The sequence below is a fragment of the Mobula hypostoma genome, chromosome 27 (assembly GCF_963921235.1).
Source record: "Mobula hypostoma chromosome 27, sMobHyp1.1, whole genome shotgun sequence".
Lineage (NCBI taxonomy): Eukaryota > Metazoa > Chordata > Chondrichthyes > Myliobatiformes > Myliobatidae > Mobula > Mobula hypostoma.
In genome coordinates, this window is record NC_086123.1 from 20,981,892 (window position 1) to 21,558,607 (window position 576,716).

Here is a 576,716-nt window from a genome sequence, read left to right on the forward strand (position 1 = left end):
GCGGGACTGCTCCTTAAATTCACGACGAGTCAACCCGAGCCCCCGATGAGACTGCGAGGGGTCGGGTCGGGTGGGGGGCAGCGGTGATGCCTGGGTGGTCCGTGATATAACACCGACTGACTGATCGATGTCGGTGGCGCTGCCCGGAGGCAATTTGCAGCCTTTCATGTCGCCGCCTCAGAAACTAAAGTGGCCCCCAAGAAATTGCACACATCAGTAATCAGCGGGAGCAGGCTGCCTCTTTATCGCCTACAGTGTTTCACTGCGTCGTCCCTCTAAAATGTATTAAAAGTAAAAAAAAACTTAAGGGATTTGCCGAGGACTCTCTACTCTTTCCCGGAGAGTTGACGATTACCAAAGCCAGAAGTTAGTCACTCGGCATCCCAGGGGAGTAACTGTCTCAACCCCTTTGTGGGAAGATTAGACATTGTGATAAAGTTATCCCTTCCCAATAAAAAATTCTCTGCCGCTCCACTCGAGTAAATGATCACTGGTCCCTTTAAAGCACTCTCATTTAAATCTAATCGATTATTTATTATTATTCTATAACAATAATTCTTTGCAAATTGCAATAGGGGAAACTCCTACCGAAAGTTGTATCATTGCTATCGCAAGCGGGACTCTGCAGTCGGAACGTATTTTGTACACAGCGACTCGGATTGATAAGTTAAACATCAAAACATTGCATATGTCAATGGGATTTAAAAAAAACCCCATATGTAGTCTCCCTCCTCCCGTGTGTAATATTGGAGAAAGTGCTGTAATTTGCTCAGATTTTTTTACATGGCCCGCCCACTGATAATTGTTCACTTTGCTGGATAATAATCTGATCAAAATCAAGTGCATTCTCTGCGAGAAAATTAAAGTGAAGTTCAACAAAGATAAAAGCCAGGAAGAGTTTCCTTTAAACAGATGGCCCGGGAGCTGGGCGCCCTAGCCCCTGTGCCGGTCACTGTGTAGTTTCCTTGCATTTCTATCAAGTGGCCAGTTGAAGCGGGAATCCAGCCCGGATATTTAGTAGAGCCGAAGGAAAATAAAGAGAAAATATCGCTTCAATATCCCCCAAGATGGCCGCCAATGTGGGATCGATGTTTCAATATTGGAAGAAATTGGATCTGCGGCGGCTGCAGGTTAGTGAGGGGAGAGCCGGCTTACCGCGGGCGGAGAACGGGACAAGTGCCCGCTGTACCGACCGCGGCCTGAAGCTTTCGCGCGGCACTTTTGCGGGCAGAAACTCACGGCTTCCGATTGATACGTATTAGAAATTGATCTCTGCCTTTGTTCAGTTCAATCATCGATCAGCGGCGCCGCTAACATGGTGCTGGCTGTCGGGCTGCGCGCCGCTCCTGCCGGCCACTGAGCGAGGAGCTTCCCCCCTCCGTCCCCCCGACACACACACATCGCGAGTGGTCCGTGCAGTGTGCGCGGGGTCTTCGTCTTATTATGTTTAGGGAAATAGCTTTTTAAATAAATAGGGCAGGCGGATCATTCAATGGCTCTCCATTGGATTGTAGAAATTAGCCTTGCTACCGTCTGGTTTGCTCGGTACAGTCGCGGTGTACTGACTACCAGCGCTGGCTTGGTTTATTTCAACAGAGATCAGGAAAATTAATCGCTTGGGCTATATTTCCTAAATGTTGTTAACTTTTTCTCCCCCCGCCGCTTCTATTTACAATTTAACCACGTTAGCGACATATGCCGGAATGCACTTTCATTTGTAGTTCATCTGCAGTATCGCAGTGGCCGTTCGCTTGTATGGAACTTCTGCGGCGGATTAATTAGATAACTTTTGTCTCTAGTAAACGGTTATTTTTCTCTTCTCCCCCCTCCCCCTCCGAATGGACCGCAGTTGCCACGAGAGACGAGGAAATCGACGAAACTGCGATTTGAGCTCTTATTTAAAGAGCAGTTAGGGACCTTTTTTTTAATGTCGCAGCCACTTGTGTTTTTGTAATCTTTGCCGAAGACACGGTCTTCGGGCTAATTTTAGATTTCAAGTGTTCCGCTTCCAGTCAACGCAACTTAGGCAGCAGACAATTGTCTCTATCGCTTCTGGTATTGCCATGTAACTATCTGCGGGATTGGGTAGTTCATCTTGGCTGTGTAATTTTATTCGGTTCCTAATGTTTTGTAAATCAAAGACCCCGGCACTCCGAGATACCAACACTCAGTATGATTGATGTCTTGCAGCATAGGAAATGACAAGTCCATTTCAAACGAAAGGGAAAAGGCTCGGAGTGGGGGTGATGGAGAAGAGTTTACAAGGAGGGAATAAAATATTGCCTTGGGTTTACCTGAAGTTCCTACCGTGGGGCCAGGGTGTGGCGGGGAGTTTATTTTAATTTGGGCTGGAGTTGCCGGCTGCAGATTGGTGGTCTTTTTTTTAAATCTGCCCCCCACCCTAGCTGTTTGCTGCTGTCTTGTTTCACTGGGATGTTGTGAATGTGTTGGGAGCTGGGAAGTGAGCAGCCGTGTCGCCCTGGTCAGGCCGGATCTGTTGGCGCCGCCCCTAGACTGGGGAGATGGAAGGTGACCTTGCTAGCCTGCTGCCCTCCCTGAAAGCGAGCCTGTGAGCCTCCAAATTCTTCTGTTTGTTTGAGAATCACATGCCTGCCGAGTTGAAGAGATTGTTTATCCAGACAGCAGGTGAACTGAGCACGACTCATGCGACCGTCATCAATTCGGAGTGTAGGTTTGAATCTGTTTATAGTTGCTGTCGAGCCGGTGGGTTTCTCCCTGCACCCCCACTCTCCCGATTTTCCAAATTTGGGTGAGTCACGTCAGTAAGTGAAAACTGAGGACATTTGAGAAGTGAGAATCGCAGAATTTAATGTCTTTTTCACAGATTAATTAATAATTTGCAAGTTAACTATTTTTGATTCCTACCCCCTTCCCTGAAAGGTATTTTAAGATAATTTTTTTCCTCACCAACGGTTAGATCACATTAAAATAACGTCAGTAAGTTCAAGTTTCAGAAGTTTCCAATCACTTTCTTTTGAAAATAATTTTTTTTGGAGGGAATTATTTCTCAGCAGGGAATTGAAGATTCCCAAAACCAAACACCAAAATACTTCAGAAGTGGAATGCACAATTCTGCAGCTTCATAACTTTAAAATCACTGATCACATTTTATCTTTTTAACGTCAGATTAGACTCTTTTAATTTGCCACCTTTCCTTACTTCCCCTCCCTCCCCCCTTTAAAGAACCGATCTTTATTGGGGTGTGATTCTGTGGAGTGTTAAAAGCGGGCATTTTTGATGGGGGGGGTATCACGGTTAGGGTGGTGATGTCCAGTTGTCCTTTCCAGCAGTAGCTCCTGGATGATGATGGTCATTGAGTGGGGGAATGCTGGCCGTCATTTTGTGTGTGTGTGTGTGTGTGTGTGTGTGTTTTGTAAACCTTAATCGGAGACAATACACCAGTTGCAATGAACCTATTCTTGTGTGAACTAGACTGGAATATTGCTGCTTGGATCAGGAATGAATGAGCCTCATTTATCCAACGTTGTACTGGAGGAGCTCCAGGGGTGTTTGTGAAACTGAACACATTAACTAAGATGCATAGACTAATGGTTTTGGGATTATTTTGTCTCATCAACTTAAACATGAAGGGCAACATTGTGTAAGTTGTCTGTGGGCTTCCATTCGAACTGTTATATTTTCTAACTGCACTGTGGTGGTTTATTATAAGATGAAATAAGACAACAGTAGTTGCTGTCTTTATCCCATGTACAAACATTAACATCTGGTGATCACATTGAATGGCGCTGGTTCCTTTTGCATTTCAGTACTTCACTTGTCAGTCTTTAAAGCTGCTGATGTTGACTCTGTGTTGAATGTAACCTTCTTTGCAGGTTTTTTTTGCTAAGTTCCTCTGGTGAGTAGGGAGTCCATTTCTAGAGTAGCAATACATTGCCAGGTAGTGTTGGGAGACTCCTTCAGGGAGATGTTTGCAGTGAGGTTGATGGAACAGTTATCTGTGACCAGGATGAGACGTCTTTCGTTTCAGGTGATCAGCCAGGCAGCCTTGTCCTGGGCTCCCCTTTCACTGTGTAATGTCAATCTAAATCTTTTTTTTTTGGTTTAAAAATGGTACCTTCAAGTTTTTGTTGAGCTTCACCATTTGCTGAGTTGGGCATCCAGCATTTGCTTTGTTAGATCTGCATCAGATCTACTCCACAGTTGATAGTAAGGAATGCTGAGGGGCTGGCGGAATAGCTGATCTGTTGCAGGACAAGTGATAGATTTTTTTTCAGTTTGTTACTTACTAGAATTGAAGATGTTTTGGGTAACTTTTAATGAGTAGTAAAATATTTGACTAAATTTGCAAGTGTTAATTAAATGTCAGATTTTTTTCATTAAAAAAATGAATGGGTGATGTGCAAGACAAAGGCAAATGGCAAGTTTCTTTTAATCTAATTTCTCCATTTGCCTTTACTAATAAATTGGATTGTCACAGAAATGTTGACAGTGTCAGAGCATGGATTTGGGAAAAGGGAATGATGGGGTGGGTTAATCTGATCAGAAGTTGTGACTTTTTTTAAAAAGAGGGGGCAGTTCTCTGAAGAAAATATTACTTGCCCAAAATTTACTGATTTGTGGAAGTGAGATGCATCAAATTTAAAATCACTGTTTTTAATGACTGAGCATGTAATCCAATTCTAGACTGAATGTACCCATTTTGATTTTTGAATATTCATTGAGAGGAGTTGGAATGGTTAAGTTTGGTGTCACCGGGAATTGGTGTTGATTTGTGATCTGGTCCAGATGGATACCTTGGCACATCTATAAAACTTTGTGTGATGAACTACAACTAATATTGTGGCATGAGACCAGCAACCTGAGTTTGCACAAGTGAAGAAATTAAACATGCTATAATTGTTTTGGAGCAGTGCTGCTTTTAAAAAGGTAATGTCTAACTGGTACAAAGCATTTCACATGAAGGTTGGCTTTAAAAATGTACTGACTGTTAAATTGTAACTGGACTGATAGTCAGGATGGAATTGAGTTGTTTTGCATCACAAATCTGACCTGATAGATTCTCTCCAATGCCTAAACAAATCGTGATAAACCTTGCTCAGAAAGAGGTTTTGTTATTTTGACATCCTTATTTTTGTATTTATCTGTTAACTCAATGAGACCTTTGGTTAGTTTAAATGATATTAATGTTCAGTGGCAATGACGATTAATAATGGTGTCTATTAAATAATTAATAAGGACATAGTATATATTTTTTGATTCTATGTCATTGTACAATATGCCATTCCGTATATGCCATTACAGACTGTGTTCGACATGTAACAGGAAATTTTGAAATGTATGTGTGAGTTTCTATTTTGCTGAATGTTAAGTACTTTTGGGAAAAGTTATTTTGGACTTTGATATGCAAGCGATGTGGTTTCCACAAATAATAGTTTTTAAGGTTGAGACGAGAAAGGACAAATTTGTATTTCCAAAGCACATTTTGTGAGTGGCCCATTCTTAGTATCGAGCTGGACTAGCAGTGCAGGAAATGTGGGTCCCCATGCGGTTGTGAAGTGAGTAACTAGATCATCTTTTGGATGCCAGAGAGAGAGAGAGATCTGAGATATAACATATTTTATACCTGCCCTGGAGAGATGAATGTGCTTTGTTCAAATGTCTCATTGGGAAAACAGCCTTTCAAAGTCTTCAGTATTTCACAAGATCTAGCTAATACTTGTTCGACAGCTTTGAGTTGGGCGAATTTGCTTTCAGTGGGCAATGGCTGATGCTAGGAAGGGTGTGTGTGTGTGTGTGTGTGTTCCACATTTTTACTCAGTTATTTTTTTTCCCATCTCCACCTCTGCAGGTGTTGCTGCTTTGGGGAGCAGCTTTGTTGGAGTATGTAAGTAGCTGGTTTCACTGAAAGGTTATTTGTTATCAAAGTATTTATCCAAGTACAACTGGGATTCTTCTTCTCCAGACAGCCACGAAACAAAGAAAGAACATGAAAGTCGTTTAGAGGGAAACATCAAACCCAGCCCCCCCCACCCCCCAAACAGCATCCCGATCATCAACTCTCAAACCCCTCCTTCTGCAAAAAATGGAACAGAAACATCGATCCCTACCCCCCCCCGGCACAAAGCAGAAGAACTTCGACTCCCAATCCCCTCATCACCCCACACAAAAAAATTAACAGAATGCCATAGGAACATCAACCCTCAAACTCTTCCCTTTGCACAACAAAACGGAAAGAAGTGGGCGCAAAGCACAGAATATAAAAACTATTAAGAAAATCCACAGTCCATAAACACAATAGTCCAATCCATAATGCAGAACCACGTAACATCCTCCATCATCGAAGAGTGAGAGTTGCCGCACGAGTGCTGAGAGGCCTACCTCCCTACCACAGCGACCTCATGTCTTTTGGGAGGTGTGTGTGTGTTAGTATTAAGTGGGCTTGAGGTGGGGAATGTAGAAGACAGAGGCAGCAAATCATGGTTCAAGGCACACAGCACGTATGTAGTGTCTATTCCAGCAGGATCCTTCAGTTAAGGTCAACCAACACCCAACCTGGGATCAAATTCGATGCTTTTCCTCCCAGTGTCACAAGAGAGTGTGTACTTTGGTACTTTGTGACTCTCTTTAGCCCATGGAATCTGTACCAACTTATCAATCTGCGTGTCTTTGGGACTTGGAAGGAAACGGGAGAACTCATGAAAACCCCACACAGCTGCACAGAATATTCAAACACCTAGGCCTGAAACCTGAGCTGTGAATTCCACGTGCTGACATCAATAGATGTAAATTAGTACATTAAACACCAATGTGTTGTATTCTAATAGATGGCTGGACTGAGGTGACCGCAACAAATATTATTCACATGTTGTCTGGGGTGCTGATTTTTTTCATACCAACCAATTCTACAGAAGGTAGCATTGCGCTGTTTTCATCATGTGACCTTTGACATCAACCTGGAATGTGAAGGTAACCTTAAGACTTGGGGAAGGAAGCCAGTGGTTTGGAATTTCTTCCAGGAATTACTACAGTATCATATTTGCCTTGTAGCACAGGCCAGGTTGAGAATTAGTTGCATGCTTAATTTGAAATATCATGCACTCAAATTGAATGTCTCATGTACAGTGCTACCAGAAAGTGTCATTTTCAGCTGACAAGGGAGGGGTGCTGAATAATGTGCTATTAGGTTTAAAACAAAATAGCTTTTCAGTCATTTAAAGTAAATTTGCATTTTCATGTGTTGGTATTGTCACATGTACTGAGATGCAGTGAAAAGCTTGTCTTGCATACTGTTCATACAGATCAAATCGTTCCACAGTGCTTTGAGGTAGAATAAGGTAAAACAATAACAACGTAGAATAAAGTGGAAAAGTGACCGAAAAATGCAGTACAGGTAAACAATAAGCTTTAAGATCATAGCGAGCTAGGTTTTGAGGCTGAGAGTCCATCTTATTGTACAAGACGTCCATTCTGTCTGTTAACAATGGGATAGAAGCTGTCCTTGAGCCTGGTGGTATGTGCTTTCAGGCTCTTGTATCTTCTGCCCGATGGGGCAGAGGAAAAGAGAGAATGTCTGGGATAGGATGGGTGGGCTTTTTTGATTATGTTGGCTCTTTCACTGAGGCAGTGAGAATTATCGACAGGAGTCCATAGGGGGAGGCTGATTCCTGTGATGTGCTCAACTTTCTTGAGGACCCCTGCAAACCTGTTGCCATATCAAACTGTTATCGTCCAGTCAGAATCCGTTCTGTGACTTATCTATTTATTTTTTGTTTGTAAGGGTCGGCAGGGATGCGTCAGATTTCTTTTACCTGTTGAGGAGGTAGAAGTGCTGTTGGTCTGTCTTGTCCATGATATCATTGTGGTTAGACCAGGACAGACTATTGGTGATGCTTGCACCTAGTAACTTGAAGCTCTCAACCCTCCCAACCTTAGCCATTGATATATACGGGAACATGTGCACCATCTCCATTCTTGAAGCCGTGTTTTGTTGATGTTGAGGGAAAGGCTGTTGTCATGTTGCGAAGTTACCAATCTCTTTCTCTACTCCGCCTCATTATCTGAAATGCGGCCTATTATGGTGGTATCATCTGCAAGCTTGTAGATCAAGGGTTTTCAACCTTTTTCTTGATTTGTGCAGCAGAGGCATTGATAGGTGAACCATATCCTAGAATCCACAAGTTGGTGTTGCTGCACTGTTGTTCCAGTGTCTCCCTGCTGGAGTGTAGGTGTGGACTAGATTAGCTACACGAATAGAGGCTTTCCGTGACCAGATTTACTGTCATTGTTCATGGATCAGCGGTGACTTGCTGAGGCTTTGGGCAATTGTGAATGTCACGGCAATGTGTAGGGGCAGGTGGGCACGTGCATTTGTTTTAGAACATGGAGCATCACAGCACAATACAGGCTCTTCGACCCACAATGTTGTGCTAACATCTTAACCTACTCTAAGATCAATTTAAACATTCCCTCCTACACAGACCTCCATTTTCCTATCATCCATGTCCCTAATGTGTCTGCCTCTACCACCGGTCCTGGCAGCACATTCCATGTGCTCACCACTCTCTTTCTCCAGAGAAAGCAGGATCTCCCAGTGGCCACACATTTTAATTCCACATCCCATTCCCATTCTGACATGTCTATCCACGGCCTCCTCTACTGTAAAGATGAAGCCACACTCAGGTTGGAGGAACAACACCTTATATTCCGTCTGGGTAGCCTCCAACCTGATGGCATGAACATTGACTTCTCTAACTTCCGCTAATGCCCCAGCTCCCCCTCATACCCCATCTGTTATTTATTTTTATACACACATTCTTTTTCTCACTCTCCTTTTTCTCCCTCTGTCCCTCTGAATATACCCCTTGCCCATCCTCTGGGTCTCCCCCCCCCCCCGTCTTTCTTCCCGGACCTCCTGTCCCATGATCCTCTCGTATCCCTTTTGCCTATCACCTGTCCAGCTCTCGGCTCCATCCCTCCCCCTCCTGTCTTCTCCTATCATTTCGGATCTCCCCCTCCCCCTCCCACTTTCAAATCTCTTACTAGCTCTTCTTTCAGTTAGTCCTGACGAAGGGTCTCGGCCTTAAACGTTGACTGTACCTCTTCCTAGAGATGCTGCCTGGCCTACTGCGTTCACCAGCAACTTTGATGTGTGTTGCTCACCACTCTGTTCATTTTTAAAAAAAAAAGTTGCCTCTGACATCTCCCTTATATTTTTCTCCAATCACCTTAAAATTACACCCCCCCCCCCTCTTATGAGCCACACAGCTGGATTTTGTGTTTGGAGATGCGCTTGAAGTGTGTGTGTGTGTGTGTGTGTGTGTGTGTGTGTGAGATTTGCAGCAGGGGCTGTGACATATTTGATTCTGGTTGGAGGGAATCCACTTTAATGTTAGCATATCCTCCTTGCATTTGAAATAGAAGTGGTGAGATAGTGTTTATGGGTTCTGTGTCCATTCAGAAATCGGCTGACAGGGGAAGAAGCTGTTCTTGAATCATTGAGTGTGTGCCTTTGGGCTTCTGTGCCTCCTCCCTGAAGGTAGCAACAAGAACAAGGCATGACCTGGGTGATTGGGAGTGGCGGGGGGGGGGTGGTTCAAGATATCCTAGATAATACGGAGGCTAGTGCTTTTGATGGAGCTGACTAATTTCACAAAACTCTACAGCTTACTTTGATCCTGTGCGGTAGCCCCCCCCCCCCACCACCCATACTAGTCAGCTCTCCACAGTACATCTGTAGAAATTTGCAAATGTTTTAGGTGACTTACCAAATCTCTTCAAACTCCTAATGAAATATAGTCCAATGTCATTGCTATTTGCACACCATCTAGTAGTTTCCTAAGCATCATCTTTACTCATTTCTTTGCATACTGAATTAAATCATTGTCAGGTATGTTGCATTTCCTCTCTCGTACTTGCGATGTCTTAATGTCTGCACGCTGTTCCCATCGGCTTTTCCAATTTCAAGAGTTTTTCTATATTGAATGCCACTTGTAAGTCTGTCAAGGTTACGACTGTACTGTCTTGGCAGCGGGAGCACCCAGAAGGTTGACAATTTTACATGAGCGTGTGCAATTATGAATGTGAAGAATTTGCAATGTTAAATGTTTGTAGACATTACATTTTTAATACATTCTAGATAAGAACTAACACCAAGATCATCAGATAGAGATTAAATCGTGCCTGCTTATTCTACTCAATTATTCTCTGCTGTCAAGTTCTGCTTCACTTGAAGACATGTCACTCTAGGTCTGATTTCCCTGTTTCATGTTACAGTGGGAGAATTCCTGGTTGGTTTGTTCTAGTTACTGACTTCTTGGTCGTTTGCATAAAATATTCTTATTGTCAATTGCCTGTTGAAAATTAAGTTTAATTTGGTATCCAGGTCATTAATGAACAATTAAATGAGAAGCTGAGTCAGCAATAAAGGTCTGTTCCCCTGCCCTCCATAATCCAGTGTTATGCTTCAGTTTATTTTTGCTTGTTTATAACAGTACTTGGCCCTCTCTGCTCAAAGCAGACTTCTCAAACATGGAAACATTAAGCAGTGTGGAATTGTTAAAACCGAAGCCAACTGTCAAATTGAATTACCAGATGGACTTTTTATTAGAAACTTCTTTAAGGCTGAAAGGAGGAAGTAAAAGGAAAGAGCATAATGTGAATAAACTGGTGGTATAAAGCAAATCACGTAGCAAGTTTAGGTATAAAGTGCAAGAACTAATGTCCCAAGGCAGTCCTGGTATGGGAGGCAGAGACATCAGCAGGATGGGTACTTTGATTGCAGGAGGTGGACAGAAACACTGGAAGTTTGTCTAGATCAAAAACAGTACTGATTTAAGAGACTTAAAACTTTAAACAAAAATTTATTTAGCGATACAGCACAGATTAGGCTCTTTTGGCCCTTCAAGCCATGTCCCCCCAGCAACCCCTCCCTCCCCCGACAAACTCAATTAATCCTAACCTAATCGTGGGACAATTTACAATCACCGATTGACCTGGGAGGAAACCGGAAAACCCACAATTCCATGGGGAGGATGTGCAGAGGCTCCTTACAGAGTGGCGCCGGAATTGAACTCTGATCTCTGGGACGTCCCAAGCTGTCCTAGCTTCCGGCTAGCTGCTACGCTACCATGGCACCCTTTTGACAAAAGTGCGAAAGTTAATTGGTTACTGGTAATTGTCCAGTGATTAGGCTAGGATTAAATGGGGGGGGGGGAGTTGTTGGGCGGTATGTCGCGAAGGGCCTATTCCACCCTATATCTCAATAATAAAAATTAAAAATAAAAGAAAACCTGAAGAATTTCATCATCTGTTTTTTTCCCCCTGTGGTGGAAAGCTGATTAAGTATACCACCTCTCATCTAAAGATCCATTAGTTGATTATTCCATAAAGATAATTCTTCCATCTGTCAATATTAAACTTTCCACTGTTATTTTTCAGATATTCAATTTGGTTTAATTTGCCTACGGTTGTGTTGGAATGCCTTCATTTAAACATTTGGGCAGTAGGTTTTCCTTTAATCCTTTGGTAACTTGCCAATACATAGCAACTTGTTAGTAATGTCCTGTGCATCCCTAATTTTGACCATGAAGGAATTAAAAATCCTGCAAAACAGCTAATTGTGCAAATACGTCGACGATTCAGTCAATTAGATCTCTTCCCTAGCTGTCTTCCATACACATCAGCCTATGACAGCAAGCTCAAGGAAGCTTGTTGTCAGCCTTCCAAAGGGTGTCCAGTGTCACTTGTATGAGAAATATCTGTTGGTAACACTTTTGCCTCCTGAATTGGAAGGTTGTGACCTCCGTTGCAGTCCAGAAGCTTAGACACATAAATAAAATCTGTCTGTGTAGTACGGAGGAGTGTCATATGACAGTTCAAAGTAACTTTACTATCGGAGTACATATGCCATTGTATACCACCCTGAGATTCATTTCCTTGCAGGCATTCACTGAAAGTAGTAAGTACCAATAGAATCAATGAAAAACAGCACACAAGACAGACAACCAATGTGCAAAAGACAGCCAACTGTGCAAGTACAAAGAGGAAAAGGAACAAACATAATAAATTTCGATAACATGGCATGAAGAGTCCTTGAAAGTGAGTGTAGAGATGAGTTGTTAAATTGAGGTTCTGGATTTTGTAGGCACAAACTATTCTCCCCCATTTTCTTGATGAAGGGTCTCGGCCCGCAATGTTGGCTGTTTACTCTTTTCCATAGATGCTGCCTGGCCTGTTGAGTTCCTCCAGCATTTTGTGTGTGTGCTAGTTACTTGGATTTCCAGCATCTGCATATTTTCTTGTCTCTACACTGTCCTGGCCAGTATTTACACCCAATCGTAAATGAACCAGATGATCTTGATCATTCATCAAATTGTTGTGTGAAAAAGTACTGCCATGTTTCCAACAGCTGTCAATACGTTGGTGAGGCTGCTCTTGAAGTATTGTGTGCCGTTGTGGGTGGAAAGAGCGCAGAAAAATTCGCAAGGATTTTTACTGGATCTGGAGGGTCTGAGTTAAAGGAGTGGCTAGATAGGCTGGGGTTTCTTTTCCCTGGAGTGTAGGAGATGACCTTAGAAGTGTACAAAATCATTAGTGGTGTAGATGAGGGTGAATGGCTGTGGCCTGTCTTTTTCCTCCCCAGGAGAGGGGAGTCCATATTTAGAGGGTGTAGGTTTAGAGTGACTGGATTGAAAGAGAACCTGAGAGGCAAGTTCTTCCAGAGGCTAGTAGGTATTTGGAGCAAGCTGGTAGAGGGGACACAATTGCAGCAAATAAGAGACATTTAGTCAGGTGAATGGTTCGGAAGGTTAATGAGGGATGGGGGCCAAATGCTCAGCTATGTAACTTGGCCAGCGGTGGATGATTTGGGTTGAAGACCCTGTTTCTGTGCTTTATAACTCTCACTTTGATATTTTTAATCCTTCGGTTAAATTTGAAGAAACTTGGAAACCTTTTATGCAACATTTTCATATGATGTAATTTGACCTTTCCGAATCTTCTTTATTAACTTAAAATATACGAATAGAGGGGCGGAGTTGACGACATTACTGAACGTGTCTGATTCAAGATATTGGTCTAGCCCTGTTTTGTTCTGTTTGGGTTTTTTTGGGTTTAGTATTCAGTTTTTTCTTTTTGGGGGTTTTTCTTTGTTTATATATTTTTTCTTTTTATTCCTTTTTTCTCTTTATGGCTAATTTCATTATGAGTTTGGAAGTCTATTATACCTATGTTACTTAAAATCTTTTTTGTATATGTTTGTTAAGATTATTCCAATCTCTTTGTATCAGCATTGTTACTGTGTTTATAATTTTGAAAATTAATAAAAAGATTTAAAAAGAAAGAACTCTCACTCTACGCGATTTCAGTGACTACATTTTCACTCAAGGAGTGTGGATTTTGACAGATGAATGCATGGCTAAGGAACTAGTGTGGGGGCAGGGCTTCAGATTTCTGGATCATTGGGATCTCTTCTGGGGAAGGTGCGACCTGTATGAAAGGTATGGGTTACACCTGAACCTGAGGGGGATCAATATCCTTGCAGGCAGGTGTGCGTGAGCTGTTTGGGAGGAGCTAAATGAAACTAATTTGGCAGGAGGATGGAAACTGGATTGATAGTGCTGAGGATGGGGTAGCTAGTTTATAAACCGAGGAAGTGAGACTCCTAGCAAGGAGAGGGTGATGACGGAGCAAAATTGCAGTCTGTGGGATGAGTTGAAGTGTAACATGGTGGGCCAATCGAAAAGGGTGATGAATACAGGACTGAAGCCGTTTATATTTAAATGCACACGGTATGCAGAATGAGGTAGACAAACCTGTAGCAGAGTTACAGATTGGCATGTATGATGTTGTGGGCATTACTAAATCATGGCTGAAAGATGAACTTAACGTCCAAGGATGCACGTTGTTTCGAAAGGGCAGGTAGATAGGCAGAAGGAGTGGCGTGGCTTGGTCGGTTTACAAAAATATGAAATCAAGGTGATAGAAAGAGGTGAGATAGGATTGGAAGGCGTAGAATCATTGTGGGTAGAGCTGAGAAACTGCAAGGATAAAAAGACCCTGATAGGTATTAGATACAGACCTCTGAACAGTAATATAGATGTGGTTTACAAATTGCAACAAGAGGTTGAAAATGCATGTCAAAAAGGGCAATATTATGAACGCCATGGGGGATTTCAATATTGAGGTAGATGGGGAAAATCGGGTTGGTGCTGGATCCAAAGAGGGGGAATTTGTAGAATACCTATGAGATGGCTTTTTAGAGCAGCTTGTGGTTATGCCCACTAAGGGACCAGCTATTCTGGATTGGATGTTGTGTAAGGAACAGAAATTGATTAGAGAGTTTAAGGTAAAGGAAACCTTAGGAGAAATTTAACATAATCTGATAGAATTCACTCTGTGGAGTAAAGGCAATTACAGAGGTCTGAGAGAGGAGCTGGCCAAAATTGATTGGAAGGGAACACTAACAGGGTTGATGGCAGAGCAGCAGTGGTTGGAGTTTCTGGGAGCAATTTGGAAGGCACGGGATAGATACAGCTCAAAGATGAAGTAGTATTCTAAAGGCAAGATGACACAACTGAAGTCAAAGCCAACATTTAAAAAAAAAACAAAGGGCATATAATGGAGCCAAAAAATAGTGGGAAGTTAGAGGATTGGGAAGCTTTTAAAAGCCAACAGAAAGTGACTATAAAAGTCATAAAGAAGGAAAGGATTGAATATGAAGGCAAGTTCAGCAATAATATTAAAGATGATACTAAAAGTTTCTTCAGATACATAAAGTGTAAAAGAGGGGTGAGAATGGATGTTGAACTGCTGAAAAATGATGCTGGAGAGGTAGTAATGGGGGACAAAGAAATAGTGGACGAACAGAATAGGTAATTTGTATCAGTCTTCACTATGGAAGACAGTAGCAGTATGCCAGACGTTTGAGTGTGTCAGGAGGCAGAAGTGAGTGAGGCTGTACCTCTTCCTAGAGATGCTGCCTGGCCTGCTGCGCTCACCAGCAACTTTGATGTGTGTTGCTTGAATTTCCAGCATCTGCAGAATTCCTCGTGTTGCCGTTGCTGATAGGTCTGAAGGTAGATAAGTCAGCAGACCAGATGGTCTGCACCCCAGGGTTCTGAAAGAGGTGTCTGAAGAGATTGTGGAGGCATTAGTAATGATCTTTCAAGAATCAGTTGATTCTGGCATGGTTCCGGATGAATGGAAAATTGCAAATATCACTATATTCAAGAAGGGAGAGAGAGAAAGGAGAAGAAATTATAGGCCAGTTAGTCCGACCTCAGTGGTTGAGAAGATGTTGGAGTCGATGTTAAGGATGTGTCTTCAGGGTACTTGGAGGCGCATGATAAATTAGACTGAAGTTGGCATAGCTTATTTAAGGGAAAATTTTGCCTGAAATCTGTTGGAATTCTTCGAAGAAATAATAAGCAGGATTGACAAGGAGAATTGGTGTATGTTGTGGTACTTGGATTTTCAGAAGGTCATTGAAAAGGTGCGACATGTGAGGCTGCCTAACAACTTAAGAGCTCATGGTATTACAGCAAAGATACTAGCATGGATAGAACATTGGCTGGTTGGCAGAAGGCAGAATGGGAACAAAGGGAACCTTTCCTGGTTGGCTGCTGGTAACTAGTGGTGTTTGTTAGGGGTTGGTGTTGGGACTGCTTTTTACATTATATGTCACTGACAGAATTGATGCCTTTGTGGCCAAGTTTGTGGGTGATATGAAGATGGGTGGCGGGACAGGTAGTATTGAGGAAGCAGAGATGCCCCACAGAAGGGCTTAAGACACATTAAGCGACTGGGCGAACAAGTGGTAGATGGAATGCAGTATTGGGAAGTCATGCACTTTGGTAGAAGAAATAAAAGCGTAAACTATTTTCTAAATGGAGCAAAAGTTTAAAAAATCTGAGGTGCAAAGGGATTTGAGTCCTTGTGGAGGATTCCATAAAGGCAGGGGAGTCTAAGACCAGAAGACAGGATATCAGAATAGAGAGACCTCCATTTTGAATGGAGATGAGGAATTTCTTTAGCTAGAGGGTGGTGAATCTGTGGAATTCATTGCCGTAGTTGGCTGTGGAGACTGTCATTACGTATATTTAGATTATTGATTGGTCAGGGCATGAAGGGATATGAGGAAAAGGCAGGAGATTTGGGACAGAGAAATGGACCAGTCGATGAAATGGTAGAGCAGAGTTGATGGGCCAAATGGCCTAATAACAGCTCCTATATCTATGGTCTTTTTTTGTTCTACTGTGAATGCCTGAAAGAGAATGTATCTCAGGGTGGTATATGGTAACGTACACATTGCCTGTTATGCTGCTGGCCTTTAGGGTTCTCCATCGCTGGCGATGGTCAGGGCTTCCTTCATGGTGTTAGTCACTTCCTCTTGGGTTTTCATTACTGTCAGCCATGCAAGTCCTGTGTGGAGAGTCAGGAATACTGCTGCACTCAGATGTAGAAGAACTCTTCGTTTCTGTTCCCATAACAATTTTGTTTTACCAGTCAGGGTTGTTAGCCTGGAGGACTGGTGGACCATTCTTAGTCTGGCCTCTACCCTTTAACCTGTTCGGCATGGGTGACCCCACCAAGAGCCAAAATGCGAAGCCTTGACTCCAGCCAACATAGCTCTCCTGGTCATTGAGGTGTGAAAGCCTCCAAACCCAAAGACAAAGTTGAGGTTTTTGAAGGAACATACACATAATTTGTTACTAAATTTACTTTGAATTCTGAAATTTAGTCTTTTTTAACTTTAAAAAGTTAAAGCTTGCCACAATTTATACCTCTGATTTTCTATTTGCCTATTCTGTCGTACTGCAAGATGATTTTCTGAAAATACGTTTCATTTGTGCTGGCAACTATTAGTGTTGGTGCTTTATGGCTCCAGCAACTTGCGTTCAGTCCTGACCTTGTGTGTTGTCTGTTTGGAATTTGCACATTACTCTGCGACTGTGTTGGTTTCCTTTGGGTGATTTTGTTTCCTCCCTCAACCCAGAGATGTTCCTTTATCCTCTAGAGTGGATGAGTGGCAAAAGGATTAGGAAGGGAATGATGTAAGAGAATATCTTGGTGGACCACAGTGAAATCGGGTAATGGGATTGTCCAGCAAGGAGCAAGTGGGCAGAACATCATCCTTGATCTGGCATCCTAGTTAAGAAGTTGGATATCGTTAGCAAGAAATCCTCGGCTTTGTGTGTTTCAGCGGCCGAGGAGAGGTCGATGGCGCTCGGGAGGCTGTGTCAGAGAGGCTGGTCGGAAGCTCGAAGTTTTTCGGACGGATGGACTCAGTGTCAGCTGTGTTCGGCTGCCTCCAAGGTATCGGAAAGTTGATGGTGCCTGGAGGTTTATGGCAGGGAGTTTCTCCCTTTTGCGTCCTGCTATTGGGGACTCTGGAGTCGATCGACTTGGGACTTTGAGACTTTTTTTTACTGTGCCCATGGTCTGTTCTTCATCAAATTATGGTATTGTTTTGCACTGCTGTAACTATATGTTATAATTATGTGGTTCTGTCAGTGTTAGTCTTTGGTTTGTCCTGTTTTCTGTGATATCACTCTGGAAAAACATTGTATCATTTCTTAATGCATGTATGCATTTCTAAATGACAATAAAAGAGGACTGAGTGTTCTCGTAATCTAATCTAAAGTTCAGTTACTGAAGTTGCCCTTGAGGAAATGGTGAATCATCTGCTTGAGGGCTCAGTGCTGGGAAGAGTGAGCAGCTTCAAGTTCCTGGGGGCCAGCATCTCAGAGGATTTCTCTGGGGCCCAACACATTGATGCAGCCACGAAGAAGGCATACTAGAGGCTGTACTTCATTAGGAGTTTGAGGAGGATTGGTACATCACCAAAGACTCTTGTAGATTCTAGTGAATGTTCGGTGGGGAGCACTGACTGCCTTTGCATCACCGCCTTGTATGGCAGCTCCAACGTGCAGGATTACAAGAGGCTCCAAGGGGGTTGTAGACTCGGCCAGCTCAGACTCGGGCACAAGCCTCCCCACCATTGAGGGCATCTTCATGAAGCAGTGCCTTAAAGGTGATATCCATCATTAAGAACCCATCAGCAGCCATGACATTTCGCCATCAGGGAGGAGGAGGCACAGGAGCCTGAAGACCAACACTCAACATTTTTGGGAGCAAGAGAAAATCTGCAGATGCTGCAAATCAAAGTAATACACACCAAGTGCTGGAGAAGCTTGGCCTGCTGAGTTTTGTGTCTTTTCCTCAACATTTTAGAAACCGCTTCTTCCTTCTGCCATCAGATGGTCCAGGAGCACTACCTTGCTATTCCTCTTTTACACTTTGTTTCTAATTTACAGTAATTGTGTCCTACTGCCGCAAAACAACAAATTTCATGAGGTACAGTATGTCAGTGATAATAAATCCAATTCAACAATTGTATTTTTTTTTGGAGGGACATGCTGTGGGCAGAGTATTTGAAGATTTAGACTCGCATTATGGCAGAGCTGTGATTGTTTTCAAGCCAAGATGGTGGGTGACTTGGGTAGTTGAGGGGTGGCTTGCTGTATTGACCATTCCAGTTTTTAATGTCTCCTGTTCTAGAAAGTTCTTTGGAGGTGCCTGCAGTGCATTATTGTGTTTTTTTTAATGTTCCTAGCCGCAACTTGCACTTTGGATTTGTCTTAATTTTTTTTTTGTTTGCACACTACTTTCAAAGGTTTTCAGCTTTTTAAGGATGCTGCTTTTTGCAACTCATCAGAATCAGGTTCACTATCACCGGCATGCATTATGAAATTTGTTAACTTAGCAGCAGCAGTTCACCAACCTAGTTTCATTTCATTATCTGGTTTATATATCTATTTGTAATTTTCTTTCCACCCCACCCCCCAATACATTTTGAATGTGGAAGGAATTGCAGGCCATCATTATTGTTAGATCTCTGTTTATTTTCTGATCCTTGGGGTTCTTCCAGGAGTCAAAAAAAAACTGGCGAGCAATTTTACTTCCAAGATTTCAGAGTACAAACAAACATACAAATAATAGGCAAACTAAATAAAGAGCTGAAAAATAATGACGAGGCGAATTAATGCTGAAGGATGTAAGGCAAAGGGGGAAAAGATGGCGCTTCTGAAAAATCTATTACTTTTTTAGATAAGATTTAAAAAAAAATTCCTTGGATAGGAATGAATTAATTGGCTAAATGATTAATACAGGCAAAGGGCAGCACAGTAGTGTAGCGGTTAACACAGTACAGGCAAGCTGGGTTCAATTCTCACTGCTACCCGTAAGGAGTTGGTGCCTTCTACCCGTGACCGCGTGCCAGGGTTTCCTCCGGGTGCTCTGGTTTCCTCCCACAGTCAAAAGACGTACCGGTTTAATTGGTCATTGTAAATTGTTCTGTGATCAGGCTCGGGTTAAATCGGGGTTTGCTGTGCAGTGTGGCTCAAAGGCTCCACACTGTATCTCTTTTAATTAATTAAAACAATTGCGTCACGTGGGCAGTGTGCTAGTACTGGGCCAATGAATACTGAGAACGGTGATGAGCTGTTAGTTTATCTGCTATACTGCTTTCTGCCAGAGAGTGAAAAATACATGAGTTTGTTTTAAAAAGTACATATCTTATAAAAAGCATTATTAAAAAAGACAGTGGTTTCCAACACTCCTGATTGTCTGTGGTAATATTCTCACCTACTGGTCACATAAATTGTACTTGAAGATGTTCAAAGCACTTTTTATTCATTTGCTGCATTTATGTCTCTCTCATTAATACTTCTGTGCATCTGGAGCCTGACAAGTGATGTGCCATGGGATTGTTTTGCATGAAAATTGGTGTTTTATGATTGAAGAAGTGAAAGAGGATACATAATTATCTTTAATATTACCTAAATTATTATATTGATAAACAGTCTGCTGCTTTCATGAATATTTTTCATAAGATGGGTGGATTACACAAGTCTAATTTTTCTGACATAAATTTGCAACGTCACGTCCCAATTCTGGGAGGAGGAGATTATGTCAGAGGACCCGCCCCCTCCCCCAGCAGCGTTGTCATTGTGATGGCCTTCAAGAAGATAGCCACATTTGACTGGGATAACTACAAGATGTTTTCCCGGTTCTCTGGCACAGGCAAACTCATCCTAAGGGTCTTGCTCAAATATCACCTCCCAGAAATGGTAGAATAACTCGCTAATTGCAAAATTGATTCCGTCCATCAACAAGCTTAAGAGTGTGATCATCCACATGTAGCAGCTCCATAGGAAAATACAGAGAGCTGCACCAATCACTGTAGGTGGCCTGCCACCATCTTGCAAAAGTTAAGTGAGAAACACAGAGAAGCCTCAAGTTCATTCTGCCCAGTCATCTGCCCGTCTGTAGCAAGCTTGCACCCCATGAAGGACTTCTTAAGTAAGGCACCTTATTCCACAGAACTGGAATGGAAGCAAGTTGGGGCAGTGGACTTGCTCTCTTCACAAATGATATTTAAATGGATTTTAAGTTTGCCATAGTTGTTGTGGATCTTTTTACTCCAGAGCCTCTGATCAGAATACCAAGCAATTTTACGTTCAAATTGAAGATTAGATTAGATTATGAGGACATGCAATCCTCTTTTATTGTCATTTAGTAATGCATGCATTAAGAAATGATACAATATTCCTCCGGTGTGATATCACAGAAACACAGGACAGACCAAGACTGAAAAACTAACAAAAACCACATAATTATAGTATATAGTTACAACAGTGCAACAATACCATAACTTGATGAAGAACAGTCCATGGCACAGTAAAGAAGTTCAAAGTCTCTCGAAAGTCCCACATCTCACGCAGACGGGAGAAGGAAGAAAACTCTCCCTGCCATGCCCGACGACAGTCCGACTCTGAGTCGTCTGAAAACTTCAAGCTCTGATCAGCCCTCCGACACTGAGTACTGAGCACCATCTCCGCCAAACGCATCGATCCCAGCCTCAATCACCAGCAGCAGACAAAGCCGGGGATTTTGGGGCCTTCCCTCCAGAGGTTCTCGATCGCACAGTAACAGCGGCAGCGAACCGGGCATTTCAGAAATTTCTCCAGATGTTCCTCTGCTTCTCACGTCTGTCTTCATCAAATCAGAATTGTGCACGACATCCTACTTACAAATACGATATCATTTCACCAGAGAGGCTACGCACGCTGTGTCGCGCCACCATCTTCTCCGGGTCCTATATGCAACCAAGAATATAAGGAAAGGTCATTCAGCTAATCGAATCAGTGCATCAATGCATAATATGCTACAATTTACCTGAATCTGTGGGCTGTGACTTTTTTTAGCCTATCCAAAGATCTGTTCTTTGAACAAATTTAATGTACTTCTCAATATTTGACTTAATTTCATGACTGGAGCCTGACACGGTCGTTCTGTTCAGAAACTTTGAAGCAGGTGATCCTGGTAGAACTGACAGTTTCTTGGGAAGACCAGATTGAGGAGGCATTTAAATGTAAGAAAGCCAAATACCGGGAGCTGGTTGAGTGGTGCCAGAGGTGGGGTGGAGGGTATGATGTGAACCTATCGAGGTGGGGCGTAGAAGTTTTGCTGGCTGCTCTCCTTGGCATTACGAAGGATGCAAAGGTGAGAGTCATCGAGATAGTCACAGAGGCTGCTGAGTGGCTTCCAGGTGGCTATGGATCGAGAGGTGTGACCCATTGACCACTGCTGTGAGGACAGAAGACAGGGCCTGATCAACCCTGGCTGGGTCACCTGGGTGAGGGTGTCTGATGTTGGATGACCCCAGGTTACTTCACTGATGATGTGTCCCAATGCATCCTAAGATGTATCTCAGCTTCGTTCATTCCAAAAGTAACTTCTGATTGTATAGTGCCTTTTTAGCTGTAATGTTTGTAAGGTGTTTTTGAAGTAGCATTGGCTTAAAGAATGGATGCGGCACTAAAGGGGGAGATCGGAGAAGGCTTTATTTACTCCATTTAGCTTAATCTGCACCACCTTCTATCAGAGGAGACCCCTGAACAAATTTGTTTTTAAAATCTAAACCTGACATTTCGTGTGTTTTTCTTAAAGACTTTTGGGATCCATCTTGTTGTCCTAATTTGAATCCTTTAATGATTGGGTTGTGGTGTTATCTTTTCAAAAGGTCAATATGGACAGAGAAATGTATACAATATGCATCCTGAAATTCTTTCTTCAGCTCAATACTTCATAACTACTGATCAATTTTTTGTTTGATACGTCACATCATTGCACTAGTGGAATGAGCACTGCGAGCTTGATTGAAGCAGTTTTGGAAGTTCATTGGGCAGATTTCAAGTTGTCCTCCGGGGTGGTTGCTTTTTGGAATTCGGGTTCTACGTTTTGGGCTAAACATTGTGATCATTTGAATGAGAGAACTACAGGAAATTTAACCACATTTTCTTCGCCTTTGGAGATTGAAGGAAGCTAAGAACTCCAATTACTATCCCATCACTGTGGTTCGATTCCTGCTGCTGTCTGTAAAGAGTTTATACATTCTCCGCATGGCCACTATTTGGGTTCCTCCCATGCTCCAGAGATGTACGCTTGGGGTTAGTGAGTTGTGGGCACGTTGGCACTGGAAATGTGGTGACACTTGCACAATCCTTACTGATCTGATTTGATGCAAACAATGCATTTCACTGAATGTTTCGAAATACACGCGGCAATTAAAGTTAATCTTCATTAAAACATGAATGGTAGCAACCAACCAAATATTAATTGATTTCGAGCTCACTAGCCCGACTTTTGCAATTAGCATTGACTTGTCAGTATTTGCCACTGACCTCAAATTGGCTTGGGGAGATCCAGCCACCTCTGTGTGAATTTTCTGTCTCTCGGTACTGATTGTTGTTGGACTTCTGGTATGTGTTCTTTAAGCAAACTCAGCGAGCAGCAGAGAAATCCTCCAAAGAATGTAAAAAGTGCGCATTTTACCAGAGGAGAACCTGGAAGAGGGTGCGGTGTTAAAGTGTGGACAATTTAAATGCTGGCACAGATGGACTAGAATCCAGAGTGTCAGGTACTGAACGAGCATCAAGCTGATTTCACTCCCTCTCCTGGCACCGAGGCTATGAACTGATTCGGCTGCTGTGCATTTCTGCCCCGCTGGTGTAATAACTGGGGACCAAGGCTTGGCTTGGGCCTACTCCGGTTGCTATGGGTGCGGATCTGGGACTCAGTCTGGTTTGGGATGCTGTTGGCTTACACTTATTTTTCTCCTCCGTACAGTGGTTTTTGGTCTTTTTAAAAATTGGGTTATTCGAGTTTCTTGCTTTGTGGCTACCTATAAGCAGACAAATTTCAAGGAGTATAATTTATACCTTTAATAATGCACTTTGAATCTTTGAATTTTTAAATGATTCGGATTGATTAGCAATCCACATACTCTTTATTTTGGGGCTAGAGAGGTGGTAGTACAGGTCTAAAATGTAGGCTGCATCTCATGGGACAAAGTCAGATGTTGTTAAAAACAGATGTTGTAAAGTTCCCCAAAGTTCTTATTTTGGGGAACTTCACAATAATAGTAAGTGTGTAAAATTCCTGTCTGATCTAGATTGATTGATTGATTTATTTACTGAGGTCTTGGTAGAGATTTGCAAAGTAGTGCTCCCAGAGGAATTAATTTGTTATCGGAAGCACATCAAGAAATTGACCGAGACACAACACAGGCATTTCTGCCAAATATTACACATCAAGTGGCAAGAGAGGGTACCAGATGTAGAGGTGCTCAAACGTGCTGGGACAGTCAGTGTAGAATCGCTCATTACAGCTTCTCAGCTGTGTTGGACTGGTCATGCCACAAGAATGAGCGATGATCATTTACCCAAAGCTGTTTTCTCTGGCGAGCTACACGAAGGAAAGAGGAAGCATGGTGATCAGAAGCTGCCCTACAAAGATGTGCACAAGCACCAGATGAAGAACACCAACATGAATGTCAACACCTGGGAGAAAGATGCTTTGGACAGAAGAAGTTGGCACTGCAATGTCAAGAAGTCAATCCCAGCTATCGAGGAGAAAAGGCAGAAGAAATATGAAGCAGGTCATGAACGCAGACATTCGGTGCTAGACCAGTCAAATCACAAATGCAACTGATGTGGGAGACAATGCCGATCCAATGCAGGTCTTGTGGCCCATAAACATGCCTGCAGAGACTAAACTCTCAGCACAGTCAACATCGAAATCGATGGACAACCGAAGAAGAGGAATTTGTTCCAAAAAATGCAGTTGGTACATTACATTCTTGGCTCTATCAATTGAATACATTTTCTTACAAATGAGTCAGTGACACTTGTTTGGTCCTTGAACAATGCAATTGAGAAGTGTTGCACAGGACCCAGCCTCTCAATGTTAATATAATCTCCACATTTTAATCCTCCTGGTGTCTAAAGTAGGTCTCTTGAACCAGTTTGTTTTTAAGATTGTAAACATGACTTTTTTCAGCTTGTCTTGTGCTCTTGGATCCATCTTGTCTTAAAGTGAATCCTTCAATCTTTAGATTGTGTTGTTGGTAGTGGCAGGATCCTAGGCAGAGGTTTTCCAAAAATGCACCAAGTTTTGGAGCGTCCCTACACGTTGAAATGTGCCAGTCGGTATTCACCTGCGGACACCGCTTCACACAGGAAGACAGAATAAGCTTTAGACAGATAGAAATGCATCTTTTGCCATTCTGCTCATCATTCAGTAAGGTTTGTCTCAGTTAGGAACATCAATCAGATCAGAGCCGTCTGCTAGGCAGCTGATTTGAGGCAAGCCTGGATAATGACTATCGCATCCCTTTCCGGAATTTTGCTTTCACAAGTGCACGGTCCCTGAGGTGGTGGATTATCTTCTCGTCTTTGGGCCAACATGTGGCGGGATTGAGGCCCCAACTCTGACAGGGAGGGGCACCTTTCATTGCTTGCCAAGCGAAGACCCGCTGGCTGTTTTTTGTGTTCTTCTGGCAATGGTGTCCGATGGCTTTTGAGTCTGGTTGGGGAACCATTCCACCATCTCCACTGTTCCCTTCTCCCACGAGGCTTGAAGGATATTCTACACCAACTGCTGCCTGATGTCTTCCTGCAGAAGCCTTCCTGTGAAGGATGGATAAGCAGCAAGGTCTGACTGAACGGAATATTGTACGGCAAGGAGGTCAGAGTTCACGCTTTGCAGTAGATAGGACCTCAGTGTGGTGCTGTACTCTGACTCGGTGCACAGCTTTACAGAGTTACATACAAACCTGGCCATCAGCATGTGGATTATGTTGGGCAGTGATTTATTTGTGTATTTTTTTTAAAAAAAATCTTGTGTGATAAATATATACACAAGCAGAAACAGTGCAAAACTTTTAGGTTCATGTCCTGATGAAGGGTCTCGGCCTGAAATGTCGACTGTTTCGTTTCCGTAGATGCTGCCTGACCTGCTGAGTTCCTCCAGTATTTTGTATGTCAAAGTCAAAGCAAATTTTGTCAAAATACATATATATCAGCATATACAGTGCTGAGACACATTTTCTTGTGGGCATTCTCAATAAATCTATAGAATAATAACCAGAATGGAATCAAACTTTAGATTCCTGGTCATTACATTAATTAGTATTTATGTACTTCTTTTAAAACCATAAAGCGCCATTGGTACTTGCCCCCAGGGGTGAAAACACCATTTCATGATGTTGGGTAGTGATTTTTATTTCGGAAGTATTTTTTCATTATGAATAAAGTTTTTACTTAGAAAAGAAAAACAGTGCAAAAATGCTTTTTACATTCATGGTTGTTGCATTCAGGAGTAGACATTTTATAAAAAGTTGAACGCGAAGCGGTGCGGGTGGGTGTGTTGCACCTGGCAGTGACAGGCTATTTTGTTTGTGGGGGCTGCCCCACTCTGCCCCTTCATGTGGGGGTAGTAAAAGGACCTTTAGATGTGGTCCTTCCCACGCAGAGACCGTGCCATTCTCATACTGCAAGAGTTCCCAACATGGGGTCCACGGACCCCTCGGTTAATGGCAAGGCTCCATGGCATAAAAGAAGGTTGGGAACCCCTGCTTCACAGGGGTGGAAAAACTAAGTTTGGGGCAGACCAGAAGGCATCATCTCAGCACGTCATGATGTTACTGAGCCACCCTCTACCTTCCTTAAGGCTGTGGGTCACAGAACAAGTAACTATGGAAATAAAAAGGGGCTGTGTCATTTAAGAACCCCCCCCCAAAATTGCCCAGGACATGCCCTCTTCTTATTGTTGCCATCAGGGAGGAGGTATAGGAGCCTGAGGACACAATGATTCAGGAACAGCTTCTTCCCCCCTGCCTTCAGATTTCCGAATGGGCATTGAACCCATGAACACTATAAGACCATAAGATATAGGAGCGGAAGTAGGCCATTTGGCCCATTGAGTCTGCTCTGCCATTCCATCACGGGCTGATCCAATTCTTCCAGTCATCCCCACTCCCCTGCCTTCTCCCCATACCCTTTGATGCCCTGGCTAATCAAGAGCCTATCTATCTCTGCCTTAAATACGCCCAGTGACTTGGCCTCCACAGCCGCTCATGGCAACAGACTCCACAGATTTACTACCCTCTGACTAAAGTAATTTCTCTGCATCTCAGTTCGAAATGGACGTCCTCCAATCCTGAAGTCAGACCCTCTTGTCCTAGACTCCCCTACCATGGGAAATAACTTTCTCATATCTAATCTATTCAGGCCTTTTAACATTCGGAATGTTTCTTTGAGATTCCTCCCCCACCCCACCCAACTGTCCTGAACTCCAGGGAATACAGCCCAAGAGCTGCATTACTTATTTAATTTATCTTTTTAAAATCTTTGAAATATATTTACTCCCATTTACAGTTTTTATTATTATGTATTGCTGCTCCATAACAACAAATTTCATGATGCATGCCAGTGCTACTAAACGTTGTTCTGATTCTGACATCCTGAGCTGGTTGGTTACAATAGGATTGGTTTTCCATTCAGCATTGTGAGCTGTCCCTACACCAGCCGGTTAAGTCTCATCATGTAGCCACTTAATCACAAACGAGTACCGTCATTTTCCTTGGCAGTTTGTCCACCCACGACACTGCTTCATGGATCAGCCTTGATGATCACCGTCCTGGGATACCAGCCCTGATGATCACTGAATGATTCTGCCATGCAAGACGCTACACTTGATCTTAGCCAAAATGTTGCAGATTCTCTACATCTCTAGAAGTTGAAATCAGCCTTGCTGTGTAACAAGAAGTGCGAATAGCCTTGCCGTTATTTTTCTGGCATTTTTTTTTAATGGTTGATCGAGAAGAAAGATCAAATGTCTTATTTTAGGATGAAATTAATTTGAGTGGGTTTCCCAGTCTTGTGGTACTTAAATATTTAATTTTGAAGTGGGAGTGGAAGAGGAGAAAGATAATTTCTTCGTGTTTTTCTTGCCTTAGTCTGCAAGAGAGCGGTCATGGAACGAGTGAGTTCATTTGCCCTTGAACAAGCCTAAACCTGATCAGCAGTTTGGAACAAAGCTCTGAGCCCTTGTGTTAGTCATGGTGAACGTTTGAACTTTTAGGGAGGGACTTCTGCTAAAATTTGTACTTGACTGGAATCACAGCAGCGCATTCAAGTTAATTATGTCTCCTTCACTGAAGGTATCAAACAACCCATGTATTCTTTCTCAGAAGGCTCCTGTTAAGTCTAAAAGAAAATCCTTGTAATTGCTGCATACGGTATAATTGGAAATGTAGTCTCATCAACTTTAAACAAGTTGCATTACGTTTCTGAAAATCTTTGTTAGAGCATTATAACCTCATTATAATTTCTATGCTTTCATCCCTGCAATCAATTACTGCTGTTGTGTGTTTACCATTTTTGATCTCCAAGTTTCTGTATAATGTTGTTTGCCATTTTGGTGTAGTGTCTCCTTACCCAGCAGTGTGACATAGCGATACAGTGCAGAACATTTCCTTCTGGTCCAACAAATTGTGCCACCCAGCAAGCCAACTATTGTAACACTGGCCTAATCACAGAACAATTTACAAACATTTGTACAATGAGCAATTAACTTGCTAACCGGTGTGACTTTGGAATGTGGGAGGAAACCTTAGCACCCAGAGGAAACCAGGCGGTCATGGGGAGAACATTGAAACTCCGTCATTTCAAGCTGTAATAGTATTGTGCTATAACCGCTATGGCTCTGCTTCAATTCACTGAGTTCTCATCTCTGAGCTACACTGAGCAATACCATTAAAAATATTAATTATTTGTCAGGAGCAGTCTGGTTTTTTGAGGATGGAGTAATTGAGGGGAGACAGTAAATGCAGAAGTTGTTTTAAATTAGAATCGGAACATACCAGGACTCATTACTAGAATTTGGAGGCTCTGCATTAGTTCTGGGGTTGCAAGTAGTCAGCACTATATAGGTAGCTAAGGGAGGTTCTTCTATGGATCAGGGAAAACTGGTTAATAGAATGGAACAAAGGTTTACTGCTTCGATTGCAAAAGTAATTAGTTGGTCCCAGTCTAATGTGAGATGTTACAGGTCAGTGGGAACCAGATGAATATCTGGGAATTTCCACGCTTCCATCTCCAATGCTGGGCCTAATAGGACTATAGTTTATGGATTGGACTGTAGTTCATATTGGCCTCTTTTTCAGTACTGTTTTTCATGTTCTCACACATTCTTTCTTGTTGCCGACTCACGGGCTGGGGGGGTCTGGTGTTTGATGTTCTTGTTTTTCCATATGGGTGATCTGTTAGTTGTGTGAGGGAGGGGTTGTGGGTTTGCAAGTTTTTATTTTTTCTTTTCGGGCCAGGGATTGATGTCTTTGCTTCAACTACTTATATGGTTTTTCTATATTTTATGGCTATCGGGAGAAGACAAATCTCAGAGTTGTATTCTGCATACATACTTTGATAATAAAATGAACCTCTTGAACTAGAAGCACTTTACTGTAACACTGGTTCTTTGAAATGGTGCTTTCTTCAAGGATGTTTCCCATGAGGGTAGGGCATTTTCATTAAAGCTTTAAAATAAGAACTTTTGAAAAGAACTTGGGTGTAGTGATTCAGTGGTTATTTCTGATGGCTGTAAACACGCTGAACGTTTTTTGGACGTGTTGGGGTTGCATTTCTAAAGCACCGTTGTGCAAGCCTGTATTTGTCAAACCCAAATATTCCTCGGCATCATCTCCAGTTGACTGCAGAGTTTCCTGCTCATTCTCGATTACAACGATAGCAGCAAGAGGTCTAACTGGGGCACCAGCCTTCTGTCACCGGTATGACTGGAGGAAGGTTCTGTCAAAACACACCAGTTTACTATTAGCTACACTGCTGGATAGCTCTATGATTTACTGACCCACAGGCGAGCAAAGTGCACTGAACTGCCCCTTAAGCCAAGTCAGGGCAATTATAAAACTAGTCATTCAATAAAGGGAATCACTCAGTCATCTTGTGAATATTGGCTAGCAATCTTGTTTGAGAACTGCCCATTATTTGTGGCAGAATGCACTGGATTTGAGCACTTTCAGCGTATCAAATCTCTGGTACTTGTCTCTCCAAGCAACCATGACTTTGTCCCCTTGTTTGAATTAACTAACTCATTTTATGAAATAACTTTATTTTAACTTTGTGGCGGTGATATCAGTGTTCGGTCTTGTGTAAAGATGCTTTTACGAGCTTTGAATTTTTGTGACCATCTCAAGTTTGCATTTTTTTTCTTCAGTCGGCAAAATTGCTTTTGTGAACCACCAGACCTTCTTGAGTCTATTTCTCATTCGGTCCAGTGAAAAGTGTTCTTAAATTTTTCAAGAATGTTGTTCTAAATCTGAAAGCTGTGATGCAGTGTCATTTATGCACCATTTATGGCAAATCTTGAAAAACTGGATTGGAAGTTAATATTGAAAGATACCACTAAGAATAGATGAAAGCATTAAAATGTGAGGCATGTATCTTTGTGCATACCTCTATTCTTGCTGCTCATTGTGTGAAGTATTTTATTTTTAATTTTCTAATAAAATTTAAATATGACAGCACACAAAATGCTGGAGGAACTCGGCAAGTCAGTGTGTTAAATACATCAAGCTATGTAACATATGGCACAAGTTTTGAACCAGGTGCAAGAAAATTGGACTGTGGCTGCCAAAAAAAACTGCTGAACCTGCCCTCTTTTGTAGTAATTATGTCTCTTTAATTATCTGAAATATCGCTTCCATAATAATATAACCGCTTCACACTTTACAGTTTATCATTGGAATCTTAACTCCGAGCAGTTCTCCACAATTTTAACTTATTTATTCAGCGCAAAGTTGTCATGGCAAAATGGTAATGAGAAAGGGTAACACACATCAAAGTTGCTGGTGAACGCAGCAGGCCAGGCAGCATCTCTAGGAAGAGGTACAGTCGATGTTTCAGGCCGAGATCCTTCGTCAGGACTAACTGAAGGAAGAGTGAGTAAGGGATTTGAAAGGGGAGGGGGAGATCCAAAATGATAGGAGAAGACAGGAGGGGGAGGGATGGAGCCAAGAGCTGGACAGGTGATAGGCAAAAGGGATATGAGAGGATCATGGGACAGGAGGCCCAGGGAGAAAGACGAGGAGCGGGGGAACCCAGAGGATGGGCAAGGGGTATATTCAGAGGGACAGAGGGAGAAAAAGGAGAGTGAGAGAAAGAATGTGTGTATAAAAATAAGTAACAGATGGGGAACGAGGGGGAGGTGGGGCATTAGTGGAAGTTAGAGAAGTCGATGTTCATGCCATCAGGTCGGAGAAAGGGTAGAGCTTTAAAGGGGGGATAAGTTAACTTCTGGTAACTGTGATGCAAACAGAAATTTTTACTGGCCTCTTCTGGGAGCCACGCAATGTTTCTCCGAGCAGATTCATTCTCTGCCTCTTTCTCCCCCCCCCACCCCCAAGTCACTTCTTCCACAATATTTAAGGAATTTGTATTTCTGCCCTCAGTCAGTTTCACATTAATACAAACTTATTTAATAGTTTTCAACTATGTTCTTTGCTGCATTTCCTTTCGGCTTTGCCACAAAGCCCCAGATCTCGAAATGATAGGGCTGCTGATGCTGCAAAAGAGCTGAACGGAGCAGGGATCAAATGTCGCTCGCCGCAGTTCACCGAGTGCCAAGACTGGAACACCCTGCTTCTCCCCCACCTCCTTGGTCGATACACAGCCAGACGAAGGTGTCAGTGGAATAGTGAACTCTGATTTCAGATTTGTTTATCACACGTACATGGAAACGTACAGAGATGTATGGTGTTTGTGTTTAACACCCAAGGACGTGCTGGGGGCGGCCTGCAGGTATCGCCGCATATTCCGACACCTACGTAGCATGCCCACAGCGTTCAGCAGAACAACGCAAGCACCAACAACAGGATCAGAATCGGCTTTAATATTGCTGGCATATGTTGTGAAATTTATTAAGTTGGCAATACATGATAAATACAGAAAAAATAATCAATTGCAGTAAGTATTAAATGGTTAAATTAAAAATAGTGCAAAAACAGACAAAAAGGTGTGGTAGTGTTCACGGGTTCAATGTCCACTTAGGAATCAGATGGCAGAGGGGAAGAAGCTGTTCCTGAGTCACTGAGTGTGTGCCTTCAGGTTTCTGTACCTCGTTCCCGATGGTAACAGTGAGAAGAGGGCATGTCCTGGGTGATGGGGGTCCTTATTAATGGACAGTGCCTTTCTGAGGCACCGCTCCTTGAAGATGTCTTGGGTACTACGGAGGTCAGTACTCGTGATGGCACGGACTAATTTTTCAGCATTCTATAACTTTTGATTCTGTAGAACAACAATAAAACAGCAACACACATAAAAATTGCTGGTGAACGCAGCAGGCCAGGCAGCATCTCTAGGAAGAGGTACAGTCGACATTTCGGGCTGAGACCCTTCGTCAGGACTAACTGAAACAACAAAACAGGCCCCTTTTCTCACCAGGCTCTTGCTTGGATATCTGCTTTCGTTTCTGAATGGATGTGTTCTTAATTTGGTGTTATTGTGAAGAGCTTTTGGATGATGTACGTGGCCCATGTGTCGTGCCTGGCTTGAAAGGCCATAGAGGGATTAAGGGGCTGAATCTATATACCTTTATAAATCAGGTAAGCCTCTAAACATTAGTTCTTTACATTCCAGCTGCTATTTTTAATAAAGCAAAATGAGAAGTGTATCAAAATTGTTTAATGTAAAGGACGATAAGGGGCATTGGCTTGGCCAGGCCATGTTTATCCCAGAGACAAAATAATTATTATATTTACACACAGTCTTATTTCGAGGTACCTTCCACCAGTTCTGTGTATCTAAGTTTAACCTCCATGCATGTTTATTTAATAATGTTTTTGGTCCTGTGTATTGTGGTTTTGGTAATCCCTGTTAAAAGGCTACCATTGCTCAAACATTGACCTAAAATCTCCAGGTGAGACTGAGACACTGGGGTTTATTACACAATATAATAAATTACAGTGTCTTATTTCCAGCCTGAAACCTGCCCCTGTCTCAAGTGTGTCACTTGAAACCAGCATGCACAGTTGGTGGCTAATTCTAGGAAATGCTGGGTTCATTCCGATGGCAGCTAACGGTGTAAGTATGGTGGTAACTGTGCACTGGCCTGGTTTATTCTGGACTGAGATATTTCATGAGTAGCACTTCATGTGGGAAAATAGCAACTGAGGCAAATGTGTAAAAAAAAAACCTGATGTGAAACTCAGATGACCTGTGCTTCAAATTTGCCCATTTCCCATCCCCTTCTACCGTTTTCAAAACTTTTTCTTCTTTTTGAATAATCATACCTGCAGGGTGCTTGTTTTACTGGAGGAAAATATGAGAGGCAGTTAGAAAGTTTATTTGTTTTACAGGTTCAGTGAGTGCTCTGTGTATACTCAGCATGCTGGTTCACAACACATTTTCATTTCTTGATGTACCAGAATGAGCTGTTCTAAATGATCCTGGTTTTCATTTTAACTAATCTCTCTTGTATGACATAACACATCATGCTGAAGACACTGATTACTGAATTGTCTGTCGCTCTTTGTTTATCTTCTCGCTTAGATCTTTTTGTGTCTCTTGCTCTTCGTTTTCCTGTTGGGTTAGAGGTGGTGGGAAAAAACAAGAAGCCACAATGTTGCAGGCTGCGTTTGCAATAAAGATGACATGTTTTTCACCTTCCCACTACATTTTCCCCTTGACTCTTTCTTGGCCCCATCTCAGAGGCACTGCAGATGCTGGAAATCTGAACAGCACACGCGCACAAAATGCTGGAGGAACTCAGCAGGCCAGGCAGCATCTAGGAAAAGAGTAAACAGTCAACGTTTCAGGCCGAAACCCTTTGGCAGAACTCTTTTCCCATAGATGCTGCCTGGCCTGCTGAGTTCCTCTAGCATTTTGTGTGTGTGTGTGTGTGTGTTGCTTTAGATTTCCAGCATCTGCAGATTTTCTCTTCAATATGCTGGAGGAACTCAGCGAGCCAGGGCAGCATCGATGGATGGGAATAAACGGGTTTTGGGCCGAGACCCTTCAACAGGACTGGAAAGGAAGGGGGAAGAGGTCAGAGTAAGAAGGTTCGGGGGGGGCGGGGAGTAGTACAAGGTGGTAGTTGATAGGTGAAACCGGGAGAGGGGGAGGGGATGAAGTAAAGAGCTGGGACGTTGATTGGAAGACAAAGGGCTGGAGAAGGTGGAATCTGATAGAGGACAGAAGACCATGGAAGAAAGGGAAGGGGAGGAGCACCAGTGATAGGCCAGTAAGAAGAGAATGTGCGAGAGGGAAACAAGAATGGGGAAAAGAGGAGGGGGGGGGTGCAATTACTGGAAGTGCAAGAAATTGACGTTCATGCTGTCAAGTTGGCGGCTACCCAGACGGAATATGAGGTGTTACTCCAACCTGAGTGTGGCCCTCATCATGACAGTAGGGGAGGCCATTTCTTTTCCACTTTGAACCAGCCCTATGTCCTTGCCGCTGTGCTGTCTTTTTCATGCACTCAAACTGCCTTCTGCATGGTCCCTTCAAGAAAGGTCTTTGGTGTCCAGGAATCACCATTCATTGGATTTGAGCAGAGAACCTCCATTTTATGTCCGGGTGTTGTGCATGCTGAACAGAAAGTGCTTGAAGGTTTTAAAAGTAATTATCTTTCTTAAAATAATTTGGCACTGAATAATCTCATCATATTGGACAAGCTGCATACGCTTAATTCAATCCAAATTCAGTTTGAGGTTGCATCTCCAAACTAGGTTATCATGTCATTCCCAGGCCCAAACCTAAATTTAATCTGCTTCAGAAAAGCAGGAAAAGGTGGCATTCGGAGGACACAGCGCACTGCTGATGTCTCCTCGTACGGTGACGAAACATTTGCCATGATCAGAGAACAACTCAATCCAACCTTCCTGAAATCTCCCCCCCCCCCACAGGTGTTGTGGCAGGATTCGTACTTGGAGGTGGACCGAAGCTCTGGTTGTAACAGCAACAACCTGGCTGCTATTCTGCTACCTGCACAGCGCAGCTGATTTACCCACTTAGCCGAAACTCCAGGTGAAGTGGGAATAGAAGATTGCAGATGTGAGAGATCTGGAGATCTACGGTGCTGTCGATGTTGCACAAATGCAGTAGGGCAGGTCCCAATATTCCCTGGCCCTCCTGGAATAATTACTCCATGGAGTCATTGTCAGTTTAATGGAGATGTTATACAAAGCAAGCAAAAGCAACAAGTCTTACTGTTTAAAAACAGACCGTTGCCTGTTAGGAAATTTTAAATTACCACCATGAGTTTCCCTGGTGATCTTTAATTTCCAAAAATGTTATGTTTTGAGAAGTATTTATATTGGCAGATTGTAGAAGGAAGAGGAGTTTTGGGTGACGGTAGAAGGTTTCATGTATAGCAGCGACTTCAAATAAAAGAAGCTGAGTTAGTTTGGAGGGTAGAAACATTGGTTTTTAAAGTTGCTAAGCAATGCAGCTGATGTGAAGGTAGTTCATGTCCCCCTATAGTGACTGATACATTGCCATCCAGGAAACGAGCAGATCACACGTAGATGTTTTTGAAGGAGTTTTCTTCAAAATCTTCATATTACCATCGCTTGTGTGAAATTCTGGTTCATGCCATCCTCCCGGCGGAAGCTTTGCACAACGTCTTGCAGAGACACTCCGGACAGAGTCTGCGATGGAATGTGTTTATAAATGTTATCTCTAATATCCAAGTATCTCACTAATAATACTCTCACTAAAACAAGTTAGTTGGGTTATTACCCATGCAAGGTGACTGGCTAGGTCCGCAGTCGATATGATCTCTTCCACCCAGACACAGGCTTCCTCTTAACAATTAGTCTCTTGTTCTACGATGTAATGGACCCTTACTTCATGGCCGGTTTGCCTCCATGTAGAGATCGTGCCAGTGTGAACTTTATGTTTTTAAAAAAAAGAGACAAAATCTGCAGATGCTGGAAATCCAGAGACACGGAGACAGACACACCCCTCGGCCTGAAACATCGATTGTGCTCTTTTCCAGCAATGCTGCCTGGCCTGCTGAGTTCCTGCAGCATTGTTGTAAGTGAGGAAACAGATTCGATAGGTCTGAAAAGCGAGGACTCTGGACACAGTCTTAGTAGTAAAGGATTTTATTTACAGAAGGCATACATGGGAAAATGGCGACAGAAGCAACACACACGCACACAATTCACAGTAGTTGGATCAGCAATAAAACACGCGGATGATTAATAAAATCGCATGGGAACAAGTGTGTGTGCGCGTGCGCACCCCCCCCCCCAGGAAAAGTGAATATGATACCTGACACCCCCTCAACTCTGTGTGGGCATGGCTCTTATGACATTAGGGACGATACCCACACCCCTAACCCTATTCAATGCAGAACTCGCCAGCGGCAGGGTGATCCCTCGGAGGTAGCAAAAAAGAGAAAGGGTCAAGCACACGTGGCTTCCTTTATAGTGAGCAGGGCTGATGAGTCCAGCCCAGGTGGTTCACAGGGAAGCCAATGGCTAGGCACCAGCAGGGTTAAGCTGATTACAAAGGCCAATTGCCCAAAGTCAAGTCCAAGGCTAATTAAAGGGGCCAATGGTTAGCTGTGCATTGATGGGCGAGGAGGGGTCAAACCTTAATTGGCAGGTGGTGTGTCTTTCGACTAGGTAAATGGGCAGTGCTGTCACATGACAGTCACAACCCCTCCAATGCAAGCATTTTGTGTGTGTGTTGCTTGGACTTTCTGTACCTCCTCTTTGCCCTCCTTAATGTGCGATTTATCCTTTTGTGTGATCAGTTTCAATCTGAAGATCATTAATTTAGTTCAGTTCAGAACAAGCTTGATTATGTTTGTAACTCATTGGCACCAAGTGCCTTCCTCGGTCTTTCTACTGATCGTAGATATTTCTTTTCAGCTATCTTGTCAGTCCAAATTAGAAATTATTTTATAAAGATGGCGCCAGCAAACAATGTTACCATGGGCAACATCCTCCAGACTGCCTCCTTCACTACTTTTTCTTTCAAACGTGGTTCTGGTGCTGTTGGAGACTATGATCTACAGGTTGATGGTTTGTTTTCGGGCCGATTGAACGATCTAGTGCTTTGCTGTCTCTGGGAAGGTTCTGGGAGGCGAGTGGCCTCGAGGACAAGAGGCTTTAGAGTCTGGGTGCAAGCCCGTGGTTGACTCCCATTTCTTGCTGATAGTGCCGATTGAAGTGTCAGGGAAGATTGAAAACTTAGCCGGGCGAGTGTCCAACGCCGTCTATCGGCCTCTTGCTCGCTGCTGCAGGAGAAAGGTGTTGGCATGAAATGGTTCCACTCACCCCCCCCCCCCCGCTTCGGATTTCGGAGTTCGATTCCGACATCGTCTGCAATACGTGGGTTTTCTCTGGGTATCGGTATCAGGTTTAACATCACTGTCGTGTGTGTGAAATCTGTTGACTTAGCAGCAGCAGAACAATGCAATACGTGATGGAAAACAATCTCTGAATTACAGTAAGTGTATATATTAAGTAATTAAGCAAGTAGTGCAAAAATAGAAATTTAAAAAAGTAGTGAGGTGGTGTTTATAGGTTCAATGCCTATTCAGAAATCTGATGGCAGAGGGGAAGAAGCTGTTCCTGAATCGTGTGTACGTGTGTGTTCAGGCTTCTGTACCTCCTTCCTGATGGTAGTGATGAGAATAAGGCATCCCACATTCTAAAGATGTACCTGCAAATTCATGGAAAATTGTCCTGCGATTTGGTTGCTGGGCAGTGCTGATCGTTGTGCCAGACGGCCCTGACCTGTACTGTTATCTATAAATAAAATAAATAAAAGTAAACAGGGGTAATAAACAAAAGATTCTGAAAATATAGGATCTTGGCATCTCAGGTAGTATCTGTAGAAGGGAGCAAAGAGTTGATGTTTTGGGCCGAGACCCTTCATCAGGACACAGTCGTCCATGTTGTACCCTCACCCCAGTGACAGACTGTTTTAGTCAGCTTTTCTTTTTTGCAATATGGCGCACCTCTTCTCTGCCTTTTGACCAACAGGATCACATGTCCACACCCACATACTCTTGGCACCAAACATCAGTGAAGGTGTGAATCTAAAATTACTGCAGCAAAGAGTCAAATTGATGGAATGAGGAAAGTGAAAATGCATTTGTAATGGGCTCCATTCACTTGTAAAGAGTGAAGACTGATACAAATAGTCTCCAGTCAATTGAAGGATGTCACTTGTTTTGCAGCATCTGCACGCCTGCATGAACGTTCCCAGCTTATTTCTTAATTTTTTTTGGAATAATTTCTCCAATTAACCTATTTTTGTTTTTTTACTGCCAGGGTTCCCAGCCTTTTTTTTAAAATATATATTCCATGGACCCCTACCATCGGTCAAGGGTTCCGTAGACCCCAGGTTGGAAACCCCTGGTTTACTGTCTTGTTGCACAGCAAAACACTTGAAGATTCACAGAGCTGCTTATGGTAACCTTTCACTAAAGCCTGTGATTGCTGTTTTTAGAGTTGCACTTTCAACTACACAAGCCCATATTGTAGTGCATTAACTATACATGACTCGGGGAGATGGTGGTCAATTCACACGTGAAATACTGACACTGTATGTATGTTTTTATTTTTTTTAAAATTTTATTAATTTAGAGGCCCTTCCAGGCCTAACAAGCCTCATTGCCTAGCAACCCACCTTTTTAACAGTAGCCTAAACTCAAGGACAATTTACAAAGATTTTTCCCTCAATTTGCCCATAAGCAGGAATTTTGCTTCCTACTACGTAAAGCAAATTAAACCAATATAGGATGAAATCTGCATTTTTTAAAAAAAAAGATATTTCATCCAAACTATCCAACAACTGGACCAACCTTTTCTTTACAGTCTAGCTTTACGACAGTGTGCAAAATGCTTAATATTTTCATGTCAACTCAGCTCAGGAATAGGCCTTTTGGCCCATCATGTCTGTGCTGACCATGAGCAAGTTTATTACTGACACGTGTCATGAAATTTGTTTTGAGGCTGCAGGACAGTGCAAGACACAAAAATTGCTGTAAGTTGCAATTAAAAAAAAAAGTACAAGAGATGGTGATCATGGACTATTCAGATGGCAATCTAGTTAATCCCATCTCCTTGTACATGGTCTCAATATCCTCTATTCATGTGCCTGTCTAAATACATCTTGAACATCGCTATTGTGTCATACACAGTGCTGGGGGAATTAGGCAGGTCAAGCAGCATCCATGGAAATGAATAAACAGTCGACGTTTCGGGCTGGGACGCTTCTTCAGGGCAGGAAGGCGGGGGTGGGGAAGAAGCCAGAATAAAAAGGTAGTGGGGGGAGGGGAAGGAATGCGGATTGGCTGGAAGGTGATAGGTGAAGCCAGGTGGTTGGGAAAGGTAAAGGGCTGGAGAGGAAGGAATCTGATAGGAGAGGAGAGTGGACCATGGGAGAAAGGGAAGGAGGAGGGACACCAATGGCAGGTGAGGAAAAGAGGTAAGTGGCCAGAGTTGAGAATAGAAGAAGAGGGAAGGATGCAGGGGTAAATAGTGGGAGGAGTAATTGATATTCATGCCATCAGGTTGGAGGCTATCCAGGTGGAATATGAGGTATTTCTCCTCCGCCCTGAGAGTTCATCGGGGCTAAAGGGAGGGTATGGACAGACATTTCGGAGCAGGAGTGAGGGTGGAAGTTAAAATGGTTGGCCATCAGAAGTTCCACTTCTGACGGATGGAATGGGTGGTGGTGGTGGTGGGGGGGGGAGATAATTGATGAAGTGGACCCCGATTTATGACGGGTCTCACGAATGTGGAGGAGGCTGCACCGGGAGCTCCGGGTGCAATGGACCACCCCAGCAGCTTCGCGGGAAGGACTGCCTGCGGCCCTGAGAGGAGGGAGTAGATGTAGCACTGCAATATTACTATTGTTAATCGCCTTCCACCATCTCCCCAGGTAGCACGTTCCAGGGACACAGTCCTCTGTGAATAAAGAGCATTATTTGCCTTGCACATCTTTTTAAACTTCCCTCCGCTCTTCAGCAGTTGACATTTCCATCCTAGGAAAAGAACTTGTGTTGTTGTGGTCCTCATTAATTTTATATACTCAGCGTGTGCCCCTTGGTCTCTGCTCCATGGAAGGCGATCTAAAGTCGTCCAGTGCAGACACCGTCCGGCTGAACCCCTTCTGTACCCTTTCCAAAGCCTCAGCATTGTTGTATTGTGAGTGACCTTTACAAACGTGACCATGTTTTGTCTTTCTGCTGATCCGATGAAGAGATTTGGAAGAACGAGTATTTCTAGCGTGCCAGTTGGCTGGCTATTTGTGCATGACTGATCCAGCACTCAAAGTAGCTAATTATAGATGAGGATCTTTATGATTTCCTAAGATCTGCTGAAGAGTTATGTTGGTACAAATTTTGTTAATTCAGTTTGTGATCTGTCTAAGAATTTGCACTCCAGATTAGCGTTCCTGTTGTGTGTGTGCATAGACCGTGAAATTTAGTAGGTGACGTTAAAGTGTGAGCTTTTTATTGAGCAAATTGCTATAGAGAGGACAATAATTTTGCTATTTTAGGATTCTTATAAATGTTGTTTTTATATTGTCTCAACCGAGCGTATGTGTGTGAGGCAACAAATAAAAACAGAATGACAGGCTTCCTGACTCGAGCATTTGTCTTTCACAAGGTGCATCTTTAACAAGTTTGTCCAAGGTTGTGGTCGGATGAGTGTTACAAAAAAAACAGGTGAAATGTATGGTGCAAATGAGTTCAAAGTCTGATGCCTCATTGTAGGATTGTCATCATTCTTCTGATGTCTTCGTCTGTCTGTCCCAGTTGGGTGTTACTGGGGAGGCATCAGTCCCTTTATGTGTTGGCTCCTAATGACAGAGCACTGTAAATCCTTGCAGTTCATTTGTTGGTGTGATTTTTCTTCCTCCTCTCCCTCCCCTATTGACTTTGCAATAAGGAGGATTTGTGTCCCATTTATAACATGGTAACAGCCAATGATATCTTTTAGACGGATCCTGGGATTTACTGTCGTTTTTTTTCGCGCCTTGTCCCGTTTCCCTAACACTTGACTTATTTTTTTTACGAGGCTGAGATGCTAGCTTGATGCTCAGCCCAGCACCCAGCACGGATGGAAAACCTGCAAGGAGCCGGCCGGATTCGAACTCTGGACCATTTGCCTCAAAGTCCAGTGCTGATGCCACTACACCACTGGCCGGCGGATCCCTGGGATGGATCGTGGCCAACGCACTCTACCAACTGCACTTGCCCTCCGAGCTTTTCTCGTGATCCTGATTGTCGATTTGAGGCCTGGTTTCCACAGCTGTCCGGTGAAATGGGTTTTGGATGTTCAATCCTGACAGTCTGCCCCTGGAGGGTCTAACTCCTTGACAGTTTGGTGTTGTAGGTTATATTGGTGATATCTTTTTCAAGAAAATCTCTTGGGGGTGGGGGGGAATCCCATCTATTGCAGTATTTTAATAGACTAAGCTACAAGACAGCAAATGCATGCGGGCAGAGAATTCTAGAGCTTCGCTACATTCCTTGGACATGGGTAAATGGGTTTAACCTGCTAAGTTTTGCTGATTATTTCAGTGCAGTAGGGCTTGGATTGCATTTGAATTTGTCAAAGATCAAATTGCAAAACGAAACATTTTAAAACATCTGATTTGAACAAGTTTACCACAGACACCAATTCTTCAACCTGCGCTGAAAGCAGGGGGTCTCTATTCAGAGCTGAATTTGATTGCTTTATTTAATAGTGTGAATCTACTTGAAGCCTGGATTTGTAAGTGGAATGTACAAAATTGAATATATTTTTGTTCATGGTATAGACCAAATATTCTATTGTTAACACAAATCTCCTTAAATACAAAGTTTACACTGGGGAAAACAAGTTTGCACCCTTTCTTTGCTTCCAAATATGTTGTTTAATTTGTTTTTTCAATACAAAAGCAGACTTGTATCAATAGTGAAGTGAATTTTGTAACCATTTTTCCCTGGATAACTGAAGTAATTATTAAGTGGGAAGCTGGTTTCACCACATCCTTCGGTGCGAATTTTAACACTGATTCGTGGACTCGTTTTGAATAGGAAAGCACTATTTGGAGGGCCGTGAGGAGAGAACTGTTATATTTTTGCCTTTTGGGGAAATGCTGATGGTGTGGCATATTAAATATTTTGAACATTATAATTTTAAGGGCTGTAAGGAAATTGATACGACACTTGATACTTTAAAAATTCCAGTGTTTGCAGGGAGTTTTATACTTACCATAAATATTTGGAATATCTTGGATTTACAATGAATTGTTTGTACAGAGCTATATTCTAGTGTGTCTCGAGGACAAGATGATTATGGAGAATTAATTTAATGGTGAACAATGCTTTATCTAACCAGCTCATTCGACGATCAGCAGCTAATTAGCATTCTTCATTAATTATCCCTCTTGCCATTTGGCAGAAGGGTGGGGTGGATTGAAGGCTGGAAAAAGTGTAGGAACAGGCTTTTTCCACTACTTATTCTGGTAATGAGTGGCAACTGATGTCATCAGCCCACCGTGGCCTGTTGGGATTTTTTTTTTCTGAGCTCGAAACTTGCAGCGGTGTCTGAAATGTGGTGTAGTGTGCATGTCACGGTCTCTCGAGCACTCCTGCATCTGCAATTTTTGGGTGACTGAACTCTGTAATCTTTAATTAAATTCATACAATTTTCATGGAAAGCAGCTGATTGCTTGATTATATCACCTCTTGCCATTAGGAAACTTCATTGTCCTTTTGTGAGTGGCTCTAATATTTAAATAGTGTGCAATGCGTTGTGCAAAGGCGATATTGTTGCCCATTCATTTCCCATTTTAATCTTTTTGTGAGGTGAACACTCTCTATCCTTCTCCACATCTCAACCTCTATTGCTGAATGTTTTATGAATGGAACGTTGTGCATTTATTTGCTCTTCGGGGGTTTGGTTAGCTACTGGAGTTAGTTTTGATTAAGAGAAGTCTGCTGGGATATTTTTGTTGTTGTTTGATCCTTCTGAGGTGGGCAGTTGGTATTACTTGGGATTGGGGCTTTCTGAGGTGGACTACAGATGGAAATGAAATTGCGAGGCAAGTATTTTTTTTCTAGAGAGAGGCTGAGCAATTCTGGTCAAGATTAATCTCAGATGCTGAATTGTTTGACTCTAAATCATTGAATTAAGTGGAAATGGAAGATTAACTCTCTGATTCAGAAACCACAAGCTACTCGGTATGACTCAGAACCTGAACATGGAAAAGAAAACAGTGGCTTTTGGTTATATTCATCAAATTCAACAAATGTTTGCCATCTTACAGCAATAAAAAAAATTGCTTGTGTATTTGGTCCTCTTTATTGGATTGTACCGAGCACCAAGAAAACCATTGCCTGTAAGCATCGGTCCTAATTTGACCAAGCTGGAGTTTATGCTGTGCCCTCCAGTCCATTTTCTTTTAGCCCTTTTCAAACTATCCTTGTGTTTTGTTTCACTTGGATAAACATCCTTCCCCTGAGTTGGATCTGCCCCATGTTTGCCCCTGGTTTCTGCATTTTATCCACCCTAGATAAAGCCAAATCCCCAAACACACTGTTGGCAGTCTTAGTAGCGATCTTGTGTTCCTAAGTTTTGATCCCCACCCTCTGTGCCTGGATACCAACCTCACACCTACCTCCTTGAGCTCTTTTGTAATTCTGAGGACTTCCAACAGGCCTCTCATCAGTTTAGTAGAGGACCCAAGCTCCGCTCTGTTTGCTTCTCCCTTGTATCCCTCAGCCCAAGGATCTCTCTGAGTCCTCCAGTTATTTTGCCTTAATCTTGCTTGATTTCTGTCACTCCATCATTGGCCACCACTTGCATGGGCCCTGGGCTTTCAAATTCTGTTGCTGGATCTTGGTGCCACTCATCTGTCTTTTAAGAGGGTCCTTGAAATCCTTGGTTCCTTCCCACATTCCCCAGACTTGCAGGTTAGGGTTAGTACGTTGTGGACATGCTAAGTTGACATTGGTGACTCTTGCCGGCTGCCTCCAGCACAAACCTCACCGATTTGAGGGAAGCAACGCGTTTCCCTCTGTTTTGATGTGACCCTATCTGTTTGTGTGGCCACTTTCACTAGCAATGAACTTGGAACCCAAGATCTCTCTGTATGTCAATGCCTTGGAGGCCAAGTCGTTGGGTTGATTTAAAGCAGAGATTTAAAGTTCTTGATTAGTAAGGGAGTCAAAGATTAAGGTGAATGGGGTTGAGAGGGCAAATAAATCAACCGTGATCAATCGAGACCAGACTCGATGGGCCAAATGGCCAAATTCTGCTCCTATGTCTTATGGTCTTATAATTTTCATATCGTCTTCAAATTTCATTGTGAATTCTTAAAATGCAGGGATCAGACTACACAGTGGCCATTTTATTAGGTACACCTGTTGTATACCTGTATACATTTATTAGATATACCTGTATTTGCACTGTTAATGCAAGTATCTAATCATGTGGCAGCAACTAAAAATATGCAGACATGGTCAGGAGGTTGAGTTATTGTTCAGACCAAACACCAGAATGGGGAAGAAATGTGATCTAAATGACTTTGATCATGGAATGATTGTCGGTGCCAGATGGGGTGGTTTGAGTATCTCAGAAACTGCTGATCTCCTGGGATTTTCATGCACAACAGTCTCTCGAGTTTACAGACAATGATGCAAAAAGAGAAAAAACCCAAAAAGCATTCAGTGAGCGGCAGTTCTGTGAGCGAAACACCTTATTAATGGAAGAGATCAAAGGAGAATGGTCAGGCTGGTTCAAGCTGACTGGAAAGTGACAGTAACTCAAATAACCATACGCTACATCAGTGGTGTGCAGAAGATCATCTCTGAGCGCACAACACATCGAACCTTGAAGAGTATGGGGTACAGCAGCAGAAGAGCAAACTGGATTCCACTCCTGTATCTGATAGTGACCACTGAGTGTGTATCAAATATGGAAATGGTGGATTACATAAGATTTAGTGTCAGTCCTGTCACTTACGGAACCTAAAATTTTTTTTTGAGGTTTATAATACATATGCATTTGTAATAGTACCTCAGTGGCATCAAATTACAGGCTCATTTATTTACCTTCAACAAAAACTGATTTCCTGAAGTGTTTTAAAGCCTGGCATGACTAAAGCAAACGCCTGTTGCAAGATGTGCCAGGCTAAGTCCTCTTGAATTGAATTGACTTTATTACTTACATCCTTCACATACATGAGGAGTACAAATCTTTACATTACGTCTCAATCTAAATGTACAATTTATAGTAAATAGTATGTACAACAGGATAGTCAATATAACATAGAAATACAGTTGTGTCAGCATGAGTTAAGCAGTCTGATTGTCTGGTGGAAGAAGCTGTCCCGGAGCCTGTTGGTCCTGGCTTTTATGCTGTGGTACCGTTTCCCGGATGGCCGCAGCTGGAACAGTTTGTGGTTGGGGTGACTCGGGTCCCCAATGATCCTTCGAGCCTGTTTTACACACCTGTCTTTGTAAATGTCCTGAATAGTAGGAAAAGTTCACATCTACAGATGCGCTGGGCTGTCCACACCACTCTATGCAGAGTCCTGTGATTGAGGGAAGTACAGTTCCCATACCAGGCAATGATGCAGGCAGTCAGGATGCTCTCAATTGTGCCACTATAGAAAGTTCTTGGGATCTGGGTCCCATACCAAACTTCCTCAACTGTCTGAGGTGAAAGAGGCGCTTTTGTGCCTTTTTCACCACACTGCCAGTATGTACAAACCACGTGAGATCCTTGGTGATGTGTATGCCGAGGAACTTAAAGCTGTTCACCCTCTCAATCCCAGATCCATTGATGTCAATAGGGGTGAGCCTGTCTCCATTCCTCCTGTAGTCCACAACCAGCTCCTTTGTTTTTGCGACAATGAGGGAGAGGTTGTTTTCTTGACACCACCGCGTCAGGGTTTTGACTTCTCTGTAGACTGCCTCATTATTATTTGAGATTAGGCCAATCAGTGTAGTGTCGTCAGCAAATTTAATTAGCAGATTGGAGCTCTTACACCATGCTTGTGAACTTTGCCTGATTTGGTGTATGTTGATGCTACGATCCTTTGGATTTCCCTGCACAGACAGTTACAGTCTCACAACATGTGTTATAAAATCTCAAAGTTTCTCTCTGCTCTGCATCATCTTCCACAACTTAAAATGTTCTTGCTTTCCAGAACTTCTTGAATATTTTTTCTCTTTTGTGTATTCTGCAGTGCCTTGAGTTTCACTAGGGTTTAAGAATGTCATTGTGTTTGGAAACGGACCATTTACTGTCTTTACCAGTAGGAGGAAGAGGAGGAATTTCACCAACTGTCCCATTGTCATCTGGAAAGTATTGCTCCTTGGCGTACTGTTCAGTTGCACATTGCCTTGAGCAATCAGGTGTCCGCGAGCATTCTCCCAAGATTCAACTTGCTCCGAATAGATTAAGGCAGTACTATGACAGTGTGCACTTTGAGAACGTTGCGCAGAGAATTGCAAGCTCGGTCAGCTCCATCATGGACACTAGCCTCCATAGTATCTGGGACATCTTCAAGAAGCTCAAAAAGGCGGTGTCCATCACTGAGGGCTCCCATCACTGAGGATGTGCTGTTCTCTTGTTACCATCAGGAAGGAGGTACAGAAGCTTGAAAGCACACACTCAACATTTCTCACCCTGTCTCTTGCAATCTGGACTATTCCTCTCCTCACCCTGTCTCTTGCAAAAACGCCATCCCCTTCTCACAATTCCTCCGTCTCCGCCGCATCTGCTCTCAGGATGAGGCTTTTCATTCTAGGACGAGGGAGATGTCTTCCTTTTTTAAAGAAAAGGGCTTCCCTTCCTCCACTATCAACTCTGCTCTGAAACGCATCTCCCCCATTTCACGTACATCTGCTCTCACTCCATCCTCCCGCCACCCCACTAGGAATAGGGTTCCCCTGGTCCTCACCTACCACCCCACCAGCCTCCGGGTCCGACATATTATTCTCCGTAACCTCCACCACCTCCAACGGGATCCCACCACTAAGCACATCTTTCCCTCCCCCCCCTCTGCATTCCGCGGGGATCGCTCCCTACGCGACTCCCTTGTCCATTCGTCCCCCCCATCCTTCCCCACTGATCTCTCTCCTGGCACTTATCCGTGTAAGCGGAACAAGTGCTACACATGCCCTTATACTTCCTCCCTTACCACCATTCAGGGCCCCAAACAGTCCTTCCAGGTGAGGCAACACTTCACCTGTGAGTCGACTGGGGTGATATACTGCGTCCGGTGCTCCCGATGTGGCCTTTTATATATTGGCGAGACCCGACGCAGACTGGGAGACCGCTTTGCTGAACATCTACGCTCTGTCCGCCAGAGAAAGCAGGATCTCCCAGTGGCCACACATTTTAATTCCACATCCCATTCCCATTCTGACATGTCTATCCACGGCCTCCTCTACTGTAAAGCTGAAGCCACCCTCAGGTTGGAGGAACAACACCTTATATTCCGTCTGGGTAGTCTCCAACCTGATGGCATGAACATCGACTTCTCTAACTTCCGCTAAGGCCCCACCTCCCCCTCGTACCCCATCTGTTACTTATTCTTATGCACACATTCTTTCTCTCACTCTCCTTTTTCTCCCTCTGTCCCTCTGAATATACCTCTTGCCCATCCTCTGGGTCCCCCCCCCCCTTGTCTTTCTTCCTGGACCTCCTGTCCCGTGATCCTCTCGTATCCCCTTTTGCCAATCACCTGTCCAGCTCTTGGCTCTATCCCTCCCCCTCCTGTTTTCTCCTATCATTTTGTATCTCCCCCTCCCCCTCCAACTTTCAAATCCCTTACTCACTTTTCCTTCAGTTAGTCCTGACAAAGGGTCTCGGCCTGAAACGTCGACTGCACTTCTTCCTACAGATGCTGCTTGGCCTGCTGTGTTCACCAGCAACTTTGATGTGTGTTGCCAACATTTCAGGAACAGCTTCTGCCCCTCTGCCATCCAATTTCTGAATGGACATTGAACCCATGAAGGCTACCTCACTACTTTATTTCTATTTTTTGCATTGCTTATTTAATTTAATATGTGTGTCTGTAATTCAGTTTTTTTTTGTTATTATGTATCACATTGTACTGCTACCACAAAGACAGGTTTCATGACGTATGCTGGCAATATTAAACCTGATTCTGATTAATCCTTGCAAGTCCTGTAAACTTGTTTACTCCGGAGATTTAAAAAAAACTGCGGATGCTGGAAATCTACAACAGAAGCTGAAAATGCTTGAAACCTCAACAGGTTGACAATGTCTGCGGGACGAGAAACGATTAATGTTTCTGGTTTACTAGGTGTTTCTATCACATTTGCTGAGATGCTGTGTACAAATAAGCGAGGTGTCAAGTTTGCACCTGCAATCTCGGCCAGACTTCCTCAAAAAGTATCAAATAATTTGAGAAAGCAAAATCTGGTTGGAGGCAGAATTGCTCTTGGCTGTATTCCTGAATGTTGTTCGTAGTAGATTTGTTCCCCTCATTTGGTAGTGAATGGGGCTAAATGAGAAGAATCACACTGAGCTACACCGTGTTATTTAGGGTCTAACTCGGTGAGTAGTTTTGCTGCCTGTATGTCCAAAGGTTGCTGCTAAGCATCAGAATAAACCAAAGGAACTTTATTTTTGTGGGTGCCTGTGGTTATGTGACTAAAACCAGCTTCCTCTCCCAGTGACAAAATTGTAGACCCATGCTTTAGTATGATTACCTAGTGGGGTGGGGGGGGCGGCAGGGTGGGAAGCATTTGTCAGGAAGACCCAGATGTCAATTGTCAGCAATACTACAATACTTCAGAAGATAGAAACTCTTTCAGTGCCCATGATGAATATGAGAACTCTTAAATGTGAAAGAGGTTTTAAATTCTGTTGGATGGCAGAATATCTTAATGTGACATTAACTATTGCGTCTTATTTACTTTGTATTTTGTGTCGTTTTCATTGACTGATGGTAACTGCCTGTAAACTTTACACAGGTCAAAAGCAAGGGGTCAAGCAAACCCACTTACTGGGTGTGAATGCTACTGATGTTGATGCTGGAATGGTTTTGGGAAAAGTAAAAACAAATTTTGGGCGATTTTTTTTTTCCCCCCCCCCGCCCTTGCTCTGAATTAAATTCTTGTTAGGTGAAGTAGAATACGTGTGCCTGTAGCTTAATGAGAGCAGAGGCTTATGTATGCAGCATTGTAGTGCAGACTGTCGGGATGTCGTGAACCCCTTGTTCTCTGGAGACCTGTAGGATTGTGATATTGGTGGTAACTTGCTCTGCCCTGGGTTCAACATAAATCCATCAGGCTGGCAATATTGTGCTTGGGCTATTGAATAATTTACAGTTCCTGGTCTTCCTGGCGGGGTTCAGGGGTTAATAACAGGTTTGGTTTTCAGTGTCAGGTGCTGACTTGATAACATATGAATGAATCCTATTCTGTTGATTAGAATTTGAGGAGGATCAATTTTTAATCAGTGGAACATCTTACTCATCAATATGTGAGAACTGCAGAGCCAAGCTGGGCACTTATCTGTACAAGTTTTTCTGTGTTGGGAAATCATAAGCACAAGTCCTGATTCAGTATCAGCATTGGGTACATGGTGGATGAGAATTGATTTGCCTTGAATTTTTTTTTCTCTCCAGTACACTCCTCGATTAGTTAATTAATTCAATGATCAAAGAAAGACTTGTTTTTGGGTGGCGCCTGTAACATAGAATAGTACAGCACAGTACAGGCCCTTCGGCCCACAATGTTGTGCCGACCCTCAAACCCTGCCTCCCATATAACCCCCCACCTTAAATTCCTCCATATGCCTGTCTAGTAGTCTCTTAAGCTTCACTAGTGTATCTGCCTCCACCACTGACTCAGGCAGTGCATTCCACGCACCAACCACTCTCTGAGTAAAAAACCTTCCTCTAATATCCCCCTTGAACTTCCCACCCCTTACCTTAAAACCATGTCCCCTTGTATTGAGCAGTGATGCCCTGGGGAAGAGGCGCTGGCTATCCACTCTATCTATTCCTCTTATTATCTTGTACACCTCTGTCATGTCTCCTCTCATCCTCCTTCTCTCCAAAGAGTAAAGCCCTAGCTCCCTTAATCTCTGATCATAATGCATACTTTCTAAACCAGGCAGCATCCTGGTAAATCTTCTCTGTACCCTTTCCAATGCTTCCACATCCTTCCTATAGTGAGGTGATCAGAACTGGACCCAGTATTCCAAGTGTGGCCTAACCAGAGTTTTATAGAGCTGCATCATTACATCGCGACTCTTAAACTCTATCCCTCGACTTATGAAAACTACTACCCTATCCAACTGTGAGGCAACTTTCAGGGATCTGTGGACATGTATCCCGAGATCCCTCTGCTCCTCCACACTACCAAGTATCCTGCCATTTACTTTGTACTCTGCCTTGGAGTTTGTCCTTCCAAAGTATACCACCTCACACTTCTTCGGGTTGAACTCCATCTGCCATTTCTCAGCCCACTCCTGCATCCTATCAATGTCTCTCTGCAATCTTTGACAATCCTGTACACTATGTACAACACCACCAACTTTTGTGTCGTCTGCAAACTTGCCAACCCACCCTTCTACCCTGTTAATAAAAATGACGAAAAGTAGAGGTCCCAGAACAGATCCTTGTGGGACACCACTAGTCACAATCCTCCAATCTGAATGTACTCCCTCCACCACCACCCTCTGCCTTCTGCAGGCCAACCAACTCTGAATCCACCCGGCCAAATTTCCCTGGACCCCATGCGTTCTAACTTTCTGAAGAAGCCTACCGTGTGGAACCTTGTCAAGTGCCTTACTAAAATCTATATAGATCACATCCACTGCACTACCCTTATCTATATGCCTGGTCACCTCCTCAAAGAACTCTATCAGGCTTGTTAGACATGATCTGCCCTTCACAAAGCCATGCTGACTGTCCCTGATCAAACCATGATTCTCTAAATGCCTGTTGATCCTATCTCTAAGAATCTTTTCCAACAGCTTTCCCACCACAGACGTAAGGCTCACTGGTCTATAATTACCCAGACTATCCCTACTACCAGTGAAGTGCTTTTGAGGTGTAGTCACGATGGCAGATTTGGGAATATGACAGACATTTGGTGCACACCAAGTGCCCTTGCCCAGTGTCGAGGTAAAGACCAGGACATCTCTTGATGTTTGTTGAAGACTAAAGATGGGCCACAGTATAACATAATGATATCACTGCACCAGTGACCTGGTTTCAACTCCGCTGCTCTCTATGAGGACTTTGTACATGATCGTGTGAGTTCTCTGGTTTCCTTTCACGCTCCAAAGGTGTAAAGGTTATTAATTTAATTGGTCAGATAGGTGTAACTGAGCAGTGTGGGCTTGTTAGGCCACACGGTGCTGTATTTCTAAAATATAAATACGCATTACACAAAATGGTGGAGGAGCTCAACGGTTCATTTATTACCAACGAATGCACCCATATACAACTCTGAGATTTGTCTTTTCCAGATAGTCACGAAGCAAAGAAAGAACATGTTCGGAGAGAAACATCAAACCCACTCCCCCACCCCGGCACAGAAAAGAACGGCATCCCGATCATCATTCCCCCAAACCCCCCTCTCCCCCAACAAAAAGCAACAAGGACATCAACCCCCAAATCCCCCCCCCCCACACACAGCAAAACGGATAGGAACTCAGCAGGTCGGACAGTTTCTTCCCCCAAGTCATCAGACTCCTCAATACCCAGAGCCTGGACTGACACCAACCTACTGCCCTCTACTGTGCCTATTGACTTGTTTATTATTTATTGTAATGCCTGGACTGTTTTTTTTGCACTTTATGCAGTCCTGGGTAGATCTGTAGTCTAGTGTAGTTTTGTGTTTTTTACGTAGTTCAGTGTAGTTTTTTGTATTGTTCATGTAGCATCATGGTCCTGAAAAAAGTTTTTACTGTGTAGTGTACCAGCAGTTATGGTTGAAATGAGAATAAAAAGTGACTTGACTTGGTCCATGGAAAAGAATTAACAGTCGATACTTCGGGCTGAGACCCTTCATCAGGATTAACTCTACCCTCCTTTTGAAATGTGGAACCTTGCGCTCAGCTAAAGCAGATTGGGCTCCATCTCCGAAACCAGCAACTTCAGTGCCACAGCAGTCAGTCAGTTTTGTTTTGATGTTTGCTTGGATATGTTTTAAGTGAGTATTACATGTGAAATTTCTGCCAGATGGAAACTGTTTGCAGCAGCTTCATTTTCACTAGCAGCTTACTTTCAGTACACAAATAGTTTGCACCCCCTAAATTTAATTTGAGGTTTGTCATCCAGTTTTGCCTTTGTCAAATTAGTTTATTGTTTAGTGTTCACAGGAGTTTAAAATTGGCTCCATATTGGGATGTGCACATATTGGTAGGCTGCAGATTTGGGAGTTGTGGGCCTAGAAACCTGGGCTTTTGGTTACTGTTGCTGCAGAGTTTTAAGCTAAGAGATTCTTTCATTATGTGCTGTGTTGTATGACGTGAGCGATCATGTTCCAGTGACCTTGATTGTTCTTGGCAAACTTTTCAGTGGTTTGCCATTGCCTTCTTCTGGGCAGTGTCTTTACAAGACGGGTGACCCCAGCCATTATCAATACTCTTCAGAGATTGTCTGCCTGGCGTCAGTGGTCGCATAACCAGGACTTGTGATCTGCACCAGCTGCTCATACGACCATCCACCACCTGCTCCCATGGCTTCATGTCACCCTGATTTGGTGGGGGGGGGGGTGCGGCTAAGCAGGTGCTACACCTTGCCTAAGGGTGACCTGCAGGCTAGCGGAGGGAAGGAACATCTTGCACCTCCTTTGGTAGAAACGTATCTCCACCCTGCCACTCTAAGCTGAGGGATAAGAGGGTCAGAAGGGGACTGATGAGAGATTATATCACGCAATGGCTGGTTGTGGTGTGGAACAACAGCTTGGGAAGGCGGTGGAGGCAACAAGTGGCTATGGCAGAGTATGGACCAAGTGGTGGTAGAGGAGATTGGTGTAGATGCATATTTGATGGCCCGTGAGCCCCGTTTCTGTGCTGTATGACTCTGACTCCGTGCTGCACTGTGACGATGGAGCTGTGGTCATACTTGGGAGTGGAGATCCTAGTCATTACCATTTTGATCCTTTCCCATTTCTCTTCACGGAGTGCTGCTCTGCCCTACCCACTCTGCTCCCACACACCCGCCTGCATTGGCGGGCCCCTTCGTGAATTGGTTGACTGCTTCATTGATCACTTCTGCTCCATCTCCCAAAAGCAGAACTTCCCGGTGGCCAAACATCTTAATTCTGACACGCCAGTCCCTAGCCTCAACTTGGCACAAAAGGAGGGCAACTTCAGCACGTAGGAGCAACACCTTAATTTCTGTCTGGGTAGCCTCCAATCTGGTGGTACGAATATATTTCACCTTCTGGACAAAAAAAAAGTTCCTCTCCCCTCCTTCTATTCCCTCCTCTGGCCTATTACCTCTTCTCACCTGCCTAACTCCTCCCCCTGGGTCCACTCCTTCCCTTTCTCCTACGGACCACTCTCCTCTCCTATCAGATTCCTTCCTCTCCAGCCCTTTACCTTTCCCGCCCACCTGGTTTCACCTATCACCTTCTCACTATCCTCCTTCCCCTTCCTCCCCTACGTCTTTATTCTGGCATTTTTCCCTCTTCCAGTCCTGAAGAAGGGCCTCGGCTTGAAACGATGACTGTTTATTCCTTTACGTAGATGCTGCCTGACCCGCTGAGTTCCTCCAGCGTTTTGTGTACATTGCTTTGGATTTCCCAGCATCGGCCGTGTTTCTGACTTGCTGCTCTTCTGTTTGAGTGCTGGAGCCCTCAGTCAATGCAGCTGTGGCCTCTGCTTCTCCCATGCTGGACAATAAATCAGTCAGGAATTGTGGTTCATTGCATTAGAGTCCTAGTGGGAGGAAGATTAGTGCAAGTTCCACCTGTCACATATAATTGCTTTTATATTAGTATGCATCAGTCTAACTTCAGATTTAACACTTCAAAGCTTCATGAATATTAAAGAAAGTGAGAGCTTTCCTGCTGATTTTATAACCTGGCCCCTCTAAGGTCAGGGTTCGCCTGCGGTAACCTTCCCGAGCATCGGCTTTTGATTGAGCCCACATCTCTATTTAGAGCTCTCTGTTTTTTTTCCTCCCCCAGCGGTTGCTCAACCGGTGGCTGAGAGGAACCGTCCTGGTAAATCATTTCCCAGTTTCTCAATAATCACTTTCAGTAGTAGAGCCAGGCAGACTGTGTGTACTGTGCATTGGCTAGTTTGTATCTGAGACGAAAGTTAATGATATTGGGCGAATGCCCAGGAAGCCAACTGTGTGTGAGATGTCTGAGGTTTCTTTTCCAACATGCTTTGCGGAGGAAGTTTCCAAGTGGGTACTGATCCAGAGTAGGTGAGACAGTGACCAAAAACCTGGCCAAGGCAGTTGCCCTTAAGATGCAGGAAATGGAAGGGTTGAGAGGGCACTCTAGCCAGCGGCTTGATTATGTTACCCAAGGTACTTGAAGCCGTGGGCTCAGAGAGACTGGCCAAGTGGGTGGTTCTTCAAAATTCAAAGTAAATTTATTATCAAAGTGCATTTAGGTCACCATATACCGCTCTTGAGATTCGTTTTCTTGCAATTCACAGTAAATGCAAAGAAACACAATGGAATTAATGATAAACCACACGCAAGAAAGACGGACAAAAAATGTGCAAAATACAAAAAGAGAGGAAAAACAAAATAATAGTAAATAAATAAGCAATAAATATCAAGAACATGAAATGAAGAGTTCCTAAAATTGAGTCAGTAGGTTGTGGGAACAGTTCAGTGATGGGGCAGGTGAAGTTGAGTGAAATTATTCCCTCTGGTTCAGGAGCCTGATGGTTGAGGGGAATAACGTTCCTGAACCTGGTGGTGTGGGTACTGCGTCTCCTGTAACTCCCTGATGCCAGCAGCGAGGAAAGGGCATTACCTGGATGGCAGGGGTAGACGTGCTCAGTGGTTGGGAGAGCTTTTTCTGTAATGGACTATGCTGTAGCCACTACTTTTTGTTGGCATTTCTGTTCGAGAGCATCGGTGTTTCCATACCAGGCTGTGAGGTAGCCAGTCAATATACTCTCTGCCACACATCTATTGAAGTTTTTAGAAGTCATGCTGAATCTTCACAGACCTTTTTGTAATGTTACTTACGTGCTGGACCCAGGATAGATCGTGTGCCATGATAAAGCCGAGGAATTGAATGTTGCTGACCCTCTCTGGTCTCCTGATGAGGACTGGCTCATGGACTTCTGGTTTCCTCCTCCTGTAGAGCTGATTATTGACTATCTTTGAAGACTGACAGTCAGAGGATGTGAGGGGCAAGACCATGAAGGCATTTTAAGCCCAAGTTGTAAAGTTTTTCAAAAAGAAATTGTGCAGTGTGGATGAGGAGCCAGAGTGGAGGTAGGGGTGTGATGGAAGTGAGAGGACTGGAGTTTTGGATGCGCTACTGCCTGGATGGTGTGAAACTTTGGGGATTAGATGAGAGAAGCTGCCAGGGTTACAATTGTGGATGGCCAGAGGTGGGGGTGGGATGTTTGACTGTCATTTACCTTGTCATTATAAAGGTTGTGATGGTTGAAATTGGAATGGTTACTCTTTTGGAGAGGAAGAGTGGGTAGAATGATTGGGGTTTGTAATAGAAATGAAGATATAGCCTTGATCTTATCCTACATTGGCAAGAAATTTGAAGTTCATTAAAGGCTGTAATTTAGCCAGGAAATGATAACTGAAGACAGTGAATTGGATGATCCATCTGTGCTTGTCCCTGTGGTCTCCCATATTTACAGAAACTAGTCTTCAGCCTCATGATGTGAAGAGACAGTTGAGGCACTAGATACCTCAAATGTTGTTGAACTAGTTAATTGCCCAGCTGTGCCTGTGAAGAATGAGCCACACTTCTAGTGGAGCTACTCTGATCATAAAATTCGGGAAGGGGAGGGGGAATTGGAGAAAGACAAGGTGGTTTCCAAGGATATATAAAAAAAATTATTCTAAATGCGCTACTTGAACCAGTGAGCGAAGAATCAAAAATCCTGCTGTGATAAACCAGACGACAATATGGCCCCTCTGTTGGAATCTCTTAATGCTGCACGCAAGCTGGAAATGGGAAGGAGAATGCTGGCACAGAAATATGGCACAAATTCCGTATTTTCTGGCCAAAAGTAGGCCTTTCAATTGCGGGGCAAATCAAAGAAACATAGATTTCAGGTAAATGCTCTGAATTTCCTTCTCGAACCTAGTACGCATTTGGAACCAATTGTTTGATTTCCTTTCTGCTGCCTGTTTATCTGCTCCAGTACTTTGATGCCGAGGAATGTTAACCAATAGAATTAGGCAAATTCTGACTAAACGATTAGTACCACTTTCCCTGAAACTGCTAATGATGGAACCCTGTGATTTCTAAAGAATTGATCAATACTTTTTCCTCTGTCTCTGACGAGCTGTGTCTGGGACTTGCATACACTTTAATAACCTGTAGAGCGTCTGCTTCCGTTGAAGTGAAGAACTGAGGACTCCCCTTGTTACTGACCCTCCTCCCCTCTCTCCACCAATCAGTGAAACAGCAATTCATTTAAGATTTCAAATTTCTGTTTAGTTGAATTCAGTTTTTAAGTAAATTAGTTAATGCTCTAAAAAAACTATAATGAGGAGGATTGCCTCTCTCGGGGCCCTCTCAAACATCCTCAAGTTCCTGAAGACATCCTCCTGTTGTTTCAGTCGAGGTGTGGGGCTAGGGAAGGAGAGAGGGGATTTGATTTCTCGGGGCACCACTTGGCTGAAGTTTATTCAGGGAAACTGTCAGGAGTACAACATCCCAATAAAGATTGTAGGAACTTGCTGAAACAGCTTTGAAGTTGTGCCATCTCTGTTTTACAACAATATCTACACTTAGTGTTTGGTTGTGATGGTTGTCCATCTTGTCTGATAATGACAGGAGACCTGTGCAGGAGAGCTTTTAAAAGTGGGAAAAGCTGTTGCACTGGGGCAGTTCCACCCTCTGTACCTGAGAAGCCCAGGTCAAGTGGAACAAACAAGCATCACAAACTGGGGCCTTGGTTGCAGTGGATGACCATGACATCTTCTATACACGAGGAATTTTGCAGATGCTGGAAATTCAAGCAACACACATCAAAGTTGCTGGTGAACGCAGCAGGCCAGACAGCATCTCTAGGAGGCAGTACAGTCGACGTTTCAGGCCGAGACCCTTCGTCAGGACTAACCTGACTAAGGGTCTCGGCCTGAAACGTCGACTGTACTGCCTCCTAGAGATGCTGCCTGACCTGCTGCGTTCACCAGCAACTTTGATGACATCTTCCATGCCCTGTCATGCCCTCCACTCTCCATGGAGTGTTGCAGTGCCACCTTCCTGGCTGTTGGATCCCATCCGCCCAGTCCGCTGGAGCTGACTTCGCAAGCTAGGACAGGCGTGTCCCTGTCTCACCGGGGTATGAGGCCACCAGCTACTTTCACCTGGTTTAGCCCACCTGTGGAAGCGGTGTACTGTGACGTGTCTGTTGTCACGTGCAAACAGCTACTTGGAGCCGCAGGTAAGAGCTGAGTGTCTGGTGGGAAGCAAAGGTGAGTGAGTTGCCCTGGAATGGACACGACAAGCCCCTTCACCAGCTACCCTCCCTAGCCATCCCATACACCCCATTTTTTTTTAAAAGGGAGGGGAGGGGGAGGGAACGTTGACTCAGACCATGAGAGTCCTGTGTCGGGCATTTTCATGCCTTAAAAGGCGCAGATTTTTTTTAAGAATGTATTTAATTTTCTATAAGGTATCTTGAGGTAGCAATAGATGCTATACAGCTGAAAGTTCCTCTATGTTTTTGAATAGTAACGCTACAGTTCAATTATTAGATTGTCTTTAAGAAATTCTTTTTGCTTTCATTTTGGTTTGGTGTTGAAGCTTCATTTTTGTAGGGAATTAATTTTCCTGTTCCAGCTGAGAGCTCTTTGTATGTTGAATGCAAATTGAAGGACTAAAGGTTTGGTTCTTTGGTGCCATTTTAATTTATAGAGGAGTTTGAATTGTGTTTCAACTTCAGATTATAGCCTATAATTTATAATTATCAATGTTTAAGGGAAAAATAATTACATGTACTTTTTTCCTGAAGCTTTAATTTACGTTAAGGAAAGGCATTAATCTGTACAAAGACTAGAAGTTAGATTTTGTTTTACACTGGAGAGTTTTATTTGGGCATCTTTCTTTTGAAGTGGAGATGAAAATGATCTTGTATCAGCAGCAATCATTTTTTCACTTGAACCATTTTAATATCATTGTGTAAGTCATGGCTAGGTTGATGGAGTCCTTGCCTCTTGAGCCAGAGATTTGTAGGTTCAAGCTCTGCTCCTAACTAGGCCTTGACACTTCCAGCGCTTTTCCGCGGCATTGTCATTTAAATGGGATGTTGCTTTTGTGACTTTCTGTCAGAGAGGGAGAGGAGAGAGATCAGATAGTCCTTGCATTATTTGGCCTCATGTTTATTGTGATATTCCTGATGGTTTGCTGGAATAGTTGATCAGCTATGGGTGGTAAAAGCTGTCATTCCTTGAAACATGAATATATTTAAAAGCAGCCCTCTCTTCATCTGTTTGTGGTGGCATGGTAGTGTAATGCTTTACAGTGCCAGCGATCTGGGTTCAATTCCCACCACTGTTAGTATATTCTCCATGTGACTATAAAAGTTTCCTTCAGGTGTTCTGGTATCTGCCCACACTCCAAAGACGTATGGGTAAGGACTGGTAAGTCGTGGGCATGTTATGTTGGCCCTGGAAGTGTGGTGAAGCTTGCCTGCTTGCCCCAGCACGTCCTCAGACTGTGGTCGTTGACGAAGGTGTTGCATTTCACTGTATGTTTTAGGATCGGAATCAGGTTTAGTAATTTGTTGTCTTTGCGGCAGCAGTAGATAATAGAGAAAAAATATGAATTACAGTAAGTACAGTATATATTAAACAAGTAGTTCAAAAATAGAAATTTTAAAAAAGTGAGGGAGCGTTTGTGGGTTCAATGCCCATTTAGAAATCGGACGGCAGAGGGGAGGGAGCTGTCCCTGAATCATTGAGTGTACGCCTTCATACTTCTGTACCTCCTTCCTGATGTTAGCAATGAGAACAAGGCATGACCAGGGTCCTTAACAATGGATGCTGCCTTTTCGAGGCACCACTCTTTGAAGATGCCTTGGACACTGCTCAATACAAGAGGACGTGGCTTTAAGGTAAGGGGTGGGAAGTTCAAGGAGGATATTAGAGGAAGGTTTTTTTACTCAGAGTGGTTGGTGTGTGGAATGCACTGCCTGAGTCCGTGATGGAGGCAGATACACTAGTGAAGTTTAAGAGACTACTAGACAGGTATATGGAGGAATTTAAGGTGGAGGGTTATATGGGAGACAGGGTTTAAGGGTCGGCACAACATTGTGGGCCAAAGGGCCTGTACTGTGCTGTACTATTCTATGTTCTATGCTATGGAGGCTAGTGCCCATGATGGAGCTGACTAATTTTACAACTCTCTGCATCTTATTTTGATCCTGTGCAGTAGCCCCCTCCGTGCCAGTTGGAGATGTACATATGACCAAAAAAAAGCTAATCCTTAATTAAAGATCTTTAATCTTTAATTCCCCACTGATGCTTTGTTCCACATGAGCCACCTCCTGTTCTACCTCGCCCAGCGCTTTTTCCTCTCCTCTTCCGTTGCATTTTTTGCCAACCAGCTTTCCTTTACTTTCCCTCATGATTCCTTGGTCCTCCCACGCTTGAGGGCAAGTCTCACTGCACCTTGCCCTGTAAGTGTAGATGTTTATTTTGTTGGGTGCTAATGTCAGCTGGAATGGAAGCATACCGGCTGGGATCTGATCGGTGAAGTGTAGAGTTTCTCTGGAGACTGGAAATGCATTTAACGAGTCTCCAGGCTCCCCGTGCTGATATTTATAGTGAAGAATATTAACTAAGCCAAGCAGTTTTTTTTAGATATGTAATGAAATTAGACCAGAAGTAATGTTAATTGATGTTCTTTGACAAAGCCTTTTTGAAGTTTGCTTTGTGTTTACTGTAAGTGGAATAGAAAGAAGGATTAGATGGATAATACAGGACTCTGAGTTATTGTCATAAGAATAGAATTAGTGATTTGTTAATTGCAAACTACATCCATCTGCTGAACATGATCTGATAAAGTTGTCCGTGTTATTCCAGTTTCTTGGCTACCTTTTACATTTTATGAAAGGGGGGGCTTGACATGGAGGATTTCACAATGCCAGCTGCTTGGGTCGGTGTGATGTGCTGGAGCCACTGCAAACCTCCATCTTAAATCCAGGTGCCAGGCTCAGGCCTGTGATTCTGTGGCGCATTCCAGATCTAATCGTCGGAGGATCAGAGGTGGAGAAGGTCAGTAACTTTTAAATTGCTGGGTGTCACTATCTCAGAGGACAAGTCCTGGACTGATCACGTAATTGTGAAGGCAGCACGACAGTTCCTCTACTTCCTCAGGAGTCTCTGGAGATTCGGCTTGACATCAAAAACCCTGGCAAACTTCTATAGGGGTGTGTGTGGTGGAAAGTGTGCTGACTGGCTACATTACGGCTTCAATGCCTTTGAACGGAAAATCCTACAAACAGTAGTGGATTTGGCCTAGTACATTACAGGTAAAACCCTCCCAACATCTGCATGAAACATTGCCATAGAAAAGCATCATCAAGGATCCTTCCCACCCAGGCCACGAACTTTTCTCGCTGCTTTTATCATGTAGAAGATACAGGTGCCTCGGGACTCGCATCACCAGGTTCAAGAACAGTTACTACCCCTCAACCATCAGGCTCTTGAACAATAGGGGATAACTACACTCATTTAAAGGACTCTTTTATCTTGTTACTTCATGTAAGTTATTTATTGCTGTTTTTTTTTATTTGCACTGTTGGTGTTTTGCATGTTCATTGCTTTTGTCAGTACGTGTAATTCTTTTCACTGATTCTATTGTACTTCTCTGTTCTACTGTGAATGCTTGTAAGAAAATGAATCTCAGGGTAGTTAGCACAACACTTTCCAGTGCAGGTGACCAGGGGTTCAATTGCCACCGTGACCTGTAACGAGTTTGTATGTTCTCCCCGTGACCATGTGGGTTTCCTCCAGGTGCTCTGGTGTCTTCCCACAGTCCAATGATGTACTGGTTGATAGGTTAATTGGTCATTACGTGATTACGCTAGGATTAAATCGGATTGCTGGTTAGCGTGGTTCAAAGGGCAGTAAAGGCTTATTCCACGCTGTATCTCAATAAATATGATGACATATATGTACTTTGGTAATAAATTTTATTTGAACTCTCAATTCATTCTCCATTGTTGGGACTTCTGGATGAAGTTCTTTCAATTCTCCGTAATCCCTGATAACCATTATTATGGTTTTTGCTTGGCCATGAAATCTTACAGGATTTTGTTACCCTGAATGGTCCCTTTTGCCAACTAGTCATTTTAACTTGCAGGGTTTCCAGTGAAGAATAAAATAGAAGGTTCTGGAAATGCCTGGCAAGCTGGGCAGCATCTGTGGAGAGAGAAACTGAATGAATGATCCAGGTTGATGGCCTTTCGTCAGAACAGAGATGTGTGACGTGGCCAGCGAAAGTGGGAAGCAGAGAAGAGAATGAGAGGGGTCTGTGATCGTGTGGAAGGTGGAAATCTGAAATGATAAGAGACGACGGGACTGTATTGATATTGGGATCAAATAGAGATTAAAAGTCTAAAAGAAACACAATCTTGCTCCAACTGTCAAACTCTGTTAGAATTCTGCCATGTACCCAGATGAAAGATAATAAACCGTTCTTCAAGCATCATTGGAACAGCGTAGGCAGCCAAGGACAGAGGTCAGAGTGAGGGTGCAAGGCTACAGTAAAGCTTTTGTGTAGTTTCTAAGTTGGATGAGCTGAAAGAAAAGGCACATTGAATTTTATTCATGATGTAATGCTGAGATGAAAACATTCGCGAGAACAGAAAGATATTTAACAAGGGGGGAGCCTTATTTTTTGGGTGTCCAGCCGATTGCAGGCTCCAAATTTGGACATAGATTCTGCTTTTGTATTCATTTTGAACAATTTTAGTTCTAATCAGGACAGTTGCACTGTTTGCCACTTTCCCCATTTGCTGATTTTTAATGTCGCCGCACTACAAACCTTAGTCTCTCTGAGGCCCTCCGTTGGTCGAGGTCAAGGTCGACCATGGATATTGTGCTCTAGCTCTCTAAGTGATATGAAAGCCAGAGCAGAACCATATGGAGAGCAAGCTGTTGCCCGTGCAGCAGGCTTTCCCCATCCACACAGCTGCTGAATCCAAAGGAACTGCTGAGACCGATACAGTTTGGCACCAGCGGTGTCACAAGAGTTGCCAGTCAGCATTGAACTCAGCTTAGGGGCTCCAGGCCTGTAGTTTTCCAGAAGCCTTCCCCGTGAGAGAGTATAGCCACAGTGGAGGTTTGAGATCGGAGCTTTCCTTCTACGAGATGAGCTGCCGATCGCAGCTGATGAGCCCTATCTGCCTGAAGTGCTGGCTTTAAGGCATCAGCAGCCCGCCTTTGCCTCTTCACCTGTCGGGTGAAAAAAGGTCTGCCGGACTTAGTTGCTAAGTCACATGAGAAGGCCAGGAGTTGGACTAGGTTGTCAGAGGCTATTTGGGGGCATTTAATAGATAGAGGGAGCTAAAACCTCCTACCTCCCCTGGTTATGGTAACCTTAAGGAACCATAAGGTATAAACCTTAGCGTTTATGCATATATTACATATCGTACTTTACAGCTTTGTACATAACCCCTTGGCTGTCTGATCTACCTGGAGCCTTCTGTAATTTGAATAGAATCACCTGTCCAGAAACAGTTCATCAGAAGGCAACATGAACCCTGGTGAAGAGTTTTGGTGGCTTCTGTATGTAGATGGGCACTGCAGTTGAATGCCATCCTGCCCACATGTTCTAGCCGGGCACAGTCAATCATTGGCATTGTTGTCTTGGCAGGGCAAATTCTGTTTTGTGGTTTGGCTACTCCGATATTAATTCAAAATCGGGTTTAATATCACCGGCAGGTGTCATGAATTTGTTGTTTTGCGACAGCAGTACATTGTAATACATAAAATATGAATTACAGTAAGAAATGTATTCTGGTCACTTGGGCTATCACTTAATCAGAGGAGCCGCTTATTTGGGACAACTCTTAAAGAACAAAAACAAATTGAGAAAATAGCCAGAATTCCGTTAGTTTATTTGGGACATTATGCCCCTTAATTGGGACAGGAGACTGTTGCCAATGAGTTACTGAACTAACATCAGTCAAGTGCCCTTGTGTGGGTCATTAGAGCTACGCCATGCTAAGAGAGAACAATTTTTAAGTAGCATCAGTTGTGTGTGCTTGTGTTCAAATAAGCAGTGATTTTTGTCACTGATAGTTGGTGAAAAATAAGCAACAAGACAATTCCGAATTCTTTTGCTCAGTGTGGTTTCAAATTTTCAAGTCTTGGAGATGCCAAAAACGGCCAGGAGTGAAAATGAAATGATTTCACTGTTTCAACAAGTTAGGAACTATAAAGTATTTGAAAGTGTCGACAATCATTTTGAACATTATCTTTGATCCCCACTGGACACTTGGCTCTCACCTGTGGCTCCAAGCACGCAACAAGCAGCCACACCCCGGTACACCACTTCCACAGGTGGACTAACCAGGTGAGTGTGGCCGGTGGCTCTCGTACCCCAGTGAGATAGGGACGTGCCTGTCCTGGCATGCGCAAACATCTCGGGTGGACTGGGTGGGTGAGATCAACAGTGAGACCCAAGAGCCAGGAAGACTCTGTGGAGAGTGAAGGACGCGGTGAGGCACAGAAGTCGTCATGGTCACCCACTGCAACCAAGGAAGACCCCATTTGTGACGACTGCTCATACCACTGGACCCATCCTTCCGAAGTCGAGAGAGTGGAACTGCCTTAACTTCTCCACTTTAAAACTTTCCCAATAGTTTTCCTGTCATCATCGGATACGATGGACAGTAATATTGTTATAATTCTAATTTGCTCTTTATCATTTAATACATAATTTGTTACTCAGTTAAGTGATAGTTTGTCTTTTTTTTAATACCATTTCAACTATTTTCATGAAACTTCGGCTGATTGGGGCAGCTGCTTAATTGGGCCAAAATATATTGGTCATAATGTGTCCCAATTACCTGGAACCCGCTGTAGATAATCAAATAAAAGTTAAATAGTGCAAAAAAAAATCAAGAAAGGAATGAGGTGTGAATATGGGTTCATTGTCCATTCAGATTGTTGTGTCCTTGTTTTCCCTGTGAGTTCTGAAGTACCAGCCTGACCCTGGATTCATGTTCCTTCCATCATTTTTCAATTTCATGACAGGTGATATAAAACCTGATTCTGATTTTAGAGTTAAAGCCCTGGAACTCCCAACCTAAAGCACTTTGGAAGCACCATAATCACACAGATTTCAGTGATTCAAGATTTTGCCCGTCAGCACTTTATCAAGCAGCCTGGGAAGGATGGTCAGGTATCCAGCCTAATGGAATGAAATGCAAAGCCCCCCTATCCATTGAGAGCAACAGTTAGAGTCTGCGGACATCTTGAAATGGAGTGGGAATGAAATTTTGCTTCTCCCCACCCCACCCCAAGACCTCAATGTCGGCAGATCGGCGATAAGAGTTGGACTAATCCTTAGGCGAGCCTGTTCAACTTTAAAGATGTAGCCATCATTAATATCCATCAGTGCAAATGTGGTTTTTGTGCCACACTCGCCTGCGTACACATTGGGAGTTTCCATCTCACAAAAGTACAGTTCAGTGTTCCTTGAACAACTTTGTGTCCTGACTGTGTTGGGGTGTATCCTGGCACTGGGCATGTCGAAAGTATTAACTTCACCAGCAAGCAATTTAAAATGTAGCCATGAACAGTAGTTTTCATGGAACGGTAGAATGGAGCCGATTGCAAAGCAGAAGATGCTAATTAGCATTCACTTTGGGTGTCTGGAGTGTGGGTGCGAAGAAGGAAGTGTGGAAAAACTAAATGTAAATCAAAGGAAGCATTGTTGATACATTGTAACTGGAGAATTGTCCTGCTGCTATCTTTGGCATATAAAAATGTCATGTAATATTGGGCCAGGAGGTCTCACTATGATGCCTGCTGCTCACTTTTGTTGAATAAAACACTTCAATATTCACTAGCTTCAGTGTCTGTCCAGTGACTTTGTTCACGTTAAAACAGACGGCTCTCTCAAAAACAACTAGAGGTGCTCAGTGTGCAACAACTGATGCTCTGTGGAGCACTACAGCAGCCAGTTCGCGCCCATGAATATCCAGAGTTGGTAACGAGATCTGCAACCAGTTTGTCTGTTTCTTGGAAATGCTGGTTGACAGAGAAACTCTGCTCTTTGCATTGTGTCATTCAGTTTTCCTGATTTGACTAAGCCAGCGATATAGACAAAATCTGTTGCTTACTTGAAGAACCAAACCTCAAATAATTCCGTTCTTTCTCAGCACTGCTGAAATGCCAACCCTAGATTATGCACTTCAATATTACCAGCGTAAGTTGTGAAATTTGTTAACTTTGCAGCAGCAGTACAGTGCAATACATAATGGGGGGGGGGGGGAAATTGAATTACAGTAAGTATATATGTGTAATGTATAGAGATATTTATAGATGTATATCAATCTCTATCTACATATCAATATATATTCATATTGATATTAAATAAGTAGTGCAATTTAAAAAAAAAAGTAGTGAGGTAGTGTTCATGTGTTCAATGTCAATTCAGAAATCGGATGGCAAAGGGGAAGAAGCTGTTCCTGAATCACTGAGTGTGTGCCTTCAGGCTCCTGTACCTCCTCCCGGACGGTAGCAATGAGAACAAGGCATGACTTGGGTGATGGGGGTCCTTAATGATGGACGCTGCCTTTTTGACAGGTGGCTCCTTGTTCTGGATACCAGAGAGGCGAGTGTCCATGGTGAAGCTGGGTGAGCTTAACAACTCTTTGCAGCTTGCTTCAATCCTGTGCGATATCTCCCCCACCACACACCCCATACCAGAAGGTGACATGGCCAGTTAGAATGCTCTCCATGATCCACTGGTAGAAATTTGCAAGGTTTTTAGAGGGACATAACAAATCTCCCTCCAGCTCTGAATGAAATCTTGCCTCCTTTGTAGCTGCACCGAAGTGCTGCGTCCAGGATAGATCCTCTGAGGTATTGACACTGAAGTTGAACTGCTCAATTCAACTTGACAGTTTGGGAGTGCTGCCAGCTGAGGTGAGCCAAGGAGGAAAAGTCCAGGGGAAATTTCAGATCCTCTCCGATATAAGGATTCAATGCCAGAGCAGAGCATTCCTGCATTATGTCCGGAGGTTGCTTTTGGAATTGAGCACTTGGTATACTAATTAACAAAACAGAATATTTTGCTTGCAAAAAGATCTTTGCCAAATCATAGTTTATACTGAAGTCCTGACTTCAACTTGTTGTAGTCCCACCATGGGATTTTGTCCTGCAATCTGTTTTGTGTTTCTGTTTAGTCTGACTAATATATGATGCATATTATAGAAATGTATGCCAGGAAAAATTAAAGAAACACTGGTTTGTTCAGTATTCTATGCTCATGGTAATTTCTCCCCTCCCCCTTCTATCCTTTTCCATTCCCCATTCTGACTCCCATCTTAACCCCCTTCCTTTTTCTTCACTAATCTTTTACCTCCCTCTGGTCCCTTCCTACTTCGCTTTCTCCCACTCTCCTCTCCTATCTTTTTCCTCCTCCTTCAGCCCTTTGCCCTTTTCCATCCATCATCCCCCAACTTCTCACTTCATCTCCTGTCCTCCACCCACCTGCCTTCCCCTTCACCCCGTCTCGCCTGTCACCTGCCTGCATGCACTTGTTCCCCTCCTCCAACCTTCATATTCTCGCTTCTTCTTCTTTCCAGTTCTGACGAGCGGTCTTAGCCGGAAGCATCGGCTGTTCCGCTCCAGCATTTTGTGTGTGCATTGCTCTGGATTTCCAGCATCTGCAGTATCTCTTGTGTTTAACGTTGCCACTGAATTACTAGTCCCAGTCCATCACTACGAATTTGCCCAAATAACTTGACTGCTTACTAATTGCCTGTTCTTGTGATGGAGAGGTTACAGGTGACCTTGCATTTTAAAACATTTCGGGGAGGAGCTGTTCACATTTTCTCTATTTCAGTCCATGTGTGTGAGAGGCCCTTCCAACCTTTGAAGCCACGCCAGTTAGTTGTAACGTCTTTCCGACATTAGCCATACCCGCTCACTCTAGCGAGAGTCACTGGACGCTGATTAGGAATGGGAGGCCCAGCTGATCTTTGCGCATCCAGGTACAGGTTACAAATCACATGACTTTAGGAAATCAGGCTCCGTATACTCTTCCATAAATATCATCAAGATGGCAATAATAAAATATTTTGTGGTGTTCGTTATTGACTTGATACCGTATATACTTCATTAGCTTCAATATTGGCCATGGTAGGGCTCCCCAGCGTATAGGACGTCTTCAAAAGGCAGTGGACCAATACCATTAAGCAAGGGGTCTATGGACCTCGGGTTGGGAATACCTAATCTAGGAGATGCTCTCTTCTTACCACTGTTATCAGAGAGGAGGTACAGGAGCCTGAAGAGACAGCTTCTCCTCCACCATCAGATTTCTGAATGAACAATGAGCTATCCCATGAGCACTACCTCTCTATTGTCCCTCTCTTTTTGCACTACTTAATTTAAATTGTTAACATACGTTTCTTATTGTGGATTGTATTTTTAATGGCACTGTATTGCCAATGAATAGGATGCAGAATTATGAGGAGTATAGGTGGGGTAAATGCAAGCAGGCCTCTTCCACTGAGGTTGGGTAGGAATGCATCCAGAGGTCATGGGCTCAGGGTGAAAGGTGAAAAGGTTAAAGGGAAACTGAGGGGAAACTTCTTCACTCTGGTGGGTGGTGAGAGTGTGGAACAAGCTGCCAGTGCAAGTGGGGCATGTGAGCTCAATGTCAACATTTAAGAGAAGTTTGGATAGGTACATTGATGGGAGGGTTATGGTCTGGAACTAGGCAGTTCAAATCGTTTGGCATGGCCTAGATGGAGCAAAGGGCCTGTTTCTGTGCTGTACTTTTCTACGGTTCTATGACCTCATCCTGGTTTAAATGGTTAGCTTTCTACTAACTGCAGTGTGTCGTGGGGAGAGAAATAAATTGAGGATTTAAAAAAAATCGTACTGCCTTAATGTAAGAAAAATAGCTGCTGTTCGTGGATTAATATTCAGTTTACATCAGGCTTGCATTAAATTTTGAGGATTTGACAGTGGTGAAATTGGCAAATACAATAATGACCCATTGTAAACTGTTGGAACATCCTTCCAGAGAGCTAATCAGAACAGACTTGGCCCTGTCAGATTTTGTTAACCTCTGGTGAAAACAGTGATGTGTTCAACAAATCTGTTGATTGTCAAGCTTTGAGCAAACTGCATCAAACATAACTGATTTGTCGGTGGCCAGTAAAAAGCCTGGCTCTGAAATGATGACAGCACCGTAAGAGCCCGGACTCTATTAAAACCCGCCAACGAGCAGGTCACATAACAAAGCAAAAGTTGCCAAATGCAGAGTCTCCAGAGCTGATGGAGATGGGTAAAGTTCATCAAGGTTTTCTGTACGTAGCAGAAGTTAGTATTTTTACTTTTTAAAAAAAGATATATAGATTTGTCTAGTGACACTTTGCAGCCATTACATTGTGGAATGAATTTGATGCGTGTACAGGAAATGCCCCTGATACAGAACTGTTACGTCTAACGGCACAAACTACCCTTGTTATCTCTCTGCCGTGAACTTGCTGACTGCATTTCCTTCAGCCCTGCCTCTTGAAAGGTCTCTTTTTCTCTGATGCTTTTGCCTCTGGTGTGGTGATTCCTTACTAGTGTTTTCACTGTCTTCCTTTTCTTTTTGCTGTTAGTTCTCAACCCTTCCTTGAGATCTGGAAAGTTCCTCTCGCCTTCCACCCCCACCAGTCTCCAAGCTATGAAATTGATCTCTGCTATTTTTCTCCTTCTGATGTTAATACATTCAGCCCGAGTCCCCACACAATTTGTGGCGTCTTTGCGTGCACCAGCAAGTGAATCAAGTCCGGCTGTTTTAACTCTCCTTTCTCTTGTCCTTGGCCTTGTCCCAGACTCTCCTCCTACATGATAGGGTCTTTTAAGAGACTCCTGGATAGGTACATGGAGTTGAGGAAAAATAGAGGACTGTGAGTAACCTTGGGTAATCTTTAAGTAAGTACATATTCGGCACAGCATTGTGGGCCGAAGGGCCTGTATTGTGCTGTAGGTTTTCTACAAACCTGAACTGCTCTTTACATTACTGATGTGGTCTTCACATTGTGGGAACCAATGCAGATTGGTAAACATTTGCAAGTGTGACCCTGAGTTTCCAGTCCTCTCATCGCCTGCACCCTTCGAACTCTGACCTTCTCTCCCCCCTCAGGCCCAAGGAATGATGTTCCATTGTTGTTTTTTTAAAGTGCCACTTTAAATTGCCTGGCCTCGTTTTAAGTTTATCAACTTCAGATCATAAATATTAGCTCAACATCTCCCCTCCCCACACCCCCAAGACATCAGTGACTATCCCCAGTACATGTAAAGGCTTCTTGTCTCATTATTGTTACCTATAGGATTTTGAACCTCTCCATCTTCCCTCCACATGCCCCACCCACCCCCACGCAAGTGCATTTGCTGGCAATACAACACCAGATGTCACCCCAAGCGGTCACTTGGGATTGAGCATGACATCTTTGCGCTCTAGTTTTGCGGGTTCCGAGGTGGCTTGTGAAACCTGTGTGGGGTCTGCCGATGGGATGGTTGGGCAGAAAGTTTAAGGTGGGGCAGTCCTCCTCCTCCTCCTCCTGCTGATTGCCTTGGGGACTTTGTCCCGTTGGTGGCCTGGTGGTTCTCCATGCCATCCCGAATGCTTTATCGCTGCTGAGTGGCTGTGAGCTGGAGATTCCCAGGGGATGGAGATGTTGAATTTCTTCAAAGGCTTTGAGCATATTCATAAAGTCAGAGCTACAGCTGGGGAAAACCCTTTGGCCCATTGAATCCATGCTGACCGTCAACCACCAATTCCATTTTATCCTTCCCAAATTCCCAACGACTCCCCCAGATTTCACCCTGACCCTCACCCATGTGGTGAGGAGTTTCACTTAAGCCTGCAGTGGATTAAGGAAACATCTCACCACGGGACCTCAAAGGGGTGGGCAACGGTCACACATACAGATACATTAATTAGAAAATGTTCAGGCTGCAGGCCAGAGTCACAATCATCTAACGTTCCTGCCCACAACCCCACTCCTTTCCCAGTAATCAGGCTGTGGGTTTCTAGGAGGATTCCCGGGAGGTTTGGCCCTGCCTCAGTGCCCATGGATGTGATGGGACAGTAGTCCCCACCACAGCAGAGGAGCAAGTGGGGGGCGGGGGTGATAGTGTTCTGAAATCTCTTGCTCTGCCTGGCTGGTAATGTTCCATGTGAGAACTCTGAGTAAAGTACCTATTTCACGAGTTCAGTGGGTATCCCGGTGACGTGGACCGGGCAGTGTGGTCAGCTGAGTATGACTTTGATAAGCGGTAGGTGGCCTGAGAGAGGACAACTGGTGTTATCTTGTGTGTCCTCCCGGTGATATTTTTTTAAAAAAGAACTTCCAGGTCTTGGAAGCATTGAGGAGGGCAATGGTCTGAGGTTTTAGTCTTCAGTATAGTTTCCCTTAATCTGTCAAAAACTTGAGTGTGTTGAACATGATGGTGAATTTCATCATCCAACTCTGGATTTAACTGAAAGGTGGCTTTTGAGAAAGGGGAAGTGGTCCCCAATTTCTAGCCTTGCCTGACCCATTTGTGAGAAGATAGTGCGGGGGCAGTTGGATAAAGGTCTTCTCTCTTTTGTGTATCAAATGTAAGGCCCTTTGTCTCATAGAATTTATAGTGACATGGAGCTTTTCCTTGAATCCAGAAGCATACAGCCACTCAACCCCTAGGGTTTTGGGTAATCTTGATTCTGGAGTACAGCCACGCACCGTAGGCTGGCTAGATTCCCACTTGTTCTGGAGATTAGCCTGCTCCCACAGGGTGTTTGTGTGGGTGAGACATAATATTGCAGGGAGGATGATTGAGGACTGTTGCTGGGGTGATGCAGAGTTGTTTCACCCCAGTTTCACCAAGATCACAGTTGGGTCACAGTTTTCATGTCACTACAGTGTAACTAGAATGGAGACAAGTTTCTATGGGCTGTTGAACTTGAGAAGTTCTGTTTCAAAATCCCTCTGATTTACTGGAGTCAAAGACTTAAAAAGGGTTAAATATAGTGCTTTGTACTGCTCCCTGCACTTGAAACTCATCAAAAAGCTCAAAATAAAATTATCAAAGTAAAATTATCAAAGTACGGTTATTATTAAAGTATGTGTATGTTGATGAAGTGCTTTGAGAGGTTGTACCTGCCTAAGCAAGGACCCGGACCCATTGCAAATGGTCTGTTACCATGATAGGTCTGCAGCAGATGCGAACTTATTGGCTCTTCAAGTGGCTTTGGCTCACGTGGACAATACAAAATGTCGGGCTGCAGTTCGTTGTTTTACAGTTCATTGTTTCACACAATCATTCCTGCAGTTCTGATCAAAAAGCTCCAGAAACCTGGGCCTCTGTGCCTCCCTCTGCAACTGGGTCTTTGACTTCCTCACGAGAAGACCGCGGTCTGTGTGGCTCGGAAGTAACATCTCCACCTTGCTGTTGATCAGCACTGGTCCACTTCAAGGGTGTGTGCTTAGCCCACTGCTCTACTCTCTCTACACCCATGACTGTGTGGCTAGGCACAACTCAAATGCCATCTTTAAATTTGCTGACGACACGACTATTGTTGGCAGAATTTCAGGTGGCGATGAGAAGGTGTATGGGAGTGAGATCAATCAGCTGGATGAGTGGTGTTGCTGCAATAATCTTGCACTCAACATCATTAAGACCAAAGAGTTGATTGTGGACATCAGGAAGGTTAAGACGAGGGCACACACATCAGTCCTGCTCGAGGGATCAGTAGTGGAAAGATTTCCAGTTCCTGGGTGTCAACATCTCTTGAGGATCTAACCTGGGCCCAGCATATCGATACAAAGAAGGCACGGCAGTGGCTATATTTCATTACGAGCTTGTAGAAATTTGCTGTGTCACCAAAGACGCTCGCAAATTTCTACAGGGTTACTGCAGAGAGCATGTCAACTGGCTGCGACACTGACTGGTATGGGCGGGAGGGGGACACTGCACAGGATCAAAATCAGCTGCAGAAAGTGGGGGTCTTTAATGATGGATTGTAATGGTTGATGTGCTCATGGCAGGAGTGTACATAGGACGCTGAGGAGTGCCACCCATGGACAGAACCCTCAGCCCAGAGTGTCTGAGTCTCCTCTGCCTGTCTAGTCCCTGCATATTCCTGTGCCTAACATGTCCTAAATGCCTCAGTTGTACCTGCAAGATGATTACTTGTTGTCGGGCAACAAACGAGAGTCTGTTGAAAGAGCAGAATCAAATCTATAACAACTTTTATTGAAGGCAGGGGGTCTGGGGGGGGGGGCGGGGTGAAAAATGCACCAGGTAGGGACAGATCCAGCCACCTCTCTGCCTGGCTCTGTTATCAGTATATCTGGTCATTTTTTTCTGTCCACCTTTGTCAGTACTTCTGAAAACTTGTTGCCTGTCATGTTTTTGCAATTTATTTCAGTTGAAACATTAATTCTCCCTTCTTCTCTCCGTTGCTGCTGCCTGGAATGCAGTGCACATTTAGATTTCCAGCATCAGTATTTTTGTTTTGACTTTTTGAGGCAATGTTTTTCTGTATAAAACTATATAATTTTGAAAGCGTGCACTGCAGTCCTTTCGGAACGCTTCGTAAGAAGCTGCTGATAGCAAAGGCATTAAGAAGAAATGTCTGCGTTGTAGTGGAGTCTGGCTTGATGGATATATTTTCCGATGCAAGAAAAAATTAGCGAATGCGGCCCAATGTTATAGTTTCCATTTAGAATTCTGCTCCCCCCTCCCGCCCCCCCCACCCCAAGCTTGTTCTTCAATTTGGCATTTCTTTTTTTAAAAGTGCAAGATTTAAAAATGAAAAACATTGAAGGAAGAGCCGTATATTTTTGGTAATACAATTTTTTTTTGTGATGTAAATTGCAGCAGTCACAAAGATTATTATGGGAGTTTCAACTGGCGCCTAGCCTTGTTGATTGAATTAGGCTAAGCCAGACATTAATTAGAGAGCTCCAGAGACTGGAGAACACTCTGCTTTCTAAATGGTGGGAGTGAAAACTGTACCATTGTAGTTGGCTAATGAACTGTGCTCTCAGACAATGGTAAATATATTTTATTGGCCTATTTAAATTTACTGGCCTATTCTAAGTTAATGTAAAAAAAAGCAGTAATTTTTTTCTCTTGATTTCTATTGTTGTGAAGAACTGACAAGTTACAAGCATTGGCACAGTGTTTAAATAACCTTTTTTAACTTTTGAAGGGTCAGATTTTAAGATCTTTATTTTTTTAAAAGGCCTGGGATACCCAGATTTTGAGTTTACTCACAGGGCATCAGAGACCTGGAGATGCCAGGCATCAGTCCTGGCTCCCACTGAGGTAGATGCTCACAGCCAGGGAGCAGTACATGACTACAGTTAATCTCAGTTCTGATGGGTTATATGTAGGCAGGCAAAAGTCGGCAGATGTTCATGCTGCTAAATCAATGATCTTCTTGCAAAGTTGATGCTGGACAAAGGTCGGAAACATCGACTGTTCATTTCCCTAGATGCTGCCTGACCTGCTGAGTTCCTCCGGCATTTTGTGTGTGTGTGTGTGTGTGTGTGTGTGTGTGTGTGTGTGTGTGGCAAAGGGTAGGTGATAATCTTAGGGCGATGTTACACTGCACCCACCTTATAGAAATGGCCATTCTGCTGATGGTTTTTAGCAAAGTGGTCTGTCTCTCAAATGCTCGTAGGAGATTCAAAGCACTGAGTATGTTGTGCTTCCCGAGTTTCAGAAGATGTTTTACAGCTTGTTATGAGTGTTGATCTTTCCTTCTGGTGAATAAAATTTCCCTCTTCTTTCCTCTATTCCCGACTGATTTTTCACTTCTTCTCACCAGCCTATCACTTCCCCTTGGGACCATTCCCCTTCCCTTTCTCCTATTGGCCACTCCCCTCTCCAATCAGAGGTCCTTGACCTTTCCCACCCACCTGGCTTCACCTATCACCTTCCAGCTAGCCTCTTTCACCTCCCCCCCCCCACCCACCTTTCAATTCAGGCGCCATTGTTCCCTCTAAAGTGTGCACGTGCACACACCTTTTGCCACTAACGTACAAAGGAATTTAAACTGTGCATAAAAGGTTGTCACCCTCCACCTCAATAGCATGTTAAGTATATTTCACGATCGTACACAATCACATTTCCTTTTCCGTTTTCTGATGTGGACGGTGTTGACAAGGTGGAGTCTACAGATTTTAGAATTTGTTTTTATTGAAGAAATTATTGACTCATTATGTCGGATTCCAAAGAAGCAAAGAGTTTGAAGCATGAAAGAACTGCTGGTTCATTTAAAGCAGAATGGCCTAAAGAAAGAATAGAAACTGCTACACTGCCATATAGTACATGAGAAATAAGATTCATTGAAGTGTATAACTTATTTCTTTTAAACAATGAACAACACGCTGGGTAGTTTACTATCCTTGGAATAGCTTCAGGTTTACTTCCACTTAAAAAAAAATCCAGTGCACACATGTCACTGGGCCAAAAATTGCACAGCACAAGATTTTTGTGCATACAAATTAGAGGGAACATCATCAGTCATCGTCTCCCCTCCCTCTCAGTCCTGATTAAGGGCCTTGGCCCAAAACGTTAGCTATTTACCTTGTCCCATGGATGCTGCCTGACCCTTTGAGTTCCTCCAGCATTTTGTGTGTGTGCTGCCTTAACAGCCTCCAGCATTTTACAAAACCCAGTTGTATTTTGTGCATAAAGGATTTGGGAAAATTTTATGTTGCTAATTAGAATACAGTGATTTCAAACTTCCTACTTTTGGTTGAGCAACTACAAGATGATCATGGTGTACTGATGCAGATTACATGAGTGACTGGCTTTTCTTTTCAAAATTAATCCAGGGCATTAACCAAGTTTTCTTTTGTTGGCATTTTAGTGTTTTATTTTAAGCCCGCTACTCCTCCTACAGCAGAAGTATTTTTTGCTCTCATTCAGTTCACACATGCGCTGCCCTGTCCTCTGTCTCAGAATGAGAATCAGGTTTAATATCACCGGCATATGTAGTGGAATTTGTTAACTTTCCAGCAGCAGTACAATGCAGTACATAACAATATAGGATACAAAAACTGTGAATCAAAAACTGTATTCATTAACATATTCACATATATATTCATTAACATCACACATATTCATTAACATCACATATATATTCATTAACGTTCACATACATTCATTAACATTCACATATATATATATATATATTCATTAACATATTCATATATTCAAATTAAATTAAGTAATGCAAAATAATTTTAAAAAAACATAGTGAGGTAGTGTTCATGGTTTCAATGTCCATTCAGATATCAGATGGCCACGCAAAAAAGCTGTTCGTCCCTGGGTCGCTGTGTGTGAGAGTCCCTGACAATTGCCTAGTGAACATTCTAATGTGCTCTTGCAACTTGCCTGTGAAGCTCCAAAAGGATCTTAAAAGCAGTGTGGGTCGATAATTAGTAAAGCAGCTGGAATGGATGTGAGTGGAGGGAATGGTGATTATCCATTTGCACAAAGAACACAATGCTGGAATGTGCTTTTTGTTAATCGCTGCATTTTAGAGCAGCAAGCTCTCTTACCATTGACAACTAGATTAAATAATGCTAAATTGAAGAGAGTTTTATTGAATGAGTTCACTTATGTCCTAATTTTCTCTTCCGCTTGGCACAAGTGTGCACAGTTGAGTGGAGGCCTAAGGCTGCTGCCCTTCATTGGGATGGGACATAGCAGCACAACCCTTGTATTCAGAGGTGCTGAAACAGGGCCACGAACAGCAGCGCTACTCCTGGCAAAAGCTTGCATAGTACAAATCGGGCGAAGCATTCCAATCAGGGCATGCCAAGTCTGTGTGGCAAAACAAGTTGGTGGAGCATAACAGCTGCTTCTGGTGGGACTCTGCAACTATTTATAGGATTTCGATTCCTCTATCCTTCTCCAGGGTAAATTTGGGCTCTGAGGAAGTGTGTGTGTGTGTGTTTGTGTTTGTTTTCAGAGCCTGGTCTCCCACAGCAGAAAACTGAAGGTCTTACCAGGGCCTGTCCTTGGTAAAAGAGATGCATCAAACTGCAGTGACGATAGGCGGGTTTCCCCTGATTGCTGTTACTGGAAAGGCATCACCAGCCTCATCTCAGTGGCAAAGAGCTGTGCCCTGAATCACATCCTGTGATGACCTGGAACTCCCTCTCCTGAAGCGTGCACGTCTTGTCTGTGTACTGCTGCTTGGGAAGGGAAGTCAGAGTCGCCTTGCTTCATCAGTAGAGGTGGAGGTTAAACAGTTTACCCATTTGTTCTGCAACCTGGTCCCACCGCAGCAGAAAGCTAATTGAGGAGAGGTGCAACATGATGATGAAGGAAAGTTCTGGGGTTTGATCCTAGTCCACACTGGGATTTGGTCTATTGGGTAGAATCATGAAGGTCAACAGGAGCTGTGGTCTTCACTACATAATGCCTCCAGGGAAATGCAGCGACAACCACTACAACACACACAAAATGCTGGAGGAACTTGACAGGTCGGGTAGCATCTACGCAGAGCTCAAAATTCAAGCTCAAAAGTAGGCAGCATCTATGGAGAGCAAATTCAAGGTCAGGCAGCTCAATGGAGAGGAATAAAAAGTTGATGTTTCAGGCTGAGACCCTATATCGGTTCTGGAGAGGAAGTGGGAAGAAGCCAGAAACAGAAACATGACCTTCAATAGTCTTTGATTCAGTTGCTTCTGGGGTCTCCATGTTATCCTTTTCAACTTTTATTCTTAGATATTCATTGCATATAAAATTTCTAAGTGTCCGCAGGGAATTCATGATTCTAACCAATGTTCAGTTTGCTCTTTTGCTTGAATAGGCGGGCAACAAAAATGGTTTTACCAATCAGAAATATCTTTGGAAGTTGCTTAACATAGAATCGCCAACCCTCCACCAACTTTGCTCGCCCGCTGTCGTCAGGGTCTCATTTCAATCAGTGGCTCTGCGGTTCTTAGAAATGGCATCAGTATAAAATGGGGATTTAAGATGGTGGGCACTGTAATATGTGGGACTACATCAAAACAGTTATGTCTTGTTTTTACTTTGTAGTCCCAGCCTTCTGAGAGTTTATTTGTTGGCCTTTTTTTTTCCCATGTCTGCACATAATTGCTATATTTTGTTGTTTTGAGCCAAGTGTTTTGGCAGTCTTTTTTTGGAACATGCCTAAGATTATTTGAAGAGGTTGCCCTGTGGGAGACCTGCTTTACTTATGCTTTTTTAATGTAGCGCTGGCTGTCAGCTGTACAGCCCGCTGTAGGGCTGGCCAGAGCCCCAGTCCTTCATGCTACTGTTGAGTGGATTTGCTGTTTTCCATTGACAGTTAAGGGATGTCTGAGGGAAGCTGGGCTGAGGAGATGCACTCAATCTTAACTGGTTTGGAGTGTTCCCGTTTAACTGGGGGGGGGGAGGGAGAGGTGTGAGCAAGGACAAAAACACAATTCAGCAGATGCAAAAGTGTCATGAAGAAAACTTTTTAAATACAGTCTGTAGTTATAATTTAAAATGATGGTACTGACTGAAGATGTACTTGATGCAGATTTAGTTGTTGCTCTCCGATGAGGATTGACTGATTTGTTTATTGAGATACAGTGCAGAATAGGCCCTTCCAGCCCTTCGAGCCACACTGCCCAGCAACCCCCGATTTAATCCTATCCTAATCACGGGATAATTTACAACGACCAATTAACCTACTGATACGAACTGTCTTTGGAGTGCAGGGAGAACTCGGGGGAAACCCATGCGGTCACGGGGAGAACGTACAAACCCCTTTCAGGCGGTGGTGGGAATTGAACCCGGATCGCCTAAAATGTAAAGCGTTGTGCTAACCACTGCACTACCATGCAGCCCCAATGGCGTTACTGTGGATAAATGAAATCCTTTTTAAATGGCAGGACCATGCGCAAAGAGAACGCAAATGACTCTGATTGGATTGCTCTGTAAAGAGCTGGCGTGGAGTCAGTGGGATGGAAGGCCTCCTCCAGTGCTATAGGAATTCCTTAGTTCTTCCTTGAAGTCACCTGTCTTCTCACAACTTCATCCCTAGCACAAAGACCAGGTATCTAATCTCCACATTTCTTCACTCTATCCCAGGGTGTTTTTTTCACATTCCCCAGAGAGTATTTGCAAAGATCTCGAGATACACAAAATGCTTCAGAATCCTTATTAAATGTAGCTATTTAAATTTTTAATTGGGCTTTTCCTTTTAGGTTTTTACCTGGTCCTTTTTATTGGGGGCCTCTTTGGGGGCCTGTTGCAAACTGCTCCACTTAATCCAAATAAAGTCAATTCTACAAAATTGGCTGATGCCAGTGCACGAGCCGGTGAGCCAGTTCATGTCCGATCCCACAGAGCTCTCATCACACACCCCGATGTTAATGTGGGTTTACTTGGTCTGCATCCTTTTCGTATTTATTAAAAAGAACTGTTACTCCAGCAGGTTAAGAATGCACTTCTAAAAATCGTGCTGTTTTTCCAATACATGTCAGTCAAAGATACAAACTTATTAGGAAGAGACCCAGTCCAATCAATATGCAATCTGGTTAAAAGCACATTTGTGATCTATTGAAAATTATTCTTGAAATCCCAATATATTCTTTGCATGAGAGGTAGTTGGAAGCCGAGACTTTTATTGCAGTCTGGAGCTAAGCAGCTGTTTCATTTTTGTTTGCCACCAGTCTCCTGTTACACATTGAGGTTCCAGTGTATTTTAAATCAGGCCACTTTTAACATTCCATTTCTTTGCTTCTTTTCCCCCCCAGAAAGCTTATTCTTCCCATTAATCCTCAGTGTTTTCCTTTAGTTGCTGTTCAAGGTGGAAATGCATGTGTGTAAAAAAAAAATGAACTGGTTGGGCACATGCAACTTATCATGATAATCTGTCTTTCCATCTTGGATCGTTCAGTGCTGACAGGCAGTGGGGCCAGGAAGTTTGTTGTTGTAGGTTACAGATAATTAACATGGTTGAAAGAAGCTTGCTTTGCTGGCGTCTTTATGGCTGGCCCCTGTCTGACATCTTCAGTCAAGTGTCTCAAATCCAGCAAAAGTTATCAGCAGACTATCTTCCTCGGGATTGAAAGGCTGTCATAGAGCCCAATTTATTATTCAGTACAACTAATCACTGCTGGTTAATAATCATTTCTATAACTTCTAAATTCTTATTCTGAAAAAGTATCTGTCTGCTATTCCAAAACTCTCTATTTGTGATGACATTTATTCTTCCTTTTCATCTTTTGAGAAGCATTTCGGCAAATTAATCCAACGGTGGAAATGAATGCCCTTTTTTTTTATATAAATGAGGAAATGAATGCTACCTGACCTGTTGCATTCCCCCAGCATTTAGAATGCTTTAATCTGGATTTTCAGCATCTGCAGAATCCCTTGTGTTAATATTTTCTCTTTCTCAATCCCCAAAGCTGTGACTAAATTTATTCAAAGTTCAAAAGTTCAAAGTAAATTTTATTATCTAAGTACATGCAAGAGAAGTCAAAGCCAACATCAAAGCCAAAGAGAGGGCATATAATAGAGCTAAAATTAGTGGGAAGTTAGAGGATTGGGAAGCTTTTAAAAACCAACAGAAGGCAACTAAAAAAAGTCATTAAGATGGAACATGAAAGCAAGCTAGCTAATAATATTAAAGAGGATACCAAAAGTTTCTTAAGATACATAAAGTGTAGGAGAGACCAGAGTGGATATTGGACCACTGGAAAACGATGTTGGAGAGGTAGTAATGGGGGACAATCAAATAGCAGACAAATTGAGTAAGTATTTTACATCAGTCTTCACTGTGGAAGACACTAGTAGTATGGTGGAAGTTCCAGGTGTCGGAGGTCATGAAGTGTGTGAAGTTACCGTAACTAGAGAGAAGGTTCTTGGGAAACTGAAGGGTCTGAAGGTGGATAAGTGACCTGGACCAGATGGTGTACACCCCAGGGTTCTGAAAGAGGTGGCTGAAGAGATTGTGGAGTCATTAGTAATGATCTTTCAAGAATCACTAGATTCTGGAATGGTTTCAGAAGACTGGAAAAAAGCAAATGTCACTCCACTCTTTTTAAGAAGGGAGAGAGGTAGAAGAAAGGAAACTATAAGCCAGTTAGTCTGACCTCAGTGGATGGGAAGATGTTGGAATAAATTAATAAGGATGAGGTCTCAGGGTACTTGGAGGCACACGAAAAAATAGGCCGTAGTTAGCATGGTTTCCTCGAGGGAAAATCTGTCAGACAAAACAGTTGGAATTCTTTGAAGAAATAACAAGCAGGATAGACAAAGGAAAATTGGATGTGCACTTGGATTTTCAGAAGGCCTTTGACAAGGTGCCACATATAAGGCTGCTTAACAAGCTACAAGCCCGTGGCATTACAGGAAAGATTCTAGCATGGCAAAAGCAGTGGCTGATTGGCAGGAGGCAAAGAGTGGGAATAAAGCACTGGTGAGGTCTCACTTGGAGTATTATGAGCAGATTTGGGCCTCTTATCTTAGAAACACTGCTGAAACTGGAGAAGGTTCAAAGGGGATTCATGAAGATGATTCCAGGATTGAACAACTTGTCGTATGAAGCGTGTTTGATGACTCTGGCCCTGTATTCTCTAGAATTTGAAAAGGGGGTGACCTAATTGAAAACTATCGAATGGTGAAGGGCCTTGATAGAGTGGATGTGATGTTACCTATGGTGGGAGAGTCTAAGACCAGAGGACACAGTCTCCGACGAGAGGGGAATCTTTTAAAACGGAGGTGAGGAGGAATTTCTTTAGCCAGAGAGTGATGAATCTGTGGAATTCATTGCTACAGGCAGCTGTAGAGAACAAGTTTATGTATATTTAAGGCAGAGGTTGATAGATTCTTGATTGGTCAGGGCATGAAGGTTTATGGGGAGAAGGCAGAAGATTGGAGCAGAGAGGGAAATTAGATTGGCGATAATGAAATGGCAGAGCAGACTCAATTTGCCAAATGGCCTACTTCTGCTCCTATATCTTATGGTCTTGTATATGTCACCTGATAGAACCTTGAGATTCATTTTCTTGTGGGTATACTCAACAAATCTATAGAATAGTAACTATAACAGGATCAATGAAAAATCAACCAGAGTGCAGAAGGTAACAAATGGTACAAATATAAATAAATAGCAATAAATCACAAGAACATGAGATAGAGTTCCTTGAAAATGAGACCATTGGTTGTGGCAACATTTCAATAATGGGGCAAGGGAAGTTAAGTGTAGTTATTCCCTTCTGTTTGAGAACCTGATGGTTGAGGGGTAGTAACTCTTATTGAACCTGGTGATGCGATTCCTGAGGCTCTTGTACCTTCTACCTGATAGCAGCGGCGATAAAAGAGGACGACCCAGGTAGTAGGGATCTCTGATAATGGATGCTGCTTTCCTTCAACGGTGTTTCATGTAGATGTGGTCAATGGTGGGGAAGGTTTTACCCCTGGTGCTCAGCTGAAGCCACTTCTTTTTGGAAGATTTTCTGTTCAAAGCCATTGGTGCTTCCTTACCAGGCTGTGATGCAAGCAGCCAATATACTCTCCACTGCACATCTGTAGGAGTTTGTCAGGGTTTTAGATATCATGCTGATCTGCAGACTCCTAAGGAAGTAAGGCGCTGTTGTGCTTTCTTCTTCGCAATTGGGCCTACGTGCTGGGCCCAGGACAGGTCCTCTGAAATGGTAACAGCTATGAGTTGAAAGTTGCTAATCCTTTCTACCTCTGATTCTCTGATGAGGACTGGCTGACCGATCTCTGGTTTCCCTCTCCTGAAGTCTACAAATCAGCTCCTTGGTCGAGCTGACAGTGAGTGAGAGGTTGTTGTTATGCCACCGCTCAGCCGTTTCGTACATGATATTCTTTGCATCCTCCTCAAAAACCACATCTCTGCTGCTACAATTTGTTTCCTCATGTTACTAGATATTGTCCAACATTCTGAGCCATATAACATAACTTGATAAACGTAACATTTCAGAACTCTGAGGCAGGTTGTCATGCCTAGTTTAGTATTGGTCAGTACTCTTCATTCTCGTTAAGGTGTCTTTTGCCATCCCTATTCTTCTTTTACCAGTACCATCTTCCCCACAAAAGTAATTAATAAGCTCCAAGACCTTGGCCTCAACACCTCCACGTGCAGTTGGATATTCAATTTCCTCACTTGCAGACCACATTTGGTTCGGATCGGCTGTAACATCTCTTCCACAATCTCCATCAGCACAGGTGCACAACAGGTCTGCGTGCTTAGCCCCCTGCTCTACGTGCTTTACACTTACGACTGTGTGGCTAAGCACAGCTCTAGTACCATATTCAGGTTTGCTGATGACACCACTACCGTAGGCTGAACCAAAGGTGGTGATCAATCAGCATACGGGAGGGAGACAGATCAAACACAAAAAGAGAAATAATGTATGAGATCATGAAAAGGCAACGTAACTTCATTGGACATGTGATTAGGAAAGAGGAGTTAGAATGCATGGTAATTATGGGAGAGATTGAAGGGAAAAAAGCAAGAGGAAGACAAAGACAAATGATGATGGAGCCAGCAGCCAGAGAACTGGAAATGAATACCAATGAATTGATCCACTTGACCCGAAACAGGAGTGTGTGGGCCATGGCAGTCAAAGCTCAAACTGGGCACGGCACCTGATGATGATGGTACTGAAAGCTGAGCTGCAGTTGATAATGAGAATCCAGATGTATGCATCATTGTTGTCCAAATGTTCCAGGATTGAGTGAAGAGCCAATGAGGTGGCATCTGCCATGGATCTGTTGCTCCGGTAGGTAAATTGGAGTGGATCATAGTCGTCTCTCAGGCAGGAGCTGATTTGTTTCAACAGCAGCCTCTCAAAGCACTTCATCACAGTGGGTGTCAGTGCTACTACATGATGATTATTGAGGCAGGTCACCATCCTCTTGTTGGGCACCGGTACAACTGAAGCCTGCTTCAAGCAGGAGGGTACCACACACTGCCGAAGTGAGAGGTTAAAGACCTCAGTGAACACACCAGCCGGTTGATCAGCACAGGTCCTTAGTATGTGGCCAGGTACCCCATTCTGGTCTGGATTCACCTTCCTCTTTGATCATCTGATGCATCTAAAGTCACGGATTTATATATTCTTGACAAGCAATTGGTAATGCTTCCAATGTTCCTTCATGGAGAGCTATCACTGGGAGGTGATGATTTAGGATTTTTTGTGTCGCAGGTGAACACAGGTCTTGGGGCCTTCAGAATGCTTCATCAGGAGCTGTCATTCATTCTGTCCAAGGGGGCTTCAGCTCCTGTGCTCAGCTTCAATTCATTCTAAGTTCTATGCAAGTTTATTACCAAAACGCATGTATGCTCTCCTGAGATTCATTTTCTTACGGGCATTTTCAGTAGAACAAAGAAACACAGCAGATTCAATGAAAAGTTATGATCAATGTGCAAATACAGAAATAAAAATAAATAATAAATAAATAATACTGAGAACATGAGTTAGAGGGTCCTTGCAAGTGGGTCCATGGGCTGTGGAATTAGTTCAGTGTTAAGTGAAGTTAACCAAGCTGGTTCGGGAGCCCGATGGTTGAAGGTTAATAACTGTTCCTGAACCTGGTGGCATGGGACATTAGGCTCCTGCAGCTCCTTCCTGATGCCAGCTGTGAGAAGAGAACACGGCCTGGATGGTGGGGGTCTGTGATGGATGCTGCCTTCCAGTGACAATGTTCCTTGTTGATGTGCTGAATTGTGGACATTAAGAATTTCATTCCTCAGCTTTTTTTCTAAATTGGATCCCACGGTTTTGAGGCACAAGATACTTGATTAAGCGCCACCAGCAAGCATTTAGACTAGTATGTGTTCACGTCAGTATGCTATTATGAACCAATTACTATGCAACCAAATTTAATACTTCATTGTACTTACAGAGCAACATAATATAATTGATTTGGAGCTTGAAATATCAGAGTCGCTGCATGTTGGCCTACAATAAGACATTGTTGTAATATTTCATTTGTGAGGAGAGACTGGATAGCTGGGTTTATCTTCCTTTGTGTAGGAAAGCTGAGGTTACAACATTATGTGCGAGAGAGAGAGAGAGAGAAAGATAAAACTTTTTCCCATGATAGTGATGTCTAAGACAATGAAGGCATAGCTTTTGATGCGAGAAATAAGAGATTTAGAGGGGATTTTCCTCTTCTGAGTAAACGAAGTTCATTCAGAAGGTGGAAATGTGAACAGACCGCTTGGGAAGGTGGACAGGGCAGACACGTTCACATTTAAGAAGCATCTGGATGATCAGTTGAGTTGCCAAGGCAAAAGTGGCGTACAGGCCCGGGGGCTTTGTGGTTGTCATGGAGACTTTGGGCTGAAGGGCCTGCTTTTGTGCTGTATGGATCCTTAATTTGTCTTCTGCCCTTGCTCCATAGCCCTGTAGCTCATCAAATCCTAATTGTGACAATGGTCTCTGCTCCTACCAACTTCATCAGGTGCTGAGATCTGGGTCACTATGGTAATCAGAATTTTCCTCTTATCTTCCCTGTAATCCAGGGGTTCCCAGCCTGGGGTCCATGGACTCCCTAATGGCATTGGTCTATGGCATTAAAAAAATGTTGGGACTCCTTGCTCTCATCTTTCTTTAAATCTCTCTCTTTTTGCCCCCCCCCACCAGCCTTTGCTAAGGAAAGTGGACTCTCCCTGTTCATTCTGTGCATGCCCCCATATAGTCAAAGTTGGGTCCCAACGCACTTTCTCTTGGGAATGTAGTCGTGAAGTCCTGCCTCGAGCCGTGGCAGTCCTTCTGGTAAAGGTACACCTGCCGTACTTCCGCAGAGGGCGTTGCAGAGCCTGGGCCCAGTGACCGACGAGAGTTGGCGTGTGTTCCAAGTGAGCGTGGTGTGCGGCTTGGAGGGAAGACTGCAGATGGTGCTCCAGCGCCCCTGCTCTTTCTGCTTCTTAGTGGGTTGAGGTCCCAGGCAGGGAGATGATGCATGTACTCGCAGATTGTATGAGCAGCAGGCAGCGTACGCAGGTGATGGAGGGGGGACAGATCTTTAGGTTGTTCTTGAGGTGCCCATTTTGCTCTGGACGATGATCAGCTTCCTGAGAGCATTTGGAGCTGCCCTGATTCTGGCAAGGGGAGAATACCCCATCACACTCCTGACTGGTGCCTTGTAGATGGCGAACAAGAGAAAACCTGCAGATGCTGGAAATCCGAGCAAGACTCACAAAACGCTGGAGGAACTCAGCAGGCCAGGCAGCATCTGTAGGGAAAACAGTACAGTTGAAGTTTCGGGCTGAAACCCTTCTTCAGGACTGGAGGAAAACAAAGTTGAGTAAATTTGAAAGGATGGCGGGATGGTGGAGTGGAGAGAGAGAACCAGGTGATACATGAAAACCTACAGGGGGAGGGTTGAATTAAAGAGCTAGGAAGGTTGATTGGTGAAAGAGACAGAAGGCCATGGAAGGAAAAGGGCAAGGAGCCCAGAGGGAGGTGATGGGCAGGCAAGGAGATGAGGTGAGAGAGGGAAAAGGGGATGTGAAATGGAGGAGGGGGGTGGGGGGCATTACCAGAAGTTTGAGAAATTGGTGTTCATGCCATCAGGTTGGAGTATACCCAAACAATATAAGGTATCGTTCCTCCAACCTAAGTGTGGCCTCATCATGACAGATGGTAGACAGCTTTGTGGTGTTTTTGTCCTTTCTGTGTAGCCTGGGTATTTGTTTTGTGGTTGTTGGTTCAGTTGTGGGCAGCTTCACTTGTTGACGAGTTGTAAATGGAATTGAACATTGTGCAATAAATGTTTTAAAAGTTGGCATGGCCTTGACAGGCCAAAGAACGTATTTCTATGCTGAAGGATTCAATTTCTGTGAAAACCCACATTGGGCATCAGTGAATAGTTATTAATGAGTCACTATTGCTGACAACAGTGACTCACGTGGCTGAGGGTAGATTAATTTGGACAGTAATACACCAGCCTGGAGTTGTTCTGCTTTGTGTACAGAACATACCTGGGCAATGATCCATATTGCAGTGGAGCTGCCAATCTGCTATCTTTATCGGATAGGCTGGCTAAAGGCCTCCTGGAGCTCATTTCTTCAGTTGTACAGCTAGGATGTTATCTGCTTCCGTAGCCTTTTTTTTTGTATCTGGTGCTCTCAGATGCTCCTTAACATGGAGAGCGAACAGAAATTGGAATTGGCTGCAGAATGGCTGCACTGATGGTGGGGATCTGGGGAAGGTGCTGGAAAGGATTTCTGCCTCACCGTGGTCGTGAATACCTCAGTCATTGACGTGCTGGGCCCTGCCATCATTGAGGATGGAGGCTCCTTGGGCTGCCTCTTCCCATTAATAGTCTACCATCATTCATGAATAGGTATGATAGGAGTAAAGTTGTACATTTTAAGAACTGATACGCCATATGTTCCCCTCTTATTTTTTTTCTTTACAGCTGCGTAGACTAACCACTGCTCTGAGCAGGAAATTTTCTACGTGGCCTGAAAACTGCCCGGCACTTTATACTAACATTATATTAAAATTCCAGTTGTGCAATGTAATGGGCTGGGTTGATCAGACCCAAAAGACCCAAACTAATTCGAGTGTCCAGAAGATGTGCTAATAAGGTACGAGCACAACAAGGTAGCTTATTCTCATAAAACAGAAAGCACAAATAAACCACACCAAATACTACGTAGTAAGTTACAAATCTTCCAACAAATATTTTGCGCTCACTATTCTCAGGCACCCCTTGATTGTCACCATTGTTGGGGGGTGGGGGGGTACTCCAAACTTGTGAATCACCCTGGGTCTATCCAAGGCACCGATTGCAATCCCTTGGTCTAGTGAAAGTCCCAAGTGAAAGGTGCCTCAGTAAATAGGGGTTCAATCCACCAGCATTGAGAGACGCGCAGAGACAGATAAACTCTATGGTCTTTTGTTCTCATGTCACTAATGCCTGAGGCTAAGAATGAATCCAAAGGCTATTAGCAAACACTTAACAAACCTACAGTGTGAGAATACAACCGCTGTTAACAAACATTTAACAAACCTACAGCATTTAACTTGTACAGGCACCTTGTATGCTGCGAGCTCACAAAAGAGCTAAAGTGTCGCTTGGAGTTGTTCAGACTTTTATCTAATATTTTTACAAAATTTAATACACACGTGGCAACAAAGGCTATGTGTGTGGGAGCATTTTAGCTACTGTGCAGTTATGCACCCGCGCAGCTTAGGTCAGCAGCTCATTACATGTTGCTTGCCTTGATGAATTTTTTTCAATTTATTAATTTATGGGACGTGGCCGTCATCAGCTAAACCAGCATTTATTGCCCGTCCCTATTTTTAAGAGTCAACCACATTGCTGTGGGTCTGGAGTCACGTATAGGTCAGAGAAAGTAAGGACGACACGATTCCTGCCCCAAAGGATATTAGTGAACAAGATGGGCTTTTATGACAGTCGACATGGTTTCATGATTTTTTTCTAAAAATTGAATTTAAATTCATCGTCTGCCATGGTGGTATTGTGTGCAGTTTTGGTCCCCTAATCTGAAGAAAGACATTCTTGCTATAGAGGGGGTACAAAGAAGGGTCACCAGATTGATTCCTGGGATGGCAGGACTTTCATATGATGAAAGACTGGATCGACTAGGCTTATACTCGTTGGAATTTAGAAGATTGAGAGGGGATCTTATTGAAACGTATAAAATCCTAAAGGGATTGGACAGGCTAGATGCAGCAAGGTTGTTCCCGATGTTGAGGAAGTCCAGAATGAGGGGTCACAGTTTGAGGATAAAGGAGAAGCCTTTTAGGACTGAGATGAGGAAAAACTTCTTCACACAGAGAGTGGTGAACCTGTGGAATTCTCTGCCACAGGAAACAGTTGAGGCCAGTTCATTGGCTATATTTAAGAGGGAGTCAGATATGGCCCTTGTGGCTAAAGGGATCAGGGGGTATGGAGAGAAGGCAGGTACAGGGTTCTGAGTTGGATGATCAGCCATGATCATACTGAATGGCGGTGCAGGCTCAAAGGGCCAAATGGCCTACTCCTGCACCTATTTTCTATGTTTCGGTGACCCCTGTTTCCATCCAGGGGGTCAGTGTGGACATGGTGGAGGATTACAAATACCTGGGGATATGAATTGACAATAAACTGGACTGGTCAAAGAATACTGAGGCTGTCTACAAGAAGGGTCAGAGCCATCTCTATTTCCTGAGGAGACTGAGGTCCTTTAACATCTGCCGGACGATGCTGAGGATGTTCTACGAGTCTGTGGTGGCCAGTGCGATCATGTTTGCTGTTGTGTGCTAGGGCAGCAGGCTGAGGGTAGCAGACACCAACAAAATCGACAAACTCATTCGTAAGGCCAGTGATGTTGTGGGGATGGAACTGGACTCTCTGACGGTGGTGTCGGAAAAGAGGATGCTGTCCAAGTTGCATGCCATCTTGGACAATGTCTCCCATCCACTACATAATGTACTGGCTGGGCACAGGAATACATTCAGCCAGAGACTCATTCCACCGAGATGCAGCACAGAGCGTCATAGGAAGTCATTCCTGCCTGTGGCCATCAAACTTTACAACTCCTCCCTTGGAGGGTTAGACACCCTGAGCCAATAGGCTGATCCTGGACTTATTTCCTGGCATAATTTACATATTACTATTTAATTATTTATGGTTTTATTACTATTATTTATGGTGCAACTGTAACAAAAGCCATTTTTCCCCGGGATCAATAAAGTATGACTATGAACTCGTGTCCCCAATGTATAACTGGGTCTCTAGATTACTGATCCAATGGTGATTACCACTACACCAAATCTCCCAAAATGACAGCCAAACAGTTTATACGACATGATAAATACCATTGTCATACTCCCATGCTCAAGTCCAGAGAGTCATTGTTGACCCAAAATACTGGAGCACCTCAGGTGTAACTTCTGCATTACATGGTACTCCAAAACCCTTTCGAGAACAGTGGATGAGAGACCAGCAGCGACCACACTAAAGAATCTCAAGGCCCACATGAGTGGCATCCTAGCCTCCACCTTAATGCTCCCTGTCTCTACATTCAGTGAGTCTGTCTGCAGAATGAACAATCTACAAATTGTTTGACCGCAACTTGACAAATCATCTTCAACAGCAGCTCGTAGACCTGGCGATGGTTGTGTGGGAATGTCACCACCTTTGGAGCTTACCTCGGTTTCGGGTCACCTTTCGTCACTGAGTTAGAATCTTGGATCTCTAACAACAGCGTGGGAGGATTTTTACTGCAAGAACTGAGGTGCTTTAGAAGGCAGCTTGCCATTATTCTCTTGAATAGAGTTGAGGAGCTTTGAAAAGCAGGGTCGACGAGTGTGAAGCAATAGAATATGTAGTTTTGAACACATAGATTCAGTAAGTATTTAAAAGATGCAGCATTAAAGATTTATGACAGACTAATGTTTCTGGTGTCATGGATTTGCTTGTAGGATTGATGGCTACAAGACAGTTTTTTTTTGGCCTTCTCTCCTCACCTCTAGCCCTTTCACCAATCTACTTCCCAGGTTATTTACTTCATCCCTCCCTCTCCCAGTTTCACCTATTGCCTTGTGTTTCTCTCTCCTCTTCCCCCACCTTTAAAATCTATTCCTCTTCTTTTTCTCCAGTCCTGCTGAAGGGTCTCGGCGCAAAACGTTGACTGTACTTTTTCCCCCAGAGATGCTGCCTGGCCTGCTGAATTCCTCCAGCATTTTGTGTGTGTGTGTTGCTTGCATTTCTAGCATCTGCAGATTCTCTCTTGTTAGTGACAAAAATGTGAGGGAACTTTCAAGGATCAGTTGTAAGATTTCTGCTTCTGTGGTGATGTGCTAGTATTTGGGATCAAGGGTCAGCAGGCTGGTTTCAAAGTCTTCAGTTGATGCCAAGTTGTTGACTCCCAATTAAATGGACTGAATTGAAATATGAAGGCACAGGAATGCTAATTGAACTCTTGAGGTGTTAATTTTGGTGTCAAAAAAGGACATTAAATCAACCTGGAAATGCAGATCAATAACGTCAAATTCCAAAATATTGTTTAAAATGATTTCCACTGTATGGTGTGCTAGGGTTCACCCTTAATGCAACTGAAGGACAGGAAACCAGCTGTTAAAACATTTGAGTTCCATTAGGAGGATTTTGTTTTCTTTTCTATGGAAAGGATATTGGAGTGGATAAGAGAGGTCAGTGAATGTACATGTGGATTTAAATGGGTAAATCAGCAAGTTGCTGTGTAAAGTTGTCCTGCTCCTCCCAGACATTGCCTCATGCTGGTATATCGCTGTGGGACTTGGGTATTGAAGTACATGTGATGGCATGAACTGCATGATATACACAGAAAGTATTAAAAATAGTTAGGCTTGTCCATTGCAATGTAAGAACATTTTTAACAGTTATTAACTTTAATTACTGCCTAACAACCTTACTTGCGCTGAGAATAACCTTTGCAAGTGTGGGAACACATTTGTCTTTTATTTTTGTATTTGCACTCTTATCCCATTGTAAAACACTTTGAACTGCGTTATATGAAAAGTGCTCTATAAATAAGTTATTATTTTTTTGGAGATTTGAAATCTATTTATTTTAAATTTGGACTTTTGTCTTTGTTTGCCTTTTTAATTCTGCCTGATGTACTGAGTTCCTCCATTTTGCGTGTGGTTGTCCACTTTTTATTGATGTTTGTCTGGCCCCCACCACCTCTTCTTTACTGCGGATGCCCAATTGTTATAAACCTCCCATTTTCCACCATCAAGAAGGTATTAAAGGTGCTTATCCTGAGCAACTTTTGATCCCTTTCAGTTACTAGGAACCAAATGGGTAGCCTTGGGTTCCCGCAAGGGTCTCAGCTACGCCTGTCTTCTAGTTGGTTCTGTCGAACAGTCCTTGATCCAAACCTTCTCCAGTACCCACTCCCTAACCCTTTGCATTACATGAGTGCTGCTTTGAGTCAAATCAGAACTGGGTTTAATATCAGTGATGTGTCATGAAATATATTGCTTTGCAGCAGCAGTGCATTGCAATACCTAATACGAATTATATGTCACAATAATTAGTATAGAGTACTGTGCAAAAGTCTCAGGTACAGATGTACAGTGAGGGTGTCCAAGACTTTTTTGCACAGTACTGTATTTGTCAACGTGGAGCGGAGAGCGAGTTTATAAAATCTGTCAGGAGCAAAGGATGTTGGAAATGCTGAGGGAGCACAGCGGGAGGGGTGTGGGACAGGTGGCAGAGAAGGAGTGCCAGGCGGGGTCTGACATGGGTGCAGACACGCCAAACCCTGAGACACTAGGCAAAGTCATTTGATTCCAAACAATTGGCTAATTGATCATCACAGAATGTCTCTCTGATGCTTCCTGCTCCCTCCCCTCTCCCTGACCCCTCCCCATTCTCAGTCCACAATAGAGACCCATATCAGAACCAGGTTTATCGTCACTCACATATGTCATGAAATTTGTTTTTGTGGCAGCAGTACAGTGCAATACATAAAATTACTGTGCACAGGTCTTGGGAACTACATAGTATAGTTGTCCAGAGGGTTTTTGTGGCAAGATAGGGAAGTAGAATGCCAGGCCTTTCTTCCGCACAGATACTACTGCTGCTGCTCACCTTGTCACCTGGCCAGATTCGAACCCAGGACCACCTGGCTCAAAGCCAAGCACTGATGCCACTACACCGCAGATGTACTGAGGAACTGTTCGTAGGCTCCATCCATCAGAAATCTGATGGGGGAGGGGAAAGAGCTGTTCCTGAAACTTGAATGTGGGTCTTCCATTTTTAATCACCTTTGCTGCTTCCTTCCACTCCACTTTCAAATTCACCACTGCCTCCACCTCAGGAGGGAATTTGTCCCTATAAACCCATAGCTGGGCTACACCTCTTCCCACCCTGTCTCTTTTGTAAGGACACCATTCCTTTCCTGCAGTTTCTCCATCCTTGTTGCAAGATGTGGATTTCCATTCCAGGACATCTGAAATGTCCTCCTTTTTCAGTAAGTGTGGCTTCCCTTTGATTGTGGTTCATCAATGCCTCTCTCACATTTTTTTTTCCTGGATTTGTGCTCTCAAACCTCTTGCCTCCAGACAGGACAGAGATAGAAGATTTGCATTTATTTATCCCACGAGTATTTGCATTAACAGCCGGTATACCCGACCTTCTGGCTGGAGCATAGCACATCCACAGTGCTCGGCAGAGCAACACAGAACGCAACAAGCCAACCAACTTAACAACAGCAAGACAAAGCCCCATTCCTCACTCCCACTCACACAAGCAGTCTTCTAACCCCCAATACGGCCCAATCGTCTTTGACTCCGACTCCTAGTCCTGCTCTTTTCACCTGACCTCGCCTCCATGTCCTCCGTCATCACTTCCATCTGCAGTGGGATCCCACGTCTTTCCTTACCCACCCCAGCCCCTCCCAGGTCCACTCCTCTCTCCTCTACACCTGACACTTTCTCCTGCAACCATAGGAAGTGCACCGTTTGTTTCTACACTTCCTCTGATGCTGCCATGATTGGGAAGTTACACTGAAAAGGAAAATGAGTAGGCTAGAGATCTTTTAAAAGAGATAAGTAGTAGGCTGTGACACTATGTAAACTATTATGAAAGACTTTGATAGGGTGGAGGTGGGAAATCTACCTTCTCTTTTTCTGTTCTCGAAGGCATTAATATAGTTAAGTTCAAGGGGAACATATGGGGAAACTTCACACAGAGGGTGGTGAGAATGTGGAGCGGGCTGCCAGTACAAGTGGTGCATGCAAGCTCGATTTTGATGCTCAAGAGAAGTTTAGATAGTTACATGGATGGTAGGGGTATAGTACTGGTGCAGATCAATGGGAGTAGGCAGTTTAAATGGCCCGGCACGTAACAGATGGGGTGAAGGGCCTGTTTCTGTGCTGTACTTTTCTGTAGCTCTGTTGAAACCCTGTGTTTCATCCCAAAATGTCAACAATTCCTTTCTTCCCACAGATGCTTTCTGACCTACTGAGTTCCTCCAGCAGATTGTTTGTTAATCCAGATTCCAACATCTAAATTCTCTTTAAGGCATTAACGTTAAGACAGCCACAATCAATCCAAATTGACAATTATGTGACTACCTTCACTCCACGCGGCAGAAAGCTACACACACTTGCCACACTGTGTGTTGAGGTTGGCAACACTCGAAGTTTTACTGTACATGGAGTAGATCAAGAAGATTAAGGAAAAGTGTTGGAATGTATTCTGGAGTTATTAGTTTCAACAGCAACCAGTCCCCAGACCTGAATGTGAATTGTAGATTGAGATTAAAATGCAGCTCTGAACAATGGTATTCTTGGAGCCGCAGGCTGGGGTTGATTGCAAATTAAAAAACATGCCATTGACCTGAGATATCTGCATGTGCATGAATGCAACCCAGAGTCATTGGGGATTAACATTCATTTTGGGTGTCTGGAGCTTTGGTGTTGAGGAGGTGTTTGAAAATTGTATGTAATTCAAAGGAAGCATTCTAGATACATTGTAAATATAGAATTGTCCTGCTGTTAGCTTTGATCTTTAGCATTTAAAAATATCATGTAATATTGGGGCAGGAGGACTCTTCTTCCAAGAGTGTCTTGAATATGGTGCCTGCTGCTTGTGTTGCTGAATTAAGGACCTCTATATCCACCAGCTCTGGTGTCTCTTCAGTAACTCCGTTCACAGACACAACAAGAGGACACTGATTTTCACAACCAATATTCACAGAAATCTGACTTGTATCTAATGTACCTTTCAAACTAGATTGCTAAGGGAAATTTTCCATTTAAAATCTGGACTGCGGAGTTTGCCCTGATTCATAAAATGTGGTCAAGAAATGAAAGGGTAGCTGCTGTGTGCTGCATTCCCGCAGGAGTTGAGACTGTTTTGGTGAAATTATCAAGCATATTGACGGCTGCTAAGGAGAATCACAGAAATTTCTGACGTTGAGCTAATAAGCAGTTGGAGCTCCCGATCTGTCAGACCAAGTCTGTGGGATTGAGTCAAATTGATTTGTCAGTCACAAGTGTAGAAGGCTGCCAAGCAGCTACATTGCTGCACAGTGTTGGCTTAATCGATAAACCTACTATCATAGTAGTGTTTGTTCAGTGTAGTGAGGTTAGCCAGTACAGTGTTTTCAGGGGCTTTTTTGGACAGATTTATGGAAGATCTCTTTAAGAAGTATATCGGATTATTAATAAGTTGCTGAAACTAATGAATAGCTGGTTTGGCATACAACCTAGAAGTCTGAACTAGGCAGTGTGGCACAGAGGGCCTGATATTTTGACATAAAAGCCCAATAACATCATAATTGGAAATGTCAGTATGTTTTATTGACTGCAAAAAGTTCAAACCGAAGCTCCAAAAGAGACCAGATCTAGGATTTCTCATAATCGCTGAATTGGTGTTTGTCTTAACACTTGCAGTGAGGCCCCACTGTAAATTTCAAGCACTTGGTGGCTGTGTGATCTTAAATATTACAGTGCAACTTTATTAAGAGGAAATAAAAAGTGCAAAGCACTTGCCCTCCTCTCTGGTTTACTGTATTTTGTTGTGTGGCACTAAGAAGGACAGGTTCCTGTACTGAGTGTCATGCAGGAAGGTACAGCCCTGCAAGTGAGAATTGGGTTTCCCATTCCCCAGTGCCACCTTGAACAGACCAAAGAGCTGATTGCGTGGGCTTCAGAAAGGGGTAAGATGAGGGAACACACACCAGTCCTTGCAGACTCGAGATACTCTGCAGATGCTGGGGTCAAAGCAGCACTCCCAACAGGCTGAAGGAACTCAGCAGGTCGGGCAGCATCCGTGGAAACGATCAGTCAACGTTTCGGGCCGGAACCCTTCGTCAGGACTGAAGAGGGAAGGGGCAGAGGCCCTATAAAGAAGGTGGGGGGAGGGTGGGAAGGAGAAGGCTGGTAGGTGCCAGTAAGGTGGAAGATCGAGGGGAAGCAGGGAGGGGATAGGCAGGAAAGGTGAAGAAGGACTAGGGGAAAGCACAATGGGTAATAGAAGGAGGTGGAACCATGAGGGAGGTGATAGGCAGCTGGGGGAGGGGGCAGAGAGAAACTGGGATGGGGGAAGGGAGGGGGAGGGAATTACCGGAAGTTGGAGAATTCAATGTTCAATGACCTCGCAGAGGGATCAGAGTGAAAAGAGTGAGCAATTTCAGGTTCCTGGGTGTCGATATCTCTGGTGATCTATACTGGACCCAACATATCAATGCAGCTACAAAGAAGGCATGGCGGAAGCTATATTTCATTAGGAGTTCAAGAAGATTTGGTAGGTCACCAAAAACACTTGAAAATTACTGCAGATGAACCATGGAGAGAATTCTGACTGGCTGCATCACAGTCTGGTCTGGGGTTGGGGGGGGGGGTGATTGAAATAAGCTGCAAAGAGTTTGAAACTTGGTTCTATCATGGGCAATATCCTCTGTAGTATCCAGGATATCTTCAAGCGTTTATGCCTCAAAATGGCGGCGTCCATTGTCAAGGACCCTCGTCACCAAGGTCATGACCTCTGCTCATAGTTACCATCAGGAAGGAGGTACAGGAGTCTGAAGGCCCACACTCAGTGATTCAGGAACAGCTTCTTCCTCTCTGCCGTTTTAGTTCTGAATGGACATTGAACCCATGAACACTACTACCTCACTACTTTTTTCTATTTATATTTTTGCACTAATTTAATTTAACTATTTAATTTTATATATACACACTTACTGTAATTCAGGTTTTTTCTTGATTTATGTATTGCATTTTATTGCTGCTGCGAAGTTAACAAATTTCGTGACATATGCCGGTGATATTAATTAAACCTGATTCTGAACGTTTGGCGGTTGGTTCGCTTTCAGGTCTCTTTGAGAATCTGTTCTCCTCATTTGTCAGAGAAGTAAAGTCATTGAACGCAGCCCAACCTGACATCTCACTAACATGTCGGCACCATCTTGGGTGGACTTGAGCACTGTGGTGGTAAAGCTGCTGACTGTAACGTTTGAAATAAAAAAAACAGCGGATGCTGGAAACACTTGGGCCAGGAAGCCTCTTTGGGGAGAGGAGCAGCTAATATTGCCATCAGATCTGGAAAGATGAGAAAATGGGTCAGCTTTCAGGTGCTGAAAAGCAGCTTACCTCATCCATTTCCTGTACCTCCCCACCCTATTTTTAGATTACCTTCACATGTACATTGAAATATGAAAATACCCAGTAAAATGCATTGTTTGCATCAGCAAGCAACACTGTCTGAAGATGTGTCGGGTACAGCCCACGGGTGACTTCGTCTTTCTGCCGCTGACATAGCATTACCCATAACTTCCTGCTCTAACCCTTTGGAATGTGGTAGGGAACCAGAGCGCCTGGAGATCGTACAAGCCCCTGGCAGTCAGTGCTGGGAATTGAGCCGAGATCGCTGATGCTGTAGAGCATTAGGCCAGCTGAAACCGGACAGAGCAAGATTTAGAGGCTCCCTTGGTCCTCTCTTTCTGCCTGCATTCTGAAAGGACAGTTTTGTTCATGGCTTCCTCACCTGCTCCCTCTCTCGGCAATTTCCCATGCAGTTGCGGGAGATGTTACATCGCCATCTCTAACTTTCCCATCATTCAGTTGCTCAAGGTGCCCTTCCAGAATCACTAGCACTTCGGTCAGTCTTTGTAGACAATCTAATGATCATCATTGTCTACAAGGTGGATTCCTCAGTGTTGGAGAATCCCAATGCAGATTGTGTTGGGGGGGAATTGCTTTTGGAATCCTGGAACTCCAGCAATAGTGGTGACTCAGTATTGCCAGCAGTCAGTTCTCCATCTCATTTCCAATCTGCCTTCTCTTCCCACACGACCTGATGTCAGCTTGAGGGAAGACTCCTCATCTTTTTGGGATACCTTCCCTCAAACGGACATTGTTGAATTTGATATTGAAGAATTATCCCATATTGATATTACGTGTCCCAAAGGCTGCACTACATTGTAGCTGTCTGGACGTGATATGAAATTCAACAATATGTGATAACCTTCCCTCTGTCAGGGTTGTCACTTTTGCTGCAAGGCCATCCATCTGAATCATAAACTTAGCGCTTCCCCTCCTTTCAGATACTGCATGCCTTCAGCATCCCCACTTTGGGTCTTGGGTCTCGGGTCTCAGCACCAGTCTTGCAGTTCATATCCTTACCACATCTCCCTTTTGATCTTGCTTTCTCCTGCTGCCCTCATTAACCTATCTTGTGGCTCTGAAAACATGGAGATGACCATGGCAACCTGGCCTTGCCCTGTCACAGCTATCTCCATCCCTCCACCCTCTCTGCATCATAAAACTAATTGTTTTTACTTTCCTTGTTCTCTCAAATGGTCCTACCCTTAAACTGTTAACTCTATTTCTTTTATCGCACATACTGTCAGACCTGCGGAGTATTTCCTGCATTTCTGGTTTCATTTCAAATTTCCAGCATCAGCAGTTCTTTGATTTAAAAAAAAATTTTGCTATAATATTTGATTGTGAGAATTATGAATTTAATAAACTTCAGGACTGATATACAGCATGGAACAGGCTCTTCTGGCCTAGTGAGCCATGGTGCCTAGCAACCCACCTAACCCTCACCTAATCAGGGAACAATTTACAATGACCAATTAACCTACTAACCGGTACGTCTTTGGACTGTGGGAGGACACCGGAGCACCTGGAGGAAATCCACGGGGTCACGGGGAGAACGTACAAACTCCTTACAGGTCGTGATGGAATTGAACTTTGAACTCTGAACTCCAAAGTCCCAAGCTGTATGAGAGTCACACTAACCCAAGAAGCACCCCCACTTGGGTGCCCCTGAAACCCAGGGAAGAAACAACATCAGAGATCCTGACTAGTGCAAGCATTCACATTTTTTTTAGATGGAACACAAAAAGACTGTGGTGCTGAGATTTCCATGTCCTTCTGCTCTTTGACCTTCTGCAAATCACTAGGTCTGGTTCTCATGGGATCACTAATCTGAGCCAGACCTTCAATATCTTGAATTGCCCAGTGATTGGCTGTGTGGTGTGCTCACACACTGAGCCATTGCATACCCCTTTTTTTTTTAAGGATGCATTTCAATTCGGGTGCTCTGGTGAAGCTCTTGCAGTGAATGATCCCAGGCCAGTGTGCTGAGGAGGTGATGTGTGAGCTCTGATCAAAATTCACTTGAACAAGATAGGCAAGCCTTGGTTTGCAGTATCATCGAAAACACACCACTTCAACAATGCAGCTGACCCTCTGCGTTGTCAACTGAAATTAGAGGGTTCAGTTTTCTTAATTAGAGGGTAGTCTGGGCTTGAGAGTGGGGGAATTGCTAAGTAAATTATGGCATCAATGTAAAATGTTTTTAAAGCAAAATTGGGAACCTTGCACTTAAAATCAGGACTAAAGTATGCAACACACACAAAAAATGCTGGTGAATGCAGCAGGTCAGCCAGCATCTCTAGGAAGAGGTACAGTCGACGTTTTGGGCCGGGACCCTTCGTCAGGACTAACTGAAAGAAGAGATAGTAAGAGATTTGAGAGGGAGAGGGGGAGATCCCAAATGGTAGGAGAAGACAGGAGGGGAAGGATTGATCTAAGAGCTGGAGAAGGGAGCGGATCATGGGACGGGAAGACTGGGGAGAAAGAGAAGGGGAGAGGGGAGCCCGGAGGGTGGAATATATAAAGTATGCTGTGAATCGGTGATACACCTTTGGTGACATCATAAAGGCGTCTGTCAAATTGTTCTGCTCAGTTAAGGTTTCTGGGGGCAAAGTTTGAGGAGACATTTTGTGTATTTGTATCCAGTACTTGTGCGTTCCACCATGCCACACAGGTCAAAGGGTAGAGGCCAGACTAGGAGTGGTCCACCCGTCCTCCAGGTTCAGGGGTTCAGCTCAGGGCTAACAACCCAGACTGGTCAAACAAAATTAAGGAAACAGCAATGAAGAATTCTTTAACATCTGAGTGCGACGGTATTCCCAAGTCTCCACCCAGGACTTGCATGACTGATAGTAGTGAAAACCAGAGGAAGCTACTGATATGATGTAGGAAGCCTGGAACATAGTCATAGCCATAGTCATAGTCATACTTTATTGATCCCGAGGGAAACTGGTTTTCGTTACAATTGCACCATAAATAATTAAATAGTAATAAAGCCATAAATAATTAAGTAGTAATATGTAAATTATGCCAGGAAATAAGTCCAGGACCAGCCTATTGGCTCAGGGTGTCTGACCCTCCAAGGGAGGAGTTGTAAAGTTTGATGGCCACAGGCAAGAATGACTTCCTGTGATGCTCAGTGGTGCATCTCGGTGGAATGAGTCTCTGGCTGAATGTACTCCTGTGCCCAACCAGTCCATTATGTAGTGGATGGGAGACATTGTCCAAGATGGCATGCAACTTAGACAGCATCCTCTTATCAGACACCACCATCAGAGAGTCCAGTTCCATCCCCACAACATCACTGGCCTTACGAATGAGTTTGTTGATTCTGTTGGTGCCTTCTACTCTCAGCCTCACCGTCAGAGATGGAGGAGATTTGTTGCTCTAAATGCCAGTATCTTAGCAGGCAGTACATAAGTACCTGAAGACATGGAGTGATCCAGTAAGAACAGCGTCTGGTTTCATAGCAAGAACGAACCTAATTACAGGCAGTCGGGAGGTTGGGGTCTATCCACGGTGTCTTCATTGGAACATGAACAATCCATTGAATGGTCAACATCCGAAGGACTATTCCTCTGGGCCAGCAGCCTACAGCTTGCTATTGTGACTGGGCATTGGAACCCAGCGTGATCTCTATGACCTGCAGGCATAACAATAGTTTCATTCAAAGGTGCTTAACTTGGAAGTGAGCAGTGGATTTTTTTTCTCTCTGGGAATGCCTGTATAACATTGTACAGTGCTTATGTAAGCACTGACTGGGGGCGTGTAAGGCTTTATACACACTAAGCTAAGGTGCAAGTTACCAAAGCCAATTAAACAGGTTTGCCAATTTTATTTAATAATAAACTGAAAATATAATGAAATTTAACAACCTTTAAAATGGACTCACTTCTCCAGAATGCAGGCAAATATGGAAGTAAATATAACCTTCAAATAACCTCTCCCTTCAGGTTCCAAGTTACCCAATAGCCTCCCTCTGTGTTTATGGTGGAAATATAGCTGGCAGTGTGTGCATTAATATAGTGAGGTGGCAGGTTTATGTGACCTTGGTTAATGTGCAGAATATATGACGGTCAGGGTGAGTTGTAGGAGACTTTCCACGGTCCCATGTGAATGCAACAAACGTGAGGAGGCTGAAAGCCTATTGGAGCCTCTCGACTCAAACAGCCACCAGCCCTCTGGCTGTCATTTGCATCTCTATAAAATGCTCAAGTATCTTTCCAGCTCAATTTTCCATAAATTTACGAAAGTTGGCGTGTGTTGTCAGAGGGCTACATTACAACAGGTGAACAATATTTCAGATTTAAAGTCGCAGGAGAAAATTAAAAGTTTGGCTGTTCTCCAGATTAAATTTCGAAGAAATAGTCATGCATGTTTTTCTGTCTTCATATCCTAAAGTAGGTGGGTTGAAAATTTATTTCCTGCTTTTGATTATTTCTGACTGTAGCTTTTCAAACTGAACAATATTAATTTCAAAGTTCAAAGTATGTTTATTATTAAAGTGTGTATACTTTTACAGACTTGTGACTCGTCTCCTTACAGGCAGCCGCAAAACAAAGAATGCACAGAAAAGACCGTCAAGACACTGTGTGTGTGTGTGTGTGTGGAGTAGAGAGGGGGGGGGGAAATCATGCAAACAATAACAATATTGGCATTCAGAACAAAAGGGAGTCCTTAGGCATGAAGCCTGGAGCAGTCCTCAGTTCAGCACAGAGCCATGTTAACATCATGGACTCCTCAGGCACATAGTCCGGAGTAGGCCGCAGCCTCAGGCTCAGTTCGGCGCAGAGCTGAGTAGATGCCGCGACGCAGCGAGCAGAACTGCCCGACTCTTACTTCTTGTCCTGACGCCCTGCCTTTTCAGTCTATCTGGCCAGGTGTCTAACTTGTCCAATGTTCCAAACGTCGGGTTGTTCTTCGCACTGGGACCCGGGTCCTGTCACATTGATGCGCTCTGGGCCTGGACCCCACCGCCAAGTTCCGGGCCGTACCCGACCTTCCCAAATTGGCCTGTTGCTTAGATCGATCAGACCTTGCTTTCGGTTTAGGTGGACGGGCATCGAATCTACCTCTGCTCTGCTTTGCTCGAGCATGCCTCGCACTTGCATGCTCCGACCCTCGGCTCAGCCTCGCCCTCATTTGTGGCAACCGTTTGCCACAAGTTTTACAAGAGGAAGTGTTATCAGTCCAGTACTCAGTTGTATTCTTCCTTTTGTCAGTCGCGCCATCGTAAATTGTTGCTCTTCCTTGAAGCACCAGTCTGACCTTCACATAGTACAGGAGAAAGGTAAATGTTCATTTTGAGGATGGCAGCTTTTAAAGTCCTTCAGTAAATTCCACCTTAACGAGGCATTTCTCGGGGTAATACTAAACAGTCGAATTAACGCATCCATTCATTCTTTCCTGTTGTAAAATGCTGGAGAAAACCTTCTCTGAAAGGGTAATACCGTAGGAGGAAAATGCGCAATTTAAACAATTTTTATTGAAGTTTGAGGGTATTTTTCTCTTTTCTGAACTGGAAAACTGGGTCCATCTTTCAGGGCAGCTGCCTTTAGAGCACCTGGACCTCGTTCAGTGGGTAACTGCTTAAATCAACATTACGTGATGAGCTAAGATCCAATGGTAATTGCATGCATTCAATTTTCTTGGGTCTGGTCTTGATTAGTCTTCAAGCTCCCCCCCTCCCCGTGACACCAAGTTGCAGATTGTAAAAGATGCTGAGTGGAGAGTGGGCGAGACGCGGGCAGGGGTTTTTTCACTTTTAATTCAATGTGGGTATGGGCTTTGAGGAGTGTGTTGCTAGTATGGTTCTTTGTTGCTTTTCAAAAAAAAAATGGTTGTAAAAGGTAATAGAAGTACAAATTCCTATTAACAGGAATGATCCTCAAAATTGTGGAATTGTCAGTGTGAGCTAGTAATAAACCATACGAGCCCAATACGGCACTACTGTTGTTTTATAGTGCAGATTTTAAGTACACAGACTCCATTATCTGCTCACTGTACAATGGCTAATGTATTTCATTGTACAGTTTAGAGCCTGATGTTTCAGTATTCTAAAGTCTTAGCGTTTCTTTGATAGCTTAACACTTTTGCCAGATTCTATCCATGTAATTCTCAATCAACCAGATGTACGTATTTGCTTGTGAGTTATCCGACCAGCTTCGCTTGTGAAGATAATTTATTACACCTCAGTGCTGGCCCTGACACGTCCTCTAGTTATGCTGCTGGCTGATTTATTTTATTCGCGTTTTGGACGATAGGTGCTTTTAACAAGAATTTGATTCAGTCGGTGAAGCTGTCTATCGCCATCATTGAACAACATCTTCCTCAGCGGTGCTTTAATGAGTCAGCCTGGTTCTGCTGTTCTGGGCCCACCTGTAGTAAACCCCTGGAGTAATTGCTGCCATCAAAAGTCACTAGATGCTGTGTCTTGGGGGGGGGGGGGAATTTTTGACACAACTGCAAAGACTAACTATTGCTGCAGTTCTTGCAAAGCACCCTTAGAAATATGCTGTTTCAAGTGAAGTGGCAGGTAATTCCGTGGCTGGTGTGGTTTGGTCTGCAGATGTGGTAAAATTGGTGCATTTGTGGATTTTTTTTTAAAAGAACTTGCATTATTGCAAATAAAAGTTGTTTTCTGTTGTGGCTTTTTATTTTCTCCTGAACTGCTAAGACGAAAACAATTTTAAAATAAGCACAGGGCGTCAAATTTGCTTGGGGACCAATGAGGAACTTAGGTCATCCCACACAGTGACTGCTTCCACCCTGAGACAACCCCCCCCCCCCCCGCCGCCCTGTTCGAGCTTCGCAGCCTTGCCTGATGCAAAGTGTTGATAAACCTCCAGAGTGCCCTTACCAACCTGCGTGAGTGGTCCAAAAACAACAACATATTTATCCAGCAGTTTGGTTAAAAAGTCGCAAGGCAATTCGTAGGCCTGCTCTCAAAAGAGAAATTGACACTAAGCCCCATGAGGTAATGGAAGAGCAGGTTCTGATAGGCTTGGCAAAGTGGTAGGTGTTCAATAGCATCTGAAAGGAGGAACGAGACACTGAGAGGATTCCACAGCTTAAAACCTTAAGTTGTAGAAATCACTGGTGAAGTAATTAAATTTGAAGACAATGGAAATATTAGGAACATTTTAAGAAACTCTTAGGTATGTGAATGGAGGGAAAATGGAAGGTATGTTGGGGGGAAAGGGTTAGATTGATTTTAGTATGTTAAAAGGTCAGCACAGTATTTTGGGCAGAAGGGCCTTATGGTGCTGTACAGTGTTCTGATAATTAGAATGGAATGTTTTTTTCTGTAGATGTTGCTGGAACAGGTTTACAAAGATGAAAAAAGCTGAGGTCAAGAAGAGACTTCAAAAACACAAAAATTGGCTTAGTTAGGGAAATGAGGACAGGCCAGATAGCGGTTGTGACATGACATTGGCCATGGTCTGTGGAATGTATGGAAATTGGCAGAGGGTGGATCAAGTGGGGCTGGTCGGAAGTCCACTGGACCGGTCAAATCGGCCGTAATGCTGGAATGAGTGAGCCAAGCAGGGCAGGGTTTGGCGATGCTGTTGAGATGGAATTACAATGTACTTTGACTACTATAGAGAGGTGTGGTCAGCTCTGTTAAAGGCTCAGGACAGGGAGGTCAGCTGAATGGTAATAGTGAACACCTAGAAGCAAGAAGGATGTGTAAGGGTGAGATCAGTGCCAGAAGGAAGCGAAAGAATATTGCAGTGGTTTACTTGTCATTTGCAATAACTAACATAATCTAATATCCTGAGTCCTTCATAGGAGATTATCACCATGAGAGAGTCTGGCATTAAGATGGAAATTACCATCTCAGTCAAATGAGTGTTTTTTTGTTTTGATTAATTTGATATTGTAATGATAAGTTTTTTTATGATATGAATTGTATTGACAATACTTTATAAAATTATTTCCAGGAGATTTATTTCAAAACATAATTTCAATATGTTTAATATTGGCAAGTTAGCTAACTGGCATCTCAATAGTATGCCACACTTCAAAATATAATTTATTGAATTTGAAGGACAGGATAGGCACTAAATTTGCCGTTGTTATTTAGAGGTCACAGCTGTGCTGGTGTCGGAAATTAGTTTTTACTCCAGTGTAGTGTGTGGGGAATTTTCAGTGTTGGAGGTTAAGGTAGGGATCACAAGCCTTTTTGGATTTAAATTTCAAATCAGTCTGGCCTTCAATCACCCACGGAGAAATAAAAGTCCCTATTTTTAAGAAAAAGCTGAAGGTACCTGATGTATGTTTCATTTATTACTTTCCCCCCACGATCTTCAGCGTCTGGTACCCATCCTCTATCCTTTGTTTTCCCTTCCTAGGCAGCAAACACTCTCAATTACAGAGAGCCCTGGGCGCTTAATCCTTGTATAATCAAGTTCAGAAGGTTTTGTGGAATTTGGCTGTCAGTTGAGGCAATCAAAATCCTCTCTCTTGATTGGATGAGAGCTTGTTTGTGGGAGTGAGTTTCATGTGTTTGCGCCTAGCCGTTGTTTATACTGAACACGCCGATGTCGGCTATCAGCCTGAAGCCTTCCCAATCCTAAGTAGTGAAACCCGATGGGGTGGTAAGGTAATGCTGGAAATGCCGGGGAAGGTTAGAAATCGGTGCTCTACAACTGGACTCTATCAGAAACCCAACTCTGGACCACGGCGAAACATGGCCGACAAGATCAGGTCTTTGGCTCTCGCATAGAAATCCGGAGCTTGAAGGCACAGATTAAGGAATGCTGGCAGTTCGGTGTGTAACAACACTGAAATTGAATTTACGGGGAGATGACAGAGCTTAGTTCAGCTAGCTCCAGTGAGCCCTTGGTTGTTAGAAACTTGGTGACCTCCACCCAGGAAAAAAATCTGTAGCCCTATGAATGTGCATTCATGCCTGTTAAGGAATTCTTGGATTTTTTTGACCCGGAAGTGATACGCTTTCACATTTGGAGACTTGCTCTTAAGCCAGTCAGGTGACACAATGTAGGATTTGTGGCAAAGTCAGTTCACAGAATATATTGTCTCCATACAGAGCAAAAGTACTGCAACTGCTCTCAGTAAGTTAATTTCCCCTGGAAAAATGCACTGTGAAGGAATAGTTGTGTGTAAATTGTCTACATAAGCTCAAATTGTCCTTTGCAGTGTGGTACAAAGATGCTTAATCAATAGAAGACTGAGCTGGGTTGTGGGGGTGATGTTGCCATGACATATTGTCTTCAATGTGGAAATTGGAAGGCAGCTTTGCAGTTGATGTTATTTTCATCTGCCTGCTCTCCTTTCCCTTTTTAGATGGCAGAGGTCTGGGAGACGGTTTTGTAGAAAGGCTGCAGCTGTGCATTTTTCAGACTGAGTGTTGTATGGATGTTTCCCGTGGTGGAGGAGTCTAGGTCCAGACGGTGCAGTCTCAGAATAGAAGGGCACCCCTTTAGAATGGAGATGAGGAGGAATTTCTTTAGCCAGAGGGTGGTGCGTCTGTGAAATTCATTGCCACAGGTGGCTGTGGAGGCCAAGGCTGTGGGTATATTTAAAGTGGAGGTTGACAGGTCCTTGATTTGTAAGGGGAGAAGGCAGGATTAAGAGGGCTAACAAATCAGCCATGATGGAATGGTGGAGCAGATTCAATGAGCCGAATGGCCTAATTCTGCTCCTGTGCCTTATAGTCTCGTGCATGCATGGTCTCCCAGTGTAGGGGAGAAGAAATCTTCATCGTGGAGCCTCGGGTGGTCTTGTCTTGGAGCTGAAATCGGAGTGCATTCATCGTGCTTCTGACTCGCAAATGGTGGAAATGCTCTCAGGTGCTGGGAGGGACGACACCTTTCAGCGCTTGCCTCCCCTTCGCCTGCGCTCAGGGCCGCATCGTTAGTGTCGCTGGTCCAGTTGGCTTTGGTCAGAAGGGAAACGAGACTGCTGATGGAGCCACATGCGAGATTCTGGAGAGACTCGGAGGGTCAGGTAGCACCTGTAGAGGAAAATGGACAGTCAGTGTTCTGGGTTTGGGACCATTCACCGAGACATTAAATGATGGAGCCAGCGAATGCCAGGGAGAGGTGATCCGACATTTTCTTACTCAAGGTCATTGATCAGTTAAAATATGAAAGCCAAATACAAGCTTGGAGAATTCAGTTGTCACGAATACTCGACTGTGAAGTACCACCAGTGTTGATCCCTAATGAGATAAAAAGCCATTTCTTGATTGACTAGGTGGAACAAAATTAAAAACATGAGCATTTATAATATTTGATACACCTAGTCGTCACTCAGTCCTCCCCCTGCGCGAGGAAAGAATGGAACATCTGTACTCTGAATCTAACTGCGCTGCACCTGCTGAGGGAGTGTCTGTTGCTGGCCCTCATTGCCAGAAATTGGAAAGTTGTCAATTTTCTTGCAGGTAAACGTCCTACCTGGCTGTCTGCAGAACTCGGGTTATTTTTGGAAGGTTCCTGACTTCGGAAATGAGGCAAAATGGGAGCAAATGAATTCTTAAGCTGTGGAATGGAATTCGGGCATTGTTATTGCCGGCGCTGAGGCAGACGTGCTATTTTAATAATCTCTCTTGTGTACAATACACAAACGTTTACAAATGCTACTATAGTCCATGAGGGATTATCATAAAGCGTTACTTCAGGAGCTTGCTGTTTGTTTTGATTGTCTTTGTCCTCCTCCCTTTGTGCGAGGATTGGATCACTCGCGACTGTAACTCTGAGTAAGAGTAAGTAAAGGCCCAAGTGTCAGGGGTTAAATTCCAATGCGGCAATAATGTGCCCATCCTTCACACAGAGGTGGCATCCTCACCAGGCGGCTTACTTGTTGTCATGGTTACTAACACATGGTACCCCTGAGAATCCAGACAGGAATTAATGGCAGTCCTGTGTATAGGTTTCCTGTCAAGGGCTAAGAGATGGATTACATTGATGTGCCATTTGTCATACTGTAATTGTTCTGGCAAATGGAATACCCACTAGTATAAACGTTCAAGCTTCACTAATAGAAGTGAAAATAGGAAGAGAAAGGAGTAATACTGTATTACCTTCAACAAACCACAACTTGGCTGATGACATTTGGTAAAAAGAATAGCCATTTATAAGCAATACTGAATAAAAATTTAACACATGTTCTAGCTCTGGAGAAAAAAAATATAGCAGCTGTGTAAACATGGAAGAGGATGGAATTTCTAAGATAGTAATTTGGATAAATAGATTTACAGAAGAAAAAGTTTCATCTGGAAAATTTGGAGAATGCCTTGTATCAAATCGCAAGTGTTTTCAAGCAATAATACAGTATTGAAGACTGACAGAACATCGGGGCAGATTGCTGACCATTATAACTGCTTAATAAAATATAAACTGAAGCCACAAATAGATGACCTCTCACTTGTACTTAAATTTTATTTTAAATCTTTGATCCCACCTGTGTTTACATTTTATATTGGTCTCTTTTGTTATTTTATTTCAAGAGCCACAATACTCTTGGGAGGATTCTTAATGTCAGTGGGTACATTGAAAAACTAGCTGAGCTATCTTCATTTGATTTGTGTGTGTGTGTGTGTGTGTGTGTGTGTGTGTATTTGTGTATATATATATGTGTGTGTGTGTGTGCATGTATATGTACATATGTGTGTGTGTGTGATATATATGTTATATAACATATATTTTAGTAAATTGTTTCTATCCATTAAAAAATAGAGTTTTTTTTTAAAGAAACATTTGGTTTCATGATTAATTAATAAAAGCAGGTCCCAAAACAATAGAATAGTGTAAATAAATGCTGATTTGTAACAGATTATTTGATTAATGAAGTCGGGTGCAAATATTATGATTTATTCGGTGGCCCGTTTCATTTAAAAATAAGGTTCACATGCTCCTGTGATGAAGAAATAGTTATTTGTCCCGAAGGGGGAAAGTTTACATATTTTCAGCATAAAAGCAATGTGCTGCTTTTTCATACAGTGATGATGTTGCTTGTTAAACTTCTTTTGTGCAAAAGCACATCTCTCAATTTAGCACTTTTTCCAATTGGGGTATTAATACCAAAATGTAGACTGTAAGGCAATTGATATTGTTTAACATGCACTTCATATAAACACCTTCAATTCAGCAGTGACATCTCATCCATAACTGTGTAGTTAATCTTATGGATATTAATAAGTCTCGAGGGATTTATCTAACGCTATTAATCTGTTTTCACCGCATGGTGTAATGGCACCTGAACTATATAACACACATTCTTCACCTATTACATCACTGCTTCAATAAATATCTTGCTCTTATTAATGCTACATGAACCTCTTTCTTTTTAATAAATCAATAAGGCTGAACAAAATGAATAATCTTTGGAAATACTACAGTCTCTGATCTATTTATTTTTTGAGATTTTAAGATGGATGAATTTGCTTTCGTATTTTATTTGCAGCTGGCATTCCAGCCTGTCGGTCTGACAATATACAGAGCTCTTAGAAAAACCGAGACTAGATTGTATTTCTTTAATACTATTATGTGCTTTTTCGTGCACTGAACACTTGGAATGGGAGACATTTTGTTCTGGATCATCATCTCAATTCCTTCTTTTCTAGAATGTTCCCTGAGCCAGATAATCGTATTGATTTATTTCGCTAGCAACACTTTTTTTGTATGTGAAACCTTTTCCGAATCGCCATTTAATTGGGCACAAATGCTCATAGTCCTTGTCAAACAATTATCAATAATATTGGAGTGAATAGCCATCAGACCTGGTGCAGTGGTAGTATGAATTCAGGGAGAAACGTTGGCCATTGAAATAAATTTTCCTTTGATCAGTGCCAAGAGGTTTCAAGATTTAAGTTTAATTATCAGGTGTACATCGAAACATGCAGGGAAATGCACCATCTGCATTAACAACCAGCACACGTGAGGATGTGCTGGGGGCAGCCCGCAAGTGCCGTCACACATTCCACTGTCAACGTAGTGTGCCCACAGTGCTCGGCAGAACCCAAGGAAGCAGAATGCAATCAGCAACAAAACCAGCCCCTTTACTCCTTCCCACTCACACACGTACACAGTCCTGTAACCTCAGGACAGGCTGTCTTTCTCGGCCTCCAGCCTTCAGTAAACTCTGTCTTTGGTTTACAAGCGTTGGGCTTCGACTTCCTCAGCGGACTCACAGAGATTCGCAGACTCGGGGCTCCAGCCAAAGGGCCTTGACTCCTGAACTTCCGATTTGACCATCGGGCCTCAATCCTCTGCATTGACCCAAGGACCCACCAATCACAGAACACTAGGCCGCGACTCTGGGCTCGCCGATGTTGGGATCCCAAACACTAGGCCTTGAGCTTCGTCCCATCGAATCGTGAACCCAGGGAGGGGGTCATCGGACTCATTCCTCCTGCCCACATGGAACTCTGCCTCTAGAACCCGCTGACACCTCGTTGACCTTGGGTTGGTGGGGTTCACCAGCCCTAATCCACGCTGGTGAGCTGACCTGTCATCTGTCTGGACTTCCCGGCCCGGTTCATGGTTGTCGCACATCTGTGTCCTGGCCTTCTATCTTTTTACTTTCTTGTAAAGAAACATTGACTTTTGTTTTATTCTTCTTCCGAATTGTGCAGGACTGTACTAGAATGCTGGTTTAGATCAAGGCAGCTCAAATTATAGCCTAATATATATCTAAATCACTAAGGTGAATAGGGTTGGATGAGGAGTTAAGTTGGTTAAAAAGGGAGGATTCAATCATTTTTGTATTTTTTGTGCTATTGTTTTTGAAGAGCATCCACTTTATATGAAATTAGCATATTAATTTTATTTTTATTTAGAGTTATAGCACGAATAGGCCTTCCAGCCCTTCAAGCCATGCCACCAGCAGCCCACAGATTTAACTCTAACCTAATCATGGGATAATTTACAGTGACCAATTAACCTACTAACGGCTATGTCTTTGGAATGTGTGAGGAAACTGTATCACCCGAAGGAAACCCATGCAGCCACGGGAAGACGTGCAAACTCCTTACAGATGAAGTCGGAATTGAACTCTGAACTCTGACGCCCCAATCTGTGTAGCGTTGCGCTTACTGCCACACCGCGAAGCCACCGTGGCGTCCATTAGATAAACTATTCAAGACTCTTAATCATGAGGCATGGAAGCTTTGGCCCTTCGGCCCTACTGGTCAATGCTTATCCATCCAAGCTTGTCCCACGTACCCATCCTGTTTAAGCATTGTTAATAAATCTACCTCAGCTATTTTCTCAGGCCACTCGTTCGATATACGTACCACTCTTTGCATTTTTTTTAAACAAATGTAAGTTGGCATTTGGACTCCTAATAAATATTTCTCCTCTCATTTTAAGCCGATACCCTCCTAGTTCTAGATTTCCCAACCTAGGAAAAAGACTGAGTGCATTCAATTTATTTCTACCCCTCCATGATTTAGGAAAGGTTTGCCTCTTCCCCTAAACCTACTTTCTTTGCTTTAGATTTCAGTATTCCTGTGAATAAAGCCTAGAATCCAATTTTTTGCATGTATTGCTCTTTCTGGCTGCCCATCTATCTAAAAAATCAATTTATCTTCAGTCTGAATTATGTAATTTGTTTCTCTAAACTAGGGGTCCCCAATTTTTTTTTAATGCCATGGACCAATACCATTAAGCCAAGGGTCTTTAGGCCCCAGATTGGGAACCCCTACTCCAATATATTAGCAGTCTGATCATTATGCTGTCTATTTTTCCCCAGTGTTCGTTCGTTCTTTAATGCATTGCTTCATGATTCTCTGTATTGAACGGGAGCTGCCATCTGACTGCCCAGTCTGCTAATGCTCCCCTGAGCCTTCCTACATTTTCACAAGTTTGATAATAGTTGACAAGCTTTGAAGTAATCCATCCTGTACCACCTTTGTGTCATTTAAATAAACGGAGAACAAAAAGTTCAATAAGATAGCAGAGGGACATCATCTTGCTGCCATCATCCATAGTGTGCCAACATGAAAAACTTCGAAGTCTTTGCTTCCTTCGATATGGCCACTTTTCTCAATCCTTAGTACTATTCAATTTCCATGACCTCTGAGATTGTTCATATAAAATCTCTAATGCATTCTTTAAAAGCTCATTAAGGTGTCTTTTCATTTTTATGTTTATTCATCCCATTGAATGAATTTTCCTTTTCCACGTGGGTGTCATTCGGTAAATCTGGGGTGGGGCACACCACCTTGCAAATTTGCAAAATGGCATGAGAAACATGAAATCAGAAACCTGCATCGTGGAAGTTTATGGTTGTTGCATTTTCCCCCCAGGCTTTTCCCCTGCTTTCTGAATATTTTCCACAATACTAGTCCTTCCAAGAGACATGTCTTTTGGAAAATGTATACCAGTGTATTATCTCCTTATGCTACAGCAAGCTTCAGTATTCTATAATGCACATCATCTGGCTCTGAAGACTTTTAGAACCTGATAGCCACAATAACTTGATGTTCTTTTGAAGATTTATCTTGAGCAACAGCACACACCCACACTCCTCTGATATATCTATTTACCTTCTCCCCCCCACCTCCTCATTTTCACCCTTTTGCATAACTTAACAAACTTCTTCAAATGCATATCAAATATTACCTCCAGGTCAAGTTTAAGATTTGACTTAGGTTTCCATGCCTCGTTCGGCTGCCCTTTTTATCATATATGTTTTAAAAGTAACCTTTGATATCCCCTTTTGTCTGACCAATTTTCTTTCTTGTTCTTTTTCAATTTTCCAATTTTTTTTTGATTGCTGTAAGACTTCTCCTGTATTGTATCTTTCAATGTTTGCAACATGCTACTTTTTACATTTTTCTTCTCTTGCTATCTTGCTGCATCTTTGGAAACACCTGGTTTAAATAAATCACCTACACTCCTAATTTTCCATCTCGTATTCAAATATCTCCCCCTACTGGGTACTGTTTGATTTGCCCTTATTCCAACAGGTGTATTTGAGCTCGGTTCCAATTCCTTCCACTAATTTCTAGTCCAACAGCACCATATTTCTGGTTAACTAAGTTGTTTTTTTGAAAATTAATCTGCATTACCCCTCCAGGATCAAAGGGGGTAACTTTACGCAGCTGCACTTGCCCCGTATTGAAATGTTCCCACAATCTACGGTCTCATGTTCAAGGACTCTTCATCTCATTCTCTCAAAATTTATTGCTTATTTATGTGTTTTTTTTCCTTTTGTGTTTGCACAGTCTGTTGGCTTTTGCACACTGCTTGTCCACCCTGTTGGGTGTGGTCTTTCATTGATTCTATTATGATTGTTGGATTTATTGAGCGTGCAAGAGCACGGTAGCATAGTGGTTAACACAACACCTTGCAGTAGTGATGACTTGGGTTCAATTCCCGGCACCGCCTGTAAGGAATTTGTACGTTCTGCCCGTGACTGCATGGGTTTCCTCCAGATGCTTTGGTTTCCTCTTGCAGTCCAAAGACGTACCAGCTGATAGGTCATTGTAACTTATCCCATGATTAGGCTAAGGTTAAACCAGGGATTGCTAGGTGGCACGGTCTCGAAGGGCCAAAGAGCCTACTCCATGCTGCGTCTCACTAAATCAGTAATCTCAGGTTTGTATATGGTGACATGGATGTACTTGGGTTATAAATTTGTTTTAAACTTTGATTTTAAAACACATCGTACTAAAAGAGGGAGATCAAAGAAGCTCATATATTCTGAAGAACTTCAGATGTGCACAGTTCAGAAGTTTTCTGCTGGAGCATGGATCTTGGCTATGAAGGGACCACAGAGACTAACCTGAAAGAGATGTTCTGTGTCCTCAGTAGCTTTATTCTAGGCCATTGTTTGGCTTCGAGCAATCTCATTAAAGTAGCTCTTGATTACTTTTATATGGCTTTTAATTTGCCTTGTGTGTATACTTATGCAGGAGAACGGTAGTCAAATGTTTTGGATTGTATAATAGAGATGTACTTTGATTTCCAGGGGAAATGAGGGCCAGTGGAGCTGTTCTCTGAAAACCAGTAGTTGTTATATTCTGTGTTGGGTTAAGTTATGACAGATGAATGTGTGATGTCTTGGGAGAACATCTAAATGGTTTGGGGTGCTCTTTCTTGCAAAGCTTTTGGTATTTTTAATCTCACAAAGATATCTCAACTGCTCGCGCCGTAATGGAATGCAGAAATGCTGTTCAGTCAGTATGATGGATTGTTGTCCCAAGACTGTTCTATTTTTTTTCATGGCCTACAGGAAATTCAGTTTTTCAAATTGGAGGTTGCAGGGAGAGCTGCCCAGTTCTCGATTTGTATCAGTGCCTGGGGAGGATGGTGGATTAGAACTGCAAAGATTTTCACGTGTCTGTTCTCTTCTTTTTTGGACTCCAAGTTCCAGGGCGCTTGATGGGTTGATTTGACTGACCTGTAGGATTAAATGGGCAGATGTGAAGTTGCCTACTTGGAGAGTGGGCTCTGAATTAATACCAGACATGCCGAGGGGAAGCCAACCCCCCTGGCCTGCTGAGTTCCTCCAGCATTTTGTGTGTCTCCATCCACCCCCATCCCCCCCCCCCCCGCCAGCTGGGCCTTTACCAAAGCCGCTCACTTGACCCGGATTGACTGTCATGATGAAGTCCCTCATTAGGGGAAGTCTGGAGCTTTCAGGTAGGCACCTCTGCTCCACTACTGCGCTGCAGATGGGCACCTGTCCCAAAGCTGATGCCGAATGCTGGGATATGAAGGCCAGCTGCCTAACATGTCAACTTGTGACTGGCTTGCACATCTAACCGTGGACGCATACCATAGTTTGAATTGCAGAGAGCCACCCAGCTGTCATTGAAGAGCTCGCTTCTGACTAGTGGAATGCACATATGTTGCGTCCCCATGTTGGCAACTCCCTGGAATGAGTTGTACTTCATTAATATTGAGCCCTGTTGCCTATGTAGTTTGGTACTAGCTCTCCTTCCAAAGCAGACTTGTAATCTAGTCTCCAAATCAGGCGGTTCTATAGTAGACTAGGCAGCTGATGGTATTAAACTAATAAATCTGTCTCATTAATGGGCTTTGAAGGACATATCCATTACTTGCAACTATGGTTCTTTAACACTAGGGTCCTGGAAACCACATTCTTAATGGATACTGTAGCATCAGCCAGATGTGCTCTGAGAGTTGCAACTGGCTTTGTTCTTTTTCTCATAGAAGATAGAAGCCTACAGCTGATTACAGGCCCTTCGGCCCACAATGTTGTGCCAACCATGTAACCTACTCTAGAAAGTGCCTAGCATTTCCCTAGCGCATTGCCCTCTATTTTTCTAAGCTCCATGTACCTAAGAAGCTCTTAAAAGACCCTACTGTATCTGCTTTCACCACCACCACTGGCAGTGCATTCCAGGCACCCACCTCTCTCTGTGTGGGAAAACTTACCCTTGACATCCCCTCGGTACTTATTTCAAAGCACCTTGAAACTACGCCCTCTCGTGTTAGCCATTTCAGCCTTGGGAAGAAGCCTCTGACTATCCACACGATCAATGCTCCTCATCATCTTACACACCTCTATCGGGTCACCTCTCATCCTCCGTCGCTCCAAGGAGAAAAAGCCAAGTTCATTCAACCTATTCTCATGGTAGATGCACCCTCCAAAATGGAGGCATGGATGTATCCCTGTCCGTACTCGGAATGGGTGAAACATGAGCCTCAGTTTTGCTAAATGTCACCCAGAACACTGCAGACTTGACTGATTTTTCAGTAGCTTGGGTGAATGACTAACAGATAAATGATACAGGTTGAGTAGCCCTAATCCGAAATGCTTTGGGCCAAAGGATTTCGGATTTTGGAATCTATAATGAGATGGCTTGAGATCACCATCATTTTTGACTTTGAATTTATGTTGTATCGATAGGAAGTCTTTGTCTTACACTTGTTCATCAAACATATGAACTTAGCAGTAAAAATTATTGCATTCTGTTAATTTAATGAAAATATCATGTCTGCAGGGTAGCAATCAGCATTGTAGATTTATTCTGGTGTTAGATTTTCATCAGCGACAATCTTGGCAAACTCATCAATGAATTTCTCTGCTCCTTCTTGATCAGCAGACACTTTCTCTTCAAAATTTTTTAACTCTTTAAAAATTTAGTGCCGTGCCTTTTCTTAATTTCTGCAACCAGCCTGCTGAATATTCACAGTTACTTTCAATTTTCAGTTTGTTGTGATAGATCTTTGCTTGTTTCATGATCAGCATACCGTTTAGCGGCATATGTTCACTCCGACGTTGATGAATTCACTCTTTCAATACACGATCGAGATCTTCATTTTTCACTTTATGCAGTGTTTTCCTGTTTTTTGTTAACTTCTGTTCATTACATATGTGGGGTCAATTCTCAGAGAACTGCCTGTGGTGCTCAGAGATCTGTGCATCGCCTAGGGACCTTCCCAATGCCTTGTGGTGGTTTCCATTTGCGACATCGTGTCAGCGCTCAAAAAAGATTTTGGATTTCTGAGGTTTTCAGATTTTGGAATTTTTGAATAATGGGTACTCAGCCTGTCGTGGTTTCTTCATGAAAAAGACACTCTCCAGCAAAAATGATCAGGACACTGTTTCCAACTTTGGCAACCCAGAATCTGTACTACCATGACATCCATCATCCTTTCTTGTTCAGGAATGAAACAATGGACAAAACACTCTTCCATGCTATTAGCATCTGTTTGGACTTTTCCTGGTCTACCTTTTGGAATTTTTAGATGCCCCAGACCCTTTTTACAAGTTATACAATCACAGTTTTCAAAATTAAGTACAAATCCAATCTCTGATTTTCTTTTTGTGCCTGCCCTTTGACAGTCTTCTATGTTAAGGACATACAGTAGCATGCAAAAGGCTTGGGTACGTATATATCGCTAGGGTGCCTCAGACTTTCGCACAGTACTGTATTTGTCAACGTGGAGCCGAGAGTGAGTTTGTTAATCTGGCGGGAGCAAAGGATGTTGGGGATGGCTGGTGTGGAGCATCATGGGAGGGGTGTGGGACGGATGGCTGAGAAAGAGTGCCAGTGCCAGGGATGGTGGGTGCAGAGGTGCAGACACACCCACTCCTGGGACCTCAGGCATGGTCATTTGATTCAAAACAATATTGATCATTACAGAATGTCTCTCTGGTACTTCCTTCTTCTTCCCTTCGCCCTCCCACTTTTCCCAATCATAGTTCTCCTTTCCCTGCTCCCTTTCCACTCTCAGCTCACAATGGAGACCCATATTAGAATCAGGTTTATCATCACTCACATATGTCATGAAATTTGTTTTTTTTTGCAGTAGTACAGTGCAATACATAAAATACTACAGCACTGAGCAAAAGTGTTAGGCACCCTAGCTATGAATACATTTGTAAGAAAACATTTGTAAACACTTTACGATGACCTGGTTTTCTGCATTAATTACTCATAAAATGTGGTCTGATCTTCATCCAAGTCACAATAATAGACAAACACAATCTGTGTAAACTAATAGCACACAAACAATTGTACTACTTCTTGTCAATACCGAGTACACCATTTAAATAATCACAGTCCAGGTTCAAAAAAGTATGTGAACCTCTGGGGTAATGTCTTCTACAAAAGCTATTTGGAGTCAGGTGTTCCATTCAATGAGATGAGATTGGAGGTGTGGGATGTAGAGGTGCCCTAACCTAGGAAAAAGACACACAACCTGGCCTTCTCAAGAAAGATCTGTTTGTGTGCACCATGCCTTAATCAAAACAACTTTCAGAGGACCTTAGAAGAAGAATTGTAGAGATGCGTGAAGCTGGAAAAGGCTACATAAGCACTTCTAAAGGCCTGAGTGTTTATCATTCCACAGTGAGAGAAATTGTCTACAAATGGGGGAAATTTCGTACTTTTGCTACTCTCCCTAGGAGTGGGCGTCCTGCAAAGATCACGCCAAGAGCACAACGTGCAGTGCTGAAAGAGGTGAAAAAGAACCCAAGGGTAACAGCAAAAGACCTGCGGAAACCTCAAGAACTTGCTAAGGTCTCTGTTAACGTGTCCACTGTAGAAAAAACACTGCTCATGCAAGGACATCATGGAGACAACTACTGCTCTCCAAAAAAAACACTGCTACATGTCTCAAAAGACCACCTGGATGTTCCAGAACACTTCTGGGACAATGTTCTGTGGACAGATGAGACAAAAATTGAACTTCTTGGCAGAAATGCACACTGCTATGTTTGGAGGGAAAAGGGCATTGCACACCAACATCAAAACCTCATCCCAACTGTGAAGCATGGCGGAAGGAGCATCATGGTTTGGGGCTGCTTTGTTGCCTCAGGGCCTGGACAGCTTGCAATCGTTGAGGGAATAATTAATTCAAAACTGTATCAAGACATTTTACAGGAGAATGTCAGGGCAGCAGTCCGTCACCGGAAGCTTAGTAGAAGTTGGATGATCAATAAGACCGTGATCTAAAGCACAAGAGTAAATTGACAATAATGGCTTAAAAAGAAGAAAATTTGTGCTTTGAAATGGCTAATCCAGACCTTAACCCAATGGAGATGCTGTGGCATGACCTGAAGAACGCTGTACCGTCAAGGTATCCCAAAAATATTAATGAACTGAAGCAGTTTGGTATGGAGGAATAGTTTAAAATTTTTCTTTAGTGTTGTGCAAGTCTGATCAGCAGCTACAGGAAATGTTTGGTGGAGGTTATTGCTGCTAAAGGAGGTTCTACCAGTTACTAACTAGAAGGGTTCACATACTTGTTCCCACCTGGACTATGAATGATTAAACAAGGTGTTCAATAAACATGGAAAGTACAATTATTTGTGTGTTATTAGTTTAGACAGATTGTGTTTGTCTATTATTGTGACTTAGGTGAAGATCAGACTGCATTTTATGAGTAATTAATGCAGAAAGCCAGGTCATTGCAAAAGGTTCACAAACTTTTTGTTGCCACTGAATGTGCCAAAGGCTTTTGCACAGTACTGTGGGTTGAGTAGTGCAGTCAGTAAAAGCAAGTTTTTACATCTTATAATATTGCTAATTATTTATTATTGCCACATGTACGAAGGCACTGTGAAAAGTTGCTCTTGCATACTGTTTACGCAGATCAAAACATTACACAGTGCATTGACCTAGAGTAAGGTAGTACAGTATAAAAGCTACTGAAAAAGTGCAGTGTAGGTAGGTGATATAGTGCACCATCATGTTGAGGTAGTTTGTGAGGCCAAGAGTCCGTCTTGTAAAATAAGAGGTCCATTCATGCGTCTGATAACAGTAGGATAGAGGCAGTCCTTGATCCTGATGGAATGTGATTTCTGGATTTTGTATCTTCCTGATGGGAGAGGGGAGCAGAGAGAATGTCTGGGGTCTCTGATTATGCTAGTTTCTTCACTGAGGCAGTGAGAAGTAGAGATAGATCTCATGGAGGAGGGGCTGGCTTCCTATGATGTGTTGAGTTGTGTCCACAACTCCCTGCAGTTTCTGGAGGTCACATGCAGATCCATACTGGTGATGTTCGCACCAAGGAACTTGAAGCTCTCAACCCTTTCAATTTCAACACTGTTGGTGTGGACAGCAACATGCAAACTGCCCTTACTGAAGTAAATGACCAGCTCTTGTTTTGTTGACGTTAGGCGGGGAGGGGGAAAGGATGTTGTTACAACACCATGTCACTAAGCTTCAACTCATCACTGTGGTCCACTACGGTGGTTTCAACTGCAAACCTATAGATTAGGGGTTCCCAACTGTTTTTATGCCATGGACCACTACCATTAAGCAAGTGTCTGCGCACTCTAGGTTGGGAACCCCTGCTATAGATTAACCTGGAGCAGGATTTGGCTATGTAGTTATGAAAGTATGAGAGCACAAGAAAGTCTGCAGATGCTGGAAATCCAAAGCAACACTCTCAAAATGCTGGAGGAACTCAGCCGGTCAGGCAGCATTGAAGGAAAGAATATACAGTCGATGTTTCAGACAGAGTCCCTTCTTCAGGAGTGAGAAAGAAGGGGGAAGATGCCAGAATAAAAAGGTGGACAAGGAGGCTAGCTAGAAGGTGATAGGTGAAGCCAGGTGGGTGGGAAAGGTCAAGGGCTGGAAGAAGAAGGCATCTGATAGGGAAGGAGAGTAGACCATAGGAGAAAGGGAAGGAGGAGGGGACCATGGGGGAAGTGATAGGCAGGTGTGAAGAAGTAAAAGGTCGGAGTGGGAGGGGGTGAGAAGGAGAAAGCAATATTCATGCGAGAAGGGTGGAGGGTACTGGCAATCCGCCCCTTATCTCTTGCTTTGTACATTTCGCATGGGTGCTGCAGGCTTTCTGTCGCTCCGTGTCATTTTCCTTCCTATTGTTCCCTCTGCAGACCTGGTAAGGGTTTGGGGAGGAGAGAATGCTCTTAGCTACCTTGACTTGTGTGAAGTTGATTGACTGTACTTGCATTAATAGAGCACCTTATCACATCAATGTTCCAAAGTGCTTCGCACCAGGAATTACTTGTTGAAGAAAATTGACTATTATGTTGTTGAACACCCTTGTCTTCCTCATTCATATCAGTAATTAAACAATCAATCCAGATTTTTTTTAAATACACCTCATACATCAAGATAACCTTGCAAGATGCTCTCTGTTCTCTTAAAATGTTGACAAGCCGCGGTGATGCGGACAAAGGAATAGAGGGTATTTTAAAGGATGAAAGCATGTAATCGATTATAGAGTTGTTCCCTTTGGCCAACTGCTCAACAAGATTTACATGGCTAAATACTTATCCTTGCCTGCTAAAATTAATTATGAATGAACAGCAATGGACATTTAAATATTCTTAGTAAGAAATCTTGAGATTATGCACAATATCCGCCTGCACGATCATTTATGGTCTATTGTGGTGAGCCTTAGGCAGCATAATAATGGGAGGTAATTTTTTAACCCAGTAATTGTCTGTTATTTTTGCGATTAATTGATGCGGTGCTGACTGACTATTTTTCTGCTTGTCCTTCCCAAATCCGCAGAGTCCCACTGCTTCTTTTGCCTCTATTTATACCCCTGTGCTGTTTGCTTCTGCCCACCTGACCCTTCAGTCCTGGTCTAATGCAAATCCCTGGGTTTCATGAAGGCTCTGTTGGTGGCTGTGCCTTGGTTGGACCTACAAGCCAGAGGCTTGAACCAATTATCCAGAGATGCAAGCTCATCTCCCATCGTGGCAGAGGTTGCCCACATCCTGGCTAGATTTAAAAAAAATCTTTGACCTACCCTCAACTTAGGAGTATCAGTATCAAATTTCAATTAGTATCTCTCCTATGGGGGCTGGCTTACTTAATACTGCCCTTTATGCCGCTGGCGTTTAGGGCAGCAATGAAGATCTTCCATCTCTGGCAGTGTTCAGGGCTTCCTTCATCATGTCAGTAGCTCGGTTTTCACTACTGTCAGTCATGCAAGTCCCGGGTGGAGACTCAGGAATACCGTTGCACTCGGATGTAGAAGGATTCTCCTTTGCTGTTTCCATAGCAAGTTTGTTTGACCAGTCAGGGTTTTTGGCCCTGAGCTGAACCCCTGGACCCAGAGGACCGGTGGACCACTCATAGTTTGGCCTCTACTCTTTGGCCTCTTAGACATGAGTGGCCCTACCAAGAACCAAGAACCAAGAACCAAGCACCAAGCCATGACTCCAGCCAACTTAGCTCTCCGGGTCATTGAGGTATGCAAGTCTTCAAACCCTACGACAAGGTTGTGGCCCTCTTGGAGGTCATATGGGGGCACCTTGGGATAATTCATTACATTAAAGACGTTATATGGACCCGGACAAGTGAGCTTGGAAAATCAGAGTCGAGACTGAGGGCTAAAGTTGTTGCAGGCAGTTCCTTGAGCTAATACTCAGCTTACAGAGGGCCTTGATTGCTCTCTTTATTTGTCACTTCTAAAATCCTACCGTGCATACAAGGACCAATAGATCAGAATCAAGTTAATTATCGCTGACATATGTTGTGGAATTTGTTGTGGCAGCAGTACATAAAAAAAGCTTTGCAGCAAGAACTATATTTTAAAAATTAAGTTAAATGATTAGTGCAACAAGAACAAAAGTAGCAAGGTTGTGTTCGTGGGTCGGTCCATTGTCTGTTCAGAAATCTGACTGTGGAGGGGAAGAAGCTGTCCCTGAGATGTTGAGTATGTGTCTTCTGGCTTCTGTACATCCTCCCTGATGGTAGCAATGGGAAGGGGGCATGTCTGGGGTGGTAGGGATCCTTAATAATGGGTGCTGCCTTTTTGAGGCATTGTCAATTGAAGGTGACTTCGATGGTGAGGAGGATCTCTGCTCATGATGGAGCTGGTTATGTTTACAAACCTCTGGAATTTGGATTATGGAAGAGACTATTATTTGGAAGGCTGAGGCTGATTCCACCTTCATCTTAAGAGCCTGACTTTACCTTGGCCTCCGTGTTTGAGATGTCCATCTTCCCCCAGGTAAGGTTCCACTGAAAACCAGCCCCTCATCCTTGCTGTTAGTACCTCATCTTCTCACTTGAGCTATTCCGTTCTCTTTCTCTGCAACCTACATCCTTTTATAATAACAGGAGCTCTTGGGCCTTGAGTGTGATGTGAAATGTGAATCTTTCTACCAAGGGTTTTCTTTAATAGAACAAGCCAAGGCTTGCTGTAGGCCAAACTTAGCTCAGACCAATGTGGGCAATCTTGATCAATCCATATTACAGTTTATCCATATTACACTACCCTTTTGAGCAGTGGATTGCCTATTGTGTAATAAAATTGACCGATCCATTTGCTTATTCAGTGACCGTGCGTGGTCCATTGTCTACTGTGTTGCTCAGAAAGGAACCTTCTGCAGTTTGCAGGCAGCATGATCATTTATGTTGTGTATTCGACTTTTTTCAAACCACTTCGGAATAGAATCAGGTTTGATATCACTGGCATATGTCCTGAAATTTATTGGTCTTTCCGGCAGCAGGACAATGCATACATAATACAGGTGTCCCCGGCTTTTTGAATGTTCGCTTTACGACACCTCGCTGTTACCGGAGACCTACATTAGTTACCTGTTTTCACTGTTAGGAAAAAAGGCAGCGCATGAAGAAGTCAGCGCATGCCCCGAGCAGCCAAATTCTTCCCCCGGAACTGCATTCTAGCCAGCATTGCTTAAACACATGCCTATGAGCATCTGTGCTTTATGTCGATTTATTTTGAGCATCCGTTAGCAAGATGAGTTCTAAGGTATCGGAAAAGCCTAAAAGAGCTCGTAAGGGTGTTACACTTAGCGTAAAACCAGACATAATTAAGCATTTCGATCATGGTGAATGAAGTAAGGACAAAGTGAGTTTAGCTTGTGGAAGTTGATGAAGATGATGTTGAAGAGGTTTTGGCATCCCATAACCGAGAACGGATAGATGAAGAGCTGATGCAATTGGAAGAGGAAAGGATAACAATCGAAACCGAATGCAGTAGCAAACGGACCGAAAGTGAAGTTGTCCAGGAACTGAACGTGAAGCAACTGCGTGAGATTTTCGCTGCAATTGACAACGATGATTGCAGAAAAGTACAACTTTAATTTTGAAAGGGTACATAGGTTTAGGGCATATTTGCAGGATGGTTTGAGTGCTTACAAAGAACTATATGGTAGAAAAATGCGCGAGGCTCAGCAGTCAAGCATACTGTCGTTTTTCAAGCCTTCCACATCAGCCACAGCAGACGACGAACCTCGACCTTCGACATCGAGGCAGGCAGACATAGCAGAAGATGACCTGCCTGCCCTGATGGAAACAGACGACGATGAGATGACACCCCAGTGTCCCATCACCCCAACCTCCGACGACTCAGCCTGATACACCATCATCGTGTGCTCGCTGTCTTTCCAATTCCGGTAAGTGATACTACACTGTACGTACATTATTTCTACCTTATATAGGCTGTGTATTTTTATGTGTTATTTGGTATGATTTGGCAGCTTCATAGCTTGAAGGTTACTGGAGAAAGTGTTTCTGCCGAGAGCACTTGCGTGAGATTTTCACTACGGTGGATAGTGCAATGATTTCAGAAAAGAATTTCTACTTTATATAGGCTGTGTATTTATCATATCATTCCTGCTTTTACTATATGTTACTGTTATTTTAGGTTTTATGTGTTATTTGGCATGATTTGGTAGGTTATTTTTTGGGTCTGTGAACACTCACAGATTTTTCCCATATAAGTAAATGGTAATTGCTTCTTCACTTTACAACATGCCGGCTTACGAACAGTTTCATAGGAACGCTCTACCTTCGGATTGGGGGGAAACCTGTAATAGAAAAACACAAGTACAGAAATTCTTTACTATGTATAATATATTTTATACATAATATAATATGCATATAATAGATTTATATATTAATAAATAGTGCAAAAATAAAAATGTAGTGAGGTAGTGTTCATGGGTTCAATATCCATTCAGGAATCAGACAGTAGAGGGGAAGGAGCTGTTCCTGAATCATTGTGTATGTTCCTTTGGGCTCCTGCACCTCCTCCCTGTAATCTGTCAAGGTAATCTGTCTGATATCTGTAATCTGTCAAGTAGGGTGCCGTGCACAATTCTGATTTTATGGAGACAGACGTGAGAGAATGGAGGAACATCTGGTGAAACTTCTGAAATACCTTTTTCGCTGCTGCTGTTATGTGTGATCCAGAATCTCCGAAGGGGAAGGCCCCGAGTCCTCAGCTTTGCCTGTTGCTTGGCGGCCGGGACGGAGTCGAAGCGCTTGGCAGAGATGGTGCTCGGTGCTCGGTGTCAAAGGGCTGGTCGGAGGCTCGAAGTTTTCGGACTCAGAGTCGGCTGTGGTCAGGTGCTTCTAATGCATCGACAGTTGTCGGTGCCTGGAGGTTTATGGCAGAGAGAGTTTCTCCCTTCTGCTGCCTGCTATAGGGGACTATTGGGAGCCGATCGGAACTTTGAGACTTTTTTTTTACTGTTCCCATGGTCTGTTCTTTGTCAAATTATGGTATTGCTTTGCACTGCTGTAACTATATGTTATAATTATGTGGTTTTGTCAGTGTTAGTCTTTGGTTTGTCCTGTTTTTTTTGTGATATCACTCTGGAGGAACATTGTATCATTTCTTAATGTATGCATTTCTAAGTGACAATAAATGAGGACTGAGAGTCCTCATAATCTAATCTAATCTAATCTAATCTAATCCTCTGTTCAGTCAAGGTGGTGTACAGAGGGTGGGAAACATTGTTCAGAATTGCCCAGATTTTCTGGAGGGTTCTTTGTTCTACCACAGCCTCCAGTGTGTCTCCTATAACAGAGCCAACCTTTCAAATCAGTTTATTGAATCTGATGGCATCAGCCGTGTTGCTGCCACTGCCCCAGCACACCGCCGCACCACCGCATAGAAGGTTGTACTGGGGAGAAGAGATGGGTAGAACATGTGAAGGAGAGGCCTACATACTCCAAAGGACCTCAATCTCCTCAGGAAGTAGAGGCGACTCTGGCCCTTCTTGTACAAGGCCTCTGTGTTGGTGCTCCACTCAAGTCTGTCATCCAGGTGTGCCCCCAGGTACTTGTAAGTCCTTACCATCAGTAGTAGCAGGGATCAGTGCAGGCTTAGCCTTTCCAAAGTCCATCACCATCTCCTTTATCTTACTGATGTTGAGCTGCAGATGAGTCAGCTTGCACCATTTGACAAAGTTCTCCACCAAGGCCCTGTATTCATTCTCCTGTCCTCCCTTTATGCACCCAACTTTGCTGAGTCATCAAAGAATTTCTACAAATGACTTGACTTGGTGTTGCATCTAAAGTCCGAGGTATACAGGGTAAACAGGAAGGGAGCCAATACAGTCCCCTGTAGGACCCCAGTGTTGCTTGTAGCCACCTTTGACACACAGCTCTGAAGCTGCACCAGCTGTGGTCTGTCAGTCAGGTAGTCCATTATCCAGGATACAATGGAAGTGCCAACCTGCATTGAATGGAGCTTTTCCCCTGGCAATGAGGGCTGTGTGGTATTGAAGGCACTTGAGAAATAATTTAAAAAAAAAATATCTTCACAGTGCTGCCCTGTTTATCCATATGGGAATCAGCTCTGTTCAGCAGGTAGATGACAGCATTATCAACTCCAATGTGCTCTTGGTTGGCAATCTGCGGGGGATGGAGGGCTGGTTTGACCAGGGGTCAGAGGTGAGCCAGGTCAAGCCTCCGTAGGGTCTTCATGATGTGTGAAGTCAGGGCCACAGGACAGTAGTCGTTCAAAACTTTTGGCTGGCCCTCCTTGGGTACTGGAGCCATGCATGATGAGGCTTAGATTGAAAATGCACTGGAAAACTCCGCACTGCTGCTCAGCACACTCTTTCAGGACCTTGGGGTTCACACCATCCAGTCCCAATGCTTTGCTGAGCTTGAGTTTCCCCAGGGCCCTTCTCACCTGCTCAGTAGTGAAGCTGAGTCCATGATGACTGGGGAGTTGGTGGAAAGTGGGGCTGGGAGAGGTGAAGGTCGGGACGATAGCAGTTGGTATGTGAAGGCATGGATGGTAGGTGCAGGGGAAGGAGGGGGGTGAAGTCAATGGTAGACTGTGTTGTTTATCCATGTGTTGAATTGGAGGAAGGAGGGGAAGGAGGCCCTGGGTCTGAGGGACCATTGGGTACCTCGGCACCTGGGTTGATGTTCTGGGGTGGGGTGTGAACAGGAGGGAAATTGTCAAACCTATTGAAGAATTGGTTTAACTCATTATCCCATTCACGGCTGCATTCTAAGGCTCTACGGCTAGGCTGATTGAAGCCAGTAATGCTCTTCATGTCTCTCCACACCTCCTGTATGCTAGTCCACCCAAGCTTGTGCTCCACCTCTCTCCTGTATTCCTCTTTAGCCACTTTAATCTTCTCCTTTAGCTCCCTCTGCATGTTTCAAGCCCTCCCTGTCTCCTGATCTAAAGACTCTCTTTCTGTGGTTGAGAAGAGCCTTCAGGTCACTGGTGACCCATGGTTTGCTGTTAGGGAAGCAGTGAATAGCCCTTGATGGCATTACAGTGTCCACACAGAGGTTGATGTAGCCAGTAATGCGATCAGTAAGTCCGTTAATGTCTTCCTCATATGGTTCACAAAGCACATTCCAGTCAGTAACCTCAAAGCAGCCCTTCAAAGCCTCAATGGAATCTGCAGACCATTTCCTTACTGTGTTGTTCGTAGCTAGCTGATGCTGAACTTTGGGCGTGTACAAGGACATGAGGTGAACCAGATTGTGACCTGATCTTCCACGTGGGGGCGGGGGGGGGGGAGAAGAGAGCCATGGAGCTGTCTGCATCTTTAACAATTGCATACAAGAGATCCAGTGTTTTATTTTCTCTTGCATGACACTTGACAAACTGAACGAAGGTGGGTAGGGTTGTGAAGAGAGAAACATGGCTGAAATCTTCCGATACTGCAATGAACACATTGGGGTGTTGAGTCTGGAGTCTCGCGGTGGTAGTGGTAATGATGTCACACGCAGCATCAGGACTGCGTTGGAAAGGCGGAATGTAGACAGCAAACAATATGGCGCAGCTGAACTTGCGCAGTAGATTATACAGGTGCAAACCCACAGCAAGCAGTTCGATGTCCAGACTGCAGGTTCATTCTTTCACAGAAGTGTGACCGGGATTACACAATCTGTTGTTCACAAACACAGCAAGCCCACCTCCCTTCTTCTTACTGCACTGTAGATTAACTCTGTCTGCTCGTAGCGTTGAAAACCCATTCACAGTGGTGTTGGAATCCGAGGTTTGCTCGTGCAGCCACGTCTCAGTGAAACACATAACGCTGCATTCCCAGTATTCATTCTGTGCTGATTGTGCTGTGTAGATTGAGAAGGCGTGCTGTTGTAGATGGTTACGGTTTGAATAAGTTGGTTTGACTGAATGATGAAACCAAGTTGGAAAATTGAGTGCTCATTTGGAAAATTTGAAAGATGTTTTTCAAAAGAAGTGTAGATTTTGGACTTTTTAAATGTTCAGAACCCTTCATTTAAAAGTATATATGAAACTAGGGATGCTATAAAGAGATGAACTGGTTTTGTTATTTAATCTATATTGGGATTTTATCTCTGTTCTGGTGAAGGAGGTTGGGACCAGTGCGTTGTGACTGTGATCAAAGTCACGAGAGACACTGAACCTGTTGATACAGAAGTCATTACTCATCATAACAAGCAGGCATCCTTCTGGACAACCTCTCATTAGAGTCCCACAAACCCAAAGTACATTTTGATACCCTTAATACTTCAATTTGGGTTGACATTGCTTAATGTGAATTGCATATCTACAGTGGGAGGTATCTCTGAAAATTGAAATACCTTGGCCTCCCTGAACTTAGTTACAAGGATGCAAGTTCCTTAAACCTGTAGCTGATGCAGGGCAATTAACACAGCCCCATTTGTCTTAGATTTGACTGATCTCTTAAGGCTGATTTATACTTCTGCGTTAACTCGACGCCGTAACCTATGCAAGTGCCCTACGCGCGTTGTGAGCATTTATACTTGTACGTTGGTGTGCCTGCGTTGCTCTGCAATTCGGGCACGTCACACATGCGCATACACCTGCCCGTGCAAGGCTTCATGGTCATGGTAGTCTTTCTCGGGGTAAACAAGCTTAAAGCGAGCGTCTTTTTTCGTAAAAGCGAAATGTGTCCTCCATAATTTTGGAGGTCTGTAAAGCTTTATGGAAAGCATTGAAGCCAGAGTTCCTTCCCTGCCCTTCAGTCGCCCAATGGGAAACTATTGCAGCGTAGGATGAAATGCAATGCTACCAAGTGGACCAATCACAGTTGTTGCGGTCTGCATTGCCGCGACGCGTAGTTACATTTTAGGAGAGGTGCGCGTCAGGCTACAGCGTAGGGATCCGCGTAGGCACTGCGTAGGGTTTGTGGCGATGCCGTACCTATGGCTTTGATTTGATGCACAAGTATAAATCAGCCTTAAGTCTGTAGGCCAGTTTAACTTCAATTTGCTGCTTGCAATTTCCAATAAGAACTGAAGACTGGATCTTGTTAGAGTTGATGTTTGCTTTCATCACATAACTCCAGAGTACTCCCTAACACAACAGAAGAGGTTTAGGATTTTGAAAGATACGCTCTTATTGCATTTAGTGAGCTGACTAGTCTGAGCCGTCAACATAAAGCAGGCAGGTGCCCAGCCTAGGCTGTTCTGGCATACTTGTCTGGCTGCTGGTGGTGGTGGGGATGGAAGGTTTTATCCCCGGAGACACCCTTGCACTTCACAGAAGAATTTTGAAAGATCCCAAATACTGCTCGACTCCTGCGTGTAGAATTGGCCCAGCACTGTCTAGAGGAGAAGCTGAGTTTCAGCTGATCCAGGAGCTTTTTACAGCAATGAATCTTCCCTGATCAAAGTCTGCTGATTACCCTGATGAGTAGAGAGAGTCCTGGGATGTATTGAATAGACAGTCAAAGGAAGGGGTGTCCAGCGTTCTGTGGATCTAGAAGAAGAGCTGAAGGGATAAAGAAAGTTGTGAGGAAAGTACCAAGTAAACAAAGGTTAAAAGAATGTTTTAAATAGTTGGAGGAGCGGTAACGTACTGTTGGATATGGTGATATTGATCCAGAAGTTCTTAGGAAGTCAAGATGGAGGAAGTGATCCCCTAACCAAATTAAATTAAAATAAAAAAGCTGAATTGGTGGAAATCTTTCTAGGAAGCACACTGCCCTGTTTTAGAAACGTATCATTACTTAATCCAAATCGTGGACCTTTCAGTAACTGTATACTGGGAGTACCTTTAGCAGAAGCACTTTTTAAAAGCACTTTAAGAAGGCAACTTGTCACCACCACCTCAAAGGCATTTAGGGATGGGTAATAAATACTGAGCTTCTTTACGATGTTCACACCCCAGTAAAATCTGGTTCATTGCACAACACCCAACCCAGAATTCCATTTCCTCTAGTTGCCTCCAGCACAAGTTGCTCTAAAAAATTATTTTATAGGCATTCTCCAAATTCCCTCTCGAGGGATCCTGCACCAAGCTGTCTTTCCCAATCTACCTGTATATTGAAATCCCCATGATTATTGTAACATTGCCCTTATTACACGCCTTTTCTATTTCCTGTTGAAATTTGTATCCCACATCCTGCCTACTGTTTGGAGACATGTATACAGTGGCATGCAAAAGTTGGGCACCGCTTGTCAAAATTTCTGTTATTGTGAATGGCTAAGTGAGTAAAAGATGAACTGATTTCCAAAAGGCATAAAGTTAAAGGTGACACATTTCTTTAATATTTTAAGCAAGATTACTTTTTTATTTCCATCTTTTACAGTTTCAAAATAACAAAAACGGAAAAGGGCCTGAAGCAAAAGTTTGGGCACCCTGCATGGCAGTACTTAGTAACACCCCCTTTGGCAAGTATCACAGTTTGTAAACGCCTTTTGTAGCCAGCTAAGGGTCTTTCACTTCTTGTTTGGGGGATTTTCGCCCATTCTTCCTTGCAAAAGGCTTCTAGTTCTGTGAGAGTCTTAGGCCGTCTTGCGTGCACTGCTCTTTTGAGGTCTATCCACAGATTCTCGATGATGTTTAGGTCAGGGGACTGTGAGGGCCATGGCAAAACCTTCAGCTTGCGCCTCTTGAGGTAGTCCATTGAGGACTTTGGGGTGTGTTTAGGATCATTATCCTGTTGTAGAAGCCATCCTCTTTTCATCTTCGGCATTTTTACAGACGGTGTGATGTTTGGTTCCAGAATTTGCTGGTATTTAATTGAATTCATTCTTCCCTCTACTAGTAAGTGTTCCCCGTGCCATTGGTTGCAACACAAGCACAAATAATGATCGATCCACCCCTGTGCTTAACAGTTGGAGAGGGGTTCTTTTCATGGAATTCTGCACCTTTTTTTTCCAAACATACCTTTGCTCATTGCGCCCAAAAAGTTCTATTCAAAAGGTTCAAAGGAACATATAAACAAGCCTGATGCATTTTGGAAACAAGTCCTGTGGACTGATGAAGTTTGTGTTGCAGCCAGTGGCACGGGGAACATTTACTGGTAGAGAGAAGAATGAACTCAATTAAATACCAGCAAATTCTGGAAGCAAACATCACACCGTCTGTAAAAAAGCCAAAGATGAAAAGCGGATGGCTTCTACAACAGGATAATGAACCTAAACACACCTCAAAATCCACAGTGGACTACCTCAAGAGGTGCAAGCTGAAGGTTTTGCCATGGCCCTCACAGTCCCCTGACCTAAACATCATCGAGAATCTGTGGATAGACCTCAAAAGAGCAGTGCATGCGAGACAGGCCAAGAATCTCACAGAACTGGAAGCCTTTTGCAAAGAAGAATGGGCAAAAATTCCTCAAACAAGATTTGAAAAACTCTTAGCTGGCTACAAAAAGCGTTTACAAGCTGTGATACTTGCCAAAGGGGGTGTTACTAAGTACTGACCATGCAGGGTGCCCAAACTTTTGCTTCGGGCCCTTTTCCGTTTTTGTTATTTTGAAACTGTAAAAGATGGAAATAAAAAAATTTTCTTGCTTAAAATATTAAAGAAATGTGTCATCTTTAACTTTATGCCTTTTGAAAATCAGTTAATCTTTTCCACAGCTATTCACAGTAACAGAAATTTTGACCGGGGTGCCCAAACTTTTGCATGCCACTGTATAACTCCCATCAGGGCCTTCTTACCCTTGCGATTTCTTAACTCTATCCACAAGGATTCTACATCTTCCAATCCTCTGACACCTGTTTCTAAGGATTTGATTTAATTTTTTTTACCAACAGAGCCACCCCACCCCCTCAGCCTACCTGCCTGTCCTTTCGATGCAATGTCTATCTTTGGATGTTAAGCTCCCAACTATGATATTCTTTCAGTCATGACTCAGTGGTACCCACAACATCACACCTACCAATCTCTAACTGCGCTACAAAATCATCGACCTTATTCTGTATACTATGTGCACTCAAATATACAGTAACACCATCCATCCTGTATTCATCACCCTTTTCAATTTCTGCCCCTGTGTTACACCTAACTCATTCCACTGACTGCAATTTTGCCCTATCATCAGCCTGTCCTGCATCTACTTGTATACCAACTGCCCTATCCTCTGCCCTATCATTCTGGTTCCTATTCCTCTACCAAATTAGTTTAAACCCTCTCCAACAGCTTTCGCAAACCTGTCCGTAAGGATATTGGTTGCCCTTGGGTCCGTGTTTAACCCGCCCTTTATGCACAGGTCATACCTTCACTAGAAGAGATTCCAATGATCCAGAAATCTGAAACACTGTCCCCTGCAGCAGTCCTTGGAGGTCCTGTTTGTTAGCCTCCTCCATAACTTGCTATACTCACAGTGCAGGACCTGTTCTCCCTTTCTACTTAATGGCATTGATGCCAATGTGCACCACGACCCCTGGTTGATCAATCTCCTCCTTGAGAATATTCTGCAGCTGCTCTTGAGATATCCTTGACCCTAGCACTTGAGAAGGAACGTACTATCCAGGTGTCTCTTTCTTGGCCACAGAATCGCCTGTCCCACCCCCTAACAATTGAGTCTCCTATCACTATCGCTCTACCTAACTTTACCCTTCCCAGTTGAACCTCGAAGCCAGCCACAGTGCCACTGGCCTGGCTTCTGCTGCCCTGCCCTGATAGTTCATCCCTCCCCCAACGGTACCCAAAGTGGCATACTTGTTGCTGAGGGGAATGGCCATGGGAGCCCTGCACTGACTGTCTACTCCCCTTAATTCTCTGGTGGTCACCCATCTGCTAAGTGAAACCTGCATTCTGGGTGTGACCACCAAGTAAAGTCTCATCCATGAGGTTTTCAGCCTTCCGGATGGTCCTAAGTACCTCCAGCTCTATGAGCTGAAATTGGGTGCACTTCTTGCAAATACAGTCATCAGGAAGACCATTAGGTACCCTGCAATCCCATATCTTAGAGGAGCACCATTCCACTGCCTACATTACTATCCTGTCTATACTTGTTATACCTTTGGCTCTAACTTCTTATGCTCTACAATCAACTAAACGATTTCAAATGACTCGGCACCCCTAACCTCTGCCTCTTCTTGCCAGAGGCTGACTGCTCTAACACTCCCATGGTGGCCACTCCACTTGCAAATTGCTTCTTTTTATTGGCCCTTGCTAATTCACTAATAACCCAAATGATCTCCCACTTGGCAGACAAATCTTGGTCAATTTTTAAACCTGGCACCTGAAGTCCACGTACCACTCTGAGGTGCATTTTCTTGCAGGCATTCACAGTAGAACAAAGAAATACAATAGATGACAAAAACTACACACAAAGACCATGTGCAAAAGAAAAGCAGTGCAAAAAGAAAAAAAAACTAATAATAATCATAAATAATACTGAAAAGCTGAGTTGAAATAAATAGTCTTTTAAGAAAGAAAACTAACTGCAATGAAAGTTAATGTTAAAGTTAATTTGGGAGACTGAGGAACTTATCAAAGAAATGATGCAAGATTAGAAAACTATACTCATCAAGGATGTGTTGTCACTAATGAGCCTTCAAAAGACTATCCTCTGTTGGTTTTGTGGCCAAAATGGTTCATTTTGGATTAGCACCAATGGGTGATAAGCTCCATGAAGCCATCCTCATGACCTGGACAACATATGAGCAGTCCTTTGTGTGGAGATGGTAAGAGTGGTGAAAAATGTGCAGGTCCCAGGTCTAAGTAAACTAGTGCACTAGGAAGAAGTCAAATCGACACAACAACCTTATTTTAACTAGTAAAGGTTATGCCAAAATTGTTGAATGCACTTGGCGGTTAGGCCGGTAATTACATTAGACCTCAGAGTGGAAAGGGTCAGTTGGTCTAGCACTGGGAGGAATATTGGGTGTATTTTGTATTTTTTATTTTAAAGTGCTGAATGTGAATCTTGAAGTATGGAGGAAATCCGTTAGCACTTTCATTGCTGTGACTGATATCCAGAAGGCTTCTATTCTTGTCCTACTCCTGGTTTTCATGGAATCTGGGAATCCATCATTTGGAATTTGTCCAGGAATTGTATTCCAGGCAGATGAGGCATTTCTCTCAGAGAAGAGAACTGAGAGAAAGTTATCTGACATTCATCTTGTTTGCGGTGTGTGGATCAGCAGTAGATAGAATAATCCTGCAGCACCTGTTTCAAACAACTCTGAATAATTGCAGCAAGTTTCAAGGTTGTTTTGCTTTAACTTGTAGGCTTCTCTGGAGACCTGAGAGGAAAATTTTGTTTTCAGATTAGTTGGTAGAAAGTCGCTGTCCATGAGGTGTTCGTTAACTCTGTCTTTTCCTCAATACTTTGGCCTTTCAGCAGCAGTTTAGTGGTGGGTGCTCCCAAGCTTCCTCCAGGAGGACTACCACCTTGTCGTAGGGTTCGGAGGTTGGTGTGCCTCAATGACCCAGAGAGCTATGCTGGCTGGAGTCAGGGCTTTTATGCTTTGGCTCTTGGGAGGATCACCCATGCCCAAGTAGGTCAAAGGGTAGAGGCCAGACTAAGAGTGGTCCATCGGTCCTCCGGGTTCGGGGGTTCAGCTCAGGGCCAACAACCCTGAACGGGTAAATCAAAACTGTTACGAAAACAGCAATGAAGAGTCCCTTTTCATCTGAGTGCAATTTTATTCCCGAGTCTCCACTAGGGACTTGAATGACTGACATTAGTGAAAGCTGAGAGGAAGCTACTGACATGATGAAGGAAGCTCTGAACCCTGCCAGAAATGGAGGACCTTCATTGCTGTCCTAAACACCAGCGATGTAACAGGCAGTAAGGAAGAAAGTAAACTCCCAAGTGTGGTATTCTGTCTACTTTGGTGGAGTGGTGATATTGAAGATATGTGAGATCACATCCTCAAGTTACGGGTTATAGTGACAGCTGAATGGTCTGCTAGTTTCCAAGATAAATATGCTGTCTTATAGCAGATAGGAGAACTTATGGAAACATAGAATCATAGAAATACATAAAATTATGAAAGGCATAGATTAGAGGCCTGTGAATTCTGTGGAATTCTCTGCCCAATGAAGCAGTGGAGGTTACCTCAGTAAATGCATTTAAGACAGGATTGGATAGATTTTTGCATAGTTGGGGAATTAAGGGTTATGGGGAAAAGGCAGGTAGGTGGAGATGAGTCGACAGCCAGATCAGCCATGGCGATCAGCCATCAGATATTGCATGGCGGAGTGGGCTCGATGGGCCAGATGGCCGACTCCTGCTCCTGTTTCTTATGTTCTTATCTTCTTATGTAACTTGGATCCATTATAAAGATAATAAATGTATGCACTTAAGTATTCCTTTGAAACCATGTGTCAATGCAGTTGTGAACACACTATGTCAAATGGTTGTCCTCTTGTGGTTGGGAAGTCTAATTATGCCAGTGAAGCTTCTTTTGACCTGTCTGAAGTCCAGAACTAAGATGCAAGTTGGATCGTATGCAGATTGGCTGTGCTTTGTTGGAATGATTGTATTGGGACCTCCTCTGACCTGAGGGTTTTCCACCTTGTGGTAGACACATGCTGTGGTGAGCCACTTTCGTGAACGGTCGACCTATAAGCCTCATTATAGGTTGTCTTCTGTATCTATACCAATGTTGTGTCAGTGCAGTATAAATGTTTTCATCTGTCTGAAGGTTTTTTTGCAATGGGGAGGCTTGGAAAGATGGCCTGCAAAGCAGACTCTTTCCTTCACAGAATTTCGGCATCATTGACAAAGCCGGAGTTGACTGTCCTTAAACTGAGTGGGTTTCAGAGAGGAAGCAAGTCTAAACCATATTGGTGGGTTTTGAGTCAAGTCCAAACCAAAGTTCAAAGTAAATTTATTATCAAAGTACATATATTTCACTATGTACAACTCTGAGATTCATTTTCTTAATGCGTGTATTCAATGAATTCATAATAGAATAATAAATATATCAAATTTCCTTCCTTGGAGTACATTAATGAGATGATCTGATCAGGAATTGATTGCAAATATAATTTGTGTTCTCTTGCCACAGCGATGGTCATTTAGGCCATTGAGTCTGTGTGAACCTTTCCGCCCCATTCTCCCAGGATTTTCCCTACGACCAATATTCCATATGCCTGTCAACTCCGTCCTGATTCTCCTATCAGCCACCTACCAACCAGCAGATCACTGGTAAATGGCAGGGAACCTATGCGGTCACAAACTCTTCACAGACAGTGATAGACATCAGGAACTGAATCCAGTTCGCTAGACTCTTGGGTCTGTGTGCTGCCTTCTTTTGCTGTTTCAGTCTTCAGTAATGCCCAATGCCACGGTGGGATTTAAACCAGCATTTCTATCTCATTAACGTCCAGATGCTGATCTAGTAATCTGACCGCTGTGGAATCCTCCCATGGTTCTTACTGGTAGTCAGGCTTTGTTCTCAGTCGTGACTTACTTTCAAGAGGAGAACTCATTGATGAAGCTTCTGATAGTCAACTGATCGAAGCACCATTCGACATGTAGTCACCATCAGCTTGGCTCAGTAAAATCTGCTCTGTTTCTCCTGTGAGTGGAGCACTAAATCTTGCCTGCCTCTCCATTGTGGTGCTGGGGAAGTGCATTTTGTCAGATGGCAATTTTTAAGATGGGTTGTTTAAACAGAGACATTTTCTATTTCCGCAGCAAAATTCTAAAAGTTCCCAGAGCACTCTATTCTGCTGAAGAACAGGGCAATTATTCACAGAATCCAGCCAAATGTTTATCTCTCAAATAACATCATTAAAATAGATTCAACACACACAAAATGCTGGAGGGGCTCAGCAGGCCGGGCAGCATCTATGGAAAAGAGTGCAGTCGACACGTTAGGCCGAAACCCTTCAGCAGTACCGGAGGGGAAAAAAAAGCTGAGGAGTAGATTTAAAAGTTTGGGGGGAGGGGAGAGAGAAACACAAGGTGATGGGTGAAACCTGGAGGGGGAGGAATGAAATAAAGAGCCGGGAAGTTGTTAGGTGAAAGAGACAGGAGGCAGAAGAAAGAAAAGCGGGAGGAGCACCAGAAGGAGGCGATGGACGGGCAAGGAGATAAGGTGAGAGAAGGAAAAGGGGCTGAGAAATAGTGAAGGAGAAGGGGTGGGAGGCAGTACAGGAAATTCAAGAAATCAATGTACATGGCATCAGGTTGGAGACTGCCCAAACGGAATATAAGGTGTTGTTCCTCCAACCTAAGTGTGGCCTCATCACAACAGTGATGGAAACCATGGATAGACGTATCGGAATGGGAAATGGAATTAAAGTGGGTGACCACTGGGAGATCCTGCTTTTTCTGGCAGACAGAGCATAGATGCTCGGTGAAGCAGTCTCCCAATCCATGTCAGGTCCCACCAATATACAGGAGGCCACACCAGGAGCACTGGACACAGTATATGACCCCAACAGACTCACAGGTGAAGTGTCGCCTCACCTGGAAGGACTGTTTGGGGCCCTGAATGGTAGTGAGGGAGGAGGTGTAGGGACAGGTGTGGCACTTGTTCTGCTGGCAAGGATAAGTGCCAGGAGGGAATCTATTAAAAAAAAAGTTTGCTGATTACCACCTTGCTTTATCAGAGGTGCCAATCAACAATATTGCTTCCATGTCATGAGTACTTTGGCTTTAAAACACACCTAAGGCTCTGCAAAGACCTTTATCAAAATGTGAAGAGTTAAAGACCAAGCAAGGTACTATAATTATGTTCTGACTGTAATAATGAGAATAAAGGGCGTCCAGTTCACTTCCCTATTTCTGGGAATAATAAAAGATTTGGTTCCTCATCTGGTTCCTAGATCATGTTGGAATGCTGTGTGGTTCTTGTGAAAACTCTTCCAAGTTGGTGTATTCCCGCCCCCCCCCCGCCCGGACTTCCTGTTCTGTTGTGAGTGTTTTCCATATCCAGCATGTTTTCTTCCTCACGTCATCTCTGGTCTCTTGTCTCGAGCAGTATTTACCTTGCCTTGCTCTTCCAGCCCATCTTGCACTCTGACCTCCAACTCTGAGCTGATTTCCCAACCTATGGACTCACTTTCAAGGACTCTACAGCTCAAGTTCTTGGTATTATTTAGTTACTTATTTATTATTTTTTTTGTATTTGCAGTTTGTCATTTTCACAGTGGTTGTTTGTCAGTCATCGCGTGTAGCTGCTATTTATTTAATTAATTTATTGAGATACAGAGCCAAAAAGGCAAGTTGTCATTGGGGACGAGAGCTGATTTTGCTTTTTCTCCGCGATGGTCATCTGAGGCTATGAAGACTGCCCTAGCGGCTGCGCTCAGTGCCAGTAATATGATGAACTGATAAGCAAGGCTTTGGGCCTACTCTAGACTGCTCCGGGGTTCCGATCTAAGGACTCAATTTTGGTTCAGAATGCTGTTCCCCCCAATTGTTTGCACAATCTGTATTTTTTTTCTTTCTCTTGAGCATAGAGTGTTGGTCTTTTATTTCCATCCTTTTTTTAAAAAATTGTGCTCTTTCAGGCTACTTGCTGTGTGGCTACCCGTGAGCAAGCAAATCTCAAGGCTATATAACTTGTACCTGCTCTGGTAATAAAAGAATCTTGAATTTTGAATAAACCCTCTGTCCCTTTGAGCTTTACTGCCCAGCAACCCCCAATTTAACTTTGGCCAAATTATGATACAATTTACAATGACCAATTAACCTACCAACCAGTACCTTTTTGGACTGTGGAAAGAAAACCATGCGGCCACGGGGAGAACATGAAAACTCCTCACAGGCAGCGAAGGGAATTCTATTTTATTTCTTTGTTCTGTCAATACATGCAAGGAAGTGATTCTCAGTGTGGTGTATGGTGATATACGCTGTAGGTACTTTTATGATAAATTTACTTTGAACTTTATATTCTTTCTTGAGTATCTCAGAGAGAAGGCAAAGTCTATTGTGTGCTCCACTTTTGACCAAGTTTTGGCTTCATTACATCTTTAATTGTTGCTTCTACTTTAAAAAAACACACGAACAGGTTGTAGTTTTTAACAATCAATTGTTTAACCAATATTGGACATTTCTGTCCTTTTGAAAAATGGATGCTGGTCAGGATCCTCACTTGCATATTATTAAATTTGTATTGTTCATTGGGATCTGCTGGTTACTCTGGCAATGTGTGTGTGTGGAGATGAAATGGGCTGATCTGCAGTGATAATCTGAGGTGGGACTCGAACCCAGTGTCTGCCTCAGAAGTGATGGAGAGTCGGTCTGTCACTTTGATCCTGACAATAAAAGGTTTGAAAGTGTTTATGTAGATTGACTATATTTATATGATGGTGTTTTTGTTACGAGTCATTTTGTCGCTGAGAAGCGCTTTAATATTTGTTGTAAGCTGCGATCCTTGGAGGAAAATGGAGCTCTGTAGTTTGAACAAATTATTCGGCTGATTCTACACTAATATTCTGTTATTATGGACAATTTAGTAGTTGACTAATTTTTTTAAATGTTCGTTTTTTTTATCATGTTGCATGAATCTGCTGAAGGGTTACCATTAGGAGCAGTAGCTGTAAGTAGATTTAAATTGCTACTGAAAAGGATTCCAGTGAAGGCAATATGTTATAATGTTCTAAACCATATGCACCATTTTCAGGGCTCATCAGTTTTACATTGATTTCCAGTGAAGTGTTTAATTGCATCATGAACGGGATATAATTCAAGCCTTTCACCAAAATGTATATTACAAAGTGATGTGCAATTCTGACAGCTTAAATTCAGAATTATTCAAGCATCATAAATTGAGACTAATTTTTAAATTTATATGTAGATGGCCCACCAGAATCCCAACGAGAGTGATCCCAAATTACCAACAAACAAAATACCAATTGCAGAAATATGTACAATAACAAAACCAGGCTCATTTCCCCCTTCTGTTCTCAGTTGTTTGATGACAGTGTCCCTGAGAAAACAACTAAAACTAGATAAAGGAAGACACTGTTTTCATCTGGTGATGGCCTTCAGTCCCTGAGCATTTTAATGAAGTTTCCTGGACTGATGTTATCTGGTAGAAGATTCAATGGGTGAAGGAGAAATTGTCATTGGATAAGACTAATTCGGTGCAAAGTGACACAGCCTGCAAATAATAGTCCTTGTTTGATGGCCGTTAACTCATTGCTGTCACTTTATAGGGACTGATATGGCTTGAATTTCCATGACTGATATGGATGTCATGTGGGCCTGCACACTTCCCGGGAATTCATGTCCCTCACGCTTGATGATGCCTCGGTGAGCTGCTGGCCATCTTGTTCATTATGAAAGGGTGAATTTCAGTCCGCTTACCTCGGGATCAGATACTGTGGCCTGCAGGACACTCACGCCAAGGAATATTTTTAACTTCCTAGTTTTGGTTTAAAGGAAGTTTATCATCAAAGTAATTTATGTCATCATGCCCTACCTAGAGATTCAGTATCTTGCAGGCATTCACAGTAGAACAGAGAAATACAATAGAGTGCATGAAAAACTACACACAAAGACAGACAACAACCAATGTTCAAAGAAGACAAACTGTGCAAAGATGCAAAAATAATTTTATAAATAAATAAATAATGCGGAGAACATGAGTTGTGGAGTCCTTGAAAGTGAGTCCATCGGTTGTGGAATCAGTTCAGAGTTGAGGTGAGTAATATTAACCATGCTGGTTCAGGAGCCTGATGGTTGAAGCGTAATAGCTATTCCTTGAAGTTGTTAGGTACCTCTGTATCTCCTTTCTGAAGCTTCACAGGAGATTGTGTATTTAATATTTCAGTAATATTGTAAATATATTGTTTGAAGCATTCTTTGTTTACATAGTTCATATGGGTTTTATGTAAAAGCACATGAATGGCATGCATTATTACACCACTACGTCATAAGTACACCTCGCTAAAAGTAAAAATGAAGTTTACACACATCTCTCAGGTTTCCTTGTTTTTCTTTCAATTAGTTTCATGTTTTGGAGTTATAAGACATTGGTGGTGACAAGGGAGTTTTAAACTAATCTGAGATGACTAACTACCTGTTGAAGCGCAGCGAGTTGTTTGAGTTCTTTAAAAAGTGCAGCGAGACAATCAAGTTCTTAAAAAGCGCAATGAGACATTCAGGTTTTTAAAAAAGCACAGCATGTTTGTTTCTTCGCAAGGGGAAGAGAAAGGTGATTGAGTTTAAAGAAAAGGCAGAAAATGGACAAATTTATGGGTTCAAATACAGTGAGTACCGTGTGATAATTATAAATGAAAAGAAGAACAGAAATGGCTGGCTACATTGGAAAGACAGATGTGTTCGAGTACACAAAAGGTAACTGGATATTGCATACTGAGTGAATTGATCACTATTATGAAGCAAATGAAACAGTAAATGAAAAGCAAGTGCCAGTTTTACCGAGTGCATTAGGTGGAAAAACATACAGTTTGCTTAGAAGTTTAACTGCTCCATCCAAACCAGCTGAAATAGTGAAAGGAATGCGGGAACACTTAGAAATGAAAGCCTTGTTGATTTGCTGAACACTTTACGTGTCATAGGTGGAATCAAAAGGAAGGGGAATCCATTTCAGCATACGTAGCTGAATTGAAAAGATTGTATGAGCATTGTCATTTCAATAATGGCATGATGATATACCCATAGATCATTTAGATTGTGGAATCTTACAAAAATGACCCTAAGCAATTCACATTTAAAAGAGCAGTTGAAACCAGTATCAATGGAAACAGCACTCAGAGATACAATTGAGTTGCAGTCAGGAATGAAAGTGAACGTGAGCAATCATTTCAAGTGTTATGAGCGATGGAAGTAAAAGCTCCATAGCCTTTGTATCACGTTCGTTTATTGCTGCGGAGAAGAAATACCCAGTGATTGACAAAGACCTTGCGTTTGGTGTAAAATGTTTCAAGCAGTACTTGTATGGGAGAGAATTTACCCTCATAACTGATCATCAAGGCCCTGGCACTGGTAAGGTACTGGTGAGGCCTCACTTGGAGTAATGTGAGCAGTTTTGGGGCCCATTATCTAAGAAAGGATGTGCTCGCGTTTGAGAGGTTTCAAAGGAGGTTGACGAGAATGATTCTGGGAAAGAAAAGGTTATCATATGAGGAGCAGTTCATGGCTCTGGGCCTGTCCTTGCTGGAATTTAGAAGAATGAAGGGGGATATCATTGAAACCTGTCCAGATGTTGAAAGGCCTAGATAGTGTCTGTGGAGAAGATGTTTCCTGTAGTGGGTGAGTCTAGGATCAAAGGGCACTGCCTCAGAATAGGGGGATGTCTATTTAGAACAGAGATGTGGAGGGAATTCTTCAGCCAGAGGGTGGTGAATCTGTGGAATTTGTTGCCACAGGTGGCTGTGGAGGCCAGGTCATTGGGGAGTATTTAAGGTGGAGTTTGAGAGGTTCTTGATTACTCAGGGTGAGAACGGTTATGGGGAGAAAGCCGGAGAATGCGGTTGAGAGGGAAAATTGATCAGCCATGGTGTAATGGTGGAGCAGACTCAATGGAACAAAGGGCCTTATTCTGCTCCTATCAAGTGTCATCTAACAGTCGACCGCTAGTGTCCATTTTCAATCCACAGAATAGCAGCAGCACGAATGCAGAGATGGGCGCTGTTTCTTGGGAGGACACAGCTAGAAGATTGAATTCCAGAGGACGACTAATCATGATGGATTGCCCTGTTTACCCTTGAAAAAGGAAATGGCTGAACATTTTACAAAAGAAGACACTCCTTTTGACATATTCTTCCTAACACAAATGGAAAGTCTCCCTATTTCGGCAGAGATGATCCAAAGAGAAGCGAGACTAGACCCTGCACTGTCTCAGTCTGAATGGCCACCCAAAATGGTTGGAATGTGCAGCAGAAATCCCAGTTCCCACACTTTTACCAGCGCCGGGATGAACTTGCCTTTGCCGAAGGTTGCCTGACATGGGGATTGAGTGTAGTTGTACCATCCAAGCTGAGATCTAAAGTGCTGGAGAAGCTGCATGCTGGTCATCTAGGTGTGGTCAAAATGGGACCGTTGGCTCGCTGCTTTTGTCATGTGGCCTAGGAGAGATCAGCAGATCAAGCAGTTTGCCATGCACTGTGTGGATGCCAACAAGTCCAGAAGAAAGGCATTCAGAACTACTTCCTACAGTCCCAGAGTCAACCCCTACAACCAGGACAGAGGCGGCCCCTGAACCTGAGATAGTTTTTACAGCCACCTGCTAAACAGAGTGACCCCTCAGTCAGGAGAGGCACCATGCCACAAGAATAAGAAATCCTCCATAGTGGATTTAGGCCTGAATGGGACAATTTAAAATTTACTATGCTATGGCTGCCTATGTGGTGGGAGAGTCTAGGACAGGAGGGCACAGCCTCAGGGTAGAAGGGCACCCTTTCAAAACGGAGATGCGGAGAAATTTCTTTAGCCAAAGGGTGGTGGATTTGTGGAATTTGTTGCCACGTGCAGCTGTGGAGGCCAGGTCGATGGGTGTAGTTAAGGCAGAGATTGATAGGTTCTTGATTGGACATGGCATCAAAGGTTACGGGGAGAAGGCCGGGAGCTGGGGTTGAGGAGGAGAGAAAAAAAGGATCAGCCATGATTGAATGGCGGAGCAGACTCGATGGGCCAGATGGCCTAATTCTGCTCCCATGTCTTATGGTCTTATGATCTTGTATAGTAGTTGTATTGCAGTATGTAGTATACTGTATGTTTGTTTGTGTGTATATATATATATATATATATACACACACACACACACACACACATACATATATGTGTATATATACACACACACACACACACATATGTATATATATACACACACACACATATTTATATGTACATATATGTGTATATATATATATGTATATACATGTGTGTGTATGTATATATACGTGTGTGTGTGTATATGTATATATGTGTATATGTATGTGAGAGAGATGCATTCTATATTGGAGTTTATAGCTAATCATGGAGGAGTGTTTAGTATTTAATATTTAAGTAATATTTGAGATTATATTGTCTGATGAAACATTCTTTGTTTACATATATGTAAAAGTGCGCGAATGGCATATGACATTACACCACTCCATCATAACTGCGCGTTGCTAAAAGTAAAAATGAAGTTTACACACATCTCTCGGGCTTATTTGTTTTTCTTTCAAATAGTTTTATATTTTAGAGTTACGAGGCATAACAGAGCTGAACGACATGAATAAATCATATGCATTTTTCCTTGGTGATACTCAACTAGAAGAGCATTAGTTTATGTATGGCACATTTCTAAAAGTGATTTGGGAGCCTGTGTTCCAACAAGAGTGCATTTGAGAGCATAGCTACCATAGTCCATAATTTAGTGAAGGAAATGGCTTCATCCATTCTCTGGTTTAATAGTGAATAGCATTATTTATTCTTATGAAATTTGGAATCCAGCTTCTTTCTGAAGAATAACTCCTTAATTAGTGTACCAAAATTGGACTCTGGTCACGAGCCTGCTCACTCATGTGTGTGTGTATATATATATATATGAAGCGGAACGTGTAAGTGGGCATTTGCATTCAACCAATGCTAATATGAGGTCAAAGGTCAGAATTGAGATTTAAAGAATGAGTGATTTGTTTTGGTGTGGAGTTGCCTATATCACTGGTGTAGCTGAAGTTGTCTATGGCAGTAAGTTTCTTGGACAACATCTAATATTTGGTTTGTAATACATGGCTGCTCATCTCGCCTAAGGCCAGACATTTGAGTGCCATGGAGGGTGCCCCTGTTAGGCCCGTATTCTTTCACCTTCATCAGCGTTTTATATGTACTTTGTGCCTTCTGAAGTACAAAAATTACTGGTGCTTCACAGATGGCTTGCCAAAATTACACAACAAACCACATGAGCCGTGAGGGCAGATAGCAACTTTAATCAGAGACATATTCGAAGAGAGACTTTGAAGTTCGAAAGAGACAGTTACATTTGGCGTGAGAATTCTGGAGCTTTTATTCGAGGCATGGCCGTTGGTGGCAGAGTGAGGAAAATCCCTCCCACTCCAGTTAGGATAACTAGTTAGCAATTACGAAAGAGCAGAATGGCATTTCCATCGTGTGATATTTGCGTTGCACTTTATTTGTATCCTTTGATTAGGGGGACATTGGGCTTTGAATTTGGTGGTAATGGGACTAATGAATTATTCCTAAATCTGCTAAATTTTCCAAATCCATCCTTGTTGAATTTTAAAATCATTACTTGAGAAATCTTCCATTAATAAAATTGGGAACATATGTAAACTGAGGATCAACTTTACTTTTTAGGAATATTGATTTTTTTTTGAAGAGGATCCGAACACTATGAGCATCACAAGCTAAATATATAAACCTGGAGTGCTTTGTAGAATGAATTTGAATGTCATTGAAAAATTAAAGAACTGTTTTCATCGTAATCAACCCACACAATACTTAGTAGCCAAATTTCTAGTGCTGACTTCCTAGTACCTTAAACTGTAGATAATGGATCACTCCAAGCTCCAAGGATGTCCATTTTATCTCCAACGCATTTTTAATTTGCTAATTTGTGTGACCTAGAACCTGTCCTTTGGAGCAGAGAAAAGAGGTGAAGTGTGGTATTGATTCGATCACTAGTGTCTCTTTTGCAAGAGAATTAAAGGCAAGTTATTATTTCCTGCTGATGCATAACTCCATGTTTAATATTGTAATAACTGAAATGTCATTCCACTTAGCAGTATGACATGCTGAAGAATGGGTATTTTTTTCCTTTTCCTTTTTTTTGATTTTTTTGCCAGCTCATGGGTTGAGGGCTATGGACAGCAAAGCCAGCTTTCATTGTCCATTGCAACTGACTGGGAACTCTGTGGCTTGTGGGGTTATTTTCGAGGACAATTAGTTGACTTCCTTTTTGTGTCTAGAGCTGCCTGCAGACCAGAGAGCATAATCATGTATAGCAAAATGGCAGTTCCATGATCACCATTCATGGTAACAGGGTTTCAAATCCAGGATTGTTTAGCTGAATTAAAAGTTCCCGGATGTCAAACTTGTATCTGTGGATCATTAATTTGTACCTTTCTGAAGTCCACTTCATCTGAGACTGCATGAACGTTTAAAAAATTTTGATCTTCCCTTGGACTGATAGTGCTGGGAGAAGAGATGGTAGAAGCAAATTTGATAGCATTGTTTAAGAGACACTTACAGAGCACGTGGACATATAGAGGATGGAGAGTTATGGACCAGCGCAGGCTGGTGAGGTTAGCTGAGATTGCCATCACTGTCAGTGCATGCAGGCAGTGGGTCAGAGGTCTTGCCTCATGCCGTATGGTCCTGTGTCCTACTTGCCCTGAAAGGTTGTGTCTCCACCTCCATGGGGAAGGCCATCAGCTGGTCTCTATATGTACTGCCTGCAGAACTAGAAACAGGATGATGGTGTTAGCAAGATGATTGGGTGGCTTGACTGAGATTTATTTTATTATTCTCCCCCCCCCCCCCATTGAATCTTATCATTAGCAAGATTTTTCTGATCAGAATGACTTGGTTATTCTCAAACACCCCTCCCCACCACCACCAAACCTCCTACTGCAAAATATAGTTGATTCTTCAGTAGTTCAGTAGTCGCTTTGAGTTGCTAACTCTTTTGTTGCTTTATCTGGAAGTCTTTCTAGATGTTAGTCAGAATCAGGTTTAATATCATCAGCATATGTCGTGAAATTTGTTGTCCTTGCGGCAGCAGTACAATACAATACATGATGCATTTAGAAAAAACATGAACTACAGTGAATATGCAATAGCTACATTAAATAAGTAGTGCAAAAACAGAAATAAAAAGTAGTGAGGTAGTGTTCGTGGGTTCAATGTCCATTCAGAAATTGGATGGCAGAGGGGAAGAAGCTGTTCCTGAGTTGTTGAGTGTGTGTCAAGAAATCAACAACTTCTTGACAACTGCCGCAATATTTTCTTTTGCCAGTTTGGGTCTGTGGTCTTAACCTTCCGGTGTAACCATAATAAAAGTATCCAGGGTTGCCAGGGAGTCCATTTATCTGCTCTTTCTCGTCAACTCGGACCTTGCATTTTGCACTCAATGACTGTGCCTTGTAGCCGGAATGGAGCAGAGTTCTTGATGTGATTGGTACAATTTGATCAGAGTTTTCCTTTGACTTCTGCTCTGCTGCTTTGGCTGTACCTCTGTCCCGCTAACTTTCTTGGTTCTTTTGAACATGCTCCGTTTCACAGGGATCTCTGTGCCTTTAACTTCTTGACTGAGGAGGGGGAACAAAACCATTTTCATTTGGAATTCAGATGCAGGTGAGGTTGCTAAGCCTGGTGACAAATGAAATGGAAATTCACAATGCATGACGTGAACTCATGAAATAATTTTACTCTGAACTCCTGACCGGAATTTTCTGTATATACCTTATTTTTTTCTTGTCCAATCTAAATGCGGTTGTTTGAGCATATTGGAACCCATTAAAGCAGAGCCAAACAAATGCAGACTATGATTAAGTTTCACAAAAGGTGCTTTTTAGCTGTGAATTTTACAGTTGGTGTAAGCACTTTGCCACCATTAAACGATGACTATTTTATAGCCTGTAATGAGTAAAAACCTTGAAGGACTGGAAATATTTAGCTAGTGATTCATTGAAATATCGTAATGTTTTGAGCAGGAAGGGAAAAAAGCTCATTGGTCTCCCTATCCTGTCTTTGTAATCCATCAGTTTTATTACCATGGTCTTACAATTTAAAATGCTGAATCCTAATTGCTAAGATGGCTTCACCTACTCCTTGGAGCAATTGTTTATCAGCTGGGCTGGTAGGTATAATTGCCAATTGTACCTACCTTTTTAGCCTCCTACTGACGAGTTGTGGCCAAGTGTCTGACTTTGATTGCGAACTGTCATCAAGTTCGATGAATCCACCAAAATGAAAGGACGGGCTTTGTTCAAACACTTGAGATTTGGTTTAGATGCATGGAGGATAGTTACTTCAGAGGATTCAAAATAGTTTCTTGTCACTCTTCAGTACCCAAATGTAAAGGAGAACAAAATTATTGTTACTCTGGATCCAATGCAGCAAAAAGCACCCAATAAGCATAAAGAATACAAATCTAAAAACACCAAATATAGGTACTAAATATAAACATAAACTGTATGTACATAAAGTGATTCTAGGTACAGGAGTATCTGACAGGAAATGACCAAGTAATGCTGGTGGGTGGAGGTGTTGATCAGCCTCACGGCTTGGGGGAAATAACTCTTTTTAGGTCTGTTGGTCCTGGTGTGGATGCTGCATGGCCTCCTCCTTGATGGGAGTGGGACAAACAGGGAGGGTGGGGTTCCATGTAATACTGCTGGCATTGCTGTTTATTGATTGAATATTGCCCTTCAAGACGTGACACTCAGCAACCCCCGATTTAACGCTGGCCTAATCACAGGACAATTGACAATGACCAATTAACCTTCCATCCGGTACGCCTTTGAACAGTGGGAGGTAACCAGAGCACCCGGAGGAAACTCAGGCAGTCAGGGGGAGACCGTACAAACTCCTTACGGACAGCGGCGGGAATTGAACCCGGGTCACCCGTACTGTAAAGCGTTGTGCTAGCCACTATGCTTCCCTGCCTCCCCATTATACACAAACTGTATTCACATCTCTTACTAGCTGTTCTTTCAGTTAGTCCTGACGAAGGGTCTCAGCCCGAAACGTCGACTGGTGCTCTTCCTAGAGATGCTGCCTGGCCTGCTGCGTTCACCAGCAACTTTTATGTGTGTTGCTTGTACATGAGGTGACTCTGAAAGGAGATGATAAAGTAGTGGGGGGGGGAGGCTGGTGTGTGGTGGGTTGGAGGGTTAATGGGTGGAGGTATTGATCAACCTCACCCCTTGGGGAAAGTAACTGTTTTTGAGTCTGGTGTAGATTCTACATAGCCTCCTCCCTAATGGGAGTGGGACAAACAGTCCATGAGCAGGGTGGGTGTGATCCTTCATGAAGTCACTGGCATTGCCATATAGGTCATGTACTCTAGTGTGTTAATCTCTCCTCTTACCAAAATCCCCTTCGCAAGTTTCTTATATTGCCATTTCCTTTGGGTTTAAAAGGGGATGAACTGATGACAGATTTCTTCATAGCTTTGATCCCTTAGCCTGTGTTTTCATATCGGACAGGAGGTATACTCACTACAGAGGAAAATTGTCCTACTTTGCCATTTCCTTTCAGCAGCTCAGGCATTTATCAGAAGATAGCGTCCCACCCTGTAACTTAGTGAATCCAGAACAGGAAAAGCCTTGGCTTGATTGTGTGAGGGTCAGGGGACTTTAATCCGGTGAGGAGAAAATTTGCGTTAGTTAATACCATGCCATTTCATGTGAATGTTACTGTTAAAAGCTTTTCCTAAATAATTAGAGGTCTTTTATGAACAAGATTGTATCTTTTTAATCTTAGGGTTTTTTTTCCCTTTGTGCCTGCTTTAAGCGGAATGACGCCTGTTGTTTCTTATCTACTTGTACCTGAATAATTATAAGTTTTTATTTCTGGGGATTTTTTTTCTCTTGCTTATCAAGCGGAGCGACTTTGTTTTGAGAACTGAACCAGAATCAGGTTTATTATCCCCGACGTATGTGGTGACGTTTGTTTTGCTTCGTTAGTACAGATCCATACTTTCAATAAAGTTACGAGAAGTTGCAGTAAGAATATAGAACAAGTAAACAGTGAAGAGAGGAAGGTTAGTGACGCAGTGTTCATGGACCTTTCAGAAATCTGATAGCAGAGGGAAGAAGCTGCTCCTAAAACTTTGAGTATCTGCAGGTTCCTCGTGGTGGTGTTGAGAAGATACCATATCCTGGATGGTGAAACTATAATGTTTCTGTATTTTTTTCCCACTTTGCCCACAGTAAGCACATCATCTCTCCTTCCGTTTTAATAATGTGCCAATCCCAACCAAGTAGTACAGTTTTGTCTTCTGAGGGGCAGGTTTGGGTTCGATGCCATTGTCTTCTCCAGCCAACCTCATCATCCTTCAGAAAAAGAAGATGCTAGTTATTTTCATTCATGGAGGTATGATTGTTATTGTGTATTCATACATAATTGGAATTGGATTGAATTACCAAAGGTAATTTTGTAGAGCCATTTACAGCACTGAGGCAGGACAAAGAAAGACTGTTGCTATGGCAGTAGACCATCCTTGTGTTTGTGAATTGTATTCTATTCCTTACTGTACACAGACCAGCAAAATGACAACGTATCAACCTGGCTGTTAGGACAAGTGCAGTCTTTTTTCTTCTATCCCCACCACCGGGCCAGACTGAAGGGGTCAGGGTGTTGGGACTGGAGACAAGGCACGTGTCAGTTCCGCCTGGCCCCCTGTGGCCTGCTCCAGCTGTAGCGATGAGTGGCTTCGTGTCTGTGGTCCCGCAACGTTTACTCCGCTCTGTGATGAACTGAGGCTGGCTATGACCTACACAAGCGAGAGAAAACTTGCAGATGCTGGAAATCCGAGCAACACACACAAAATGCTGGAGGAACTCAGCAGGCCAGGCAGCATCTGTGGAAGAGAGTACAATCAATGTACATTGACTGTACTCTCTACGTGCTGCTCGGCCTGCTGAGTTCCTGCAACATTGTGTGTGTGTTGAGGCTGTGACCTACTTTGATTGTAGTGATGCCTGGGCTTGTGTCTTTCATAAAACTTGCAGTTCTGAATGTTATTTGCTTACAGTTATTGTCTGCAAAATTTCTTTCTTTCTGCACATTCATTGGATGTTTGTTTTTTTTTAATGGGTTCTTTTGGGATTTCTTTGTTATGTGACTGTCTGGAAGGAGACAAATCTCAAGATTGTATAATGTATACATACTTTGATAATGTACTTTGAACCATGAAAGCCCAATATTCCATGACGATAATGGAGAAAGGAAGGGGCCCGGGCTGAAGACTTTTGGCCACAAAGAGATGCATATGGAAGAAGAGATAACAGGAAAAACTCAACATCATGGGATATGGATGGTGTTGTGACTGTACAAAGTCACTGGAGAGACACTGAAGCTGGTGGATAGAGAAGTCTTTATTCAACATAACAAGCAGGCATCATACTGGAGACACATTTGGAAGAGGCTTGGCCTGCCCAATATTACATGACATGTTTATGTGCTCACAATCAAAGGTTATGGCAGGGCACTTCTATCGTTGTAATTTGTCCACAATGATTCCTTTGAATTGCATATAAATTTCGAACACCTAGATCTTCCCACCAACACTCCAGACACCAGAAGTGAATGTTAATTACTGTTGTCTCTAAGCTGCATTCATGCAGATGCAGACATCTCAGGTCAATGGTGTTGCAGTCAACCACAGTATGTAACTCCAAGAACGCCATAGTTCTGAGCTGCATTATGAACTCTACAATCTGCATTCAGATCTGAAGACTGATTACTGTTGAAATTAGTGTTTGCTATATTGCAAAACTCCAGAATGCACCCTCACAGATGGGAGCTTTGGAAATTTTTGCTCTCTGAGAGGGAGGGTGGGAGGGGGTAGTTTTTGTTGAAACACTGACAATGGTGAATGATGGAGTGGAACTGCAGACCAGGGTAGCTGTGAGATTGTGAACTGATGCCATTGCAGAGAGCAGTTGAGCGTGCGTTTACTGACACAAGGTGTGAAGCAAGGAACCCAGGATACAGAGATCCTGGAAGCACACAGCACAGGTCCACCCCACATTTCAAACTCTCTACTTAGGGACACCTGTGACTGGGAGGCCACTGGGATGGGTGGGGGTGGATTTGCCAACTGCTGTGGGACTGCCTGGTGGAACTGGACATCTCCACATGCCTTTACTTCCCCAGGAAGGGCAGCCAGCTTTCCCATCACTGCTGCTTCTGTGGTCCTCTCCCACATGTGTTTTCCTCACTTCCAGCTGAACAGATGGTTTGGACTGCGAACCGTTCTCGGGTAACCCAGGAACTGCCTTGTGACTGCGAGAAGGATTGGACCTGAAGACTTGAGTTCTGATGGGTGGTATTTATGAGGGGTGATTGATAAGTTCGGGCCTAAGGTAGAAGGAGTCAATTTTAGAAAACCTAGCACATTTATTTTTCAACATAGTCCCCTCCTACATTTACACACTTAGTCCAGCGGTCGTGGAGCCTACGGATCTTGGACCTCCAGAAAGTGTCCACAGCAGGGGCGATTGATAAGTTTGTGGCCTAAGGTAGAAGGAGATGAGTTATACAGCTGTTGTTACATGCACATGCAGGTCAACTCTGAGTGATTATGCAGAAAGTTTGAAGTTAATAACTTATCAGTGGTGATTGATAAGTTCGTGGCCTAAGGTAGAAGGGGATGAGTTATTAACTTCAAACTTCCTGCATAATCACTCAGAGTTGAACTGCATATGCATGTAACGAGAGCTGTATAACTCATCTCCTTCTACCTTAGACCACAAACTTATCAATCACCCCACATAAGTTGGATCCAGAGGCATTTGTTAGGAAGTGATGCCATTGTAGAAGTGAGTTTTGGTCAGCAACTTTATCCAAAATTACTAGGGACGATTAAGGTGAAGGAAATGGATCCCAAAGAACATAGGAGAATGAAGGGAGCTTTGATAGATCTGTACAAAATTATGAGGAGTGCACTGTAGATCAGCGTCCCCAACCACTGGGCCGCGGACCAGTACCGGGCCGCAAAGCATGTGCTACCGGGCCGCGAGGAAATGATATGATTTGGCGATATGAGTCAGCTGCACCTTTCCTCGTTCCCTGTCACGCCCACTGTTGAACCATTACGCACGTGAGGTCATTACCCACGCGTCATCCACGTCAGCGCGGGAAGGAGATCAACTCCTCGAGCTTGCAAATGACGGCTGGCTGAAAAGTATGTTTGATATAACATCTCTGCCGGCATTCCAGATCAAAGTCAAGGCTAAATATCCTGAGATAGCCACGAAAGCACTGAAAATGTTGCTTCCATTTCCAACATTTTTCTGTGAAGCGGAGTTTTCTACAATGAATGCAACAAAAACTAAATTGCAGAATAGACTGGACATAAGGAACCCCCTTCGAGTATCACCGTCTCCCATCACCCCTCGGTGGGACCGTCTTGTTGCAGGGAAACAAGCCCAGGGCTGCCACTGATTCAGCGATATTGGTGTGTTGCAATGATTTTATATGTTCACACAGGGAAAATATGTGCTGTGTGTTTAATATCCAAACGTTACTTAAAATGTTATGATGCTATTGACTTACTTATATAACCATATAAAAATTACAGCACGGAAACAGGCCATATCGGCCCTTCTAGTCCGTGCCGAACGCTTACTCTCACCTTGTCCCACCGACCTGCACTTAGCCCATAACCCTCCATTCCTTTCCTGTCCATATACCTATCCAGTTTTTCTTTAAATGATAATATCAAACCTGCTTCTGCCACTCTACTGGAAGTTCGTTCAACACTTATTTCAAGCTCCCCTGTCCTCCCCTGATAATTGACTTACCACTATATTCATGCGAGGAAAATATGCGCTGTGCTTAATATTAAATTCGTTAGATAAACCCTTTTAGTAACGAAATTGAGTGTATTAGCCACTTACCACCTATATTCCAGTCGTGATTAACAACCCCCCCCCCCCGAGCAGAATCACTAAAAATGATTTGCAGGGAAAAACATCGGCAGGTACACGCATGGGCAGGTCACGCATGCGCACTGGTGCCCGCGCAAGGCTTCATGGTCATTGTAGTCTTTCTCTGGGTAAACACAATGTATTTGACTGCTATTCTTGTCCATTGGCAACCCTACCACCCCCCCCCCAAGGTCAGCCAGTCCGCAAGAATATTGTCGATATTAAACCAGTCCGCAGTGCAAAAAAGGTTGGGGACCCCTGCTGTAGATAGACTAATTGCAAGCAGGCTTTTTCCTCTGAGGTTGGTTGAGATTAGAGCTAGAGGCCATAGGTTAAGGGTGAAAGGTGAAATATTTGGGACGGCATGGTAGCATAGTGGTTAGCACAATCCTTTACAGTGCAGGCAACCCAGGTTCAGTTCCTACGGCGACCTGTAAGGAGTTTGCACAATCTCTCCGTGACCGCATGGGTTTCCTCCAGGTGATACAGTTTCTTCCCACAGTCCAAAGGCGTACTGGTTGGTAGATTAATTGTAAATTGTCCTGTTTTAAGGCTAAGATTAAATCGGGGGACTGCTGGGCAGCCTGGCCTGAAGAGCCAGAAAGGCTTACTCCATGCAGTATGCCAATAAATAAATAAGTTTAACCTGGACTAGATGGGCCAAAGGGTTTGTTTTGGTGTAGTAGTGCTCTGTCTCTATGACTCTAAATCACACAGCTTCTTCACAATGGACGTTCCGGATAGACGGATGCAGTGAATAGAACCATAATCAAAACAGAGGTCTGCAGGTGCCAGAAATTTGAAATAAAAATAGAAAAGGGGAAACCTCAACAGGTCCAGCAGCACATGTAGAAGTGTTCATTGCCTTTATTCAAAAAAAGTTATAAAAGCAATTATCAGATTGAAACAAGATCAAGAGTATTTGTGAAGAATTATTGCAGGATAATTGCTTTGCTAAAGTGCTTTCAGTTCTAATCGTTTGTTGAATCTGGAATGAAATTCTCGCTGCATTGATATAGAGAAAGAGGTTTTTCTGTTTCTCTCTGGGTTTTTTTTGTTTGCAAAGTGCACTGATGAAGGGGAATAAGAGTGGAAGTGTGGGCTCTGGTTCATGGATTCATTAATGATAATCTCAAGTTACCAGAAAGCACAGAGGATTTGTGCTTTTCTTTTTATTTGGTTAGTGGGAGTAGTAAAACAAGATTAACTAGCAGCTGGCTGGCTGGTTCATGAGCATGGGAAAACATTAGTACTTGGAGTTTGCAATGTTCAAAGTACGTTTATTATCGAAGTATGTATACTATATACAACCTTGAGATTCATCTGCCTACAGGCAGCCACAAAGCAAAGAAACCCATTAAAGAATGAAGACAGTCGTGCAGATTTAAAAAAAACATGCAAACAATAAAAGTCAGCAAATAACGTTCAGAACTGCAGCAGTGATCTCTGATCTGGTCTGACATTTACGTGCCGGGCAGCACCTAATTAATTAGCTTGTTTAGTTCGGCTTTTTTCTTAAAGATGCTTTCCGGCCACCGCTGTACCGCTGCATTCTTCGCAGCCCGGAGGTTGGGGACCACTGAATTATAAGTCACTTATAAGTCAATAGAATCATAAAATTTTTAGTAATGTTTGGATATTAAACACACAGTGCATATTTTCCCCGTATGAACATATAAAATCATTGCAACACACCAATATCGCTGAATCAGTGGGAGCCCTGGGCTTGTTTCCCTGTGACAAGACAGTCCTATCGAGGGGTGATGGGAGACAGCGATACTCAAAGGGGGTTCCTTATGTCCAGTCTATTCTGCAATTTAGTTTTCGTTGCATTCATTGCAGAAAACTCCGCTTCGCAGCGATATGATGTTGGAAATGGAAGCAACGTTTTCAGTGCTTTTGTGGCTATCTCAGGATATTCAGCCTTGACTTTGATCCGGAATGCCAGCAGAGATATTATGTCAAACATACTTTTCAGCCCACCGTCATTTGCAAGCTCAAGGAGTTGATCTTCTTCCCGCGCTGACATGGATGATTCACCGGGGACATTCACAAATGGGTCATGGACCCATTCCTTTGCACGTCTTGGGTCACTGATGACCTCGCTTGCGTTAAAATTTAACAGTGCGTGACAGGGAATGAGGAAAGGTGCAGCTGACTCATATCGTGTCATATTGTCAAATCATATTGTTTCCTCATGGCCCGGTGGTTGGGGACCACTCTTAACAAGAAGAGAGACCAATCAGGATGCTCGCTCTCCCTCTCAAAAAAATCTATTTCCGGGATATTGTATGTAATTTCCGGGCGTCAGGGAGCCACTATCGATATGCAGGAGACTCCCGGAACTTCCAGGAGAGGTGTGATGTCTACCATTACCTGTAGGCCACAGTGTCAGTGTAGCGCAGGGACGAGTAGGCCTCACGGAACAGTGAGCTGGACGCTGGCCCACCCCTCCCCTCCAACCCTGACACCCTGACCTATTCAATCTGGCCCGGCGCTTAACTCGTCCAAACCTCGGGCAGTTCCTCAGTCTCGGACCTGGGCCCTGCCGCTTCAACTCGGCCCGTACCTGGCCCTTCCAGTTCGGCCTGGCGAACTGCTTCAAAAGCAAAAGCTTGTTTTTCTTCAAAATTTTTCTGGAGTTGCTACATTAGTCTGCATTGTCTACTGGAAACTTGGGAAAAGAGTTTTTGATGTCGTACCTTCTAAGAGGCTGCTGCTGCCCAAGACAGACTCCTGCAGAAATGGTGGAAATCCTCCACTGTGAATTGATTGTGAGTTCGACTGCCTCAGGCAAAAATTTGTCAATGGATTTTGATGTGCTTAGAGCCTAGTTACTGATGCTGTGTGGGAATTGGTGATGTGATCTGTCTTCCCAAGTAGTGGGACATCAACATATACATTTGGATCTATCCATGCTGCGGCAAACTGAAATGGGTTTACGTTGCTAAGCACTGTTTGCCTTTAATATTAGAACAGCCCAAGTGCACAATGCTGTTCTTTTGGGTATCAAACTGAACTCAGTAATTGAAGGGAAAGATTAGTTCTTAAAAATTCATGAACCATGGCACGAAGAGTTTTCAAATACCAAGGATTTACCAGTTGCATCGGAAACACAATTCAAAACAAAACAAATAATTTTGTTGTTCGCAAGACCATAATAAAGACATTAAGGATTTTGCAAAATGCAAGTTCTCCCATGTGGTAGGAGATCTTGGCCTCTATCTTACATTTGGTAGTGTAGCAATGGCACTCCCTGACCTTGAAGAAAGCTGCAGGTTAGTGTCAAGCAATCTCTGGGGTGTGGATTGCCCCTTTTCCGATGCTTGTTTGCTTTCTGACCAAATTGAGTTGGCTCTTTCTTGGGTACTAGCCTACAAAGTACCCAGGACATCTTCAACAAGCAGTGTCTCAGAAAGGCAGTGTTCATTATTAAGGACCCCCAGCACCCAGGGCATGCCCTTTTCTCACTGTTACCCATCAGGAAGGAGGTACAGGAGCCTGAAGGCACACACTCAGCGATTCAGGAACAGCTTCTTCCCGTCTGCCGTCAGATTTCTGAATGGACATTGAATCCATGAACACTACCCCACCTTTTTAATATACATCATTTCTGTTTTTGCGCAATTTTAAATCTATTTAACATGTGTATACTGTAATTGATTTACTTATTTAGATTAGATTATGAGGACACTCAGTCCTCGTTTATTGTCATTTAGTAATGCATGCATTAAGAAATGATACAATGATACAATCATTTATTATTATTATAATTTTTCCTCTTTTATATTATGTATTGCATTGAACTGCAGCTGCTGAGTTAACAAATTTCACAATATATGCTGGTGATAATAAACCTGATTCTGAATATTTCCAGTAACTCCTGTTTTTTCCCCAGCTTCAGTGGTTGAGAAGCATCACGGTGTACAAAACGATAAGAGGCATAGATTGAGTGAATAGCCGGAAACTTTTTCCCAGAGTGGAAGTATCTAATTCGAGGGAGCATATTTTAAGGTGATTGATGCCCCTCTCCCATGCTTTCCTCCGGAGACAGGCTTTGTTTTTAGGCAGAGTGGTGGGTGCTTGGAACTCCTTGCCAGGATGGTGGTGGAGTCAGATACATTTAGGAGACTCTAAATCGGGGTTCGAAGCACGTGGTCCACGGACCCCTTCCTTAATGGCATTGGTCCGTGACATAAAAATGGTTGGGAACCCCTACTGTAGATAGTAGAAAAATGGAGAGCCGTGTGGGGGGTTCAAAGGCTCGTTTTATTGTCACAAGTATGCAATTACAATACAACTCTGATACTTGCCTTCTACAGATAGCCATTTAAACACAGGAAGACCATGGGTGTCGATGAAAGAAAAGGTATCAACTCTTAGGAGGGTTAGATTGATGTTAAGAGCAGGTTAAAAGGTTGGCACAACATTGTGGGCCGAAGGGCTTGTGCTGTAATGTTCTGTGTTCACCAAGGATATTGTCAAGTTCAAGTGCAGTTAGAGTGAATGGCAACAGTTTCCCCATCGTTAGTACTGAGCAAACTGCTGTTGAATGTTTGGAAAAGTTATGGGTGGGGGTTGGCACTAGGTTAGTCTTTGTTTACAGATATGTTGGTTGGAAGAAATATTTGATAGAAGTTTGAAAATTTGAAGGTTGGGGAGAGTGGTGGATATTTATGTGGTAGGATATTTAAGATAGATAGAATAAAGAAGGGCAGAGTTTGCAAGTTAGGGAGTGTCAGAACTAGTTTGATTATAGGAGAATATTGGCCTTGCTGTGCAGTATAAGTAACAGCATTAACTTGCAAAGAGAGATTAATAGATAAATAACACACAAAATGCTGGAGGAACTCAGCAGGTCAGGCAGCATCTACGAAGGGGAAGAAAGCTGTCGATATTTCGGCCTGAAACGTCGACTGTTTATCCATTTCCATGGATGCTGCCTGATCTGCCGAGCTCCTCCAGCATTTTGTGTGGATCACGCTCGATTTTCCAGCATCTGCAGAATCTTTAGTGTTTACTAATAAGATCAAGTGACTGGTTGCAACCTTGCTGGATGGGTTTCATTGTTGGAAAAGTCAAATCACTTTGAATTGTGGAGAGTATTGAATTGTCCTTCACAATGCAAGTTGGAAGCAATGAAACCCCCTGAAAAAAAATACGTGTGAGACCGCATATAAAGGCTGAAAATCATCTGTGATTTATACCTTGAACAGGTGTTCTCAACCTGGGGTGCATGGACCCCTCAGTTAATGGTAAGGGTCCATGGCTTAAAAAGGTTGGGAACTCCTGCTCTAGAGGATGGGAGTAACACACACATAATGCTGGAGGAACTCAGCAGGCCAGGCAGCATCTATGGAGAAAGAGTACAGTCGACATTTCTGGCTGAGACTCTTCAGCAGAACTCAGCCCGAAACATCGACTGTACCCTTTTTCCATGGATGCTGCCTGGCCTGCTGAGTTCCTCCAGCATTTTGTGTGCATTACTTGGATTTCCAGCATCTGCAGATTTTCTCTTGTCTGTTGTTCGAGGAGGGGAGTGTATGTGGCCGTGCACAGCTCAGCGTAGATAGAGCCTTGTTCTGAGACCAGATCCTTAGGTCCTCATAAGTATAAAATGGAGGCTGAAATATATCACGATATTCAATATTTGACCAAAAGTAGCACGGTAACTCTTTCAAACTTGTTTTTTATTCTGTTTGAGGATAAAAGACTAAAGATTGGTCAAGAACACCATGCGGTAGTACTAAGCAGTCACTGTGACATATTGAAATGTGTCATTGCATAAGCAGCTGCAGTGTATTACCAGAATGTATTTCTCTAGTCAGAGTCAAAGCCAGCCTGTAGCTGGGTCCTGCTGACCTCTGATCAGGTAGCTAGGCTCTTATGCCAGGACTTACCCAATTCAACCCAAGTTAAACAGAATGGCACTTGGGTTGAATTGGTACAGGGTTGTAATGTTGTCCTGTGTGGGATTTTGAAAGCCGAGGGGTTGTCTGAGTAACACTCTCAAAATATTAACAAGAACTTTTTTTTAACGAGAATTTTTTTTCCTTAGAAAAATAGAAGGCTGTGTGCTAGGGAAATTCCAAGCAGTTTCTGGAGTAGGTTACATGGTCGGCACAACATTGTGGGCCGAAGGGCCTGTAATGTGCTGTAGGTTTCTATGTTCTATGTAACTGATTGGTAAGGTGCAGAAACTATATCTCTGCTGGCTGGCAAGTCTCGGGAATAGAGTTTGGCCATGATTCCTCTTTCGTGCGCTGAGAAGAGTTTTGAACTTCATACACAAACAGCAATTCATACTAGCGTAAATAATTTTAAATCTGAAATGCCAGAGTTATTAAGAAATGTCTATAAAGCACAGATGTATGGAATTGGATCACAAATTAGTCATGATCTTATAACGGCAAAGGCATAGGGATGTAGCAACCTCAAGTGGATAAGTGGCTTCTCCCTGGTCGTACATTCCCATGGGAATGCAACACTGGCTTGCCTGTTGAGTACACTGATTCTCTTTAAGCTAAAACATTTCTTCATGAAGCAGATGTCATGTTGTCCAGCAGATAGGTTTCTTGTAAACATTGCCATCTCATGGACCACTTGAATCTTAAAGGAGCGGAGTATAACAGAATTTATTGGAAGGAGCATGCAGTAAGCTTGCAAGTTAACATGTTAAATCACAGTGCTGCTTCCTACTTGGTGGGGCTTGAGTTGTGACTTCAATCAGCTGGGATTCACCACACTAACTGATGCTCACAGTTTGCATCCTGCTCTCACTACTGCCCGTTACGCCATGGATGTTTAGGGCAGCAATGAAGGTCCTCCATCACTGGCAGTGTTCAGGGCTTCCTTCATCATGTCAGTAGCTTTGGTTTTCACTCATGTCAGTCATGCAAGTCCCAGGTGGAGACTCAGGAATACCGTTGCACTCGGATGTAGAAGGATTCTTCATTGCCATTTCTCTGACAGTTCTATTTTACCAGTCGGGGTTGTTAGCCCTGAGCTGAACCCCCGAACCTGGAGGACCGGTGGACCACTCTTGATCTGGCCTCCACCCTTTGACCTGTTTGGCACGGGTGACCCTACCAAGAGCCAAAGCACAAAATCCCGACACCAGCCAGCATAGCTCTCCAGATCATTGAGACAAGCTTGTGGTCCTCTTGGAGGATTATGTAAATGCTATGCCCTGTAATGACTAACCAGCTCTGTAGCTAAAGGGAATTTATTTTGTCTGCAAGGGTGACTACATAATAAAATTCTGTTTCTGCTTTGGGGTGATTTCATTATTCCTAACGTGGTAGAATTTAGTGGGCTTTTTTCAAGTTTAATATGTACCAGGAATGGAGGTTGAACAGAATGTCATCAGCTGTACGTAATTTGGGACATCCTGAAAACTCCCTCATGGAAGCTGTGATTCTGAAGCATTTGGTTTCCTAATACAATTGCCTTGTAGCTTAGATTTTTGTTCATAAAGCTTGCCAAAAAGATATAGATAAATAATATTTAAAATCTGGTTGACAAAGTACAATATAAGCCAGTTAAGTAAACAGAAATCAATGGGGTGACTTTGAACTGCTTTACTCAAGATGCTGACAGACAAGAGAATTGTGAGGTGCATTGTGACAATGATCTGTTAGGTGTATTGAAATCAGCTCAAATTTTGTTGTAGTAAAATTGAGATGAGTATCGCCTTTATTGTTTGAAAATAATACACGCTGGTTATACTGAAAAATACTTTGCTTTTTGGTGGTTTGAGCATTATTAACTGGTCTTGCCACCTTTTTGTAGTTGGTAGATTTTTGGAGGTTATGTGTGTGTGTGTAGTTTGTTCTAACCTTTGATTGAAAGGTGTTGTGTTTTTTTTTAAACTTAGTGAAAGGCTGTAATAAAAAAAAACCTGGCATTTTGGGTTGTGTACGCAGCCAGAAGATTGAGTGACCTCGAGCTGAAGCTGACACTTGTGGTCTCAGTTCACTTCCTTGACGCCAAAAGAAAGGGCCAGAACCAAAAGAAAGATTAACTACTGGAAATAAAGCAGTGGCTGTCTGACCTTGTACATGGCATGATGCTTAACAGTTATGGATTCGGTGACAAGGAGCTATGAAAACAAGAAAGGGCCATATGATTCTCTGCCAAGATGAGTCTTAATGATGCACGTTTGTAGTCGATGAGCTTTAAGCTGTAATCTAACACCAACATCTTCTGTGGGGACCCAGTTCATGTTTGGTTAACGTGTTAAATCACAGTGCTCTATCCTACATTGTGGGGCCTGAGCTGTGACTTCAATCAGCTGAGATTCACTACATTGGTTCTGACAGCGCACGTTAATATTCTGTCAGCAAGAATTTGACGATGTCACTATTTTGGAGGTAGCTGCCATTCACAAAAGCAGCAAAGAAGCAAATGACTGCCAGAGGTTCAAAGGTTTAATGCTTGCTGGTCAAAGCGCCAAATCCAATAAAGCACAGAATTTAAGCCCCACTCAAATACTAATGGAAATCAGCCAGCACACAGTTAAGAAAAAAAAGAGTAGATAACTTAATTAAGGTAGCTGTACAGAGTTTGTCATTCATTCATCCTATTTTTTTACAATTTGGAAGTAGACCATTTGGTCCATCAAATCTATACCGGCCGAGAGTGATTTCATCAGTCCCACTTCCTCACCATTTCCCTCGAACTATTCTGAGACGCATTCCCATTTTCAATCCATCCTGCCCTTCGAGTATCCACTTACACCTGGGGCAATTCAAAAATAGCCAAGGTGCTTAACAGCCAGCAGGTCTTTGCGAAACTGGAGCACGCTGGGCAAACTCCATGGACTCATCACTGGAGGTTGGCATTAAAGCCGAGTCACTGGAGCTGCCAGTCTTGTGAGACACTTTTCATTATGTCCCTTCCTTTATTTCCCATCTTTTCTTGGGTTTCTAGACCCACTCTTTGCCACACGTCTGGAGAACAGAATACGTTTTTAAGATCCAGTTATTTCCAAGTGATTGAGGAAGCACCTTTGGGCTGATTTTGTGAGGCACCTGGGAAGGAGGCTCAGTGAATAGTAATTTGGATCATGTTATAATTCCTGTTGATAAGCAGAAGACCCAGGAGGGAGAGGCGAGATAAAGCTGCTTCATGCAGAGTGTTGATGTCAAGGTCCTCCTGCTTCCTCGTGTGGTGGAGATGGAGTCATTTATGGCCTTTGATAAGCCAGTTGAGAGAAAGTAACATGTGGGATTGCCAGGGGAATGGGAATGAAAAGGTGGCTCCACAAGCAGCTGGCATACATCTGATGATGTGAATGGACTCTGTGCCATAATCATTCTATGATACACTTTATTTATAAGGCTGATCAGGAATTTGGAAGACACTGGTAGGCAGAAACTCCCAGGGAAATTAATTTCCACTACGCTTTCTGTAGCACCAGTTTGTTTTGGCATGAATTTTCAGAATCAAGATCAGGTTTAATATCACTGTCACGTGTCATGAAATTTGGTGTCTTTGCAGCAGAAATACCATGCAATACATAATAAAAGGGGGGAAACTATTACAGTAAATATATTTACTGCAATTCATGTTTTCTCCATTCTATATCTATTTCCTTCTAGTTTTTATTTTTGCACTAATTTAACTATTTTAAACATCTATATAGATGTACACATAACATAATGTGTGGGGAGGGGAGACTTGCAGCTTGGGCAACTGCCAGTCTTCCATGCGACCTTGCCCAGGCCTCAGTCAACATTGAAATCGATGGACAGCCAAAGAAGAAGTGTGTGTATATATATTCAACTATATAAATTTTTAAAAAGTAGTGAGGTAGTGTTCATCGGTTCAATGTCCATTTGGAAATCGGATGGCGGGGGAAGAGGCTGTTCCTGAATCATTGAGTGTGTGCTTTTAGGCTCCTGTACCTCCTCCCTGATGGTAGCAATGAGAAGAAGGCATGTCCTGGGTGATGGGGGCCCTTAATGATGGACGCTGCCTTTTTGAGGGATTGCTCCTTGAAGATGTCCTGGATACTACAGAGGCTAGTGCCCATGATGGAGCTGACTAAGTTTATTAAGTCACTTTTGTTTCAGTAGGCAACACAATTCAGCTATATGAAGGTGTCTATAGTTCTTGGTGAACATTACTTATTGCCTTAAACTCTAGCTTGATCGCAATTATAATGTCTGTATTAGTCTGTTGCTTTGGAATAAGGTGTAAGTATAGAAAAATTACTAATTTTTTCAAGAGTGTTACACATTAACTAAAATAAAACTAAATATCACCTTCAATGAACATGGAATTTTATATAAAAAGGACCTTGTTGTCAAGGATACCCTTTAAGTAACTTATTGTCTGATGACATGGTAAATGACCCCTGACCCAGTCTGCCTGCCCTATTGTGAACTCCCAGAAGCATTTATTTAAATCTTGTATTAATTATATACTTTTAAGCACAAATGTGACAAACTTTTTTTGGGAGCCAGCTAAAATAACAGGCTGAGCTACGTGAATAATTGCATAGTTACCTCGAATTTGAAAGCGTATGGAAAAGGATAACAGAATCTTTAGTTTTTGAATGAAATCCCTCAATCATATCCTACTTTAGACAACTGTGCATGCGGAAAGGATCTTAGCAATGTTGGCCTGGGGGAAGGATGCTATTGCCTTTATCGATAAGAGAGTGCTTAATACCTTAGTGTATTTGGCATCCTCAGTCTCCTTGTTGCTGTCTTTTCAGTATTAATATTATCTCTGGATTTCTATCATTGTTCACATTCAAACCAGTAAACCCTACAAAGAGATTTGCATTTATGTGAGGCTTCATGCTGTTAGGAAATCCAGATTCAAAGTAAATTTATTATCAAAACTCACTCTTGTCACCACATGCACCCCTGAGATTCGTTTTCTGCGGGTATACTCAGACAATCCAAGAAAGACAATAGGATCCATGAAAGGCCACGCCTAACAGGACAGACAACTCATATGCAAAAGACAACAAGCTGTGCAAATGGAAATATAAATAAATATTGAGAACATGAGATGAAGAGTCCTTGAAAGTGAGTTTGTAGGTTGTGGGAACAGTTCAGTGATGGGGCGAGTGAAGTTATCCCCTCTGGTTCAAGGGCCTGATGGTTGTGGGGTAGTAACTGTTCCTGAACCTGGTGGTGCGGGTCCTAAGGCTCCTGTACCTCTTTCCTGATGGCGGCAGCAGCAAGAAGAGAGCATGGCTTGGGTGGTAGGAGTCCCTGATGATGTTGATGGGTTGCATCACGGCCTGGAACAGAAACACCAATGCACTTGAACAGAAGATCCTACAAAAAGTAATGGATATGACCCAAGTAAAGCCACCACCCCCCACCACCACCGAGCAGATCTACACGGAATGATACAACCTGTCAATGTACTCCCCATCACACACATATAGAAGTTAGTCAAAGTTTTAGATGTCATGCTGAATCTTCACAGTGTAAGAATTGGCTTCTTTGCATGGGACCAGTACATTTTGGCCCAATTAGCTGAAGTTTCATGGAAATAGTTAAGATATACTACTACTACTACTACTCAGGCCTAGGGGGCCGGCGTCAGGCACGATGACGGACTCTCCACTTCTCCCTCTCCCTCATCAGTGTGTTCAGCTCATCTACATTAGCCGTACCGCTGTCTTCTAGAAGCGTGTTGACCATAGTCTTGGGAGGGCACCCAGGGTTCATCCTCCCGTGCTTGGGCTCCCAAATGATGACTAGGCTGGCAGGTAGCTCAGGTTGGCGTAGACAGTGCCCCGCTAGTTGCAGTCTTATTGCCTCGATTTTAGTGGTCAGCATCGGTAGGTCGTCATAGAACTCGATGTTCGTCATGTGCTGTTGCCAACTCATGTCAAGAGCCATCCGGAGCATTCGTGTATAACAACCATCAGAGACTTTCGCATAGTCTTGGTGAGTGTCCACGTCTCGCATCCGTACGTGAGAATGGACTCTATGACTGCTATGAAGTTAAGATATAAAAATGACAAACTACCGTAACTGAGTAGCAAATTGTTTTTTGAAATGAAATGCAGAACAAATTAGAATACTATCAATACTATTACAGTAACATAAAACTATATGTTAGTTTTGAGTAGTTATTGATGGAGGAATTTATCCAGTGAATGCTGCTATGTTCTTTTGATTGACTGTAAATGAACAAAATCACTGCAGACACTTGGGGTAATTATTTCGCCGAGTGTCAAATTGTTTTGAAGCATCTTGGCAAGGGTCTGCAATTTAATCAAAAACCAAAATCAAAAATCACTACTTTTTAAATCACTGTTCATTGGCCAAAATAAATAACATAACACAAGCATACATGACTGTTACTTTTTTTTTAAAAAACTGTTCACTCGAAGCATGATATAGTGTCCAATATCCACACAGGTACATGCGACTGACACTGGTTAAAAACTGTTTGGCAACAGTCTCCTGTCCCAATTAAGCGGCATAGTGTCCCAAATAAATGATGGGAATCTCAGCTATTGTCTCGATTAGTTTTTGTTCTTCAACAGTTGTCCCAAATAAGCGACTGTTCCAATGAACTGATGCCCCAATTATCTGGAATCCACTGTATTTTTGATAATGACCATGTTTCTTTAATAAAATAATGATGCAAGTTGCTGGAAGTATTTGCAAGATCAGCAGGACCTGCTGTGAAGATTTTGAAAACTAATTTAGCTGCTGGTGTTCCACAAGGGTCTGTGTTGGGGCCACTTCTCTTCACGTTATATGTCCATGATTTGGATGAAGGAATTGATGGTTTTGTGGCCAAGTTTGTGGACAATACAAAAATGGTTGGAGGGGCAGGTGATGTTGATGAAGCGGGGAGTCTTATCGAAGGTCTGTACTAGTAACAGACTGAGGGTAGTGTAAGGATGTATATGGTCATGCACTTTGGCAGAAGGAATAAAAGACCATTTTCAAAAAGGTTTGAAAATTCAGAAATTAGGGCCCCCGTGCAGGATTCCTTAAAAGTTAACTTGCGGGTTGCTTCGTTTCGTGGCTGCCTGCGGGAAGATGGATCTCAGGGTTTGTATACTGCACACAACCTTGATAATAAATGCACTTTGACTTGGAGTTCATTGCCATGGACGGCTGTGGAGGCCAATTTATTGGGGATATTTAAAGCAGAGGTTGATGCGTCCTTGTTTAATGAAGACTGAGGGAGGCAGCTGGAGCATCTGGAGAAAGTGGAGGTTGATAGGTTCTTAGCGAGTAAAGGAGTCAGAGGTTACAGGGAGAAGGCAGGAGAATGGGGTTGAGAGAATAGTAAATTAGCCACGGTGGCATGGCAGAGCAGACACAATGAGCCAAATGGCCTAACTCTGCTCCTATGTCTTATGATCTTATACCATCAATCCTCATATTCTTTGTTACTTTACTCTATTCTTGTTTTCCAAATGTCTATGTGTTATAAAGGCCGATCAGCCCATCATCTATGCCAACAATCAGGGATTATCCAATTATTATTATTATTACTTTATTGTCACTAAACTATTGATATTAGCGAGTACAATCATCACAGCGATATTTGATTCTGCGCTTCGCCCTCCCTGGAGTACAAATCGGTAGTAAATATAATAAACAATTAAATTATAAATCATAAATAGAAAATGGGAATTAATCCTATTCCCTACTAATTTCCCTGAATCCTATTCTCCCTGCCTTCCTTCATCCGAATTCTCCGACCAGCCATCCACCTTGGGGGTAATCTAGTGTAAACCAATAACCAACTGACCAGCAAGACTTTGTGATGTCAGAGGAAAGCAAATTACCCTGGTGACACCACACGTGGTCAGAGGAAGAGGCGTGCAATCCCCAGATACGCAGCACCAGAGGTCAGAATAGAACCCAGGTTTTGGGAGCCGAGAGACAACGGTATTACCGACCTTAACGCTGCTGGCAGTTTGATTTTACAGTTTGATTACGCGCGAAATTGTAGAAAATGTCCTTCCTGTGCCCATTCTCAATCAAGACATCAATGCGCTATCTGTATTAACCAAAAGGACCCTCTTGTGTAATTCAGGGAAGTACCCAGTGGTTACAAGAAGTCTTGATTGTAAAGAGGAAATTGTCAACAGTACAATTAATCACATATTGTACAGTTTTGCAACAAAGCTATCAAGTTTTGAAAGCATAAAACCTGTTTTTGGTTAATGTGGTTTTCGGTTGGTGTAAGAACGCTTAATTTGGAACTGCTTCTGTAGGGTCCTAGAAATGGGATATGGTAGGTTGTCGGCTGTAGTACAGGGTCCCCAACTTTTTTTGCGCTGCGGACCAGTCTAATATTGACAATATTCTTGTGGACTGGCTGATGGGGTGGGGGGTGGTGTTCACATTCAACAGTGCGTGACCAGGAATGAGGAAAGGTGCAGCTGACTCATATCGTTTTATATCGCCAAATCATATCGTTTCCTTGCGGCCTGGTAGCACAGGCTTTGCGGCCCGGTGGTTGGGGACCACTGCTGTAGTGCATAATTAACAGCTAGAAAGGAAATGTTATTTATTTAAATTCTACTGATTAATATTTAGATTTAGTTCTTTTGAATTGTAGTTGATGTATTTGAGGTACCTTGATTTGACAGAGAAAAAGATTTCGCCTATGCTCGCTCTTACTTAAGCCGACCTCACGTACTGGGGCATAGGCCGCAGGCCAGAATCCTCTGTCGTGGGCTGGTCTTTCAAGTTGTCCCCAGGTATAGCCCATCTCCTGTCTGTATCCTTCCTCTCCCAGGGATGTTTGGAGTTTCTCGTGGTGTATCTGTAGCTTTTAAGTTTTACAGGGTGGGGTTACTAGCTCCATACCCAACCCCCCTCCCCCTTTTCACAACCGGCTTGTACAAGGGGGAGTTTTTCTCTGCTCGGTACAACAAAATCCAAGTGGCCCACTGGACTGGAAAGAATTCATGGTTGAATTCATCTATTCCAGTTGTGGCAAGTTGATAGAAAGCAGACCTGGACATTTCCCGTACCTGAGACACAGTTGGGCCCTGTCACTTTACAGAAGGAGCACAAAAAGCAACATCTACTAAATTTAGTTGATCTCAGTCCACAGAAGGCTCCTTTCAAATGATTGAATTGAGGCATTGCTGTTAACATTTTTAATAAGATCCAAGGACTGGCTGTTATGGTGGATCAAACCCAATTACAATTTAGATAATGATCACATTTGGTTCCTTCTGTTCTTGATGTCATTTTGTGTGTATTAAATTCTTTACAAGGTGGATCTAAACCATTGTTGTGGAATATTTCAAGGATTATAGAATCCCGTTTAAAATCACAGCAAGGAACACCTCACGCATGTTAAATATGTTCTGGTCTCTTGTGAGACTTCTCATATAAATTAAATGAGTTGAGCATTAGCAAGACTGGGAAGAGAAGTTCCTATTTGTGCCAGGTGATTTCAGAACATAATATATTCGCCTCATAATCGTAGAAGTAGTCAATTATATTTCTTTTTAACCCTTGTCTAGAATAGAGAACAAGGATTGTGGGGAAGTTCTGTGGCCTGAGCTGTTGTTACAATTTGTCAGTAAGCCCCTCTGAGGCCAGATTGAAGCTTTAAGCGCTTTGAGTTGGGATATCAGAGCAGATATTGGTATTTGCTTAATGCTGTATTTATTTCAGTTGTAACTAACAATTTGTGTTTTAATAGTATCCACATAGAGAATGGCCAGTCATATTTTAAATGAAATTTTGCCCAAGAAATGTTTGAAGGAAAAAAGAGGTTGGTTGAAGTCATAACTGCAAGCTTGTTAAATTTGGATTGAAGGGGAGTTTTAAAGGATTGAGATGAGGAGGTGGAAAGGCCAAAGGGAATCTCTGTAACACACATAAAAGTTGCTGTTGAATGCAGCGGGCCAGGCAGCATCTCTTGGAAGAGGTACAGGGGAATCTCTGTGGTCTATCTACCAGAAGACATAACCACAAATGGGAGTGAAAGGGGTAAGATTCAGGGTGAAGAAGTTCAGTGATGGGAAAGGATAAAATGGTCTGGGAAGTAAAAGAAGTTTTTGTGGATGGGATAGTTGACTGAAGGGTATTAGGGGTAGGGAGCTGTGACACCATCAAGTGATTTAAACTGAATTCAGTCCAGGATAGATTTAGGAAATTAAGTTGCCTTCAAAGTACATTTATTAACTAAGTATATATACTGTATACAACCTTGAGATTCATCTCCTTACAGGCAGCCACAAAACAAAGAAACCCCAGTAGAACCCATTGGGTCAAACACTCAATGTGCAGTTTTAAAAAAAATCAAATTGTGCAAGTCACATTCCGAACTGAAGTTCATGAGAGTGATTCCACAGGCACGAAGCCAATCGTAACTGCAGCCCATTCAGGAGCCCCTTAGTTGCAGGCCATAGCCTCAGTTCATCACAGAGATGAGTAAGCCTCTGGCCACAACACCCTGACGTTTTCAATCTGGCCCAGCACTTAGCTCAGCCATACCTTGGCTCTTTCCTGGGTCTTGGTCCCCACTGCCTCAACTCTGCCTTGCCTTGGTTCTGCTGCATTGAATTGCCTCTAAGTCTGCTCCAGCCATAGCCAAACATTACAACAAAATGTAACCTGATGAGGGATAATCAGTTTAATTGGATGAAGTTATTTCTTAAATTGGATCAGTGTTGCTTCAATAATAAGTGAGTTAATATGTCTGGTGACAAATTAGTGAAACTGGTATGTCCTGTGCTAATTCTTATCAGGCCTTTATGCATGGGACTGTTAGGGCGTATTCTGGAATTAGGTTATGTACCAAGTATTAATTTCAACATCAACCAGTCTTCGGATCTGAATATGGACTGCAGATTGAATTTAAGATGCAGTTCTGAACAATGGTCTTCCTCAAACTGGAGTTGATTGCAAACCTGGAAACACCCATTCTTTTGAAGACCCTGACCTGGAGTTACACGCAGACTTCGGTTCTTTACGGGAAAGGAACCCATTCTCGGGGGTTTCAGGACTGGCCGTTACCCGACATGCCAGGGGTTTGGCCTGAGAGTCTCACTCGTCTTTGGAAGCCCAAGATCTCGGGGCTCTGGAGACGGGCGGATCGAGGGTTGGTGTCATGGCAGGAGACTCGCTTGTCGTCAGGGAGGCCAGAAGATCTTCTGCTGTGGGCCCGAAGACCCGAGATCTTTGCAATCTTCAGACATAGAGCTTGTAAGAAACAACGAAATGGACTTTTAACATCGTAAACCACTGGGTTGTTGTTATGTCTCCTGCTCACTTTGAAAATGGGGGACACCTCCCTCTCCCTTATTAGGGCGAGAGAGAACCTGAGGTCTGTCGGATGCCGGATGAAATGTGAAGTCTTTGCTATTGCCTTGCTGGTGCCTGTGCTCGGTGGTGGGGCAGGGGCTTTCTCTTTTTTGCTGGTGGGGTGGGGAAGGGGGATTGTTGCTCGCTGCCATTTACGTGTGGGAGGGGGAGCTGGGGGGGTGACTTTGGGGTTCTCACGTTTAGCTGTCGTTCATTCCTTGGGGCACTTCTCTGTTTCTGTGGACGTTTGTGAAGAAAAAGCATTTTGGGATGTTTATGGTGCACATTTCTCTGATGTCTCTGCTTCTCTGCTTTCCTCCCACATTCCACAATGTGCAGGTTTGTAGTGTAATTGGCCACAAATTTAAATTGTTCCAATTATGTAGATGAAAGGTGGAATTTGGAGAAAATAAAAGGGTAGAATTTAAGTAAATAAAATGGTTGATGGTCGGCACAGATACAGTGGCCTGTTTATATGCTGTCTGTCTCTGCCTCTTGTGCTACATACAGATATGAGAAATGATTTTGTCTCAATTATAACATGCACTGTGGATGCAGAAATTGATCATTATTGTCAACGGTACCATTTTAATTTCACAGGTACCCGATTATATTGATGAGCTGAACATGTAAACCTGGAGGAAATTTGGGATTTTAAAAATATACTTTTTGCAAGGAAAACCCTCTAGCCCAGGGGCTGGCAATCTTTTTTCTACCATGGAGCAAATACCATGAAGCAAGGGGTTCGAGGACCCCAGGGTGGGAACCCCTGCTCTAGCCTCAGTGATTATGACACAAAGGATTCAACTTGACCTGACAAATCAGTGCCATTAACTCCAGGATGCATGCAGGCAGGTGAGGTTGATTTGAGAGTCTCCTTGGAGATTCTTGATTAGTCAGGGCATGAAGGGATTCGGGGAGAAGGCAGGAGATTGGGGCTGAGAGGGAAAATGGATCAGCCGTGATGAACCTTGCCTATTGGCCTAATTCTGCTCCTGTGTTCTACAAGTCTGTGGTGGCCAGTGCGATCATGTTTGCTGTTGTGTGCTGGGGCAGCAGGCTGAGGGTAGCAGACACCAACAGAATCAACAAACTCATTCATAAGGCCAGTGATGTTGTGGGGATGGAACTGGACTCTCTGACGGTGATGTCTGAAAAGAGGATGCTGTCCAAGTTGCATGCCATCTTGGGCAATGTCTCCCATCCACTACATAATGTACTGGTTGGGCACAGGAGTACATTCAGCCAGAGACTCATTCCACCGAGATGCAACACAGAGCGTCATCATAGGAAGTCATTCCTGCCTGTGGCCATCAAACTTTACAACTCCTCCCTTGGAGGGTCAGACACCCTGAGCCAATAGGCTGGTCCTGGACTTATTTCCTGGCATAATTTACATATTACTATTTAATTATTTAAGGTGCAACTGTAACGAAAACCAATTTCCCCCGGGATCAATAAAGTATGACTATGACTGTGACTATGACTATAGCTTATGGTCTTGTAATGCATCAAAAAGAAAAAAGGACTATGCTCAGTAAAGGTGAAAAGGGCACATGGTTATTGAAAACAATAATGACTATCTGGTCAGATAATACTCTGGGTGTCACTTCATTTTGAGGAGCACATTCAACCTCCTAGGTAGTTTGTCAAGACTTTGTAAATCTGAATTTGCTTTACGTCTCTTCAAAAAGAAGTTTGATAATTTTTTTTCTTAGTGAGGAACATCTTCGAAGTAGATGGGTTAACAAAGATATCAAAGAGATACTGCATTGGGCTCGTTATCTTAGAAAAGGAATGTGGCAAATGCTATCCTGAGACTGAGCTGAGGAGACTTGCATATGATATTTTGATCCCCTTTCCCCAGGAAGTGACCAGGCTTTCGATGTCAATTGCTGAGGGGAAAAGAGAGAGGATATTGATGGTGTGTAGTGTATATCATGCTCGTGACAGCTGGCTGGGCGTTTCCTGTCCAGTTTCAAAGTTGAGAGTAAAAGAAGTGACATGAGGAATGAAGAAACGATTTATCTTTGAGTCATGATATCTATGAAAGCTATCTTTTGTATGTATTTATATTTATTATGTTTATCTTACTGTTAAATTTGCTGAATTGGAACTGGAGTAATTATTTTGTTCTTATGTGTGTGTGTCTATGCATGTATTTATATATATGTGTGTGTGTACTGGAAATGACATTAAACAATCTTGAATCTCAAAACTCTCCTACTGAAGTAGTTTTACAGGGTGGCCAGTATTGTAACGAAGAGCAATATAATGACCAGTTTGTGTGCGCGATTGTTCTGTAAACAACCATAAGACAATGAGAAAACAAGCTGCTCGAGTGATCCTTCCCAAAGCGATGAAACTGTTGGCCGAAAGGATATCATTGCTGAGTTCAAGTCGAGGTCAGCTAATACACTGGGGGAACTGTCCTTCCCTCAGATTCATCGCAAAGGGTCCTGGGTGAGCAGCGAGGCACCGACAAGAGCCTGGATTGTGTTGAAAATTAATCTGAACGTCGCATATGACTACATATATGAACTTTGATAATTTCACTTTGATCTTTTGTTCTGGAGGAGGCAACTTTTGGCTGAGGGGTGAGATTTCTACCTGGCAAAATAATACTATGATATCCCCTCTGATGCAAGCATGATTGTTATCTGATCGTAAACATGTGTCAGTTCAGACTTTGGATATTTTTAACTACCTTGAATTTCGATGCTCCAAAGGGAAAAATAATTTCTTACGAACAAACGGTGTTTCAGATGCTGGTGTAGTGGCAAAACCACACCAAAACTATTGCTGCTGCTGGCAATCCTACAGGTGTTACATTTGCATGACGTGCCCCCAACTCCAAGTGTCAAATCCTTTATCAAAATCAGAATCAGGTTTATTATCACCAGCATGTGAGGTGAAATTTGTTAACTGAGCAGCAGCAGTTCAATGTAATACATAATCTAGCAGAGAAAAGAAAATAAATAAAATAAGGAATAAACAAGTAAATCAATTACAGTATACGTATACTGAATAGATTTTTAAAAATGTGCAAAAACAGAAATACTCTATTTTTTTTAAGTGAGGTAGTGTCCAAAGATTCAACATCCATTTAGGAATTGGATGGCAAAGGGGAAGAAGCTGTTCCTGAATTGCTGGGTGTGTGCCTTCAGACTTCTGTACCTCCTTCCTGATGGTAACAGTGAGAAAAGAGCATGCCCTGGGTGTTGGAGGTCCTTAATAATGGACACTGCCTTTCTGAGACACCGCTCCTTGAAGATGTCCTGGGTACTTTGTAGGCTAGTACCCAAGATGGAGCTGACTAGATTTACAACCTTCTGCAGCTCCATTTGGTCCTGTGCAGTAGCCCCCACCCCCTTACCAGACAGTGATGCAGCCTGTCAGAATGTTCTCCACCTTATAACTACAGAAGTTCTTGAGTGTATTTGTTGACATGCCAAATCTCTTCAAACTCCTTATGAAATATAGCCGCTGTCTTGCCTTCTTTATATCTACATCGATTAGAGATCTTGACACCCAGGAACTTGAAACTGCTCTCTCTCTCCACTTCTGATCCCCCTATGAGGATTGGTATGTTGTCCTTCGTCTTACCCTTCCTGAAGTCCACAATCAGCTTTCTCGTGGAGTGCCAGGTTGTTGCTGCGGCACTTGTTAGCAATTAGCAAATATACAACAATAAAACTTAAGCATACCCAAGTGTAAGTGAGGCGTTGTTGTGCGTTCTGCAAAAGTTATGACATCCGCCGGTCCCAAGGTACAAACTGCAATGACAACATAACTTATTCCCTTTGCTTTTACCACGCCTCCCCCGCTCATGTGACTAGTTACCGTAGTAAATGCTCAGCACAGAATACAAAGCAGATAGAGAACAGATGCATGGATCCAACAGCCAATATGAATCCTATTGATTATTTTTCCCATATATGTTTAATAGTTGACAATTTTTCAAATTTAAAGCATTACGTGAAGCTGTCTTTTAATTTATATTCTCTGATAGAATCCAGATAGAATTGAATCTTCCCTGTCTTATTTGTACACTTCACTTTCAATGAGGATAACTTGCTGTCTGATTTGTATTCTCAAATCTCTCTCCGTGTGTTTCTGGAGAAAATGATTTACATGTGTTTGCTATCATTTGTACCTGCTCTTTTTTTTAACGGGAGTAGAATATTTTTACAGTCCTTGTCTCAAAGCTTAGCCTTAATATGTTTTAATTTGTTGTTACGTGATGAGGTACTTGCAACTTAAGGAGTGAAAATTGGAAGGGTATAGATGCAGATAAATATTTCACTTAACAGTCCCCAGAATTTCTTTGGGAGAAGTATGACCTTATTAAATATTCACAGGGCAATCTTTATTACATTATAGCTACATAAAGTGGGGCAATTAAGAACTTTGAAAATTAAAATTACTGACGAGGACAATTTAGCTTCTTGGCATTTATAGCTAACTTATCCCAGATATTTAGCTGTTCTTTGTTTAGCGAAGGGCATGGTAAGGTTGTAATTACTCAAACTAACAAGGTGAAAACATTCAGTTCTCAACGAGAAAAGTAAAAAGCCTGGAGAGCTGATTCTGCTCGAGATCTTTCAGAAGTCACTGGAGTTAAACAGACATCCCACCCTGCAAAAACTCATTTCAGGGAGGTAGCACCATCAATTTCCAGGAGACTCCCGGAACTTCTGGGAGAGGTGGGATGTCTGCCATAGAGTAGCTCCTGAGCAGCTGGCCAGCTAGTTTAAATAACGTTAGCTATGCTAATGAACGAATCATACCTGTTAAACTCACCTCAACACGTCTTTTACAGTCTTAACCCACCATGGGCAACAGAAAAGTCACTGTTGCAAACAGTGCAGCGAGCAACACTGTCATTATTTTTGACCCCTATTAGGCAGGGGTGCACTTTAGAGTAGTCTGGGGTGATGTATTTTTATATTTTCTTTTTTTGGAACTCTCTCTCTCTCTGTCCTCTCTCTCTGTCCTCTCTCTCTCCTCTCTCTCTCTCTCTCTCCTCTCTCTCTCTCTCTCTCTCTCCCTCGCTCTCTCTCTCTCTCTCTCTCTCTCTCTCTCTCTCTCTCACACGCTTTCTTGCTCTCTCTCGCTCGCGCTCTCTCTCTCTCAAAAAAATCGATTTCCGGGATATTGCATATAATTTGCGGGCATCAGGGAGCCACTATCAGTATGCGGGAGACTCCCGAAACTTCCAGGAGAGGTGGGATACCTGGTTACAAATCAGTAAACCTTGGAATTGAGCTCCCAAATGTTGGAGAATCAAAGAAGCAGGAGGAGGTCATGTGGCTGGATCTTTCCATTCCCTTACTTGTTAGGCAAGCACTTTCCTGCCCAAATCCCTGCATCCACCCCATTTCTCTCAACTCCTGATTCTCTTAGTGGATGGAAAGTATGTTTTAACAGTAAATGTCTGAAGATCCATGGCCTCTGAGATGAAGAATTCCAACGGTTTATAATCCTCTATGTAAGGAAATTTCCCAGCTCAGTTCTAAATCACTGCGTTATCCTGAGACTTAAGTAAAAGGAACTGGAGTTGATTTCCAGAATATATCAGTCTTCTCAAACCTAAGCCCTTGATGAACCATGGGATTTGAAGTCTGCTGGGGGTCATAGTGGTCGAGGATCCCATAAGAAGTCCGGGTATGCCCAATGGAGGGCCATCATGAGTGTGACAGAAACAACTCCAAGTAAAGCTAGAGAGACAATCGGATGAACAACAGCTGTGATAGGGTCTCCAAGCCATGCTTCCTATAAGACGAAACCCAACAGTATATGTGGCTGTGATGCCTCACTCCCCGACAAACTTAACATTACAAGTCCCACAGCATCCAGCGACCCGGTGATCTCTGTCTCAGAGGCTGGTGTCAGAACATCCTCAAAAAGGAGCGAATCCTCGCAAAGTGTCAGTCCCTGTAGTGTGCCTGGTTGGGGACCGAAAATCTGTGTTGACCAGTTGGCCAGAGCATGCAATGGCATCCTCTGTCTCTCACTGCCGCATTCAGAGGGTCACAACTGCTCCAAAAGGGGCAGAAATCATTCCGGTGTCCAGGGAGAGCAGAGCGAGCTGCTTCAGCAATGGCCACCCGGTCGCGCTCACTGGTAGCGCCTGGTTCTGGCTGGAATTAACTCCTGCCTCAGCGAGGACCTGGACCCACTGCAATTTGCCTACCACTGCAACGGATCTACAGCAGACACAATCTCACTGGCTCTCCACTTGGCTTTGGAGCATCTGGACAACAACGAGACGTACCTCAGGCTGCTGTTTATTGATTACAGCCCGGCGTTCAACACGATCATTCCCTCGATACAAATAACACACATCAAAGTTGCTGGTGAACGCAGCAGGCCAGGCAGCATCTATAGGAAGAGGCGCAGTCGACGTTTCAGGCCGAGACCCTTCGTCAGGTTAGTCCTGACGAAGGGTCTCGGCCTGAAACGTCGACTGCGCCTCTTCCTATAGATGCTGCCTGGCCTGCTGCATTCACCAGCAACTTTGATGTGTGTTGCTTGAATTTCCAGCATCTGCAGAATTCCTGTTGTTTTTGTCCTCGATACAAATGATTAGTTTGCAGTGGACGTAAAGATTAGGGGCGTTATTGGGTAGGGTAGTCTTTGATTACAGAACAATATTAATAAATTGGTTAAGTTTGACTGGGTGATGGTAAATGATACACAAAATGTGATACATTTTTTTTGAAGTACTAATGAATCTAGGATGAACTACCTGGAATGGTGGTAGAGGCAAATACATTAGGGACGTTTGGATAAGCACATGGATGTAAGGAAGATGGAGGGGAGTCCTGTCCTGTCCTTTACAGAGAAAGGCTGAACAAGTTGGGTCTTTATTCTTTGGCGCATAGAAGGCTGAGGGGGGACTTGATAGAGGTATTTAAAATTATGAGGGGGATAGACAGAGTTGACATGGTTAGACTTTTTCCATTGAGAGTGGGGAAGATTCAAACAAGAGGGCATGGGTTGTGAGTTAAAGGGCAAAAGTTTAGGGGGTAACACGAGGGGGAGCTTCTTTACTCAGAGAGTGGTAGCTGCGTGGAACGAGCTTCCAGTGGAAGTGGTAGAGGCAGGTTCGATATTGTCATTTAAAGAAAAATTGGATAGGTATATGGACAGGAAAGGAATGGAGGGTTATGGTCTGAGTGCAGTTCAGTGGGACTTGGTGAGAGTAAGCGTTCGGCACGGACTAGAAAGGCCGAGATGGCCTGTTTCCGTGCTGTAATTGTTATATGGTTATATGGAGGGATAGAGGCATGGTGTAGGTAGGAGGGATTAGAATTTGGGTGTTCTTTATTTGCTTTTTAGTGGGTTTGCACAACATTGCCAGCTGAATGACCTGTTCATGTGCTGTACTGTTCTATTGAATGTTGGTACTTGAGGGACAGAATAACCTTGATGCATGTGTCTAAGAATCACTGAGAGCCATATGTGCCAAGGAGGTTCTGTAAAATATTCGGATATTGGAGCTTGGTTATTGCATACTTGTGTTCTGCACATTGTTTGGAAGACACGAATTACCAAGGAGACTCCCCTTGATATTTCCTGGTGTGGTGTAGACGCCTTTGATGCAACTGTGGCAAAATTTGCCCGAGCCAAGCGTCGACCACAAGCTTTCCTTGTCCTTGGGTCGCAATGTTGGCAGCACTAATCAATGGACAACTTCCACATCCCTGGTGAGCTTTACATTGGCTCAAAGACAATTAGTAAATACAGAAGTCCAAGGCTGCACTTGCTCTTGCAGATGTGGCCTCATCTGCGCCGTGTGCGGCCGCGCCAAGGTTTCTTGAATTGAATACGGTTTTGGAAAACGGTCTTCCCTTACCTCTGCACTTCTTGTCTTAGTGATCTACGTTCCAGGTGGACGCAGGATTTTTGGAAGTGGACAAAATGGATGTTGTGGAAAGCATGATCTCAGCACTGAGGTTATTAAAAGCCCTTTGTCAATGAAACAACTACCAGTGGTTTAGGATTTCTTGTTACCATTGCAAACTGAAAATGTTGAAAGCTTACAAAGAGTTAACAGCTTAACTTGCAATAATAAAGTTAATATAATTAAGCCAATATTATTAGACCGTGTTGAAGCGTTCCTCCGGTATGTTCCACGCTGAAAATGATCGTCCATGGACTTGGGAATAGTGCCGCTTAATCCAAACTGAGGTGAAGCATAAACTCTGTGTCACACTCTCGTAGTGGGGAAATCCCTGGGTAGATTATTTAGGAGGCGGCTTTTAACCTCTTTAACCTGATGTCTACGATGCTGAATGGAGTTAGAATGGAATAAGACTAGTTCTAAATCAGTGACTGGCGAGTGGGCACTGGCAACGCCAGACCGGCTCTACAAGCTTTCCTTTGTCTGGCTTAACACAGCAGTTCCTGTTTTCCAGTTTAATACGTCTATCTCCCAAGCCTTGCAAAGTCCTTTCAACTGATTATTACAGTGTAAAGTAAGAAGACTGTGGAACATATTGTGTATATGGTGGGTGGGGGGGGGAGGTGGAGGGAGCTGGGAGGGGTGGTGTTAGAGGATTTTAAGGACTTGCTTCCTTTTGCAATTACCTTCTCTCAGTCTTACCACTAATGGTAATAAATCAAATACAGAAGGTTCACCGGTTACCTATTTACTTCAAAATGCACGTTGTTTTCAACAGACGTTGTTGCTTCTGGAGGGAAGGAACAAGCGCAGTGCAAGCTTTAGAAGTTGCATTTCCCCACCCCCCCAGTACCTTTTCTAACAGTTTGGCTTAATAAATGGAATTCAGTTTAAGTTTGCAGTCAGCAGCCTGAAGTGTAGTGTGTTTACTGTGACTTAGTGTGCACTTGTCTTCTTGAGCAGATGCTGGGGAAGAAAGGTGACATGCTTTCTCTCTGATTGGTAGTTTGGTAGGTTCAAAGGTCAAAGTATTATCAAACTATGTCTACATTATACAACCTTGAGATTGGTCTTCTTACAGGCAGCCACAAAACAAAGAAACCCAAAAGGACCTATTTTTGAAAAAAAAAGACTGTTAAACGCCCAATGCGCAGAGGGGAAAAAATTGTGCAAACAGTAAAAGTAAGCAAATAGCATTCAGAACTGAAGTTTTATGAAAGACACGAAGCCAGGCCTCACTGCTGCTGTAGCAGGCCACAGCCTTATAAAACTTTGTTTCAGATGGATGATTTGGGTGTCTCAGCCCAAATTGTTAACTGTTTATTCTCCTCTGTAGACGCTGTGCAAGTTCCTCCAGCATTTTGTGTGTGAGCTCTTGATCTTCAAATATCTCGTTGCTCAGTCAACCAAACATGAAAGAACAGTGAACTAGGTGTTAAGATGTTTATTGAGGTTCTGTTCTTTTGCTGAATTTTTAAAGGTGGCATGTTCCGGTTCAAAAGCTTTGTTAAAAAAAAACTTAATTGGTAATCTACACTGTTGAGGAAGGCAGACTTCCAACATAATTTCAAACTGAGGAAATAATTGTCTCAATTCTCGATTGGGATGTTTGCTCTTTAGCCACTAAATCCAATCCTTTCCCTAGTAACACTCTCAAGCAGGTGGTTGCCACTTTGGTATCATAGCAACCCAAGACACACTGTGCTACATATATCACTGCTATCCTCCAGATCACCTTTTACCAACTGTGAAGTTGTTCAGCTTTTCCTTTGCCTCTGCTCATCCGAGAGGCCTCTGTCGGTCAGCCTTGACCATGAATGTTGCATCCTAGCCTGGGCAGTACAAACTGTTGCCTGTGTAGCAAGCCCCCCCCCCACCCTCACCCCCACCCTCACCCCCACCTCTCCATACATCTAATGAACCTCCCCCACCTCTCCACACATCTAATGAACCTCCCCCACCTCTCTACACATCTAATGAACCTCCCCCACCTCTCCACACATCTAATGAACCCAAAGGAACGGCAGGGACTGATACAGTTTGGAACCGGTGGCAGCTCAGGAGTTGCCAGTCAGCATTTGAACTCAACATAGGACTGCCTGAGAGACCCCAGCTCCGGACTTTTCCCCTGGGGTTTACTTCCGAAGCCTTCCCCTTGAGTGGGTGTAGCTCAAGGCAGTGGAGCTTTGAGATTAGAGCTTTCCTTGTAGATAACCATGGCTGACGAGCCCCATCTGCCCAAGTGACTGGTTTTAAGGTGCCAGTAACCCACCTTTGCCCCTTCTCCTGTCAGTAGAAACTGTTCTGCTGGGCTTAGTAGCTAAGCCACACGTGAAGTCCGGGAGCTGGACTTGGTTGTCAGAGGCTATCTGAGGTGTGCACCATTGGGAGCATTTAATGAGTACTGGGAGCTTGTCCCCATTACCACCTCCGGCTATAACAACCTCAAGGAACCTCTGCTCATCTACTGCTGAATTTTACACCTGGGTGCTAAGGGATATTGATGAATGGAGGAACTCTGGGGTTTAAGTCTATTGTTCCTTGAAAGTTACCTCGCAGGTACATGGGGCAGGTATAGAAGGCAAATAGCATGGTTGCCTTCATGGGTCATAGAATATACAAGTTAGAATGTGACGTTACAACTTTGCAAAACGCTGGTTAGATGACATTTGCAGCATAGTGTGCAGTTTGCTGCAGAGAATATAGAGGATATTTACCAGGATGCTACCTGGCTTGGTAGACTTCAGTAGTGGGCAGAGGTTGATTTCCTTGAAGTCGAGGCATCTGAGGTGTGACTTGATAGGTGTACAAAATCATAGGGGGCACTGTTGGGAGTAGACAGAATAATTTCCCCAAGAAACAAGAGGGCATAAGTTTTAAGGTGAGAGGAAGGAGATTTCGAGTGGTTTTGAGAGGCGAGTTTTTTTTTGTGCAAAGACTGGTTGATATCAGAAACTGAGGCAGTGGGATCAGGTGCAATCACTGTGTTTAAATGGAAACGCTTAAACAAGTATTTGGAAGGAAATGGACTAATTGCAGACAAATTGGGTGAATGTAGATGGTCAAAAAGATCATTGTGGGTATGGTCAGCTGAAGATCCTGTTTCTATGCTGTCCAACTCAGTAACTCCTCACCTGTGCCTTTTTGTTGCCTTGTGTCCATCCAAAAGCTCCACTGCTTGACCTCTCTTCTGCTCTCAATAAACCTGAGGTAATCCACAAGTTTACTGCTGTGTCCTAACCTGCACAATGTCCTTCTCACTCTAGTGCTTGGTGACCTTCTGCAGCTCAAGTAAATAAATTCCTCGATTTAACTGTCGTCATTTTCAAATCCCTTTGTGGCTTCACTTCTGCCTCACTTCATTGTCAGATTTTATTTGGTGTTTCAATGCCTTGAGACGTGTTGCTGCATTTAGTCTCGATCTAAATGCAGTTTGTTGTAGAAGTCATCAGGGTGTGGATGTTCTTCCATTCTTCACTGGAAGCTCGTGATTCTTCTTCCAGTAACTCTGACCTCCAAAGCCATCTGTCCCTGGGACTTTCTGGACAATTCTGGGATGACAAACCCAGTTTGGCCCTAATCTAATCAGGGACAATTTACAGTGACTAATTAACCTACCCGATATGTGTTTGGGCAGTGAGGGGAAACTGGGGGACCCAGAGAAAGCTGTTCTGTTTCTAGCATTTTCTGCTTTGTATGTGCAGTTCTTTTATTTTCAAGAATTAAGTGTTGTCCTAGTTATCAGTTATCTGGGACTTTCAGTTCTGTAATAATGATCAAGTCCCTGTGACCATGTAGGTTTCCACTGGGGGCTCTGGTTTCCTCCACGTTCCTAAGACGTACGGATTAGTAAGTTGTGGGCATGCCTTGCTGGCGACACTTGCAGGCAGCCCCCAGCGCATGTTTGGACTGCATTGGTCGTTGACTCAAGTGGCGCATTTCACCATGTGCTTCGACGTGCGTGTGACAAATGAAACGGTTTTCTCTATTGCGGGGGCGCTAGCCTCCGTAGTATCCAGGACGTCTTCAAGGGGCGCTGCCTCATAAAGGCGGCGTCCGTCATTCAGGGCCCCCATCATCCAGGACATGCCCTCTTCTCATCACTACCATGAGGAAGGACGTACAGGAGCCTGAAGGCACACACTCAGTGATTCAGGAACAACTTCTTCCCCTCTGCCATCAGATTTCTGAATGGACATTGAACCCACGAACACTACCTCACTACTTTGTTTAATTTTTATTTCTGCACTGCTTATTTAATTGAACTAGATATATTTATTGTAATTCACGTTTTTCTCTATTACTGTGTATTGCATTGTACTGCTGCCACTGAGACAAATTTTACAACATACACCAGTGATATTGAACATGATTCTGATTTTGATGGATAGTGAGGTGAAAGTCTTCTGGTGATTGGAAGTAAAACTTGTGAAAGTTCTCACTCTCCTCTGTGCTAAAGCTCGCTAAAATCTGCTTCTGGATCAGTGCATCAGTGCTATTTGCATAAACATGTTCACAGTTGCTCATCGTCCTACCGTACTCTGGCATATTGTGACATCGTCAGATTTATGGCTTCTCCGCTCAGCAAGCAACCCATCAAATCGCGCAGTTAAAATGACCAGAGTTTCTCTTGGCTTTGTGCAAGTTCCTAATGTGTAGGTGAGTGTTTACGAAGTCACCGTGTCCAAGTAAGTTTCTAGTTGAATTATATCTATGAACACTTTCACTTTTGGAGGTTTTTTTTCCCTCACATTTTCTTATGTGAAAGAACATTGCGATTATTGGCACCTAGACTCCGGGAATTGAAAACATTATTTAACCCTCGGTAAGCACGAGGGAGAGAACTTTGAACTGAAATCACATAATTGCATAGTGAGTTGTAGCATTGTTTTATGTGCTTATTGTTCATTTAATGCTGAATGTAAGCTGTTTGCTCCCATGTATGACGGAAATTAAAGGTCCCATCTTAACTAGAAAAATCTCCTGGGGGAAAATTAGTGGTAATGAATGCAGATTGACTTAAATTTTAGAGAGTCCAGCATTTTCAAAACAAAGTGTAGTAGCCCTTTTAAGTCATAACTTGGCTCAAACGCACCACTAACCAATCACCAGCACTGTTTATTCTATGGTGGTACACAACTCTAGGCTATCTTATCAGTCCTTTTGCCATTGCATCATTTCGCTATCCCATTGACTGCCTTAACTAGCCTTCCATTACCCTCCATGTTATTTGAATTTTATTTTGTCACACTGCACTGTTTGGTCGTTCCAGCTTGTATTCGCTCGATAGAGTAGATGTGGAGAGGGTGTTTCCTACCGTGGGGGACGGGGAGGACACAGTCTCGGAATAGAGGGGCCTCCTTATAGAACGGAGGTGAGGAGGAATTTCTTTAGCCGGGGGTGGAATTCATTGCCACAGGCAGCTGTGGAGGCCAGGTCATTGGTAATATTTTAGGCAGAGGTCGATAGATTCTTGATTGGTCAGGGCACGAAGGGGAGGAGAGAAGGCTGAAGATTGGGGTTGAGGGGAAAATGGATCAACCATGATGAAATGCTGGACTTGATGGACCGAGTGGCCTAATTCTGCTCCTGTATCTTACGGTCTGGCTCTCCAATACCTCGAGTGTAAAATCTGCACCTGTGTCTTCCTGTTCCTTTACCACGTCACCTTACCCTATCTGCTAGCCACTTACATTGATCCAGAGTTCTTTTTTTGTACCGTATGTTCATAACTCCTGTTGGTTTTCCTTCGTGAGCAATAAAACTTTCAGCACCCAGGGCCCATCTTTCAGCCAGATGCTTGCCAATTGTTCTCAAAGCCCAGCTTTTCATCATCACATTTACCAGAACCAGAATCAGGTTTAATATCACTGGCGTATGTCATGAAATTTGTTGATATGTGGCAGCATTACAATGCAATACATGATAAAACTGTAAATAATGGGAAGAAGTGTATATATATTCTTTTTAAGAAGTTAAATAAGTAGTGCAACAAGAGGGGAAAATTAGCGTTCATGGGTTCAATGTCCAGTCAAAAGTCTGATGCTTGTCTCCTCTCCAGTTCTAGTTGTCGGGGTGCCTTTCAGTGTTTCTGATTTTTTAAAAATATAAACTGCTATTATTGGTTTTGGACTTTTAACTTTGCTCCTTTAATACTTGAAGCATTGGGTGATTTTGATTTAGTACTTTTGTCAGCAGAACTCCAAACTGTGCACCCTAACGGAAAGCTTACCTCAGAGTGTGCCTCTCGTGGCTCGGGATTCCAACCACATCCCGGAGAGCAGTGTGGGTGCTGTGGCACCTGCGATGTCGGTTCCTCATGAAACGTCACCTTCCAAAAGACCCTGTTGTTTCAGAGCAAGCTACAGAAGCTCTGTGCCCCTTACCGACACTTAACCGCCGGCCAGCACTGCCAGGGCATTTCGACTCTTTCTAAATTGCTGTTTATAGGACCTTGTGGCGCACAGGTTTGCTGCCACTTTTGTCCAAACCTGAAAATATTTTTACCTGCGAAATGTATTTGGATGCTCTGCGCTTCAGATGAGTATGATATAACCACTACCTAATAATCTGGATTAGATTTTGACAGGATCCAAATCAGAATCAGGTTTATTATCGCCGGCAAATGTTGTGAAATTTCTTGATTTGAGGCAGCAGTACAATGCAATACATAATAATAGAGGGAAAAAACTGTGAATTAGAGTATGAATATATAAAATAGTTAAAATATGCAGTGCAAAAAAAGAATTTGTGAGGTAGTGTTCATGGGTTCAATGTCCATTCAGAAATCGAATGGCAGAAGGGAAGAAGCTGTTCCTGAATCACTGAGTGTGTGTCTTCAGGCTTCTGTACCTCCTACCTGATGGTAGCGGTGAGAAGAGGGTATGACACACAAAATGCTGGAGGTAGCAATGAGCAGAGGCACATCCTGGGTGATGAGGGGTCCTTAATGACGGACACTGCCTTTTTAAGGCACCGCTCTTTGCAGATGTCCTGGATACTTCGTAGGCTGGTGCCCATGATGGAGCTGACTAATTGTACAATGCTCTGCAGCTTACTTTGATCCTGTGCAGTGGCTCCCCCCATATCAGACAGTGACGTAGCCAGTCAGAATGCTCTCCATGCTCTGCAGAAACTTGCAAGTGCTTTTAGTGAAATATCAAAGTCTCCTCAAACCAAATCTAGATCCAGCAAACAACAGGAATTCTGCAGATGCTGGAAATTCAAGCAACATACATCAAAGTTGCTGGTGAACGCAGCAGGCCAAGCAGCATCTATAGGAAGAGGCGCAGTCGACGTTTCAGGCCGAGACCCTTCATCAGGACGGCGAGATCCAGCAGTTGCTTTCTCTACACCAGGGGGTTCCCATCCTGGGGGCAGGGTTCTATGGCTTAAAAATGCTTGGGAACCCCTGCTCTACACTGTCTTTAGAAATTAGCAAGGCACGCAACTTGAGCTTGGCTCGCATCATATCCACACCAACACTCTTCATTTGTAGAGTTGAGCAGCTGTAGTGTGAAATGCAGCCGCTACACGAAGTTGGGCCTCCAGACATCAGAGAAGTAGGACTCAAGGGTTAGACTTCAGATGGATGATTGATTTCTCCCCTGCCCTCCCCCCCCCCTCGCTTTTTCCCATGCTGGTGTGAATGCGTGTGATGGCACAGCTGAACCTGTAGTGGATTTAGTGCAGAACAACTTTTGAGTACAACAGGGCTTTTAATCAATCAGGTCCTTTCCTAGTGGGAAGCAATTTGTTCAAAGTCTTTTCTAGTGCAGTTGGGTCTTATTGGTAAGCACATTACGGCATTTGTTTTTTTTTAAGGTCATCACTGCTTGATGAGAACTACAAAAAGGTCTGTGTCCCATTTCCTGACTAGTGCCAGTCCCTAGATGGAACGTTTATTGACTGCCTGGATCCAGCAACTGTTCGAATTTGATTCCACTTTGGAAGGAAGAGAATTTCAGTCAGTTTAAATGAACCAATTGGAGTAACGGAGGGATTGTTCCTGTTTGCTGCTGTGGACCGGGATAAGGTTGCCTTTTGGGGTGGTCTGTCAGGCACAGCCTGCAGATACTATTTATTTCAGTTTGAGCACAAAGGCTTTGTCGGAGCAGAGCAGATGTTCATCTCATGTCTGTATCTGCTATTTGATGAGAAATTTATTGCTGTTCTGCTGGGTTTGTGTTCGTCTACTGCCGAGTCTATTAGACGGACGAGTGGTTGGCAGCGCGCCAGGAAATGCAGTTTAGATGGAATTCGTGCTCTGGCTGCCGCCTCTGGGAAACAGCAATAATGGATTTGCTAGGCTTGTCTGATTGGCTGATTGATTTTGTGTGATTTGATTTATTGATCAATACTCTTAAATTTGACATCGCAGCAGGTAAACTAATCTTTGTGTGTTCAAGCCATCTTTGCATTGCAGAAAGCAGAGAGCTGATAAAGGGTGCCTGATTGGGATCTGAGCTTATCTTCATCATCCAGTGCCTTGCACGGCCTTGGCAGTGTGCGCGGAACACAATCGCGAGGCAGAATAGTAGAGATCTATAAATTGATGGAATCTAAAGCCCCCAGCATCGATTACCATTATAACAAACAGCAGTGCGCAGAATGTCTGATTATTTTTAGACAAAGATTCTGTGCTCTCAGCAACAATTTTGCTGATGCTGTCGCTGTGTCAGATATCTGCTGTTGATTGCAATTAGTCGCTGCGTGGAACGGAGGGAAACGTGGCTGTGAATGGGTTACCATTTGTTTTTTGGTGGGGATAAATGGCATTATTTAGATTCTTGCTGCTCCCTTGTGAGTCAAGGAACTTGTCAGAGGAGAGAGACCATTGTCCTTCATTAGAAGAGCTCTCGTTCTGCCCCCTCCCCCTTTTCCAAAGACATCTTGGAGTTGTAATTTATGGGAGCGCATTACCCCTCTGCTTCACCCATTCCACCATTTTGAGAAGTGTGAGCCTTCCTTGTACTTGTTGGTGGATTGTTCCTTGATAGGGACGAGGAAGCCTGGCCTACTCTTGGCTTTGCTTGACATTCATGTTCGCTCATTGGCCATTTTATTAGGTACATCTGTATACCTGCTCATTAATGCAAATCTCTAATCAGCCAATCATGTGGCAGCACTCAATGCATAAAAGCATGCAGAGATGGTTAAGAGGTTCCACTGTTGTTCAGACCAAACATCGGAATGAGGAAGAAATGTGATCTGAGTGACTTTGACCGTGGAATGATTGTTGGTGCCAGATGGGGTGATCTGAGTATCTCAGAAGCTGCTGATCTCCTGGGATTCTGACGAGTTCTCAGTCTCTAGAGTTTACAGAGAATGGTGTGAAGAGCAGACAACATCCAGTGAATGCTAGTTCTACGGGTGAAAATGCCTTGTTAATGAGAGGAGAATAGCCAGACTGGATCAGGCTGACAGGAAGGCAGTAGTAACTCAGATAACTACAAGGCACAACAGTGGTGTGCAGAAGAGCATCTCTGAATGCACAACATGTTGAACCTTGAAGTAGATGGGTTACAGCAGCAGACCGCACCAGATTCGGCTCCACTTCCTAATAAAATGGCCCCTGAGTGTCTTCCCAGCAGGCTTTGGCTGCATAATGAATATCTTCTTTGGTGATTTCCATGCCTAGGAAGCCAGGATTGGTTGAAGGATTTGTGTTATCCTTCGCCGTCAATGTGCGGCAATTAGAAACTGAGCTTCCCAGCCAGCCTTGCACTGGTTAAACCCATCGAGGCATTGGCCAGGTCCCTGAAGGATCTCCTTTTGATGGAGCTCACTTCTAATGCTGATTTTAATTTTTAATCTTCCAAGCTTACATCTTTATACAGTTTACTCATTAATTCTTTAAAGTCATCTTATTTCCTGCCAGTAATTATCTATAGCTGAATTCATTTCACACCTTGTAACTTCATACATAGCTTAATAGATGCATGGTGTGCAATGTTGCCATGGCATATAATGAACAGGCTTAAACTTTCCTGTCAAGCTGTGTTTCTGGAGTATTGATGTTTGCAGGAAAAGGCTTCAAAAGTAGCAGCAATCTAAATGTTGCCTTTTTATGAAATTCTCCCACCCAACATTTTGTTTATGAAGGTTGAACTAATATTTCTGTAAAGATTCTTACTGCCTGTTCAACTGAATAATACTGATTATAGAAAACTAATCTCTGTCTGAGTTGTTTAATGCAAACACTCCTGATTGGTAACTGGGAGAATAATTTCACAGACCTGCTATTTTGATCAGTTATATTGACTATTTGCATATTTCTTGGAACATTTCCGATTGGAATTAGCAGAAACTGTGGAGCATTGCCTACATACGAGTGTGATTATCTGTGTGGGCAGCACAGTAGTGTAGTGGTTAGCACAATGCTTTACAGTGCCAGTGACCCTGGTTCAATTCCCACCACTGACAGTAAGTAGTTTGTATTTTCTCTCATGACTGCGTAGGTTTCCTCTCGCAGTCCAAAAACTTACTGGATTGTAGCTTAATAGGTCTTTATAAGTTGTCCTGTGGTTGCCCTAGGGTTAAATTGGGGGTCACTAGGTGATGTGGCTCGAAGGCCCAGAAGGGCCTATTCCACACTGTATCTCAATAAATAAATAAAAATGAAATAAAAATAACACCATAGTAAGACTATTAGATCACTTGCTAAATAAAGTATGGAAAGGATGCTTAATCATGTAGAAAGCCATTTGACAATTGAGACATCAAACAAAATTAGCTCCATTGGGATAAGGTGATTCAAGAATGATATTATAATGTTCCAAAAGCCATAGAGAAACAATATTTTATATTCACATTTTAAAAGTAATTTGCAGATAGAACAACTTTTTCATGCATCCGTTAAATTTCTCAGTGGCAAAATGCTATTTCTTGTGATTGATTCGTTTAAGTTTGAAATTCACTTTGTTTCTGTGGTTTGAACTATATAATCTGTCATAATTCCTGATCCTGCTGTGTTTAGCAGTTGATGCAAATGATAGCTGAACACTTTCATTTGTTTTATGAATATTTTATAATGGCTGTATACTTCACAATGTGGTATAGACAAAGAAACACCACATCAAGTTGAATGACATTTTTTCAAATTGTGTGAAGTTGGAATTCATGAATTTTCTGATGAATATAAATTCTTTATTTATGTTCCTGAATACTTTATTTCACTTCATTCTCTCCCCTTGTGTGTGCTCACCCTCCACCTAAACATGTTCTTCCATCTTCACCCTCCATTATTGATTCCTTGCTGAGGGATGGACAGTATTTATGTCAGGACACCCAAGTGGCCAAAGCCCACACCTGAAGTATTAATGACAATTATGAGACTGAACCAAACCTTGTCCTTCCAACTGAGGGTTCAGAATTTCGTTCTGGAGCAGATGCCCTGAAATGTTATTCTCCTTCCCCAGAATACTTGCTGCCATCTTTTACACAGCCCAGCCGAGATTCGATGACCTTGCACCAGAGTCAATGATTGGAATTTTTCTGTTGGTCATAGCGTCTAATCACTTTGACCAACTAAGCAGGCAGCAAAACTGGTGGTTGCTTCTCAACTGTGATGCTTTTTAAAAAAAAATCTACTAATTTATACTGAGTTAGTGCAGCTCACTGGTGTAGTTTTCAACTAAATTCAGTCCCTGAAGCATCTTAGCGATTGGTTAGTGATAAAGCTCTGCAGGTGAAGACTGATTTATCTTGAACATCTGATTATCTAAAATATCTGATCATCTAAAAGACTTCCATTGATTCTTACTCCTCATCCTTTCTGGCAGCTCAGCATCAGTACTAGTTGGGGCCTGCCTTGTGTTAAACTTTTTAAGCAGACTTTTAACCTCCCCAGTAATAACTTGCCATGTCTCTTATCTCATTTACAGAAGGAGCTGAACGCAGTTGCCTCAGAACTAGCAGCTCGACAGGAAGAGAGCGAACAATCTCACAAGCGTCTAATAGAACTGAGCCGAGAATTCAAAAGAAATGTGCCAGAGGTACATCACTCTAATGCAAATAGCTAACCAATCCTTAACGTTTCAGTAAGTCGCAGAAAAATGGAGTGTTAATTGTAAATTAATGGTTTGAAACGTGCCTAAGTTAGCCAGAATATGTATCTGTTCAGTTAGGCTTGGTTTTCCAAAAAGGAGAATATTTTCCACTGGTTTAAATTTTTATTCAATGAGACCTGAGCCTAGCAGGAAGGAATATCGTTTGAACACCAAATTAGTGTTCATCTTCTTGGTATGATACCTGTCTGTGGGTTACTGAAGGAAAGGTTACCAAGAGATCCTTTTCTAGTTAGTGCTCTGTCGCCTCACTACCACTCTCCCTCCTCCTGCCCCTCATTCTGCAGAAGTGCCATCCTCTACCCTCTCCACAACATGGACCAATAGCTGTAAGGTACAAGGCTTCCTTATTAATGACTGCTTTGGTGTAGTGCCAAAATGGTGTACCCCTAGGGAAGATGAGATGCTGCTTGGCCTGCTGCGTTCACCAGCAACTTTGATGTATATTGTGCTTGTCTTGTGTTTGGCTGAGGAGCCAATGGCAATTGTACTTTTCTATAGTTTTGTCAAATTGGGGTCTAGCACTTGGTGGTTTAAATGAATGATGATGTTCAGACCTGGAATTGTAGAGTAGAAGTGTCGAGATTTCCATTCTGTGTCACTTGATTCAGATTTGTTACATTAGTGACCCTGATCTCATCAATCCTCACGATCACTGATTTTTTTTTCCCCCCCAGCACAAATGATGATCATTAGTTCAAAGCTTCACTTCTGGAGCTAGCTAATCTGTCTTTAAATTGCTGGTTTCTTCTGCAAATTTTTCCTTCTCCGCCTCTCCTCTTTCTGGGTCTGACTTTCACCAGGTTACAGTCCCAAGGTAGAAGAATGTTTATTGATTTTAATTTTTATTTAGAGACACAACTCAGAACAGACCCTTCCAGCCCAGTGAGCCACACCATCCTCTTTAACCCCAGCCTAGTCACAGGACAATTTACAATGACTGATCAGCCCACTAATAGTGGACGGTGGGAGGAAATCAGATCATACGAAGGATTGTCCTGTCAAAGTTGAATGTCCTGTCTAACTGATGGCACATCACACTAGACTTAGACACTTTCTAGCAAGATTCAGTCCAGGCCAGTGAGGCCCTCTGAACTTCCACATCATCCGGGTAACTATAAAACCAATTCCTGTGCTCACTGTCAACGTTTTAGAACAGCTTCTTCCCGTGCTGTCAGATTTCTGAACTATGAATAGTGCCTCACTATTCCGCTTAAACAGCCACAGAACAACAAACCTCAGGGCATACAGTACTGTTGAAAATTTTCAGGCACATGTATATAACTAGGGTGCCTAAGGCTTTTGCACAGCACCGTATTCATCAACGTGGAGTGGAGAGTAAGTTTGTGAATCTAGCAGGAGCAAAGAATGTTGAGAATGGTGCGGGTGGGGCATCGTGGGAGGGATGTTGGGAATCCATGGTGGGGCATCGTGGGCGGGTGGGGCAGCATGGCAGAGATGTTGGGAATGGTGCAGGTGGGGCGTCATGGGAGGGATGTTGGGAATCCATGGTGGGGCATTGTGGGCGGGTGGGGTAGCATGGGAGAGATGTTGGGAATGGTGCGGGTGGGGCATCGTGGGAGGGATGTTGGGAATCCATGGTGGGGCAGCATGGGAGAGATGTTGGGAATGGTGCGGGTGGGGCATCGTGGGAGGAATGTTGGGAATCCATGGTGGGGCATCGTGGGCAGGTGGGGCAGCATGGGAGAGATGTTGGGAATGGTGCAGGTGGGGTGTCATGGGAGGGATGTTGGGAATCCATGGTGGGGCAGCATGGGAGAGATGTTGGGAATGGTGCAGGTGGGGCATCATGGGAAGGATGTTGGGAATCCATGGTGGGGCAGCATGGGAGAGATGTTGGGAATGGTGCGGGTGGGGCATCGTGGGAGGGATGTTGGGAATCCATGGTGGGGCAGCATGGGAGAGATGTTGGGAATGGTGCGGGTGGGGCATCGTGGGAGGAATGTTGGGAATCCATGGTGGGGCATCGTGGGAGAGATGTTGGGAATGGTGCAGGTGGGGTGTCATGGGAGGGATGTTGGGAATCCATGGTGGGGCAGCATGGGAGAGATGTTGGGAATGGTACAGGTGGGGTGTCATGGGAAGGATGTTGGGAATCCATGGTGGGGCAGCATGGGAGAGATGTTGGGAATGGTGCGGGTGGGGCGTCGTGGGAAGGATGTTGGGAATCCACGGTGGGGCACCATGGGAGGGATGTTGGGAATGGTGCGGGTAGGGTGCTGTGGGCTAGATGTAGGACGGATGGCAGGGAACGAGTGCCAGAGATGGTGCAGGAGCAGACTCACCCAGCCCTGAGACACCAGACAAGGTCATTTGATTCCAAACAATTGGTTTATTGATTATAAAACAGAATGACTCACTGGTGCTTCCAGAGGGGAAGCACCTCCGGTGAAGGGGCTTGTCGTGTCCATTCTGGGGCAGCTCACTCACTTTTGGTCCCCACCAGGCACTCACCACTCACCTGTGGCTCCAAGCATGCGACAGCAAACGCACCCCGTACACCACTTCGACAGGTGGGCTAAAGCAGGTGAGGGTAGCCAGAGAGCCTAATACCCTGGTGAGATAGGGGCATGCCTGCCCTAGCGTATGAAGTTAGCTCTGGTAGACTGGGCGGATGAAATCAACATTGAGATCTAATGGCCAAGAAGACAGTTCTGCAACTCTTCATGGGGAGCAAAGGGCATGATAAAGCACAGAAGTAGTCCTGGCTATCCGCTGCAACCAAGGAAGGCCTCAGTTTGTGACGACTACTCATACCACTAGGCCCGGACTTCTGAGATCGAGGAAGTGGAACCTTCCCAGTGCAATGGCTTTTCCACTTTAAAACCTCTCCTGTACAGGTTTTACTGCCATTGTCAGATACGACAACCAACACACTGTCCTGTTCTCTTGATTGACTATAAATGAACAAAATTAGCGCAGACACCTAGCGCAGATAATAAACTATCCTGATGCAATGCTTTCGAAGATTTCATCCTCCAAATCTTCCTTTTCATTGGACCATTCAAAATGATTGTTGATGCCTTCAAACTCTTCATAGGTCCTAACTCGTTGAAGTAGTGAAATCATTTCATTTTCACTCCCAGCTGTTTCTGGCATCTCTGACACTGAATGCTTGAAACCATAGTGAGCAAAACAGTTCTAAGTTGTCTTGCTGCTTATTTCTCGCCAACTATCAGTGACAGACATCATTGCTTTTTGAACACAAACACACAAAACTGTCACTATTTAAAAGCTGTTCGCTCTAAGCATGGTTTAGTATCTAATGGCCACACAAGAGCGCACCAGTGACACTAGTATATGATATGTATATGTATGCTCTCGTCAGCCACTTTGCGTTCAGACACTCCTGTGCCTAGTGTCACTTTATGAACGTACAATCAATCCATGTATATAAGCTTCCTTATGTATTTATATTGTGATTTTTAAAAATAATTATTGTGTTTGTGTTTTTTGGTGTTCCAGAGTAACAATTATTTTGTTCTCCTCTCCACGTGTACTGGAAATGAATTAAACAATCTTGAAATTGAGGAGTAGAATTTGGCCATTCAGCCCATCAAGTCTGTTCTGCTATTCCATCATGGCTCCAGTCCCTTGCCTTCTTCCCTTATCCCTTCATGCCCTGACTAATCAAGAATCTATCACCCTCTGTCTTAAATATACATAAAGACTTGGCCTCCACAGCTGCCTGTAGCAATAAATTCCACAGATTCACCACTCTCTGGCTGAAGAAATTCCTCCTAATCTCCATTCTAAAAGGATGCCCCTCTATATATTTTACACACATGCATATATGTGTTTTTTTTAAGTGTGTGCACCACACATATACAAACCAGAATTTGACTTCTAACTCTGGAGATGCTTTGAAGCACTGTTATTTAATAAATGGTGTTAATGCAAGCTCAGTGTGGGTGTGGAAAGTTAGAAGTGTGAATTTACATCATTTGATCTGGCTCTGCAGTTCGTAAAGGGTTCAAAGGCAAAGTCACTAGTGGCCATGTGGAAGCTTGTAGCCATTTGATGGTGCTTTGCTTGAACGTTGTTGAGCAAAGCAGTGTTAAGGGTATAAACCAGCCCTAACTTTAGTTTGTATTGCTGATCAAAATATAGTGCCCCCATGATCTCAAGGTCGTTGTGACCTGCTGACGTTTGCACAGAATTTTTATGAGATTGTTTATTGCATTGCCAGGAGGTTGTTGCTTTAAGCTGTGTCACACATTGTTTGGTGGTAATGGAAGCCTCAGTGTGAAGGGGGAAAGCTGGAACTGAGACGTAAACATCATATGACCCAGCCAACTGCCACTTAAGACTGCTTGGATCAGTTCTTGAAAACTATTTTGCAATGACACCAATTGAATTTGGAGGCTTGTTTAACTTGGTCTCTGCCTGAAAGACATACTTTGTGGAAATGAATGTTGTACATGCGCCAGTTATTTTCGTGAAGAGCTTGGGTTATTTTTCACAATGACATGAAAGCGTGAAGAACTGAGTTGTTCAAAACAGCTGTCTGTCTTTGCAGCTTTTCACACTTGGCTTTATTGACGTATCTTTACTCAGTTTCTCGATGTACGTAGAGATTCTCATTGGGGCTTCTCCAGAACAAGCTGCCAGTGGAGGCAGTGTAGGCACGTACATCTGCAATATTGAAAAGGCCTGTGGACAAGGGAAGACGTGGAGATATATGGGCCTAATACAAGCAAATGGGATTAGCATAGATGTGCATTGCAGTCAGCACAGATTAAGTGGGCTGATCCTCTGTTGTATCTTTCTCTGATTTCTTTTTGACCTTGCTTTTCCAACCAGCCATTTCACTCTATGTCCACTCAAAATAGCCTTCCAAATTCACACCCCTCGAACGCTGGTCTCTGTCTCTTTACCTCCTACGACTCTTGAAGAACATTTCTTAACTAAGCTATACTAAGCTCTACTTCAGTGTTTAAATTATCCTCGAGCATTTGTGAGAAGTTTAGATTTTTTTTGTGTGTGTGTTAAATGAGGCTATGCAATTGTGTTGACTGCATGTTGTGCCAGCATTGACTTGTGCAACTAACTTGAGAGCTGTGTTCTTTTACTTCTGATTGGCATATTTACTTGTGCCATCTTTTTATTTTACCCTGAAGCACCTTGCTGAAATTGGGTATTATTCACATGATCCATATTTCCCTTTCTTGGGTGCTGAGCAGTAATATTTGTCCTTTGCCATTGTGATGCAGTTTAACAGGAGAGATAATGTTTGCTCTACTGCTGGTATACGTGCAAAGTTAGCAAAGAAGTAACTTTCTCACTTCTTTTATACAGTACTGTACTGTGGAGGAAAATGTCTTGGGTACATGTTTAAAAAAACTGTAAAGCGATGATTTCAAAACTAATGAAATTAAGAAGTTCAAAAAAAATCATATATTTACTATAAAGAGCAGTACACAGGAAAAAAAAACACTCAATCAAATCAATATTTGGCATGACCACCTTTGACCGTTCCAACTGCATCAATTCACTTAAGGTACACTATAGTTTAACTTTATAAAAAAAATTCAGTTGGTAGAACTTGCCACAGTTCTTCCACAGACTTTGGATATCTCGCTTGTTTCTGGCTCTCCAGGTAATCCCAGACAGCCTCACTGAAGTCGAGATCAGGGCTCTGTGAATGTCATACCAACTGAAACCATATAAAAATCTAGGGTGTGCAAGACTTTTACACAGTACTGCATCTTAGGGTTGTCCATGTCTGTTAACCTGTTAGAGGAATACTGCTAGCCTTCCACCTTTTTTAAAAGGAATGAAACCAGTTGAAACCTCTCCTATTTTGATTTCATAGCACTTTTCCCCTTGTGCAACAGAAGAAATAAATTCACCAAATTGATTGTCTTTCCTTGGCTAACTCAAGGAACAATAGATTTGCAATGCTATTATTTGCACAACCTTGGGATTTGAGCCTAAGCAAGCATTTTCATTGTTGACTTATGCTTCACGAACTCTGATGCAAAGGCGGAACATTGGGTCAAATGTCTAATTAGCACGGGTGCATTTGTGTTGGAGGACATTGTTACAAGTTTATCTTTAAACTTTGTATTTCAGGAGATTAGAGAAATGGTCGCACCTCTCTTAAAGACCTTCCAGGCCGAGGTAAGATTTCCAAGTTAATAGTCTGACAAAATAATGTCAAAAGTGTGCTGTTGACTGAATATATAGTCCATAATGTAGAAGTTCTTTCTCCATCTCACCATTGAGCCAGATTTCTTATTTTGCTCAATTTCTATTGGGTCATCACTTTATTCCCAAGAGGTATGGCTTCCATTATCTGTTGAAAATACTTGTTGTTTTAATTCAAGTGATCCTTGGGGCACTTAAGATCACTTCTGAGATTCCTCGTAAATCTCACAATTTCTTCTCTTGCAAAGATGAGAAATTCTGCAGATGCTGGATATCCAAAGCAATACACACAAAATGCTGGAGGAACTCAGCAGGCCAGGTAGCATCTATGGAGAAGAAAAAACAGTCGACGTTTTGGGCCAAGACCCTTCTTCTGCTGAAGTCAGGTCCTAATGAAGGGTCTGGGCCTGAAACATTATCTGTTTATTTTGCTGTTATCCATAGATGCTGCCTGGACTGCTGAGTTCCTCTAGCATTTTGAAATTGTTCTTTTGACTCATTTTCATTCATTTTCCTTTTTGCATTTTATTGCTGTTGATTAATGTCACGTGAGTGAGACAATATCACAACGTTGCAGTGTTACTGATCCACTAGTGTTAACTCATTGTTTGCTTATTCTAAATTGTATGTTTTTACCCCTTGCATCTATTCAAAAATATTGAATTCTGTCTTTTGTTAAAGACAAAGAGCTTCCAAATCAATTTCTTTCAACATCTCTCCTGGATTTCTACAACAATGTGCTTAATTGTTCACAATTTATGCTGTGAAAATCTCATCACTTGTACATGACGATGCTGATGAGAAGCTGTATCAAATCAAATAAAATTATTGTATGCTTTGTTAAAAACCAGCAATTTATCTGTAACATGAGGACAGCGTGTTGTAACTCTGTTTTGATTTTGCCTTATCAGGTCAAACTACCTGGGTCGTGAAAAATCTATTAGTGACATTTTTTTTCAGGAATAAATTGAAGGGATTAACATTCGGTCCGTATTATTGCTGTCCCACAAAAACATGTTTTTATTTCAGTGGGTCTTGTCTTGGCTCCCTCCACCCACTTCACTACTTCTTTTAAGATGGAAAGTGAAGTTATTCGATCCCAGCCGAGGGTCTGGTCTTTAAACAAAAGAAGCTACAGAGATCTGAAGAACAAGTTGATAAATTAGTGGCCTTCACCAAAAGGCACGACAGTGGATTAGCAAATGGCTAACTTTTAAGCAATGAAGGTAGCATCTACAACATCCATATGTGGGTTCGGAGTTTGGGATTTTTATATTCTGATCTGTTAGCTTTAGTGCGAGGAAGAGGATGAGGAGGTTGATGTCTTTCTTTCTACTACAATGGCTCTCTGTATTTTATGGCTATCTGGAAAAGATAAATGTCTGAGTTGTATTCTGCATACGTACTTTGATAACACAATGAACCATTGAACATTTTGACCTTTGTTCTGGAGCAAAAACACAGAGAAAATGGAACATAACAATAGTTGACAAAAAAAGTTTTAAAAAGTATTCGGTTCGAAGTTCAAAGTAAATTTATTATCACAGTACATAAATGCATTATATATAATCCTGAGATTTGTTTTCTGTTGGACATATCAATAAGTCCATAATAGAATCAATGAATGACCCCACCAACTGTCCATTCAACCAGTACGCAAAAGACAACAAACTATAAATACAAAAAGAAAATAATAGTAATAAATAAATAAGCAATAAATATTAATAATATTAGATGAAGAGTCCTTGAAAGTGTGTCCATAGATTGTGAGAACATTTCAGTGATGGAGCAAGTGAAATTGAGTGAAGTTATCCCCTTTGGTTCAAGAACCTGATGGTTGAGGGGTAATATCTGTTCCTGAACCTGGTGGTGTGAGTCCTGAGGCTCTTTTACCACCTTCCTGATGACAGCAGCAAGAAGAGAGCATGACCTGGGTGGCGGGGGTCCCTGATGATGGACGCTGCGTTCCTGTGACAGTGTTTCATTCAGTTGTGCTTAATGGTGGCAGTTTTGCCCATGATGGACTGGGCTGTATGCACTTTGCTTTTTGTAGGATTTTCCATTCAAGGGCATTAATGTTTCCATACCAGGCTGTGATGCAACCAGTCAGCATACTCTCCAACACGCATCGATAGAAGTTTGTCATGTTAGATGTCACACCAAATCTTAAAGCACTATTGTTCTTTTTCTTGTAATTGCACTTGTGTGCTGGGCCCAGGACAGGTCCTCCGAAATGATAACACTGGGAAATTTATAGTTGCTGACTCCACCTCTGATGAGGACTGGCTCATAGACCTCTGGTTTCTGACTCCTGAGGTCAATAATCAGCTTCTTGATCTTACTGACATTGAGTAAGAGGTTCCTGTTATGAAACCACTCAGCCTGATTTTCAATCTCTCTCCTACGTACTGATTTGTCACCACCTTTGATTTGGCCTACGACGGTGGTGTCGTCACAAACACGAATATGGCATTGGAGCTGTGCTTAGCCACACAGTCGTAAGCGTAAACAGAGTAGAACGGAAGGCTAAGCACACAGCCTTGTGGTGCTCCTGTGCTGATGGAGATTGTCGAGATGTTGTTGCCAATCTGAATTGACTGGGGTCTCAAGTGAGGAAATCGAGGATCCAGTTGCACAAGGAGGTATTGAGGCCAAGGTCTTGAAGCTTGTTGATTAGTTTTAAGGGGATGGTAGTATTGAATGTTGAGCTGTAGTTGATAATGACCATCCTGGTCTATGCATCTTTACTGATCCAGATGTCCCAGGGTTGAGTGGAGAGCCAGTGAGATGGCATCTGCTGTGGACCTGTTGCAGAGAGAAGGTTCAAAGAGAAAATGTATAAAGTTTAAAATTAAGTAATAAAGCTGAGGATTGGAAATAATTTGGAATTTGACAGAAGAGGACGAAGAATTAGATTGAGAGGAAAGACATGAGGGTAAACTAGCAAGGAACATGAGTGGACTATAAAAGCCTCTGTAAGTGTGTGAGAATTAAATTATTCCTGAGCCAGAAAGTAGGTGCCTTACATCAAATGTACTAAGAGTAACAAAGGAATTACAGAGCAGTTAAGTAAGTTGTTTGGTTCTGTTTTCATCAAAGAGAATACATATAACTTCCCACTTACTGAAAAGGAGAAATTAGAGGAAACTAGAATTGAGGAAACTTTTTTTCTTTTTTTTTGTAATTTATTTTTATTGAAGTTCATCATCAAACAAAACTTTCCATAAGATGTATTTCAGATACTATACATGTATATCATATGATCATATTTGTCACAAATCTCCACATAATATTTATCTGATGTATACACTTATAGAAAGGAGAGGAAAGAAAGAACAATCAAAAGAAGAAAACTATGTACAAAGTAGGGAGTGATCTTTTTTTTTACAACATATTCATTGACTAAAATCAGGCCTATGAGGTGTTATGTAGTTAAACCATTTTTCCCAGTATGAATCAAATTGTTCCAACTTATGATTAACTGATGTTGTTATCTTCTCCATTTTGTAAATGTCCATTGTAATTTCCATCCATACATTTAAAGTTGGGCTCTCCTGTGATAACCATTTCCTGGTAAGGGTCTTTTTACCAGCCACCAGCAGTATATTCATTAAATATTTATCTCCTTTTCAACCATTCTTGAGGTACATACCCAAAATATATGGTCTTACTTTCTAAGGTTATTTCACATTTAAAGATGTCTTGTAGGGCATTGTGTATCCCACTCCAATAGTCTTTGATAACGAGGCATTCCCAGAAAAGATGATGATGGTTTGCATTCTGCAGCAAGCAGGGAGGTTACTATCATAATGGGATTTCTGAGAGGGCGTAATAAAATATCAAGTTTTTCCACCCAAACTCCCTCCATTTCTGTGAACTGGTACACTTCCATTGATACCTCCATATTATTGTCCATTCTTCCTCATATTATTATCCCTCCTTCCTTCTCCCATTTTGTTTTAATGTATGAAGTCGAATGTGTTTTAAGATTTGACAAGCCCTTATACACGCTTGAAATTATTCTACTACCGTTGTCTGAATTATATGCTTTTCTAACTAGCTCTATCAAACATGTACTTGCCTTGGTTACATTTTTAACCGTCTTATTAACATACTGTTGCATCTGTAAATATCGATAAAAGTCTTGTTTTTCTAATAAGTGTTTCTCTTTGAGCATTTCAAAACTGAACAGTGTTCCTTCTAGGAAACTTTTTTTCTAAACACAAAGTTTTGTTGAAATTACTAGCAATGAGCCCCCTGGCCAAGATTAAATGCATCCTAGATTTCTCAAAGGTGAAGCCATCGAACTAGTTTGGTATCATTTTCTAGAAGTCCAAAGATCAGGTGTTCTCAATCTTCTTTATGCCATGGACTCCCTACCATTAACTGAGGAGTCCGTGGATCTCATTTTGGGAACTTCTGCTGTAGATTATGGAACAATTTCTAAAAAATGCATGTGGTAAATTCCACCCATCCGCCCAGCATCCTCTTTGACTTTCTACCATCAGGCAGGAGACTCCGATGCATAAAGACAAGAACGGTTAAGGTGGGAAACAGTTTCTTCCCTCAGGTCAGTAGGCTACTGAACTCCCTGCCACACTGCCTTCAGTGTGTCACCAGATAATTTGTACTGTACCCTACAATACTTAATTTATGCACTTCACTTTGTGTATTTCTGCATAATTCACTTGTGGATTTTATTCTAGTCATAGTCATAGCCATAGTCATACTTTAATGATCCCGGGGAAGATTGGTTTTCGTTACAGTTGCACCATAAGTAATTAAATAGTAATAAAACCATAAATAGTTAAATAGTAATATGTAAATTATGCCAGGAAATAAGTCCAGGACCAGCCTATTGGCTCGGGGTGTCTGACCCTCCAAGGGAGGAGTTGTAAAGTTTGATGGCCGCAGGCAGGAATGACTTCCTATGACGCTCTGTGTTGCATCTCGGTGGAATGAGTCTCTGGCTGAATGTACTCCTGTGCCCAACCAGTGCGTTATGTAGTGGATGGGAGACATTGTCCAAGATGGCATACAACTTGGACAGCATCCTCTTTTCCGACACCACCGTCAGAGAGTCCAGTTCCATCCCCACAACATCACTGGCCTTACGATTGAGTTTGTTGATTCTGTTGGTGTCTGCTACCCTCAGCCTGCTGCCCCAGCACACAATTTTCCTGTTATTGTGTGTTATATGTGTGCTACTGTGTTTTACACCCCCTGGTCTGGAGAAAGGTTGTCTCATTTGAATGTAGGGCAGTGGTCCTCATTGTCAGGGGTTTGAAATGCAGGAGCACGGATGTGTTGCCAAAGTCCCCGTCTAGACTGTTGTATGGGAGCAGATACATTTGCGCAAAATGCTGAAAAGGTTTGCAACACTGCATTCTGGGATTGGGAGATTCCTGTCATAGGAGTAGAAATTGGGTTGACTGAGCCTGTTTTCCCTCGAATTTAGAAGAATGAAAGGAGATCTGGTTAAGATTTACAAAGTTCATAAACGGCACAGTAGCATAGTAGTTAGGGTAACGCTACTCCAGGGCCAGCGACCCAGGTTCAATTCCAAGGCCATCTGTAAGGAGTTTGTACATTTTAGTCTTTCCTCTGGCTTCCTCCCACGTTCCAAAGTCGTACGGGTTAGTAGGTAACTGAGGGGCGTGGGCTTGTTGGGTTAAAAGGGCCTGCTAACGGACTGTATCTCAAAATTTTTTAAGTAATTATAAATTCTGACCCAGCCACACTGACTGTGAGAATACGGTTTAGCACAAGAGATCACAGTAGTAGGATATGGGATAAGACATTAGCCTGTAGGTAAAGAGATACTTCTTCGCTAAGAGCCTGGTGAACCTGTGGGATTGTTGATAGTTGAAGGCGGTGCAAGCCAAATAGCTGAATGTATTTGAGGTAGGTAGGCATCAAGGAGTGTTAGGCTCGTGTTGGAGCATGTTACTAAGAGAGTACAAGTCAAGGTCTAGTCCTTCTGCCTTCTATGTTTCTGCAGAAAAAGCTGGGTAAGACCGGGGCTGCTTCCTTCTACTGTGGTGCAGCTGCTGGAACCTGTTGCTGAGTGACTTTGGTTCTTGCGTCAGATCGTAAAAGTGCTGCACAGAGAGAAACAATAAAAAATCATTGTGGCTCTCCCAAGTTTTTCAGTGGTCAGTTATTCCCAAAGCTGCCTTTCCTTGTTTTATTTTTAGATTTTTCCCTTTCAATTTGTTTAATCAACCCCCTTGGAAAGATGGTTTCAGTCCCTAACAGCTATCGGTTGATATCTAAATTTTGATTATTTTCTATTCTTATGTCCCTCATAGGTGACTTTCAAAGCTTCTAACTCCTTCCTTCTGCTCTAGTTAATACAAACTGATGAAAATTTGCTGCTGTTCCTTTGGCTTCAGCTTTTTGTTAATGGCTATTCAGAAGTGAATAGTGTGGCTCAGCCAGTGCAATGTATAATTTAAATAACATCTTCCCAATTTATCTTCTCTGCTTTTAACATGCATTAAAAGAAAATAGAATCCCATTTGCCTTATTTCTGGTGCTTGGGCATGTGGCCAAGTGGTTAAGGCATTCGACTAGCGATCTGAAGGTCGTGAGTTCGAGCCCCAGCCGAAGCAACGTGTTGTGTCTTTGAGCAAGGCACTTAATCACACAGTGCTCTGCGATGACACTGGTACCAGGCTGTATGGGTCCTAATGCCCTTCCCTTGGACAACATCGGTGTTGTGGAGAGGGGAGACTTGCAGCATGGGCTGCCTGCCTTCCATACAACCTTGCCCAGGCCTGCGCCCTGGAGTGTGAAGACTTTCCAGGCACAGATCCATGGTCTCGCAAGACTAACGGATGGTGCTTGTAATACCTACATTCTTATTTCAAAAATCTGTCCTATTCCGCCCAGTTAAGAGTTTTACCTTGAGGGCAAATGAATTTTCATGCTCTACATTGACAGGTCTCAGTACTGAACTGTATCTGCCATCTATCTGCCCACTCCTATAGTACTGTTGACCTTCTGAATTTTCACACAGGTTTTCTGCATCCTTAAATTTGTTCATGAAACAGCTTTAAACTTTATTCTTAGATGTGGTCATTCCGAAAGTTATAGTAAATTTATTATAAAAGTACTTGTATGTCACCAGGTACTCTCTTCTGCCCGTTATGCTGCCGGCGTTTAGGGCAGCGATGAAGGTCCCCCATTTCTGACGGTGTTCAGGGCTTCCTCCATCGTATCAGTAGCTTGCTTTTCACCACTGTCAGTCATGCAGGTCCCGGGTAGAGACTCAGGACTACATCGCACTCAGATGTAGAAAGATTCTTCATTGCTGTTTCTATAACTATTTTGCTTGACCAGTCAGGGTTCTTAGCCCTGAGCTGAACCCCCCAAACCTGAAAGACCGGTGGACCACTCTTAGTCTGGCCTGTCTACCCTTTGACCCGTTTGGCATGGGTAGCCCTGCCAAGAGCCAAAGCACAAAGGCCTGGCTTCAGCCAGCATAGCTCTCTCTGTCATTGAGGCACACAGGCCTCCAAACCCCACAACAAGGTTGTGGCCCTCTTGGAGCGTCACCTTATACTAGTTTGAGATTAATTTTCTTGCAGGCGTTTATAGGGACGTAAAGAAATATAATAGAATTTATGAAAATAAGCCAAGAATGTCAAACAACCAATGGACAAAAGAATACAAATCGTGCACATAATTTTAAAAAGTGACTAATATTGAGAATTTGAGTTGTAGAGTCCTTGAAAGTGAGCCTAATGAGTTGAAGTCGAGAAATCTTTTCTCTTTTGCTCCTGGCCGTTTCCAGCCTCTCCAAGCCTTGAATGCTTGAAAGTGCACTGAGGCAGAACGATTCTGAATTGTCTTTACTACGTATTTCCAGCCAATCGGTGCTTTTTGAATACAAACGCACGTAATTGACACTACTTAAAAGCTGTTCGCTCTAAGCATGGTGTTGTGTCTAGAGGCTATGTGGCGTGCATGGAGCTAACGCTAGTTAGGAAAAAAAAAACAAACAGTCTCCTGTCCCAATTAAACTGCCGAGTGTCCCAAGTAAATAAAAGGGAATCCCAGCTATTTTCTCGATTAGTTTTTGTTCTTTAAAAGTTGTCCCAAATAGGCATCATCTGCCCCGATTAACCGATGGCCCAGTTAACTGGGATCCACTGTGCTGGGCAGAGCCCATAATCCCTCCAGTTTCTTCTGTTTGCTGCACATTTGAATTGACGTTCATGTCAGCAAAGTTGACAGGAGGAAAAAATGTTTACACATCAGTTAATATCTTGAAGGCACAGCTGGGGGGATAGCAGTGGATGCAGGGTAAACCACAGCATTCAAAAGGGAGCTGAAGAGGTATCTGAAAGGAAAGAATTGGCAGGAATTTAATGTGTGGGGGGGGGCGCGGGGTGGGGAGGAGGGAGTGCTTTCACACTGCTGGTTGGGACAAACGCACGCTTGTAAGCATTCTGTGAATCTTATGTTGCCTTTGTTTAATTTATGAAAATAAAGAGAAAGCAAAAGTAATCCCGGCTAATACTCTTTGTGTATATCACAAGTCATGAGCCAGCCATCCCAAATATATCCACTCATTCGTGCTCCCTCCCTGTGTCTCTTTCCAAGTTACTTTGTTTCAGTGCTTTTAATGCAATTTCACCCCCTGCCCCATTTTGAAATAATTTTGCTTTGTGGCACTTAGTCAGATGCCTCATGTAAACCCTTTTACAAAGACCATTCCCTGATCTTGCCTTCTTTTTACATTAATCTCTCAAATTTAAATAAATCAAATGCCTCGTGCCATCGGACGAATCCCTGATTGGTCCGTACTTTTTTTTAGAAACTGTCCACTATTCAGCAGTTTGCAACCCAGTTTGTTCACCACCAAGGTCAGCATGGGGTGACTTGGCAGCATAGTGGTTAGCACAACGGTTTGCAGTACAGGTGACTTGGGTTCAATTCCCACCGCGGCCTGTTGGTAGGTTAACTGGTCATGGCAAATTGTCCCGTGATCAGGCTGGGATTAAATTGTGGGATTGCTGGATGGCGTGGCTCGGAGGACCAGAAGAGCCTTTTCCACGCTGTAACTCAATAGATAAAGCAATAAAAAAATTAACTGTTGCTTTCTGCATTATCCCTTCTTCCGTTTTTGGCAGAGATGTATTAAGTGTGGCACTTCATACTTATTCTGGGACAATGCCAGTTAGTGCTGTTGACTGATTTCCAGTAATACATGGAATACTGCATTTGTCTAAAAAAAATCAGCTCTAGGATTTTGCATCGTCCTCCTACTACTGTGCGGCAAAATGCTGTGCCATTTAGTAAAACCGTTAGTACTCTGTGCATAATCTTCTTTCCATTGTACGCTGAAAGGAGTAACTACTACTTTTAGGTTGACTGGTAAATGCCATCCAGTAGCAGGGAGACCTGGGGTTTGATGGAACATGTAACATACAGCTGATAGTTATTATAGCCATGCATCATTAACCCCAGAGCAACAAAATAAAAAAAAATGTAATATTAATAGAAAAAGGTAAAATGAAATTGCACGGACTTCAAAAGGAAAAAACTACAATCAATTATTGTAATTTATAGTAGTCATTAATTTCAAACTTGCTTTGCACCGTAATGCTGTTTAAAAAGGAAAGTGAAGTTGATTACATTAATTTGTCCGGATCTCATGAGGGTTTTAACTCTGACAAGTAGAAATCTGAAGTAGACTACTGTTCAATTTCAGGTGAAGGTTTTATTTTATAGAAGTTTACCGTTAACCTAATGGAAAAAGGAAATTGATACCAATGCAATAAATTTTGCTTACAGTAATTTCCAACCTAATAATTCAAAACATGAAAATTAAAAACGTAATTGTGGTTAGAATTTTAGCACCACTCTGTTCTGATGTTTATCTTTTGAAATGTGTATTGATTGGAACAATCAGCTGACATTCAAAGTGATATTATGTTTATTGAAGGGTTTTGTCTAAATGTCAATTCGCATTTTCCATTTTCAAAAGTTTAATAATAGAGCTTTTGAGGTCTGCTTTTTCTCTCTTCCCCTAAAGACTAAAGTTAAACATATGATTCTTCTGATGTCTACTGTGGTTAATAACACAAACTTATTGACTTGCTTCCCTTGCAAGAAAGACCAGCCTGTGTGTGTGTTTGCTGGGAGGCACTGTAGGACTTGAGGTGTGCTTCTGTCCAACGGCTGTTGGAGAATATCGCAGGATGAAAACTCAGAATCAGATTTAATGTCACTGCCGTAATGTCGTAAAAGTTGATTTGCAGCAGCAGTGCATTGCAATACATAATGAAAGCTGAATTAGAGTAAGAAGTGTGTGTATAAGTAAAAGTTAAAAAGTAGTGAGGTACTGTTCATGGGTTCAATGTCTGTTCAGAGGAGGAGAAGCTGTTCCTGAATCACTGAGTGTGTGCCTTCAGGCTCCTGTACCTCCTCCCTGATGGTAGCAATGGGAAGAGGGAATGACGCACAAAATGCTGGGGAAACTCAGCAGGCCAGGCAGCATCTGTGGAAAAGAAAAAAAAAGTCAATGTTTCAGGCTGAGACCCTTCATCAGGATCAGATTTCTAAATGAACATTAAACCCAAGAACACTATTTCACTAGTATTTGTACTAGTTATTTAATTTTACCTTTGCAGCTTCTCAAAGTTCATAAGTACATTTATTATCAAAGTATGTATATTAACATTATCATCAAAAGTTGTATACATTATACAATCTTGTAAATCAATGTGCAGAGGGCGAAAAAAAAACAAATTGTGCAAACAGTAAAAGCAAGCAAATAGCATTCAAAGTGAAGTCCGTGGAAGAGAGTCCAACCACGGACACGAAGCCTCGGCCTGAGTTCAGTGCAAAGCCGAGAAAATGTTGCAGAGCAGCGAGCTGAACTGGCCCCCCCTCCCCTCCAGCTTCTCGTGAAGTCTTCGTAATTTACTGCCTGCCTTTACATCATCAGCAAATTTAGCAACTTTTCCTTCAGTTCCCGCATCTAAACCATACATATCAGTTGTAAAATGTTGAAGTCCCAGGACTGATTCTTGTGACATGCTCCTCATTGCATCTTGCTTCCCAGTAAAAGGCCCATTTATGCATATTCTGCCTTTCCTGTTAGTCAGCCAATCCTCTATGACCCCTGAGCCATGAGCTTTTATTTTTCTGCTGTAAACTTAAAAAAGATTCTTTCTGCAAATTTAAGTGCATTTCTCCCCACCCCACTAACTTTTATCCATTAGAGCAGGGCTTCCCCCAACCTTTTTGATGCCATGGACCCCAACCGTTAACCAAAGTGTCCATGGACCCCAAGGCTGGGAAACCCTGCACTAGAGGGATTACGTTTTACTGTTTAAAGGAGCTTTAATATATTAGTCAAGCAAACTTCCCTTTTACAAAGCACGTTGATTTTGCCTGATTATCTTGAATTTTTCTAAGATTCCTGCCATAATGTCTTTAACGCCAGCTTCACATCTGTCATGGCAGCATGTTAGGAGCTAAATGAGCCGCATTTTCCTGCGTTTTGTCTCACTCCCAACTGTTCCGCTTGGCATAGAAACACAATCTATATGGATCTTTTTTTGTTTTGAGTTGTTTTTCTTGATCTTCCACCCTTTTCTCCCCCCCCCAAAAAGCCTCTACCACAAATTCTGTCCCTTCGCATCAGTTCCAAGCCCCCCTCAGCCGTCCAACCAGTGCAGTGGTGCTACAAGTATTGCAGGAGTCAGTCATCTGCACGTGATTCTGACTTTGGGCGCTCTCTGGTTGAAGTTTGCACCTAACGCTTGTCACTGTGCGCTTCTACCCTGGGCACACTGGTCTTCTCCCATATCCCAAGGTGTGCAAGTTATTAAATTGCAGGTTGCTTGTTAAAAATGGCTGGTTGGAGAATGGAGGGTCTTAATGCGAGAGAATAGAACTGAGGCTGGTGGGATTTGTCTGAACCACAGGGTAGATTTGATAAACTGAATAGCCTTTTCCTAAGTGTGGCCAAGTGGTTAGGGCGTTGGACTAGCGATCTGAAGGTCGTGGGTTCGAGCCTTGGCCGAGGCAGCGTGTGTCCTTGAGCGAGGCACTTAACCACACAATGCTCCATTCTACCCAGCTGAGAATGGTTACCAGCAAAAATGCTGGGGGTTAACCTCGCGATAGACTGGCGTCCAATCTGGGGGGGGGGAGTCTCGTACTCTCAGTCGCTTCACGCCACAGAAACTGGCTTAAGCACCGGCCTGATGGGTGTGTCACAAGGCTCGTGACAGAGTTTAATCTTAAAAATGTGGAAAGGACTTGCAATGCCACCCATATCTTTGCCTCAAGAAGGTGGCATCCATCAATAGGGACACTTACCACCGGACACGCTGTCTCTTTTCATTAGTACCACCAGGGAGGAGATACAGGAGCCTGAAGAGAGCACTCAATGTTTCAGGAACAGCTTTTTCCTCTCCACCATTTCTAACCGGTCCATGAACCCAGGGGCAGTCTGTTGCTATTCCACTTTCAAATCAAATCAGGTTTAGTTATCATTCCACCATGCATGGATACAGCTGGATGAAACGGGGCCAAGGTGCAAAACATGCACAGCACATGACATAGTCACGCAAAAAAAAATACATATATAGACCATGTCAGCACGTCCCACAAATTGATGGTGCAGTCTCCCAGCAGTATACAGATGCATGCAATCCAGCCTGTCTTTCTGCATGTTCCAGATTGAACATGGGAGGGCAGCACTGACAGGAGAGGCCTGTGCCCAGTTGAGCACAGATGCCGTGCTGCACTGTCTCCGGCGTCTCCTCTCCTGGACTGCAGCAGCAGGCAAGCCTGCAGCTTGAGGCCTAGTCCTCCCTGCAACCGATGCTACGCAGCTCCCGCGCCGCCTGCCTCACCACCTAATAAGGGAAACAGGCTTGCGGCATCTTACTGGGTCTTGCGATCGCACGGGTAACATTCAAGACAATCACCCATGGCTACTCCGCACACCACCTTTGCCACCAACTCCGATGCTTCTGAGTATCAGGCAGCTCCACCGATATGCTGGCCGGCTCCTCCATCGACCTGCCGGCCGGCTACTCCCAATCAACAAGCAGCTTACTAATGTAATAGACCGACTGTACCTGAAGTTAAAAACGTAGAACATAGTACAGCACAGTACAGGCCCTTCGGCCCACAATGTTGTGCCGACCCTTAAACCCTGCCTCCCATATAAACCCCCACCTTAAATTCCTCCATATACCTGTCCAGTAGTCTCTTAAACTTCACTAGTGTATCTGCCTCCACCACTGACTCAGGCAGTGCATTCCACGCACCAACCACTCTCTGAGTAAAAAACCTTCCTCTGGTATCCCCCTTGAACTTCCCACCCCTTACCTTAAAGCCATGTCCTCTTGTATTGAGCAGTGGTGCCCTGGGGAAGAGGTGCTGGCTATCCACTCTATCTATTCCTCTTATTATCTTGTACACCTCTGTCATGTCTCCTCTCATCCTCCTTCTCTCCAAAGAGTAAAGCCCTAGCTCCCTTAATCTCTGATCATAATGCATACTCTCTAAACCAGGCAGCATTCTGGTAAATCTCCTCTGTACCCTTTCCAATGCTTCCACATCCTTCCTATAGTGAGGCGACCAGAACTGGACACAGTATTCCAAGTGTGGCCTAACCAGAGTTTTATAGAGCTGCATCATTACATCACGACTCTTAAACTCTATCCCTCGACTTGTGAAAGCTAACACCCCATAAACTTTCTTAACTACCCTATCCACCTGTGAGGCAACTTTCAAGGATCTGTGGAGTCTAGTGTAAAAACCGCATTTAACAAAGAAAAAAAACCTTTGGTTGGCCCCTGGGAGGCTACTGCGTCCGAACACACCACCATCTTACTGGAAGATTTTCACACTATGTATTTCCAGTTATTTTATTGTAACATGTAATAACTTCTTAATGTCTTACTGTGGGCCTTTGAAAGATTATTACACAATCTTTTGTGTGTGTGTGTGTGTGTGTGTCTCGGTATCTTGGGGCCAGGAATTTGCACTCTCTGCAGGTGAAGCTGAACTTGAATGCTGATCTGGAGCTCCTTGGCTCTACACTCCAGTCAGGCACTGTGTAACGTGGGAGGGCCCTGCTTCTGGTAGGCATTAGGCATTGGAGATGTGCTGGGTTGCAGCTTCCGCTAACAGCTACTAAAATATTCTAGAGATTTTTTTTGTACATTTTGATGTCAGCAGACGACCTAAATGATAATCAAATTCATATTATTAATATGTTCTATCCTTTACACCTGGATCAAGGGTGGCAGGTTGGGTTAAGGCACGTCTCTACTAAAGGAGGTGTAAGGTTCTCCTTCCCACTGCTAGCCTGCAGGTCACCCTTGGGCAAGGTGTAGCACCTGCTTAGCACCCCCCCACCCCCCCGTTCGGGGCCACGTGAAGCCGTGGGAGCAGGTGGTGGATGGTTGTATGAGCAGTTGGTGCAGATCACAAATCTTGGTTATGTGACCACTGACGCCAGGCAGACAATCTCTGAAGAGTAGTGATAATGGCTGGGGTCACCCGGCTTGTACGGACACTGCCCGGAAGAAAACAATGGCAAACCTCTGCAGAAAACTTTGCCAAGAACAATCATGGTCATGGAAAGACCATGATCGCCTACGTCATACAAAACAGCACATAACGAACGAATGATACCTGTATCATCATTTTGGAAGATGCGAAGTTTCGAATAGAGTCAGCGATGTGTGTGTGTGTGTGTACACATCTACGTGTTCTTTTGTGTTTTTGGCCATCAAGTGAATTTTATTATCACACCCCAACATGCCACATTCCTAAACCCTGAAATCTGTAATGTCATTAACCAGTCCCACTTGCCGTTGAAGTGATGATTTGTTCATTCAGTCATTCCTGTTGTAATTCTGGCCCCTCCTGGGGGGTGGGGGGTGGGGGAGGAGAGAGACTGATGTTCACAAAAGGTGCACGTGCCATGCCTTGTGCCAGGGCAGCGATTGTAATGTTGAGCTATCATCAGAGGCAGCTGGAGTCACGGTACTTTTAGATAAGCAGGATGTCATAAGACATAGAAGCAGAATGCTGATGTTTTTTTAATCCCTCTCAACTCCATTCTTCCTTCCTTCTCTCCATAACCTTTGACACCCTGACTAATCAAGAACCTATAAACCTCCGCTTTAAATATACCCACTGACTTGAGTCCCCACAGTTGTCTGTGGCAATGAATTCTATTGATTCATTACCCTCTGGCTAAAGAAATTCTTCCTTGTCTCTGTTCTAAAGGGACATCCTTGCAATCTGAGGCTGTGCCCTCTGGTCCTAAGCTCTCACGCTGTACTACACATCTTCTGCAAGTCCACTCTATCTAGGCCTTTCAATATTCGGTAGGTTTTAATGAGATCCTTCCCCAGCATTCTTCTAACTTCCAGTGAGTACAGGCCCAGAGCCATCAAATGCTACTCATATGTTAACCCTTTCATTCTCATGAACTACCTCTGGACCCTCTCCAATGCTAGCACCTCCTTTCTTAGATAAGGAACCTGAAACTGCTGACAATACTCCAAATGCGGTTTGACCATTGCCTTAGCAAGCCTCAGCATTGCACCCTTGTGTTTATTAAGCAGACTTGTGATATCATGCCCTGTTGATAGCAAGTTGGGGATACTCATTCCACTCCCCCCCGCAAGTGTCTGGATGGACAGTACCAACAAGGTGATCACTCTCTCTACCATTTGAATTTGGCCTTCAGTGACCAAGAGCTTAAGGCAGTTTTCAACCATACCAATGTGTGCATTGAAGTTAAAATTGCCGCAATATGGGTCATTTCAGCAGTTAAACTCAAGTCCAGTGTGTTCTTTACTCTAATTTAACTGCCTGATTGCAGTTACGTAGCTGCTCTACGTGATTTTTTTTTGCTGTGTGCGAGTCTGTGCACGTGCATTGTGTGTGAGAGTGTCTGCGTGTGTGTGTGCGTGCGTCCGTAATGGTGTCTTTTTCATGGATTTTACAAGGCGCGGAGCGAGAGAGAGAGACTGTGTGACCACCCCTCACACAGACATTTTCGCACTATTTTCCCTTTATTTTACGAGGTCGTGTTGCGATCTCGACACTCAACCCGGCGCGGATGGAAAGCGTGCTCGGGAGCGGACCCGACTGGTTTCGAACCGGGGAACCTCCGCTCCTGGGTCCGGCGCCGATGTCGTTGCGCCACCAGCCGGCCCTCTACATGATTTCTTGATGATCATACAATGACCGTGCAAAGTCTCCAACTCGACCATCAACTCATCTGGTGTCGTATATTGGACTTTTAAAGGAAATAATAGGTGTTATTTATAGCACTGGTGTCACCAAATGTTGCTTGTCAGAAACTTTACCTTTGAAGTTTAAGATGTGTTCTGGGGCCAACTGTTCAATATTCAGATTTTAAGTATTTGGAAAGAACTGAATCTGTGAACCACATTTAATATCATTTGAAATGGCACGGTATCACAGTGGTGAGCACAATGCTTTACAGTACCGGTGACCCGGGTTCAATTCCCGCCGCTGCTTGTAAGGAGTTTGTACGTATTTCCATTTCCGTGTGTGGGTTTCCACGGGGTGCTCTGGTTTCCTCCCACGGTCTGAAGACCTGCCAGCTGGTAGGTTAATTGGTCATTGTAAATTGTCCCGTGACTGGGCTAATTAAATAGGAGGATTGCTGGGCAGCGTGGCTCAAAGGTCTGAAGGGACCTATTCCACACTGTATCTCAGTAAATAAATAATAAGTGCTGGAAACCAAGTTTCTCGTACATTCACATACTCTGCACACAGGGCCAGTGCCGCCGCCTTGGTCCGGAATGAGGGGCTTCCATTGGATCACCATGTAAGAGCCCCTCGTTCACTCTCCACCCAGAAACTTCCAACGCACCTCTTTGTCTCGCTCTCATTTCCTTCTGCCTTTTGATTTCTGTTTAAATTCTTCCAACTTTGTCTTTTCCTCCCAGGGATGAAGGAGAACGACAATTATTAGACTGTAAGGACGAATGAAGTTTACAAGTCTGGTTCTGCGCTGTAGATTGTAGAGTTGAAGTCTCCAGCTGGGTATCTTGTTTACAGTGGAAATAATGCCTTTTTACATCAAACGCTTTTCACGTCAGCACTGTCAGTATAAATGTTGGCCCACCGTGGGGTCTGGGTGACGCAGTGGAGTTGGGGAACTGACTTTCACCATTTAGGAGAGGGCCTAAATCCAGTTCAGACCAATCCCAATCCTGGGCTTGTGCCAGGCCCGGCTCGGCCTCAATCTGATCCCGTGCTGTGCTCCAGCCAAGCTTAACCCCAGACTTGGACCAGGCCTGGATTGATCCCAAGGTGGCTCGACGATTACTTGAGCTGCCAGACTTATTTTGCACAGTCTGAGGAACCAGGTTCCTTATGAAGATAAGCCCCTGGCAAAACTGCTCATTGTTGAGTAGAAGCAGTAACACGTATAGTAAGCAGCAAGTCTTTTCCTGCAACGCCTCAAGGATGTCTGGGAAAATGTTGGCCCTTCTAATGGGGATGCTGTGGGCTTTGCACAGATTGAACTTCATCCGATGCTGTGCCTGTCTGCAACTCAGAAAATACTCCGATTTCCGTACAGACATCTTTTATCTCTGCGGGTGCACGTGTGGAAGTAACAAATGCAGTTAGGAATTCAAGCGTGCCCAGCCCCAAGAATCTGGATTTTCATAAAGAATGTGGAGTGGACACTGAAAGATCTGCAAAAAATCACTGTGAGGGCAGGAAGATATTTAGTCCCTCTCAAATAGGAGGAACATGCCTTTTATCTCTTTCTTTGGAGACATAACATTAGAAACCTGCTTTTACATGCCAACCAAGCCGGTGTGGAGCAGGATAGTATTTGATAAATACCCTGCATTATCAAACAAAGCTGCATTCAGCTTTTATTTAGTGCTTCCCCATCGCCATGCACATGAAATGAGGAAAGAGGTAATTTAAATTAACCGTTTTGCTTCTAATCCCGGATTTGAAATTTTCAGACGTTAGTTTAGTGCACAGGATTTCTAAGCTGCAGGAATCCCAAGAAGTGCACAGGCAGGTGGACCGTTGCTAGGATGTTGCTCAGTAAGTGTGTCTAACTCTTGGCAAAATTATTTTCAAATCTTTAAAGTGTTTACATTAGGACGACATTGCCATCTGGAATGCTGATTCTGAATGTACCACATTCTCCTCGGCGTGTTATGCAAAGCCTGTACATCTTTTCAATGGTGCAGTTTACTCGCCAATTCACAGTTATACCAGCTATTAAAATGGGACTTAATAACCTATTTTCATTTAGAAATGATTGTGAAGTTGCTGTGACGCATGGTAATAATGACACATGGCTCGAACTGACAAAGGTAATTAATTAGGCTATTATGCATTCCACAATGATAATTGCTTTGCTGGAAAGGCACCAGCCTTGAAAAGCCCAGGAGTATGAGTGCAATCCATCACTGAGAGTGTTTTCAGCGCAGCTGTGTTTTTTCACCTTGACTCATTGTACAGCATATTAGGAACACAAAAATTAATGATACATCAATAAATAATATCTATTACTTGGCATGTTGCAAGCTGTTGGAGGATTTAATGGTTATTAAAGCTGTTTAATAGTAATGGCATTTCTTCTGCGCTCCTCCTGAAACGGGCTGTTTGACACGGAATGTGTCTCCTGATTCTGGAAGTGAAACGTGTAATTTTCTGGAACTGGCGAACGTGACGGACGGGCTGCACTTCAGTCGGGGCGGCGGAGCTGTTCATTTGCCTCCCGGCGGGCCGCTGAAGTGTAGCCTGCGTTCCGAGGTGCGGCTAGGCAATTTGTTGAGACGGGCCCGTGAATTACAAATGACCTCTCACTATTGTCTGCTGACAGGGATTTGATGCTTCTTGGAGAGTTTGTGTTTGACTGGAGCGAATCCTTCAGCTGCCAGAATGTCAAGGTTAGAAGTCAGTAATTTAACTGATAATTGCATAATCACCAGTTGTAGTAATTATAATTCATGATTACATAATTACTAATTACAGTTCTGCCAATCTAAGTGGCTGGGATTTTCAATAGATCTTCTACTTTTTCATATTGTGCCAGGGCTGACGGTTTTAAAGGAACTGCCAGAAACTGGGTGCCCAGCAGTATTGTTCCACTGATGCTTACACATTTATTTGGGAAATTTCTTTTTCCGTTAAAAGTAAAACCCTCTTGTTGAATATTTCTGTAATTCTATCTGAAGCTGGAGGTACTTAGGAATTACCTCTTCACTCATCCCCAGCTTGGCTTCGGCTCGGAGTTACTGAAAAATCAAATGTTAAACGGGAATCACTTCAATTGCTTGTAGCGTTTAAATAGGACAGCAATTGCACAAATTACTGGATAACCCTTTAAATGTGGGTCATGCTACGTGAGTCATGTCCAATTTTGGGTGAATATAATAACTCTTTAACACAATTTGGTAAAGTGAAGACTGACACTGGGACCTGTGTCTGCTGGTTTTAGTGAGAAACGTAAAACTGAAACATCGCCAACTTCTAACCTGGACCTTTCTTTGCCCCAATCAGTGCAAAAAGGGTCTTGGGGCAAATTGGCCTGTTCCGATTGACACACCCACAATTCCGGAGGAACTCGGCAGGCCAGGCAGCGTCAGTGGAAAAGAGTAAGTGGCCGGCGCTTCGGGCCAAGACCCTTCATCAGGATTTCCAGCATCTGCAGATTTTCTGGTGTCTGAAGTGGATCTCAAAACATCGAAAGATAAAAGTTGGAACTACAAGGAATTCGTCCAGCCCCTTGAGCCCGCTCTGTCATGGCACAAGATCAAGGCTGACCTCATCTTGGCTTTCGTTCCTCTATCCAACCTGACCCCACCCTACCCCCATAGTCAAATGTCTGTCTGAGAATATATTTAGTAGTTCAGGCTCTACATCTCTTTCGGGTCAAATTTATTTACCAAGATACAGCACAGAATAAACCTTTTCGCACTGTCTAGCAATTCCCCGATTTAATTAGCCTAATCATGGTACAGTTTAGAATGACCAATTAACCCACTGCCTTTGGACTGTGGGCAGAAACTGGAGCACCTGGAGGAAACCCACAATGTCAAGGGGAGAACGTACAAACTCCTTTGCTGGCAACGACAGGAATTGAACCTGGGTCGCCTGTACTGAAAAGTGTTGTGATGACCACTGTGCTACAGTCAGTCAGTCAGTGGGTGCCGTCCCGAATCCGTGGTTGGCGGCTATGCACCTCCATCTTCTTCGATTTCGCGACAGCACCAAGTACAGCCTCTCCTCCAGTTTGTTCTCGCTGGCTGCCTCGGCACTGCCCGCTGCCATCCCTGTCGAAATCGAGCTCGAGGCCGTATCGGCCTCCGGCCGTGGCCGCTTCTTTGAGCTCGGCCCTTCCTTAGGCGGAGGCCTTGGGCAGGTCCAGGCACATGGTGCAGCGCCCAAGTTCATCATGTCTCTTCTAACTAGGTGCATAGCATACAATTCGTAGATACGTGGTGAGGCTTTAATCTCTTCCACGGACGATGGCCGCTGGCTCACAAGGAGTTCATCCACCCTTGGTCAGGTCTTGTTTTTTTTAGTCCTGCTGGGTGTCCTCACACCCTCCTCACCAGACTGTGTCCAGTGGGGGAGCCGGCCCAAGTCACCGACCACTCGACCACGGCCCCCGGCTGAGCACCGGGCGCCCGCCCCCCACCGAACCTCTCTGAGCTCCTGGCGCCCGACCGAAAACCGTGGTTGCATGGCCGGCGACCAAACCAGAAGCTACAGTACCACCCGGTATTTCACGGTATTTAGAATTGCTGTGAAATTCTAAATATTTACAATGATCTTAAGAGAAATAATTCCTGTCATAGGGTCTTAAAGCACTACAGCACAGAAACAGGCCTTCAGCTTAATCAGTCTGTACTAAGCTGTGTACTCTACCTTGTCCCATTAAACCACACCTGGACCATAGCCATCTATAACATTTCCATCCAAGCACCATCCAAATTTCTCTTAAATGTTCAGCCAAGATGGCGTCGAGGTACAGTCTCTGATGAGGTCTTGACTCACAGTTCATTTTATGTAGGATGGTAGGTATGCTTTTGGGGCAGAGAGCGGAGTTAGAGATCAGGTTTAGGGTTTACTGACAGGGATGTGGGGGAGTTAGAGGTTAGGCCTAAGCCTAGGCCTCTGCTCCGTGTACGACGGCTAGTGACGTAGAAGTGTGGCGAAGCGCATTCATAGTTGGATGCTGGGCCAGAAGACCATCGAGGACGAGGGCTGGTGCTCCCCACCAATTCCACAAGTCGTTAGCGGGTTCCGGGATCACAGTTCCATGCGGGCAGGAGACCCCTTAGGTGCATGAGTCAGTGAGACTGGAGTTTCCTCATTCGATGTCATCTGTGAGTCCTGGGGTTGTTACTGAAGACTGGAGCTCAATTGGAATTCTGGAAGTCAAGGCTCAATGGCCAAAGCCTGCGTCTGCAAGTCTGTTGGGGAAGTTGAAGGTCCATTATCTGTGAGTCTTACTGCACTGGAAGATGGAGGCCCAGGGACAGCCTGTCCTTGTGTGTGTGGGGGTGAGTGGTAGGGAGGTAAGGGGGCCTGTTGCTGTCGTTTTGTTGTTGTTCCTTGCGTGTCTTGTGAACATGTAGGAGGGAGAGTGAAAATCTGGCCGGGCGGTGCCACAACAGCAATCTCTTACTCAACATCAGCGAGACCAAGGAGCTGATTATTGACTTCAGGAAACCGGAAGTGCATGAGTCAGTCCACATCGGGGGAGTCAGAGGTGGAGAGGGTCAACAACTTTAAGTTTTTCATTGCTGTCATTTTGGAGGACCTGTCCTGGACCCAGAACATCAGTGCACTTACAAAGAAAGCACGGCAGCACCTCTACTTCCTTAGGAGTTTGCCAAGATTCGACACGACATCTAAAACTTTGGTAAACTTCTATAGATGTGCGGTGGAGAGTATATTCACTGTCCACTTCGTTGCCAGGTATGGAAACACTGATGCCTTTGAACAGAAAATCTTACAAAAAGTAGTAGATATGGCCCAGTCCATCGTGGGTAAAGCCTCCCCCACCCCCTGCCCACCATTGAGCACACCTATATGGAGCGTGTCACAGGAAAGCAGCATCCGTTATCAGAGGCCTCTCTCCCAGGACGTGCTCTCTTCTCACTGCTGCCATCAGGAGGAAGGTACAAGAACACTCACAACACGCTGGAGGAACTCAGCAGGTTGGGCAGCATCCGTGGAAACGATGAGTCGACGTTTCGGGCCGGAACCCTTCGCCAGGACTGAAGAGGGAAGGGGCAAAGGCCCTATAAAGAAAGTGAGGGGAGGGTGGGAAGGTACAGGAGCCTCAGGACTCACACCACCAGGTTCAGAAACAGTTACTACCCCTCAACCATCAACCTTGAACCAGGAGAAATAACTTCACTCAACTCCACTTGCCCCATCACTCCACAACCGACAGACTCACTTTCAGGGACTCGTCATCTCATGTTCTCGATATTTATTGCTTATTTATGATTTTTCCCGCTTTTGAATTGGCACCGTTTGTTCTGGCTGTTTGTCCGTTGTCTTGAGTGCAGACTTCCATTGATTCTGTTGTGTTTCTTGGATTGACTGTGCATGCCCGCAAGAAAATGAATCTCGGGGTTGTATAGGGTGAAATAGGTCCTTTGATAATATATTTACCTTGAGCTCTGAATGGGCACGCTATAGGTGATGAATAAATGAATGAATTCATCAATCTGCAGAGCAGACTCGATGGGCTGAATGGCCTACTTCTGCTCCTTTGTCTTATGGTCTTAACGTTGTAATCGAACCAGCATCCACCACCTGCTGACAGCTCGTTCCGCATTTGCAACACTCTCTGAATGTAGAAGATTCCCCCCCCCCCCGGATTTCCCTTAAATATTTCTCCTTTCACCCGCGAAATGTGACTTCGAGCTGTAGTCTCAACCAACCTCAGTAGGAAAAGCCTGCTTGCGTTTACCCTGTCTATACTCTCATCATTTTGTAAACCTCTATCAGATTTCTCCTTATTCTCCAATGCTTCAGGGAGTAAAATCCTAACTATTCAATCTTTCTCTCTAACTCAGGTCATCAAGTCCAGACAAAATTGTAAATTTTCTCTGTACTCTCTCAATCTTATTGATATCTTTCCTGTAGGTAGGTGACCAGAACTGCTCACAATATTCCACATTAGTCCTCACCAACTTCTACTCCTGTACTCCGTACTTAGAATTATGTGCCCTCTTTATGACACTATCTACCAGGTATGTCACTTTCCTGAAATTATGGACCTGTATCAATTACTGTGTATGACCTACCCTGATTTGTCCCCCCCGCCCCAAGTACAACACCTCACACTTGTCTAAGTTAAACTCCATCTGCAATTTTCAGCCTATTTTTGCAGCTGGTCCAGCTCCCACTCCAAGCTTTGGTCTTCCTCGCTGTTGCCGAGCTTTGATAGTCTTCCTCACTGCCTACTACTGACCCACCTCCTTTGTTTGTGATGCTATGCCTTCTGGTCACTGTTTTCTTGTGGCTGCGTGGGTGCGCAGCCGCACGGTAATTGAAATGTTCCCGTGCCCATAGCCGTCGTTGCCACGCAGCTGGCAAAAGTTTACGAAACGTGAACGATGTTCTTTGTTGTATTGTATTTCATTATTCCCTTCAATTAATAATTGACGGCAGCACGCGTAGCCACTTCGGTGGTGATGTCTGTAATCTGTCAAGTAGGGGACCGTGCACAATTCTGATTTGATGGAGACGGACGTGAGAGTCCGGAGGAACATCTGGAAAACTTCTGAAATGCCCACTTCGCTGCCGCTGTTACTGTGTGGTAACTGGAATCTCCGGAGCGGAAGGCCCCAAAATCCTCGGCTTTGCTGTTTCAGCGGCCGGGGCTAGGTCGAAGGTGCTCGGCAGAGGATGGCGCTCAGGAGGCTGTATCGGAGGGGCTGGTCGGAGGCTCAAAGTTTTCGGACAGATGGACTCAGTGTCGGCTGTGGTCAGCTGCTTCCAAGGCATCGGCAAGTTGACGGTGCCTGGAGGTTTATGGCAGGGAGTTTCTCCCTTTTGCCACCTGCTATCGGGGACTCGGGAGTCAATCGACTCGGGGACTTTTGAGACTTTTTTTACCGTGCCGATGGTTTGTTCTTCATTAAATTACGGTATTGCTTTGCACTGCTGTAACTATATGTTATAATTATGTGGTTTTGTCAGTGTTAGTCTTTGGTTTGTCCTGTTTTCTGTGATATCACTCCGGAGAAACATTGTATCATTTCTTAATGCATGTATGCATTTCTAAATGACAATAAAAGAGGACTGAGTGTTCTCCTAATCTAATTAAAATCAAAGGTATGTGATTTCTAAAATTTTCATTCTAAGTATCCATAGTATGCATATTACCACAAAAAAAAGTGCCAGGCAGTGTTCAGGCCGTGTACAAGTTTCCTGTTCAGAGCAGTGGTCTGCGCAGTTGTGTAAAAAAAAACAAACAATTAAATACAGGGAAGGTTGCTTCTGTTCCTGGATTCCCCCACAATAGAAAATATCCCCTTAGTACCAGCTCATTGGACAAAATAAATCTCAGGGTTGTATATGGTGACATATACATACTTTGATAATAAATATACTTTGAAATTTGAACCCCTTCATTCTAGGTTGACCTCTGAACCTGCTCCTGACTGTCAATAAGTGGGTCAAAACAAGCTACATTTCTCTAGCTTGTAGCAGTTACTTGGTAACTAAAGGAAGCTATCCTGGATAATGCTTCTTGTGTCTTCGATGAAAAACTCCTGGACTCTTTAATTGATGTGACAACCCCCCATTGTGGGCCACTTTGCATTGTACTGGGTGCAGAAAGATGTCTAGCTCAATAACTTCAAGCATTATTGCATTATCTTGCTCCTCTTTACAAAAAGCTATAATGGATCTAATTTGAAGACCAAGATTGCTGCCTTGCTGATAAAAAAAACGTGTTGCATTTCAAAGAATATATTAACTAAATTTCCCTCCAGCAGCTGGTATGGTCTAATTGCCATGTTCATCGATCGTTTAAGTTTGCCTCTTCTGATGTGCATGCAGCTTGGCTGGAAATTATTATACTACCTTTGTAATTTTGTAATTTTAATCATATTTTCACACCATCAAGTAAATGATATACTGCATTTTGTTTTGAGCAAAATTTACACACAGTATATCAGAACAACTTAAGGTTCTAGAAGTATTTTAAGACCAAAAACAAAACATCAGAGTTTTCACTTGCATCAATTTTTTCTCTTGCCACTTGTGCCAAAGGTAGTACATGTGCTCGTTTTGACTAATTAGTAAATAAGCTGTAATTTATTTCCTGGAATTTAATTTTGTGTTTAAAATTCAGGCAGTGATCCTGGTTTTCAACTTTCCATGTCATTTGATGGAAGTCATGTGGGTTTGATGGGGTGGGGAAGTCTGTTGGCGAGCCTGCCAGCCTGGCACATCAACAGTCACTTGGTTGAGCTAGTTAGGGAGCTACATGTTGTGGATCTGCTCTGGAGTTTGATTAACACATGTATGAGAAGGATTACATAAATAATAGTGAATGCAGCTGGAAAATATCCAAGAGAAGTGTATTGAATTATGGAGTTGTAGAGATCTATAATGGTAATTGGCAGATTTTTTTCTCTAAAGAAACTAGACTTCAGTTATTAAAAGGACAGGTGAAGAAGGCACCCCGTAGAGGTGTTGAAGTAATTATTGGTTTGCAGTCCTTGTGGACCCTGTTTGTCTTAAGGAAAAGGATTAAAATTGTGACTGTCCCTTTCTAGTTTTCTGAAGTTTTCTTGAACAAAAGCTGAGTTCCGTTCTCTGCTTCAAAGTCGGTGGGTGAATGGATTGAAACTCCTTTTCTCTCGCTTATATTTCTCCATTTGCTCTCTCGTCTCCACCCCTTTCTGTTGACTTCCTCCTCCTCTCATCTCCCCCGTCATCCTCTCGGCTTCTCCCTCTTTCTCTCAGCTTCCTCGCCTTGTTCTCTCGTCGCCTCCCTCCATCTTTCTCTCTTCCCCGTTCTATATTATAGACAGTTACCTTTTATGAATTTTATCTTGTTCACTAATCTTGAACGGTGAAAGAGCAAAGAAACATAAGGAATGCTGCCCCTACGTGTTACCGGACTTGCTTTGTTGCTATTGATTTAATGTAATTCCTTAAATACTATTTAACTCTCACTTCTCTCATGTTCTGGCCCTTCACCTGGTAGATGCCAAATGTCAGCGTTCTGCGAACACTGGGAGCTCTTTTAGCATCTTTGACAAACTGAGGGAACAGTCACATTTCTGTGTGGATACACCTCCTCAGAGCTGCATTGCACAGAAAGGGAGCAGCAATTCCTGTTGTAATTACAACTGGATTCAGAAGCTGGAGAGGTTTGTCAAGAGCTACAGGTTGGGTTCCAATTAACGGTGAAATCTTTTCAGCATAGTAAAACGTTCTGTATTTGTCTGACAACGTCTCCTTACCTCTGAGATCCAGGTTAGCGCTGTTCTATTTAAGGCTCAACCAGCAGCAGGGAAAGTTTTTTTTTACAAACAAACGGAGGCATCTGGTGAGAGATGGGCTTTCATCTCTTTGGACAGCAGCCTGGTTATAAACTGGGTTTCCTAACGAGGTTTGGTGATGCTGGAAGGCAGGTGGTTGTCCTGTTGAAGCCGAAATAATCAGTGGGGTTGAAGTGAGCAGGTAAAAAGTGTCTATCTGGTGGGAGGTTTCTGGCGTTCTGTTCATGAAGCTCAGATATTTCGCTAGCTATTTAAAGTTTGACCTTTGCTGCCCTCGTACATGGACGGCCAGTTTGAAATCCTTGAGGATGAGGAGGCTGATGCTGGATCACACATGGAAACCTGTTTATTGAGTTACAGCCCGGCCCTTCGAGGCACACCGCTCAGCAAGCCTCCGGTATAACCCTAGCCTAATCACGGGACAATTTATAAAGTCCAATTAACCTGCCGACCGGTACGTCTTCGCAATGTGGGAGGAAGCCCACGCAGTCACGGGGAGAAGACACAAACTGCTTACGGTCAGCGGCGGGTGTGGCACAGGAATGCTGTAAGGGCGTGAGTGAGTTTTGCTGACATTTATTGAAGAATGTACGTCACAGCATGCAGGGAAATGTGTCACTTGCCCCAAGTCAAATCAGCGAAGACTGTGCCAGGCAGCCTGCAAGTGTCGCCATGCTCCCGCCGTCAGCATAGCGTGCCCACAACCGACTAACCCTAACCGAACATCTTTGGAATTGCTTGCAAGACACGTTAACGCTTGACCTTCTTTGAGGTGGATTGAACTGGCCCTGTTAAATACGGTGTGTCGGTGGTCTGACTAAGGCCTCCTCATGCAATAAGTTAAATTAATGCTGCTTTCTTTCACTTCGGGCCTCCATCGTCAACCAGAGCAAGCCCGGTGCTTTCACGTTGGGACTCCCCGTGTGCAGAATCTGGCAAGGGACAGTGTGCAGGGATGGTTTTCTTAAAGTGAACATTCTGGTCAAAAGCAAGTTTGAGCAGTGCTTCCAAAAGGAATAAATGATTGAATTCACAGTGCAATCAATTATCCTGCACCAGGATGGTAAAACAAATATTAAATATGTGTGGAGAACCCAGGAATACTATAAGGAAGCAAATAAGTGTTGGCAATGTATTTATTGAAGGATCTGAATCGCTTGCAAGATATTTTCAATACTTGCAAGATCTTCTTTGAGGTACTTTAGGTCCATTGGCCATTTTACATCAAAGGTACGGTTGAATACAATGAGTTTGTGATCTGGTTAAGATTTCTTGACCATCGGTTTGGTTTCTACTTCATTTATCAGTAACCTCCCAAGTCAAGAGTTCAACCGATGCCACACTGCCCTGCAAACCCCCCCACCCCCCAATTTAATCCCAGCCTAATCACGGGACAATTTACAACGACCGATTAACCTACCGACCGGTACAACTTTGGACTGTGGGAGGAAACTGGAGCACCCGGAGAAAATCCATGCACTCCATGTGGAGGACGTACGGACGACATCGGAATTGAACCCTGAACTCCGCCGCGAGCTGTAGTAGTGTTGCACTAACCGACACTACTTTTTTTTTTGAATGAAGTGAGCAGAAGGCAGTTTAGTATTGCAAACCAGTCTCTGCTGGGCTATCCTGACCACACTGACTAAGCACATGGTCAGGAGTGCACAAACCACACCCTCAGGATTACAACCACATCCTCAAAGTGCGGTTTGTCCACCAAATGCAGCAGTAATTCTCTGGGTAAACCAACCAAGGGTTGAAACCCATGAAGGCTACATCTGCTGCTCAGAGCGGTGGCTAAGAACGTAGGGGTGATGGCTCAGCCCTCTATTTCTCTAGGAGGGGAGGAGAAGATGGCAGCGTGACACAGCGCGCACAGCCGCTCCGAAATTATATCGTATATGTAAGTAGGTACCGTGCACAATCCTGATTTGATGGAGACAGACGTGAGAAGCACGGAGGAACATCTGGAGAAACTTCTGAAATGCCTGCTTCGCTGCTGCTGCTACTGTGCGATCGAGAATCTCCGGAGGGGAAGGCCCCGAGTCCTCGGCTTTGCCTATTGCCTGTTGCTGGGGCCGGGGTCGAAGTGCTCGGCAGAGATGGTGCTCGGTGTCGGAGGGCTGGTCGGAGGCCCAAAGTTTTCGGACAGACTCAGAGTCGGACTGTGGTTGGGTGCTTCCAGGGTGCTGCATCGGCAAGTTTGCAGCGTTGGAAGCTCATGGCAGGAAGAGTTTTCTTCCTTCTACTGTCTGCATGAGATGATGGAACTTTTGAGAGACTTTGAGACTATTTTTACCGTGCCCATTGTCTGTTCTTTATCAAATTACGACATTACTTTGCACTGTTGAAACTATGTTATAATTATGTGGTTTTTGTCAGTTTTTCAGTCTTGGTTTGTCTTGTGTTTCTGTGATATCATTCTGGAGGAACATTGTATCATTTCTTAATACATGCATGACTGCGTGTCCTCATAATCTAATCTAATCCTTGCGTTTACTGTTTCTATGACTTTCTGTTGTGGTCATTCATAAGATGGCAGCCCGTTTGTAAATCCGGTGATAAAGTATGGAATGTTCCAGATAAAGATGGGCTCAGTATGATGCCTTTGAGAAAGTGAGGGCCCAGCCCTGCCTGTAGTGATCACTTGCGTGCACCCACCCTCCCCACTGGAAGAAAACGTACAGCCAGATGTCAGGTGAGTTCCTAATTAAATCTTTGTGTCTCGCAGCGTTCTCCGAGCTAACAGGCAGGAGATTCCCCACAGCTTCCCGCTGTTGCTGTTCCGCGGTCGGCCACTGTTTCCCTTCCTCCCTGTTGAGGGAGTGCTCAGTCTCTGCTTGCGCAGGGAGCCGCAGGACCAGACTCTGCTGCTGCAGCACATAGGCAGATTAATGAGAACTAATGCCAAGCCATCCATTCCTCAGACAGCTTTCTTTCCACTGGGTTTTCCACTGTTTGAGGATCTGTGTCCAGACGTAACACGGTTTCAAAAATCCACATCGAATTGTCAAGCAGCATTTCCTATCATCCACATTCCTTGGGATAGAAGTTGTTTAAATAATTGATTGTTAGATTACTTAGTGAAACCTTGGATGTCGGTTATAAATAGCTACGTGCCTCAGGAATGCACATTCAGCGTTTTTATGCGGGGAAGAGAAAGAAAAGCTGCCAGATTTGCATTTGACGTGGGAAGAAGCACTTGTCCTTTACCAGGTCTGGGTCTGTGCAAAATGCAGACACCAGGCTGCTAAGCACAGAGTAACACGTGAGGAAGACGCGCGGTGAACTTCTCTAATCCGTTTGTGATTCGTTCATTGGGATTGTCAGGGAGCCGTTTAATGGACAGTTTTTAAAATCTGAAATGATCAGCAGGGCAGCGAGCCTCTCTCAGAAAGACGCATCAATCTGTGACTATCCCCATTCTGCTTGGAATTGTTTTGTGGAGGCCACTTAAGTCCTTGCCAGTCCCTACAGATAATAATTGTGTGTTTCATTGATCTGTGTGTTCTGCACAGTTCATTATTTTGGCATATGAAAACAAAGCTTAAATTTTTAAAATCTTACTCTGGGATATAATCGATACGATAGTTGTCTCTGGATAACTTTAACCTTTATAGGAAATATGGGAGTTAACCATCGGCTGCCAGCCTCCGAGCTTCTGTTATTGAGCTGTGGCCTTGCTTGAACAAAGTTGCTTTTGAATTTTATTCTTTAATTTTCATATTCTGCAGCCTTGGTTGGTAAATATGTATGTCAAGCGTAGAGTCTCATTGATTGCATAAAGCATACAGGCAGTTGTGTATCTAGAGATCACTTAAAGCTGCACAGATGCCTTGTACTCAGACCTCAACCCTTTTGCACTTGTGGAGTTGCCAGGCCTGCAGGCTTTCTGTAGCATTTGTTTTTGTCAGTTTCAGCGACTTGAGGTGCTAGCGTCATATCAAACAAGAGCATCACTCTTAAACTTGTAAACACGATGTGCCACAGATGCGGGAAGTACAGAGGAACTAAAATGTGTGCTGCAACTCAGGATGGTTATGCATAAGAAAACCTAACTAATAAATAATAAATAATTGAAAGTAAAGGAAACCAAAGCTACCAGTTCTAAAAATATTCAATAAAGAATGAAACTAGCAGGGGTTCCCAACCTGGGGTCTATGGACCCCTTGTTTTATGGCATAAAAAAGGTTGGGAACCCCTGCACTACAGGAAGCTTTAGGACAGGTTTTCCAGCATCTGGGGGATGAACACTTTTGAAACAGCACAGATGCCTGTGTGCTGTTTCACCCCACCGTTGTATCCGCCATGGTGTAGTGGCGTCCGCACCGGACCGGACTTAGAGACGAGGGGGTCCTGGGTTCAAATCCTGGCCGGCACCTTGTACGCTTCCCATCCGTGCTGGGTTGAGTGTCAGGCTAGTGACTCAGTCTCGTTTTAACAAAAACAGACAAATGCGAAGGAAACATTAAAGGCGCGGAAAGGAACAACAATTCTATAAACCAATTAATGAGGGGCTGTAGCCGTTCTTTTTTTTAATCCCTTGATTGACGTTGATAGAGCTTCTGGCTTTTGCAGCATTGCTGACTTCCGTGATGGAATGCAGAAGCAGAGCCCGAAAATGAGTTTAGCCTGGCAACTGTAAGCTGGGTTAAGTGGTGAGATTTTTAAAGGTCCTTGTGTGGAGTGAATCATTAAACTGGACATTGCAACTTGAGGAACCATATGCAAAAGGGAGAAGTAAGTGACTGTCATTGGAATTGCGCCAACACTGAGAATCTGAGGGAATCAATCCGGATGCACCCATCCAGGTGATCAATTGATGTCACCAATTGCACAGCTCACCTGTGCACATTTTTATCAGGTAACAGCATAGCACACAACTCTTTGCAAGGGCTTGAGTAATCTTTCTGAAATGCTAATTTGAGACCAACAGTTCCAATTTTTCTTGCAACATCTGGCTTTCCTTCCAGTGATCTATTTATCAACAGCCAAGCTCTGGGTAACTTCCTTGAACTTTTCTTGGAGAGTTGCCCTCAGCTTAGCCAGGATTCGGAAACGTTCAAGTGGGTTGGGCTGTGCCCCGCAGATGGTGGGGGAACCCACGGGATTCAAAAAGGCTCATGTTTCTTGGGGTCTTTCATTTTGTTTCCTAAATAAACCTTAATGCAAATGCTATAGTTTGACAAAGTGATTCTTGGGCATTAATCAGTTTGCTGCCGTTACTCCTATTTGTTTGAGGGTATTGGTCTGGGTCCGCACTTAATGAACCTGTCGCAAGTAATCTAATGTAAATCATCTTAATTATTTGAGGATATAAACCTTTAGTAATTGTTCTTTTTTCCAGGTGGTAGCACTTGGGAAAAGAAGCAAAGAGGCTGAGACTGCCTTTCTCAATGTTTACAAGCAATTAATAGAAGCACCAGGTAAGAAGACATTTAGATATTGATCCATCTGTAATAATTAGCTCTCCTGAAGTGGCTGAATGCCCATGCAAAGCAATTCTATGCATTATTCAGCATTCAGCTCAGAATGTTAAATCTGTATCATTGAGATCTATTGGTCTGTGTTCAGCATACCTTGCTGCTGTTTAATATGTTCTAGCGTGATAGTCATTTAATATTACAGCATGTGCAATGGAAAAGCTGTGATTTATAAGAACACAAAAGATATAAACTAGCATGGGAGTCCAAACATGAAGTTGCCAGCATCACAAGTCAATGACAGGTTACTACCGGCAACAAAATCAATTTATTTCAGATCTGAATTGTGTTTGAGCAGACAATTACAAAAGAAATGTTGAATTTTAAATAGCAGTTGTGTTCTTAGCTGCAAACAACATTGAGCTCTCCTAACGAATCATGACTAACTTAAATTTTCCTTGCTACTGTCTCAAGATGCTCCATTTTTTTCCTAACTTTCCTCCTTGATCACATTTTGAGTTGTCTGTCCTAGCATCCACTTTTGTCTGATAACAAAGCAAAGATCCTTGCTATCTCATTATAAGTGGAAGTTCTTGTTATTGCTTTGTGTAGTTGGAACATTGGAATGCCGAATTTACAGTACTCCTGCAAGAAATGCAATGCTCTCTTTTTTTCCCCCTCAACATTCCAGTAATACACTTTGAATCTCCTCGTACATCAAGGGCAGGTTAGCAACCACAGCTGGTACGAAAATAATCCTCCCACGTACAAGCTAAAAGTGTAGAATAATGTGGAGGAGGAACGAGAGGCATCAAGGAAAGATTTCAAGGCCCTCACACTGTGTAACATCATCTGAACTAGATGTTGCTTCACAACCTTGAAACTCTCTCTCTCTCTGTTAGTAATTACTCTTTACGGCCACTCACAAACACCTGCTTGACAGGTTGTAATGCTCCTGTGGTTTTAACACATTTCCATTCACGGTTGTCACTTTAAAAGGCTTGACTAAGGCTGAAATCACAAATTCCAAGAGGATGCGGGGACAGATCTTAATTTAGCAAGTATATGATCACGGCATCTGTACATATGTAATTAAAGTATTAAATCCAGATTCTTTTTAAAATTGTTCATAAAGGTGGGAGTAACTAAAAAGACTTCTGAAATGTGCAAATACCATAATTAATGTCAGACTGGTGGAGAGGTGGTAAGTGAATTGTTGGCTGTAAATTACTGCCTGCTTTTGTCACTGCTGATCTCTCCATTATAAACTTGCTTTGAATCGTTCACTCTATACCTGCGTCTGTGCCTGTCACTTGTACTTGCAAGCCCCCTTGCTGATATCGGACCTGAATGCTGTCCCTTCGAGGTCCTGTGCAAAGGCTTTTGAGAAGGATTTGTCAAGTTGACAGGTGTCAACAGAAGGGGCCAGAACTATAAATGACCCATCAACGTGAAGGATTAAAAGGCTACGGAAACTTTGTTCTGTACTTTGAAACTAAAGGAAAGGACGTGCAAAAGACACGATAGCGTAAACTTTGCAGTGATGAGCTGAATGAATATTGTGTTATCTGACGTGTATTAGATGTCACACCAAAACTGACGTCTGCAGCTGTGCCCCCAGGAAAACCTGGCTTTTAAAATAACCATCTGTAGATGCAAAGATTTCCACTGAAAGTGTAGAACGCTAAAAAAAAATCCTTCCCCGGTTACAATGCAGACAAAATGTTTTCATTCCAGAGGATCAAAGGTGTTTTAATGCCAGGTTCTCATCATCGAGTTCCACCTGCAGGTAGTGGCACAAATTGAACAATCTCCCCCACCCAGGTCTCAGACAGGAGTTTCTTCAGCATGATATTCTTCTTTGATGTTTGTTCGGGTGCTTTGATGTTGATTTAGGGGCTTTGATGTTTACTTGGGTTACACGTATCTAGTTTAAGAGTTTGATATGTCCACTTGTAGCAGTATTTTATGGTTCACAGACAAATTACCTGCTGGTGTCAGAAGTACTTTCCCCTATGATTTTTTTGTTGTGCCCAGTAATTGCTGTTAAGCAGATTGGCATTTGCGGAAAATTGTTGAAGAGGGGGCACAACTTCACAGTGAATTAAAGACTGGTAAATATTCTGTTTATAGAAGATCTACAAAGGCATTTTCTTAATTTTGTCAATTTAAAGATGCAAAAGAGTGTTTGACTATAAACTCGGCAATATGACTTTAGTTTTGACCCATATGTAATTCTGTTACAAATGGGAATTTGCTTTTAGTATTATGACCATCTAAACCATAAGACATGGGAGCAGGATTAGTCATTCAGCCCATCGAAACTGCTCCACTGTGTCTGATTTATTATCCCCCTCTTATGTTTCATAACTTCAAAACATTAAACTAGTTCAAAGAAAGACATGGGAGTCCGAAAACACGGGGGTAACTTCGAGTTTAGTTCAAGCGAGATGCGCACGTATCACATGGTAGCGTGATGACATATGCAATTCACGTATTTTACATATGACCTGTAATTATTTAAACAACCAAGAATGCTTAACCAACGTTTTATATATATATATATATACACACGATCTCTCAAATATAACTGAAATATTAAATTCGCAGCACACTCAACCCCATTCTCCTGCCTTCTCCCCATAAACTTCCTTGTCCTTACTAATCAACCTGCGCTTTAAATATACCCAATAACCTGACTTCCGCAGTCACCTTTGGTAATGAATTCCGCAGATTTACCGTGCTCTGGCTAAAGAAATTCCTCCCCATTGATGCCCTCAGGAGACAGTGTCCTAAGGCTGTGCCCTCTGGTCCTCGACTCTCCCACGGAAACATCCTCTCCACTCTCTACATCCACTCTGTCTAGGCATTTCAGCATTGATAGGATATTCCGCTGGGTTCAATCCTTTGTGGGGCTTTGAGATCATTGCATTTAAGGCCAGGCCTCTGCCATGCAGTACACAATGCAAGGTTTGTGAACAGAGGTGTTCGGTACAAGCACCTCCTCAGTCTTTGTGAAAGCAAACTGGTGAAACACTTGGTAACACAAGGCCGGACACAAATTATTAAGCTTCTTTTACTTCACAGTAACTGAGCAAAGCAACAGTTATGATCAGCCTCACTAAGTTTAATCAGTGCAGCTTTCCTTTGCCTAATGATATAACATCATAACCACACTATACTTCCCCACATCAGTGCCTTGTCTTGCTTGATTTAAACAAAATAATTTCCCACTCTCCTCCTCCTCCTCCTCCATCCTTTTCACCTGTCCTTGTGTGCAACTCTACACCAGGGGTTTTCTGGACTATTTTTTAAAAAGGGGTCGGGGGGGGGGAACATTACCCAGTTCACTCAGTGAATAACTGGCAAATTCTCCTGAGTGCTTAGGATTAAGTGAGCTAAACATTACATAACGTCCTAGAAAAATAGAGGGCTATGGGTAACCTGAGGTAATTTCTAAAGTAAGTACATGTTCGGCACAGAATTGTGGGCTGAAGGGCTTGTATTTTCTAAGTTTCTATTCCATGATTATCAAGGGATCAACTTTTTAAAAAAATAATCCTGTTTAAACTTTTTTTTTAAGAACTGTCCTTTATTTATCTATTGGTTTGTTTATTTATTTGATACGCAGCACGAAGTAGGCCCTTCTGGTCAGCAAACCCCGATTTAACCCTAGCCAAATTGTGGGTTAATTTACAATCACCAATTAACCTACCAACCGTTTAACTACCCTCGGACTGTGGGAGGAAACCAGAGCACCCGGAGGAAACCCACCCAGTCACGGGGGGAACGTACAAACTCCTTACAGGCAGCGGCGGGAACTAAACCCGGGTCACCTGAACTAGAAAACGGTGTGCTAACCGTGCCACCCAATTGATGGAGGAAGGTGGGCTCTATCCAGCTCAGCAAGCTTACATGACCCAACGTTAGTATAATTTCCCAAAATATTTAAAGCGTGAATCTCTACATAGAAAAATTATTCCAAAAAAAAGGTGAAAATTATAAATTGGTAAAGTTTTATTTAACCTTAGAGCACCTACTTGAGTAATATTTAATGAATGACTTTTATTATTTCTATTTGATCAGTTTACAGTAATTCCATAAAATATTTTTCCCAAATTTCCATATTAAAGCCAGAGACAGATTGGGCTGCTTTGCTGAATGTGGAGAACTGCTCGTCCTGTTAAGATACATAAACATTGTGTTTTTCTGTGATCACCCTGTATCTGAGGTCAGCTCAATCAGTGATCAGATCAAACAGTGGATGATTTCTGTATAAGGAGATAATTTGCAGACGGCTCCAATGGAAAATATTGCTGCAAATTTGAGCACTGTGAAAAGTTACTGGGCCTGATGTAATTAAATGAATTCTGCTGCTTATTTTTGTAGGGGTAATTATATGGCTATTAAATATAAATAGGAAAAGGAATCTGAAACAACTCAATGATTTCTTTCTTCCCCCAGCCTCTCTTATTTTTGCTTTCTTAACTCGTGTTGTTCTCTACTCCATCTTGTTGCACAGATTTTCATTCCTCTTTTATTGATCTGTTTGTTTATTTGTCCATTCTTATTTATTCCTTACTTGATCTTCTGTCTGTCTCCCTTCTCTCGTTCTTTCTTGTGGCTTTTCTTGCTCATTCTCCCTTTCTTGGCTTCATGTTTTGTTATTAGTCAGATCTATAGCTCAAGTTCAGTTTTATTCTCAAAAGGCAGACATACGCAGGGTATTAACACCATGAAAATTTGGCTTTCACTGCACAAACTTGACAAATGTATGTTAACATAAACTTAAATTAGCATAGATTATAAATGGGTTACACAACAAAGTAAGCATCATGACACCTGTGCAAGTCGGGGGAGAAAGAGAGAGAAGAAATACAGTCTTGAGGTAGTGTTGGGGTTTTTCAGGTTGGTTCAAGAAACTGCTGGCAGTGGTGAAGAACCGGTTGTTGAACCTTGAAGGTCTTCTGTTTACCTCCTGTTTATTGACAGCTCTGAGGAGAGGGCATGGCCTAGATGGAGGAGGTGAGGTAAAGTTCCTCCCTGTGCCTTGTTTGGCCCATCTGGCCGTTTCCTTAGCGCTTGTCTGTTTGACGAAGCCGAGTTGCTAGCTCGACACCCAACGCAGCACAGATGCAAGGCGTGCAAGTAGCCGGCCGGATTCAAACCTGGGACCGCGTGTCCCTAAGTCTGGTGCGGTTCCAACTACACCACCGGCTGGCCAGATGGTGGAGGTTTACTGTCTTGCCTGTTTTCTCCGATTTCCCCCCCCCCCCCATTCTTCCCTTACTTTTGTCTTTTATCCTGTTATTATCACAAGACGGCATTGAATTTTATCGTGATACAGGTTGGTGGTACTCCTTTCCCCTCCCTCACGCCCAACGTTGTCCCATGATTCTGTCTTGTGATTCGGCATGCTTTTTCCGCGTGTCAGCCTTTTGCCATTTGTTTCTTTTCCCCCTCCATTTTTAAGGTGTTTTTGATCAATTCCCAGCTGATCAGTTCAAAGTAAATTTATTACAAAGTACGTATGTGTCACCGTGTACAACCCTGAGATTTGTTTTCTTGCGGGCATGCACAGTAAATCCAAGAAACACAATAGGACCAACGAAAGACTGCGCCCAACAGGACGGACAGTCAATGTGCAAAAGGCAACAACTGTGCCATTACAAAAAAAGAAAAATAATAATAAATAAGCAATAAATATCGAGAATATGAGATGAAGAATCCTTGAAAATGAGTCCGTAGTTTGTGGTGGGGCCAGTGAAGTTATCCCCACTGGTTCAAGAACCTGATGGTTGAGGGACAATAACTGTTCCTGAACCTGGTGGTGTGGGTCCTGGGGCTCCTGTATCATCTTCCTGATGGCAGCAGTGAGAAGAGAGCATGACCTAGGCAGTGGGGGTCCCTGATGATGGATGCTGCTTTACTGTGACAGCACTGTGTAGACGTGCTCAGTGGTGGCGAGGGCTTTACTATGATGGACTTGGCCATATCCACTATTTTTTGTAGGATATTTCCTTCAAGGGCATTATTGTTGCCATAGCTGACCAGTAAATATACTCTCCGCCACACATTTAGAAGTTCAAGGTAAATTTATTATCAAAGTACATATATGTCACCATCTACAACCCTGAGATTCATTTTCTTGCAGGCATACTCAATAAATCTTTAGAATAATAACCATAACAGAATCAATGAAAGACCGCACCAACGTGGGTGTTCTACCAGTGTGCAAAAGACAAACCGTGCAAATATAAAAAGAAAGGGAGAAAAAACTAATAATAAGTAAGCAATAAATATCGAGAATGTGAGATGAAGCCACCTTTAATGTAAGTCCTTAGATTGTTGGAATACTGTACATATAGCATGTATCTTCAGGGAGGCCATGAAACATTTTGAGAGCTGATACCTGCCTTGATGCGTGTTACTGAAGGGTCTTCACTCAGCTACTCTCCTTTTTTGGCATCCTAGTTGAGTTTTCCTTCAATTGCTTTCCTATTGTCATATGTCCTCTTTGCCGATCTCTTTTATTCTCTTTGTGTGCCTCTGCTCCCCAACATCGCTTCAGGTCTGTGGCTTTCTAGACTTTGCAGTAGAATTAGCAGAGGAAAATCCTGTACACAAACATGAGAAACTCTGGAGAAACTGTAAATCCAAGCAACACACTCAAAATGCTGGAGGAACTCGGCAGGTCAGGCAGCATCTATGGAAAAGAGTACAGTCGATGTTCAGGCCAAGACTCTTCATCGGGACTGGAAAAGTATGATGAGAAGTCAGAGTAAGAAGGTGGGGAGCAGGGAGGAAGAAGTACAAGGTGGTAGGTGATGGGTGACACCAGGAGAGGGGGAAGGGTGAAGTAAAGAGCTGTGACGTTGACTGGTGAATGAGTTAAAGGGCTGGAGAAGGTAGAATCTGATGGGAGAGCACAGAAGACCATGGAAGAAAGGGAAAGGGGGATGAGCACCAGAGGGAGGTAATGGGCAGGTAAGGAGATAGGGAAACAGGAATGGGGAATGGTGAAGGGGAGGGTGCAATTATCGGAAGTTCGAGAAATCAATGTTCATGCCATCAGGTCGGAGGCTACCCAGACGGAATATAAGGTGTTGCTCCTCCAACCTGAGTGTGGCCTCATCGCTGCAGTAGAGGAGGCCAATGTTGGAATGGGAATGGGGAAAATCCTGTGTTTTGCTGAAAACCTGCAAAATAAGAGAGCCTTTTGAGCAATTAAATTTGACTATTGGGGGAATCATCATGCAAAGGAATTTACCCCTCTCCCCCAGCCTTACCACCTCCCTGCCCAGCTTGTACCATTACGTTCATTCCATGGGCAGGTTGTTCTTGGGCATGTTGTAGGTCATCTGGAACTGAGAAAACACCAGCGTCCCTTTTTTTCAAAAAAAGGACGGGGATGCCAGAGATCAATAGCGAACTGTTTGTGTTCATCTGTTAATTGGACCCAAGTGGCTCTATCCATGAGACGCGTTTTGCACATGTAACTAGTGATTGTGAAATGTGGCAGATGATTCAAATGGATGTTATTTGGTTGCTCGTGGTGACTGAATTAGGCGAGTTCTGTTTTTATTACATGGGATAATGAGATTTTTATCTGTGTACTGGGGATTAAAATCTGAGTATGTTAATTTTTCTCTGAAAACTGTAACTGTGGCTTTGATTATTATTCATAAATGCATGACTCTTATTTAAATATTTTCCCTTGTTTTAATGCAAAACATGTCTAAAGCAGAGGATGCAGAGAGATGACGCGCTAATATGTTTGGGTTATGGAGACAGGCATGATCTATTAGCAGTGTGATGTGGGATGCTGTGGGAGGATCGGATGGTGTCAGGCATGTGAGAGGAGGACTCTGAGGTTGGAAGTCAGCAGGGTGAGGGAAGGCACACTTGCTGCTCTACAAAAAGACAGATAGGTTTGTCCCAGAGGTGACTTCATCTTGCTTACCATGGGAAAGGTTGATTCAAATGTTGGGGTACAGTGCCTTGTAAAAAGTTTTCAGCCCCCAACCCTTTGCTCATGTAAATGAATATTGCTAACAGGGCTTTTGGTCAATTTAATTGAGAATTCTGATTTGTGAATCACATGCTCTTTTTATCTGAGAGGAGCCCACAAACTGGTAATTGTACAGCACGAAAATGTCAGCTGTCCAAAGGTATTCGTCCCCCTTTGCTCAGTAGTTAGTTGGACCGCCTCTCGCAGCTTTTTCAGCCAGTCGTCTTTTTGGATAAGTGTCTATTAGCTCCATTGGCAGAACATGATAGAGCAAGATTTGCCCACTCCTCCTTGCAAAATTGCTCAAGCTGTGGCAGGTTAGTTGGCGAGCGGTGGTGGACAGCAGTCTTGAGGTCTTACTAGAGATTTTCCATCAGGTTAAGGTCAGGAATCTTAAGGGCATCAATGTGTCTTCGTTTGAAGCCGCTCCATGGTTGATCTGGCAGTGTGATTTGGCTCATTGTCCTGCTGAAAGGTGAATTTCCTCCGCAGTTTAAGCTCTCTGGCAGAGGCTAGCAGGTTTTTTTTATCGAGGATCTCTCCGTATTTAGCAGCATTCATCTTCCCATCAATCCTGACAAGATTTCCAGTCCCTGTTGCTGAAAAGCATCCCCACTGCATGATGCTGCCTCCACCATATTTTATAGAAGGGATGGTGTTCCCTGGCTGATGCACAGTATTAGGAATAACTCCACACGTACCGCTTTGAGTTGATGCCAAAATGTTCCACGTTAGTCTCATTCAACCACAAGTCTTCTTCCACATCTTTACCATATTTTCAAACTGACACTTTGCAACTTCTTTACAGGCGAGGATATCCTTATTTTAGAAACATAGAAAACCTATAGCACAATACAGACCCTTCGGCCCACAAAGCTGTGATGAACATGTCCCTACCTTAGAAATTACCTAGGGTTACCCATAGCCCTCTATTTTTCTGAGCTTCATATACTTGTCCAGGAGTCTCTTAAAAGACCCTGTCGTATCCACCTCCACCACCATCGCCAGAGGCTCATTCCATGCACTCACCACTCTCTGCGTAAAAATAAACAACCTACCCCTGATATCTCCTCTATACCTACTTCCAAACACCTTAAAACTGTGCCTTCTCGTGTTAGCCATTTCAGACCTGGGAAAAAGCCTCTGACTATCCACACGATCAATGCCTCCCATCATCTTATACACCTCTATCAGGTCACCTCTCATCCTCCACCGCTCCAAGGAAAAAAGGCCGAATTCACTCAACCTATTCTCATAAAGCATGCCCCCCCCCCCAATCCAGGCAACATCCTGGTAAAAGGATTTTGTTAGCCAGGGGTTCTTCCTTGCCACTCTTCCATAAATACCGATTTTGTGCAAGGCCGTAGAGATTGTGGAGCCGTGAACTTCATCTCCAGTAGCAGCCACTGAACTGCAGTTCGCTCAGAGTGACTGTTGACGTCACAGTAGCCTCTCTTATAAGTGCCATTCTTTTCCGGTGACTAAATTTAGAGGGGCGTCTCGACCTTGGCTGTGGTTTCATATTTTTTCCAGTTTTTCACGATGGACTGCCCTGAGCTCTGAGGTAAGTTCAGTTCCTTCGAGATGGCCTTGTACCCGTCCCCAGAATTGTGTTTCTTTACCATCACTTCCCTGACTTGTCTTGAATGGTCTTTTGCCTACAATTTGTTTTGGTCTGTTAAAAATCTACAGTACTGTTGGTCTTTACAGAGATTGGGGGGGGGGGTCTTTATTCAGGTTATTTTCCTATTTTCTACACCAACAAATTGGGTGAGTTGGTAAGGTAATACAGTATTGTACCTGAAGAAAGTTAGCATAATAATTACAAAGGGGATGAATACCTTTTCGTCTTCACAATTTTAGTTCTGTATCAGTGTGAATTAACCAGTCTGATGGCCTGGTGGAAGAAGCTGTCCTGGAACCTGTTGGTCCTGGCTTTTATGCTGCGATACCTTTTCCCGGATGGTAGCAGCTGAAACAGTTTATGGTTGGGGTGACTCGGGACCCCAATGATCCTTCGGGCCCTTTTTACACACCTGTCTTTGTAAATGTCTTGAATAGTGGGAAGTTCACATCTACAGATGCGCTGGGCTGTCCGCACCACTCTCTGCAGAGTCCTGCGATTGAGGGAAGTACGGTTCCCATACCAGGCAGTGATGTAGCCAGTCAAGATCCTCTCAATTGTGCCCCTGTAGAAAGTTCATAGGTTCTGGGGGCCCACACCAAATTTCTTCAATCATTTGAGGTGAAAGAGGCGCTGTTGTGTTTTTTTCACCACACAGCTGGTATGTACAGACCACGTGAGATCCTTGGTGATGTGTATGCTGAGGAACTTAAAGCTATTCATCCTCTCAACCCCAGATCCATTGATGTCTATAGGGGTTAGCCTGTCTCCATTCCTCCTCTAGTCCACAACCAGCTCCTTTGATTCTGCGACACTGAGGGAGAAGTTGTTTTCTTGACACCACTGTACCAGGGTGATGACTTCTTCTCTGTAGGCTACCTCATTATAATTTGAGATTAAGCCAATCAGTTGTGTTGGCACGTGGCCAAGTGGTTACGGCGTCGGTCTAGTGATCTGAAGGTCGTGGGTTTGAGCCTCAGCTGAGGCAGAGTGTTGTGTCCTTGAGCAAGGCACTTAACCACACATTGCTCTGCGGTGACACCGGTGCCAAGCTGTATCGGCCCTAGTGCCCTTCCCTTGGATAACATCGGTGGCGTGGAGAGGGGAGACTTGCTGCATGGGCAACTGCCAGTCTTCCATACAACCTTGCCCAGGCTTGTGCCCTGGAAATCTTCCAAGGCGCAAATCCATGGTCTCACGAGACTTAACGGATGCCTATATTATAAGCCAATCATTGTGTAGTGTAGTCAGTGAAAGTCATGGGCCTACAGAGAGTAAAGGAGGGGGCTTAGTACACAGCCCTGAGGGGTACCTGTGTTGAGTGTCAGAGGGGCAGAGGTGAGGGATGCCACTCTTAACACCTGCTGGCGATCTGACAGGAAGTCCAGGATCCAGCTACACAAGGCAGGGTGAAGGCCGAGGTCTCTAACCTTCTTGTTGAGCCTGGAGGGAGTTATGGTGTTGAATGCTGAAATGTTGTCCAAGAGCAGCATTCTCACATAAGCATCCTTCTTCTCCAGGTGTGTAAGGACAGTGTGTACAGCTGTAGCTATTGTGTCATCTGTCGATCGGTTGTGTCGGTAGGTGAATTGTAGGGAGTCCAGTGTGGGTGGTAGCATGCTGCAGATGTAGTCCTTGACCAGCCTGTCAAAGCATTTGCTTATTACTGAGGTGAGTGTGACAGGACGCCAGTCGTTCAGACATATTACCTTGGTCTTTTTAGGTACAGGGACAATGATGTACGTTTTGAAGCAGGAGGGCATTCTACACTGGGGGAGAGAGAGAGAGATTAAAAATGTCTGTAAACACACCTGCCAGTTGAGCCGCGCACATCCTGAGTAACTGCCCTGGGATGCCGTCCGGTTCTGCAGCCTTGCAACTGTCCCCTCGTTGGAAACACCTGGGTACTAGCCTCAGAGACGATCAAGGTGCAGGTCTCTTCAGTGTTGGCAAGATCGAATCGAGCATAAAAAACGATTTAGCTCATCTGGGAGAGAGGCAGCGATGTTGGAAACTCCACTGCGTTTAGCTTTGAAGTTTGCGATGGTGTGCAGACCTTGCCGTAAGCTGCGTGTGTTGTTGGTGAAGAGTTGTGTCTGAATCTTGTTCCTTTATTGTTGTTTCGCTGCCTTGATGACTTGGCGCAGATCGTAGCTGTATTTCTTGAGTTCCTGTTGGTCACCAGCAACGTAAGCTCTGTGTCGTGTGGTACATGCTGCTCACACAGAACAGTTTCCAGTTTGGATTGACCCTGACCGATTTCTGGGGGACACCTTCTTTCTCCCCCCACCTTTTAATTCTGGTCCCTTCCCCCTTCCCTTCCGGTCCTGAAGAAGGGTCTCAGCCTGAAATGTCAGCTGTTTATTCATTTCCACAGGCGCTGCCTGACCTGCTGAGTTCCTCCAGCATTGTGTGTGTGTGTTGTGCTCTGGATTTCCAGTGTCTGCTGAATTTCTCATGCTAACAATTAACCATGGTCTGTGTGAGGGATTGATACACGGCTCTGTCTGACATGTGGCAGAGCCTGGAGTTCCAGAAGATTCCAGAACTCCTGAAGCCATTTCTGTTCTGGTGAGAAAAAGAACTGAAATTCCATTCCAGTCTAACTTCTACAAACCATGCTTCAGCTAATGGTTCCTGCATTTAAATTTAAATCAACCACGTGTTGCTAAGCAGACTATAGACATTTTTTTTAATTTGCCACTATATAGTTACATAAACACCTCTTAAAGTTATTTACAGCATCTCTTTAATCATTTTATCCAAATGCGAAGCTGCCCCCTTACCTTCCCCATAGGTATTGGTCCAACACCCTCGGAGATCACAGCAAAGTCCCTGAGATCATGAGCCGTGCTGTTTACAAGAGGAGGTGTTAGTTCCCGTGTCCTGTTGTGCACTGCCGTGATAACGCGGTTGGCTGACTGGAGTGTGAGTCGCAGAAATGGGAACTTTGTGAGGAATAATTGCAGGTGGTCACACACCTTTGTTGTCTGCAGAGCACTGCCAGGCATCCAGGGTGAGAAAGAATATTCCTGTTCGCATTTACTTCCCGTGACTAATCGGGAATGGTGCTGTTTTAACTCTGTGGTTTTGGTGCAAGGTAGCTTTGCAAGCATTTTCCATGATAAGCAGGTGTCGTTTCCTGATATCACAACTTTATTCTAATACTCTTGCACAACCATACACATGCAGCAATAAATAAGATTATAATCTTATTCATTTGGTTCTTATTAATCTCTGGAGATTATAACCAGTCACGAAACGGGGTCTCAGCCTGAAACATCGATCATTTACTCTTCTCCATAGACGCTGCCTGACCTGCTGAGTTCCTCCAGCATTTTGTGTGTGTTGCTCTGGATTTCCAGCATCTGCAGACTTTCTCATCTTAATAAATATGATTAGCGTTCTCTGTCATAAGCAGTGAAATGCGTTGTTTGCATCGTTGACTGACACGGTTTGAGGGTGTGTTGGGCCAGCCCACTAGTGTTGCCATGCTTCCAGCACCAACGCAGCATGCCCACAGCCTAACCCTAGCCAGCCGTCTTTGAAATGTGACAAGGAGCTGGAGCACCCAGAGGAAACCCACGCAGTCATGGGGAGGACGTACAGAGAGTGGCGGGAATCAAATTCCGATCGCCGGGCACTGTCAAGAGCTGCGCTAACCACTGCTCTACCTGGCACCCAGCGCATAACAACTTAAACATTTGGGTCACTCTTTCCTGTATCGTGCCGTGTCTGAATACTTGTTCGATATTTATGAAGTGCTGTGCAATTCAGAGCAGCTCGCTGTGCTGAGGTAAATCTGTCATTTAATAATGACTACAGGGAGCAGGTTTTCTGATCCTGCTTCCCCAGCCAACCCATCAGCCTCCCCTTTGCGGCTCGAAGTGATGCCGAGAAGTCGTGCGCAGTCTTCGGCCACGATCCCAGCTCGACTCCTGTGCAGCCTGAAAGAGAGTGGCCACATTCTCGTCTCAAGTCAAGTCAAGTTTATTGTCATTTCGACTATTAGCTGCTGGTTAAGTACACAGTAAAAACAAAACAACGTTCCTCCAGGACCACGGTGCTACATGAAACAACACAAAACTACACCAGACTATGTGAGACAGCACAAGGCTACACTAGACCAAGTAAAACAACATAAAAAAAACTACACTAGACTACAGACCTGCACAGGACTACATAAAGTGCACAAAACAGTGCAGGGCGGTACAATAATTAATAAACAAGACAATAGGTACAGTAGAGGACAAATTACAATATAATAATAAATGATGTAGATGTCAGTCTAGACTCTGGGTATTGAGGAGTCTGATGGCTTGGGGGAAGAAGCTGTTGCACATTCTGGTTGTGAGAGCCCGAATGCTTCAGTACGTTTTGCCAGATGGCAGGAGGGAGAAGAGTTTGTGTGAGGGGTGCGTGGGATCCTTCACAATGCTGTTAGCTTTGCGGGTGCAGCGTGTGGTGTAAATGTCTGTAGTGGCAGGAAAAGAGACCCCGATGCATTTGCTCCAGTACCCATTTCCTCTGCTGGACAACACGTCCAGTTAAGCCTCGATCCCTCCTTCACCAACTGGACAGTTAGAACTAAATTTTACCATCCCTGCTGTTGGTCCATTCAAGACTTTGCCACGCTGGTAGGGAATATGAGTTGAATCCATGGGCCCCTATCTGAATCAGTGACACTCCTTTAGCATCACCTGACTTGTAAATGGTTCTCAATCATATTTAAAGATTTTTCATAGCCTTCAGCAAAATTCTATACTTTGCCTGTTCCGAATCGCTTTCATTCCCTAGTGCAGGGAGTTCCAAATTTTTTTAATATGCCACGGACTCCTATCATTAACCAAGGGTTCCATGCACTCCAGGTTGGGAACCCCTGCCCTAATGTTGGTCTCAGCCCGAACTGTCATCTGTTTACTCTTCTCCGTAGATGCTGACTGAGCTGTTGAGTTCCTCCAGCACTTTGTGGGTGTTGCTTTGGATTTCCAGCATCTGCAGACTTCCTCGTATTCCTAATGTTATATCTGTCTGTTTATCTGATATGTTGGAATAAAATGGTTAAAAAGAATGCCGTAATTAATTTTAACTCATGGTCACTTTACAACCAATACAGTAGAAAATGTCTGTGATTGTAAATGTACCAGTGCCAGTGTGGGAGATCTACAACAGAGGCTCCAAGCCGAGGATGGCTTTGCTGTTTAACACTTTAGTTGCTGCGTTGGTGTAACTGCTTACAGAATTTAGTAGCTGAAGAGTACAGACAGATTCACTGCCATATCTCAGCCAGTTCCTCTTTGTCTCTCAGTTCAGTTTTGTTTCGGTGATGATGGCACCCCACTGGGTCTAGTGCTGACAGCCAGTACCTGACGTTGCTGGCATTGTACCCGTTGTCAATACAGAGTGAAAATGCAAGTGACTACTTTCTTTTCTCATTACCTTTTATTGCTCTTGGTTTATATTTTCTGATTTTGTTTCAAGTTTTCCCGTCTGAGTAACTTTGCATTTTCTTCCTAACACGGAAGATGGCAAATATTTCATCGTCTGTTCCTCTGCCCCCATCAGCATCCTCAAGTAGTCTTTGCCTCCCTATTAAAATGGATTATTTAATAATTTGTGATGTGAATATTCTTACTCTGAGCCTGTATTTACGCAGACGTGCACTCTCTCTCTCTCTCTCTCTCTCTGTCTCTTTCTTTCATCGTGCATTCATTATTGCAGTGATTTTCCATGTGGGTCAAAGTTTAATGAGCCCTCGTCTTCCTCGAGGCATTGTTGAGCTCTTTAATGGGCTTTTTCCTGATTGCCCTTCCTGTTGATACAACTTTTTGCATTGTTCTCTTATAAAGTTCAAGAACAGCCCTTCAGATTTTTTTATATAGGGCAGTTCAGCAGAGAGAATATTTTGAACCAACTGCTTACCATGGCTTAACTTTTCACAGACTAGTTTGAAGAGAGTGTGACTGGTTGATGTGATTCACGTATCTTAGCATGGAAGTACACAAAAATATTAATGCTTAACGAAAGCCTCGTATTACAATGAAATGGAGCCTCTGTTGGTTCTAGTGATTGTTTGTCAGTTTAGCCAGGTGGGGCTTCCAGCTGTGCTTTTATGCTCCTCTCTTATCCAGTTCATGCCATTTGTCTTCCCAATCTCTGTATTTATGATACACTTACAAAAATTATTTTTTCGAAACTTAATATGTTTAGTAACTTCTAAACATTAAACTTGCTGCTGCTTGTGCATGGGAAGGGGAGTTTGGGGGGGTGCTTTGGGGTTCTAACGTTTTAACTGTCATTCATTCTTTGGGGCAGTTCTCTGTTTTCGTGGATGTCTGCAAAGAAAAAGAATTTCAGAATGTATATTGTATACGTACCTATTAACCTATTGAATCCAGAGGAAGACACGGGAGTCCAAAATGTGTGTCTAACTTGAGTTTACTTTAGTGAGGCGTGCACGTATCACGTGGTAGTGTGATGATGTATGCAATTCACATGTGTGTATATGTGTGTGCATAACCCATAATTAATTAATTAAACAGACAAGAATGTTTAATAGAATGATACATATACAAGATTGTTCAAATATTATTGAAATATTAAATACACAACAAAACTTTGTCCTATTTGAAACAAGAAAAATTGGAATGATTATTGATTTACCTTATATTACTTTCTAGCTTGTAAACCTTCTCCCTCCCCCCACCATCTTCTTCCTTTCCAGTCCTGAAGAAGGATCTCAGCTTGAAACGTTGACTGGTTATTCATTTTCATAGTTGCTGCCTGACCTCCTGAGTTCCTCCAGCAGTTTGTGTGTGCAGAATTTCTTGTGTTTATGATTAATGATTTTAGTCTGGTCTGTGTAATATTCATTGCAACCATGAAGTAAGCTGAGAGCTGCTACAACTTTAAAAACCGGTTCCGAGCAATCCTTATTTCAGCAAAGTTCTCTGAAAAGCGGCCAGTTATTTATGAATTCATGTCCTGGACCCAGTATGTAAGTGCAATTGCGGAGAAAGCACAACAGCACCTCTACTTCCTTAAGAGTTTGCAGAGGTTCGGTATGACATCCAAAACTTTAACAAACTTCTATAGTTGTGTGGTTGAGAGTATATTGACTGACTGCATACTGCATCAGAGCCTGGTAAGGAAACACCACGAGCCTCCAATGGAAAATCCTACAAAAAATAGTGGATTCAGCCCAGTCCATCACGGGTAAAGCCCTCCCTACCAATGAGCACACCTACATGAAAAGCTGTCGTAGGAAGGCAGTACCCATCATCAGAGATCCCCACCACCCAGGACATGCTCTCTTCTCGCTGCTGCCATCAGGTAGGAGGTGCGAGAGCCTCAGGACTCACACCACCAGGTTCAAGAACAGTTACAACCTCTCAACCATCAGGCTCTTGAACTAGAGGGGAAAAATTCACTTAGCTCCACTTGTCCCATCACTGAACTGTTCCCACATTCTGTGGACTCACTTTTAAGAACTCTTCATCTCATGTTCTCATTATTTATCGCTATTTATTTATATTTGCATTTGCACAGTTTGTTGTCTTCTGCACTCTGGTTGACCTTCCATTGATCCTGTTATAGTTACTATTCCATAGATTTGTTGAGTATGCCCACGGGAAAATGAATCTCAGGGTTGTGTATGGTGACAGATACGTAGTTTGATAATAAAGTTTACTTTGAACTTTGACGTCCATCTCTGAAGAACAAGAGTTGTGATCAGTTTTGATCATGGTAATGAACATATTGTTGGTTACCAGGCTGTACAATTTATAAGGCCGAGTGAGATGACAAATTTTGCTGAAATAGTGCCTTTCAGACCTCAGAATATTACAAAGCACCGAACAGCCCCTGAAGTACGATGTGACGCAAGGCCAGTTGAGAGCTCAACAACGTTTGGGGAACTGACAGCAAAGGTCCCTCTCTTTGGGCATTGTTCAAAAGACCCACAAAGACAACTCTAGTCCTGCACGGTCTATACGCATTTAAACCAAACCTCTGGCCAGTGTAAAGCACAAGCACTTAAACCTGAAACACCAGCACAGATACTAATGGTTCTAAAATCATCTTCTGCAAGTATTACTGTCATTAACAGCCCAGAGGGCCTCATTATTACCACAGTCAAATACCTCAGTTCTGCTGTTGACGAGAATGTCCTTCAAAACAATTTAGCTGACGTGTTAGGAGCGCAACCTTTACTTCGGGTTTGTTGTGCTTTCCAATTTAGTTCCGCAATTATCTTTGTGCTATACCCAGAAACAATAAGGCTGTGTCAAGTGTTAAATCTTTCTAGTGTTTGTATTGGACTTGTATCTCCATTTAATTAGAAATATTCCTCTATTAGATGATCTAATGTTTCCCATGTATTTTCAGTCCAATGAGGTATTTGTATGTTTCGTGTCAACAGATTGTTTCTCTTGGAGTTTATTTTCCTTTCAGTGAAAAGGAATCGTCATCACACAGCCCAATGTGAGGCATCAGCTAAAGCCTTAAAATGTAGTCATGTAAATTAATTTGCTCGTGTTGTATGATGGTAGCACAGCTGGTCTCATTAGCATGCACATAACAAATAATTAGAGCTGAATTTTTTGCTGGCCTGCCTCTTGGGCTCACTGGGTTAATTATGTCAAAGCATAATTACACTGCCCCTAGGAGACATAATGGCATACCCTGCTGAGCAGGGCCCTGCTAATGATGGCGTAAAACTGACAGCGAAAAGACTTGCAGCTCTGCATGTAGCTGCTTACCTCTATTATCCATACATCTATCTGCATTTAAATAAACAAATAATATCAGTTACACTCTGCATTAAAAAGCAAACTGCTTAAAATAACTGCAAATTGATTAGTTAACAATGCATGTTGGCTGGTATTTCTGTGAGCTTTCCTTTTTAGGGTCTGGCTTTGACGTGGCAATTTCCTTTGTCAGGTTTCCACTGCGTGACATTCTTTGCGGTCCAGCTCAGCTCCCTGAGTTGATTGTGGGCTTCCTGTTGCCTCATGGTAGTCACGGTCTTGCCCGGGGGCTAATTGCGGGGATGGATGCACGGCCCCGAGTAGAAATTTGCCTTTCGCAACTAGAAGCGCGACAACTGCTGGGGATCAGTCCGTCAACAGGCTGCCGGGAAAGTAGAGCTTGATTTGAATGCCGCCTCCCTCTGTGATCAGCAGTGTGTTTTCCCACAACAAAAATAGTTGGTATAAATCTTCGTCAAATTGTACAGTAAAGACGATGAGTGGTAATTACAATTGCAAGAGTTGGGCATGGATTTGGCTGTGTGCAAGATTATCAATGGATTCCAAAGTGATTGGTGATTCATTTGGTGATTGGATTGGAGGAAATTGCTGATACAGTTGATGATTGGAGGAAATTACTGATGCAGCTGGTGATTGGAGGAAATTAATACAATTGGTGATTGGAGGAAATTGCTGATACAATTGGCGATTGGAGGAAATTGCTGATACAATTGGCGATTGGAGGAAATTGGTGATATAATTGGCGATTGAAGGAAATTGGTGATATAGTTGGTGATTGGAGGAAAGTGGAGAGCGTGGATTTGGCTGTGTGCAAGATTATCAATGGATTCCAAAGTGATTGGAAGAAATCGGTGATACATTTGGTGATTGATTGGATCGGAGGAAATTGCTGATACAGTTGGTGATTGGAGGAAATTGCTGATACAGTTGGTGAATGGAGGGAATTGCTGATACAGTTGGAGATTGGAGGGAATTGCTGATACAGTTGGTGAATGGAGGGAATTGCTGATACAGTTGGAGATTGGAAGAAATTGCTGATACAGTTGGAGATTGGAAGAAATTGATACAATTGGTGATTGGAGGAAATTGCTGATACAGTTTGTGATTGGATTGGAGGAGATCGGTGGTACATTTTGGAGTTGTGCTCCAATGACATGAGCTGATCAGCAATGTACCAGCTTATGCGTCTGGCTGCTGGCACTTGTTCGAGCAGAGTGGGCAGACAGTGATTCGATGAAGTACATCATTGACTCTAGAATCCACGATGTCACAATGTTAGGTTCAATTTGGCAAAGAAAGATGCCTAGTGACTGCTACCTACTGCCCTTGTTTATTACTTATTACAGACAGGATTTAGTAAAAGCAATGATATTAACAAGGGCATAAATCCTAGACTGAACCGGGCACCTTAATGTCGATTGACAAGCCCAACAGCGTAGCGCCAGTGACCCAAGTTCAGTTTCTCCGATATCTGTAAGGAGTTTGTACGTTCTTCCCATAACTGCGTGCGTTTTCTCTTGGTGCTCCGCCCTCCTCCCGCGTTGCAAAGACGTACGGGTTAGTAAGTTGTGGGCACGCTCTGTTGGCACCAGAAGCACGGCGACACTCGCAAGCTGCTCTCAGCACACCTTAGACTGCGTTGGTCGTTGACGCGAGCGACGCGTTGCACTGTATTTTTTGATATACCCGTGGCAAATGAAACTGTTCTTTAAGTGTGGCGTGGGAACACCACTGCTAGCAAAGCTGGTTGCCTGGATGCACCTCGATAGGAAGAGTCTGTATGGGCACAGGATGCAGTGAGAACTTTGGCTCTGATGACACTCTGATCACATGCATAAAAACTGTACGCGCCTCTTGCTAGGCGCCAGCATTAACTAACATAGTGGAAGAGCACTCAATGTACCCTGTGAATGAAGACCAAGACGTGCCTCTACAATTTTCAATTACAGTTTGAAACACTCTAGTCTGGCACCCTTGGGACCTGACTGGTTCCAGACCACGGAGGCGGACCCTGAATTGACTTCCTCTAAGCAGGAGAGCTGTAAGCTTAAAGGGTCATGTAAGATTTCTGAGGACTGCCAGTAATCTGGTTTCCATAAGTCAAAACTGCTGTCAGCTGGGATCGCAAAAGTTGCACCGGCAGGTTAATTAACTGCAGGTTAGTACAAATCTTAGTTAATTGTAGATCTTAGATCTTTTTTTTTTACAATTAATTAGATAGAACAGATTCAAGACCACAGTATGCTGGAGCAGAGTGATTCGACCTGAATTCATTGTACCGTCAAACAACGTTCTACACTGAGTCGCTCACCACTTTGCTACAATGCGCAAGTCTGAACTGCGGTGGAATACCCTACACTTGCCGGACATTACTCCAGAAACTTTAAACACAAAATAATCTGCAGATGCTGGGGTCAAAGCAGCACTCACAACACGCTGGAGGAACTCAGCAGGTCGGGCAGCATCCGTGGAAAAGATCGGTCGACGTTTCGGGCCGGAACCCTTCGTCAGGACTGTAGAGGGAAGGGGCAGAGGCCCTATAAAGAAGGTGGGGGGAGGGTGGGAAGGAGAAGGCTTTCCAGAAACTTTATCACCCTAGGGAAAGTAACTTGCTTGAATCTTGTACTCTGCCGACTACTGATGCAGTGGACCACTGTGTTTACATTATCAAGATCCTTTGTCAACCTGCTGCAAATATCGATATGCTTCTTGGCAGCACCTCCCAGGCTCATGACCTTTGCCAACTAGAGACAAGTATAGCTGGTGTACAGACACAAGAGGTACTGCAGGTGCTGGAAATCTAGAGCGATATGCACAATGTGCTGGAGGAGCTCAGCAGGCCAGGCAGCATCTATGGATGGGAATAACCAGTCGACATTTCGGGCCGAGACCCTTCATCAGGACTGGAAAGGAAGGGTAAGAAGGTGGGGGGGGATGGGAGGAAGAAGTACAAGGTGGCAGGTGACAGGTGGAATTGGGAGAGGGGAAGGGGGTGAAGCTGAGGGAAAGTTGATAGGTGGAAGAGTTAAAGGGCTGGAGAAGGCGGAATCTGATATGGGAAAGAAGACCATGGAAGAAAGGGAAGGGGGAGGAGCACCAGAGGGAGGTGATGGGCAGGTAAGAAGAGAAGGTGTGAGATTTGTGAGAGGGAAACGGGAATGGTGAAGGGGGGGCATTATCGGAAGCTTGAGAAATTGACATTCATGCCATCAGGTTGGAGGCTACCTAGATGGAATACAAGCTGTTGCTCCTCCAACCTAAGTGTGGTCTCAGGTTGGAGCTGGTGTTTAGCTGGTGTATGTTAGTGTCACCACTGTCAAGTTCCACAAGTAACACAGTGCTGATTTGGATATATAGCACTGTTCTGTTCATTATGGCCACAATTTCTCAGCTATTGCTAACAGCGAGATCCTAGATCAGAGTAAATTTATTATCAAAGTACATATATGTCACCATATATTCCAACCATTGAGCACATCCATATGAAACGCTGTTGTAGAAAAGCAGCATCCATTATCAAATATCTTCAACACCCTGGTCATGCTCTCTTCTCGCTGCTGCCATCAGGTAGAAGATACAGGTGCCTCAGGACTTGCACCACCAGGTTCAAGAACAGCTACTACCCCCTCAACCATCAGGCTCTTGAATAAAAGGGGATAACTACACTCACTTGCCCTTCCATTGAAATGTTCCCAGAACCAATGATTTCACTTTAAGGACTCTTTATCTCATGTTCTCATTATTCATTGGTATTTACTTATATTTGCATTTAGTTTGTCGTCTTCTGCACTCTGGTTGATCTTTCATTGATCCTGTTATGGTTACTATTCTATAGATTTGCTGAGTATGCCCACAGAAAAATGAATCTCAGGGTTGTACATGGTGACATATATGTACTTTGATTTTAAAAAATTTACTTTGAGAGTCATTTCCTTGCAGGCATTCACAGTAGAACAGAGAAATACAGTAGAATCAGTGAACGTCTTAAAACACAACGACTGACGCACAGCCAATATGCGAAAGAAGGCAAATTGCACATTTAAAAATAAATAAATGAACAAGTAAATAAATAATACTGAGAACATGAGTTGTAGAGTCCTTGAAAGTGAGTCCGTAGGTTGTGAAATCAGTTCAGAGTTAGGGTGAATGCAGCTGTACAAACTGGTTCAGGAGCTGACGGTTGAAAGGTAATAACTGTTCCTAAACCTGGCGGTGTGGGACCACAAGATAACTGCAGTAGTTCAACATATCATTGTCACCATCTACCAGGGCATTTGGAGAATTAATAACTGCTGGTTCTGCAAGGGTATGAATGGGAATAAAGAGTCTGCAGAGCCACCTGAGTAAGAGCATGTAATGTTGTGTAATAAAATCATGAAAAAGTGTTAACTATATTCCAAACACCTGACAACTCCCTCCACCACCCCCATCCCCACCCACCTTTTCACTCCAGCATCTTCCCCCTTTCTTTCCAGTCCTGATGAATGGCCTCAGCCCAAAACGTTGACTGCTTATCCAAAGGTACATTTAATGTCAGAGAAATTTATACAATATACATCCTGAAATTCTTTTTCTTCTCAACCATCCACGAAAACAGAGGAGTGCCCCTAAAGAATGTTAGAACCCCAAGGCCCCCCCAGCTCCCCCCACATGCACAAGCAGCAACAAAACAATGATCCTCTCTCCCCCAGCAGCAAATAAAAAAGCATCAGCACCTCCCACCGAGCACTCAAGTGTGCAGCGAAGCATCAATAAAGACACAGACTTGCAGTACTCCATAGACTACTCGTTCACCCAGTAATTCGACATACCACAGGCTCTCTGTCTCCCTAACAAGGGAAAAAGAGGTGTCCCCATTTCACAGCGAGAGGGGAGACATAACAAACAACTCGCTGATTTATAACGTTAAAAGTCCGATGGGTCGCTTTTTCCGAGCCCTGTGCCTGAAGAACTCCAGTCTCTGGGTACACAGCCGGCAGCCGGCTTGCTGCTTTCGATCTCCCGTCTCCCACGACACAACGATTTCCTACAGAGGCACCGACTGCCTCCAGAGCCACGAAATCCCGGAACTCCAAAGGCGAGCTGATCTTCTGGGCCGCGTCCTTGGTATCTCGAATAACGGCCAGTCGTGAGACCCCGAGAGCGGATCCCATTCCCGCAAAGAACTGAAGTCAGCATGTAACTCCAGGTCAGGGTCTTCAAAAGAACCCTGAAAGGGAAAAATAGAGATATGAAAGATAGAAATAGAGCTGTTTCCGAAGATGCAAGTAAAGGAGTCGCCGTTAGGTGCCATTAGCTCCTTTGCTCCAGCCATTTTATTTCCATAGATGCTGCCTGACCCTCTGAGTTCCTCCAGCAATTTATGTGTGCTGCTCATTTATAAGAAATCTGATTTTGGAATTTGCCTACAGTCGTTAGCATTACATAGTGTGATCAAATACGGTTTATTTGAAAATAAAATTTCAAATTCAGGACAAAACAAACTTAATTATAGTTTCACTTCTAGTGTTGTAACGGTTATTTGAAAAGATTTTAATAAATTGCCTCAAGGTTCGGATTACTGGTGCGTAGGTTTGCATGTTTTTGCTGTCTTGGTCCCTGACTGTCCAGATTTGATTGGAATTTTCCATCTTTGATTAAGATTTGTCATATCCAATTAGGAATCTTTCTATCTGGTAATTAAGACAAGTAGATGGAGTAGAAATCTGTGCCACGAACGATGAACCAATCAGCACTACAGTCCTGTTTCTACACAGCAATAGGAACTCCAAAGACAAGCATAGCAGCCACGTTCCCTGAGCCAGCAAAACATTGCAAATTCTGTATCGTTCTTGAAAACAAATGGTAAAATGAGCTTTTTAGTCACTTTACACCTAGTTTATTGTCGTGTATTTAGTAATTTCAGTGGTATTTGAGTAGTCTTGTGTAATGCTGGCAGGTGGTGTAGTGGCATCCACACCAGACTTTGCGGCAAGTGATCCCAGGTTCAAATCCAGCGGGTTCCTTGCACGCTTTTCGTCTTTGCTTCGGTTGAACATCTGTGCTATCAACTCGGCCTCATTTAAAAAAAAAAGACAAAAATGCTCAAGAAATGATAAGGTTGCCTGCGGCCCGTTATTTATATATATTCTTGTTCATTTAAATAAATTGCAGATTAGATGTATAAATACGTGAATTGCGTCATCACGCTACCATGTGATACGTGCGCACCTCACTTAAAGATGAAGTTACACCAGTATTTTCAGGCTTCCGTGTCTTCCTTTGAATTAATTTAATTTTTTGAGGTTACACAATATAACATTTATAGCACGGAATAGTTGCTTCGTTTGCAAGTTAAGAATCGTCCATATTTGTGCCTCTTTAACAGCTCTGTAATCTGCATGTCTGAGGTTTGACTGAAGTATAGCTTAAAGCTTTATTTTGCTTTCTACTGCACTATGCTTTCTTGTCCTCTTACCTTCTGATCTGTGTGGCATTCTGTCAATCAAGGCTATAATTTAACAGGGACTTTGATTAGAAAATCTATTTGACAGCACAGAGGTCCACAGACAGTAAATTTCAGCAGATATAGTATAATAGTTTTTCATTCTGTCTTTGGATCTGAATAATCAATAGAAAATGTGTAAGTTCTCTGATTTGAAGCCTCCGTGCAATTTTTATTTTCTCTGTTCCTAGGGGAACGTATGTAGATGTGCAAATAGACACCAAAGTGTGCTTGTGCATAGATTTTCTGCTCTGGGCCCTTGCATATCATTTAATATGCAGCTTAAAAACTACTATGACTGTTGATGTGGTTAGGATGCAGTTTGTTCAGATAACAAAGTTCCATTCAACCAGTTTTAAGTCCTCTTCAATGAATATATTTTAAATTATTTCTCATCCCAATGACAATTTTCAGTCGATCCCATTTCAGATGGATAGGTGTCCATTCAGCCCTTGAAAAATCTTGAAGCAGGAGTTCTCAGCTCAGCTAAGCTGGCCATATGGCAGCCTGTCGTTCGGAGGAAGGCCTGATATATCTCACTTTGTGTTTTCTTTTGCACTTTCTCGCCAGACTGTTTCAACGTCAATTAGAAATTGAGTTTGATTCTTTTGGTGCAAAGTTAAAGTGAAAGTTAGACTTGTTGGTGGTCAGACTGTAGAAAATTTTATTTGTTGACTCGTTTATGGAGTATGGACATGGCTGCTGTTAATTGTCCTTTGTTAATTGCCCCTGCACTGAAAAATGCATTAAAAGTCCACTACAGAGAGTAAGTCTGCAGTAATCTGCATACCAGACCAGTTGAGGATGGTCGATTCCCTGCCCAAAGCAGATTGAGTTTACAAACCACAATCTGGTCATTTCAAGGGTAACATTGTCGAGACTAGCATTTTATTTACTCAAATTCTGGGATTACTTATTTTGTTAACACAAGATTGAGCTGATGCTGGGAATCCAGAGCAACAAACCCCAAGTGTTGGAGGAACTCAGTAAGTCAGGCAGATTCTATGGAAATGAATGAACAGTCAACGTTTCGAGACACCTCTTCAGCGCTGGGAAGGGGAAGGGGAAGGAGGACTGGCTGGAAGGTGATGGGTGAAGCCAGGTGGGTGGGAAAGGTAAAGGGCTGGGGAAGAAGGGTTCTGATAGGAGAGGAGAGTGGACCAGAGGAGAAAGGGAAGAAGGAGGTGAGAAGAGGTAAGAGGCCAGAGTGGGGAACAGAAGAAAAGAGGGATGGTGGGAGGGAAATAAATTACTATGAGGAGAACTCAATGTTCGTACCATTAAGTTGCAGGCTACCCAGACAGAATATGACGTGACCCTGCGTGTGGCTTCATAGTGGCAAAAGATGAGGCCATGGACCAACGTGTCAGAGCAGAAAGGGGGACAGGAATTAAAGTGGCTGGTCACCGGGAAATGATGCATTTGGCAGGTGGACTGGAGGCACTTGGCAAAGCGGCCCCAATTTACGTCGGGTCACGCCAGTGTAGAGGAGGGAGCACTGGACACAATAGACGACCCCAACAGATTCCCAATGAAGTGTTGTCTCACCTGGAAGGGCTGTTTGGGGCCTTGAATGGAGGTGAAGGAGTAGGTGAATGGGCAGGTATAGCATTCAAATTCCACAGCTGCCTTGGTGGAATTTGGTTTCAGATCTATGGTCCAGAACTTTGGCTAATCCAGTGATGTAACTATTAGCCCACTATGCCCCAAAGTTCTCTGCACAGTTAAGCACATCTCTCCACTAATTGTAATTGTATTCCCTTTAGGATGAGCATTATATTATAAAGTTAAGTTCATCTTAATTTACAATATTGCTGATATCACATTAACGAACAGAAGGGATTGGATCATTAAATTCATTACTGCTTCTGGGATCTCCATCTACTCCCAGTGTCTCTCGCCAACATCTCGACCTCTCTTGAGTTTTGTTTTGACCCACCCAATTCCATACTCTGGGCTTGCCTGTTCCTGGAGATAAAAGTCAGCTTGTACATTGAAACATAGAATTTTATTTTTCCAGTACGTTTTATCAGTGTGTGCATCTCAGTCAATCAGCAAGGTGTTTTTTAATAATTATTTGTAAGCTCTTTGCTGTACTGTGAAGCTTCATTTAGATTCCCGAATGGATAACGTATTGAAACTTTGAGTCCAGGAAGATGAAACATTCTTTTACGAAGTGACTAGTTATTAATTTAACAGTTGAAAACCTGGCTAACTTTTAAGTACATTTATTAACATGAGTATTCTTTCAAAAGCTAAGCATTTTATCTTATTCTAACCGAAGACTGACAAAACTGTACATCGCTTTGAAACTATCAAAATGTTGGCACAACTGTAATTGTCAGATGACTCCATAAAGGCCCTTTCTGTAATAACTCTTTCCAGATCCTGCCCCTTCTCTTGAAATAGCTCGAAATCTGGAGGAGACGCTGCTCCAACTCCAACACAATGAACCCGAGACTCAGATAGAGAAGGAGACCTTCAAGTGCTGTAAGAAACAATCTGAGCTGCTCAGCTGCGAAGGTAAATGGTAAACTCCAGACGATTAATAAACCTGTTGCAGGGAAGCCCTCAAATAATGAACTATCTGCAGAATTTGTACTTTTAAAAGTTGTGTCTGGGTACGTGGTTTCTGTATTTTGAAGAGATTGTGGAAGTGGTGATTGATGTGAAAGTATCAATTAATAATTTTTTTTTGCATTGTATTGATAGTTTTCTACAGTTGCTTAAGTTATCAAACTTTGCTTATTAATTGAGATGCAGCGTGGAGTAGACTTCAATCTGTGCCGCCCAGCAATCTCCCGATTTAATTGTAGCCTAATCCCGGGACAGTTTACAGTGGCTAGTTAACCTACCATATGATACGGCTTTGGACTGTGGGAGGAAACCAGAGCACCCAGAGGAAATCCACACGGTCAAAGGGAGAATTTACAAACTCAGCGGGAATTGAACCCGAGTCGCTAGTACTTTAAAGTGTTGTTACCGTACTGCCCTGACATGTATGAAAGGTCAGGTAGCTGTTCACGAAGACAGGCGTTTTCACAACCTTGAGTGAAAGGTCATACCAAGCGAAGGTTCTGCACTGATTACAGTCAAATCATCTGAAGCCAGCAACTTTCCCAGGGTTCCTATACAGCCATGAGTTCAAAGGATACCATGTACCATTCCCATAGCAATTGTTTCACTGAATCCCCAACACTGGGAGGTGAAACCTTTGGGTAAGACTGGATTCAGACAAACATTGGTGAAAGATATTGGAATGTGAGAACATGTAACAGCTTGGACTAATAAAACCATAATAGGAGCAGGATTAGGCCACCAAGTCTGCTCCGCCATTCCATCATGGCTGATCCCAGATCCCACTCAACCATCACAATATCATTTGATACCCTGACCAATCGACTTCTGCCTTAAATACACACATGGGCCTGGCCTCCATCATAATCTGTGGCAGAACATTCCACAGATTCACTACTTTCTGGCTAAAAAAGTTCCTCCTTACCTCCGTTATAAAGGGTCACCCTTCAATTTTGAGGCTGCGCCCTCTAGTTCTGGATACCCCCACCATAGGAAACAACCTCTCCGCATCCTCCCGATCTAGTCCATTCAACATTCATCAAAGTTGCTGGTGAACGCAGCAGGCCAGGCAGCATCTCTAGGAAGAGGTACAGTCGAGGTACAGTCCTGACGAAGGGTCTCGGCCTGAAATGTCGACTGTACGAAGAGATGCTGCCTGGCCTGCTGCGTTCACCAGCAACTTTGATGTGTGTTGCTTGAATTTCCAGCATCTGCAGAATTCCTGTTGTTTGCCATTCAACATTCGGTAGGTTTCAATAAGAACCCCCACGTTCTTCTAAATTCCAATGAGTACAGCCCAAAGCTGCCAAACGCTCCTCATGTTAACCCCTTCATTCCTGGAACAATCCTCGTGAACCTCCTCTGGACCCTCTCCAATGACAACACATCCTTTCTGAGGTATGAGGCCCAAAACTGTTGACAATACTGTAAGTGCAGCCTGACTAGTGTCTTATAAAGCCTCAGCTTTGATATTCCTTGCTTTGATATTCCTTATTTGATAATCCTTGCTTTGATATTCTATTCCCCTTGAAGCAAATGCCAATATTGCATTGCATTTAACGAGAAGGAACATGTATTCAACCAAGCCTCGATTACCGTAAGCTTATACGGGTACAATGTCAGAGTTGCAAATGAGAGCCTGTTCAGGTTATTTACAATCCTGCATATTGGGCATGTTTAGATCTTTGTGCAAAGGAGCAATACGACATTAGTCAACCAGTTGACTATTTCAGGAGCTCTAGAGATTTTCATAATTTTCTGGTGTTGATCCAAATGTCACCTGAATTAAGTATGACAACTTGCTTGCAGTCCTTGAATTGTGCCTCTAGGTTACTATCCCAATGCTATGACGATATATGAAACCAAGATCTTTGTCTCTCACCACAAGCTAAAGTTCTGCTTCTTGTTCCACTAGTGAGCATTAGATGTGACTTTCCAAATGGATGCCTATGTCTCAAACACTTGGAGACCTCCTTGTATTTAATTCTTCTCCTCAAAGCAGCACAAGTATCAGTCTCATCTTCAAACCTGCAGGTCCTTGCATTCTGCACCTTAGTTCAGTTCAATGATGCAGATGTTGAAAATTAATGGCCCCATAACATTGATTCCCAGACAGATTCACAACCAGTGCTAGCATCTTTTGACTTTCAGCCAGCTCTCTAGAAATTGGAACAGCTTCCCACTAATTGAATGGGCGACTGTGAGGTATCTTATCAAATGATTTATGAAAATCCAAGTTGACTTTAAATACTTGTTAACATGGGGCCACCTTCAGAAAACTCAAATTGAAAATAACTTGGAAAATGTGTAGCTCGGGTGGTTGGTGGTTGGGTTGAGCTGTTTCTCTGATCTTGGCAATTCACTTGCAAACGTTTTTGTCACCACCGGAGGGAACGTCATCAGTGCACTGTTCATTTGCACTCATGATGGATGTCTCCTCGTACGGCGACGAAACATTTGCAAATGGATTGCTGAGATCGGAGATCAACTCAACCCAACCAGTAATCAAACCGGTAAATTATGACCCCTCTTTTAGAGAGCTGTATTAAGTTGCCTTTGATTTCATTCATCATTATTAGCGGCGGCATTGTGAAGCAGTAATGATCCGTTCGGGCCTGTTTTCTGACATTTAAGTCCTGTTAGCAGACCACAGTACTGTGGTTGTGCCTTGCAAACCAGAAATGCAAACTTTCAGGTCAAGGACGGGTCCTGTAATTAAGCGAACAGTTGAAGGTATGGGTGAGATGCTTTAAAAACAAATAGTCCACGAGGACAGCCTTGGCATTCATATCCTGCTCATGATCATTATAAAAGTTCATCATCCACAATGAACTGCCTGGGAATATGATGATTGGAAAGGTGCTATCTTTTTAACATGATAGCCTTGATCTCCTTCGTGTGGCCAATCTGCTCAGTGACAAATGATCTATGGAGTTTGTTTTATCGTTGAGCAGAAAGCATACAGTGCTTGCTCTGTGGCTCCTCTCTGCATGGAAGTTAATTCCAGTGAAGCCAACTCTTTAGTGGTTTTCACTTTAATTAGAAATCGTATTTATATGTCAATTCAAGGTAATTACCGTATCAATAAATTTATTATCATAAATGTGCTGAGCTATTAAAACACTGATTGAACACAGATTCTGCAGCTAATCAGTCATGCAGCACATAAATATTTTCAGTATGGAAAGATTGCATTAACAGGGATATGAGTACACTAAACCATGATAACAGCCAGGTTTTCACCAAATGAATCAGGGTTCAAAATCATCTTTTGTAATAATGTAATATTCTCAGGGGACTGTTAATTCGGGATGGAAATGAGTTTAATTCTGAATGTTTTTAATGTGTACATTCTTGCTGTTTATACGGACTGTGTGTAATATTAGAGCCAAAAACTTAGTCCAGCAAACTATGCCGTTTGGTTTCCATTTCATCGGGATTGCTAGCTGTTACTAAGTATTGAGGTATTGGATAAGCTGCAGATGTGAGGAGAGCTACAAGCAAGATTTGTGTTGGTGTGAAGTTTAAAAAAACCCTCCTACACCAGGGTCAAAGGAGAAGTAGTTGGAGGGGCTCGGTGGTTGAATGGCAGCGGGGCGAGGGGGCGGATGGTGGGGAAGGATTTATCTGCACCAGGACCATTTGACTTGAAACGCTACCCATTCCTTCCCTCCCCCGGATACTTCTCAAGCCACTTGAGTCTCTCCAGCAGTTTCATTGTAACTTCAGGTAACCGCATCTGCATTCTCTGTGTCTCTGGTCGTAGAATGACTTTCAAGCACACCTTGGGACAAAATTGAGGGAATTTCCCTGTACGTCTGTGCCCAAACTGGGAGTGAAATGAAATTGTTCTATCCTTTAAAAATAAGTGTTTATTAGTAGTTTGGGAGATTGGCAAGGATGAAAGCTTGCCCATCTCAAGCTCTCCCTGAGAAGACGATGGCTGGTTTTTGACTTGTAGCTGTATTAGGCATTGGGCGTCATGAAATCCCATGTTGTCAGGATTTCCCTTTTACTCTGTGTGCTTCTACCTCTTCCGGTGAGACATAATCTGGGATGTTAGCTGAGATATTAGGAATGTTATCAAAGCTTTAACGGGATATGGATCAACTGGGAAAATGGCAGATGGAGTTTAATGCTGACAAGTGTGAGGTGTTGCGCTTTGGGAGGGCAAACCAGGGGTAGGACTTGCACAGTGAATGGCAGGGCACAGAGGAGCGTACAGAGTTTTGAGGGGTATAGATAGGGTACATGCAAACTGAAGATGGGTGAGCCTAGAACTGGAGGTCACAGGCTAAGGGTGAAAGGTGGACGATGAACCTGAGGGGGAACTTCACTCAGTGGGTGGTGCATGTGTGGAACGGGGTGCTCGTGGAAGTGGTGGATGCATTTTGAAAGAAGTTCGGATGAGTACGTGGATGGGAGGGTTATGGAGAGCCATGGTCAATAGGGCTAGGGAGAATTACAGTTGGCGTGGACTAGATGGGCTGAAGGACCTGTTCTGTACAGTAGAGCTTGATGATTGTATGATGGTGTGATATTGTAAAAACTGACAATATCAAGCTACTGCCTAGCTGGTCTACTTAATAGTTCTTCCAACATTGGGCTCCCTTTCCAAGGTGCGAGATTTGTACCACAGACGAGCCAAACAACTGGCCGCCATTGAGGCAAATATCGTAGGGGCAGCTTTTCGAAGGCTGCCATTACCTTAACTTAGCGCATAAGCAGGCACTGATAGATTTATTGTAGATTTCCTGTGTGTGCTCGACATAGAACTAGTTGACTATTTCAGGGGCTATTACAATTCATTGCACGGTGTGAAGCTAGTCACAGATAATTGTGATCAGTGGTTCACAGCCCATTCTGTGTGAGATTCAGATTGAAAGACCAAACACTTCAGAAGAACAGACATGTGGAATATGAAAGTGAGAATATTAAATTTACTAGCTGTCTAGTTTTTGCTCATATTAGTCCCAGACGGCATCAAACTAAGGAGTTTTATTTAAATGGATTATGACTTGTACAGTTATGTATTTGACAAAAATAAGCTGATTGTAATAATTTTTAGTTTATATCAGTGTTGGAGACTTGCCGCAGTTCTCCTGTGCTTAATGCATTAGATGTAAGTTATTTAAACAATGCAAAATTGCTGCTATTTTGTCAGCCTTTTATACACACCAACATCCATTTTTGACTCTCTAACCAGAAGAAGCACCGCCATCTTAAACTGCAGCATGTGCAGGCCCAGTTCTCCACCAGCTTGAGTCATTCCACATGGATGCTGACAGCATTGACTCTTCAGAATCTGAATCTGATCTCTTCCTGTCTGTTCTGGACTACTTTGACCCAGAAATCTTGCTCCGACTCACTGAAGGAGGGTCCAGGCCCCTTGAGCTGGGAGAGTGTATCTACAGCAAAAAGAAGTCATGAAAAGTCAGGACTTCTGAGAATCTCTGCATGCCCAATATATGAGGATTATCTCTGAAATCAACCCTACACCCACTCCCCATTCGTGCACGTATAGTTGTTAGGAGATTGCTGAAGATAGAGAATTCTCCTTTCTATTCTGATCGGTGGGAAAGATGAAGGGCTGGAGAAGGAGGAATCTGATAGGAGAGGAGAGTGGACCATGAGAGGAAGGGAAGGAGGAAGGGCGACAGAGAGAGGTGATAGGCAGGTGAGAAGAAGTAAGAAGCCAGAGGGAGGAATAGAAGAAGAGGAAGGGGCAGGGGAAAAATTAACAGAAGGAGAAATTAAGGTTCATGCCATCAAATTGAAGGCGCCTTGGATGGAATATGAGGCATTGTTCCTCCACCCTGGTGCGGCCTCATTGTGGTAAAAGAGGAGGCCATAGACCAATAGCATATCTGCCTATCACCTACCCCGGTGCCCCCCTTTCTTCCCTTTCTCCCATGATCCACTCTCTTCTCCTTTTAAACATTCCTTCTTCTCCAGCCCTTTACCTTTCACACCCACTTGTCAAATCTGACGGGGTTTGCAGGCCATTACTTCTGCAAATCAAAACCTAATATCATGAATGTCAGTTTTGCTTCGCTCCTAAATGAACTCAACAACTTTTGTGCTCGCTTTGAAAGGGAGAATAAAACTATTAGCTGTGGGGAACCCTGCAGCACCCAGTGAGTCTGTGATCTCTGTCTCGGAGGCCAACATTAGAATGTCTTTCAAGGGGGGGGGGGTGAGCCCTCGCAAGGCGACAGGCCCTGATGGTGTACCTGGTAGGGCTGTGAAAACCTGTGCCAACCAACTGGAGGGGGTGTTCAAAGACTTATTCAGTCTCTCATTGCTACAGTTGGAAGTTCCCATCTGCTTGAAAAGAGTGACAATTATACCATTGCCCAAGAAGAACAGGCCTAGTGAGCTGCCTTAACGACTACCGCACTCCAGAAGCACATACATCTACAATGATGAATTGCTTTTAGAGGCTGGTGATGGCTAGAATCAGCTCCTGCCTAAGCAAGGACCTGGACCCACTGCAGTTTGTCTATCTCCACAGTGGATGCGATCTCATTGACTCTTCATGAGGTCTTGGATCATCTGGACAATACTAATACTTGCAGCAGGCTGCTGTTTATTGATTACAGCTCAGCGTTTAACACCATCATTCCTACGGGTCTGATTGAAAAGCTCCAAAGCCTGCACCTCCGTACCTCCCTCTGCCACTGGATCCTTAACTTCCTAACTGGAAGACCACAATCTGCACAGATTGGAAACGATATTTCCTCCTCGCTGACAATCAGCACTGGCTCACCTCAAGGATGTGTACTTAGCCCCTCCTCTACTTCCTCTACACCCATGACTGTGTGGCTAGGCAGAGCTCAAATGTCATGTATAAATTTGCTGACAACAGAACGATTGTTGGCAGAATTTCAGATCATGGCGAGAAGGCGTACAGGAGCGAGATATATCTGCTGGTTGAGTGGTGTTGCAGTGACAACCTTGCTCTCTATCTCAGTAAGAACAAAGAAAGGGTAAGACGGGGGAACACATACCAGTCCTCAGAGGGATCAGATATGGAGAGAGTGAGCAATTTGAAGTTCCAGGGTGTCAACATGTCTGAGGATCTGTCCTGGGCCCAACATATCGACGCAGTTACAAAGAAGGCACGACAGTAGCTATGTTTCATTAGGAGTTTGAGAAGATTTGGTATGACACCTCAGACACTCACAGATGTGCTGTGGAGAGCTTTCTAACTGGCTGCATCACCGTCTGGTATTGGGAGAGCTACTGCACAGGATCAAAATAAGCTGCAAAACATTGTGATCTCAGTCAGCTCCATCAGGGGCACTAGCCTCCCCAAGCATCCAGGACATCTTCAAAGAGCAGTGCCTCCAAAAGGCAGCATCCAGCATTAAGGACCCCCCATCACCAAGGTTACATGCCCTCTACTCATTGTTACCATCAAGGAGGTGGTACAGGAACCAAAAGGCGCACGGGCAATGATTCAGAAACGGCCTGTTCCCCTCTGCCATCAGATTTCTGAATGGACATTGAACCCGTGAACACTACATCACTGCTTATTTAATGAAACTCTATATATACATATATATATTTACTTTAATTCATTTTTATTATTATATATTGCAGAATACTGCTGCAAAAACATCAAATTTCATGACATATGCCAAAGATAGTAAACCTGATTCTTCTTATCTTAGCACCTGGCTTCATCTATCACCTTCCAGTTAGTTCTCTTACCCTCCCCCCACCTTTTTCACTCTGGTGACTTCCCCCTTGCTTTCCAGTCCTGAAGAAGGGTCTCAGCCCAGATTGTCGACTATTTATTCATTTCCATAGATGCTGCCTGACTTAATGAGTTCCTCCAGCATTTTGTGTGTATTTCTGAGTGGTGGGGTGGAGGTACGTCTCGACCAAAGGAGGTGTAAGGTGCTCCTTCCTCCGCTGGCCTGCAGGTCGCCCTTGGGCAAGGTGTAGCACCTGCTTAGGGTCATGTGAAGCCATGGGAGCAGGTGGTGGATGGTCGTATGAGCATTATTTGCCAAGTTTCCCACAGAACTCGTTTGCCATTCCCTCCTTCTGGGCAGTGTCTTTACAACACAGGTGAGCCCAGCCATTATCAATACTGTGTCAGAGATTATTGTCTGCCTGGCGTCAGTGGTCACATAACCAAGACTTGTGATTTGTACCAACTGCTCGTACGACCATCCACCACCTGCTCCCATGGCTTCACATCACCCTGATCAGGGGGCTAAGCAGGTGCTACACCTTGCCCAAGGGTGACCTGCGGGCTAACGGAGGGAAGGAGCGCCTTACGCCTCCTTTGGTACACCATCTATGAGCACCCTCTCTAGGGATCTCAGAAAATATCACCAATGCCGCTTCTGTGTATGTATATGCCTTATTCAACAAACTTCTGGCCAGAATTGTTGGGGATCAGCAAATATGCACAGAGCAGCAACTGCACTAATGAAAAAGGATCTTAAGGTTGTATGTGGTGGCACGTTTATACTCTGATAATAGGTTTTACTTTGAACTTTAAATTTGAACTGAAGTCAAGCCTTTTGACCCACCAAAGCTCGAGTTAACACAGAGCCTGCTTTGGCGATTGAAACGAGTAAGAAGAACGACATGTTCTGAGGAAAGGTCTTTGACCTGAGATGTTAATTTCGTCTTTCTCCTTTCATGGCAAGTATTTGACCTGTTGTTTCCAACATTTTCTGTATTTTAGTTTAGATCTTTGGGTCAGGTTGGGGAGTTTACTTGGAAGCTGATGCAGCTTCATTACCTGTCCATAATATCAGTCAAAGAATTCCCCCTGAAACTTCTGGTTACACTGGATTGGTAGCACTATGATCTTGTCTTGAGCAATGACGATAATGTTCTATTCCATCCTGCTCCTGAGGACAATTGGATTTCTTTATTGGCATACAGAGAGGAATAGGTCCTTCTGGCCCTTTGAGCCACGGTGCCCAGCAAACCCCAATTTAACCCCAACCTAATCATGGGACAATTCACAATGACCAATTAACCTACCAACCAGTACATCTTTGGACTGTGGGAGGACACCAGAATATATATGAACTCCTTACAGGTAGCGTCAGGAATTGCCTGTCCTGTAAAATACCATGTAAACCGCTGTGATGCGGTACCGCCTCATCTATTCCCCGCCTCATGGGAATTCCCAGCATCTGCATCACTCCAGAACAACAGATCAGACAAAATCACAAAGCATCTTGGTGTACTTGTCTAAACTCGGGAAGAGGGGATCGTCAAGGTGGTTTCCCTTCCTTGAACTCTCTCACACTTGTCATGTAATTTTCACAAGTCCTGTCGTCTGTTCCATCAGCAGCAACCGGCTAGGATACCTCTTACCAACGTCCATTCATTCCATCCCATTCTAGTATGGACAAGGAGCGTGCTGACCAGTCGCACAGTGCAATGTTTCCTTCTTTGAATAAAATGGATCCTTGCTTGAAGGAAAGTTGAAGATGTCACCGTTAATAAGGCACTGAGAACTTTGGGAATAACCTCGAAACGAGGAGCAGAAGATTAGCTACAGACGTCACTTTGCCACTGATCGAAAGATGTAAATCTCAAAGGGCTGGGGTGGTGTTTCAACCTGCACACTGATGGATGGAGGGTTTAGTTCATGGTGGGATGAACTCTGTGTTAGTGTTATTAATTACTCTGTTACATTGCTGGCATTTAGGGCAACAATGAAGGTCCTCCACCTCTGTCTGTCCTTGGCCATCTTTATTGTGCCCCAGGTGTGGCTCAGGGTCCTCATTTCTGCCTCTGTGGTATGGCACCAAGTTGTCTTTGGTCTCCTGCGTTTCCTCTGCCCTTCAGGGGCGCAGTGAAGTGCTGTTTGGATGAAGTTGACCTCTCATCTCAGCACGTGCCCAATCCATCTCCAACGTTTCCTTGTGATGATTGTGGTGTTAGTGTTGTAGAGAGTTGTCAATTTTTAAAAAATGAAAAACCTGAATTTTTTAAAAGTTTAGAAGTTTGACGTCCACGTGCCAGGACTAGCATATCACTGGCACATCTCGTGAAATTTGTTAATAGCGGTGGTAGTAAAATACAATACCTGATAGATATGGAAAAATAAATCAGTTACAGTAGAATAAATAATGTATTAAAAATAGTGCAAAAACAGAAAAGAAAAAGTGAGTTCTTGCTGCCTCAGTCAGCACGAAAATCACCACCATACTCTTCCTCCATCAACAAGTCAATCAAATACTATTTTTTTCTGGCATTAAAATTAATAAAATTAGAATTGAGTGTTTCAACTTGTTTCATGTAAACTTCAGGTCAATTGTAAAATATCAAAAGGTTGGCCAATCTGCTAAGAGTAGCTGTTAACACAGAAATTCGGTGAATTTACTCAGTTATTGATTTCATTATTTGAATTAAGTTTAATTTAACGAGACTCAGGATAAAACATCAAAATATAATCATTCAATGAGGCGACAAGGCATTTTTATTCATAGCCAGTAATTATTACAAATTAATACTGCATTACACAATCTTAAGCTAATACTCAGAATCTAATTAGTTGTTTTACGGCTGTATTAAAATCCAAATAAATACTGATGTTGTTATGGTATTACTAAACAGCTGCTGCTTTATACGGATCGGATGTTAGGCCATTACAGCAGTGATAAGATTTAGTACTCTTGTAAGCAGACTTTTAATGTGAAGTGTTGCCATCTGGTTTTTTGATGTTTCTTGGAGGCAACTTCTGCATTGTTTTAACAAAGCCGAATACCCATTTGTTGTCAACTTCTGTAAACAGTGCTGCTGCAGTTACAGCTTAATACAGATGCAACCACGACCCATCTTCATCATGAAAGCGGACGACTCGCTCTCAGCTTGAAACGAGGGCACGCGGTGACCGCTCAGATCTGGAAAAGGGCACCAGGTGATTAGACCAAACATGAATTCAAATGATGTGATATTAGGTCAGCTGCTTCCTACTTTTGAGGTGCTTTTCATTCCGTAGTTTCACGCTGTTCTCATCTTGCTTCCAAAATGTCTTTTTTTTGGGGGGGAAATTCAATGCAAGCGATTTGAGGGGGGAGTTGTTTCGGTGCCCGTCCACCTAAACTGGGAGTGGAGTTGGATCCAACTCGCCGAGCCGGTTTGGAAAGGTGGAGAACGGCCTTGGGCTGGGCGGCGGGGTACGAGCCCAGAGCGTGCCGCTACAGCAGGGGCCCAGGTCCTAGCCCGCAGCACGATCTGCTGTTTGGACGATTTAAACGCCGGCCCAGATGGATTAAATAGACAGGGTGTTGGCACCAGAGGCTACGGTCGGGCCGATTCCACTGGCTCTCCCGCAAAGTTCTCTCCTTCTCCGTGGCACTGCGGTGCACTTCGTACCTGCGAGCTTCGTGGCGATTTGCGCCGCGGTACGATGTACTGAGACTGAGGCTATGGGCTTACTCTACCTGCTCTGAGATTCGTCTCTATGCACTCAGTTTGGTTTGGAGTGCAAGACGAAGGTCTCGCTCTAAGTAAGAACTGGAATTCGATTGTAAACGAGGTTGGACAGCAGAAACCTGATTGGATGAGGACTAACCAATCAGGAGGGACATACAATAGGGGGTATAATTACCACGGGGCTAGACGTACCTGGGCATCATCCCTGATGAAGATGGCAGAGTCTGTCATGGAAACATCAGTTAAAATCGATATCTGTACCCAGCTAGAAGCCAGAGAAGAGTTTATTCTTCGTATACGCTGGGAAAGCACTAGACCTGTTTTCACAGAGTGCTGTAGCTTGCTCCTATTGTTTGCAAGATTTGTGTTTGATTTTCCCTCTTTCTCCACATATCCGGTGTTGGGCTTTTTTTTAATTGGGCTCTTTCAGGTTTCTTGTTTTGTGGCTGCCTGTGAGCGGACAAATCCCAAGGTTTTATAATTTGTACATAACTTAATAATCAATGTACTTTGAAGTTGTTCCAATATTGTCCTCCAAAGTTTGGCACAGCTTATCTTCATTTCAGGTACTAAGTGATTCCCTGTTCATCCTGGCTTCCTCCAGTTTTTGTTGGTAGTAATAAGAGAGCACGTCCTGAGTGATGGGTGTCGTCTTTTTGAGGCATTACTATCAAAACTGATAGCCAATTAAAGAAATCACATTGACAGCTCTCAGAGATCGTTAATGCTACAGTCCTGTGCAAAAGTCTTCAGGACGTGTATATATAGCTAGGGTGCCTAAGACTCTTGCACAGTACTGTAGTAATTTTATCTAATGTACTGTACTGCTGCCACACAAAAAAACACAAATTTCATGACCTACGTGAGTGATAATAAACCTGATTCTGATATGGGTCTCCATTGTGGGAAAGGGGCATGGAGAGGGGAATCACAGTTGGGAAAATGGAAGGGAGAGGGGAGGGAGCGGGAAGCCCCAGAGGGACATTCTGTAGTGATCAATAAACCGATTGTTTAGAACCAGATGATGTTGCCTGGTGCCCAGGGCTGGGTGTGCCTGCACCCGCGCCAACCCCCACCCTGGCTCTCCTTCTGTTCCACCCTCGTCATTCCCAACATCCTTTGCTCCTGCCAGATTTACAAACTCGTTCTCTGCTCCACGTTGACAAATACAGTACTGTGCAAAAGTCTTAGAAGCCCTCACTCTATATTTAAGCGCCTCAGCTCAGTGACATGTCCTGGTCACTGAAGAAAATTCTCCTTTATTACCCTGAAGTGTATCCTAACTATATCCACAGTGGAATTGTCCCCACATGAGTTTTTGGCCGGGAATTCCCTACAAATATCTCCGCTTGGCCACCATATCTTTCTTCCATCAACGTACTTCAGGGGTTTATTGAGTTAAAGGCAGCAACGTCTTTAGCTTAGGGCCTTTATTAGAAGGCAGGTATGACAATGGCCCATTAGGAACTTTGCTAGATTGGTCATAATCAGTTCATATGGAAGTCTTCCAGACCACTGGGTATCTATGCTTTAATTTTGTCAGGTTGGTTGTACTCTGCAACAGAATTATCTGCAGGTTTAAGCAACCTAGTCCTGTTCCTGTGGTTTCTTTGAGCACCAACTCATACGTGTGAAAGGACAATGTAGAAACGGTGGGCCTCATCCTTGCTGATTAGGATTCTTTCTGAAATGTAGTTTACCGTACTTTAATGTTCTGTTTAATTCATTGTTTAGAGCCCAGTAGCAGGTCAGCGCATTGGGAATTATATTATTTAATCCGATATTTAGCCAGTCTGATATGTGTATGGATCGTACCTCGCTGCCATCTTTGAATGGAGTGGCGTCAGAACAAAAGGTTGTTCAAAGATACACTGTAGCATTGACTGAATCTCTGAGACCAAGCGGTGAATTTTTTTGAGCGGGGTGTCAATTTTGATAGCGGTGCCTCCCTCGGAAAGGCAGCGTTCATCATTAAGGACCCCCCCCCTCCCCCAAATCACCGAGGACACGCTCTCTTCTTATGACTGTCATCGGAGAGGAGGTACTGGAGCCTGAAGGGACACTTGCAACATTTTAGAAACAGGTTCTTCCCGTCCGATCAGATTTCTGAACGGACAATGAACCAAGCCATGAATACTACCTATTTTTTCTCTCTTTTTGCACTACCTATCGATCCTGTTTATGAGCCGATGCGGACAAAGTTCCAGACCACAGCGACAATCAATCAATGACAAGATTTCCTCCCCACATCACAACTGCGTTTCTGAAATGACGACCAACCAGCTGATTTTTAGGGATATAAAGGCCCAGCATTTGGAGGGCACGCCACAGTTAACAGCGCACTGATGATGTCTTCTTGCATGGTGGGGAAACGATTCCAAGTAAATTGGCAAGATCGGAGAACAACTCAACCCAAACATCAGCGACCTGAGCTATTTCTAAAGTTCAAAGTAGGCATTTGATGAGGTTCCCCATGCAAGGCTCCTTTGGAAAGTAAGAAAGCATGGGATCCAAGGAGACCTTGCTATGTGGATCCAGAATTGGCTTGCCCACAGAAGGCAAGAGTAGTTGTAGATGGTTTGTATTCTGCATGGAGGTCGGTGACCAGTGGTGTTCCGCAGGGATCTGTTCTGGAACCCCGCCTCTTTACGATTTTTTATAAATGACCTGGATGAGGAAGGAGAAGGGTGGGTTAGTAAGTTTACTGATGACACAGATTGGGGGTGTTGTGGATCATCTGGAGGGTTGTCAGAGGTTACAGTGGGACCTCGATGGATGCAGAACTGGGCTGAGAAGTGGCAGATGGACTTCAGCCCAGGTAAGTGTGAGGTGGTTCATTTTGGTAGGTCAAATTTGAAGACAGAATATAATAATGGTAAGACTCTTGGCAGTGTGGAGGATCTGAGAGACCTTGGGGTCCATGTCGAAAGGACACTCAAAGCTGCTGCGCAGGCTGACAGTGTTGTTAAGAAGGCGTGTGGTGTGTTAGCATTCATCAACTGTGGGATTGAGTTCAAGAGCCGTGAAGTAATATTACAGCTATATAAGACCTTGGTCAGACCCCTCTTGGAGTACTGTGTTGAGTTCTGGTCACCTGACTACAGGATGGATGTGGATACTATAGAGAGAGTGCAGAGAAGATTTACAAGGATTGAAGGGCGTACCTTATGAGTGAACTTGGCCTTTTCTCCTTGGGGCAACGGAGGATAAGAGGTGACCTGATAGAGGTCTACAAGATGATGTGGGGCATTGATCATGTGGATAGCCAGAGGCTTTTTCCCAGGGCTGAAATGGCTAACACGAGGGGGCATAGTTTTAAGGTGCTTGGAAATAGGTACTGAGGGTAATAGATACCAGGGCTAAGTTTTTCACACAATAAGTAGTGGGTGCCTGGAATGCATTGCAGACAGTGGTAGTGGAAGTGAATACAACAAGGTCTCTTAACAGCCTCTTAGGTAGGTACGTGGAGCTTAGTAAAGTTAGAGGGCTATGCGTTAGGGGAATTCAAGGTAGTTTCTAGAGTAGGTTACATGGTCGGCACAACATTGTGGGCCGAAAGGGCCTGTAATGTGCTGTCGATTTCTATGTTCTATGTTCAATAGGTGAGTGTAGTTACCACCTTTTGTTCAAGAGCCTGATAGTTGAGGGGTTGTAACGATTCTTGAAGCTGGTGGGGCGAGTCCTGAGGCTCCTGTGCCTTCTGCCGGATGGTAGCAGCGAGAAAAGAGCTTGGCCTGCGTGGTGAGGATCTTAGGATGATGGAAATTTCTGGATCTATTTCCCATTGTAATTTATATTATTTTTAAAAATATTGCACTGTTGTTTTGTGGCAGCAGTACAAATTTCACAATGTATGTCAGTGATAATAATTGTGGTTCATTGTTGTTCATTTTGAATAAATGGGACAATTTTGACCTTTCGTTCAACAGTGTGGTCGATCAAGGCCTCAAATTCTAATCCCTACTAGTTCTTGGACTGCCCACACTTCCCTGATATCTCCAGTCCTCTCACACATTATATAATGTTATCTGATGTTTACATTGTAACACTGTAATCATAAACTTCCCTCTCTAGGCTGGTTTCTTTCAATCACACCTTGGAGGCCGTAGCTGGGTAGAGTTTTGTGTGTAATAAGTTAGGGGTTTAATTAGATTTTAATTTAGTATATGGCTTCCTTTTTACAGATTCATGCCCCTAAAAAAATACTTGGGAGGTAGAAATCCCACTCGTGTAGAGTAGTGCAGAAGAGACATTAAAAATTCGGCGAATATGGAAATATTTTTTAAATTACCAATTGATTTTTTTAAATTCACAATGTGATAATAATTAAAGCAAAATCTGGTGATAAAAATGCTCTGGGAGAAAGAGCAAAGAAGGTGGGTCAATTATATTCAGTTTGCTTATGCTTGCAGTTAAAATTGTTGTATTTTAACGAGTTCTTGCCTCAAAGGGGTTGGGTAAGTTGTAGATAATGATTTGCATAACAACATTCCAAATCGTTTGTGTGTTGTACAGATATGATCACAATTCTGTCTTGTTTTCTACAGCCACCGAACAATCAGCAGAAACCTCTCCAGTTAGGATCAGGGTGTCTGAAGAATTACAAAAGACCATCATAGACAGCACACCACTTAAAAGCGATAACCTGTCACAGAAAAATGAGGCAGAAAAAGAAAGGTACATGTGAAGTAGATAATTGCCCAGTAAATCTTCAGGAAAGTCTAATCCAGGCTGCGAGTGGCAGCACACACAAAGCTGCAATAATTAATGTTGTACAATACGTGGTCTCACTGGAAAAGTTTTTATCCTCTATTCATGCTCCTTCATCTTTTTTTTGCCTTGTGGTTCCTTTATTTCTATCTCGCACGGTCTCTTCACCTCTTCTGCCCTTTCTGACTGCCTCTCCCCATCCTCCCTCCCCATCCTCTCTCCCCATCCTCCCTCCCCATCCCCATCCCCATCCCCCATCCCCACCCTCCCTCCCCATTCCCATCCTCCCTCCCCCATCCTCCCTCCCCCTCCCCTCCTCTCCCCAACTCCCCTCCTCTCTCCTTCTCCCCTCCTCTCTCCTTCTCCCCTCCTCTCTCCTTCTCCCCTCCTCTCTCCTTCTCCCCTCCTCTCTCCTCTCTCCTCTCTCCTCTCTCCTCTCTCCCCTCTCCCCTCTCCCCTCTCCCCTCTCCCCCTCCCCTCTCCCCTCTCCCCTCTCCCCTCTCCCCTCTCCCCTCTCCCCTCTCCCCTCTCCCCTCTCCCCTCTCCCCTCTCCCCCTCTCCCCTCTCCCCCCTCTCCCCTCTCCCCTCCCTCTTCCCCCTCCCCCTCTCTCCCCCCTCCCCCTCTCTCCCCCTCCCCCTCTCTCCCCCTCTCCCCCTCTCCCCCTTTTCCCCTCTCCCCTCCCTCACCTCCCCCCACCCCCTCCACCCTTTACCCATTCCCATCTTCCCCTTCCCCTCTTTCACCCCCTCATACCCCAACATTTCCCCTCCCCCTTTCCCTCCCCTTCCTGCCCTTCTCAGTTTTTTCTGCATCTCTCTTTTCTCTCTCTACTGCAGTTAATTTTCTTTTATGTATCTGTGCCTTCCTCCCCTCCCTCTTATTTCTTCTGTCGACTTATGCCACTGTTCCCCGTTTCTTTGAAGCCGAACTCTCATTTCAGTGATCTGGCGAAGAAGCCACTGTTGGCATGTGGTCGTGGTCACCACAGAATCCCTGTATGAATCTCTCTGAATAGCAGCTGTTACCAATGTAAACTATTTGCTAAGATTTTATGATTTCAAAACAACCACATAATGCCGCAAACACGGAGCTAAAGAACAGATGGACCTTTCCTGCTTTCTTCGTCAGATTACTGCAAGGACACAAGTGCTTGCTGAGAGCCCAGTGTGTGCGGTAGCTTTCTGAGACTTTTATCCCAATCAAAAGTTGTCTACCTGACAACGCTGTGGTTTGCTAAATTGAGGCAAAGGTAGCTGTAACAGGGATGATGAATAACCGTGTCCAAATACTGTGAATATGAATAAACATGAAGAAAGCATCAAGCCTGGGTTATGGCTTAGTTTTAAATCAGCAGTGGATAGGAAGAATGCTCCAGGCCATCTTCTGCATTGTTGCAAGATAAAAATATATAAAAAAAAAGGGCCTCTAGTTTGATTCTTTTGCTGCCTTTGAACTGGATGACGTGACTTGTGTTTAATCATTTATTACTGGATGTGAATTCATGGAGGGCAGACAGTTTGGGCTTCCTTTTGTGAAAAAAGGTTGGGCGGACAGTCAAATATTTGGCCTGCCATTCTGTGGAGACAGAATCCCTGTTTCTGGGAATTCTTTGAGGATGCTGGAGGTGCCAGTTTGCCAGGTGACAAAAATGGAGCGCCTGGCCAACCCCAGCTGGAAAATCCCTCTGAAACATGCTCACGCACTGTAATTGCTGCAAATTGTTCCACAGACTGCAACAAAATGTAAAGCGTGTCCCTGGATTGTTAAGTCTTATTGCACAAAGTATGGTGTGAATTTCTGATGAAGGAGCACAGTGTCCTTTCTCTTCAGCAGACTGCAGGAGGCACAGATCACCTTGGCTGCCAGGCTCGGGGAAGCAGAAGAAAAAATAATGGTCCTTCACTCAGGTAGCTGACTTTCACTAATTGTTACATAAATAACGCTAACGTTGTCAGAGTGGTCATTTAGAAGCTAAGTGTTGTCCCTTACCACACTCCGCATTACTGCCAGTCTGGTGTGGTGTGCAGCGAAAGTTGTCAGTTCCTCGTACACCAATACTTGGGCAACGTGTACCACGCCTGCTCCACGTGCACCACGCCTGCTCCACGTGCAAGCATTGAAGCAGTTGTTAACTGCGGAAGTTGCACAGCTATCTGCTGCAATTAATTAATAACTAATTGTGTTCTTGCACAATTGCAGCAAAATATTCATCCACCACTTCAAAAAGCAGCTGTCTGCTGCACAGTGAAACATTTACCAACAAGACCACAGGCATTTCCCTGCTCCAGTATAATATTTACCCCATCATATATAGAAAACTGCCTGTAATAAAGTACTTAGTCTTTCAGCTCCGTTTGAAATTGTTTACTGCAGTACTATATTTACCCAGCAGCAACGTTTTGCAGTTAACTATGAACGCTGTCAAATTTTGATGCACCTATCTCACATTGTTATTCTTGGTCCTTTTCTGTCGACAATACTCTACTCTAATACATTTTACACCACTGTTTCCATATGGAATTCATATCGGCAACGCAATCTCTATCCTCCCTGTGCCACGTTCTACTGTTATACCAGTTGACTTTTCCCAACTTTCATTGGTGCACCATAGATACAAGTCCTGGTTGTGCGACCACTGACGCCAGGCGGACAACCTCTGAAGGGTATTGATAATGGCTGGGGTCACCCGTCCTGTAAAGACGCTGCCCAGAAGAAGACAATGGCAAACCACTTCTGTAGAAAAATTTTCCAAGAGCAGTCGTGGTCACGGATAGACCATGATTGCTGGCATCATACAAGGGGGTTAAACTGTGAGGATAGATTGAGTCGCCTGGGACTGTACTTGCTGGAATTCAGAAGGATGAGAGGAGATCTTATAGAAACATATAAAATTATGAAAGGGATAGATGAGATAGAGGCAGGAAAGTTGTTGCCACTGGTAGGTGAGACTAGAACTAGGGGACATAGCCTCGGGGTTCCGGGTTTCTGTCTCCTGAAGCCAATAATCAGCTCCTTGGTCTTGCTGCCATATTGAGTGGGAGGTTGTTGTGATTTTCAGTCTCCCTCCTGTATGCTGATTCGTCACCACCTTTGATTCAGCCAACGACGAAGGTGTCATTGGCAAACTTCAATATGACATTGGAGCTGTGCTTAGCCTCACAGTCATAAGTGTAAAGTGAGTAGGGCCGAGGGCTAAGCACACAGCCTTGTGGTGCACCTGTGCTGATGGAGATTGTGGAGGAGATGTTGCTGCCAATCCGATCTGACTGGGGTCTGCAAGTGAGGAAATCAAGGATCTAGTTCCAGAAGGACTGATGCCTCCTATAGCGTTGTTGTTGCAGTTCGGACAGTTCCTTTCTTTTAGGATGGCGAGGATTCAGCAGCTCTGAGGTCCCCGGGACATCCTCGTCTTCCCAGACACGACACAGCGATTGAAAGCTCTTCACTATGCTCTTTCAGTTGCAAATGAAGACTGTGGGATTTATAGCACAGAGCTCCAGATTCCACGTGCTACTCTGCTGTGCTTTCCAGCCAGTCCGTTGATCCAGTTACCAATACTGTGACATATTTATCCAACCATTTCAATCTGCCATTATCTGCTGCAGTGCAATTATTTACGTGGCTAGATCCATTGGCAAGAATCTGCAGTGGCAATTCCATATGCAACTGTCTGCTCCTGTTTGACAATTATCCACAGTTCATATGCAAATTAATTACCCAAAGTTCCATATTTTCCCCTGACCAGATACATATTGATCGCTCCACTGTGGTGCAATATTAAATACGCCATTTCCAAATGCAGCTGTCTCCAAACTTGCATCACTTGTTCCATAATCTGCTCCTTTGCATTATTATCCCACAGTTTTAATTTGAGATAGTGTAGTGAAGAGCTTTTCAATCACCAATGCAGTCTCATGTTTGGGAAGGCGAGGATGAACCAGGAGACCTCAGAGATGCATCTCTATAAGAGGCATCACTGCCGCAAGGGAAGCGATTATCAAAGAGGCATCACTGCAACAAGGTGAGTGATTATCAAAGTCCCCGTAGCCGCCACATCCTGGTGATGGAGTAGATGCTCTTGGAAACGTAGTGTAGATTCTGACCGTCTAGAGCAGGGGCTCCCAACTTGGGGTCCATGAACCCCTCGGTTAATGGTAAGGCTTCATGGCATGAGAAAGGTTGGGAACCCCCTGATCTGGAGGCACAGCGGCATAATGCTCACATTGTAGTAATTCTAGGAGAAACGTAGGGAGCAGCATCAAGCAACGTACATCGATTTCTCCAACACTTGGTAATTTTTCCCCCTCCCCTTTCCCTCTTCAATTGCATTTTCTCCTTACCTGCTTCTTACCTCCGCTGGTGGCCCCCCTCCTTCCCTTTCTCCCATGGTCTACTCTCCTCTCCTGTCAGATTCCTTCATCTCCACCTATCACCTCCCAGCTTCTTTCTTCACCTGGCTTCTCCTATCACCTTCCAGCTTCTCCACCTCCCTCTCCTCCCATCTTCTTATCCTGGCATCTTCCCCCTTCCTTTCTGGTCTGGATGAAGGGTCTCGGCCCAAAACATTGACTGTTTATTCATTTCCTTCGACGCTGCCTGACATGCTGAGTTCCTCCAGCATTTTGTGTGTGTTGCTCAGGATTTTTCAGCATCTGCAGAATCTCTCGTGTTTAAAACATACAGGGTATTTTTGTTTTAAATGTCACTGAAGCTGTTGATTCAATTAACTGGAAGGGGTTGTGGAGCTCTCTTCACAAAAGAGGTCATCTTAGAATTTCCAACAAGAGAAAATCTGCAGATGCTAGAAGTCAAAGTAATACACACAAAATGCTGGAGGAACTCAATGAGCTAGACAGCATCTGCGGAAAAGAGTGAACAGTTGACGTTTCAGGTCAAGACCCTTCATCAGGACTGGAAAAAGAGATGAGAAGTCTGAGTAAGAAGAGAGGAGGGGAGGAAGAGGTACAAGGTGGTAGGTGAAACCAGGAGAGGGGGAGGGGTGAAGTAAAGCACTGGTAAGTGGATTGGTGAAAGAGATAAAGGGCTGGAGAAGAGGGAATCCGATAGGAGAGGACAGAAGACCATGGAATAAAGAGAAAGGGGAGGAGCACTAGAGGGAGGTGATGGGCAGATAAGGAGATAAGCTGAGAGAGGGAATGGTGAAGGGGGGGGCATTACTGGAAGTTCGAGAAGTCGATGTTCATGCCATCAGGTTGAAGGTTACCCATTTGAAACATAGGACGTTGCTTCTCCAACCTGATTGTGGCCTTATCACCACAGTAGAGTCTCAGAATTTCCCACAACAGACACTTCTTTTTGAATTTTCTTTAGCAATGCTGCACCTCATCTCCAACAAGAGCCCTGTGGGATTGGAGCCAATTCTCAGAACTAATGGAGAAGTTAATCGGCTGATAGTAGCTTCCCACAAGGACCTCAGTACTCTCTTGGATCTCTGTTTACTTTCTGATCCTTAGGGTTCTTCTGGGAGTCAAGAATGACGAGCAGTCTTAATCCCAATGATAGTTTACTTTAGAATACAAACAAATATACAAATATGAAGCAAACTAAAGACCTGAGAGACGAAAAGAATAAAAGAAGCAAGCAGAAAAGGATGATGGCTCTGAAAAATCCATTACTTTTATAGATAAGATAAGGAAAATTCCTTAGATAGGAGTAAAACTAGATAATAGGCTACATAATTAAACCATTTATATCACATGGGTAATGTGCTAATACCTAGCCAATGAAAAATGAGAAAGGTGATAAATGGTTGGTTTAGCTGCTGTACTGCTTTCTGCCAATGAATGTGTTAACAGTACAAACCTTATAAAAAGTATTATTTAAAAAAACTGATTTCCAACACCAGCCTCACTGGACAAACTGCAGCTTGCAGTCAGTGCTTGTGTTTGCAAGTGCTGGAAAGTTGAGCTTCAGGCTGTCATTGTCTCATTGAGTGAGGCATGTGGGAAGATGGGCTTTGCTGCACTCAACATCTGCAAGGCCAAGGCCCCATACTGACCTCCCCCTACTGTACAAGATAGCCCGCCAACAGTAACGGTTCATGGTAGGACCGTGGGAAACATGTCTCAGGAGATCCCTTCCAGCAAGGCTTAGCAAGTGCAAAGTATTGCATTTTATTAAATAAAACTAGGGCACAGCTTGTATTGTAAACAGCAGAGACTTCGAAGTTGTTGTAGATCAGTTAAAACCTATGGGGATTGATCCATCATTCCCTGAAAATAACTTGGGTAGTTGGGGCTCTGAAGAAGGCATTGGACATCATGAGTCAGGACATTGAGTATGGAACTTCATGTTGAAGTTGGTGAGACTGCACCTAAAATATTGTGTGCATGTCTGGAAGGATGTCTTTAAGCTGGACCGCCATGGAAAAGATTCAGAATCGTGTTACAGTGTTTTTTCTCGTGGGAGTATTGGACGATGAAGTTATAGAAGGTAAAAATCATGAGGGGCTTAGATTAGGTAAATGGTCCATCTTCCCAGGATGGGGAGGGTTTTAAAACTGGAAGGCATGGATACAGGGAGAAAGGGAAAAGATTTAAGGGGGATTTAAGGGTCAACTTTCTCATAATACAGAAGGTGATGGCAATGTGGAATGAGCTGTGAAGTTGGGTACAAGTTACAATATTTAAAAGAGAGGTATGTAAATGGAAATGCTTTAGAGAGATCTGGGCCAAACATGGCCAAATGGGACTATCTCAGGTAGGCAATTTGGGTGGCAGATGATGAAGAAGAAGGTGGTGGTGAATAGCAGTGTGTCATCTCTGCCTTTGATTGGATGAGGGAAAAGTGTGCTTGAAGGTCAAGACCTCAGAGGTGAAGTAACACTTGCCAGCATTGATTCTTGCTCTTCTACATACTTGCAGCAGGTTCCTCAAGGCACTGGCAAGATGCCACCAACGCAGTCGCTGCAGAATTCTCATGTCAGTGGAAGGAAAAGTGAGCCAGAGTTAGCACTCTCGCCCAAGTCAGCATCCCCAGCAGTGGGACCCTAATGATGGTCCCAGAGTCCATTGGCAGAGCACAGCATTCACACACCTAGTTTCAGACATACTATTCTGATCACTGTCATGGAAAGAGATTGCCAAGCAGATAGGGTGATTCAAAGTTGTTCTCGAAGCCTTTTTGAATACCCGTCCCTGCTTCATCAGAGGCCTTGGCCCATGACTGTTCAAGGTGGAGGAGGAGAAAGAGGATGGCAGGAGCACACAGAAATCAGGAATAAATTTTAATGGGAGGAGCACTTCATAGATAGTCCACCTGCCTCATCACTGAAGGGGTCTTCAGTTTCCGGACTCATCTTACCATTCACTTTAGAACCTGACTGGAAGCCAGTCATCGTCTGTCCCAAAGGATTTTGTAAGTAACAGCTGTTTCCCTATTCATAGATACACCATGGAAACAGGCCTTCAACACAACTTGTCAATGCCATCCAAGATCCACAACTAAGCTAGCCCCACTTGTCTGCATTTGACCAACCTTGCTTAATGGTATTGGTCCATGTCATAAAAAAAAATTGGGAAATCCCTGCTCTAAACCTTTCCTATTCAGGTACCTGTGTGAGTATCTTTTAAATGTTACTGTGCTTCTCTCTAGCACTGCGTTCCATATCTGCACCACTCTCGGCTTGAAGAATTCGATCCTTGGGTCCCTTTGAAATCTTTCCTCTCTCTTCAGCCTATATCCTCGAGGTTTTGAATTCCCTTTCTCTGGAAGATGACTGTCCATTCACTTTGTGTCCCTCATGGTTTTGCACTTCTCTATAAAGTCACCCCTCAGTATCCTACACACCAAGAAATAATGTGCTAACCCGATCCACCTCTCCCAACAACTCAAGCCCTCAAGTTTTGGCAACACTCTTGCAAACCTTTGCATGCTTTCTAGCTGATTGACAACTTTCCTATAACAACAGTATAACCAAAACTCTGCACGTTTCTCTGGGCGCGACCTCGCCAACTTCTTGTACAACTTCTGCCCAGCAGTTCCAACTCATGTTTCTGCTGCAGTGTCCTACTGACCTCACTCACTCTGTTTGCAGCTCTCCACAGTGCAGTATTCACCCCCAACTCCATCATATTCAAGCATCTTCATGCAAAATTTATCCTACCATTTCTATTGACTGCTGGCTGTCAGACTATTTGCAACAATTGCATGTGTTGGCCTCTGATGCAGCATCTTGCAATAGTTATCCCACCGTTTCTACAGTCTGCTCTCTGTAGAATATTTGAGTCATCCCATGCAGCTACAATTTTTCTGTCGTTTACAATGGTTAAATATTTTAAAAATCATTGCCAAATTATATGCTACAAAGTGTGGCTATTGCTGTTGTACTGCAGCATACAACTGTGCAATCTAACCTCCAACCTGATGGCATGATCATCGATTTCTCAAACTTCCGGTAATCGTCCCCCCGCCTTCGCCATTCCCCATTCCCCATTCCCCATTCCCCATTCCCATTTCCCTCTCTCACCTTATCTCTGCAGCTGCCCATCACCTCCCTCTGGGGCTCCTCCCCCTTTTTCTTTCTTTCCTGGCCTTCTATCCTCTTCTATCAGATTCCCCCTTCCCCAGCCCTTTAATCTCTTTCACCTATCGAATTTCCAGCTCTTCACCTCCCTTTCTGTTTCACCCATCACCTACCACCTTGTACTTCCTCCCCCACCTTCTTACTCTGACTTCTCATCTCTTTTTTTTCCAGTCCTGCTGAAGGGTCTCGGCCCGAAATGTCGACTATTTACTCTTTCCTGTAGATTCTGCCTGGCCTGCTGAGTTCCCCCAGTATTTTGTGTGTGTGTGTGTGTGTGTGTGTGTGTGTGTGTGTGTGTTACCATGCAGTCTAAATCTGATGCCACAGCAGACAATATATCCAGCCCCTTTAAGTATGTAGAGGCATCTAATGAAACGAACTATGCAGCTTTCTGTATGACAGTAATTGCAGATTTAAGTCATGTGATTCTTTATCATCATTTTGCTTTATTTATCTACTGTTCAGCTTTGAAGACAACACAAACAGAGCTCCTGGACCTGAAGTGTAAATATGATGAAGAGGCAGCAGTGAAGTAAGTAATCGCAACTCGCGCAATCTTTCCTTCCTAAAGTGTGCTCGCTCCGAGAGGAATTGAGGAATATTTCACCCAATAGTGGCTTCAGGAGAAGAATTATTAATTTAATCAGCCAAGCACAATGTTAATATTGCATTATTAAAAGTTATACAAGGCTCCTCTCTTTCCCATATAAATCAACTTCCAGGAACGTTGAGTAGTTCATGTAATCGTAGAACAATACAGCCATTGGTTCAACTCACATCCATGAGGAGGGAAGGGTCAAGATAGTTCGACGACGAGCAACCTTATACTTGTCAAACTTTGATAAATGGGAGATAACGTTCTTTGACATGCTATTGGTATGCAAATTGCACTGTTACCTCAGGTCTTCACTCTGGAGGGAGGGAAAGGCTGCCCAGGTATTGATTGCTTCGGGGGCTTTGTGCTACTTTGGTCCAGAATCGCATGAGCAAAGGTAATGGCTGCTGCTCACAGTGTATTTGGCATTTGCTTGCTTAAGTTTGCACTTCCTTTTGCCCCATTGTACCTGCAGGGCGTCCGCTCCGTTTGGCTCTCTGAGTGGCATCAGTCAGAATTCCTCAGGTCCCTCGTGGGTGACATTGGATATGGTGGGAACTTAGCTAAATGAGTTCAGCTCTGATCTGGGGCTCAAACTCTATTTTTTGGCGATTAGTTCGTTTCGTAAAAAAACTGAGGTATACCATTCACACTGGAAACAGCTGCCTGGAGGTTGTTTGACTGTGCTGTGACATGATGGCCAACATGAATTATGATTTGCGTCTCTCATGTCACACTCAGCAGCTTTCTGCATCTGTACGCAATTCTATCAGTATGGATCTTTACCTTAATGTCTGACAATATAGCCTTTTATTAATGTCTTGATGTCGGACAGATTACGTGAACGATACTGTGTTGGGTGGGCATGAGGTTGATAGTGGCCTGCCTTCCAGTGCAAGCTGTCCTCGGGACTGTGTTTATTAAATGACCCTGCCTCAGAAGTCAGACGCTCTCATGCTATAAAAATACATTTTGGCATTCAGTCAACATTTTTTTTCTGTAGGTTTATTTTTAAACATGAGCCGGTGAAACTTGTCCCAAGTAGCAACTTTCTTTATTAAACCACTTATTATTTAGGTTACATCTGACACGAAATAGCATTATTGCTGAGTCTTGTTATTTCAGTAGTGTTGGATCATTGATGTCACTATATGTGTTCTGACCAGTGTGAAGGTTAAAAGAAGCCCATGGGGATTTAAAAAAAGATCCCAAATAATTCATTCAGTCAAAAAACTGTGGTCCCTTTTTAATTCCTTTTTTACTTTCACAATTTTGTCTTCCTCAATTTACTTTGAAAGTTTGACTCTTTTTAATTCCAATTGACATTTTATAAGCAACTCCCTGTTTGCCAAAGATGTGCAGCTGCTTTAAATAACCACCAGCAGTCCGATACAGAATGTTTACACGGACCAGAGAAAAGGAAGTGGGATGAACCCTCTTAATTGCAAAAGCCAGAATCACATGTTTCTGTAATCACATAAGTCGTTCCAAGGCGAGCCTGCTGCCTTTAAACAGAGGCACAGCACGGGAGCCAGATCCCAACCCCTTCCCTCGTAAAGCCACGATGGTGCTCCGCAGCGGAATAGCCCACTGCTAGTTTTCATCTTCCCTTCGTCTAGAAGCATGCCCTTCTGGCTAAAACCTCATAGTGATTAGAGTCATAGAGAACCCCAGCACAGAAACAGGCCCTTTGGCCCATCTAGTCCATGCCGAAACCATTTGGACAGCCTACTCCCATCGACCCACACCAGGACCATAGTCCTCCATACCTCTGCTGTCCATGTACCTATCCACACTTCGCTTAAACTTTAAAATCAAACTCACGTGCACCACTAGTGCTGGCAGCTCGTTCCACACTCTCACAACCCTCGGAGTGACGAAGTTTCCCTTCATGCTCCCCTTAAACTTCTCACCTTTCACCCTTAACCCATGACCTCTGGTTGTAGTCCCACCCAATCTCAGTGGGAAAAGCCTGCTTGCGTTTACTCTATCTATACCCCTCATAATTTTGTATACCTCTATCAAATCTCCCCTCAGTCTTCTACATTCTGAAGAATACAGTCCTAAACAATTCAATCTTTCCTTATAACTCAGGTCCTCCAGACCCAGTGGCAACCTTGTGAATTTTCTCTCTACTCTTTCAACCTTGTTTGAATCTTTCCTGTAGGTAGGTGACCTACAGGAAAATGTTGTTACTTTAGCTGCAGTTAATGAGCCCTGTGATTTACCACCTTTTGGCTGGATGTTCAGAATCATTTCTTTATGGGGTGGTTACTTCCCCAGTATCCACCGTCGAATTATGTGTTGTTAACAAACAATATATATTAGCAGTATTAATGTTATACTTATATCAATCCAAGAGAAAATATTAATAGCAGTCTATTTAAAAATCGGCAAAAATAGAGAATTCATAAAACAGTTCACACCCAATTTTTGGGTTGCTCTCTGAGCCATTACAGAACACTAATGAATGTTACTATAGCTGAAATGGCCACTTAGAATCTGTTGTGAAATTAATGTGCTATGCTGTACTGTGTTCACTGTTGGTATCCTAACTTAGGTGGAGATTTGCCCGTGGTTACAAAAGTTCACCAAGTTTATTCTCCGTAGTTTAATGGCCTGGAGTTCTTTTATTGAGTGAACTAAATGGATTTCGTTACTCCATTTAAATTCTTGTCAGCCTCTTAAGGTAGGGTTTGAGGGGCTGTTTTCCCATCTGGAGACCCAGGAGCCGGGGATGACTAGTCTCAAAATGGCTTAGGATTGAAATGGGAAAGGTTGTGAATCCTTGGGAATTTAAATCCCAGGATCCTGTGCATGCTCAGTCTCCGAGTGTGTTTTAAGATTTGAGACCAATGGATATTTGGATTCAAGTAGAACCAGTTGATGTGGGCTTAGAGTTGGAAAGTGAAATAGAAGGTTAACTAGATCATTTTTGAGAGGTAGGGACTGCAAAGCCTGATCTTATTCACATTATTGTAACAGTAACTATGAAAGCTACATGACTGAATGAATGCTGGCAATAGGTGTGACATACATTCAAGATTTATTGCAGTGTCATTTCCTGTGACAAATCCTATATCCGTCTAAATGATGTGCTACCCAGTTAGCATCGTCGTACATACATTTTCGGTGGAGGCCAAGAGGGAGTTGCATTGCAAGTAACAAAATGAAAACAAAAGTGGGAGAAACAAAACTTAGTTCAACGAGGACCTGATCACCTTCGATGTGCATCTGCTGCCCATCCTATAGAGCAGGGGTAAGACTGGTGTGGTGAGCGGAGGCCGAGGAACCCAATGTACAAAACTACTTGGGCAATTTTGAGCTGTATTTTCTTTTTGCCCTCAGCAAATTACCTGTTCTAATTAAGGAGCTGATTGGAAATTAGCAGCTAAGCTCAGGACGCGACATTCTGTGCGTTATAATTAAATGTCACTTATTATTTTAATAAAATACAGTCTATTGGGATATCAGATTTAACAGAAACAACAGGTCAGTGGTGCTTTCAATAATCGGAAGTCAGTGCTGCAGCTCTGTCGCCCAATTACAGGACTGGCCAGCATATCATATTAAAAGTCTTTGCCTGGAATGTGCTGCCTGGTATGGTGGTAGAGGCAAATACATTAGAGGTCTTTAAGAGACGTTTAGATAGGCACATGGAAGCTGGAGGGATACAGACATTGTGTATGTAGGAGGGATTTCCAAATTTCCCTCGGGATTAATAAAGTATATCTATCTATCTATCTATTGGGGTCTGGGGGCTTTTGATTGGCTTTTTAGCTGGTTCAGCACCACATTGTGGGCCGAGTGGCCTGTTTCTGTGCCAAACTGTTCTATGTTCTATGCTCTCTACTAGCTGGTCAACGAATAGAGGTACGTAGCAATGTATGAAGCTCTGTGGTGGTGTGGCCAGGTTTGATCGGAGTACCCTGCTTGTGCAGCACAGTTGGATCAGTAGGAGGGAACTCTGTGTTTAATAATCTTTGTGTTTGACTGCTGCAATGTTTAGATCAGAACAAGAAGAAAAGGCGTTTAATATGTTGACCCCACATGCCTACAAGCGATCGCACTCAGCATGTTTTATTTCTGGTTGCGTCAGGAACATTGTAGTTTAGCTTTTGCAGGGCGAAATTAATTGGACAGAAAACTGCAGGTGCTGCAAGCACTGCCTTAAGCAGATATACTTCCAGCGCACGAGTTTCGTGTTGTAGGAGGATAGGGGTGGGAAGACTAGCAGGGGAATGAAGATGAGATCACACATTGAATGAGAGGCTGTCTTTGTAGCCTAAAGATGGTATGTAAAACGAAAGGGAAAAAAGGAATGGTAGAAAAAAGAAGCCGATATTGAGGTGGGCGGGGGATTGTAAGAGATGTCGGGGTATATGAACTCATCCGTTGAAAGATGACTGGAGGAAAATACAGGAAGTTTTCTGTCCTTTGAAAGTAGCTGCACTTTCACAAGGTATTAGTTTTCTGCTGCTGATGCATTTAGAAATTACTGAACAATGGAAATTGTCCAAACTTCCTGAACTAGTTTGGGTCTGGAGATTGTTCTCCTAATCCTCGAGTGGAGAGAATTAATGAGCATCTATTAACAAATGGGGCTGAAAATGCTAATGTGTGAAATTGGGCTGTAAAATAAAATATTTTAATTAACAGTTGCAGCACGGCTATAAATAGTGTAAGCATAACTGGTGTTTTCTGTTTTTGATGTTTAGTTTTTTAACTGTTAAACTGACCAGGAGTGAACTCCCGCTTTTTGACATCCAGGGCACACAAGTCTGGCTTTCCATTGCAGAATTAAGGGGCTGGACGTGCAGGGTAGCGGCAGTTTATTTCCTCAAGTTCAGGCTCACTTAAGTAGTTATGCTGAGTTCCCTGACCAAAGCTTCCACTGCTAGTTGTGGGTAGGAATTGGTGTCAGTGGTGGTCGTCCGTCGTGTCCGACGATGACGGGAAACCTTGTTCGGGAGAGTTTAAAGTGGAGAAGCCGCTGAACTTGGGCAGCTCCACTCTCTCCACCTTGGAAGTCCGGCTCCATAGGTACGAACAGGCGTCACAAACTGGGGTCTTCCTTGGTTGCGGTCGACGCCCGTCACACCTGCTCTACCTTGCCGAGCCCCCCCACTCTCCGCGGAGCGTTGCAGAACCGCCTTCCTGGCGGTTGGATCTCACAGTAGATCTCATCCGCCCAGTCCGCCAAAGCCGACTTCACATGCTAGGACAGGCGTGTCCCCCATCTCACGGGGATATGAGGCCCACCTGCTGCTCTCACCTGGTTTAGCCCGCCGGTTGAAGCAGTGTACTGGGGTGTGGTTGCCGTCACGTTCAAACAGCTACTTGGAGCCACAGGTGAGAGCTGAGTGTCCGGTGGGGACCAAAGGTGAGTGAATGGACGTGACAAGCCCCCTCACCAGAAGGGCTACCCCTCCCAGGACATCCCATACACCCAAAGGTTCTACTGTATGTCAGTAACTTCTTAAAAATGCAAAACAGGGTAAAATCCGAAGGATATAAAGTTAGAGCGGTAAAACTAACTTGTAAGTTTATCATAATTGAGTTTTCTGCCTTTACCATGGCGACGTGGGGGTTGGGAGAAAGGATGTTGGCTTCAAAGCTTCCATCAAAGTCAAGGTCATTCAGAATAAAAGTGGAAGTAAAGTGAGCAAAGGGGGCAGGTTCTAGTTTGGGGCTGGCCACGTGGAGGGGTTGCTGCAGGTGGTGAGAGAGGGAAGGTTTTGCCCTGATTCGGAGACCAAGACAAAGGTCCAGAGAGCAGGATGTCTGACAGGAGGTGTGGCCTGGTGAAGGGCTCTGTTCAATGGACAAAGCTTGGGGGCAGGCGCCTGCGATGGTGGCACTCCTGAAAGATCTTGCCAGTTTCCGATTGTCCAGTAGCACCGTGTATCCTGAAGGTAGCACATGGCAAGAAAGCACCGGTTTGTTGGTTTACTTATTTATTGAGGTACAGGGCAGAGTTGGCCTTTCAACCCACGCTACCCAGCAATCTCCTGATTTAACCCTTGCCTAGCCACAGGACTGTGGGAAGAGACCTAGAGTACCCGGAGGAAACCCACTCGGTCACAGGGAGATCGCACAAACTCCTTACATTGGCAGTGGGAATCCCGGTTTTACAGTTCTTCCAAAGGTAGAATGTCCACCCAAAATTCAACATATATATCCAGTCTTGATTGGCACACCAAAAACCACAGGAAAGAATTGGGATCAAGGTGGAATAATGTGGAAATCAAGCAGGGTTTTAAACATCCTGGATGGTGTTGAGATTCTTATATGGTTGTTAATGTTTGCATGCAGACTGTTGCTGGTTCTATATCATCTCCCTGTGGAGGCATCTTTCAGTCTTCACCACTTTCAGCCGTGAGCTTGTGCAGTCAGAGACCGGGCAAGATACCTCAGCAGACATCCCACCCTGCAAAAACTCATTTCAGGGAAGTAGCACCATCAATTTGCGGGAGACTCCCGGAACTTCCGGGAGAGGTGGGATGTCTGCAATAGAGTAGCTCCTTAGCAGCCAGCCAGCTAGTTTAAATAATGTTAGCGATGCTAATGAACGAATGACACCTGTTAAACTCACCTCAACACGTCTTTTACAGTCTTTACCCACCATGGGCAATAGAAAAGTCACTGTTGCAAACAGTGCAGCGAGCAACACTGTCATTATTTTTGACCCCTATTAGGCAGGGGTACACCTTAGTGTAGTATGGGGTGACGTTCGTTTTATAATTTCTTTTTTTGGAGCACTCTGCCATGGCGCGTGTGCGTTCTCTCTCTCTCTCTTTCTCTCTCCCCCTCCCCCTCCCCCTCCCCTCTCCTCTCCTCCTCTCCCTCCCCTCCCCTCTCCACCTCTCCCCTCTCCTCCTCTCCCTCCCTCTCCTCCTCCCTCCCCTCCCTCCCCTCCTCTCCCTCCTCTCCCTCCCCTCCCTCCCCTCTCCCTCCCCTCCCTCCCCTCCCTCCCCTCCCTCCTCTCTCCCTCCTCTCTCCCTCCCCTCTCCCTCCCCTCTCCCTCCCCCTTCCCTCCCCTTCCCTCCCCCTTCCCTCCCCCTCCCTCCCCCCTCCCTCCCCCCTCCCTCCCCCCTCCCTCCCCTCTCCCTCCCCTCTCCCTCCCCTCTCCCTCCCCTCTCCCTCCCCTCTCCCTCCCCTCCCCCTCCCCATCTCTATCTCTCTCTCTCTCTCTCTCTATCTATCTCTCTCTATCTATCTCTATCTCTATCTCTATCTATATATATATCGATTTCCGGGATATTGTATATAATTTGCGGGCATCAGTGAGCCACTATCAATATGCGGGAGACTCCCGGAACTTCCGGGAGAGGTGGGATGTCTGCCTCTGGAACTGACCTGAGTGGATGTTGGTCTTGAGCAGGTCACTGGTTGATTACTTACTTACTGCCCGTTATGCCACTGGCGTTTAGGGCAGCAATGAAGGTCCTCCATCTCTGGTGGTGTTCTGGGCTTCCTTCATCATGTCAGTAGCTTCCTCTTGGTCAGTCACGCAAGTCCCGGGTGGAGACTCAGGAACACTGTCGCACTCAGATGTAGAAGGATTCTCTGCTGCTCTTTCTGTAACAGTTTCGTTTGACCGGCCCTGAGCTGAACCCCTTAAACCTGGAGGACTGATGGACCACTCTTAGTCTGGCCTCTACCCTTTAACCTGTTTGGCATGGGTGACCCTACCAAGAGCCAAAGTACAAATCCCTGACTCCAGCCAACGTAGCTCTCCAAGTCATTGAGGCACACAAGCCTCCAAACCCTACGACAAGGTTGTGGCCCTCTTTGGGGGCACTGGTTAATATTTGCACAGTAATTGCTCGTAGATCATTGGCAGCTCTTTCATCACTTTACAGTTCTGATGAAGATTCCTAAAACTAATAAGCTTCTTGGGATTTATTCGCAGCAGAAAATAAACACAGCCCCAAGTCAAAAACATGAGCAGAATAGAATAACTTTTTAAAAGATTAGCACAAATCCAGTTATTTGCAAAAGATCAGGAATGTTTCTCAATTGGTTTTACCAAGTGCTGTACTTGAGTTTGACATTTAGCAAATTCAGGTGAATTGATCAACTGTTTAGGAACTGCAAAATTTACACTATCAAACTAATGTGAAACAACTAATGTAGTTGGCTTGTTTAGTTAAATGTTTTTCTTACATATGATAAATTATAGGTAGAAATAGGTTGTTAAAATCTTAAGCATACACAGAAAGCAGGCAATTTTAATTTTTATTTTAGAGATGCAGCATGGTAAGAAACTTTTATTTATTTATTTATCTATCTATCTATGTATTAATTATAGAGCTACAGCACAGAATAGCCCCTTCCAGTCCTTCCAGCTGCATCGCCCAGCACTCCCCCGATTTAATCCAAGTCTAATCATGGACAATTTACAATGAGCAATTAACCTCTGACGTGGTACGTCTTTGGACTGTGAGAGGAAACTGGAGCACCCGGAGGGAAACCCACGGGGTCACGAGGAAATGTTAAAAACTCCTTACAGGCAGAGGTGGGAATTGAACCCGGAAAGCGCTGTGCTAACCACTGCCCGACTGATGAAAGAAGGTAGGCTGCGTGCAGCCCAGCGGGCCTGCGTGGCCCGATGTGACCAACTAACCTACTAACCCGTACGCCTTTGAAACATGGAAGGGAAACTGGAGCACCCGGAGGAAACCCACGCAGTCCCAGGGCGGACGTGCAAACTCCTTACGGACAGTGGCGGGAATTGAACCCGCGACTTTGGCGGTCTAATAGTGTAATTGGCATTGTGAAAGAAGCAGGCAAAAGTGTAGGGTGCGGCCCTTAAATATAGCACCAGCTGTTTGCATTGAGTAAATACCAAAAGTAGCAACTTGCCTGTTCACTGACGACGTCATTGATGCTGGCATTGACACTTCCTGTTTCTCTGTTCAAATATCAGTAATCATTTTCAGATTCTTGGGCCCCCTGGGTTTCAGTAAATATATAACCTTGACTAAGAAGGGAAACCACCTCACCTTTTAGGCTCTCTAAGTGCTGTTTTTGTTTATTGATGGTGCTCAGTCAGGGTGTGGGGTAATGTAATGGTTGGAAACGTGCGTAACTCGCGACCACCAATATTCATTTGGGGTTCTCTTTAAGAGGCTGGTCTGACATTAGATGAGATTAGGAGAACACTCAGTCCTCTTTTATTGTCATTTAGAAATGCATACATGCATTAAGAAATGATACAATGTTTCTCCGGAGTGATATCACAGAAAACGGGACAAACCAAAGACTAACACTGACAGAACCACATAATTATAACATATAGTTCCAGCAGTGCAAAGCAATACCATAATTCGATGAAGAACAAACCATGATGACGTAATTAGGTGAAGTTTTTTTAACGGCGCTTTTTGTTCTATGTTTGGTTGGCAGTACAGGAGCTGTTACGGTTTCTCTTAAACTTAGACGCCTCCGCCATTTTATTCATGAGAACCAACAGGAGCAGTTTCCTTGGTTTCATTCTGGCCGAACATTTCGATAGCTCCAGGCACGGGGATCGGACATGCATTCCGTTTGGGGAAACTTTACACGGAATCAAATCTGCCAAGAGCTTGGGAATAATGGAATAGGTTTTCATGTGTAATTCAACTTGACCATCAGATAAACAGGAGAAGAAAATTGAATTGGGGGCCAATTTCCTACTTGAATCAATTCTCTATTTGTTGTAACACCAGCTGATTTTGTATGCATGTGTCAAAGATCTATAGTAATAACAGAGATCTGAATGTCCGTGTTTTCATTTTTGTTATGATTTACAGTATGCCAGGTATCAGACGTAGCTACCTGCAGCTTCATTTAACGTTGAGCAGTGTCATCGAAGGCAGAATACAAGTGAAACCACTGCTTTCCTCTGTTACCAATGTGACTTAATATACACTGTAACACGATTCCAGGTGCTTCAGAACATACTGTTGATACAATTGAAATTCCCAATGGTGCATAGCACATTACGTTTTTAAATTGCAATTCTCACGAAATGTACAACAACATGCAAGTTGATTTAACCATATTAAGAATTGTTCCTCGAAACTGAACTACATTTCCTAAAAATTTCTGGTACTTCAGTGGCCCTGGCATCAGCGTTTGCCTGGCTAGCACTATTGCAAAGTGTAGCATCGTAGGTGTGAATCAACTGCGGCAGTAAGTAATGAGTTGCTATTTTACAGCCTTTTCACATGATTGTAGGTTGTTTCCTGTCAAACTGACGTTTTGCATCTATTTTAGGGCAGATGAAGTTGGGATGATCATGACCAATTTAGAGAAAGCTAATCAGGTAAGAAACAGAATCCAGTTTGTAGAGAAAAAAATATCAAGTATGTAAGATTCTATTTTAAAAGGAATGCGCCTAAGAAATTCAAGAGATTCTGCAAATGCTGGAAATCCAAGGTAACACGTGTACGCACACACAAAATACTGGAGGAACTCAGCAGGTCAGACAGCCCTGATGAAGGGTCTCAACCTGAAATCGGGAGCGCAGAGTATGCAAGGCCCTTAGTATTATCAAGGATCCCACCCATCCATCCAGCATCCTCTTTGACTTTCTACCTTCAGGCAGGAGACTCCGATGCAGAAAGACAAGAACTGTTAGGGTGGCAATCAGTTCCTTCCCTCAGGCCATTAGGCTTCTGAACTCCCTGCTGCATTGCATTCAAAGTGTCACTGGTTAATCTGTTCTGTATCCTACATTATTTAATTTATGCACTTTACTTTGTTTATCTATGCGTAATTCATCTGTAGATTTTGTCTTTGCTTTCCCAAGTTATTGTGTCTTAAAGACGCAAACACGAGGAAATTTGCAGATGCTGGAATTTCAAGCAACACACATAAAAATTGTTGGTGAACGCAGCAGGCCAGGCAGCATCTCTAGAGATACTCTTCCTAGAAATGCTGCCTGGCCTGCTGTGTTCACCAGCAACTTTTATGTGTGTTATTGTGTCTTATGTGTTTTGTGGTGCTTTGCACCCTGGTTTGGAGGAACGTTGTCTCATTTGATGGCATACAAGTACATGCTGTAGCTAAATGACAATAACCTTGACTTGAAACGTTCCATCAATGTTGCCTGACCTGCTGAGTTCCTCCAGAGTGTTTTGTGCGTGTGTGTGTGTTACTCTGCAAAATAAAATGGTATAATTTATTGATTAATTAAATCTCGTGGGTATTTGCATAATGCAGCTTTATGCATTAGTTTTGCATGTTTACAGTTGCTAACTGGTGTTATAAATATCAGGGGATTGCAATGTTGTGTATTGCTGCACGATGTGGAAAAGAGCGGCAGTATTTCTGTACTGTTGGAAATGGCCCTAATGAAAATGGTGATCGGCAATTAACTTGACATGAGGTTAAGTTGCTGTTCTTATGAAATTATACCCTGCTCTGTACTGAAGACCCGATTTTACCTACAGCCCTAAAAGAGCTTTAGAATCCATCATAAAACTGGTCCATCTGGTGGCAAAACAACAAATCACAACCGATGGCTTTTATTTGACACACGTACATCAAAACGTGCTGTTTGTGTCAGTGACCAACGCAGTCCGAGGGCGTGCTGGCAGCAGCCCACAAGTGTCTCCACGCTCCCAGTGCCAGTGTAGCATGCCCACAACTTGACAGGCCTAACCAGTACACCTTTGGAACGCGGGAGGAAACCCACGTGGTCACGGGGAGACCGTACAAATTCCTTCCAGACAGCGGCAGGAGCCGAACCCCAGTGTGTGGCTGGAGCTGTAAAACTACACTACTGAGGAGATGTCTAGGATACCATGCTCGGGGGGCGGAGGGGGTGCGAAGGGAGTTTAGGGATTTGCGACCAGAAGTGTCCCACTAAGGGTAAAGAGACACCCCCTGCATAGCAACCAGTCTCCCCCTGCATAGCAACCAGTCTCCCCACAGGAAGCACGTGGCTGGTGACACCGGACAGGTTTGTTTTTAGCCCTGAGGAGCTTTGGACCACATGTCTAGCATCACCATGAGCACCTTTCTTTCCCAGCAACCTGATACTTTCCAACGCTTGGGACTGAATACTCTTGAGCTGGCCAGCCTGTCAGTATCACGAGTTTTCCCCGTCCATTTCAACCAACGTCCTCGTGCCCTTTTGACTAGCGTCGCTCCCATTTAAACAACGAGTCAACTTGACCAATTTCGAATAATATCTCCACCGCCATATCCCCCCCGCACCCCCCAGCAGTCTCCAGTCCTTAGATCGCATATACTCCTCCAATTCAGGTATTTGTTGATCCACCTCCGCTTTAAGCATGCAATCTATGGCAACCATCCCTTCAATTGTTAAGGCCCTAACTTTGAGATTCTGCCAGGAAGCCTCTTGAGATGTTCCTGGATATTGAATTATGTTGCTATCAGATACTAGTGGCTGCAGAGCTTATACCATTAAAGTTGCCTTTTACTGCTCCTAATCAGACCCCATCCACCAGCTTTCCGAGCAACAGGTTATTTGTTATGGGTACCTCCGGCCTGCAATGTGCCATGTGGGTTCCCAGCCTGGGGTTCGTGGACCCTTTGCTTAATGGTATTGGTCCATGACACAAATAAAAAGGTGGGGAACCCTTTTCGCTGGACAGGGAGCTCCAGGAAGCTCTTCAGTCTGACTTGTAGGATGCAAGCCGTTTGTATGTAAATCCATGGAGGCTCCATCAAATTGTCTCCCACCAGAAAACCTGCTTTTCCAGCCTCCCCCATTGATTTATCTGTCTGCCCTCCTGATGCCATCTTTTCAACCTTCAGCAGTTTTGTTTTACACACCTAGAATGTTTGGCAGAAATATTTGAAGAAACTTTTTTAAAAAATAACTATTTCCAGCCTTTGAGATTGACCTTCAGCTCCTAGAAATTCTGGCAACCCTGATTTCACTGTGTGGCATCGCAGTGAAATCCCTTAATTTTCGACTCTGAAGTCCCCTGATATAGTCCTGCCCAGAGAGGTGACTGGAAGCAGAGAATACTGTCTAATATGTGTAGTGTTATTAACACAGTCCCCACCCTGCTCTCATGACTATACCTATGCCCCACATGAAACCACCACAGTGGGCTTCACAGCTCTACAGGTGAGAAGACAGCTGAAACGTCTCAACCCAAGCAAGGCTGCAGGACCGGATGGTGTCAGTACCAGGGTGCTCAAAGCCTGTGCCCCTCAGCTATGTGTTCTTGGCCATGTATTCAACCTGAGCCTGAGGCTCCGGAGGGTTCCTGTATTGTGGAAGACGTCCTGCCTCGTCCCTGTGCCGAAGATGCCGCGCCCCAGCGGCCTCAATGACTACAGACCGGTGGCATTGACCTCCCACATCATGAAGACCCTGGAGAGACTTGTTCTGGAGCTGCTCCGACCTATGGTTAGGCCACACTTAGATCCCCTCCAGTTCACCTACCAGCCCCGACTAGGAGTTGAGGATGCCATCATCTTCCTGCTGAACCGTGTCTACGCCCACCTGGACAAGCCAGCGAGCACTGTAAGGGTCATGTTTTTTGACTTCTCTAGTGCGTTCAACACCATCCACCCTGCTCTGCTGGGGGAGAAGCTGACAGCGATGCAGGTGGATGCTTTCCTGATATCATGGATTCTTGATTACCTGACTGGCAGACCACTGTACGTGTGCTTGCAACACTGTGTGTCCGACAGAGTGATCAGCAGCACTGGGGCTCCACAGGGGACTGTCTTGTATCCCTTTCTCTTCACCATTTACACCTCGGACTTCAACTACTGCACAGAGTCTTGTCATCTTCAGAAGTTTTCTGATGACTCTGCCATAGTTGGATGCATCAGCAAGGGAGATGAGGCTGAGTACAGGGCTATGGTAGGAAACTTTGTCACATGGTATGAACAGAATTATCTGCAGCTTAATGTGAAAAAGACTAAGGAGCAGGTGGTAGACCTGAGAAGAGCTAAGGTACCGGTGACCCCTGTTTCCATCCAGGGGGTCAGTGTGGACATGGTGGAGGATTACAAATACCTGGGGATACGAATTGACAATAAACTGGACTGGTCAAAGAACACTGAGGCTGTCTACAAGAGGGGTCAGAGCCGTCTCTATTTCCTGAGGTCCTTTAACATCTTCCGGACGATGCTGAGGATGTTCTACGAGTCTGTGGTGGCCAGTGCGATCATGTTTGCTGTTGTGTACTGGGGCAGCAGGCTGAGGGTAGCAGACACCAACAGAATCAACAAACTCATTCGTAAGGCCAGTGATGTTGTGTGGATGGAACTGGGCTCTCTGACGGTGGTGTCTGAAAAGAGGATGCTGTCTAAGTTGCATGCCATCTTGGTCAATGTCTCCCATCCACTGCATAATGTACTGGGTGGGCACAGGAGTACATTCAGCCAGAGACTCATTCCACCGAGATGCAGCACAGAGCGTCATAGGAAGTCATTCCTGCCTGTGGCCATCAAACTTTACAACTCCTCCCTTGGAGGGTCAGACACCCTGAGCCAATAGACTGGTCCTGGACTTATTTCATAATTTACTGGCATAATTTAGATATTACTATTTAACTATTTATGGTTCTATTACTCTATTATTTATGGAGCAACTGTAACGAAAACCAATTTCCCCCGGGATTAATAAAGTATGACTATGACTATGTACTCCAAGATCACCAAATCTCAGTGGATCCTGAGAACCTCTGTATGGCTTCCAGTTGCGTTATTTTGATTTGCTGAGATTGCTAAAGCTTTACTTTTGTGCGGGTGGGCCCGCAGCGAGAGACACTCTTATAGTAAAAGTATGCAGCATTAATACTAATGGTTGCAACATAGCAATTAGTAAGCAGAACTGTGACTGAAGTAGAACTTTAATTGAACGTCTTCAAAGAACCGGTAACTGTTCTGAAGAGCTTGGGAGCTGGTGATTAAATCTCATCTGCATTCTAAGTAGTTAGGAATAATCAAGACTTCGGGCCTACTCTGGGTTGCTCCAGGGTTCGGATCGGAGTACTCAATTTTTGGTTAGGGTTGTCCGCTTCAATTGTTTGCATGATTTGTATTTTTCTTCTTCCTCTTGCGTGTTGGATGTTGATCTTTTTTCCTCTTGTTTAATTGGGTTCTTTCGGGTTTCTTGCTTTGTGTACCTATGAGCAAAAAAAAATCTCAACCTTGTATAATTTATATATTCTTTGATAATAAATGTACTTTGAACTTTAAATAATCCAGTTGGATAACTTTCTCTGAGATGTAACATTTACGTGTTCCCAATTAAGTAAAATACGTGGATGCACATTGATAAAATACTTTAGTTGAATTCTTGATTTCCACATTGAACCAAATTGAATAACTTTGCTCATTTACATTTATCATGATATTGCACAGCAGTATCTTCTATTTGATGGATGGTAGTGTGAATTTTTATCTAACTGTCACTTACTAAATGATAAATGTTTGCAATACAATGTACAAGCTTGTGCTTTGGTTTTGATCTTTCAAGTACCCCGAACCCTCAGCTGGTACTCCACCTTAATGTGTATAATTAGCGCATCAAGAGAGGCATTTGAGCTTCTATTTGAACTTTCCTAAAGTATAAAATCCAATAGTTCAAAGCCCACTGCAAATTATGTACTAGACGGTTGTTTTCAGTTCTGGTCCAGAATTAATTTATAACTGAGGCCAATAAGCAAGCAGAATAAACACGAAAATGAGAAGTGAAGAATCACAGACGAACTGTGATGTTGGAATTCAGTTTTTAACATTTTTGTCTGTTTTAGAGGGCTGAAGCTGCTCAGAGGGAAGTGGAGAGTCTCCGGGAACAGTCTGTGAATTGCTCCATTCATTTGGCCTGTCGTTCTCCACGGATTGGTGCAGTGGTAAGGATCTGGGAGTGAAGGAGAATTATTGGTGACTAGCAGCCTGTGTGGATTCAGAGCACACGAAGACGCTGCCCGACTGCCCAACTTGAGGAAATAAATTTTTGAAAAGCACAAAAGGCCAAAGTAAAATTTATTATCACCACATGCAACCAGGGACTCTTTTTCCTGCAGGCATACTTAGCAAATCTACAAAACAGTAACTGTAAACTGGATCAATGAACAACAAACTGTGCGAATACAAATATAAATACACAGCATGAAATAATGAGGGCAGGAAATAACAAGATAAAGAGCACTTAAAATTAGACCGTCAGTTGTGGGAACACCAGAAATAGAATGAGTGTAGTTATCTTCTTTTGTTCAAGAGCCTGGTGGTTGAGAGGTAGCAACTGTTCTTGAGCCTCATGGTGCGAGTCCCGGGGCTTCTGTACCTTCTACCTGATGGCAGCAGCGAGAAAAGAGCATGGCCTGGGTGGTGAGGATCTTTGATGGTGGATTGCTGCTTATCTCCAGCAACGTTTCCTGTAGATGTGCTCAATGGTTGGGAGGGCTTTCAGAGTGTCTTGTGGCAGAACTGATAATTAAACTTTAAAGCAGTGGGATACTTGAATACTGAATGAAAGAGAATTTTAGCTCACCGAAAGAGGTTGGTACTTGTTGGAGTGTCATGTGAGGTCGTGAGTCCTTGGAGTGGGTATCCTCCAGGAGTCAATTATTCCTCGCACATACATTGGAAGTTTAGCTTCAGAAAAATAAAACTATTCTAAACAAAACTGTGTAAAGAATCTATAATACAGTACAATACTGCTTACAAAAATTTTAAAAGAGTGTCCGGGGGGTGGGGGGTGCGAGGTGTGGTTTGAAGTATATAGTTTGCACAACAACTCAGCCTACTGCCGAAATCTTCAAACCCTACGAGCAGGTAAATAGCAGATTTAGAAATCTTCAAACCCTACAGGCAGGTAAGTGGCAGATTTAGGGCTTCCACCCGTGTGGGAGGAAGCGGCCGATGTAGGAAATCATCGTGGGTCAGCAGTAAAGATGGAAATCCAGAAATCACTTAAGAAACAATTAGATGACAAAATGGGGTGTGGGGAAGGAGGCAACTGTAGGAAGCACGGATAAAACTGCATGACCTTGGTCATGCTGTCTCAGGCTTGATCTTGTAGGCCAGTTCTGTTCTTCCAGATAATCTGTTTGATGGTAGATGTCAGAAGCTGGAACTTGTTATCTGATATATCTGATTTGAGTTAAATAATGTGATTTGAAACACAATAGTAGCTTTTTTCTTTTGTTGGGTCTTTGAACTTCCCATGTGTTTAAGGCTTTACAGCTGGATTTTTTTCTCTTTGTCACGTATCATTGCTTTTTTTGTGATGTTTGCAAGATGTTGTTCTAAATTTAAATGCTTGGTATTTTTGAGGCATTTTTGTATCATCACCAAAGCTTTATCAAAACATTTACAGAGAAATGGAAAACTGGCGTGGTGCAGCTCATGGAAAGGAAATGTACACGATAGTGGTTAAGCTCTCCATTATCACAGATCCACAAAGTGGTCTGTCTTTTAAAAGCTGAGGCAATAATATGGTGCTTTGACTTTAAGTTACTTGCCCGTGGTATTTTTTTCAAGACTAAATATCCGACTGAAAACCAATGCAACTCTGCACATGTGCTATAAGTAGACTGCTTTATTGGAATTCATCATCAGGCCAAAAGAGGAAAAAGTGCGAGTAACATGTTCAATTCAATTCGCTTTATTTTCCATGAGGAACTTTGTGCAGTGGTAAGGGCTACATCACAGAACTTAAGATACACAACACCACACTGCATATATAGTTAAACACGATAAAATACTCACAATGGATAATAAATACTAGAAATTAATGCAGGGAATTTAAAATACAAATACACATACTAAAACTGACTCTTTTTACTGTCAAAGGTGCTGTGCATACTATATATTCAAAATACTTTATACTTTATTGTCGCCAAACAATTGGTACTAGAACGTACAATCATCACAGCGATATTTGATTCTGCGCTTCCCGCTCCCTGGGTTACAAATATTAAATATTAAAAATGTTAAAAACAGTAAAAATTAGTAAATATTAAAAATTTAAATTATAAATCATAAATAGAAAATAGAAAAATGGAAAGTAAGGTAGTGCAAAAAAACCGAGAGGCAGGTCCGGATATTTGGAGGATACTTAGGGTACGGCCCAGATCTGGGTCAGGATCCGTTCAGCAGTCTTATCGCAGTTGGAAAGAAGCTGGAAATTGGGGGTTGAGAAGGTGGATGCAGGAAGGCACAAAACTGGATAAGGCTCTTCTGGTGCTGATGGGCAGGGACCTGTAGCAGCGTTCAGATGGCAAGAGAGTGTAGTATACGTGAAGTGTATGTGTAATGTCCTGTACTGTTCGTTGATGTCCTTTATTGTCCGTCTCTTATGGATGCTGCTGAGAGATTCTTGTTCCTGACCAATGATCTTGCTGCTTATTCTGACAACTCTGTTGGGTGGGCTGAGGTTGGCAGTGCTCATTGCTGCGAACCATGCCGTGAGGTTGTAGGTTAATACTGAGTCAAAGTAGTATTTATAAAATGTCCCGAGAATCGATGGCTGGACCTGAAGTTTTTGCGTCTTCCTAAGGAAAAATAGCCATTAAAATTCCAGTTAGCATGGCCCTGTAACTAAGCTGATTTTAGTTACAGTATAAACTCTAAAACATCATGTTTGCAATATAGACTGTGGTATCAGATTGGTATCAATGACCACATTTCATTCACATCAAAGCATACTGTGGAATAAAAGCCAAAGCTGACTCTCAATAAACGAAGCCTTTTTCTCTGGTGCTGAATAACCTAACACAATGCATTTCTGTTTGCTTTAACAATTAAATTCTTTGACTGGTGTTTCTAAACTTAACCCTGACATTCAATAAACCCACTACGTTGTTTCTTCATTAATTTCACTTACTTAAAAATCCAATTTTTTTTCTCTATAAACTTGCATTGTATAAGTATTCACCTTCATAGTAGTGGAATTAAACTTTGAGAAACGAAAACACGAGAAAGTCTGTAGACGCTGAACTGGAAATCGAAAGCAACACGCACAAAATGCTGGAGGAACTCAGCAGCTCAGGCAGCATTTCCGGAAATGAATAAACATTCGATGTTTCAGGCCGGGGCCTTTCTTTAGGATCCAAAATGATGGGGGGAAGGCACCAGGATAAAAGGGTGCGGGGAGGGGAAGGACGCTAGCTGGAAGGTGATCTGTGAGGCCGGGTGGGTAGGAAAGATGTGTAAAGTTACTTCTAGTTTGGATCTGCGATTTTCCAATGAAGTCTGAGGAAACGACTGTGTAAGGTGCTAAAGGATTCTCTCTTTTCCTATCCAGGATCAAGCAAATGTTTTGATGTGCCCTGGTTCGAGACTGGAAACAGCCTTGGTTGCTAAAGACCGAGAGATCATCCGACTGCTGAAAGAGATTCAACACCTCCAGACCGCATTCCATGAGCTCCAGGAGAGCTCGGCCAATCAGATTGCAGAGTTGGAGCAGCAGCTAGCTCTGAAAACTGAAGCTGTGGAGGTGATGGATTGACAAGTGGAAACCATTGTATCTTCTGACACAGTTCTCTAACATAAATGAAGTTCTCAATCAGGGGTTCCCAACCTGTGGTCTACAGACCCCCTCGGTTAATGGTAGGGGTCCATAGTGCAGAAAAAGGTTGGGAACCCGTGTTCTCAAAGAATGGCTGGAAAATATCTGTTCTTGTGAACGGCATCACCGGCTGCTGTGAACCAGTGGGAAGCACTGTAGCGTAGTGGTTAGCACCATGATTTACAGTACAGGCGAAGCAGGTTCAATCCCCACTGCTGCCTGTAAGGAGTTTGTACATTCTCCCCGTGACCACGTGGGTTCCCCCCCCCCACAGTCCAATGGCCCTCTGGTTGGTAGGTTAACTGATCATCGTAAATTGTCCCATCATTAGGTTAGGATTAAATTGGGGGACTGCTGGGTGGCGTGGCTCGAAGGCTAATTGGCTGGTAGGTTACTTGTTAGGTTAGTTGGCCATTGTAAATTGTCTCGTGATTAGGCTAGGATTAAGTCAGGGGATTTCGGCTTGGCTTGTAGGTTAACTGGTCATTGTAAATTGTCCCGTGATTAGGCCATGATTAAATCAGGGGATTGCTGGGTGGTGTGACTCAAAGGGCTGGAAGGGCTTACTCCGTGCTATATCTCAATCAATCAATAAGTAAATAAATTCGGTTGTTTTGTTTCTGTCTGAATGAACATCACCAGTGTATTTCCAGGACACGCAAGCAGTTGTTGAATGTGATGGACCTTGTCTTTTGAGTTAACTCAGTGTTACCAATATATCCTGTATCATTTGAATCCATGAAACATAACATTGCAGTTTTTATTATTTATATATTTTAATACTTGAATCAATTGCAAGAAAATCTTAATTTCATGTGATCTAATCTCATGAGGAATTGGGCTGGACTTGTTTGGCTTTCAGCCTCACAAGGGTAAGGAGAGAGGTATTGTGAAATTGTAAATTTTGCTTTGAAATAGCTGCTCCTATTAAATCTAGCAAAACACGGAAGTGTTTACAGTTATCTGTACTTGAAATAAACCAACAGAATAAGTAGCTGCTAAGATGGCACGGTGTGACATAACACTATCTCGTGAGAGATGCTGAGGACAAGCCTACCAAGCCTGGGAAGGAAACAATGGGGGCAGCAAAGTCATTATAATGGAGTGAAATGCAAATTGTGGTTGGTCTTCATGAAAGACTTTAATTGGTTAGGTGCTCAGAGGCTATTTCCTTAGACTAGCAAGTGATGGGGCATATTTACAGAGTAAGGACCTGGCCAAGTACAGGCTTATCTCAAAGATTCATGAACCTATGGAACTCTTCCTGGAAGGCTTGCAGATGCTCAGGCGCTGAATCTCAAGGCCAAGGTTAACTAGGGTTTGTGTCTCGGGAATAAAGGGAAAAGAGGGAGGGAGAAAATCAGACTTGCAGTGGACAAGAGGAAGTGGAGCAGGAGTTGGTGGGTGGGTGTCATTGGTGGGATTTGATATCATTTTACTTGCAGTGTGGCCAAGGGCCCAGGAGGCTTAGTAGATCTTTTCCCCTCTTTCAAACCCAGAAACCATGACTTCACAGAATGAAAGGGAAGGCTCAAGGGGTCATAAAGATGCCTTGTAGTTCTTTTATTTCTGTCAACCACCATCCCGCAACTCACTGAAGGGTTCTCCATCTCTATCAATATAATTTTTCTATAACCCTTTTTCTCATGTATCCTGTTCAGTTGATTGGTACGGTCAAGAAGCTCTTGCCACCTTCACCTTTCTACCCATATTGTCACCTTAGCTTCTTCCTTATGACTTCCAGAGGTTTGTAGCGTGTGTTGAATGTTACCTACTGTATAACTTTTTAACCGCTACTCTCTCCTTTTCTCCAGAAGTTAGAAAAGAAATTGTGTGCACAATTAGAACATGAAGAACGCAAAACCGAGTCAAGGTAAGTGCTTTCATAGCGGCGTGCTGTCCTCAAAGTTAATTAGAACCGAGACAGTAAGGTTTTGAATGTTCCAGCAGAAATAATATTCCATAAGGTGACCTCTAATGCGGAATGTGCGATGTACATTTTTTTCCTGAGCGAGCTTCATTCCTCACTTGTCCTTCAGTATTCTGGTATACCCGTTGGCTTTCCTAACCTTTAGATTGTGGTGGGTCAGTTTGCAAATGTGTCATTTTAGTCAGCCGCTTTTGCATTCTACTTCCCTATCTAATCTTAACAGTCTAATTGTGGCTAAAGGTGTTGACCCAGACGGAACACCTTATATTCCGTCTGTGTAGCCTCCAACCCGATGGCATGAATATTGACTTCTTTAACTTCCGTTAATACTCCTCCTCCCCTTCGTACCCCATCCCTAATTTATTTATTATTATTATTATTATTTCCTTTTCCCTTTTTTCCCTCTCTTATTTCTCCCTCTGTGCCTCTCGTTATAACTCCTTGCCTATCCTCTGGACTACCCCCCCTCTTTCTTTCTCCCTAAGCTTCCTGTCCCATGATCCTCTCCCTTCTCCAGCCTCATATCCTTTTTGCCAATCAATTTTCCAGCTCTTAGCTCCATCCCTCCCCCTCCTGTCTTCTCCTATCATTTCGGATCTCCCCCTCCCCCTCCCACTTTCAAATCGCTTACTATCTCTTCTTTCAGTTAGTCCTGACGAAGGGTCTCGGCCCGAAACGTCGACTGTACCTCTTCCTAGGGATGGTGCCTGGCCTGCTGAGCTCACATTCTTGCTCAATTTATTGGGTCTTACGTATCTAACAAAAATTAAATCTAAAAGAAACATGCCTAATGCTGTTTTTTGACATTGCTGAGGTAGCTCAGCAACGGATGTAGAATGCTGGAGGAAGACAGCAGGCCAGGCAGCATTTGTGGAAATGAATAGACAGTGGACCTTTCGGGCCCACGCTCTTCTTCAGGACTGAGAAGGAAGAGGATGGATGCCAGAACAAAAAGCTGGAGGGGAGGGGAAGAAGGCGAGCGAGAAGGTGGTAGGTGAAGTCAAGTGGGTGGGAAAGGTTAAATCTTGTTGATTTAAGATACTTTTGCATTTTAATCCAATTTAGTCCATAGAGACCAAATACCCAAAATACCCAGCATGTCAGGCAGCATCTGAGAAGAGAGAAACGGAGTCGGCGTTTCAGATCAATGACCCCTTACCAACGTTTGGAGCTTTTTATTATGTTTGTTTAAGAGAGGAATCATTTTCTTGTTGATAGTAAATGACATAATTTAACTTAACACTAAATCAATGCTAACTGAATCATTACGCCACAATGGTTACATAACTACAGAAAGACTGCAGATTCTTAAGTATAGATAAACTCTATATTCTCTTCATTATGATTATATTTGATCCTTATAGTTTAGCCAGAACAAATATTCGTCTTTCTGCAAGGATTGGGTTAGCTGGTAACCATTACTATGGTCTCCATATCAGAATCAGGTTTAATATCACCGGCATATGTTGCAAAATTTGACTTTGCGGCAGCTGTGCTGTGCAATATATAATAGAGAAAAAATGAACTGCTGTAAGTGTGTGTGTGTGTGTGTGTGTGTGTATAATTTTTTAATGGTTACATAAGTAGTGCAAAAATGGAAATAAAAAAATAGTGGGGTAGTTTTCCGAAGTCGGATGGCATAGGGGAAGAAGCTGTTCCTGAATTGTTGGGTGGGTGTCTGTGCCTTCATGTTTCTGTACCTCCTTCCTGATGGTCACAATGAGAATAAGGCCTTTTATTGTGACCTCTGTGAAAGTAATGCCTTTTTGTCTCAGAATCTGAGCACTAACTACCTATTCTGTCGGGGTGATGGTTGAAGATCAGCAATGCAAACACGGCTCTTGGTTCCTTGTCCACCCGAAGGACGCTAGTCCTGAAATCCAAGCAGGTGATGCTGGTGTCTTGTCCTTAAAGCTTGTAAGTGACCAACGTCACTGCTGACCATCACAAAATAAGGTCACAGAACTCACCTGCAACATGTAACAAATATTAGTAATGGAAAATTAATGTTACTTATCCAGTATTTGGTTTTGAACTTTTAGATTCTGTATATGGAAATCTTTAAAAAAAGACTGTCAAATTAATTGTGGAAGATGCAGCCTCAGAGCATATCAGAACTGCAAGGGCCCATGAATTTAATTGTATATTCTCTTTACAGTGTTTTCAAATCTGTGAACCCAGTGTCTGCTGACGACTGGACATCCCAGGTAACTATTCCCTTTTCTTGTGATTTACACCCTTTTGCTTGATTAAACATAACATCAATATTAATGTTGAATCACCTGCCATCATTTCACTATAATTAGCCGCTCAGTAAGAGTTGCCAGAATGCATTTCCCAAAGGAATTTTGTAATGGTATTCTATTGAAATCAGCTAAGCTCATTTGATGTGCAAAGTGATGACCAGATTGAAGAATAATTATTTCCTGCTGCCCAGGATAGGAAAAAAGATAACAAGAACTATCTGCCAGAAAAAGAGATGGCCCTTGCACCTGAGAAGAGATGTTTACAAGAGAAACCAAATGCATATGCAGAGATGGGTAAGATTGCAGTCTGTTCTCTAGTTTAATATGTTCCATGCCAAATTGGATAAGGTTGTATGGAAGTACTAAGTTGATTGTTCTTCTCCTGAATCAAGTGGAATAAGACAAGGTGGGGTAGTTTAATTCTTGTTCCAGATGTAATTGTCAAGGAACCCTTCTTCATCTCTAAGCATTTGGATATGGTGAAATAATGAGTCATGGAGCACAGAAGCAGGCTGTTCGGCCCATTGAGTCTGTGCTGACCGTCTGTCGAGCTTCCCTTTGAACCAAACACGAAGTTCTGCAGATGCTGGAAATCCAAATTCCTTGGTGTCCACATTTCTGAGGATCTCACCTGGATTCTGAACTCCTCCATCCTGATCAAAAAGGCACAACAGCACCTTTATTTCCTGCGGAGCATGAAGAAAGCTCACCTCTGTCCCAGGATACTGACGGACTTTTACCGCTGTACCATTGAGAGCATACTCACCAACTGCATCTCAGTGTGGTACGGCAATTGTCCCGTATTGGACCGCAAAGCACTCCAGCGTGTGGTGAAAACTGCCCAGCGGATTATCAGCACCCACTTGCCCACCATTGAGAACATCTACCATAAACGCTGCCTGGGCAGGGCAAAAAGCATCATCAAGGATGCATCTCACCCTAACCATGGTCTTTTTACTCTCCTCCCATCCGGTAGGCACTACAGAAGCCTCCACTCCCGCACCAGCAGGCACAGGAAGAGCTTCTTCCCTGAGGCTGTGACACTGCTGAACCTCACATCACAGCGCTAAGCAGTATTGCACCCATATTGTACTGTCTCAGTACTTTTATATTTGTGTGCTGTAGCCTTACTTTTTATTCGCAGTTATTTTGTAAATAACACATAGTCTTTGCATTTCTGGTCAGATGCTAACTGCATTCCATTGGCTTTGTATCTGTACTCGGCACAATGACAACAAAGTTGAATCTAATCTAATCAAAGCAACTCACAAAATCCTGGAGGAACTCAGCAGGTCAGGTAGCATCCATGGATGAGCAGTGGATGTTTCTTTATACTAACCCTTCCGTGACCCTATTATATTCTCCCCACGTTCCTTTCAACTCTCCCTACACATCTACATATGCAAGGTAAAGTAGAATGGTCAATTAACATACCGACCGTTAGGGAGGTTTTGACTGATGAGGAATATTAGTCAGGATAAGGCCAGCTCCTTTTTGATGATCATGTTGACGCCTGTCCTACCAGAAATAAAAGAATTGTGAAAGCGTAGTACCTCCTCGTTACTGATTTTGTACCAAGTCTTAGGTGTAAGAGTTAAAAACAAAATTGGTTTCAATATATAGTTGGGCGGTCTTTCATAGATCCTGTTATAATAATTATTCTTATAGATTTGTTGAATATGCCCACAAGAAGTGAATCCCAGGAGTGTATGTATTTTGATAATAAAATTTACTTTGAAATTTAGGCGCTGTAGCATAGGTGTTAGGCCAGTGCTACTGTAGTGCCAGCAATATGGGTTCGATTCCTGCAGCCTCCTGTAAAGAGTTTGTACGTTCTCCCTGTGACCACGTGGATTTCCTCCGGGTTCTCCACTCCAAAGGCGTACGGGGGTTAGTAGGCTAACCGGTCACAAGTGCTTCACCTGCGGATCTGTTGTGGTCATCTATTGTATCCGGTGCTCTCAGTGTGGCCTCCTCTACATTGGTGACACCCGACGTAAGTTTGGGGACCGCTTTGTCAAGTACCTCCTCTCCATCCTTCAAAAGTGGAATTTCCCAGTGGCCAAACATTTTAATTCCTGTCCCCATTCCTATTCTGACATGTTGCTCCATGGCCTCCTCTTTTGCTATGATGAAGTCCCCCTCATGGTGGAGGAGCAACACCTCATATTCCATCGAGGTAGTTCCAACCTGATGACATGAGCACTGACTTCAACTTCAGGTAATTTCTTCCCTCTCCCTTCCCTACTCTGGTCTCTGACATCTTCTCCTCACCTGTCTATAACCTGCCCCTGATGCCTCTTCTTCTTCACTTTCTCCCATGGTCCACACTTCTATCAGACGCCTTCTCCAGCCCTTTACTTTTCCCACCCGCCTGCCTTCACCCAGCACCTTCTAGCTATCCTCCTTCCCCTCCCCGCCCCTTTTTATTCTAGCATCTTCCCCCTTCTCTTTCAGTCCTGAAGATGGGTCTCGTTAATCTCCCTAGATGCTGCCTGGCCTGCTGAGTTCTTCCAGCGTTCACTCCCTGTAATTTGAAAAATTGGGGTTTTATTACCTGAATGCCTCCCCTACTCTGTCTGACCTTTCTAGGCCTTCCACTATTTTCTTCATCTGACATTTTGTTTCCATGTTAAGAATGCTCTCCATCATTTTATTGAGATACAGTGTGGAATAGGCCCTTCCAACCCTTTGAGCCACACCACGCCTGATTTAACTCTAGCCTAATCATAGGACAATTTACACTGACCAATTAACACATCAACCTGTACGTCTTTGGACTGTGGGAGGAAACCGGAGCACCCGGAGGAAACCCACGCAGTCACGGGGAGAACGTACAAACTCCTTGCAGGCATCCATCCCTCAAGATCAATCCCTAAAGTTCTCAGACAACTGTGGAGTAACGTCATGTGATTTTCATCTTCATTGAGAACCCGATTTCTTACGATATCATCAAGTGAAAGAACATCTTGGTACTGTGAATAGAGGGTGTCAAAGAACTGAACATGCAAACATGTGTCAGATCTCTGTCATTGGGCTACAGAACCGTGAAAGAGGATCTCGCAGAAACAGGTGGGTTGAAAGGGTGAATACCGAGAGCCTGTGTTTCCTGGTGGAGTAACCGAGAAAAAGGAGCATTGTTTCAGAACAAGCGGGGTCATCTGTTTAAGAAGGAGACAAGGAGTTGCAGGGGGGTGGGAACCAGCGTGCCAGAATAGTTAGTGGAGAGGTTGTGGAGGCAGATGCTGGTAAGACCTCAGACAAAGTTAGAAATCAAAAGGTTGAGCAAGGTGTGACTAGTGTCCTGAGTTCGAAGTAAGATTTATTGATAGAATACATACATGTCACTACATATAAGCCTGATCAATGAACAACAAACTGTGCTAATGCAAATATAAATCAATAGCAATAAATAATGACCATGAAATAACAAAACAGTTCTTAAAAAGTGAGACTATCGGTTGTAGGAACCCCAGAATTAGAATAAGCGTAGTTATCCCCTTTTGTTCAAGAACCTGATGGTTGAGGGGTGGTAATGTTTTTGAACTTTGTGGTGTGAGTCCCGAGGCTCTTGTACCTTCTACCTGATGGCAGCAGTGAGAAAAGAGCATATATTTGTACATCAAAATTGCTGCGTATATATTTCATGCAAGGTATCGTAGAAAAGGCGGATGAAGATGAGGTAGCTGGTTTACAAACAGAGACAATGTGTAGTGAGGAGAGGCTGTTGATTGTGCAAAATTGTAGTCAAGAGGATGAGTTGCAACGTGAAAGGCGGACAAAATCAAAAAGAATGAATAGGCGATTGGAGTTATTGTATTTGAATGCGCGCAGTATAAGGTAGATGAACTTGGAGCACAGTTGCAGATTAGCATGTATAGAAACATAGAAAACCTACAGCATAATACAGGCCCTTCGGCCCACAAAGCTGTGACGAACATGTTCTTACCTGAGAAATTACCTAGGATTACCCATAGCCCTCTATTTTTCTGAGCTCCATATACCTGTCCAGGAGTCTCTTAAAAGACCCTATTGTATCTGCCTCCACCACTGTCGCCAGCAGCCCATTTCACACACTCTCCACTCTCTGCATAAAGAAACTTACCCCGACATCTCCTCTGTACCTACTTCCAAGCACCTTAAAACTGTGTCCTCTCGTGCTAGCCATTTTAGCCCAGGGAAAAAGCCTCTGACTATCCACACGATCAATGCCTCTCATCATCTTATACACCTCTATCAGGTCACCTCTCATCCTCCGCTGCTCCACTCAACCTATTCTCATAAGGCATGCTCACCAATCCAGGCAACATCCTTGTAAATCTCCTCTGCACCCTTTCTTTGGTTTCCACATCCTTCTTGTAGTGAAACGACCAGAACTGAGCACAGTACTCCAAGTGGGGTCTGACCATGTATGATACAGACATCACTGAATCATGACTGAAAGAAGATTATAGCTGGGAGGTCAATATCCAAGGGTGCACATTGTATTGAAAGGACAAGCAAGAAGGCCGAGGGGGAGGCATTGCTCTGTTGGTAAACAATGAAATGAAATCATTAGAAAGAGGTGACGTGGGGTCGGAAGATGTTGAATCATTGTGGATAGAGCAAGGGTAAAAAGACCCTGATGGGAGTTGTATACAGACCCCCAAACAGTAGTAAGGATGTGGTCTACAAATTACAACAGGGGATAGAGATTGCATGCCAAAAGCACAATGTTATGGGTATTTCAAAATGCAGGTAGATTGGGAAAATCAGGATGGTGCTGGATTCAAAGAGGGGGAATTTCTAGAGTGCCTACGAAATGACTTTTTAGAACAGCTCATGGTTGAGCCCACTGGGGGATGAACTATTCTGGACTGGATGTTGTGCAATGAGTCAGAATTGATTAAAGAGTTTAAGGTAAAAGAACCTTCGGGGAAAGTGATCATAACATGATCAAATTCACCCTGAAATTTGAGAAGGAGAAGCTAAAGTCAGATGGATCAGTATTACAGTGGAGTAAAGGCATGAGAAGGGGAGTTGGCCAAAGTTGCTTGGAAAAGAACCCTGGCAGGGATAACAGCAGAGCAGCAATGGCTGGAATTTCTGGAAGCAACTCAGAAGGCACAGGATATATACATCCCAAAGAGAAAGAGGTGTTCTAAAGGCAAGATGACACAACCGTGGCTAACAAGAGAAGTCAAAGCCAACATAAAAGCCAAAGAGAGGGCATATAATAGAGCAAAAATTAGTGGGAAGTTAGGGGAATGGGAAGCTTTTAAAAACCAACAAAAGGCAACTAAAAAAGTCATTAAGATAAAGTTGGAATACAAAAGAAAGCTAGCTAATAATATTAAAGAGGATACCAAAAGTTTCTTCAGATACTTAAAGTGTAAAATATAGGCAAGAGTGGATATTGGACTGCTGGAAAATAATGTTGAATAGGTAGTAATGGGGGACAATGAAATAGTGGATGAACTGAGTAGGTATTTTGCATGTCTTCATTGTGGAAGATGCCAGCAGTATGGTGGAAGTTCCAGGTGTCAGGGGTCATAAAGTGTGTGAAGTTACAGTGTGAGATCGAAAATGTATGCCAAAAGGGCAACGTTACAATAGTCATGGGGTATTTCAAAATGCAGTTAGATTGGGAAAATCAGGTTGATGCTGGGTTCCAAGAGGGGGAATCATTATGGCTAGAGTTAAGGAACTAGTAGAGAGAAAGTTCTTGGGAAACTGAAAGGTCTGAAGGTAGATAAGTCACCTGGACCAGATGGTGTACACCCCAGGGTTCTGAAAGAGGTGGCCGAAGAGATTGTGGAGGTATTAGTAATGACCTTCCAAGAATCACTATATTAGGGAATGGTTCCAGAAGAAGGGAAACTATAGGCCAGTCAGTCTGACCTCAGTGCTTAAGAAGATGATGGAGTCAATTATAAAGAATGAGTCTCAGCGTACTTGGAGGCAGATGATAAAATAAGCCACAGTCAGGAAAATCTCAAGGAAAATCTTTTGGAATTCTTTGAAGAAATAACAAGCAGGATAGACAAAGGAGAATCGGTTGATGTTGTGTACTTGGGTTTTCAGAAAGCCTTTGACAAGGTATCACACATGAGGCTGCTTAACAAACTACAAGCCCATGGTATTACAGAATGATTCTAGCATGGATAAAGCAGTGGCTGATTGGCAGGAGGCAAAGATTGGGAATAGAGGGAGCTTTTTCTAGTTAGCTGCCAATGACCAGTGATGTTCTATGGGGGTCCATGTTGGGACCAATTCTTTTAACATTATATGTCAATGATTTGGGGATGGAATTGATGGCTTTGCTGCAAAGTTTGCAGGTGATATGAAGATAGGTGGAGTGCAGGTTGGTTTGAGGAAATAGAGAGACCACAGGAGAACAGACCAATTAGGAGAATGGGCAAAGAAGTGGCAGGTGGAATACAGTGTTGGGAAGTATACGATCATATACTTTGGTGGAAGAAATTAAAGGGTTGACTATTTTCTAAATGGAGAGTAAATACAAAAAAACTGAGGTGCAAAAGGACTTGGGTGTCCTTGTGCAGGATTTCCTAAAGGTTAATTTGTAGGTTGAATCTGTGATGAGGAAGGCAAATGTGCTGTTAGCATTCATTTCAAGAGGACTAGAATATAAAAGCAAGAATGTAATGTTGAGACTTTATAAAGCACTGGTGAGGCCTCACGAAGTATTGTGAACCTTATCTTAGAAATGATGTGCTGAAATTGAAGAGGGTTCAAAAGAGGTTTGTGAAAATGATTCCAGGGTTGAGTGGCTTGTCATATGAAGAGCGTTTGGTGGCTCTGGGTCTGTATTCACTAGAATTCAGAAGAATGAGGGGTGACCTCATTGAAGCCTATCGAATGGTGAAAGGACTTGATAGAGTGAATGTGGAAGGGATGTTTCCTGTAGTGGGAGAGTCTAAGATCAGAGGTCACAGCCTCAGAATAGAGGGACATCTTTTCAGAATGGAGATAAGGAGGAATTTCTTTAGCCAGATAGTGATAAATCTGTGGAACTTTTTGTCACAGGCAGGCACCTGTGGAGGCCAAGTCTTTATGTACAGGTGTCCCCTGCTTTTCGAACGTTCGCTTTACGAAACCTCACTGTTACGAAAGACCTACGTTAGTACCCTGTTTTCGCTTTCAGAAGGTGTTTTCACTGTTACGAAGAAAGGCAGCGTGCAATAAAAAATCAGCACACGATAAAAGGCAGCGCGCGCCCCGAGCAGCTGCTCTCCCCCAGATTCGGAATGGCATTTCTTAAACACGTGCCTGTGAGCAGCCGTTTGCAAGATGAGTTCTAAGGTATTGGAAAAGCCTAAAAGAGCTCGTAAGGGTGTTACACTTAGCGTAAAACTAGACATAATTAAGAGTTTCGATTGTGGTGAACGAAGCAAGGACAAAGTGAGTTTGGCTTGTGGAAGCTGATGAAGGTGATGTTGAAGAGGTTTTGGCATCCCATGACCAAGAACTGATAGATGAAGAGCTGATGCAATTGGAAGAGGAAAAGATAACAATCAAAACCGAATGCAGAAAGTGAAGCAACTGCGTGAGATTTTCGCTGCAATGATAAAGTACGACTTTAACTTTGAAAGGGTACGTCGGTTTAGGGGATATTTGCAGAATGGTTTGAGTCCTTACAAAGAACTGTATGATAGAAAAATGCGCAAGGCTCAGCAGTCAAGCAAGCCTTCCACATCAGCCACAGCAGATGACGAACCTCGACCTTCGACATCGAGGCGGGCAGTCATAGGAGAAGATGAGCTGCCTGCCCTGATCGACGATGAGATGACACCCCCGTGTCCCACCACCCCAACACCTGGGCCTCAGACAGATACTGTAACAATTCGCGGAGAATGCAGCAGTAGCCGGGAAGCACACAGCACACCTGTAAGAAAAAAGCCAAAATAAACAAGCTAATTAATTAGGTGCCACCGACACGTAATTGTCGGCCCAGATCAGTGCCGATTTCCGATTGCATCACCTCTGATCTGGGCCGACAATTACGTGTCGGCGGCACCTAATTAATTAGCATGTTTATTTCGGCTTTTTTCTTAAAGTTGTGCTGTGTGCCTCCCAGCTACTGCTGCATTCTTCGAGGCAATGTATCGGGTCGGCGGCCCAGAGGGTGGGGGCCACTGCACCACCCAACCTGCGACAACTCAGCCTAACACACCATCATCAGTTTGCTCAGCAAGCTGTCTTCCCAATTCCGGTAAGTGATACTACACTGTACATACATTATTTCTACTTTATATAGGCTGTGTATTTTTACATGTTATTTGGTAGATTTGGCAGCCTCATAGCTTAAAGGTTACTGGAGAGCGCGTTTATGCCAACAGCGCTTGCGTGAGATTTTCTGCCGAGAGCGCTTACGTGAGATTTTCGCTACGGAGATCTGTGCAGGCAATCGTTGTAGAGAAGTATTTCTATTTTATAAAGGCTGTGTATTTATCATATCATTCCTGCTTTTACTATATGTTAACTGTTATTTTAGGTTTTATGTGTTATTTGTCATGATTTGGTAGGTTATTTTTGGGTCTGCGAACGCTCACAAAATTTTCCCATATAAATAAATGGTAATTGCTTCTTCGCTTTACGACATTTCGGCTTACGAACCATTTCATAGGAACTCTCTACCTTCGGATGGCGGGGGAAACCTGTATATTTAAGGAAGAGGTTGACCGATTCTTGAGTGGTCAGGGTATGAAGGGATGTGGGGAGAAGACAGGAGATCAGGGCTGAGAGGAAAATTAGATCAGCCATGATGAAATGGCAGAGCAGACTCATCGGGCCAGATGGCCTAATTCTGCTCCTATATCTTATGGTCTTATACGGAAGAACTTTTTCGGAGGTTGTGAATTTCTGAATCCCAGAATGCTGTGGAGGCAAAGCTATTAAATATATTCAAGGTTAATTGGATCAGGCATGATCTTACTGAATGTTGAATCAGTAGCTAGAGAGGCTGAATGCTGTACTGTTATTATGTTATTTATCATTTTTGTTATTGTAGTTAATGGACACATTCACTCTTCATAGTGACAGTTGCTCGTACAAATACTTCTTGTAACATTGCTATTTCCATCCAGTATGTTCTTTGACTGTCTTCTTGCCCAACAGGCATTTGCAGTATATCAGTTCTAGAGGAAAGCATTTTAAAATCAAAATAATCTTCAAATGTAAAGTAAATCAAAACCTAATTAATATAACATGCAATTCATTATTTGAAACAGCATGTCTAATGTACAGAAAGGGCTGGCAAGTGTATCCAGCATTGAGATCTCCCATTTCAAACACATTAACCAGTTGGTTATTTTTCAAGAGAGAGAGAGATATTTATGCAGTGGGAGTTTTACCACGAGCCATAAAGAAAATAAACAAATTAAGATGCTGAGGCTTAAGAGTACAACAGTAATAACTTCCATTCTAGACTAATTTTTTTTTGAAATCTGAGATGTATGGCAAATAGCTTAGCAGAGGGAAGAAGCAGTGTGTGTCCAGGGATGTAGATATATGCTACTTTGGAATACAATTAATGTTTCAGTAATGTGAAGGAGTTTTTGATGTAATGGTATTCCTCCGGGAAGTTGCTTAATCATTTAAATCCAGAACTATGTTTCTTCTTTTATTAGTCTTGTGTCATGCCCCCCCCACACACACACATACACACTAAAAGGAAATGATACATGAAAGTACAGATGATACAGAATCACTTAGACTCACAAAATTAACCATCTAGCATTTCACATAAATATGATATGAAGATTTTATATTTTGAAATCAGATTAAACTCTGCTTCCACCACTTTCCTTGGCACCCTTCGTAAAGAGGCTACTGAACCAGAGAGGATAACTTCACTCACCCCAACACTGAACTGATTCTACAGTCTACGGACTCACTTTCAACGACTCCAACTCATGTTCTCAATATTATTTATTTTTATTAATATTTTTATTTTAGAATTTTTTTTTCTCAGATCAAGCCGGAAAAACCTGAGGTACGGGCATAGCCAAGCACGCTCATTTCTCAATCGCTAGGAACTTTTTGACTATTCTAGTGGTGTTTAGTGTAGCCCCCCCGGCCACCCTCAGGGTTGCTCGGCTCGCTGTCGTCTAGGGAAACAGCCTCGGCCCCGCCAAACTGGGTAATAGTTTGTGTGGATGCTGTGTGATGTACCCCACCCCGCCCAAATAACAGACAATACACCAGATACGATTAAATGATTTACAGTTTATAGATATTACTGGAGCTATATAATTAATGGAGAATAAAATCAAAAAGGAAAATAAAAGGCGCCACACTTATCAAAGTTCACTCTCTTCGTGCACAAACAGTTGGAGCTCAGGACCCTTCTTCTTCACCCTGCGACCCCCCAGACCACCTCAACCGGCCACCTGGGACCAACAACGGTGGTCGACCAGACGCTCCACAGGAGTCCGTCTCCGTCTCCTCTCCTCGCCGAATGCCCCGCTCGGGGTCCAACCCCATTAGTGGACTCACAGCACCTGCTCCATCCTCTGTCTCTCTCTCCCGCCTTCTGCCTTAAAACCCCGCGCATACGAATCTTCCAGATACACGAAAGTCATAACAACTATCCCAATTGGTTCATAACATCCTCTTATCACCCCCTAACCCACAACAAGCTGCTAGTGCAAAGCTTTCTCAGCATTTATCATAACAAAGAAGCATTCCCAAGTATAACATAACAAAGAAGTCATTTTAATTAGCCTACACAGTAACATAAGAGACGAAACCCCCTTACATTAGTATTGTGGCTTTCTGGGGATTTACATAGATAATGCTGTATTATTATTGTTGTTATTTTGTTTATCTTTTTGTATTTGCACAGTTTATCATCTTTTGCACATTGGTTGTTATGGGTAGTTCTTCGTTGATTCCATTGTGTTCCTTTGTATCTACTGTGAATGCCTACAAGAAAATGAGTCTCAGGGTAGTGTTTATGTTGCCGTCATCATTATGCGCCATGTCATGTGACGTGGGTGTTCGTGGTCCCATTTCTATGATGGTTCTTGGCAAATTTTTCTACAGAAGTGTTTTGCCATTGCCTCCTTCTGGCCAGTGTCTTGACGAGACAGGTGGCCCCAGCCATTATCAATACTCTTCAGAGATTGTCCGCCTGGCGTCAGTGGTTGCATAACCAGGACTTGGCACTGGCTGCCCATATGACCATCCACCACCTGCTCCCACGGCTTCACGTGACTGACTGGGGGTGCTAAGCAGGTACTACACCTTGCCTAAGGGTGACCTGTCGGCTAGCAGAGGGAAGGAGCACCTTACACCTCCTTTGGGTTTCTGCCGTAAGCGACACACGGGTGATGCTTCATGCTTTGTCCATGCGGAATCAATGCCAACAGATTTCAAAGCACAATTTTTGTCCCAAGGGCACATATGTACTTTAATAATAAATTTACTTTGAACTTGGAGTGGAATTATGCTTGGGTCTGTAATGAAAATAAATTTTTGTCTTTATTCTCCATGTTAACTTTGAAAACAAAATAGCTGTTCTCACATTTAAATTTATTGAAAACATATTTGGAAGCCAAGTTGTTAAAGGAACTGTTCTGCAACTAGAAATACCAAAATAAATTTGCATTGACTAACATCACTGTACATTTTAGTTCAGTTGCAGTTTTTTTTAAATGATCTGAGAATCAAAGAACATAGTTGGCACATCACTTCACAGTACAGGCGACCTGGGTTCAATTCCCACTGCTGCCTGTAAGGAGTTTTTGTACGTTCCCTCTGTGACTGCGTGGGTTTCCTCCGGGTGCTCCGGTTTCCTCCCACAGTCCAAAGACGCACTGGTTGGTAGGTTAATTAGTCACTGTAAATTGTCCCGTGATTAGGCTAGGGTTAAATTGGGGCTTGCTGGCAGTGTTCCCTTTAAGGTGTGCACGTGCGCACACAGGAATTTAAACTGCGCACAAAAGGTTGTCACCCTCTACCTCACTGGCATATTAAGTATATTTCACGATCAGATTTCCTTTTCCGGTTTCTGATGCGGACGGTGTTGACATTGAGGAGTTCTCTATGATTTGTCTTCAGATTTTAGAACTGGCTTATTTATACTGTTTTTATTGAAGAAGTTATTCAGTGCACACATGTTGATGTCACTGGGCAAAAAACTGCACAGCACAAGATTTTTGCAAACATTGGTCATTACAAATTCGAGGAACATTGGTTGCCTAGCAAATCACCACATTTTCAGATGTGAGCCCATTGTGGGTTGACCTGGTATGATGAGTGGTCTTTTGCTGCATAAAAACATTGCTGGATATCTTGAATGGAAGATACTTCTTGGCTCCAAACAGTGGTTGGAACTGCTTTTTAGGAAATATATCATAGTGGAGATCCTTCGAGCAGTTGCTAAATGCACAAACGCTGACCGATGGTGTAGTGGTATCTGCATCGAGCAATAGATTGACCTTTAGACAGGAGCTGAGAAAATAACAAATGAAGGCTATTCTCTGACAAATGTGGGGGGAATGCCAAAAAGAAGATGGAAACTTTCATATAAATTGTCAAGGTTAGTAACTGCTTCCATTAATACCTTATCCTATATCAGACAAGTACTGTAGCCACATCCGCTCGATGAACTCCGATTGCTGACTTCACTTCCACTAACTATTATTACCCAGCTTTATATACTGATTTACTTCATCCTTTTGTATACAGCATAATTGCAAACCTCAAAGTCTTAACTCTGATCTCATGCCAGCTTCATGTGCAGCATTCGTTGGTGCTATCCCTTTTCGTGTTAGGAGACGATGGTCCACAACAACAGGCTGCTCAAGAATTGGGCAAACATGTTTCAACTGGCAGGAATTGCACATAGGCTGCGATTGATGATCGAACAATCTATGGGCAAGGAAGAGATTCACACAAGAACCAGCTCATAGTTGCATACTCCTGCTGAGGATTTTGAAATCAGGCAACAGAGAAGGTTAAAAATTTTTTTTAAAAACACAAACTGGAGATGTTGGAAATTTTGAAACAAATACTGGGAATGTTCAGCAGTCAGGCAGCATCTTGGAAGGAAAAGCCATCATATCAACGAGTCTTTGTTAGAATCGGCATAAGCCGATGAAGAGTTTTTGAACTGAGATATTAACCCAGTTCCTACACTCCTATTAGCAGGTCAATGTGTGCACACACCCAAATGCTGCTGCTGCACCACAAAACCTAGCAGAAAATCAGCAGAGGCACGCAGGGCTTTGTGCAGACTTTCCCACCTGCCTTCCCTTTCCACTTCCTCTTCCTCCGCCAGAGCTCAGGGGTGGCGCGGCGTCTTGGTCACGCTCAGACCTAGAGCCAGCTTGTACCTGGACAAATCTCCAGCATCCTGTGCAGGCACAAGCGAAGCAGCTCAAAGAAGCAGCAGGAGAGCCAAGGATAGAAGGACAAAGCACAGGATAGTTGGTTTGTTTTGTTGAGTAATATGATTTAATACATAATTTTGCATTAAACTGCATTTCCTGTTGCCATTTTGTGTCTACTAGAGAAAGAACTGTGTGATAATAAGGTCATTAGTACCACGTGGAATGTAAGAAGGGTTGATGCTGGTGAATTTTGGGCCAGATCACTGTCACTACTTGAGTTATTTGATTCTGGCAGGAGCAGGAAGAAAGGAGATGTCAGCTGCATTCTTTCTTTCCTTTTCCTCTCGATGTACTTGTTTCTCTTCCTTTGTTGCCTCTTCCTTCCATTGGTTCACAGTGAGTGTCTGTGATGGAGAGATTTTTGGGAGCAGCATTGCACTGCCACCTCTGAAGCACCTCATCTTCATCCGCCACTCAGATGGAGCAAGACGGAGCAGACGCCAGCCATGGATATTTTGACAGCCGGCGACAAGGGCTGCGCTGCCCTGCTTTGAGATTGCAGTATGGAGATCCGCAGATCTCAGAGTCAAAATCTTCAGTGAAGTCGATTTCAGGAGATGGTCCCTGAAAATATAGTACAGCACAGGAGCCAATCCTTTGGCCCATGGTGTCTATGCTGCCCATGATACTGATCAAAACTAAACCGATCTTCTACAAATCTACTATAACCCTCTATTCCCTGCCTGTTCTAGTGTTGGGACATCTGCTCTTCAGTGATACATTCCAGAAATGCTGGGAGTCCTTTCAACCCAATCTCCTCATCCTTCTTCCAGTAGCCCCATTTTCAGTCTTATTCCATTCTGAGGCCGGCTGGGACACCCGTGTCTGGCCAAACCTTTGAACTAACAGAACAAAAAGTACTCTGGCACTAGTTATACAAGTCTGACCACTAAAACGTGAGACCGATAGATGAGAGTTTATACCAGTGGCTAGAAAAAATAATCCCGTGTTTGAGGTGACACGGTAGTGTTTTACCGTACAGGCAGCCCAGGTTCAATTCCCGCCACTGACTGTAGGGACGATTGTACACTCTCCCCGTGACCACACGGGCTTCCTCCCACATTCTGAAGACGTACCAGTTGGTAGGTTAATTAGGCATTGTAAATTGTCCTATGATTAGCGTCCATTATTAAAGATCTCCAGCACCCAGGACATGCCTTTTTCTCACTGTTACCATCAGGTAGGAGGTGCAGAAGCCAGAAGGCACACACTCAGTGATTCAGGAACAGCTTCTTCCCCTCTGCCATCCGATTCCTAAGTGGATGTTGAACCCATGAACACTACCTCACTTTTTAAATATATATTGATCCTGCTTTTTGCAAGATTTTTAATCTATTCAATGTATGTATACTGTCATTGATTTATTTATCATTATTATTTCTTCTTCTTCTTTATGTATTGCATTGAACTACTGCTGCTAAGTAAACAAATTTCATGACACGTGCTGGTGATAATAAACCTGATTCTAATTAGGCTGGGATTAAAAACCAAGGATTTCTGGGCGGTGCCGCTCGTGGGGCTGGAAAAGTCTGTTTCACCCTGTTTTTCAATCAACTAATAAATTAATAAGTAGATTATATATTTTTAAAAACCTGTTGGTAGATCATGATCCCTTCAGATGATGCTGGGAGGGAGCCTTCAGGCTCTAGAATTGTGGAAGAGTAAGAAAGTTTGAAGTTCAAAAGTGACTTTATATTGTTGGACCTGCATTGGATACTGATGGGGTAACCTTGTGTTTTGTTATGGCATGTAAGAAGGCCATTTGGCCTGTCAAATCTAGACTAACTCTTTGTGCATTCTCCTGTATCCCATTTACCCACTGCCAGTAGTTACTGAGTTTGCAAGTGCAAACAACTGCTCCAGAGGGTTTAAGGTTGAGGGATTAGTTTTACTTGTCAAGTATGCATTGAAGCATTTGGTGAAGGCTGTCATTTACATCAATAAACAACACAGTCCGAGGATGTGCTGGGGGGCAGCCTGCAATTGTCACCGTGCTTCTGGCGCCAACGTAACCTGCCCACAACTTACTAACCCGTATGCCTTTGAAGTATTGTAATATCTGCCACGTGACCATTCCATTGGAAGTGCTTGTGATGCACTATCAATTACTCCGAAAGACTGGAAGTAGAGTGAATACTGAAAGGCTTTTATTAACAGTAAATGGACACACGTCCCTGCTGAGTATCTGCCCTGGACTGAGGGAGGAGCAGTGGCATAATCGCCTTTATTCAGGGTCTGTGGGAGGAGCCACAGGAGCAGTCAGCAGAGGGGCGTGTCCAGACAGGTAACCCAGTTTACCACGGCTTGCGAGCAACTAGGACTTTGTTTCTGCCTTTCGGGGTTCTAATAATTGCTTAGGAAGATGGTGCGACAACACACAGTTTATTCCCTGACGACTTTAAAGGTACTGTAACTATTTGTTAGAATTTCCACTTTATAACTTCCCTACCAAATTCCTAGGCACCACTTGAGAGTAAAGCAGGGCTTCTCTTGCCTGAGCTTCCAATGGGACCTCTATTTTTCACACCGTAGGCAAGCGTCCGCAGCTGGAGTCAGGGTGTACATAGGACACTGCAGCTTAGTACAGGCTGTTCAGCTCACGGTTTTGTGCCGAGCCCTTAACCTATTCTAAGATCAATCTAGCCCTTCCCTCGCACATAGTCCTCCATTTTTCTTTCATCCATGTGCCCATCTAGGATTCTCTTAAGTGTTCCTAATGTATCTGCCTTCACCATCACCCCGGGCAGCACACCCTATGCCCCATCACTCTCCGTCTAAGAAAAGAACCCATCCCCCAAACACCTTTAAGTTATACTTCCTCGTATTAACAATTTGCATCCTGGAAAAAAGTCTCTCGCTGTCTACTCTGGCTATGCCCCTCATTATCGTACACCTCTAATCATCTCCAAAGAAAAAAGCCCTAGCTCGCTCACCCTTTCCTTTAAAGGTCTCAGCATTCTTGCAGGGATGGAGCAGTGATTTTAGCTGGTGAATTTTTGGGTTCCAATTCACGTTGTAATAAAGGCAATCGATCAGTATCATTTAGGATTTTCAGAGTTCTTCACAAGAGGGCCAATACATTTTGAGTTTGCTCTTCTAGAAGGGAGCTCTGCCCATCAGCATGTTTCAGAGGTTTAATCGTACCGAAATCTCCATTTTCTGGAGTTAAACGAGTGGAATATTATGCCTGGCATGTGCCAAAGTACTGACCTGCTGCTGACAGACAAGCTTCTTTACCTGTAGTGGCAACACATGGAAGTTGCCCCAACGTGAGAACTTTCATTTGGAGATGTTCTCCATACCCGTGGTCTTGTCCTGGTCAGATATGCTCCAAATCCAGCAGGTGATTCCATTTCTAATTGCCGTAATTCCAACTGGATGATTTATGTGTGTGAGTGAAATGTTGCCTGTGAATGGAGGGTCTAATTGAAACCACTTCTTGTGTCCCGCAGATGAAGCGCAGCCTGAAGAAGATGCTGTGAGAGATGCTCTGAACAGAGTGAAGGATTCCTCAAGTGCTGAACATTCTTCGCCGTCCCCTCAGCCTGTTCCACTTTGGTGCAGAGATGAGCAAGTCTCTCCGAAGGCCGTACCAGCACATGTGTCAAACCAAGGACCGGAGACATCAGGAGCATTTCCCCTCTCTCCAATCCCCTTAGTTAAAACAAATGAGAAGCTCTGTGCAGAGCCACTGCACCATCGGCCCTTGATGTCTCCTTTGTACTCAAAAGAGGCTGCAAATACAGTTGTTTATCCAACTGCGCTCTACTCTGCTAAGGGAGCTCTAATTGCAGGGAACAGTTCCAGTAACAGTGAGGCCGTTCCTCCCAGTGACCAGTCAGAAGGCAGCAGTTCGAGTGCTGCTGACGAGGAATATCTGGAGACAGCTGACATTGCATTTCAGGTTAAAGACCAGCTGCTAAAGCACAACATTGGACAGCGAGTGTTTGGACACTACGTTCTGGGATTATCGCAAGGATCTGTTAGTGAGATTCTTGCCAGACCCAAGCCTTGGCATAAGCTTACTGTTAAAGGGAAGGAGCCATTTATTAAGATGAAGCAGTTTTTATCTGACGAGCAAAATATCCTCGCCCTTCGAACTATTCAAGTGCGACAAAGAGGTACGTTCACAGGCGAATGTCAGCTGTCTGTGGGAATGATAACTTGGACTGGTAAAATTAGCGTTGCTTTTGAGCAGAGCATGTTGCTGAAGTGGAGTGGTAGAGCTTCAAAGTGACAAACTATGTAGAGAAGCTTAATATAAAAGAGATAAATAAACTAGGAGAGGGATGAGACCCAAAATGAAAGCAAAAAGTGCAGATACTCAGCAAGCTGGGCAGCACATGTAGAAAGAGAAGGAGAGTTAGCATGTCAATTTGTGACTCGTCAGTAGCAACTGATTGTCATTACTGTGAACAAAGCCACCAGAGAAATGCAGCTAGTAGATATAAAAGTCTTTATTTGGGAAATGCTCAAGCTTTGATGTCATTCGAGAGAGAGAGAGAGAGACTCCCCAACCCAGCATTCCATTTTTATATGTTAAAGGACAACGGTAACAGGACAATTTCTATAGTTACAATGCCTACATAATGCTTCTTTTGAGTTGCATGTAATTTTTCAAATACCGGATCTGCCCACCAACATACTGAAAATGGGTGTTATTTACTCTGGTCTCTGAGTCATATTTGTGCATACACAGAATCTCAGGTCAATGGGATGATGATTGCATTCATGCATATGCAGACATCTCAGTCAATAGGGTGTTTCCTGGTGTGCAGTTTATTCTAAAATACAACAATGGAAGGCCATTGTTCTGAGCTGCATTTTAAATTCAATCTACAATCCATATTCAGATCTAAAGACTGGTTGCTGTCAATATTAATGTTTGCTCTATACCATAAACCCAGAATACGTCCTAACACTGATCTAGTTCAGTTATTGATCTTGTACATTTTAAGGAAGCTTTCAAATTAATTTATATTGCGACTTGCAGCTTTAAAACCATCTAAGTTTGTGGGAGAGCTTTGACCAGTTAAAGCCGAATTCACAACTAAGTTGGTACTCCATCATTACCTTCAGACGTTCTATCTTAGACTAAGCTATCATTCTTGGGCAAGTCATAGTGGATGGTTTTTGTTTTATGGGTTTTCTCCACTGTGCTAATATCCTTTATTTTCTAATATCCAATTTAAAAATTCTTTTGGCATGTATGTAAATTAAAGTAGCGCCTAGTTGGCTGAGCAGTAACCCTCTTCTACACATAATACAGTACGTCTTCTTTCAAAGCTCAAAGTAGATTTATTATCAAAATATGTATACTTTTATACAACCTTGAGATTTGTCCCCTTACAAGCAGCCACAAAACAAAGGAACCCAATGGAACCCATTAAAACAAAAGAAGATCGTTGAACACCCAATGTGCAGAGAGAAAAAAAAACAATTGTGCAAAAAATAAAAGTAAGCAAATAGCATTCAGAACTGAAGTTCGTGAAAGTGAATTAATTTGCAGACCACAACCTCAGTTCAGTGCAACTTGTAATCGTTCACAGCGACTATTCAGATGGCACAGTTTACAGAGCAGGCTATCCCTCCAGGTATGATTTACCAAATTGTCTGAATTCGTACCAGCACCATTTAGTATGTGGAGGTTGGGGGTGGGGGGAGGGGAGAAGAAAGCAAATTAAACATTCTAAAATTACACTTTGCTTCATGTTCCAGAAGCTGAAATCTTACTGCAATTGGTTTATTAATGTCACGTACTGAGGTACTGTGAAAACTTGTTATACAGATCAAATCATTACACCGTGCATTGAGGTAGAAGAATAGCAGTGCAGAATAAAGTGCAACAGCTGTATAGAAAGTGCAGTGCAAATGAACAAAATACAAGATCACAACAGGATCAATTGTGAAGTCAAAAGGCTGCCTTATCGTACTAGGGAACTGTTTAGTAGTCTAAAAACAGTGGGGTAGAAGCTGTCTTTGAGCATAGTGGTTTGTGCTTTCAGGCATTTTTATCTTCTACACAGTGGAAGCGGGGGAAAGGGAGAATAGTCATAGTCATACTTTATTGATCCCGGGGGAAATTGGTTTTCGTTACAGTTGCACCATAAATAATTAAGTAGTAATAAAACCATAAATAATTAAATAGTAATATGTAAATTATGCCAGGAAATAAGTCCAGGACTAGCCTATTGTCTCAGGGTGTCTGACCCTCCAAGGGAGGAATATCTGGGTAGGGTGGCGTCTTTGATGATGCTGACTGCTTTACTGAGGCAGCGAGAAGTATAGACTGAGTCCACAGAGGGGAGGCTGGTTTCCGTGATGTCCTGAGCCGTGTTTCTTGCAGTCACACCAGGCTGCCGTGCGTCCAGATAGGGTGCTGTCTATGGTCCATCAATGAAAGCTGGTAAGGGTCGACAGTACACGACAAATTTCTGAGGGAGGAGAGGCACGGGTAAGCTTTCATGGCAATGGTGTCTACGTAGTTGGATCAGAACAGGCCGTTAGTGATGTTTATTTCTTGGAACCTGAAGCTCTCAACCATCTCAACCTAACGTCGTTGAGATGTGTACTACCCACCTTCTGGAAATGAATGTCAGCTGACGCTGGGGGAAAGGTTGTTGTCATGATGCCCTGTTACTAAGCTCCATCTCCTTTCTGTACACTGACTCATCATCGCCTACTACAATGGTCTCACCTACAAACTTGTAGATGAATTTAGAGCAGGAACGGGCCACGCTGCCACGACCATATAGGTTGAGTGAAAAACAAAACTAAATTCTTGGGAGAATTAATTCCCCTCCAGCAAAGATGGTAATGAAATCAAGCCCTAATGTCTTCTAACTGACACGGCGAAAGAGCTTTCATGCATCACGCCTGTGATTTTCCTGTTTTGTAGGGAGTATAACTCCCAGGATTCGGACTCCAGAGACCGGATCAGATGATGCCATTAAAAATATCCTGGAGCAGGCAAAGAAAGAGCTTCAGACTCAAAAATCTGGTGAGTAATTGCACGGGGGGTGGGGGGGGAGGAGGAGAGAGGGTGGAATAAATAATCCAAAATGTACTTCAGTTAATAAGATTGTCCCTTGGTGCTTGGATATGCAAGTCATTAAAGCTTAACCACATAAAGGCAAATGAGATCTTCATGGAGAAGTTCATCAGTTAACCCGCCTGTCGATCTAATCCAGGGTGAAGAAAGGCTGTTAATTGAACTTTGCGTCAGGGATGTATTCTTGGAACTAACTTGGAACAAGGCAACAGTTTGGAAATAGCGAAGTCACCTGACGATGCATTTTTGGAGAGCTTTGAGTTTCTGTATATACTTCATGTCCACAACTCCTTGAGCATTTTGAAAAATAGTTTTTAAAAAAAATTTTGCATGCTGAGATGGGACTTCCATTCTAATTTGGAAAGAAAATAGGTATTAGCACTCGGAGGAAAGGGGGAAAGAAAAGAAGCACTGACTTTCTTTCTTTCCTTTTTAGTTGAATGTAAGAGCTCTCCCTTGCCTGTGTGCAGCACAAGTTCCAGCAATATTGCCGGTTCAGATGAGGCGATTCGGTCTATTCTGGAGCAGGCCCGGCGAGAGATGCAGGCCCAGCAGCAAGTTCTGTTGGAGATGGAGACCAGTGGCGGCAACAGCAATGCCGTGACAACCCCACACGTCGAAACTTTACCAGCCACAAACAAAGTCCCTCTTTCCTCTTCGATTAAACAAGAAGAAGGCATTGCAACTAAGAGTTCACAGACTCCTCTCAGTGTCGTCTCACCTGCAGCTTTTGTGCAGAGCATAATACGAAAGGTGAAGTCCGAGATCGGTGATGCTGGGTCGTACTTTGACCAGCACTGGGCCAACGACAGGAACGTGGCTCATCGCCTGTACGCTTCGGTGTCGCCCTCACCGTCATCCTCTTCCTGCGGCTCATCTGGGGCAGGAACCGTCCGACCGTGGCGAGCGGAGCCCAGCGAGAGCGGCAAAAGTGGGAGCGGTGAGGAGCAGTCAGCCGGACTTGAAAGTACAAATAAACTTGTGGGCGTAAAATCAGAGGGCAGCCCGGACTCTCAAGGTATGGGACAACTCTCTGTGTTCCCTGCTTACGTCCCCCGGTCGCTGAAACCAACAGTACCTCCGCTGACTCCAGAACAGTACGAAATGTACATGTATCGGGAAGTGGACACTCTGGAATTGACCAGACAAGTTAAAGAGAAGCTGGCCAAAAATGGGATCTGCCAGAGGATCTTTGGTGAAAAGGTAAGAGTTGATACGGATTAATTTACAAGCTCTTCCCCAGCCTTATCAAGTTTTAAAGAGATTGTGCAATGCTCCGTGAAGAGGGCCAGTTCGTGATTGTTTTTTTTAATAAAATAGAACTGCGGAAGGGACCTTTCTAGATCAACGGTCTCTCACTCTGTCATTACTTATGCCACTGGTATTTAGGGCAGCAATGAAGGTCCTCCATCTCGGGCGGTGTTCAGGACTTCCTTCATCGTGTCAGTAGCTTCCTCTCAGTTTTCACCACTGTCAGTCACACAAGGCTCGGGCAGAGACTCAGGAATACCATCGCAGTCAGATGTAGAGGGATCCTTTGTTGCTGTTTCCGTAGTTTTACCAGTCGGGGTGGTTAGCTGTCGTAGGAGATAGAAAAGTACAGTTCAGGCCCTTCAGCCCATGATGTGGTGCCAATCTTTTAGCCTACTCCACGATCAATCTAACCCTTCCCTCCATCTTATCACGTTGCCAGCTCTCTTATTGTGAGAGGACAAGGTGAGCGTTGCGCGAGGATAGGTGTCACACAATGCCACACAGTTACAATGCAAAAGCATAAGAAACGGGAGAGGGCCTCGGCCTCTGATGCCTGCTTGGCCATTTTGTAAAATCGAGGCTGATCTTCTACCTCAGCTGAGCTGCAGTTTCTTGCACTAACCCCATATCCCTTTGTTTAATTAATATCCAAATATTTATTGACCTCTGACCCCAGTGACTGGACCTCAAAGTGATTCAAAGTAAATTTATTATCAAAGTACATACGTGTCATCATCTACAGCCCTAAGATTCATTTTCCTGCGTGCATGCTCTGTAAATCTATAGAATAGTAACTATAACAGGATCAATGAAAGATCAGCCAGAGTGCTGAAGACAACAAACTGTGCAAATGCAAATATAAATAAATAGCGATAAATAACAAGAACATGAGATAATGAGATAAAGAGTTCTTAAAGTGAGACCATTGATTGTGGAAACTTCTCAAATGATGGGCAAGTGAGTGTGGTTATCCTTTTGTTCAAGAACCTGACGTTGTGAGGTAGTAATTGTTATTCAACCTGATGGTGAGATTCCTGAGGTTCTTGTACCCTCTACCTGCTGGCAGCAGCGAGAGAGAGAGTAGGGCCCGGGTGGTGGGGATCTCTGATGTTGGATGCTGCTTTCCTACGACAGCGTTTCATGTAGATGTGCTCAATGGTTAGGAGCGCGTTACCCGTGATATACTGGGCCAAATCCACTACCCTTTGTAAGATTTTCCATTTAAAGACATTGGTGTTTCCATACCAGGCTGTGAAGCAACCTGTCAATATACTCGACACTACACATCTGTAGAAGTTTGTCAAAGTTTTAGATATCATGCTCAGTCTCCGCAAACTCCTTAGGAAGTAGAGGCACTGCCGTGCTTTCTTCACAATTGCACTCCTCTGAATTAGTAACACACAGGAATTCCATAGCTCTCTTCAATAAAGAATCCCAAAGATCTTTGGTGAGGACCTTTTCTTCTTCTCATCTCAGTGCTGAATATCTGACTCATTATTTGCTGGGACTGGTTTTTTCACACCCCACCCATGAGAAGAGTAGTTCCTGGACCTGTCCTGTCAAGCCCGGAAGAATTTTGTTTCTTCTAAGCTTGATGGTATAAGCCTAAGTTACTTAACTTCTCCCCCGAGGAAGGATAAACCCCTTGACTACTGACCATCCCAGGAATCAATCAGTGATTATTTGCTTCATTCCTTCTGTCACATCGCCCTTCCCTTTGGTAGGGAGACCAGAGGTACGCACTATTCCATGTACAACCCGTGTTCTGTATACCACAGAGAGACAACTTTACTCTTGTGGTCACGTCCATTTGCTATGACATACCTGAGGTCCTGGGTAGTCATGTCCTGGTGTGTCCAAGAACACCCAGGACCCTATGAATGTCAGCACCTTTCCAGCTCACTCTCTATCGTACATTTTTCTACCAAAGTGGATGACATCATCTTTCCCACTTCATCGTCCATCTGCCCTGTCCCTCATCCGTTGACGTGGGCTGTCCATATCACTTTGAGCTGCCCAACCCATCTTCCTCCCAACCCAGATAAGGTGTCACCACTGAAGGAGTGAGCCAGTGAATGTGTATGAGGGGCTGCGTACCAGTCAGCAGTTGTTCTTGGTGAGTGTTACTGCAGTCAACAATGCAGCTCGAAGGGTTGCAGGAGAACTGGGGTTATGAACATAAGCCTGCCTCTGAACACCATTTTTTTTTTTGCCGGGACTGGAGGACCTGAGATATAAGGAAAGATTGAATAGCTTTGGACTTTATTCCCTAGAATGTAGGATACTGAAGGGAGATTTGTTAGAGGCATATAAATTCATGAGGGGCATAGATAGGGTAAAGGCAAGTAGGCTTTTCCCACTGAGGGGTGGTCATGGGTTAAGGGTGGAAGGTGAGAAGTTTAAGGGGAACGTGAGGGGAAACTGCTTCACTCAGAGGGTCGTGAGAGTGTGGAATGAGCTGCCAGCGCAAGTGGTGCACGTGAGCTCAATTTCAACGTTGCTATCGGACCCAGGGCCCTGCCGCCTTGATGCGCTTTCAGGCCCAGGCCCTGCCACCTCAATTCAGCCCATACACGACCTTTCCAAGTTGGCTCAGCTCTCAAATCAAGCAAAACCTTGGGTCTTTCCTCGCTGCACCTCGCCTCGGTTCTGCTGCATCGAGCCACCTCCCGTATACGGGCTCATTCCCCGCTCTCTGACCGGGACGTGCTCCTCCGGGATTTGAGTATTTGAAAAGCAGCCGTTACCCAACAGCGACCGACTGCGCTGGCCTCCGGTGATTCTCTGTAATTCGCTCGTCGGTGCTCCGAAGTGCCTCTGGTGCCCAGATGCATAGCTTTGATGCAAATATGAGATTATGCTGCAGCTCGTCATAGCTGAAATATCGAACTGCGTGCTAGCTCTGCACGTGCTGCGCAGGGAACTACAGTGACGGCGATCCATGCTCGATGCCAACAGCGAGCTCCCCCCCCCTACCCCCAGTGGGGGCTGCCCGTACGCAGTGAGTACACAGCTGGTCCCCGGCAAGCTCCTTTACTCGCCAGCACAGTTGTTTTTTTTTCTCCCCTGAACCAGAGTTTCCAATCTAATTATGAGAGCTGAGCTGAAGAAAAATGATTATTCCAATGCTGTATTGCCTTGAAAGCTGCTGAGGTATAAAACAAATTTTTATGCTTCTGTTTCTCACTGGTCTCCTCAAAACAGCAACTAATAAACTTGTCCAAACCCATCGCTTTCAGTAATCTATCTTCACTGCAATGAAAAGCATGCTCACCTGATGCAAAACTGTGAAGAATATTCATTTGTCAGAAGCTAAACATCTATAAGTGGATTTCCTATAATACAGGAGTAATATGATGGGCAAGACTAAAAATCCATTTAAATACTGCAATAAAATCCACAGAGCGATGGGATTGTCATTCTCCTGTAAAGTAATCTGTCCCATATAACATATTCCCATTTCAGTAAAGCTATTAACAGGACTGGATTGAAGGCTGGGAAATTATTTGCTTCCCCTCATCTTTCCTCTGTGTCAGGTGCTGGGCCTGTCCCAGGGCAGTGTGAGTGATATGCTGTCTAGACCCAAGCCGTGGAGTAAACTGACGCAGAAAGGCCGCGAGCCTTTCATCCGTATGCAGCTGTGGCTTATTGATAAATTAGGCCAGAACGCGACGCACCCCGCACAACCTGTACAAGGTAAGATATTTTGTTGTTCATGCTGGTATTAATGAACGTTTTATTCCACCCTTTAACCTCTAACTTATTTTTATACAGTTCTTTATTCTTCATAATTGTTGTTCATTGTTGCGTGTCATGCCAGCACACCACAGTAAATCCCTAACACACAGAAACGTAGGTGGTGAATGAAACCCACCCTCGATCCTTTTCTGTTAGGGACTCTGAAACCATATAATGGAACTTGATCATTAACCAGATAAGGTAAGCAAAGGTAAGTTTTGGGCCGAGACCCTTCTTCAGTCCTGAAGGAGGGCCTCGGCCCAAAACGCTGACTGTTTATTAATTTCCATTGATCCTGCCTGGCCCGCTGAGTTCCTCTCGCATTTTGTGTGTGTTGCTTTGGATTTCCAGCATCTGCCAACTTTATCGTGTTTAAGCTAAGTATATAACAAGTTTTCTTCCTGATTTCTATTTAATCATTCAGTCATTCGTCTATCTATCTAATATATCTAATCTATCTATCGAGATACAGCGCAGAATAGGCCCTTCCGGCCCTTCGAGACATGGTGCCTAGCAACCCCTGATTTAACCCTAGCCTAATCGCAGGACAATTTACAATGACCAATTAACTTACCGACCGGTACATCTTTAGACTGTGGGAGGAAACTGAAGCACCCGGAGGAAACCCACACGGGAAGAACGTACAAACTCCTTACAGACAGCGGTGGGAATTGAACCCAGGTCGCCTGTACTATAAAGCGTTGTGCTAAGCGTTGTGCTAACCACTGCGCTACTGATTCTTAAAACTTCCAAGAAACATCAGATTCTCTTGCAATTGTTTATGTGGGTTTTCCTTAGGGTATAAAAAAACACAGGGGAACACTACCGCCTGCGGATTCCCACCAAGTCACATACATCATGACTTGGAAATATATCGCTGGTCCTTCACAGTCACTGTGTCTTCACCCTACCCTTGATCCCTGTGGGAGAACCTTCCCCTGAAGGACGACAGAGGTTCAAGAAGACAGCTCACCACTCACCTAGGAGCTACTGAAGATGTATGACAAGTGCTGGCATTGTCAGTGAAGTCCGTGTTCCTGCACAATGAATTTCAAATTCCCCATGGGAAATAGTGCAAGTAAATATCCGTTAACCACGTCTCAAACTTTCACAATATAAGTGAGGGTTTAAGTTCAAAGTACATTTATTACCAAAGTATGTATACATTATACAACATTGAGATTCGCCTCCTAACAGGCGGCCACAAAACAAAGACACCCAAAAGAACTCATTTAAAAAAGGACTGTAGTACGCCTAATGTGCAGAGGGGGAAAAAAACAAATCATGCAAACGATAATAGTGTCCTGAACTGAAGTCCACAGAGTCGGTCTACAAAACCTTCATTCAGCACAGAGGAGAAGCAGCAAACTGAACCGGCCTGTCCCTTGCCCTGGGCCCCGACACCCTGACTTTTTCGATCTGGCCCAGAGCTCAAATCGTTGTCCAAACATTGGATCCAGTTGCTTTGATATGCTCAGGGGTTTGGACCCCGATGCCTTTATTCATCCTGTACCCGACCTAATGTCTGAAAAGTTTATATATTAAAAATAAGATGCTAGAAATACTCAGCAAGACAGGCAGCATCTATGGAGAGAGAAATAAAATAAATATTTCAGGCCAATGACTCCTCATTTATAACTTAGTGCCTGTACAGCGGACTTTAATGCCAGTTCAAAACCTCCATTTGAAGACTTTGAATACCCCGAAGCAATCACAGTGCATTCAGGGGAATCAGGTCTTGGATTGACTGTTAGCCAGGAGATTCATGTTTTTCCACAGGAAACTGAAGTAGTGGAAGTAAGCTTATTTCCACATCCCCTCAATGTTACAGTAATCAAACTTGCCTCTCTGGTTAAAATCTAACCAGAAGACACTAAAAATACTCAGATCAGGCAGCATCTGCGGAAGGAGAAGCAGCTAACGTTTCAGATCGAAAATCCTTCTTTTCTAAACTAAGAAATTAACTCTGTTTATTTTTTCCACGGATGCTGCCCAACCTGCAGAGTGTTTCCAGCATTTTCTATTTTTATTCTGGATTTCCAGCATCTGCAGTTCTTTGATTTTTTTTAAAACTCTGTGCTTGCTGCAATGTCCTGTGCCTCTCCTTCAGATCCCAGACTGCCTGATCCATTCATCCTCTCTGCACTATCTCCCCCCGATCTTGCGTTGCTCTTTGCAGTCTGGTCATGATGCTCTGCCAGTGTGAAGGCCAAGAACAGGGGTCCTTTGGGCTGTAGCATTTAAATGGAAGGGATGTAGACTTGGCAGAATTCCTGCCCCCGCCCCCCCTCAAGTGCTCACATGCTCTGAGATTCGAGAACTACTTTTGAAGTGTGTGGTTCGGTGCCAAACAGAGTTTGGTCTTGCTAATTAATAAAATGCATTCAACTTCAAAAAGAAACATTTGGAAGATGTCGTTACAAATTTTTTTTTCCCCTCTCTGACTTAATTAAAACAGCAAACAATGCCATTCAGCCCAGATATTCTCCGTCGCCTCCGTCCAGCCCCGCGGTCTGTGAGAAGGGCCAACAGGAACCAGTCACTGCTGCTCTGGAAAGCACAAAAGAGAACCAGCAACCCGAGAGCCAATCATCTTCCCACTCGCTGTGCGGTAAGGGTCTGTCCAATGGCCAGTCACCTACAGGCATTCAAGAAATGGTGGCCATGTCTTCAGAGCTGGACACTTACGCCATCACCAAAAAGGTTAAAGAAGTGCTAACGGACAACAATTTAGGTATTGTACATTTTCCGGTAACTTTCAGTGTGGCTTGTCCATCGAATTGCATTTTCTTAATACATTACTGATGCATTTATGTATCTTGGGCTGTTTTATTTAGAAATGCAGCTTTCATCCTCTGAAATCCAGAAACAACACTGGTTTAGAGTAAATAGATATTTTTTCTGTCTCCTACCCTGATCCCCTGGACTTTTGGGAAAGTAATATACCACTTGCACTGGAACCCTACTGTACATGAATGCATGAAGCATTTGTAGTTTCTAGGAAGGTTTGCTGCTTTAAATATAAAGTAGTGACGATTTGAAAGGGAAGAATCCAGGAAGCGATTAAAATAAATTGGTTGGTGACAGGAAAAAACAGAATGAGGCCCAGGCTGTCCCTCTCATGTTTAAGTTGTGTTCCTCAATTGGATTTTGAAATTTGTTGTAAAAATGATCAAGATCACAGGCACTAATGTGTTTTCAAGGCAGGAGAGCGTTTAAGGTGGACATCTTAAGGAATTGGATTCTTCTGTTGGCCCTAGCACAATGATAACATTCTGACCTCAGTCGGGAGATCGTAGCAACAAGACCCCCTGCAAAGGTTTGAACTTATCACGGAGGAAGGTGCTTCACTGTTGGAGGGACACCTTCGAAACCCCCTTAGGGGAAGCAATGCACGCATCTCTTTAATAAGGATATAAATGCTTTGAAGGCATAAAAGAGAATTACTACAATTCTTCCAGAACTGAGGGGGAAACTACATTATCCCCCTGAAGAATGAAGTCTATGAGAAGGTCTGGTACACAATAAAATGCTATGGATCTGAAATAATCAAAATCCAGTTTAATATCACTGGCACTTGTCATGAAATCTGTTGACTTTGTGGCAGCAATACAATACATAATAACAGAAAAAAAGCTGTGTATCATGGTAAGTATATATTAAATAGTTAAATTAAATTAGTGCAAAAATAGAAATAAAAAAAGTAGTGAGGTAGTGTTCATGGGTTCAATGTTCTTTCAGAAATTGGATGGCGAGCTCTTCCTGAATCGTTTTATGTGCTTCTATGCATCCTCTTTAATGGCAGCAATGAGAACAAGGCATGACCTGGGTGGTGGGGATCCTTAATGATGGACCTCTTAGAGGCACTGCTCCTTGAAGATGTCCTGGATACTACGGAGGCTGGTGCCCATGATGGAGCTGACTAAGTTTACAGCTCTCTGCAGCTTGCTTCGATCCCGTGCAGTAGCCGCCACCCATACCAGACGGTGATGCACCCAATTAGAATGCTCTCCACTGTACTTCTGTAGAAGTTTTCGAGTGTATTTGGAAACATCCCAACTCTTTTCAAACTCCGAATGAAATGTAAGCACTGCCATACCGTCTTTGCAGTTGCATCTCTGTGTTGGGGCCAGGTTAGATCCTCAGAGCTGCTGGACACCCAGGAACTTGAAATTGCTCACTCTTTCCACTCCTGATCTCTCGATGAGGACTGTTGTGTGTGTTCCCTTGTCTTACTCTTTCTGACGTCCACAATCATTTCTTTGGTCTTTCTGACGTTGAGTGCAAGGTTGTTGATGTAACAACCACTCGATATGCTGGGTATCTTTGTAGATGGAGAAACAGAGTTAACGTTACAGAGCAAGGGTCGTACATCACTGACCCGCAGCATCACTTTCCCACAGACGCTGCCTGACCTGCTGAGTATTTCAAGTCTGTATTGATTTAGTGGAGGTGTTTAGAATTGTGAAGGGTTTATATCAACTGTTGGTACAGAAGATGTTATTGAGTTACTGAAGGGTCAGACACCGGGGGGGGGGGGGCTAAGGGTTAATGTATTCAACAAAAGAAGCAGGGCTGCGGAAAGCCATATTTTATGCAGCAGTTTGCTGAGATTCAGAAAATGCTGCAGCCTGAGTGCTCATTAGGAGTAGGTTCAGTTGGCTTCGAAATGGGGTCCGGTAAATCCTGAAGGAAAAATCTTGAGGAGACTCGGTGAGTGGACAAGGAAAAGGGATTAAATTCTGGCTCTTTGAAACATCACCATCCATACCATACAGTTCCATCTTAAGTGAATGCTTGTGATCACACCACACTATTTAGGAAGAGCAAGAGAGATTTTTAGTGTCTTGGCCAATATTTACTTACCAAGTAAAATGTCTAAAATAGATTTGGTTGTTTTCTGTTGTTGTGTGTAAACCTTGCTGTACAAAACCCGGCAACTAAAATATTTCAAAACACTTTATTATAATCTGTGTACAACTTTGGGCCATCTGAAAGTGGTGCAAAAGTGCATTTTTGTATTTACTGAAAGCACTTGGGTAACAAATGAGTCTATGGATCTCTTCATTAGATCTCTGCTCACGATGGGTGGGTGGGGTACGGGAATCTGATAAAACCTAAGTTTACCAGGCAGCAGTGGGAAAAGAGCACGGCCTGAGTGGTTGGAAAACTGCTCAGTTTGAGACTTTCAATTTGGGATTGGGAAGATTTGGAAGGAGCCTAATTTGGGCTTCTGTTCCTACCATTTTGCTAGCAGTTAATCCCACGGCCTTCTCTTCTGGATCAGTACAACGATAGTATAATCAGGGGAAGAATTCAGTGGGTCAAGCAGCATCTATGGAGGCAAGCAGCAAATGTCAGCATTTTCTGTCAGGATCCTGCAGCCATGCTGAGTTCTTCCAGAAATTTTGTTTGTTTTTTCCCTTCCAGATTCCAGCATCTTACATTCTCCTTTGTCCTTGTTTCCCTTGTGTATGGCTTCATGTTTAACCTTTGCACTTTGACCTTCATATTTAAATAGTTCTGAGCACTCAGAGATCCAGTTGTTGTTTTGGCGTGAGTAATTTTGCAGATAGCCTTATCATTTAATAAATAATTCTTCAGTTGCCAAGAGGATTTAATGAATTAATGGGATTTAATGAATCTTATTGGCGTCTGTATGTGCATGTCTACGGGTTTCATGGCATTGGGCCATGTCTGAATATTATTCTTTGGCAAGAGCAAAAATAACCAATCATGAACATGGGGGGGGAGGAACAAAGATGGGTTGGATGCTATCAATGCAAAGCAGTGAATGAACATTCAAAATGTTTTAAATAGCAACTCCTATCCCCCATCATACTCAGCATTTGCCGTTGCAAGTAGGTTTTCCAGTAAAGCGAACCGGGAAAAGTTACTGTACAAGGAATTGAGATTGTGGGGTAATCCCTTGGAGGCCCATGCAGCTCTGGGAAATATTTATGATGAAGTCTGCACACTCAGTTTGTACTTGTCTCTGTTTCCCTGGCTGCTAAAACCTGACTGCAAGAGGGTCTTCTCCAGAAACATTGAAGTTTCTGTGTTGTGTGTGTGCACAAGTTATTAGAGCAAATCAGATACGAACTCTGACATTTACTGAGATAATGCGCCTGAACAGAACAATTCGAGGCAGTGCCTTGTCTTTCATGTGTTGTTTCTGTTCCAAGTGCAGCGTTCTGCTTTGAATTTTAGCCCCTTTAATCTCTTGTTTTGTGCAGTTTTCAAAATGCTTACAGAGGCTGTGTTTGTTTACATTAACATCAAAGTTAAAAAGCTGTTTATTGTAAATAGTAGACTTCTGGGAAGAACTGTACCAACTTGAGAGAGTATTGAATAAAAGTTTATAGATGATTAAATTGTGCAGCAAGCTTAGCGCCCAGGAGAGAAATAATTCATTTACAGAGCAAATCCAAATTGTTTCAGTCGTTTGGTTTTCGGTATTTTATTGTGTGCCTGTCATAAATCTCCATGCACTAAACAGATGGCCTTTCTAAAGTTCATCCATATTTTTCAAAGATTTCTGTGGTATTTATTATTCATCTGCTAAGGAAAGCAATTTTACTTATTTTCCAGAGGAAATAAAAAGCAGATACTGTAGCTTCTGTACATTTTTCAGTTGTAGACAGGGGCTCTCCACGTCAGCATCCATCTTGTAGTAACCTGACATGAGGTGTGACCAGTGTACAGGGTAGCTTCAATTCTGTCACTTACTGCAACACTTTGCCCCCAGACTGTTTTGATTTTTTTTTTTAAAAAACCCTATTACAAAATAACACACGCCAGGCAATGTCACACGTAGATAAGTTTTGAAACCTGCCCATTGATTTGCAATTAATTTTCATTTAGGCAGAGATTTCTGAGTCAATCTTGTAAGAAAAGTAACCATTAGTTTTCTGATGGTTCAGGGAAGATCCCCAGTTGATTAGAAAATTCTCTCTTGTTGTTGTTGTGCTTCCCATGAACCAAACACCATGTTTTAGCTGGTGTAACTCCTCTACCCATGAGCAGTGCATCCAACCTAGCGTGAATAGTGCCAAGGGAAATCGGATATTAATCAGCATGATCCACACGCTGAAGTGGCTGCAGCGATGGACATGTCATGCATCCTTGAAGAAAGTTGTGTAACTCGTTGCTGTTTTTAAACCTTAAAACATGTCTAATGTTATTTTCTCTTCTTCCCCCCCCCCCACACTCCGTGACAACCACCCCTCCCAGGTCAAAGGTTATTTGGAGAGAGCATTTTAGGACTGACACAAGGCTCTGTCTCTGACTTGCTTTCTCGACCCAAGCCCTGGCACAAGCTGAGCTTGAAGGGGAGGGAGCCGTTCGTTCGCATGCAGCTCTGGCTGAATGATCCCTTCAATGTGGAGAAGCTGAGAGACATGAAGAAGATGGAGAAAAAAGGTAATCTGTCTTCAAAGTATGCCACCTGCTTTGCGCACCAACAAGTAGCTTAAATGTATGCTTCTGCATTGTTCCCCGTTTTTATGCTTCTGCTAATTGTAGATTTAGCTGATGAGGCTAATTCAGATGCATTTTGTTAGTCAAACTCCTTCTGATTTCCCACAATATGTGTGTGCTGTTCAGTCCCATTTCTATTTGTGGTCTTATTCAAGTTGGGTAAAGGTACTACTTCATAACACAATATACAGCCTATCTTCTTTCATCAATTGGGCGACAATAACATAGTGGTTAGCACAACGCTTTACAGTACCAGCGACCCAGGTTCAATTCCCACCTCTGCAGTTTGCACGTCCTCCCCGTTGCTGTGTGGGTTTCTTCTTCCAGGTGCACTGGTTTCCTCCCACAGTCCAAAGACAGACCGGCTGGATGTTTACTTGGTCATTGTAAATTGTCCCGTGATTAGGGTAGGATTAAATCAGGGGACTGATGGGCGGTGTGGCTCGAAGAGCTGGAAGGGCCTATTCTGCAATGTATCTCAATAAATAGATAATCTACTGAAAGCCTCTGCAGTATCCCTTCTCCAATGTACATGTGCTTTCGGTTCAAGAGTTATTTGATTGTCAGCAGAGTGAAGAGATAACTAGGTGTGTTTCTTTTTAAAAAGTGGTGGTGTGGAGATAGGTCTCTACCAAAGGAGGTGAAAGGCACTCCTTCCCTCTGCTGGCCTGCAGGTCACCCTTGGGCGAAGTGTAGCACCTGCTTAGCCACCCCCCCCACCCCCAAATTAAGGTCACGTGAAGCCATGGGAGCAGGTGGTGGATGATCGTACGAGCAGCTGGTGCAGATCACAAGTCCTGGTTATGCGACCACTGATACCAGGCAGACAATCTCTGAATAATAGCTGGGGTCACTGCTTTGTAAAGACACTGCCCAGGGGAAGGTCATGGCAAACTACTTCTGTAGAAAAATTTGTCAAGAACACTCATGGTCAACAGATGGAAGACCATGATCACCCACGTCATACAACACAGCACGTACTAACTGATGATTAAGGAAGTATCTGTATGGACAAGTTCAAGAACTTAAGTGGAAAATCCTAGCAACAGCTAACGGATCTGACAGCTTCGGTGGAAAGGAAGCAGAATTTATATTCTTCATAAGAATGGGAAAAAGAAGAGACGAGCCCAGATACCCCTCGCTTGTTCTTTGCCCAATCTACTGCACTATATTCAGTCCTCACAGTGGGGTGAAGAAACCAAATACAGATCGGGTGATTCCTCTGTGAAGCATCTGTGTTCTGTCTGCCGGAGATAAGCCTGAGTTTCCAACTTCTTGCCCCTTTAATTTTCCCTCCTGCTCCCTCTCCATACTGACCTTCTTTGTCCTAGCAAGGAGTAATATGCATAGGTTGGGAGTACAGTACCTTGTCTTTCACATGGGTGTGATGCAGTTTAGATGAAAATTTTTTAGATAAACAAAAAAGCCCCATAAAAGGGACAGGTGAGAAGAGTAACGGAGAGATGCACCGACTCTGTGCTTTTGCCACTCAGACCCCACTGCCTGAGAGTTTTGGTCACATTCTGACTCGAGAGAGCTCAGATTAGTCAGGTATAGACAAGCAACACGCAGACACAAAATGCTGCAGGGAGTCAGCAGGCCAGGCGGCACCCGTGGAAAAGGTACGACATTTCGGGCTGAGAGTCTTCATCAGGATCTGTCATAGGTAGAGTGGATATTTCCTGTAGTGGGTGAGTCTAGGACCAGAGGGCACGGCCTCAGAATGATAGAGGGTTGTCTATTTACAGCAGAGATGAGAAGGAATTCCTTTAGGTAGAGGGTAGTGAATCTGTGGAACTCATTGCCACAGACGGTTGTGAAAGCCAAATCATTGAGTATAATTAAAGCGGAGATTGATAGGCTCTGGATTAAAGTAAGGGTGTCAGAGGTCATGGGGAGAAGACAGAAGAATGGGATTAAAGGGAGTAATAAATCAGCCATGATGGAATGGCGTAGCAGACTCAATGGGCCGAATGGCTTGATTCTGCTCCTATGTCTTATGGTCTTGTGACGGGGGCTCAGCAGCTCTTGGGGCAGGACAGTATATTGACAAAAGTCACAATTAATACATTACAGAATCAACTTTGATTAAGTTACTGGTCTGAGTATCTGCATCAGGCAGATTCTTGTCACCACTGCCATTAAGAAATGTGAACAGCCCCTCAATAGACTCTGCCTCTTGGAACCTCTGTGTTTCTCGTTTGTGAACGTGGTGACTGCAGGGCAGGGGCCAGTCTTGCTGGGGCTGAACGTGCTGGGGTGTGATCTGCCTCGATGCCTGTCTGCTGCTTTGAAGCAGGGCCTGATTTATGATCACCGACGTACGATGTGAAATTAGTTGTTTTGCAGCAGCAGCGTAGTGCAAGGTCATAAAATTACTATAAATTACAAAAGCAAATAGTGCAATAAAAAGGAATGATGAGATATTAATCGTGGACCATTCAGAAATCTGATGGCTGAGGGGAAGAAGCTGCTTTCAGAGTCATTGTGTCTCCTGTACCTCCTCCCTGATGCTAGTAATGAGAAGAGGGCAAGACCTGGATGGTGAGCATCCTCGACTGAAAGGGATTCATAGTTACTACGACTTCCCTCTTATCATACGAACTGTGGACTTCTATGATCTAGCCCATGATAACTGGACTATTGCCCCATGGTATTTTACTGCATATCGCTCCTTCCTTCTTGCCTTGGGCCTTTTCTAGTCCCTTTGCACTGTCTCTTTCTTGAACACTGTTAGATTCTCTATGCTTTTGACATGAGCATGACAGAAACTGCCCAATGCAAGATAACATTCAGATCGTGTTATCCCCAAGCTCCAAGCACTGATGGAGTTCCTGTCAATGCCTGCCAATCTTAGAGCTTCAGACAAAATGATAGAGACTGGGTGCTGGCAAGAGCAGAGTATTAAATCCTGTGGGGCTCATTTACCCCGAATGACCCAAGGAATATATCAAACTACTGGTATTTGTCTCTCTGCTCCAAATTCTCCCTCTACCTCAAGGACATTAAACAGGGGTTTCCAGCCTGCAGTCCATATAACCATATAACCACATTACAGCACGGAAACAGGCCATCTCGGCCCTTCTAGTCCATGCCGAACTCTTACTCTCACCTAGTCCCATGGACCTGCACTCAGCCCATAACCCTCCATTCCTTTCCTGTCCATATAGCTATCCAATTTAACCTTAAGTGACAACATCAAACCTACCTCAACTACTTCTGCTGGAAGCTCGTTCCACACAGCTACCACTCTCTGAGTAAAGAAGTTCCCCCTCGTGTTACCCCTAAACTTTTGTCCTCTAATTCTCAACCCATGTCCTTTTGTTTGAATATCCCCCACTCTCAATGGAAAAAGCCTATCCATGTCAACTCTATCTATCCCCCTCATAATTTTAAATACCTCTATCAAGTTCCCTCCTCAACCTTCTATGCTCCAAAGAATAAAGACCCAATTTGTTCAACCTTCCTCTGTAACTTAGGAGATGAAACCCAGGTATCTTTCTAGTAAATCTTCTCTGTACTCTCTCAATTTTGTTGACATCACAGTCCCCTTGCTTAATACTATCGGTCCATGGCATAAAAAAGGTTGGGAACCCCTGAGCTAGAATCTTTGGCTTAATTTTCAATAAACCATTGCAGCATAAAGCTAATTTCAAGATGATGTTTACCATCAGGCTTAATGGTTTGGTATTCCATGGTAAATTGAAAATTAACCCTTCTGTCTCCCATGTATATGTAACAATGTTCCCTCCAATTTTTTTTTTACTGCTGTGAGGACCAATCACTGCTCTGAGCAGGAAAGTTGTACACGGCTTGTAAATTGCGTGGCATTTTAAATGGTTTTTTTGTAATACACTTACTATGAATATTTAGAATGAAAATTGAAAAATCACATACTTCTAATTTTATTTATTAATTGAAGGGTATAAAGAAGTGCAGTACAACAAAGAAAATCTTTCATATTTCATAAACCTTTTCCAGCTGCGTGGCAACGAAGGCTATGTGTGCGGGAGCATTTCAGTTACTGTGTGGCCTGCACAGCTTAGAGGGAATATAATCCGCAATCTCCTTTCAACAAAACAAGAGAGATAAATAATTATTTTATTTTATTTTTAATCTTTTTCTATCCCTTCTTCCAGTAGTTTAATTCCTTTGTAAAGCACTTGCAAGCAGTACAAGAGCCTGAATCTCAGAATATGAACTTAGTTCCACGGAAAGAGACACCTACTCTTGAAAATGTTTATCATGCCAGTTTCCAATGGCAGCCACCACTACTATACTAAATGCAATTTATGCTGGATGCAAAAGATGTTTCAGCAAGCCAATATGCATATCATTGTCTGTACAGAGGCTTTGCACATCATTTGTCTCTCTGTCCATCACAGCTGGAGTGTTAAAGTCGTCAAATTTCATATTTGGGAAGGTGTAATAACTCAGAATTGAAGGGTTACAAAATAGGCTAAAGAGCAATCTGTCTTGGACTCCCAACTGAAAACACTTGGTGTTGAATGCAGTGATTTGAGTATTGCTGGCAAAACTGTTATTTAATGTATTGCCCCTGATTGTCCATGAATTAAGAGTCATTTTGCAGGGGGGAGATACATTCCTCAGTCTGGAGTCACCTTATAGACCAGACTTTATAAGTGTGACATGTCTATCCCCTAAAGAGCATTCAATGAACTAGATGGGTTTCTGTGACAATCTGGTCATTTCATGGTCACTATTACTGAAATCAACTTTTTATTCCTGACTTATTTAAGTAACTGAATTTAAATTTTCCAGATGCCATAATGGGATTTGAACCTAGCCACAGGTCATTAATCATGATTACTGGTTCAGTAACTCTTTGCCACTGTACCCCACAACAGTCTTCCAAAATGTTTTAATGTTTGCAAGGAGAGGAATTAAACTTCTCCAACCTCAAGCATGCTCCACATCTCTCAGAGGGCCTGTGTCTGAGAGAAGCCTGGGACTCCAGTGTCAGGCAGGAGGGAGGAGGAAGTGAATAGCAATATGGTACTAATTATTCTTATAATTTTTTTCCTCAGCGTATCTGAAGCGTAGATATGGATTAATAAACACGGGATCTGACAGTGATTCTCCCAGCACCCGATCAGAATCAGCCAGCCCAAGCATTCCGCACCAAGTATTCCATCATTACCAGGTGAAGAAGCCCAGGGTGGTGCTTGCTCCTGAGGAAAAGGAGGCCCTAAAGAAAGCCTATCAGCTGGAGCCATACCCCTCCCAGCAGACCATTGAGAGCCTTGCTGCTCAGCTCAACCGTAAGACAAGCACGGTCATCAATTGGTTCCACAATTACAGGTCAGTGCACTGTTCAAAGGTTTATAAACAAAGCTTTGTTTTCTTTTTTTTTTACCTATTTGTGGGAGAATGTGCATCAGAAACTGAAGCAGCAGATTCTGGTGTTGAACCAAGCTTTAGATCTGAACCTATTGCTGCCTGTCCTACTGGATACAAGAACCTCCTCTTGTGCCCAGATGAGGCCACCCTCAGGGTGAGAGAACAACACCTTATATTCCATCTTCGTACCCTCTAACCTGATGGCATGAATATCAATGTCTTCTGCTAGTGAACAAATCTCAACCCCCTCCCCCCCCACCCAACTTCCTCTATTCCCACTCTGACCTTTCACTTCTTCTCACCTGCCTCTCATTTCCCCCTGGGTCCCCTCCTCCTCCCCTTTCTCCTATGGTCCACTCTCCTCTCCTCTGAGATTCTTTCTTCTCCAGACTTTGACCTTTCCCACCCATCACCTTCCAGCTAGCCTCCTGCTCCTCCCCCCCCTCCCACCTTTTTATTCTGGCATCTTCTCACCTCCTAACTGAGGAGGAGCTCTGCTTTCTGTCTGAGGCAGCCTGGTGCGCACTTGATGGACTCCTCTCAGCCACTGTCTGCGCTGATACCTTCACCGATGTTCCCGTGGCTGGCAATCGTTGCAGTGACCATTCTCTGTTAGGAGCGGGGATCTCATATTGCTAATCCCCAGGACTTTCCAGCTTCTTAGTTCATTTATATACTAACCAGTGCTGGACTCCACACTGCCCTTCTCTGGGCCTAGGACCCAAAGCTCAGCCTCTCCTGAGTTGATTGTCTTCATTTATTGGAGCAAACAGTTTGGGCAGCCAAGTAAAGAAATTAGTCACCAGGGGGTTTCAAGATAAAAGAGTCAAGATTATTTATTGTCATTCTTCATTACATGAAGAACAGAATGATTGTTTGGACCTGAGGCAACATAAAAGAACACAATAAGCATAAAAACCACAATAACTATACGTATAAAAGCAGTCCTGTAAACCAGTCTGGGTTGCTACCGTGCTGGAAGTTCAGCTGGGATGTGATGTACCTGATGGTCAAGCAGCCTGTGGTCATTAATGATCTGTTGTCACACATAAAATAAAATATCCTGTCAATCTGAGGGAAATACAGGAGGGCTGTGGAGCACAGATTGATAGGGCTGGAGTGAACTGAGAAAACCCGCGATGAGAACGACGCGCATCAGAGTTGAGGCAGCTTTAGCTACAGATGAGAATTTTCCGTTTTTTGTTACCACGGACCTAACATTGACACTAAACCACTGAAAGTAGGAGTGTGGCACTCAAGGCAGTGTTCACTTCCCTGCCAGTCCTCTTAACCTTAGACTGACTTCTGATCTACAGGGGAGTCCATCTCGATGCTAAGTATTGAACCCTCCTATATTTCTCTCTGGTTGATAGGAAATATTATTTTATGTATCACAACAGACAAAGATTCAATAATAGATCCTTCATAGCTCCTAGGGTTGACAATTCCAAAGGCTTATGACCCCCTTTTATGCTCTGTTTTATTTTCTGCCTACTGAAGTTGATAGCCTCATCTACTCCAAATTCAGAAGTTTTACTCACTCACTTAGCTTTGCTATATATCTTTCCAGAACCTTTGCACCCTTCTCCACTTTTCATCAATAGATACTCTCAACCCCTTGAGTCCTCAGTAATAGTTGGGAACGCAGGACTGATCACACTGGACCTCACTAGTTACAGTCTGGTGACCTGGAAGTGATCTGTTTATCCAGAACCTGTTTGTTAGCCGTTTTCTGACCGTGTTAATATTATTTGTTGTGTGCTGTGTCTAATGACTTGGGCGATCATGGTCGATTATTGTTCTAGGCAAATTTTTCAACAGAAGTGGTTTGCCCCGTTGCACCCTTCTGAGCAGTATCTTCACAAGACAGGTGACCCCAGCCATTATCAATACCCTTCGGAGTTTGCCTGGCCTGGCTTGAGTGGTCGCATAACCAGGACTCGTAGCTCCTCCCGTAGCTTCACCTGACCCTGATCAGGGGGCTAAGCAGGTGTTACACCTTGCCCAAGGGTAACCTGCAATTACAAGTGCACCCCTGCTGTAGTGACGTTCCATCTGGCATCTGATCACATGTATGATGTATGCCTTCTACAAATACATCCTCTGGTTCCTTTTCTCCACACTACTTGTCACAATTCTGAGGGGAACTGCTGAACTAATGAGCAGAGGTGTGTACAAATTGGGCCTGCAGAGACAGACGCAGATTAAGGCTTTGATCTTTTAGTATGCAGGAAAGAGTTGTAGAGGGAAAATAACACATTCTCCTGAATGTATTCTATTACCACACCACTGTAGCTTGAGAAATGGACAATGACTCAAAGATAGCAATCTTCTTTTAAAGATTAAGAAATCAAGGTTAAAGGTATCAAAGGCTTCGTTCAGGAATGTAGCTTGCATTAAAAGGTGAAGAATCAAGCTGGAATGTCTGTGAAAGTACTTGGGCCTGAACTTTGGAGTCATTGGCAGCAACGTGGCACTCATAAGCTGCCCACAGATACTAAGCTGCTCTCTCTTTCCCCATCTCCACTGTGACATTGAATGTATCTCTATCTCAAGGGAGATTGTGGCTTCCAACAATGGAAGTAATCAAGAAGTGAGATCACTCGTTCAGAATGAAGAACAGTCTAATAAATCAGAAGGTCAAAAGCACAGCTCATAATATACTTCATAATCGTTCTACAGCAAGTGAAGTTAAAGGCAAAAGGTGTAAAGTACTTTGCCGGAGGAAAGCTAACCGCAGTATTAAAGTTATTTTCTCAGGGCCAGACAGGTTGTTCAATAGTACTTGGGAATTAATACGCTCCTAATAACCAGGTTCTATTTAATTTAGGAAGGTTTAAAAACTAGTTTCCAATGTTAATGCTTCTGGAGTTTGTGTTGACATGAAATTCGAGAGGTCTCAGCTCCAGATTACTTCAAGTTCCTTGAAAGGTTTCTGACTTTCAAAGTGAGGGAAGGAACTGCAGAGTTACCATAAGATGAAATTCAAACAAAAATGGTATCTTGCAAATCACAATCCCTTGTTTCCATTGCAACTTTTGACATGATTATCTCCCTGTCCAGTAACCCTAAACTATTGCACCGTGCAATTATGGTGAATGGATTTGGCAAAAACATTGCTGAATGATTTTTGATAACATAGGAAGGCGAAGAATGAGCTGGTTCATCTGGCTGCTCCGCGAGGTTTGCTCGACTCTGTGCTGAACTGTTGCCGTGGCCGGCAACTAATGGGCTCCTGAATCGACTACTGCAATGACTGGCTTCGTGTCTGTGGACTCACTTCCACGAACTTCAGTTCTGAATGCTATTTGCTTTCTTTTACTGTTTGCACGAGTTGTTTTATTTTTCTCTACGCATTGGGTGTTTGACAGTCTTTTTTTAATGGGTGCTATTGGGCTTCCTTATTTTGTGGCAGCCTGTCAGGAGATGAATCTCAAGCTTGTATAAAGTGTGCATACTTTGATAATAAATGTACTTTGAACTTTGAATCCGTCCTAGTGTTTATTCTTCAATGGAGCTTCATCCACGTCTCTTCCCAACTCCATCAAACATGTCCTTCTCTTCGTATCTGCCTGTATACACTCAATGGACTCTTTACGAAGTACCTCCTGTACCTGATAAAGTGGTCACTAAGTGTAGGTTTATGGTCTTCGGCTGCTGTAGCCTGTCCATTTCAAAGTTCAGTGTTGTGCGTTCAGAGATGCTTTTCCGCACACCGCTGTTGCAACGTGTGGTTATTTGAGTCATTCCCAACTTCCTGTCAGCTTGAACCAATCTGGCCATTCTCCTGTGACCTTTTCATTTTCGCCAATGGAACTGCCACTCACTGGATGTTTTTTCCTATTTTTATCACCATTCTCTTTAACTCTAGAGACTTTTGTGCATGAAATTCCCAGGATATCAGCCGTTTCTGAGATACTCAAACCACCCCATCTGGCACCAACAATCATTCCACTGTCAAAAGTCACTTAGGTGATTCTTCTTACCCGTTCTCATGTTTTAGTCTTTGAACAACAATTGAACCTCTTGATCGTGTCTGCATGCTTTAATGCATTGAGTTGCTGCTACGTGATTGGCCGATTAAATATTTGCACTAATTTTTTTTTTAATTCATTTACGGGATGTGGGCATCACCAGCTAAGCCAGCATTTATTGCCCATCCCTAGTTGCCCTTGAGAAGGTGGTGATGAGCTGCCTTCTTGAACCGCTGCAGTCCCTGAGGGGTAGGTACACCCACAGTGCTGTTAGGGAGGGAATTCCATGATTTTGATCCAGCGACAATGAAGGAGTGGCGATATGTTTCCAAGTCAGGATGGTGAGTGACTTGGAGGGGGATTTCCGAGTGGTGGTGTTCCCAGGTATCTGCTACTCTCGTCCTTCTAGATGGTAGCGGTCGTGTGGCTGGAAGTGTACCTAATAAAGTGGCCACTGAGTGCATTTGAAAATGTAAAGATGTTAATTAACTGAAAAGAATTCCTTCTAACATAAGTTTTTACTCCTATTATTTTTAGTACTGGGAAAAAAATATATGGAACGGATTGATCTTTTCTCATTTTGAACTTCAGATCCCCTTATTGGTTTACTTAATGATCCTGTTTAATGGTGTCTGCAGGTCCCGTGTTCGAAGGGAAACGCTTGTTGAGGATCTGCAGGAGAACGATACAGACCAGGAGCCAACCGGCTGCCAAGGGTACGCACACCACAACAATTCTCTGAGTGGCGGCCAGCCACAGAGTTCTGACTCGGAGCCCGAAGACAAGAAGGTCGTCTTTGCCGAGATGAAAGGCAGGCCGCCGCCGGCTGCAGTGACGCACGCGGAAGCTGGAATGGAGATTAAACAGGAGTTCCGGGATCGCGGTGAAGAGGAGGATTATGACCACTGTGCGACCTGTTGCGTGGAAGAGGACGTAGGAAGCATGGCTTCATCTGCGCACTTCCCTGCCGCTCTGAAACAGGATCGAGCAGACTGTAACCATGAGATCCATTCATTAAAAACTACCACAGTCCTGCATATCCAGAATCCTCAGTGCTTGATCATTGGTACATCTAACTATGACAAGTTTCACGTTAATTCGTCGGATCTGGCATCTCCTGGCAAGTCTCCAAAGCCAGACGAGTACGTCCCTGCGCCTAACATGGCAGAAAGCAACGGTTTCAAAGCAATTTCTGAGCTTGCGTGTGGCGGTGTGGAGGTGGCTCTGAATTCTCCTGCGGCCTCTTCACCGGGCCTCGTGCCAGCTTCACCAGTCCCATCCTCCTCCGCTCCCATCTCTCCCTCGCCTCCCAGTGCCCCACAGGGGCAGTGCTTGATTCCTGGGACTGATAACGTTCCTCTACAGCCAAACTCGAAGCTAACGAAAAGCATCCAGAGACGCCACGCAAAGATGGCAAACCTGAATAACATCATTCACCGCCTGGAGAAGGCGGCCAATCGAGAGGAGCCCACAGACTGGGAATTCTAACGAGAGGTTTTACTCCGGGCAGTGAACTTGACACAAAACCACAGGAGGTGACAATTGAACTCGTCAAGAGCAGAAAGAATTTTAAATGTTTAATTTAAATTGAGACTTGGGGAAAGACAAAACTGCAACAGTTTGTGCAGAAAGCTTTGAACTTTTTGAATTCATTCTTCAATTAATCTTCCAGAATCACGTTTAGCATCTGAGGAAACAAATATTGACCACTATTTTAAACAAAAAAAATCAAACAACTTTTAGAAAAAGAAATATTTATTTGTACATGTCTTATATTAAGGACTGGTTGAAAACTCTGCTGTAGCAGTTTTCCTATTTGACATTAGCAACAGAATGAAAATAACAAACATTGATTTCAGTGCCATTAAATGCACACTTGAAGTCCTGTACTTTGCCACAGGAAGAGATTAAAGACTATAGTCTAAAGCCATTAAACAGCACTATGATCCAGAAGGCTGACCAAATTTGCTAGCTCATGGATAGAAATTGTTTTCTTAATTTTTGTCTTCAAGACAATTAATTCATAATTACCAGAAGTAAACTCTGATATAGTCAAGAAGACTCTAAAAATAGGAACCTCGACACCAGGAACTATGTTCTTAGTTTTGATCATGTGTTTTCAAACATTTGTAACACAGGGTGTTATGTGCAATTGTATATGTTGTAGAAACTTCTGCAATAGCCTTTCTTGAACAAGCTAAAGCATGGTACGTGATTAACTCTTCACTCCTGTTAGATACTCGCCTGTGGTGTTCTGAAGAATACCAATGTCCGTTGAACAGAACGTTGCCCAGCAAAAAGAAGTAATTTTGGGAGTTTACATTTTGTGTTTGTAACTGACTATGGGACTATGAATCAAACTCAGTAAAGCAGAAGGGGCAGCGGACAAAAATCTCCGATGGAGGAGAATAAATTTCACTTCCCATGTTGCCACGGCCTGGCGCTCAGCAACTGGACCCTGATCCTTGCGTGAGCATCCTCCAGTCCTAACAGTGCAGCTGGCCTCTTTCAGATCAATCCTGATTTCTATCCACATTTTGAAGGGTTTCTTTCCCACCTCCCCCCACCCTCCCCCACCACCCACCTTTTTAAGATGTAGTCGATGTGATGATGTTTGGTGTAATCTCACTGCTGAAGATTGATGTGGGTTTTGGCTCTTCAGGGTTTCCTGCAGCACTTGATTTTGTCTTGCAACAGATTTAAATCCTGTTTTGCTCAAGGCTACGGTAATGCACTCGATCAGATTCAACTGATCTTTTTTATCCCTGCGTTCATCTTACCTTATCTTTTGTATTTGTAAAACAAAAACATGAAGGCTGATCCCTATCTAGCCTTTGTAGTCTTTCTCAGCACTTAGCCTCTAAATACAATATATTTCCGTTGGTATTGTGTAAGAGTTTTGACATGCAGATTGATTTATTCTCTGATGTGCTGTCCCAAATATAGTCCTTCGGGTCACTATTTTACATTAATTGCCTCAGATACTGCAGGCTGCGACCGTCCAAGAGGAAGGACAACTAAAGAGCAATTCAAAGGAAGGCAAGCCATGCGCGCTGAGTTTATTCCTTTCGTGACATTGTTTGTACACGTTTGAATTTAAGCTGTTCTCAGTGGTGTTTTATAGTTAAATCTTTAAAAGATAGCGGATGTATTTTCATCCTCAATATAAGAAGGAGTCAGAACAATTAACATTAGATACTAAGCGAATCAGCCATTTTAGATGTGCCCTTTTTAGGCCGAGATTCTGCAGTCTATTTGACCTGATGCTAAAATATGCATTTTGTTCCCATTATACATGCAGGTTTACCCTGCAGACCAATCTCAAGATGGCAACTGTATTAAACCAATTGTCATAAAAATTCTGTGCAGCTGTTGCTGAATTAAAGATGTGCAGGCTTCAGTGTGACAGTTGAGCCAATACAATCAATGTTTAACAATCAATCTATTGAGCACATTCAGCGAGAAAGGTTGCCTTCACAAAACACTGTTTGAGGCCAGGAAATATGAACACACAGGCTAATATCACTCTTTGGATCCATAGCATTACGTTGCTTAATGCTGGAAATCAATTTCTCTTTAAGCATCCTCTACTTAGAGCTGTGGCTTGGACACAGTTCAGCAGAAACGAAGAGATTTCAATTAAGTTTGTCTTTGTCCAGTCGACGATTGTTATTTACCTGTTGGTGAAGGACCAGTACTCTGCCACTCAACTGAGGACTGGAAGGGCCAAATTCTTTCAGTCACGCAGATTTGAAACTCTCTAAGTCTGCATTTTTACTCCAGTGGCTGGTAAGTACATCCTGGTAAAGAAAACTGGGAATATGCTCTGTAACTATACTCTCAGTTTTTGCAATTAACAGCATATTGAATTCAATGTATAATCAATATTAAGCATATTGAATTGAGTGTAAAGTCATTCAGCATGAAGTGAGGTGGAAAGGGAGAAAGGTTTCATTGAAGAAGGCATTTTTAAAATAATCCAACTGTAAGCAAATTCTAAAGAAATGATACTGCACTCAGGTAGCCGTAAATATTCAGCTGCAGAGAGGTTATAATTAATCCTCAACGCTGTTTAAAAATTCACAAGCCAACTACCCTTTCTGGCCTATTAAAAGAGTATCTCATGGTGAAGTACCACACTTCCGTGTATTTTAAAATGTCAAATCCTGTCAAGATTCTGGCTTAACAGAGCAACTCAGACAATTGCTTCCTGATTCCTAAATTGAACTGTGTATCTGGTGACAGTGGGACTTGCTGTCTAATTTAATTAAAAATAAATGAGTTCTGATGCTTTAATGTAACTGTACAGTCCAAGCCAACAGGATTAACTAAGTACTGTCAGTGGTAGTTTATTTAATTCTTGCTCTTCCTCATCTAACTTGCTAATTCCAATTAGCAAGTAGTTTGTATTTCTAACTCTGGGTTTATTGGTAATCATTGTTATTTGCTATGCTTGGCAATACAAAGTCCTCTTCACGTATCAAAGCATAATCTTTGCCTTAAAGCACAAATTCCACGCATTTAACTTTGTCAGTGTGATGTTAATAATCTGGGGTTTAGTCCAAGACAAGTTTCATTGTAATGGGTGTAAATTCCCTGCTGTAGTTCTTATGTAACTGTGCATGTTGGTCTTCACCATGGGGATTGGAAACCCAGCGGGGTAATATCAAGGGACCAAAAGTGAAGGCTCTCAAGCAATCTAAAGAAAAAGAAAACTGAGGCTAAGAAAAGAAGGTTACAAAATGTTTAAGCAAGTATTTTGGTTATTAAACTTGAAATAAACTGTCCGGTGTCCCAGCGATGTGGAACCATGCAACACCAGATTTATTTGGCCCATCTTGTGTTTATCAGTCCTTTGAAAGAAATATCCAACTTGTCCCATTCTCATCTTCGATTGCCTTAGCCCAGCTATTCTCCCAAGTGTATATCCCTGACAGGAGAAAGTCTTCAGATGCTAGAAATCCAAGGCAACACGCACGCATAAAATGCTGGAGTAACTCAGCAGGCCAGGCAGCATCTATGGAAACGAATAAATGAAGTTTCCGGCCGAGACCCTTCCTCAGGACTTGAGTTGCCTTTCAGCTCATGTACGTGCATGTAGAGATCCAGCAAGATGGACGATTGGCCTCATCCTGTTCTGAATGATTCTACCTGGTTGGGACGTGAAATGAGTATAAATGATTCTCAGTGACTTCCTGGTTCTTCTGTAGATTAGCTGAAGGCTCTGGTCTCGAGTTACTGACCATGCGCAGTGGAAAGAGTTCTCCCTATTTATCTGTATCGAAACCCCGAGGTTCTGAAGAGCTCCGAGGTCCCTTCTGCTCCCCAGAACAGTGGTCCACAACCCTCTTACCTTTCTGACAAACCCTTCCGTCGTCCTTTCCAAAACCCTGACTTAATTGAAACTCATCCAGGGATAGTTATGAGAGCAGTCTCTTCAGTATTGGCATTTTTCTGCTCTGTGCTTGCATCCATTAGGAGCTAGTTCAAGCTCATTACACTGTGGATCATTATTAAATTAATCAGTTTCTATTAAATCCCAGGACTCAGTGGCAAAAGGACAGTACTTCAATGCTGCTATAACAGCCTGTTCGCCTGATCAAGCGGCTTGTGAGCCATTATGATTGAATGGACCTTCCGATGGTTCAATATTTTATAGAGGTTTGTTTTTAAAATTAATTTAAATGAGCAATAATCTTTATTGCCAATCCCATAAGTGGGTACGTTTTCATTTATTTTTAAACAATAAAATATTTTACTTGCCATGTTACAGATAGAATAGCACTATTAACAATTCTACAGCAGCCACTAATTAAGGAATACTGTTCCATTGGAGCCCATTAAAAGGATGTGTTTTAATTAATTCATTTCATTGAGTTTTTATTTTCAGAGAAAAGGATCCTTCAAAATAATGTCCAAGAGAACAATATTTCACATGAGTTACCCATTCTAAAATGGCCCTGTCCCCAGAATGACATAGTATGAATGAGATCCTTACCATGAAACTATTGGTGGAGGTTTGGCTGACACAGCCGATGTACTTTGTAGAAATATGAAATTGTAAAAAAAAAGGTTTAGCCTTAAATATCCCAAAAGTCAATCTCCTTACACAGTCCTAATGTGCATTTAAAACAAAAAAGATGTCTTTAAAATCAAACTGCTCATAGTTTTTAATTTCCTTAAAGACCCAACAGCTGGGCCTAATAGTTACTCAGGACTGTTCACTCATTTGCTCAGTGAGGGTCTCAGGATGTGAACACTCTGCAGAGAAAATGAACCAGGTACAAGCCCCTGCGCTAATCGTAAGCCTAAACAAATCAAGAAAATAAGAAGAGGGGTGGAAAAGGACAAATCCAACTCAAAAATGGTTGACCTGGCAAAGAATTATAAAGAAGGTACAGTTAATTGGCCCAGTCAACCCTTGCTGACAAATAAAATTCACTTGAACTTCCTTTCACTCTTCCTAATCTAATTCTGTCAGATACCCCTTCTCCTCATATACATAACTGTTCCAGAATTAATCAACTCAGCCACTCCTCGTGCTGCCGGGACCAGTGATGCAAGTTAAAATGGCGACCAGAGCAAGAATACCCAAATTCCAGGAGACCCTCCATGTTACGGGGAGGAGGGGGAGGATTGCAGTCCCAGATAACCGTCTGTATTGCGATTTTCCGCACTACAAAACGACATAATCCGCGCATGCACCGAGAAATGCCAGCTGAAAAAATAAAACATTTACACACAGATTCCCTGAGAGCGAATTTTTTTTAAAACTCTGACTGTTTTACTTGTGATTTGTGAATTCTGTAAGGACGAATTTCCGTCACCCAAACCACTTGCGAGCGGTGGTCGCTTGTGTAGTCTGTAGGCTGAATGCCGCCCTTGGGCCACGATAATGCAGCTCATGAAACACAGTAACGCAGGACTTGCTCCCTTGCTTTACACCTGCTGGTTTGTCCTGGCTGAGAGCTGCACAACTTGCTTCTGGGAAGGAACAATGTTAGCAAGTCCAAAGGAGTCTGAGATAGTTAACACTGCTGCTTTGGAAGACATAATAGGAAATAAATAATTTCTGTGAATTGGCAAACACAGTTATGTATGGATAGTCTTATCTCATTTTCTGCTGCCGATTTAAATTTGTGGATCATCATAGAAGAAATGTGGTGCTTTCCTGGTCTGGACATTACAGTTCTGTGTTAAATAGGGAAGTTGCCAGTTGTACAGGCTCAGTTGCTATTTTTTTGTGTAACGAAATCCTACAGTAATGTTAACTTATAAGGCAGTCAGGCAAATTATGGTTTAAAATGCTTGAAATTTTATAAATCAGGATGTACATCACCTAACTCGATTACAGATTATTCAATTACATTGGAATTGATTTAATTTATTTCCTATTGTTTTTAATAAAGCCTCGTAGATGCATTTTTACCTCTCAAGTCTTGAGCCAATTCAGCAGCCAAGATGAGTTAATCCTTTGAACCTGTTCCAAATTGAATCCATCTGGTTTTGGGGGTGTATTTCAATGGATTACAGAGCTGTTGCTGCCGTATTGAGCATGTTCATATTTTTAAACTTGCTTTCCCTGTCTCAAGCTGCTGATTATTTTCCTCTGTGTGTCTACCACTTTATTTACAGTCTTGCACTTTGCAATCGTATCACATCAAGTCCTCCCTAAACTTGCTTCTGGAGGGCACCTGGTAAAGATAGCAGATTTTTCTGGTGGACCACCATCCGTTCCATTGCTAAAACCAGTGGCCAAATGTTTTGATTGCGATTTCCATTCTGGTTCCGACACGTTGGCTCTCTTGTACCACAGTGAGGCCATCCTCTGGGTGGAGGAACAACACCTCATATTCCATCTGGGTAGCCTCCAACCTGATGGCATGAACATTGACTTCTCCTTTTGGTAATTGTTTTCCTTGCCCCTCCCCTCTTCTATTGCCCACTCTGGCCTCTTACCTCCTCTCAACTGCCTATCACATCCCCCTGGGGCTCCACCTTTCTTTTCTCCTATGGTCCACTCTCCTCTCCTATCAGAACCCTTCCTCTCCAGCCTTGTACCTTTCCTACTCACCTGGCTTCACTTATCACCTTTTAGCTATCCTCCTTAACCATCCCTCCCCCCCCCCACTTTTTATTCTGGTGTCTCCCCCCTTCCTTTCCAGTCCTGAAGAAGGGTCTCGGCCCAAAACGTTGGCTGTTTATTAATTTCCATAGATGCTGCCTGATCTGCTGGGTTCCTCCAACATTTTGTGTGTGTTGCTTTGGATTTCCAGCAACTGCAGAATTTCTCGCATTTAAGATCCACTTTGTCAATCTTGGCTGTGTTTAACCATTGTTGGGTTAAAAGGCATGGTTTGAATTTGCAGAATCAATCCATTTTGCTTTCCAATTTATTTTTGATAGATTTTTTTTTTGCTGCCGCTGCTTACTGGTACTTTCTTTGATTTATAAAGCTGGGTGAAGAGTTAAGTCCTATGCCATAAGATCTTGTCTTTTGTTGTCATGGTTGCTTGCGTTTTGAGCCTTTCTGTCTTAGAAGATTTTCCAGATAATTATTCGCTCTTGCTTGAATCCTCCCAATCCCCTTTACATTTATGTTGCCAGTACAGCCATTCTACAGCTTACATCATTACTGAACCGGGTCGATGACCTGTGCAGAATCTTCATAAAGCTGGGACCTCTAACTGGCTGTCATAAGGCTCCGCTTATTCCTTCATTTTGATGAACTTCTTGCTTCAGCAGACGCTGTCACACTGGAGGCTTGCTTTAGACTCCATCAATGTGGGATTATACACTGTTTTATATATGGCCACCATACTGATCGCATTACTAGACTAATGATCTTGATGCCTGGTTATAAAACCCCAAGATAGATATTCAAACCCCAACCAAGTAGCTGGGGAATTTAGCCAGTTAACTAAAATCTATTTTTCTTTAAACTAAGTGCCACAGAACTATAACATGGCCTTAAAATCCATTTCTTTCACCTGGTGTCCAATGGCGAAAGGACTCTTGTCCTCTTTTGTGACCATGTACCATCAGAGTTGACCATTAGCTGCACCGTAAAAACTACCTAGTTCAAGGTGGAATTGGGGATGGACAATGATACCATGTTAATCTGTAAAATACTTTACTGAACAATTAAATTGTGTCTAAAGTTGCAATAACCAGGAGTTTCATTGATGGTATCCATGCAAAGATCCCGAGCCTCACTGAAGATGATTGATGTTTGATCTGAAATGGGGTTTTTTTTTGACGCCTGTTAAATGTCAAGGTCCTAAATAGCTGGGAGCTGCACAGTTCATGTCAAGTGCATTATTCCAAACTAAAGATAATGGGAGTTGCAAATATCAAAACACCTATTCAAGAGACAATCCATTAAGTATCTGTTCACTGTCGTTATTTATAAGCACTCTTTTAATTTTAAAACTTTTAGCATCAGAAATTTGCTGCAATATTCACTGTTGAAAAAAATGCTTGTAGTTATTTTATTACTTTTTTTAAAAAATCTTTTTTTAAACAGGCATTTTGCCCTCCACAAATACACTTAAACTCGATAACAAATTATACACCGGGGTTTACAAGTATTGTGAAAATTAAAAGTTTGAATGACCAAATGTAGGAGCCTATGAATTTAGTCACTGGGATTCTTTGAAAGAAGTGCAGAAGGAAGATGTTTCCTAGCTGAGGGCAGTAGACAATTTTAAAGCAAATAATTCACAGAAGGCTGTAGCAGGAGAGAAATATTCTCAGGCAAGCAGGGTCCAATTTGCTGAATCTTTCCTTGGGAGTCCATATAGATTTTGTAAAATAGGTCTTGAACCTTTCCCTTGTAAAGTAGAAAATTCAATAATAAAAGCTGTTTAAAAATGTTGGTAGATGTCCTGTCCTTATAATTATAGATAATCTCAGGCTTCTTGTGCAATTTCTGATGTTTACTGCTTTTGATGACAAAGATTAAAACCTGGAAGTCCCTGCCTACAGTGGTCAATCCTTCTGATTTTTCCCAATAGTTCATCTCTGATATGACGGAAGAAAACGCTCCAATAAGTAATTGGTATATTGACTACCAATGTGCTTGTACATTGATTTAAAGGGTAGTTGTTGTTCTGCCAAAACCTTCATTAATTGGCTGCTCCGGTTTTTTTTTACTGCTGTGTGGGTGATTTATGGGAGATATCAGACAATGATCCCAACATTTCAGCTTTTACAAGCAGCGTTATCTAATTATGTCAGTATTTAATACTGCTGTTGTCAAGTGTTAAACCCATTTTGTTGCCAGTGTTATGTAAAGCTATCAGGTACATAGCGCTTGGGATATGGAGAGAGTCTTATCATTGCTTTGATGAGATCCTATCGCCAGAATATCTCGTCTGACCTTCCATGCTCCACAGTCCATGACATGAGTGAGTTGATACCTTACAACTTGCCCCAAAACTGTTGGGTCCTGAATTTTTATTTACCCATCCAAGTATGGGGTGGAAATAATAGCAATGTTTGGATCATTCATTTATGGACAAATAACCCTAGTTCTGGGATTATAATTTCTTTACCAAAGCATTTATAGTTTAATTATAAGTCTTACAAATATTTTGGTTCTCTGAAATGGTCTGCAGACTTTAATGGAGTAGGGGTTGTGCCTTTAAATTGGTGGTTAGCTTCACTGCTCCTTGACATTACCATGAGGAGGTCAGCCTGGTGGTAAGTGCTTTCTGCCCGAAGGAAGGGGGCTGGGAGAGGATTGCCCAGGGTGGATGGTATTTCAGATTATTATGCTGACTGCTTCGCTGAGGCTGTGAGAAACACAGGCAGAGTCCACAGAGGGGCGGCTGATTCCTGTGAGGTGCTGAGCGGTGCCCCATCAAACCCTTCTGCATCCAGACAGAATGCTTTGATTAAAAATTGGTAAGAGTCGACAGGGACATGCTGAATTTCTTCAGTCTCCTGAGGAATGAGAGGACTTGCTGAGCTCTCTTGGCCAAGACGTCAACATGGTTGGATCAGGACAGGCTATTGGTGATGTTTACACCTTCGAACTTGAACTTTGATCTGGTGCGCCCCCTCTAAAACAATCTAGACCGAGATCCCTGACCATAGATTTAATTAAGCACCGTGGGTAGAACCTTCTTTATGCCGGGGACCGATACCACTAAGCAAGGGGGCCATGGACCTACAGCATAGGTCTGTATTCATCTGAATGTATGCTGCCCAGCCCACAGCCCTTGCTCCATACATTGCTCTCTTACTGCCTGTTACGCCACTGGCGTTTAGAGCAGCTATGAAGATCTTTCATCTCTGGCAGTATTCAGGGCTTCCTTCGTCATGTCAGTATCTTCCTCTCGGTTTTCATTACTGTCAGCCATGCAAGTCCCGGGTGGAGACTCAGGAATACCATCGCACTCAGATGTAGAAGGATTCTTCATTGCTGCTTCTGTAACTATTTTGTTTTACCAGTCAAGATGGTTAGCCCTGAGCTGAACCGCCGACCCTGGAGGACCAGTAGACCACTCTTAGTCCGACCTCTAACCTTTGACCTGTTTGGCATGGGTGACCCTACCAAGAGCCAAAGCATAAAGCCCTGACTCCAGCCAACGTAGCTCTCCAGGTCATTGAGGCACACAAGCCTCCAAACCCTACGACAAGGTTGTGATCCTCTTGGAGAATGCATTGCTCTTGGTTGCTCCTTATGAAAATCAAACTGTCTAAATATTGGCCTGCATGTTGACTAGGAAATTAGCAACCATGTTGAGGATATTGGAAGGAGACCAAATAAAATTGCCCACTTTGCTACGTTTGGCTGGAGTATTTTCTAATGCATGTCTTTTGATGGACACTGGCAGTTGAGGAGAGGCAAAGGTGGAGATCTGCCTGGAGCTTCCTGTTCCTGATCATTTATGGTCTGCCATCATCCTAAATTAGATATGGTAAGGTAAAAGACTGGTTGGCGAATGTACACACAGTGCTGTCGACATTTGCATTCTTCCATTCCTTCTCCACACCGCCTGGAAGCAGAGTCAACCTTCTGGCTTGATGGTGATCAAGAAACAGATGTTGTGAATGAAATGAAATGATATGTTGTGCCATCGAAGCTAGTTTACAAATTGTGATGGCGTCCCACTCTTGTTGGTAGCCTGCGGCCACTACGGTCATTTGGAACGTTGCCCTAGCTATTGCACAAACAGCTGCTGGTGCTGACCAGGACAGTCATTCCACCTGAAGTTTTTTGAATACTGCTCCCGTTCTCACAGCCTGCAGGTTATCAGCTCGGCTTACTGCTAATGTTTGCCTAAAATCACTGATCACGCAATGTGGTGCTCCTTGCGGTGCTGGAGTTATTCCCACAATGTACCCATGCACAAGTGGGCGTTGTGCTCAGCGAGGCAGGGCATGTAGGCACGCTTTGATGCTCAGAGTATGACTGTATGGCAACTGCCCGAGTGCTCTCCCACTGTGAGGAAGTTATCTATACAGACATGTATGTAATGTGGATTGGAATAATCAGAATCAGGTTTAATATCACCAGCATATGTCATGAAATTTGTTATTTTGCAGCAGCAGTACAATGTAATAAAAAAAACATATATTACAATAAGTATATGTAATAAATGAGGAGTGCAAAAAATTTCTTGAAATACGCTGATGGTAATAAACCTGATTCTTATTTTGAGTCTGATCCTGATTCTGAAAAAAGGAGGCAAATAATACAGAGCAAATGTTCAGGAGTACATTGACTATTCAGAAATCTGATGGTGAAGGAGAAAAAGCTGCCCTTGAAATGTTGAGTGAGTGTCTTTAGGCGTCTATGCCCGCTCCTTGATGGTTCAATTTAATATCAGAGGATGTGTATACAACCCGAAATTCTTACTCTTCACAGACATTCACAAAACAGAAAAAACCCAAAGAATGGATGGCAGAAACATTAGAACCCCAAAGACACCCGCTCTTCTATGCCCAAGGAGCAGCAAACCATTGACCCTTCACACCACCCCACCACGCAAGCAAAGAGACCATGACCTAGAGTCCATCAAGAAGCTACTGCCCATCCTCAGGCTAGCATGAGAGAGAGAGATGGCGCCTCCAACAACCACGAGAGTGGAGACCAGCAGCTCGCTGTTTCTGCCACCGCGCATCTCCGAGACCCCCGACTCAAGGACCGATGGGCTCTCACTCACCATCAGAGAGGGAGAGAGATCAATGGATATAATGTAAACTTGCCATCTCTCAGATGACTCATTCCTCCACACATCAAACAAATCTAATTGTTTGCAACGCTGGGCAATGACATTAGTTCTTTGCATGCCAAGTAACTGCTGTTCAGAAATTTTTCTCGTTAATAGTTTGAGTGCACAGTTAGGGCTTAGCTCCATCTCACCGTTGAAGTCATCGGGCCCATTTCTGTGTTTTTTAACGAGATGTGTGGGTAACTGTACCCCTGAAATATGCCAAGATACAGCAGCATATAACTGCGGTTTGGTTAAAATGGTTTTGTGTGCAAGAAGGATGAGGATTCTGTAAGGATTTGTCTGCTTGAGGGAACCACAGTGACAAGGCCACTGAAACTTCTGCCTCCCAGCCTCACCAACACCCCCTGTGCACACTTTCCATTTTCTCCCAGTGACTGCAGAAGGCTGCCCAAGTTGTCCACAGCAGTGTGCAAGCTGGTAGGTTAGTTGCCTGCTGTGAATTGCTCCTGTGTAGGTGGTACAGTCTGGAGAGTGGTTTTCTTTGGAGCGTGTGGAGAATAAAGGTTGGTGGCCAGCATAAATTTGGTAGGCCAAGAGGCCCATTTCTGTGCTGTATCTATGACCTTTTAACGAGATGTGTGGTGGGTTTTTTTTTTCTCTGGTACATGGAGCTGGTTCTAGAAGATTCAGGAACAGTTATTACCCAGCAGCCATCGGGCTCCTGGACAGCGCTCACCACTACTCTGAACTGATTCTACGACCCGTTCACTTTCAAGGTCTCTTTACAACTCTAGTCCTCGGTATTTTGTTTTTGTTATTTGCATAGTTTGTCTTCTTTCGCACATTAGTGTCCGTTTATGTATAGTTTTTCATGAAATCCTATTGTATTTATTCTTTCCTGTAAGTCCCTGCAGGGACTACTACTATGACATCGACTCAGGCCTAGGGGGCCGGTGTCGGGCACGATGACAGACTCTCCACTTCTCCCGCTCCCTCATCAGTGTGTTCAGTTCAGTTCATCTACATTAGCCGCGCCACTGTCCTCTAGGAGCGTGTTGACCATAGTCTTGGGAGGGCGTCCAGGGTCCATCCTCCCGTGATTGGGCTCCCATATGATGACTAGACTGGCAGGTAGCTCGGGGTGGCGTAGACAGTGCCCCGCTAGTTGCAGTCTTCTCACCTCATTTTTAGTGGAGAGCATCGGTAGGTCGTCATAGAGCTCGACATTCGTCATGTGCTGTTGCCAACTCACGTCAAGAGCCATCTGGATCATTCATGTATAGCAACCATCTAGAGACTTTCGCATAGTCTTGATGAGTGTTCACGCCTCGCACACGTACATGAGAATGGACTCTACGACTGCTATGAAAATCCTCTTTTTAAGCCCTCTGGTCAGGTTCGGCTTCCAGATTTCCTTCATGTCGTTCATAGCCCTCCAGGCCAGCGCCTTCCGTATCTTTATGTCCTTCTCCGAACTCATCATTCTTGACCCGAGGTACTTGTAGTCAAAGACTTCCTTAATGGTATCATTCTGTACGGTCTTGAGAGTCCCTTCATCGCAGTTAAACGTCATGTAGGGAAATGAATCTCAATGTAGTATTTGGTAACATTTACATGTTTTGATAATAAATTTACTTAGAATTTTTGAACTTTGGGCATGCAGGAGGGATATGGACTGTGTGCAGAGAGACAGGCTCAGTTTAGTGTGGGTTCATGGTTGGCACAGACACTGAGGGCTTAAAGGACTTGTCATCTCAAAATAAATTTCAAAGTAGTATATGGTAACAAATATATATTTTGATAGAAGGTTTTCTTTAACTTTATTCCTGTGCTGTTCTTTTCTATGTTGATTAATTTTTTTTCAGGATGTGGATGTAACTATTTAGTTAAGGGTTACGTCCTTAAGAGTTCTTCCCAGTACCAAAAACGGTGCTGACATCAGCATGCGGAGACTGCCCTTTTTATTAGCATTGGCCCGGAACAGTTCCTGTGTAGCAAGGGAAGGAAGGGCAATTAGAGAGGCAGGCAGTACAAAGCTGAGAATGGATGAAGCTTGCGGCAGGAAGGACTGAGCTAACTGGTTCGTGGGAGCAACTGAGGCTCCTTGTGAGATTTTATGTCACCCCTTCAAGTAGAAGACTTGATCCGGGGTGGGAGGGTAAACAATAAACCAGGGGATTAGGTGCACCAGAAAAGGAAAGTACACATTGTCAAATCAATCTGAACGTATCTTCCTCCTTCATGGAAGATTCTCTGGAAGAAGTGTTTGATGGATGTCGATGGAAGTATTCTCTCACCCCCAGAGCTTCTAGAAAGGTTACAGAACAGAGAGCAGTACAACACAGTTAGGCCCTTTGGCCTACGATGTTATGTTGGCCCCTGGTCCCTGATCAATCTAACCCTCGCCTTGTATACAGCTCATAACCCTCTGTTTTTCTTTCATGCGTGTGCTATCTAGGAGTCTCTTCAACTCCCCTCGACCACCACTCCCCCTAGTGCATTCCAGGCACTTGTCACTCACTGTGTGTGTAAAAAACAAACATGCCTACCTCTGAATTCATCCCTAAACTTTCCCCCATTCACCTTAAAAGAAAATCCTCCGCTATTAGCCATTGTCCGGTGGGGAGGGGGGGGGGTGGAAGTTGGTTGTTCACTCTGTCAATGCATTATGTGAGATAATGGCCTGGCTGCCATATCTATTCCTCCTTAAAGGGCATCAAATGTCAATAAATAACTCTCTGCACTCTCTTTAAGGCTTTCACAAACACTTGAATTGAAAAACTTAAAACTTTTGTACGTTTTAAAAGTGATGTAAATACCAGGCCAACTGCAACAACTGTCTGGAGAAACTCGTAAGTATTCTTGCTGTAGGAAATATCTGTGTAATTATGGTGGCTTAGAGGGAGCCTGCAATAAAGAGGAAGCGGTGGAATTGCTGGAACCGTTTCCTGGGAATGGGAAATGGTACAGGTCACATCTGCAGCTATCAAACCCTTTGGTAAATTGATCCAAGTGCAAACCCCTTCAAGCTCTGAGATACATAATCCTGAGTAAGTTCTTCTGATCGATCAAGGAAGGAAAAATATCCCTTCAAGACTTTGTAACTACAGTACTCCAGGATATATGGAGCTCAACGTAGCTGGAGGACCCGTCATCTGTGAAAGTAAGGTTTCATCTCACATTTCAAAGTCTATTCACTGGCTGTGTTTCTCGAAGGGCTTGGTAGAGAAGTAATTCTAGGAATAAATGTTTCTTTATGGTTTCTAACTTATCTACATAGGCACAGAGGTGTTTATATAGTGCTGGCATCAAGCCTGCATTCAATGAGTTGGGAGGGCCAAATGCGATGTGATGCCATCTATCTTATCCTTCAGAGAACTCAAGCTATGGCATAAAATCCAATGATCCTTTTGCTCTTGTGCCAAACTATGAAACCCTGGAAAATGCATCAGTACTTGTTGACCGTGAGCCTGGATCGGACGTGATATTAGACCACTCATGGTGAACTGATATAAATCGTAAAACTTTAAAGCACAAACCAGTCATTTTTTCCAAACTAAAACTGCAGCTGCTAGAGCAGATGTTCTTTATGCTGCAGCTGATATGTCACAGCCACTGCGCTGGAGGAGAACACTCCTCAGAGGGGCCTTTAAACAATCTGCCTGGTCTGTGGATCCTTTGTAAAGAGTTGCGGTTAAGACAAACCCATATCTTCCACTGTACATCCTGAATTTTTCTTCATCCTGTTTAAATTACATGTGGGAAATCCCATTGGAAATGGCCTGCAGTTCTTAATTACTTCCTTCGCATGGGAACAAAAAGTGTCCATATTTTGCCTTGTAGCCCAGTGACCAGCAAATTGCAAAGTTTTTTTAAAATAAAATTTTAAAAGTCTTCCCGAAAAGCTCCCGTGAAAATTCCCTCAAGCTTCTGACTGCGAAGCACGTTCACAAGTCTCAGCTGTTGCGAACATCTTGTGTACCTCACTGATGTCATTCCAATTCCGTCCCGATCCCCACCACTCCAGCCATCGACCCATTTGCATCTGTGAGCAGGTTAGCTAAAGTCTTCCTTGAGATAAGAAAAGTTAATGCCGGGTTATGAAAGAAAACGCCTGAGTTCCAGAAGCTACCACTAGAACTGCCATTACAGTGAGAATGGTGTTAGTTAGTTACTGCCTGTTATGCCACCGGTGGTTAACCCAGCAATTAAGGTCCTCTGCCTCTGTTCGGCTAGCTTCTCTGTTGTGCCCCACGTGTGCTTCAGGGTCCTCATTTCTGCCACTACATCGCCAAGTTGTCCTTGGTCTCTTGCGTTTCCTCTGCCCTTCAGGGCTCCAGTGAACTGCTGTCTTGATGGCAGAGTTGGTCTCTCTTCTCATCACGTGCCCAATCCCATCTCCAGCGTTTCCTCATGGTAATTGTGGCCATGTCCTTTTGGTGACACTGAAAGAGTAGGGTGTGTTTGTTGCATGAACAAAGACCCTGGAGAGATGCAGCTGGAAGGTATAAAAATAGTCTTTTTATTTGTTACAAACACTCATAAACAAGCTGACAGTCTTTGCAGCCACTCAAGAGACTCCCCAACCTAACATTACAGTTCATGTTTATATGTTAGAGGACAAAGGTAACAAGACAATTTTATAGCTACAGTGCCTTCACAAAGCTTCCTTTGAGTTGCATGTAACTTTTCAACTACCTGGATCTTCCCACCAACACGCAACAAAATAAGTGTAGATTACCATTGTATTCATGCACGGGGATGTTGATTGGATCACGCATATTCAGACAATCAGTTAAGTGCCTGTTTCCTGATCAGCACTTTACCGTACTGATCTGCAGTTTAAATTTAATCTACAATCTATATTCAGATCTGAAGGTTGGCTGCTGAAGTCAATATACATCCTAATCTCAAAAACACCCGAACAGGCCTGCCTCGAGGTTGAAGTGGTGGTGCTATTTAAAAGACAGCAACATAAAGGAGTAAGGTTCTATCCACTTCGCAGACAACATTTACCTCAGCTAACCAGACAAGGGATTGTTCAGCACTGGTCAGATGTCTGTACAACGGGATGGAGTGAATGTCAGCTGACGTACCCATGCCTTTCGTGCTGCTAACAGAATTATTAGCTCCACCTTTGGTCTACATAAAATGCCACATTCTCACAGCTTTAGAAAGGAACATGACTGAATATGGAGAATCTGAGGAAATTTAGAAAAAAGAAAAATGATACCCCTTAAACAAGTTCTTTGTTTAATGAGATAAGTAATTATAATTAATACTTGATGTGATTACTCTAAGTGAAGCCATTATTAAGAGAAATTAAAATTATATGGCATATCACTAATCAGCAACATAAGAATAGGGACTAGTGATGAAATAACACCGTCCTTCCACTGAAATACTGGTTAAGTTTCGCAGTTGACAGCTTTATTTTACAACCTTTTGTCATTTATCATTTAACGTGCGCAAGCTTCATGCAATGAGCCATTATATTACGCTTCAAAATGCTCAGCTTCCCAAGACTCACTGAAATGCTTCATCAACCACCATTAGTTTTAAAATCCTAATGGTGTATTGTAATTACTCTAATATAAAGAAAAAAATGAATGGTTGTAAAATGATTTCAGAGATACTACGTGAGAACCCTGGCAGCAACAAGGCAGTTGCCAAGGTGGAAAGACCAGGCAGTCCCCAGTCTGTTGTGGGCAAGACCATAAGACATAGGAGCAGAATTAGGCCATTTGGCCCATCGAGTCTGCTCTGCCATTTAATCATGGCTGATCCTTTTTTCTCCTCCTCAACCCCATTTCCCCAGCCTTTTTCTGAGGCGAGGGAAGAGATTGCTGAGCCTCTAGCTAGGATCTTTATGTCCTCGTCATCCATGGGAATGGTACCAGAGGATTGGAGGGAGGCAAATATCGTCCCCTTGTTCTAAAAAGGTAGTAGGGATAGTCCGGGTAATTATAGACCAGTGAGCCTTACGTCTGTGGTGGGAAAGCTGTTGGAAAAGATTCTTAGAGATTGGATCTGTGGGCATTTAGAGAAACCTGGTCTGATCAGGGACAGTCAGCATGGCTTTGTGAAGGGCAGATTGTGTCTAACAAGCCTGATTGAGTTCTTTGAGGAGGTGACCAGGCATATAGATGAGGGTAGTGCAGTGGATGTGAGCTACATGGATTTTAGTAAGGCATTTGACAAGGTTCCACATCGTAGGCTTATTCAGAAAGTCAGAAGGCATGGGATCCAGGGAAGTTTGGCCAGGTGGATTCAGAATTGGCTTGCCTGCAGAAAGCAAAGGTTCGTGGTGGAGGGAGTACTTTTGGATTGGAGGGTTGTGACTAGTGGTGTTCCACAAGGATCGGTTCTGGGACCTCAACTTTTTGTGATTTTTATTAACGACCGGGATGTGGGGGTAGAAGGGTGGGTTGGCAAGTTTGCAGACGACACAAAGGTTGGTGGTGTTGTAGATAGTGTAGAGGATTGTCGAATATTGCAGAGAGACATTGATAGGATGCAGAAGTGGCAGATGGAGTTCGATTCGGAGAAGAGTGAGGTGGTACACTTTGGAAGGACAAACTCCAAGCCGGAGTACAAAGTAAATGGCAGGATACTTGGTAGTATGGAGGAGCAGAGGGATCTGGGAGTACATGTCCACAGATCCCTGAAAGTTGCCTCACAGGTAGATAGGGTAGTTAAGAAAGCTTATGGAGTGTTAGCCTTCATAAGTCAAGGGATAGAATTTAAGAGTCACGAGGTAATGATGCAGCTCTATAAAACTCTGGTTAGGCCACACTTGGAGTACTGTGTCCAGTTCTCACTATAGAAAGGATGTGGAAGCATTGGAAAGGGTACAGAGGAGATTTACCAGGATGCTGCCTGGTTTAGAGAGTATGCATTATGATCAGAGATTAAGGGATCTAGGGCTTTACTCTTTGGAGAGAAGGATGGTGAGAGGAGACATGATAGAGTTATACAAGATATTAAGAGGACTAGATAGAGTGGACAGCCAGCACCTCTTTCCCAGGGCACCACTGCTCAATAAAAGAGGACATGGCTTGAAGGTAAGGGGTGCGAAGTTCAAGGGGGATATTAGAGGAAGGTTTTTTACTCAGAGAGTGGTTGGTGCGTGGAATGCACTGCCTGAGTCAGTGGTGGAGGCAGATACACTAGTGAAGTTTAAGAGACGACTAGACAAGTAAATGGAGGAATTTAAGCTGGGGGGTTATCTGGGAGGCAGGGTTTAAGGGTCGGCACAACATTGTGGGCCAAAGGGCTTGTACTGTGCTGTACTATTCTATGTTCTATTTTTCCCGTAACCTTTGATGCTGTGTCCATTCAAAAATCTATCAATCTCTGCTTTAAAAGCACCCAACAACCTGGTCTCCACAGCTGCCTGTGGTAACAAATTCCACAAATTCACCACCCTACAGCGAAAGAAATTTCTCCACATCTGTTTTAAATGGACGCCCCTTGATCCTGAGGCTGTGCCCTCCATGGTAGACTCCCCCACCACCGGAAACATCCTTTCCACATCTACTCTGTCTAGGCCTTTCAACATTCAAAAGATTTCAAAGAGATCACCTCCTCATCTTTCTAAATCCCAGTGAGACAGACACAGAGACATTAATTCCTGGAATCATCCTTGTGAACTGCCTCGGGACCCTCTCCAGTGCCAGCACACTTTTTCTGAGATGAGGAGCCCAAAACTGTTCACAATACTCAAGGTGAGGCCTCACCAGTGCCTTATAAAGCCTCAGCAACATATCCTTGCTCTTGCATTCAAGATCTCTTGAAATGAAGGCTAACATTGCATTTGCCTTCCTCACCACCGACCCAACCTGCAAGTTAACCTTTAGTCTGTTCTGCACAAGAACTCCCAAGTCCCTATGCATCTTAGATTTTTGGATTTTCTCCCCGTTTAGAAAATAGTCTGCTCATTTATTTCTACTACCAAAGTGCATGACTATGTATTTTCCAACATTGTATTTCATTTGCCACTTTCGGGCAAATTCTCCTAAACTATCCAAGTCCTTCTGCAGCCTACCTGTTTCCTCAACGCTACCTGCCCCTCCATCAATCTTCGTATCATCTGCAAACTTGGCAACAAAGCCATCTACTCCAGCATCTAAATCATTGATATACAGCATAAAAAGAAGTGGTCCCAACACCGACCCCTGTGGGACACCACCGGTCACTGGCAGCCAACCAGAAAAGGATCCTTTTATTCCCACTCGCTGCCTCCTACCAATCAGTCAATACTCTAACCATGTTAGTAACTTCCCTGTAATAAAGAAAAGGACAAGCCTGGGTTGTGATAGTGGTGCCACATTTTCTCTCAAAGTCTTCGATTTGGTGGGTGGAATGGTTTACAAATCATTCCCATAGAGCCCTGTCTCAATAGAAACACAATATTTCTTGATGGGTAAAAGCTGTTGCACACATTTTCACAGGGATACCTTGGGTTGATTCTTAAGTGGGAGGGTGAGTAGCCAGAGGTCGTGGTCCACTCCCGTACCAATGTCATGGGTAGGAAGAGTGACGAGCTTCTGCAAAATGAGTTCAGGGAGTTACGTGCTAAGTTAAGGGGCAGGACCTCCAGTGTTGTGATCTCTGGATTGCTACTCATGCCACGTGCAAGTGAGGCCGGAAATAGGAAGGTAATACAGTTTAACACCTTGCATCCTTTATACTTTATACTTTATACTTTATTGTCACCAAACAATTGATACTAGAATGTACAATCATCACAGCGATATTTGATTCTGCACTTCACACTCCCTGGATTACAAATCGATAGTAAATATTAAAAATTTAAATTATAAATCATAAATAGAAAATAGAAAAATGGGAAGTAAGGTGTGCAAAAAAACCGAGAGGCAGGTCCGGATATTTGGAGGGTATGGCCCAGATCCAGGTCAAGATTCGTTCAACAGTCTTATCACAGTTGGAAAGAAGCTGTTCCCAAATCTGGCCGTACAAGTCTTCAAGCTCCTGAGCCTTCTCCCAGAGGGAAGAGGGAGGAAAAGTGTGTTGGCTGGGTGGGTCGTGTCCTTGATTATCCTGGCAGCACTGCTCCGACAGCGTGCGGTGTAAAGTGAGTCCAAGGACGGAAGGTTGGTTTGTGTGATGTGCTGCGCCGTGTTCACGATCTTCTGCAGCTTCTTTCAGTCTTGGACAGGACAACTTCCATACCAGGTTGTGATGCACCCTAGAAGAATGCTTTCTACGGTGCATCTATAAAAATTAGTGAAGGTTTTAGAGGACAGGCCAAATTTCTTTAGTTTTCTCAGGAAGTAAGGGTGCTGGTGGGCCTTCTTGGCAGTGAACTCTGCTTGGTTGGTCCAAATCAGGTCATTTGTGATATTGACCCCGAGGAACTTAAAGCTCCTGGTGCGAGAGGAGGGCTTCAGACAGGATGGTTTGCACCTGGACTGGAGAGGGACTGATATCCCGGCGGGAAGGCTTGCTGGTGCTGTACGGAGGGGTTTAAACTAGAGTTGCAGGGTGGGGGGGGGGGAATGGGAACCAGAGTCCTGGGGCAGATAGAGCAGTGGTTGTGGAGAAAGTAGAAGTTAAGTTGACAAACAAAGACAGCAACTGAAAGATTGAGTATGGTAGGACATATGTGGAATTATAATGCTGTAACCATTAGTGAGAGTTGGTTGCTGGAGGGGCACTGCAATGTTCTGCTGTCTTCGGCATCATAGAGGGGTAGGGATTAAAAGGTGGAAGGGTATCATTACTAGACCAGACAGGGGAAAAAGTCATGGCAGTGCTCAGACAGAACTGGCCAGAGAGCATGTCTACTGAGGCTATATGGATGGAAATGAGTGGAAAGAGAGGGGTGACCACGTTAATGGGATTATATTATAGACTACCCCAGAACGGGATTTAGAGGACCAGATTTGCAGAGAGATAGCAGACAGTCGCAAGAAAAGTAAGGTAGTAATAGTAGGTGATTTCATCTTTCCACATACTGGCAGGGATCCCATACTGTGGAAGGACGGGATGGGGTGGAGTTTGTCAAATGTGTTCAGGAAAGTTTCCCAGCGCGTGGAGGATGTCATTCCAGCCACACCACCCAGCAACCCAGCTACTTACCCATGCCCTAGTCACGGGACAGTTTACAATGACCAATCAACCTGCTAAATGGTAGGTCTTTGGACCGTGGGAGGAAACCAGTGCACCTGAGGAAACCCACGCGGTCACGGGGAGAACGTACAAACTCCTTCCAGAGAGTGGCGGAATTGAACTCTGACCCCCCCCCCACCGAGTTGTAATAGCATCGCATTATCCGATCTGAAGGGGGTGCATAGCAGTTATGGAGAGCAAGGAACAAATGAGGTACTTGAGGAGTACAAGAAATGCAAAAGAACGCTCAAGATAGAAATCAGGAGGGCTAAAAGAAGGCATAAGGTGAAGGAGAATGTCAAGGGCTGTATTAAGTGTAAAGGACGAAAGTTGTCCTCTTGAAAATCAGCATGTCATCTGTGCGTGGAGCTAAAAGAGATGGGGGGGGACATTAAGTGGAATTTTTGCATCTGTATTTACTCGGGAGACTGTCACGGAGTCTATCGAAGTGAGGCAAAGCAGCAGCGAGGCCGTGGGCCCTCTGCGGATTTCAGAGGAGGAGGTGCCGGCTGTCGTGAGGTAAATCAGGGTGGATAGATTCCTCATGGCCTGACGAGGTGTTCCCTCTGACCCTGTGGGAGATGGTGCAGAAATTTGCAGGGGCTCCGGCAGACGGATTTAAAACATTCTTAGCCACAGGTGAGCTGCCGGAGGATTGGAGAATAGACATTTTTCCGTTGTTCAAGAAAGGCTCTAAGAATAATCTGGGACATGATAGGATGGTGAACCTAACATTAGCAGTGGGTACATTATTGGATTGTATTCCAAGGGCCAGGTTATACACAGAGTGGCTACTTTATTGGATACAATCTTGGATTGTTAATGCAAATATCTAATCAGACATTCATGTGGCAGCAGCGCAATGCATTAAAGCAGTTCAGTTGTTGTTCAGACCAAACATCAGAATGGAAAAGGAGCGTGACTGAAGTAACTTTGACCGTGGAATGATTGTTGGTGCCAGATGGGGTGATTTGAGTATCTCAGAAACTGCTGATCTCCTGGGATTTCTACACACAATGGTCTCTAGAGTTTATAGAGAACGGTGTGAAAACCAAATAAAAACATCCAGTGAGTGGCTGTTCTGTAGGCAAAAACACCTTGTTAATGAGAGAGGTCAGAGGAGAATTGCCAGATTGCTTCAAAGCTGACAGGAAGGTGACAGTAACTCAAATAACCATGCCGCTGCGACTGTGCGATCGAGAATCTCCGGAGGGGAAGGCCCCAAATCCTCGGCTTTGCCTATTGCTCGGCGGCCGGGGCCGGGGTCAAAGCGCTCGACAGAGATGGTGCTCGGTGTCGGAGGGCTGGTCGGAGGCTCGAAGTTTTCAGGGGACTCAAGAGTTGGCTGTGGTTGGGTGCTTCCAGGGTGCTGCATCGGCAAGTTTGCGGTGCTGGAGATTCAAGGCAGGGAGAGTTTTCATCCTTCTACCGTCTGCGTGAGATGATGGGACTTTCGAGAGACTTTGAGACTTTTTTTTACCGTGCCCATGGTCTGTTCTTTATCAAATTACAGTATTGCTTTGCACTGTTGTAACTATATGTTATAATTATGTGTTTTTTATCAGTTTTTCAGTCTTGGTCTGTCCTGTGTTTCTGTGATATCATACTGGAGGAACATTGTATCATTTCTTAATGCATGCATTACTAAATGACAATAAAAGAGGACTGTGTGTCCTCATAATCTAATCTAATTACAACAGTAGTGACCATCCCTGAAAGCACAACTCATCGAACCTTAAAGCGGATGAACTACAGCAGCAGAGGGCTATGATCAGACACTCTTTAGCTACAGGAGACAACTAATAAAGTAGCCATGCAGTGTAAGTATTGGGATAGACGGGGCCTGATTAGAGGCTGTCGGTGTGGGTTTATGCATGGTAGGTTGTATCTAACCAATCTTATTGAGCTTTTTGAGGAAGTTACCAGCGAAGTTGATGAAGGAAAGACAGTGGGTGTGATCTACGTGGATTTGAGCAAGGACTTTAACAAAATCCTGCATTGGAGATTGGTCATCAAGGTTCAGTTGTGTGCTGTTCAGGATTAGGTGGTAAATTGGACTTGACATTGGCTTAGCGGGAGAAACCAGAGAGTAGTTGTGGATGGCTGCCTCTCCGGCCATAGGCTTGTGACTAGTGGTGTGCTGCAGGGATCGGTGCTGGGTCCATTGTTGTTTTGTCACCTATACCAATGGTCAGGATTGTAGTGCGGTAAACTGGATCAGCGAATTTGCAGATGACACCAAGAATGGGTGCGTGGTGGGCGGCGAGGAAGGCTTATCACAGCTTGCAGTGGGATCCGGATCAGCTGGAAAACTGTGCTGAAAAATGGCAGACGGAACATACTGCAGACAAGTGTGAGATGGCTGAGGGACCTGTTTCTGTGCTCGAAGGCTCTATGACTCTATAACTGCCTTTGCAATGCCCAGAAACCATAAGTTATATACATAAGCTTGCCCAGTGATAAACAATTTGAATAAAAGCAACACACACAAAATGCTGGAGGAACTCAGCAGGTCCAGGCAGTGTCTGTGATAAAGAATAGGTAGTGAACGTTTCAGGCCATGATCCTTCTTTAGGACTGGAAAGGAAGGGGGGAGGCACCAAAATAAAAAGGTGGAGGGGAGGGGAAGGGGGATAACTAGAAGGTGATGGGCGAAGCCAGGTGGGTTGGAAAGGTATAGGGCTGGAGAAGAAGGAATCTGATAGGAGAGGGGAGTGGACATTAGGAGAAAGGGAAGGAGGAGGGGACCCAGGAGGGAGGTGATAGGCAGGAGAGAAGAGGTAAGAGCTCAGAGTGGGGAATAGAAGAGGAGGGGAGGGGGAGGGAAATTTGCTTTTACCGGAAGGAGTGATCGATATTCATGTGATCAGATTGGAGGCTACCCAGACAGAATATAAGGTGTTGTTCCTCCACCCTGAGGGTGGCCTCATCGTGGTACAAGCGGAGGCCATGAGCGACATGTCGGAATTGGAATCAGTATTAAACAGAACTGTGATGGAAGAATTCTTATCAATTAAAGGAAGAGCCAGTCGTTGGGTGAGAGGTCTGGCGTCTGTCGATACTTTTGTGTTGCTGCTGCTCACACAGGCAAATATAAAACATTAAAGACAATCATGTCCACAACTAGCAGTAGTCCTGATGAAGGATCTCGAGTTGAAACATAGATTATTCCTCTGCCTCCACAAGTACTGCTTGACCTGCTGGTTCCTCCTGCAGTTTGCTTCTTGCTCACAACTAACATTTCCCTTACGGGAATTAATTTCAGATGGCAGAATCAATTTTTAATCTGCAGTATGTGAATTCTCACGTTATAAGAGGATGTTGACCAACTACAAATTATGCTGTGCATATGTTTTAAATTTTATTTCAACAAAAGAATTGAGATGGTTATCATATTTTATAATTTTTTTTAACACGAGTTGGAGAGGACTCTCTCCTGCAGTCCTCTGCTGCCACCTGGTGGTAAAGATTAACCAATTATTCAAGGTGCCTATATTCCTATTGAAACTGCAAACTGCGTTGATAATTTTTATCTTTTTGCTCTTATTCCTGATATTTCTTCCTCTATAGCACTAAGTATTTCTAGCAAAGGGGCCTAATCATTCTGCTCATCACTGAGCTGATTTTAACTTTGCCCAGTGTGCAATTTTTTTGTGGTCTTCCAGCCGCATGGCCCAGCAGCTTCCGATTAACCCTAGCCTGACCACGGAACAATTTCCAATGACCTATTAACCTACTTACAGAATTCTTTAGACTGAGGGAGGAAACTGGAGCACCCAGAGGAAACACACGCATTCCACAGGGAGGACGTACAGACCCCTTACAGATGACATTGGCATTGAACTCGGAATATTGTTTGCTACAGCTTTAATGCTCCAACGCTGTCTCAAGAGAAAGCTACCAAAGTAGTTTGAATCATGACACACTATTCTGAACTGGCCCCCTCATAATTAATTAGATGTCATTCCCCACATTTATCAGTCCATTAGTGGGCCTAAATGGACTACAGACACTGCCTCTGCCCCCAAGCTTTGGATTTACCTTGCTAAATGTCTCATCTCCTTTAGGATGCACCTAAAGTTCTTTTTAAAAAATGAACAGCTCAGTGTTGCGGTGAATGATGTTGAGTGAAGTTATCCCCGATGGTTCAAGAGCCTGATGGTTGAGGGGTAATATCTGTTCCTGAACCTGGTGGTGTGGGTCCTGAGGCTCCTGTGCCTTCTTCCTGGTAGCAGTAAGGAGAAGAGAGCACGCTCTTGGAGAGACAGAGAGCAGCCCACTACCGTACGTGTACTGATACTGTTCAACGTGCTACGCGGAACCGATCTCGCTTTCCTGAAAGGAAGTGAAATGAGACCACTCATTTCCATCTTTTTTTTTCTGAACTTTATGTACTGTAATTTGTAACTAAAATATTTCTCTACTATTTTGTCAGTTCCATCCATAGATTTCATCTTCCCAGAAGGATAAACTCTGAAGACTTGAATTATAATTTCAGAGGATCATTCCATAATGATTCAAATGCCAAGCCAAGCCTGCTGGTTAATTGTTTTCTCCACCTGCTCCCTCCTGTGGTATCAGATTATAAGACAGCTCGACTCTCAATGATGCTTCTATTATTGTCACTCAGGTATTACTTCCCATAATCCTTTACTTAAGCTGTTGTGAGTAGGGAAGAGGGTAAAATTGGCACCAGGCCAAGCTATGATGCTCCTTCGCGTCAGCGGCCATTGTGTGAGTGGTCAGTGTTAGAGTGGTCAGGTTTTGGCTCGACAGGCTTGGGCGAGAGCAGGCACAGGCTAGAACTTAAATTTGAGAAGCTAGAGGCATAACAAGTGTCAGCAGGATGGTAAGTTTTGGCAGCGGAATGCTCCTCCTGTGAGGTGTGGGATTTCGGGGTACCTAACGGTCTCTATGATGGCTACCCCTGCAGGAAGTGTGCACCCAACTTCAGCTTCTGACTGACAAGATCAAGGAGCTGGAGCTGGATGTGCTCAGGACCATCCGGGAGGGTGAAAACTTCACAGATGAAACTTTTACTGGGGTGGGCACACCCAGAGTGTAGGCTTCAGATAGGAGGTGGGAGACCACCAGGAGAAATAAGGGGAGTAAACAGTCAGTAGAGGGTTCCCCTGCGGCCATTCCCATTAGCAACAAGTATACCGCTTTGGATTCTGCTGGAAGGAGATGAACTATCAGGGCAGAGCAGCAGCAGCCGGGCCAGTGGCACTGTGGCTGGCTCCAAGGCTCAGCTGGGAAGGGTAAAGTCAGGCAGAGTGATAGTGATAGGAGACTCGATAGTTAGAGGGATGGGCAGGAGATTCTGCAGCTGCAAAAGAGAAGCCAGGGTGGTGTGTTGCCTCCCAGGTGCTCCGGCCCAGGATGTTCAGAGCGGCCGCAGCAGGTTCTCACGAGGGAGGGAGAGCAGCCAGAGGTTGCGGTGCACACTGGCACCAATGCCATGCAGTTGGGAGGAAGAGGAAAGAGGAGCTGCACAGTGAGTACAGAGTGTTGGGGAAGATCCGAGGTGGGAATCTCTGGATCACTCCCAGTGCCACGTGCTAATCACGACCGGAACAGGATGATGGTACAGATGAATGCGTCACTGAGGAAGTGGTGCAGGGGGCAGGGTTTCAGATTTCAACCATTAGACCATAAGACAAAGGATCAGAGGATTCGGCCATTCGGCCCATCGAGTCTGCTCCACCATTTTATCATGAGCTGATCCATTCTCCCATTTAGTCCCACTCCCCCGCCTTCTCACCATAACCTTTGATGCCCTGGCTACTCAGATACCTATCAATCTCTGCCTTAAATACACCCAATGACTTGGCCTCCACTGCTGCCCGTGGCAACAAATTCCATAGATTCACCACCCTCTGGCCAAAAAAATTTCTTCGCATTTCTGTTCTGAATGGGCACCCTTCAATCCTTAAGTCATGCCCTCTCGTACTAGACTCCCCCATCATAGGAAACAACTTTGCCACATCCACTCTGTCCATGCCTTTCAACATTCGAAATGTTTCTATGAGGTCCCCCCTCATTCTTCTAAGCTCCAAGGAATACAGTCCAAGAGCAGACAAACGTTCCTCATATGTTAACCCTCTCATTCCCGGAATCATTCCAGTGAATCTTCTCTGTACCCTCTCCAACGTCAGCACATGCTTTCTTAAATAAGGAGACCAAAACTGCCCTCAGTACTCCAAGTGAGGTCTCACCAGCACCTTATAGAGCCTCAACATCACAGCCCTGCTCCTATACTCTATCCCTCTAGAAATGAATGCCAACATTGCATTCTCCTTCTTCACTACCGACTCAACCTGGAGGTTAATCTTAAGGGTTTCCTGCACGAGGACTCCCAAGTCCTGTTGCATCTCAGAACTTTGAATTCTTTTCCCATTTAAATAATAGTCTGCCCATTTATTTCTTCTGCCAAAGTGCATAACCATACTCTTTCCAACATTGTACTTCATTTGCCACTTCTCTGCCCATTCTTCCAATCTATCCAAGTCTCTCTGCAGACTCTCCGTTTCCTCAGCACTATCAGCTCCTCCACTTATCTTCATATCATCAGCAAACTTAGCCACAAAGCTATCTATTCCATAATCCAAGAGACATAAACCATAAGAGACCGGAGCAGAGTTAGCCCATTCAGCCCATCGAATTTGCTCCGTGACTTCATTATGGCTGATCAGTTCTCTTCCTGCCCCCTCCCCGTAACCTTTCGCACCCTGACTAAACAAGAACCTGTGAACCTCCCCCTTAAATACACCGGATGACCTGGCCTCCACAGCTGCCTGTGGCTCTGGCTAGAGAATTTCCTCCTAATCTCCGTTCTAAATGGACCTACCTCTATTCTGAGGCTGTACCTTCTGGTCATGGACTTCCCCACTACTGGAAACATCCTCTCCACATCCACTCTCTCGAGGCCTTTCAACGTTTGATAGGTTTCAATGAGATCCCTCCCTCATTCTTCTGAACTCCAGCGAATAAAAGGCCCAGAGACAACAGTCCTCATATCTTAACCCTTTCACTTCCGTAACCATTCTCATGAATTTCCTCTGAACTGTCTCCAATGTCAGCACATCCTTTCCCACATAAGGGGCTCAAAACAGCTCTCAGTACTCCAAGTGAAACCTTACCAGTGTCTTATAGAGTGTCAGCACTGCATCTTTGCTCATATACTCTAGTCCTCTCAAAATGAAAGCGAACATTGCATTTGCCTTCCTCATCAGCAACTCAAACTGAGGCATCCTGCACGAGGACTCACGAGTCCCTTCGCCTCTCGGATTTTTTAGCTTGCTTTAAGTTTAGGGAATAGTCTATGATTTCGCTCCTTCTACCAAAGTGCATGACCGTACATTTCCTGACGCCGTATTTCTTCAGCTGCTTCTTTGCCCATTCTCCCAATCTGTCTCAGTCCTTCTGCTGCCTCCCTCGACACTACTTACCCGCCACCTGTCTTAGTATCATCCTCAAACTTAGCCACAAAGCCTTTAACTCCATCATCCAAATTATTGAATTATTGACGTATAATGTAAACAGAATCGGTCCCAACTCAGACCCCTGTGGAACACCACTAGTCATCAGCAATCAAACAGAAAAGGCTCCCTTTATTCCCACTCTTTACTTCCTGCCAATCAGCCAATGCTAGTATCCATTCTAGTATCTTTACTGTAATACCATGGGCTGTTATCTTGTGAAACAGCCTCATGTGCAGTACTTCGTCAAAGGCCTTCTGAAAATCCAAGTACACATCATCCACCCACTCTCCTTTGTCTCTCCTGCATATTGTTTTCTCAAAGAATTCCAGCAGATTTGTCAGGCAATATTTTCCCTTGAGGAAACTATGCTGACTTTGGGCTATTTTATCATGCACCTCCAAGTACCCTAAGACCTCATCCTTAACAATCAACACCAACATCTTCCCACCAGTGAGGTCAGGATCAATGGCCTTTAATTTCCTTTCTGCCTTCCTCCGTCCTTGAAGAGTGGAGTGACATTTACAATTTTCCAATCCTCCGGAACCATGCCAGCAACTTCTTCCCAAGGACCTTCTCCCTAATAATAGCAATTGGTCTCTCTTCTGACCGTGACACTTTCAAACTTCCAGCTAGAGTCTTCCATGGTGAAGACAGATGCAAAATCCTACCAGTCTCCAAATGCGCAACAAGATCATCTACTTCATTCTGTTCGCTGCGTGCATTCAAATATAATTTCTGGATTATTGGGATTGTTTTTGCACAAAAAGGATGGGTTACATCTGAACCCAAGTGGGACCAATATCTTTGCAGGCAGGCTTGCTAGAGCTGTTGGGGAAGGTTTAAACGAAGTTGGCAGGGGACTGGGAACTGCAGGATAGGGCAGTTGGTATATAAGTCTATGCAGTGTGTAGTGAGACTGTGAGGAAGAACAGGCAGATGATTGGGAAAAATTGCAGTCAGTGGAATGAGGTGAAGTGTAACATGGGGGAAAATCAAAAAGGGTGATAAATACAAGACTGAAGGTGTTACATTTTAATGCATGCAGTATATGGAATAAGGTAGATAATTTTGTAGCGCAGTTAGAGATTGGCAGGTATGATGTGGACGTCACTGAGATGAGGCTGAAAGAAGATCATAGTTGGGAGCTTAAAATTGTTTTGAATGGACATGCAGGTAGGCAGAGGGGGTGGGATGGCTCTGTTGGTAAAAAAAAAATTGAAATCAAATTCTTAGAAAGAGGTGACTTAGGATCAGAAGATCTCAGATCCTTGTGGGTATAGTTAACAAAACTGCAAGGGTAAAAAAGACCTGATGAAGGTTATATACGCGCCTCCGAACAGCAGCCAGGACGTGGGATATACATTTCAATGGGAAATAGAGAAGGTGTGTAACAAGGGCAATGGTACAATAGTCATGGTGGGTTTCAATATGCAGGTAGATTGGGTAAATTAGATAGGTAATGGATCCCAAGAGAGGGAAGTTTTACAGCAGCTTATGGCTGAGCCCAGTAGGGGAAAGGCAATTCTGGATTGGGTGTTGTGTAATGAACCAGATTTGATTAGGGAGTTTCAAGGTAAAGGAATCCTTGGAAGTCAGTGGTGGTAATATGATAGAATTTACCCTGCGGTTGGAGAGGGAGAAGCTAAAGTCAGATGTATCAGTATTAGAGTGCAGTAAAGGGAATTCCAGAAGCATGAAAGGGGAGCTGGCTAAAGTTGATTGGAAGGGGACACTAGCAGGGATGACAGTAGTAGATAGTAGCAGAGCTAATAGGACTTGATGTTTCAATCCCTATGGTAAGTTGGCACTCTCGATGTTGGCAGTGGGCTTGGAGTGGTGACAAGGAGGGAGGGCAGGTACGTCATCCGGGTTATCAGGTGGGCACCCTCCTTCTTTGACATTTCGTTGATAAGCCCACAACGTCTCCAGAGGGCTCAACGGTGCTACCTGGCGTCCCAGATACACACCCCTCAGTTCCATACCCTCCTGTCTTCATTTTGCAGCCCAGTTGTTGTCTTTCCTTTCAATCCAAATCCAATTACTGCTCTCTTCTGCTGCATTTGACAAGGACTTGATTGCTTGTTGGAGGGAGTGATGCCTCACCCCGATCTTCTTCAATAGACTGGTCATAGATGTAGCCACGAATCCCCTGCATCCCACTTCTACAGGGAAAATCTTGGTCTTCCACCTGTTCTGGGCAGCTTCAGTTGCCAGTTCGGAGTACTTGGTCTTTTTCCTCTCATAAGCTTCTTCGACACCATCTTCCCATGGTACTGTCAATTCCACAACATATGCCAGCTTGGCTGTTGTGGACCACAGGACCATGTCTGGCCGGAGTGTTGTAGCCGCAATGTCTGGGGGAAACACAAGCTTTTTTTCCAAGTCCACGTCCATTTCCAATCCCGAGCAACCTGCAGAATACTTACATCTTTTGATGTTGTATGGTGCTCTGGAGGTTGGCCTGCTGGTACAAATCGTGTGATGTGGATATTTCTTGCCGATGTTTGTGGGAGAGCGTTTGTGGTGATTCGTCTCTGTTCCAAGAACAGCAATGGGTGGTGTTTCTGGGAGAAATTCAGAAGGTGCAGGATAGATACGTCCCAAAGATGAAGAAGTATTCTAAGGGCAGGATGGTGCAACCATGGCCAACAAGGGAAGTCAAAGACAGCATAAAAGGAAAATATAATATAAATATAGCAAACAATGGGAAGTTTTTAAAAACCAACAGAAGGCAACAAAAAAACATAAAGAGAGAAATATGAAATATGAAGGAAAGCTAGCCAAAAATATCAAACAGGATATTGAAAGTTTTCTTCAGATATACTGTATAAAGAGTAAAAGAGAGGCCAGGGTGAATATTGGACCACTGGAAAATGACGCTGGAGAGGTAGTAATAGGGGACAAAGAAATGACAGACAAACTTCATAAATATTTTGCGTTAGTCTCCACAGTGGAAAACACTAACAATATGCCAGAAATTCAAGTGTGTTAGGGGGTAGAAGTGAGTGTCGTTGCCATTACTAAAGAGAAGGTGCTTGGAAAGCTGATAGGTCTGAAAGGTGGATAAGTCACTTGGATCAGATGGACTACACCCCAGGGTTCTGAAAGAGGCGACTGAAGAGATTGTGGAGGCATTAGTAATGATGTTTCAAGAATCACTAGATTCTGGCATGGTTCCAGAAGACTGGGAAAATTGCAAAAGTCACTCTACTCTTCAAGAAGGGAGGGAGGCAGAAGGAAGGGAATTAAAGGCCAATTAGCCTGATTTCAGCAAGATGTTGGGGTCCATTTTAAGGATGAGATTTCGGGATACTTGGAGGCACATGAAACAGTAGGGCAAAGTCAGCATGATTTCTTTAAGGGGAAATCTTGCCTGACAAACCTGTTGGAATTCTTTGAGGAGATAACAAGCAGGGCAGACAAAGGAGAGTCAGTGAATGTCATTTACTTAGATTTTCAGAAGACCTTTGACAAGGTGCCACACACGAGGCTGCTTAACAAAATAAGAGCCCATGGTATCCCAGGAAAGATACTATCATGGATAGAGCATCAGCTTGATTGGCAAGATGCAAAGAATCAGGGTAAGGGGGGCCTATTCTGGATGGCTACCTGTGACCAGTGGTGTTCCGCAGGGATTGGTATTTTCACATCATGTGCCAATGATTTGGATGACAGAATTGATGACTTTGTGGCTAAATTTGTAGACAATATAAAGATAGGAGGAAGGGCAGGTAGTGTTCATGAAGCAGGGAGTCTGCAGAAGGACTTGGACTGATTGAGAAAATGGGCAAAGAAGAGACAGATAAAATATGGTGTAGGAATGTGTATGGTTATCCACTTTGATACAAGGAATAAAGGCAGGGACTACTATCTAAACTGGGAGAAAATTCAAAAATCAGAGGTGCAACGGGACTTGTGCAGGATTCCCTCAAGGTTAACGCAGGTTGAGTCAGTGGTGAGGAAGGCAAATGCAATGTTGGCATTCATTTTGAGAGGACTAGAATAAAACAGCAAGGTTATGATGCTGAGGCTTTATAAGGCAGAGGTGAGGCCTCACTTGGAGTATTGTGCGCAGTTTTGCACCTCTTATCTAAGAAAAGATATGCTTGCATTATAGAGGGTCCAGAGGAGGTTCATGAAAATTATTCCGGAAATGAAAGGGTTAATGCATGAAGAGCGTTTTATATCTCTGGGCCTATACTCACTGGAGTTTAGAAGAATGAGGGGCAGATCTCATTGAAACCAAATTGGATATTGAAAGGCCTAGACAAAGTGGATGTGGAGAGGAGGTTTCCTATAGTAGGTGGGTCTAGTACTAGAGGGCACAGTCTCATAATAGAGAGAGACATCCGTTTAGAGCAGAGATGAGATGGAATTTCTTTAGCCAGATGATTTGATTGCCAGAGCACAGACGGCTGTGGAGTCCAAGTCAGTGAGTATATATAATCAGAAATTGATAGGTTCTTGGTTGGTCAGGGCATCAAAGGTTATGGTGAAGAAGGCAGGAGAATAGAGTTGAGAGGGATAATGAATCAGCGATGATAGAATAGCAGAGCTGACCTGATGGGCCAAATGGCCTAATTCTGTTCCCATGTCCTATAGTCTTATTGTCTCAATCAGATCCAACAGAAAATAATGAAGTGCTTTTAGGGAGTAGATTTATTGTCATAAACACAAGAGAGTCTACAGATGTTGGAAATCCAGAGAAATGCACACAAAATGCTGGAGGAACTCAGCAGGTCAGGCAGCATCTATGGAGAAGAATAAACAGATGACCTTTCCAGCCGAGACTTTTCACCAGATTTGTTGTCCGATCTCTTGGGATGTATTGATACCTGTTAACATTCCCTGCATGCGCTGGGATCCTGAGATACCAGGAAGTTTCAAGGTAGACCCAATTGTCCGAGGGGTAGTGCCAAAACATCCACTGAAACAGCGACCGCTATTCTCTCCAGAGCAGGGGTTCCCAACCTTTGTTATGCCATGGAGCCGTACTATTAACCAGGGGGGTCTGTGGTCCCCAAATTAGGAACCAGAGGATGAAACTACCCACGGTGTTGATGTATAAAACAAGGTAGTACCAGAGGCGTTCTGGCCTCTGAGATTAGAGTACTGGTTAATAGGGTCGGGGATGGGTTGAAGAACCAGAGCTCTTTCTGAATCCAATCATTCCCTCACTGGTGGTAGTGCGATCACTCGAGTCGGGTCTCTAGTTCTCCTCGGGGGTTGTCTATTGGGGGTCTTCAGGCGGCTGTAGAGCCAATCCAGGCCTGCCTGCTTTGCTACCCTGGGACTTACTCTGTGATGTTATTTACCTGATGTGTGACTTTGTTTAACCTGCGGGGGGGGAGGCACTGATACACGGGCAGCCGCCACTCAGTCCCTGACAGATTGGGTTGGGGGTCCAGTAGCATGGAATGCAAGACGACTGGGGGACCTTCACTGCCTTTGTGATGAGTCATACTCTTCCGCCAGCTCCGCCGTTGAGGTCTCGTTTCGATCACTTCTTGTCTGGAACCTTCCCCCTCGACCTTACCGCCACGGGTGACCTTGCTCGGAGCTCCGCGCCAGATCGCTAAACTCCAGATCGGGATCTCGGGAACTCACAAGCCTCTCCACCAAGGCAAGATGATAATCCACAGGGCACGATTCCCTGACTAGGTAACTATCAATCGGTCTCTGTCGTCAATATGCTAATGATTGAGATTTTGCTTCATGTCATTTTGAAGACCATCAGTTGCAGACCCTTCAGTTAAGGGAAACAACCTGGCAGCATGCTAGGTCTACCTGCTGAACCATGTCTACGCCCACCTGGACAAGCCAGCGAGCACTGTGAGGGTCATGTTTTTTGACTTCTCCAGTGCGTTCAACACCATCCGCCCTGCTCTGCTGGGGGAGAAGCTGACAGCGATGCAGGTGGATGCTTTCCTGGTGTCATGGATTCTTGATTACCTGACTGGCAGACCACAGTACGTGTGCTTGCAACACTGTGTGTCCGACAGAGTGATCAGCAGCACTGGGGCTCCACAGGGGACTGTCTTGTCTCCCTTTCTCTTCACCATTTACACCTCGGACTTCAACTACTGCACAGAGTCTTGTCATCTTCAGAAATTTTCGGATGACTCTGCCATAGTTGGATGCATCAGCAAGGGAGATGAGGCTGAGTACAGGGCTATGGTAGGAAACTTTGTCACATGGTGTGAGCAGAATTATCTGCAGCTTAATGTGAAAAAGACTAAGGAGCAGGTGGTAGACCTGAGGAGAGCTAAGGTACCGGTGACCCCTGTTTCCATCCAGGGGGTCAGTGTGGACATGGTGGAGGATTACAAATACCTGGGGATACGAATTGACAATAAACTGGACTGATCAAAGAACACTGAGGCTGTCTACAAGAAGGGTCAGGTCGTCTTTATTTCCTGAGGAGACTGAGGTCCTTTAACATCTTCCGGACGATGCTGAGGATGTTCTACGAGTCTGTAGTGGCCAGTGCGATCATGTTTGCTGTTGTGTGCTGGGGCAGCAGGCTGAGGGTAGCAGACACCAACAGAATCGACAAACTCATTCGTAAGGCCAGTGATGTTGTGGGGATGGAACTGGACTCTCTGACGGTGGTGTCTGAAAAGAGGATGCTGTCCAAGTTGCATGCCATCTTGGACAATGTCTCCCATCCACTACATAATGTACTGGTTGGGCACAGGAGTACATTCAGCCAGAGACTCATTCCACCAAGATGCAACACAGGGCGTCATAGGAAGTCATTCCTGCCTGTGGCTATCAAACTTTACAACTCCTCCCTGGGAGGGTCAGACACCCTGAGCCAATAGGCTGGTCCTGGACTTATTTCCTGGCATAATTTACATATTACCATTTAATTATTTATGGTTTTATTACTATTTAACTTTTTATGGTGCAACTGTAACGAAAACCAGTTTCCCCTGGGATCAGTAAAGTATGATTATGACTATGAGCATCAACAATAACCAATCCTTTAAGTGTTTAATGACCCCTCCCATTATAATGCCTGAGAAATTTAGGGCTCGTGTGCTCAATCTCTTCTCACGGACAAGTGCCCCAAGGCAGCAATCAGTCAACCGAACCTTTCCGTATTCCGTACAAACACATGCATTCGACCGGGAAAGGGTTCAGTCTCGGTTGCCAGAGCGTGCTTGCTTGTATCAGAGGGTCAGTAAAATTACAGGATTAGTATCGGGATTCCTGAGACATTAGACTGGCGGCTTCATCCTTTCAGGGATTATCAATAACATCCCAGCATCAGGCACGCCCCAACAAGTTGTTGAAGTGACTCTTTGTAACTATAGTCTCTTTGTGGGAGAAGTTTTAAACCAACACAGTATTATGCAAAGAGTGTTGAATGAGTTTCTGCGCCTTGAGAATGAAATGGTTGACTGGGATGAAGAAACTGGAATTTGTGGGGTGGGGACACTCAGTGAGTCAGATTCAAACCCAGCTATGACGCAGTTTATTTTAAAGCTTCAATCATCTGTTTAATATACTGGGATTTACAATTGAGAATGTGTTTGAATTGCATGCAGGATGTTTATGGAGACTACAGTGTTGAGAACACCCACTAAGTACACTTGTGGTCAGGAAGATTCCTGCTGCTGAGATCCCGCTCGGAGGTAGGAGTTATTAAAATTGTAAAAGTTTTAGCTTTGTTTTTAAAAGCGTATTTACTGAGGATTAATGGGGAAGTAGCATTGCTCGAAAAGGTATTTTTTAACAACGTGTTTTGGGAATCACATCTTTTTCTCAGTTGGAATCTGACGTTCCCTCTATTGGCAGTAGGTGGCAGAATGAGAGAATATTGATCAGAAGTGGGAAAACGACGGTGACCCTTCCCCTCTAGACTGAACTCGTGTTCATTGAAGGAACGCACACACACACACACACACAAACGCTGGAGGAACTCAGCAGGTCAGGCAGCTTCTATGGAAATGAACAAGCAGTCGACATTTCGGGCTGAGACCCTTCATCAGGAATGAAAAGGAAAGGGGCAGATGCCAGAATTAAAAAAAGGTCGGGGAGGGGTGGAAGGAGGTTAGCTGGAAGGTGACAGGTGAAGCCAGTTGGGTGAGAAAGGTCAAGGGCTGCAGAAGAAGGAATCTGATGGGAGAGAAGAGTGGACCATAGGAGAAAGGGAAGGAGGAGGGGACCCACAGAGAAGTGATGGGCATGTGAGAAGAGGCAAAAAGACGGAGTAGGGAATAGACGAAGAGGGGAGGGGGAGGAAAAAATTACTGAAAGTTGAAATTGATATCGATATTCATGTGTTAGGGTTGGAGGCTACTTCACCGACGTATGGCAGCCTTCTTCCCCTTCTCCCTTTCCCCTACGGTCCACTCTCCTCTCCTATCAGATTCCTTCCTCTCCAGTCCTTTACCTTTCCCACCCACCTGGACACAACGGAACCTCTTGTGCTCTGGCTCATCCTACCTGCCGATCGGTCAAAAGGTTTTAAAAGCCCACAGCATATATGTGTGTGTGTGTGAGAGAGAGATATATATACAGACAGATATATATATACATATGCATATACATGTCACTGGTGTTTAGGGCAACAATGAAGGTCCTCTGTCTCTGTCTGTATGGAAGGATTCTTCATTGCTGTTTCCATAACAATTTGCTTTTTGACCGGTCAGGGTCGTTAGTCCAGAGCCCTCAAACGGAGGACCACAAATAGTCTGGCCTTTGACCTCTTTGGCATGGGTGACCCTATCAAGAGGCAAAGCATAAAGCCCTGATTCCAGCCAACATAGCTCTCAGGGTCATTGAGGCACGCAAGTATCCAGACCCTACGACAAGGGTGTGGTCCACTTGAAGGACATGAAAAATATAGCACAAGTTTAATGCACTGTATAGTTCCCCTTTTAAAAAAAATAATTTAAATAAACAATGTACAAACTACCTTTAATGTCACAAGGGCGTAGTCAAAAGTAAGCATCTGGAGTGAGAATTTGTATTGGATGTGACCGCTTGTCAGAACATAGGGATGGGCTTAAAGGCAGAAGCATGGGCTGGAGTGGTTTGAGGAGCAGAATCCAGATCCATGGCACAAATGAGGAGACAAAGCAACAAGATTAGACGGCAGTCACTGAACACTTAGTTGCAAAGGTTGGTAACTCTGGAACTCTCTACTCTGGAGAGCTGAGAAGATGAGATCGTTGTGGCTATTTGAAGTCAATGCAGATAAATTTGTGAAAGAGCGGAGAATCGAGGCAAGGAAAGACCACGGGACTTGAACAGAGAAGAACTGGGACTAAACAGCCATGTTCTAACACAAAGGCTGTGCAAGTTTGGGAGAGCAAGTGGCCTACTCTTGTTGCTATCTGTTCTATGGTCCTTGAACCATCTTCTACTGAAAACACTGTTGGAATCAGTTGTATTTTTATATTTTTTATAAGATATTTGTTGAATTAATGCAAGAGTAAAATCGTAGTTTCTTTTTTACTGGCATAATTTTTATTTCTAACAATTAGTATCTTTAACAAACTTGTGTATGTATCTCAGTACATGGTGGTTCGTCCCCACTTACTGGCAGGAGGCGATATAGCAGTTACATATACCTTGTCATTTTTTAATTGGCTAAGTGTTAGCACATTAGCCACATGATGTGATTGTGCAACCATTAACTGGTTTATCTTTTGCTAAGGAAGTTCTGTCATCTTGAGTATAAAGGTGATAGTTTCAGCTAAAAAGATCATGTGTACCTTTTCTCAAACCTTTTCTCAATTCCATTTGCTTCAAGGAGAACACATCAAAGTCCTGATGAAGGGTCTCGTGCCGAAATGTTGACTGTTTATACTCCTCCATAGATGCTGCCTGACCTGCTGAGTTCCTCCAGCATTTTGGGTGTGTAAATACGTATCTTCACCCTAACCTCCCTTGAACTAAATTAGGAACTGTTTTTTGCACTTTCTTGAGGGCCTTTACATTCTTGTTAAACTGTGGTGACTAGAATGGGTGTGATACACCACTTGTGACCTAACCAATATTTTCTGAACATTCAACATGCATTGGATTTTAGTAATATTGGTTTCAATGTGTTCCATCACATTCAAGTAATTATACACTTGTACAGTCTCTACTCTGTACATCCTTTGGAACAATACCCTTTTTGTCATAGTTGTCAGTGCTCATGCTTTCTACCAAAATGCACAAGACCCACTCATACTTTAAACTTTATCTGCCACTTGTCTGCCCATTCTTCCCACCAACGTCTTCTTACAGTCCTCAACTCCGTTTATCACACCAAGTTCTGTGTCACCTGCAGTTTTCAAAGGTTTTCTTTACACACCCACACTCAATCAATTGAATCTCAACAAAGCAATGTTTCAAGTTGAATGTTGCATATTAAGTAAACAGAAATTTGCTTCTGCGCACCACTTTCATGTTTGCTGGATAACCAACAGAAACAAAGTTGCATTAATTTTGTTCCACCTGTAATCAAATATTGAGCAGCAAAACTATCCATTAACCTATATGTCGATGAGTACTTCTACCATTTTAATGTTTTGTTTGGAATAAATGAGCAGTTCTGAGCAGATACTTAGTGAAGCATGGAACCTCCAGCCCAAATGTTCTATCATTGCCCCTCTGAAAGTAGGGGTTCATAAGGGCAGAAGATATAGGAGTAGAATGATGCCATTTGGCCCATCGAGTCTGCTCCGCCATTTCATCACGACTGATCTAATTTTCCTCTCAGCCTCTATCTCCTGCTTTCCCTCCTGCATCCCTTCATGTCCTGCCCAATCAAGAATCTATCAAGCTCTGCTTTAAATATATATAAAGACTTGACCTCCAAAGCTGCCTGTGATTCACCACTCTCTAGCAAAAGAAATTCCTCCTCATCTCCATTCTAAGGAGGATGCCCCTCTATTCTGAGCCTGCATCCTCTGGTGCACCTCAGGGGTGTGTGCCTAGCCCACTGCTGTACTCTCTATATGCCCATGACTGTGTGGCTAGGCATAGCTCAAATACCATCTATAAATTTGCTGACGATACAACCATCGTTGGTAGAATCTCAGGTGGTGACGAGGGGGCGTATATGAGTGAGAGATGCCAACTAGTGGAGTGGTGCCACAGCAGCAACCTGGCACTCAACATCAGTAAGACAAAAGAGCTGATTGTGGACTTTAGTAAGAGTAAGATGAAGGAACACATACCAATCTTCATAGAGGGATCAGAAGTGGAGAGAGTGAGCAGCTTCAAGTCCCTGGGTGTCAAGATCTCTGAAGATCTAACCTGGTCCCAACATATCGATGCAGTTATAAAGAAGGCAAGACAGCAGAAAGTTTGAAGAGATTTGGTATGTCAACAAATACACTCAAAAACTTCTATAGATGTACCGTGGACAGCATTCTGACAGGCTGCATCACTGTCTGGTATGTGGGGGGGGGGGGTGCGGCTACTGTACAGGACTGAAAGAAGCTGCAGAGGATTGTAAATTTAGTCGGCTCCATCTTGGGTACTAGCCTACAAAGCACCCAGGACATCTTCAAGGAGCAATGTCTCAGAAAGACATTCCAGCACCCAGGACATGCCCTTTTCTCGCTGTTACCATCAGGTAGGAGGTTCAGAAGCCTGAAGGCACACACTCAGCGATTCAGGAACAGCACCTTCCCCCTCTGCCATCTGATTCCTAAATGGACATTAAACACTTGGACACCACCATACTTTTTTAAATATATATTATTTTGGTTTTTGGCACAATTTTCAATCTATTCAATATACAGATACTGTAGTTGATTTAGTTATTTATTTATTATTATTTTATTTTGTTTTTTTTCTTCTAGATTATGTATTGCATTGAACTGCTACTGCTAAGTTAACAAATTTCACGTCAGAAGCCGGTGATAATAAACCTGATTCTGATTCTGGTCTTAGACTCTCCCACCATAGGTAACATCATCTCTATATCCCCTCTATCAAGGCCTTTCACCATTCAATAAGTTTCAATGAGGTCACCCCTCATTCTTCTGAATTCTAGTGAACGTAGGCCCAGAGCCATCAAACATTCTTCATATGACAAGCCATTCAATCCTAGAATCATTTTCGCGAATCTGCTTTGAACCCTCTCCCATTTCAATACATCCTTTCTAAGATAAGTGGCCCAAAACTGCTCACAATACTCCAAGTGAGGCTTCATCGGTGCTATATAAAGTTTTAACATTATATCCTTGCTTTTATATTCTAGTCCTCTTGAAATGAATGCTAACATTGTGTTTGCCTTCCTCATCACAGAATCAACCTGCAAATTAACCTTTAGGGAATCCTGCACAAAGACCCAAGTCCCTTTGCACCTCAGGTTTCTGTACTTTCTCTCCATTTAAAAAAAAGTCAACCCTTTCATTTCTTCTACCAAATCTGTTGACACTGTATTCCATCTGCCATTTCTTTGTCCATTTTCCTCATCTAAGTTCTTCTGTAGCCTCTCTACTTCCTCAAAGCTACCCTGCCCCTCCACCTATCTTCATATCATCTGCAAACTTTTCAACAAGGCCATCAATTCCATCATCCAAATCATTGACATTTAATGTAAGAAGAATTGGTCTCAACACAGATCCCTGTGAAAACACACTAGTCACTGGCAGCCAGTCAAAAAAGGCTCCCTTTATTCCCATGTGTTGCCTCCTGCCAATCAGCCACTGCTTTTTCCATGCTAGAATCTTTGTTAAGCAGTCTCATTTGTGACACCTTTTTAAAGGCCTTCTGAAAGTCCAAGTACACAACATCAACCTATTCTCCTTTGTCTATCCTGCTTGTATTTCTTCAAAGAATTCCAATCGATTTGTCAGGCAAGATATTTCCCTTGAGGAAACCATGCTGACCATGGCCTATTTCATCAGGTGCCTCCAAGTACCCTAAGACCTCATCCTTAATAATTGACTTCAACATCTTCCCAACTACTGAGGTCAGACTAACTGGCTTATAATTTCCTTTCTTCTGCCTCTCTTTCTTCCTGAAGAGTAGAGTGGCATTTGCAATTTTGCAATCTTCTGAAACCATTTCAAAATCTAGTGATTATTGAAAGATCATTACAAATGCCCCCGTGGTCTCTTCAGCTACCTCTTTCAGAACTCTGGGGTGTACACCATCTGGTCCAGGTGACTTATCCACCTTCAGACCTTTCAGTTTCCCAAGAACCTCCTCTCTAGTTACGGTAACTTCATACACTTCATGTCCCCTGACACCTGGAACTCCTACCATTCTACTGGTGTCTTCCACAGTGAAGACCAGTGCAAAGTACTTATTCAGTTCATCCACTATTTCATTGCCTCCCAATACAATCTCTCCATCATTGTTTTCCAGCAGTCCAATATCCACTCTCACCTCTCTTTTACAATTTAGGTATCTGAAGAAACTTTTGGTATCCTCTATTATTGACTAGCTTACTTTTGTATTCCATCTTTACCTTCTTAATGACTTTTTAGTTGTCTTCTTTTTATTTTTTAGAAGGTTCCCAATCTTCTAACTTCCCACTGTTTTTTGCTCTATTATGTGCCCTCTTTTATGTTGGCTTTGACTTCTCTTGTTAGCCACAGTTGTGTCATCTTTCCTTTAGAATACTTCTTCCTCTTTGGGATGTATATATCCTGTGCCTTCCAAGTTGCTTCCAGAAATTCCAGCCATTGCTGCTTTGCCGTCATCTCTGTCAGTGTTCTTTTCCTATCAATTCTGGCCAACTCCTCTCTCGTGGCCCTGTAATTCCCTTTATTCCACTGTATTACTGATACACCTGACTTTAGCTTCTCCTTCTCAAATTTCGGGGTGAATTAGATCATAGCATCATCACTTACCCCTAAAGGTTCTTTTACCTTAAGCTCTCTAACCAATTTTGGTTCATTGCACAACACCCAACCCAGAATAGTTGATCCTGTAGTGGGCTCAACCACGAGCTGCTCTAAAAAGCCATCTCAGAGGCACTCTAGAAGTTCCCCCTCCTATAATCCAGCATCAACCTGATTTGCCTAATCTATCTGCATATTGAAATCCCCCATGACTATTGTATCATTGCCCTTTTGGCATGCATTTTCTATCTCCCGTTATAATTTGCAAGCCATATACTGTTTGGGGGGGCGGGGGGGGGGTCTGTATACAACTCCCATCAGGGTCATTTTACCCTTGCGGTTCCTTAGCTCTATCCACAATGATTCAACACCTTCGGCTCTATGTCACCTCTTCTTAATGATATGATTTCATTTTTTACCAACAGAGTAACACAGCCCTCTCTGCCTATCCTTTTGATACAACGTGTGTTAAGCTCCCAGCTATAATCTTCTTTCAGCTATGATTTAGTGATGCTTACAACATCATACCTGCCAATCTGCAACTGTGCTGCAAGTTCATCTACCTTATTCTGTATACCGTGTGCATTTAGAAATAATACCTTCAGTCCTGTATTCACTTTTTTCAAATTTATCTATCTTTTATGATATCCCTCATGCTGTTGACTGCAATTTTGCACTATCAGCAGCCTCTCCTCACTACACATTGCCTCTGTTTATAAACCAGCTTACCTCATCTTCAGTACTACTATCTGCCTTTCCTATGATACTTCTTGCATTTAAATATAGGCAGCTCAGGGAACTAGTCACACCATGCTCAACCTTTTGATTCCTAACTTTGTCTGAAGTCTTACCAACATCTGCCTCCACAACCTCTCCACTAACTGTCCTGCCACTCTGGTTCCCAACCCCCTGCAACTCTAGTTTAAACCCCACCGTGCAGCATTAACGAACCTTCCGGCTAGGATTGTAGTCCTCCTCCTGTTCAGGATTCGTGTAGCATTATTACAGATGTTGCACAACAAGATCAACCTTCAGGAATGAACTTGCCTGTTTTGGGAGAAGTTGGTAGTTTCCGTTAGAGTATTACAAATGTAACACAGAAATATTTTACAACAGAGGTACTAGATAAGGTTAGAGCTTTCTAACAGTATCACCTCTTAGTCCCTTTCTCAGACTTCTAACCTTTTGTTTTCCATTTACCTTTCTTTCCTTTCTTCCTTGAATAGTACTTCTACCTCTTTATCCTCAGAGCCTCCATATTCCTCCCCCTACTTTCCCTGAGCACCCCAACCCTCCCTCCCTCCTCTGATGCCACTAACTCTCCTTTCCCCCGCCGATCCCAGCTCTAATCCCTGCCGTGTCTTTACCATTCCCTCTGACCTTCTCCTCTCTGAGGTGGAATGTTCTGTCCTCACCTTTGTCCCCCTCCACCCACACCCCCTGTTGAGTTCTGCCCACCACAACACCAAGCTCTTTTTCAACCGCCTCCGACTCCAAGCCCACTTCTTAGGTCAGAATTCCCCACCCTATACTGATGACTCCTTCTCCTATCTCCGACCCGCCTCCTCATTCTGGACATCCCGTTCTGGTTCTCTTCATCTCAAATTGCCGACGAGACTTCAGCACTCCTCTCACCTCCTCAAACCTTACCCACTCTGAACGCACTGCCATCTACTCTCTCCGCACCAATTCCAACCGTACCATCAAACCCACAAAGGGGGTGCAGTTGGAGTGTAGCGGACTGAGGCCAGGCAACAACTCCCAGACACCTCCTCTTACCTGCCCCTTGAAGAGGACCCCCACTTTGGACCATCATAAAATTGTCTCCAACACCATCGCTAATCTCATCAATTTAGTGGAAATCCGATCCACTACCACAAAGCTCATAGTTCTCTTACCTACACTGTTTCTATGCCTTACCCAAGATCCACAAACCTGACTGTCTGGGTAGGCCCACTGCTTCTGCCTGCTGCTGCCCCACTGATCTCCTGCATATTTCAACTCTTATATCTCCCTTGGTTCAGTCTCTTCCTACCTACATCCACAACACTTCAAATGCTCTCGATCTCCTCAAAAATTTTCAATTCCCAGGCCCTGACCGCCTCATTTCACCATGGATGTCCAGTCCCTATACACTTCTATACCCCATCAAGAAAGCGTTAAAACTCTGCTTCTTTCGCAACAAAAGATCCAACCAATTCTCCTCTATCACCACTTTTCTACATCTGACAGATTTCTCCAAATCTCCCACTTTTTCCAAACTCAAGGGGTAGCCACGGGCACCTGCATGGGCCTCAACTATGTCTGTCTTTTTATTGACTATGTGGAACCATCCATGTTCCAAGCCATCCCTGATAATGCTCCCCAACTTTTCCTGCACTACATTGACAACTGCATCAGTGTTTCATGCACCCATGCTGAGCTCATCAATTTCATCAACTTTGCCCCTAACTTCCCCCGCCCTTAAATTCAATTGGTCCATTTCTGACACCCCTTTCTTCATCTCTCTGTCTCTATCTCTGGAGACAAACAGTCTACTGACATCTTTCATGAAAATACCAATTCCCACGACCATCTTGACTATATCTCTTCCCAACCCTGTCTCTTGTAAAAATGCCATTCCCTTTTCTCAGTTCCTTTGTTTCCACCACATCTGTCCCAGGATGAGCCTTTCCTTTCCAGGACATCAGAGATGTCCTCCTCCTCCAAAGAACAGGGTTGCCCTTCCTCCACCATTGATACTGCTCTCACCTGCATCTCCTACATTTCCTGGACATCGGCACTCATCCTATCAATAGGGATAAAGGTCCTCTTCTCCTTGCCTACCTCCATAAGCCTCCGTATCCAACATATCATTCTCCATAACTTCCACTATCCTCAACGGGATCCTACCACCAAACAGAACATTAACTCTGTCATTCCGCTCACCCCCCCCCCCCGCAAACAACTCTCCACTGTCTGTAGAGATCACTCCCTCCAGGTACGTATACATGCAAGTGACAGAAATGCTGCACCTACCCATTCACCTTCTCCCTTACCTCCATTCAAGGCCCCAAACAGTCCTTCCAGGTGAGGTAACACTTCACCTGCAAATTTGTTGGGATCGTCTATTGTATCTGGTGTTCCTGATGTGGCCTCCTCTAGATTGGATGGACCCAATGTAAATTGGGGAACCACTTTGTTGGGAACCCTTTGCTCCATCTGCTGAAAGCAGAATTTCCTGGCAACTATTTTAACGCCTATCCCCATTCCTGTTCTAACATGTCAGTCCCAGCCTCCTCTTTTGTCACAATAAGGCCATCCTCAGGGTGGAGGAACACCACCTCATATTTCATCTTGTAACTTGACAGCATGAACATTGATTTCTCCTTCCAGTAATTTTTTCCCGTTCCTCCTCTTCTCCCCATTTTAGCCTCTTAACCCTTCTCCTTACCTCTCCTCTCCAGTCAGATTCCTTCTTCTCTAGCCCTTTACCTTTCCCATCAACAAGGCTTCACCTATCACATTCTAGCTTGCTCCTTTCCCCCCAGCCCCACCTTTTTATTCTGGCATCTTCCCCCTTTCTTTCTAGTCCTGAGGAAGGGTCTCGACCCAAAACATCAACTGTTCATTTCCATAAATGCTACCTCACCTGCTGAGTTGCTCCAGCAATTGGTTTGAGTTCCTCTGGATATCCAGCAGCTGCAGAATCTCGTGTTTCATATTTCAAAACATGCTTCTGATTAAGACAATCCAATGACATTTTTCAGGATCTTTCCATCCTGTTTCACTGGTAAATGGTAGGAGAGTGCTGCAAATTCTGTTCTCATTTACCTGCGATTGATGTACTAAGATCAATTCTTATCATTCTGTGCATCATCTTGGTAGCCATTTAAAAATAACTAAGCAAAACATGCATTGCCACCCATTGTCATGCTTCTTCAAGGTGAAAAAAAAATCCTGTAACAGCCCTGAATTTTCACTGCAACTTCTTTTCGCCCAAACCCTCAGCTTATCAGCCAACAGTAATTCATAAGCCTCGATTAAATAAAAACCTCATTATCAAACCCTTCCTTGTCTTGTGCTCCTTCCTATCACTTTCTCCAGCTATTCAATAAAAGTGTTCTAAAATTAGTAAAGTTTTGATTAAACATCCATTAACTACCTATTAATGCATGTCTGTACATGCATATGACCTAAATAAATCAATTTGGGAATAGCTTATTCTACATGCATGAAGCTAAACTGCAAATGCAAGGGGTTCACACATATTCTGTACTTTACAATTTATTTTATAACAAGACATCTCTAAAGCTGTTAATTTTGGACAAATGAAACACAAATGCATTCATTTCTCAGTTCATTTACTGTGGTATAAATGACCAGTAAATAGAATATTTGATTCTCAATACTATAAGCTAAATTATAGATTGATTGTTCATGCAATCATGCAGTAACCAATACATCGAGATGATGAATATTCCATGCAAACTGAAAGTGTAATTACAAAAATACATACATTTTGGATAAAATTGGAAAAAAGATCTACATTAAATGAATACTATCCATTTTGTAAAAAGTTAAGTATCTTTACATTTTGGAAATGATTCCAAATGTAATAAGAGAACATAGTAATTCTTCAAAAAAGCACAAAACATTTGTATGGCACATTTATGCATGGACTTTCATATTATACAATCAGTATCATAAAAGATCTAATCTTTCAAAAGACCACTAACATTTTCAGGCCACTAAGAAAGTTCAACAAATACACTTAATTTTGATAGTTCCCACAAAAAAACAAATATAAAAAATTAGGATGATATTTACATTATTAAATCAAGTAAAATCGCTGTCATTGATTTTGCTTTACATTTTTCCCACTACCATTGAAGGTGGGATGATCCACAAAGACTTTATTCTAAAAGATGTAACAGTAATTCTGTCAGACAGTATTACATTCAGGAATTTGATTTCCAAAAATAAAAAATATTAATGTTTTTCCAGTCACTGACTGAAGCAACTCAAATTGAGATATTTACATTTACTAAAACTTCCCACGATATAAACAGAGTACTTTTATTATAATGCCATACGGATTATAACTGTATGAAAGGAGTGTCTTCTGCAAAATGTTTGTATGTTTTAAGGTTATTGGAGTTTTTGATTATAATGGTTGTATTTATTCATGGAGTTGTTTCCTTCAGGCACATTCAAAAGTACTTTTAAAACAAAGTACACAGGCAAACCCAGATTTGTACAAATAATTACATGGATCTAAACTGAAGTGCATTGATTAAAATGTTAACACTGAATAGCTTGAATCTAATTGGGAATTCATTAGTTAAGTACAAATTTTAGAGAAAGACCATTATGTGATCTTAATGCTACTGGAGAGTAAGGAGCATGCAGATGCTGGAATCTGGAATAAAAAGAGACAAACTGTTGGAGGACCTCAGTGGTTTGAGCAACATCTCCAAAGGGAAAGGGCAAGTCCACCTATCACAAACTGGCCCATCTCACCCCTGCTCCTCTTCATAATGGTTAGCTTCTCTCTCCACTCCCAGAACTGATGCAGGGTCTCAATCTCAAATACGGACAATTTCTTTCCCTCCTTAGATACTGTTCAACCCACTGAGTTCCTCCAGCAGCTATTTGATTTTCTCTAATGCTACTATTGGCATGTCATATGATTGTGACACATCTTTTTGGTAATGTTGTAAGATGTGTATACCTCGATGACTATTTAATTTCTTTAGTTACAGAGTGACAGTATACCTTTAGGAAATCACATGAGCTACATTTACAGTTCCATGAATATGCTTTCAAAGCTGTGTGTCCTATTGACACTGAAGGCCATTAGACCATCTAGTCTATGCCATTTCTCAGAGCAATCCTTTCAATCTCATTCCCTTTCTTTATTTCCAATGCAATCTATTCTTTCTCAAATACCAATCAACTCTCTGTCCAAATAGGGGCAATTTACAATAATAGCCACTTATATTTATCCTACAAATCATCAAGAGATGTGAAGGGGGAAAACAAAGCACTTGGGGATGCCCAAGATATCACAGGTAGAATGTGTTAACTCTTTATTTCTGAATCTAGATTTCTCTTTTGTGCAACCCGACTTTATACCATATAATGATATTGTATGGTCTCAGGGCAGAGAAAATACAGCAATCATCTTCACTACCCTGAGTGTGTACCTGCACTTTACATATACCCAGAGTGGCCTGTAATATATATGACTAATGTAACTAATGTTGCATCAATGCTGTTCTTATTCAGCAATTGCTTTTGGACAATATTATTTTGCGGCATATTCTATTTTACCGCAGTTGATTTTGTGTGCTTTGAAAGCCCTAAACACAAGTGTTTATGTATGGCAATTAATTAATTAGTACAAAATAATAGCTTCTGAAAATTAACTCATGCAATCAAAAATATTTTAAAAATTAGGTAAGTAAATTAAATACTCTAATTTTTAAGTCAGTTTGCTCATTTAAAAAATGATTTACTACATTAATGGATTAACCAGGAATGGCATATGTTAAAATTTTCCACAATAATCAAGAAATCAGGGGACCATCTTTTCAAACTTAAACTTGTAAAATTGCTTTTTTAAAACAACATGTAATGCATAATTATGTAAAAATATTTTTGAAAATTATGTGATACTTGAAGCAACTACTGAAAGGATAACTGCAGTCTGGAGGAAAAGTACTGCTGTTAAAAAAAAGCATCTTTTTGTGTTTAAAGGTAATGTTTGTTTATTATTAGTGTTCATTATTACTAATAAATACTTGAAGATATTCATATATTAGTGTTTTGTGTATTATTGTTATCTGATATGAAGTGAAGTCTACACTGAAAGACCGGAAAGTGCAATTACTAATCTTCCATTAATTCACTAACAGCTCCTGGCACATCTCTGTAATTACTTTCAGAATTATTACAAAAATGCTTCTTTTCTGCACAAAGATTTAGGAAAACAGTCCTGATCTTAAAAGCTATCGTTAATCCTACAGAATGGCATCATTAAACCATTTAGACTCTTCCCTTAGCTCTATCCGTTTTTCTTTATCATCACTTCATGGTCTCATGCAAAAATCATTAATTAAACTCCTTGGCATATTAGTAGATTCAGATTCTGTGTATGGCCACAGTAAGCTCTCTCCTGCACCTGACGTAGTTTATTTCAGGTGCTAACCACAATAGACTGCAGCATTAAAGTATTAGATTTGTAAAATTTTGCAAGCTAGAAATGAAGTAACAAGCAAACAGAAATGCGTCAACACAAGCTAAAATGAAAAATACTAAATACAATTGACAACACCCCCAATACTGTTACACAACTAATGACTCCAACACATTTTTGAAATCGTGAATTTTCAGTTAAAAGTACAGCATCTCATGATCTTTGTTCTGAAAACTAGCAAAGCAAGAAAGGAATGAAACATATAAACATGGATAATGCATTGATTTGTGGTTGCTGAGAAGGGGAACTCATTTAAAATGATTATAAGCATCATAACTAAAGCATATATGGGGTGGCACAGTAGCATAGCTGTCACTTTACTGTGCCAGTGATTTCGGTTCAATTCCCACCGCTGCCTGCAAGGAATTTGTATGTTCTTCCTGAGACTGTGTGGGCTTCCTCCCACTTCCAAAGATGTACTGGTTAGGGTTAGTAAGACGTAGGCATACATTGGCGGGGAAGCACGGCAGCACTTGCAGGCAATCCATGCTGATTTGATTTGACACAAGCAATATATTTCACTTTGTTTTGACGTACCTGTGATAAATAAAACTAATCTTTCCAAAAGTTGAATTAACATTACACTAAAAGCATTAAATACTGACTGGGGGCGGGGGGTGGGGGGATTGATTTGACTCTAATGCTAGATCTTGTTTGAAATAGGAAGGGATTTCACTTGCCACGTGCCAGATCTTGTGATGTTTGCATTCAATGGTATTGATTGCATTGTTACATCAAATTGTAAAAGAGAGTATTTTCTTGCAGGCACAAAGTTGTATTAGTGGCATTTCACATTTTACTTAAAAGTTTACATTTAAAGTACCAATAATTATTTGTCCTTCACATTATGTATCTTCACATAACCTGGCCTTATTGTCACAGCAATGTGAAAGATGCCTTTTAGGATGTTCAGTAACACCTCTCTTTATACTTACTCCAATATCTACTTAAACAATGCTTTTAGCAATATTAAGATTTAGTATTTTTTCCCTGGGCGATGGGGCCAATAGATGTGAAAGTGATCAAGTTCAGTATAATTCTATCTTTGTCCAACAATCAGATTTCTAACCACAATCATTAATTAAAATCTGAAGTTGGAACTCTTTCTCCCACTTCTCCATATGCACAACTTCGATTTAGCTGAACTAAGCTCAGCTACAACTCACCCACAGACAGCACAACTAGAATGAACAACCCCAACTACAGAGTACTTCTTGCACTATATTCATATGTCTCACCAAGTGTGCAGTTGCAGAAGGAAGCATTATTATTAAAGAAAATGGATTATTTTTCCAAGTACAATTTGTTTGTATAGTGCAGTTTGGCTGGGACATATTTTCTGACAATATAAAACAGCAAAGCATTTGTGTTGTTGAGTGTTCAGAAATGAATAGTGTACGTTATATTTAGTGTTTGATAAACTTGTAAACAGTCTGTTACTACTTCAGCTGGTCACACAGAACCCTTAGTTGTGGCAATGCAAGTCACTGCATAAGCAGTACTGCACTACTGATAAGCTGCAGGTTCTATGTTTAGAATGCATTCAATAAGCAAGGGTTAGGCTTGAGGGGGGAGGGGGAAATGGTTAATGGAACAGAACCTACAATAACTGGGAGCACAATGATGGAAAGGGAAGAAAGTCCTGAGATTAGTGTCTCTTTCCACACCCCTCCTCACCCCTAACGTTTCTGTAATGCGGGTTTGTGAATATCGTTAGACTATCCAAATAAAAGTAGACAGCAGACTTCAAGATTTGTGCTTGCAAAAATCAATGTAAACTATAGAAGCTTGGTTGATTGCCAACTCCTACACTCCGTACCTGGTTATTTATCCTAATTTCCCGGTTGAAAGCAGCATTTACCATGTGCCACGCTTAAATCTTCAGGTGCGCTCGATTTACCCCTGCATCGCAGCTTATAAGCCCACTTAAAAAAAAGTTCTGATAGTAATTATTTTAATTTCTGTGTGCATTTCATTTCACTGCCATAGATGCTGAAGTTAAGAGGAGAAAAATAGCAAATGCTGTACAACAGTGGCCAATGCACACTGAAATATATTAAGTAATTCATTTTGCTGGATCCAGCCAGATTATAACACTAATTAAAACAGAGATGCAGAATACCATTTGTATATTTCTGGAAAGCACCAAATGCGTAGAACATGAATTCAAAGAGATTGAATTGGATTTGAAACTGTCCTTTTGAAGAAACTGTGCAAGACATATTCAGATTATCTGATCTGGCTGTGATCCGCCATCGTTTCTGATCTTGTGCTCTTGCCATTGTCTTTGCAGCTGTATCACATCCCGGCCAAACCATTCGTGCAATCTGCTAAAGCTGTAGGTTCCTGCTGCTGATGCAGCATGATCATGGGTGGTCATCACACTACCACTGCCAGGCATTACCCCTCCTGTTCCTGATTTCCTCCTAGGGGGCAAAGGGGGTGGCAAGCGTTGGGTGTGTGGTGGTCTTTCAGGCATCTGATCTGGGAAATATTTTGCAATGTCACTATTATCACTAACAGCATGAGCTTTGCCATTTAATTCCAGTTCAAGCATTTGGTCTGCTGTAGTACTCCAGGGGGCATAGCCATTTTCTTTATAAGTACCATGAGGTACAGCGCAACTATTTGAGACTTGTGGTGAACTAGAAGGGTTGATTTGGTGTTTTCGCAGAAGTGGTTTTCTCTGGCCCTTACGGCTGCTGGCTTTGTTTTGCAGCATCTCTTCCAATTGCTTTTCAAGTTCCCTCACAACTATTCTCATGTAGTCAAAGCTTGCACGGGATAAAGCTTTAACCCAAGCTTCCATTTCTGTTGGGCTCTCAGCAGCCATTTTATATGTCCTCGATTTAACACTATCAAACTTGATTGCGAAAGCATGCTCCTCTGAAGATTCGCACAATTCCACTGTGCATCCCTCCAGTATGATTACTCCAATTGGCTCTTTGCTCTCCTTATCTTCAAAGTAAAAAAACAGATTACCCTTCAAAACAAACCAACGCCTGTGATAAGCAGTGTTTCGTTCTCCCTTTTTATGCAAGTATCCAGTCTTATCGGTTGGAGAATCACAGGTGGCATAGTATGCCACACTTCTTTCATTCAACTTCATTCTTCAGTTTCTGTAATCAAAACAAGATGACATCCAAAACTGAGAAAATAGTTCTTTAAAGTACACATTCTAAAGAGCAAATCTCACCCTAAAATAGCTTGGAAATTTGTTGGCATTTGAGTAGTTCATTTTGACTTGCAGATATCAGAAAGACAGATAAATGCTCACATTTAATTGTCATTCAATCACATACAAAAATACAGCCAAATGAAATAGCATTCGGTTTCAGCGTTCATGGATTAATATGTATGCAGGTTCATGGATTAATATGTTATGTTGCATTCACTAAAACTTGGCTGAGGTTAGGTGGATGTACAGCAGAGTCCGGTGAACTGGGTCTTCAGTTAATCAGAGCAGCCACTTATTTGGGACAATTCTTAAAAGAATAAAAACTAATTGAGAAAATAGTTGGGATCCCCTTCATTTATTTTGGACACTGTGCCACTTAATTCAGGCAGGAGACTGTTGCCGAACACTTTCTAACTAGTGTCTGATGCGTGGACATGCGTGACTGTTGGACACCACACCGTGCTTAGGGTGAACAGTTTTTACATAGCATCTATCAGTTGCGTGTGCTTGTGTTAAAAAAGCAGCGATCTTTGTCACTGAAAGTTAGTGAGAAATAATAGGTAAAACAACTCAAAGAACCGTTTTGCTCACTGCGGTTTCAAGCATTCTGGCTTGGAAACAACATTCCCTCTAATATTTTTTACAGCTGCATGGGCCAACCATTGCTCTGAGGTGAGCAGGAAGTTTTTACATGGCCTGAAAACAGCGGCACTTCAAATGTTTATACATAAGAAAATTCCAACTGCGTGGCAATAAAGGCTATGTGCACGGGAACCTTTGACTTACTGCGGGGCCATGCATCCGTGCAGCTTGAGGGAACATTGCAAGGAGATGCTAGCAATGGCTGGGAGTGAAAAGGAACAATTTCACGACTTCAGTAAGTTAGGAACAACAAAGAAATTAAAGGTATCAATAATCATCTTAAATGTTACAATGAAAATAAAGATTGAGGATGCAATTGTCAAAATTTGCATGAAGGCAATCTATTATCTACACTGGGTGTCTTTGCACATTTTGTTCATTTATAGTCAAGTGGAAATAAAGGGAATCCTGTGTTGATAACTGTAGGGAACCAATACACAGTTTTATAGTAATGTGGTAGAATTGACCAGAGTTCAAATTTATTCTGTACTTCATTTAAATACATAATTTGTTATTCTGTTAAATGGTCGTTTGTCTTTTTTTAATACCTTTTAAACTATTTTCATGAAACTAATTTGGGCAGCTGCTTAATTGGGCCAAAATGTACTGGTCCCAAATAACCAGAATCCACTGTAGTATACAAAATAATACACCATAGACTTAGACTATGTCTGGATGAAATTATGAAGTAAAAAAACTGACGCACAAGTTTACAAATTAGACCCTTAAGACTGCTTCATTATTCAGCTATACAACAGCTGATTCTCATACATCTCAATTCCCTTAATAACAATCTATCATCCTCAGCTGTGAATGCATACCGCACCGTTAGTCTTGCGAGACCATGGATCTGCGCCTGGAAAGTCTTCATTCTCCAGGGCTCAGGCCTGGGCAACGTTGTTTGGAAGACCAGCAGTTGCCCATGCTGCAAGTCTCCCGTCTCCACGACACCAATGTTGTCCAAGGGAAGGGCATTAGGACCCATACAGCTTGGCACCAGTGTCGTCGCAGAGCACTGTGTGATTAAGTGCCTTGCTCAAAGACACAACACGCTGCCTCGACTGGGGCTCGAACTCTCGACCTTCAGACCATTAGTCGAATGCCTTAACCATTTGGCCACGTACCGCACCAGATCATCTATAACCTTCTATAGTAGAAAACGAGTATCACAATCATTAGAAATGTTCTCATCTCAGTCGCAAATAGCCTTAATCATGGACTCAAAACTCTGGAAGCAAAGGAAAGCAGTCTCTCAGCAACCACCAACATCAACACTTTGCAATGTTGATTCTCTAATAGAAGAACTCTATTCAATCTCCCTTTGTTGTACCAAGTCAATATTTGGGCTCTGAACCAAGGTACTGTAATGAGTCAATTGTGTGCAGACTCCGGATTCACCAAAAGGTAGTTGGGGTAAAAGGAGGCCAGCAAATTACATTATTGAACAAGAAAGGTTTTTATGGCATTCAAGTAATCTTGTGGTCAATATAGGTTTTTATTCCAGATTTATTTATGTCTGGTGATACTCAAATTTTTATTTATCAAATTTAGATTAATGTTCAAGCTGTTTGAATACTAGTCTAGAAACAGTAACTGTAGCATCTACCTGAATGGCTAACTCCTGTTGCCTTGTACAAAATGCGAATAGAGTATTTGCTTTTCCCGTTTTACCTGTACCCATGTCAAGAATCCTACTTGTGCAGGATTCCCTTTAATTCCACTTAAATTATTAATTCTCTGCATTATCTTTCAACCTAATCCTTTCTAATCAATCTGATTATTATATTTTACAATTATGGTTAACCACAGAAGCTGTCAAAACTACTCTGATGTGTTATGTATAATGAAGCAACATAGTGGTTGAAAATTCTAAACTAATTTTCGTAGCCATCAACTGCAATCTTGTCAATAGCAAAAATGTGATTACCATTCTTCGAGTCAATATATTTAGTCCACTGGTATAATGTTGTTATGGTGTCATTTTTGAAATTCTATTTATAACAGGAATTGACCAGTGAACGCCCTTTTTCTTGTTTAAATTATTCCCCGATTTGACATTGACCTTCCTTCAATTCCCACAGATCTTCCTCAGGAATCCAAAACTGTTTCTCAGTGATGGATCCTGAATAATACCAATGCCCAAAAATGCTCACAAGCTATACATGTTCAGACTCTGTACCACACTAAAAGAGGTGGGCAATATGGTGTAAGAGGAAGAGAGTTTGCCAAGGAAGGACTCGGAGGTTGTGTGAAACATTCAGCTGGATGTAAAAATACTACTTGCACAAGAGATTATATTGAATGACTGAAAAAAAATTATATCCCTTAACATTTAAAGCATTTTAAAAAGATCAATTTATTTCAGATTTCCTGTATCCTTATGTTTAAATGTTTAATATTAGCTCCGCATACTTAGTCCTACCATAAATTTGTAGTATGTGTGGGGTGGGGGGTGGAAAGAAATAAAATTACATATTACTACACAGAAAATTAAAATATTGACAGTAAAGTGGAACAAAGGAGGAAAGGAAAACAAATTACTGGATGAATTTAGCAGGTCAGGCAGCATCTATGGTGGCAGAGTTTCAGGTCAAGAACGCAAGCAGTGACAGTGGCGCATGTGTATTTTTTGAAAAATCGTATCAAGAATTTACTTTTCTTCAGGCAGGACTGAATCATACAAATACAGTCCTAGTAAACCTATGCGGAATTTGGTCGCAAACAACAGGAATCCTGCAGATGCTGGAAATTCAAGCAACTTTGATGTGTGTTGCAGAATTTGGTCAGTTGTTAGACTAGACTTGGTATGTGTAGATTTTTATGTGTAGATATAGGGGGTCCAGAAGTTATTTCCAAAGATGATAGTTGAAAATGAAGTTATGCTAATCACAAATGCATGAACATTCTGGGTCTTTTTTTTTGTTCTTGTAAACGTAAGGCTCTATAACATTCTTTAAAATTACTTAAGTTCTTATTAAGGAAAAAGTATTCCCACATTTAGGGAAAATAGAAAACTCCAGGTGACTAATACGAGCGGCACTAAGAAATCACCAAATTAAAATAAAAACTTTACCTAGAAGTTGCGAGTTGCTGGAACTCATTAGAGGAAGTGGTTGTGGGAAGGAGAGGCTGTGGAAGTAAACAAGGAAAGTCAGGATGGGATCCAATGGTGCAGTTCACGCCAACACAGACCTGCTTGTAAGCCTGACGGGAGAGTGAGCACTTCCGAGCCGCGGTCCTGGTCACTTCGGGTTTCTAAAGGCAGACAAAGCCGCGAAGGGGGAGATGGATTGGGATCACGGCGCGGTCGTCAGCTGTTCCCATTAAAGAGCAGATTGACCCAAACAAAGCCCTGGGCAGCGACCGGCGCGCATGCGCCGTGGACAGCAGGAAACTCGGCGAAGAGGGGCGGTTATTTTCAAATAAAAATAAACAGGGGCGGGGGTCGGAAGGCGATTTGTCTCCCGACCCCTTCTACGGCCCGACTACTGATTCTTAAGAAGCCCTCGGCTGCTGGAGGGCGGGCGGGCCGCCTATCCCGACTCCCAGGCCTCCGCCTCACCGGGAGTGAGGAGGCTAACACTGGGCCGAAGGAGCAGGAATCTCTGGCCGCCTTGACAGAGCCGCTCCGCGGTGTGTGTGTGAGCGAATAACGGTTCTATTAATTTACTCACTCGCCAGTTCACCCAGCGGCCGCACACTCTCATCACCCGCTCGCCCTCATTCTTGTCCCCCTGTCTGGTTCACTCCGACCCGCGTGACGTCACCGCCCAGCCGAGCTGACGGCTTCATTCAAGTGAACAGATCTTATTTCCTCCCTCAGCACAAACATTGCCTTGCCTATTTACTTCTTTTTTTAAAAAAAGGGAGGGGAATCTGCTGGAGACAGCATTAAATTTTTTTCAGGTAATTAACTTTTCATCAGTCCACTGAAACAGTTGCCTCCCACTGTGTGAAAACGTGGCAAAGTTAAATTCCAGTTCAGACCCTGTCCTCTCTCTCATTCTTCCTTAATAAAATGTAAAATTAAAATCGTTTCAAGTAGTACCCTAAAACGTACTACAATCTTGGCAATTTTATTATTTTTTAGGAGGAGCAGTGCATCTTATGCCAGCGAGAATGCAGCCAAGTCTTCTACTGACCGTATTTGAACATCTGCTCGCAGGTTTGCACCTTTTGCTGAAATGCTCATAAACAGGCCTGATCCTGGACAAGGGCGGTAAGAAAGAGAAACACTTTCATTCACTGTGAGATAATAACACAACCCTTTGATCTAGTGTAACCTTTTTGTGTTCCCGTTAGACTTCCCTAGGTCGCAGTCCAGTGGCCAGGTGAGAAAATTATCATTTGATAACACCATCCCTAGATGTTTAATGTTTCTTTTTCTCCCCCACTTTTCAGGGTCTTTCTACTTACTGCCCCCCCTCCACACACACACACACACCCCCACACACTTTTGGAGCATTCCAAAGGGGAAAATAGGTTTATACCGTGTTGACCAACCAAACACTGTGGAAACTAGGCACTGGAGCAGAGTCTAAAGATGTGCTACTTAAAAGTAATAACCTGTCTGTATCTTGTTTTACGGCGGTTGGCATCCAGCTTAATGGTGCATAAAAGTAATAGCCTCTTGGCACTTTAGATGTTTCTGCAGTGCAGTTTTGCATAAATGCAAATATTTCTAAATGTTTAGGTTAAGTATCATTTCAACTGAAAGACGAGGAATCCTAATTCCAATCAACAGGGGCTCTGCCTGATTCAGTGTTTGTTCTGTGCTCAAATCAGGCCTCATTTCAGTTGCAGCAGACTATGAACTCTGTAATTTGGGAAGGGAAATTAAGCCAAACCATCTGTATAGACAGCTGTATTGTTTTATGCCCCGCCATTAGGTGAGTTAAAAATTTTATTTTTACAAAAAATAACTTCCAAACAATTCAAGCAAGCAGAACAACAACAATTTTGTACTGAGGAAGAAAGCATTAAAGTTTATAATAAATGAGGAGGAGATACTTGGAAGGATATCCAGAACCTTAATCAAAGTGAAGGGGTTGGGAGAAATTTGAGTTGGAAATACAGGCTCAGGAAGGGATTGTCCTGTTGCTTCAGCAACTAATAAGTTAACATCCCAAGCAAAAATCTCAAGGTTAGAAGTATCATTTGTTTTTGTTCATTTCCTTAAAACAGTTTTTTTTGTTTGAAATAATATTGGAAAAGGACTAAAAGGGATTTGATTTGTTGGGATCTTTGGCAGCAAGAAGCAGTGTGACGAAATCTTTAGGAATGTGTCTTGGTAGCATTAACAACCATGAAGAAGAAAGAAGAAGAAAGCCCTTAACTCCGAGTGGAGTCATCAGGATGCCGTCATGATGGCGTTTTTTTAGCAGGCTTTCTTATTTTCATGAGGCCGAGTTGCTAGCTCGATGCTCAACCCATCATGGATGGAAAGTGTGCAAGGGAGCCGGCTGGATTTGAACTCAGGAGCCTTTGCTCTGAAGTCCGGCATTGATGCCACTATGCCACCAGCTGGCAAATTAACAACCATGAGCAAATGTCAAATGTATTAAGGTTAAATTACAAAAGATACACATATCAGTACCAGAGGTCAAAGGAGTGAAGTTTGAAAAAACTGAAGCATTAGAGAAGTAAAGGGGATTATAGCAAGAAGTGGGCCATGAAAATTTACATGAATGTGTTTAAAATAAAAATACATTTTAAAAGGAGAGAAGATTACAGAGGAGAAGGATTGCAGCAGGGGATGGCATAGGTTTCGGCTGTACGATAAGTGATTTTCACAAGAAGAACAGGAATGAGGTTTTCAGCGTGGAGTCGGGGAGAAAACAGGAGATCGATTATGATGGGGTAGCAGAGCAAGCTCTGGGCTGAATGGCCTGGTGGTGCTCCTATGTCTTGTGGTCATTTAGTCCAATCAGTCCATGAAGTATCCATCTACACTAATCCCATCAACGATATTCTTCCCTTGTTCCCATCAACTTTCACTGGATTCTACCATTCATCTACACACTGGGAATGTAAAGCTCACAACTTATATATTTTGATTGAGTGCATTTGGCTGATGTGTGAGCCAATGGCTTTTGAAAGCTCTGTATTCGGGTATGAATGTGTCAACACCAATGTAATAATTGACCTTTAATTAAAAACTGATTCCTTTTACTTCGGCTTGAAATTATTTCTGGTTAAGGACCAGCAAAACAATTTATTACACTATATATTTTATTTCACTTAAAGTTGTGTTCCAGTTCAGAACTGTACACATCATCACCTTGTGGCTTTTTAAATATATTACGTAAGATTTTGTATTACAGCAATCATCGATGTACTAACAGACCGTTTCTGTGACTTGGTATGATCGAGTACGTGACTTCGAGAACTTCAGACTTCAGATGCCCCATCATATTTCTCCCAATAGATGGCACTTAACTTCCATCCTTCCAGTTGTGTCTAATATTGACTTTGCTTCTTTTCAGTTGATCTGTTGCCTTTCAGCTCTCTGCAAAATTACTCACTTCTGACATAATTTGTATCATTGTTACCGTCAGGAAGGAGGTACAGGAGCCTGAAGGCAAACGCTCAGCCATTCAGGAACAGCTTCTTCCTCTCTGCCATCCGATTCCGAAATGGACATTGAACTCATGAACACTACCTCACTTTTTAAAAATGTATATTATTTCTGTTTTTGCACTATTTTTAATCTATTAGTATAAATATACTAACTGAAATTGATTTATTTATTTTTCTTTCTGTGTTATCATGTACAGCATTGTACTGCTGCTGCTACTAAGTTAACAAATTTCACAACACATTGCCAGTAATAACAAACCTGATGCTGATTCATGTACAATGCAGATTGCAACCTTTGAATTTAGGGAGTGCACATAATTATGGCATTTTGAAGTAAGATGCAATTGGAATTGAATGCATCTCATTCAATCATTTTCTTTACCAGAATGTTTGCTTTCTAACACAAGTGTCTATTGGATAACAGTGCAGTCATTCACAATGTGACAGCTTAGCACATTTACAACAGTAGTCTTTCATTCACAGTTCCAGTTTATTCTGAATCAGCAAAAGATATCCAGCAGATGTTCATCAATGGGAAGAAACAGGACTCGCCCACATTCATCTGTGAAAACGTCTGTTAACATACGCACTTGCTGGCAAGCGATGGCTTACACTCGATAGGTCACTGCAAATCCACCTCGTTTGAAAGGTATTTTAGAATATTGACACAACATTTGAGAGATCAAAAGATCTGCTGGAGTCGGAAACTCAAGACACCACAGGGGAATGTGTAAGATAAAGTTATGGGAGTGAGAGGTAGGGATTTGGATGAGGATAGAGCAAGGGAAAAGATAGAAAGGGTTGGACGGGAATGACTTGAGGGGAAGAATTAATTCTAGAGTTATATAACTCATTGATAACTATTTACATATTAATATCCTGCTAATGTGTAATAAATGTTTAATGATGCAATTTAATATGTTCCTGATTTCCTTCCTGTTTACTGCAATAATGCTCTGATGAAGGTACTCATAGTGAAGCAGTTCTAAATAAAGGTGAAATATATTTACTCTCTAATTTGTGTCACTGAAGCAGATATTAAAATCTTAAAAGTCAAAAGGAATAGGCTATTCATCCATTAATACTGCCCAGCCATTCTATAAGATTATTGTTGATGCTGTGCATCAAGTCTATATCCTATATCTCATTATACTTACCACAAGGAAGCTATTTGGCCCACGTCAACTCCAAGAGAGCATTGCATTTCTTGTTATTTCCCTGAGACCTGTAGCTTATTCTCATCTCAGGTGTGCCTACCAACTCTCCTTTTAGTTCTTTTAACATTAACCCTCATTTACAATAGACAATAAATTGATATAATTCCTGTCGTATTCAAAAATCCTTATATCGGTCCTAAATACACAGAGGTGGAGCAATGGAATTTGCAATGCCCTGCAAGAAAGAAATTACTTGTCACCTCAATCATAAGTGGCCAATCCTTCTACATCTACATCTCAATCCCTCTCAAAACTCTCCTCCCCTGTCCCTTTTCTCCCTCGTCCTGATCCATCTAACTCCCCATCGTCCTGTTTCTTCTCCCCTCGTCAATCCACTCCATCTGCCCACCCTGTCTCCCCTTTGATTCCATGCTCCGCCTTCCTTTCCTGTCACCCGCAGTTCTTTGTCGCTTCCACCCCTCCCTCTCGCTGCTCCTGTTGCCATCCGCTCTCCCCTCCTGCATCAAACACTACTTTTCACCTGGATCCACAACGCTGTGTCTCATGCCAGTTTAGAGAAGCAGCACTGAAATGGCCCTTGGACCCCTATTTAACCCTAACGAAATCCACAGGGCAATTCACAATGACCGATGAACCTACCTGGCTCCGTCCTTGGACTGTGGGAGGAAGCCAGAGGACCTGGAGAAAACCCACGCATTCCACGGGGAGGAACACAGAGATTCCTTGCAGAGGAGGCCAGGATAGATCTTTCGCTGTAATGGTGTCACTGTGTGGCGTCCATTGTTCCACCCTTCCCCCACCCCACCGCTTTGTATTGGTTATCTTCCCTGTACCTTTCAGTCCCGATGAAGGGTCTTGACGCAAAACGTCAGCTGTCTGTTCCCCTCCACAGGTGCTGTCTGACCTGCTATTCCTCCAGCATTTTGATTGCTGCTCCATACTTCAGCATCTGCCGTCTGTCGCCTCTCAAAATCTTGTTTCAGTCAGATCACTTCTCATTCTTCTTAATTCCTCTGAATGCCGGTCAATCCTGTTTAATGGCGGAAGTCCTTAAGCGCACTTTTTGTGCCCTTATGCTCAGCTGAGGTCCTCTTCACTCCGACTCTGGAATGTCTCTACTTTGCTGAGGCAGAAGTGAAATGTTATGAATATCTCAAACACATATTCAGGTTTGGATCACAAAGAATTTCTGGGCTCTGCTGTTGTCTGTGAAAATTGCTCTTCATTGCAGGATTATTTCCACAACTAGGTGTCACTAAGAAACTTCCTTCTCTGCTCTTTTCACCCTCGCTTTCTGCAAGATCTGGAAGCTTTTCTATTTCTTTATCACTGAGCGAGTCCCGAGTCCACTGTTTCTAATACTGCCCGCCTGTCCCTGCTGCATCCACTCCCTCCAGTGATTCAACTTCAGCTCCCTAGTTTTCCTCCTGTTCTTCATCAATAGCAGTGTTCGAAAATACAGTATAACGTCATGGAGAGCACCGTGAATGTACCATGGAGAACATTCTAACCAGTGGCATCACTGTCGGGTATGGAGGGGCCACTGTACAGGATCAGAAAAGCCTGCAGAGAGTTGCAAATTTAGCCAACTCCATCGCGGGTACCTAGCCTCTCCTGCATTGAGGACATCTTCAAAAGACAATGCTGCAAAGGGGCACCATCCAGGACCCCTGTCACCCAGCACCTGCCCTTTTCTCATTATTACTGTCAGGGATGAGGTACAGATTGAACATTGGTCGTTTGTCCATCCTGATGGGTGCAGTCTTTCATCGATTCCATTTTCCTCCCTCCCACACATATGGACAGGCCTCCAAACCCAGTACAGGCCACCTCCAGTCACTGGCTCGGACTTGCAGACATCGGGCCTCCCACTCCTTTCCCTTCCACCCTTCCCTCATCCCAGTGCCTCCTTTCCCATTCTCGCGCCCATCCCTCTTTCATGCAACCATCTATTCCTTTTTTTTGTCTTCAACTCCCCTGCCTTCATTCTCACCTTCATGCCCTTCCACGCACTCTCCTTTCTGCTTCCCTCTTCTTTCTTCCTATCGCCCTTCCCTTCCACCTCTCTGCTTCTAACCTGACCCTCATTCTTCTCACCCTAAATGCTTCTCCCTTTCTTGCCTTTCCTCAGCCCAACCTCATCCCTCATTCCACCCATTCTTCCTCCCATACCCAGTATCATTTTATTTCCCCTTTCCCACCACTTCTTCCCCTTATCCACCCCATTCCCACAACCACCTTCCTGCTTTCTCCAACCCTTCTCTTTCCTATTAGCCCCACCTCTTACCCCCACCCCACCATTCCTCTCAGTCCAATCACTCCTCCTCATAAAGTTTAATGGTGTTTGGCAGACCAACATAAGGTGCATTACTGCCACCTACTGATTTGGAGTGTGGAGCAAAGAGACAGGAAGTATAGCCCCCCCCGAAAAAAAACCTCAAAATAATAACAAAAACTAATGCTTCTCAGAAAGTCGAACACACACTCGTATATATCATGATGCCAATGATTTCCTCACAAATTTTCTATGTTAAACTGCCTATTCCAAGGATCTCAATTTAGCAATTGAATCTTTCCTTTGCATCTGATAGGAAATGCATTCAAACAATATATGCTGCACCTTTTCTTGACAAGTGCACTCCCTACAAATGCACATATCATATGTATTAATTCTGAACAAGGAATTATTCAACCAAGTACATAAACCTGCGAGTGTAACTTCTTCACACCTTTTATACGCAGCCCCTAGTCGAATTCCCACTATCCTCTGAATTTTATATAAGTGCTGTCCTTTTATTTTCCTTATCCCATTTTTGTTGCCACAGTGATTGAACATACTTTTTAAATTACGGCCCTCACCTCCCCTTTATGCAAAGTCACCACGACATTTATATCCTTAATTTAAAGTGATTGCTTGCTACAAGGGGTGATTGATAAGTTAGTAGCGTAAGGTAGAAGGAGTCAATTTGAGAAAACCCAGCACATTTATTTTTCAACATAGTTCCCTCCCACATTTACACACTTAGTCCAGCGGTCGTGGAGCATACGGATCTTGGACCTCCAGAAAGTGTCCACAGCAGGGGTGATTGATAAGTTCGTGGCTTAAGGTAGAAGAAGATGAGTTATTAACTTCAAACTTTCTGCATTTTCACTCAAAGAGTTGAACTGCACGTGCATGTAATGAGAGCTGTATAACTCATCTCCTTCTATCTCCTTTTATCTTATCTTAATAGTCACCTGAAACTTTGGATAATAAACAGAAACCCCTGAATGACCTGTCACTGGATCTTTTCAACTGTCTGTGTAGATATGTAAGAAGCCATATTATCTGCCTTGTCTATATTGCTGAACTTCCTCTCCACTGATACACAACCACTCCTCATTTTTCCCTGAAGGCCCAAAAAGACCACAGGCAAAGGGAAACACCATGGAGTGACATTAAGGGGTACATTGGGATTATATTCCACATTAAACCACCCAAGAATTTGTGCTATTCATCTCCCATCCCACCAAAAACTGAAGGCCTTATGAATGCAAACAACAGGAATTCTGCAGATGCTGGAAATTCAAGCAACACGCATAAAAGTTGCTGGTGAACGCAGCAGTCCTGACGAAGGGTCTCGGCCTGAAACGTCGACTGCACCTCTTCCTGGAGATGCTTCCTGGCCTGCTGCGTTCACTAGCAACTTTTATGTGTGTTGCCTTATGAATGAAGTGCTCCCAAGACTCTACTAAAGTTGCCAATATGGGATGACCAATTTTATGTTCCCTTGTGTAGATGTAAAGATACCTCACCCATTTTTGCCAGTAATGCTGAAATTTGGGATGATTTAATAGCACCACAACATCATCTTAATACCAGCTTGAACTTTATCCCGGGTCTTTAAGACTGCTGGTGAGGCATCCATACTGCTCAATCACTCTTCCCTATTCTTGCGCGGGTGCTCCTTCCCTCCGCTTGCCTGCCACCCTTGGGCACCGGGCTCAACCCCACCCTTACCCCAATCAGGGTCACGTGAAGGCAGAGGGGGAGGGGGCAGGTCGTAGGAGCAGCTGGCGCACATCATAAGGTCCTGGCCCGCTGACGTCAGGCAGATAGTCTCCGGAGTGAGTTGATAACGTCTGGGGTCACCCCTCCGCTAAGGACACTGCCCAGAAGAAGGCAAAGGCAAGCCACTTCCGTAGAAAAATGTGCCAAGAACAATCATGGTCATGGAAAGACCATGATCGACGACGCCATATGACACGGCACATAACGAACGAATATTTAATTATACTTAAAGTTTATTGCCAATGCAAATATAATTACACATCTGCTTAAAATAAAGGAATAAATATAAAACTACTAATGTGCGCGTTATGTTCATTATTTTATTAAACCGTTTAATAAGTACGAATTTCCATTCAGGGCGTTTTGGTGATTCTGACACGGTTTATTAGCGATGTACAGTAGGTAACGATGTGCAATAACCATCGACAGATGGAACACTTCAAAGGTCTCTCTGCTACTGCCTTCTCATAGTGCAACTTTTTTTAAAAAAGGGGAAGTTTAACTTTCCCTTGCTGGGAATGAAACTAAAACTTCAACGCGTCGAGCACATGTAAGTCGGCGTTTACCAATGCCAGCAGGGTAAGGAGCGTTTCTCAAAGGTAAATGATATTAGTGAAATTAAGACTTTTGAAACTCGCTAAGTTGGTGTGTCGCGTTAAAGTTCTTGGGGACTGCCCCGTTTTTGGACGCTTTTGATTAAACTGCAGATACCGTTGTGTTTAGTGTTTCGCTTTTAAAATAAGAGCGTGTAATCGGTTGATTCGCCTCTACATTTTGGGGGTGAGGGCGTTTAATGGGAATCTGCCCTTTCAGGGGTCAGATGGTATTCTCCTCTGTATCTTGTTATACGGCGGTTGATGGTATTCTCCTATTAGTTAATTGTTTTTTTATACCTTGACGGAACTGCGTACAGAGGTCACTGTTGGCTAACAAATTGGGGTTTTAACTTCTGTTGAACTCGTCAGTTACGTAATTAAGATGATTGGCCGCGCCGAGCCAGGCGGACTCCAATGAGTGATCGTCAGCCGCGAGAAGTGCAGAAGGTGAAAGATAAGTGCGCCTGTTTTGTTGTCGCAGCTTAAATGTTGACGGAATCGACTCGAGCTCCATTCAACTGTCAATTTGTCAGCGGAAATGATGGGTCTAGCTTTTTTTTTCCGCGCTTGGATTTCCTTCCTGAAATAGCAAGGTTTAGACAACATGGGTGAGCAAGGTCGTGAAGAATTCTCCCGCAGGTAGCGACTGCGTGTTTTATTCTCTCTTCCCCCCCCCCCCCCGCGTGTGAGTTTGTTGGAGAATCTGTTACTGTTTACAAAACCCTTCTCCAGCGGGTTCCGGGGCAGGGTGCTCTCTCACCGTTCCGTCTCTGTCTGCTGAACTGGGATAGCGGTCGCTTCGCGCGCGTGGCGGGTCTCGGTTGCCAGAAACGTTTTGATGTGTAGGTCGGAGTTGTATTTTTAACAGATCCTGCGAGGGGAGCCGTGCTGGCCAGTTGCAGTGCCGGCACGGTCCCAATAAACGCGTGCCTTGTGTGTGTGTGTGTGTGTGTGCGAGAGAGAGAGGGAGGCTGGCTCCAGTAACTCACGCGGTCCGCGGCTGTGAAGACCACATGGTGGTGTCAGAAATTGCTCGCCGCCGCTGCCTCGCTGCTCTGGGAGAGATCCCGGGTCGGCGAGGACCTGCCGCGCCACGGGATGTCACTACCTTGCGCTGAAGCCAAGCTAGCCAGCATTGCATGGACGATGCTCTGCAAAACGCAGGATCTCCCACCGCTGAGGCTGCAGGAGTAGAACTTCGGTTTGTAAAGGCATTAGGGTCAGGTGAGCGATTTTGTTTTACACACAGGTTGAGCGCACGGGTACAACATTGTAAATGAACTGTTTAATATGCTATCGAAGGGTAACTATAACTGAATCAACGCTAAAACGTAAATCAGGTTTAATCATCTTGTAAGTTGCCTGATTCAACATTTTGTCGAAACTATGATGATCGTCACGTGGAGCCCTTCTTAAGATGTTACTCGTGCCTGAAAGCCTGCTTTGGTCGCGGAATGTACCTCAGAAACTGAGGCGCTCAGCTGTGAATTAGACGGCAAAGCCATAGCACGGTACTGCTGACCTTTGTCTAATTGTGCTACTCTACAGCTAGCGTGTTCATTGTAGTGGAAGAGATGAAGGTTAAGCTACGTAAGCACTTTTGTTTTGTGTACTGTAAGTCATCTTGTGGCTCATTGAAAACCAGCTAGCTAGGTAGGGTCTTTCGTCAACCGGCCTGCATCGCGCCTCAGTGAGGGTCAGGGTAGCGCTGAACCCTGATGACCCTAGAGAGCTTCTTCATCCCTCCCCCCCCCCGACCCGGTCCGGGGAGTGGTGTGGCTCCAATACGACCCCAGGGACTAGGTCCCATCAATCCATCACTGCCAGGGGGGGGGCTGACTCCCTGTAGTCGACCCACCACACCCACCGTTTTCCCCAGTCCGCGATGGTCACTTACTCAGAATCCGGTTTGTTATAACTGACAGGGGTTGTGAAACATGTTGCTTTGCGGCAACAGTACAATGTAATACGAGACATGCACTGTAAATTATGACAAGGTGTGTGTGTGTAGTGCGAAATAGGGAGGTAGTGTTCATGGCCTCATCGTCGGATCTGATGGCAGAGGGGAAGAAGCTGTTCCCAAAGCGTTGGGGGTTTGCCTTCTGTCTCCTGTATCTCTTCTCGCTGGGTAGTAACGAGAAGAGGGCATGCCCTGGGTCCATCGCACCACCATTTCCTCTGTGCACCTTCACGTCCCCCCTTTGCAGACCAGGTGTAGATGGAAAGAGACTGTGTGTGTGTGAGGGCGGGGGGGGGGGGGTGGTCAGCACTTGTCACCGATGACCAGGGCCTAACGTTCTGGAAAGGGACCTAGTATTGAGAATCTGTAAAATCAGCATCTGAGTTGGGCCTTCCAGATCATTAGAGGTTTAGTCACCCCAGAAATTCCTTGGAAAATGGGTGGGTTGTATAGTTAACCAGGCAAATGGGATTTCAACAGAAACTTTCTAAGTGCCAGTTATGAGAATATATCTTAAGTTTGAAAACACAGTTTTTATCCATATTTCTATCGTGACTCTTGCTGGCTAATGTGCCTTTATGATTGCTGGTTGAAAACCCAATTTTGCCTTGATTATAATGGCATGTGAGAATAAATCATCCAGTGACACTTGGTATCTTGATTCCTGAAAACTGGGGTATATTTAAATGGCCTTTTTGCCTTTTTTTTATATAAAAAGAGCAATGACTTTAGCTGTGGTTGTCAGTAAGATTCCATTATCACCTGCTCTGTCATAAATGGCTGCACAATATAACCATATAACAATTACAGCACGATCTATATCATAGTTGTAATTGAAAAGTACTGGTATGCTTGAGTCTGTAATTAGTCTTAGTTTTTTTTGCATTTGTAGAATTTGTTGAAAGCATCTTAAATGGATGTGCTGCAAGGCTTGTGAAACAGCTTAATCCAGTTACTTCTGTTAGATGCCTTCAGCTGAGTAGTAAGTTCTGTATAGGAAGCCATGCTTGGTAAGGAGCTGAGTCATCCATGGGCTGTCGAGCCTGATAAAAGCATTTACGTAGGGGCCAGGGAAGGGGATATGGCAAAAATATTCGCAGGCAAACACGTCCACACCTAACTTTCCTGGAGATCTGTAGATGAAGTATTCCAGTATATGTGTACGTGCGTTGGGCTTTATGGTAACTTTTCCAGTGTTGGTAGATTCCCTTTTACAGAGGTTTCATCAGATGATTTGCTAATAGATCACCCTTAATTGGTTTCGTTTTTGATCTGTAGTAGCTATAACTTGGAAAAGAGAAGTGTATTTAATGATCCGGTATTGTGTAATTCACGTGCACAGCAGTCTTTCATTGTAATGCCTTCTTCCTCTTTCTTGCACAAGAGGAATTTCCCAGCATTGTAACCAAGTTGAATGGTTACACTGTGTTTCATTCAGTTATTTTTAGAAGTAAGGTTTGTGAAAAAGCATGCATTTGATAGCCCATTTTATTGTATCCTAGAATCTTAGGAAATCTATAACACAACCTATCATCTCTCTGCGAGTTCAGAAAGAGCTGTCCGGTTTGATCCCACCTACCAGCACTGTTCCACGGCCTCTCAGGTCACAGCTGTTCAAGTTTACATCCAAGGTACTGGTTAAAATGTGATGAGGGTAAAGTCTCTGCCCCCCCTCCCCCATTGTTTGCTGACACAGTCTTGATCAATCAAATGCCCCCTTTTATTATGAAAAATGATCTTTTATTTTAGGTCCTGATAAGTTTAATTGGTTTATTGTTAGGTGTATGGTAGGGTGTCCTGCAATAGCATGGCATTCAAAGTTCAAAGTAAATTTTATTATGAGAGTACAACACACAAACCCTGAGATTCGTTTTCCTGGGGACATACTCAGATTTCTATAGAATAGTGGCTATAACATGATCAATGAAAGATCAAGTAGAGTTCAGAAGACAACAAACTGTGCAAATGCAAATATAAATAAATAGCAATAAATACCCAGAAAATGAAATATCGAGATAGTCCTTCAAGTGAGATCGTTATTTGTGGGAGCATCTCAATGGGTTGGCAAGTGAGTGTAGCCATCCCCTTTTGTTCAAAAGCCTGATGGCTGTGGGGGACTAACTGTTATTGGACCTGGTGGTGCGAGTCCTGAGGTTCTTGTACCTTCTACTTGATGGCAACAGCGAGAAAAGAGCATGGCCTGGGTGTTGAGGATCTCTGAAGATGGCTGCTGCTTTCTGACGGCAGTGTTTCATGTAGGTGTGCTCAATGGTTGGGAGGGCTTTACTTCTGATGTACTGGGCGAAACCCGTTACCTTCAGTAGGATTGTCTGTTCACAGGTATTGGTGTTTTCGTACCAGACCGTGATACAGCCAGTCAATACACACTCCACTACACTCCGCCTGAGACGAAGAACATCAGCAAATTGGGAATTGTTTACATGTTGAGATGACTGTTCAGGTAACTTTAATGCCATTTTTGGGATGTCAATTAATATCCAATGAAATTAAATGTAAAATGTAGCAAATGTTGGGAATGTTTATCAAGCAACTTTCTGGTGGGAAAAATCAGTAACATGTAACATCGTCAACATTGTAAATCAGTATCAACATTGAAACCTATTGACTGTTGAAAGGCCTTGATAGAGAGGATGTTTCATATGGTGGTGGGAGTCTAGGACCAGAGGACACAGCCTCTGAATAGAGGGATGTCTATTTAGAACGGAGGTGTGGAGGAATTTCTTTAGCCAGAGAGTGCTGAATCTGTGGAATTCATTGCCACAGGCGGCTGTGGAGGCCAAGTCATTGGGTACATTTAAGACAGAGGTTGGTAATTTCTCGATTAGTCAGGGCAAGACAGGTTATGGGGAGAAGGCAGGAGATTGGGATTGAGGGGGAAATGGATCAGCCAGATGACATGGTGGAGCAGATTCAATGGGCCAAATAGCCTAATTCTGTTCCTGTGTCTTATATACAGTGAACCTGTACATTATTGGAAAGGTTGCATTCCTAGAAAACTGCCCAGATTAAGATTTTTTTTCCGTTATACCATCCTTTGTATAAATTGACAGAATTTGTTGTTTCTTTCACATTTTTAGTTTTTTTCTCTTGCATAAATTTAATAAAAGCAAATGGTTGTTCTGTATCTCAACTTTTTTTTGGTGGTGATTTGAGAATTTAGTAAAGATAAGTTTTCTTTACTTGAACTGTTCCTGATGTGTAAGTGCTCTGCTAACTTAACAGGTCAGATTCGAAAATGGAACAGTTTGTACTTTTTAAAAAATAGTGACGTCCACCAATATTTAACTCCAAATTATTAATATCAGAAGCCTTGCGTCACTTGAAATATTTGCACTCTAGTTTACTTGGTTGTGGTCCTTGTGCATCAGTAATGCTGTGTGTGTGAGAATCCAGCATCAGGGGCTCCAGCAAGCAGTGGTAGAAAGTTCACAGTGGTACAGATCAGTGATGTTTAAGCTGAAGCCTCACATATCAAATCTGGTATATGAATTAAAGGCAACTCGTTCAGAGGCTCTGATGGGGAGTTGTAAAAAATTTAGTATCCAAGACACCTTCAAGGAGCGGTGTCTCAGAAAGGTGGTGTCCATCGCTAAGGATCCCCTCTTCTCATCGCCACCATCAGGAAGGAGGTGCAGAAGCCTGAAAGCACACACTCAGTGATTCAGGAACAGCTTCTTCCCCTCTGCCATCCAATTTTTTTTTTGAATGGATTTTGAAACAGTGGTCACTACCTCACTTTTTTAATTCTATTTTTGCATGACTTAACTTTTTGATTATACATGCATACTTTAATTCAGTTTTACCCCTATATTGTCATGTATTTCATTCTACTGCTGCCATAAAGTCCACAAATTTCACAACACATGCCAGTGATATTAAACCTGACTCTTGGTTGATACTGAACATGAAGTTCTCACACCGTTTGTAGTGAATCTGGACAAAGCAGCGTATCCCTGTTTGATATTGATTGCCTTCTGTTGTTTGACTTGTGTAAGGGTACTTGATAGATCTCTGAATATCTGGGTCTACTCCAGTTAGTGTATGTTGAAGCAGGATTGTGTTTGCTGACATTGAATAGAGTAATACACAGCCTCTCCCATATGGTTGAGGTAGCAAAGGGGCAGCTGGTGCCCTTGGATCCTGAAATAATGTGAATAAATATTTTTACCCTTAAAAAAAATGCAAGTAAAAACAGGAGAAATACAAATTGCTCCTCAGGCCTGCCCTACCTTTTAAAGGATCCCCTGCCTCAGTTCTGTGAAGTGATGACAATGGGGATGCTCTTTATTAAAAGGTCGGCCTGGTGTTTCATTTGGTCTGATTCAGGTTGTTATGCTTGACATTTCTAACCCACAGTTAAAGAGAGGAAGTAGTTGTCCTAATGGCTGATGCTGGCTCAGCTGTGGGGATGGAGTGGGGATTACCCAGTTGCTTGACAAGAATTTTAGACCGTACTGTTTCTATAATCCTCTGGTCACATGTACATGGCACACCAGTCGTTGCTTTCAAGGTGCAAGGCACTTGAGATTTAAGAACAAAACTGGTTAATTAAAAAAAAATTACTGAGATATAGCACGGGCTAAGTACGTCTGGCCTTCCGAGCCTCACTGCCTGGCAACCCCCGATTTAGCCCTAGCCTAATCACGGGATCACCAGTTAACCTACTAACCGTCTTTATACTGTGGGAGGAAACCGCAGCGCCCGGAGATAACCTATGCATTCCACGGGGAGGACTTACAGACTCCTCACAGGTGACGTGGAAATTGAACTCCAAGCTATTCTACCGTGGCGCCCAGTATTGACAGACGTGTGGAAGGTTGCATGCTTTGGCAGGTCGCACAATTTGCTTGTGTTGTCTTGAGAAGCTATGCTTCCAACGTTATTGAATTTGAAACACAACCTATTTTTCCTGTAATGACATGACTCCTCTCAAGACATTTCAAGCTAGCTGGCTGGCTTTATTTGAATTCCATTTCCTTCTGATGCTTTCATTCATTAGTTTGAGAACTTAATGTTTGTTGGTATTTTTCCCTTTTTGTCAAATTTTACCGCCCCTCTTCAGACCTTGACCCTTGATTTGGGCCTATCCAGAACTTTAGTATAATCTTATGGCGATTTTACCCTCAGTTGGCTGTGAGGTGTTATGTAAAAAGTGCCGCATTCATTTTCATGGTAAGACATTAAATCTCAGACTGTTGTTTTTAGTCGATGCGCCTTTAAGATCAGGCAGATCTGCTGTTGTTCTTTTAAGTTTGTTGCCCTGACGATAGCATGCGTAATCTAATTTTTACTTTAGACCATTCTGCAAATACATAATCACTGCTGTGATGGCGGTGCGGTAGCATAGAGGTAAGACAAAGCTTTACTGTGCTGGTGACCTGGGTTCAATTCCCACCATTGCCTGTAAGGAGTTTGTACATACTGCGTGGGTTTCCTCCGGGTGCTCTGGTTTCCTCCCACAGTCCAAAGGCGTACAGGTTTGTAGGTTAATTGGACATTGTAAATTGTCCTGTGATTAGGCCGGGACTAAACTGGGGGGGTTGGTTGCTGGGCAGCATGGCTCGAGGAGCCAGAAGGGCCTGTTTCGTACCCCAATAAATCAGCCTTCAAAAGTATTCGCTAACTCCTGAATTCCAAGGTCATCAGGAATCATTATATAAATTTCTCATTTCATTAGAGTCTTTCCAAAGACAGACCACAGTCCATAATCATTTACTTCGGCCAAACTTTTGAGAGGGAGAGAGTTTTATCTATCTGCCAGTAATAAATGTGGGTGTAGCCTAAAGCGTGGGCAGGAGTCATTATGAAAATGGGCAATGAATCCATGTGTACTAACTGGGCACAATTTATGGTAAACAAGTTCCTTACAAACACTCATTGTTTAATTCTGCAATGACTGCACAAACAATTGTTTTTAAAAAAAACTTAAGTCATGAAGCCAAACTGGATTGTTTATAATTATCACAAGATTATTGTGAATCCGAAGAATTTTTATTTTTGGTTTTGTGCACTATTTCTCCAGAAGGTTTCAAAGCCCACTTTCCTGTGACAGATGTGTAACTTCTTGTGGTTGTGCATGTTTGTGTAATATTTAAAAGAAAATTCCGTAGGTCAATACGGTTGCTCATCAGAACCAAAAGGATTGTATGATGCCATATTCATAATAAGTCTTAAGTAATTGTTAGTGTGGCTACAAGCTTTTAATGCAGCACAGTTGCATAGTGGTCAGCGGGACGCTTTGCAGTAGAGGTGACCTGGGTTCAATTCCCACCCCTGTCCTGTAAGGAGTTTGTACGGTCTCCCTGTGACCGGGTCAATTTCTGGATGCTCCAGTTTCCTCCTACAGTCCAAAGACATACCTGTTAGGTTAATTGGTCACTGTAAATTGTCCTGTGATTAATCTAGGGTTAAATCTGGGGATTGCTTGAAGGGCTGGGAAAGCCTATTCTGAGTTCTTTCCCAATTAATAAATTTGCACCCACAGACTGGAATGCTAAAATGTGCAAGGATTCTGAGGTTTTCAAAGCATTGAGCTAATTAAGTTAAATAGTTGACAATATAAGTTTAAAAAAAGAGGTAAATATGTTAGGCATGCTGACCATCCTAACTGTGGGAGTGCTAGCAGAGTCAGAAATTCCTGGGGGAGCCCCAACTCTGTAAATGAAACAACCCTTGGCAATTTCAAGTATTTACGGGGGTGGGAGTGTGGTGCATGTTTTACCGAGTGTGAACAAGTGGGGCTTTCATTCAGTAAGTTTGGGAATTGATGCTCTGACACTAACTAGATGAGCAGGAAACATACACTGTTGAATAGTGGCAGAAAGCTACAACAATGACTCAATGCTAACTAAGCAACACCCACAAAGTGCTGGAGGAACTCGGCAGGCCAGGCAGCATCTATGGAAAAGAGCAAACAATCAATGTTTCGGGCCGAGACTCTTCATCAGGACTGGAAATTAAAAGAAGTCAGAGCAAGAAGGTGGGGTGAGGGGAGGAAGAAGTACAAGGTGGTGGGTGATGGGTGAAGTAAAGAGCTGGGAAGTTGATTGGCGAAAGAGATACAGGGCTGGAGAAGGGGGAATCTGATGGGAGCGGACAGAAGACCATGGAAGAAAGGGAAGGCGGAGGAGCACTAGAGGGAGGTGATGGGCAGGAAAGGAGAGAGGGAAATGGTGAGGGAGGTGGTGGGCAGTTACCGGAACTTTGAGAAATTGATGTTCATGCCATCAGGTCGGAGGCTACCCAGACGGAATACAAGGTGTTGCTCCTCCACTCCGAGTGTGGCCTCATTGCGGCAGCAGAGGAGACCATGGACTGGCATGTCAGAATGGGAAAGGGAAATAGAAATGGGTGGCCGCCGGGAGATCCCACTTTTTCTGGAGGATGGAGTGTAGGCGCTCAGCAAAGCGGTCTCCCAGTCTATGTTGGGTCTCACCGATCCACAGGAGGCCGCGCCGGGAGCACCGTTTGTGTCGCTCTCTGCCAAGTGAAAGTCCAGCAAAGTGTACTAGAAGGCAGGAAATGTTGCATTCTCTTAGTTTTGTCCCCTGCGAATGCAGAACACCCCCCCACCTCTAAAGCTACCTTTTTTCACCTTTGTCCCCTCCTGCAAAAACAAAACCAAATGATTTGCTTCTTTGCAAGTTAACGATTATGTTTTGAATTAACTATTGTTGTTTGAATTCCTGTGCGATGAATGGTTCTCCTTTCACTGCTGATGTATTGTCAGTCTGAGTGTCATTCTCTGGAGTTGCAGGCAACTGATTTGGTCACCTTGCTAATCATTTTATACAGAGTGTCATCCCTGAATGAAATCTCACACACACACTTAGACTTATTGTTGGGTGTTTTGAATGTAGTTTCTAGTAGTCAATTGTACTAAATGTGTTTCCTCTGATTAAATGGAGGTGATGGAGTCCAGGCCCAGAGAGTATCGCTTGAGCGGGGCCAAGGTCCTAGTGCAGGGGACTAGTTGTTTGGACAATGTAAACGCCGGCCCAGATAGACTGAAAAGGCAGAGTGGGACTGGAGGCAGGGTGTGGGCTGAATACGCTCACTCTCCCGCAATGTTTTCTCCTCTCTCCGTGACTGTGAGGCTGCTCCCCCAACTCCTTTCCTGAACAAGGGCCTTGGTGCGAAACATCAACTGTTCATTCATTTCTGTAGATGCTGCCTGACCCACTGAGTTCCTCCTGTGTAGGGTATATGTTGTTTTTCATCTCCTGTTACCTTTAGCTAGGACTGAGGCCAAAAGACTCGATGACAGTTTGCAGGTTGAATGTTATCCTTCCAGTATCCATGGCCTGGTTCCACAACACTGCAGTGTGTCTACCAACTAAACCACTGGAAAAAGTCCAAGCTAATTCTCCAAGGCAGTGCTGACTTCTAGGAATAGACTTTGATTTGCGGACATTATTCTCATATGCTGTATAATGTACAAATAATAACAGTGTAAAACAAAATGAAGCATGTTTTGCATACTTACCTGTGGACTTTGATTTCTAACACTGGGTTTTGTAGATCAACTTGCCTACTGGCCTTTATGCTGCTGGCGTTTAGGGCAGCAATGAAGGTCCTCCATCTCTGGCGGTGTTCAGGGCTTCCTTCATCACGTCAGAACCCTATCAGTTTTCACCACTGTCAGCCATGCAAGTCCCGGGTGGAGACTCAGGAATACCATCGCACTCAGATGTAGAAGGATTCCTCATTGCTGTTTCCATAACAATTTTGATTTGCCAGTTAGGGTTGTTGGCACTGAGCTAAACCCCTGAACCCTGGCGGTCTGGTGGACCACTCTTAGTCCGGCCTCTACCCTTTGACCTGTTTCCTGCCAAGAGCCAAAGCATAAAGCCCTGACTCCAGCCGACGCAGCTCTCTGGGTCACCGAGGCATGCGAGCCTCCAAACCCTACCACAAGTTTGTGGTCCTCCTTGGAGGTTGCAGATCATGTGAGCGTCTTTTTGATTTAATTATATAAATTTATCTCTGAACTGAAATTTAACTTTGCAAACATGATGACACATATTACATAATGCACTGGACTACCGTAAAAAGCAAATTTTCATGGTATTTGTACCCTGGATATGTATGTGTGCCCATGACAATAAATTTGAACTTGAATGGCCTTTGTGTCCTTAGTACTAACTCCAAAGATTTATTTCTTTTGCTGATTGCCGTATAACTTTTAAGATTGTTTTCTTGAATGGGTAATCAGTTGGAGGGATGCCTTTGTCCCAGAGGCTTCTGCTATGATAGGTTTAATCGGCCAGTTTTTGGTTTTGTGCTTTCGCCTTTGCAAAAGGACTAACGTGGCATTTTGTTTCTTTTTCAGCATAATTCCGCAGTGCCAGATGTTGCAATGAATGGCGACACTGTAGAACAAGGGTCTCTGACACAGCCACGTAGCTGGAAGGAGTTCTGTGAGCTACATGCCTACGCTGCTGCTAAGGAACTTGCCAGGCAGTATTTGCTGTTTGCAAATGAAAATCCAAATCACGACTTGCAAGGGGCTGAAAACTTTTCTTCATATTTTACTGATCTCTTTCAGCAGTACTTCAGGAATGAGGTAAAAGAGGGATTTATTATGAACAGGTGTACCATCGTGCCCTTTATGGGAGCACAGGATTACAGGGAGACGGGCAGGAAGAATCCCGATGGCTCCTCGGGTCTGGTTTTACCCAAGACAGAAGCTGAGGTGAACAGTGCGGAGGCGTCTGAAAGGGGTTCTGACACGCAGCTTCTGTTTTCATCAAAAACTCGAAGCTCTGAAGACGTTTCATCTTCTGCATGCCCTTCGCTCGAACGGCCAAAAGCATTGACGCAGTTTACGAAAACTGTGGGGGATAATATACGGGGTCTGTTCCGGAGAAAATCCACAGATTCTACAGTGGTTGAAAGAAAAGGAGGGGCTTCTTCAGTGGCCAACCCGTCTGAAAAAGAATGGCTGAGAAATCTGACTCACAAGTTCAGTCGTTCAAGAATCCTTTCGAAAGAAGAGGTTCATGACGTCCGCAAGGAAGATACTTTAAATTATATGGTGGTGGATGACATCGGCATGGATGTGGGGACACGATGGCAAAAATGTAGGCTGCTTGTGCGAAGAGCAAAGTCGTACGAAGGCGGTGGATACGTCTTGGAGTTGTTTGATCCACCAAAGGTAGGTGCAGTTTCAGAAGGGGGGGTAGTTCTCCTTTGTAACACAGCAATTGAAGGATTATTTTCAGGTTAAACAAAAGCTTGTGATGAAGATTTTGATACAGGGGGTCTGGAGTTAGCATCATCCTACACGAGGCATCTGCTTAAGTAATTACAAGAAATCCACTGGCCTGTAAGATGATGAACATTTGTCTGAAGTGTCTGACAGTCAGCATCTGTTTTCCCATTGGGTTTGGTCTCCTGCCAGCGGAGAGCAGGTGTTTCTAAATCCTTCATGATAAAGATGTGCCTTGTAACTTATGACTGAGTAGGAATTTTGAGTTGCCATTCAGTGGTGGCTTAGAAGTTCAGCATATGAAATCTTTGTGGTAAGGTTTGTGCTGTAGGTTACATGCTTTTAAACAAAGTTTAAACCATTAACTTGGCAGGAAATGTAGGTCCAATAATAGTCGAGTTGCTCAGATCTACCAAATCCATGACTGATATTTCTTCCAGGCACTCCATGCTTTAATAGTCTTTGTTATGTTTGTTCTTAATAAAGACCAACTTGGTGTGGGTAAATGCTAGAACATTTTATTACAGAACACTGTTCAACACTGAGCACATGTGACCAGGTCACCATCGAAGCTTCCAGTTCCGGGTGAATTGCCCGCTGGGAACTGAAGTTCTTTATTAACACCTCATTCCCCCTTTAAAGAAAAACAGACACAACGCTATGCCTTCATAAACCTGGCGAGGAAAAATAATCCTTTCCAACAAAGATATCTACATTCTGTAGCCAATCGAAGCTCCTGGCTCCAGGTGAACTTGCCCACTGGGAACTGGACGTCTCTATTACGCACACATAATAACACCATCTCCTCTCTGTCCAGACACTGACTATTTTGGGTAGTGTGGCTCTAGTCCACGACTTGCTGTTTGTGAGCTAGATATTGGTATCACTTCCACTCATTATAGAGCCAATGCCATGCACGGGTCTCATATACCAAGCCTTGACCAATCTCGCATGTTTCTGCCTTGTGTGGTAATTCTTCCTGGGGGGGGAGGGGGGAAGTGCTAGTGATGCCTGCCGGTCCTTTTGAGTCAAGTGTTATGGTCGTTGCTGACGCACCATGTCCAGTTCTTTTGCTTTTGCCGGTATTTTCACTTCTTCAATGCTTTTCACCCTTCCTCACCCAACCAGCAGCAGCACTAGTGCCTTTGGAAACCGAAAGTCAGAGAGAAGCCCTCAGCTTACCATCACCCTGAACACAATTTGTTGAAAGGATAATGAATTATCGGCAGTCAAGTTTATCTAATTTCCCTGTTTTTTTAATTATTTCCTCCCATTTACAGTAAAGAATGAACCATTGGGATGTGGTCCTATAACTGGTAATCTGTGTGGCCTCTGTGCTCAACTCATGTTGAATTGTGTAAACTGTCTCTCTCCCTGCTGCTTACAAAACATGTACAGTTTAAAAACCTATCTTTTTTGTTAATGTACCTATTATTCTGGGTGCCCTAAACAGGGATTTTGAAGAATCTTTATTGCCCTTGTTAGTTAGTTACTGTCTGTTACATTGCTGGAGTTTGGGGCAGCAATGAAGGTTTCCATAATAGTTTTTTTTGTTTTACCAGTCAGGGTTGTTAGCCCTGAGCTGAACCCTGAACCTGGAGAACCGGTGGTCTACTCTTACTCTTACCCTTTGACCTGTTTGGCATGGGTCAAAGCACTAGGCCCTGTCTCCAGCCAACGTAGCTCTCTGAGATATTGAGGCAGGCAGGCCTCTGAACCCTATGACAAGGTCGTCATCCTCTTGGAGGTTATTCCCCAGAACATTTGCCAGTGGACACAAATGCGTCTATTATTTGTGACAGCTATATTTTATATGAACATTGGTGTTTCAAACCAAAGAGTGATAGCTTTGTTGCTTGTATCTCTCTACTTGAAATATTTTTTACAACTTAAGGTGGCAAGGAGCTGTGCTTCAGTTTTTCAAGTGCAGTACTGGTCAGTGCCCCAGTCTGTACTTCGTGTTTTCAGACTTGTTCAGCCTTTTTGTATGATTACAACATTTCAAAAAAGAGAAATCTGGATAATTGTTCAAAGTAATTTTATTGTCAAAGTACATGTATGCCACTGTATACAATCCCGAGATTCATTTTCTTGCGGGCATTCTCAATAAATCCATAGTGGAATAATAACCATTGTTCACTGGGGATGGCTCACTGTGGTATGGTAAGCCCTTTTTAAGTATCACTGTATGATGTTGAAAAAGTAATTTTGCTAACTATCTAAAATATTGTGCAATAATTGAATTTTCTTTTGAACTATTCAAATGCTGTATTATCTCTAATGGTTAATTTCTTTGGTTCAAACCATGTTGAATTGCCATTTTATGCATCATATTTCCTAAGCTGGGGGAGAAAAATCTGCTCTGTTCTGTGAAGGAATTCAAAGCAGTTAAATGAAATGGCATATTCTTTACAAATCAATTCTTAATATACCATTTCTTGCATGGATAGAAGCCAATCATTTTCATCACATCTGTAGTTACTATCTGGCTGGTTATTTCCTCCTTTGGTTATTTTTAAAGACAAATGAAGGTTCTGAGGAGGTGTTGAGGCTTATTGCTTGATTAGTGTGTTCAAACAGAATTGTTCCCTGGCATCCTATAAACAGTAGCATTATTATAGTTATACCCTTCTGAATGATACATAAATAGTTAACTGTCCTGATTCCGAGTCACTGCGTTTTCAGGGAGTCCCCTTTTAACAATTTTTTTTCTCTTTCATCTTTTCTAAAGCCGTGATGATAAATTTCTTACTCATCTCAAAAAATATACATGTTTGTCTCATTAACTGTAGTTAGACCAAAAGAAAGGTCAGCACCAAGCTAATGAAATGACAAAGCAAAGAGAAGGAAGTGGGTCTTAAAGAGAGGTAGACAGAGGCAGGAAAATTTGGGGAAGGTTTCCTAAATTTCCGATTAAGATTGCTGAAGGTTTGTTCCTCTTTTCGGTATCATTTTCACAAGAGATGCTGGAAATTCAGAGAAAACCACACAAAATGCTGGAGGAGCTGGTGAGGAACCAGTCTTAATGAAGGGTCTCCATCCGAAACACCAGCTCTTTATTCCTCTCCATAGACACTGCCCAAACTGCTGAGTTTGTCCAGCATCTTGTGTGTGCTTGATCATTCTGTTCTTTTTCAAAAAAAGTTATTGAGATACAATGTGGAGTAGGCACTTCCGGCCTCTCACGCTGCACCACCCAGCAGCTCCTGATTTTACTGTAGACTAATTATGGGATAGGTGACAATGACCAATTCACCTACAAACTGGTACGCCTTTGGACTGTGGGAGGAAACAGGAGCACCCGGAGGAAACCCACGTGGTTGTAGGGAGAACATACAAACTCCTTACAGGCAGCAGCGGGAATAGAGCCTGGGTCGCTGGGACTGTAAAGCCTGATTTATACTTTTGCGTCAACGTAACACCGTAAGTACTGCGTCACCGCAAACCCTACGCAGAGCTGACGCGGATCCCTACGCCAGAGCCTGACGCGCACCTCTCCCAAAATGTAACTGCACGTCGTGGCAGCGCAGAACGCAACAACTGTGATTAGTCTGCTTGGTAGCATCTCATTTCCTCATATGCTGCAATAGCTTCCCATTGGGCGACTAAAGGGCAGAGAAGGAACTCTGGCTGCAATGCTTTCCATAAAGCTTTACAGACGTCCGAAATTATGGAGGACACATTTTGCTTTTATGAAAAAAGACGCTCGCTTCTTGTTTACCCCGAGAAAGACTACCATGACCATGAAGCCTTGCACGGGCAGGTGTGTGCGCATGCGTGACGTCCCCAAATTGCAGAGCGACACAGACACAGCAACGTACAAGTATAAATGCTCACAACGCGTGTAAGTCACTTGCATAGATTACGGTGTTGAGTTGACGCAGAAGTATAAATCAGGCTTAAAGCGTTTCTCTCCTGTGTGACTTTTCACAATGATGTTAAACTATTCAACCAGAGTAGGGATTGCAGTACACCGCGCAGCGAAGGAGGCTGATTTAAAGAAACTGTCTAGGGTCATTGGGCTGAAGGGTTTGCTATAATAGTATGTTATCTAACTCCTCCATTCCTTTTAAACAATAAAAGACTTGAACGTCTGATGAGAATGCAAGGTACAATCTTTTGTTTGGCATTAGTACACTTGTTGATATGGTGGTTTCATAACTACTGTGCTGTCTATTACACCGCTGGCCTTTAGGGGTGCAGTGAAGGTCCTCCACTTCAGCTTGTCCAAAACCAACTTTGATCTTGGTCCTGGCAGTGTTCAGGGCTTCCTTCATCATGTCACTAGCCTCCTCTTGATTTGTCACTACTGTCAGCCATGCAATTTCGATGGAGACTCAGGAGTACCATCGCACTCAGAGGTAGAAGGATACCTCGTTGCTGTTTCCGTAACAGTTTTGTCTTACCAGTTGGGATTGTTAGCCATGAGCTGAGCCCCCGAACCTGGAGGACCACTCTTAGTCTGGCCTCTACCCTTTGACCTGTTTCCTAACAAGAGTCAAAGCGCAAGACCCAGACTCCAACCGACAGAGCTTTCTGTGTCGTGGAGGCTCGCAAGCCTCCAAACCCTACGACAAGGTTGTGGGCCAATCACAAACAAGAGAAAATCTGCAGAAGCAGGAAATCCAACCAACACACACAAAATGCTGGAGGAACTCAGCAGGCTAGGCGGCGTCTATGGAAAAGAGTAGAGTCGACATTTCAGGCCAAGGCAGTTCATCAGAACTGGAGGAAAAGAAAAATGAGTCAGAGTTAGAGGGTGGGGGGGAGAGAGGAGGAAGAAATACAAGGTGACAGTGAAATCGGGACGGGAGGGGTGAAGTCAAGAGCTGGGAAGAGATACAGGGCTGGAGAAGGGGGACAGAAGATCATGGAAGAAAGAAAGGGGGAGGAGCACCAGAGGGAGGTGATGGGCAGGTAAAGAGATGAGGTGTGAGAGGGAAAAGGGAATGGTGAAGGTGCAGGGTGGGGTGGTGCATTACCGTAAGTTCAAGAAGTTGATGTTCATGCCATCAGGTTGGAGGCTAAGTAGATGAAATGTAAGGTGTTGCTCCTCCAACCTGAGTGTGGCCTCCTTGTGGCAGTAGAGGTTATGGTCCTCTTGGTTGTGTTACAATTATTATTGTGGGTTGTTTACCTTGTCTCCTCCCAACAGACTTTCAAAACCTTTGTCCTTCATGTAACACTCAGTGCTCCAGGAACAGCTCCTTCCCCTCTGTCATCCGATTCCTAAGTGGACATTGAACCCTTGGAAAACTACCTCACTTTTTTAATATACAGTATTTCTGTTTTTTTAAATCTATTCAATATATGTATATGGTAATTGATTTACTTATCTATTATTATATTTATTTTTTCTCTTCTATATTATGTATTGCATTGAACTGCTGCTGCTCCGTTAACAAATTTCACGTCCCGTACTGATGATAATAGACTGATTCTGTCAGGAAAATTCTCTGTAAAATGATGAGCCTGAAGAATTGGCAGCTGTGCGCTTTGCCAATCTGTTGCATTTCATGTATCTTGATGAATAATTGATAGGAGAATTATGATAGATATTAATAATTAAGATTTCAGTAATATATTTTTTTCCTATTATCTGACTTGCTTAGTTGGGTTGGTGATTTGCCATTCCCTTAGCTTAAGTTTTGGTCGGGATGAATCTCTGAGCTGGTTTTGAATTCCTGTGTCAGAGATCTGATTTGAGCTGCCAATGTAAAATCTGCTTTGCGAGCATTACATTCGCTTCTGGGCAGAGAATTTTTTTCATAAGAAGGGCCATATGAAACAAGTAAACAGCAAGAAAGCAGGCCTTGTAATTTTAGAGTATTCTTATAAATATTCTGGATGGAGTCAATGACCATTTGAAATTTATGGAGACGTCTTTTGCAATGAACTATCTCGAATGTCTGGGCAGGGTTGCTCCCTGATAACTTGATTTAAATTCCACCATAACTTTTGTGTTTGCTTTGCACTGGGAGCAACCTCACTTTTTATTCACAATTAATCAGCTGGCACGATACTACTACAGCTCAGCGCGTTGGAGTTCTGTAAAGAGTCTGTTACATCCTCCCTATGGAATGCGTGTGGGTTTCCTCCAGGTGCTCCGGTTTCTCCCGCAGTCCGAAGTCGTGCCGGTTAGTAGGTTAATTGGTCATTGTAAGTTGCCCCATGATTAGGCTAATAAAGGGCCACAAGAGCCTGTTCCACACTGTATCTCAATAAGTGAATGAGGCAGTCTCGCCAGACATGCAAGGTGAATTATAGTTGGATGTGAGGTTGAATTTCCAGGGTCGTTTGCATTGTGTTTCACCCTAGGGCGTAGATTCCCAACCTTTAGTTATGCCATGGGCCAATACCATTAAGCAAGGGTCCACGGATCCGATCCCAGTTTGGGAACTCCCACTTTATGTGAAAGATTTTCAGAAATGTGAAAAAAAAACTGCTCTCTGTTTGAATCTCAAGGTTACTATGCAATAATGTTGGGTTCAAGTGATCTTTCTTCCCAATTTAGAAGACCACGGAGGTACAAGCCATTGATGTTTGACTTGTATTAACTTGGGCTTCAAGATTATTCTTTCATGTTTTGTGGAAATATCCCCTTGTGTATCTAAACTGTTTTGTCCTGATCGATGGTTTTGTTGTGAATATGTCCCAGAATTGCAATCATTTTCTTGCCATGTACGGTTTGGTGTGTGAACTCTGCCAGCTGATGTGCTTAGGTTTCCATGAACAATGAATGCCCCCAATCTCAAACCTACTGTCTATGTGGAGCTCACTTTCATCCACTATATTGCTATCAAACACTGCATTACAAACAGAAAATGGTGGACCGAAGCAAAATTAACATTTCCTGTCAATGGATTTGTACCACAGCTGAAAGACGGGTAGTGATTAGAAGGTTTTTAAGATGCAGAGAAACTGAGGAGGGAAGAGATGTGACTGGTGGAAGATGGGAGAGGTTAGCAAGATCAAAGATCAAGCAAAATAAAAAGATTCAAGAGGGAATCCTTGATGTTGCTGCTTATACATTACCTGAACTCTTTGAGCCCTTGAAGCTGTGGTGTTCCCAATTGAAAATTGAGCTTGCTTTGAGTTTCATTCAGACGTGGTTTTGGTGAAGAAGACAAAATCGCATTCGAACTGAAAGCACTCCTATACGGAACTAGGGTAGAGGATTCAACCCTTGTGAGATGGGGAATTAAAATAGTGAGAAGCTTGGGGAGTTCCTGTTGTCCCTTGCTAAATGGACGCATTCCTGGACTGGCCTTTCCTATGTTGAGGAGAATTAAATGTGGCGAGTGCAATATATTGTGGATTGAAACAGGTACTGGTGCACTGCTATTTCACGCATTCAAGTTCAAGTGCAGGAAGGGAGGAGAGCTGGAAAATTCCGGAAAGGGAATGGAAGATGTGTCTGAAGATAACGGATTGCAATAGCCTCAGCAGGTCTTGGGGAGCATCTGTGGATGTGAATAAACAGTCGATGTTTCACGCCGAGGCTCCTCTTCAGGACGGGAAAGGGAGGGGGAAGAGGGCAGAATGAAAAGGTGGGGGGGTGGGGGGAGGGGAAGGAGGACTGGTTAGAGGGTGATGGGTGAAACCAGGTGGGTGGGAAATGCAGAGGGCTGGAAAGGAAGGAATCTGATAAGGGGTGGAGATTGGACCAGAGGAGAAAGGGAAGGAGGAGGGGACCCAGGGGGAGGTGATAGGCAGATGAGAAGTGGTAAGAGACCAGAGTGGGGAATAGAGAAAGGCGGGAGGGGGAGGGGGAGGAAATTTTTTTTCTCTGAAGATGGATGTTGCCTTCTTGGCCTGAAATATTCCCTGGTGCCTGGCCTGCTGAGCTCCTCCAGCACATTGTGTGTATTGCTCTAGATTTCCAGCATCTGCAGTACCTCTTGTGTCTGTCACATTGGAGTGACCTGTTGCCCGTTCAAGTGTACAAGATCTGGAGAGCAGGAAGGGAGGAGAGCCAGAATGTCTGAAAATTCTGGAGAGGGAGCTGTGTGACATTGGAATGGCCTAATTTCTGCTGGATAGTGTCATTTCTCTTATTTCGTGTTGATTAATTTTCACTTATTGATTTTTTTTCAGGTGAATAGTCAGTGGGGCTTCTCTTTATATTCTTCTCAAATCTCTTTTCCTTCCTTGGGAGTTGGCATTTCTGGTTTAGCCCCATTCCCCCTTTGCACTGCTTTGTTGTCCCAGAATTTCCTACACATTTTGTATCTCAGAAAGTAACAGTTGCATATACCTTTGTAGCTATTTTCTTCGAGGCACTCCTTGGAGGCATCAGCTTCCTCAATATGTGGGTTTAGGTCTTCATCTCTGGAACTGTGTGAAAGTTCAGCCATTCTGAACAAGATCTTAACATTATCTTCAATATCAGCACTCATCAGCGACGTCACTTGTAGCCCTGCAGTATTCTTTGTCGTGTACAGTCAACCTCTGATCTATTGATATAGTACAATTTCTATGTGGTGCCTTTGCAAGGGAACAAAAGTGAAAACATTGGATAAAATTAAGGCTAACTGTTGTATTTTTTAACATTTCGGGCAATGTAGAATGCCCTCATTTGTCTTTAAGCTGTGTGTAGTGGTTTGGCTGGACTGCATGCAGCCTTTGACATTCAGATAAACATTTGATGTTCTCTGTTTCCTGTTCTACCCTGGAAATGTTTTTTTTTCCCCTTTATCTGGATTTTGCTTCTATTCTTGGTGCATCATTCTTTGCTCCCTGACAACAAATGGCAGCTTTACACAGAAGTAGTACAACCATTTAAGCAGCATTTAATTTATACTGTACTTGAAGTTAAGAAATGAATAAACAAGAAGCAGCTGGACGCTAAAACCACGGCCCTGAAAGCTTCATACATTCCTCTGTTCTTTCCCTTCCCTATGCTTTAAGAGCACACTTGTTATTTGGTAATCTCGCAGAATTTAACAGGAGTGCCTTCAAATATTACCCCATGGTGTTTCTTTTCTATATATGAATGTAGAATATTTCTGATGGAAGGGTGAAATCCTATTTGATTTTGTGTGAAATTTCCATTTGCTGTTTTCCTTTAATGTCAACATCCCCATTGTTTTTCTCTTTTTAGCCCTTTCCTAAATACAGTATTCAAATTTTACTAACAATACCACGCTTGACAAGAGTTCTTATGGAATTGACCTGTTGTAGCCAAAAGGTCAAACCCCTGCTGAGGACCAGATGTCTGTTTTCCCCTCTGTTTCCACACAAACCACTGGAACCCGTATTTCTCTTAAAGTGTATTCTTCCTGGGGTTAAAGGTAAATCAGTTCATCTATTGGGGGCTTAAGCCAGCAATCTGAGTGGTGAGCTCTCTCACCAACTTTCCAGCCTGTTCCTCAAGGTTCTGCCTAAAATCCTGCAGCCAAAGAGTACAAGGTCAATTTTACTATCCCTCCAAGCAGAGAATTACAAGGGTAAATTTTCCTGTGCTGCTCTGATGCATACAGGATATGGTGCTTGAAGGTCATGCATGTTTAAATTTGTCTGTATCTGTGCAGCTCCTGGGCCTATTTAAATATCTCCATCATTAAAGGCCTGCACAGTTGGTTCAGTTAAAAAAATATCTCAAATGGGATGACAGACTACCATTTTCTGCTCTCCTGCTACCTTTCCACCTTCACCCTTGCCACCCCCTCAACCCCTCCTCCCCCCCCCCACCCCAACACCCTGTTTGTACCAGTGCAGAATAACACGTAAACAGTAATCAGGAAACCAGAGTGTTTTTGCACTGAGTACGGAGAGTGTTGCTTTTCAGCTTTTGGTAAAATTCTGAGCTCTTGCAGTTGACTTTTTTTTAAAAAATCACGTTAAAATTTGAAGTTATCTTATGTATTACCTCTTGATGCTTTACTGAACATTCCCATTGGCCAGTAATTCAATAGAATTCTAAACACTCAGGCCTGATATTAAATTTCCATTCTGTAACACTTTTTTTTATCCAAGTAATTTCCTCCTTTGCTAAACGCTTGTGGAGATTTCATTCCTAAAGCAGCAGGATCTCATCCATGTCACAGTTTTCACTGTAAAATTAGTGGGCTGTTCGATTGTAGTGACATAACGTTTGAACCTGATAAGAGTACTTGCACTTCTCTAGTGGTCTTTGTGCAGTAATCCAGAGCCGAATCCTTGGGGTGTTTAGAACCTCTAGTAAAAGTGCTGCTTTCCTGATTGTTCGCTAACATTTATCAACTGTGATCGGATTTATTCAGAGGGTCACAGACACTTTTAAGAAAGCCTATCTAATAATGTGATTTGAAAGAAATGTGGTGGATCGAGCAGACGACTTGGAAGTTTGCCTGTTCAATAAGTCTAAACGATGTGCATTCTTCATCTTTTGAACAAAAGCCTAATATGGATCAAGAGAAGAAAACACTATTCAGACGCAGACAGGGCTTGAAGCTTTTCCATGTCTAAGAATCTTAGGAATTCCCATTATTTTGAATGGAACTTGGCTACTGATTTTGTACCGATTTGAAGGGATCAGTACATGATTATACTAAAATAAATTTGTCTTTTGCTCCAGTGATTTGCAATTACAGAAATTTCTTTCTCTTTCCAGAAAGTTTATTCATAACAGCAGATATCATTTAAAGAAATCAAGCTAGTCTCTGAGCAATAAATAAAATGCTGAAAGAACTCAGTGGATCAAGCATTATCTGTGGAGGTTGACATTTTGGGAGGAGACCCTTCATGTGGACTACCCAACTATCCACTTGAAATACTGCCTGTCCATCTATAAAGTAGCCAGCCAGTGGTGTAGTGGTATCCTCACCAGACTTCGAGGTTCGAATGTAGCCGGCTCCTTGCACGCTTTCCATCCGTGCTGGGTTGAGCTGGCAACTCGGCCAAACACGGGGGCAGGGGGGTGGGGGGGAGACAAATTCTAAAGCGGCAGGGTTGCCACCCGATGATGTCTCCGTCCCCCCAGTAAGGCACGGAGAGGAACAACAACAACATGTACAAAATGCTGCCTGGCCCACGAGGTTCCTCCAGCATTTTGTGTGCTTTTTTTTGACTTCCGATTCCAGCATCTGCAGTCCCTTGTGTCTCAGGGTAATGGTAGTTGGCTGTGAGCCTCAGCTAGTGCTATTTGTAGCTCACTGTGGGGTCAAACAGGTGTTATGTCCGTAGTTCTGTATCCCTCCTTGTGGTAAGATGTTTTACATACCACATGAGTAATGTAGGGTCACACACCTACTGTGGTTTAGGACTCTGTTGCACACAGAAGCAACCGTACCGGGCTGGCTTGACGTACATAGTTCTTGTACAGGGCAATGGTTTTCTTAAACACTGCATGAGAAGCACCAGATTTGTAACCCATGTGTAAACCCCCTCCATTTCTTTGCAAGTTACTGTTAACAGCTGACTTGTGCAACTCGTGAAGCACCTAGGTTTGATGCACCAGCCCCAAAGAAGGTCATCATTCTTCCGAGCTTATCTGGTTCACACTAAGTCTTGGTTAATCAGTACCCCCGACTCTCTCTTCCCATGTCAAACACATGCCAATCAAAAACTTTTTGACCTTAATCTTAATTGACTGGGCAGGCTTAGGAAAATTATTTCAATTTTTTTTAATTAGTTTTGGCTTTAACAATGCACAACAGTTCTCTCCTAATTGACCTAGCTTTAACTTAAATATGTCAATCACTTATTTTATGCTGAACACTTCCCCGCCAAAAAAAACCTTCTAGAGAAGGTAGTTAACAAATATAAGTTGTTTATGCAGTCTGTCCCCATTTAACTTTTAAAGCCTTATTGTCATTCTGATAAAGCTGCGTCTCCTGAAGTTTGGTGCCTAATATGTTCACAACAACATTGTTTCTTATTGTGGTGAATGTATCAGTAAAGAATCGAAAGGTTCATTTGTTTATTCATTATCAAATTATGTATGGAGTATATGACTCTGAGATTCTTCTCCAGGTAGCCACGAAACCAACAAAAAACATGGAAGTCGGTTCAGAGAGAAACAGCAGCCCCCCACCCCTGCACAAAAAAAACCAGAATGATCATCAACCCCTCCCCATCAGGAAATGTATTGACCCCCAAATATCCCTCTCCCTGCACACAAAATTAACAGAAACACAACAAGGACATTGACCCCCCCCCCATCTGCTCCCCCTACACAAAAAAAAACAAGAAAAGAAGAATGGGTGAAAACACAGAATATAAAAGCTATAAGACTGGGGGGTAGAAAAAGAAGCCTATAATCCATAGTCCAAATTCAAATCCGTAGGCCACACGTTGAGCGATCCCGCGAGGCAGGCAGCTGGTGCTCATCTTCTGCGTTTGCCTCTGTTCCAATCTCCCTCATTGCTTTAATCGGAGTCATCCCCTTTAATTTAATAATGCAGGCAATAGCGGGGGCGTTGGGGGGGGGAATGAAGAAAAGAAAATATAGTACCTGTGAAATCATTGAACAGGCAGAAACGCTCCACGGTGCCTTACTGACCATAGAATTCGAGAGCTAACCAGCATGCAGACGGGCCCTTTCACTCAACCTGATGACCAAACTGCCTACCCGACGAGAGTTCCTGTTGCCCAGGGTTTGGAGAAAACCCCTGTAAACCTTTCCTATCTTGTGTACAACATCACAAAATCATGGTTCTCCCTCCTTGTGTGATGATGGTGTTGGTGTCAATGCGGCAGCTCTTCGGGGGGAAGGCTGGGCCTGTTGCTACTGTGGCTACCCTGCCTAGTTGACCAGTGCTCGCTGATTCTGCTATCGAGAAGAGATGCTTGGCTGACTGGAATGGAAGCTGCTGGTGTGCCTGTTTCACCACTCCATCCTGTCAGAGGCAGTGGGTTGGGAAAGGAGGTTTTGTTTAATGAGGCAATTTTATTTTTAAATGTAGAAACCTCAGTGAAACAGTGTCCAGCGTTCATTGAATGCATGAGCTGAACCTCCGACTACTAAGCACGTTGACCTATTTATTTCTGCTCTTCCGCAATGCACCGTCAGATGATGGTGTGGCTGCGTAGTTGATACAGTTTGTCCCTTTTTTGTATATAAGGTCGCCTTCTCTCCCACCCACAACCCCCATTTCATCAAGTGCCTTTGACTACTAAAATATAAATCAAAGTCCCACATCTCCTGTTTCATAAACGAAAGCTATGCTTGTTGTCACATTTCTCAGAAAACAAGCAAAGTGTTTTCTCTGAAATGACTTACGAGGAAGCAGGTGTTGCAGATAGATTGCTGAAAGATTGTGACTCAATAGTCTGCTTAAATATGTTGTCAGCAAAAAAGTGTGTTTTTTTGCAGGGGATTTGGTGTGCAACACTGACAAATTAAGAGACCAGAGAACGTTTGCTGATGTCCCTATTGAATTAATTGTATCTAGTCCGCTGTATAAACTCAATCATGCAGAATATTGAACTTTTTTTTCCTCTCAGCATTTTCTAAGTAGGCGATAGGAGATCGTAAACGCCTTGTTTTCCCTAGTTTGCATTTAGTCTCTATGTCCTTTATCTAGATGAGGTGTGGGACATTCTGAAACTGAAGAATCTTTCTGATTTGAGCACATAATCTAAGATCGCACTTCAATGAAAAAGTGCTGTGTTGTCAGATGTCTCGTATTTTCAATCAGTTTAATATTTCATTTCCTTGAAGTCAACAGTGTCAAATTGTCAAAGTGTCATTATTCATTTGTACTTGGTCTTGTTTTGTGTGAAAGGCACAACAGCACTTCAGTTCTGAATAATGCTATTGATTAGATAGATCTTTGGGGTGCCTTGCGGGTATAAGGTGCTATAAAAATGCAAATTTGTTCATAGAAGTACAACCTCAAATGTTTCCTGTCACAACTCTACATAATTTCAGCCTTTGTAAATTGTTGCTTTTATTTTTAAGATGTGTGTTATCTACATTGTATAATATTTTGCTTCAAATATATCACATGGATATTTAAATCGTTTTAGGCAGATGATATATTATTTTTGGTGGCTAAATCGTGTCACTACTGCATGAAGCAAGCTGAATAATCAAACTTGGTTGTAGTTATGCCCACAATATTCAATTTTGTATTTGCTGCTGCTTAACTGATTATTTTGAATGTACAGATTTTTCTTTCTTTCCAACTAACCAAGCAGAAAAAATTCCAAGTTGTTGTGAAGGACTGTTTTCACAAATCTAAATTTGAGCTTCAATTAAAAACTCTGGTAGTTCTAATACCTTCTTAGCAATGAATCTGATATCAGATGACTGCTTTTATATTTCACCATTCTTTTTGTCGTCCAAGGTTTGTTCCAGGGTAAATATAACATTTCGAGAAGCTGCTGCGTAAACACGGTTATTTACAATCACGATGTTGCTTTCCTAAATTTTGTTTGGAAAGTTGGGAGATTTCTGTGAGAACTTAGATGAGTCAAGGTGTTAGTTGCTTTTGGTGAAGAGTACAGGTGACACTAGTTTTATTGATTCATGTACCTTTAATATTTGTGACTCTTTTAAGGCATCAGATGTGGAGGCAAATCAGATTTTAGTGTCAGGCATAACCCTTGTCTGTCAGATTTCCAACTTATTTTCAAATTAGCTTAAATTGACTAAATCTTGTTTGCTCAGATATACAGTGTCAGTTGATAATTCATTCATATGGTCTTGGCTACTTGCTCGTCAGTTTTTTTGTTTATGGAAAGAGTGCAGAGGAGATTTACAAAGATGTTGCCTGGGTTGGAGAGTGTGCCTTATGAGAATGGGCTGAGTGAACTCGGCCTTTTCTCCTTGGAGTGACGGAGGATGAGAGGTGACCTGATAGAGGTGTATAAGATGATGAGAGGCAATGATCGTGAGGATAGCCATAGGCTTTTTTCCCCTGGGCTGAAATGGTTAACATGAGGGGGCATAGTTTTAAGATGCTTGGAAAAAGGTACAGAGGGAATGTCAAGGGTAAGTTTTTCCATACACAGTGGTGGGTGTGTGGAATGCACTGCCAGTGATGGGTGTGTGGAATGCACTGCCAGTGATGGTGGTAGAGGTGAATACAATAGGGTCTTTTAAGAGACTCATAGATAGGTACATGGAGCTTAGGAAAATAGAGGGCTATGCAGTAGGGAATTCTAGGCAGCTTCTAGAGTAGGTCACATGGTCGGCACAAGATTGTGGGCCGAAGAGCCTGTAATGTGCTGTAGATTTCCATGTTCTATGAGTCATCATTACAATTTTGTATTATTAAAAATAGCCATATGCTAAGCAGGCTCAAGCCACTGTTTCTGTAACCCCCCCCGGAAAAAGATGCATTAGTTCCGAAATACAAGGTTTAAATAAAATTCTGTTTATTTTGTGTGTGTGTGTATATATATATATATTGTTTACTTAATAGGTTTCTGTGAATTTTGGCTGCATTCTGAAGTTTTTTGTGTATATGTGCCACTTATGAAATGATTAGTGAAGGGCCAGTGTTAGAGTAGTTTTTAAATTGTCTTAAAATAACTTAAGTAATTCTTCAGTTGTAAAGCTGACCACTATTATTTATAGGAACTTCTGCAAAGGAATAATCAGTTTGTAGTTTGTACCTGAACCTTCCAACATTTCACAACAAGATATTATGAACAATCTGTTTGCGGACCTGGCCGTACCTCGCAGACAGCATGGATAATATTTTGTACTTTCCCAAGTGTTTCTTTTATTGGAATGAGGGCAAAAACTAGTATACTCCCTTCATTTCTGGACATGGACGCCAGGATGGGTTGGTGTCTTCTCCCTCAAGTCCAGAAATGTGGCCTTGGCTACTTTATGGTTTCATTTAAATTCCTATTCCTTGAGTTCAAAGCAAATTTACTATCCAAGTACATGTATGTTGCCACATACAACTTTGAGATTCGTTTTCTTGCGGGCATTCTCAGTAAATCCAAGAACCATGATAGAGTCAATGAAAGACTGCACCCAACAGGACGGACAAGCAGCCAATGTTTGCAGTTTGTCTTGTGCACATGCAAACGAGAAAAAAGAAGTAATGTTAAATAAATAAGCAATAAATATTGGTGAAACCTGATGCAGATTGGGGGACCGCTTCGTCGAGCACCTCCACTCCATCTGCCACAACAGACAGGATCTCCCAGTAGCCACCCACTTCAACTCTGCTTCCCATTCCCATTCAGATATGTCCATACATGGCCTCCTCTACTGCCATGATGAGGCTAAACTCAGATTGGAGGAGCTACACCTCATGTACCGTCTAGGTAGTCTCCAGCCCCTTGGTATGAACATAGAATTCTCCAACTTCCGGTAATTCCCTCCCCTTCCCTTCCTCTATCCCTATTTCACTCTACCCCCTCCCCCAGCTCCCTCATGGTTCCGCCTCCTTCTACTACCCATTGTTTTCAGGGCTATGACGTCAGTGCTTCCCCTCCCCCAACCCTTTGTCTTTCAAATTACTGGTCTTTCAACTGAAGCTACAAGCATTCTTCAAATCCTTCCCCATCTTTCATTCTTCAGTCCTGACGAAGGGTTCCGGCCCGAAACGTCCACTCATCGTTTCTAACTGATGCTGCCCGACCTGCTGAGTTCATCCAGCGTACTGAAAGTGTTGCTTTGATCACAGCATCCGCAGATTATTTTGTGTTTATAATAAATATCGAGAACATGCTATGCAGAGTACTTGAAAGTGAGTCCATAGGTTGTGGGAACAGATCAGTGATGGGGCAAGTGAAGTTGAGTGAGGTTATCCCCTCTGGTTCAGGAGCCTGATGGTTGAGGGGTAATAACTGTTCCTGAACGTGCTGATGTGGGTCCTGAGGCTCCTGTGCCACCTTCCCGATGCAGCAGTGAGAAAAGAGCATGACTTTGGTGGTGGGAGTCCCTGCTTTCCTGTGACAACGCTCCATGTAGACATGCTCAATGTGGAGAGGGCTTTACCTGCGATGGACTAGGCCATGTATACTTTTTTTTTGATAGGATTTTCTGTTCAAAGGCATAAGTGTTTTCATACCAGGCTGTGATGCAGCCAGTCAATACTTTCTCCACTGCACATCTACAGAAGTTTGTCAAAGTTTTAGGTGTCATGCTGAATCTGCTCAAACCTCAAAGGAATTGGAGGCATGGCTACGCCTTCTTCGTAATTGCACTTGCGTGTTGGGCCTAGGAAAGATCCTCTGAAATGATGACACAGGGGAATTTAAAGTTGCTGATCCTCTCCACCTCTTGAACCCCCAGTGATAACTGGCCCAATGAGCCTGTGGTTTCCTCCTCCTGAAGTCAACAATCAGCTCCTTGGTCTGAGAGAGAGGGATATTTTGTGCTCTCACTCAGCCAGGTTTTCAACTCATGTTAATTCGTCACCACCTTGATTCAGCCAATGACAGTGGTGTCGTCAGGAAATTTTAATATGGAATTGGAGCTGTGCTGAAGTTTGCTGACGACACCACTATCGTTGCCCTCTTTGAGGAAGTGCTGGGAGACTGGCAGTCAGAGGAGCTTTTTCATGAGGAACTTGCACTTGGGAAGTATTGGAATGGGCGGGGTGACAAGGAGGTAATGGGGGAAATAGTAACAAAGGACCCAGCTTTACTCTGGGGCTTGGAAGAGCACCTCCTATTGCCTTGTCTCTCTGGGAAACCAGAGTCAGCTTTCGGTTCAGTCCACCAGCTAAAAAGGCACGCTGATCCTGACATCAGTCGAACATGACGTGCTCTTGAAACAAAGGATGTTGCCGTCCTTGGCCAGATGTATCTTTCCCTTGAAAATCTAAATGGTTTTAACTTCCTATCTGCACCACGTCCGAATTCTGAGTAAACTAGGTTAAGGGACCCGGCCCAAAAGGTCGACTCTTTACGCTTTTTCCATAGATGCTGCGTGGCCTGCTGAGTTGCTTGGATTTCCATCATCTGCAGACTTTCTCTTGTTTGTGATTTTTAAGCTAGGTTAACGTTAGGAGCTTCAATGGGTAAGGCAGGCCAAGGTTTGTGGTTAAATGTTGGCAGTGCTAAATGCCGTTTACCCACAGAAATTGGAAAGTCTGGGACTTGTGCACACTCTTATCTTGCTGTCAGATCTCCAGCTATGATTTTCCTCGCTGGGGGAAATTCTGCCTTTAGATCTGACGTGGAATCCGTGAATTCAATCATTGAGAAAATTTGGGGAAAAGTAAGACTAAAACAAGTTAGTTAGATGTTTAATTGTTTTGAAGCTTCTATTTTTAAAAAAAGACTTTCCCTGAACATCATTTTCAGAAACCTTGCACCTAGACAACTTTTAGAGGTGGCAAAGCCAGTGGCCAGACTTTACTGTCTGTCAAATGTTTTCAGAGGAATTTAATAGGAAGAGCTTGTTTTGCCTGAACCTTGTCCTCTGATTTTTGTGCTGAGGCTGTACTGCTGTTCAGAGCCCTGATGAAGAAAATAGGGAACTACTTCTGGTTTTGGGTTAAGAATGTTAGTTTCCTTTTGATTTATGTTGAGTGGGAACAGTTGGACCTGGTCTCTTCTCTGGGAACTGTAAATCATGGATCAGGCTGCTACCTCTGCAGAAAACAACCTCAAAGTTAAGAGTAAATTTATTATTAAAGTACATATATGTCACCATGTACTATCTTGAGATTCATTCTTGCTTGGGGGAGATGCTGTCTCATCACCTTGGTAAGTTAAGTTAAAGTCTGTCCCGAGCCTTGTGGCCCATCAGGCTGGTGCTTATGTCGGTTCCTGTGGCGTGAAGCGACTGAGAGTACGAGACCCCCCACCCCGGATAGGATGCCAGTCTATTGCGAGATTAACCCCCAGCATTTGCCAGTACCCATTTTCAGCTGGGTGGACTGGAGCAGTGTGTGGTTTGTGCCTTGCTCAAAGACACACGACGCTGCCTTGGCCGAGACTCGAACCCACAACCTTCAGATCGTGAGCCCAACGCCCTAACCACTTGGCCACGCCTTGATAAAATTAGTGTTAAATTCTCAACTAGATTAGATCACCAGAGTGAATTCTAGGGAGTTTTTTTTCTCTGTTCTCTAGATTGTTTTCCCATTTGGAAACACAAAAGAACCTGCAGATGCTGGAAATCCAGAGTAACAAAGGTGGGAGAAACTCAGCAGGTCAGGCAGCATCTGTGGGGAGGAATAAAGAGATGACATTTCGGGATTCTGCAGATGCTGGAAATCCAGAGTAACACACACAGACGCGCACGCACACACATGCAATGCTAGAGGAGCTCGGCAGATCAGGCAGCATCTATGGAGAAGAACCTGGCCAAGGTCTTTCATCAGGATTCAGTGTTCCAGATGAAGGGACTTGGCCTGAAATGATAACACCTTAATTACTCTCCATAGACGCTGCCTGACCTGCTGAGTTCCTCTAGCATTTTGTGTGTGAGTATGTGTGTGTTTCGCAAATGGAAATGTGTTTTATTTGTTTATTTTTACCCCTCCCAGGAATCAGGGTGGGGGGGGGGACTTTTTGAAGCAGGCTGTCTTTTTTCCTGTGGTGCTGTGTGTGTGAGGGGCTGAATGAGTAGCTGTATCATATATTATCCATTACTTTGCTTTTCAAAATACCCGTCTCAATGTATGGGGAGGCACTATAAATAGTTTGAAAAGATTCCATAGAGTCATGCAGCTGTTATTTATTTGGCCAAACTTTGGCGTAGTTGCCAACTAACATTAGTTTTTATCTTGCTGCAGATTAATCCAGTATTGTGAATTATTTCTGGTTATGGGTTAAATATGTCAATCGCCTGTTGGCCAGGTTTTGTTTTGCCCTTTGGCAACTGTCTGCTTTGGGGTCAGCACTTTTGATGGTTTAAATTGTAGTTTAGAGCCTTTTAACGGGGTAAAATCTTGCATTAAACCACATTGCATTTAACTAACTGCGTTAAATAATGAAGTTCATTCTTCCTGTGAAAGTACACCCCGCACTCCTGTAAACGAGACTGTGATCTGAGCTGGCATGAATACAAAAGCCATCATTTGAAGGTGCTATAGAGTTACAGCTTTTGGAATTTGTTTTCTAGAAAGTCAAAAATATGACTGAGGTTAATCCTTTTGTTACTTTCTACCTAGTTGTGTGGTTGATGACAAATCTTTACAGGATGCAGCTTGCACTCTTGGTATGTCTGTTCATCCCTTTGTGTATGGCTTGCCGTGCCTCAGATGAATGTGTATTTATACAATAAATAAGTATATTACAAAAGAAACAGATGGTGTATCGTTTGCTTTTTTCCTCCTCTCCCCTCCTTTCATGCATCATTAGCAAACTAAAAAGGCAGCCAGGTACTCTGTTCCAAGTTTCTTCTTGTGTTGATAAGAGACTGCTGTTTGAGTTAATTTTAAGTGTAATAACTTCAGTTTTTCGAGGGCTCATTGGGTTGAGAAATTCTAGAAAATGGTCTGGGACCCGTTCTTCCAAAGCCCAGCAAATTTTTGCAGTGTATAATAACTTGAGCTGAGATTTCTGGGTGAAATTGTGAGGCAGCAGTTACTGTTTCTAAACATCAGACTGTTCCCCCCCCCCCGTTCTAAACGGGGAGACAAATTCAGAAATTGGAGGTGCCTTGGGAGTCCTCATACAGAATTCCCTGAAGGTTAACTTGCAGGTTGAGTCTGCGATAAGAAATGCTATATTAGCATTCATTTTGAGAGGACTAGAATATAAAAGCAAGGATATAATTCTAAGGCTTTACAAGGTATTAATCAGACCACATTTTGAGTATTGTGAGCAGTTTTGGGCCCCTTATCTTAGAAGGCTTCGGAGAGGGTCCAGAGGTTCACAAGAATTATTCTGGGAATATGAGGAACATTTGATGGCTCTGAGCCTGGAGTTTAGAAGAATGAGTAAGGATCTCATTGAAACCTATTGAATATTGAAAGTCCAAGATAGAATGGATGTCGAGAGGATATTTCTGAAAGTGGGGGGAGTTTAGGACTTGGAGGAAACAGAGGGATGTCCATTTAGGACCGAGATGAGGAGGAATTTCTTTAACCAGAAGGTGGTGAAACCGTGGCCACTGATGGCTGTTGAGGCCAAGTCATTGGGTATATTTAAAGCGGAGGTTGATAGGCTCTTGATTAGTCAGGGAGTCAAATGTTATGGGGGAGAAGTGGGAAAATAGGGTTGAGAGGAATAATAAACCAGACGTGATGGGATGGTAGAGCAGACTCGATGGGCTGAATGGCCTAATTCTGCTCCTATGTCTTATGGTCTTCAAACTATTTTTATTAATAGCAATGGTGAAGCAATTATGATTAAAATCCTGATTTGCAAAAAGCATTATGGGAAACTTAGTAGAATGCTATGGATCCTGTAATTTTGCACCTGTGCTAATGAGGTCAAGTAATACGTGTATAACTTCACACAGGGTAATTAACTTTCCTCAAAAGTCACCTAAGGTTCATTTTGAATGTACAGTTGTCTCAGTGCAGCACTACCCTCATATGGACTTGGAACACATGAAGTAGAGGATAAAGATTTTATAGCTCCCAAGAGAGTGTTCAGGGTTTTTGCTTGCTCTACTGTTATTAAGACAGGACATGCTTAAAATTCTTCCTCAGAAAGTCTGGTGGAAGCAGGGTTCATAATAGCTTTCTGGAGTGGAAAAGGATAAATATTTAAAGAAAACTGTAAAAGTGGTTTTGAATGGAGTGGGGTGGTTCACTCAGAAAACTGGCATTAAAAAGTTGTTTCCAGCTCTGTGGTGAAATACCATGGAATTGAGACACAAGTGTTAGAAATCCCTGGCTACTCGGGGGGAAGGTGGGTTATCACTTTGAGCAGTGGTCATAAAAGGTTGCAGTGGTTCACCTTTTTAGATGTGTGATGTCGTAGGAGGGTACAGCACAGAAATAGGCCCTTCAGCCCATCTAGTCAGTGCCATCAATAAGTTTTTGTTCTTTTTATTAATGCTCATACTGAGTTCCTGGACTACTTTATAGCCATGAGTCTGCAATGCTGGAATCTGCGGCAACACGAGACATGCTAGAGGTCAGGCAGCATCGATGGGGGTAAATGGATATTAGATGTTCCGAGTCCACACTCCTCTCCGGACTGGAAAGAAAGGGAGAGAAGGATTGGAGTAAGAGATTGCAGGTGGGGTTGAAATAGGCAGGTAAGGGTGGAAATTAAGTCAGAAGCTGGGTGATGGGTGGACGTGAGAAGGGCTGATAGTGATGGAATATGATGTTCAATTGCCCCCCATCACCCTGCGTCTTTCTCCTTCACCTCCCTCTCCCTCTCCCTCTCCGTCTGCCCATCACCTACACACTCCTCCCACAGGTTCCCCTCCCCACCTCCCTCCCTTTATTCCTTGCTCTGCCACTCTTTCCCCTCATTCCTCATCTACCACCTACAAACCTTTGCTCTGCCTTTCTATATTTGGCCATCTCCTGCCTCTTGGGTTACATAGACAGCTTTGGATTCTGTATCAATAATTTTAACTTCTTTCCAGGAAGGTATGGGGGGGGCAAAGTAGAGTGGGTGGGGGGTAGTTGTGAAGGAAGTGGTTGCAAAATATTGCAAAATAATTACTTGAACAAGCCAAGTGAGGTGTTTCTGAAGGTTATTGTGACTCATTTGTTAGATATGAACAAGTTTGATCATGAAATTCTGTTGAAGGCAGAGCATGGAATGAGATGGCCATTCCCCTTTGTAAGGTTGTGCTAGGTGCTTATCTATTTACTGAGAAACAGCACGGGGAAGGGACTAATGGCCTTTTGAGCCACGCTGTCCAGTAATTCTCCACCCCCCCCCCCACAGCACAATTTGCAATGACCACCAGTACATCTTTGGACTGTGGGAGGAAACCCACGCGGTCACGGGAAGAGCGTTCAAACTCCTTAACAGGCAGCAGCAGGAATTGAACCCCGTTCACTGGTACTGTAACATGTTGTGCAGCACTTGCTAGAGTTTTGGGGTACAGTTCCCCACTGGGGTGTTTCCAACACTTTCCTTTTCTAAACAGAGCGGTGTAGAATTTGCTCCCAGTTCCTGGTGGCAGGGGAAGGGAACGAGTATGGTCTGGGGGCAGACGTTGGGCATCATTCCAACAAGCACAGCTCCGCATCAAATTCGAGTCTTGTCAGATTCCTCTATTAAGAATGATGTGTCCAGGGAAAGGAGATTGGAGGCTTTCAGGAATACTACAGCACTTGTGCATGTTGCCGGACCAAGAGCTAGATAATTGATTGGGGAAAAAGTTTAAATCTGTGCTGGAGGAGATAGAATGGTGCCCTTTTTTTTAAAAAGAAAATCTGTTTTCCTGATTGGCTTCAAAGTCAAAGAACAGCTGGCACAGCTGCTGATAGCGAGGAACACCTGCATTGAAGCCTACAAAGAAAATGTAAACATATCTTTTGGCTCTCTTTTTACATAAAAACAGTAAAAATCTCAGTGCTGCCTTGTGTAGTTGTCTGCCTGGAGTTAAGAGTTTTGAGGATGTGGGGTGAGTGGAGCTGGTGGTGCTGGAGTGGGTTCTTGTTTAGGGCTATAAGGTGCAGAAGGAGAACTGTCCCACAAGATTATGGAGGGCACTTTTATAGTGAGTTGCAAAAAGGTTTTTAAAAATGTGATGTGATTTTTAAACAGCATTGATGATAGGCAAGGTGGAATTGGGATTTATTGCTGCTCTTAAATTGCTCTGTTTTTTCCGCAGCCCTCTGGCACACAATAAGCTCTGGACAACATGCCATGAAACATAAAATTAAAATGTGAATTCAACATTTTTTAATTGCAGACGTAAGTACTAGAAACTGCAAAATAACTTTGAAAAGGCAAAACAAGTTGGCTGTGAAGATTGTTGTGACCTATTAAGAGATGTGAGCAAGTTTTGTCAAGAAACCTACAATAGGGCACTCAGGGTTTTAAATCTCTATGCTATTTCAGAAGTGGATTTTTCAATTGCAGCTTTAGTTATTGGTAGAGTGTAACCTGATTCTCAATTTCCAGCTAATTTTCAATTTTGATGTAGATTTCTTTTTTCAGCATGTAAACTCCTTGTGTCATTTCTATAAATGTATTATCATTGCTGAGGTTTGAAGGTACAGAAAGCATTTTACAAATTTCACTTTTGGCCACAAAGTTATCAGATCAATGGCAGTTATAAAAACTAAAGTATAGATTTTTCTCAAAGTACTTTCAGATTAAGTCCAGTCTGTAAATTTCAGCCTGTTGAACAAATCAGTTATTTTCTCTGTAGATTTGCTTTGTAAAGAAGTTTCAGAGTGAATCTACAGATATAAGCAAATAGAATCACCTTATTTAGACTCTGCATGAGGAGCAGTTGCTGATAGGTATGTAATTTTTTTTGACGTGAACTGTGCTGGAGGGTGTTTCCTCTGATTCATTTCCATTTCAGGTCTCTGCTTCCTGTATGACCTTTAGAAAAGGGAAGAATTGATATTTCAACTTCCACATTTACACGTAGTGTCGCCATTATTTCAGTTAACAATTCATTCTTAAAAATGGTTAAACAATCTTTTTCTGCTTTCATATTGATAATCTCACCCAGCAGTGCTGTCTTGATGCTGAAGGTGTTCTTGATAAAAGCTGAAAGCTAGGGATAAATTTCTAAACCTACTAAAATTGTTGACTATTAAGTTGTCTGGAGAACTACTGGCTTTTGCTGGTGTAGCAGTAAAATGAGTGGCCAGGTCCACAAAGATGTGTACAGTATACATTGTGCAAGCTTGCAGCTTCTTTGAATGTCTGCAAGAAAATGAATGTGATGTATACATACCTTGATGATAAAGTTACTTTGAGCTTTGAGCTTGTGCAGCACTTCTGAAAATCAGAACACCATGAATAGGTGATTCGGGCCCTTAACCCTGATATGCCATTCAATTATTCTCAGACCGACCTGTGGCTTTATAACCTTGGCTAACAAAACTCTTTTATCAGTTCCGGTGCAAGCTTTGAATTGACCTAACCTGATCTGGGAAGGAAGAAAAGTGTCTGAATCCCCAGATTGCTAACTTTTGCCACTCAGTGGGTGGTTCTTTCGAGATATTATTGTCCTTGTGCAAAATGAATACAAGATGATTTTATCTCGTCACTGGCCTTGCACGGTGGTTCCTTCCTGCTCTGAGTACATTCACAGCGTCATAAAAGACCAACCACAAAGTGCAGAATTGAATCAGCAGGCAGGATAGCATTTCAGTCAAACCGTGAGCGTTGCCATTGTGATGTGGAGCTGAAGTAGACAATTCAAATCCACTTCTTGCTCCGAGAAACTTTTTCGTTCAATGTAGTCGGGCTGTACTGTTTGAACAGTGATCGAGAAATAAATAACCAGATATTGAAATAATTCAGCATTACTGAGTCATGCCTGTAAAATATCCTCCGTTCTGTTGCCTGATTTTTCTTTTTTCTTTTGGTTTTGAGTTGTGTACCTAGCTTAAACGTTAATTGTTTGCTTAGTAAAATAATCCCTATTTTTCCAGTGAATTCAGTACCCGGTAAATTTTAACTGTCTGCCACTCCTTTTTAAAACCCAGCTTTCAACATTTGCCAGTAATTGGCTAATCATCTGTTGGTTTTGACTATTGTAAATAGGGTGTGCATGAATGTAGTGCTCTGTATCCCTTTCAATAAGGAGATCTGGATTTTTTCAAAGACCAACAATTTAAAAATAGGATTTCATATTTGGCCTTTACTGTGCAAAAAAGGTGTGTGCGTGTGTGTGTGTGTGTGTGTGTATGTATGTGTATGTGTGTGTATATATATATATATATATATATATATATATATAGTGTGTGTGTGTGTGTATATATATAGTGTGTGTGTGTATATATATATGTGTGTGTGTATATGTGTGTGTATATGTATGTGTATATGTATGTGTGTGTATATATGTGTGTGTGTGTATGTATATATATATATGTGTGTGTGTATGTATATGTGTGTGTGTGTGTATATATGTGTGTGTGTGTGTATATATGTGTGTGTGTGTGTATATGTATATATGTGTCGCGAAGACTTTTGCATGGTACTGTAGTGATTTTGTGTATTGCTTTGTACTGCTGCCACGAAGAAAAAACAAATCTTGTGATGGGTGCGATGATAAACCTGCTTCTGTTATGGGTCTTTATTATGGGAAGAAGGTTGGGAAAGGAAAACATGGTTGAGAAAAGGATGAGGGAAGGAGTGGGAAGCACTGGAGAGACATTCTGTAATGATCAACAAACCAATTGTTTGGAATCAAATGATCTTGCCTGGAGTATCATGACTGGGTGTGTCTGCACCCGCACCATCTCCCCACCCCTGCCTCGACCCCCTCCTCTGACACCTGTCCTGCACCCCTCCCACGGCACTCAACCCTTGCTATTTCTAACCTCCTTTGCTCCCACCAGATTTACAAACTTGCCTTCTGCTCCAGAATGTCAAATACAGTACTGTATAAAAGTCTTGGGCATCCTAGCTACATTTTATGTGTCCAAGACTTGTATACATTTTAAGTAGTAATGCTGAGGTGGTTACTGACTTTCCTTCTGTGGCTTTATATGAACTGCAACACTGATATCTTCCTGTTTTCTCTCGCTTCTTTCCGAGAGGAACTGATCTGACCTGGATTTGGTTCCATAGTTGCTGTCTCTCAAAATGCCCTTCCAATATTGTCATTCTGTTTAAGGAGGTTTGGACAGTGCTTGTTGGATCTAGTTAGAAACTTTCAGTTTGAAACGTGATGAATTCAGATCTTTTGAAACTGTAGACCTTGCACTCGACCTTTTGAAGTCATTACGGAACCAGCAACGTATGTTTCTCGAGGGTAGGCCCACGCGCAGAATGGATTTATTCTCTTTGGTACTTCCAGCAGTTCAGGGGCGTGTCTGTTTATCTCGTGGGCTGCACGCAGCATAGTTTTAGCTGTAAACCTGCACTTCCTGCTCCTGCAATTGATTTTTTTTCTCTCGAGGACCTCCCGATCAGTACAGAGATGCATTTCATTCGGGAGGCAAGGGTTAATTTTTAGTAAAGCAAATCTGCCTTGTGCTTAGATGTGTAACCATGATTTAGCAATGAGTACGGGAACATGCGTTTAGTTCCAGCATTTTGTTCTGCCATGGCTGTTCTGAGTTAATATCCTTCTAATCCTTCCCATTTAATTGATTAAGTACTTTAGGATGTTTTCAATATGAGGAGTTATTTATAATGAATGACTTTCTCAGCTACTTTCATTATTCTTAAAGATGGTGTGGCACTGCACTGCTCTAGTGATCTGAGTTTGTTCTTGTCCTCCGGTTTTCTCTGCTCAGTACTGACCACAAATCCCCCTTGACCCCATGGGTCTTCCTGGATGTTCCCATTTCCTCCTCCCATTGATTTGCTTGGTCAGTCAGTTAAATTACCAATTACCCCTAGCGTAGCTGGGGGTGGGGGGGGGCAGGAGAACTGAGGGACGAGTTGATGGCCTGGCCAGGTTTTGAAGGCGCAGTGCTTCTGACTCCCATTCCCCTTCCGTGTAATGATGTTACATTGTCATACCCCCTTCATCTGGGACTTGCCAGTCAGAAGAAATAATTCTCTCCCTTTCTGTCATCTGCCTTTGGCCGTGATTTCTGCAGTGTGGCAGGAGGTGACATAATCCTTGCTCTGTCTTGGTGGGGGGGGGGGCCCCAACCTTTTTTTTTATGCCATGGACCAAAGCCATCAAGCAGGGGGTCTGTGAACCCCAGGTGGGAAACTCCTGCTCCATCCTGGCAATACTATTGCAGCCTTGTTCTGCTCTGAACTTCACTGCTGATCTGCTGCAGGCCGCTAAAAATGGCAAGATAACGGCACGGTGGTTAGTGTGACGCTGTTACCGCGGTGGCAACTCGGGGTCAATTCCCACCGCGGTCTGTAAGGAAATTGTACAGTCTCCCTGTTGTCCGAGTGCTCCAGTTTCCTCCCACCTTCCAAAGATGTCCAGATTGGGGTTAGTAAATTGTGGGCATGCTGACGCTCGTGGACTGTTGCCAGTGAGTTCTTGGGCTGTGGTCATTGAGGCAAGCGATGTATGTTTCGGTGTAGATGCGACAAATAAAGCTAATCTTTTTTTTTCCGCCTGGGGCCCTGGAGTGGTTACCCAAGGCTTCTGTTCAGGTGTTGTGTCTACAGAAGAAAATCCCCAATCATTCCTGTTACTGCATGTAACTGGTGTGAGTAATGATTATCATTTAAAAACTCTTCTGGTTCCCTGGCAAGAAGCTATCCCCTACTGTTCAAAGGGAAATTGAGTAGGTGCAAGACAGAATAATTTGCTGTGCTTTGGGAAATAGGACTGACAGGAATATTCTGTTAAGAACTGCCACTGGGCCAACCAACTGAATGGCTCTTGCTGGTCTATGATGCGTGACTGAAATGGTTTACTCTTCGTGGTTTACTGGGTCAGTTAGGAAAATGGCCAGGTTCAAGGGACACTGAATGGATGGGCAGGAAATGTTCTTCCAGAGTTGCCCACTGTCCGTGCCTGAATTATTTAAAGCGAACAAGCATTGCATGACCAAAAGGCGTAGTCAGTTGGAAATCATTGCTTTTGAAAGGGAATTGCATCAGTACTTGAAGGAAGAAAAGATAACAGGGTTATGAGGAAAGTGTGGTGACGGGAGCCAGCTGCCATACTCTTCCAGCAAGTTAGCACAGACCAAAGAGTCTCCTTCCTTACTGTTCCTGGCTAGTTGTTCAAAATTATATGGCTATTTACTCCAATAATGATGGACGATTTCTGAAATTCAGTCCTTTACAAATCGTCATACAAAAACGATGTGGGCTCTCTGCAGACTTAATCAGAAGACTAATCTTGCTGTCCTTAGCACTCTGGAAAGTCCCAGCTGATCAACTCAGACGTACGTGTAATGTCCTCTTGAGATCTCAAGTAAATGAAAAGCAAAGTTGTAGTTGAATTGAAGCACTTTCTCTGGTTTCATGTATTGTAAACTTGGCATCTTAGCAAATACATCTCGAGTTATGAAAGAGAAGCAGTAAGATGCAGTAGCTAAGGTTCCATTCTTAACCACAGTATTATCTGACTAACCTTGTTCAGCATTTGGAAAGTCCCTGTTTATAACTTGCCGTGAATGGTTTGTAAGTATATGCAACAGGTATCTTTTTACAGCACTTTTTCCCCCCCTCCCCCCCCATTCACACAAAAAGAAACAAGGTCCTTAAGCCTCCTTATTCGAGGTTTTGCTCTCGCATGGATTCGAACTATGAGACATGCACGTGCTTTCAAAGAAACTCTTAAGATCTCAGCTAACACCGACTTTTAGGAATTGTGCAGTAAGTCAGTTAACAAAGGTAAAGAGAAAAGACTGGTTTGCGTTTTAGATTTAAACCTGAGATGTTTAAAATTGTTTGTGTGCTGGGCCTATGCACGCACGCACAAGCACGCACAAGGCAGTATTTAGCAGAAGTAACTTTGGCCTAGGTTTGTGGTGTAAAGGGGGGTGCAGTGCAGAATGGCCTTTGGGTACGAAGCACTATATCTCACCTTTTCTAGTGGCATAACCGTTGTCACCTTGGCCCAGCTCACTTTCAGGCCTTCCTGACACCCGTTTGAAATTGGAATTGAATCTTTTTTTTAAAAGTGCATACAATGTTTTGCATTGGTTTCAGGACTAACTGGGTGCCGTGTAAGTTCCAGCTATTTTGCCACCCCCCCACCAAGAGGGGCAGTTGCAGGATCACAGAGAATGTAGTGCAAGGTATTTGCCGTTGATTTTAGTGAAGTGTGCAGCCCCAGTTTACTTCCAGCTTGAACTCAACGTGTGAATTTACAACACAAGTGCCCTTCTGCACACTGGACTTGGTCCTCGATTGCTTTTCAATTGTCAAATGGAATCTATGTTCCCTGTTTACCCATAACCACCACCCCCCCCCAAGTCTCCCTCTATACTAATTTCTCCTCCGGCTCTCATTCCTGCTCACCACATTATAAACGTAACTTTGCTGGATCAAATAATGACAGCACAAAAAGATCGTTACTTATCTTTTCACCCGTTTATTTCTTCGAGCTCAGCCGGCGAGTGAACTTGGACCCGACATCAGGGAGAGACCTTTTCTCATCTCCCCGGTGGTTCTACAAGTTCACTGCCTGATGTCAGAATTGACAGGAGTTATAAGGCCACTGATACAAAAGAACAATCAGTTTGATACCCATTCCGGTCAAGTCAATGGACTATTGATACAGAAGTACAATCAATTTGTTAGACACTCCGGCCACCTTAATTAAAGAAAAGAATGTCCTACCTGGTTTGCTGGAGCCACAACTTAATGACAAAGATAAGTCAAATTTGTGCTTTAATTAAGAAAGGAATGTTCTGTCTAATTTCCATCAGGTACAGCTTTTTGTCAAAATCAAAAGGTGTGAAAAGCCCAGAGACATCTTATGTGGATCTGGGCGAACTTTAATCATCTTGCTCCAAAGAAGGCAGCTGTGAGACATTACTCAAACACACTGCAGTCACAGACATAGTCAGTACTGAATCCATTGTTTACAGGGATCTGAGAATCCCCCATTCCCTTAAACTTTATCAACATCACCGAATCTGCCGCTCTTCCTTGCTGTGCATCACAGCTGCCCTGCCCACTTCTGAGCCAGAAATTACTACTGAAATCTGCTTTTGTGGGTGTCAGGGGAACTCGAGCCTCTTTGCCCAAGGGGTCGCAAGTAAGTCGGAACATGAGCATCAGCAGACCTTGTAATCAAGCTGCTCACTGTAGCCAATCTTAGCATCCAGATACTCTCTTAGCAACAGCCATCTGCTAGTATTGGGAATCAGTAACTTGTTTTGTAAGTCTCTTTCCCCCCCCCCCCCATTATTTTGACTTCTCAATTTTGGTTACCAAAGCCATATATCTTGTACAAGGACAGAAGGAAGCTGACTGGTTTCCCTTGACCTTCGCTGGAAAGCTCTTTGGGCAAGTTAATTTCTATAGCAGTAACAAACAATCTGCTGGAGGGACTCCGCGTGAGGTAGGAGGGTGGGGAAAGGAGTTATTTTCGTTTTTGGGTGGAAGCCTTGCATCAGTCCAGATGCTGTCTGACTCACTGAGTTCCTCTGACAGATTGTGTGTTGCTCCAGAGTCCAGTACTTGCAGTCTCTCATGCAAAGACCCTTGGTTACGTTAACTTTGACAACAGGTGATTGTAGCTGACTACGTGTCCTATTTGGAAATAAATCAGTTGGCCTTGTGAGGATCATTGTGCTATTTTCAACCAGCACAGCAGAACACCCGACTGAAATACAAGAGCTGAGCAGTTGAAAGGAAAATGCCAGTCAAGGTTACCATATGTGCTTGTGTTAATTGTGGTGGCACGTGAGGAGGAATGAAATCTGGCTTGTGATCTTGAATCATTGTCAGTTTTGTGGTACTCTACGTGACTCAAATCAAGCAAATGAAGGCAAAAAAAAAAAGACGGACACCCCTACCCCCCATTCCCTTCTCCCTTCTCCCCAAAGCCCTGGTTCCGGCGATCGTGTTGCAGCCTCCGCCCCTCTCTTGCATCTTTGTACTGGCCGCCTTCCCTCTGTGCTCCCGACCATTCCTTTTGCCTTTGCTTGAAGTTCTTGCAGCAGTGTACTTGTTGCCCCAGTCAATGGAGAGTTGGCTGTCTCTGCAGAGAAAAAGTAAGCTACCTCAGGGGACTAGGTGGAAGTCAAAGGAGGAATTGTGCTCGGCCGAATTGATTTTATTTGTATTGCATTGTAACAGGTAGTGACAGCTTCCACGAAATAAAGTTTCAGTGTCTGTCACTGATAGGTTTGAAGTTCTGCAGTCACGGTGTGGTGAATGACTCTGCAGCTTGCTTGTTAAAACCAACCATGTGCAAGCAGTTTCAGTTTACTCCACCAAGAATTCAGTGATTTTTTTTTCAAATTACGGCCTTATCCTCTGCTGAATGAGTCTGAGTTTTAGTTGTTTTTTTAAAAATTTGTCTGCTGCATCCCTCTCTCATTCTCTATTTCCTGAAAGACCATTAGACACAGGAGCAGAATTAAGCCATTTGGCCAATTGAACCTGCCCCGCCATTCCATCATGGCTGATTTTAATTTCCCCCTCAACCCCATTCTCCCTGTAATCTTTGGTATCCTTACTAATCAAGAACCCATCACTTTGAATATACCCAACTACTTGGCTCCACAGCCATCTGTGGCAATGACTTCCACAGATTCGCCACCCTCTGGCTTAAAGAAATTATTCCTCATCTCTGTGCTAAAGGGACATCCTTCTATTCAGAGGCTGTTCCCAAAGAGTGATCAAATGATCCATTACTCACTGCCTATACTTGCTGTCCATTCTCTACAGGTCTGTAAGCACAGATCACTCTTAAATATCCTTTCTCCTTCCTCGAGAGATTGTCTTGTCTCCCCTCTCCTGCTGTTACTGTTCTAATTGGGTTTGGAATCTAGTACCTGAATTCAGATTCCTGAATATCATGGGCAGGAAGTTCTGCTGCTGAGGCCTCCGCTGGTCAGAGTTGATCACGGGCAGGAAGTTCTAGTATATTGAAAAGGCGCACACATGGTAGCAGTTGCATCCTGGTGGCCAAAAGCAATTACTGCTCATGACCGGGGTCTGTAACACTGAATACCACCCAGTCATTAGATCCAAGACTAGATGTGGTGGTTAAAATTACAAGCCATAGGCTTACTCAGGTTCTGAGTGCTGGATCAAAGATGAGGGTCGTGGGCACGAGGGATTGGATCTTGTGGTGGAGGGATTTTGTGTGTTAGCTACTGGGGTCACCAATGGAATATTTGTAGAACATACAAAGGCGATACGCATGAGTAAATGGAATTGACGTCCATAGATTTTGCAAAATTCATACCAAATGTAATAAAATATAAAGCCCATTGTCTTTAAATATCTGGCTAGGCCATCTTAAGAAAACTGAAAGTTGAATTTGAAATCTGGCTAACTGATGTAAAACCTTTTAAACAATGCAGATAGAAACATTGAGCAAAATTTCAGGATTTCTGTTATACTTCAGGCACCAAAGTCTTGTGTGCGAATGGGATGCTCAGTAGGCAGACCACAGTTGTACTACCTGCTGTGCACTGTTATAGAAATTTACAGAACTTAATCCATCTTGTCCATCCCTGCCAGAAAGTTATCCAGCTCTCGGTCAGTAACTTGGTATGTGACATACATGTCCATCCAAGTAGTTTTCAATTGTACTTTGGCTATCCATCCCAGATAATTAGTCCTAGAGTTAAGAAACAAATAAAGAATTTATTTATTTCTCCTCTTGACTACTTCTACCATTTGCCTGTAATATATATATATATTGCTCTTTTTTTTGGGGGGGGAGCGGTTTCTATATCATTCTTCTAAAGGAAGTATCGCCTTTCTATCAACTTTATATAGGCATCTCAGGATTTTGCATGCCTCAATTAAATCTGCCCAGGTATGCTTGCAGTACTTGAAAATTAAGATGGTTCTGGATTTCATTTGAAAATACTCTAATCCATTGGACAACTGTCTATAGAAAATTAGAAGTCTTTTAGCTGAATCCATAGAGTCGTGGGAAAGTACAGCACAAAACAGGCTCTTTGGCTCATCTAGTTTGTGCCAAACCGTTTAAGCTGCCTACTCCCATTGACCTGAACCAGGACCATAGCCCTCCAAACCCCTACCATCCATGTACCCATCCAGACTTCTCTCGTATATTGAAATCAAGCTCGCTTGCATCACTTGTGTTGCCAGTGCATTCCACACCCTCACGACTCTCTGAGTGAAGAAGTTTCCCCTCATGTTCCCCTTAAACTTTTCACTTTTCACCTTTAACACATGACCTCCTGGTTGTGGTCCACCCAGCCTCAGGGTAAATGGAAGCAGACTGTTTCCATTATCTATGCCCCTCATACTTTTGAATACCTATATCAAACCTCCATATTAATATGCACACGACCTGCTTGCTGTCCTTGCTTTTTGGATCAGCACTTAACCCCCAGCTTGTTTTTACTCCAGAGTAGATGGCAACCAATTGCAACTGATACTCTTCTATATATCAAGAAGAAACTGATGTGGATGTCTGCAGGACCTGGTGAAGGTGCAACAATTTCAATTGTGGCTGTTCCCATAATCAGTGATCTGTTTGCTCCTGTTGGTTTAATTTGTGCTCTGTCATTGTCTCGTACATTACAAGCACAAGGCAGCGGCCAGACTCCATTGATATCATCATATTGCCATCATTAGTCAGTTCATCACCATCTTCTCAAGGGCAACTAGGGATGGCTTAGCTGGTGAAGCCCACGTCCCGTAAATGAATAAAACAAAAACATGATTTACAGTTGCATTTTATGGATTTTGTATCTGCTGTTTTTGGGGATGATATTTTAGTCAAAGCAGAATCAGGTCAGAATGATCCTCTCGTAAACACTGAAATAAGTAAATGATAAGGATTTTAAAAAGTTAGTTGGCTACCGTTATATTCAAATGTTGAAAATTCTAATTCGCTGCATTGGACCGATGTCCTGAAAATGTATTAGCAGTGATTGTACCATTGGCTCTTTTTCACAGCTGGTATTTCAAACTGCCTCTTAAATTATAAGGGCATCATAAATATTTAATCCCGGAGAAGACACTGAATGTTTAAAAGAAAGTTGTAATGTGGTATTGGCTTTCCATGGTGGGCCAGACTTGCGAAAAGGCCAATTCTAACCCAGACAGGGATGTATGTCACTTGTATGTGATGAATCTACAAACGTAATAAAAGCTAATAAATTCCAGAGTCCCATTGAGTGCGATTGGAATGGTGAAAGCAGTTATAACTCTGTTCTGAAAGTTTGATTGCAGTTGTTGGGAAGAGGAAGTGTGTAGGTGTATGTACACTATGGAGCCCAGCTGCCAGTGCTGACTTGTTAATATGGCTGAGGTTTTCAGTTGAAGCCTTTTTATTTCTCAGTGTGATGATGTTATCAGAGATGTTTCCATGGCAGTCAGTGAGGTTTCTTAGAAACTGGCTGATTTCTGCCGACTGAGGAGGGCTTTTACCTGTCTTTCTCTTACTACTGCTTCAGCTTTGCACGGTGACTTAACCTAGGGAGAAGTTTGTCGAAGAAGATAAGCAAAGTGACAGTCGAAATAAACAATTAAAATCAAAGTTCAAAGTACATTTATGATCAAAGGGTGTAAAACAAGGGAGATGGTGATGGACTTTAGGAAGACTATGCCTGCACTGCTCCCTGATACTATTGTTGGTGAGGACATGGATGTGGTGAGGACCTACAAGTACCTGGGGGTGCACCTGGATGACATTTGCGTGGAGCGTGTGTACTAGAAGGGTCAGAGTGGCCTTTACTTCCTGAGGAGACTGAGGTTCTTTGGAGTATGCAAGCCTGTCCTTCACATGTTCTACCAGTCTGTTGTCGCCAATACAATCTTCTATGCTGTGGTGTGCTGGGACAATGGCATCAACATGGATGATGTCAACAGGCTCAATAAACTTGATTAGAAAGGCTGGCTCTGTTATAGGAGTCAAACTAGACACACTGGAGGTTGTGGTAGAACAAGGGACACCACAGAAAATTCTGGACACTGTTTCTCACGCTCTGCACGTGACCTTGGCTGAACAAAGGGGTACTTTCAGTAATAGGCTAAGACAACTGCACAGCTCCAAAGAGCACTATACGAGGTCATTCTTGCCCTCGGCCATTAAGCTCTATAATGTGTCAACCTATAGCCAGGGAAGTGATGACTCCCTCCTGTTAGATTGTTTGAGGTAACTTTTTTTTATTCTTTCTTACTTTTCTTCTAATATTTGTATATCTGTGCACTTGTAATGCTACTGTGACACTGCAATTTGCTTTGGGGTCAATATCTATCTATCTATCTATCTGTGCTGTATATGACCTTGAAATTCGACTTCTTGCAGGCAGCCATAAATCAAAGAAACACAATAGAACCTGTTTTATTTAAAAAAAACCCACACAAGACCATCAAATACCCAATGTGTGAAAAAGAACAAACAGTGCAACAATAAAAAGTAAAGGAGTGACCTTAACCGCAGAGTCCCCGAGAGTGAGTCCTTAGTTCTGTGCCCGTGGTTTCAGGCCACATTTGCCGAGCCAATTCAGTGCTGAAGCACCCTGATCAGATTGCACAAATAGCAGAAAAGAGGTGAACGATAACACCAGCTGAGTCCACAGCTGCAGAGCACGTTCAGCGCTGAGGCGAGCCCGCCCAGAAGCCCGAAGGCAGCAGGGTACAGCTGCTCCAAAACCTGGCCCCATGGCACTAAAGACTCCGGCACCCTCTGCCCACCAGCGAGAAGAGACTGGTCCAACACGGGCAGATGGTGCTGATCACCTGTCCGTTTTAGTTTTCTGCTCTCGTCCCCGATGGTTTTAATTTTGTCCAGTGCTTTAATCAGTGAAGAGTAATGGAGTTGACCAGGAGTTCATGTCCCACCAATGGGAATCGCCGCAGTAGACACCGCCACGGCGACGGGCATAGCTGCACTCTCCGCCCTAATCCACGCCAAATCCCTCAGCAGGTTGCAGAAGCGCCAGATGATTTAGTCAGCTCGAAAATGCATTTGTGAAAGCAACTTTATAAGCTACAGTCAATGCCAGTTCAGAAGAGGAATATCTAGTAGTTTTGTAAGCTGCCTGCAAGACGTCACTGTCGGTAGCTGGTGCTATGTTATCATTTTACCCGAAAGCAGTGCCTGTGGTGTTGTTCGCTAATTACTGAGGCTTTGAAAGAAGCTTGCTGAATGCTGTACATAAAGCTGAACTTGAAACCATGTTTCCAGTGTGTCCCCTCTAAATTCTCCAGAGAAATTACTGACTGAGGACAGCAAAAGACTTAAAAATCTGGACGTTTCCAATGCTGCGCATGCAGCCAGCTTGAAGAGCGTCAAAAATGTCTGAAACAACTGTAACCAAATGGAGAAGGTGCAAGGCTATTGCAGCTCAGGGCGTCAAGTGTTTGGAGTTACAATGTGTTTTATTTGTTGCACTATTCTTGGTAACCTCTAGAGACTGTTGTGCGTGGAAATCCTCAGGATCAGCAGTTTCTGAGATGCTCAAACCACCCCGTCTGCAACCAACAATCATTCCACTATCAAAGTTACTTGGAATCACATTTCTTCCCCATTCTGATGTTTGGTCTGAACAGCATCTGAACCTCTTGACCATGTCAGCATGCTTTTGTGCATTGAGTTGCTGCCACATGGTTGGCTGATTAGATATTTGCATTAGTAAGCAAGCGTACCTAATACAATAGCCACTGACTGTATATGCTTTTAATAATTGATTTTTGTGGTATCTTTTTTATCATGCTCAGCAGAGATTAAAGGACATCATTCTCGGAACTCGTCAGTCACTTGATCTCTCAGACATGATTAGGCTTTAAACTTGTGTTATGGCTGGGCATCTTTGAAGCATGTCTTTAAGAAAGGTTTGTAAAGAAGTTGATTAAAATGTTTTTTCCCCTAACACCGTGAATTGCTGCAAGGCCAAAAATAGAGGACTCTAGTTATCTGAGATCTTAATGAAACAGCTTTCATGTTGCTTCTTCAAAGCCTGCAATAATTACAATTCAGTATGAAGATGTCACATCTATTGGCCTCTAAGCCTTTTGCACTCCCTGACTAATCAGTCTGGAATAAAATACTGTTCCTGCCAAAAGGGAAGACTAGTTCAAAAATCTCTCAGGTAGACGAACTTTAAAATCCCACATTAAGTAATGTGTGCTGCCTTTTGCTTAATTTTTGCTCCCTTCAGTAACTTGGGTGGCTTCCAGAAAGCTGCCAGCATCTGCAGATTTTCTTGTGTGTGTGCCCTTAAATCTAATTTAAGTAAATATTTGACAGTAGCCATGGTTGTGTACATACAGAACTGCTGAACATCATTTTCACTGGCAAAGGTTGATAGTTCGTTAGTCTTGGGTACGGGGCTTCTGTAAGTCCAATGCCTGACTTTATTGGGACCTAGTCAACAATTCCTCCATGGTGTCATGGAGCCTCAGCAGGTCCCACATCATTTCTTGGAGAGGATTGAGCTATTTTACTGCTTCAATTGACCCCACATGGAAAACTGGATGCTTCCTGTCCTGATTTTTGTTTGGGTGGCATAGGAATGGAACGTTGTTTTGCTCCTCTGAATCCAAAAGTGCATCATCGTGTATTGCCATTAGATTAAAGTGATGTGGAATAATGCTACGTTGCCTCTATCCAACATGATACGATGAAAGCTTTTGTCAGCCCACAGACCAGAAGCGGTGTTCAAGTTTATGGTCATGGGCATACATTACCCAGGGTTTAAAAAAAATGCCATGATCAAAGATTCAAGAGATTCATTTATTATAAATTATGCAACCTTGAGATTTGTCTGCTCACAGGAAGCCACAAAGTAAGAAACCCGAAAGAACCCAATTCAAAAAATAAAGACCAGTGCAGGGAAAGTGGGGGTGGGGGGAGAACACAACTTATGCAAACAACAGCATTCCAAGCCAAATTGAGTCCATAGACCTGGAGTCAGATCAGTCTGGAGTAGGCTCAAGCCTCTGTCTCAGTTCATCAAATTAACAGGGTAATTGCTAGATTATGGTTATAAAACCTTTTCATCAGCCCTGTATGTTTTGGAAGTTGTGTAGCTGATCTGTCGTCAATTCTTTGACATAAATTAAGCTGGCCACCTTTTCCTCTGCCTGTCTTGGCTCAGAGCGATGCTGTGTTTCCAGTGCTGGTTTGGTATTGTTACAAAGAGCTCTGCCCTGCCATTTGCCCTCTGTGGTATTAAGCCCTGAGGTGAACTGAAATACAAGCCCCTCCATTCTTCACTTGGATAATAGGTCAGATTCTGATTGCTGGAATTAAGCTAAGTGCGCAAACTGATGGCCTCATGCCTGTGAACTATAAAGCACTTGGCACCAGTATTGAAGCTTTGTAAATAGGTCCTGAATCTGAATTTGATTTGTGCGATGGTGCAGGTTGGCCATCTCCGTCTGTTCACTGGAGAAATTTGAACTTGGTTATGTGTGGCGTGGCAGCGAGCTGATATTATTTGGACATCTGATCGAACATGAAGGAGTACACAAGTGTGACTATTCACAGTTAGGTACTGCCTGTTACTGGCATTTAGGGCAGCAAATGCTGTTTCTGTAACAATTTTCTTTTGACAAGTCGGAGTTGTCGGCCTTGAGCTGGAGGACTGTGGACCACTCAGTCTGGCCTCTACCCTTCAACCTGTTTGCCATGGGTGACCCTACCAAGAGCCAAAGCATAAAGCCCTGACTCCAACCAATATAGCTCTCTGGGTTATTGAGGCATGCAAGCCTCCAAACCCTACAAGAAGGTTTTGGCCCTCTTGGAGGGTGACTATTCACAATTGCATTTACTTCAGGTTTTCTGACAATAATGTAATCTCACTTTAACGGAAGTGTGGGCCACAGAAGCTCACTTGGGACTGGCACATTGAAGCCTTTAAGTACTCAGTCCCATGTGTAATGTTGAGAGACCCTGTGAATACTGAATTGCTTTCAGCTTTCAAAACACATGAGCCTTTGTTTGCCCTAACATCTGCAAAGACCATGACCAGCACCGTGCATTGCTTCTGACTCTGAACCAAGTCTTAGAATAAATACAAACAAACAGAATGTTGTTTTAGCTCGGGTGCAGAAATCTATAAAGTAAAGCGCTCTGAAGTTGTACTTGGAGATAAATGTATCCTTATACTACAAATGCAGTGAAATGAGTTAATGTGCTGTCATTTCTTTGTTTGAGAATACTTTCCTTTTCCTGTTTACTTGCATCTTCCTGTGTTGATTTCAGGTATGTATTCAAGTCCAATATTTTTGGTTGTATTCTACACATCCGTTCCTGCCAAACCACAATGGTTCACTGTTGATGCAGACTGTCCTCTCCAGTTCTTTTGTCAGAGTGCAGACATTTTGTAAAGTGCAGCGGAAGCTTCTAAATGTTCTAAGAGTTTAAAGTTCCTTAATTTCATTCGTGCATCTTTAGATGGAAAAAATAATGAATCCAAATGAATTTTAATGAAATCGTTCCTCCTTTCAATTAAAAAAAACAGTTGAGCTCTCTGTCAGTAGGTTTGTAATTACTTAACAGGTCCATGTATCTTGATAAAGCTGACATACTAGAAAATAGGTAGCAAGCAGCTTACTTTTTTCAGTTGGTTCCACTTAAAATCAGAGAATGTATACCAGAAATTCTTACTCACCTCAAAGAATGAATGACAGAAAAAAAAGTAAGAACCCCAAAGCTCCCGTCCCCCTGCCACACACAAGCAGCACCAGCAACCTTTCTCCTCACCCCACTTAATCTAGTAGAAAGCAACAGCACTCCCACCACCCACCGTGCAAGCGAAGTCCCAAAGAGAGACCGTGGTCTACAGTCCATCAAAAACTTCATGAAGTCTGGAGAAGTCTAATGAAGTGTAGTTGCTACTCGCCCTTTCTTGCCTGAACAGCTGCCAGCATGCAGAGCAAAGTTCAAACTACCACAATTTTCGGTGTGACAGTGACTGGGGTAATCAGCTCTGATGGTATTGATTGTGACCCAGGACTCTGCGAGTAACTCCTTGCTTCTTGAAGTTCATGGAATCCTTTTATGACCATCTGAGATAGCAGACAGGAGCTATTTTTACATTCCCTCTGTTGCCTGTTACAACTTGGTACTGCAGTGGACTATCAGCATAGAGTTCTGTGCAGAAGGCTAAAACTCTGAGACAAGTGTTCTCACTTAGTCACTTATAGCTAACTGAGAGTTCTCACTTCTCACTTAGCCATAATTGATACGATACCATAGTTCATCAGCCAGAGCTTTGAATAGTATCTCAATCAGACCTGGTGAAGAGTCTCAGCCGGAGATGCCAACTGTTTACTCTTTTCCGTAGATGCTGCCTGACCTGCTGAGTTCCTCCAGCATTTTGTGTGCGTTTTGCTTTGGATTTCCAGTGTCTGCAGATTTTCTTGTGTTTGTGGATCTCATAATCAGTGTTTGTTGCTATTGCTGGCCACATTCAAAAACTCAGGAACCTGACTGATTTCTGAATGTTGCATTGGGTATTACAGAATACAGTATGTACTTTCACTGTATTGTTTAATATTGAAAATTACCGGATTTTTCGAGAACCAGCTTCTCCAAACATTGCTGTTAGTGTGATGAAATAGTGCAGTGGTGTATTTTTAAAATGCAAGCTGGGGATGTGAATTTGTTTCTTGGCATTAATGACCCACTAAACATGAAAATAGCACTTACAAGCAGATAATACTGGGTCAAATTGTTAATTTTTCTTTATTTGTAGACTACTCAGCCACGAGGGACCACAGTAAAAATCTGTAAGATACAAATAATGAAATTCAAATGAGAGTGTGCTGAAGATACCAGGAGTTAACTTGGAACTACAAGTGGGAAAAGTTTGATCTTGAGTTGTTATATTGCCAGTAGATTTGTAGAGTTGCTCCATAAATAAGGTGAACTGTAAAACTTGTTCCCTCACTTTCAACTTGAACAAATTTGTTTAGTGCAGAGTTGGAAATGTTACCGGTATGAGAGAGCTACTTCCTGCCGCAAGTAGTCTTCCATTTTTGACCACCTTGAATCTTTATGCTTGCAAAGCACAGCTTGGGCAGCTTGTCTTGGTGGAATCTGCTAAATCTAGAAACTCAACACAATTCGTGTGTTTTTATAGCAGATAAGAAGACCGCAGTGAATGGGGATGGGCAATAGGTTCATCTAATCCACTTAGTCAAAAAGCAATCATATCTGCTGTTTCTGAATATTAAATGCCTTCAGGTTTCCAATCTTTTGCACGTTCATTTGATATGAGATATCCGGCTGGTGATGTAATGGCACTGGACCAGACTTTGAGGCAAATGTTCGTGAGTTCGAATCTGGCCGGCTCCTTGCAAGCTTTCCATGTGTGCTGTGTTGAGTGTTCAGCTAGCAACTGGGCCTCATTTATATATAAAAAAAAGAAGTGACGTTCTTGGAAAATGGCAAAAATTCTGCCTTACGCAAGGTGAAGAAAGGAACAACAATGATTTGATATTTGAGTGCTATTTTCATAATTATTATGGAATGTGATTCCAAGTGAGAATTCAGTAAGTCCTTTTTCCAAATCGTTTGTGCCACATGGTCAAAAGAGAAGTGTTATTTGAAGTACATTTATTATCAAAGAATATATAAATTATTCGGCTTGAGATGTGTTTGTTTATAAGCAGCCACAAAGCAAGAAACCTGACTGACCCAATTTTAAAATAAAAAGGACCCTAACCACCTCAAACTGATTATCTTCAGTTACAAATGTGAAATTCTGCAAGGGTTTTTCCCTTCTAAGTAGAATAAGTTTTTAAGTTCGTCAGGTGCCCAACCTGGTGAGACGAAGGAGGGGCCAGGCTCGGAGTCACCCCATAGTGCCCGGAACCTCCAAGTGTTGCAAACTAATCCCTCGAACATGAAGTCTAACAGGAGGCGGATCAAATGGCCTGCAGCTAACATGACTTCACTGTGGAAGCAGTTTGATGAAGATGTTAACCAAATTCTGGAGGCAACGGCGAAGGGAGGGGTTGATAGGAAGCTGCAAGCCCAGTGGAGGTTGGTTGTAGGGGATTCGTAGCCCGTTCCTTAGTGAGAGCCTTCAGCATTTTGGGCATTGAGGGGGAGAGGAAGAGGAGAGCCATCCGCAGTACCACTGATGCGGCAGAGAGGGCCTCAAGATGGCTGTGGCTCAAAAGAGGGGAGCCATGGAGTCATAAGTAGCTAGCCACCTGGACACAAGCTGGGGTCTGATCAGCCCCAGCTGGGTCACCTAGAGGAGGTTGTATGATGTTGAAAGACCCGAAACACCCGATGATTCCAGGAACATCACTGAAGATGTGTCCAGAAGCATCAATAGATGTATGTACATAGCAGGAAGTCCTTTTTATGGAAGCTAACTTATAGTCATAGTCATACTTTATTGATCCCGGGGGAAATTGGTTAAACTATTTACTATTCAGGTTCACTACTTATGCAGTGAAAATAATTCCTATCCAAGTGTGTGATGCATGATAACACATCATTTTATCTCCATCTTTATGGATTTGTATTGGGATTGAAATCTGTTCAAGGAATTTTTCTTTTAACTGACTTCCATTTTGTTTGCACCTGGTTGCAATTGAGAACTGAGGAACTGTAAAGAAAAAAAAAATGTGACTGTTGTGGCCATATTTTGAAGTAGTGACTGCATTTACTGCAAGTTACTGCATTTCATCATGGAACGGTTTATATAAACACAACCACATATTGTCATGTGTAACAGTTTTACTGCAGTAGTCATACTTTTTAGTTAGCCGCCCTCTCTAGCCACAGTTCAAGTTCAAAGTAAATTTATTATCAAAGTACATAATATACAACCCTAAGGTTCATTTTCTTGAGGGCAGACTTAGTGAAATAGAATCAGTGAAAGATCACACCAACTTGGGTGTTGATCCAGTATGCAAAAAGCAGCAAACTATGCAAATACAAAAAAAAAAGCGATAAATAGTGAACATGAGATGAAAAATTCTTGAAAGTAAGTCCATGGGTTCTGAGAACGTTTCAGTGATGGGGCAAGGGAACATAGAACGTAGAAATCTACAGACATTAATTTGAGTGAAGTTATCCCCTTTGGTTTAAGAGCCTGATGGTTGAAGGGTAATAACTGATCTTGAACCTAGTGGTGTAAGTCCTGAGGCTCCTGTACCACCTTCCTGATGGCAGCAGTGAGGAGAGAGCATGGCCTGGGTGGTGGTGGTCCCTGATGATGGATGCAGTTTTCCCTCAACAGCTCTTTGCGTAGATGTACCCAGAGTGGGGAGGAGGAGAGTGGACCGATCAAACAGGGGAGCCACACGCTGAGGTCTGGGTCTAGTGGCAAGAGGTGTCCTTCCATTGAACCATATTGTGGTGAGAAAATGCCTGGGGGTTTAAGTGAGCAAGTTGAGCTACACGGAAAAAGATTGTGTTGCAGGATGGTAGGTGGTGGGAGCAGAGAGAGAGTTTTGGTCGTTATTAGTGTACTTACAGCATAGGAGCTGAGAGTTGTCTGGTACAGGCTGCTGACTTGCCTTTACTTATTAAAATGCTTTGTGCCGTGAGTTTTGAAGGTGAATAAATGGCTGCAGTGAGCAGGTCTTTCCCTTGAATCATCAATTTCTGCACTCTAGCAGTGTGACAGAAAGTACAACTGAAACAAACCCTGGAAGTCAGTTACTCAACAAGAACTGGGGGAATTCCCCCTTTTTGCTTGAAAAGCCTGTCTGCAATATTTTTCCCCTCTTTCTTTCTCTTGTGAAGCCATTTCTACTGTCATCCACCAATTTCAATGTCAGCTGCTTTCATATTGTGTTTGTGTTTCAATGCTTGTCTTTCATGGCTGAAAGCCGTACAGTTTGGCTTTGAGTAGATCTGTGATGGTGTACCGTGCCTCTGCTCAGTTTAAAGATGATCTCTGCTGCCTTGCCTCCATGTACTCGGTGTGGCTTACAAACTTTTTTCTCTTCCTGTGGTTTAGCACATGTTTCTTTCAGCTTTTTTTGATCTTCAGTAACTACTTGTACATATGAAAGCTCAATTAACAGCAAAATGAGGTTCCATGTGATTTTGTGCCTGATTGACTGAAAATACTGTTTTTGGAGGTGGGTGGGGGCAGGGTAGAGGAGATGGAGTTCTCTAGAAAGCTGCAAAGTACGGAAAAATCATCAGATGTCATGCCATTTGTTGTTTTGCAAGCATTTAAACATGTGGCAATGAGGTTTATCCAAAAGGAAGTGTTCTGGTCCACTGATAATTCCAGTGGTTTATGAAGCACTCTAGTGATATACTGTAAGCCATATAGTTTAAACAAATGGTAGAGAAATCCACTGTTTTGCAATTAGTTTGCTGCTACTTAACCACATTGTTGGGCCATCCATACTTCAAACCAGAACGATGTAGGAGCAGAATTAGGCCAAAGGGTGAAATGATACAGTTCACTTAATGCTTGGAAAGTTTGTAGAACATTTTGGGATTAATTTGGAGTAGCAGTCGTGTTGCGTAAATTGGCAAACAGCTCTTGTGATGAGAAGTATCTTCAGGGCAAGCAATTCCAATGCATGTCGGCCATTCTTTGTGTTCTATTTAAGACCATAAGATATAGGAGCAGAATTTGCCCATTTGGCCCATTGATTCTGCTCTGCCATTTTGTCATAGCTGATTGGTTTCCCTCCTCCTCTCCATTCTAAATGCACGTCCCTCTATCCTGAGGCTGTATCCTCTGGTTTTAGACTCCCCTCCACCATAGGAAACATCCTTTCTAAATCTACTTCGTCGAGGACTTTCAACATTTAATCAGTTCCCCGTTCTGAGTTTCCCTGTGTGTTCCATTTCTTTTAACTTGCTTTTCCCTTAAGATTTTTTTTTTTGGTGACGCGATTCTTGTGCTTTTACGCAAATCGCTTATTGGTCCGAGAAATGCACGTGAGCAGGAATGACCAAGGAATGGAATTGAAACCGAGAATTTCTGCTATTACACATGATAAAGCCCACAAGTCAGATGGGGATTAAAGCAAAAAAAAATTGATGAACAGCCAAAATGATTAAAATAGATTTTTTTTTTCTCTCCCTCTTCTCTGCACGATCATCCTTCCCTCATGTGCATGAAAATTTTTTTATATGTGCATGAGGGGGCATAATTTTTGAGTGATTGGTGGAAAGTATAGGAAGATGACAGAGGTCGGTTTATTTTTGCACTGTATGATGGGTGTGTGGAGCCCCTTGCTAGAGTGGTGGTAGAGGTACGGTCTATACATCAGGGACATTCAAGAGATTCTTGCCATGTGGGTGATGGAAAACTGGCAGGCTATGTGGGAGGGAAGGTTTAAATTGCTCTTAGAGGAGATTGAAAAGTTGGCACAACATCGTGCCTTTACTGTTCTATGTTCTAAACTTGATGGTGATTCTGCTTGAGTGGCTATTAATGGGGGAGGAAGGCGAGTGATAACCACCACCACTCCTCCAACTCGTAGGTGGTCTGATGTGTTGGGATATCTACTTGCCCCATAGTTTTGCAGTTGGTTTCCCCTGAGCCCCGTGGCCAGCCAGTGTGAGGTCTTAACTCTGAATCCAGGCTGCACTTTAGGAGGGAAGATTATTCCGATCGCCGCGGTTAGTGTGGCGCTGCGACAGCTCCGGGAACTCTGGAGTTCGGAGTTCAGTTCCGGTGCTGTTCCGTAAGGAGTTGTCTGTGCGTCCTCTTCCCCCCGCGACCGCGTGGGTTTTCTCCGAGTCCTCCGGTTTCCTCCCGCGGCCCAAAGACGCAGCGGGTAGGTTGACCGGTCGTTGTAAATCGTCCCAGGATTGGGTTAGGGTTAATGGGGTTTGTCGGGGGCTGCTGGGACGGTGTGGCCTGAGGGTCCAGAAGGACTTGCACCGCGCTGTATCGCCAAAATTTAAATAAAATTATTAGCCAGAGGGTGGTGAATCCGTGGAATTCTTTGCCACAGAGAGGAGGCCCAGTCACTCCGTATATTTAAAACAGAGGTCGATAGGTTCTTGATAGGTAGGGGAATCGAAGTTACGGGGAGAAGGCAGGAAAATGGGGACGAGAGGGTTCATAAATCAGCTACGATGGAACGGTGGAGAATACTTGATGGGCCGAATGGCTTAATTTTGCTCCGATGTCTTAGGTTAAATAGCAGACTGTAGTGCCTCAAAACTCAAGGAGGAGAGAGGCAGCAGACAAATCTGTGGGAAAGAAATGGCTTCAGTCACATAAACAGCAAGTAAAAGCCATGTGATACGACTTATGAATTCTTTCTCTCTTATCATGGCTGGTTCTCCTGCACTCCCCCAATAACCAACACCCTGCCATTTACTCCCCCTCTAAATCACTTCCAGCGGCAGTGAAATGTATTAAAATCCAGGTCCTGCATTCTTGTCTTTCCCTTCTTCAACTTCAACAGGTTTTGTCAGTGCACATTATTTATACTCTAGTTAGCTAAGCTAATTCCAGATTTTCTCTGCATTGTTTACGCTAGCAAAAGCACCAAGGGAGGCAGAATATAGCTTGGGTGACGCTCTGGCAGTTGAAAAGCCCGCCTGTGCTGCTTGTTTAGAAAGCAGAGTCGTTGAGGTTTAAGTAGGTTCATGTTCAGAAGGTACATGCATAGATTAGTAATTTAGCTAGAATGACATTCTTCAAGAGGGCAAATTCGATAGGCTGGGATGGGATGAATTGATAAGCAGTATTTTGTGGTTTCACTCTCCTTAGGGACAAGAGCTTAGACAAACAATGCAGTCTTTATTTAACTGGACAGCATCTGAAACATTAAAATGTTAAGTATTAGAATGTGTGTGTGACAGCAGCTTTATTTGTGCAGTGGTTACATAATAGCAGTTTGGAATTGTTCAAGCAGCTTGCCCAGTGCGTTGGACAGTGTCCCTTTCTCCAAAGGATAGGTAAACCAACACTAGTGTCCCGTTTTCCAGACCAACAACCCCAGCATCAAGACTCTAGTGATGTTCACTTGCTCACAGACAGGTCATATCGCTCACAAAACTATTGTGAGGCTCCTGAAATGGGGGCTTCCTGTGACAGAGCTTGGAATAAAGATTCGAGGATGAGCTCAATGCTTCAAAAGTACGCAATAACCCAGTTGAACTCCTAGTTGTCCCTGGGCTATGTCTGCTCAAAGGAGTATTGGTCTTGAGAACCTCAAACCTTTACATTGGGAATTATACAGAAGTCCTGAATGAATGTTGGGAAGAGTGACCAACCTCAAACTGTCCTCCCCATGGCCTTATCAGATATCTCATGCCCATGAGGTCTCATGCCCATCTGGGAAAGAGTCTGTACTTCCCACCTTGGCCTCTTTTGTTACCACAGAACCCTCAGAATTGGATCATAAAGCAAACCTTCCTTGAAGAGAAGAGGCTCCCTGGGAACAAAACGAAACTGTCACAATCATCCACTGCAAAAGATTAAAGGCTTTAAAAGGTTTCAAAGGTTCATTTATCATCAAAGTATGTATGCAGCATACAACTCTGAGATTCGTCTTCTCCAAATAGCCAAGAAACAAAGAAGACCATGACAGTCATTCAAGAAGTATCAACACCTCCCCTGCAAAAAAATTTTGCAACCCCAAACCCCTTCCCTCACACAGGAAAAACTAACAGATCGCTCCACACAGAAAATGGCAACAAGAATAGCAAATCCCAAACCCCCAACCCCTTCCCTCACACAGAAAAACTAACAGATCACTCCACACAGAAAATGGCAACAAGAATAGCAAATCCCAAACCCCCAACCCCTTCCTCACACAAGAAAACTTTAAAATCACACCAATCAGCAACAAGAAAGAATAGATGAAAACACAAATTGCAAAAAACAATGTAGAAAAGATTGTTTTGTATGCTTAATATTAGGAGATCATATTTGACAATCTGGACTATCTTGGTTTATAATGTTTTGACTTTAACCCACTTGAATTTCAGGTTACTTGATCTGTGCAGCGTAATTTCTTTTTGTGTATCGTTTGGGTAGATGATCATAAAGGTGCCTACCATGTGGTTGCCGTATGGGGGAGATGACATTTGCTCTCTACTAACTTTTTCCTGTTTCTGAAGTGTCTGTAAGTCAAGTGCAATAATTCGAAGGTGAAATTTGAGCAGATAAATAATATACTCAGACCTAGTAATGCACACTAGTGATGGGAGCAACTTTTTGCCACAGAACCAGAGAGAAGTGTGTGAACGAGGTGATTACCTATTCCTCCCCTGCAGGAATAGGTTGTGGTACTATTTGGGTGGTCCTTTGAGATTCTGCTGGTTCCCAAAGGACCTGATAGCTGCTTTCTGTGCGATAACCATTCTTTCATCCCAGTGATCTGTCCTGATGAATGTGGATAGTAATTTTGCAAGCTTTTGATTAAAAGCTGTAATATATGAACCTGTGCTGGAACTTATTTCCCCTGAACTTGATGTTACCTGCCCCTTTGCCTAAGTTTCCCTTCGCTGTACAAGCCCTGACATGCGTATGATTCTACGGGAAGCCACCTGACATCCGAAATTCCAGGCTCTTCTTAGCGAAATGCTTGCATTTTTCTAGGAGTTCTGTTCTCCCCCACCCTCCTACTTTTTCCTCTCCCCCCCCCCACCCCCCACAATCCAGGGGTGCCAAGGCCCATTCTGGCATCCTGTGACGTGACATTCCTAGTGTCACTTCAGCTGACTTCATTTCTGATTAAAGCTCAGACTTTCTTGTGGCTCGTTTCTCTTTGGAATCAGAAACAGAACCAGCAAATGTCGTGAAATGTGTTAACTTTGCGACAGCCGTACAAAGCAATACGTGATAATATAGGGGGAAAAAACTGATTTGCAGTGGGTATATATGTATATCAAATAGGTTAAGTAATGCAAAAACATTTCTTAAAAAAAAGTAGTGAGGTAGTGTTCATGGTTTAAGTGTTCATTCAGAAATCAGATGGCAGAGGGGGAAAAGGCTGTTCTCGAATCGCTTCAGGCTTCTGTACCTCCTTCCTGGCATTAACGTTGAGAAGAGGCCCTCACCTGGGTGGTGGGGGTCCTTAATGATGGACGCTGTCTTTTTGAGGCGCTGCTCCTTGAAGATGTCTTCGATACTACGGAGGCTAGTGCCCATGATGGAGATGACTAAGTTTTCCACTCTCTGCAGCTTCTTTCGATCCCGTGCAGTAGCAGCCCCCCCCCACCCATACCAGACGGTGAACAGTGATGCAGCCAGTTAGAATGCTCTCCACAGTACATCTGTAGAAGTTTTTGAGTAGATCATAAGACCGTAGGACGTGGGAGCAGAATTGAGCATCACTTGGCCTGTTGCATCTGCTCTGACATTTCATCATGACTGATCCATTTTTCCCCCCTCTGCCCCAATCTCCTGCCTTCTCCCTGCATCCCTTCATGCCCTGACCAATCAAGAATCTACCAACCTCTGCCTTGAATACACATTACCAACTTGAGTCTGTCCGACAGCCGCGCGGCAGTTATTTTAGTCTTGAGTGTAAGCACTGGGACTGAAAAGAATGCTTAGTATCCCTGCTGATTTTTGGTGCAGCCACTTCCCAGTATGGCATATCAGCAGTATCCAACCATTCCATATTGTGTCAATATGTAGAGCCTGGTGTTTACAGTTGTCCAGAAAACTTGTGACACGGCCTAAATAGAGATACTTTGAACCAACCTCACTTTGTTGCCACAGTTGAATCCACTGAGTTGTGAAATTTCCAGTGAACAGTTATTCTCCGAGTTACACAGGGATGCTAGGAAGTCTCGAAATGTTTTTTTTTAAACTCAGGAAGGAGATGATTGCTGGTAATGGTGGTGAGGCCAGATGAGAATTTGCTGAGTGACTCGTGTGGTGATATTTAACGTCTTGGCCCATGGATAAGAGGGAACTGTTTACTATATTTCTGTCCTTGCTCAGTCTCTTGGCATCCAATTTCACCGTTTCTTTGCTGCCATCTGCCTCTGGCCTTGTCCATGGTGAGAAGATGACCAACCAGTCCATAATCACCACCTTCATCCACCGTCACAGCCCTGCTGCTTCCCCGAATGGAGGACCACCAACTCCTGGTTTATCACTAGCCTCTTTTGCCTTTGAGAGAAAAAAAAACATCCTCTTTCACTCTTAGTGCCTCCAAGTATATAAGTTTGCAACTGGAAGCCCTTGGTCACTAGCTATGTCTGTTTGTGCATATATGGGATGCTCCTGGTCCTGACTCTGTGTGGGTTTCCTTTCTCCAGCATATTAACCAATTGCTCCATTGCCGATCAACTGGGTAAAAGATTGAATCTGAGAGGGACCAGACTTATTAGTCTGTTGTGTCTTGGACCAGAAATATGATCAGCTTGGATTTTGTAATCGGCAGCAAAGTGACGTCCAGAGTTGTCGCTCCTTCCCCCTTTGTTGCAAAGCCGTGCCTGAGTTTCACTTCTCCCGGACTCCTCGCTCTGAGCTTTCACTTGCTGCACTTTAAAATCACTGTCACACTTTCATCACCTCCTTCCCACTTAGTCCCATGCATTTCTCCTGGGCGAAGTGCGGATTTGTTTTACGGTCAGTTCAGTGTACTGCAGTCACTACTTGTGACGTCGTTCCCCCCTCCCCCCCCCCCCCCCGGCCGCCTGAGCAAGATCGGCTGCTGATCAGATCACTTTTACCCACCTAATCTTGGTGTGCAATTCTAACCCAATCTTCAGGTTACTTGCCGTTTTCTTCCTCATTCTGGTCTCCCATGCTGTTCCGTTAAAGTAATGTAAATTCAAGAAATGGCATCTTTGAAGTTGGCATTTCACAGGCTCCACATCAGCTCACTGCTCCCGTTGTACCCACTGTCCCTGTTTTATTCAAAAATCATGGATGTTTAATAATTCCACACCTCCCATTTGTGTCATCCCTGAGCTCTTGTTTCTCAAACAATTTCTGTTGCATTTTGTCTTGCAATAATGTCCTTCTTACCATTTACTCACAGCCTTCTACGGATGGGCCGCGGGGAGCTGCACACCTGCATGCTGTGGAAACTGCAATGCGGCAGCAGACAGGAAGGCTTTACAACAGTAGTCAAAACTGCCAAATGGATCAGCAGCACCACCCTACCTTCCGCCAAGGGCATCTATACGGGAAGGTGTCGGGAAAAAGGCCGGTGATACCACAAAGCACCCCGCTCATGGACTGTTTCTCCCACTCCCATCTGGGAAGAGGTTGCGTAGCATCTACGCCATGTTTACAAGATTTTAAAAACAGATTGTGGGCACGTGGCCAAGTGGTTAAGGCATTGGACTAGCGACCTGAAGGTCGTGAGTTCAAGCCCCAGCTGAGGCAGCGTGTTGTGTCCTTGAGCAAGGCACTTAACCACACATTGCTCTGCAACGACACTGGTGCCAAGCTGTATGGGTCCTAATGCCCTTCCCTTGGACAACATTGGTGTCGTGGAGAGGGGAGATTTGCAGCATGGACAACTGCTGGTCTTCCATACAACCTTGCCCAGGCCTGCGCCCTGGAGAGTGAAGACTTTCCAGGCGCAGATCCATGGTCTCGCAAGGCCAACGGATGCCTTTAAAAACAGTTACTTTCCCCAAACAGTAAGGCTGATCAACACCTCCAGCCACTCACCCACCCCTCCACCACTACTCCATCATTTTCTGTCAGTCACCCTGTGTACAGATGCTCCTGTACCTAACATCACTGATATACATCACCTATGTATATAAGCTATCTTATGTATTTATAATTATTGTGCTTTTTATTATCGCATTCTTTAACTTGCTGTGACTTTTACATGCTGCACTAGTTCCAGAGTGACAATTATTTAGTTCTCCTTTACTCTTTTTTAAAACTTGATATTAAACAATCTTGAATCTTGAATTCTTGAATTTGTAATCATTGTGTCTTTGAATATAAAACATTCTTCATTTCCTCTTCCCATTTTCTCTGCCTGTGTAATGTTTTCTTGCACATTCAGATTAATGTTCATTGGCCTGAAATGTTATGTTTGCTGTATCTCCATGCTTCCTGACTTGAGCATTTGCAGCATTTTGCTTTCAAATAATGGCTGGTCCAGTGATGTTAAGGCTGAAGTGACCTGGAAATAAAAGAGAGAACATTTTCTACACTGCTCGCAGCAGAGAGAATACACAATAGTTTTACCACACCATACATATAGCTGATACCGTACCAATTCCAACAGCAGTCTATATAAGGAGTTAGATATTGATTTTTTTTCATTGTTATCAATTGAAAGGCAGAATACAGGCAAGCAATATCCACACCCTATGAACTGTATCTAGGAGATGCAAATCTATTTGAGGTTGTAAAAATAGGAAATCATACGAATTTATAGACACTTCTGAATTTTTAACCTTCAGGTCCTGACAGGATATTATGAGCAAGATAGCTGGTCTGGTGCAAAGATTTCACAAAGCCTGTTTTGAAACAAAATAGCCCCTTTTTAAAAGACTTTGTTAATTTATTGTTTGTGCAGCTACCATAATGATTTTAAGGAAAACCATCAGAAGGTTGTTTCACTCTTGCTATGGCTGCATCACTACTTTCGCTGACATGTATTAACAGTGGTTGAATCATCTTATCTCTCTAACATCCCCTTTCATTTCTCGTAAGCGTGTTATAATCTTTGTACAGGATGAGAATGTCCCCATGTAACAGATCGGATCTGCATATAATTCCATTTTCTGTAGCTGCCTGTTCTTGCAAAATAACTTAACTCCTTCATGCTCTGGAGGGGGGAAAAATTGCAAACTATTCTTTTCTTATTCTGCAGCAGAACCCCATGCCAGTAGGTACTGACTTTTGGTGAGATTGTAGTTGGGGTGGGAGAGTTTGCATGTTGTATTCCACTCAGCAAATCGTTCTTCATTATGGACCTAAATTTTAGGTGATTCCTGATTGGCAGTAGCAGGTTTTTGGGGACCCTGATGTTCCAGTACATTTCCTTAAGGGAAATGACACTGACTTGGGAAGGAGCACACACAAAATGCTGGAGTCTTCCAGAAGGGTCTCAGCCTGAAACATCGACTGTACTCTTTTTTTCCGTAGATGCTGCCTGGCCTGCTGAGTTCCTCCAGCATTTTGTGTGTGTGTTGCCGGATTTCCAGCCCCTGAAGACTTTCTCTTGTTTCTGACTTGGGAAGGTTTTTATTTCGGGAGGGAGAAACCACATAGGTTAGCCCTAAGTTGGCATTTGTAAGTGGACTGTGTGCTATAGAGCTGTTACTTTGTGATCCATCGAGCAGTAAAAGAGCTTCCGTTTATGCACAAGTTTGTATGGAGCTAGAATTTAAATATTTTATTTAAATTTGATATTACTTTGAAGCAACATAAGGGGATTCCGGAGCAGATGACCAAAAGCTGGGTGAAAGGTAGAGCTCTTGCGAGTCATCAATGAAGAGAGGTGGTGAGGTTTAAAGCGGGGTTTTGGTATTTGAGGCTTATTCTGATGAAAGGTGAGCAGCAGAGGTTTGAACAACCAAGTTAACCCAATAATATGAGGTGTGCAGTGAAAATATCCGCCAGTGGCAATGATTTGGGTTGACTTCAGAACAGCTGAGGCTAGGGTGGACGATAGGGTTATGTATGCCAAAAGTCAACTCTGAAGCAAATGTAATATTAGACGTTGAGTAGCTTGTTTCCAGCCAAGTTGCCAGCCTGTGAGATTAATATGATGGCTAGGAAAAGAAACTTTTGAGAGGGTGGAAGGCAGTATCTTCATGGGTGCTTCCTAGATGAATTTGAATGGATACACTCTTGGAAGGTTTGAGGTAACCGAAGACTCTGTGAACGAGCTGGACCTTGCGTTAATGGCAAACTGTAGGGGTAGAGTGGCAGGTCCTAAAGCCTAGTCAGTGGTGACCTGGTTTACTGACTGAATAAAGGGACAGGTAAACGCTCAAATGATCTCAGTACGGAATGCTGTGTTTGGGAGGTGTTGAAGGACTGGAGGGGAAAAAAATGGGGGAAGGTGAGCCAATGAAGAGAGATAAACACCAGGAGGACGATATTTACGTTGTTGGTGTTGGTAATCTCTGTGTCGCTGTAAGGCAGCCAGGACACTGGGGTGAAGGATGGTCAACGACAGAGGGCATGGGCAATATAGGATATGGATGAGTTCAAGTTATGAAAGGAGCATTGGAGCAGTTTAGGAGGGTGACAGTAAAAACATTGTGCATTGAGATGAGCCTTTTTTTGTTTGGAAGATAGGCGGCTTTTGAGGTGAAAGAGGCAGTCTTGAGACAGGGTCAAGGAGGAAATTGGAGATGATAGCTGGAGAGGAAGATGGAAGTGACGATGAGGATGAGGATCATGAAGATGGGTCCAGGCTTCCCGGTATTTAACGGGGGGGGGCGGGAATTCTAGCCCACCCCACTCCCCACTTAGCTTGCTTGAGGAAGAGAAGGGCCCCCCTAACTTCATGTTGTAATATAATTCTTTATAATTGTTAATTGTTGCACATTACGCCCTGACCAATGGCCAGCAAATTCCCAATCCATATAAATGTACATGGCCAATAAAGATGGTCCTTCTTGATAAATCCTGGGGATTGCAGAGATGAATATTATTGCTTATTCATTATTATTTCTTTATTTTTATATTTGCACAATTTGTGTCCACACACTGATTGAACGCCCAAGTTGGTGCGGTCTTTCATTGACTCTATGGTTATTATTCTATGGATTTATTGAGTATGCCCACAAGAAAATGAATCCCAGGGTTGTATATAGTGACATGTATGTACTTTGATAATAAATTCACCTTTGAACCAGCAAGGGAAGCCATTATCAGAGATGCATTGGCCATGGTTAGATAGTTAAAGTAATCCAGTGAGTCTGGAAAGCAATGAAGTGTTGTTCAAGAATAGTACAAGCAAATATAGAAAAGATTGCAGAAAGGACATGTCGAAGGAAAAGGGATTGTTCGTTTTAAGTAAGTGTATCGTTTGTGAATCTGACTAGAAGTATTTCAGTGGTATGCATATATCACTGAATTCTTTTTAATCTATGCTCTAGCATGTGCCTCATATCAGCACAGAATATCTGTTCTAATAATGCAACCCACAACTTTAAAATCTCTCACGGTTGGTGTGAATCAACACAATGACTTCATGGTTCTATGCTGGCTCTCGATATTGGCAACTGCAACCGCAGACTTCGGGGAAGATAGTTGGCTGTGGATCAACTGATTGCTTTCAGGTTTGAAACTAGTGAAATAAGCTGATCTGTTTTATGAGGCTAATATTTTTCTCTTAACTGAATGTAACAGAAATAGGACTTGTTGAAATCGGAGTGGGGTTGTTATGCAATTAAACAAGAGCATTATTTAGGAAGAAAGACAAATTGAGAGCTCCCCCTTGGGAAGGGGAGCCCATCACATCTCGTGCGCTGAGCACCACCTTTCTACATTTTGTTGTTGCCCCATGGCCAACGGGCACCTGGGCTGGCTCCACTTGCCTCAGCACTGGACTGACTCTTCAGTCTGTGCATTCACTCTTGGGCACTCTGCAGTTCACGTTCCACGTGTTACTTCACTTTTCTTTTGTACTGTTTGCACGATTTCTCCTCTTTTTGCACCTAGGATGTGTGGTGGTCTTTGTTGTGTGTGGTTTTTCGTGGATTTTGTTGTGTTTCTTCGTTTTGTGTGAGTGCCTGCGGGAAGAAGAATCTCAAGGTTGTAAATGGTATGCACACTCCGATAGTAAACTTCTTTGAACTTTAGATTGCTGGTTGACTTTTAAGGATGCAGTGGATTCTGGTTAATTGGGCCATCAGTTAATTGGAGCAGTCACTTGTTTGGAATAACTCTTAAAGAACAAATCCAATCAAGAAAAATAGCCTTTGCTTAATTGGGACAGGAGACTTTTGATGACTTTCTAACTTCCTAACTTGTCTGTCCTGTGCACTTGTGTGCAGCACAATTACGTCCTGATCTGCAGATGCTGAATGAAAAATCCATGTGAACTGAAGCTCAATCACATTTCATTTTGCTAACTGGTCAGATTACAGATCTCCATGAAAGTCCACGTGCCACGTAAATGGATCCCAGTTTCCCTTTTGTTTATCAATGGTTCGCTGTAAGGAGAATGGCTGTCTGCACCTTTAAAGCAATTATTGACATGAAGGAGCTGGAAGGGCCACTTCCACATTAGAGTGGTATTCTTAGTAGCTGTATCTTGAGATATTGGTACAGTGGGCATTTGCTGGTGACTCTTCCAGATGCTGTGAATATTAGATCAGTAGATAAAGCTATTTCTGTGTCAACCATATCCAAGTGAAGATCTTCCTCAAATCCTTTGAGACCTTTTCATTCATTTTTCAGCTTCTGTTCTCTGTGTAATTTCTTTGTGACCCTGTTTGATGGACGTCACCCTTTGGATGGCTGGCAATATCTGAAATGGGAGCACGTGCCCCAAACACTTGTCTGCCTCAGTGCAGCCAGTCAAGATGCACTCATATAATTGATTTAATACTGAATGCCTCTGCACTGATTTTGCTATCACTGGTTTCCCCAAACCATATCATTTTTAAATTTAGAAAAAATTAGAAGTATCATTTTTGATCCTTCGGTTAAATTTGAAGAGACCTGGAAGCCATTTATTCAACACTTTCATTTGATGTAGCTTGACCTTTTCCAAATCCTTTTTATTAACCTAGAGTATATGAATAGAGGAGCGAAGTTGACGACATTAATGATTGTATTCAATGTAATATATTGGCCCAGCCTTGTTTCTGTTTCGATCACTTTAGTTCAGTTTTTTTTTCGTGACTATATATTCCACACTGTTCGCGACCTCATGGATCATATGCATAAGGTTTTCTTGGCAAGTTACTGGAGTGGGAAATTGCAACTCACTCCAGTAATTTGCCAAGGAAACCTTATGCATATGGTCCATGAGGTCGCGAAGAGTCAGACTCGACTTAATGACTGAACAACAACAAAGATGGAAGGGAAGAGTTAGACTAATCTTAGGGTAGGTTAAAAGGTAGGTGCAATATTGCGGGCTGAAAGGCCTGTACTGTGCTGTTGTGTTCTATCTCCTTGGGCCAAGATAAACCATCTCTTTCTGCCTCTTGTTTGAACTTTAATGTTTCAGGCATGAAGTTCAACCTTATTTGAACTAAGGCTTCTGATTATCTCTCCAATTCGTTGGAGAACTTCCTCCTTTGGGGTGGCTGTGTTGGAAAATGAGATTTTTTTTTGTCTTCAAACAACTGTGCACCTAACACTGAAATTGTGAAATAATACACCACACAAAGAAAGGTTGTGTTATTAAAAAAATCCAATGTAGAGTAGTCATCGATGGCAATTGTTGACACTTTAGGATAACATTGATCTCATCTACTATCTGGCAACACCAGCTCCTCTTTCCCAGTGTTGCCAAACAAGCTGAAAGCAAAGTTCTCAAAATCAGTTAGTAGTTGCATCTCAGCAAAAGTCTAATGAAGTCTGTGTTTCTGAGATTGCTGGGAACAATCGTTAACATATTCTTTTCACATTTACCAAAAACCAGATCCATAAAACCAAATCTGATTTCCAGACTCATTGAAGCTTGCTTGTCGGGAAATGTATGTGTTACTTGAAACATGAGATTATAGTGGCCTGTGGCCAATTTTTTTTTCACTAGCTATTATGAATTTGCCAACCCATTGGAGACTGCTAGTTTCAGCTTTTAAACAATTGGTAATATTGATAAATTGCCAAAGAGAAATGATCTTGTAAAGTTCATATTCAGTTGAAGTTAGACGTCCTTTATTGCCTTAAGAAACCCCAGCTAAATTTCTTTTTGCCTCCTCTGTGACCTTGCTCATTCTTTGCTGAACCTTTCTTGAACTTTGGAGGGGAAAAGCTGCAAGGCAACCAATTTTTTTTTCACAATCAGATCTCCCTTTCTGGTGGTCAGAAAACTGGTGCTATGTTTACGTTTAGTGTGTGTAGTGCATGTTTACTTTCGTTTTCTGAAAGTCAGTTTGTTGAATGGGTCAGGCTGTGGGAATTCCTGCTGGAAGCACTTTAAAGGAAGGACAGCTTCCAAATGGGTGCCTTTGATACCATAGAGCCCAACGAAGGAGCCAGGTGCAGAAACTACAACACTCTTGGGCTAGGCTGTGGTGGTGGCAGGAGCCATTACTTACTAACCGCTGAACAATCTGTAAAATCTCAATTTTCTTTGTATGTTTTTTTAATTCCGGACGCCTAATTGTCCAGTGAGGATTAAGTGGCAGGGTTAGTCATTGCTTCATGCTTTTAAACACTTTGTCTTTAACAGTAAATTATTTGCCTATTTACAGTGCAAAGCAAAGCTGTTCTTATTTGTCCAAGTGTTTACAAGCTTTCATCAAACCTATTCTGGCTCTTCTATTCTTATTCAGAAGTAGATTTAATATCACCGGCATATGTCGTGAAATTTGTTACCTGCGGCAGCAATACGATGCAATACATGATACAGAAAGCGTATCAAACACTCTTAGATACAAATGCCTGTTAGCATCAACAGGAAATAAACTTGAGATGCATTCTATCCAAAATTCTTCTGCACTTTTCTGCAGTAAATGCATAATGCCTGTGTGTGTGTGTGTGTGTGTGTGATACAAAATTGAATATGATTGGATGTTCCAGCCAATGGATGATTGCACCATGCTCTCCTGGTGTTGAAGGTGGGTACTGAGTAGAAGTTAGACAACCACCACACAGAGGGGTGAGGTGGTATAATTAACAGATCTTCCTCTCTAGATGTTGAGGCCTGAGAGGAAAATTCTGCGGAGTTTGCTCATGTATTCCTATATATTCCACACTATTGAGGCCTTTCACCATTTGATAGGTTTCAATGAGATCCACCGCCTCGTTCTTCTGAATTCCAGCAAGTAAAGGCCCAGAGCCATGAAGCAGTTCTCATAGGATGAGCCTTTCAATCCTGGAATCATTTTCATATGATATCCTCAATATTGTTAGGTCAGGAGCCCTAGGTTTTACTTTGTTAAAAGTTCCTTAAATGCTATATTTGTGTTAATTTCATATGAAATCCCAGAGCCTTTGTATTTTCCTACTGTATCAGCCCCCAAAACACAACCAAGTTCCAAAATGCCTTAAAATATGAAGAAGACTGGGAGATTCTGAACAAAAAAGAATAAAATTGGAAACCCAACTGTGATGTGTGGTATCTATGCATAGTGTTAGCTAATCAGAAAGTGACTACTCGATGGGAATAGAAAATTCACTAATAATTACTTTATTGTTTTTTTTTGAAAGGAAAATTCTGGGGAGAAACATTCTGGGTTGGTTATCGCAGTCTAGAATCAGAAGTTGGCTGATCGTATGAAATTGAATGTTGTTATTTCGTACTTAATGGACCACTTGTAAGCTTGAAGTTGGGATTATACACCTTGTGGGAGAGATGGAGCTTCAAGAGCCAGCATAGTGGGGAAACCAGAAATAAGCCAATAACTGAAGTCGAGTGGGTGGAAGGCTGGGAAGAATTGCAGAAAGAAAATGTGTGGAGTTGTTTAAGATGACAGTTGCGTGGATCAGATGAAGGTGATGAAGGGACCTGCTGTAAGAAAAAAGAACTTATCTATGTTGATGGAGAATGATGCTCTTTTGGGCCTATTGAGCTTTGTTGACAAAGCGGTAGATTCGGGGTTTAGAGTATTGGTGGTACGAGGCCGAATGCAAGCAATCTGGGTGACTGGAAAGTAAGGTCTTAGAGTGATGGTGGTGGTGGGATAGGACTAGATCAGACTCTGACCTTAATTTCATAGAAGACCCCAAACTTTCATTCCTTAAGGAGACCACTGAGTGCATATTAATTAGGTACACCTCATTAATACAAATATTTAATCACAACTCAATACATGGTCAAGAGATTCCATTGTTTAGACTGAGCTTCAGAATGGAGAAGAAATGAGATCCAAGTGACTTTGACCGTGGGTCCTGACGAAGGGTCTTGGCCTGAAACGTCGACTGCACCTCTTCCTAGAGATGCTGCCTGGCCTGCTGCGTTCACCAGCAACTTTGATGTGTGTTGCTTGACCGTGGGAAGATTGTTAATGCCACATCGGGTGGTTTGGGTAACTCAGAAACTGCGACTTTTCTCACACAAGAGTTTACAGAGAATGGTGTGGAAAAACAAAAGAAAACATCCAGTGAGCAGCAGTGCTGTGGGCGGAGATAGTTAATGAGAGAGTTTGGAGGAGAATGGCCAGACTGGTTCAAGCTGACAGGAAGGCGACAGCAATTCAAATAACCACATGTTACAACAGTGGTGCGCAGAAGAACATCTCTGAACGCACAACACGTCAAACTTTGAAGTGGACGGGCTACAGCAGCAAAAGAGCAGGAGCATGCTCTCAGTGGCCACTTTATTAGGTACCAGAAGTGCTACAAAGTGGCCGCTGAATGTCTATGCTAATTAGTTTCCTCTGCATTTTCACTTGCTCATTCACAGGATGTGGTCGTTGAAAATAAACGTTAGCATTTATTGAACGTCTTTGTCCGTGAACTGAGAGCCTTACAAGGCCATATCAGAAGGCAGCTTGGAGTCGACTGTCTTGTGGACTTGGAGAGATGCGTGAGCTAGACTGGTTGAAAGCATGCACTTTTAAGCAAATTTAGTGCAGAAACCAGCCTCTCTCTCATTCCAGATTTACTTGAATTTAAATTTGCTAGCCCCTATGCTGACAGTCAAGTTCTACCACCAGGTGAATAGTCTACTTTTTTTGTGTATGTGTCTGTACACAAAGCATGTCAAAACTCTATGAAAGGTATTTGCTTTCTCCTCAAGTTTAAAAAAAAACCCTTAAAAATTGTTGCTCATTCCTGTGGAAACGAGTCTGTTTTCTTTCTCTCAAAGTCCAGCTGTGGCTGTTTGACAAAGATAAGGGTTGCACTTCTCAGGCGGGTCCCTGCATGTAGCCTAGTGTCAGACTGTGGGTGAGGCAAATTTGTGTGAGAGCTTGTACGCCATCTACCCATTCTGTCGTGTGCCAGCTTCTCGTTAACTTGAATGGGGAGGAGGAGCATTATTTATCATTCCTGGTACAGATTTTATATTTGCTCAGAATGGAGATAAGGAGGAAGTGAATGATTTGCTGATATGCTGCCCTATTCTCCCAGGGAGAAAAATGTACATTTCTGGTAAATAACATTCTTAGGATAGCACCCCAAAGCCACAACCTGTACCTCTTAAAAGGAAGCGGGCAGGAAGTGCAAGAGAACATCAGCAAATACATTCCCCCCCCCCAACCCCACTAACTTACAAGTTACGACAAGACTGCAGAGAATCAGTTTGAGGTCACTCATTGGATTAGTGGAACTTCATTTCAAATTTCGTTTGTTACCTAGTCAGTTCTCATCTGAGGATTTGCAGCATAAAACTGACTCTGCTGTTACAAGATTTAAAAATTGAACCTATTATTCCTTGACAATGCCACAATACACCAATGTGCAAAACAAGACAAATTGTGCAAAAAAAATACTGAGAATATCTCAATATTGTATGGACATGTTCAAAGTACATTTGTTATGCTGTACAAAACCTTGAGATTCATCTTCTTGCAGGCAGCCATAAAACAAAGAACCATAATAGAACCCTTTTTTTAAAAAAAACTCTCTCACAACAAAGTCCGTCAAACATCCAGTGTGCGTGTGGGGGAGGGGGAGAAAAAAGAACAAATTTCGCAAACAATAAAAAAATAAACAATAACCGTTGTCATCATGGTTATCCCTCGAGGTCGAGGATGATGGTCTTCGTTCTGTTGATCTAATTATGGGCTCTCAGGTGGCTTATGAGTCCAATCTTGGCTTTGAAAGTTCTTCCGCATTCAGGACAGGTAGTTCCAGATGGCAGATCAGGCTTTGGTTGTTGCTGCCTCTCTTTCCATTTTCTTCTCTTTTCTTCTAATTCTGCACATCTGTTGGCTTCGGAAGTTGCTGTTCCTTCTCGGATGATGGCTTACCAGAGTTTCCTGTCCTTGGCACTGGCTTCCCAATTGTTGATGTTGATGTTACATTAAAAACAAATAACACAGAGAACATGAACTGCAGAGTCCACGGGGCCAGTTCAGCTCTAAGGTGTAAAGCTGGTCCGAGATCCCGTTGACTGCAGGCCGCAGCCATGGGGCCAGTTCAGCTCTGAGGCAAGTGAAGCTGGTCCCAGAGCACAGTGACTGCAGGCCGCAGCCAGGGGGCCAGTTCAGCGCCGAGTTGAGTGCCGATGGTTGCTGCAGGCCACAGCTGCAGAGTCAGTTCAGTGCTGAAGCGAGTAAGCCTCAACCTTGGTGCTTTGATCAAATGGCACAAATAGTGGGGGGGGGGGGAGAAGAGAACTCCAAAGACCCTGGAAGTGGGTCCTCAGCTGCAGAGAGCTCATTCAGCACTAAAATGAATGAAAGCCGTTCAGGAGCCCGGTGGCTACAGGGCAGGAACTGCTCCTGACCCTGGCGGTGTGGAACCCCTGACCCCTGTACTTCCCACCGACAGTATTAGTGAGAAGAGAGGGAGACCAGTCAAACTCTGGCAGATGGCACTGCACACCTTTTCATTTTCCACTCTTGCCCTCGGCGATTTTAACAACACTTTAATTGGAGCGAAGTGACGGAGCCAGCTGTGAGTTCTGCCATCACAACCTTGACGCGCTGTCCACCCCAGCGTTAGCTGCCCTGGCTGTACCTGCACTTTTGAGAGTCTAGTTCGCCAGGCACACTAGGAGATTGTAAAAGTGCCAGATCCTTTAGCCAGTTCAAAAGGACATCCTTAAAAGCAAAATCGCAGGCTGCAGCTATCACAGTTCAAAAGTAGTAGTATATCTAACAGAGTATCTAGTATTGACGTCGGTCATTGGCGCAGATTAACCTGTATAATTTCAGATTTACACATTTGGAAATAAAAGGCTTAATCATTTTGGATTACTAAAAGTCAAAACAAATTCATGCCTGCCTTTTAGACAACATAAGGAATATTTATTTTAGGAGATGTGTACTATGATAAGGGATTCAAATCAGATTATGTAGGAGTTGTAAAATGCATTTGGAGTTAAAAGAAATATAGCAAACGTGGAAGAATTCGTAAAGAATAAGTGTTGATAAGTGTCTTTGCATCTTCATTTCCAATTGTGAAAGTGGTTTTGGACTTCCTGCTTTTTGACTGTGTCACATAGGAGGAATGACAAACTGAGGTTAATAAGGCCACAAGCAAGACCCACAAAATGCTGGAGGAACTCAGCAGGCCAAGCAGCATCTATGGAAAAGAGTACAGTCAGGTCGAGACCCTTCATCAGGACTCAAATGAAGAGCCTTGGCCTGAAATGTTGACTGTACTCTTCTTTTGTGTGTTGCCCCGATTTCCAGTATCTGCTGATACACAATGGGTGTCTAAACTCTTACTGGACAAGGCGATAGAATTAAAAATAAAATTTTAACTGATTTTTAAATGCTTCTATATTGCTTCAGGTGGAAAAAAAACTGCCAATCAATATAATCTGTCAAAATCACAAGGACTCTTGTATGGTTACATCCCTAATCCCTAATGTGTGAAAATACATACAGAAACAGGCAGTTGTAAAGTGCCTGAGTATTTCTGTTTCTTTCATCTGTTCTGAAGAAGTGACAAAGCTTGCCAAGTAATAAGTCAACTTTTCCTTAAGCTGGAAGCATGAATTATCTGCAATCAATATTGATATTTTTATATCTGACAAGTGTGACAAAACAAAACTGCTGTTGTGCCTGATAACTAGATCTGCACTGATCATTTGATTAATATCTGTTACGGTTCTTGATAATGTCTGCATCTTCATTCAGGGTTTTGAAGTGATTCCTGGTTTTTAAGAAAATAATAAATCAGAATTGTGGGATTTGGGTAAGGCGAGCATTCATAGATGGTGGTGATGAGCCAGGAAATTGCAGGTGATGAATCTATGCAAAGGCTTTAATCAGCAGCGGTGACAAAAACACAAGATTAGTTTCAAGTCAGGATGCTGTTTGACTTGGAGAGCGACTTTTGAGGTGTGTACTTTATGGTTTACCTGCATAAAAACAACGAACCGTTGGAAGTACTCGGCAGTGCAGGAAAGAGAACCAGTGTCATTATTTCTGGTCGTCGAAAATGCTAACAAAACATTGACTTCTCTAACTTCCACTAATGCCCCACCTCCCCCTCATACCCCATCCGTTATTTATTTATATGCACACATTCTTTTTCTCTCTCTCTCTCCTTTTTCTCCCTCTGTCCCTCTGACTGTACCCCTTGCCCATTCTCTGGGGTTTTTCCCCTCTCCCCCTTTTCCTTCTCCCTGAGCCTCCTGTCCCATGATCCTCTCATATCCCCTTTGCCAATCACCTGTCCAGTTCTTGGCTCCATCCCTCCCCCTCCTGTCTTCTCCTATCATTTTGGATCTCCCCCTCCCCCTCCCACTTTCAAATCTCTTACTAGCTCTTCCTTCAGTTAGTCCTGACGAAGGGTCTCAGCCCGAAACGTCGACTGTACCTCTTCCTAGAGATGATGCCTGGCCTGCTGTGTTCACCAGCAACTTTGATGTGTGTTACATCATGGGTGTCTGTTCACTGTTCGTGGCCTCCTTGTACAAATAGCATCAGAGCTGATCGCTGTGATGTTCAGCTTGATAACCACTTGCACCTTGCAGTGTTTTGCGGCGTTTCATAACATCATAAGATAGAGGAGAAATGTCAGGCCATTCAGCCCTTCAAGTCTGCTCTGCCATTCCATCATGGCTGATTTATTATGCTGCTCAAACTCATTCACCTTCCTCCTCCCCGTGGCTTTTGATGCCTGACTAATCAAGAGCCTCTCAGCCTCTGCTCTACATATACCTAATGAGTTGGCCTCTGCAGGCATCTGTGGCAATGACTTCCACAGATTCACCACCCTCTGGCCAAAGAAATTCCTCATCTCTGTTCTAAGGGGGCGTCCTTGTACTCCTAAGGCTGTGCCCTCTGGTCCAAGACTTACCAATATAGGAAACATCCTCTTCACGTCCAATATTATCTAGGCCTTTCAATATTTGATAGGTTTCAGTGGAACACCACTACCCCACCACCCCCAAACACTCCTCGTTCATATGTTAACCTTTTCATTCCTGGGATCATCCCGGGCTTAATAGGAGAACACCAGTGCTTGAGGGGATCTCCCACCTACCTTACTGGGTCTCCATCCCTCTGCTTCTGTCACCTCCATGACTGCTGTACGCCATGTCCATCACCCTTTTCTGTCCTCGCCCCCCAGCTCCCCGCATCTGTGACCTCTTTAAGCTCGGTCACTTTTCCTAGCAAACACTGCAGCGGCTGCAAAACTGCTTCCAGTGGGAAGCGCAGTGCTCCTGTTTTCATGTGGTGATTCTGCGTGTGCGACCTGCCTCGGCTCTGGTTCTGCTGCGGTTTTTGTAGGGAGATCCTGTGGATGGTGGCACTATACCTAACATGTTCAATTCACCAGAAGGGGTTAAAACCCAATTTCAAAGCAAACCTTCTCCATTCGGTGTTGGTGAAATTAAGATGCAGACGGACTGCCACTTTCCCCAGATTTATTCTGACCCTTACTGTTACAGGATTTCGCTGAAATAGCAGTTGGGAACTCCAGTAGAAGATGATTGAAACCCACCAGTCCACATCAAAAGCTTCATAGTTCAAAGCAAATTTATTATTAAAGTACATATATGGCATCCTGAGATTAATTTTATTATGGGCATACTCAATAAATCCACAACAGAATAATAACCATTACAGAATGAATGAAAGATCCAAAGTCAGGACTGAACAGGAGTGAGTAAAAGAGGGAAAAGCCAGTTTGCACCTGTCTGTTGCACACAGTGCATGCTGAATTTCAGTTACAAGATTGTAGACTGCTGACAACTTGCACTGCTGTCAGAGAAGATTTGCAATCAGTGTTGGCATATCTTTTGCAGAAATTTGATTCGAAAGCACTTTCAACAGCCTTTTTAAAAGTGCTGCTTGAAAGGCCGGCACTTCATTTTAAAAAAAAATTGTTGCTCTGCCGATTCTAGCATTAAAACTTATGAGCATATAAAGTTGCTGGTGATTTGTGAGGCATAAATAAAAGCAGTGCTCTTTGTTGTCTCTTCTTCCTGCACAATCCTATTGTGGGGTTTGCTTTTATCATTTTGATGCAAAAAAAACACAGAAGTGGTCAATTTAAAAATGTCAGAAAGCTATCTATTGACCTTGAGTTCCATCCATTGCAATTCAAAGAAAATGCTCAAACGAATGTTTTGGTTGTCTGCTAAGTGCCAATTAATATGCCTTTATGTTGCTTGTGCCTATGTGTTGTTACTTTGAAATGGGTGGTCTGGTGTTACAGGAAATGAAGCTAAGTTCTTAATTAGACTTGCCTCTGCACCAAGCCTGTAGATAATTTAGTATTCACTGACTATTTTCAGATAACCTTCCAAGAATTATTCAAATGTTAGCATATTTTCAAATTAACAAGAAGATTGTATCATTCATTCTGCCTTATGCCAGTTGTGTACAGAATGTTTTTTAAAATTTTCCTTGCCCTTAATTCCCCTGCCACCAACTTGCATATTTATTTTTGCTTTTGATCTTGTGTTCTCTTCTCCCATTGTTCCATCGCCACAGTCTCATTCTTCCTCTTTGCCCTTCTCCCTGAGGTGAATTCCCTTTTATTGGAGAATTCAGGTCTAGTTTCAAACTAAGGTGTCATCCATTCTAAACGGCTGAGGAGGAGTTTTTTTTCTGAGGGCCAAGAATACATGGAAACTTTTTTACTTCAGAGAGCACTGGTGCTGGAGGCATTGAAAACATTCAAAGCTGAATTAGAATTGAGGGTTAAGGGAAACTGGGCAGAAAAGAGAAATTGAGTCCAAGGTCAGACCAGCCACGATCTTGCTGAATTAAAGGTTCCTCTGGCCTATGCCTGTTCCTGTGTCTCTGTTCTAATCATCTCTCTCATCATTCCTGCATCACTCCCAACCAAGAATGTTCTTGTCCCCTTTGGCTGCTTTGTCAAAGTTGTACTAAAGGCTGGTATTAATCTGCATTCCTAGTCGAAAGACTGATAGCACAGTGGATGTGACCAGCAATGGCCTGTACTCCAACTTTCTGACCACCTGAACATCTTTCAAGCCTCGCCCTCACTTTCTGAACTGCAGGTGCCTGGGGAGGGCCGAGGGAGGGCCGAGGGAGGGGGGGGTGGCTGCTCTGGTTGAGTGAGGTCTTGGAAGGAAGGGCACGTCTACTACACCATGGGACCTCTGGAGTGGTGTGGAGAAGGAAGTGAAGTCTATGAATCAAAAATACTTGCTTTAGTAATGACCAAACTTGGCTTTAAATGGTTTAAACCGCACACCTCCATCACCCCAACTATCCAGAATGACTGCTGGGTTCTGTTTTGCATCCCAGATTTGGGTTGGTTTAAATCAATTTATTGTCAAAGTATATATGTTTACCTTGCATTACCTTGAGATCCCTTTTCTTGCAGGCATTTCACAGGAAAATGAAGAAATACGATAGAACTTATGAAAATCTGTACATTAACAAGCATCTAAATGTGCAGAAGAAGATATGGCAAATAAAAATAAATAATACTGAGAACAGGAATGGAGAGTGCTTGAAAGTGAGTTTGCGGGTTGTGGAGTTAGTTCAGAGTTGAGTTGAGTGAGGTTTATGTGACTTCAGGAGCCTGATGGTTGTAGATTTTCTTGATGTTTACCGTGCAGAGCTGAGTGACATGGCTAGGTTTTCCCCCACCTAAAATACCAATGCCCAACTTAGAAAATGGAAGCTGGGCATTCGTGGTCAAAGGAAATGGCTTTAGCGAGTGTCACTGGCATCCATTTGCCAAATGCTGGCGTGAATTGGGTGTGGTCCGAGCGAAGGTCTGAAAGGGAAGTCACGGTGCCTGCGAGTGGGAGCTGGGAGACCCAGCCTTCTGTGTCATCAGTTTAAAAACAAAACTATTTGCCCTTCTAAGTGAACTTTGGAGAAACAGTGCTGGGAAACGAGCAAAGAGGAAGTGCAGGAGGCCCAAGAGGGTGAGGACACGGGAAGCTCAGCGGCTGAGAATTCGGGTGTCGGCAGGGCTGCGGGCCTTGACGGAAGGTGCTGACGTGGGAAACAGAACAACCAGGCCTTATTGGTGTTTGTCCTTTACACAACCAGATGCTCAGTGTATCAGCCTGTATCCTCAACTGCCTGGTAATCATTTCTGAACTATTAACTTGCCTTTAATATTGTTATTGAGAATTAAAATCGGTCCATAACCTTTTCATTGCTTAAAATAGTTCCTTTGTCTGTCCAAGTTCCAGTATTTAGTTTTGTTTCTATGTTCCTCGTCCAGGCACTGAAAGTGGTCATTGTTTAATCTGGAAGAAACTTTTTTTAATCTGCTCTAATCTACTGCTTTATCCCAACATTATTATCAAACCTTCCCATAGTCTCTTCCAGAGATTCAACTTCTCCCGTGCTTTCTTTGTTTCACTGGCTCCAGAGGTATAATCCTTTATTTGAGCCTCTAGTCTCTCTTGAGCTAGTGAACTGTAGGTTGAATCTCCATACGAGTAGGGAAAGTGGGCTGCCACTTCAGTATAATACTTGAGGGATTGCTGCATTATTGGGGGTGCTGCCTTTTTAATAAAGGCCAACTTGAGCAGAAATCAATGCATAATTGGACTCTGTGTGGTGAGCATAGAAAATGGAAGATGGGACGGGATTTGTCGTGATTTGGAAGGTTGGTTGTCATTTGGTGCCTATTGCTACCAAGGTCTCAGAAGGCTAGAAGCTCAGTGTTTATCTATTGTACACACTTTTAAAGTTTAAAGTAATTTGAAGTACACTTATTATCAAAGTATGTGTGCAGTACGCAGTATACAACCCTGAGATCAGTCTTTCCACAGGCTGCCACGAAACAAAGGAACACCATGGAACCCAATGCGCTAAAAGAAAACAAATTGAGCAAATAGCAAAAAAAACAAGTGACAGAGAATATAAGGCGTTAAACCGCAGAGTCATTGAAACAGTGTAGGAATGTTTAGTTCAGTTCAGTTTAGCACTGTGTCATTCATTGGCTGCAGCGCCAGTCCGCCCAATGAAAATCGCACAAAATAGCGATACCATGAGTAACCGGAAACACGTGTAACATCAATTACAAAGTCCAACCACAAACCACGTTAATTAAACCTCGCCTATGACCCAGAACTCTGGCAGTAAGTGGGAGAGAGACTGGTCAAATGCAGGCAGACGGCGCTGAACACCCACTCGCCTTCCGCTCGCGTCCTCGTTGATTTCACTCTCGCTCGACGTTCTGATCGGCAGGACCCGCGAGAAATGGAGTCGATCGTGGGCTTGCACCCCTGCCTCCAGGCCGCACACTCCTCTCAAAGCCTCACCGAACTCTCTTGGAACGCCAGAGCCCAATTGGCCGAAAACACGCCATCACAGGTCCCAAGCTGAGTGGCAGGGTCATATCTGAAAGAAGTAGTAAAACTAGTTTTGTGATCTGTCTGAAGGACGTTGTGGTGTTTGTTGTCACCTCCTCCTCTTCCCACAAGGAAAGCCATTGGGTGTCCCTAAGCATTTAGATAAGACCAGCTCGATAATATTTAGGAAGATTACCTAGAAAGTAACTTTTAATAGCCTCCAGCTTTTCCCCTGCACTTTTAAAAAAGGATGAAGGAAGTGTTTCTGTCATTCGCTTTATCAGGCCTTTATATGTTTCAGTAATTAAATATTGTATCCTGTTTTGGTGGAGCAATTTTGCACTTTTCTTGAGACCTGATGAAAGGTCTTGGCCTGAACCATCAACTGTTCATTTCTCTCCATGAATGCTGCACAACTTGCTCAGCTCCACGGGCATTTTGTGGGATTTCCAGCATCAGCTGAATCTCTTGTGCTTATTACTTACTGTTTTTCTTTTTTTCTCCCCCCAGTTGTTAAGATTACAAGTATTCAGGCTGAGTTTATTTAATTTTATCCATTGTTCATCGCATTATCTTGGTGTGTAAGGAATCACATATACCAAGGTGACGAATATTTAGGTGAGGTGGTCCTGGCTTGTGGCTCCACTTTTTTTTTCAAATCCCAAACTCAGTTTACCTTGGCTGATTTATCAGCCCGTCATTACTATTTCCTTTCTGAGATGCTTGAGAGAGACAGTGTCTCGCTATCAATGTTCTGTATTAAACACTCAGGATGTGCAGCATGAATGAGCAGCATTTCATTTCCCGACCTGCTTTCAAATTACAGGAGATGTTGCAGCAAATATTTCAGTCTGGCTTTTATTTATCGATGATTTATCTCTAATCCCCTGTATTGAAGAAAGGGACCTGGCATGGAGCTGTCCCCCCAGCGAGGCAGTAGCAAAGTCAAGTTTGCTTTCTTCCTCGGCGCTTGAATTCATCCGATGTTTCTGGGCAGGTGTCGTGATTCATGACTGATAGTGATGGATTTCTTTCACGAAGTTGTTTTGGATAGCTTGCTGCACACTGAAAACAAGTAGCAGAGTGTGCCACCTGAAATGGGTCATATGGTTTTTTTTAAAAAAAAAAGTTTTACATCTTAAAGCTTTTAAAAAAAAATGAGATACTGATTTATGTTGTGTTTTGTCACTTGCAAAAATTAAAACTAGTTCAAAGAAAGTTACGGGAGTCCCAAATAGGAGTTTAACTTCGCGTTTACTTTAAGTGAGGCACATGTATCATGTGGTAGCGTGTTGAAGTATGCAGTTCTTGTATTTATACATATAACTTGTAACGAATTATTTAAACAGACAGGAATGCTTAATCAATGTTACATCGAGCTGTGGCAACTTAAGAGGGTTTTGCAATTCCACCTCACATTCTTTACATGTTCAAAGATTGTGACTGATACTGGGTACCTGAAATGAAAAATGACTCCTTCAGCATTTGCGTTGTATCTTTGTCTTTATTGTCCTTTTCTCTTTATGGCTGTTGACTGACACAAATCCTTCAGGTTTTTTTTTGTTTTTTGAGTTTTATCCCCTTGAACAAAGTGTTCCAACACAATAAACAATTTGACCTTGAAACCACACAATAGGTTATGGTTAACTGAAGTTGTTCTTTCTTTTCTTAAAAAGGGCTTCTTGAGTATCAGTCACATATAAAATTAGAAAACCATTATTTCCCATAGGAAGATGGATATTAATTTCTTATCAACTCAAATCAATAATAAGGTTTTAACCAAATTGTTCCATGATTAGGAAATCCCATTGTTGTCCCAGTGTCGATCTGGCTGAACATTGAGACGAGGATTTGGAGAATACTAACACTGAACACTTTGCAAATTATTCTGGCTTATTTACAATGTTTCTCTGTACAAAAATAGTATAGTATCGTTCCACTCCTCCACAAAAGAAACACAAACATTAATTTCAAGTTAATTTTAAAGTTTTGAATTTGTTTATCTTCTGGTAAGAAGGCAGTGCAGTCTGACGTAGCTGCCTGTCTGGGTCCAACCAGAGGTGTGATTGTTCGTCCTTTTGTCTTTTTCACAATTGCAAGATGCTACTGGTTATCAAGGGCATCAAGTACTTCAAGTCTACCCCACTAGCGAGTTGCTGGATAGTGGTGGAGCTGAACTTGTTGCACTCCTTGTTGCAGCTTGCTCCATCCGCCCAGGGAAGAAGGAGTCAGCGGTGGTGTGCATGGGGTTGATTGTCTTAGGTGGCTTTTTTTGTGATCACAAGACCCTGGTAATGTAGAATACTGGGTATCCAATCCACTGGTGTATCGGTGAGACTGATGACAGGGAAGCTGTGTGGCCTCGGTTGTAGTGCAGACCAGCCTCATTCGTGCCTTGAGGGCCACCTGTTGCACCAAGGAAGGAAATCCCAGAGCCGGCTGTGGGGTTGATTCTGCACTGGGTGGGGGCTGCCCCCTCCCATCAGTGCTGCCCTCCAGTGTTTGCTCTGGGAGATGAGCTAGATTGCGTTCGACTGCAGCTGCACTGCGCAATATGAGGAACTGCTGTGGGCTATCTTTGCAGGGACATAACTCATTACAGCATCCGTGCACCAGCAATCTACAGGTTATGACACTCAAGAACTTGGGGCTACATTATTTTCTTAATATATTTTTGTAACAGTATGTTTTTCTGTTACCATAATTGTATGTGCTCTCCGGGCTGTGTGTGACTGTGGTTCTGTGTTTGCACCTTGGCTGTATTGATGTGTACAACTGAATGACAATTTTACCTTGTTTATTTAGAACATTAAATCCTTGCTAAGGTAATGCCCAGTAGTGTGCAGAACACCAAGAATGCAGTCATCTCCTTCCACTTTTCATTCCCTTTTTCCAAGTCTCCATCTGCAAAGCCCAGCTCTAGAGGCTGTGGTCTGTCAGCAGTGCTCGAGCCAGTGTGCAGATCTTCGTGGTGTTGCTGAGGGCTTGCCTGTTTCTTAGAAGTACAGCATGTGGCAGACCCTGGGTGGAAATCGGTCTGCAGTGCTGAGCTGACTCTAGAGCTTGCTCCAGAGAGTGTCATGTCCTAACATTTATGCAGGACTTGTGCTTAACTTTGGGGAACAGATCTCTCCATCATTATTTAAAATGCATCTATAAAATCAGTAGATAAAATGGATGTGCCCAGTCCCTATCCCAGGGTTTGTTCGTTATGTGCAATTTCATAATATGTGGGCAATCATGGTCTTTCTATGAGCATAATTGTTCCAGGCAAATTTTTCTACCCAAGTTTTGCATTGCTGCCTTCTGAGCCGTGTCTTTACAAGACGGGTGACCCCAGCCATTATCAATACTCTTCAGAGATTGTATGCCCGGCCTAGGTGGTCACGTAATCAGGACTTGTGATCTGCATCGGCTGCTTGTATGACCATCCACCACCTGTTTCCATGGCTTCACGGTTGTGGGGTGGGGTGCTAAGCAGGTGCTACACCTTGCCCAAGGGTAGCTGAGGGAAGGAGTGCATTACACCTCCTTTGACAAACACAGATCTCTGCCCCACTACTCATTTCCAAGGTGGAGGAGTCTAAAACTGGGGAGAGTAGACTCAAGACATTTTCATAGAATGGGTGGTGAGTATATGAACCAAGTTGTAGACATGGTTACAGCTGCAATTTTTTGTAAGACGTTTAGACAGGTACATGGGTAGAAAAGATTTAGAGAGAATTGGATCGAGCAAGGGCAATGGGATTATCTTGCGCAGACATTCTTGGTCGCATGGACAAGTAGGGCAGAAGGGTTTGTTTCTATGCTGTTTATTGCTGACTCCATGAAGGGGAGCATCAACGACTTGGTTAGTTGGGTGATTTGATCTTTACATATTAGTGTTGATGGGGGCCTACTAGTCTCCTGCTTCCAGTGTGCCTCAGTCCGCGGTACATTTGCAGGGGGAGGTGGGGGGTCCTGCTACTCAGTGACTGAACGAGTAGTGACCACGTTCTCCCAAAGTGCTTGGCACCAATTCTTCACCTCCAACCCTACTGAGGAACAATATTTGCTCTTGGGTGAGGATGACTTCAGGCTTGACCCTGAGATGAACTTTGGACCTTCCCCGTATGACAACACAAAGGTCTCCTATTTCTATCTCTGTAACATTGCCTAATTCGGCCTTGGTTTGTCCTAGACTTTTCCAATGTATACCTTCCTATCGTTCCTTGGTCTGCCCTCCAGGAAATGGTAAAGGGTTGCATTTTTTTACTTGGTGACAGTTGAGCCAGTTCTTCTAACAGGTCCTGAAGAAGGGTCTCTGCCTGAAACCAACTGTTTATTCTTTTCCATAGATGCTGCCTGACCTGCTGAGTTCCTCCAGCATTTTGTGTAAATGTGTGGGTGTGTGTGTGTGTTGCTCATTATGGGGATCTGTTTTGCCTCTTTCCAGCCTGAATATCACATCTCATCCCTGTCTGCCATCCACTTGCATTCTGGATTGTCATGGGTGCTGGCTGACAACGTTTCATTTTCTCTCTCACTAGAGAGAAGCAACAGGCAAGACAGAGTATGCAGGCAACTGTTGGAGGATTGTCTGCTTCTCATGGAGTTCTGATGAAACGTGCACTTTGGACGCATTGCATGTGTGCTTCTATGTACTGAACAAAGACGTGTGTGTCTATACATAGTACATTGTGCTGCAGATCAGCAGTGATGATTTCATTAACAGATGTGTGTTATATTAACCAGGCTCAAGTAACCATGAGTGACGTGACCTGTGACACTACTGTGGAACTCTGGAGCAGCAACCTTGTTTTAGCACAGACTATCGTGAATCAGGCTGTTGGCATGCTGAAACCTGTTTGCTCTCCATGGCCACTCTAAATTATGGCCATTGCTTCAGAACTACAGTAGATAAGATTTGTCCCAGGCCACTCGGTGTACGGTCTTGATACCATGTGGATACAGCTCTGCCTCCCGAGTGGCGAGCAGCTGCGTGAGAAGAGGAGAAAGGGATAGGACGGTCTAGATGGGCCCCTTTGTGGCCAGACTGCCCAACTCTGAGCCCAGGAAACACAACTCCCAGTTGTCTCATTATGTATCTTCCCCCCACTGCTTTTGCTCACCAGTGCTTCTAACCAAATTGATCGGTTAATAATTGCTATATACTTGGATTGTCTGCCTGGCGCCATCGTGGAAGGACAGAGTTACCAATGAGGAAGTGCTGCGAAAATCTGGAATAAGAAGCGAGCTGATATCATCCATCAGGAAATGGCCTCTGTAATTTCTGGGACGTGTACGGAGGATAAAGAAGCTCGAACACCTTGCAGTGACGGGAAAAACTGATGGAAGGAAAAGGTCGTGGTCAGCAGCGCATGATATTTATGAGTTGCATCACGGAATAGACAGGCAAAAGTTTTGAAGAGTTTATTAGAAGTTCTCACATTAAAGACAGGTGGAAGATCATGACTGCCCATGTCATACGACACGGCACATGATGATGATATTATTTAGAATTTGTCAGCTAATCACCCTGATGGATTTTATTTATTGCTGAACATTCCACCTGCCCTTGCCTCCTCCAGAGGCCCCCTTACAAAGTGCTGTGAGGCACCCTAATGTTGGAAGTATTAGGGTTATGCAGAAATGCATTCAGGCTTTATGGAACGGAATGTGTAAACCAGTATTAGGATTTAATAGAACAGCATTTCCAGGTTTCCCAGTGTAATGAAGCTGACGTTGGCTTCAGCATGCTGTTCTCGCCTGACGTGTTGCAAATTCCTTCCAGTTGTCGGCATGTAGTCCTGCGGGTCTGAATTTTTGCCACCACAGTTCTCACCCCAGCGCTCAGCACGTGGTTCTCTGCTAGGGAAGGGAGAGTTGGTACTGAATGAATTGTGTGATGCTGGACATCGATAGATGAGGGGGAGTGGAGGCTGGGGTCAGGATGGTGGAAAATGTAGAACATTACAGCACAGTACAGGTCTTCCAGTCCACGATGCTGTGCCAACGATTCAGGAACAGCTTCTTCCCCTCTGCCATCAGACTTCTGAATGGACATTGAACCCATGAACACTAAGTCACTACTTTTTACCCCTCTTTTTGACCTACTTACTTAACTTTACTTTTTAAATCTACATATTTTTATTTTATAGAAACACATATTTCTGTATATTGTACTTGTATTTTGCAGTATATCTTACTGTAATAAAATCAAGGCGAGAAGACAGCAACTAGTGGGGCACTGTCTACACCACCCCGAGCTACCTGCCAGCCGAGTCATCACAAGGGAGCTCAAGCACGGGAGGATGAACCCTGGGTGCCCTCCCAAGACTATGGTCAACATGCTGCTAGAGGACAGCGGCTCGGCTAATGTAGATGAACTGAACACACTGATGAGGGAGAGGGAGAAGTGGAGAGTCCGTCATTGTGCCCGATGCCAGCCAGCCCCCAGGCCAGAGTCCACGTAGTAGTAGTTACTGTAACTTAGTTTTATGTATTGCAATGTACCTCTGCCACATAACTACAAATTTCGCAATATATGCCAGTGATATTAGACCTGGTTCTGAACTCTGCTTGTGGGAGTGTTCCCAGGGGTGGGGAACACTGCCATCAGGGCTACAACTCGGTGGTCCTGGTGGAGATTGCTGAGAGATCTGTAAGAGCATGTATGCTATCAAGGAACGTTTCCACTCTGTGGAAGCCCTCAATGGGGGCAAGTGATTCTACCTGCTCCCTTATGATGAAGAAATGTCAGTCAAAGTTGCTGCTGAGTAATGGAGTAAAGGCAACCACACTTAACCAGCGATGAGTACCAGACCATGTAACGTGACCAAGATCAACAGCATTGGAGGCTCGAATGGCTGGGAAGCTGAGAGTGACTGTGACCCTGATTTTCATGAACAAAACATCCCAGGCAGCTGTAGGCTGGTGTCGGAGGACGTGGGAGACAAGAGATCTGACTGAGTGCAATCTGAGTGCAGGCCCTTTCAACTTTGTGAGCGAGAATTAATTGTTTCACTTGCCTTTTAGACCATCGAGTTCGAAAATCTCTGCGGTTAAATTTTGCTTTGTGCACACTTGGGATAGAGGAAGTTTTAAACTGAGGGGGGGAGTGAAAGGGGCAGAGATTTAACTTTTTAAAAAGTTGGAGTTGAATTTCCCAGCAGGCACGGAAACACCCCACAACGTGCACAAAATATCTGAACCGATTGAGACAATTTTCAGTGGCACATCTGGGTTGTTTTTCGTGTTGAGTGAGCAAAGTTGCAGTCCAAAGGAGAATCCATGTCCTTAGAGATTTGACTACCTCTTCCCCCGCCCCCAGTCCTTGTCAGTCAAGGCCTGTTGGTTATTGATGGTCAAATCACAGATCTCCTCCCAGCTCTGCACCAACACCTCCAAGAATGCCTGTGCAACATCTAAAAGGCCCAGCGAGTGACATTCCCCACAAAATCTCAGCTTTTCTGTGGTGGAACAATTGTTCCATTGTTATCCTACTGCCTTTCTGTTAACGGGCATGAGCTGGCTTTGTGTGGTACAGTCCGCTCGGCAAGTTGGCACCCGTGCCAAGTCAAGCAGCCGCCGAGCTGCATGGTTAGAGCACAGAGTAAGCACCCAAAGGAAGAGCCAGCGCGAGGCGACGGGTGCAGAGCAGTCTCGGGATTCGCTCGGCTTGCTCAGCCCGAGTGCACTGGGCAGATGCTGCCAAGTCCCCAAGACAACTCTTTAACTGCGACAGCCTTTCTTCAGAGGACGGCCAAGCACAGCGTGGACTTCCAGAAGAGGTCATTCAACGGCAGTAGTGACCTGAAATATTGGCAGGTTTCTGCCACGATAACTTCGCCATGGTAACGAGCTCAACAGCAGGGAAATCTTCAGGATGCGGTGAACTGTGCAGCCAAGCAGAGGGGGCGGGGGGAGATGGCAGCTTCCCTTTTGCATCCAGCAGAGTGCTTTGAGAAGAGACTGAAGGATTTGGGGTGTCTGTCAATAACCGGTCCTGGTGCTCACAATCGCCAGTGATGGGTCGCATTCACTGTGCTGGGTGCAGTTTCCTACCCTCCAAACTGTTTGCCCTGGCCCTCGGGGGCTGCCTCTCCACACGGAGCTAACTAGGGGTGATTCAGTGAGGGCAGACGCCAGCGGAGGGCGAGAAATTATGCCGGGTTCTTGATTTAGCTGTGTGAGGGATTCCCTTGGAGCAAGTGTTCCCAACCCTTTTTATACCATGGACCCCTACCATCAACCGATGGGTCTGTGGGCCTCAGGTTGGGAACCCCTGCTTTAGAGTGCCAAACACTATACTACAAAATCATGATTTGTTATATTGCACGCTTGGGGTGTTCATTGATGGTATAGGTGTATATTCCTTGTTTTTGGTGAGCAGTCAGGATTTTTGCCAGCAGATCTGCTGTTCCTAGCTCCAGTGATCCTTTACTTCCCGTATGGAGTTTGCTTTGCCTTTCCTTTCCTGCGACCATGTAAATTTCCCCAGTTTCTGCCCGCATGTTGCTGGATGGTAAGTTATCTGGCCACTACATTTCTCCAGGTGGGTAGATGAATGGGAGGATCTGACAGCAGGGAGATTAAAATGGCATTAGTATAAAATTAGTATGCGTGCTTTTTGTTTTGGTTTTTACAGTTGGATTGGCTGTTTCTGCGGCTGGAGGACTCTGAAAACTGAGTTCTCTACTCGGAATTGGTTAATGTATAAAGGGACCTGGTTTTCTCCCTGCAGTTCCTCCTCATGACTTGTGAACACAATTTTTAATGTTATGTTTTATAATGTATGAACTTATATTTTAGTATACTTAAGTCTATTAATCCAGGAAGGCTTATTCAAAGTTTAAACAGATTTTTTTTCCATGAGTTTAGTTTAACAATTCTTGGATTTTGCTCCTTTTTTCCCCCTTTCATCCATTCAAGTTCATGGCAGGATGTAAACTTTAGCTGTCGCTTTTTAACAGGAGAAGGTGTTGTTGATGCAGATTAAACTTCTCATCCTGCTGCCAAAAACGCTGTCACTGTTGATTCTGTGGGCAAGTTCAGGTAACCTTTGTGGCTTGATTCTGCTGCTAGGCGTCCTTATTCCCGGCTTCCTCCTTTTCTAATGTACCTTTTATAGTAAATTGAAAGTCTGAAAGAGAAAGCTTCATCCTTTTAAGAAAAAAACGCCATGATGTACTCAGAACATCACAAGAAAATATTTTGTTTCCCATTTAGTAATTTCAATCTCTCGGGTAATTGGATTCTAGTACAATAACTTAGGGGAAAATTGCAAGACAGCAATATGTTCTTACACTCCCCAAATGTGTGTGTGTGTGTGTGTTTTTTTGACCCTGTATGTGGGTTCACAGCAATGCCTGAATGATGGTGGAAAAATTGAAGCTCAACATTCTCTGAAATTGCCTAACCTTAATTGCATGATAAATCAAAGGAATGTAATCAAATTACCACAAATAAATCAAATTAATGAAATACTACTGCCACTTTGGGTATCAGTTGAAGAGACAATCATACATCATTCTGACCAATACAGATATCTCCTTACTGCAATGACTGAGTTTTAAGAAAAGTAAATTTGATTTGTTTGAAGCAACTTCCCATATGGCATTTTCTCCTGGAAAGCTAAAATGTTTTAAAAGATATTTGAAGAGGAGGAAGATACATTTTTAAAGATTGTAGAATTGAGGGTCACGTGGAACTGAAAGCGTTGCAGCCTGGAACGCAAAGTCACATTGAATAGGGAGGCAGGTTTTTTTGGGGCCAAGTGGCCAACTCCTGCTCATGTTTTCTTATGTCCTTGTTTTGTGGTTGTCTCCCTTCCCTCATCCAGCATCGTACTTCAGGAGTGGATTGGAGGTCAGAGAATTAGCAAGTTTTTAGTCCTTAATACTGAGCTCCAATCATCCTTATACATTATTTTAAAATCCATGTTATACCTATGCTGAATAACTTGGAAACCCTGAATTTGGGAGTTGGGGTTGATCTGCTGCTTGGGGGAGGGGTGTTTTGTGGATGTCCGTGAAGAGTAAGAATTTCAGGTTGTATACTGTATACATCCTCTGATATTAAAACGAACCTTTGAATAGTGTAAATTTGCCTTGTTTAGAGAGCTAGTGAAAATAGTTGAGAAGCTGGAAACTGCTTGACTCATAAATATTTATGGATCACTGTCGAGGCGTTCTTGTTTTGTAATAATATAAAATGTATCTAGCAGGTCCTTGTGGTTTACCAAAAACAAAACCACCAAGTATTGGTGAGAACATAATTCAGGGTTAAAGGATGAATGAGTTGGTTCTAATCATATTTTTATGTAAGGCAGCAATTCTATTCTGGGACTGTTTTGGTTCTAGCAAAGGTTTACTGAGTCTTTAAGCTTTTTCCATTTAGTAACATGGCCACTATATTCTTCAGGGATATCATGCAATGGGATTCTTCTGCAAAGAATTTGAATGAGGGAGGTATAACCTTAAAGTGAGTCCATTGTGTCTAGAGGGTAGCAATAGTTATTATAGAACCTTGATATCTCAAAGGATGTGTACTGTAATTTCAGCTTCCAATATTTAGTGAGGAAGAGAGACTCGAAGCTGTTTGAAGGTAGAATACCAGAAGGTGGAGCAAATAGGTGAGCAAACTCAGCTAGAGGACCAAGAGAAGTCATTGGCAGCAACTTCTCCAGAAGTGGGACCTCAGTGTGTGAAACCCTAGGCAGGAGCACTAACCAATAGAGCCCTGTGAGGTCGTGTCAAGTCATAGCAGAGGGTGAATTCATCGAGGTTAGTTTAAAACAGGGGTTCCCGACCCGCAGTCCACAGCCCCCTTGGTTAATGGTAGGGGTCAATAGCATAAAAAAAACGGGTTGGGAACTCCTGTGTTTAAAATTTGAGGAATTTATGTGCGGAACTAGGCATGTCATGGCAAACTAGTCTTAGAGTAACGGAGTGCAAACGGGAAACGATTGCTGGACTTGGGACATTTGGAATCTAAAATGGAGAGAGGATCAGTACTCATTGAACAGGCTTAAAAAGAACAAATCAAAGGCAGTTCAGACCAGCAATTACTTTTGTCATTGAGGCCAAAGTCTGGCCATTACAGAGCTTGTTTTGAATTGTCAGGTAAGGCCTCTTTACTATTTCTCCCCACCACCTTCAGTGATTGTCAGAAACTCCTCCTTGGGGGAGAAACACATCACTATCTTTCAATCCTTTTGAGAGATCATCAACAAGCCAGCTGGGACGAAAGCCTTCATGATAAGGCAGACCAAATCCCACCCATAAGAAACGCTATCCCTTATTTTTGTTGGAACACAAAGTTGACACTTCCATTGTGCTTATGGTATGGATTGGGGGCATGTCCACTTAACCATAGAGATTTGTACAAAAATGTTCCTTGTGGCACAGAGCTTTTCCCAGCTTGGTCTGGGACCAAGGTGAATTTGCTGATGCCAACATTGCCTTGTATAAGGCACACCTCCTTCTAACATTGTGTCATCAGTGCAAACGTTGCGGCAAACTTTTGGGATTCCCTGTTGTACTCTTGAATACAAGAACCAAATACAGTTTAAAATAGCCCTGTGCTATTGACCTTGGCAACGTGAATATCCAAGTTCGAGGCACGGCTGGAAATGGGAGGAAAGTCCAATCTGCGAACCTGTGGATTCAAGTGTTGACCTGCATTGGTTATGTTTGAAACACGGGCTTGTTCTTGGAGAGCTTTTCTTAGTATTTTATTTTGGAAGTATTGTAACACTGGCATTATGTCAGGTATTCTTTTAACACTGTGCATGAATGTTGGGGATTAACTTCAGTGAGATTTAAGTTTGAAGGAGTGTCTAGTTTAAACATGTGGATGTGAGACTCTTGACTGGTTTTCCAAGCATACAATTTAGGACATCTTTCAGGAGTGGTGGAATTAAGAAGTCGGCTGTTCTCATTTGAATTCGAAAGTTCACACTAAATTTATTAGCAAAGTATATATATGTCACTGTATACTACCCCGAGATTCATTTTCTTGCAGGCATTCACAGTAGAGCAAAGAAACACAATAGAATCAGTGAAAAACTACACACAAAGACTGACAAAGGACCAATGTGCAAAAGGGGCAATCCATGCAAACAAAAAGAGAAACTAATAATAAACAAATAATATTGAGAACATAGAATACTGTAGTACAGCACAGAAACAGGCCCTTCAGTTCACAATGTTGTGCCAACCGAGTAAGCTAGTAACCAAATGTCTAACTAATCTCCTCTGCCCACATAATGCCCATATCCTTCCATTTTCCTCCCTCTTCATGTGCCTGTCTAAACATCTCTTAAAAGTCTAATGTTTCTGCCTCTACCACCACCCCAGGTAGCACAATCCGGGCACCCACCCACTCTGTTCATGTATTAGAAAAAATTTGCCCCTCACAACTCCTTTTGAAATTACCCCATCTAACCTTAAATGTGTGCCCTCTGGTATTGTGCCTTTCTACCCTTACTCCCTGTCTACTCTTTCTATGCCTCCTCATAACCTTATTAACTATCAGACTGTAGTGCTCCAGAGAAAACAGCCCAAGTTTGTCCAAACTCTTGTTATGGCACATGCCCTCTGATCCAGGTCGAGTCCTGGTAACCCTCTTCTGCACTCTCCCTAAAGCCTCAATATCCTTCCTATGGGGTAACCAGAGCGGTATGCAATACTCTAGATGCAGCCTAACTAGAACTTAATAGGATTTCAACACAACTTCCTGACTTTTGAACTCGATGCCTCAGATAATAAAAGCAAGCATGCCATATGTCTTAATCACCTGTGTAGCCACTTGCAGAGAGCTATGAACTTAGAACCCAAGATCACTCTGCTCATTTAAGGCGGAGGTTGATGGGTTGTTGATTAATCAGGGTGTCAAAGTTTATGGGGAGAAGGCAGGAGAATGGGTTGATGGGGACAATAAATCAGCCATAATGGAATGGTGGAGCAGACTTGGTAGGCCGACTGGGCTAATTCTGCACTTACGTCTTATGGTTTTAACAAGTATATAAAGCATCACTGCTGTTACCATCGGGCAGGAGGTACAGAAGCCCATGTTCAGGAACAGTTATTACTCTGCAAACAGCAGTCACCTCAGCCAGCATGAATAACTTCACTCACCTCCACGCTGAACTGATCCCCAACCTGTAGGCTCACTTTGAAGGGTCTACAACTCATGTTCTCAATATTATTTATTTACTTTTTATTATTTGTCTCCTTTTGCACATTGATTGTCAGCCTTTATTATTTATAGTCTTTCATAATTCTATTGTATTACTTATCCTGAAAATGAAACTCAAGGTAGTTTACGGTCACACATACATACTTTGATAAGTTACTTTGAACTTTGTTCTGCAGTGTATTGGGAGAGGAGGAGGGATAGCTTCTCCAGAAGGCTGATGACTTTTTACATTTACCAGCCGTAATTACAGCAATGACCTTTCCCCAGTTTATCTTCATTGCGGGCAGTCAGAAAGTTCAAATTTATCGGCCTATTTACTACCACATTTGCCCAGTGTAGCCACGTTACTGTCCCCTCAAGCAGAGTTCTGTGACAGAGTTCGGAACAACTTGAGCGCAGGCATAAGTTTGGATTTGTTTTGGAAATGGAGCATGAAGTTGCTACTTGAATGTTGTATTTTCACTTCTGGGCTCTTTGTATTATACCTTCTCTGAGAGAACAATAGTCACCGTTTAAGTATTCACAGGGACCTTGTATGGAATGCCTTCAAAGCCAATGCACTAGGATTACCTTGCAAGATCCAAGACTGCAATGTAAAAGTGAACGTGGCGCAGCAAAAATTATCCAAGTCTTTTTGGATAGACTGCACTCTTGATGGCAGATGTAAAGTGCAGACTTTGCAAACTTCTATTTCGTTGTCAGATTTACTTTTAATAGCCGACATTCATCTTGAATCAAAAGCGGTTATTTTTTTTTTTGCTTTGTGCCTGTTCTTAAAAAGAAAGCTCGCTCCACTTTGCAAATGATTCATCAATAAAGGATGTTGATGTCTCATGAAACGAGTTTCATCTTCTGCCTTGCTGCGGACAAGCAACAGTGAAAGAGGAATTATAATGTCTTTATTATGAGCAACATTGGAAATTTTGCATCAGATTTTCAGCATGTGATTCATTGAATAGTTCTGAAACTGCCACCTCTGTTATATTGCAGTAGTCAAAGTGAAACTGCATTTGGATATGAAATCTTACAAAGTATTGAGTTTCCTTTATGTGGTCTCACCTATCTTACTACTTTACACTTTTAACTGCGGCATTTTAATGGATATACCATTGCTGAGATTGATGCAGTTGACAAAATCAACGTCTGTGGTTTTATTATATGGATTGTAAAATGTGAATGTGATTGCTCATACTGTAAACCAAAGCAGGAAGATTTCTCATCTTTGCTGGATAGGAAACTAATATTAAATCCGAAGAACTTTCGGTCAGATTTATTATACCTACTGCCTGTTATGCTGCTGGTGTTTGGGGCAGCAATGAAGGTCCTCCATCTGGCGGTGTGGAGGGTTTCCTTCATTGTGTCAATAGCTCAGTTTTCACCACTGTTAGTCTTGCAAGTCCCGGGTGGAGACTCAGGAATACCGTCAATGCCCAGATGTTGAAGGATTCCTCATTGCTGTTTCTGTAACAGTCAGGGTTGCTAGTTCTGAGCTGAGCCCCGCCGAACCTGGAGGGACCGTTCTCAGTCTGGCCTCTACCCTTTGACCCTTTGGCATGGATGACCCTAACAAAAGCCAGAGCATAAGGCCCTGACTCCAGCCAGCGTAGCCCTCCGAGTCATTGAGGCACGCAAGACTCCAACTGCGATAAGGCTGTGGTCCTCCTGGAGGAAGTTTTAGCATAAACCCAGGACGAATTCAGTGAATTCTGAGTGGTATGTTATTGTGCGCCTTCCATTCCTTTCCTGGAAAATGCACAAGTTCAAGGACAAAATCTTGGGTCCTTTCCCAGATATTGCTTTAAAATACGTTTTGCATGGTGCCTTCAGCTGAGCCAATCTCACAGCATTTTGAATAAAGTCGTGTGAACGATTTGATAGTTGGATACCGGAAGTTGAATAGTTAGGAGGTCTTTAGGATTGGAGGAAAATTAATCATGAAGCCGTGGGAGCGGGTGGTGGATAGTCATATGAGCAGCTGGTGAACATCACAAGCCTTGGTTATGCGGCCACTGACACCCGGCAGACAATCTGTGAAGAGTATTGATAATGGCAGGGATGAACCGTATAGTAAAGACACTGCCCAGGAGAAGGCAGTGGCAAACCACTTCTGTAGAAAGGTTTGCCAAGAACAATCATGATCATGGAAATGATTGCCCACGTCACACGACACGACTCCTGATGAACAAACGAGTGAGAGAAAATGTGTTACAGGAGGAGAGGAAATGAGAGATCTGCATTAATACTGGTGCCATGAGAGCTGGCAAAGACTTGCTTGTCATCTTCCCATGTTGTAAAGAAATACAATTTGGTGAAAAGGGCTGGAAGTTGGAGAACATTGTGATTGAAATGGCTTCAAAATTTACTTTTGGTTTAAAAAAAATATGGTTTGCGATATGTAGAATCAGAATTGGGTTCATTATCGCTGTGTCATGAAATTTGTTATTTTACGGCAGCAGTACAGTGCAATTAAAAAATCACTATAAATTACAACAAGAAATATAAAAATGTAATGCCAAAAGAGGGGTGGTGTTCAGGTCTGTTCAGAAATCTGATGGTGGGAGGAAAAGAGGCTGTTCATACAACGTTGAGTGTGTGTCTTCAGGGTCCTATGTGATGGTAGCAGTGAGAAAACGGCACGTCCTGGCCGGTGAGGATCCTTAATGTTGAATTGCCTGTTGAAGATGTGCTCAGCAGGGAGGCTCATCCCCATGATGGAGCTGCCTGAGTTTACAACCCTCTGCAGCCTCTTCTGATCCCGTTCATCGGTGCCTCCGTGCCAAGGCGGTGACGCCGTCAGTCAGCGTGCATCCGTAGAAAGTTCCTGCATCCTGCCGTCTCTGACGGCGTGCTGAATCTCTTCAAACTCCTAATGAAATCCAGCTGCTGGTGTGCCTTCCATGGAGTTGACTCAGGTTAGATCCTCAGAGTCGTCAACGCCGAGGGACTTGAAGCTGCTCGCCCTTTCCACCGCCGACCTCTGGGCGAGGACTGGAGCGTGTTCTGATTGCCCCTTCCTGCGGTCCTCAATCAGTTCCTTGGTCTTGCTAATGCTGAGTGTAAGGCGGTTGTTGTTGTGGCGTCAATCAACCAGCCAATTAGTGAGTTAATAAACAAGGAAGGAGGTTTTCCTTTATTACTATTTGTATTTTACCCAGCAACAAGTGTTACCAAGCCTAATGACAGGAGAGATTCTATGACTTTTTTTTCCCCTCTACCAACAACCCAGACTGTAAGATGGGGCGTTTTGGCATTGAGTTTTGAATTTGATTCAAGTTTCGTTTTCATAAAGACGCTGAAGGGTGGTTACCTTTGTTCTCCAGTTGGCAAGCCTGCCTTCGAAATTGGCAAATAAAAACATTTTTAAATTTTGCTACTATGAATCTGTATCTTTGGACTGTAGGTAGAAAAACGAAACTGACCATTTTGGTAAGGGATTGGTGGCCATTTGTAAATGATCAAAATGTACATTTGTATCAAGTTTGTTGTCAATTCAGCATTACACATGAATACCGTCAAACGAGACAAGGTTCCTCCGGACCAATGTGCACCTTACAGTACATATTACTTTATGATATATATGTGAGTTATAGTACCACAATTAATTCAAAAATTAAGGTGTGTATGTGATACAAATTAAAAAGTAAACAGTACAATGTTACTGGCGCTTCATGCAGGGTGAGGCCTGGGTGTGGCAGGGAGTTCAGTCGTCTTACGGCCTGGGGGAAGAAGCTCTTTCCCATCCTAACAGTTCCTGTCTTGATGCTACGGTGCCTCTTGCCTGATGATAAGGGTTCAAAGAAATTATTGGATGGATGGGAGGGATCACCAAGGGCCCTGCATATGCAGCTGCCTCTAATGGGTGGAAGAGAGACACCGACCATCCTGTCTGGAATTCTTGCAATCCTTTGTTGGGACTTGCGGTCAGATGCAATTCCCATGCCAGACAGTCAGGCAGCTGGTCGGGACACACTTGATGGTTAAAAAAAAACGGGGAGTGGGGAGGGTAGGAGCCCCACTTGCCTCAACTCCTCAGGAGGTGGAGACGCTGCTGTGCTTTCGTGACCAAAGAGGAGATGTTAGAGGACCAGGTGAAATTACATTGGGCTCTGCAGGTATTTTTTTGCTGTTTTGGAAATCCTTAATTGGTAACAGGCAAAGGTTTGATGGGAGGCTGGTTATGCACAGTAGCTGTGTTGTTCCGGAAAATGTTGTCACCAGCATAGTACAGCAGTTGTTCATTCTGAGTAGGGGTTACACTAATTGTTCCACAGGCTGGGCTTAACAGTTCCAGATTTTGTCTGAAAATATTTTTCAACATGAATTTCAGGAAGGGAGTATTCTATATATGAGAAAGTGTGGTATAATGAGAGCATTTTTCTTTGTAGAGTTTCTCTCATTTGTATTCGTGTGTATGCCCATGGTTTCTAAAATTTACATTTTTCTAAAATTTATATTTAATGTTGGTTTAAAAAGAATCTAACAACTCACAAACAAGAGAAAATCTGCAGTTGCTGGAAATCCAAGCAACACACACACAAAATGCTGGAGGAACTCAGCAGGCCAGGCAGCATCTATGGAAAAGAGTAAACAGTCAGCGTTTCAGGCCAAGACCCTTCAGAAGGACTCGTTCCTCATTCCTGAAAGCTCAGTTCTTTTTCTCATTCGCAGTTATAACCATGCATCTAAATGAAATGACTTCCTATTCACTGTGAAGTATGATGCAGATAGTAAAATAGTTAATTCACTGTTTAGTTATATATCTGTGTGTAATATTTCTTGAAGTTCCATTGCAAAGATAATATTTTCCCCGCAACAATCCTGTTAAATTTTGTAATTTGAGTCTATCAGCTGAGACTCAGCAAGGATCCCAGTTTTTAAGGTGATGAGATTCGCATCACAGAGACGTTTATTGAGCAAACACTGACACTGAACTCTAATGAGCTGTTAAAGGGCAGATGACCCAAAGACCTGTCAGAGAACGCATTCTATAGATTAAGGATTTGGTAGTTAAAGGCATCATCACCTGTGGTGGAGTTTTTAAATCTGGAGATTGACAGCCAGATTTAGAATGCAAATATATTAAGAAAAGTAGTGTTATTTGTGTTGGGAGTGGGGCAGGCAGGAGCAGAAATGGAGTGATTTTAGAAATGCAATTTTTTTTCTTGAATTGCGGTATTGCTTAAGAAACAGCTACTGTAACCGATACAGGAATGTATGTGTTACGTGTCTCATACCTGTGCCTAAACCTAATTCTGTATTGGCCTGATGACTAAAGTCAGTGGATAGCAATCTGAATTTTAAAAATTATGACTTATTCCCACTGTTGAACTTATTTTCCGCCCCAAAAAATCTGAGCCCTCCGTTGGTCAGGATCAATCATGAATGTTGCGTCCTAGCTGTTTAGATACGCAAGCCAGGTCAGTATGATATGGAGAGCAAGCTGTTGCCCATGTAGCAAGCTCCCCCTCTCCATGCATCTGGTGAACCCAAAGGAATGGCAGGGACCGATACAGTTTGGTACCAGCAGCGTAGCAGAAGTTGCCAGTCAGCATTGAACTGAACATAGGACTGCCTAATGGACTCCAGTTCCAGATCTTCCCCTCTTGGTTTACTCAGGAAGCCTTCCTCAGAAGTGGGTATAGTCGCAAGGCATCAGAAGTTTGAGATCAAAGTTCTCCTTCTAGATGAGCTGCTAACCGCAGCTGATGAGCCCCATCTGCCCGAAGCGACTGGTTTTAAGGCGCCATTTCTCCTGTCAGTAGAACTGGTTCAGAGCTCAGTAGCTAAGCCACACATGAAGACCAGGAGCTGGACTTGGTTGTCAGAGGCTATTGGAGGCATACCCCATTGGGAGCACTTATTAGATAGTGGAAACCTGTGCCTATTACCACCCCAGCTATAACAACCTTAAGGAACCCAAAAATATACTATATTTGAAAATGAACTGTAGTGGAATATTGCACCATGTAATGTTTCACTAGTGTTAGGTTTGAGAAGTTATTCTTTGGCCAGTCTCCACATGGTCCAGTGACAAGACAACCCTGCACAATGGCCTTTCCCAACATAACCTATGAGATGGTTGTACCAAGTTTCATTTCACGCCGCAGCACGTGGTTTTGCATTGTTCGGAGTGTGCCTTGATGCAACAATTATTTACAGTCAAACCCCACCCCCCCTTGCACTGGAACACGAACGGTATCCAGGTCAGATCCTGTTCTGTGCAGCTGCCCAGGCTAAATCTTCACAAAGACCAGTGCATCCCTGTCCAAACATTCTTGGCAAGCGCACACTCCCCTGCTTTCAGGCTTCTTGAGACCAAAGGAAGAGCAGGCTTCCCCAACACAGTCCGGTGGATCGTAAATATAAGTCATGGTGTCTCAAGTTTTTCATCAGTAAACTTGATTTCAACTCCTATTCTTTAAAATAAAGAGAACTGGGCAGGCAATTACAGGATGGCTTTGGTTTTACTGGCCAGATATGATCCCTGTTGCTATTCTGAGTAAGTTACTGTTAACAGGCATAATTGGAGGGGAGAGTATGGAAAAAAAAACTTCTGGAGACTGTCTTACAAAGCCAAAGAACTCCGTATATCTGACATCTGAACACGAAAGGCTGTGGGGGAGAGAAATGGTGAAGTGCTCGGATAAAGCATCAATTCTACTTTCCCTGCTATAGATGCTGCCCGACTGGTAACTATTTTCTGCTTTCATTTTTCTCTTCTTCTTTGGTTGATCTTGGGAGGGGAGGGGCAAATGCAGATGCAGAAGTATTTCTCATTTGGGTGTAATTTGAGTTGTGGGGGGGGGCACGGAATAGTTGATTTGTGGAAAAGTTTTAAAGTTCAAAACTTTTTCCACTGTGTATCTGGACCTGTGAATTGGCAGTGTGTGATGTGGTGTTATTAGAAAGTTGGACGTTGTTAGCAGCAGTGCTGGTAAAATAGACTACTGAATTGAGAAGCTGAAATTGTCTGATCTAATAGAATATTGTGCTGCAACAACCATCACTTTGGGTGGGGGGGTGGGTGGTCTGTTGAGACTGAAGGTGACTCTCTCCACTCTGGTTTTGTGGGTTCGTGTGAGACTGGTTGACACTTCCACAGATAGAAAAGGAGATGCAAGAAGCCCAGTTTGTAAGGTGGGGTGGGGTGCTCCAACCCCACAAGGCTTCCATGTGCCTCCAAAGCATGGGCTCAAAGTTCTCAATACCATTCCATCCTGAATGCTCCTTCTTCACTTTGTGCATTTATGGGGAAGGCCCTCCCCCCAAGAGTTGAGGGGATGTGGGGCAGCACAGTAGTGCAGTGGTTAGCGCAGTCGCTTACTGGCGCTACTGATCTCTGACCGGTGCTCGATATCTGCCTTTTGTCCGTTCTCGCCGTCACCGCGTGGGTTTCCTCCCACAGTCCAAAGATGTGCCGTTAGGGTTAGCAAGTTGTGGGCAAGCTGTGTCAGTGCTGGACGCGTAGTGACACTTGCTGGCTGCCCCCAGCAAATCCTCGAACTGCGTTGGTCTTTTTCTCAAAGCAACACATTTCCCTATGTTTTGATGTACGTGTGACAAATAAAGCTGTCACTTTCGGATTTTTTTTCTTTCCTTTTTCAAGAAATCTTCGACAACGACCTTGAATCTCTGGATAAAGCATGTTTTCGAGAGACTGGTGTAGGGTATAAAAATGTCATGGCCTTTATTAATATACTCCATTGCTAAAGAAGCAAAGGGTGATCTCCTTTTTATGGATCGGTTTCCCTGTTATCCATTGATCTTTTCGTCTGTCTGTTGGCACTGGAACCCTACATCATTGCTAACTTCCTTCACGCACACCAAAACTATAAACTAAGCAATTTGTCATCAGTATCTCCACCGGGCTTGAGAGCTCTGTCAGTTCACGTTTCCGGATGGAGGGGGAGCGACTTTGGTTCCTGGGGCAACGCTGGCGCTTTGAACAGCGTGGCGAGACAAGCATGCACCTGCATCTTATCCGTAGATCCTGTGGATGCTGGTGTGTTAAAGCAAAAACTTGGAAATAAAACAAATATCCTTTTAACTTGGAGAGAAGTGGCCCACAGTCCTAATTCGAAAGCAAGCATTGTGCTGCCTATTGAATGAAATAGCCTGCAGCATCGGAGTCAATGGGTCCTTTTTCAGACGTCGACACAAAGCTGACTTCTGGTCGACGCAAAAATAGTAAGGATTCTAACTGATGTGCTTTTCTTGACTGAGCTGAGAATTGCCACTGTATCTGTTCAGCCAAAAGTATCTTTTCATAAACTGTGAATCATAAACCATTATAATGAGTTAATGGTCCCAAAGTTGCACAGCACAGCAACAGTCGGATATTGTCTCGGAATTTGGCAACAGGATTTGTACAGATTCACGTGGGCAATTTTTTTTTTCCTCTGATATTTCTAAACATGGACACAGTTGTCCTGGTTAACTTGCTATTCTACATTCCAGGCACTCAAGGAACACTTGGAAAGAATTGCAAGTGCTTACATTGGTGAGTGACAGCTGGGTGCATGGCATGTAAACTTATTTCTGGTTCCTGATGAGAGTGCGAAGGACTGAGGGGCAATCGTACTCGAGGGTGGATAGGATTTTAAGGTGTAGTGCACATGCTGCGGTCGTTTTGAGTTTTTAACTTGCACCTGAGAGCAAGATACATTCAGAGAAATCCATGTGGTGTGTAAGACCCAGAATAAACCATACACGCTCCTTGTTTTATTTAACCATGTAGTATGAAAAGAAAAAAATAATTCTATTAGATTTTAAATCTGTTTTTATTTCCCTTATGTTCCCACATTGGAGCCATTAATTCCAGCTTGTACTGCTGTCTGGCTCACATACACACTTAAATGATATTTGCAGAAATTATAATGATATTGCCTTTTTTTGGTTGGTGTGCTTTTACCTTGGCTCCTTTTTTTTTTGTAAGGGAACAACTAGAGTTTGATCTAAAGCAGTAATGCAAGATATTGGCGATTGAACTCCTGGAGAGTCCTCTTTCTGTTATTGCCAGAGCACCTTTTTACAGAACTCTACCCCAAAGGAATCTTACTTTTACACGAACAACATCACTAAAAGTCATTGCACAGATACAGTACTGTGCAAAACCCTCATGCACATGTTTAAAAAAAAATCTGTAAAGCAAAGATGCTTTGAAAATAATGGAAAATTTCTAAATATCAATTAAAATTACTATAAAGAACAGTGAACAGTAAAAAAAAAGCTAAATCAAATCAATATTTGGTGTGATCACCCTTTGCCTTTTTAAAACAGTTCTCTTAGCTACCCTGTTGTGCAGTTTTATAAGAAAATCGGCTGGTAGGTTGTTCCAAGCTTCTTGGAGAACTTGTTACAGTTCTTCGGCAGACTTTGGCTGTCTCGCTTGCTGCTTTCTCTCCAGGTAATCCCAGACAGTCTCGATGATGCTGAGATCAGGGTTCTGGGGAGGCCACGCTATCTGAAACAATATATTTAGAAAAAAAAACTAGCGTTGCTAAGACTTTTGCACAGTACTGTACAGGAACTGATAAAGACAGTTGAGTTTTTCTTCTCTTAGGAGCTTTGGACGGGGAAGGAAGGGAGTTTTACGTGTGAGGACTTGGTCTATTGCCACTTCACCTCGGAGGTAAAAATAAGAATGGTTCAAGGAGTAATTGGAAAGGCAAAAATATGCTCATACCGGAAGTCGGCCATAAAAAAGAGGAATTGCTTACAAGAGAAAATCTGCAGATGCTGGAAATCCAGAGCAACACACACAAAATGCTGGAGGAACTCAGCAGGACAGACAGCATCGATGGGGGAAAAGAAGCACAGTCAACGTTTTGGGCCGAGATCCTGTGGTAGGACTGGAGGAAAAAGAGATGAGGAGTAGATTTAAAAGGTGGGGGAGTGGAGGGAGAAACACAAGGTGATAGGTGAAATTGGGAGGAGGAGGGATGAAGTGAAGAGCTGGGAAGTTGATTGGTGAAAAGGATACAGGGCTGGAGAAGGGGGAGTCTGAAGGCTGTTGAAGTAAAGGTGGGGAGGAGCACCAGAGGGAGGTGATGGGCAGGTAAGGAGATAAGGTGAGAGAGGGAAAAGGGGATGGGAAAATTGCTTGGTTATCAGTTGATGAGGCAGCATCTGTGGTGAAAGAAATGGTTAATGTTTGCCAATGGCACTCCATCACAACTAGAAAAGTGAGGAAACCAGGCATGTTTTAAGTTGCAAAGTGGGTGTGGGAGCAGAGAACAGAAAGAATATCTGTGATGGGATGGAACAAAGAAAATAAACCTCAGGGTTGTATATGGTGACAACAGTGTACTTCGATCATAATCTTACTTTGAACTAAAGTAGTTAATCATAGCTAATGTATTGGGAGGAGTACAAGTAGGGGATAGTTACATCGAAACAAATGATAACATGCCAGAATTATCAGAAATGGAGCACAGCTGTTGCCCGATATCTGAAGTTTTTTTTTAAAAAAAAGGAATGCTGGAACTAACCAGCAAATCAGGCAGCAACTATGTAGAGAGGAAATATTAAGCTAATGTTCAGGTAGATGTGTCAGAACAGGCCAGTTTGCAAATCTTGCTCGAGAAGCACAAAGTTCTATGAAGAATGAAGCACACCTTTGCCAGAGGGTCAAAACTTGCCAAGAATGCTATCTGGTTCAGTTGTATCTATATCTGGTTTGAATGATAATTTTAAGCTTGATTTGATTTTGATTGATTTGATTTAAATGTTTTTTTTAATGCTTCACTTTTGTAGAAAGGAAAGTGAAAGGAAGATCATCCTGGAAATCATCTTGGTCAATCTCCTAAAGGGTTTGCATCTTTTTTGTTTTATAAAGATTCTTCGTAATCCCCTTGCTCTTCCACTCTTGTAAAAACCAGGATCTCCAGCTTCTCAATGTGCCCTGTGACTGTCCCTCTACCCAGGATCTCCTTTAGAATTATGCCCTTGTGTTTATTTGCATCAGCACATTCTTCCTGCTCAAGTTAAATAATTTGCATTTCCCGGCATTAATTTTTATCTGCCACCAATCTACCCAGTATGTCTTTATTTCCTTGAAGTTTCTTATTCACCTCCTCTTCACTGACTAACATGTTTTATCTGCAACTTCTTATTTTTAGCCAGGTCTTTGTCACCACCGTGACATGCTAATCCCATACTTCACCAACAGCTCACACTTCTTTGTTTTCTGAGGGTATTTTAGATATTCAGTCTGATCTAACCCTATTCAGTTACTGATGTCATCCGCCGATTGACCACCAATTCCCCCCCCCCCCGACCCCCATCCTTCCTGGTGATCCCCTCCACTGTTTGTTTAAGGCATTATCTGTGCAAGGAAGATCAAGAACAAAGTGCTGATTTTGCTGCACAGTATCCCTTGTACACTGTAATGAAGTAGATCCCGGTTAATTGGACTATTGGTTAATTGGAACGGCTGCTTATTTACGGCAACTCTTAAAAAATCAAAACTGATCGAGAAAATAACCGGGATTCCCTTTGTTTACTTGCAACACGATGTAGGACGAGAGACTGTTGCTGAATAGTTTCTAGCCAGCATCAGTCACGTGCACTAGTGTGGCTGTTAGACACTATATCAGCTTTTAAATAGCGTCAGTTGCATATGTTGGTGTTCTAAAAGCAATGATTTTTGTCACTGATAGTTGGTGAGAAATAAACAGTGAGACAATTCAAAGCTGTTTTGCTAGCTGCGTTTTCAAGCATTCAGGCTTGGAGATGCCAGAAAGGGCTGGGAGTGAAAACGAAAAGATTTCTCTACTTCAAGTCAGGAACTATGAAGAATTTGAAGGTATTGGCAATCATCTTGAATGTTATAATGGAGGAAGAAATCATCAAAATTATTGTATGAAGGCAATCCATTATCTGCACTTTGGTGTCTGTGCTGTTTTAGTTCCCTTACAGTAAATCAAAGGAACACGTCAGTGTGTCAATCCCTCTGTCGATAACTAGTAGGAACTAATATATATGAGGGTGATTGATAAGTTCGTGGCCTAAGGTAGAAGGAGATGAGTTATACAGCTCTCGTTACATGCACATGCAGTTCAACTCTCTGAGTGAAAATGCAGAAAGTTTGAAGTTTCTCCTCATCTCCCCCTACTTTAGGCCACTAACTTATCAATCACCCCTCGTAGTACTGTAGTAGTGCCATTGTTACTCTCCACACATTGGGCGGCAACACTCTTTGGCATTTTATCTGTTATTTTATGAGACAGAGTTGCTAGCTTGATGCTCTACCCAGCATGGACGGAAAGTGTGCAAGCGTTAGCTGGGTTCGAACCCGGGACCACCCGCCTGGAAAGTCAGGTGTGGAAACCACTACACCACCGGCTCGTCATAGTAGTATTGACAGTGTTCTAAGTTGTTCTTTTTTCATTTAACTACACAATTTACTACTCAGCTATACGGTCATTTGTCTTTTTTATATACCTTTTTAACTATTTCCATGGAACTTCAACTAATCGGGGCAGTCGATTAATTGGACCAAAACATACCGATCCCAGTGTGTCTCAATTAACTCTAATCCACTGCATACAGTATTGAAGTCTTGCAGAATGATCCCCTTCAGAGTGGAGCTGAAAGTTGCTGTTGGCAATTATTTGTTCAACTGAATCCAGAACAAATTTTCAGGACTAAATGTCCACCCCTATACATGCTGAGAGAGCTGGGGCATTGGCGGTGGATGGAATCTATTTTCTTGATTGTAACCAATGTCTTAAAGTTGACCCACATTTCTGGTGGATTAGTTTACTCGTTGATTGGCTGAGTTTTCCAATGGATACCGGAGCAGATTTGCTAGAAATATCTGTGAGTAAAATCAGAAAAAAATGATGCATTCTTATTTTGAAAAGAGAATTTCCTTTTCAAAAAAGTCTGTTTTCAGAATACGCAGAGGTAACTTGATGACTGTGCTGTGTGACCACAGCTGGCATTCTTGTAAAACTAGGTTTTGCTCTGATCTATTTGCATTGCGGTGTCGACATGATCAAAATTGCTAAGTGGAATAGCAATCAAACTATCCCTAAAGTTACCATCCTTCAGCCCATATGTAAGTTATGAATTTATCTTTGTAACTCCAGCACTTAAAAAAAAATTATCACTTTAAATTCTTTCGCAAGTTATTATAGCTGCGAATTTTTGGCACACGGTGAGAAATCCACCAGAATAGAACTTTGATGATGGATTGAAGTACAATACCCGTAAACTATCGTGCTTCAAAGTCAAACAAAGCTATGAATAGCACAGGTTCAGACAGTCCATGCTTTGCATTGATGATGTAAATTGCAGCTGTTCCCTGTTTTGTGCTCAGAATATCTTCCTAGGAATGAGAGCACTAATAGAATCAGGACTAAAGGTTTATGAGCCCATGAATACTACCTCACTATTTTACTCTGTTTTTGCGTAATTTTATTTACTTTATTGTTGGCACGTGGCCAAGTGGTTAGGGCATCGGTCTAGTGATCTGAAGGTCGCTAGTTCGAGCCTCAGCTGAGGCAGCGTGTTGTGTCCTTGAGCAAGGCACTTAACCACATATTGCTCTGAGACAACACTGGTACCAAGCTGTATTGGCCCTAGCGCCCTTCCCTTGGACAGATTGGTGGCAGCTAATAATTAATGCCGGGAAATGCAAATTATTTAACTTGAGTAGGAAGAATGTGCTGAGGCAAATAAACACAAGGGCATAACTCTTACAGGAGATCCTGGGTAGAGGGACAGTCACAGGGCACATTGAGAACCTGGAGATCCTGGTTTTTACAAGAGTGGAAGAGCAAGGGGATTATGAAGAATCTTTATAAAACAAAAAAGATGCAAACCCTTTAGGAGATTGACCAAAATGATTTCCAGGATGATCTTCCTTTCACTTTCCTTTCTACAAAAGTGAAGCATTAAAAAAAACACTTTAAATCAAATCAATCAAAATCAAATCAAGCTTAATTATCATTCAAACCAGACATAGATACAGCTGAACGAGATAGCATTCTTGGCAGCATCTCTAGGAAGAGGTACAGTCGACGTTTCGGGCCGAGACCCTTCATCAGGACTAACTGAAGGAAGAGCTAGTAAGAGATTTGAAAGTGGGAGGGAGAGGGGGAGATCCAAAATGATCTCCTATCATTTTGTCAGTGATGGTACATCTGATTCTCAAAAATGTGTGTTTGTAGTGTTACACACCAAGAGCTGCATTAGTGACAGTGTTACTGAGCTGGGGACCTGGTGTGGGGATTTTGGCAGGAGCTCTTGCCTGCACTTTTGCAGTAATGAATTGGTCTGGGGCTTGCTGTGGAGAGGCTGGTGCTGGCCGAATTTGAACAAGCAGGGAGGCTGCCCAGTACTGAGAAGTGGTGCTCAGGGCTGCATCCTGGAGCAATGTGTGCAGGCCTTCACTACTCCCCACGTCCTGTAGTCTCATCTGATGGAGGGCTTAATATGACACCCCCCCTCCCATAATGATGAGTCAATTAGCATTTTCATGTCTTGGAAGGTATCCTTGGTGCCAAGTAATGTGATTCAGGTTCAGACTTGTGTTGGCATACAGTAAATTGCGTTGTTTTTATTGACAACTAACATCCCGAAGGATGTGCTGGGGGCAGCCGGCAAGTGTCACCACACATTCCAGTGCCAGTGTAGCATGCCCGCAGTGTTCAGCAGGACAACACAAGCGGGGTGACAACAAACCTTAACACCAAACCAAGCACCCCCCCATCCCCCCTTCATGCACGCACACCTCCAACCCCATGACAGGGTCTTGAGACTTTGACCCCGGTCTCGCAGATATTGGGCCTCTATCTCTGTGCTTGCCGAGCTCTGAGTATCGAGCACTCTCCCGTCATGGGTTTGACCTTTGGGCCTTGAACCCAGGACTCAACAATTGTGGGTTTGACCTTTGGGCCCGGACTTGCAGACCGGCACGGACCTCGGACTCCTGGTGGCCTGGGGACTCCTGCCATGCAAGCAGATGGTCTGGGTCCTGGGGGACCGAGGGATGGCCAATCATCGGTCTCCTCAGCACCTGAAGACTCTACCTTCAGAGTACCGTCTCGCGTGGGCTGCTCTGAGCTGGGCTCACCTGGGCAGCTGAGAGGATTTCGGCACACTCTAAATATAACGTGCATGAACTGTACTTCAAATCAGCCAGACAGCGTAGATCAAAGCTGTTCTATGCCCAGTGACCCAGCACGGAATTTGTTACTCTGGAGTAAGCCTACAGGTTGGGGAGAGCCCTCTGGGCAAACGTAGAGAGAGAGACGCACACAAATTGCTGGAGGAACTCGCCTATGGAGAGCAAATGAAGGGTTGACATCTCAGCCCCAAATCTTGACTTATTATTCCTCTTCATAGATGCTGCCAAACCTGCAGAGTTCCTCCAGCATTTTGTCCGTTGCTCTGGGTTTCCAGCATCTGCAAAATCCCTGTTTATAGAGATGGAGACAATGACTTCTATCACATCCAAAGTTTAACACATCCCAATGAAAGGTTAATAATAATAATAGTAAGTTCTTTATTGATCCCGTGTGGGAAATCCTTTCATTACAGCAGCAACATTTAAAAACACACTTAGCAGCGTGCAGATTTAACTAATGAGCCTCAGATTTATTTGCCCTTAATTCATACTTTTAAGGTGCCATTGTAATCTATTACTGTGTTGCGTGAGATTCAAATGATATCATCTACATACCACCACTTCCATATGAAGTAAATGTGGCCTCTGGTTCTGGGTGTAATAAAGGCAGTGGTGTGTAACGTATCCAGGCAATGTGCCTAAAAGTGATTTGGACAAAGCATACCATGTTGCCTGGGTATTAAAGTATTTTCATATGTTACACGCAATGTGGTAATGTTTTACTGTGTAGTAATAAGGGCAGTTAATTCCCACTGTAAAAACTCAAGCATACATATTGTGATAACAATATTATTAAGTGCAAAGCATGCTGAGATAGCCACAGAAACTAAACGTAATATCTGGGAGAGCATGAAATGTTGATACGTTGCCCGCATTCAGTCTCCGCAGTTTAATGTCGCCACTATAATAGACTGTGTTAATGTCACCATTAATAACAGACTGGCTCATGGTCAAATATGTAGCTAGTCTGTGTTAGGAGTGGGTCGCTGAAATAACTGCTAAATACATACAGATGGTGCCTTTCCAAGGTGAACGGAAGACGATGGTGGCTATTGTTCCTGCTGTCCCGAAACAAAGCCAGTAATGCCGATAAACTCAATGCCTTCCAGCTCAGGAAATTCCTCCTTTGTATATGTTTTGCTGTCGTTGGAAAGATCAATTTGCTCTTGATACAAAGTGTAATGCCCTGGTTCATATTTTTTACTGTTTTTATGCTGTATGTTTTTCATTTTGGCAGTTCAATAAGAGCAGCTTGTTTGGGTTATTGTTGAGATAAGAAATGAGGAGAAATGTGTGCCATCCAGTTGGGATGGTCAGATTAAGAGGAGGTTTCTCTGGTGAGGGACACTAAGGTTGGGCTTGGGGCTTTTGTTTGGGGGGAGATGAAGAGAGAAGACGCTGGGGAGAACCGGTGGTAGTATATGATCCGGTGGGAGACCCGTTTGTTTGAGATGGATTGCGAGCGGCGTTCAGAAGATGGTGTGGGCGTTCACGCTGACCGAGGGCCCAGTGCGTGAGTGACAGAGAAGTTCAAAATGAGCTTCAACTTGTGCATATGTGACTGGTTAATTAGAATGGGCCCTTTTCTTTTTGTTATTCTTTACTAACCCTTTAAATTAAGATTCGTAAATATAATTCCTTTAATTGTATGCAGTGTATTGTCGGTTATTTCATGGCACGAAATTCTAACAGGGTAGCAAATTGCACAGCGTTCGCACAAACTGGGGTTTGGGGTGGGATCAAGCCGTCTCAATCTCACGAGTTTGGCGGGACTTGAGTGTGTCTTCCCTAGACTTGGGCAGCCAAGGAAACCAGGGTGTTTCAAAAGAATAACAATTATTCATTAAAAAAAAATCTTTATCACTATTCTGAAGTAAAGTCTGTGATAGGAAATCTCAGGTGATAGAAAAGAGGTCATGAATGTTGCAACCTACCTGATTTGCAGATATGATGTCAATGGAAAACAGAGATGGCTGATATGCTATCTGATCCACACCTCAAAATGACAAAATTTGTACCTCAGTACTGGTATTGAGGTTCATCAGAAGGCCATGTCATTTCCTTTCTTCCCATTCATGCTTGATTGAAGAAGCTCTGGAATTCGAACAGATTTTACAAGCTCCATTTAATTACAGCACCTGCAATTTGAAGATGAAAATTCAAGTGCACAAGAAAATTAAATTGATGGAAAAGTTGCTTTGTTATCGACTGTGTGAAAGTACAATGTAATAGTGATTTTGGTAGTTATAATGGATGATGCTCGGTTCATGTTGCCCAATTGGACATCCCCAGGTTGCATGAAAGATCTTTGAACTGACGAATTAGCAGCCACACTGAAATACGCCTTTGACAAACTTTATAGATAACTTTATAGGTGGAGAGTGTATTGACTGGTTGCATCACAGTCTGCTATGGAACCAACAATGCCCTTGAGTGAAAAATCCCACAAAAAACAGTGGATACAACCCAGGCGATCGCGGGTACCCATTGGGCACATCTACATGAAACACTGTCGCAGGAAAGCAACTTCCATCATCTGGGACCCCACCACCCAGGACACGCTCTCTTCTCACTGCTGCCATCAGGAAGAAGGTATAGAAGCCTCAGGACTCACATCATCAGATCCAGGAACCCTCACCCATTGGGCTCTTGAATCAAAGGGGATAACTTCACTCACCCTGTCATTGAAATGTTTTCAAAACCTATGGACTCACTTTCAGGGACACTTTGGCTCATGTTCTCTATTTATTGCTTATTTATTATTATTATTATTATTATTAGTAGTAGTAGTATTTTTTTCTCTTTTGTGTTTGCTCAGTTTTCACATTGATAGCTTGACCTTACTGTTGGGTGTGGTCTTTCAATGATTCCATTATAGTTCTTGGATTTACTGATTATGCCAACAAGACAATGAATCTCAGGGTTGTATATGGTGACGTATATGTACTTTGATAATAAATTTACTTCATAATAGATGTTCACTTGACAACTGCAAGATGGTGTTTTGTTCCAAATCGTTGACTGTTTATTCATCTCCATAGACTCTGCCTGACCTGCTGAGTTCCTCCAGCATTTTGTGTGTATTGCTCTGGATTTCCAGTATTTGCAGAATCTATTGTGTTTAAGATATTTACAGTGTCACTTTAATTGGTCACTGATAAAATGCCGTCTGATCTCATGTCACAAGAGTAAAATGAGTCTGTAAAATGCCAAACAAAATACCAAGGAACATTTAAAAAGAAAACATTCAGAAATATCACTGCAGTTGATATATTTTTGTTTAAGATTTTTGTTGTCATGACTTGAGTAATTTTTTTTTGTTTTTCATTGGACCAGTAATTATGCTCAGAAACTTCAAAGGTAATATTGATTTGTAATTCAGTGTTAGGAATAATTGAAATTTTCAAACAAGCAACATCCCTTATTTTGAGTGATGCTTCCTGGTACCTTATTTGATTGTCAATGCAAAGATGTAGAATATAGATATTTGTACTCTGCTTCCTGACTGATCTGCAAATTCGCATGTGTCAATCTTTCAGCAGGTGGATGTAAGTGTGCATGCTTTCTTATTGCTGGCCCCATTTTCTTTTATATTTGTTTACCCTCTCAAACAGTTGTTACTAAAGGACTAGAAAGAATTTTAGGAATAGAATGAATCCATCTAAATATCAGACAGGTTCCTTGAGGAAAATAAACAAGAGTAAACATGATAAGTTTCCTCTGTTAGAATCTGCCCAAGTTCTAAATGATATATAACAATTTATCTAGAAATATATCTACTCTCTTATGGTCTTGCAGGATGACGTTAAAGGAAGCTGCTTTATCACCTATTCAAAACCCACTGCCTTCCTCGTAGACGGGCAGTTTTTCCTCTTCCCTCAGTCCTGATGCAGGGCCCTAACCTGAAAGATTGCTTTACACTTTCTGCTTTCACTGATGTTGCCTGACACACTGTGTTCTTCCAGTAGTTGAGTCGTGGAGAAGTACAGCACAGAAACAGGCCCTTTGCCCCATCTAGTCCATGCCAAAACCATTTAGACTGCCTACTCCCATCGACCTGCACCGGAACCATAGCCCTCCACCCACTCCCATCCATGTACTTATCCAAACTTAAAAACTGAAGTCAATCTCACGTGCACCACTTGTGCTGGCAACTCATTCCACACTCTCACAACCCTCTGGGTGAAGAAGTTTCCCCTCATGTTCCCCTTAAACTTCTCACCTTTTGCCCTTAGCCCATGACTTTGTGTTGGAGTCCCACCCAACCTCAGTGGAAAAAGCCCACTTGCATTTACCCCGTCTATAACCCTCATAATTTTGTCTTTCCTTCTCATACAGGCCATTTGGGACCTTGAACATTAGAATGAATGATAGTATAGAAAATGGAAATGTATTTGAAGAGAACTAATTAGCTGGAAAACCAGGAATATTGCTGCACAGTGAATCACTTTAGCTAAGTGACAGCAGTGGCACATCAGCCCCCCAAAAGCCTTCTATGTACCAAATTATGTGCTTGAAAGGGAGGGTGTATCTAAAACTGGAGACACAAACACACGTTGAGGGGTCAGCTGTTCTGGTCAGAGGTGAGAGCGAATTTCTTCTCTCAGAAGATACCGAAACTTTGGAATTGTCAATCCAAGAGATTCACTTGTTTATATTTGAGATTAATATTGAGATATTGTAAGGAATTGACCTCAGTGGTTATGTGGTCTGGTGATGTTTCTCAAACAAAATACCTCTTGTTATTTATCACTGAACAAACAGAACTGCCCGGCATTGAAATCTTTACGTAGTGCTGGAAATATGATGAGAAATTTATTTGAGTTTGTGTGTAAAACCAAAACCAGCAGTCTTCGTACAGGAAGATGGACAAGGCAACTACGGAATTAACTACTTGTACTGTTTCACTTTTTAAATCATCCTGGTATGTTATTTGCTCAGATCATATTCTTTTATTGAAATCAGGCCCTCCCGTATTCTAATTCTTTTCTCATAGCTCAGTGATTCTCTGTTTTTGATCGTAGCTTGTTGCCAGGAGGGAGCTCCGTTGTCCGAATGGTCACCATGGTTGTGTTGTTGACGGAGGTTGACAAGGTGGTAGCACGGCGGCTAGTTTAACGCTATTACAGCACCAGTGGTCACTGATTGCAGTTAGAGTCCCGCCGCTGTTTGTGAGGAGTTTGTACGTTCTTCCTTTGACTCCGGATGCTCCGGTTCCCCCTCTTATTCCAAAGTCGGATGGGTTAGGGTTAGTGAGTTGTGGGCGCGCTATATTGGCGCTGGAAGTATGGTGTCACTTGTCTGCTGCCCAGCGCCGTCCTCGCTGATATGATTTGATACAAATTACACATTTGCCTGTGTTTCGATGCACGTTACAGTAAATCTGATCTTTTAATCTCTTTTAACACATCTACGGGTTTAGATGATGAAAAGTCATCGTTTAGTCGTCGTCATCATTATGTGCTGTGTTGTACACTGTAGGCGATCATGATCTCATCACCATGATTGGTCTCGGCAAATATTTCTACCGAAGTGGTTTGCCATTGCTGCCTTCTGGGCAGCGTCTTAACAAGACAGGTGACCCTGGCCATTCTTAATACCCTTCAGAGCATGTCTTACCTGGCGTCAGTGGGTGCATAACCAGGAGTAGTGATGTGCACCAGCTGCTCACATGATTGTCTACCATGGCTTCACGTGACCCTGATCGAGGGGCTAAGCAGGCATTTACACCTTGTCCGAGGGTGACCTGCAGGCTAGCGGAGGGAAGGAGCGCCTTACGCCTCCTTTGGTAGAGACGTATCTCCACCCTGCCGTCCAGATCTTTCAGTAGTAGGCTCTATTAAGTAGCCTTGGATCATTCCAAATCAGATAGATGACATCTTTATACCAATAATGACCTAATTGGGCTAAAGATAAATTAATTAGTAATAGGGTTATCATCAAATGTACCTTTTTTGTCAGTATTTGCATTTTGTTACCAATAGTCATGAACAATGTTTTATTCTAATGGTGATTTTGATCTTGCGTCTGCCCTCTCTTCCTAGTGAATTCATTGAAAATTCTAAGTGCATTTGATATGTCACTCAGGTTACAGTGTACCAATCAATATTCAGTTTTGGGAACATTCAGCCTGGAAAGTGTCTTGGCCATTAATTCACAGCACCTGGCACCTTGTTCAAAACCCGAGGGCATTGTTTGCTATTTCCCAGTAATTCCTGGTCCTAAGCAAGGTGCACCCTCCTGCAGTTATCCCGGTCCATGCATCCAGTCTCCTGGTGTGTAGCAGCCAGGGTGCCAGGAGCAAGATTAACCGTCATGGTGCCAGCCTTGACCCTCAGTCTAATTGTTTCCTGGTGGCTCTTTTTCAGATCAAAGTGCAGCAATCTGCTGAGGATTGGATTGAGGCCCGATGTTAATCAAGAACCGATTAATATCTATCAATTTGACTTGTGTACGAGAAATTGGCAATTGGCTTTGAATGCTTTCCTTTGATTAAACCGAATCTAAACTTGGCAATGAAACAAAAAAACTGCAATAAATGCTCTATAAAAACTCTGATTTGCACCTGTTTTATACATTAAACATTAGTTAGCAAAATATATTGCTGAACAAAAGCATTTTTTTAAAAAAAGGAAGTAAAGTTCAGTTCCATCATAGACCTGAGATACTTGGCCAAGGTTGTATGCTACCTTGCTTGCCATTAGCAGAGTTTACCAACCACTGCAACCAGGTATTGGTCCAGAGGATTGTCCCTTTGTACCAATGAGGCATTTTGCAAACTGGATTAGACCTCGAGCTTCAGTTTGGGGCAGATCGCAAGGGTCCGATGTTATAACAGCCCACCATTCTCCAAGGCCCATGAGCTATTTTCACTCTTTCAGATCACCAGAGAAATGCAAAGCCAGTTTTAATAGGCTCGAATAAATTTGAAAAATAAATAAAACCCCAAGTTCTTGGTATTAATCACATAAAAAGATCCCTAGTGGACTGTAGAGGGTGGGATTCACTTCTGCTCAGTCTGTCAGCAAATAATCCACAGGCCGTACTGGAACTAAGAGTAACACTTGACCATGGAGAGGAAATGGCTGATAGATCAGCGTGGAATTGTTGACCGTCAGTGTGATCTGGGCTGTGAACTCTGTTCCTGTCTTCTCAGATGCTGCTTGATATACCATGTACTTCCGCTTTTTCAAACTTCCAGTACTTGGACTTTTTTTTTCTCTAGTTAGAAGTAACAGGAAAGTGGTCCATTTCTCCCCCCACCCCCCCAACACTTTTCCTCTTGTACCCTCTCCAGTTTTCTAGGATCTGCAGAAAACATGTACAGTGATATTTCTGCAATTCTTTTCCAGAACTGTTTTGAATGACCTTTTTGTGCTTGAATAGACACGATTCAATGCGAGCAAGTAGTCTGTCCACGTCAGATGTAACAGCCATACAGAAAGAATCCAGGCTATCCTCTTGCTGTGTGGTAAAGTGAGAGTTTCAATGACAACATTGTCAAGTGGCATTTTTACACCGTTAGCCCGCTCACTAGTGTCCAGTTTGGGTTTTGCCAGGGTCGCCTGGCTCCAGTTCTCATGATGGTTGTTGTTTAACAAGTGGATGAAAGTTGTATTCTAGAGGGTGATTGCCTGTGACTCCAAGACTGCATTTCAGTGAGTCAAGGAATGCATCAAGAAGTCCGAGCAAAAAAAAACTTTGGGCAGTCAAAAACTAACACTGAAGGTGTGATTGTATGAGGCCAAATTATAAGTCTCACACCATAGTTGCAAGAATTACTTGCTGCTTTTATTCCTATTACAACACTCAAAGGAGTGAATTGTTGTCCATCATGTCAGTGCTAGCATCCGACAGGGCAAAGGGAAGTTAGATGGTCCAAAACTCTTCTCCAAAGCAGGCGTGCCCAGAGGGCGCAAATTTCAGATGAAGGGGCAGGAGATTTGTATGAAGTAATCAGCAGATTTTTTTTCTTTCGGATGGGATCTGGGATACTGTCTTGAGTGGGTGGTAGAGTGGGGCACCCACAATATTTAAGATGTATCTGGTTGAGCTCTGGAGTTGCCTTCTCATGGATTGGACGCTGGTAATTGATGCTGATGTAGATGGACCTGGTGGACTGAAGGACATGACTCTGACCTTACAGGATGAAGTAGTTCTAACCACTGTTCTAAACCTGGAAGTCCTGGAACTCCCGGAACTCCCAACCCAACAGCACTGAAGGAGGACGGAACTCCCAACCCAACCGCACTGAAGGAGGATGCCTTCTCCAGTGGGACTCCAACTCTTAAAGATGGCACCTTACCAGCTTCTTGTGAGCTTGCTAGGGGGCTTCCTCTTTGGAGCGTGGGAGGATGAGGGGCAACTTGAGGTGTACAAGATGGTGAGAAACATGGACTGAGTGGGTAGCCAGAGAACTTTTCCCAACGTGGAAATAGCTAATACCAGGGTGCATAATTTTAAGGAGATTGGAGCAAAGTATAGGAATTTGTCAGAGGTACACATTTTATACAGAGAAGAGTAGGTGTGGGAATGGCCTGCCAGGGGCAGTGGTGGAAGCTGATACGTTAGGGACATTTAAGATACGGACATGGAGGATAGAAAAATGGAGGGCTATGTAGGATGGAAGGGTTAGATTTGATTTTAGAGTAGGTTAAGGTATTAGTATGATGTTTTGGACCAAGGGGCGCGCACCGCACTGGAGTGCTCAATGTTTTAGTGTCCAGCAGTTGTTCGTTTCTTTCCGATAAAAGAAATTCCCTCCGTCAAGGCTAGGCATTGTATCATGCTCGGTGTTCGCAAGGGCAGTTAAGGATGGGCAGTAAATACTGCGTTTGTCCCTGATTCCTAGGTCATGAAAACAAACAAAAAAAAAAATATGCCCACTAGGAAATCTCATCTAATTGCCTTAATTTAAATAGAGCTCACATCTGTCTTCATTTTTGAGATGTTGTTTTCTGTTGCCCTGGCCATGGCCCCACTCCACCCAAAGCTGATTCAAAAGAAAACATTTCAAGTGCAGGTAGGTGGTGGAAGAGTATGTATTGCTCTATAAAAAAATTTAAAATTAACATAAATTGTTCAAAATGTAAAGTGTTTTATCTTTTTAATAAAAGCATAGTGTATTGTTCTATTGATTTAAATCGGACTGCATTGACATAATAAGAACAAACGGTACTGGAAACTGTTCTTTTTCAGGTTTTTAGCATTCAGTGTTTTACTTATGTGCCTTAGTGTCAAAGTTCAGGGGAAAAGAAAGCATGTAACTATGCCATCAAAATTTCATTCAGCCCTTACTAAAATCTGACTGATGAGTGAATTTTAAAGATAAGACCAGAACCATTCAGCTCATCGCGTCTGCTCCACCATTCCATCATGGCTGATCCCACATCCCACTCAACCCCATACACCTGCCTTCTCACCATATCCTTTGATGCCCTGACCGACCAGGAAACGATCAACTTCCACCTTAAGTATACCCACGGATTTGGCCTCCACCGCAGTCTGTGGCAGAGCGTTTCACAGATTCACTACTCTCTGGCTTTAAAAAAAAAAAAAATTCCTCCTTACCTCTGTTCTAAAAGGTCACCCCTCAATTTTGAAGCTGTGCCCTCTAGTTCTGGATACCCCCCACCAGAGGAAACGTCCTCTCCACATCCCCCTTATGTAGTCCATTCAACGGTTGATAGGTTTCAATGCGATCCCCCTTGCATTATTCTAAATTCCAGTGAGTACAGGCCCAAAGCTACCAAACGCTCCTCGTACGTTAACCCGTTCATTCCCGGAATTATCCTTGTGAAACTCCTCTGGACTCTATCTAATGACAACACATCCTTTCTGGGATATGGGGCCCAAAATTGTAGACAATATTCCAAGTGCAGCCTGACTAGTGTCTCATAAATCCTCAGCGTTATCTCCTTGCTTTTATATTCTATTCCCCTTGAAATAAATGCCAACATTGCATTTGCCTTCTTTACCACAGACTCAACCTGTAAATTAACCTTCTGGAAATCTTGCATGAGGACTCCCAAGTCCCTCTGTACCTCTGATGTTTGAATCTTCTCCCCAATTAGGTAGTAGTCTGCACTATTGTTTCCTTTACCAACATACATTCTCATTCATTTCCCAACATTGTATTGTATCTGCCACTTTTTTTCCCATTCTTCCAATTTGTCTAAGTCTTGCTGTGATCACATTGCTTCCTCAGCACGTCCTACCCCTCCACCTATCTTCGTATCATCCACAAACTTTACCACAAAGCCATCAATTCCATTATCCAAATCATTGACAAACAATGTGAAGAGTAGTGGTCCGAATGCTCATGTAAAGTACGGTTCCAAAGATGTTCCCATTGAGGTCTGAAATGAGCTGCAAGGCAGTGCAATTGTTCCCGCTTTGGCTATAATCAGGGTGGAGTTAAATGCAAACATATAGGTTGGAGACCTCTCTACCCCACACTCTGATGTCTAGATAAAACCGCAAATAAGCAGTTATTTATTGGGTCGTACATTGCCATGAAATGTAAGTTAATACAGGGTGTGGTAATTTTGCAAGTGAAGCCATATCTTTCCACCCTTTTCCACCCCGGTTGTTCCTCAGCTAAGTACAGCAGTTGGGCGTCATGTTAATGTAGTGGCTAGTGTGACACTTCCACTGGTCGGGGTGTCGGAGCTCAGTGTCATCTGTAAAGAGTCTGTACATCCTCCCTATGGTGTGCAGGGGTTTTCTCCTGGTCCTCCGGTTTCCTCCCAAGGTCTGAAAACCAGAAGGGCTTGTTCCGTCCTTTGCCTCTGGATAAATAAATTGTTCTCATTTGGATGTTTGCTACACAGTAAATATTCATCACCTATCATCACTGGCACACGCTCTTAGATTAGTTTTTATTTGGCAGAAGTAAACCAAAAGGTACGTTGTAATGTGCTATTGGCATCATCGCTTCCTGCGCCGATATAACATGTCCACAACTTAATCCGAACCAGACATCTTTGGGAGGAAACCAGAGCGGTTGGAGAAAACCCACATGGTCCCGGGGTGAATGTACGAACTCTTTACAGACAGCAGTGCGAATTGAACCCTGAGCAGCGGTGGCTGTAAAGCAATTCGATAACTGCCACACCACTGTGCCAACTTAGTGGAAGGAACTAAGAGTGTCATGGAAACAGTCGTAGAAAGGGTTTTACAAAGTGTCTAAACAGGCTCTTGAATTGCCATGGCTTAGAAGCATGTGGGCAATGCACTGGAAGATGGAATTAATTTTGGATGGGTGCAACAGTTGGAGTGAACTAGGCAGGGTAAGTGGTATGATTCCACATTGTCGGGCTTTTTAACCATCGCCCTATTATAGAAGTTTAAATAGGAAGGAAAATTTATAAAACGGTAGTTAAGTTAGTGTGCTGGATTTTATTCCCGTGTTACTCTTACTCAAACGTTGAGAAGGAGGAATTTCTTGGGGGAAATTAAGACTGACAAGCACTTCAAGATTGTTTATTGTCATTATTCAGTACGCGAGTAAAGGAGAACAAAACCACTGTTACTCCGATCCAACACAAAGTGTTTTTGTTTTAAAAACAAAGTATAAAGAATGCAATAAGGATAAATATGAAAGCAATCCTATAAAACACAAATTACTAGTAACTGTATTTACCTAGGCTGGTTGTATGTACATTAAGTGATTGCTGATGTGTATGCAGTGGCAGTGGGGCACTTTAATGGGTGGAGATGTTGATCAACCTTGTGGCTTAGGGGAAAGTAAGTTATGACTATTCTTAATTTGGACTGGGTTTCACTGCTGTCACTGATTTATAGTATTTCACAAAATCTTAAAGGAAAAAGGAACTTTGTACTTCTCGGACATGTTGCCTGAGCTTTGTCCAAAGGTTATGCAAGTAAACAAGCCATTTCTCTCATTACAAGAACCGGTGAGGTCGATGTAAAGCTTACTTTAATTTTATTGGTGTTGGTTGAGGGAAGGATGCCGGTTGGGAAACCGGGAGAGCTTGTTTTGTACCATGGGAACTTTGTGTTGGCCATTGCAACGTGGTTCGCACTTTTCACAACACTTGAGCAATGAAATCCAGGCGTCAGTTCACTGCCAGAGTGAAGGAGTGGAGGTGCCTTCATTTACATGCAGTCTTTCAGGTGGGAAGAAAAGATGATACCTTCGTTTTTAGGACAAGCAGGGGAATGATCACCGTTGTCCAGATGAAATGTAGCCTGCAGTTAACGTCACAGACAAAGATTATCTGAATGTTATAATTGTATAAATTGGCTGCAGTTTAACTGCACATCCAAAGTACTTACTCCTGAAGAAGGCTCATGGCCCCAAATGTCACCCGTTTATTCTTTTCCACAGATGCTGCCTGACCTGCTGAGTTCCTCCAGCGTTTTGTGTGTGTTGCTTTGGATTTCCAGCATCTGCAGACTTCCTAGTGTTTGTGATTGGATATCAGTGTTTGGGATGTCATGAATGGTTTCTTTCCTTTTCCACTTGAACCATGGAGGAAACATGCTCATTTCCCAGTCTCTGCAGCAGAGCCCACTTTTAGGATTTTCTGTAAATTATGTTCTCACCTCCTGTATCATAGGAACTGCATTTTGTTTTGTAACGCAGAGTCTTACACAAAGAATAATTGAACATGAACATCTCCTAAAGCAAATCTCACATGGAAGCTCTCATATCTAGAAGTGAGCTCAACTGTAAACTGTCAAGCACTATTATAAATCCCCAGATCTTGTAATAAGCATTAAATTTGATGTCTTCAGTCATTGTAATGCATTTATTCTGATCCTTGTATCATGAAATAAAAACTGGAGACACTTAGCACTTCAAGCAGCCTCAGAAGAGTGAAAACATTCTGGATCAATGACCTTTTGTCAATTGACCTACTTTCATGAGTATTTTCTACAACAATATCTCGGTTGAATTTACTTCTGAAAGTGTATGAATTCTTTAATGCTGAATGCTTTAGTGCTTTCAAAAGATAGAATTTGGTTTTAAAAAAATCTTAATTCCCAGTTTCAACAGAGCATTTTAAAATAAAGCACATGTGATATCTAAACTTCAAAATAAGAAATGGGTATAGCTAATCTATTCTTTAAATGTAATGGAGACTAAATTTCCATGCATATATTAAAAATTCTTTAAATTTCAAAGGGTGCAATTTGCATTGCTGTAGTTTATTGACACAGTTGCTCAATATAAACAGTTGAGGCCAGTTCATTGGCTATATTTAAGAGGGAGTTGGATATGGCCCTTGTGGCTAAAGGGATCGGGGGGTGTGGAGAGAAGGCTGGTACAGGGTTCTGAGTTGGATGATCAGCCATGATCATACTGAATAGCGGTGCAGGTTCGAAGGGCCGAATGGCCTACTCCTGCACCTATTTTCTATGTTTCTAGTGCAGGGGATTTCAACCTTTTTTTATAATGCCATGGACCAATGCCATTAAGCCAAATGGTCCGAGAACCCAGGTTGGGAACCACTGATCCAGTGGGATTAGTTAGTTTGCATCATGGAGCTAGCAGAGTTTCAGTGGGCCAAATGGTCTCTCTCCATTCTATCACATGCATTCATTGTTGCAGATATATGTCAAACCCACCACTGTATAACTTTTCAGAGATGCACGTTTTGTCCTTAATCTGGGTGACAGTGAATCCTGAAGCATAGGAGATTAAGGAGAAGTTTGATAGCGGTGTACAAAATTATGAAGGGAAACCTCCAACTATTGAAATTCCAACTAGTGAAAATTATTTCATTTGTGTTGATTCAGCAGTAAGTGTTCATCAGCTTTATACTTGGAATTGCTAGATTCTGAGTGTTATAAATCCAAAATGAAATTGACCACAGATTCTTGTACTAATTCATACAATGGATAAAGTAATGAATGTGGTCCAGTGACATCTGCACCGGTCTTCGAGATAAGTGTTCGCAGGTTCGAATCCGGTTGGCCCGTTGCACGCTTTCCATCCGTACTGGGTTGAGTGTTAAGCTAACAACTCAGCTTCATTTAAAAAAAAAATGGACAAAAATGCTAAAGAAACAACGAGGTTCCTGCCCGATGCATCACAAGGCACGGGGAAGAAGAACAGCAAAAGTAATGAATGCTTCTTAGCAGTTGTGCTATCATGTGGCTTTCAGCAGAGTAGGGTATAAATGCAAGCAGGCTTTTCCCACTAAAGTTGGGTGAGATTAGAACTAGAAGTCGTAAATTAAGGGTGAACGGTGAAATATTTAAGGGGAACGTGAGGTTGGTGCAAGTGTGGAATAGGCTGCCAGTGGAAGTGATGAAAAGGGTATAGAGGGCTACAGTCCAGGTGCAGGTAGATGGTACTTGGTAGAATAACAGTTTGGCATTGATTAGACGGGCCAAAGGGCCAGTTTTTGTGTTGTACTGCTCTATGATTCCAAGAGATGCTGTCAAAGCAGCTTTGCATCTTGTATTCTTCCTGGGCAATACCTTGTGATTGTGAATAACTTGTCTTACTCTGTGTCTTTGTGATTGATGAGGCCAGTGTGGTACCTGCAAGACTCTCCACAGATGGGGCAGGAGATGGTGAGCTGCAAATATACTGAGCTTGAATACTCTCAACAAATGGACTAGGTCCTCACTACCAGCACAGATGTTCCTCCTCTGCTTTGAAAGGTCATGACCAAGGAATGCTGTGAATTAGTGGGTTATGTCAGATGTTGGCTGCTTTTCAAGGAAGCTTTGAGAACTTTTTGAACCATTTTCTTTCCTCGAAGGAATTCAGAGTACAAGGTCACGGCGATGATTTCTAAGTGATTTGGCCTGCCCACTGGAACTGTTTGAGTGTAATTTGTGCTAATCACCCTTGGAGAGGACACCTGATGTTCTCCTGCCCGTGCTTTGAGACGACCCTGCTAGATATCGATGTCTCTCTGCTGCCTGGTAGACCATGGATAACGTACTGGCTTTGAGGTCTTGATCTTAAAAAAAACACCAAAAAAACCCCTTTTGCTTAATGAATTGAAAGCAACGATGAACATAATCATGGATTTCTGCCCTGCCTAGGACAGTTCTCCTTCAAAAGTATAATCAGTCTGTGTATTCTAGTGTCACCTTGGTGCTGTCATACTGATTGGAAGAGAACCTTTGCTTTTTAATGTTAAGGGTCAAGGCCTGTTCTCTGATTTATGGTGCATTTTGTAGATGCTACAGCAGTGACACTGCTTGCTTGTGGAGCACAGGTATTTGCAGTGACCAGTGGGTTTCCACTGGAGACAGCTGTGATTTTCATTGACGGGTTTAAAGATGCTTTGTGACTTCTGAGAACTGACAAGGACATAGAAGAGTAGAGCCACAATGTTGTGCGGACCTACATATATAAACCTACTTCATGACTGACTTTCTAATCCTTCACTGCGACACGGTCCATAACCTTCCATTTTCTTACACCCATGTGTCCAGAGCAGGGGGTATCCAACCTTTTTTTTTAACACCATAGAGTCCTACCATTAACTGTGGACTCCAGGTTGGGAACCCCCTGCTCTGCTCTGCAGTCTTTTAAATGTCCCAGTTGGATCAGCTTCTCGCACCAACCCTGACAGTATGTTACGGGTACACACCACTCTCTCTATGTGTAAACTACCTCTGACATTTCCCCTCACTTTCCTCCACTCACTGTTTAAGCTGAATTCCTCTGGTTTTTGGCCATTGCTGTCACTGGGAAAGATGTGATGGCTGTCCACTCTATGTATGCCTCTCCTAATCTTAAACACTTCTATTTTGTATGCCTCTGATCCTACTTTGCTCCAAAGAGAAAAGCCTTACTTCGCTCACTCTTCCCCTGTAAACCAGGAGTTCTCAGCCTGGGTGCTGCGGACTCCTTGTTTAATGATGGGGGTCCGTGGCATACAAAAGTTTGGGAATCCCTGTCGTAACTATGTTCTCCAATCCTGCCAGAACTTTCATAAATCAGAGTGTGAAAGCCCACTCCTTTTGTTTTATTAGTTTAATTTCAAGCAATTGCTTGATCTTGTAAATAATTTGCACCTAATCTATATTAACAAATGTGCATATAGTTATTTATAGTTATTTCAAAAATGGTGTCGTAAAGATACTACAGATTGAGTTCAGTGGCAGGGTATTTCTTGCAAATTTGGCCATATTTGGATCCACTCCACTGGTTCTTTGTTTGTAACGAGGATGATTGATGGACTATTTTCTCACACTTCATTGGTAATAGTTTGCCTTTTGGAATCAATCAGATTTATTCTGAATTGTTTTACCTTTTGCAGACAATATCTGTTAAATGGACTGTGCAGGTTTTGTTAGTGTTAATCTATATACCAAACAACAGTCCCGCTGAATTGATTTTAACAGCTGTGCACATCATCTATTCCTCTGAGCAAGGAAGTTTTTTACATGGCTTGAAAACCCTGTGGCACTTTAAATTTTTTTATATATAATGTGCTTTGTTGAAAGATTACTATCAAGAAAGTCAGACTATTGAGCTTTTGACATCAAACAAACACAAACCACAGCTCACAACAGAAGTAAACAATGTCAGGTAGTCAAAACAACAGACAGGCACAATGGCATAAGTAAATTGTTTTGACTAGATGGCGTTGGCATTCAGCAGGCCAGCAAGTTTATTAACAATAAGCTACTGACTTCCATTCTGTGTTTATTGTTACAATTTGTAACAGTGTTGTAACTTGAAACACCAACAATTAAATATATTGAAGCTCTAAAATGTCTCAAAATAAAGGTTGTGGTATGTTTATTATTTAGAAAATTCATGGATTTATATTTGTTAACATAATTGCAGGGCATTTCTCAATTATATTATATAGATTTCAAAATTATATTAACATATATATAAAAGAAAATCTTAGCTGCGCAGCAATAAAGGCTGTGTGCATGGAAATATTTCAGTTCTTGTGCGGCTGTACACCCACTCAGCCTAGAGGGAACAGTGATAGGTAGTAACTTTGAATAGCTCTTTAATTTTGTTGCTGTGCACTCCGTCCTCTTGCCTATTTAAACATACTGCTTAGCCCACTGTGGCATATTGTGGTTAAACAAAATATATATTCTCTGTCTCTGACTACTGTCAAAACTATGAACTGATGAATTATAATTGAATTGCAGTATGGCAAAAACTTGAGAGCGCTTTATAGAATGTACCTAATGGGGTACAAGTGCTTCAAGAACCGTGGCAGGTGAGGTCAAAACTTCTATCGTCAAAGATCTGAAGGGATTTTGTAAAATAGTGGTCTCCTGAATCATCCTCTGTTTAACAATCTATCTCTGTGTGATCAACAGCTAAAGGTTTTTAATTTGTAGTGTACTATATACAGACTGTACACAATTGCTTGAGTAGGCATTATAAATTAATGAGTGGCTTTAAGTTGCTTGATGCAACCAGCCAACTTGTACCTGTTAACTACTAACCAGCTGGATGATTTGTGCACTAGAGCATGGCTAAAATAGTTTCCATGGTGATGATGTGTTTAAGATGCACTTATCTTTCTGTGGCCTCTCTTAATTACACGAATGACAGTCATTTCTGGTAGAAAAGGCTTGTAGTGTTTTTCAGCTGGATCCCTAAAGGTTTCCTGGCCTGCCAAATGGAAATCAGGAAATGCGCATTAGCAAATTGTGACTCCTGAAGACTCTGAGCGTGCCATTCTTTTTATCTGCTGTTATTAATATGTAGTCACAGCTGAATGGGACTTCCACAGCGTCGTGCTCGTGAGATGGCTATGGGCAAAGAGAGCAGTCAAACCCTGGCCAACATTGTCTCGAGATGCACTTTCCCATCCGACTTCTGGCTTGTGAGCAAGTGATAGGCTAATATAGAAACTTACCAGTGTGCAGAACCCCCTTCGGTTCAATTCATGTAATTTTGAGCTATTCTCGTAGCAGCGATAAGAATTGCGTCATTAACCAGGGAGCCACTTCCAGACACGTTCTATCGTTAGTTGCTCCAAAACCTGGCTCCAATTCATCATGAAATCGTGCATTAGTTAAATCTCCATACATGTTTAACTGTCTGCTTATCAAGTGAATTCCTTTGGCTGCAGTCATGTGTTCCTTTATGTTCTCAGTTGCTGGTGTATTGGACTTGAATATTAAAGCTCAAAGTAAATTTTATTGTCGGTATACGTATGTGGCATCATATACAACCCCTGAGATTCATTTCCTTGTGGGCATCCTCAGCAAACCTATAGAATAGTAATTAGAACAGGATCAATGAAAGATCAACCAGAAGACACCAAGCTGTGCAAATGCAAATATAAATAAATAGCAATGGATAATGAGAACATGAGATAACAAGATAGAGTCCTTCATGTGAGATTTTTGGTTGTGGGAGCATCTGAATGGATGAGCAACTGAGTATAGTTATCCCCTTTTGTTTGTGACCTTGATGGTTGAGGGGTAGTAACTGTTCTTGAAACTGGTGGTGCGAGTCCTGAGGCTCCTGTGCCTTCTACCTGATGGCAGCAGCGAGAAAAGAGCATGGCCTGGGTGGCGGGAATCTCTGATAGATACTGCTCCCCTATGACAGTGTTTCATGTAGATGTGCTCAACGGTTGCGAGGGCTCTGCCCGTGATGTACTGGGAATGTTATTGCTATCGTGTTGAGAGGGAGAGCAGAAATCACTGAAACCTTAAGCCACATCAAAGTAAAATAGATTGCAATAATGGAAAGAGTAAATCTTGCAGCAAATGTGTATTTATATTTTTCTGTCTGTTTCTTTTTTTTATTTAGTGTTCCAAACCGAAGCACAGCACTCCTTGTTCTGCAATTATGGAAATCAGAGCATGCACTCAACTGGAAACTCCAGACAAACTATATACATTTGTACTTAAGGTGAGTGACATTAGATAGCTAGTGACTGGGTGAAGCGACAGAACACTAAGCATCGTTAATAATGCCTTAATTAATTTCTTAATGGTGCCTTAAGCAGTTTTATTCTGTGAAATTGCCCTGGTTTGACAGTTTTGAATGAATTAATTTCCTGTATCATTGGAACTGAGATGATTGTGTGATAAAGAACTCAACAGGAGTCCAACATTTGGCAGAGGGACCCATCGGTGATAAAGTCCTGGTGATAGTATCAGTTGATTATAAAAGTACTGTGTTGAGGACATTGGTTTATGATTATCTCTTGGCTTGTGTTGTAGTCTACAAATATTTCAAAGTCGCAGCAAAGTAACACCACACCTTGCCAATCTGAAATCTTTTATTTTTGTGACGAGTATTCTCGTTGAAGTGCAATAGTACCCGAGTTTGTACTGGATCTTTGAGGGGGTGTTTCATTAAAGTTCAGTTCAGAATTCCCCAGCTGCTTTATCATGTACAGTATGAAATTATTCTGCCAGGGTATTGGGATCTTGTAGATGGGCAGGTGATATCTCCAGTTTCAAGACTTTATAGACACTTGTCTCTCTGTAAAGACAACACAGTCCGTAGATCTCGGTTCATACCCCAAAGAAGGGAAGATTGAAGGATGAAGGATTTAGAATATACTATTAAACTGATACCTTGAATAAACGTAGAAACATAGAAAACCTACAGCACAATTATTTCAGGCTTGTGTGTTAGCCTTTGGTCTGTGATAGTTATCACCTCTACAGAATAAGGAACATTTGAGGATCAGTGGCTGTATAATTATGGGAGTGAATGGGTGAAGTAACCCAGTTTCATTGACTGCCGTTATGGTGACATTAAGGGAGCCCAGGATGAACAATTGAAAATACAAATAAAAGGAATGAACAGGACACTTTGGGCTGGGAGGCTTTGATGCGTTAAATGTCAGCGTTGTGTGCTCTAGGCGTTTTACACAACAGCACCATGAAAAGGCTCCTTCAGTCGGGGTCGACAAAGGATGTTGCACCCTCACTGTCTAGATACACAAGCCAGGGCAGGACAATATGGAGAGCAAGATGTTGCCCATGTAGCAAGCTCCCCCTCTCCACGCATCCGAGGAGCCCAAAGGAACGGCGGAGACCGATACAGTTTGGCAGCAGCAGTGCTGCAGGAGTCAATGCAGGACTGCCTTAGGGACCCCAGCTCTGGATTTTTCCATCGGGGTTTACTCCCGCAGTCTTCTCCCATGAATGGGTATAGTCGCAAGGAGGCAGAGTTTTCCTTCTTGTAGATAAGCCGCCAACCACAGCTGACAAGCCCCATTTCCTTGAAGCAACTGTCTTTAAGGCTTCAGTAACCCCCTTTATCCCCTTCTCCTGTCAGTAGAAACGAACCCGCCGGGCTTAGTAGCTAACCCACACGTGAAGGTCAGGAGCTGGACTTGGATGTCAGAGGCTATTTGAGGTGCGCACCATTTAATACATAGTGGGAGCTTGTCTCCACTACCTCTCCCAGCTAGAACAACCTTAAGGAGTCCATAATACTTTGTGTTTAAAAAGCATTATTAGACAAACAACTTCTTGCACTAAGTCAAGTTTATTGTCACTTAACTACATACACGTACACCGTCAAACGAGACCATGTTTCTCAGAACCAGGGAGTAGAGCACAGTAATACACACAATGCACAATAACGTAGGAAAGTAAGAATTAAATCTACTAATGAATTATGTTTAAATAAACAAAGTGCATAAATTAAATGTAGGTTATGGAACAAATTAACAAGTAACACTTGGAATGCGATGAGGCGGGGAGTTCAGAAGCCTAATAGCCAGAGGGAAGAAACAGTTTCTCTTGCACAGTAAGCTCAAGCTGCAGAGCATTTCTGGAGTCCAACAGTTCACTAGCGAGCTGGCATTGCCAATCCGATCGTAACAAAGATGTACAGGGCATGGGCGAACTATTCCAGCCAGAGACTGGGTGGTCACTGCAGCTGAACAGGCTGCCGTCTTTATATCGCGCCATGACACAACCCTGTATCACTTATATATCCAGTATTTATTTTCGAACGGGAGGCAGTGATGACATCCCTGGGGTCCTCAACTTACAGACCCCGTGAGATTTCAGTTGCGAGAAGCTGATAATCTGATCAATGAGTGCAAAGCCCAAAGCTGTCTTCCCCAAGAGTCTCCACAATCCACCATGGAGGAGCCCTCTCCATGTTAAATGCTAGAAAAATTATGCAGGTGCATATAATTTAACAGGATGCTGTGCCTAGCAAGCTTTTTCCCAAATTTCTGGAAGACAGTGCAAAGGAATTTGATTTTTCTTTAGATTATGAGAACACTCAGTCCTCTTTTTATTGTCATTTAGGAATGCATACATGCATTAAGAAATGATACAATGTTTTTCCGGAGTGATATCACAGAAAACAGGGCAAACCAAAGACTAACACTGACAAAACCACATAATTATGACATATAGTTACAGCAGTGCAAAACAATACCATAATTTGATGAAGAACAAACCATGGTCACGGTAAATAAAGTCTCAAAAGTCCCCGAGTCGATTGACTCCCAAGTCTCCGATAGCAGGCGGCAAAAGGGAGAAACTCCCTGCCATAAACCTCCAGGCACCGTCTGCTTGCCGATGCCTTGGAAGCAGCCGACCACAGCCGACACTGAGTACATCTGTCCGAAAACTTCGAGCCTCCGACCAGCCTCTCCGATACAGCCTCCCGAGCGCCATCCTCTGCCGAGCGCCTTTGACTTCGCCCCGGCCACCGAAACACGCAAAGCTGAGGATTTCGGGGCCTTCAGCTCCGGAGATTCTGGTTACCACACAGTAGCAGTGGCAGCGAAGCGGGCATTTCAGAAGTTTTCCAGATGTTCCTCCGTACTGTCACGTCCGTCTCCATCAAATCAGAATTGTGCACGGTCCCCTACTTAACAGATAACAGACATCACCACCGAAGTGGCCGCGCGCACTGCCATGGCGTCGCCATCTTCTCCCTCTCTCCCTGTTTGAATTTTTTGAATATTCTGCTTTTATTCAGAATCCTAACAATCGACTTCTCTAATTGCTTACATTATTTAGTGTATACCTTTTTAAATATTACAGTAACTCAATCATCATGCAGCCAGGATGGGCCACTAGAGTATGAGTGAAATTTAGATAGTTACTTTATTGATCCCAAAGGAAATTACAGTGTCCCAGTAGCATTACAAGTGCACAGATATACAAATATTAGAAGAAAAGTAAGAAAGAATAAGAAAATAAGTTTCCTCAAACAGTCTTCACAGGAGGGGGTCATCACTTCCCCAGTTATAGATTGATTCATAATGGAGCCTAATGGCTGAGGGTAAGAATGACCTCATATAGCACTCTTTGCAGCAGCACAGTTGTCTTAGTCTATTACTAAAAGTGCTCCTCTTTTCAGCCAAGGTGGCATGCAGAGGGTGAGAAACGTTGTCCAGAATTGCCAGGATTTTCCATAGGGTCCTTCGTTCTACCATAGCCCCCAAGTGTGTCCAGTTTGACTCCTTTCTAATCAGTTTATTGAGCTTGTTGGCATCACTCATGATGGTGCCTTTGCCCCAGAAGATTGTATTGGTGACAACAGACTGGTAGAACATATGAAGGAGTGGCCTGCATACTCCAAAGGATCTCAGTCACCACAGGGAGTAGAGGTGTCTGTGACCCTTCTTTGTACACGGCTGCTGTGTGGGTGGTCCAGTCAAGTCTGGCATCCAGGTGCACCCCAAGGTACTTGTAGGCCCTCAGCACATCCACATCTTCACCATCAATGATAACAGGGAGCAGTGCAGGCTTATTCTTCCTAAAGTCCATCACCATCTCCTTTGTCTTACTGACAAAGCTGCAGATAGATGATTCAGCTTGCACCAACTGATGAAGTCCTCCACCAGGACCTGTATTCCTCTTCCTGTCCTCCCTTTATACACCCAACTATTGCTGTCATCATGACATGACTCAGTGTTGTACTTAAAGACCAAGGTATACAGGGTAAACCGGAAAGGAGCCAATACAGTCCCCTGTGGGGCCCCAGTGCCGCTTATAGCCATGTCTGACACACAGATCTGAAGCCGCACATACTGTGTTCTGCCAGTCAGGTAGTCCATTATCCAGGAGACAGTGGAAGTGCCATCTTGCATTGAATGGAGCTTTTCCCCCAACGATGAGGGCTGTGTGGTATTGAAGGCACTTGAGAAATCAAAAGCTGTGATCGTCACAGTGCTGCCCTGCTGATCCAAATGGGATTTGGCTCTGTTCAGTGGGTGGATGACAGCATCGTCAACTCCAGTGTGCTCCTGGTGGGCAAACTACGGGGGATCGAGGGCTGATCTGACCAGGGATCAGAGGTGAGCCAGGACCAGCCTCTCTAGGATCTTCATGATGTGTGAGGTCAGGGACATTGGATGGTAGTCTCTCAGACTTTTGGTTGGCCCTTCTTGGGTATGAGGACCACACATGATGATAGTTTAGATGTCGCATTTTGGAGCCATTTTTCTCTGGAGATAATAGGGGGAGGGGAGAGAAGGAAGCCAATATTTTTTTTTAAAAAGCTGCCCATATTAGATGGAAAGTGTTTTGTATAATCTTCATGTGTCACAGTTTTTGTTCGAAGCTGCTTATTGTCAGTCAGCCAACATGTTAAAGTGGAGGAAAAGCCAATGTCAGCATTTGCATGTCACGCTGTAACCGAAGGCCACCTGGTGGAGCTGTTGCAACATAGCCACTCTTCGGTAGCTCGAGGAGTTGCCTTGGAGGTTCAAGGCCCTCCTTGCCTGAACAAAGTCTTCCAAATCCAGTGACAGAGTAGGTGCAGTCAGGCCAATAGCCCAGCAATGACGCCCTGATAACATTCAGCCAGCTCTGGTGTGTGGACCGCACTGCTCACAGGAAATAGAGGAGCTGATCTGTCCTCCTGCTGTTCAACAAGGTCATGGCTGATCTAATCCTGGCATCCATACCACTTTACCACCCCCCTACCCCACCCCCACCTTCCCAGACCCCTGGACTTCCTTGTAGCTTAAAATGTCTACAAGTCCCTGCCTTGAACAAAGAGGCCAGGACTGAGACTTTCTGACATCTGTCTTCTGTCTGCTGACTTGCCCACTCACCTCATCTGCAGAGGAATACAGTTAAGGTCTTTTATCCTTCTCACAATTTGCTAACTCGCTTAATTTTGTATCAATATCAAATGGTGACAAGTGTAGTTGGTCTCTTCTTCCAAAGTATTAATCTAGATTGAGTTGTCGCGGCCCCAGCACTGATCCCTGTGACACCCCCACGAGTTACTAATTGCCAGTGACCCATTCACCCTAACACTAGTTGGCCATTGCTCTATATTATCCCGGACCCTGCACAAACCAGCTGACTCTGGGCCATTTTTGTGGCACATCAGAACAAGATAAGTTATGGAGAAGTGAGGAACAATTTTCAAGGGTGTGCCCGAGGAATCCTTGGGTGGGTTGAGGAGGTATGTATAAGGGGAAGAAATCCACTCTGTCTCATGGGAATGCATTTGGGGAAACACCTGAGCATCTTGCCAGCCAGCATCCGTAGCTACTCAGCACAAACATTAACAGCAGAGCAGCAACACATCGCCATCCACCGACTTGCCCATCCAGTCAAGCCCTTGAGGTCCCACTAGGTTGTTCAACCAGGGGCTGCCTGGGAAGTTGATGCTACAAATTACAATGCAAGAAAATGTCAAGGGACCCTTCTAATTAATTCTCAGTGCTCTTGATCTTCAGGCCCTGCCCGTACTCTTTGGACCCCAATTTAATTTCCCCAGCTCTGAACCTTGCACTACAGGCACAGCCGACATCCCTCGGAAAGATTACACGTAAACATAACAGAAAAGCACGCCCACCATAAAACCACAAAAGTCACTCGATGCTCAATATTCGAACAAATTGGGCAGCGTTTTAAAATGAAAAGCAAAAAAAAAACAACTGCAGATGATGGAAATCTGAAGAATAACATTTCTAGAAATGCTCAGCAGGTCTGACAACTTCCTGAGTGAGAGAGCGAAAAAACCGAGCTCTTGCTCAAGAGCGATTGTTGTATGAGTTTCCTTCTGCTACAAAAGCCGAAATGTTGGGGAGAAGACAGACAAGCTGACCAGCATGTGTGGAAAGGGGAGACCAGTCAGTGTTTCAGGGTGGAGACACATCCTCCGTTCCACTTGTGTAGCTGAATTCTTCCAGTAATTCTGTGTTTTTGCAGATTGTAGCATCTAGTTTTTACCTGTTGTCGTTTTTTTTATTGCAACATTGGTCTGTACCCCCACCCCAGGTATTTCCTGTCCTCTCAGCTCCAATGGTTTTCTCACAATTCCAGCTCTGTTGAAGGGGTCCTTGACCCAAAAACACTAACTTCTTTTCCTCTACATTCATTCAGGCTTCCCAACTTTTTTCTTTAATGCCGTGGACCCCTACCATTAACTGGGGGGTCTACGTGGCTATGGCCTCAGCTGCCCTGTGGGCAGCATTTCTGTCCGTGTGAAGGTTTGAACAGCACTGCTGAATGGGGTGTGGACAAGCAGAATCCGGACTCTCCTTTTTAATTCTCTTTGGCACCTCACTCCCAGTTCAGGACTGATGGTCACGTCCCCCTTTCTCCACTCCTCCCCCGTACTTACCCCTGTTCTCAGACCCACTTGTGGTTTCGTCTTCCCCGCTCCTCAGTGGTCCCTCGTCAAGAGCCTTGAGGCTCTGGCAATCGGCGTGTGTCACTCTGCAAGGGTTGACACACACCTGTCAGTGCAGGTGAATTCTCACCCCCGTAAGTATGCAGAGACGGTCGCTAAGATGAGCAGAATTGATTAAGTGGTAAATATTGAAGGTACTCAGCAAGTCGGGCAGCAGCTGTGGAGTTTAACATTAATGGGTTCTCACGATCACCTTTCTCCCCCCTCTCTCTAGGTGCTGCCTGACTTGCTGCGTATCTCCACCATTTTCTGTTTTGCGTTTTAATTTCCAGCAATTGCAGAATTTTACTTTTTTTTGTTAACCAACTCAACTTGCGAGGCTCCTCTGACAAGACCAGCACTGAATAAAGCCGTGTATCGCAACACGTTTGTTTTGTGATCTGTGGCAGATGTCCACATTTGTGTTGAAGCATCTTATACATGTAGACTTGAATAAAATCTTTGAAGGGATTTTTCTCCTGACGCAGGAGGAGACTTCCTATTCCTACATCCTACACCCAGCCTCTCAAAGAACCCGGCCTCTACTGTCAACAAGTGATTGATGTTATATTTCCAACCTCTCGGGTGTGGTGGTGCTTTGAGTGCTGGGGTATGAACTCTGGATATAAACGCTGTTGTTTAATGACGATCAGTTTCATCAGGGAATGGGAAAGCAAGGAGGTCAGTTGAGTTGTGACTAACATGGTGGAGTTGAACTCTCTCAGTTCTTTCTGGAACAGTATTGAGGGGAGACCTGAGCTTATCTAGCTGGTCTCCTGAAAGAAGCAATATATCTCCCCCCGTGAAATGCCTTCAATGGCTAGACTCAGAAGGAGAAGTGGGCAAAGTGTTTTTCAGGGTATGGTGATATTATGCATTGTGCCGATTGCCTAAGTCATTTTCATAGAACAGGAAAAAGGGGCAATAACACAAAAACAACAATTCTCAGAAAGGATGTTGAAATGAGCTTGAGGTGAAATGGAATCTTCAGTCTCTGTTGAGCAATGAATTTTTTTTTAAATTTGCATCTTGAAATTTCTCTCTCCAATTACAGATTCTGCAGACTCAGGTCAAAAGTCACTTGGAGGTGATTTTTGAGGCCGTCAATGATCAGCAGTTGAATCTGTGGACAACAAATATCAGAGAATGCATAAATCCGTGGTAAGGCTGAACATGTTTTCCTGTAGCCTATTTCAAACGACCTACCCAAAGTGGCAGAAAGCTGCTGGGTTTCCACTCTTATTTCCTTCTGGTTCACTTTGAGCACTTTTCTAAATCTCTGACATTCAGCCAGCTCTCTGAATCATTGTATTTATTGATTTTAGAGGTATGGCGCAGAACAAGCCCTTCCAATCCAACAATCTGCACTGCCCAGCAACCCACCTTTTTAACCCTAGCCTAATCACAGGACAATTTGCGATGACCAATTCACCTCCTAGCCAGTAAGTCTGGACTGCGGGAGGAAACCAGAGCACCCAGTCACGGGGAGAACATACAAACTCCTTGCATGCCGTGATGGAATTGAACTCTGAACTCTGGAACGGCTCGAGGCGTCATGGCGTCGAGCTAACCACGGTTGTAATGTGACACAGACACGAAGGATGAACTTCGAGAGAATGGTGAATTGGTAACTCAGTCAGACAGTGAGTAAGGAAACTCGATTGGCACACTGAGCAGCGGCAAGAATTTTCACTTAATGCTGAATTTTCACTTGATCCTCGAGGATTTGTGAAGGGACACAGGATATGTTACAAGTCAATACTCCAGCTTTGTTTCCAACATGGTATCTAGTTTGTCCTAAGAGATAAGGAAGGGAGAAAGTATTTATCTTGAAGCAGTTTTAGAATTGGAAGTCTACTGTCTGTAAATATATATTCAGGGTCAGAGGGGGGGAAATAAAGGAAGGAGTATTGTTTATAGAGCTTCTGGTCAAAATCCTTGATGTCCCAAAGTGCCCTCTTTTGGGAAATTAGACAGAAAACGACTTGCAAAAAAAATTAACATAGAAAAATACTGGTATAAGATTCTAATTTATTTTTTCATTTTTAAGATTAAACCAAGCTCTCTTTCTCCCCCATTGATTGAAAGTCAGTGTCACTGTTGTGTAAATCAATTGCATGTTACTGTTCACGGATGTGTTACAACATGACTTTCAGTTTTCTATAAACATCACATGCATAGACGCCGCAGATTAGAGCGTTTCAAATGTCAATAAAATTGTTTTGGTTTATCGAGACATAAATATGTTTGGGCTTTGGATCACCCCTAAAATTCGTGACGGAATTCTGACTAAAGTGGCGTTGTGGATTAGACATTGGGTTACCTCCTTCCCGGACTTGTCACCCATGCCTTGTGACCTCCAAAGCTGAGCTATTAAATCCCCTCCCGGCTGGCCTCCCGTCTTCCTCCCTTCGAATTCCTGGGTCTGCCCGCTGTCACAGTGCTTCTGTCCAGTGGCTCTGTGAGTTTGCCATCTCCAACCCTCCAACCTGTACGAGTTCTGCGTCGGACCTGTGGTGTCCACATTGGCACCTGTGCCCACTGCTGTCCCTCTGTCAAATAAATGATGTTAGTTCAATACAGATCTGTATATACGGAGGTCGACCTCTCCACCCGTTTGCATCAGCGAAAGCACCAAGCCCCCCCACAACCCCCACCATGCAAGCAACAGCAAAGCCCCCAAAGAGACTTTGACCCAGAGTCCATCAAAAACTACAGACCATCTCAACACTTCGGTATCCCGAGCCAGAGGGAGAGATCGCTCCTGCAACAATGAGTTGGAGTTGGGCATTTTGCTGTTTTGATGTTGCCGCTTCTAGTCCCCCGACTCGAGGACCAACGGGAGGGAGGGAGGGGGAGAGAGAGAGAGAAAGAGAAGAAAAGAAATCGCTCGACCACGGGCCTTCTTCCAGCGGCAGCACCCACCGCCTGTCGACTCGTTGCTTCAATCTCCTGCCACGATCCCATTGGCGAGGAACCGGGTCGTACATGGGGCTGCGCCTCGAAGGCGCACACCTCCCAGACGCACCTGGAGATGCCGAGACGCCCGGCTACACGGCGCTCGTGGGGAACCGCAGTCTGAGCTGCAGCTGTAGACCACGGACTCCGCGACCCAGGACCCCGGCCACCTTGGAAAGAAAAGAAAGGCAAGAGGAAAGAAGAGTAAGCTGTTTGGCGGACGAACATGGAAGAAGTTGACTGGGTCTGCGAAAACCTCTGGAGCCCTCTGGAGCCAAAGTGGAGAACTCGTGTGGTCTCAGGGGAACGTGCAAACTCCACAAAGCGCCTGAGAGAAGGAGAAACTACACTACCCACAATTCTATTGTTCCGCCCCCTTTCTTCAATTCAAAGACCACTTGGTACGGGGTGGCACCAGTACCATCAGGGGCACCATGCAGGGTCCTAATACCCTCTCTAGTTCTGCTGCTCCAGGGGTCTTTCTGTGGCAAGTATTTAAGTGGCATCTCGTCTGAAGTTGTTGGCGTTTTCCTGGGACGGGAATCACCAAGGCTTGCTTTACTTTGGCCTTACAGCCAACAGGGAGGCCCAATTGGTGCATTTTTATTTTTTTGAAAATAGATCAGACAAAACAGTGAGGGGAAAACCACAGCATTAATCAGTGACAAAAGTTGCAACCACAACATTAGTTATGTGACAAACGTTTCAGTTTCTCACGAAACCCAGGACTGTATTAATCAGCTGAGTCTCAAGCAATCTCCTGCAGGAATTGGCCTTCCAGCTGTGCGTGACACCTGAACAGAAGTGAGAAGGTTGCTAGGAGAGGAACAGCCGGTGAATAGGCCGGGGTGTGGTGTCGGGGTAGTACTGCACGTAAAACTGGGTCAGCTGCTGAAGGTATTACTGAAATAGATTCACTTACTTAGCTGCTTTTTTTTCTCCCTTCCCTGTCTGAACTCAGTGACGTGAGCTTGGCACCCACAGCCTCTGCTATCTTGCCAAGTATCCATTGGTGAGACGGTACAGTACATTCTGTGGCTTTTTAAACATGAAAAAGGTCACAGCTAAACCAACCCTCTGATCTGATGTGCTTCATTCAGGCAAGAACCAGCACCAAGCCAATGGCCGACATCTTCCCATGGCCTTTATTTCTCCCCCCAAACCTTACCCACTTGAAATGAGTGCATTAAGAATCAATCCAGGGCATTTGTAGTGAACAGTAGGGAGCTAAATTTGCATTCTACTTCTGAATTTGCTAATGTGTTAATAGTAATATTGAATGCCTCAGGAAGGCGTGTCCATCACTAATGACCCCCATCACCCAGGACATGTCCACTTCTCATAGTTACCATCAGGAAGGAGGTACAGGAGCCTGAAGGCACACACTCAACGATTCAGGAACAGTTTCTTCCCCTCTGCCATCCGATTTCTGAACGGACATTGAACCCATGAAGGCTACGTCACTCTTTTTTAATTAATTCTGTTTGTGCGCTACTGTTATTAATTCAACCAATAAATATGTATACTGTAATTGATTTACTTGTTTACTTTTCTGTAGTATCATTGTGCTGCTGCCACTAAGTTAACAAATTTCACAACATCTGCCAGTGATATCGAACCTGATTTTGATAGAAAGGCAGAGGCGTTTTAAGTTTAAGGGAAATCATAACAACTCCTCTACTGTCCTTCAACACAGAACATAAAACGCTGTAAAAAAAAACTTGACAGCATTACGTCATCACACCAGACCACCCTCTTTAAGTTGGTGGTTTATGAATGTTTCCACCCATGGTATTACCCTACATTATGAATTGAATAAATGGCTGACACATTTGATCTATTTAAAAGCACAGGGGCTCCTCGGATAGCGGATCACTTGATTTGCAGAAATAATGGCTTCATCCAAATTCTTCCCTACGATATAATGAAATGTCTTATGATATATTCTATTTGTTTAATTAAAGGTCACGCCAGGGTGAATTATAATGCACAGATTTGGATCAATGTGAACACGGGTAGCTGTCTGAAGACAGGTGTGGAGGGAGCTCCGAGGAGTGGAGCCCTCGTGTAAGCGGGGGGTTTCCTGTTCTAGTTTGCCACAATACTGGGAAAGGATAACGCTGTCCAGCCTCCCAAGTTACCAAAGTGCTGATTTATGGTCAAATTGGGCATGAGATTGACTGGCGGAAATTCGGAGTGGAGATGAGGCAGGTTTCCACCAGTGATCGTTTTCAGTAACAGAAAGGGTTGAGGAATAATGAGAATATAGAATCAGAATCGGGTTTATTATCATTGGCATGGGTCGTGAAATTTGTAAACTTAGCAGCAGTTCAGTGCGATACATAATATAGAAGAAGAAAATAAAATAATTAAATCAATTACAGTATACACATATTGAATAGATTAAAATTGTGCAAAAACGTAAATAATATATTAAAAACAAAAGGATATTTTTTAAAAAGTAGGCCATTTAGCCCTCTGCTATTCAGTTAGATTCTGATTGATTCTTTACTTCTGTGTCACTTTCCTGTACGAATCCCTACTTCACCCAGTTTACATTTTCACAATGGCTTCAAAGTTCAAAGTACATTTATTATTGAAGTATGTACACACTATACAACAGAGATCCATCTCCTAACAGGCAGCCACGGAACAGAGAAACCCACAAGGGCCCACAGAAAAAAGGCCATCAAACACCCTGCGTGCAGAAAGAAAACCAAATCTTGCAAACAATAAACGCAAGCAAATAGTGTTCTGTACTGAACTCCAGAGAGAGTCCGTTCCCAGACTCTTAGTTCTGCACAGAGTTGAGTGAACGTCGCAGAGCAGTGAGCTGAACTGGCCCTTTCCTTGCCCTGGACCTTGTCAATCTGGCCTGGCGCTTAAATATCATCCAAACAATGGGTTCATTTGTTTTGATACGCTGTGGGGCCTGGACCCCACTGTCTTGATTGACCTTGTTCCTGATCTTTCTGATTCGACCCGATGCTTAAATCTTCGTCCAAGCGTTGGGTTCACTCACTTCGGTGCATGTTGAGAATGGCTTGATTGCAATGTGCTTTAACGCATTGAAGGTTGCTCTTGTGCTGGGAGCAATGAGGACTAAGGACAATGCTTAAGTTAAGGTTGGCAAGCGCTTAAGTTAAGGTTGGCAAGTAACAAGGGACATGACCAAAGATATCTCTGGTTTGATCCCTACTGATGGGGGTGACTAGAGCCAGTCACAATCTTTCATTGTAAGAGAGAAATTCACTGCTTATGAACTGTGGAGCCTCTGTGAATGTGAATGAATATATTTGGGGTTAGTACAGAATGGTGGTAACTACTGTGGTTAAAGTCCTAGCTGAGTGACAATGTACTAGTTTCTAGCAATGCATGAGCTCAGCTCGTTCCGATCTCTGGACTGGATGGGATGGGATGGGCTAAAAGAGGCTGCAAGTGAATTGCACTCCGTGTTTTGGCAAAATGCTAAGCAACAAAATAACTCCAATGGAATGATCTTGCAGAGTACCAACTTCTTGTTGTTTCAATCACAGATTCAGCAACCAAGTATATTTACACAGAAATATTGGGTAACGGCCAGGACTGTCGTCGGAAAGGATGCTTGGTAACTTGTGAGGTCCTGAGCATCTTTGCCATGTGCCAAGCAAAACTCTGCCAGTAGTCTCTACCAAGGAAGATGCTGTTTCGTCGAATTCAGGCAAAGGCTGATGATATGAAACTGGATAGGTTAAACCCTGCTTCTGTTCTTCCTGTTCATAACGATCCCCTAGCATGACCAACTTGACTTCACAATCTACCACGTCATGGCCGTGAACCTTATCGTCCGCCCACGCTATTCTCCCGGGTAAATGTGTCACTTTATTCTGCAATCTGTTATTGTTTTCCCTCGTCCTACCTCAGTGCACTGTGGCAATGAAATGATCTGCTGAGCAAACCTTTTCACCGTAGCTTGATACATCTGACAATAATGACCCAGTTTACCAATTTATCTTGATATGGGATCATTAGAAAGGCTGACAGTACCTAAATTACCAGTGTCCAGATGGGAGGAATTTTGGGTTACCGAGGAGAGCGATGGTAGGAATTACTAAGGTATTGTCCATTATCTTCCAAACATTATGGCACCGAGTTCAATGAGACTCTCTCTCACTGCTGCCCACACATCTTATTCTGGTTTCTTTCCCCTTCCTTTCCATTCCTGAGGAAGGGTCTCAGCCCGAAACGTGAACTGTTTATTCATTTCAGTCCATGCTGCCTGACCTGCTGAGTGTTCCTCCAGCATTTTATGTTTGTAGCCTGTGTACTGCTTCCTTGGGCTGAGAATTCCAGATTTCTTGCACTCGGGGGGGCTGGGGGGGAAACGGTTTCTCCTCTTTCCTATCCTAAGTCTACACACCCATGCACGATAGCATAGTGGTTAGTGTAATGTGAGTACAGTGCCAGCAACCCAAGTTCATTTCTGCTGCTGTCTGTATGTTCTCCCCATGACTGCTGGCTGCTCCAGTTCTCTCCAGCGTTCAGTGTGTGTTGCCCTGGATTTCCAGCATCTGCAGAACCTCTTGTGTTTATGGTACAGAGGTGATGGATAAGCTCCAAACATTATAAATTTTTTCCCAAAGGGGTGGCGATAAACACCCCTTTGAAGGGGCAATGCCAGAGGTAAGTTCTTTACACTGAGTGGTGGGTGCGTAGAACCTGTTGGTAGAGGCAGATGCACTGGGGCATTTGAAACCACCCTTGGGTAGGCACATGGATGATAGAAAAATTAGATTAGATTCTGAGGACACTCAGTCCTCGTTTATTGTCATTTAGAAATGCATGCATACATCTTTTAACGGCAAATTACCTACAACGAACGTGCTATTCTTTTGGTGGGGTAATGGAGAAATGAAGCTGATGTGGAGTTTCAAATGCCATTTGAACTGGATGAATGTCTGCGCGCGCCCTACAAAGGCTGAAGCAAACTCCTGAGAATGTAGGAGCTGGGAGCTGAGAAGGAGGTGGTGGAGGTGAGAAGGTGAGCAGGTTCGAACGGAGCATTGGGGTGTTGGGTTGGCCAGTTGTGTGGGACTGGGAAGATTGGAAGTGACCCACCCCAGTGTTACGAGGGTGGGGGAATAAAAATTCACCCTTGTAGAATTTACAAATCACTACCCAAAAATTTAGTTGGTGGTGGCGGGGGGAGAACAGAATAAAGCTTGCTCTTAGAGAATTTAGAAACGGCGGGGGGGGGGGGGGGATAACCATATAACAATTACAGCATGGAAACAGGCCATCTTGGCCCTTCTAGTCTGTGAAAGTAAAATAAAAATTTTTCCCCAACTCACTTCTTGGCGGATGACCATCATCACATTACATCAAATGGCAATATATAGACTGTTCTGTGGGAACATAAATCCCCTTCTATAACGTGAGGGTTGCCTGCATTGAGTATGGGAAGGGCAAGGCAAAGTTCTGAGCTGGGCAGCTGCTAGGGAGGTACCCGAACTGGCACTTTGGCCTGATATGCCTTCTGCGTTGACAGATGTGCTTCTCTATCAAACCCTTGATATCAACATGTGGTTCCTGTAGCATTTTGAGCTCCTATTTAAACTGGATTTGAGTCCGATGTAGCGTGTGCCTTTGAGAGTGAGGCTTACTGCCCATTGTCTCAAATAGACAGTTTTTCCATGGGGTCGGTGTACTTCCAAATACTCTGAATTCGGAATCCAAATCAGGTTTAATACCACTGGCAAATGTCAGGAATCTGGTGGTTGTTCCTGAATCATTGAGTGTGTGCCTTCAAACTTAAGTTCTCAACCCCGAAAGTTATTACCACGTGGCAGTATAAATACCGCAATTAATTTGAAATATTCTTGGATATTGAGATTTATTGTAATTTTATTTAAAACTGTGATTTTTGGGACTTGCTCTGAATCTGTCTATTAAAATAACATTCAATTTTGGGTAGCCTTATGCAATGCAAATTTGCCACTGGTAATGATTGATTTGCACGTAGGTCTCCATTTGGATCTAGGGGAGAGTCTGATTCATCATTGAAATATTAACAAGAAAGAAGTCTGGAGGTGAAGGTTAGAAGAGAAGTGAAGGATTAACAACAATAAAAGATTTGGTTTGCAGTCACCTCCATTGATTGTGACAATTGCTGCTTCTAGTGCAGGAAACTCAGGAAGCACATGTTGGTCTGTTAGGCTTGTACATTATCTGGGCCTCCTGATTGCTTCGGTGAGAGGTTTTTCCTGTTATTCAAATACCAAGAATTGTGTCAGCAATTAATCTTGGTCTGATTTACAGAACTTCACACTTAGTTTTCTTGCAGCTGCTTTCCTTGTTTCCATGAATTAGATGCACGTTTCCTGACCGTCTCTGTGAAAGCTGATGATAACTTGGCTTGGCCCTGATCTTACTGACGCACAGATTGTCTCGAACCCATATCCTGAACTCTTTACTCTTTTTTTTTAAACCGAGCCTTATTTCACATGCTCATGGTGTTATAGACAGCAACCTTCGAAGGTGACGTTAGCCGGCAAAATTTGCTGTTTATTCTAGCAGCAGAACTCCACGGTGCGGTAATAACTCGGACATCTTCCCAGTAATGAGGGACAGAAATAGTCTTTTATATATTGGTTCATCAGTAATGAGTGTAATGCTTTGATTTTATTTAAATAGAGAAGTCGGCATGGTTTTCTGCTTTCGGCTGCAAGCTTGGCACCATAAGTATGATCGTTCTTGTGTGAGGAGTGGAAATGCAGCTGCTGTTTATGTCTTGCTTTTTCCCTCTGCCAGTGAGACACTTAATTCAATCCTGTCTATAAACTAGTAAAATCCACCCCCCGCCCCCACTTATTGGAAATATTCTGTTCCTCCTACGTTGCTAATCACCTGAATATTGTTCCAGGCCAGGAATCTAATGAGGGGTCTAGCTCGTGGTGCGTTCTGCGGGCAAGAAGTTCTGGTTTGCGACTTACAAGCTAATGAGAGTGCTGTTGCCATCCACTGTGTCTCCGCTGGCGGCTCTGGCTGTGATAGCGGAGGTGCATTGGTGGGTCGGGGAGTGGGATCGGTGCCTCCTCGCACGTAGCTGCTGCCCACACTAGCCACTGATTCGTTTGGATGCAAGTTCAGGTTGACCGTGCCCTGATGAAGGGTCTTGGCCTGAAATGCCAACCGTCTGTTCCCCTCCATAGATGCTGCCTGACCTGCTGAGTTCCTCCAGCATTTTGCGTCCGTTACTCAAGTTGGCGTCAGGGAAGCCTTTTCCTGTTCTCAACACTATACCTAGAAAATTCTGGTGTGGTGGGATCCATGGTGTGTGAATCTGGCACTTACTGCGATGTTCAGGGTTTCCTTCACCGTGTCTGTAGCTTCCTCTCGGTTTCCACTACTGCCAGCCATGCAAGTCCTGGGTGGAAGCTCGGGAATACCGTCACACTCAGACCTAGAAGGATTCCTCATCGCTGTTTCAGTAATGATTTTGTTTTACCAGTCAGAGTTGTTAGCCCTGAGCTGAACCCCTGAAGACAGGTGGGCCACTCTTAGTCTGGCTTCTCCCCTTTGACCTGCTTGGTATGGGTGACCCTACCAAAAAGCCCTGACTCCGGCCAGCCTGGCTCCCTGGGTTAAAACCCTACGACAAGGTTGTGGTCCTCTTGGAGGGTGAAGGTGGCAGGGGCACGATTCTACAATAGAAAGCAAAGGCAGAGGTAATATTACTAGGGCAGGGATCTAATGCTTTTATGAAGCCCATATCTAGCTGCTGATGCCACTCTGGTTTTGCTGGGAAAGTAGCAGGAGGAATTTGAATGCACAAAGAGTATTAACCTTGTGAACTACTTGTTTATCGGTTTGGCTAATGGTGTCTGTGTCAGAGGCCCTGGAATGCCAGTTCCTGTGGTTGGATGCCGGTAAATGTGTCAGGCTAGCAGTTGAATGTTGAGTCGGAAGAGAAAATTAGCAACAGGGGAATCAGTAAGGGAAAATTCATTGACATTCTAGTTATTTTCACACTAAAATTGTGCAGATTCAGTGATTACACTCTGACAAAGTCTTTTTACATTTCAGATACATATTAAACTCTGAGTAGTTCTGAAAGAAAATGCTGGATTTTGCATCGACTTGGCGCCAAAGCCTGGGAGATATTGTTGCTGGAGCCAGCCATTGTGTATGGGAGATTAGGAATAAATAAAATCGGAACTGTTTTTCAGAGATAAAAGAATGGGAATTTATGCTCTTCAGGCGCAAGCTTTTGTTTGATGCCACTTTCCATTTGCTCTGAAGGGCCATTTGCAGGAAGCCTTCACGTGAGCGGTGTGAAATGTTTCGTCTTGTTTGTCTGCAGGTCGGAGAGAAGTGAGGTGGAGCTGCTCCCTACCCCTCGTCCTGGCTCTGTGCAGACGGGCAGTGTCGACTGTGCCACGGATCCAGTTCACCAGGGTAAGTGACTGGCACTTTCCTTTCATTACTCATTGTACTGCAGTTTGACTTTGGGGTGGTTCTGAAACATCAGAGGAATTCCTATTAATACCACACCAAGGCAATGATGCAGACCAACCACCCATACTTTCCTCGCCTGGCTAGCCTAATGATACGTCAGACGGCTGAGTAAGTGGAAGCCACCATCTATCACTCAGCGACAGTTGCGTGATGCCTTATTACTTTCTTTTGGTCCTTGTGTCGTAATCACTAATTTCCTCTTTTCTCTGTGAACGGTGTGGGTGCTGTGCTGAAGCATGCCCCATTTGTCTTTTTTTTTCTTCCCCTCCTCCTAAATATGCACATCAAAAAAGTTCCTGGAGGGCTGGGTGTGTGTCTGGAGGTGCACCCTGCTTGGCTGATTTGGGGTGGGTGTGTGTGTGTGTGTGTATGTGATGGGACGAGGCTGGAGCCAGCAAAATACCTTGGCTTTTCATGAATCGTCGGGTCAGACCCCGAGAAACAGCCTCAACAGGCCATTCCCCTGCTCCCAGGGTTGAGACTGCCCGCAAACAAGCTGAGTGAATGTGTACTTCCAGAGAGATGGTTTACTTTAGATCGGAGTCTTCAGTTTGTTGCACGCAATTTATTTATTTTTGTGAATGTTTCTAAAAGCTACCATGGAGCTTTAGAAATAAAATTCAAAAGTAACAAACATCCTGCCTGACTCCAGTTGAGGTTAACCCTTCGTTGCCTTGTTTCATCCTCTAGATCCAGTCCTGTACCAAACCAGCCAACTGCAAACAGCAAGAACTGGTGATGCCAACAAGTTGCACACTGTGTAATATTTATTTCAGTCTTGTCCTTTAACATGAGGGGGGTCGATATTCAGCTGGATTCTACTTTGCAGCAAAAGAGACAGTGCTTTGTGCGGCTCTGATTGAGACCTGTATCCATTCCCCACAGTCTGTCATCTGCACCTGTGGTCCTCAAACACAACCTGACACTATAAATATCGATTTCTCCTTCTGCTGAACAAAATTCCCTCTCTTCCCCACTCAGACAATTCACTTCTTCTCACCTGCCTATCACTCCCCCCTGGGTCCCCCCCCCCACTTCCTTCCCTTTCTCCTATTGTCCACTCTCCTCTCCTATCAGATTCCTTCCTCTCCAGCCTGTCACCTTTCCCACCTGCCTGGCTTCACCAATCACTTTCCAGCTAGCCTCCCTCCTCCCCCCCACCATTCTGAAGAAGGGTCTTGGCCTGAAACATCGACTCTTTATTCATTTCCATGGACGCTGCCTGACCTGCTGAGCTCCTCCAGCATTTTGTATGTATGTGTTGCTTTCGATTTCTACTATCTGCTGATTTTTCTCATGTTTGTGACATACCACTATTGTTAGCTACAAAGAAAGGTATTTTTATCTTGTACAGTCGTGAAGCCTCAATTAAAATATGGGTGCATGGGGACTAGTTTCCGTCACATCTCTATATTGGCCATCTCCTCCTCGTTTCATCCAGGTGTAGGATCTCGACTGGAAATGCCGACTGCCTTTCCTCTCCACAGATGCTGACTGGCTCACTGAGTTCCTCCAGCACCTTGCTGGTTGCCCCAGATTCCAGCATCTGCAGTTTCCTTTTCACACAAAATGCTGGAGGAACACCGCAGGTCAGGCAGCATCTGAGAAGGGAAGCAAACAGTCGATGTGTCAGGCCGAGATCCCTCATCTGGATGCACATCGGGGCTGCAGTCTATTGCGTCTCACTTGATACTCTATAACAGGGGGTGCCCAACCTGGAAGATGTATCGATCCTGAGGGTCGTGGTTATGGAACATGTGTCATGTGGTGCCATTTCCCCCCTACAGGGGTCCTTATCCCAAAGCTCCTACCTTTGCTTAAGTACTTAGACACAAAGTTTGCAGCGATTTTCCCCAACACCCACCCCACTTTGTTGTTTTCCATCTCCCATTTCTATATACCCCCTGTAACTCGAGCAGATCGCCAGCAAAGGAGAGCTACCTCCTCAGTACTTAGATTGTCAAAGGTCTGTTGAGTTCTCTTGGGCATGTTACTGCCTCTGTTGGACCTGGGTGAGTGCTGGAGGCATAAAATCCCTGGAAGCTATGCAAAGCAGGAGACAAATGTATACACTCTGATTCCTCCCCTCCGCCCCCGACAATCTCTAGAGTACAGTGACTTTAACTTGCAGATTTGGTAGGTGCTTGGAATGCACTGCCAGGAGAAGTGGGAGAAGTAGATATAACAGCAATGTTATGCAAACACATTAACAGAGGAGGGATATGGACAGTGTGCAGGCAGATGGGGAAGTTTAAATCAACACTATGATCAGCACAGATGTCATGGGCTGGAGTGCCTGTTTCTGTGCTATAAACCTGCCCCATCAATTAATTTGTGTTCGTAAATCTAATGAGGTTAATTGAACAAAAGAACCTAGCAACATTGTGTACCCATGCACAGCAGAAATGGACTTTACTCCCCCTATACTGAAATAGAATAACATACATCCATCTTAGGGGAGGTAATATCTGTGAAGTACCTGACACCACAACATAATGGCACTTGATCCGGGGTTCCCAACCTGGCGTCCACGGCCATAAGAAAAAGTTAAATTTCATATCACACAGTTGCCTCATTTTTGTGGTGTGCATATGTACCTGTAACTGGTGTCTAAAATTTTAAGAGTTGGCTGCAAGAATCTTAAATAAATACCTAACAGCAACTTACAGTGGGTTCCATATTGGAAAAGGGGAGACAGCAGCAGTTTTTCTAAACCTATGGAAAGTTTTGCATGGAATCGTTTCCATTGTTACTGAACAGGTCCGGGTAACATTGTATGAGGTCATTGTCTTCAATTCTAACAATGACCTGAGGACCTCTGGTTGTTCAGTGAAACTTGATGACAGCCGCTGAATTCTGCCAATTGTGACTCGGTGTTTTTCATGAAGCTTTAGGATACCAAAGAAGTAATTCTCTGAATTGTCACAGGGTTGAGAATTCACTGGAAAATGTAATACAGATAAAGTACAGCGCTTAACTAGGTCATGTCAGAATCGGGTTTAATATCACCAGCATATGTCATGAAATTTGTTGTTTTGTGGCAGCAGTACATAATAAAAAAACTAAATTACAGAAAGTATATGTACAGAATGTGTATATATGTATGTGTGTGAAGTAAGTTGTGCAAGAAGAGCGGGAAAAATGTAGTGAGGTGGTGTTCATGGGTTCAATGTCCATTCAGAAATCAGATGGCAGAGGGGAAGAAGCTGTTCCTGAATCACTGAGTGTGTGCCTTCAGGCTCCTGTACCTCCACCCTGGTGGTAACAATGAGAAGAGGGCACGTCCTGGGTGATGGGGGTCCTTAATGATGGATGCCGCTTTTCTGAGGCACCGATCCTTGAAGATGTCCTGGATGCTGGAGAGGCTGGTGCCCAGGATTTGGCTGACTAAGTGTACAATTCTCGGCAGCTTGCACTGATCCTGTGCAGTTAACGCTCCCCCTTCCCCATACCAGATGGTGTTGCAGTCAGTTAGAATGCTGTCCATGGTCCTTCTGTAGAAATCTGCGAGTGTCTTTGGTCACATACCAAATCTCCTTAAACTCCTAAAGAGATATAGCTGCCGTTGTGCCTTCTCTATAATTGCATCAATATGTTGGGTCCAGGATAGATCCTCAGAGATATTGATGCCCAGGAACTTGAAATTGCTCATTCTCCACTTCTCAGCCCTCTACGAGGACTCCTTTGGTTGCTAAAAATCCAACCCCAGAAAGACGATAGGAGAGCACTGTGAAGCCTGAGGTAGCCCTCTTCTCTAACCCCCCCAGCCCAGCACTGAGGCAGTGTGCATGTTTAATCTGGCAACATGTCTCTCAGAAGCCAGTGCAGTGGTAGGTCACACAATTGCAGGCATGGCAATTGGACACTGAGAAAACTGCTAATTGAAGGCTGCTCTATCAATTTTCCTGACTTCACAATAACTTTTTATGGATTTTCTTTTTTAACTACTCCCTTTGGTTAGCCTCTGCAGAGGAAACATGCCTATTATTCATCTGACCTACTTAGTTCAGACTGTGTTTAATCAGGAGAAATGTGCTTTGGGGTTACTTGGGTGTGTTATTGAGCAGCTTTTCTCTGGCAGTCAGCAGATGAGTAGGTGAGTAGATGAATGGCAGTCTCCCTTTTTGGATAAATTTCTTTTTGGGTATTTTTTTGAAATGGAGCATTATTTTGTGTCTTCTGTTGGCCAAAAATCTGCCGTCATTCCCTGCCACCAGCTCCCTTCTTGAGGGGGTCACTGGTACATGAATGAAGCAGGGAACTGCCATGTTTGCAGAAGCATTTTATTTTGTACAGTTGTGGAACAAGCCCTTCCAGCCTAGCAGGCCGCACCACAACCCACCTATTTAACCCCGGCCTAATCACAGGACAATTTACAACGGCCAACTAAACCGCGGGGGGAAACTGGAGCACCCAGAGGGAGCTTACGGGAAGGACGTACAGACCTCTTACAGAGGACGGCAGAATCGAACTCCAAACTCTGACACCCCAAGCTGCAGTGGTGTCGTGCGTAGCAGCCACACCACCATGGTACCCTACATCATTGTGTTGACACTTTGGAGGCCAGAAGGGAATGCGTTGGGAGCGGGGACTCGCATTGTATTTCCATTTTAAGTCGGGAAATGATTGTTTACAAATTTGCTCCATCTTGCCGTACACTAAACATGAAGGCTGAGTGGGTTTTGGGTAGTTCGCAACCTCGTCAAAAATGTTCATGTGATTCTTGATCTGGTTGCATATTTACTCGCTGCCTCACTTCTTAATAAATCAATCTTCCACTGAAAAAGTTTTGTTGAGTTCTCTTACCCTTGGGTGTGTGAAACTTTCACCAGACCTCATAACCTAACTGCAGTGACTTTTTTTTTAAATGAATTCAATTTTCATTTTTGTTAGATCAAGGGTTCCCAATTTTTTTTTTAATGCCATGGATCAATGCCATTAAGCAAGGGATCCATCGACCCCAGGTTGGGAACCCTTGACCTCAATGTTACCTGGAAGGCAGTGGAAATCTCTTGATGATCAGACGTTTCAAATTGCAGCCGCTGTGAAGTGTCTATCCCCAAAATAAACCTCTGCAGTATTTTCCATTCTCAGTTCCATTGATGGCTTCAAACCAGTGCTCTGTTTGACTCACAGCTCTCTTGAGGTTCCTTGTTCCCATTAGATTGACTGTATCCACAATGAACTGTAACCTGTGTACTGATCTGAATGAGTTGAATTATTTTCATTGGTCAGTGGCTTTTCCCAACTTGGTGCAATCTGCAAACTTACTTGCTTGCTTATTGGAAGGTCAGGCAATCATTAAAAATAACAAGGTCCCTTGGTACAAGCCTGGAATACAATGCCCCAGCAGTAACCTCTTAGCAGTCTGAACATTCTCGTCTTAGCTGCTTGTATTCCAATATTTCAATGATGCAGTTTATTTGTTCACCAGTAGCGTTTTAATCAGATGTAGGACTTTGTCAGAACGATTTTAACTGGCACCATCTTAGTTTCATTGTCACGCAGACTGCTGGGGGATCTCGGCAGGCCAGGCAAGAGTGAATGAGTGAGAGAGAGAGAGAGTATGTGTGTGTGTGTGTGTTACTCTGCATTTCCAGCATCTGGTAGAATCTCTTGTGTTCAGTTTCATTGCTTCTTTTTCACAGTGTCATGAACCTTGATGAGAAGCTGCTGTAGCTTGGCTAAATACAACCACCCTAACGTGAATTTGTGTTGACTGACCTGTAACAAGCCGAGCTTTTCCAAGTATTTCTTCACTTCAATTGTCGTCGTTCCTTTCTGCGCCTTGTGGCGTATCAGGTGGCAACAGTGCCATTTCTTTATCGTTTTTGTCTATTTTTTTTTTAACGAGGCCGAGTTGCTAGCTCGAACCTCAACCTAACACGGATGGAAAGCATGCAAGGAGCTGTCTGGATTTGAACCCGCAACCACTCCCCTCAAAGTCCGTCACAGATATCACTGCACCACCAGCCAGCTTCAAATACATTAGTTCGGTTTAAGTTAATTAGTGAAGTGCATTCAGTTCACACAATGAAACATTGTCATTTTGGTAATTTTAGTAGATGGTCTCTTGAAAGAAACAATGCAATCTTGCGCTGAGTTTCTGCAAAAACTATTGACCAGAATTCCACTCCCATTAAAACTTGCTCATCTTCCAAAGCAATTTCTGGATTTAAAGAAAAATTATTTTTGTTGTCAGGAGCCGCACATCACTGCGCGTCAGAACAGCCCTACCACAAGACGGACCAGCTCTTCTCATCCTATGCCTGGTTTCATGGTCCAATCTCTCGATTCAAGGCAGCTCAGCTGGTACAGATTCCAGGAACCGAGGGTCACGGGGTCTTCCTTGTGCGGCAGAGTGAAACACAGCGAGGAGAATACGTCCTCACATTCAACTACCAGGGGAGAGCAAAGGTACAATGCAAGAATCAATTTACCTTGTGTACATTAACATATTCACTGTCTGTGTGCATCAAATACATATGCATTTGTGGCATTGCATTAATAAATATGAAGTATAGATAAAAGTAGGAATGAATTGCAATGTGCACTTGGTCTTTGATTTCAAAAGTTTCCCAAGATCCTTTAAAACTCGGAGAAACAGATTCTAACTGCTGAGTTATCTTGGAAAATATGGTTTATGACCATAAGTGGGGAGAGGGGATGGGACTAATAGGATTGCTTCCATTGATGGGCTGAATGGCCATCTTCTGTACTGTATTGAAGAAAACAAATCTTCCTTGCTGTGACAAAGCTGAGACACAATATTGATGCCCAGATATCACCACTTATCACAAACTAGTTCAGCCAGAAGTAGCCAACTGTCCACGAATCCCTCGTGCCTCAATTTCCTGCTTGCCTAGGTGTTCACGCACTGAGTTTCTAAAAGATTTCGATAACTTGCTTCAACTATTAACCTAGTAGCTTCATCCTTTGTATTAAATAATTGAGGGGCATTTATGATTGAAAGACCTTTGGAGGGGAAGAAATTGCCAAGGCCAAGAGATTGTACTTCAGAGCTGTTGGTATTGATATGTTCCACATGTTCAGGTCTGTGAGGTTGACTAAAAGCAGATCTAAATGGCCATTGGAAGCAAAACTGAAGATTTTTTTTCTTCAGCCTTCTGGCATTGTGGGACTGTTCGTATTTGTTAAGATACATAAACTAGTCATTGTTCAATAAGTGATGTGCAGTAATTTTGTCCAGCGATTGACAAATTTTGTTTCAACTTTTCAAGCACCTACGACTGCTTGTGACCGAAACTGGGAAGTGCCTCGTCCAACACTTCCGTTTCCACTCTGTCACAGAAATGCTGAACTATTTTGGAACATTTGCAATCCCCTTGGAGTGTGGTACATCTCGAGAAGTCAAACTATCTAGTTATGTGGTGGCAATTCCTTCACAGCAAGGTAAGACCAGATTTACATCTTAAGTGCAGACGTAAGATTTACATCGTAACAGCTGAGATAAAGACCTTGTGTCTTTATGGATGATGGCATTTCTGAAACTTAGTTCAAGCTTCATATTTTACAATTCCTAATTTGTGGCAGGCCTAGCAAAAGGTCCAAAGTTGATACAGTCTATGGTTTGTGCATGGACACACTCTCTTGATCTCTCACTTAAGTTCAGGTAATTACCTTGGGATTTTTCTGATCCGGTACCCAGGGATATTGGCCAGTTTTTGCACATCATATGGAATCAACCAGTATATTGCCAGTAAAATGGAACCTCCAGTTTTATAATGGAGGCTCTGCAGATGTTGGAATCTGAGGCATCGGACAACCTGCTGGAGGAACTTGGTTTTGGAGCAGAATCTGCAGAAGGAGAGGACTTGTCAATGTTTCAGGTTGAAACTCATCATTAGATTTAGATTATGAAGACACACAGTCCTCTTTTATTATCATTTAGTAATGCATGCATTAAGAAATGATACAATATTTCCTCCGGTGCGATATCACAAAACACAGGACAGACCAAGACTGAAAAAACTGACAAAACCACATAATTGTAACATATAGTTACAACAGTGCAACAATACCATAACTTGATGAAGAAGTCCATGAGCACAGTAAAAAGTTCAAAGTCTCTCAAATGTCCCACATCTCACGCAGACGGGAGAAGGAAGAAAAACTCTCCCTACTATGCCCGACCACAGTCCGACTCTGAGTCATCCGAAAACTTCAAGCCTCCAATCAGCTCTCCGACACCGAGTACTGAGCGCCATCTCTGTCCGCATGATTCAACCTCAGCTTCAGTCACCAACAGCAGGCAAAGCTGGGGATTTTGAGGCCTTCCCTCTGGAAGATTCCCGACCGCGCAGTAACAACAGCAGCGAACTGGCGTTTCAGAAATTTCTCCAGATGTTCCTCTGTGCTTTCACGGCTATCTCCATCAAATCAGAATTGTCCATGGCCCCTATTTAACGGGTACAATATTTTCATCGGAGGGCTGTGCGTGCACGGCGTGCTGCTATCTCTCCTCCCGCCTGAATCCTCTGGCTAAGTTCATCTATTACAGAGGTGCGCGGCCTTTTTCTTTATGCCATGGACCCATCGTGCGTGGACACCAGGCTGGGAACCCCTGTTCTATTAGATAGTTTGTTGCTCCAGTTTTATGAGCCTGTTTTCAAGAACCCATGCAGAAGGAATGAATGTTAATAGATGTTATAATTTAGCTGTTGGATCATTGGAATTAATTGGAGCCTAAGCTCTGAATTTAGGATTCTAAGGCAGTGGTAGCAGGTTGGGCTGTGGTTAGGAAAAGGGGCAGTTCACGAGAACCAACTGGATCTTCATTAAAAGTTTTGATGGGATTCTGAAGGTTTTGATTGAAAAGCGGAGCACTGTAACACATTGTCCATACTAAATCGGGGGATTCGCAAACTGCCTCCAACCAGATCTAGCTTCCCGGCATTGATGTCCACAAGTTCAAATCCCCAGAGCAGCCAAATGCTTGGTCTGCCTGCCACAGCTGGGATGAGTTGTCATTTCCGACCAGGCTTTCTCAGTCTGTACTGCTTTATGATAAAGCTTTCCATCTGTTACTGAGTGAAATCTGGCTGTTCAGTTCACCCAGTACAAACAAGCTTCCTTCCTGTTACCGGAACACTGAATGGTACTGGCAGTGATCCTAGAGTGGTCCGCAGTTCTTAGCACCTCTCCCCCAGCTGCAGTCACTACTGTGATGGCAAAACCACAGAGAGGGGGAAGAGAGAGAGAGAGAGAGAGCGCGCACGAGCCATAGTTGAAATCCAGTCCTCGTCCTGTACCAAATTGCTAGCATTTTAAACACTAAAGACCCCTCTGTATGTTACTGAGTCCAGGGTGAATTGTTTCGCATTGATGTATTTAAAATTTGAGAAATTAAGTCTGATTAACATTAGAGATACATACGAGGCAGATGCAAAGGGCAAAGAAATCCAAGAGCAGAGTATCCCTGATGGATATTAAGGGCAGAGGTGGGCTTGGAGGCCGAATGGGGATATGTCCAAAATCTGGAATGAAGCAGGGCTATGGGCAGAGAACAAAAAAGAAAATAAGCAGATCATATAATTTTAAATTTTGCAAAATTAAAGTTCTTTTGGTGAGGGGGAAAATATTCTTTCTAAAACCAGTTGTTCTTTACAGATAATATAAATGTCTGTTATCTCTCTGAGCTCTTTATCCAGCAGCATTGTGTGTTTATTGTTGGTAAATGAAGGGTTGTCTTTTAGTTTAGGTTGGTTTCACTCACTCCCCTCTTATGTTGCTGTAAGTTAGCGAGAGATTATAACAGAGATTTATGCAAGTGACTATTTTTCTCTTGTGTAATGAATGAAATTCTGATCAAGTCTTTTTTAAAAGAAAAACTAACACATTTCCATTAGCAGTTAGAAACAAGATATGGCCTTGTACAGCTCCTTTCAACATATTTTTGAGATGTTCCAAACCATTTATTTCTTCCCTTTTTTGTAAAGTTGGAAAAGTGATTTGCCATAGCAAGCTCTCACAAATAACAATGTGATGCTAATGAGCAAGTAATATATTTGAGTAAGGGCAAGTGAAGGGTAAATATTGCAATGACCAGGTTTTATTTCCCTACTCTTCAAAATAGTGCCATGTACCTTTTCTTTCTATGTGACAGAGCACAGGGCTTAGTTTAACATAGTATTTGAAAGGTGAGCATCTTTGATGTAATTCACCATCACTTTCAGTGCATCTGCATAGCCGCTGGCCCTTTGAGGAAAAGAATGCTTGAAGATTGAGACTTGGTAGAGTGCACTTGGTCTCTCAGTCAGCAGAGATCCCTGCTGACACTAGGTCTGCCCACAGATGTCAACTCAAGATACTAAAGATAGCCAGTGATGCTATTTCTGCAAAATTTCTCCAAGTCCACCAGAAAGACAAGGGAACCATAAACCTTAAGTAGACTCACTTGGCTGCATTGGACGTCATTCATTCACATGCCTGGCACCAGACTCTTTATCAAAAAGAGTTGGTTCTAATCCCTATCACAGTAGGAGATCAGACAGAAGAAACAGATCAGGGATGTGGGTGAAAGCTTTGTGGTTAAATGGGAATCTCCAGCCAAAACCAGTTGAAGTGGGCAGGAGCATTCAGGATAATAGAAAGCATCTCAAGTCATTCTCTAGGAACGCCTCACAAACTTACCACCCACACCTCCCTTCTACCATTATCTGCTTCATCTGTGAGAGAGTCTGACCTTGTGTATCCAGAGTGGAAGCAAGTCGTCCTTGGTCCTGAGCGACAGCCTGACAAGGTATTGCATCTCATGTAGGTTTTTGTCGCAGGAATTGGATTTGAATTGGAGTTAGAGTGCTACCAACTAAGCTGACATAAATCATGGTTTAAAAGCAAGATATTCTGGGTGCTGGAAACTTTAAGTACAAAATTCTGGAACATTAAACAGGTTTTCAATGAGAGTAGAACAGACTTCACATTTCCAATCACTGACCCACTGGGGGAAAAGTTAGAAATAAAACAACCTGTAAGTTGCAGCAAAAGGTGGAGGAGGGAAGAGGGCAGGTTCGCTGGAATGCGAAGAGAACAAGTACAGAAAATGTGGTGGAGACTTGCCGAGATTCCAAATTGTAGTTTATTGTAACGATGTTTCTTCATACCGACCAACTTGCTCTGCACTTTTAGCTCTTTGACTTTGGCACGTGTGCTTTGATAATGTTCCTTTTTGAAAAGGCCCTGTTCATTTCAGCATAACTGTTGAATTGGCTTTGTCAGAATGTGAATACAGTTTCTTTGGTTGTAGCCTGGGAATCTAAGCAGTAAGTGTTATGATGGAGGACACTTTTGGTGCTAAATCCCACAGTGAAGTCATTCAGCACCTCTCTGTGGCTGATCTATAAAGGCTGATTTATACTTGTGCGTCAAACGTACGCCGTAGGTACCGCGTACCCTACGCAGTAGGGTGATGTGCACCTCCCCAAAAATGTAACTCGCACGGCGACACAGACCGCAACAACTGTGATTGGTCCGCTTGGTAGCATCGCATTTCCGGTTGCTCTTCTCCGCCATGTCTGTACACTGACGTGAAATAAACGGTTGGAGACGATGAACCATATCGTCAAATCTACCTGCCGACATCCGAAAATATTTGAAATGCATTTCCTCGTCTATGCCTCTCACGAAGAAACTCAACACAGTGGCATAGAAACCCCACAGCCAACTAGCGTTTTGGTGGTGAATTGCAGAGCGACGCAGACACGACTACGCATGCTCGCTACGGCGTAGGGCTACACAAAAGTATAAATCAGGCCTACGGCATATAAATCAGCCTTAACTCTGCTCCATCTGCAGAGGCTGTACTGTGGACTGATGGGATTTGACCAGACTGAAGACCCAAACTTGACCAAAGGTGAGAAGTGCATGCTGATAATGACATCATAGTATATACATACTTCAAACTACTCACTCATTTATTACAACACAAAGATGAGGCTACGTGCCAGTTCCAAACTGAGCAATCCCCTGAGCCTCATTCACACTTCTCCTTTATCTTCCTCCACTAGAAAGTGAAAGGAAACATTAATAATTTGTTTTCTGTGCAAAGAAAGTTAGTGATTCAGATTGCTGATCCTTCATTCGTCCTGAATAGAGGTAAATATTAATCTGAAATCCAAAGAAATGCTCCCAGCTCTTTATGCGATGTCACATCATCGTTTGCATCTGCCTGCTCATCATTGTGTATGTATGTCACCGACTTGAAATGTCATCTCTGCTTCTGTGTCCTCGGACAATGGCTGACTTGCTGAACATTGCAGCATTTTCTGCACTTATTTCAGACTTCTAGCAGCAGTAGCTTTTGGCTATTACATGAATTTAGCTTCTTACATTTTTCTTGGCTACTTCTTGTTTTTGTGGTCAGTCAGCTCTCCTGGGAATGGCAAGAGTAATGAGAGGAAGAATTGATGATAACGAAACGGTGAGAGTGCTTGGTCTTTGTGTATAATGTACCACAAGAAACTACAGGTTCATGTAGATCAAGAGTACTTTACAAAGTTTTGAAAGGGTGCCGACTGTATCAATTTTTTCTGAAGGACTGTTTTTGAAATCTACTTTCACAATTTAAAATCTTGCTGTCTGAATATATTAAATTAATTGTAGACATCTTGAAGCAATCAAGAGCAGATAGCGATATTATAACAGTTACACTCTCAGTGGTTTATAAAGTAACAAATACTTTTCAAAAAGTGAGATGTCAGTTTTGCAAGAAATTCAATAAAAGGCAATAATCACAAACATTTGATAACATAAAAGCAACTGAACACTTTATATCAAATCTTAGTGTAATGTTCATTGACTTTTTTGATTGCAACAGACAACGTACTTATTTGATAATGAAAAAGCATTTCCTGCCACAAATGTCAATGAATTGCAGTATTCTTGATTAAACCAGTGACATCAGTTTTAATGATGGGTGACCATTTTTCTCTTTTATTTTGTGAGAATAGAATTTAGCCATTGCAACCATCCCACATTCAACTCTATTGATGTGAATTAAACAATTGGATTGTTGCTAAAAATTACTTCCTATTTCAACACAATGTTGTTTCATTTGCTGTAACCCGTGCCTTCAAATATCTTTTACTGTCAGAGTGCCATTTCCCCAACTACATTTCTGCATACTGCATGTGAAATTCTTCTTTATATTTAAAAAATAATTTACACACTGTCCTTAGAAACACTGATTTCTTTTTTTTTGCACATTTGTGCAATCATTGAATACTTTAGTCAGTTTACATCATGATTCAGAAATATTTAAATAACTTAATACAAGAAATCTGCATTTTAAAAATCTCCTTCCAGTTCTATGCAGCAATCCATGTGCCCCACAATGATTTGGCCCTTATTGGACAAAGAACCCAGTGCTGCTGTCACTGATTTGACAAAACTTCAGTTTTAAGATCGCTTTTTCAAAAAAATAATTTTTCGGTAGTTTCATCGACCCGGCTGGTGGCGTAGTGGCATCAGCGTCGGACGTCAGGACGAAAGGTCCCAAGTTCAAATCCAGCCAGTGCCCCTGCACGCTTTCCATCTGTGCTCGGTTACGAGCTGGTGATCTCTTTGGAAACTCACCCAGCAGAAGGCAATGACAAACCGCTGCTGTAACTTGCCTCGTACGTGGTTCCCCACTACGTCAGAGAGGCGTGAAGGGAAATCGTCCGCTAACCGGAGCAACTCCGGATGCGATGTACCTTTCCTTTCCTCCTTGGATAATTATTTTTGCTTTAAGACAGACACACTTATACAAACCCCATTTCCAGAAAAGTTGGGATATTTTCCAAAATTCAATAAAAACAAAAATCTGTGATATGTTAATTCACGTGAACATTTATTTACCATAGAACCATAGAAACTACAGCACAGAAACAGGCCCTTTGGCCCTTCTTGGCTGTGCCAAACCATTTTCTGCCTAGTCCCACTGACCTGCACACGGACCATATCCCTCCATACACCTCCCATCCATGTATCTGTCCAATTTATGCTTAAATGTTAAAAAAGAACCCACATTTACCACCTCGTCTGGCAGCTCATTCCATACTCCCACCACTCTCTGTGTGAAGAAGCCCTCGCTAATGTTCTGTTTAAACTTTCCCCCCCTCACCCTTAACCCATGTCCACTGGTTTTTTTCTCCCCTTGCCTCAGTGGAAAAAGCCTGCTTGCATTCACTCTATCTATACCCATCATAATTTTATATACTATCATATCTCCCCTCATTCTTCTACGCTCCAGGGAATAAAGTCCTAACCTATTCAACCTTTCTCTGTAACTGAGTTTCTCAAGTCCGGCAACATCCTTGTAAACCTTCTCTGCACTCTTTCAATCTTATTTATATCCTTCCTGTAACTTGGTGACCAAAACTGAACACAATACTCCAGATTCGGCTTCACCAATGCCTTATACAACCTCATCATAACATTCCAGCTCTTATACTCAATACTTCGATTAATAAAGGCCAATGTACCAAAATCTCTCTTTACGACCCTATCTACCTGTGACGACGCTTTTAGGGAATTTTGTATCTGTATTCCCAGATCCCTCTGTTCCACTGCACACCTCAGTGCCTTACCATTAACCCTGTATGTTCTACGTTGGTTTGTCCTTCCAACATGCAATACCTCACACTTGTCAATATTAAACTCCATCTGCCATTTTTCAGCCCATTTTTCCAGCTGGTCCAAGTCCCTCTGCAGGCTCTGAAAACCTTCCTCACTGTCTACTACACCTCCAATCTTTGTATCATCAGCAAACTTGCTGATCCAATTTACCACATTATCATCCAGATCATTGATATAGATGACAAATAACAATGGACCCAGCACTTATCCCTGTGGCACACCACTAGTCACAGGCCTCCACTCAGAGAAGCAATTCTCTACCACCACTCTCTGGCTTCTTCCATCGAGCCAATGTCTAATCCAATTTACC

At 43.3% G+C, this 576,716-nt stretch overlaps 3 protein-coding genes across 17 annotated transcripts in view; 2 read left to right on the forward strand and 1 right to left on the reverse strand.

The window, feature by feature from the left end:
* The first annotated feature begins 647 nt into the window (after window positions 1-647).
* On the forward strand, window positions 648-352,113 carry cux2b (cut-like homeobox 2b). Of its 8 annotated transcripts, none has more exons than XM_063034536.1 (23): window positions 1,045-1,130; window positions 17,183-17,295; window positions 189,336-189,446; window positions 195,615-195,662; window positions 227,592-227,670; window positions 254,940-255,077; window positions 271,100-271,229; window positions 273,094-273,170; window positions 280,274-280,340; window positions 290,667-290,715; window positions 296,144-296,242; window positions 299,641-299,832; window positions 301,719-301,777; window positions 303,993-304,041; window positions 304,272-304,374; window positions 320,930-321,598; window positions 324,376-324,477; window positions 324,965-325,731; window positions 329,319-329,478; window positions 331,979-332,254; window positions 336,754-336,942; window positions 342,048-342,321; window positions 346,973-352,113. In XM_063034536.1, the coding sequence occupies exons 2-23, from the start codon at window positions 17,200-17,202 to the stop codon at window positions 347,820-347,822; spliced, it is 4,584 nt and encodes a 1,527-aa protein (XP_062890606.1). In that variant the 5' UTR covers window positions 1,045-1,130; window positions 17,183-17,199; the 3' UTR covers window positions 347,823-352,113. The 8 variants fall into 8 exon arrangements, with proteins under 8 accessions (XP_062890609.1, XP_062890606.1, XP_062890607.1 ...); XM_063034537.1 differs by having other exon boundaries at window positions 273,097-273,170; XM_063034538.1 differs by having other exon boundaries at window positions 254,964-255,077.
* A 43,075-nt stretch (window positions 352,114-395,188) lies between these two features.
* Window positions 395,189-405,775, reverse strand: pheta1 (PH domain containing endocytic trafficking adaptor 1). 2 transcript variants are annotated; one of them, XM_063034249.1, is made up of 3 exons: window positions 405,682-405,775; window positions 405,081-405,136; window positions 395,189-401,306 (listed from the first exon to the last, which is right to left on the reverse strand). In XM_063034249.1, the coding sequence occupies exon 3, from the start codon at window positions 401,294-401,296 to the stop codon at window positions 400,412-400,414; it is 885 nt and encodes a 294-aa protein (XP_062890319.1). In that variant the 5' UTR covers window positions 401,297-401,306; window positions 405,081-405,136; window positions 405,682-405,775; the 3' UTR covers window positions 395,189-400,411. The 2 variants fall into 2 exon arrangements, with proteins under 2 accessions (XP_062890319.1, XP_062890320.1); XM_063034250.1 differs by lacking the exon at window positions 405,081-405,136 and having other exon boundaries at window positions 405,682-405,760.
* An 8,403-nt stretch (window positions 405,776-414,178) lies between these two features.
* The window catches only part of sh2b3 (SH2B adaptor protein 3), a 176,791-nt gene continuing 14,253 nt past the window's right edge, over window positions 414,179-576,716 (forward strand). The window contains exons 1-8 of one of the 7 annotated variants that reach the window (XM_063034260.1): window positions 414,865-415,050; window positions 418,712-418,832; window positions 425,724-426,548; window positions 543,500-543,601; window positions 551,370-551,476; window positions 561,615-561,709; window positions 567,972-568,186; window positions 569,011-569,182. In XM_063034260.1, coding sequence (XP_062890330.1) covers window positions 418,821-418,832; window positions 425,724-426,548; window positions 543,500-543,601; window positions 551,370-551,476; window positions 561,615-561,709; window positions 567,972-568,186; window positions 569,011-569,182 — 1,528 coding nt within the window. In that variant the 5' untranslated portion in view covers window positions 414,865-415,050; window positions 418,712-418,820. The other 6 variants (XM_063034261.1, XM_063034266.1, XM_063034259.1 and 3 more) reach the window with 6 other exon arrangements.

Coding starts and splice junctions, on each gene's coding strand:
- cux2b (XM_063034536.1), top strand. CDS start 17,200: ATGGCGCTCGGGAGGCTGTGTCAGAGAGGCTGGTCGGAAGCTCGAAGT. Junction 301,778..303,992: donor GAACGCAAAACCGAGTCAAG/GTAAGTGCTTTC, acceptor TTCTCTTTACAG/TGTTTTCAAATCTGTGAACC. Junction 304,375..320,929: donor AAATGCATATGCAGAGATGG/GTAAGATTGCAG, acceptor TGTGTCCCGCAG/ATGAAGCGCAGCCTGAAGAA.
- pheta1 (XM_063034249.1), bottom strand. CDS start 401,296: ATGAAGTTGAATGAAAGAAGTGTGGCATACTATGCCACCTGTGATTCT.